General features: G+C 42.6%; 2 protein-coding genes across 6 annotated transcripts; both read right to left on the reverse strand.

The window, feature by feature from the left end:
- Window positions 1–129,718: 129,718 nt before the first annotated feature.
- ALDH8A1 (aldehyde dehydrogenase 8 family member A1) lies at window positions 129,719–182,839 on the reverse strand. Of its 3 annotated transcripts, none has more exons than XM_033935702.1 (7): window positions 182,301–182,839; window positions 160,241–160,388; window positions 157,005–157,160; window positions 142,411–142,560; window positions 137,913–138,169; window positions 136,729–136,890; window positions 129,719–132,245 (listed from the first exon to the last, which is right to left on the reverse strand). In XM_033935702.1, the coding sequence occupies exons 1-7, from the start codon at window positions 182,436–182,438 to the stop codon at window positions 131,793–131,795; spliced, it is 1,464 nt and encodes a 487-aa protein (XP_033791593.1). In that variant the 5' UTR covers window positions 182,439–182,839; the 3' UTR covers window positions 129,719–131,792. The 3 variants fall into 3 exon arrangements, with proteins under 3 accessions (XP_033791593.1, XP_033791595.1, XP_033791594.1); XM_033935704.1 differs by lacking the exon at window positions 182,301–182,839 and adding an exon at window positions 181,102–181,954; XM_033935703.1 differs by lacking the exon at window positions 182,301–182,839 and adding an exon at window positions 168,539–168,627.
- Window positions 182,840–187,354: 4,515 nt separating this feature from the next.
- HBS1L (HBS1 like translational GTPase) lies at window positions 187,355–472,137 on the reverse strand. 3 transcript variants are annotated; one of them, XM_033935881.1, is made up of 18 exons: window positions 471,900–472,107; window positions 463,137–463,202; window positions 458,593–458,724; window positions 442,597–442,776; window positions 309,599–309,707; window positions 292,442–292,692; window positions 285,305–285,470; window positions 282,609–282,726; window positions 263,524–263,670; window positions 260,182–260,256; window positions 253,168–253,285; window positions 236,232–236,300; window positions 221,579–221,683; window positions 211,987–212,077; window positions 207,073–207,181; window positions 202,491–202,591; window positions 191,120–191,264; window positions 187,355–188,118 (listed from the first exon to the last, which is right to left on the reverse strand). In XM_033935881.1, the coding sequence occupies exons 1-18, from the start codon at window positions 471,940–471,942 to the stop codon at window positions 188,107–188,109; spliced, it is 2,037 nt and encodes a 678-aa protein (XP_033791772.1). In that variant the 5' UTR covers window positions 471,943–472,107; the 3' UTR covers window positions 187,355–188,106. The 3 variants fall into 3 exon arrangements, with proteins under 3 accessions (XP_033791772.1, XP_033791773.1, XP_033791774.1); XM_033935882.1 differs by lacking the exon at window positions 442,597–442,776; XM_033935883.1 differs by lacking the exons at window positions 187,355–188,118; window positions 191,120–191,264; window positions 202,491–202,591; ... (9 more) ...; window positions 292,442–292,692; window positions 309,599–309,707 and adding an exon at window positions 428,728–431,087 and having other exon boundaries at window positions 471,900–472,137.
- Between the last annotated feature and the right edge of the window lie 104,579 nt (window positions 472,138–576,716).

Raw genomic sequence — 576,716 nt, forward strand, 5'->3', positions numbered from 1 at the left:
TCTTCCTTCTCTATTTTCTGCCTCTGTCTAAATTAAATTATTTCGCATCAGAGGAACGTGTTACCGAGGTGGAGAACTGCCTGCGAGGTTCGCTACAGCCGGTCGTGATCCTCAGCAGGCTGCTTTCAAGAGGAGCAGGCCAGAAGACACCAGGAAGCCGGGATGGAGGGAGGGTAAGAACGGGAACAATACAGGCAGGCAGGGGGAGAGGGAAAGGGGGCTGCTTTGGGGGGAGGGGTGTGCTGGAGGCCAGACAGCAATCATGCTTTGCTCTGGGAGGGGGTGGAAACAGAAAGGGGCCACGGTGCAGGCAGGCATAGCACAACAGGGGGCCAGGGGGGAGAGGGAAAGGGGAATGACAGACAGGGGGCTAAGGAGAGACACAGATAGAAAGAATGATAGACACGGGACCAGAGAGACAGACAGAAAGGAAGACAGACAGCATCCAAGGAGAGTGAGCCAAAGAAAAAAAGACAGACAGACAGCGGTCAAGGAGAGAGACAAAGAAAAAAAGACAGACAAACAGCGTCCAAGGAGAGAGAGAGACAAAAAAAAAAAAGAAGACATTGTCCAAGGAGAGAGAGACAAATAAAAAAAGACAGACAGACAGCGGCCAAGGGGAGAGAGAGAAAGAAATAAAGAAAGACAGGCACACACATCTATTCTAGCACCCATTAATGTAACGGGCTTAAAGACTAGTACAAGAATAAAATTAGTATCATTATTATTATATGAAATTTAAAAAACTTGTGTTTAGTCAAATACTCCCAGGAAGAGTGCTCAACATGGCCACATTTAGCCTACAAAGCTGTGTCAGGGGCATACAACTGAAACAACAAATAATCTCCCCTTTTACTAAACCGCGATGGCAGTTGTTAGCACAGGGAGCCACGCTGAATGCTCCATGCAGCTCCTGATGCTCATAGAGTTCCTATGGGCGTTGGGAGCAGCGCAGCTCCCTGCGCTAATAACCACTATCACGGTTTAGTAAAAGGGGGATGGGAATATATTTAATATGTTGGGAACTATTCCTGGGAACATTTGATTAAACTCTACTTCAGCAAAAAGATGGAACTGGAGTCATTCAAATTCCAGATCGCATCACATAAAGACCCAGTTAAAATCGTAACAAGCGATCAATCATTGTTGAGAGGAAAAGGGTCTCAGAAACCTGCTCTAGACCAGCTGAATTCAAAAAGGTCTGAGACTTTCTGGTTACAGATTTTGATCATCGACCCAGAAAAACCTCTCATATAACCTAATGTGCAAAATAAAGTGCAATTTTCACAATATTTCAATTCAAATTCATTTCAAAATCCTCATGAATATCAATAAATGATCCAGAAAAAAAAAATCAAACACTTATCTGATCCACTGTTCACAGCCCAATCCCAACGGGACCCATTTCACTGGCAAAACCAGCTTCATCAGGGGTCATCAGGGCTGCATTGAGATCACACTGGTTGCAGCTTATAGCAAATATCCAGGTGCCATCAATAATGGGTAAGTCTCAGACTTTTTGGTCTGAAATTGGCAGCTAAAATGTAATACTAAGAAATGCAAGGTCATGAAATTGGGTTGTAAAAACCTGAAGAAATGGTACAGTCTAGGGGGTGAAGAAATTATGTGCACGACAGAAGAACGAAACTTGGGTGTGATTGTATGTGATCATCTTAAGGTAGCCAAGCAGGTTGACAGTGAATGCTAGAAGGATGCTAGGGTGCATAGGAAGAGGTATGACCAGTAGGAAAAAGGAAGTATTGATGCCCCTGTATGAGACGCTGGTGAGACCTCATTTAGAATATTGTGTGCAATTCGGGAGACAACACCCTCAAAAAGGTATAAAAAGGATGAAATCAGTCCAGAGGAAGGCTACTAAAATGGTGCATGGTCTTCGTCATAAGGCGTATGGAGACAGACTTAAAGATCTCAATCTTGGAGGAAAGGTGGAAGAGGGGAGATATGATAGAGACATTTAAATACCTACGTGGCATAAATGCGCATGAGTCGAGTCTCTTTCATTTGAAAGGAAGCTCTGGAATAAGAGGGCATAGGATGAAGTTAAGAGTAATCTAAGGAAATACTTTTTTACAGAAAGGGTGGTGGAGGAGGTTGTGGAGACAGAGACTGTGTCTGAATTCACGATTTGGCCTTTATCTGCCATCATGTTTCTATGTTTCTATATTTTGAATTCAGCTGGTCTAGAGAAGGTTTCTGAGACCCTTTTCCTCTCAACAATGATTGGTTGCTTGCTGCAATTTTAACTGGGTCTTTATGTGATGTGTTTTAGCATTTGATTAAACACAGGATTTTTCTTCATATGATCTGCCTGTCTTTTTCTGTTCCAGCAGTATCCTCTTCTTCCAACAGCTGCAGGAGATGCCTTCCTAAAGCATCATTTGCTGCTGCTGTGGGACCAGCACTGGAAGGAGAGGCTGCTCACCAGGAGTGTGGGAGATGATCCATAAAAGTGGGAGATATGGCAGGTCTGCAATCTCTAAATTCACTAGGACTACTTCTCTTGACTTCAAGTCATCAAAATGCAACCCATATCTTCTCCAGCCAAGAAGACACTCCTTTTCATGCAGGGTTTGCTCTGATATGACAGAAAAGGCTGTTGTGCCTTTTAGTGGCCCTACTTACTGTCACCCAAAATACAGTTCGAACAGCGGAATTGTGGTTTTCCAAAACAGAACTTTTACTTCCAATTATCCAACAGACCAAAACTCACTTTTCACAGTCCAAACAGCCAAATCTCACAAACATGCAGGAACTATAAAAATATGACAGCACAAATCTCTTCAAATTCTTCCAGGCTTTCAACTTTTCATAAATGAACAGGTAATGGGTCCTGTGTTCTTTCTTGTGATTGAAGATCCTACATACAACTGTTCAAAGCAATGGAGAGTATGGTGATTCTTCCTCCGCTTTCTCAGGGTTTATAATTTCTTCCTTTTTGACATGTCGATTGGTAAATGGATTTCCTCCAAGCTCTCTCCCTCAGCAATTTATTGCCAGGAAGGACTAGGGAGCCTCTCTTCAGTCATCTAACCCTTTCCCCATCTACTTCCTCCTAAGAGAAGCAAGGAGGTACACACACAGCCTGACCCCCTTCCCCTGTGTCCTTCAAGGGGGAAGGAAGAAAGCAGCTACCTAATTCAGTAACATATCCCTTTTTATGTAATTATGGTGCTGCCATCTACTGGCAGTACAACATTTTTACATCTCCCAACGGGGTAGGATTTAAAATGTTGTTGTCCATAGACAAGACCAGAGAGAAGATCTCAGGCAGCAGGGGTTGGAGGAGGGGGAGTTTAGAGATCCCAAAGATTGGAAAGCCTAAAAAGGAGCAGTGGAAGGCCACACTGATGCCTCTTTTAAACAGTGCATGCATCTTGGTCTAAAAGTAAGCATGATATTTAGTGCTTTCAAAATGGGGTCCTTTTATTAAGATGCGCTAACCGATTTAGCGTGTGCTAAATGCTAAGACATCCATTATATTCCTATGGGCATCTTAGCATTTAGCACGCTAAATCGATTAGCGCACCTTAATAAAAGGACCCCACAGTGAATTAATCAGCTGTCTGTATCCCATACCTTATTTCTTGTTTTCTCCAAATCTATGATCACAATTGGAGAATGTCAGTACACATATTATTTTGTATGTTATACACTCTTACTTGCATCCATAATCCAGAGAAAGAATTCATTTATCTTTTAATACTATGATCTGTCCTTTAGCCAAGGATACAGAATGTAAGAAGTCTTCCACTGCACAGAGGCACAGATTCAGGTATATAGAAGATTATTATTCTCATTACATTTGTCATTCTGCTTACAAACAAATCTTCTGAGGTCCAGTCTCTGAGCTGCCTTCTGACCCATAGGACATTGCTCCCCCTCCCCCCCAAAAATGGTACATACTCACACTTTCAATGCTTTGTTTTAACCACAGAACAAGTGATCTAACCTTTTAATATTTGTAGCTGCAGGAGTAGGAGAGAGAGGCATGATAATCTCTAGGAACCACTCCAATCCTATTTCCTGCATGACATTTTCATCCGAGGGCCCGGAGGCTTGCAATTACTGCCAGTCGCTGTCATTTAAAATCTGAGACAGGTGCAGAAACGTTTTTAACACAGGTCAATGCACATCAATGCAAGTTATGGATTTAGTTTCACATTTTCTAAGCCATGTTAGCTGTTCAACACAGGAATTACTTTACACTAATAGCATGACACTGTGTTAACATCTGAGGTAGAATATGGGTTCTGGAACACATGGAGGGTGGGAAACAAATGCTATTCTTTTCATCCATGGGTTTTTTTCTCTGAAGTAGGTCTATAAACCTTATATTGCTATTGGTGCTGCATAAATGCTAGAGACTCATGCTGAAGAAAAGACGAGTTCCTACATTCTGGAGCATAATTTCAGCTGAGCTTTAGAGTCTAAAGAGAGGCATTCAGCAAAATGGATGTTTAAATAGGATCATTGAAAATCCATATAAGGTTATGCCTGCTACTTGTGGGTTCATAGGGTTCTTTTTACTAAGTTGGGCTTAGTGTGTATTAATTGCTATGCAGTCCATAGATATGGCAATGGGCTGCAAGCAGTGGCGTAGGCAGAACAACGGAGGGGGGCCCATGGGAAAAAATATTAAAGGATCCCCCAATATAATATTAACCCAATTAGCAGATGGTGAAACAGCTGCTGTATGTAACTTAATGTTGAACGAGAGCAACAGTGCCAAGTAAACAGGCATTTGGAGATGCCGATCTCCCTTAAGAGCCATAGAAGCCACATGTTGCTTCTGAGCCAACATCACCTCCCGCCAGCCTAAATATTGTTTTTTAGCACCCACCGCCACCCCTGCAGCCTTCTCCCACTTCCAATCTGCTCCTAAACTGTATTTGCGTTTTGTTTTGTTTTTAATTTGCGGGTGCTCCTGGAACGGAACCCCCCATGAATTTCGAGGGAGTACAGTAATGCTAAAACAAAACACAACTATCAAAATAAGCAAAATCAATAAAAATTATTCTATCCAATTTGATCTTAACCTCTTCTTCAAGGTCTTCACCATCACTTGACTATCAAGAAGATTTTAACATCAACCAAAAGCTTGAACAAAGAAATGTTTTAAGTAATTTCCTAAATTATAACACATTTTTGCAGAATCTTATTACTCCAGATATCTCGTTCCATAAGATTGGGCCCGCAACAGAAAAGTAGGATTTTATAGTACTAACTTACTTTACCTCTTCTCTTTTTCGTACGTCAAATAACATACAATTTTCTGATCTTAACGAATGAAGCTTGACATGGTAAAGTGCAATATCAACCAAAGCAACTGAAAGGAACAACACTACTGTTGCTGGCGTTTCCCTGATAGTTGACGTATAGAGTCATGTTTTTATCCCTACTTTCGTTTTTTTTATATTCTTTCTCAAATGACCTTATCCTTGTGTGCAAACCTTAAATGTTCTTTTTTGTTTGTTTGTTTTATTTTATTTTATAAATTGTATAAATTGTATTTCTACCCTTTACCTATTTGTTCCAGTTTGTATCAATAGAACATAATGATTAGTCTGTATAATTTTGTCTCATTTGTATTTGTCATCCCTGGCTCTTATTGTATATTAGAATTATGTAATACGCATTGAAATATTTGATATTGCGTAAAATCAAAATTTATTAAACTTGAAACTATTTGCAGAATAATACTTAGGTGGTAAATACTTTTGGTATTTACATGCATAAGGGAACACATGCACTCAAAATAATAGTGTTTTTGAGTGTATGTGTTCCCTTATGCAGAGCTCAAAGAACTTTCATAGTGGTATGCTTTATGGGGAAAATTCTGTACAGGACGTCTAAAAGTTAGACGTCGTTTAGACATCCAGCAGCACAACGCTGAGCGCGAGTCTATTAAACATAGATGCACAATAGAGAATCACGCTCAGTGGTACTCAGTGAATATAAGAGCATCTATATAGTTAGGTGTGCTTTACAGAATCGCCTTTTAGGCGTTGCATAGACATCTTCACGTCTATAACATTATTGTGTTTTAACATTATGATGTTATTAGAATGGTGATTTTATGCTGTTTTTTTGTTTTTTTTATTAAAATTGTATGCAGTAAAATGGCATGCAGAAGGCAGCCCAATTTTATATTCAGCTACTTTATCATAAGTCCCTTCTGTCGTGGTGGGCTCAAGGGGATTATGTGACTTGCCCAGGGTCACAAGGAGCAGTGACGGATTTGAACCCGCAACCTCAAAGTACGGAGGCTGTAGCTCTAACCACTGCACCACATACACAGTGCTGCTGGACAACCACATTGCGGACACCTATCTTTAGGCGTCCTTTACAGAACTTGCCCCTAAGTGTCCTTTCATCACTGGCTCTTAACATGTAGGGCTCCTTTTACAAAGGCGCGCTAGCGGGGTTAATGCGTGCAACTGTTCATCACGCACTAACCCCCCGCGCTGGCCCAAAACTACCACCTGCTCAAGAGGAGGCGGTAGCGGCTAGCACGTCCGGCGGTGTAGCGTGCGCTATTACGCGCGTTAAACCGCTAGCGCGCCTTTGTAAAAGGAGCCCTTAGTCCTTCTAAGTCTATTACTCATACTTTGTACTATATTATATATATACTGGGATTTCAACTCCAAACAATTTAAATATTAAATCACTTAGCTTCTGACCCTAAAGATCCAGATCAAAAGCTCAAAAGCTTTTCAAGAATACTCCCAAGAGCCATTTTCATCAACCAACTACATTTATTAAGTCAGTCAAAATGGATGTAGGACAGAAAGTGAAGGTGAGAAAACCAGCAAATACAGTAGAATCTCAGTGATCCGGCACCCACAGGGATTGGTGGATACCGAATAACTGTATTTCTGGTTAATTGAGAGTGTTAGAAACCTTGTCTAACACACTCTCAATCCCCCCCCCCCAAAAAAAAAAGCAGCAGTGGTCCTGAGCCGCAAAGCCCTCCTCCCTTCCTTCCTTCCTTCCTCCCACCCTCAAGCCCTGAAGTGGCAGAACAGGCAGTGATCCTGAGCCATGAACTCCCTCCCTCGCTTAACCAAGCACAGACGGTCAGCAGGAGGCAGCCTCAAAACAGGCTGTTCGTGGCTAGCCCTGACAAGTCCTTTCCTCTGAGAAAAGACTAAAGAGATTAGGGCTTTGCAGCTTGGAAAAGAGATAGCTGATGGGGGACATGATTATTTATTTATTTATTTTATTTATTTAGATTTTTATCCCGTCCTCCCAATAGCTCAGAACGGTTTACAATTGAACATACACACTGCGGAGTAAATTAGACATATAAGTAGTACAACAGGTTTAGTGGGTGGATTTATAGTTTTTGGAGAGAGTTAAATACAGGGGGATTGAGCAAAGAGAGAGAGGGGGGAAATACAGTAGTTTAAGGAAAGTTATAAGCGTATGGGTGCAATGTTGTTTTTTTTTTTTTTGTTTTTTTAAGTGGATAGAGTAAGAGAGGAATACTGGAATTTCGGGAAGGAGATAGGGGAGTGGAGGGTGGGGCTTATGGGGGGGAGAGATAGAGGGGAGCTTTAATTGAAGAGGAGGGTCTTTACTGATTTACGGAATGCTAATAATGAGTTCTGTTGTCTAAGTTGGGGGGGAAGTTGGTTCCAGAGGTGAGGAATGAAGTGGCTGTAGGATCGTTTGTGGGCAGTTTCTGTGAGCAGGGATCTTCCGGGGGGGACGCATAGGCGTGTCTCTGACTTTGAGCGGAGGGTGCGAGTGGGGTTGTAGATGGGAAGCTTGGATTTTATATAGGAGGGAGTGGTGGAGTAGATTCTCTTGTGGGCAATTGCTAGGGCTTTGAAAATACAGCGTTGGCTAATTGGGAGCCAGTGTTCAGCATGGAGTGCCGGGGAGATGGAATCGCGGTAGTTGAGGTTGTGTAGGAGGCGGATGGCTGCATTTTGGACCCGTTGGAGGCGTTTGATATTATTTTTGGTTAGTCCGTTAAATAGCGCGTTACAATAATCCATTCTGGAGAGGACATATGCGTATAGGAGTTGGGCGAGGTCTGGTTTGGAGATGTAGGGTTTGATCTTTTTCAGTTGGCGAAGGTAGTAGAAGGAGGTGGAGACTACTTGGGATATGTGGTTGGATAAGGATAGGTGTCCGTCTAGGGTTACTCCTAGGCTGCGAACTTGATCTGCTGCCGTTAGTCGAGTGGAATCCCATGTTAGTGTAGGTCGTAGGTATTTGGTGTTTTTGTTTCTGATCCATAGGAGTTCGGTTTTGGAGGCGTTTAGTTGAAGCTTGTTGTTTGACATCCAAGTTTTCATGTCAGTGAGGCAGAGTTCGAGGTTAGCAATTTGGGATGGCCGGTTTTCGCCTAAGGGGAGGAGCAGCTGGATGTCATCTGCATAAGAGTGGATTTTGATTTTATATTTTTGTGCTATGTCGATGACGGGTTTGATGTAGAGGTTGAATAGGAGGGGGGATAGAAGGGCGCCTTGAGGAACGCCATATTTGATAGGCTTAGGGTTAGATTTATTTGTACCTAGTAGGACTGTTTGGGTCCTTTGGTGAAGGAAGGAGGTGATCCATTGGAGGGCTGTGTCTTTGATTCCGAGGTCGTGGAGCCTAGATGTGAGTAGGTGATGGTCAACTGTGTCGAAGGCAGCGCTAAGGTCAAGTAGGACTAGTAGGGCGTCGTTGCCTTTGTCCAGTATTGACCAGCTGTCGTCAATGATATCAATGAGAGCTGATTCTGTGCTGTGGCCCTTGCGGAAGCCGGATTGGACTGGGGATAGGGCAGCTTGTTCTTCGATGAAAGGGTGTAGGCGATGGAGTACGATTCGTTCAAGGAGTTTGGAGACAATTGGGAGGTTGGAGACTGGGCGATAGTTGCCAGGTTCATTAGGATCAAGGGAGGGTTTTTTGAGAGTGGGCTTGATAATAGCTGATTTCCAGCTGAGGGGGACAGTTCCAGTAGTTAGAGAGGTGTTAATGATGGGGAGGATGGATTCTGCCATGGCGTCTCCGGCAGCCAGCAGGAGGCTGGATGGGCAGGGGTCGAGGATGGTGTTGGAGGGTTTAAGTTCTCTCAAGGTTTCGAGGACCTCCGCATGAGTGGCTAGGTGAAATTGGGAGAGAGAGGCGGAAGGGGGGGTGTATGGAGTTGGTTGGAGCTGAGTGGGAGTGGGCTTGGTGTTGAGGTCGAGGTTAGCTCGGATGTTTTGTATTTTGGACTGGAAGAAGTCCGAGAGAGTTTCGCTATTGAGTTCTGTTTGGTTGATTTGATTATTCCTTTGGGCGTTGGTGAAGAGATGGTTGGTGAGGGTGAATAGTTGTTTTGATCTGGAAGGGGCTTGTTGTAGGAGATGAGAGTAGTAGGTCTTTTTTGCTTCTAGAATGGCAGCTTTGTATGTGGTGGATATGTTTTTCCAGTGGGATTTGGTTTCAATGTTCGGATGTTTGGCCCAGATCCTTTCTGCTTTCCTCAGGGATCGTTTTATGGATCGGAGGTCATTAGTGTACCAGGGAGCAGGTGCTTTGTTGGTGATTGTTTGGGTTGTTTTTGTCTGGACCAGGTTATTATAGAGGGATTGGATGTTAGAGTGCCATGTGGCGGCTGCCAGGTCAATTGATAGGGGATGTTGGGTATAGGATTCGTTTAGGGTACGAATACCTGCGGTCATATCTTGAGGGTTGACCGAATTAGGAAGTTGACGTTGGGTGGGGGGGGTGGGATCTTTACGTGGGATTAGGGTAGTACCGAGTGGGAGTTCGAATTCAATGAGGTGGTGGTCTGACCATGGCACAGGTGTGGAGGTGTAGGTTTGCAGGGGTTTTGTCGTTGGGTCTTTGAGGGTGAAAAGCAAGTCTAAGATGTTGCCTGCTGAGTGAGTGGGGGTGGTTATAGTTTGGTGGAATCCTAGGTCGGAGAGGGAGGAGAGGAAGTTGTCTATTTGTCCTGAGGTGTTGGGGTAGTCTGGGAAATTGAAATCTCCTAGGATTGTCATGTGTTTGTGTGAGATGGTTAGTTCAGTGATGAATTCGAGGAGGGTTTCTAGGGTGTCTGCTGGGGAGTTGGGGGTTCTGTAGAGGAGTATGAGGGCGGTTTTTTGTTTTTGGCCTAAAGTGAACGCAATAGCTTCTAGGGAGGGAATGTTGATGGAGTTTATTAGTTTTGGTGTGGCGGAGGTTTTGATAATGGAAGTCACTCCACCTCCTTTTCCAGTGGTACGTGAGCAGGTTAGAGCCTGGTAGCCTGGGGGACATAGTTCGCCTAGTGTTATCCCCTCGTTGTCTTGGAGCCAGGTTTCGGTGATCATGAGGGCGTCCCAAGTCTTGTCGCAGATGAGGTCATGTAGGAGGAAGGATTTGTTGTTGACTGATCTTGCATTGATGAGTGCCAATTTGAGTGTGTTGTGAGAGGGGGTTTGTGGCGAGGGAAGAATGGGGATGAGGTTGGCAGGGTTTCTGGAACGGCTTTTTTTTTAGGTTGGGGGGAGATATCACCATATCTGCCTTGGCCTGTAATAATGGGGATGGTAAAGTATAGTGTTGTAAGAAGTGTAGTGGGAATGGTGGGGGTGGGGATGGGCGGGAGGGTGGTTTGTAAAGTGGTGGGAGGAGGGGCGGGGAAGGTGGTGGCCTGGATAGTTGGTGGCATGGCAGGAGGGGAGATTGGGCGTTAGGAAGGAGGGATTCAGGGGAAACTCTCTGTCAGGGGAAACTCGGTTTGGTTCTATTGGTGAGTTAGAGTTTGGTGTGAGTCAGTTTTTATAGAATTAGATCTGGAGCTTGGAGTTGAAGTGTTATTATTGGTCAGCTGGAGGAGCAAGTGGAGGAGAGAAAGCTGGGGGATAGAAAAGGAAGGAGTCAGAGAGCAATCAGTTAAGTTAAAGAGGATTGAGTAAAATACTGTTACTGGTTATAGTAGTTGTGTGGTCATGTATGCTGAATGCTAGTTAGAGAGCATGCAGTTAAACAAACAATAGAGGTCTGCTATCCAGTGTCAGGAGGGGGGCGGAGCAGGGCTCCCACGCTCCTCTCTCGGTGCAGGGGATGAAAAATGAAGGCAGGCACCTCCGGTGAAGTTTTCTGTGTTAAGGCTGCTCTCCTGTGTCGGGAGGGGGGCGGAGCAGGGCTCCCACGCTCCTCTCTCGATGCAGGGGCTGAAAAATGGAGGCAGGTACCTTCGATGAAGTTTTTTGTGTCAAGGCTGCTTTCCTGTGTCGGGAGGGGGGCGGAGCAGGGCTCCCACGCTCCTCTCTCGATGCAGGGGCTGAAAAATGGAGGCAGGCACCTCCGATGAAGATTTTTGTGTCAAGGCTGCTTTCCTGTGTCGGGAGGGGGGCGGAGCAGGGCTCCCACGCTCCTCTCTCGATGCAGGGGCTGAAAAATGGAGGCAGGCACCTCCGATGAAGATTTTTGTGTCAAGGCTGCTTTCCTGTGTCGGGAGGGGGGCGGAGCAGGGCTCCCACGCTCCTCTCTCGATGCAGGGGCTGAAAAATGGAGGCAGGCACCTCCGATGAAGATTTTTGTGTCAAGGCTGCTTTCCTGTGTCGGGAGGGGGGCGGAGCAGGGCTCCCACGCTCCTCTCTCGATGCAGGGGCTGAAAAATGGAGGCAGGCACCTCCGATGAAGATTTTTGTGTCAAGGCTGCTTTCCTGTGTCGGGAGGGGGGCGGAGCAGGGCTCCCACGCTCCTCTCTCGATGCAGGGGCTGAAAAATGGAGGCAGGCACCTCCGATGAAGATTTTTGTGTCAAGGCTGCTTTCCTGTGTCGAGAGGGGGGCGGAGCAGGGCTCCCACGCTCCTCTCTCGATGCAGGGGCTGAAAAATGGAGGCAGGCACCTCCGATGAAGATTTTTGTGTCAAGGCTGCTTTCCTGTGTCGGGAGGGGGGCGGAGCAGGGCTCCCACGCTCCTCTCTCGATGCAGGGGCTGAAAAATGGAGGCAGGCACCTCCGATGAAGATTTTTGTGTCAAGGCTGCTTTCCTGTGTCGGGAGGGGGGCGGAGCAGGGCTCCCACGCTCCTCTCTCGATGCAGGGGCTGAAAAATGGAGGCAGGCACCTCCGATGAAGATTTTTGTGTCAAGGCTGCTTTCCTGTGTCGGGAGGGGGGCGGAGCAGGGCTCCCACGCTCCTCTCTCGATGCAGGGGCTGAAAAATGGAGGCAGGCACCTCCGATGAAGATTTTTGTGTCAAGGCTGCTTTCCTGTGTCGGGAGGGGGGCGGAGCAGGGCTCCCACGCTCCTCTCTCGATGCAGGGGCTGAAAAATGGAGGCAGGCACCTCCGATGAAGATTTTTGTGTCAAGGCTGCTTTCCTGTGTCGGGAGGGGGGCGGAGCAGGGCTCCCACGCTCCTCTCTCGATGCAGGGGCTGAAAAATGGAGGCAGGCACCTCCGATGAAGATTTTTGTGTCAAGGCTGCTTTCCTGTGTCGGGAGGGGGGCGGAGCAGGGCTCCCACGCTCCTCTCTCGATGCAGGGGCTGAAAAATGGAGGCAGGCACCTCCGATGAAGATTTTTGTGTCAAGGCTGCTTTCCTGTGTCGGGAGGGGGGCGGAGCAGGGCTCCCACGCTCCTCTCTCGATGCAGGGGCTGAAAAATGGAGGCAGGCACCTCCGATGAAGATTTTTGTGTCAAGGCTGCTTTCCTGTGTCGGGAGGGGGGCGGAGCAGGGCTCCCACGCTCCTCTCTCGATGCAGGGGCTGAAAAATGGAGGCAGGCACCTCCGATGAAGATTTTTGTGTCAAGGCTGCTTTCCTGTGTCGGGAGGGGGGCGGAGCAGGGCTCCCACGCTCCTCTCTCGATGCAGGGGCTGAAAAATGGAGGCAGGCACCTCCGATGAAGATTTTTGTGTCAAGGCTGCTTTCCTGTGTCGGGAGGGGGGCGGAGCAGGGCTCCCACGCTCCTCTCTCGATGCAGGGGCTGAAAAATGGAGGCAGGCACCTCCGATTAAGATTTTTGTGTCAAGGCTGCTTTCCTGTGTCGGGAGGGGGGCGGAGCAGGGCTCCCACGCTCCTCTCTCGATGCAGGGGCTGAAAAATGGAGGCAGGCACCTCCGATGAAGATTTTTGTGTCAAGGCTGCTTTCCTGTGTCGGGAGGGGGGCGGAGCAGGGCTCCCACGCTCCTCTCTCGATGCAGGGGCTGAAAAATGGAGGCAGGCACCTCCGATGAAGATTTTTGTGTCAAGGCTGCTTTCCTGTGTCGGGAGGGGGGCGGAGCAGGGCTCCCACGCTCCTCTCTCGATGCAGGGGCTGAAAAATGGAGGCAGGCACCTCCGATGAAGATTTTTGTGTCAAGGCTGCTTTCCTGTGTCGGGAGGGGGGCGGAGCAGGGCTCCCACGCTCCTCTCTCGATGCAGGGGCTGAAAAATGGAGGCAGGCACCTCCGATGAAGATTTTTGTGTCAAGGCTGCTTTCCTGTGTCGGGAGGGGGGCGGAGCAGGGCTCCCACGCTCCTCTCTCGATGCAGGGGCTGAAAAATGGAGGCAGGCACCTCCGATGAAGATTTTTGTGTCAAGGCTGCTTTCCTGTGTCGGGAGGGGGGCGGAGCAGGGCTCCCACGCTCCTCTCTCGATGCAGGGGCTGAAAAATGGAGGCAGGCACCTCCGATGAAGATTTTTGTGTCAAGGCTGCTTTCCTGTGTCGGGAGGGGGGCGGAGCAGGGCTCGCACGCTCCTCTCTCGATGCAGGGGCTGAAAAAATGGAGGCAGGCACCTCCGATGAAGATTTTTGTGTCAAGGCTGCTTTCCTGTGTCGGGAGGGGGGCGGAGCAGGGCTCCCACGCTCCTCTCTCGATGCAGGGGCTGAAAAATGGAGGCAGGCACCTCCGATGAAGATTTTTGTGTCAAGGCTGCTTTCCTGTGTCGGGAGGGGGGCGGAGCAGGGCTCCCACGCTCCTCTCTCGATGCAGGGGCTGAAAAATGGAGGCAGGCACCTCCGATGAAGATTTTTGTGTCAAGGCTGCTTTCCTGTGTCGGGAGGGGGGCGGAGCAGGGCTCCCACGCTCCTCTCTCGATGCAGGGGCTGAAAAATGGAGGCAGGCACCTCCGATGAAGATTTTTGTGTCAAGGCTGCTTTCCTGTGTCGGGAGGGGGGCGGAGCAGGGCTCCCACGCTCCTCTCTCGATGCAGGGGCTGAAAAATGGAGGCAGGCACCTCCGATGAAGATTTTTGTGTCAAGGCTGCTTTCCTGTGTCGGGAGGGGGGCGGAGCAGTGGTGCAGTGGTCAAAGCTACAGCCTCAGTACCCAGAAACTGTGGGCTCAAACCCACACTGCTCCTTGTAACCCTAGGCAAATCACCCAATTCCCTCATTGCCCCGGGTACATTAGAAAGATATATATTTATTCTTATATGTTCTTTGTTTGCTGATTTTAGGTTTTTATTTTATTATAAAATTTATAATGAGGGAATGAATGGATATGAATTTTAAAGGTTGGGAAGATTTGGAATTTTTATTATTTTAATGTTCATTTATATTCTGGATATCTAGTAATAATCATTTTATTTAATCATTTAGTCTTCATTTTTAATATTTATTAATTTTTCTAAATTTGTTACATGTTTTGGTTGAATAGGATGATAATTTTATATAATAATTTCTACTGTCTCTAATTTTAGATAATATAAATTATATAATTTAATATATTAATTTTAACATTTCATATTTCAATATTTATTATTTTAATATTTTATTGGGTATCTATTAATCATAAACATTAATTTATTTATTCATTTAGTTTTTTATATTTGGTATTTATTAATTTTTGTGATTTTTATTTTGTTTGGATAAGTTGGAAATTTTATATAATAAGTTTTAATGTCTATAATGAAAAATGATATTAGTTATATAATATAATTTATTATTTTCAAGATTTCATTTTATGGTAATTTTAAGTAATGATTTTAATTTAATTCATTATTGTAAGATTTTATTATAGTATGAATTGATAGTTTGTTGGTTGGGGATTTCTTTCGATTTCCTGGTCTTTATGTGTGCTGTCATTCACTTATATTTGTTATAGGGGATGGGTGTGGGAGGGTATATAGAGGTTTTAAGGGAGGGTAATTGGATGTGTAATTGGGATAATTTATATATAAGAATTAAAATCTTTTCAGGTCATTTTCTTTGGTTCCTTAAAATAAATATAAATATAAATGTATTTTAAAATGTATTCGTTGAATGTTAATGGACTCAATCACCCTATAAAGAAAAAGAAAGCCTTATCTTTTCTTAAAAGACAGGGGGCAGATATTTATTTCCTGCAAGAAACTCATTTATCTGCATTAGAATCAAAAGTAAGCTGGAAGGGGGTTGGGTTAAACAGTGTTTTTTTGCCCCTGCTGTAGGCAAAAAAGCTGGTGTGGCTATCTTGATACATAAAAAATGTATGGCTACTTTTACTATGTTATCTATGGATCCTTTCGGAAGATGGGTCCAAGTAAAAATGAGCTCAGGGAAAGATACCTTGATACTGTTCAATATCTATGCACCTAATTTGAAACAATCTGAGTTTTTTAAAAACCTTCAACAAATAATTTTACCATCATCTTCCTCCAATTTAATTTTGGCAGGGGACTTTAATGCAGTAATGGACCCTATTTTAGATAAAAAGCCTAGTACAATTTTAAAATCTTTAGGATTAGATAATTTGATAAATTCTTGTGGTTTAAAAGATATTTGGAGGATTTTTCATTTCAATGATCAGGAATTTTCATTTTATTCCCATGTTCACAAATCATTTTCTAGAATTGATTATTTTTTTCGTTTCAGATAATTTAGTACAGAAGGTTAAGAAGGCGAATATAGATTCAATTATACTTTCAGATCATGGGGGTATTTGGATTGATTTTGAGATAGATGAACAAGAAAATAATAGACCTGTTTGGAGGTTTAATAATACATTGCTAGCAGATTCCAATTTTATAGAAAAATTTAAGTTAAAAATAAGTGAATTTTTTCAGTTTAATGAATCAGAAGAAATGTCTCAGGAAATTTTATGGGATGCCTTTAAAGCTACCTTAAGAGGACACATAATTTCGTACTCAGCATATGTTAGAAAACAACTAAATAAAGATTTTTTAATTTTAGAACAAAATATTAGAGAATTGGAAATTAAATTAAAGGAAAAATGGGAACAAAGTATTTATCAGAATTTGCTAAAAGTAAAATTTAGATACAATGAGATATCATCACAATTGGCTAGAAAGGAGTTTGTGTCCTATAAGGCATTGTATTATGGAACCTCAAATAAGGCGGGAAGATTACTAGCTAACTATTTAAAAGCAAAAAAAAGGAAAGCTAATATAATGGCTATTTCAGATGATAATGGAATAATTCATTCTCAAATTAAAAATATTTTACAACAATTTTTGAAATTTTATGAAAGCTTGTATTCTTCTGAGCATTATTTTAATAAAGAGAAAGATGGTTTTGAATTTTTAAAGTTGATTAATGGGCCTAAAGTTCCTGATCATATGAAAGAAAATCTCGAAGCACCTATAACACAAAAAGAAATTCAGAGGGCTTTAAAGTCCCTTAGAGTTGGATCCGCTCCAGGAAGTGATGGATATACGGTAGAATTTTTTAACTCTTTTCAAACTATTTTGTTACCCCATCTTTTCAAATTATATCAGTTTCAACTAAATAAAGGTTGTATTTCAGGTACTATGGCAGAAGCTTTAACAATAGTTTTGCCTAAGCCAAACAGAGATCCCATGTTGGTTTCAAACTATAGGCCTATTTCTTTGATTCATGTTGATGGGAAATTGTTAGCTAAAATATTGGCTTTGCGTTTGAATAAGGCTCTCCCTTATATTATTGGTATGCATCAAACAGGTTTTGTTGCTCAAAGACATTCTTCAAATAACACCAGATTAGCTTTTCATATTTTACATTTAACAAAGGATATGAAAGATCCGGCTTTCTCTGTTTCTTTAGATGCAGAGAAAGCATTTGATCGGGTAGAATGGACTTTTATGTATCAAGCAATGGATTGGTTTGGTATTGGTTCTCGATTTATACAAATGATTCAATCCCTGTATAGCTCCCCATCTGCTAGATTATATATAAATAATACTTTTTCATAAAGGTTCTTTTTAGAAAGGGGAGTTAGACAGGGTTGTCCATTATCTCCTTTGTTATTTGATATTGTTTTGGAACCTCTACTTTTAGCTATTCAACAATCAAAGGAGATAGAAGGTATTCCTTATGCAGGTCGGGAATATAAAATTTCTGCTTATGCAGATGATATTTTGATTCATTTGAGAAATCCGGAGTCAACCATTCCACATTTATTGGATTTGATTGATAAATTTGGAAAATTTTCAGGTTATAAAATAAATTGGAATAAATCAGAAATTCTTCCACTAAATGTACATTGTATAAAAGGCTTATTTGATTCGTTTCAGTTTAGTTGGAAGAAAGATGGAATAAAATATTTAGGAATTTGGATAAAAAGTACATTGGAAGAAACAATGAAGGTAAATGAAAAATCCTTATTACTAAAAGTTACAGAATTGTGTGAGCAATGGAATCCTTTGCATATTTCTTGGTGGGGGAGAGTGCAAACAGTAAAGATGATGATTTTGCCTATAGTTTGTTACCAAATGAGTATGTTACCAGTTTATTTTCAAGAGTCCTTTTACAAAAAATTAAATAATATTTTGACAAAATTTGTTTGGCTTGGGAAAAAACCAAGAATTGCTTTAGTATCGTTGCAAAAATCAATTGTGGAGGGTGGGGTAAATTTTCCAAACTTTTATAGGTACCATCAAGCCTATATATTGCGTCAAGGTATGTATTGGATCCTCCCTGAGCTTATTGATCATCAACCAGATTGGTTATATTTGGAACGGTATTTGGTGTCCCCTATGAGACTTCCACATGTATTAAGTATCAGATTTCATAAATATGCTAAGGACAATATAATTTTATTGGATACTTGGAAAACTATTAAATTTATTGATAAATTAACAGAGGTACCAATAATGAAATCTACTTTACAGTCCTTATGGTTAAACTCCAAGATTCAAATAGGCGGTGCTGGAATCGCTTGGAAGAATTGGATGCAGGCAAATATTAGGACATTAGATGATCTTATTTCTAATGGTAATCTGCTTGAGTTTTCACAACTGCAGCATTCATTTGGTATTTCAAACACTTAACAATATAGGTGCTTGCAGTTGAAGCAGGCTATTCAGATGGGGTTCCCTGAATGGAAAAATTTGAAAACTTATTTTAGCTTGCAAATCCTTTGCTACCAAACAGATTTAATAGGACATCAGGCTGCCCAGTGGTATAAATTGATTTCTGGATTTTTAAATAAAAAACCAAAAAATAGTCTTAGAGATATTTGGAGTATTGAGTTAAAACAGCATATTTCTGTTTCTCGTTGGCCACGAATCTGGACTTGGAGATTAAGATGTACAATGTCAGCATCTATGAGACAAACATGGTTGTTTTTATTACATATAATTTTTTGGACTCCAGTTCGGTTGAATAAAGTAGATAGTTCTAAATCTAATAGATGTTGGCATTGTCATATTGATATTGGGACTTTGGATCATCTTTTATTTTTTTGTCCATTGATACTTGGCTTTTGGAAGTCGATTTGGGGGCAAATTAATAATATTCTTCAATCCTCTATTCTTTTGACATATGAAGCAATAATTTTTGGAACGATTCTGCATGATAAACCCACTTTGGATAGAAATAATAGTCGCCTTTTCATGATCTTATCAGGAATAGGGGTTCAAATGATCACATCTAATTGGAAAAATCATGATAGGATTAATTTTAGTTTTTGGTGGGCAACTGTATGTGCAACATATAAATATGAAAAGATTATGGCAGAGCGTTTAAGGTTTGTTAAATCCTTTAAGGGGATTTGGGGTCCATTAACTAATTTTGTCACATTATAATTAAAGTGATTCCTTTTTCTTTATGTTAGATTCCTTTGCACATCCAGGGTGAGGGGGGTGTATTATTTATTTAGAGGTATAAATTTCATAATATTCTATAATATTGATGAGTATAATATAATATCATTACTGTTATAGGTTAAGAAGGGATTTAAAATTTTTATTGTAATATTTCTGATGTTAATAGTGTATTTTCAAATAGTTTTTTTTTTTTTTTTTTTTTCAAATGTATACATTGTCAAGTTCAAAATATCAATAAAGAAATTAAAAAAAAAAGAAAGATTGTGAGCCTGCCAGGACAGACAGGGAAAAATGTTTGAGTACCTGAATAAATTCATGTAAACCATTCTGAGCTCCCCTGGGAGAACAGTATAGAAAACTGAATAAATAAATAAGGTAGTAGGCATAGCAAGGAGACAAGGGGACAGACTATCCCAGGCAGCATTCCCATGGGGCCTCCAGCACCCCTCCGCTCCATACCTCGTCAACTCCTCACTGGCACAAGCAGCATCTCCAATCTGCTGCTCACACTGCCTCAGCTCTCCCCCTGAAATCATAGGAACAGGTCATAGGAACAGGAAGTGATGTCAGAGGGAGAGCTGAGGCTGGCAAGGGTAGCAGGTTGGAGATGCTGCTCACGCTGGCAAAGAGTTAAAAAGGTACAGGGGAAGGGAAGGCATTCACACAGCAGGGGTCAGAAAAGAGGCCATGGTGCCACCAACTTGGACATCCCCCCCCCTCAACACACCACTGGATCAATGGTGCAGAACAGGTACAAATGATCTGATATTTTACACATTCAAAAAGTACAAAAACCAGAGGACACTCATTGAAACTACATGGAAATGCTTTTGCAATAAATAGGAGAAAATATTTTTTTCACTCAAAGAATAGTTAAGCTCTGTAACTCATTACCAGAGAATGTGGTAACAGCAGTTAACATAGATGGGTTTAAAAAAAGGTTTGGACAAGTTCCTGGAGGAAAAGTTCATAGTCTGCTATTGAGGGTGACGGATCAAAAGCGCGTGAGGACAAAGGTGCGCCGACAACTGAGCGCAGGGCTTAATCGCGCCGAAGAAAACCCGTATTTTAAAGGGCTCTGACGGGGGGGTGTGGGGGGAACTCCCCCCACTCTACTTAATAGGGATTGTGCTGCCATGTTGGGGGGTGTGGGGGGTGTAACCCCCACATTATACTGAAAAGTTAAGTTTCCAGTATAATGAGGGGGGTTACAACCCCCCAACCCCCCCAACGTCAGCGCAATCTCTATTAAGTAAAGTGGGGGGGGTTCCCCACCAACACTCCCCCCGTCAGAGCCCTTTAAAATACGGTTTTTCTTCAGCGCAATGAAGTCCTGCGCTCAGTTGTCCGTGCTCGGTTGTCGGCGCACCTTTGTCCTCGCGCGCTTTAGACTATGAATCGCTATTGAGACATGAGGAAAGCACTGCTTGCCCTAGATCGGTAACATTGAATGTTGCTATTATTTGGGATTCTGCCAGGTACTTGTGACCTGTATTGTCTGCTTTTGGAAATAGGATACTGGACTAGATGGACTATTGGTCTGAACCAGTATGACTATTCCTATGTTCTTAGATGTAGGAATACTGATGCCAGATTATGATAATACTAGTCTTTAAGCCCGTTAAATTAACGGGTGCTAGAATAGATGTCTGTCTGTCTTTTTTTCTGTCTGTCTCTCTGGCCCCCTGTCTGTCATTCTTTCTCTCTCTCTATCTTTGGCTAGTGTTTGTCTGGGGAGGGGGAGGTTTCTTTCTCTCTTTCTCTGCTGTCTGTGTTTATTCTATCTGTCTCCCTGGCCCCCTGTCTTTCTTTCTGTATGTCTCTCTGTCTTTCTCCCTGGCCCCCTGCCTACCTGTATTTATCTGTTGTTCCATTGCTGACTGTCTCTCCGTGGCCCTCTTTTGACTCCCTACTCCCTCCCGAAAGCAAGGCCGTTAAATTAATGGGTGCCCTGTGCAGCAGCATTAGCGTTTCCTCTACCCCCTTTCCCTTCCCGCGGTCCTGACTACAAAGCTGGTCATTCCAGCAGCATGTGTAGCAGTCTTCACACACTGCTTCGGGCCTTCTACTGCCCTGATTTACTCTGGCATGTCCCTGATGACATCATCAGAGACGCGGCAGAGCAAATCAGGGCAGTAGAAGGGCCCGAAGCAGCATGTGAAGACTGCTGCACACGCTGGAATCGCAATGTTTTTAGTCGGGTCCGCGGGAAGGGAAGGGAAGGATGGGGTGGCAAAGGATGGGGTGGCAAAGGACTCGGGTCCCGGGCGGCGGGGTCAGTTTTTTGGTTTGTCCCGGGGGGGGGGAGGAGGCGCTCTTTGTACCCCAGTCCCGGCTTGTGGAGGCGATCGTCGGCTGGCTGGGAGGGCGGCGGGGTCAGTTTTTCGGTTCGTCCCGGGGGGGGGGGAGAAAGCGCTCTTTGTACCCCAGTCCCGGCTTGTGGAGGCAATCGTCGGCTGGCTGGGAGCAGGCTTGTGGAGGCGATCGTCAGCGTGTAAAGAAACTTCCGTATTGTGAGGTGGAGAGCAGGGAAGCTTGTCTGGCGCGCATGCGCACTCGTGCCGTTGCGACGGATCAGGGAACACGACTTTTGAGTGCACATGTGTGGCCTAGCATTTTATTATATTAGATTCTATAATGGAATCTAGGCACCCAGATTCTGTCATAGAATAAGCTCTCACTGGTGCTATTGGGGCACTCATTTATAGAATTGCCTTCTGTATGGCCCTGTTAGACCACTGTGTTAGAAACAATGTTCAGGCAACTTCTTTCTTTAACATATTACTCCCCTGAACTCAAATACTTCAAGATTTTGTTATCTTCTCTTTTGGATTCCTCCCACTGCAGTCTTATTCCCATTCTCACTCCGACTGTATTTTTTCCAATTCCTTTACGTGTCTGTTGAGACAATTTAATACAGTGAGATTACAACCAGTGTGCAGTAAAAGTTTGTATTGTCCCATTCCCAGGATCTGCTTGATGGAGGGAAGGAGCTGGTTTGACTCTGTAGAACATTACAGAGCCCATTAACACAAACTATTTCCTTGGAGTCCGGCCCAGAGAATATGTCATTTCATTGCTTTCCAACTCAAGTTTCTAACATTTACTATCACTCCTGCACTCTGTCTTCCCCTTAAAAAAACAATAACAACTCTCTCCTAATGGAAGGAAATTAAATTCAGCTTTAAGAACTCAAGCTTAAGCAGATCAGATACTGGAGGAAAAACTATTTCTCTCAATTTTGTTTGCACTGCCATTTGCATTCCATCTTAATCAAGTAACAACACCTTTATATGATATTTATGCAGTCATTCTGTTCCCTGCCACAGTGCCACCAGGACGATTCAAACCCCGCATATTAATTTTAAAGATGATCGCTGTGCTGCCTTACGAATGTTGGTGCTTATTGAGGTAAGGCTCCTGCCCAAACAGACACTACTGAACAACGTGTAGGCGGGAGAGCTGGGAAAGACCTGACATTGGGTATAATTCAAGAGAGGATTGTGGGAGGGAGGTCTGTTTTGGGGAAAAGATTAACTCCAAGAGGGTCTGTACCAGGGAGTCCCATGTTAATACAGGGGAAGAATCTAATTAGGATCTGATTAGGAGGGATCTGACTGCAGGTGGGGGTTAAACAACTCTATCATCACAGGTGCTACACATGCAAGCTTCAAATGAATGCTGCATATGTGCCATCACAAAATAGATGTAGCTTGCTATTTTGCAAATCTATATGTGTAAGTAATGGTGCTTTCTCTAATAATAATAATAATAACTTTATTCTTCTATAACGCCATAATCTTGCGACTTCTAGGCGGTTTACATTGAAGAGAGCTGGACAATCCAATATGTAGAATAGTCAGTGAAATTATAGTAAGTAGAAACTTAAAAGAAATGCTGCGAATTACAATGTACAGTATTTTCCACACAGTAGCATAGTAAAGGGGAATGGAAGCAGACTGCCCTGGGCGCCGTCTTGGTGGGGGCGCTGGCACCTCTCCACTCCCCCACACCACGCGTGTGCCCTCCCTTCCCCATCCCCTCATACCTCTTTAAAATCTTTGCCAGCGCCAGCAACTGCTCTAGCCTGCGCTTCGCGCCCACCTGGTTCCCTCTGAAATCACTTCTGGGTTGTGGGCCCAGGAAGTGATGTCAGAGGGAAAGCCAGCGCAAGCAGCAGGCTGGAGAAGCTGCTCACGCTGGCAAAGATTTAAAGAGGTACAGGGTGGGGAAGAGAGAGCGCGAGTGTGGTGCGATAGGAGGGGGGATGACGTGAAAGGAGCGGAAAGAGCAGAGAGGAGAGCATGGGAAGATTGGCATGGAAGGAGTGGGGGAGGCAGAGAGGAGGGTGCGCGGGGACGCCACCGCACTGAGCGCCTCCTACCCTCTCTATGCCACTGTTTCCACATATTTATATTTGTAAAATTGGAACTCCTCCCACACATAGCTGGCCTGTAACATACACAGGTAACACCTACCTTTGCCAGCGCCTACAGGGCTAGTGCCAGGGGCTGGGAATGTGTGCTGGTCAAGATTCAACCAGTGGTAGGAATTTTTTTTAAAAAAAGCTTAACACATTCACTAGCTAAGTTAGACACGGATATTCAGTGTTAGGTCATGTCATTTGTATACTGATTTCACAATTATTGCATGTGTAGCAAGCCACGTGGATCTCTTAGGAGAGGAGGAAATAGTGGATGCTGAGGATGGGCAAACTGGATGGGCCATTTGGCCTTTATCTGCCATCATGTTTCTATTTTCATTTATATCAATCAGTGTATGAACTTTTTGTTCCATAGAATCACAGGAAGGGAGCAGAGAAAGGAAGGTCTCGTGAGAGGTGACTATGGCACTCATTGTCAGAAAAGAAAATGCCCCCAAAATGGCATAAAGTGGCATTTGGATGTTTTTCTTGCTAAAACGTTCAAATCACTATTTTCAAAAAATATATTTTAGACGCTTTTCTATGCAGTTTTTCCGCAGTGAGTCTAAGTGCTCCTTTTACGAAGGTGCGCTAGGGCCTTAACACGCAGAATAGCGCACGCTAAATTGCCGCACGTGCTAGCCGGTACCACCTCCTTTTGAGCAGGCAGCAGATTTTTGGCTAGCGCGCACTAATCCGGTGTGTGCGCTAAAAACGCTAGCACACCTTCATAAAAGGAGCCCTAAATCTCAAGGGGGTATGTTCACAACATGGTTTGGAAGGGACTAGGTTGGGCATACGATTTGGATGGTTTCCTGCAATAATGGAACATTGTAGAAAATGTCCAGGGCACAATTTGGACATTTGGAAATAGACTAGTTAGTATTAACAGCGAATAAGTGCCAAAAGTTGCCCTAACTGACCATATGATCAGATGTCCCAAAACATCCAAAATCGCAATGTAAGAGGGGTGGGAAGTGGGAGAGCGGTCCGCCCCGGGCGCCATCTTCATAGGGGCGCCAGCACCACATCTACTCTCCGCCTCCCCTCCTCCTTCCCCGCCCGGCCACTACTGCACACACCCACACCCTTTCGCTTCTCCCGTACCTATTTCACGTTCTGGGCACAAGCAGCAACCCTAACTGCTTCTTGCGCCAGCGTTGGTTCTTGCTCTGATGTCACTTCCTGGTCCCGCCCCTAGGAAATAACGTCAGAGGGAGAGCCGACACCGGTGTGAACAGCAGGTTGGGGGTTGCTGCTCGTGCCTCGAATGTTAAAGAGGTACAGGGGAAGGGAAGGGGCATGGGCGCAAGCTTGCATGCACGGCAGCAGGAGGCGGGGAAGGAGCGGATGGGGGTGGGGATGGAGAAGATGGCGGGGGAGGGGCACCCCACCACTGCAAAATCAGATTGATTTATTTAAAACATTTTTATCAGCCTTCATCTAAGGCAGCTTACAAGTTTCCATGCACAATAAAATTGCAAAGTGAAAAGTTTCCATGCAGAATAAAATCACAAAATAAAAAGACATACATTGACCCCCTCTTTCACAAAGGTGTGCTATTCTTTCTAGCACGCTGTAAATATTATCGCACGCTAAACACGTGCTAAACGCTAATGCGTGCATGTTAGTCTATGGATGTGTTAGTGGTTATTGCATGCATTTATTCAGCACATGCTAAATCCGCGCTAAAACGCTTAGTGCACCATGTTTAGTGCATGCATATGTGTGAAAACTGAGCATGTGCATAGAGTCCAATGTTGGCTTCAGCTACTATTTATCATTTCTATAGCACTATTAGACATACGTAGTACTGTATATCAAAACATAGCAGAGACAGTCCCTGCTCAAAAGAGCTTACAAACTAGTAAAAGAGGCCCTAAGTAGAGGCTTCATATTGACAATGCCCCTCCATAGCAACAAGTCACAGCCAAGTTCCTGGTAATTATTACTCTTGCAAAGGGAAGAAAAGATAGACCAAAAGAGAGCTTGGGCTGCTAATCAACTGTCCCTAAAGCAGCTCCTTGGGCATGTGTAGTGAATAAAGTTTACTATCACATAGGCTCTACAGTCTACAATTTCTTCAATAGTGAATGTCGTCTGTTGTATTAAATCTTCTGTCTCAACTACCTTGGAGTGACTTAGGGCTCCTTTTACAAAGGTGCGCTAGCGTTTTTAGCACACGCACCGGATTAGCACTCGCTATTCCGCGCGTTAAGGCCCTAACGCACCTTTGTAAAAGGAACCCTTAATATATTTCTAATTAATCAGACTTTCTCATTGAAAGAAGTTGCAAGATCAGCTGCAGTTGAGCAGCGGTTCTCATCTACATCTGAATTTCCACATGTTGACTTGACAACATGAAATAAATTCTGTGCCTCATTGTCTCTTGATTCATTCATTTTGAATAATAACCACCACCCCTCTTTAAAAAAAAAACCCATAGCACATTTTTTAGCATCAGCCACAATGGTAACAGCTCCGACGCGCATAGAATTCCTGTGAGCGTCGGAACTGTTACCACCGTGGCCGGTGCTAATAAATGAGCAATGATTTTGTAAAATGGTGGAAAGTTTCTTAACAAAATTTAAATTTCTGCACACTACTTTTCCAAGATGATATTATTTTTAGGGTTACCAGAAAAAGGAGGATGGATTGAGACATCCGGGTTTTACTTCCAATGAAAGTAAAACCCAGATGTCTCAGTCTGTCGATAGACTGAGACATCTGGGTTTTACTTCCATTGCTTTCAATGGAAGTAAAACCCGAATGTCTCAATCTGTCCTCCTTTTTCTGGAGCCATATGGCAACATTATCTAGTTGGAACCGCAACCAGGCTCGTTCCAATGTCCTACTTTCTTGTTTTTAAAATTTTCAAATTAGGGGTAAACCATGGAGAAGGCATGAGAAGCGAGTTTAGGGAGGAGAAAAAGGGAGCTTAGTATTAAGCTCATAAATTTTGTTCCTAAATTTAAGCAAATAATGACAAGCCTAAATTTATAAACGTGAACTTTTAAGTGTAAATTAAGATGAATTTTCAGCTGAACACCTTAAGCTCCTGTTTGGCTGAAAATTGGAACAATACCCCCTTTTACTAAGAGCAAAAATTTAGAGACTCAGATTTTTAAAAATATTGAACCTATATCTTGATTGCCTAATTCTAGCAGCCTATACTGTGCAGTAATATACACTCATCTAGACAAAAGGGTTAATGTGAAATAATAAAATGATTCCTCATGGCAATGTATTTATATTTATTGTGGTTGTGTGCCAAGGTCTATTCTAGACACAATGTTCTTTCCAAAGGAGGTGTGTTTGGCATTGGTATGTTGAAAGTTCAAAAGATCACAACAGTTCAGGGATAAGACTGGATTACTCTGAATTAAGAAAAGGTTCAGAGAAGGGCAACCAAAACAATAAAATGGATGAAAAATTTGCCTATGAGGAAAGGTTAATGGAGCTGGTGCTCTTCAGCTTGGAAAAGAGGTCTATAGAACAATAGTGGAATAGAAAGGGTTGACGTGAATTTCTTATTTACTTTTCCCAAATGTACAAGGACTATGGGGTACATAATGAGGTTACTAACACCCCCCCCCCTTTTACAAAACCATAGTGTGGTTTTTAGCGCCAGCCACGGCGGCAACAGCTCTGACGCAAAGAGGAATTCTATGAGCGGTGGAGCTGTTATCACCGTGGCCGGCACTAAAAACTGCACTAAGATTTTGTAAAAGGGAGGTAAATAGTACATTTAAAACAAATTGGAGAAAATATATCTTCACCCACAGTTTAATTAAGATCTAGAATTCATTGCTAGAGAATGTGGTAGAGGAAGCATAGCAGGGTTTAAAAAAAGGATTTGGACAAGTTATTGGAAGAAAATTCCTAAAGCCATTATTAAGACGGACTTGGGAAAATCCATTGCTTATTTCTAGGATAAGTAGCATAAAATCGCTTTTACTCTTTTGGGATCTTGCCAGATACTTGTGACCTAGATTGGCTACTGTTAGAGACAGGAAACTGGGCTTAATGGACCTTTGGTCTGTCAAAATATTAAATACCTGAACTGGTAGGAATCCTGAAGCCCCACCACCAGACTTCCTCCTCCTTGAGCAGCCAGTACTCTTTCAAACAGCTACTTGCAGCACTTGCCTCAAAATGGCACTGAAACCCATAGGCCATGCATGTTTAGTGCATGCATATGTGTGAAAACTGAGCATGTGCATAGAGTCCAATGTTGGCTTCAGCTACTATTTATCATTTCTATAGCACTATTAGACATACGTAGTACTGTATATCAAAACATAGCAGAGACAGTCCCTGCTCAAAAGAGCTTACAATCTAGTCAACACAGACAAACTGAACAAGGCAGTGCTTCTATACACAGTGCTCAGGTGGGGGAATTACAGAGGGAATAATAAGACAGATATTGGTGCTTAGCAGCAGTTATGTACCTAGCATATGTGACACTCGGGGCCCATCATTTTTTTACACCCCCCCCCCCCCCATTTATATAAAAAATATGATTTTTAATAACAATCCATATATCGCACAAGAGTGTACCTAGTAAAAGGCAGCATCTTAAACACTGTAGTGAGCACTAGAACACCAACACATACATTGTAAAACTAAACAAGCCAGATCATGCACAGTCAATTGATCCTGTACAGTTGATGCTATCAGAAAGCCATGTCCCTTTCATACACAGAAAGATACACCCTCGCCCAATATGGAATAATCACAAACTAAAAATAGAAATATTTAGACAAAAGTTAAACTGAACTGCCAAGAAACCAGACTCTGCATACAATGCAACACCACAACACCACAAAAACAGTAATACATGTCCTCTAATACTGTGCAAAATATAAAGACAGTAGATGTAAATTTGAAAAAACTGATACATAACAATCACCACTTTACAAATTAACAAATAAAAATAAAACAAATAATGAGAAATAAGAAAATACCATTTTATTGGACTAATCTCCGAAAGCTCGGTCCCCATCCCCGCAAACCACCTGATTCCATCCACACAACCCTTGAATTGTTTTATATTGAACTTATTATATTAAAGTATAAAAAGAAACAATATTCTGTACAATTGTCAATTTATAAATCAGCATCTTCTCCCCACTCTCTCTTCCCCATTTCCCTTCAGCGTCCTCAGCTCACTCTCTCTCCACTTTCCTTCAGCGCACACACATAAAAACAAGCAAGTAATTTTTTTATCATTTTCATTCTATTCATTCATAGAAATTAAAGTCTAAATAATACCAGTCACATAACAAAACATGATTTTACAAAAATAATTCCCTGCATAGTCAAGCCTGCAAGGATTACTAGATGTCTTTCAGCAGCTCCCCTCCCTCCCACTTACCTTTGTGGCCAAGTCAAAATGATCTACCAACAATAAAATTTTAAAAACACAAAGCACACTATACGCAGAGAAAATTATCATTTATATTCCGCGGGTTTTCAAAGAGGTCCAGGCAGATGACTTTATGCAATGTCACCTCAGTAACAACTATACAAAAATAGACAAATATACCCCCTCCCTTTTTACTAAACCACGATAGCAATTTTTAGTGCAGGGAGCTGCGCTGAATGCCCCACGCTGCTCTCAATGCTCATAGGCTCCCTGCGCTAAAAACCACTATTTCAGGGCCATAGTGCAAAATATAGACAGCATATATAAATTCTCAAAACGGACAAACTGAAAATAAAATCATCTTTCCTACCTTTGTTTGATAATTTCGTCAGTCTCTGGTTGCATTTTATTCTTCTGACTGTGCATCCAATATTTCTTCCCTTCTTTCAGCCTCCTGTATGCTTCCTCTCCTCCAGATCTCATTCCCTCCCCCAACTTTTTCTTTGTTTCATCCTTCCCCCTTCTTTCTTTCTCTCTCCATGCCCCCTTTCTTTCTGTATGTCTGTCTTTCTCTCTCTGTGCCCCATTTCTTTCTTTCTTTCACCCTGCCCCCTTCTTTCTTTCTTTCTCCATGCCCCCTTTCTTTCTATATTTCTGTCTTTCTCTCTCTCTATGCCCCATTTCTTTCTTTCACCCTGCCCCTTCTTTTTTTCTCTCTCCATGCCCCCTTTCTTTCTGTATGTCTGTCTTTCTCTCTCTCTCTCTCTCCATGCCCCATTTCTATCTTTCTTTCTTTCACCCTATCCCTTCTTTCTTTCTCTCCCCATGCCCCCTTTCTTTCTCTATGTCTGTCTTTCTCTCTCTCCGTGCCCCAATTTTTTCTTTCTTTCTCTGTTTCACCCTGCCCCCTTTCTTTCTTTCTGGATACCTGTCCACCCCCCCTTTCTTTCTTTCTTTCTTTCTCCCTGCCCTCCCCCATGCCACCGCCATTGGGAAACATGTTGATGCCACCACCGCCAAGGAAAGGCTGCCACTGCTGCCATCGGGAACAGGCCGGCTCCAAGTTCTCCCTCCCTGCTTTTCTTCACCGCGGGGCCGACCAACTCTCGCCGCCTGATGTCAATTCTAACGTCGGAGAGGACATTCCGGGCCAGCCAGGCAGCAATTGGCTGTCCCAGAACGTCCTCTCCAACATCAGAATTGACGTCTGGCGGTGAGAGTTGATCGGCCCCGTGGGGAAGAAAAGCAGGGAGGGAGAACTCAGCTCCGGCTTGTTCCTGATGGCGGCATTGGTAGCCTTTCCTCGGCGGCAGCCTATTCCCCGGTGGATGGCCAGCTGTGCCCCCCCTTGGTACGCCACTGCTTAGCAGGTGGGCTGGAGTTTGGAACTGAAAGCAGCTTCAAAGAACAGGGCTTTGAGTCTGGATTTGAATACTGCCAGAGACGGAGCCTGACATACCGAGTCAGGTAATTTGTTCCAGGCATATGGTGCAGCAAAATAAAAGAGATGGAGTCTGGAGCTGGCCATAGAGGTCGGGTTATCAGACGTCTAGATTTACCCGGACATGTCCAGGCGTCCAGACGGCTTTTCAAAACCCAGCACTTTGTCCGGGTTTTGAAAAGAAGATTGCGTTGCATCCGTCCATGCGCAGATGCCTTCCCAACTGAGATGAGCAGAATGAAAGGAAGGGGCTAGAGGTGAGGCTGGGGCATGGCATGGCATGGGTGTAACGGGGCAGGGATGTGTGGAATTGGGCAGGCTTGGGGGCGGGTCTATTGGTCCGAATTTTACATATGTAAAATCTGATAACCCTTCAAAGAGGAGAAGGGTGCAGTTAAGGGAGATATACCTGATGAGTGGAGTGCCAGGGGCAACAGTGTAGGGAGAGATGAGAAAGGAGAGATACTGAGAAGCTGTGGAGTGAATACACAACTGTCTGCAGAAACAAATAGGGAGCCAATGAAGTGAATTGAGGAAATGGGTAATGTGGGCATAGTGACATTGGCAGAGGTGTGCAGCAGATTTCTGAACAGATTAAAGGGGAGAGAGATGGTTTAGCGGGAGGGCAGCGTTAGGCAAGTTGCAGTAGTCTAGGCGAGATGTGCTAAATGTGTGGATGAGAGTCTTAGCAGTGAACTCAGTAAGGAAAGGTCTGATTTTAGCAATATTATAGAGAAAAGAATGACAGTCTGTTGGTATATGTGAAAAGAGATGAGTCAAAGATTACCCCGAGCCAATGAGACAGGGAGGATGAGGGCATTGTTCACAGAAATAGAGAATGGGGGAAGAGGAGAGACAGGTTTAGGTGAAAAGATAAGAAGCTCAATCTTGGCCATGTTTAATTTTAGATGACGGCGAAACATTCAGGTGGCAATGTCAGACAAGCAGGGTGAAACCCAGGACTGATTATCTATCGAGATTTTCAGGTATAGAGAGATAGATTTGTAAGTCATCACATAGAGATGAAACTGAAAGACATGGGAGGAGATTAGAGCACCAAGGGAAGAAGTGTAGATGGAAAAAAAAAGTGGTCCCAGGAAAGAGCCCTGAGGTACATTGACCAAAAGAGCGGGATGGAGGTGGAGGAAGATCTACTTTAGCATATGCTAAAGGTGCGATGGGAAAGATAGGAAGAAAACCATGATGTATCAGATCCCTGAAATCCAAGCAAGGACAGCGTATCGATGAGCAGGTGGTGATTTGATGTGTCAAAAGCTGCAGATAGATCATGAAGGATAAGGGCGGAGTAGAGACCTTTGGATTTGGCCAGGAGCAGGTCACTGGAGATTTTCGTAAGAGCAGGCTGTGGGAGAGCAGCTCACTGCAGGAGAACTATCCACCTGAATCATATTACTTGGATGCACTTGTTCCTCCATTGTCGGGGAAGACTGAGATGGAAGATGGATGGTTTGCACAGAGAAAGAAGAAAACAACAAGTGGACAGGAGACCCTGGCAAGCAAGTTATCAGAAGACAACCAGAGCCTGGGAGCAACATGATTTGAATCAGTGGTTCTCAACCCTGTCCTGGAGGACCACCAGCCAGTCAGGTTTTCGGGATAGCCCTAATGAGACAGATTTGCATATAATGGAGGTGACAGGCATGTAAATCTGCCCTATGCATACTCATTAGGGTTATCTTGACAACCTGACTGGCTGGTGGTCCTCCAGGACAGAGTTGGGAACCACTGATTTGAATAATGACCAGACAACAAAAGGTAGAAAAAATAATTTTATTTTCTGTTTTGTGATTACAATATATAAGATTTTTTTTAAAATTTATATAATTTTCTAATATTACAAGTTTACCCTTGATAAAGAAAATAGATTACACTTGAAAAATTCCAGTAGCAATTGATTAATTAAGGTAATTCAATAAACATAAGTGTAACTCGACGTTAACCTCAATTTAAAGAAAGAAAAAAGTAAGTGGTTGGAGAGAAGACAAGATTACAGAAATCTTGGAGGAAAGAGAAACAGTACAATTTCAGAAAAGGGGTGGATATAGCTATAGGAACCGAAGGTTGCTTTGCCTCTAAAAAATTATTTAAATGTTCTGGGTCCAAAAAAACATACTTTTTATCACTCGTTTTAACAATGCATTTACATGGAAATTGAAGAAAAAACACTCCTTTGAGCTCCAGCAGCTGAGATTTGAGTGCCAAAAAAGCCTTCCTTCTCAGTTGCATGGCCCTACAAAGGTCAGGAAAAATCATTACTGAATGACCCAGAAACTTTACATTCTTAAAGCAAAAAATACAATCAAAGTATCCAATTCCTATCAAATTCCAGAGCAAACGATGCAATTAGGGTAGCTGTAGTCACTACTGATCTGGACTCCTCTAAAAATCCAGTAAGGTCAAAATTGGCTTCTGATATCTGTTCTTGAACTAGATTAACCAGTGGGCTACCAGAGTTCACATAGAAAGCTTTGGTAATTGGAGAAATTAAATCAGATGATATTTGTAGCATCTGTCTTAAATATTACTTCAACATTTCAATGGGTGATAGCATTGGAGATTGTGGAAAGTTCAACAACCTCAAATTCAACCTACACTCATAATTTTCTAATCTCTCCAATTTTTGATGGATATTCAAATTATCTTTAATCAAAACTGATTGAGTAGATTGCATTTTCTCAGATGTTCCTTCAAAATGTTGAACTTGAGCCTCAATACTAGAGACTAAGTCCCCCGATTGCTTTATCTTTAATCAACTCTGGAATCTGTAAAACATTATCTAATCGAGCAGTCAATTCAGCTTCCATTAAACTTACATGACCTCTAGAGTAATTTTCTCAGGTCTCTTCTTCAGCCTCTGGGTAATTCCCATTCCAGTAGTTCATAGGTCTTCAGAACTTCCAGCATCCGCTCCAGAGGGAAAATTCTCCACCGGGCTTCCTCCTTCTGCTTCCAAACAGACCCATTAATCCAGTTGAGAGGGCAGTCAGCGTCTCAGCATTAGAGGAAGTCCCATCGACCACTTCAGAACTAGAGACTTTACTCCCCGACTGCAATTGCGCTCCACCACCAGGCTGATTGGGAGTCTTGCGTTGTTCAGGGCTTAGCGTGGTGTCATAGCCACAAGCAGATTCTTCCTCCACTGCCTGCTCCTGCTCCCGAAGCTTCTGTTCCTTCAGCAAGAGGAATTCCTGTAACGTACGTTGACCCAAAGTCAGAGAGGCAGCCGCCTCAGCTAGGCAAGTACGCGGCTTGCCCTTCTGCTTCACCATCGCTATAGCAAGCGATGTCGCTTCTCAAACGGAACTTCCTCCTGCACATCCAATCACGGTGCAATCTTGGCCCCTTTCCCTGCCAATATGTAAGATTTGAAATGGATATCCTGCCAGAGCTGGTGATAGACAGCAAGTGTGAACTAGGACCTAAAAGAGAGAGGAAAAGTCTTTTTTATTTATTTTGTTTACATCACAGAGCCGGCGTGGGGTTAGAGACCTTGTAACCTTATACTTCTACTAAGACTAAGGGGTCATTTTATTAAGGTGCGCATTTAGCACACGCTATCGGTTAGCATACCTTAATAAAAGGGCCCCTAACTATCTTAATAAACAAGTCGGCCCGTGACTTAGCCTATGTTTTAGATTTCAGCTTCTTATGTGATTGAGTTTGACACCCCTGATCTAGAACTTGGAAAGGCATCTGAGGAGATACCCTGTTTAGAACCTGGAGTCAGCTCAATGGGTGCTTGAGCACCTCCAATTTTGAGCAAACTCCTTCATTGTGTCTAGAGAGGAATAATTTCTATTGGGTTTAGCACCCCCAATCATTTTGAAAAGTTAGCTAATATAACATTGGAAATACAATGGCAGATAAAGACCAAATGACCCATCTAGTTTGCCTATTCACAGGATCTACTATCTCTTCTTCTCTCTAAGACAGACATGTCAAACTCTGGCCCGTGGGCCAAATCTGGCCTGCAGTGTAGTAAAATTTGGCCCACCAGACAATTAAATAGTTTAACTCAAGTTGGCCCGCCGGCAGACAGAGTGCGATTCGGGAAGTGCTGCAGTGCCTCCCGCTCTTACTTTCCACTAATTTCGGCAGCCTGCAGAGAGGATCGCCTTAGCTGTAGCGATCCTTGCAGGCTGCTGTTGTCTTGAGCACCACGTTTCCTCTACCGTGATCCTGCCCCTGACGTCAGAGGAGGAGCGGGATCACAGAAAAGGGAATGTGGTGCTCAGGACAATGGCAGCCTGCAAGGATCACTATAGCTACGGCGATCCTCTCTGTAGGCTGTTGAAATTAGCTGAAGGAAAGACCTTTCTTTAAGGAATCAACAGTAGTATCTGTTCCCTGCAATTTAATTGTACAGGAAAAATTTTCATAAACTTGACTGTCCACCAGAGAGGTTTCCTTTCCTTTTTCTACCTCTTAAATGGAGATGGTGCTTCTTATGTTCTTATTACTCTTTGGGATTCCGGAATCTTGCTACTCCATGGGACTCTGTATGGATTGCTAACTCTTTGGGTTTTGGCCAGGTACTAGTGACCTGGATTGGCCACCGTGAGGATGGGCTACTGGGCTTGATGGACCATTGGTGTGACCCAGTAAGGCTATTCTTATGTTCTGTGTTTCTTTCCTCTAATTTTAAATTAAAGACCTAGGTCTTCCATTTCTAGGGACGCTTGCATGGAGGCCACCAGATTTTTTTGTTTGTTTGTTTGTTTTTAACTCCTGCAGTTCAAAGACATGAGGAAATTCTCCAGCTGAAAATCCTTTCTCCACTGCTTCTGCCTCAAGCAGCTGTTTTCCACCAACTTCTTTCCCCATTGGCTCAGGGAGATGATCTTCTAAAATTTAGAGGGTTAGAGAGGTTGTAACCCTATACTTCTACTAAGAGTAAGGGGTCCTTTTATTAAGGTGCGCATTTAGCAGGCGCTAAATCGATTAACGTACCTTAATAAAAGGACCCCTAAGTATCTTAATAAAAAATTTGGCCCGCAACTTACCCTATGTTTTAGATTTTGGCCCCTTATGTGATTGGGTTTGAAACCCCTGCTCTAAGAGAACCCACGTGCTTGTCCCATATTGACAATAAGAAGCAAATCTGTGATCATATTATTTTCAGGAAACTACAGAAGACAATGGTGTGAAACTACATTTACTGAGACAACCATGAATCATTTTCACACAACTGAGCACTCGGGCACAGTCGTGCCATTATAATGAAAGTGCTCCTTCTGAAACGGCTCGGGGACTTGGGCAACAGTGGGAGTCCTTTTGCAACACACTGCAGGAGATTGCAACTGTTGATCTTTCTATGAGAATAAAGTGGGCAGAGGTGGGAGGAAGAGGCGGGAGAGAGGCTAGTGTGTACTCTCTTCATGGTCACCCGCAGGGACAGCAGCTGGGTCTGTGTCCAACATTATTTCTGACAGTTATTACCTCATTTTCACAGTGGGAGTAGATATCTCATGGGAGTAGAACAGGGTATGTCACAACTAAGCCAATCAGAGATGGGGAAATGTTGTGCCTTCGTTCCTTGCAAATAGAAGACGTTGCAAAAGTTGTTTGGCCGTGCTGTGAAAATTGCATCAGCCATTACAACTCAGTCCAGTGACCCTAAGAGATAATGAATTGCCCATATCAGTCAACATGACCTTTCGAGAACGATTTCATTCTCTTTAGCACTGTGTGCACACACTCTTGCCACCTCTGATCAATTGCTTCTGATAGATAATAAAGGACATCAGGTGATTAGACAAAGGGTAGGAGGTAGGGAAGGGGCTTCTCTCAAACTGGTAAATGTAAAGCACTCATGAAAGCAAAGGAGAGCTGGCATTATGCCAGGTGTGGACAGGAGGGGATATTTCTGCCTCTGCACATCATCATGGCCCTGATACTTCCAGCTAGAAAATGACATGGGGACAAAGGCCCCGATTCACTAAAGTAGAGAGCTGCACGGGAATGGGGACGATGGGCAGGTGGGCGGGTGACAGAAGCCCCGGCAGCAGTGACAGGAGGCTGCTTCTCCTGTCACTACTGTCAGGGCTCTGCACTGACTCAATCGCTCACTAAGCGATTGAGTCAGGGAGTTTGCATGCGAATAATTTGTACCTCCGTTCAAATCATTTGTATGCAAAAAAAGATAGTGAATCAATCGCTGTTTCAAAATCGGTCAGAGAATCGGCCACAACGATTGAATCGCTATCTTTAGTGAATCAGGGCCAAAGTTTGTCCCCATCCCCATGAGCTCTGTCCCCACCCCATCCTCATGGACTCTGTCCTCATTTGTACAAGCTTCAAACACATGATTTTATATTTAAATCTTTTTTTTATTAAAGAATAAATGGTAGCATGAGTTATGCACACAAATGTGGGCATGCACCCAATTTGCACACACATCTTAAATGAATGACAAGCAAATTAGTCCTGATAATTATCAGTGTTAATTATTAGTGTTAATTTAATTTAATGTATATTTATGTATGTAAATTTAGGCACAGGATCTATAGAAACATGATGCCAGATAAAGGCCAGATGACTCATCCAGTTTGCCCATCCACAGAAACCATTATCTCTTCCTCTCTTTAAGAGATCCCATGTGCCTATCCCAGGCTTTCTTGAATTCAGACACAGTCGAAGTCTCCATTACCTTTTCCAGGAGACTGTTCCACACATCTTCCACTCTTTCTGTAATAAAGTATTTCCTTAGATTACTCCTGAGCCTATCAACACTTAACTTCATCCTATGCCCTCTCATTCCAGAGCTTCCTTTCAAATGAGAGACTCAACTCATGCGCATTTATGCTATGTAAATATTTAAATGTCTCCATCATATCTCCCCTCTCCCGCCTTTCCTCCAAAGTATACATATTGGAATCTTTAAGTCAGTCCCCATATGCCTTATGATGAAGACCACACATCATTTTAGTAGCCTTCCTCTGGACTGACTCCATCCTTTTTATATCTTTTTCAAGGTGCGGACTCCAGAATTGTATACAATATCCTAAATGAGTTCTTACCACAGCCTTATACAAGGGCATCAATACCTCCTTTTTCCTACTGGCCGTATCGCTCCCTATGCACCCAAACGTCCTTTAGCTTTTACCATCACCTTTTCAACCTGTTTGGCCACCTTAAGATCATCAAATACAATCACATCCAAGCCCCGCTCTTGTCATGCACATAAGTTCTTCAGCACCTAAACTGTACCGTTTCGTCAAGATTTTGCAGCCCAAAAGCATGACCTTGCATTTCTTAATATTAAATTTTAGCTGCCAAATTTCAGACCATTCTTCAAGCTTCGCTAGGTCTTTCTTCATGTTATTCACACCATCCGCAGATTTTGGTATTATCCTCAAAGTGGCAATTTTTACTCAACAGCCCTCCAGCAATATCGTTTATAAAAATGTTAAAAAGAATAGGCCCAAGTATAGAGCCTTGAGGCACACCACTGGTAACATCCCTTTCCTCAGAGCAATCCCCTCTGTAGGTAAGCAATTGTGTGTTTTTAACCTATCCCCACCTTTTAAATCATTTCCCCCATGTTGTCTGTATTCAGCACAAGAACTTGCATATTTCATGTAGTAGATTAGCTTGCCGTCTCCAGCTGTTTGTGTATTCCGGGTGGCCTGAAGCTCCCTTGCTGACATCAGAATTTTCACAGGCTCTAAAAATAGTAAAGTCACTAGTAAGGGCATAACTGGAGGCAGTTTGATGACAGGGCACCACAAGTTAGGCAGCTACGGTACTTTATGGGGTTCATAGTCAGTGGCACGCGAGACACCAGCACGCCAACAATCCAGCGCTGACAATTCGGCGCAAGAAAAAAGCGCGCCACGGGAAAACTTATTTTTAAAGAGCTCCAACAAGGGGTGTTTTGGGGGAACCCCCCACACACACTTTACTGCATAGTGTTCGCGTTGCTGTTGGGAGGGGGGACTTGGGGGGTTGGAACCCTCCATTATAGAGAAAATGAAACTTTTTCTGATTTTTTCGGAAAAAGTTCTGTTTTCTCTATAATGTGGGGGGTTGCACCCTCACACACCCCCAACGGCAGTGCGAACACTATGCAGTAAAGTGGGTGGGGTCCCGTCAGAGCCCTTCAGAGCTCTTTAAAAATAAGTTTTCCCGTGGCGCGCTTTTTCTTGCGCCGAATTGTCAGCGCTGGATTGTTGGTGCGCTGGTGTCTGGCACACGATTATCCCGTCACCCTTTATAGAGGCTAAATTTATTTATTTATTTTAAACATTTTTATACCGTTTGCAACTAAATGGTTTACATAATTTACATACATAGTTTTAAAACACAACACAATAAAATAGACATATAAACCAGCCTTAAGCATGTAATTGTTCCTGTAGAATAAGTCAGCACTGGTGTGCCTAAATTGAAACACTGGCTGGCATAGATGTGAATGCCTAAATGAGGCATTTACATGTTTAAATTACACTAGTCTGAACACTGAATATGTAAATATTGGCCCCACCTATGCTGCATCCATGCCTCTCCCTTATGAATGCAATTACAGTATTCATTAAGGGCCACATTCTATATATGATGCCTAAAAAAATTGGCGCCAAAAAGGACGGTGCTTAGAGTGATTCTATAAAATGTCTCTAAAGTTATACGCAGTTTATAGATTCACGCATAGCGCCCATCTGTGTGACTGGCATTTAGGCATACCCATTCAGGCCAGTGAAAAAGCAGGCCTAAATACCTGTACCTAAGGGCTCCTTTTACGAAGCCGCGTCAGCGGCTTCATCGCACGCACCTTTTTAGCATGCGCTAACCCCAGCGCTAGCTGAAAAACTACCGCCTGCTCAAGAGGAGGCGATAGCTGCTAGCGCAGCAGACAATTTAGCGCGTTAAACCGCTAACGCGGCTTCGTAAAAGGAGCCCTTGTGTCTTAAAATAAACTTAACTCTTAACTTGTCTCTTAAAATAAACCCATGTACATTTATGCACAATGTAAGGATTTTATTTTTCTCCCACTCTTGGCAAAAAACCGGGACACAAATATTTAGGCATTTGGATAAAAAACACATTGGAAGAAACAATGAAAGTGAATGAAAAATTTTTATTACAGAAGTTAACAGAAATGTGTGAGCAATGGAATCCTTTACATCTTTCTTGGTGGGGGAGAGTTCAAGTTATTAAAATGATGATTTTGCCTGTGGTTTGTTATCAAATGAGTATGTTACCAGTTTTTTTTCAGGGGTCTTTTTATAAAAAGTTAAATAATATTCTCACAAAATTTATTTGGCTTGGCAAAAAGGCTAGAATTGCTTTAGTATCTCTACGAAAACCGATTTCAGAGGGAGGGGTAATTTTCCCAACTTTTATAGGTATCATCAATCCTATATTATGCGCCAGGGTATATATTGGATCCTCCCAGAGCCTGTTGATAATATCCCAGATTGGTTATGGTTGGAATGGCGCCTCATGTTTCCTCTGCAATTATGCCATGTACTTAGTATCAAAATGCCTAGATTATATAAAGAAAATAGATTATTTATAGACACATGGAAAACAATAAGATAAGTGAGTAATTTGTCACCTATTCCAATTCACAAATCAACAAATCAAACTATATGGCTGAACTCCAAGATTCAAATTGGCGGATTTAAGGTCATCTGGAAGCATTGGATGATTGCAGGAATACGTGTATTAGAAGATGTTATTTCTAATGGTAAACTGCTTGAGTTTTCACAGTTGCAACATAAATATGGCCTTAATAAATCACAAAATTTTAGATGGATGCAACTGAAGCAGGCCATTCAGGTGGGGTTCCTTGAATGGAAAAATCTTAATAATCAATTATTACAATGAATAAATATAATTTCCCTGGTTAGTACAAATGAAATAAAGGGGAGGGGGATAATTTTTTGAATTTTCACTAGGTGCTTTGAATGAAAGGAAAGTCTTTATTATATAATATATGTGTTATGATATATTGAAGAGTTGGGAGGGAATGGGATAAAATATAATGAGTATGATTAATTATAGAATTTCAAGTGATATATTTAAGTTAAAATGATGTTACTTTTTGTTACACTTGATGTAAGTTATAAAAATGAATAAAGAATTAAAAAAAAAAAAAAAAGAAACCGGAACACATATTAGTAGAGAAAAATCCAGTGGTTTACATGAGCAAATTGAGCAGGAAACAATTGCAGAAAAAAAGATATAACTAAGCTCTGAATTAACTACAGACAGTTCTTTAATATCCAGCTCTCTGCCTCCGATGGATAGAACTTTTGATCTTTGAATAGCCAACCCATTCTATTTGAATAGTCCCAGAGTTGTGTGTTGTTGGTTTTTTTTTGTTAGTTTATGAATGGGGAATATTCTCAATTGCTAAGAAAAAGGCCCAGAATTGCACACAGGGGGAATAACTTAAGAACTGTGACAGCCCAGACCAGTCCGGTTAGGGTTGGAAGAAATATTTAACAATGGGATGGTGATCAGAGCTTGCTAAAACCAGCCCAAGGTTTGACCCTGCTGGGTCTGACTGGTTACAGAAGGACTTTAGGTGTGATCTCTGCAATCCCAGATCCTGACAAAGAAAAATGCACACATCTTGCAACCTGAAAATACTGTGAAAAAAGACATTCCATCAAAGGGGCCACTGAAAAGTTCTCAGCCTAACCAAGAAGAGAATGATGTGGAACAATGAAACTTACGTTACTCCACACTTTTCTTGACACTTTTTCGTTTCATTTCATATCATTGAAACGAAAAGTGTCAAGAAAAGTGTGGAATAACTTGTGAGTTTCATGGTTCCACATCATTCTCTTCTTGGTTGGGCCGAGAACTTTTCAGCAGCCCCTCATATTGTGATATCATAATGCCTCATTCCACCAATGCCTAAGAAGCAACCTCATCGGTGATGTCACAATGGTTTGCTTTCCCTAAACATGTGCCCATTTACTAGATGCATTTGCGGATCCTAGCACTAAGCAGTATTCTATAAACTGCACCCAACTTTGAATGCCATTTAACGAATAGCACTTTTTTTTTATTTTCAGTGCCCAAATTTGCATGCCATTTACTGAATTTAGTCCATAATGTCACTGAAAATCCATATATGGATCTCAAATGCAAGACTTATCCATGCAGGAGCTTATCCTACCTGGATTGCTCCCGTTCAATATCAGTCCCTTAGTTTTCAGAACTATTTTTGCCTAACCCTACCAGGTCCATGACAAGCCCAACTTAAGTCCATATGTCATTGAACATTTTACTTTACAGGCCCATCTGACTGGATTACGGTCCCCCTTTCTATTCATAATATCCCCTCTCTTAAGGAATTGAAAGTTGCCCTCAAGACATGACTATTCACCCAAGCCTTCTCACCCACTTAGCATAAATGATATGAACACCCTCTCCGTAGCTAGACCACCCATGCAGATTCATCTTCCACAAAATTGTGTTCCTAACTCTTGATTATCAGCCAACTTTATGTGCTGAACAAATGATAATCTGACGTTCTGTTCCCATCGGGTAGAATCACTTTTTAGACTGTTCTCCAAATCTCTAGTCTTCTCCTGCACTTTTAAGTGCTGAATGAGTGATATGATACTTTCCTATCTTCAAATTGGCGTTCTTTTGCTACTCTGGCAAATCTCTTTCGTAGACTGTAAACCACTTAAACCTGTCCAGTACAGAATTTATGGTGTAGAAAATGTAAATAAATATAAATGTACAGTCTCTGGTGATTTTGAGGGTAATTTTCAAAGCCACTTAGGCAGGCAAGTAATGGTTTACACATGTTCATTGACTGTTGATTGTTGAAAATACCCCCCTCTCGGTGCAACTAAAAGTGTATGGTTTGTGGAACAAGAGGAGTAAGTTAGCCACATGGAGATTGTTTCCAGTGGTAAGGGAAGGTGGGCCGTGGGCTGTATAGATCAGGGGAGGAGAAGAGCGTGTGAAAATTGTGTTTTCACATAAAGGTAGATGCAAGTGTATGCTTGTGTGTTATGCCCGAGGCAAGTTTTAAAGGAAGAATGCACACATAATTTCTTTTTGAAAATCAATGCACTGACTGCGGGTAAAAAATGCTCTCCATGATTTGAGGAGTGTGTGGCACAGTGGTTAAAGCTACTGCCTCAGTACCCTGAGGTTGTGGGTTCAAACCCACGCTGCTCCTTGTGACCCTGGGCAAGTCACTTAATCCCTCCATTGCCCCAGGTACATTAGATAGATTGTGAGCCCGCTGGGACAGACATGGAAAAATGCTTGAGTACCTGAATAAATTAATGTAAACCGTTCTGAGCTCCCTTGGGAGAACGGTATAGAAAATTGAATTAAATAAAAATAAATAAATAAATAAATGATTTGAAAAATTATCCCCTCCAGATACTGGGAGTTTTTGAATAAATAAACTTTGGCTTTAAGATGTTCTTTGTCACATCGCAAGTGTCCCCATAGGACAGTGTGCCACAAACGTTTTGAAGATGTAGCGCACTGAACACAGGGCCATGGCTGGAGGGTATCTGGAAGTGGTGCAGACGTTGAAGCGATGACATTATTACTCGGACAAAACCAAATTCCTAATGCTTGAAATGGACAAAATCCCATCCATAACAGACCTGGAAATTAAAACTACCAAATACCCAATCCAGACCTCCCTCAAAATCCTGGGAGTGCTGATAGATAGATGCTGCACTATGCAGACTCAAATCAACAAAACTACCCAAAAAGCATTCTTCACAATGCGCAACTTACGAAAAATAAGGAAATTCTTCGACAAAGAACACTACAGGATCATTGTTCAATCCCTGGTACTAGGACTTGTGGACTACTGCAATATCCTATATCTACCATGTCCTACAAAAATGATCAAAAAACTACAGACCATTCAGAACACGGCTCTCAGACTAATCTATTCCCTCGGAAAATATGACCACATAACTAACGCCTACCTAGACTCACATTGGCTACCGTTTAGAGCCAGAATCCAATTCAAACTATACTGTCTAATCTTCAAAGTACTCAACGGTACAGCACCTGCCTATCTAATCGATCGCCTACACCGTAACCTTCCACCCAGAATAAGAAGAACACTGACACCATTCTCATACCCACCACTCAACGGCACTCATCGTAAAAAGCTTTACGATAACCTCATAGCAATGCATGCAGCAAAACTCGAACCCTCCATAACCAGATTTTTAACCTCAACATCTGACTTCAAAGCATTCCGCAAAGAAATCAAAACGCAACTTTTCAAAAAGCATATTCAAAATACCTAATCTCCTCTTCCATACACCGACCAGGTTACCCACTCCCTGACACCATATCCTCAACCGACCAAAAAAAAACACAAAAAACCTAATTCATCCTACCGATTCATATTACCTACCAACGCCTGGAAAAAGATTTGATGTAATGTAATATAACTGCAATGTTACCAAGTCTATACTCATTCTGTTACTATGTCTTACCCTAAATGTCACGTACCCTCCTGGAAATGTCCAGCTTCTTCTTGTGTAATCCGCTTTGAACCGCAAGGTACAAGCGGAATAGAAATCACTAATGTAATGTAATGTAATGTAATTATAGGTGCATGTGTGATGTCATCATATTCATGGTCATTACTGCGCAGATGTCCTCCAGCCATGGCCTTGAGCCTCCTATTACTGCCAGTAAAGGGGGGCGGGGGCTGGAGAGGGAGAGGTGCCGGCACCGGCTGACTGCTTACAGGATATGCCTCTCGCACAGGTACCTCTCCTCCTCGGGCATCTCGCAGCATACCTGGAATCTTGTGTGTCGCGGCACACAGTTTGCGATACACTGCCATAGGACATCTCTTCCTCACATCAATGTCACACCCTCAAAAGGAGCCAGACAGTAATGATATGACAGGGTAGACTTTTTTTTTACAGTTATAGCCCCCCCCCCCCCCCAACTTTGGAATTCCTTAGCTATTTACCTCAGGGAGGAGATTGTATTAGACAGATTTAAAGGTTCCCTCAAAAGTTTTCTCTTTAAGGACGCTTTAGAAATTTATGACTAGAATATAGCTAATATTCCAATATTCTTTTTCCCCACTTTGTAAAACTTTTTATTACTATTCCTCAATTTTATCTACCCTCGCCCCTTGTTCACTGTCTTCCTGAACTATAAATATTGTAGTTTCTCCTCCTTTCTCTTACGTTTTTGAGTTAGTCTAGTTTAGTTTGTGAGAGTCAATTGTATGTATATGATCATGTTCCCCCATTTTTACTGATGTACATTGCTTAGAAATTTTTGATAAGCGTTAGAATCAAATTTTATTGCATTTTTTAAAAATATCTTTATTCATTTTAAAGCTACAAATTAAGTGCAACATAATATACAGACAGTTTACACTTTAACAGCACTTAAATTCTGTCAAATTATATTTAAGGTACCATTAGAAATTGAAAGGGCACACAGAATCCCAGGAAGAAAGTCTAATAGTCAGAAGGGGGCCTAGACCATTAATATTTTGCCTATTACGTTTCATGGAAATCTTAAGAGTGGCAAAGGAGACCAAAAACCTGACATATAAAGACCCCCAAATTTTTTTTGTCCCGGATTTTGCAAGATCAACAGTGAACCGGCGCAAACAATTTTTACAAATGAGACAACAATTAAAACAGATCGGGGTTAGAATCAAATTTTAAATAAAACTTGAAACTTGGGAAATTTTTTTTTGCATCAGCTGGCTGGCCTAGGTCTGATCTTCCTCACTTAGGGGTCCTTTTACAAAGCTGTGATAGATGCTAGCATGTCCAACATTGTAGAAGCTTATCACGTGACATGCTCAGGCATCCTGTGGTAAGTCCCAAATGTGGGACAAAATGGATGGCGGAGGTAAGTGCTCATGCAGTAATTGTTTTTAATGACTGGCTGCACTCATGGCGACATTAGCACTTGGCCATTAATACTGATAATACACGTGGAAAATCAGCCATTTTACTGCGGTGGTACAAATGTCCTTAGTGCACAGGAAAAACCCCACATAAGGACATGCTAAGGCTGCTTTCTAGCACAGCTTTGGAAAAGGACCCCCTAGTCAGCACCTCATTTCAGTCATCACTAAATTATACTTGCAAGTCAATTGTACTTTCCTTCAATGGCTTAAGTTGTATCTGCAATTGCTTTGTTTCTTCCTTAGGAAGATGTTATGGAGCTGGACTGATCAAGATAACAAACCAATCGCGATAACAAACAGCTTGATGGCATCCACCACTTCGTAGTTTTGTCACCAAGCACAGAAAGATGGTTAATTGGCACAAGCTTAAATTGAAAATAAATGGAAGGAAAACCAAACACGGACGGTTGATATCTAATAGCACTGTGGTCAAGGTTTCAGTGCTGGTTAGGCTTATGAGGAGGATGTGGAGTTTTGCGGAAAGAGCCCCGTAACTGAATACCCTTGATCTTGATGAAAGGAGTTGACTCTTACTAAAACAGAATACATTTCAGCTCTGAAAAGAATGGCTAAACTATTCACACTTTAAATGTGCTTCCTAAACAAACTACCTATCCTAGAGAAATATTTTCTAAAACACAAGCAAGCACAAATCATTCACTGTTTTCACTGATCAAGCACTGACCCAGAGGATGTTGTTTTTCCTGTTTCACTAATGTTCCAGGGGAATTTGGTATCCTACCCCCTTCCTTGTATGCCTATTCCAGACTGGAAATGTTCCCAGTAGTCTCTCCCTCCATAGTGCTGGAGGCACTCTGACAGGGAGAAAGAGCACCATTCCTCTCGAATCTAGGATTAAAGACTGGTGACAGGAAAATAAAATCAAAATACAGTACAATCGGATTGGGAAAGGAGTTAAGTCCACTGGAACTGAAGTGACACCTGAGAGGCAATCCTATAGGGAGCTGCCTAAAGGTAGATAATATGGCGCTCATTTTCAAAATAGAAAAATGTCTCCATCGTGCGACCACATCTCAAGTACTGTGTGCAATAACAGCGGTACCTGGAGTGACCCGCTTCTGTTAAACACAATAACCCCCTCCTCCCGTCCAACCTCTTCCCTATCCCAAGAAGACCAAGACCTCTTAAGTGGTAAAACCTGGCCGCAGCCCTGTTTATTGAATAATAACATATTCTTAATACAATTAACACAATTAAATATACATAATTTAACAGCCACAATTAAAACATTAACAAAAACCCCCTAACAATGGTATCACCATTGTTACCAGATCCCGAGCTACCACCAGAAGTAATTGGCCCCCGACCCCGCCATCCAAGCTAGGGTCTGAGGGGTGGCATGTCCCACACATGCCCCATTATCCAGGGTCAACCGACCCGCCAGGCACGGCTCCCAGCCGGCCCACCGCTCATCCCTTGATGAGCCCCAGTAGCCAGTAGCTCGGGATACCGCCACAGGCCTGTAACTAGTTACAGGCCCAACCCCACGAGGAACAGAGCTGCGGCTAGGAGACCAACACTCGCTCACAACAGGTGGCGAAGTCATCCAATAACAAATCCCAACCTATATCGGACAAATGGACCCGATCCCTATAAAACAACCCTGCACAAGACACATCCACCCAGTCATGTCTCACCTGAATACCTCCCCGGGACTCCACCCATCGACCTATCTGTCTGTTAACCTTTATGAGCCCCCTGGTCCACCGCCGAGACTCCAGTCGGCTGGGTCGAGGAATGATATCGGACCAGACCAACCGAGCCTCGGGGAACCAACCCTGTACCCCTCCTAAATCCCCAATCACCATGTCGATAAGATGTTTTCCACTCAGCGCATCAACATCATTGCCCCCCAGGTGAATAATCAACAGATCCGGGCGGCGAGGACGCCGACGAAGATCATTCAGCAGAGGAAGCAACTGGTACCATCGCATGCCCCTCTGTCCCCACCAGGAGACAAATACGCCGCGATGCCCGAGGCCCAAATGACGACCACCAGGTCGGACCACTGCACGCTCCCCCGCCCAGTGGACGAAGGAATGCCCAAAAATCCAGACAGACAGGACCCGCTGCACGGCACCTGCAAGACAAACCCCGGAATTCAAACACAGCCCTCCAACAACCAAAAGTTAGTAAAATGGGAGCCATGCAGGGGCCCCCCCCCTTCATACCCAACTAACCACCACACACCACCCCCGAACACTAGACCCCCCCATGCAACCCACTATTCCAATCCCCCCAATCTCAGATCCATACGATTCGCACTCGACGGGCGGATGTAAGCCCGATACGCATCAGACGACCACCTACCCAGCCGACGTATGGCTGCTTCCGGAACTCCCGCCGCGAACGCACTGGTAGCCGCCCCAATGCGAAATGAGTGAGTGCCGTAGCTAGCCGGGTTCTCACCGTACTCACCTAAAGCCAGCCGTAACACGGCCAAGAACTGATATCGCGAAAGAAGAGCACCATCCTCATGCACCATCAACGCCAAGGCAGAGGGAGGACGGATCGCCATATAGGCAGCCAGCGATCGGACGGGGCATGACGCACAACCCTCAATCTGATGCAGGACCAACGTACGCCCCCTGCCCAGCTGATCCGCCTTTGAACGAGCAATGAAAACTCGCAACGTGGGACCGGAGATACACACCTGAGTGCGCCGCAGGCCTCGCAGTCCCTGAACATCCGACGGATGGACAAGCAACTCACCCACGCGCAACGCACCGAAAAACGATAAGGAGAAAGCAGCCCGAAACAAGCATGTCTCAAAACCCGAGCTCGTCACCCTAGGCAGCACCTCGACAAGGTTAACCAGCAACGCATGGGTAATAGGCAAACGAGAGTCAGGCACTCGCGGAGCCATCCTACCCCACGCCGCTAACATCCGACGGGGCAAAAACCCCGACGAAGGGCACGTCCACCCTAATGCTCTGCAAAAGAACGTGAAGCCCGCCAGATGCCCAACCGCCGCGCTCCGAGAACATCCCCGAAGATGCGCCGAGGCCAAAAATTCTGCCAGCAGCAACTCTGACACCGGTCCAGGGAGCCATCCCCGAGACTGAAGAAAACCCGATACTGTCACAAAGCCCCTGTTGTACTGGACCCACGTAGATGGTGCTACTGAGCGCTGTAGGAGGTACCAGATCCGATCCCCGCCAGGCTCCACAAATGCTCCGGCATCGGCAATCCCTCCGACTGTGCTTCTGGCGCCAGCTGTCGAAACTGCAAAAAGCGAAAACGAGAAAGAGCGTCAGCGAGGCTATTTTGCACTCCAGGAACGTGTCGCGCACGAATGAACAGGTTAAGTCGCAAACAGCGCACGACAAGCTCACGCAGCAGCGCAGTCACCTGCAAGCATTTTGCCATCTGTCTGTTGACTACCTCCACCACTCCCATGTTGTCACACCAAAACACAACCCGCCTGTTCTGCAACCTGTCCGGCCACAACTCACAAGCCACCAACAACGGAAACAGTTCCAGCAGAGTGACATTACGGGTAAGGCCCGCCCGCCTCCAAGCCTCTGGCCACGCCGCCGCGCACCAAGCGCCCTGGAAGTAAAGTCCGAAACCAACGCCCCCAGCCGCATCAGATTGCAGCTCAAGATCCACATTAGTGACCTCCGGCTGTTGAATGGGAAGCGAACCATTGAAACACTCAAGAAACTGAGACCACATCCGCAAATCGGCCCGAATCCCAGCCGAAACCCGCACAAAGTGTCTGCGATCATGAACACCCGCAGTCGCCGCCGCCAAACGACGTGAAAATGGGCGACCCATAGGCAACACCCGACAGGCGAAATTGAGGGACCCTAACAGAGACTGAACCAGTCGCAAAGTAGGCTTACGAGCACCCCCTACCAGCGATATCAAATCCACCAACTGCCGCACCTTGCCCAGCGGAAGCCGAGTAACCATTGCTACGGTGTCAATCTCAATCCCCAGGAACGTGAGACATGTAGAAGGGCCCTCCGACTTGTCAGCCGACAACGGTACACCAAATTCCGCAGCCAAAGACTCAAAAACTGTCTTCAATCGCCAGCAATCCTCGGAAGCTGCTCCCCCTACAAAAAGAAAATCGTCCAAGTAGTGCACTACCGAGTCCCTCCCCGCACGCCGAGTCGTGACCCAGTGCAGAAAGGAACTAAATAATTCAAAAAAAGCGCATGAAACGGAGCACCCCATCGGCAGGCAACGATCAAAATAAAAGGCACCCTCAAATTTAAAACCCAGCAAAGGATACGAGGACGGATGCACTGGCAATAACCTAAAAGCCGATTCAATGTCCACCTTGGCCAACAAAGCCGATGGGCCAACACGACGAATGAGTCCGAGGGCACTGTCAAAGGACGCGTAACGTACTGAACATAACTCACGCGGAATGCCGTCATTCACCGAAAGGCCAGCAGGCCTGGACAAGTTGTGAATCAGGCGATATTTACCCGGCTCCTTTTTCGGTATGATCGCCAGAGGAGAAATCACCATCACCGGAAACGGACGAGCGCGAAAAGGCCCCGCTATCCGCCCCAACTCGATTTCTTCCGACAACTTCCGGCGAACCTCCTCCCGAAGATGAGACACAGAGGAAGCATTAGAAGCCTGCACGTTCGATAAAGGCAGCACACACGGTATCACAAATCCCTCACTAAACCCCCCCAATAAAACGGCCGCCGCCCTCGCATCCCGATACTGAGCCAGCCACGGACGCATGGCACCCACCATAACCGGGGTGGGCAACCCGTGTGACCCTGACTCACTTACCCGGGGGAGGAGGGACACCTGCTCCCTTCTTGGGACATTTAAGTGCCGAGTGACCTTGACCGCACAGGGAGCAGGCGTGTCGAAAATGGCAATCGGTAAAGGAGCAGGTAGATTTATTAAACTGCCAGCAGAGGCCTGGACCTCCCCCGGCACCGGCACTCCCGGGCGGACGAAAGGAACGCCCAACATCAGCTGACTGCTGAAACTGCTTCCCCGAAGGTCCCTGACCCGAAACTCCTGGCTTCGCCATATGGGTGAGCCAGAGATTAATGTCCTGCGTGCCCCAGGACATATGCCGATTTTCCTCCATCTTGTCTCGGAACGCTTCATCGTAATTCAGCCACGCCCAACCCCCGAAGCGCTGATACGCATCTAAAACGGAGTCCGCGTAAGCCAATAGAAGGCCATAGTCCTGAGGTCTCTCTCTCCCCCATACGCTGGCCAAACGTAAAAACGCGCGCGTCCAGTTAACAATATTACGCGACACCACACCCACCTTGGATTCCCCACCCTCCTTCTTACTCTTCTTCTTCCTACTGCGGACCCGACCTTCCATAAGCGCGAATACATCGACACAGGCCCGCCTCCTAATTCTACGCCGCAGGGACCGTGGGACCTTTTCCCACAGTTCTGACAACGCAACCAATGCAGGCGGCCCCCGATCATCACCTTCCTGCACCTGACCCCCACTCGATACCGGCCGCTTGGACCCAGAAGATGAAGACGACGAAGAAGAGGAAGAGGATGTTACAGAAGAGGAAGAGGACGAAGAAGAATCCCTATCCCTACGGCGCTTCTTACCCTTACCCTTCTTTCTCCCCTTCTTACCCCGACTAGTAACCCCAGCCTCTAAGGCCATGTTACCCGTAATCCGGTCAGCTCCTTGTCCACGTCCGCCATCGACTCCTTCAGAAGCGGCGCCCTCCACAGCAGCCGCCATAGCAGGACGTTGAGCACTCCGGGCTGGACCCTCGACGCTCATCCGCACCGCTCCAGTGTGGCCTTCACGAACTGGTCCCGCAGAAGATGTACCGGCCATGGCAACACGTCCAGCGGTGACCGCCTGTGGGGAGAAATCCGGACAGGGGCCAGCAACCTGAACAGCAGGAGGGTAAGTTAGCCCCGCAGAACCCATAGCCTCACCACGGATCTCGCCACCCCCAAAGCCCCCAACAAAACCCGGTCCCCACGAAGACGAGGGACCCACTACCGGAAAAGAGGGTGGTACCGAAGCCCACAGACCCATAGCCCAAGGTGAACCCCACATTCCCCAAGGGGACCAACCTCCCGCCGATCCTCCCAGCGGGCCACTAGCCGCACCCGAAGTAGAAGGGAGAACAGGAGCACCCGGAAACCCGCTCGCTCTGCTCTCACGCCCCACTAAAGGAGACGTACCCAAAACGTGCCGATCCTCCACCCGCACCGCAGGTCCCTCTCCCGCCTCCCGGGACACAACCCTGAGCACCGACGCCACAGCGGGCAAAGCAACCGCTTCCTCCCCCCCAGCCGCGGCCCTGCCACGTGGGCGCGACCTAGGAAGTCGGCCCCTACCCCTGCGGGTCGAACCCGCACATCCCCGAGCTACATTAGACTCCCTCCCTACCTCCAGCGCTATCACCGTTCGGGCGGCCGAACGGGAGCGCCTGGGAGGCAATTCTCGACCCGCCCCAGCGTCCGCACTTACCGGAGCTGTGTCACCCTCATCGAACGAGTCACCCGCCAAAATCGACAGCTCCGCTGAGTCCACAGCCGCGGCAGTGGGAGTGCGCGCCATCGAACAATCTATGCACCGACAAGGCAGGAAGAAGCAGCGCCGCTAACCCTACCCGACCCGCACCAGTAGGCCGCGCACCCAGCCAGTGACCACACGTGGTGACCGAAGCAGTCTCGGAGGACCAAACCGTTTAGGTCCTCCGAGCACGCCTCCCTTTATCCCCTCCCACCCACAATCCCCCACGGCTGCGACGACCCGATAGAGGGGAAGCAGCGATCCCAAGCCCACGGACCGCCCCCCCCCGGCCCCCCCTCCTAGCCCCGGCTAGCAAGCCCCGACGAGCGACTCAGCGGGCCACCCAGTCCCGCGTTAGGGTCGCCCGTCGAGACCAGCTCTCGGGCTTGCTTATTCTTACTACTGCATCTCAGAAAAGATATAGCAGAATTATAAAAGGTACAGAGAAGGGTGACAAAAATGAAAAAGGGGATGGGACAATTTCCCTGTTAGGAAAGTCTACAGCAGCTAAGGCTCTTCAGCTTGGATAAAGATGTCTCAGAGAATATATGAAAGAGGTTTGTAAACTACTGACAGACGTGGAAGGGTAGATATGAATCTCTTGTTTACTCTTTCCAAAAATACTAGGACTCGGGAGCATGCAATGAATCTACTAAGTAGTAAATATAAAACCAGAAAAATATTTTTTTCACTCAATATATAATTAAACTCTGGAACTAGTTGCCAGCGAATGTGGTGAAAGCAGTTACCTTAGCAGGGTTTAAAAAAAGGTTTGGATACTTTCCCTGAGAGTGTTTTCCTTACCTCTTTGGAAATGCCGAAAAGAAGGGGCAAGAGTGTTGGTGGTGCCTCCCAGCGCTCAGGACCCACGGTTCCTACAATTGAAGACATCTTCAGACGCCTTCAAAATGAGCAAGTCGGTTCGGGGAATCGCCCGATGGAAGCGTTGGCAGAGAGGAGTGCTTCGACGACATCCCATGGGCTAGACGTAACTCTGAGCCCCGACGTTAGGACGCCTCCCCTCCAGCCGTTGCCGCTGGGAGCTAGCTCACCGCGAGAGGAGAGCACATCAGACGAGAGCGTGTTCTCCCCTCGAGAGGCCAGTACGTCGGAGGGCTTGCAGCAGGAGACAACTCAGAGGGACTCGCTCCCTTTAGAGAAACCAGCGACTGGGACAACTCGTGCTATGGAGGAACAGGGCACTGAAGAGGTAGACCAGACATCTGAACTTTCTTTGACTACACTAACAATTCCTTTTGTTCCAGTTAAACCCCCTGAAGTCACTTTAGACTCGCTCTGGGAGTTAGTTGTGGCTTTGGGTAATTCTCTGACTCCTCAAATTAAAAACTTAGATAAAGAACTTAAAGACCAGAAAGAAGTTATTAAGAATTTGAAAGAAGACATAGAAATATTGAAATCTGATACCCAAGAAGATAAGAAGGACATAAAAATGATAAAAAGTAATCATGACTTATTGGTAAAAGATAACCTGATAATGAGGAGAAAATTGGAAGCACTTGAAAACAATTCCCGGATTAATAATTTGCGTTTAATTAATTTTCCAAAGGTCTCTTCAATTTCCCCAAGAGACATGATAAAGCGTTACTTTCTGGAAATATTAAAAATTCCTGAGAATTCATTACCTCCATTGATAAGAGTATATTATTTACCTATAAAGACTCAGGATGCTCAGAAGAAAGACGTAATTGGAAAATCCCAGGAAAGTTCTATGGATGTATCCGCTTTATTAGAGCAGTCAGACAGAGAAGTGGCTATTTCAGCCACTCTCCTACTGACTGTAGTTCTGGCTCCAGATAAAGACTGGATCCTTAAACTTTTCTTTAAAAATAGAACCATAGACTTCCTGGGTTTTCATATTCAAATTTTTCCGGATGTCTCTAAGGAGACTCAAAAGAGAAGAAGGGAATTTCTAATGTTGAAACCTGGTGTGACCCAGATTGGGGGTTTATTTTTCCCTAGATATCCTTGTAAATGTGTAGTAAGGTATCATACTTTGAAATATGTGTTCTTTGAACCAGCTCATTTGACAGCCTTCCTCTCCACGAAGCGCCTTGGGAATGAAGGAAAATCAGCGTCCAAGGAATAATTAGCTCCTTTTCAGTATCAGATAATGTGATTTCCTTTAGTTGTTATTTTCTATCTTTAAATCACTCCGTTTCTTAAGTCTTGGATCCTAATTTTGAGGGCTAGTTTGCGATTAAGTTGAAAATTATTTCTTCTTTTTTGGATAAAAGGGTTTTGTTTTTTTTTAATGTCGTGTTTAATATTATGTTTTCTTAATTGCACTTTCTGTACAAGATGATATGCTTGTTAAATAATGTAAAAATTTCTAAAATAAATAATAATAAAAAAAACAAATTAAAAAATAATTTATTTTTTTAAAAAAAATCTTTATTCATTTTAAAACCAGCATAAAGTGCAACATATTATCAATCAATTAACTTAATAGACAGCACTCAATTCCTTCTAATGATACGATAAATACATAACCCCCTCCCCATCCCCACCCATCCTTTCTAAAAGTGTAAAATCATTTAATATAATGCAAATGAGCAAGATAAACAACCTTGCAATCCAATAATTAATTACATACCCCCCCTCCCACCCACCCATCCTGGATGCGTATAATCAAAGGGCTAAATCCAATAATCAATCTTTACAAAATTTTGGTAATGGGTCCCAAACATCCTTAAATTTTTTATAATGTCCCAATTGTATTGCTCTCATATGTTCAAATTTATAAGTTTGGCACAAGGATTCCCACCAAAAACTATAGTTTAATCTATCCCAATTTTTCTAGTTTCAGAATAAGTTGTATAGCGACTCCCGTCATGATGAAAAGTAATTTGTTGTTATGAGAAGTTATTGGACTCTTGGTCCTCATTAACGTGCCAAACAGCACTTTATCATACGTCAATGCCACTGGATTTTCCAGTATTCTATTGATTTGACTCAAATGTATTGCCAAAATTTAAGTATCAAGGGACAAAAGAAAAGCAGATGATCCAGTGTACCTATATCAAATGACAGTGCCAGCATCTATTTGACTTAGAACTATCTAATTTTTGTAATCTAATAGGGGTCCAAAAACTTCTGTGCAACAAAAAAAAAACCCATGGTGGTCTCATAGATGCTGATGCTGCTGAGGCTGAAATATATCCGTTGGAACATCAAGAAGGAATTTTGCAAGTGGAAAGGTGGTGATGTGAAATACAAGTATGTTCATCTATGAAGACTCGGAAAGGTCAAACATCTAGCTCAAAGCTTTAATCAAATCAGGAATTTAGAGGTTTTCCTCGGTAGATTATGGCTGTATACTAGATGAGATGTTTGAGATGTTTTTGTCTAAATATACATGCTGGTATTATGGATATTTACCCAGGTATGTGAATACTTACATATGTATCCAAGAAGAATGTGACTAATTACTAATCTGTAAGTACATGATATCTTCCATGATGTATACTTTGCAGGTGGGTAACTATGATTGGGAAGAATGATGCTAGGATACACCTTGGGGATTAGCGCTCAAGAAAAAGTTTTGGGTGTCATCATGGACAATACGCTGAAACCTTCCGCCCAATGTACAGTAGCAGCCAAGAAAGCAAACAAGATGCTAGGAATTATTAGAAAAGGGATGGTAAACAAGACTAAGAATGTTATAATGCCTCTGTATCACTCAATTGTGCGACCTCACCTTGAGTATTGCGTTCAGTTCTGGTCTCCTTATTAGAGAATGACATGGGGAAAAATCTGTCCCCGTCACTGCTCCGTCACCGGACTACCATCCCCTTCGCCGCCCCATCCCCGAACCCACTATCCCCTTCACCGCCCTGTCCCTGAACCCGCAGTACCCTTCACCGCCCCATCCCCGCAGCATCCACCCTTCCCTCGCGCCACTTTACCGCCCTTCAGTGGCCCAAGAATCTCCCTACCTCCCCCTTACCTTCACGGCGTAAAGAAACTTAAGGGAGGGAAGGTGCACGGTCACTGATCGTGCATGCAGCTCCTTCCCTCCCTCCCTACCTCCGGCCAACTCTATCTCCTTCCCTCCTCCTTACCTTCGCGGCGCTTTAGAAAAGCAACTTATGCCGGCGAAGCCTGCCTGTGCCGCCCTGCAGTCGCTTGTGTATGGGTGGAAGCTTCTCCTCTGACAATTGTCATTTTATAAACACAAATAAAACAGAGCAAGGTTCAACAAAACCCATCTCCCCTCCCTTTCACAAATATCCCCTTCACTGCTGTGAAAACTGAACAAACCAAATTACTACAAAATGCTACATAGAAAAATCAAGCTAACAGAATACTTTAGTCACACATGGCAAGAATAATGTTAGGGAAGTGCAACTAGGACAACTGCCCCCTGGTCAGAGAGAGAGCCCTGAGCCAGCTGGAAGCTAAAGAAGCACAGCCTGGACTTTGTGGTCCCCAGTTATGTCTAATACCAGCTCTAGCAGGATACATATTTAAAATCTGAAATATTCTAATCACAAAATATAAAATAAATTTATTTTTTTTCTTTTTGTTGTTTGGTAATTTTATTCTTCAAATCACATTGGTCTCAGGCTTTGGTTATAGGTTCCTTCTGTCTTCATCGTGGCACGGCTGGCTCCTGAAAGTAAAATAGGCACAAGAGGAGCTGGGGAGAAGATGCCGAGTCTGACACGGACGCAATTTTTTTTACCACAGGAGTAAGACTTTTTGCCGCTCCCACGGGGCGGTAAAAGGTCTTGTCCCCATTCCTGCAGGGTGGTGAAACGTCTTGTCCCCATTCCTGTTGAAAACCAGTTGCAAATGTCTCCATTCCTGCAGATTTACTGCGCTGACCCGCAGTAAACCGCAGTAAATGGTCCCCGTGTCATTCTCTACTCCTTATCTCAAAAAAGATATAGCGGCAGTAGAAAAGGTTCAAAGAAGAATGACCAAGATGATAAAGGGGATGGAACTCCTCTCATATAAGGAAAGACTAAAGAGGTTGGGCTCTTCAGCTTGGAAAAGAGACAGCTAAGGGGCGATATGATTGAAGTCTACAAAATCCTGAGTGGTGTAGAACTGGTACAAGTGGATCGATTTGTACTGCATAAAAATTTACAAAGACTAGGGAACACTCAATGAAGTTGCAGAGTAATACTTTTTAAACCAATAGGAGGAAAATTTTTTTCATTCAGAGAATAATTAAGCTCTGGAACGCATTGCCAGAAGATGTGGTAAGAGCGGTTAATGTAGCTGTTTTTAAAAAAAGGTTTGGACAAGTTCCTGGAGGTCCATTGTCTGTTATTGAGAAAGACATAGGGGAAGCCACTGCTTGCCCTGGATCAGTAGCATGGAATATTGCTACTCCTTGAGTTTTGGCCAGGTACTAGTGAACTGGATTGGCCACCGTGAGAACGTGTTACTGGGCTTGATGGACCATTGGTCTGAACCAGTAAGGCTATTCTTATGTTCTTACATAGGCAGATTCTTGGGTGGGGTTGCTTATTTATTTACGCTGGGTTTTACTAAGCAGCATAAGAGCGTTTTACCACAGGCCGGCGAGGTAAATGCTCCAACACTTATAGGAATCCAGTGAGCATCGGAGCATTTACCTCACCAGCCCACGGTAAAATGTGCTTATGCTTCTTAGTAAAAGGAGAACTTAATTATTTAAAAATATTTATATCTCGTGCCGTCTCCAAATCTGGGTGGGTTACAATAAAAGTAAAGATGATAGTCACTAGTGAATCGATAGTCAAAGATTTAACTAGCCAGAAATGGCTCCTGTCCAGTTCAATCATTTGTTTGGGGCTAACTGGTCATTTTCAACAACACTTAACCAGTTAGGTGTTAACCAGATATTTTCAACGGTACTGTCTCAAAACCGACTATTTGGGGGGAGAGGGTGGAGTGTTCTAGTGGCAGGTTTGGCACTTGCTCAGCTAAGTGATGATATTCAGCACTTAACCAGCCAAGTTAACCGCATAAATAGAACTGTATAAAAGGTGGTCTTATCTACAGTATATGTGGTACCCCACAACCGATTAAGTCAGAATATCCAACTTAACCAGCTATGCTTTAGCAGCTCTGTAAACTCAGAAATTCAATGCCAAAGCCTAGACATAGCCCAGCATTACATTTCCGTGCTTGCCCTGGGAGCGGTAGCATGGAATGTTGCTACTATTTGGGATTCTGCCAGGTACTTTTGACCTGGATTTGCCACTAGAAACTGGAAATTAGGCTAGATGGACCATTGGTCTGACCCCATATGGCTATACTTAAGTTCTTATGTTCTTAGGTAGTCAGCTACACACTGAGGTCAGGATTCTGTAACTGGAGCCATTGTTGGTGGTCACCTATTACGTATCAATCACGCAATGGCACCGAGTAAAGGTAGGCACCAGAAATGTAGGCCAGGGTTTTGCAGGTCTATATTTCCTGTGGCTAACTTTTATGTGAATCATGCCTCCGTAGGTGCTTTAGGCCTCCTAATGCTGTTTCTGGAATTAGCCACACCCACAGTGGCATTAGGCAGCCTAAAGCATCTATGGAGGTGTAATTCCAGTGCCGATTTTTATAGGCAATGGTAGACACCATGAAACTTTGTTAAAAACATCATTTAAACAGCATTTTTAAAACCTACTGGCACCTATAAAATTGGCGCCTGTTAGAGAATCCGGGCCTGAGGGTTACCAGTTGAATATTGACCCCATAAATTCATAATCAGCATCCTAAAATATTTATACAAATCTTATCAGACTACGTATATTGCATCTGAGTGTACTGTCAAAGATTCTCATTAGGGGAAGGCTTTAAGTAATTTTCTAAAGGTTAGATAAGTTGGTGAATTCGGTGTTGGATAAAACGTTCAATAGTGTTGGCCAAGAAACTCAAAAAGAGACTCATGATAGATGTTGAATTTAATGAGTCTAAAAGAGCATACCTCTAGCAATAATGTATACAGTGCTGTGTATGTCTAGTAGCGCTATAGAAATGATTATTTATTAGTGGCTTGTTATGGGCGGAATGGATTGTCAGTTTTCGAAAGAGAAGAATAAAAGATGGTGCCTCTTCATGCAGAGCTTAAAGTTTCGATGTAAGAATCTTAAATTGAATCCTGGAATGACTGGGCAACCAAAAAAGTTGGAACAGGAAAGGAGTGATGTGCGTAAATTGGGACGCATTGCCAAGCAAGAGCGCAGTGGCGCTCTAAGCAATTTGAAAGGCGCACAAAGATTTCTAAGGCAAACCAATGAAAGGTCCATTTCGATAGTCATACGATGGGAACAAAAAAGCCTGAAGAACTGCTCTGAAATTATTGGAACTAGAAATTTGCATAGAGAACATTACTCATCTATCCCCTAAATCTAGAAACTAGCATTTACACCAGCTGAATGGGTGGCAGAAGGGATCACGTGTAAACACATATGTGTCTATATACCCAGATACACTAGTGTTCTGTAAGGGAAAGATACCAACTTTATAGAATATGCTCCAAATATGCTGGTAAATATAGGTACTGTACACTGTTATTGAAATGTCCTCTTAGTTACTAAGGGGCCATTTAATCAAGGAGCACTACAAAGTAGCCTGTGCTGACCCCAGCATGGGTCTTTCCCATGCACTAAGCCCATTTTTAGTGCTGCCAGGAAATGGACAATTTTTCTATTTCGGCAATAATAGCCACACTCCAATTTTCTTATTAGCACATGGTCATTAGCTTGTATGCACTTACCAACACCTATTTTGCAGGTGATAAGGGGCTCATGTTAATCGGTCAGCGCACAGCAATGTAGCTGCATTAACCGATTAGCACAAAACACGTCTGATCTCCACCCCAGAACCCCCCCTCCTATGGTTTTTTTTTTAAACATGTGGGTAGCACGCACACCTGCAAAAACTACCACAGGATGCCTGAGCATGCTTTGCAGTAGTGCATTTTAACCTGAGGTAAGCATGCCTAGTAAAAGGGCCCTAAGAGTGACTCTTCTGCCATTTTTAGGGTACAAGACCATCCCATAGCCGTATAAAAATATAATTAAAAAGACCATTAAAGCAGTACTAAACTTGTAACACAGATCCAGGATCTGGAGTAAGCTAGTGTTTCGCAGAACTTTGCAGTAAATAATGGAAATTGATCAATAAGATGAAAGGTACCTGGCTCCTATTGTGCAGAACAGGGCCTCTGGCAAGTTGGGGCAGAAAAAACCAGCTGAGATTGCATCTGTGTAACTGGCAGTTGCTGTGAATTATAGAAGGCTGCAGTCATCAGGGTTTCTCACAAGAATCTCTGTAGAAAAACACACAGGGCTAGATTCACCTACCCCTGATTCCATGTCTGATCCGTGCCCGATTGCATGCAGGCCAACGAATTCACAAAAGATCTGCATGCAAATGGGGACGATTGTTGACATGCCCCCCACCCACCGCACAGAATGCTAGAGAGCGATCCCGATGCATGTGTAGACCATCTGTAGATGGTCTGTGCATGCGTCTAAGAGCCATCTAAGCCGAAATTTTTTTTTTTTTAGTTTTACTAACCCAGCGAGCCTGTGGTTTTAACCCGCTTTAAACCCACAGGTTAAAACCACGGGCTCGCAGTGTAGGGATGGGCAGGAGAGATTTAGGGCGGCAGGCAGGAAAGATTTGGGGCAGAGCAGGGTGGCAATTCAGGGCAGCAGGCAGGAGAGATTCAGGGCAGAGGGATAAATATTCGGGGCAGCAGAGAGCAGGGCGTGCAGAGAGTAGGGCGGCAATGGAGCTGAAGAGTCGGAAAGGACGTTTGCGACTGGTCCCCAACAGTCGCTTCTTGTGCTGATCAGCCAGCCCAGTCGGTTTGCTAGATTTCTTTAGTGAATCAGGTCCCTGCCTACTTTGCATGCCATTCCCCTCATTTGCATGTACGGATCAGAATCTGATCGGCAGAGAGATAAGTAAAGTGGGCCGGAGTAAAATTGGATCGCAAAGGGGTCACAAACCGATCGGTACACATCGGTTTGCCTAGTGAATCTAACCCACAGTCGTGACCAGACTGTGAGAATGAAAGAAATGATCCTTTTCTCAATAAACCCCATGCTTGGATAACACAAGACAGAACTGTCTGGCTATGAAGTCCAACTAAACTGCACAATTTAATTTTTATTGCAATTCCACTTTGTTTCCTTGTATCCATGGATCCACTGGGTTTACCGCATGTGTAACTAATTTTTCTACCTGTGTAAAAAGCATGATAATGCATGCTTTCTGCCTTTTCCTTTTGAAGTGTCATGTCAAAGTGATGGAGAGACAATGTTCCTGAAATGGACTTTATTATTAAATCAACATAGCAATCCACATAAAAACCTTAAGGACCTAGTTCGCTGGGAGCATTGGATCCAACACGATCCTCAGGGGTCCCTGTTAGTCCTAGGGTGGAAAATACATGGAAAAGCTAAACAATCCAAAAGCACCAATGTGTAGAAGCTCTGCATAAACCGCAATGCAAAAACAAATTAAATTATGTTGACTTTTTTTTTTTTTTTAAATAATATAGCCCATTTCAGGAACATCGTCTCTCCAAAATGTTTTTTGGAGTTTCTCTTGGACTCTTTATTCTTTGTGGATCGTCCAGGGTCAATTTCTTTGTTTTCACGTCAAAGTGATGCACATCGGTAAGAATAACCCACAGGATAAAGAAATACATAATATATTATAAGACAAGTATGTGAACAATAAAAAATCATCAAATGACATTGCTAACAATACAATTAAAAGTATAAAAGGTGTAAAAACAATGTTCAAATAAATGACAGAATCTAAAAGCATACTTTTAATTGTATTGTGTTGTTTAGCAATGGACAATTTTTCTATTTCGGCAATAATAGCCACACTCCAATTTTTCTATTAGCACATGGTCATTAGCCTGTATGCACTTACCAACACCTATTTTGCAGGTGGTATTATTATTATTTTTTATTGTTCACGTACTTATCTTTCTTTATACTGTTTCTTTTCAATTTTAATTGTTAATGATGCATTATCTAAATATTATATTTGTAGACTCTTGAAAAAGGCTCTCTCGTGCCGAAACTCTGGCCATGTTGAGTCTAGATGACTAAAGACTTCTGCTTGATGGAATACACCCTGGTTGATAGCATCTCTTCTTCAAGACTTTTGCGTTTGTTTGGCTTAGCGAAAATGACATCCATAGTCGACATGACCACTAACGCTCCCCTCAATTCTGCCAGACAGGGGGGGGGGGAGGTGTACAGTCCAGAAGACCAGTAGACCATTCTCACGGTGGCCAATCCAGGTCACAAATGCCTGGCCAAAACCCAAGGAGTAGCAATATTCCCTGCTAACGATCCAGGGCAATCATTAGTTTTCCCTGTGTCTTTTCAATAGCAGACTATGGACTTTTCCTCCAGGAACCTGTCCAAACCTTCCTTAAAACCAGCTATGCTAACAGCTCTTACCACCTCTTCTGGCACCTCCATAGAAACATGGTGGCAAATAAAGGCCAAATGGCCCATCCAGGCTATCCATCCACTTCATACCTGGTCCCAAGTAGGCCAACCTTGCTTGTGGCAAGACCTCCTCTTTCACTCTGCTGCGAGTTTATGGCCCCCTTTAGCAAATGGCCCTGAGTCCTTCTTACATGGAGTTAATATTAAATATCTACACTACCTCTAGAATAGTACTCATGTGGCAAAGAAAGACCAGAATTCTTGCTTTAAAGAGCAAATTGGTCAGCCTCAGTGGTAATTTACATTATCCATTAATGTTGCTGTACAGGGAAATAGTCAAGAACTTCAATATAATCTTCAGAAAAGAGACATGACAGCCGTAGCTTACTTCAAATTGAATATAGCTCCCAATTCTTCAATTTAGCTCTTTTGATTATCATGAATGGGGGCAAGTTTTATCCTAATTAAATAGGCACTTGTCATAGAAGTAAAACCATACAATTTCTATACATTTTGTTAAATTAATATATATTTTTGAAAGCTAGTGTTGCATGTGGGGTTTGAACCTGTGCTACCTGCACTTTAATAGCTGGGATTTTTACTTCTGAGCTACCAGCGACTAACGTTAAAGACTTTTGGATTGTCAGACACATAACTGAAAGGACAACCCTAGTCCAGATTTTGGATTCCCCCTCCCCCTCTTTCCCCCCACCCTGCGTGAGTGGCCGGCCGGCAGTGGGGGAGAGGACTGCAACTTCGCCCTGCTGACCAACTGAGCCTGGGAGACACCAGGACTAACACCTCATGCGCGCCAAACCACCAACATGGCTTCCCTCCCTTAATCTGCCCCCCCCCCAGAGCCAAAACCTGGATCTCACCTGGCAGATCATATGGTCCACTGCTGGGACACCACTGCCTCCACAAGCTCACGCTCTGAACTCGCGGCTCTCACGACTCGGCCGCCAAGGCTGCAGTGACACAGAAACACCCTTTACGCCGAGCACCACCAAAAACTGTGCGCCACGGGGAGGGATAAAAACAATGTACTCCACAAGGAACACCTGCACTGCCTACCTGACTGCATACCTGACAACACCACATGGATGCCTTTTCCACCCTGGGAGGGAAGGAACCACCAACGCACCATACTTGTCCTACCCGGAAATGGCAAGCATGGGCAAACAGACACTAGGGTGACCTTTTCCTCCTGGTCGGGGCTGCTCAGGCCGATGCTGGACTCAGGAAGCCAAAACTCCACGTTGCTGCCCAACTCTGCTCTGCCGCTAAGAATCCAGCCACCGGCCCAAAAACCCCTGCACGCCATGCAAACCCCAACCCCTGAACATCGCGGCTGGCAGCAATTGCGAGGATGCTGCCGCTGCCCCGGGGAAAAACAAACCTCCTTCACCACCCACCCGGCACCACCTCTTGCTCCTCTTGCTGCGGCAGCCTCGGTCCCACTCCCGAAGCTCCACACTGCTGCCCAATCATCATCTCCCTGCCGGACGACAAAATCAGGCAGGAATGAGCAAGCCAGACCTCCTCGGCGCTGCAGCCCTCGCAGGAGGTGAGGACAAGAGGTGAGCATGGACTGGAACAAGGTATATCACGGGCAGGCAGGTCCTCTTCCTCCCGGTGCGCCGCTGAAAAGAAGGCTGCCCCAGAAAAAACTTAATCAAATTTGCCCGCCGCTCCCCTTGCCCCTGCCACATTTCCCCCGATTGGTCACTGCTCCTACCTTCGCCCTGACCTGCGAGGCCCCCCCTTTTGTGGCAGGCCTCACGAGTTGCTACAGCCTGCTTCTATCAGTCAACATTCTTCCAGTCGTTTCCAGCTCTGTTTTCTTCCCCCTCCAGTTTCTAGACCTAGAGGTTAATATTCTCTTGTTCTAAGCTAGCACAAAAAAAAAGCCACTTTCATTTTTCTGACATTTCAGTAAGGTATGCTATCGGATGCTTGGCTCAGTTTTCTAATCTAATCTAATCTAGTCTTTGATTTATATACTGGGTCATCTCCCAATGGAGCTCGACTCGGTTTACATGTAATTAAAGACCAGAGAAATGAGAACAAAGGGCATAAGAGGAAATAAATATTGTAGAACAATTAATTCATTGAATCTTTAGCTAGACTGTTCAGGTATTGTGTAAATAATAAAGTTTTTAGGATTTTTCAAAATTGTTGTAACTGACCTATCAATCTGACAGAGTCAGGAAGCCCGTTCCAAATTTCTACCAGTTTGTAAGCGAAGGACTGACTAAGTTTCCCGGCCAATTTAATTCCTTTAAAGGAAGGGAACAGTAGTTTATATCTCTGTGTATTACTCCTCGAATAGCAAGATCTAATGTTATTCCAATATAAAGGGGCCAGAGGCCCAAATATCCCATAAAAAAGCTTAAAAAAGACACAGGCACATCCTAAAACGGATTGGGAGCCAAAGAAGCTTTTTGCTGAGTGTACCTTGCTTCTTGATGTATGCATTATTTTTTGCCAAAATACCCACAGGCTGTTGAGCACTTGCTGGCAAGATGCAGAAACTGAAAAATGAATAGCTCACCCTATTGACCTGCGTAAAGGAAACCTCAGTCTGGTGAGCTGCATGGCTATGGAAATGTGTACAGAAGCAACTCACAAAGCTGCCGTTGGAAGTCTGCTGGTAATCAGAATACAAACTGTCAAAAGATAGAACTTTCAGTTTTACTCATTCAATTCAACTGCAAATCCATTAAATATAGTAATGTTCATTTGTGAAATGTCCTAGCCTTAAATGAATAACCAGGTGACATTCCTGAAGTAGAACACAGTATCTGCTTTGAACTGGATCAGCTAAAGGATAAAAATAATTCACGGGGCATTTTTTTAAGTGTTTTATTTTTGCTGAAATTGTGGTGGTGATTAATGAGATATCTGGAAGATTCTTTTTATATCATACTAGCTGATGCCCCGGCGTTGCACGGGTATTTAATTATAGCAATAACACTGTAAATGGATTTAAATAAAGATACTTTATAGTGGTGAATGAAATAATTTTGTTACAGCTTTATAAAAAGTAAAATATTCAAAGTATAATGTGAAATATTTGACAAAATGAATACAATTCAACTAACACAAAAATTGATTATAAACAACATTTTTAGTTTCACCTCCAGGAGCAAGAACATATACATTCTTGGGTGAACCTACCCTTCCCACGTGTGCAGGTGGGCCGTGAGACCCCCAGAACATATCACCCCAGGTAGTGAGGGATCTGCATACCAAGTTTCGTTCAAATCGGTCCCACAGCTTCTTACATTTTTTCCATTGACTTGAATGGGTGAAATCTGATTTTCTGTTTGTAGCTCCGCCCACGTGTGCAGGTGGGCCACGAGACCCCCAGAACATATCACCCCAGGTAGTGAGGGATCTGCATACCAAGTTTCGTTCAAATCGGTCACACAGCTTTGTACATTTTTTCCAATGACTTGAATGGGTTAAATCTGATTTTCTGTTTGTAGCTCCGCCCACGTGTGCAGGTGGGCCGCGAGACCCCCAGAACATATCACCCCAGGTAGTGAGGGATCTGCATACCAAATTTCGTTCAAATCGGTCCCACAGCTTCTTACATTTTTTCCATTGACTTGAATGGGTGAAATCTGATTTTCTGTTTGTAGCTCCGCCCACGTGTGCAGGTGGGTCGCGAGACCCCCAGAACATATCACCCCCGGTAGTGAGGGATCTGCATACCAATTTTCGTTCAAATCGGTCCCACAGCGTTTTACATTTTTTCCATTGACATGAATGGGTGAAATCCGATTTTCTGTTTGTAGCTCTGCCCATGTGTGCAGGAGGGCCGTGAGACCCCCAGAACATATCACCCCAGGTAGTGAGGGATCTGCATACCAAGTTTCGTTCAAATTGGTCAAGACGTTTTTGAATTACTGTGAGAATGGCAGCTTTTTACATTTTTTCCATTGACATGAATGGGTGAAATCTGATTTTCTGTTTGTAGCTCCGCCCACGTGTGCAGGTGGGCTGCGAGACCCCCAGAACATATCACCCCAGGTGGTGAGGGATCTGCATACCAAGTTTCGTCCAAATTGGTCACAGTGAGAATGGCAGCTTTTTACATTTTTTCCATTGACATGAATGGGTGAAATCTGATGTTCTGTTTGTAGCTCCGCCCACGTGTGCAGGTGGGCCGCGAGACCCCCAGAACATATCACCCCAGGTAGTTGGAATTACTGTGAGAATGGCAGTTTTTTACATTTTTTCCATTGACATGAATGGGTGAAATCTGATTTTCTGTTTGTAGCTCCGCCCATGTGTGCAGGTGGGCCGCGAGACCCCCAGAACATATCACCCCAGGTAGTGAGGGATCAGCATACCAAGTTTAGTTCAAATCGGTCCCACAGCTTTTTACATTTTTTCCATTGACATGAATGGGTGAAATCTGATGTTCTGTTTGTAGCTCCGCCCACGTGTGCAGGTGGGCCGCGAGACCCCCAGAACATATCACCCCAGGTAGTTGGAATTACTGTGAGAATGGCAGTTTTTTACATTTTTTCCATTGACATGAATGGGTGAAATCTGATTTTCTGTTTGTAGCTCCGCCCATGTGTGCAGGTGGGCCGCGAGACCCCCAGAACATATCACCCCAGGTAGTGAGGGATCAGCATACCAAGTTTAGTTCAAATCGGTCCCACAGCTTTTTACATTTTTCCCATTGACTTGAATGGGTGAAATCTGAAGTTATGTTTGTAGCTCCGCCCACGTGTGCAGTTGGGCCGCGAGACCCCCAGAACATATCATCCCGGGTAGTGAGGGATCCGCATACCAAGTTTCGTTCAAATCGGGCAAGCCGGTTTTGCGGAAGCAGTTTTTACATTTTTTCCATTGACATGAATGGGTGAAATCTGATTTTCTGTTTGTAGCTCCGCCCAGGTGTGCAGGTTGGCCGCGAAACCCCCAGAACATATCACCCCAGGTAGTGAGGGATCTGCATACCAAGTTTCGTTCAAATCGGGTAAGCCGTTTTTGCGTTGGCAGCTGTTTTACATTTTTTCCATTGACATGAATGGGTGAAATCTGATTTTCTGTTTGTAGCTCCGCCCAGGTGTGCAGGTTGGCCGCGATACCCCCAGAACATATAACCCCAGGTAGTGAGGGATCTGCATACCAAGTTTAGTTCAAATCGGGCAAGCCGTTTTTACGTTGGCAGCTGTTTTACATTTTTTCCATTGACATGAATGGGTGAAATCTGATTTTATGTTTGTAGCTCCGCCCACATGTGCAGGTGGGCCGTGAGACCCCCAGAACATATCACCCCAGGTAGTGAGGGATCGGCATACCAAGTTTCGTTCAAATCGGTCAAGCCGTTTTTGCGTGATCGCGGCACATACATACATACATCCGATTTTATATATATAGATTTGTACCAGCAGCAGAGAAAGGACATAAATTCCTGTCAGTGCTAAAGAAACTTCTTATATTGGTAGCACTTGTCAGACTAGCAGTAGGGTGTGAGAAGCTCATGTGTGTGAGTGAGTCGCATAGCCAAAGAGGGAAATGACAGATAGACCCACATGTGACAATAGTTCTTCTCTACTTTATTGTCCAGAATTTATTTTTTTATTTTTTTATTTATTTAATTCATTTTCTATCCCGTTGTCCCCAAAGAGCTCAGAACGGGTTACAGGTTAAACATACATAATTACAGTACAAGTTTACGATACAAGGTTTTATCCTAACTTGATACATACTAGGGGTCTAATATTAATATACATAATATATGGTTTACCGGTTACAATTTGCCATAGTTATCCTTACAGTGCAAGGTTTTCAGTACAAGTTTTATCCTAATTTGACACTCAGATAGTTTACAGATTAGATCTGCCATAGTTACAGTGCAAGATTTTAAAATACAAGTTTTCCTTACATGACACATACTGGTTCTGGTACCAATATACATTTCTTTGTAGTCCATCAGACAAGGGCAGGGGTTTAGATGAAGAGGTATGTTTTTACTGCTTTTCTAAAGCTGAGGAGTCGTTCAAGGGATCTGATCTGCGGAGCCATTCAATTTCAGTGGTTCGGTATGAAGTGGGAGTTGGACCATCACTTGGCAGTTGCCGTCGAAGGGCACGACCAGGGGGCATTTGGAGGCGTATTTCATCCCTGGAGCGGAGGGAGCAGTTTGGCACGGACAGAGGAAGCTTAGCCATCACTTAGCCCAGCGCCGAGCCTGGGAGACAGGGTCGCAGGCATGGAGGTTTGCTAGAAGCTTGCTGTTTTGAACATGCTGGAGACGTTGCACATTCTTCATCATGAGACCATTGAATAGCGCATTGCAGTAATCCATGCGGGAGACATCTAAGGTATAGAGAAGTTGGATGAAGTCAGACTCTGAAAAGTAGTTCCTTATTTTTCAGAGTGGTCACAGGAAATAAAATGAGAAAGATACCACCTGAGAGATATGGTCTGAAAGCAACAGGTTGCAATCCAGGAGTGTTCCTAGACTGCGCACTTTGTCTTTTGCAGTTATAGTAGTCAAGTCCCAACGCAGCGAGGGATGGACGCAGTCATAGCTTTCTTTGCAGATCCAAAGGAGTTCCGTCTTGGAGGCATTTAGTTGTTATTTGTTGATGGACATCCAGTTTTTGACTTTTGAGAGGTAGATTAGAGGTTTCGCAATCTGGACGTCCCGGGCTTCTCCTAGTGGTAGGTCCAGTTGGATGTCATCCGTGAAGGAGCGAATCTGTATTTGATATTTCTGGGCTATGTGTAGGACAGGTCTAACGTAGAGATTGAATAATAGGGGGGGGGGATAGTGGAGCCTAAAGGGATGCAGAAAATGAAAGAGTGAGGCAAACTGGAAACAACCACAGCAACCGCACAGCTCACTTATTCGGGTTCAATTGCAGGATGGCAAGAGGGCCTTCAAAGCCATTTACATCAATACACAAAATATGTGTGAATGTCCAATTTTGGCTCATCTAATTGCCTAATTGTTGTATTTCTTCCTGTCATGTGTCATAAATAAAAACTATAAAATGAAACACCAGGCACTTTAGTATAAGTTCTAGAATGGAGGGTATTCAACAACACAATCACACAACAGTGAAAGATTATTCCACTGTCTTCCCATACACCATTCCAAGTGATTACTTATTCAATTTTTAGGTCCTCAGCGGGCCACCACACACTCAAGTATTTTCATAGTGTGAGGCTTTATGCTCATATTCGTCATTGGACCACTATTTGCTTTCAGTTTTTGTATAAATTACGTTTTAATTGTATGAATGCTAAAGGTACTTAGCTTAGAGTTTTGACGCTAGCCGGGAGGGTAGAAACATCCGTCACCAACATGTTTCGCCCATATTATTTAAGGGCTTTGTCAAGGCACCCTCTCCCTATGATAAAAATAAAACTAAGTGTCACAACTACCATAAAGCATATAAATCGTGTGTAATAAAATATTTATCAAACTCTCTTACCGTTCTCAACTATTATGCTTCCACCATCGCGTCTCCGACGAAATGGCGGTCACGCTCATAGTAAACCTATTTATACGTCACCAAGACGTAACGTCCCAAGAAGTCAGAGACGTCAGGGGTTGACGTAAGCGGTTCTATAGACAATTATTATTTATGTATGAAATTCTTTTATAGAATACTTTAATAAAGGATGACAAACAGAACCCCCCTTTTTATTTTCTCCTCATATTAAAGACGCCCACTCCAGCTCATTATTCAGTCCATAAGGGACCACTGTGTTAAGGCGGTAAATCCACCTTTGTTCGATGTAATTTAGTCTACTCTCCCAGTCCCCTTCCAGTTGTTGTTCAGATATATGCTCAATCACCCTCCATTTGATATGTTGGATCTCATGACCCTTGTCTAGCCAATGTTGAACTATTGGGGCTTGTATCGTCCCTGTGGTGATACGGGATTTGTGTTCGTTCAGACGCACACTAATAGCTCTTTTGGTGCGTCCTACATAGACAAGGTTACAAGGGCATACAATGATATATATCACCCTCATTGTTTTACAGGTAGTGTCTGCCTTAGCTCTCACCGTATAACCTGAACTGGGGTCTGTCCACTGGAGTCCTTCCAATGTCGAATCACACCATTGGCAATGTTGGCATTTGGTGTGTCCTGTCCCTACCCTACTGTCATACTGGTTTTCTAATTTCTTAAGGGCTTGGCCAATAGTCTGACCCCTTCGGTATGAAAATAGGGGGAGTTCTGTAAACCCTTGATGAAGGTTCAGTATGTGCCAGTATTGTTTTATGTATGAGATCAGTACCCCTGAAGCTCTAGAAAAAGGGAGCACACATACTAATCTTTCCTCCTCTTGTACCCGGGCCTTGTCTATAAGAAGAAGTTCCCGTTGGGCATAACGAGCCCTTAAATAAGCTTTCCTAATGGAACTTTTAGGGTATCCCCGCTCCAGAAAACGCCCCTCCAAATCCCTGGCTACTTTTTTAAATTCCATTAGAGAGGAGCATATCCTTCTAACTCTCAAATACTGGCTGATGGGTAAACTGTATTTCAGATGGTACGGATGAAAACTATTGAAATGTAAAAGGGTGTTACGAGCCACCGGCTTTCTATATAGAGTTGTTTCAAATGTTGTTTGCTCTATGCTTATCAATATATCCAAAAACTCGATCTTAACATTATCATATTGGGGGACAAACTGCAGATTGGGATTCTTCGTGTTGATCCATCTAAAAAATTCTTGCAACCCCCCTTCCGTACCCTCCCATAGGAAAAAAATATCGTCCAAAAAACCGTTTCCATAAGGGGATGTGTTTAAAGAATTCAGACGGATATATAAATTCACTCTCAAATTTCCCCATATAGAGTGTGGCTATTGAGGGGGCAAGAGTCGCCCCCATAGCTACCCCTTCTACTTGTTGAAAAAAACTCCCATTGTATTCAAAAAAACTCCTCTTCAATACCCATTGAGCTAGTTTACACAAAAAGGAGTTGGATATTCTAAGATGCTGTACTCTCTTAGTCATAACTTCTTCTACAATAGTGAGTGCCTCATCCTGGGGTATCCTGGTGTAGAGCGATATCACATCCAGGGTTACTAGAAAAAAACCCCCATGGGGAACTTTACTGTCATGAAGCATCCTAAGTAGATGGGAAGAATCTTTGAGGTAAAATGGGACCTTAATCGCTTCATCCCTAAGGAAAACGTCCAAAAATTTGGACAAAGGTTCTAATAAGCTATCTCTCGTATTTACTATGGGTCTACCTGGGGGGTTTTCAAGACTTTTGTGGATCTTCGGAACGAAGCGGATAGTTGGGGTCCTAGGATGTTTTTCCAACAGAAATTGATATTCTTTTAAAGTGATTTGGCCCAGTTCATAGTGTTGAGTGATGAAAGTGAATATGTCTTTCATAAGTGGGCCCGTGGGGTCGTCTGATAGCTTGGTATAGGCTATCGCATCACTCAATTGATGTTCCGCCTCTGCTTGATATTGTAAAATATCTTGAATAACAATAGAACCCCCCTTATCCGCTTTCGTTATTATAATATTATTCATATCCCTTAATTGGCTTATTGCCAGATGTTGATGGTACGATAAATTATATTGATTATGTGAAGATTTACAGGATCTCTCATATTTCGTTATACCATCCAGTACTAGATCTTTAAAGGTGGCTAGGATCGGATCCATCAGTCCCGGAGGCATCCACTTGGATTCTTTTTTAATAACAGAAATTTCATTCCCTTCCGAGACCCATGTAGTGGTTTCAAAAAATATTTTAAGACTCAGTTTCCTAACAAACTTGTGAAACGCGATCTTTAATTGGAAAAAGTCCGGTCTCCTTTGGATCACATATCCCAACCCAAGCTGTAAAACTCCCTGTTGGTCCGATGTCAATACAACAGTGGAAGAGAGGTTGGTAATTAGGGAGGTTGTCTCACTTTTGCTCCTCTGCCTCTGGTTTGGCCCCGTCCTCTGTTCTTGGACCTGGTGTTTTGTGGCCGTGGGGGTTGAAATCCTTCTTCCCCCGACATCCGACTTGTAGAGGAGTCCCCAGATTCTCCGCTTGTGCCCTCAGATTCGTCCGTAGATCCCTCAAAAGCCACTTTCTTTTTAATTTGTACTGGGGTATGTTTTTTATTCCATGTGTAAACCTTCCCTGCCATATAGTCTCTCTCGTCTCGTTTCCACTTCTTGATTTTCGTCTGTTTAATAGAATCCCGCAACTGTTGTAGTGAATCATTTAATTCCTTACGTTTGGTATCATAATCATCCTTTTCCAATTTAGTCTGGAGATCTTGTTCAATATCAACACATTTCACCTTTAGATCTTGTTCAATACTAGTGGTAGTCTCAACCAGTAGTATCATCAGGTCTCGGGAGCATCGATTTAATATCCCAACCCATTTGTCCATGAAAGTTTTGTCCATACCCATAAGCATGGGTTCTTTCAGAATGCGCAGTCCGCGAGGGATCATCGCCTTCTTAAGGTATTGCACCAATGTGCTACCGTGAAGCTCTGCCCTAATCAATCTCTTTTGGGTGAGCTCCCATTCTTCCCATGAGGGTTGTCCTATGGATTCTGTAGTGTCATCCAATAAAGCTGGCCTATTCAATATAGACCTAAATTGTTCTTCCGTATAACCAATAAACTCAGAATCTTCTTGTGCCATGATTACCATAAAATGAAACACCAGGCACTTTAGTATAAGTTCTAGAATGGAGGGTATTCAACAACACAATCACACAACAGTGAAAGATTATTCCACTGTCTTCCCATACACCATTCCAAGTGATTACTTATTCAATTTTTAGGTCCTCAGCGGGCCACCACACACTCAAGTATTTTCATAGTGTGAGGCTTTATGCTCATATTCGTCATTGGACCACTATTTGCTTTCAGTTTTTGTATAAATTACGTTTTAATTGTATGAATGCTAAAGGTACTTAGCTTAGAGTTTTGACGCTAGCCGGGAGGGTAGAAACATCCGTCACCAACATGTTTCGCCCATATTATTTAAGGGCTTTGTCAAGGCACCCTCTCCCTATGATAAAAATAAAACTAAGTGTCACAACTACCATAAAGCATATAAATCGTGTGTAATAAAATATTTATCAAACTCTCTTACCGTTCTCAACTATTATGCTTCCACCATCGCGTCTCCGACGAAATGGCGGTCACGCTCATAGTAAACCTATTTATACGTCACCAAGACGTAACGTCCCAAGAAGTCAGAGACGTCAGGGGTTGACGTAAGCGGTTCTATAGACAATTATTATTTATGTATGAAATTCTTTTATAGAATACTTTAATAAAGGATGACAAACAGAACCCCCCTTTTTATTTTCTCCTCATATTAAAGACGCCCACTCCAGCTCATTATTCAGTCCATAAGGGACCACTGTGTTAAGGCGGTAAATCCACCTTTGTTCGATGTAATTTAGTCTACTCTCCCAGTCCCCTTCCAGTTGTTGTTCAGATATATGCTCAATCACCCTCCATTTGATATGTTGGATCTCATGACCCTTGTCTAGCCAATGTTGAACTATTGGGGCTTGTATCGTCCCTGTGGTGATACGGGATTTGTGTTCGTTCAGACGCACACTAATAGCTCTTTTGGTGCGTCCTACATAGACAAGGTTACAAGGGCATACAATGATATATATCACCCTCATTGTTTTACAGGTAGTGTCTGCCTTAGCTCTCACCGTATAACCTGAACTGGGGTCTGTCCACTGGAGTCCTTCCAATGTCGAATCACACCATTGGCAATGTTGGCATTTGGTGTGTCCTGTCCCTACCCTACTGTCATACTGGTTTTCTAATTTCTTAAGGGCTTGGCCAATAGTCTGACCCCTTCGGTATGAAAATAGGGGGAGTTCTGTAAACCCTTGATGAAGGTTCAGTATGTGCCAGTATTGTTTTATGTATGAGATCAGTACCCCTGAAGCTCTAGAAAAAGGGAGCACACATACTAATCTTTCCTCCTCTTGTACCCGGGCCTTGTCTATAAGAAGAAGTTCCCGTTGGGCATAACGAGCCCTTAAATAAGCTTTCCTAATGGAACTTTTAGGGTATCCCCGCTCCAGAAAACGCCCCTCCAAATCCCTGGCTACTTTTTTAAATTCCATTAGAGAGGAGCATATCCTTCTAACTCTCAAATACTGGCTGATGGGTAAACTGTATTTCAGATGGTACGGATGAAAACTATTGAAATGTAAAAGGGTGTTACGAGCCACCGGCTTTCTATATAGAGTTGTTTCAAATGTTGTTTGCTCTATGCTTATCAATATATCCAAAAACTCGATCTTAACATTATCATATTGGGGGACAAACTGCAGATTGGGATTCTTCGTGTTGATCCATCTAAAAAATTCTTGCAACCCCCCTTCCGTACCCTCCCATAGGAAAAAAATATCGTCCAAAAACCGTTTCCATAAGGGGATGTGTTTAAAGAATTCAGACGGATATATAAATTCACTCTCAAATTTCCCCATATAGAGTGTGGCTATTGAGGGGGCAAGAGTCGCCCCCATAGCTACCCCTTCTACTTGTTGAAAAAAACTCCCATTGTATTCAAAAAAACTCCTCTTCAATACCCATTGAGCTAGTTTACACAAAAAGGAGTTGGATATTCTAAGATGCTGTACTCTCTTAGTCATAACTTCTTCTACAATAGTGAGTGCCTCATCCTGGGGTATCCTGGTGTAGAGCGATATCACATCCAGGGTTACTAGAAAAAAACCCCCATGGGGAACTTTACTGTCATGAAGCATCCTAAGTAGATGGGAAGAATCTTTGAGGTAAAATGGGACCTTAATCGCTTCATCCCTAAGGAAAACGTCCAAAAATTTGGACAAAGGTTCTAATAAGCTATCTCTCGTATTTACTATGGGTCTACCTGGGGGGTTTTCAAGACTTTTGTGGATCTTCGGAACGAAGCGGATAGTTGGGGTCCTAGGATGTTTTTCCAACAGAAATTGATATTCTTTTAAAGTGATTTGGCCCAGTTCATAGTGTTGAGTGATGAAAGTGAATATGTCTTTCATAAGTGGGCCCGTGGGGTCGTCTGATAGCTTGGTATAGGCTATCGCATCACTCAATTGATGTTCCGCCTCTGCTTGATATTGTAAAATATCTTGAATAACAATAGAACCCCCCTTATCCGCTTTCGTTATTATAATATTATTCATATCCCTTAATTGGCTTATTGCCAGATGTTGATGGTACGATAAATTATATTGATTATGTGAAGATTTACAGGATCTCTCATATTTCGTTATACCATCCAGTACTAGATCTTTAAAGGTGGCTAGGATCGGATCCATCAGTCCCGGAGGCATCCACTTGGATTCTTTTTTAATAACAGAAATTTCATTCCCTTCCGAGACCCATGTAGTGGTTTCAAAAAATATTTTAAGACTCAGTTTCCTAACAAACTTGTGAAACGCGATCTTTAATTGGAAAAAGTCCGGTCTCCTTTGGATCACATATCCCAACCCAAGCTGTAAAACTCCCTGTTGGTCCGATGTCAATACAACAGTGGAAGAGAGGTTGGTAATTAGGGAGGTTGTCTCACTTTTGCTCCTCTGCCTCTGGTTTGGCCCCGTCCTCTGTTCTTGGACCTGGTGTTTTGTGGCCGTGGGGGTTGAAATCCTTCTTCCCCCGACATCCGACTTGTAGAGGAGTCCCCAGATTCTCCGCTTGTGCCCTCAGATTCGTCCGTAGATCCCTCAAAAGCCACTTTCTTTTTAATTTGTACTGGGGTATGTTTTTTATTCCATGTGTAAACCTTCCCTGCCATATAGTCTCTCTCGTCTCGTTTCCACTTCTTGATTTTCGTCTGTTTAATAGAATCCCGCAACTGTTGTAGTGAATCATTTAATTCCTTACGTTTGGTATCATAATCATCCTTTTCCAATTTAGTCTGGAGATCTTGTTCAATATCAACACATTTCACCTTTAGATCTTGTTCAATACTAGTGGTAGTCTCAACCAGTAGTATCATCAGGTCTCGGGAGCATCGATTTAATATCCCAACCCATTTGTCCATGAAAGTTTTGTCCATACCCATAAGCATGGGTTCTTTCAGAATGCGCAGTCCGCGAGGGATCATCGCCTTCTTAAGGTATTGCACCAATGTGCTACCGTGAAGCTCTGCCCTAATCAATCTCTTTTGGGTGAGCTCCCATTCTTCCCATGAGGGTTGTCCTATGGATTCTGTAGTGTCATCCAATAAAGCTGGCCTATTCAATATAGACCTAAATTGTTCTTCCGTATAACCAATAAACTCAGAATCTTCTTGTGCCATGATTACCATAAAATGAAACACCAGGCACTTTAGTATAAGTTCTAGAATGGAGGGTATTCAACAACACAATCACACAACAGTGAAAGATTATTCCACTGTCTTCCCATACACCATTCCAAGTGATTACTTATTCAATTTTTAGGTCCTCAGCGGGCCACCACACACTCAAGTATTTTCATAGTGTGAGGCTTTATGCTCATATTCGTCATTGGACCACTATTTGCTTTCACTTTTTGTATAAATTACGTTTTAATTGTATGAATGCTAAAGGTACTTAGCTTAGAGTTTTGACGCTAGCCGGGAGGGTAGAAACATCCGTCACCAACATGTTTCGCCCATATTATTTAAGGGCTTTGTCAAGGCACCCTCTCCCTATGATAAAAATAAAACTAAGTGTCACAACTACCATAAAGCATATAAATCGTGTGTAATAAAATATTTATCAAACTCTCTTACCGTTCTCAACTATTATGCTTCCACCATCGCGTCTCCGACGAAATGGCGGTCACGCTCATAGTAAACCTATTTATACGTCACCAAGACGTAACGTCCCAAGAAGTCAGAGACGTCAGGGGTTGACGTAAGCGGTTCTATAGACAATTATTATTTATGTATGAAATTCTTTTATAGAATACTTTAATAAAGGATGACAAACAGAACCCCCCTTTTTATTTTCTCCTCATATTAAAGACGCCCACTCCAGCTCATTATTCAGTCCATAAGGGACCACTGTGTTAAGGCGGTAAATCCACCTTTGTTCGATGTAATTTAGTCTACGGAAGGGGGGTTGCAAGAATTTTTTAGATGGATCAACACGAAGAATCCCAATCTGCAGTTTGTCCCCCAATATGATAATGTTAAGATCGAGTTTTTGGATATATTGATAAGCATAGAGCAAACAACATTTGAAACAACTCTATATAAAAAGCCGGTGGCTCGTAACACCCTTTTACATTTCAATAGTTTTCATCCGTACCATCTGAAATACAGTTTACCCATCAGCCAGTATTTGAGAGTTAGAAGGATATGCTCCTCTCTAATGGAATTTAAAAAAGTAGCCAGGGATTTGGAGGGGCGTTTTCTGGAGCGGGGATACCCTAAAAGTTCCATTAGGAAAGCTGCATTAAAAGGATAAGTAAAAAGAAACATGTGCTGTTTTTTAGTTTTTATTTATGAAACATGACAGAAAGAAATACAGCAATTAGGCAATTAGATGAGCCAAAATTGGACATTCACACATATTTTGTATATTGATGTAAATGGCTTTGAAGGCCCTCTTGCCATCCTGCAATTGAACCCGAATAAGTGAGCTGTGCGGTTGCTGGGATAGTAGAGCCCCCTGCGGAACACCGTATTTGATTGGTTTCGTTTTCGATAGCACGTCACGGAGCAGAACGCTTTGGGATCTGTTATTCAAGAAAGAAGAGAACCACTGTAGTGCAATGTCTCGGATTCCAATTTCAGAGAGCCACTCAATGATGAGAGGATGGTCAATAGTGTCGAAGGCCGCACTGAGATCCAGCAGCACCAGAAGGACATCATTACCCTTGTCCATGAGTTTCCAGCAGTCATTGATATTGAGAAGGATGGTTTCAGTACTATGGAATTTCCTAAATCCCGATTGGAAGGTGGATAAAGTGTATGTCCTATGTGTTAGCAGAGCTTGTAAAATGAGTCAGACTCATTGAACTGAGTTATATTTGGAATTTTTATCCACAACAGGTAGCAACTGAACAAACTCAACAATTCAACAAAGTATGAATTAATAGATTGAAAAGGAGAAAGTTAGTGTGGAAAAGCAAGATATCTATCCTACATGCTACAGTGATTTATAATGCTATCTGCAGGTTGGAGAAGCTATTTACCCATCTAATTAGTGCAGTCTCAGTCATCAAAGGCTGCCAAGTCACGTTTTCAGGATAAATCAGCTGAATTTTCACAAGAAAGATTTGCATTTTGGTAGAATATGATGGGAGCAGAGGAGTAGTCTAATAGAGCAGTGGGCTGGGACCTGGAAGGTCCAATTTCAAATCCTACAACAGCTCTTTGTGGCTTTGGGCAAGCCACTTATCCCTCAATGCCTGTGTTCTAAAGTTCAGGTGGCATTGCCTGTCCAGGTCATAACCCCCTTCCCCCACGTTGGACAGCAGTGACATAGTGGTGCCTCACACAGTGTGAGAGAAGACTGGTAAACCATTTCTGTAACATAGCAAAAAAAAAAAAAAAAAAATCACAAGGGGGATCCTTCATTTTGTATTCACCAGGAGTATGTTCAGCTCAAAGGCATATCTGGATTCAGATGGTGTGATGAGGGATTTGATTCCCCTTAGAACATAAGAACAGCCTTACTGGTCAGACCAATGGTCCATCTAGCTCAGTATGCCGTCTACACGGAGGCTAATCCAAGTCACAAGTACCTGGCAAAAACCCAAGGAACAACTCATCTGTATGAAAGGGGGCAGCTGGATTTCGAATCAGGCCTCTCTTGATCTGCAGTCAAATGCTTTACCACTGAGTATGCCCTCACAATAGGAATAAATGCAGTGGTACCTGACCATCTATGAGTTTCCTGTGGGTTTGAACCCACCACCTACAGAAGATGGAACAAGTGACGCTTTTACCTGTGCTTTGAGCATCTCTTTTTTTTTACTCAACCAACCGCTCTTATAAAGCGACCCCACCCCATATGTTTTACCCTATTCCCTCTTTTTTCTTTTTTTCTTCTAAATATGTAACTTTTCCCCTCCTTTCCCTCTTACCCTCACTAAAAAGTCTGTCCAGTTAATGTCCTTGATGTACACTTTCATTATTTTATTTTATTTTTATATTTATTATCTTTATCTCTTTTTAAATATTTTATTGTAAACCGGCCAGATACTTGTTGATGGTCGGTATACTAAAAGTCAATAAACTTGAAACTTGAACTTGAAAAAACTTGAAACTTAACTGCTGAGCCACATCAGCTGTCGAAAAACACCTTCTTCCTCCTTATTTACCTCTGAGGATAAGGTTTGATGCAGAGAATGACACAGGGACAAATTTTTCCCCATCCCCGCAGGTCCTCATTTTCCCATCCCGTCCTCGTGAGTTCTTTTCCTGTCCCTGCCCCTTTCCTCAGGCCTCAAACACTTTAAAATCATAAGGGTTCGAGGCTTGTGCTGTTAAGGCGGAGCTTACAGGAATGGGGCAGGGACAGGGACAGCGATAAAATTCACGGGGATGGGACAGGGGAATTGAGTTTGATGAGCTTATGATCCATTGACTTTCTAATCTTTCTACCCAATCTTTAGTACAACTATCTAAATCAGTGGTTCCCAACCCTGTCCTGGGGGACCACCAGGCCAGTCAGGTTTTCAGGATAGCCCTAATGAATATGCATGGAGCAGATTTGCATGCCTGGCATCTCCATTATATGCAGATCACTCTCATGCTTATTCATTAGGGCTATCCTGAAAACCCGACTGGCCTGGTGGTCCCCCAGGACAGGGTTGGGAACCACTGATCTAAATTACTAGTATTCCTGAAGCCCAGTTCTTCTTGTGATTTGATTTCAATTACCTTCATTGAGGGAGAGTTACTTCTGATGGATAGGGGTTTCCCACAGTTCATTGTCATCGATGAGGAAGGTATTGCGCCACCTCTTGCCAAAATGTCCTGTTTCTTAGCAATCTTCTCAAAAACACCTCTTTAAAAACTCACAGTTAAACAGCCACCTAAAATAGCTGCCTATTGTCTTTATATCATTTTTTGAGCCTCAGCCACACCACTCCACCGCATCAATAAATTTTCATAACAACTGGAATACGGCTTTCGAGGACCGGAGTTCCCTACCCCTGATCTAGACAGACAAGTGAAATCCACACAACAAAAATAACTGAGAAAGGCTGATGAGGGTTAGAGTAAAAATAACCATTTATTGTAGAACATGTACAACTGTAGTAACCTTACTGGGGAGTCTAGATGGACCATGTGGGTCTCAATTTGGTGCCATTTATTATGAGGTCATAATTCAAAGCAATTTAACAGGTAAGAGTGAATTGATTTTTCACCCTTTCAAAAACTAAAACCAAAATAGAGGACACAATGAAATTACATGGGAGTACTTTAAAAGTTCTGGAGCTCATTGCCAGAGGATATGGTTACAGCGGTTAGCTTAGCTGGGTTTAAGGTCTGAACAAGTTCCTGGAGGAAAAGTCCATAGTCTGCTATTGAGACAGACATTGGAGATGTCGCTGCTTACCCTAGGATCGTTAGCATGGAACGTTGCTACTATGTGGGTTTCTGCCAGGTACTTGTGACCTGGTTTGGCCACTGTGGAAACAGGAAACTGGGCTAGATAGAGCATTGCTCTGACCCAGTATGGCTGTTCTTTTGGGCAGATGCCAGTTAAATCACTTGTGCCTGCCTATCCACTGATATTCAGTGACATATAACCAGATAGTACCATTATCAGTCCTAACTACCTGTGTAGTGCAGAGGTGGTCCATGGGCAGATCCAGTACGTAACTGATTAGCAGTAATATTCAGCCTGCGAGCCACTGAAATAAGTGGATAATGTTAGCACAGCAGCAAGGCTACCCTAACTTTTAATCACCAAGCTACCTGTGTACTAATCTGAATGCTGTCTGGTACAGAGTTAATTTCTGGCCACTGTAACTGGATATTCAGTGCTGAAGCCCAGACATTGCCTGACATTAAATATCCAAGTTCAGTCCAGGCCTTGGCTTTCAGAGGCTTTAAAACAGCTGAGTGCTACCAACTGAATATTATTCCCTTAAGTTTACTATAGTGGGATCTCACACAACATATACAAGTAAAGCTATGAAAATAATAAGGCATACAACTGATAGAAAGAAAGTAAAACAGCCCCCCATAAATTTTAGGTTAATTACTTGTTAGGTTTCACAGCGCTATCTTCTACACCAGTGTCCCGCAAACTTATCGGCCGGCAGCACACTAAACCCAGTGCCCCAGACGGAAGGCACCCAGAAGTACTTGTAACCCGTTCTGAGCTTCTGGGAGAATGGGATAGAAATCAAACTATATAAATAAATAAAGTGCATGAACATCAACACGATGATGTCATGTGCGTGCATTATGTCATCACGTCGACATTCGTGCATGGGCGGAGGCCCATCTGACTGCGACCCTGAACCTGTCACTTCAGTGGGGGAACCTGGAGGAGGGGAGACGCCGGCGTGGTGGAGAGTCATCAGCGCCAGATGACTCCCTACCGGACGTGCCTCTCGCCATGAGAGGCACATCCTATAAGCAGTCAGCCGGCGCCGGCACCTCTCTTCCTTACCGGCATCTCGTCGGGCACACCTGGAAATTGCTGCTTCACACACAGTTTGCGATCCACTGTTCTACACAGAGAGACAATTTACACACTCTCACTAGCTTCCTTTGGAGAGTGGAGGAGTAACCTGATGGTTTTCTTATTTCTAATCTTAATGTATATTTTCTGTAAACCGCATAGAACCTAACGGATGTAGCGGTATATAAGAAATAAATTACATTACATTAATACAGTGAGTTGAGATCCCGGGGAACTGGTTTCAATTCCTATGGCAGCTCCTTGTGATCCTGGCCAAGTCACTTAACTCTCCATTGTTGTTGATACAAAACAAGTTTGTATGTTTATAATTATTTATTCATTTTTCATATAACAACAAGTGTATCATAAAAATTCATACAATTGCATTAAGTATACACTTGATATTTCCATAACTTACTGTAAATACAACATATCATTATATAGTCCTTTACTATAATTTTAGACATCATATAATATTTAATAATTATATCAACTATTATTCAATTATAATCCCTTTCCCTCCCCTTATTTTGATAGTTGCATACAATATAATAAATATTATGATAATTTATTTATATTTTGTGATAAAGAGAATAAACCTACCCACTCCCCCCCCCCTTTATCAAGTATCTTATTATGGGAAAAATTATATCAATCATTGCAAAAATCTGTCAATGGTCCCCAAATCTTCTTAAACTTATCAATATATCCTTTTTGTGTTGCAAATGTACACTCCATCTTATATATATGGCAAACTGAATTCCACCAAAAGTTGTCATTTAATCTGTCATAATTCTTCCAATTGTATGTTATTTGTTGAACTGCTACTCCAGTCAATATAAATAAAAGTTTGTTATTATTTGACGAGATTTGACTCCGAGTTCTCATTGCAGTACCAAATAAAATCGTATCATATGTCAAGGCTACCGGATTTTCCAACATCCTATTTATTTGAGGCCAAATTGATTTCCAAAATAATAATATGAATCTATATATATAAAATCGGATGTATGTATGTATGTGCCGCGATCACGCAAAAACGGCTTGACCGATTTGAACGAAACTTGGTATGCAGATCCCTCACTACCCGGGATGATATGTTCTGGGGGTCTCGCGGCCCACCTGCACACGTGGGTGGAGCTACAAACAGATAATCAGATTTCACCCATTCATGTCAATGGAAAAAATGTAAAGAGCTGCCAACGCAAAAACGGCTTGCCCGATTTGAACGAAACTTGGTATGCCGATCCCTCACTACCTGGGGTGATATGTTCTGGGGGTCTCACGGCCCACCTGCACATGTGGGCGGAGCTACAAACATAAAATCAGATTTCACCCATTCATGTCAATGGAAAAAATGTAAAACAGCTGCCAACGCAAAAACGGCTTGCCCGATTTGAACTAAACTTGGTATGCAGATCCCTCACTACCTGGGATGATATGTTCTGGGGGTATCGCGGCCAACCTGCACACCAGGGTGGAGCTACAAACAGAAAATCAGATTTCACCCATTCATGTCAATGGAAAAAATGTAAAAACTGCCTCCGCAAAACCGGCTTGCCCGATTTGAACGAAACTTGGTATGCGGATCCCTCACTACCCGGGATGATATGTTCTGGGGGTCTCGCGGCCCAACTGCACACGTGCGCGGAGCTACAAACATAACTTCAGATTTCACCCATTCAAGTCAATGGGAAAAATGTAAAAAGCTGTGGGACCGATTTGAACTAAACTTGGTATGCTGATCCCTCACTACCTGGGGTGATATGTTCTGGGGGTCTCGCGGCCCACCTGCACACATGGGCGGAGCTACAAACAGAAAATCAGATTTCACCCATTCATGTCAATGGAAAAAATGTAAAAAACTGCCATTCTCACAGTAATTCCAACTACCTGGGGTGATATGTTCTGGGGGTCTTGCGGCCCACCTGCACACGTGGGCGGAGCTACAAACAGAACATCAGATTTCACCCATTCATGTCAATGGAAAAAATGTAAAAAGCTGCCATTCTCACTGTGACCAATTTGGACGAAACTTGGTATGCAGATCCCTCACTACCTGGGGTGATATGTTCTGGGGGTCTCGCGGCCCACCTGCACACGTGGGCGGAGCTACAAACAGAAAATCAGATTTCACCCATTCATGTCAATGGAAAAAATGTAAAAAGCTGCCATTCTCACAGTAATTCAAAAATGTCTAGACCAATTTGAACGAAACTTGGTATGCAGATCCCTCACTACCTGGGGTGATATGTTCTGGGGGTCTCGCGGCCCTCCTGCACATGTGGGCGGAGCTACAAACAGAAAATCGGATTTCACCCATTCATGTCAATGGAAAAAATGTAAAACGCTGTGGGACCGATTTGAACGAAAATTGGTATACAGATCCCTCACTACCTGGGGTGATATGTTCTGGGGGTCTCGCGGCCCTCCTGCACACGTGGGCGGAGCTACAAACAGAAAATCACATTTCACCCATTCATGTCAATGGAAAAAATGTAAAAAGCTGCCATACTCACAGTAATTCAAAAATGTCTAGACCAATTTGAACGAAACTTGGTATGCAGATCCCTCACTACCTGGGGTGATATGTTCTGGGGGTCTCGCGGCCCTCCTGCACATGTGGGCGGAGCTACAAACAGAAAATCGGATTTCACCCATTCATGTCAATGGAAAAAATGTAAAACGCTGTGGGACCGATTTGAACGAAAATTGGTATGCAGATCCCTCACTACCGGGGGTGATATGTTCTGGGGGTCTTGCCGCCCACATGCACATGTGGGCGGAGCTACAAATAGAAAATCAGATTTCACCCATTCAGGTCAATGGAAAAAATGTAAAAAGCTGTGGGACCGATTTGAACGAAAATTGGTATGCAGATCCCTCACTACCGGGAGTGATATGTTCTGGGGGTCTCGCGACCCACCTGCACACGTGAGCGGAGCTACAAATAGAAAATCAGATTTCACCCATTCAAGTCATTGAAAAAAATGTACAAAGCTGTGTGACCGATTTGAACGAAACTTGGTATGCAGATCCCTCACTACCTGGGGTGATATGTTCTGGGGGTCTCGCGGCCCACCTGCACACGTGGGCGGAGCTACAAACAGAAAATCAGATTTCACCCATTCAAGTCAATGGAAAAAATGTAAGAAGCTGTGGGACCGATTTGAACGAAACTTGGTATGCAGATCCCTCACTACCTGGGGTGATATGTTCTGGGGGTCTCGCGGCCCTCCTGCACATGTGGGCGGAACTACAAACAGAAAATCGGATTTCACCCATTCATGTCAATGGAAAAAATGTAAAACGCTGTGGGACCGATTTGAACGAAAATTGGTATGCAGATCCCTCACTACCGGGGGTGATATGTTCTGGGGGTCTTGCCGCCCACATGCACATGTGGGCGGAGCTACAAACAGAAAATCAGATTTCACCCATTCAAGTCAATGGAAAAAATGTAAAAAGCTGTGGGACCGATTTGAACGAAAATTGGTATGCAGATCCCTCACTACCGGGAGTGATATGTTCTGGGGGTCTCGCGACCCACCTGCACACGTGGGCGGAGCTACAAATAGAAAATCAGATTTCACCCATTCAAGTCATTGAAAAAAATGTACAAAGCTGTGTGACCGATTTGAACGAAACTTGGTATGCAGATCCCTCACTACCTGGGGTGATATGTTCTGGGGGTCTCGCGGCCCACCTGCACACGTGGGCGGAGCTACAAATAGAAAATCAGATTTCACCCATTCAAGTCAATGGAAAAAATGTAAGAAGCTGTGAGACCGATTTGAACGAAACTTGGTATGCAGATCCCTCACTACCTGGGGTGATATGTTCTGGGGGTCTCGCGGCCCACCTGCACATGTGGGAAGGGTGGGTTCACCCAAGAATGTATATGTTCTTGCTCCTGGAGGTGAAACTAAAAATGTTGTTTATAATCAATGTTTGTGTTAGTTGAATTGTATTCATTTTGTCAAATATTTCACATTATACTTTGAATATTTTACTTTTTATAAAGCTGTAACAAAATTATTTCATTCACCACTATAAAGTATCTTTATTTAAATCCATTTACAGTGTTATTGCTATAATTAAATACCCGTGCAACGCCGGGGCATCAGCTAGTGGACAATAAAATAAAAGATCCGGCATGTCGTCAAAACAAGTTTGTAAGCTCAGTTTGGTCAGAGATGGCGCACCGTCAAATGTGCGCATGACAAATGCATTTGTCATGCGCGCATCTGACGGGCCATCAACAGAGACGGTACCTGCATAGAAAACATGTAACTCGCTCTGGTTGTACCACAGAAAGGTGATATATCAAGACCATGACCCTTAAAAAGACCTCATACGTTACTTGTTGGTTTCTTTTTTTTTTAATTGCTGTTAAATAGCAATATATTTTCAGGTTGACAAGTTGCAAAGTCTTGGCTTCGGAAACCAAGAGGACTGTGGTGTACATAACCAGTGAGCTCTTTGAAAGCTGATGTAGGGGTGTGGACAGCGAAGTATGACAGCTGTTGAAGGAAGCCGAAGAAAAAAAAGAAATCACCCACCTAAACACATCTATCTTTATCCAGTCGCCATACTGCACTTATCATGTTCTGACATCCATTCCATTACCGTCCCATAACCATCACCCCCTGCTGGCCACGAGCCACTACTCCTCACTGGATACCACAATATAAAACAAATCTCCATCTTAGACCTCCTGGGGTACGTGGCCTGCCAAGTGAGATTGTTTGAGATAAGTGACTAAAAGACAGTTTGTTTGTTTTTAAGGGACCAATGCAGAAAGCTAGTGGAGGCGGAGACGCACAGGTAGTGAGAGGTCTGCCTGCAATTTTAGGGCCGCATGATGCAGAGACGTGTTTTATATGGAAGATAACGCTGTCCAAATCGGAGCATAGAACACTGGGGTGCAGCATATAAAATGAATGGTAATGAGGCTATTAGTTATGCATCCCCAATACAGAGAAGTATACAGAAAACACAACACTAGAACTTGACCGCCAAGGTTGAGGGTAGAAGGGTTGAGACGAATTAATGTCAGTTTTTTTGGTTTTAAGGCCAGTTTTATCTTTTAGCTGTGAGTGTAATAGTGAGACAGAACAGGAAGTAATGGTTCTGCATACAGGACTGAGCAGTAAAAAAAAAAAACCAACAAAATAGTCTTGCATATAAATATTAGCATTGCAAAAATATTAAAGATATAAAAAGGATGGAGTCGGTCCAGAGGAAGGCTACTAAAATGGTGCGTGGTCTTCATCATAAGGCGTGTAGGATAGTCTTAAAGATCTCAATATGTATACTTTAGAGGAAAGGCGGGAGAGGGGAGATATGATAGAGTTGCTTAAATACCTGCGTGGCGTTATTTCGCAATAGTTGAGTCTCTTTGAATTGAAAGGAAGCTCTAGAATGAGAGGGCATAGGATGATATTAAGAAGTGACAGGTTCTGGAGTAATCAAAGGAAATACTTTTTTATAGAAAGGTTGGTAGATGCGTGGAACAGTCTCCTGGAAGAAGTGGTGAGACAGAGACTGTGTCTGAATTCATGAAGGTATGGAGATAGGCACGTGGGATCTCTTAGAGAGAGAAAGAGATAATGGTTACTGCGGAAGGGCAGACTAGATGGAGGGAGAATGAGAGGGCACTCTCTAAAATTGAAAGGGGATAGATTCCATACGAACTTAAGGAAGTTCTTCTTCACCCAGAGAGTGGTAGAAAAGTGGAACGCTCTTCCGGAGTCTGTCATAGGGGAGAACACCCTCCATGGATTCAAGACAAAGTTAGACAAGTTCCTGCTGAACCAGAACATACACAGGTAAGGCTAGTCTCGGTTAGTACAGTCATCTTTGACCAGAGGGCCGCCGCGTGAGCGGACTGCTGGGCATTATGGACCACTGGTCTGATCCAGTAGCGGCAATTCTTATGTTCTTATCATGTTTCTATCTACTTTTTCCCTCTCAGGACAATACTCCAAATGAGCTGTTTTCAGTCAGGTGGGAAATGGGTGGAAATAATCTTGTCAAAGTTGCTGCAAAACTTTATCTTAAAATCGGAGGTAGTTTTAGGTTGTTTGTGGGCATTAGTAAGCGAGCAGCATTGTAATGTTTAAGCACTCACTGTCACCCCTTTCCCAATCTTGTAACCAAAATACAAAACAAGATATGAAACTCTGATTACCGTCCTGTTCTTGTCTTGCTCCACCCTGTCTTCAACAGAGCGATAAAACAGCCCAATTAAGTGCAGATATTTTCGTGTCTGAAAAGCGAGCAATAAAACTGTAATTATTCTCTCCATATGCAGGTTTGCATTTGGCTTATTCCTGTCTAAACCTGAGTAGTGCTAGCTCCAGTTAAACCACTAGAGTCACATACTGTTCCTACAGCAGCCCATCCATCAGGCCTTTCCATCAGCGATGACAGGTGAAGTAATCACAGAGAGCAACACACAACCAGATGAGTGCAGCCAGGTTTATCCCATTATCTTAACTCGAGAAGCTTCTCCTTCAGCTTGGTGGAAATATGGCTACCATTCTGCTACTATTGCTACTTATCATTTCTGTAGCACTGCCAGATGTACGCAATATTAAACATTCAAGAGCCAGCCCCTGCTCAGTAGAGCTTACAATCTAATCCAACAAACAGGACAAGTAGGGGGGCAGGGAGTTTCTTTTCACTTTCGTTTTCACTGTCCGCAAGCACTTTGAGCTGCTGCTGGATTAGAAGATTCACGCACCTTACAGGCTTCATTTGATTTGTCAGGTTCTATGTGTATTTGCATAATATTTCAGACCCCTGAGATAGGAGTGTTTTCTGAAACACGGATCTTGTCGGGTCCTGTGGACACACCTGAGAACCTTTTTTTATATATATATTTTATATTTTTATTTACTTTTATTTATTTTTGAATGCTACATTGAATCTTCCGTAATAAAGATTAGTTTTACACCTCGTACATCATATCTGCAGTTTTTATTTTGGTTTGGTCAGGGAGTTTCTTAGGCATGGGTGCTTTACAAGCAAGAGGGGGTTATTTGTAGGCCAATGGCTGCTCCACAAAATGGCTGACATTGTTTCATGTTGCCATGAAACTTTTACATCATTAAAATAACAGTTGGACTGATACTAAAAAAAAAAGTTCAAGTCCATTAAAAAGAAGAAAAAAAAAAGGCAACATGAATACTTTTAGGAAACCTCTTATGCTATTGGTATCAGTTTCACATGTCTGAGAATGATGTATTAGATTTATGCTAGGGTTACCATATGGTTCCAGAAAAAGGAGGATAGACTGAGACATCCGGGTTTTTCTTCCACTGAAAGCAATGGAAGTAAAGCCCAGATGTCTCAATCTGTCCTCCTTTTTCTGGAGCCATATGGTAACCCTAATTTGTACAGCACTTTTCATGCAAATAGGATCGCAAAACACATCATAATTTGCTGAAGGACACACAGGCCTGGGAGCTACAAAAGTGTGTAGGAAAAGCTTGAATTAAATTCATAAAGAGATGTGAACCAAATGTAGTGGGGTTACATGGTTTTCAAAACATTGGGGAAAAACCCCAAAATGTGCAGCTGACCTTTGTATAGACCAGTGTTTTCCAAACTTGTCCTAGGGGAACCCCAACCAGTCGAGTTTTCAGGATATCCGCAATGAACATTTATGAGATCAAATTGCATACACTTGTCTCCTTGGTATGCAAATCTCTCTCATGCATATTCATAGGGAAAAATGCTTGAGCACCTCAATGTAAACCACAGGCTATAAGTGGTATATAAATACTTAAATAAAATAATAAATAATTGTAGATATCCTGAAAAACATGACTGGCTGATGTTCCCTTGCCTAGAACAGGTTTGGGGATCACCAGTATAAACTATGGTGAGAAGTGGTTCAGTGGGAGACCAATAGGAGCAGACTGCAGTCGTTTCAGTGAAAGGCGATGAGAATAGATAAGAAGGAAATAAGACAGATTCTGGTGACGTGAAGGAGAGAAAAACAAAATGTTTGCAGGGATAGATAGAGAGGAGTCAAGGTTGTGTCCTGAGGAGCCTGGGAAGATGAGACGATGGTTCACAGAAACAGGCCGAGAGGAAAGGGAGAGCTGATATTTTGGACTGGATGATATAGCACACTAATAAAGTTGCTTCAATCAGAGGGCGAAAATCCCTTTGCAGGCTGATCTAGACAGACTGAAAGATAGGATGGTATTAACAGAGTATCTATGATTGCCTCTGCCTTGTGCACGCCCCAGTTTTCTTCCTTAACACCAGGAATATGCTCCAAATATCCCTTTCATAACTTTTTTTAAAATTTTGTAAAACCTGCCTAGGGTTACCATATGTCTTAATCCGTCCTCTCTTTTTCTGGAGCCATATGGTAACCCTGCAAATAGCTGCTTAATGTTTGCTCCTCTGCACAGTTGTGAATCAGGTCTACTATGAGTACTGCATGACAAGTTAATGAATGAGAGATATGATCAGTTTCACAGGTTAATTATGCTTGTTTTTGTGTTCCTTATGATGCCTGTATAACTGGAGTCCACATGCCTTCCTCAAAGCCAGGGCAGGATTAACCAATAGGCCAAGTAGGCACGTGCCTAGGGCCCAAAATGGTCAAAGGGGCCCGATGAAGGAGGGCATCAACATTGTTTTTTCCAAACGGCGATGGGCCCCTCCAGCATCGATCGGCAACGCGGGCCCCACCCCGATCAGCAATGCGCCCCCTCCCCCCATCAACGGAAAGTAAGACAAGCAAGCAACCCGGGTAAGAAAAGCAACAGGAACTGAAATTGTGCAAGCGGTTCTGCTTGCCCAAAGCTTCCCTCTGACGCAGCTTTCTGTTTCCGCCTGGGCGCATGGTGGGGTGGGGCAGGGCAGGGGGCCCAGTGGACTTGTGTGCCTCGGGGCCCTCGACGAATTAATCCTGCCCTGCTCAAAGCTCTAAGTATTAGGGAAATCAAACTTCTCTACTGCAGGCCCTGAACAGCAGGCCGTGGGTACTTTGGATTCCTGGCACTATCACATGCCCTTCAGAAAGTGCCAGGCTCTAACTCAGAGGATCTGTAATCCCTCCTCTGCGTTTGTTCATATCATGCAGGCAATCAGTTACTGGGATCTACACAAGTTTTGGGTAGTTGGAAAGAGAGTGCAAGCAGCATCAGGAGTCAAAATTACTTCCAAGTTGAACCATAAATAGTGCCTTCCTTATTTAAAATACTGTTGGCAAATGCTGCTACTGGTGGGTGGCAGAGCCTTGGCTGGCTCTCATTTCTGGAGCTATCGTCTAGTGAAGGCACTATTTATTTTGCTATTTATATTCTGCTCGGATGAAGATGGCACAGCCAGTGGTCAGAAAACTGACATGCACCAGGCACACTTTTGAAATACAAGTTCATAGCTCTGCTTTTGGAGCTCTGATTCTTTGAGGGATATTTTATGAGGGGCTGCTGAAATGTTCTTAGCCCAACCAAGAAGAGAATGATGTGGAGCCATGAAACTTACATATTATTCCCCCCCCCCCTTTCATTTCAATTATATGAAATGAAACAAAAAGTGTCAAGAAAAGTGTGGAATAACTTGTAAGTTTCATGGCTCCACATCATTCTCTTCTTGGAGAGAACTTTTCAGCGGCCCCTCATATCTCCATTTTAATTGCATAATGATAATATTGTTCTGTCTTTTATCTGCTCTGGATTTTTGGAAGTAGTTATCCAATGTGCATGCCAGAAAAGTGCAGCTTGGCCAGATAACCCCACAGGACGTCCTGCGTGCTTGTACGTGGTGAGCGTGTTGTCGGGGCGGCGCCGATTTGACTCAGGAGTTGACAGGTCCTGCACATGCTTCTGCAGGATGGCAGCCGGCTTGAATAAGAAGCCGGGAGGCGTTGATGGATGGCAGAGGCATCGGCAGAAGCGGGAGGGCAGCCGCACGGGGACCCTGAGGGAAGGAAGCCACCACGCTGAAAGCGCTGCAGCACCCACAGGCAGGTACCCACCCCTGGGCCACCGTAGCTGAGAGCTCGTTTATCGGAGCAGTGCTCGTCTTGCAAAACACTCGCAAACCGCGTTACTCGCAAACCGAGGTTCCACTGTAAATTGAAACTGGAGATTGAAACCATAGGCGTGCCAAAGAGTGACAGTACAGAATACTTTCCCTCAAGAGCTGTACTTTTAAGTATTGGATTTTTATTGAGCACATCTTGACTGCTTGCACTTTAGCTGAGGTAGGATAGTACTGGTGCATGGAGTTGCATTCCTGATAGATATTTGCCATCTGAAGATCTAAAGGTGAAAAAACAGTGCGACAAGGCAGTGGCTGCTGCCAGAAGGATGCTGGGCTATATAAAGAGAGGCGTGACCAGTAGAAGAAAGAAGGTGTTGATGACCCTGTTCAGGTCGTTGGTGAGGCCCCACTTGGAGTATTGTGTTCAGTTTTGGAGACCGTATCTGGCAAAGGACATAAGAAGACTTGAAGCAGTCCAGAGGAGGACGCCGAAATGATAGGAGGTTTGCGTCAAAAGACGTATGAGGAGAGACTGGAAGCCCTGAATATGTATACCCTAGAGCAGGGGTAGGCAATTCCGGTCCTCGAGAGCCGGAGCCAGGTCAGGTTTTCAGGATATCCACACTAAATATGCATGAGCTAGATTTGCATCTCAAGGAGGCAGTGCATGCAAATCCATCTCATACATATTAATTGTAGATATCCTGAAAACCTGACCTGGCTCCAGCTCTCGAGGACTGGAATGACCTACTCCTGCCCTAGAGGAAAGGAGGGACAGGGGACATATGATTCAGACTTTCAAGTACTTGAAAAGTATTAACGTAGAACATAATCTTTTCAAGAGAAAGGAAAATGGTAAAACCAGAGGACATAATTTGAGGCTGAAGGGTGGGAGATTCAAGAGCAATATAAGGAAATTCTTCTTTATGAAGAGGGTGGTGGATGCCTGGAATGTGCTCCCAAGAGAGGTGGTGGAGAGGAAAACGGTGACGGAGTTCAAAAAAGCGTGGGATGAACACAGAGGATCTAGAATCAGAAAATAATAGTAAATATTGAAGAACTAAGGCCAGTACTGGGCAGACTTGCACGGTCTGTGCTTGTATATGGCTGTTTGGCAGAGGATGGGCTGGGGAGGGCTTCAATGGCTGGGAGGGTGTGGCTGGGCTGGAGTGAGGTTTGACGGAGACTTCAGTACAGGGTAGAGCTTTGGATTCTTGCCCAGAAATTGCTAAGAAGAAGAAAAAATTAAATTAAATTGAATCAAGTTGGACAGACTGGATGGACCATTCAGGTCTTTATCTGCGGTAGGGAGAATGGGAGGGCACTCTCTAAAGTTGAAAGGTGATAGATTCCGTACAAACGTAAGGAAGTTCTTCTTCACCCAGAGAGTGGTAGAAAACTGGAACGCTCTTCCAGAATCTGTAATAGGGGAAAACATCCTCCAGGGTTTCAAGTTAGACAAGTTCCTGCTGAACCAGAATGTACGCAGGTAGGGCTAGTCTCAGTTAGGGCATTGGTGTTTGACCAGAGGGCCGCCGCGTGAGCGGACTGCTGGGCATGATGGACCACTGGTCTGACCCAGCAGCAGCAATTCTTATGTTCTTATGTCATCTACTATGTTACTATGTTATGTTACTATGGGCTCCTTTTACGAAGGAGCGGTTTTATCGTACGCACCGGATTAGCATGCGCTATAGCACGCACTAGCCAAAAATCTAACGCCTGCTCAAAAGGAGGCGGTAGCGGCTAGCGTGCGCGGCAATTTAGCGCGTGCTATTCCACACATTAAGGCCCTAGCGCACCTTTGTAAAAGGAGCCCCATGTTACTATGACTTCTTAGGATGAACTTCTAGGAGTTTCAAGTTTAATTAATTTTAATATACCGACCATCGACGTGCACCTGGCCGGTTTACAATGCTAAAAATGAAAGGTTAAAATAAATGTGAACTTTAAATAGACAAATTACAAATACGAACATGAGCTTGAGGGTAAAGGGGGAGGGGAAAGTTAATAATTGCATCATTAAAAACAAATTAATTAAAGTGAAGAGGGGGGGGGAGGATAAAACACCAGGAATGGGGATCGTTTCTTAAAAGCAGTTCGTGTTTATTTCGCAGACTATTGGAAAAGAAATATTTAGACGCTATGGTATGCATCTTGGAATAAGAACGTTTTTAGTTTAGTCTTGAATCTGTCGAGTGAATTTTCAAGGCGGAGTTGGGGTGGCATGGCGTTCCATAAAGTTGGAGCTACAACGGAAAAGCTAGTTTTTCTAGTGTAGTAGAATTCCTTGATGGAAGGTATGGTCAGTAAATTCTGATCAGCCGATCTAAGGGTCTGGGGAGGGCAAAAGGGGATGATGAGTTTATCAAGAAAAGATGGGAGATGCGAAAGTTTGATTTTAAAGACCAGCATTAAAGTTTTATGGGTGATGCGGTGGGTGATGGGTAGCCAGTGAGCTTCTCGCAGAAGAGGAGTAAAATGATCACATTTCCCAACCTTATAGATAAATTTGATTGCCGTATTTTGAATGAGCAATACTTGAGAAAGAAAATGTCTCTCTTTCAGTTCTTTGAGGCATGCTTGATGGCAAAGTAGTCTAGTACATTACTACGAAAGACATAAACTAACTTTTTTAAATATATGTTCCTTTGGCTGTTTCTTTATCTTTGAAGGTACAGGGAGACCAGGAGCTAAGTTTTTCATTAGGCCTAGAAGCAGTAAAAGAAATATTGCCATCTATTTATTTTTGACTTATTGGAATTTATTAACCACCTTTATGAAGAGATTCACCTAAGGCAGTGTACAGCTTGTACACCTTGAAAAAAAACAGCCACCTTACAGCTTGGTTAACAGCAATAATAATAATGATATGATCAGAGATAAGCATAAATACATGAGGTAAACTGGGAGGTGGCAAATTGAATCCTAAAAATAGAAGTAACACAATGCAGGATCAGAAATATGCACACCTTCCCCCGCCCCCCCCCCCTCTCCCCCTCCCCCACCCTCCACTTAGCTTTCCAGTCACTTTCAGGCAGGATTTGCAAGGCTGCTGCCACTAATAGAATGGATCAGGGTGTTGGAAGAAGAATATGCTTAATGGGAGCAGATGCTGCCTTCTCTCAAAATACATCGATCAGAACTTCTATTGCCTCTGCTAACCTGTCAGCGGATTGAAGTGGAAACTGTACTCTTTTATTTATTTATTTATTTTTTTAACTTTAACTATTCAGATATTTTACTCTTTTTATGTAAATCCACTTCTCCATAAGTCAATAATTTTGCACGCACATCTCCAAGCTTAGCATGCAAAATTGCCAGTGCAAGTTATAGAAAACTAGCAGTTACATATGTAACTTACCCCCCTTCCCCCCCCACACACACACACTTTTTACAAAACCACGCAAGAGGTTTTTAGCGCCAGCCGGTGTGCTGAATGCTCTGCGCTACTCTGACGGTCATAGAGTTTTGCTTGCTTGTGAAGGGGGAGGGATTTTTTTGACACCTGTGAGGATGAAATGCTACTCTCCGTGGGTTGTGCTAGTGTCTTTTTTTTTTTTTTGAAGCATGGTTTATTTACCTTACATACATTGCTTTGATTGTACTCTGATGTCATTATTCAGTTCGGTTCTGCACAATTCGTGCTCTGTTACTGCCAGCTTATTGTTCTGCTACACCATAGTTTCATAGTTTAGTTTCATAGTTTATTAAAATTTTGATTAAACGCTTAACATAACATTCCAGGCGTTATACATTTAAAAAAGTTCAAATATAAAATGGGGGAACAAACAAGTAGTAGACAAAGGGCTCCTTTTACTGAGGTGCGCTAGCGTTTTTAGCGCACACAGGATATTACCGTGCGCTATGCGGCTAGAAATAACGCCAGCTCAATGCTGGTGTTAAGGCCTAGCGTGCGTGACAATTCAGCGCGCGCTATTCCACGCGTTAATGCCCTAACGCACCTTAGTAAAAGGAGCCCAAAATCTTCATACAGTTAGACATACAGTAAAACCTTGGATTGCAAGTGTTTTGCAAGACAAGCAAAACATTTGATTAAATTTTAACTTGATATACAAGCAAAGTCTTGGAATACAAGTACAAGTGGTGCCTCACACAACGAACTTAATCCGTTCCAGGAGCAAGTTTGTTATGTGAAACGTTCGTTGTGTGAAACGCGTTTTCCCATAACAATACATGTTAAAAAAAATAATTCGTTCTGTAGCATAAAATATGCTAAGATGACATAAAAAAAGATAAATTTTTGGTTATTATTTTTATTTAGATACATCTAAAAACATAATTGTTTTTTAAAACAACACACATTTTTTAAATTTAAAGACAGACTAAGTAGAGTCTAATTTTACAGTGAGAGGGCAGAGTCTCAGCGGCAAAAACTGGGACTTAACTGTTCATTTTTTTTTTTTTTCTACCGTGTTTCCCCGATGATAAGGCAGGGCCATCAAATAAGACAGCCCCCCCTTTTTAGAAAAAAATGTAAAATAAGGCACCCCCCCGCAAATAAGCCACCCACCGATACCTGCGCTTACCCGAATCGGGTGGTACGGTGGGTGACTCCGTGTGGTCCCTGGCACCCCCGACACGATCGGGGCAAGAGGGAGCTCAAGCCCTCTTGCCCCCCCGACTCCCCGACACGATCGGGGCAAGAGGGAGCTCAAGCCCTCTTGCCCCCCCGACTCCCCGACACGATCGGGGCAAGAGGGAGCCCAAGCCCTCTTGCCCCGCCGATTCCCCAACTCCCCGACAATATCGGGCCAGGAGGGAGCCCAAGTCCTCCTGGCCACGGCGACCCCCTAACCCCACCCTGCACTACATTACGGGCAGGAGGGATCCCAGGCCCTCCTGCCCTCGACGCAAACCCCCCCTCCCCCCAATGACCGCCCCCCCCAAGAACCTCCGACCGCCCCCCCAGCCGACCCGCGACCCCCCTGGCCGACCCCCACGACACCCCCAACCCCCTTCCCCGTACCTTTCTGTAGTTGGCCGGACAGACGGGAGCCAAACCCGCCTGTCCGGCAGGCAGCCATCGACGGAATGAGGCCGGATTGGCCCATCCGTCCCAAAGCTCCGCCTACTGGTGGGGCCTAAGGCGCCTGGGCCAATCAGAATAGGCCCGGGAGCCTTAGGTCCCTCCTGGGGGCAGGGCCTGAGGCACATGGTCGGGTTGGGCCCATGTGCCTCAGGCCGCGCCCCCAGGTGGGACCTAAGGCTCCAGGGCCTATTCTGATTGGCCCACGCGCCTTAGGCCCCACCAGTAGGCGGAGCTTTGGGACGGATGGGCCAATCCGGCCTCATTCCGTCGATGGCTGCCTGCCGGACAGGCGGGTTTGGCTCCCGTCTGTCCGGCCAACTACAGAAAGGTACGGGGAAGGGGGTTGGGGGTGTCGTGGGGGTCGGCCAGGGGGGTCGCGGGTCGGCTGGGGGGGCGGTCGGAGGTTCTTGGGGGGGGGCGGTCGTTGGGGGGAGGGGGGGTTTGCGTCGAGGGCAGGAGGGCCTGGGATCCCTCCTGCCCGTAATGTAGTGCAGGGTGGGGTTAGGGGGTCGCCGTGGCCAGGAGGACTTGGGCTCCCTCCTGGCCCGATATTGTCGGGGAGTTGGGGAATCGGCGGGGCAAGAGGGCTTGGGCTCCCTTTTGCCCCGATCGTGTCGGGGAGTCGGGGGGGCAAGAGGGCTTGAGCTCCCTCTTGCCCCGATCGTGTCGGGGAGTCGGGGGGGCAAGAGGGCTTGAGCTCCCTCTTGCCCCGATCGTGTCGGGGAGTCGGGGGGGCAAGAGGGAACCAGGCGGAGAGAGGGCAGTTAAGCGCAGTGCCTGCGCGGAAGGATGCAGCTCGGGCGACTTCGTTGTGTGAAACGAAGTTCGTTGTACGGATCAAGACATAAAGTTCGTTGTGCGCAGCGTTCGCTGTGCGAGGCGTCCGTTATGCGAGGCACCACTGGTACATACAGTATACACACATTACAACTGAGCCGATGGTTCTTCTCTCTCTGACGCTGCAGGAGTATAGTGACTGTTCTAAACGAGCGAGGTCTTGCAATACGAGTACGTATAGTATTTTGTATTAAACTTTTTGGGTTGTGGAACGAATCGTCTGAGTTTCCATTATTTCCTATGGGAAAATTTGCTTTGATATGCGAGTGCTTTGGATTACAAGCATGGTTCTGGAACAAATTATGCTCGCAAACCAAGGTTTTACTGTACTTGATTAGGAAAGGGCAATTGTAAACAAGAGGAAAAGAGAGGAGAAATACAATTTTTAAGTAAAGTGCACATAAAAGGCTAACACAGTAGGATAAGAAGAAGTGGGCGTTGGCTTCAAAATTTACAAAACTGAAGATAACTCTTTCCTTGTCATGTGATCTGATGTACCAGTTGAGTGTTGTATTTTCTTCCAGTGTATGTTACTGCTTTTGCAGCACATACACATTGCATTGTTTTTGTAATTTGTAATATTATAAAATCAATAAAGCTTTGAACTTTAAAAAAAAAACCCAAAACTGAAGGATTGGAAAATTCATTCATAGGCATCTTTGAACAGAAAACATTTTAAACTGCTCTTGAATGTATCCAAACTTTGTTCTGATCTTATAAAAAGTGGGAGGGAGTTCCAGATTAAAGGAGCGGTGACCGAAAAAAAATGGTGGCTCGACGAGTGCCAATTATTTTAAGTGAAGGGACGTTGAGGCTACGTTGCGAAGCGAACTTTAGTGTTCTGGGAGGTCCTTGCTCTCAGTTTTGGGTGCGACAGGGGTGGGAGTTTATGATGTTTAAGCTACGTAAGGTGAGTTGTTTGTGTATTCTGGGATGAATAATTCTATGGTTTGGTTTTCTGTTTCTCCCGTTAAAAATCAATAAAAAATGGTTGAATAATAAAATGATTAGGGGTGCTGCTGAACTCATAACTCACAACAAATTTCCCCTCAGCCAGCTAAAAAAAAAGGGGAAAACAAAATACACCCAAGTTTCCAAGTTTATTATTAACTAGTTGTTTAGCCCATTACATTAACGGGTGCTAGCAGCCCTTCTCCCTTACTTTTACCTCCTCTCTGTCCAGCAGCACCCTCACCCATTCCCTGCTCCCCCTATATAGCAGTAGCCCTTGTCCTTTTATCTCCCCCTGTTCAGCATCACCCCATTTCCAGCTCCACATATCCAGCAGTAGCTCTTCTCCTTTGTAGGAGCCCTTCTCCCTTCCTTTTACCTCCCCCCCACCCCCCCGTCTAGCAGCACCTCTTCCCTGCTTCCCCTATCCAGCAGTAGGCCTCCCTTCCTATTACCTCCCCCCCTGTCCAGAATCACCTCTTCCCTGCTCCTCCTGTACTGCAGCACCGCCTTACCTGCTCCCCCTGTCCAATCCGGTGATCTGCAGCCATCAGGCTGACTCCTGCAGGGAGTCTAGTTCCTGTCCGGTTCCCGCCAGGCGTTCGAGCCTGCTCCGCCCCTCCCGACCTGCCGGGAGTATTTGAATTAGACCCGACGGTTCCTGTTGAGGGAAGCACTCCTCACCAAACTCAGCGGTGAACTCCAGCCATCGGGCCGACATCCGCCTTGTTTTTTGTTTTTTTTTAGTTGAAAGACGCGGCGGTGGCTCCTCTCATGATCCCCACCTGCGTCGGAAGTCCGACGCAGGCGGGGATCGTGAGAGTAGCCACCGCCGCGTCTTTCAAAGAATCGTAAGCCGCACATGCGCACTTCCTATGTGTCGCTACAGCTCACGGAAAACCGGCACACACTTAGGAAGTGCGCATGTGCGGCTTACCATGTTATTATATTAGATTTGATATACCTCCTTATTATATATTTCAAGATGGTTGCACAATAAAAATTAGGGTAATACAAATAATACACCATAATGCAGAAATTTTGTGTAATAATAAGATATTTAAATTAACGTGGGGTCCCTTGACAAATTTTGTTAACACTGATTAGCTGGATTATCCAATTTGATTTGCACATCCAGGGAGGGGGGTATTATATTTTATTGTATTAATTTACCAAATGAAAGAGTTCGGGTTCTTGAATAGGGTGGGGGGGAGAATGTTTTGTAGTATTTCTTTGAACGATTGTAAGTGCTGTCTTGGAGTCAATTGTATGTATAATTCAATGCACTGTTTTCGTATGGAAAATTAATAAAGATTTATTTTAAAAAAAAAATACACCATAAAAACTCATTAACATAAAAAGATAGAAACTAAGATGCACGACTGGACAAACAGATACAAAAGGAAAAAATGTCAAGAGCAAGAAAGGTAATGTGGACAAGTCAAAAGCTAGGGTCCTGCCACTCTCTCCGCCCCATCTTGGCTTGTCAGCATCATACTCTCTGTCCAGGGGCGTGCGGAGACATTTTATAACGGGAGATTCAGTAGATGAGCTAAACCTGGGGTGATCAACCTCAGCGCTCGCCGAGTCAAGTTTTCAGGATTTTCACAATAACTATGCATGAGATCTATTGCTAATTCCTCTGCCCGCGACCGATGAGATTACAAAGGAATATATATTTACACAAGATCCTGGGGGGGTGTTACGGTAGGATAAAAGCTTGTATTGAAAAATCTTGCACTGTAACTATGGCAAATTGCAACCTGTAAACTATATATTATGTATGTTAGCCTGTAACCCATTCTGAGCTCTTTGGACGGGATAGAAAATGAAATATATAAATATTTGCGTATATAATAGGTGCAGTGCATGCAAATAATCTCATGCATATTCATTGGGGAAATCCTGAAAACCCAACTAGATTGAGGTTCTCGAGGACCAAGATTGGGCAATCCTGCACAAGGCATTTATTGTACCTGAAAAAAATGCAACCGAAATATAACTTAGACTTACAGAATCTACTTTGATTTCAGTAACAGTTCATTCACATAAGTTATTACATTTTTCACCATTCAACCACACATCAAAAAGCAAATTTCCCATATTTCTCATCGATGAAGGAAAGCAAATCCACATTGTTAATATCGAGATTTTTTTCCCACCTACTGAGGAGTTTATAGCCACAGAGCATAGTTAGGATGTTTCCTCTTACCGCTTTCTATAGAGAAATATATTCACATTCTGATTGCACCTCAATAGTAGCAACACGAAAATCCCTTCACTGCCAGATATTTTGTAAAGTAACACTAAGGGCTCCTTTTACTAAGCTGCGTCAGCGTTTTTAGCGCACGCTAAACCCGCGGTATGCGGCTAGAACTAACGCCAGCTCAATGGGCATTTAAGTTGAGCAAAAGTGTGATGATACGTGATGTTATGGGAAACCATAGGAGCCGATTGTTCCCCGTATTCAAACAACTACGGTGTTCTATTAATCTAACTTTTACTGCCCGAGTTGTGCAGCCCACATAAATGAGACCCGCAAGGACATGATATCACCTAAACTACAAAGCTTGACTCACAGGACGCAATAAAGACCATAAGTCTGCCCGGTGGAAGGATGAGTCCAAGAATCACCAATATAAAAGGTATCACACATGGAAAAATGACCACATGGAGAATGAAAGCCTGTGTCAATATGATGATAAAGTTTCGGATGAAAATCAGAGGAAACTAAATGTTCAGATAAGTTCTTACCTCGTGTAAAAGCAATATACGGGTTATCTCTAAATACTGAGTGCAGTTGTAGAATATGCCAGTGATTTTGGATACTTCTAGCTACAACTGATGATTGAGTAGAATGGGAAACGACATAGACTTGATTAAAAGATATTTCTTTCCTCCTTTGTGTGAGTAGGAGATTTTGGTTGGCATGCCATGCCCTTAGGTAAGCCTTCTGAATCACTGATGTAGAATAGCCCCTCTTAAGAAATTTATCCCAAAGAATTTTGGCTTCCGTCTTATAATCAGAATCAGTGGTACATATCCTTCTGGCCCACAAAAATTGGCCAATGGGAATGGCTGCTTTTAAACATTTAGGATGGCAGCTCGAGTATGACAAAAAATTATTACGTTCAGAGGATTTGTGATGAACCTTAGTAGATAATTTACCCCATGTACAATGACAGTAGTGTCCAAGAAAGTGATGGATTTTTTAATGATTAGTACAAGTACAGCACTGCCATTAATCCATCCCATTTGGGTATTATTATTCACCATCAGTATAAACCAGTGGTTCCCAAACCTGTCCTGGGGGACCCCCAGCCAGTCAGGTTTTCAAGATATCCCTAATGAATATGCATGAGAGAGATTTGCATACCTGTCACTTCCATTATATGCAAATCTCTCTCATGCATATTCATTAGGGATATCTTGAAAACCTGACTGGCTGGGGGTCCCCCAGGACAGGTTTGGGAACCACTGGTATAAACCCACAAGGCAAATCCTTTCCTCTATTGAATGAAAATTAAGAGTCACCAAAATGGAGCCATGAGGTTATACCATCCAAAATAAAGCTTTTCCATGAGGGCTGCAAACATATTCACAGTGAATGTCCGTCAAGAGCAGTGGTATACATGCTCTGATGAATATTCATTCATTAACAGAGCTTGGCCACCCTGAAGACCAGAGCTGTGTGAAATCTTGAAAGATTAGATACTCTGGTCTAAAAATATGTACTCTAATTTCTTTCAAGATAAAGCAAATGTCAAGTGAAATGCTTTATGACTCATTGAGCAGCTAATACACTTTTCATCCAACCTGTACCCATCAGTCAATTTACTGGTCAACAAGCATTTTGCTACTGGAGTTCTGTCACATGTACCTTAACAAGGGCCACATGCTGACTCTAAATCTGAAAACATTTTTCATCTACCACATCCTGTTTTTAAGTTATGAGTCAGTTTGTGTTTATGTCATTTTCATCAATAACGCTACCGTGAAGTGTCGGTATTTTACGGTTTCTGTAATACAATATTGCATTTTAGGACAACTCATACTAAAAAGTGATTATGCTGCTTTTTGTACCTGTGAATTTTTATATTTATAATTATTATGAGCATACAAGGTTGTGTTAACTGTCCTGATAATTTCTGTTATGTCTGCGGACAATTTACTGCACAAGATCAGCAAAAGAATCTGTCCAGCAGACTTCAAAGTGCAGACAAGCATTATTTTAGCTGTATAGTTGGTGACCAAGATAAAGCTTCACGCGAGTGGTGGACACCTGGAATGCTCTCCCAGAGGAGGTTATTGCAGAATCCACCGTTCTAGGATTTAAAATCAAACTAGATGCACATCTCCTTACGATAGGCATAGAGGAATATGGGTGACTAAAATTACGCCAGGTGTACACCTGGCTGGGCCTCAGCATGCGCAGATCGCCGGACTTGATGGACCAAAGGTCTGATCCGGAGATGACAGTTCTTATGTTATGTTGTTATGTCACACCATCATGGCTTCCTTTTACCAAATGGAAAGAAACATTTGTTTCTGTACTGATATTAATGGTCTCATGCATGAACTGGGATATGAACATGTTTCTGACAAATGGAGACTATTCATTGATTGAAGCAAAGCAAGCATTAAAGCGGTATTTTTACACAATGGAAACCAGAAGCCATCTGTTCCTGTTGCTCATGCAGTTGGGTTGAAGGAAACGTACGAGTCTATGGAGACAAATTTAAAACTCACAAGCTATGCAGATCACCAGTGGAACCTCTGTGGTGATCTCAAAGTTGTGTCACTCCTTCTGGGTCTGCAACTGGGGTACACCAAATACATGTGCTTCTAGTGTCTTTGGAACAGTTGTGATGATGCCAACCACTACAGCTAGAAACAATGGCCAACCGAGATGAATCCGTACCTAGCAGAAACAATGTGAAGCACCTGCTGTTAGCACATCATGAGAAAATCTATCTTTCAGCACGTCACATAAAACTGGGTCTGCTGAAAAATTTTGTCAAGGCGATGGACAGAAATGGTGCATTTCAGCACCTAAGAAGTACGTTTCCTTTTGAGAAAAGTGAAGCCAAAATCAAAGGTGTTTATGTTGGACCTGAAATCTGTGAACTCATTGATGATACATTCAAACAGAAGCTGAACCCAGCTGAATCAGCAGCATGGGGAGCATTCATGCTGGTTCAGAATTTTCTTGGTAATCATAGATCAGAGAATTATGCTGAGTTTGTGGAGAACATGCTGACAGCATATCAGCTAATGGGTGCCAGAATGTCACTTAAAATACACTTCTTCCATTCTCATCTCGACTTCTTCCCACCCAATCTTGGTGATGTCAACGATGAGCACGGGGAAAGATTTCATCAAGATATCAAGGTGATGGAAAACAGATATCGGGGAAAGTTCAATCCCAGTATGATGTGAGACTATTGTTGGTTCTTGCAAAGAAAGACAAATGTATAGTACAAGCGTAAAAGCAAGTGTCTCAAACATTTCTGAACATGCTGACATCACTTTTGTGAGAGTTAAGAGAGATGTAAATATGTGCTGTAACATGTCACCTAATTGTCTTCGTGTTTGTTTTCAGAGTAAACTCCTTAACACAAGTTTGGTGGAACATAGTTCATATTCGCAATATTGTGCCGATATGGCAAACTATCTAAAAAATCAGGAACGTGTATCTCAGAAACCTGACCTGCTAGCTGAATTTCAATTACAAAATCTGAAATCAGCATCATTAAATTAACTAAGAACAATTCTTAAGATCTCAGTAGCAAAGAAAAAACTTTTTTTTCTTGACTAGTGAATCATAATGAAAAAAACATCTAAAAACCTGCCTAAATCGGCACTTGGACGATCAAAAAGACAGGTCGTCCAAGTGCCGATAATCAAAAAAGATTTTAGACGTATCTAGAGGAAGCTTAGGCCTTTTGACTGCCGCTCTGCGCCCAGAGCAAAATGGGATGTTTTTGAAGGACTGGTTAGGGCAGAAGGTGGGCAGGATGTGGACTGACCACATTTAGTCGTCCTTTAACAAAAATCAAAAGTTTGATGAGGCTGCCTGGACGGAATTTATACGTTTTGACTTAGATGAAGTCAAAACAGGTATAAGTTCTGATCAGGTTGCCACTGAGCTGATCACGGCTGCTGCGATCCGTTTAGCAGCCCAAGCAACCGGTTGCCGCCCCCCCCCCCCCCATGAAGACTACCAGCAGGTGTCCCTCCTGCCAGTCACCCCCGGCGCCACCTGCAACGATCGCAGCAGGAGGGATGCCCGATCTCTCCTGCCGACACGCCCCCCCTGAAAGTTTGCCGGCAGGAAGGATACCCAATCCCTCCTGCTAGACACCCCCCACCCTCCCAAAGGTAGCCCACAGTACACCACATAAGCTGCAGAGAGCAGGCATTAGTGCTGGTAATAGGGTGCCTTAGGAAATTAGTCTTTGCCTTCTCTTGAGGCTCTTTCAGCCGTGTACCCACCGCTTTATGGAATATGCTTCCAGTTGACATCTGCAGTGAACCATCATTAACAAAATGTAAAGCGTTTTTAAAAACCTGACTGTTTGGTTGGGCTTTTGATGATTTTGCTCTTTGAGAGATTTTCATTATGAGTTCATTGTCATTTTTCCCTGTCTTTTCCACTTGTGCTTGATTAACCTATGCTCACGTTTTCCATTATTCATTTGTAATATGGTAAAAGAATGCTGTGCTACTTCCTCCCCCCTTCACTCTTGGGCCTCATTGTTGTATAGGTTCTTGTTATTTAGTTTATTATATTTGTAATGGCTCTGAGTATCCTCCTATTGTTCACCACCATGATGGTATAACAAGCCTTTGACAAAACATAAGTAAAGCTGTGGATATGATGTACTTGATGTCAAAGTTTATTATGAAATTCTTCACAAAGTTCCGTAAATTTCTTCACAAATGTTCCAAATGGTGCAGGTAATATCAATCCATACAACACACATCAACAGATAGTGGTATGGACCCAACATGACCCGTGTTTCGGCAATGAATACCTTCCTCAGGGGTCCAAATGCTGATTTCCAAAAATCTTAATTATGCCTAAAGCATACAATGGTGTGTGAAGGGTGACGGGTCAAAAGCACGTGAGGGTGCACCGACAACCGAACGCGGACAACTGAGCGCAGGGCTTAATCGCGCCAAAGAAAACCCGTATTTTAAAAGGCTCTGACAGGGGGTGTGGGGGGGAACCCCCTCACTCTACTTAATAGGGATTGCGCTGCCTCACGCTGCCATGTTGGTGGGATGTGGGGGGTGTAACCCTCCACATTATACTGAAAACTTAACTTTTTCCCTAAAAAACAGGGAAAAAGTTAAGTTTCCAGTATAATGAGGGGGGTTACAACCCCCCAAACCCCCCACAACGCCAGCGCAATCTCTATTAAAACCAGAGGCTCCCAAAAAGTTTAAAAAAGAAAAAAAAATTCTCTGAAGTCCAGCGCATGCGCAGACCATCTACAGAGTGATCCAGGCAGGCAGTTGGGGGCATGATTCCGATCGCCCTCATTTGCATGAGGGCGATTTGTGAATCAGCCCCCTGGACTTGGATTGGATTGGATCCCTCACTGATCGGATCCGATCTGTACCCTTAGTGAATCTAGCCCTTTAATGAGTTATAATGGGTAGGAGCAGTGCTTAGATGGGAAGAGCCACACAGTCACTTTTTTTTAAAAGGCCAAACAACTTTCTTCTTATCGGTTCATAGACAGTAACGCGGAAGACAAAGGCGCGCGCCGACAACTGAGCGCAAGACGGAGGCGCACGCCGAAGAAAAAGACTGTTTTTAGGGGCTGCGACGGGGGTTTTTGTTGGGGAGCCCCCCCCCACTTTACTTAATATATATCGCGGCGGCGTTGTGGGGGGTTTGAGGGGTTGTAACCCCCCACATTTTAGTGAAAACGTAACTTTTTCCCTAAAAACAGGGAAAAAGTTAAGTTTTCAGTAAAATGTGGGGGTTTACAACCCCCCAAACCCCCCACAAAGCCCCCACAACGCGGCGCGATCTGTATTAAGTAAAGTGGGGGGTTCCCCCCCCACATCCCCTGTCGTAGCCCCTAAAAACAGTCTTTTTCTTCGGCGCGCACCTCCGCACTGTGCTCAGTTGTCTGCTCGCGCCTTTGTCCCGGCGCGCTTTTGACCTGACACCCTTCTTATCTAATCTCTGTGGGAAGCAATTTGCACAAGTGTCTAAAACGTCTTTCTCCTCCATTGATGGTTCTTGCAACAAAGGCCCAAATTCACTAAACCTCCAAACAGTGCACGATCCGTTTCCATTTGCATCCCTAGTATGTGTCAAATTGGGATAAATCCAATGCAAATTGTAACCTGTTAACTGTATATTATGTACGTTTAGCCTGTAACCCGTTCTGAGCACTTTGGGGAAAACGGGATAGAAAATGAATTAATAAATAAAATAAATACCACATCAATTTATCTTTCAAATAAGCTGGGCCATTCCACTTCAAAACTTTAAAAATCAAAAATAATTGCCTAAGTGTCTCCATAGATACTTGTAGATTATGTCAGAGCGGGCATACGCAAGACGCCAGCGCACTGACAATCCAGCGCCGACAGAAGCGCACGTGGGAAAAAGTAATTTTTAAAGAGCTCCGACGGGGGGGGTTTGGAGTGGCAAACACCCCCCACACACACACACTTTATTGGTTAGTGCTCGCGCTCCTGTTGGAGGGGTGTTTGGGGGTTGGAAACCTCCATTATAGAGAAAACGAACTTTTTCTGATTTTTTTTGGGAAAAGTTCCGTTTTCTCTATAATGTGGGGGGTTTCACCCCCCCCCCCCCGCAACAGCAGCGCGAACACTAACCAATAAAGTGGGGTGGGTGCCACCCCAAACCCCCAGTCGGAGCTCTTTAAAAATTATTTTTTCCTCTGCGCACTTCTGTCTTGCGCCGAATTGTCGGTGCTTGATTGTCGGCGCGCTGGCACGCGATTATCCGTCACCGTTCCAGACACTTCCCCTAGAAGTGATCTTAGAAAAAGAGAGAGATTTCTATGTAGGAGAAGAGGCAAACCAGTGCTCTGTTCTTTTCCTTTTAGTCCTCCTCCAAGAAAAGTGACTAGGATTCAAAGCCAGACTTTTCTGGCCTTTAAGGAGCACAAGTATTGTAGGGGTCCAAGAGGATCCTGAGAAAGATACCCAAAAGGTAATCTGCTAAAGATTTATTTGTTGGTATTTAGCTCCCTTCTTTTATCAGTTTTAGTTCAAGGTGAGTCGCATTCAGGTACTCTAGATATGCCCCTGCCAACAGAGGGTTTACAATCTAATTTTGTACCTGAGGCAAAAGAGGATTAAGTGATTTACCCAAGGTCAAATGCAGCAGCAGTGGGATTGAGGATTAAGTGACTTACCCAAGGTCAAAAGCAGCAGCAGTGGGATTGAAGATTAAGTGACTTACCCAAGGTCAAAAGCAGCAGCAGTGGGATTTGAACCTGGCTCTACTAGTTTTCAGCTCGGTGATCTAACCACTGGGCTTCGCCTCCAATATGTTGGAGATTATCTCTTTTTTTTTTTGGGGGGGGTGGCCATGAAAAGTAGATTTATTTGGTGGAGTCAAAAAAAGGATTGTCATAGTTGTGGAACTGCTAGGAAGTTATTACTTGAAAAGAAATGTTAGCAGGAGGTCATCTATAACAGTTCAGAAGTATTCCAGCTCTTGTCGTGGAGAAAAAGATCCATTCCTATTGATTAGGTACTCATTCAGGGAAGGATTGCTAGTGCTGTAGGTTCTATAGCTATAAATTACTGTCTGTGTCTTGGGTTTGGTTTTTGTAATCCCTCGGCCACACAGCCATACAAAACATTGCTTTTTTTTTTGTGAATATCTTTATTGGAAAGAAAAACAAACAATGTGCAGTGTAATAAAAAACAACACTACACAGATAAAGATGCCATAAAAGACAACATGAATTCAAATGAACACATTTTACATAATAAAATTCTGTCCTCAAATATTATTGCAAGTATCTCTTGGCTGCCTGATTTCCCTTTTTTTTTCCATGTCCCCTCCCCAGCTCATAACAATGCTCACTCCGCCCACCCTACCCCAGGACCCTACCTCCTCCTCAACATACACACATATTAGCAGTTCCCAGGTTAAGAACGAGTTAACGTTTTTAAAGCTGTTCTTAAGTCAGATTTGTATGTAACTCAGAACTTGCAGATTTTAAGATTCTTGCTGCTTAAAAGTGCTTATCTCTGCTCCCAGCTGACACAGGGGCCAACTGTCCCTAGTGTTCCCTCTAAGGTACAGTACACACAACCACACATTGTTCTTAAAGTGATCATGCCATCATTCCTGAATCTGCTGCAGAAGAAGTGTAGGAGTCTATGCCACTGGAAATACTGCTCGGTGAAATCAAATGAAGCCACAACCGTGTTCTTAAGTACGAGTCATACTTAAGTCGGGGGTCTGTAACTCGGGAACTGCCTGTACTTGATTCAGTCCCCTGATGCCCTAGACCAGGGGTAGGTAACTCCAGTCCTCGAGAGCCACAGGCAGGTCAGGTTTTCAGGATATCTACAATGAATATGTACGAGATGGATTTGCGTGCCCTACCTCCTTGAGATGCAAATCTATCTCATGCATATTTATTGTGGATATCCTGAAAACCTGACCTGCCTGTGGCTCTCGAGGACTGGAATTGCCTACCCCTGCCCTAGACCCTAGAAAACCTTGACTTGTTCCCTCTGTTTGCACGCCTGCTGTCCCCATATCTCCCATTGCACCATCTCCTGCATGCTCGCCACCAACTGTCCAAAAGTGTAGGGGGGGAGTCTTCAATCCAATGTCTTAAAATGCCCTTTTTGCCCCAAAAAAGAGCCAATAATGGGAATGCATGCTGCTCTTGTGCAAGACCGCTCTCCTCCAGCATCTTATCATCATCCTCCCCTTCATATCAATATCAGATAAGACCATTGCCATGTACATGAGATCACATCCTGGATCGCCACCATAACCCCTATCAAGTAATTATCCGGTTTATGAAATTCAACCAACATGTACCTAGATGTTCACTCATACTTTTACAATTCATCTATTTTTCCCCCTCACAAATTCCCATGAGTTCTCCCTGTTGACAGGTCACATATGCTCTATGTAGATTTTTATACTGGGCTTCTCCTGTAGCCCCCTATTTTTCATTCACATTGAACACAGCATCAAGATGACATCACATATCACTTTATGTAACTACTTTCCCCAGATCCCTTAACCATATTTCTGCTAGACACTTACGACAATGAGCCCCCTGTTCCTCTCACCCCAGCTGATATCACACAGATACTTTGTTTAGGATTGTGTGATTTAAAAAAATATCTCCCTGAGGTCTCTAGCACCACTTACCTGGATATAGTAGTTCTTTTACTAAGCTGCAGAAAGTGCTAACGCGTGCTTTCCACAGCTTAAAAAGGCTGAGGCATCCTGTGGTAAATTTAGCAATTTGCACGCACACAACTATGCCCTAAAAAATATTTTTTTATTTTCTGGGAAGGGGGCCTGTTTGTGCATAGAGAGTGAGCGTGACAGCGCTAATCAGTGGGGCATTGCCACATGCCGAGTTGTGCAGGGTTAGTGCATGAGCCCTTACCACCTACAAAATAAGTGATGGTAAGGGTTCATATGGTAATATTTTTAATGGCTGCACGCTGATTGTACAATTAGCGCATGGCCATTAATTCCAGAAATAGAAAAATCAGCCTATTTTTGGTTTCAGCATGAGTTGCCTTGGCTAGGGTTGCCAGATTTCCTCTTTAAAAAAAGAGGGCATGTGACCCCACCCCCAGCCAAACCTCCTCTCTTCTTCCCCGAGGTCTAGAGGGCCTCTGCACATGGGGGGGCGGGTTATATTAAGCAATAACTTCTTACTTTCACTTAAGAATTTTTTGCATATTCTTCATCTTCACTGTATTTTTAAATTTACTTAAATATTAAAACGTGCATTTATTTTTATCTTTACTTAAATACTTTGATCTAGTACTTGAACATCACTACACTTTATTTACCATAAAATTATATTATTTTCATACCTTTTGATCACCCATCCATCTTTCTCTATTTCTCACTCCTCTTCCTCCATCCTCCCCTTTTCCTTAATTGTCATTAGAATGCTTTTATGTTTCATGTATATATTTTCTTATAGTCATCTTTTGCTAATACTACCCGAAAATGAGGAAGGTGGTTTTGGCAATCAAAAGCTAGTCAAAAAATATATTAATATGTCACCTTATTTTTTGTTCTTTAACGGTATATTTTGTTTTGTCATATCTTATATCTACAGTGTATATCAACCTGAAAGCAATGTGGCACTGCCATCTAGTGGCAGGAGGAGGACCATGTACATCAGGATGATGCTTAGACAGTTGATATCACAGCATCACTATAGACCACTGCCAATGTCACAGATGACAGATCCAAGCTCTGTTCCAGGCAGAGCTGAGAGCAGAAAAGAAAATTTGGTCAATATTCAAAGCCCTTATGTGGTGGAAGTGCTGGATATTTAATAACTGCTTTGTTTGTTAAAACTGGGAAGGGGTAAAATGCGGACCTCGCAGATCTAAAACCGCACGTCCTTAAAAATCCGAGGTCCGCGCCACTTTTGAGGTCCATGCCACTTTTAGTCTCTGGCTCTGACAGAGCTCTATGACAATTTAACTACTAGCATAGGGAGGGAAAAGCATTAGGATCCGTCAGAGTTAAATTGTCATAGAGCTCTGTCAGAGCCAGAGACTAAAAGTGACACGGACCTCAACAGTGGCGCGGACTTCGGATTTTTAAGGATGTGATGTGCAGTTCAGATCCATGAGGTCCACGAGGGAGCCGGGGGCCTGAGCTAAGCTGCAGGGAAAGCGAAGGCGGACTTGTCAATGCACGGACCTCGAATTTTTAAGGACGTGCGGTTTTAGATCCGCGAGGTCCGTAAGGTCCTTGAGGTCCGCGTTTTTCCCCTTCCCGTTAAAACTTGCTTCTGGTAAACCAATACATTTTTTCCATAAAAGTCAATATGTGGCCACATCATATCGTTATAAGCTGAGAAGGGTCAAAAGCATTCTAGAGGTATGGACAAAATTTGTGCTGATAGGCTGATATTCAGCCACCATCCTAATAACTTTATCCATTTTAGCATTTATTTAAGGTATTTATATACCACCAAAGTTATCTAAGTGGTTTACAATCAGGTACTTAAGCATTTTCCCTATCTGCCCAGGTGGGCTCACAATCTATCTAATGTACCTGGGGCAATGAAGGATTGAGTAACTTGTCAATGGTCACAAGGAGCAGTGTGGGATTTGAACCCACAACCTCAGGACGCTGAGGCTGTTGCTCTAACCACTACGCCACTCCTGTCTCTCAAACATATTTAGCTCTGGCACACTAAATGCAGCAAAAGTTTTTTGCAGCACATTATAATTAAAATTATGAAATTGCAAAGCCAACAAAAAATTAAATTTGAGAGTTGTTTATTTAAAGTTCTTTAAGCTATGTTGGGTAATTGTAACAACAATGAAACTAAAGTACATAGAAAAGAATTGTTAATCTATGCGATGAATGAGCTTGTTTTTGAGTGCAAATTAACTCAAAAGTGGCTCAAGAGTTGGCAAGCAAACACGCATTTCAACTTTTTGCCATCTGCAGTCATTCTTTTTTAAAATTTAATTTCTGTCAGAGCTGAAAATTCAAGTATGCAAAGATAAGAAGATCCAAACAGTAACAAAGCCTTGATTACTTTGTTGCTCAAGTTAGGAAAACTACAGCATAAAAAACAAAAATAAAAATAAAATTACTTATCATTAGTTTTCAAGGACCAATCAAGTCAAAGAATGATGCTTGGCTGGGTGGTTGTATCCTTGCACACACAGACACTCATAACAATGACAGACTTTAATATAATTGGAAGGATTGGAGGAGATTAAATTATAACTTTTGGTGGAACTCTTTATGCCATATCTATAAAATGGAAAGATTTATTGCATTACAACAGGGATTTCAAGAAATTTCAGGATGTGTGGAAACCATTAACAAAATATTGTACGGATTAGTTGAAATTGTTTCCCTTAAATTTATCAGTTTAATTATGTAGGGAGGGGGATATTTTAATTATTACATATTCTATATGATAATGGAATATATGGTAGGGAGGGGTGGGAAGGGGGGAGGGATAAGAGTTTATGTAATGTACCAATGATAGCTTGTAAGTGATGTATTTATTGTTAATGTGATTGAATATATATAACACTTAATGTAATTTTGAAAATGAATAAAGAATTTATTTAAAAAAAAAACCAATGACAGACTTTTGCGTATGCAAAGTACATGTTATCAGAGCCTTAGGCCCCTCCCACTGCATCCCAAGATGCTTTCATACCAGCCTGCAATTTGGGATAAGGAGTTTAAACTTTTACTATTGACGTCTGTCTCATATTGTCATTTTAGGAGACAGCTGAAGACTTACTTATTTTCAAAGTTCTTGGGTTCCTAGATTCCTAACAATCTCTAATTATGTATTCTTAGCTAGTCTTTTGTAAACTACATAGAACTTAAAGGTGATGCAGTCTAGAAATTATTTTATGTTATCTTATGGAAGGCCCGACATTCTCAGCTCACGGCCCTGAAGGCAGGAGGGAGTGGGCTTCCCTCCTGCCGATTTTGCTGTGCTTCCACCTCCCCTATATTCTGCATTGCTCTGTCTTGTCTCCCTGTCTTCTCCTCCTCTTGATGGCTCACCCATTTTATGTAGTTTCAAGCGCCTGCATTGGTCAGTTGCTTGTTTTCGCCACAGCAGTGGCAGAAACAGGAAACAAAAGGCTGGTGCAGGGACACTCTCCTCTGTGTGCTGCCACTGGCTCTGTCAAGCCCTAAAACAGGAAGTTATAGCCCTGATGTATAATTATGCACATAATTTTGAGGAATGCCCCCACCACCCTTGAGCCTCCCATTTCCGCAAACCTTTTTTGGCACCACATGAAAATTTTAGGTACTGATCCTGCACCTAAATTTACACACATAAATCTACATTAAATTCAATTAATTAACACTAATAATTGCATGTTAAGAAGCCAATTAGCAGTAATTGACTTGTATTAAGATGTGTGTGCAAATTGGGTGCATGCCAACATTTGTGTGCATAACTCAAACCACCATTTATAAAATTCAGGTGCTTGTCACAGTGAAAGGGTGGATAAAATTGGTGGAGGCTTAGCACTACTGTATATATTAAAGAAACATAGAAACATGATAGCAGATACAAATGGCCCATCCAGTCTGACCATAAGAAATCCCACGTGCATATCCCACACTTTCTTGAATTCAGACACACTCTTTGTCTCCATCACCTCCACCAGACTATTTCACACATCTGCCAACCTTTCTGTAAAAAAGTATTTCCTTAGATTACTCCTGTGTCCCTATCCCTCCTTGCATATCTAGCATCATCTCTCTGTATTGTATACCTATTCCCCCATGTGTCCAGCATTTGGCCTCTGTCTCTCTCTTTCCCAATGTGTCTGACAGCATCCCCTTGCATTCCTATCTCTCCCCATGTTCAGCATCTCTTCCTTTCTTTCTTTTTTCCCTACTGCTCCTCTTCCCAGGGTCCAACATCCCCCCTTCTTCTTCCTTTCCTCCCTGGGAATTAAGCAAATATTCCTCTCTCTGCCCTCCCCCACAGCCTAAAGGTCCAGTACATCTCTCTCTTCCTAAGCTTCCAGCGCAAGTCCTGGAGTCTTTACTCCCTCACTTTCATTTTCACCCCAACTTTTTCCCCCATCCCCAGTATGGCAGTTCTCTCCCTTCCCAGTTTAGCATATCTCCCTTGCTCCCTCATTTCTTCTCCTCCCCCCGATCCTTTAAGCTTTTTAACCTAGATCGCTGGTATTGACAGTTCCAGTAGCACTGAAAATAAGATGTATCCACTTGCTTACAGGGCCTTCCTTCTGCCAGTCCCTCCCCTCTGGAAACAGGAAGTAAATTCCGCAAATGTCCTGCAGACTAGCCAACGCAGCACATTTCCATCAGTGCTGCTACTGCCACTGCTGGCAATCTAGGGTAAGATGTTCAAAGTACGGGGGCGGGGTTGGGAGAATGATGAGTGAGTGAGAGAGAGAGAGGGTTGACGAACCTGGGAGGGGAGGTGCAACTTAATGCAAAGGCAAGAAGCAGACACCAATAAAGAGTACTTTTGCATATGAGCTGGAGAAGGGGACCTAAATGCGTGTGTCACATGTCTAAGGTGTCTAAATGTAGTATAGACTTGATGATCCTGATTGTAGACCAAGTACAACAGATGGAAGCTCCCCTTAAAACTGAGATTGACCAGTCATTGAAAGATATCTCATCACAAATTCTCCCTGAAGATGTAGTCTCCAAAATTGAACATATGAACAAACAATTACAAGACTTCAGGGATACACTTAAGAAAACTAAGTTAGACAAATTTAAATGTGATGAGCGAGATTATGCCCAAATAGGGTCTATAATAGAGAGTTGCGCGGGGACAGAAATCCCACCCGTCCCCGCCAAAATCCCCCTAAGGAATCTCTCCATCCCCACCTGTCCCCGCAAGGAATCTCCTCCGTCCCCACCCGTCCCCGCGAGGAATCACCTCCGTCCCCACCCGTCCCCACGAGGAATCCCCTCCGTCCCCGCCCATCCCTATAAACTTCAGAAATAGTTATTTCATTTAATTATGCTACTGAATTAAAGGCTCTGGTAGAGACCCATTTACAAATAAGCAAAGAGACTTTATTAATTTGGAAATATTAATTGGGAAGAATACATACTTTGTAAACGGGTTTCTACCAGAGCCAGTAATGTAAATATAAATACTCAGCTGATGAGAACCCCCAAGCTGTCAGCTGAGGACTTCCTTTGCAGCTGGCCTGGGGTCCCTTTTGCCAAGCTTGGCAGGCAGCAGTAGCGTCCCTGAGTCACAGATGCTGGCACCTCAGTGGCTCATGGATGCTGCCAGTGACCGCTGTGCTTGGTAGAGGGGAGTTCTGGTCGTCTCTAGAGGAGGTCCTCTGCTGGCGTTGCTTGGGGATCCCCACCAGTCACAGCAAGGGTCAGCAAGTACTTCAACACTGTAGAAATAAAACCAAAAATGCATTTCCTTTTCTTTTGAACACAATACAAAGACATCTGCTATATACATTTCCCAAACTAACATATTTTAGTCAATAAATTACATTTTTTACCTTTGTTGTCTGGAGACTTATTTTTCCATAAAGTTGGTCCCAGTTTCTTTTTTCCGCTTTCCCATCTTCTGTAAATTCTTCTGTTGCTGTCCATTGGTTCCTCCTACCATGGTCCAGTATTTATCCTTTTCTCATCTTTCATGCCTGCCCACCAGCCCCATGCCCAACAATTCTCCTTCTATCACCCCTCTCCAGCACCATGCCACATCTTTCCCTCCATTCCCTTCACCACTATGTACAACATTCCTCCCTCTTGCATCCATTTCAATCTGTCCCACTGTTCCCTTTCCACCACAATATTTCTCCCTCTCATCTGTACCTCACTCCCTCCCTATGACCAAAAATTCTCCTTTCTTCCATTCTCCGTGTACACAACCATCTCTTTCCCTCCCTTCCTCTCTCCCAAGTTCATGCCTTCTATGTCCAAAAACGCATTCCCTCCCCCACCTCAGCATCTCTTTCCCTCCCTTCCTCTCTCCCAAGTCCATGCCTTCTGTGTCCAAAAACGCATTCCCTCCCCCCACCTCAGCATCTCTTTCCCAAGTTCATGCCTTGTGTCCAAAAACACACTCCCTCCCCCACCTCAGCATCTCTTTCCCTCCCTCCATCCTCTTTCCCAAGTTCATGCCTTGTGTCCAAAAACGCACTCCCTCCCTCCTTTTGTGTTCCGCTTCCCAGCCCTCAACTGCAAGCAAATTACCAGCCAAATGGAGCTCGAGCCATGCGGCTCGTCTTCTATTTCTTGCCTTCACTGCCCCAGCTGACATCGGGGAAGACTTCCAGTTGGCTATGTGTGCTGTGGCAGAGCAGGTAGGTAAAAGAAGATGAGCCTTGCGGCTTGAGTTGCATCGAACCCCGCAGGATCCCCGCGACCCTAGGAGGCATCCCCACGGGATCCCTGCGACCCTAGGGGGCATCCCCACAGGATCCCCATGACCTTAGGGAGTGTCCCCATGGGATCCCCGTGACCCGAAGGGGGAACTCTTGGGATCCCTTGGGGACACTCCCTAAGGTCACGGGGATTCTGCGGGGTTCGATGCAACCCGTCGTCCCCATTCCCATGCAGCTCTCTAGTCTATAATTGGACACGAACAGGACAAGGTTGACCTTCTTACAGACAGACACGGAAAGCAACATTTGACACAACCACCAGTGGTTCTAGTGATGAAGACATTCAATCAACAGTTCAGAATGCACAGCAACATTCATAACCTTTTTTAGCACAACCTACCACTCACCACTCAGGTCAACATATCAGATCCAACCATGCCAACAGCCCATTCTCGAGTAGTTATCTTTATCTACAAATCAATTGTCGGTATTACAAAAAGGTCTTTCATTTGTTCCTTCAGTGTGCACAGATTTATTTTCAATTTTTGATAGCATGAAAAGGTTTGTCCATACATTAGGTTTGAAAGTATTTTTTGAAAATCAGCCTGCACATACAAATACCTCTAGAGTTCAAAATCCTTCTTGTTGGATACCCCCAGGGAGTTTATATCTACCAGCGCTGACGGTGGCTGGATCCACGTAAGATAAGTGTTGCCTTCCCTTCCAAGGGGTGTTTTGATCGTTCATAATTTATATATGTACACTAAAAAAAGGGGGGTTGTGTACATATAACACAGTAGAAAACGTTTTTGCAGTTCTTTGCACTAGTGTATAATCAATTTAAATGGTGGGAAGGAGGGGTAGAGCTTAGATGATTACAACATCAAAATCAGGATGTGGGCCTGAAATGATATATAGATCATAGGAGGTCCTATGATCTGATTCATTTGCAAATGTTATGATATGCTCATCCCCAACCCAGAATTAGAAATCTATATAGAATTTTAAGATGGAAACCGTATTACATTGAAATGATTTTTTGATAAACTTTATTAAAATTTGTGTACAATAATACAGAAGCACTGGCTATTTTCTAGCACCTTTGAAATTCTCAAAATGTTTTGGTAGAAAGAAATCTTTGGAAACATCGATGTACCCATTTCTTCTATACAATTTATACTGGGTAAGATGTATTTTTAGGTCTATTTCCTTTTTTTATCTTAAGGTGTGTTACTTGGCATTCCAGGAGGAGAGACTGTGTATTTGAGTCAGAGCCTGAGAGGAATAGGTTTACCCTAGTGCAGGGGTAGGCAATTCCGGTCCTCAAGAGCCGGAGCCAGGTCAGGTTTTCAGGATAGCCACAATAAATATGCATGAGATAGATTTGCATCTCAAGGAGGCAGTGCATGCAAATCCATCTCATACAAATTCATTGTGGATATCCTGAAAACCTGACCTGGCTCCGGCATTGCCTACCGCTGCCCTAATGCATGGAAAATCCTTTACCCAAAAAACTAATAATTATTGAAAGGGATCACAGACAGAAAGACTATCTCAAAAGCAGTAAGGGGCTCATAATCGAAAGAGAAAAACGTCCAAAAACCAGCCTAAGTCGGCACTTGGATGAACATTTCTCAAAAACGTCCAAGTGCCGATAATAAAACCGGGTTTTGGACGTATTTCTAAACGACCTAAGCCTTCATAGTGCCGCTCAACGTCCAAAGCTAAACGGGGTGTTTCGGGAGGCGTGTCAAGGACGGGATGTGGGCCGGCTTAGACTCAGTCGTATAGCATATATCACCGAAAGTTAAACAACAGAGCCTAGACAGAACTTGGACGTTGTGACTTAGACCCTGTAAAACATGGTCTAAGTCACAAAAAATACATCTAAACTCACCAGATAAGCACTTCAAACACATGACACAGACCCCCACACACTACCCCAGTGATCACCAACCCCCCACCCCCACCCCCATAAAAATTATATTCACAACTTTAAATTTCAGCCTCCAGACCATCATCACCTGGCCGCCTGGCATAGGAAAGCCTAGTCGTCCAGCCCAGAGGCAGCTTTAGTCATCTTGGGGATGGGTTAGGGACCCATAGAGAGGAGGACCCTTGCCCAAAAGCCCTGTAATCATTGCATTGATACTTAAACATGTGCACTGCCCTATATACCCCCAAAACCCTTTTTGACTGGCATATAAGTGGCTCCTGCAGCCTTAAGGGCTATTGGGGTGGTATATAAGTAGGTCTAGGGGATTCTGGAGGTGGTTTGGGGGGATCACCGTCACCTATAAGGGAGTTGTAGTGAGGAGAAACCATGGCACCCTTTTTGTGAAGTTCACAGCAGTGCCCTGTAAGGTACCCCACTATTTAGGTGCCATGTCTGGGTGTTCAGTCCATCACTTTGCAGACCCCTCCCACGTCCAACAGGGCTTGTTCTAGGCGTTTTGGACTTGGATGAAAAGTTGGATGGAAATGTGGTATAAAGATGGACAATTTAGCAACTTGGATGATCAGATCTACAGGATGTATACTTAGATGATTTTCGAAACGAAAAAAATTTGGATGTATTTTTCGAAAATGTGTCCTAAGCTGTTTTGTACTTTGGACGACTTGCGACTTAGACGAAAACAGACTTAGATGTTCCTTTCGATTATGCCCCTCCACCTATTCTCAGTCTTTTTAATCCCCACCTGTTTCATCTATCAGCTTCACCTAGTTGGGTTCTCTCATTCCTTTTTTACCTATTCACTGTCCCAGAGAGCTGTCTTCTTTTTTGTGTTGTGTGGCTTTCACAGCATGAGCAGGACTGGACTCAAAATACTGGGCTGTTCTCAAAGTCACAGGTCACACTCTGAGTCATGCAAATACAAGAAGAGAACTAGCCTGGAGGACCTTTACTACCCTTGCTAATTCGGATGCTACAAACAGTGGAAAGAACCTATCTGCCCACATCTTCTCTTAAGCTTCGCTGATGGTCATATGATAATCACTGAAATCCAGACTTCTACCCACAAGGCAGAATATCATACCCCCCCCCCCCTTTACATATTCCTCCCCATCCATCCCCCACCATGGGTTGACATAAACATGGACGATTTAGCAGCTTGGACGATCAGATCGGCAGGACGTATAATTAGACGATTTTCGAAAGTAAAAAAAAGTTGGAATTCTCTTTTGAAAATGTGTCTTAGGCGGTTCATAGACAACGGCGTGAAAGACAAAAGCGCGCGCCGACAATTGAGCGCAGCGCGCGCCACCGCACCGCTCTAAATTACAGTTTTTAGGGGCTCCAACGGGGGGTTTTGTTGGGGAACCCCCAAGTTTACTTAATAGACATCGCGCCGGCGTTATGGGGGGTTTGGGGGGTTGTAACCCTCCACATTTTACTGTAAACAACTTTTTCCCTAAAAACAGGGAAAAAGTGAAGTTTTCAGTAAAATGCGGGGGGGTTACAACCCCCCACACCCCCCACAACGCCCCCAAAATGCGGCGCGATGTCTATTAAGTAAAGTGGGGGGGTCCCCCCCACACACCCCCATCGGAGCGCTAAAAACAGTAATTTAGAGCGGCGCAGCGGCACGCGCTGCACTCAATTGTCTGGGCGTGCCTTTGTCCCGGCGCGCTTTTGACCTGACACCGTCTTAGGCTCTTTTTAACTTTGGACGACTTGCGAGATGGACTTAAACAGACTTAGACGTCCCTTTCGATTATGCCCCTCCACCTGTTCTGCACATATTTTCAGTGATCAGATTTGGAGCACCTCATATCTGTCTCTGAGGGTTCATAGACAACAACGCGGAAGACAAAGGCACACGCCGACAACTGAGCGCAAGATGGAGGCGCGCGCCGAAGAAAATTACTGTTTTTAGGGGCTCCGACGGGGGGTTTTGTTGGGGAGCACCCCCAGTTTACTTAATACAAATCGCGCCGGCATTGTGAGGGGTTTGGGGGGTTGTAACCCCCCACATTTTACTGTAAACTTACCTTTTTCCCTAAAAACAGGGAAAAAGTGAAGTTTTCAGTAAAATGTGGGGGGTTACAACCCTCCAAACCTCCCACAACGCCCCCACAATGCAGCGCGATCTGTATTAAGTAAGGTGGGGGGATTCTCCCCCACGCCCCCCCCACGTCGGAGCCCTAAAAACAGTAATTTTCTTCAGCGCGCCCCTCCGCGCTGCGCTCAATTGTCTGCTCGCGCCTTTGTCCCGACACGCTTTTGACCTGACACCGTCTCTGAGTGGTTGTTTGAGGAACTGTATGCCAGACGACATGTCAGAAATCCACAGACTGAACATGTGAAACAATGGAAGGGTGGAGTTTGTTTTCACACTGAAATTCTGTAACATTTTGTACAGCTCTGGCTGCCATGCCCAGCCAAGAATTTGGTTTTACTACATTTAGCCTAAGATAGCAGCAACACCATTTTTTTATTCAGTTTCCTATTTGTTGTCACGCACTGTAAAGATATTATATTATGCCTATTGCTGTTAGATCCTGGAATCAAAACACAATAAAGTGGAAGTTTATAGGCTGCTTGCTTTGGTGTGGGCTGTGGCTACCAAAGCAATAATACAGATGTACTCCTAGGAAGAGTCAGCTCAGTTCAGAGCTCCACCAGACTTGGTCAAGGATCATGGACTGTTTATAGGGAAACCTTGCTATCTCTAGGCTATAAACTCACCAAGAGTCAAGACACGTGGAGTTCTCACCTACAGCAAGAGCCAGACACGTGGAGTTCTCACCTACACCCAGATACACTAGTGAATATTTGATTATTGGTTTATTTTCCTGCAGTTCAAGGGCAAAGTTCCTACCTGTGGATATCCTTTCATATGCATGCCATCCTTTCTAAAATCTCATGCCAATGAATGTGCACCTAAGGACGTCCCATATATTTAAATAGTGTGACCACTATATATGGTATATAGTGCAACCACATCTCACCAGCATCTCAAGATCCCACTATCAATATACAATACATTGCAATGACACTTAAATACTGCTAGTACCGTTAAGTTTGAAGCAGTTTACAGTGTAAGAAAGTCAAGATAATACCTTGGGAATTAAAATTTCCATCTAGAATAATGAGTGCAATTTCAGAAATATGTCTTGAATAGTATTATTTTTAAATATTTTCTAAAAAGACAGTTAAAAGTTGAATTAACGCATACTGTAGTTCAAAAGTTTTCCATTGTTTGGGAGCCTGACGAGCAAGAAGTTTGTGGATGCCTGGAATGCACTCCCGAGAGAGGTAGTGGAGAGGAAAACGGTGACGAAGTTCAAAGAAGCGTGGGATGAACCCAGAAGATCTAGAATCAGAAAATAATAGTAAATATTGAAGAACTAAGGCAGTACTGGGCAGACTTTCATGGTCTGTGTCTGTATATGGCCTTTTGGTTGAGGATGGGCTCTGGGGAGGGCTTCAATGGCTGGGAGGGTGTAGATGGGCTGGAATGAGCTTTGACGGAGATTTCAGCAGTTGGAACCCAAGCACAGTACCAGGAAGAGCTTTTGGATTCTTGTCCAGAAATAGCTAAGAAGAAAAAAAATTTAAATTGAATCAGGTTGGGCAGACTGGATGGATCAGTCGGGTCTCTATTTGCCGTCATCTACCATGTATGTTACTATGAATTGTATATCTCTTCGTACCTTTAACAGATGGAAATTTAAAAGGGCAACTATTGGATTGTCTTCTATTTTAACAGATGCAACCAGTTTCAAATGAAATATCATATATTTTGGGCAATCACTGGATAAAATCTTATAAAGAATAGAACGTAAACAAAATACCTTCTCCCATTGCTAACCAACAGGGTTTTACAAAGAAGCTTTATAATTTATCATAATTGAACTGCTGTGTTTTGAATGGTTTGCAATTTTAGAATTTGTTTCAAAGAACCTGAATAAATGATATTGCAGAAATCCAATTTTGATTTAAGAGGTAGAAGCTCTCTCTCTCACCTCTCCTTTCCCTTCTTTCCTTACCCCTTGTGTCTAATTTATCAGAACCCCCATAATCTCACTGTTTTAATAACAGGGTTGTAGGTTCAAATCCCGCACTGCTCCTTGTGACCCTGGGCAAGTCACTTAATCCTCCATAGCCCCAGGTACGTTAGATAGATTGTGAGCCCACTGGGACAGACAGGGAAAATGCTTGAGTACCTGATTGTAAAACCGCTTAGATAACCTTGATAGGCAGTATATATAAAAAAAATTTGAACAGCTTGTTAAATGTATGTGTTAGGTGAAAAAATGGTATTGTGTGGTACTACTATTGCAACCCTGGGTCTATACACAAACCCCAAGATTCCATATAAGGTGTTCAAAGTTGAGCGTGCAAATTTGGGCGCACATTCAATTTCCACATTCAATGTAATTCAGTAATGAGCCAATTAGTGCCAATAATCAGGTGCTAACAATTATTGGCACCAATTGGCAACAATTTGGATTTATATGTGCATCTTGCTAGTTTTTTTGTTCATTTTCATACTCAATTATTACTGCAGTTATATTGTCCTGAGCACATTCAGACATGCACCCCTCATCACCCACATATCATCTTCCCTCTTCCCTTTCTTATTTTCCCTGTGTTCACCATCTCCTCTTCTCTACCCCCCTAGATATCCACCATCATTTCTTTCCTACCCCTCCCCCCCAAGGTATAAATCATATTTCCTTCATTCCCCCTCACCTCCAAATGTGCATCTTTCTTTCCATCCTTGTGTCCAACATCTCAACTTCCTTACTCACTAGGTGCCCAGCATCACGCCTCTACTTCCATTACTGCCGTACCTGCTTCCTTCAACACGAGTTTGCATAGGAGATATACTGCACGATAAATCCCCGGGACCAGATGGCATCCATCCAAGGGTAATCAAGGAACTGAGAGGGGCTATAGCTGAACTGCTTCAACTAATAGCCAATCTGTCAATCAAATCAGGAAGGATTCCGGAAGACTGGAATGTGGAGAATGTTACTCCGATCTTCAAGAAAAGTTCGAGGGGAGATCTGGGAAACTACAGACCGGTGAGTCTGACCTCGGTACCGGGAAAGATGGTAGAGGCGCTGATAAAGGCCCGCATCATTGATCACCTTGACGGACACAATCTGATGAGGACCAACCAGCACGGCTTCAGCAAAGGAATATCTTGCTTGACAAACTTGCTGCACTTCTTTGAGGGAGTAAACAGGCAGATAGACAAGGGTGACCCGTCAACATTTGTATATCTGGATTTTCAGAAGGCGTTCAACAAGGTTCTGCATGAACGACTACTTCGAAAAATTGTGAGCCATGGAATCGAGGGTGAAATACTCATGTGGATTAAAAACTTGGCTGGCGGATAGGAAACAGAGAGTGAGGGTAAATGGACAATACTCAGACTGGAAGAGTGTCACGAGTGGAGTGCCGCAGGGTTCGGTGCTTGGACCTGTGCTCTTCAACATATTTATAAACGACCTGGAAATTGGTATGACGAGTGAGGTGATGAAATTTGCAGACGATACGAAGTTATTCAGAGTAGTGAAGATGCAGGAGGATTGCGAAGACCTGCAATGGGACATAAACACGCTCGTGAAATGGGCCACGACATGGCAAATGAGGTTTAATGTGGATAAATGTAAAGTGATGCATGTCGGTAACAAAAATCTTATGCACTAATACAGGATGTTCGGTGCAGTACTTGGAGAGACCCCCCAGGAAAGAGACTTGGGAGTACTGGTCGACAAGTCAATGAAACCGTCCGTGCAATGTGCAGCGGCGGCGGCGAATAGGGTGAACAAAATGCTAGGAATGATTAAAAAGGAGATCACGAACAGATCAGAGAAGGTTATCATGCCACTGTACCGGGCCATGGTATGCCCTCACCTGGAATACTGCGTCCAGCACTGGTCGCTGTACATGAAGAAGGACACAGTACTATTCAAAAGGGTCCAGAGAAGAGCGACTAAAATGGTTAAGGGGCTGGAGGAGTTGCCGTACAGTGAGAGATTAGAAAAACTGGGCCTCTTCTCCCTTGAAAAGAGGAGACTGAGAGCGGACATGATCGAAACATTCAAGATAATGAAGGGAATAGACTTAGTAGATAAAGACAGGTTGTTCACCCTCTCCAAGGCAGAAAGAACGAAAGGGCACTCTTTAAAGTTAAAAGGGGATAGATTCCGTACAAACGTAAGGAAGTTTTTCACCCAGAGAGTGGTAGAAAACTGGAACGCTCTTCCGGAGTCTGTTATAGGGGAAAACACCCTCCAGGGATTCAAGACAAAGTTAGACAAGTTCCTGCTGAACCAGAACGTACACAGGTAAGGCTAGTCTCAGTTAGGGCACTGGTCTTTGATCTAAGGGCCACCGTGTGAGCGGACTGCTGGGCACGATGGACCACTGGTCTGACTCAGCAGCGGCAATTCTTATGTTCTTATGTAAATATTTTTTCACTCAGAGAATAGTTAAGCTCTGGAACGTGTTGCCAGAGGTTGTAGTAAGAGCAGATAGCGTAGCTGGTTTTAAGAAAGGTTTAGACAATTTCCTGGAGGAAAAGTCCATAGTCTGTTATTGAGAAAGACACGGGGGAATCTACTGCTTGCCCTGGATCAGTAGCATGGAATATTGCTACACCTCGGGTTTTGGCCAGGTATTAGGGACTTGGATTGGCCAACATGAGAACAGGCTACTGGGCTTGGTGGACCATTGGTCTGACCCAGTAAGGCCATTATGTTTTTATGTTCTTTATACGAGAGTGTTATGCTTGATATAATTTTGAAAATAAAAAGTAAATAAAAAATCATAAACGATAAAGCATCAAGGGCACATATTTGCAAAAGAACAAAATGTGGTAAAATAAAAAGAGAGGTGACCTTGAAATAAGAATGAAGGATGAAGCACTGCAACCAAAAATCAGACAATGTTGTTTTGAAATCTAAGACACGTTGCTATGAAATTATGGATCATTTTTGCACCTGTTCGATGATCGTTGCGGAAAGGTACGGTATTTGAGTACAAGTGTATTTTTTTTCAGGGTCCAAGCCTCTGCGTGGCTGTGTGACACATTCTAGGATGATTGCCTTGCAAATTCTGCTCCTGGCAGGAAACCAGATTTTGCATTTCTGTGAACAAGGAGAGGAGGCTCAGTCAAATAAGGTCAGAAAGCCATTTCCTCTTAACAGAAAAAGCACTGGCAGTGGTACAGTACACACCCACAGTCAGACCTGGGATGCACGAAGATGTTACAAGTCACAAGAGGTGGAGTGAGGCATTGTACTCTCCTCACTCCCCAGGCACCTGTTTCTATTTTATGAATTCTATTCTGGGAAAGAGGAAATGGAGGGAGTTTTCCTTATTTAGTTTCCTGATATATGTTTGCTCTTTTTGATAGACACTCGCAGTCATTCGGAGGACAGTTTCTCAGTTGTATTCTTTTTGAAAATTGGCCCTCTCAAAGAGATAAAAAGTTTGAATGGGCTTTAACAATGAAGGTAATTTTTTTTTTTACAGGACACCTATAAGGGATCGCTTTAAGAAAGGTTTGGACAAATTCCTGGAGGAAAAGTGCATAGTCTTTTATTGAGAAAGACATGAGGGAAACCATTGCTTGCCCTGGATTGGTAGCGTGGAATGTTGCTACTCCTTGAGTTTTGACCAGGTACTGGGGATCTGGATTGACCACCGTGAGAACGGGCTACTGGGCTTGATGGACCATTGGTCTGATCCAATAAGGCTATTCTTATATTCTTATGTCCTGGTGGCCAATACGTCCAACTAGATGATTTTCAAAAAAAAAAAAAAAAAAAAAAAACTTGGACGTCTATAATTTTCAAAACTGAATCCTTCTGGAAGTCCAGTTTTGGATGTTTTGTGGGACATGCACTTCCACATGTATAGAAAGCCATTTCCCTAAGCCAGGGGTGGGCAACCTTGGTCCTCGAGGGCTGCAACTTTAGAACATAAACATTGCCATACTGGGACAAACCGAAGGTCCATCAAGCCCAGTATCCTACTTCCAACAGTGGCATGTTCCCAAAAAAGCAGTAATAGTACTTCTTTGGGACTCAGATAAATTTTTGATTGCTTTATTTTCAATTTTATTTTATGACTGCAAGATATCATTTTTGATTATACAGTTTGTGGATTTCAAATAAGCAATTTTAATAATTCTTTATTGATTTTTAAACAAGAACAGTGTTATATAAATAAAAAAGCAGCATATTATTGCATTCAGATATAGATAACAGAACTATCATTCAATAATTACATTATTTTGCATATAGTAATAACATAAGAACCAAGTAAATAATATAATATGAAACCAAGTTACCTAAAATATCATTATCAATATTTCCTCCCAACCACCCAACCCCCCACCCTCCCTGGATGTGTAAAGATAAATAAACCAAGAAAAAAGTAAGACAAAATACAGTATTATATTTGTACAAATGTAGTCACTGGGCACCAAATTTTGTTGAATATTCCACTAAGTCCCCTACACTCTGCATTAATTTGTTCATATTTGTATATAGTACACACATTCACCCACCAGAAAGTATAATTTATTCTATCATGAATCTTCCAATTACTTGTAATCAATTGAATGGCTATACCTGTAAGAATTAAAAATAGACGACTTTTATACTTATCTAAAGTGGATTTAACATGTAAAATAAGCAATTTTAATTTCTTTTCCCTCAAAACAGCACTGTGTGTAAAATAATACAAAATAGATTTTTCACAGACACAATTATATTTTCTAAAAGAAACAAAAGGAAAAAATTTTAACAAGATGATGTACGGGGCGGACTCATTTAGGCAATTACTTGGTGCTTGTCACCCATGAGTCATCGGCCCGTGGTAAAACTGTGAAACACCATTACAGTTCCGCCAGTACTGAGGTCTTAATCAATCAATATAGACACAGGTGCTTGCTCTTGAGGGTAGAAATTAAACATGTTTCTTTTACCAATTATTTTGTTCTTTTGATAGTTTTTGGCAAACATTAGGTTTTTGGTTTTTGGCCCAAAAGAATAAAACAGATTTTTTGCTGTCTATCCTAGAAAATAGCAGTGGATTTTCTCCAGGTCCATCTGAATAAAGTTTATGCACAAACTTTCCTTCTAGGAAGGTGTCCAAACTTTTTAAAAATCCTGCTAAGCTAGCTGCTTTCACCACATTCTCTGGCAATGAGTTTAATTACATGTTTAGTGAAGAAATGTCTGTATTTTCTGGTTATTTAAAATTTACTACTTAGTAACTTCATTACATGTCCGCCATTCCTAATATATTTGGAAATAGCACACATTCATTTCTACCCATTCTACTCCACTCAGAATTTTATATACTGTATCTCTATCATCTCTCTTCTTATCTATCTCTTCTCCATGCTGATGAGCCCCAGCCGCTTTTGTCTTTCCTCCTATGGAAATCATCCCATCTCCTTTATCATTTTTTTCACTCTTCTCTGTACCTTTTATTTTTTTTATTAAATCTTTATTCATTTTTAAACTTATAGTAAGTGTGATAACATATCCATACAAATAACCATAAATATATCACTTAATAATCAACAATGATACATATAATATTCTCTTATCAACCCCCCCCTCCCCACCCTTATCTATCATACCTTTTCTAATTCCACTGAATCTTTTTTGAGATCTGATGAATTGTACACAATTTTTGAGGTTTAGTTCTACCATGGCTTGATACAAAAACATTATAACATTATCATTTTTGTTTTTCATGTTTTTCCTAATAATTCTTAACATTCTATTTTCAGGATTTCTCCCATGAATATGCATGAGATTGATTTTCACACAATGGACGAAGTACATGCAAATAGACCTCATGTATATTCATTGAGGAAATCCTGAAAACCAAATTGGGTTATGGTCTTCGAGGAACAAGGCTGCCCACCCCTGGACTAAGTAGTACCTGTTGATCAAATAGCTCCATGTCATAGGGCACAAGTTGATCCAAGCCTAGTTTTACCCCATATACATTCATGGAGATGTAGTCCTGTTGTACTTAGAGCAGAGATGCAGAAGTTCAGGCCTCAAGTACCACAAACAGGCCAGATTTTCAGGATGTTCAATTGTGGATTAAGAATTGGTTATCGGACAGAAAACAGAGGGTAGGGTTAAATGGCCATTGTTCTCAATGGAGGAGGGTAAATAGTGGTGTGCCGCAGGAATCTGTACTGGGACCGGTGCTATTTAACTTATTTCTAAATGGTTTGGAAATTGGAACGACGAGTGAGGTGATTAAATTTGCAGGTGACAGAAAACCATTCAAAGTTGTTAAAATGCATGCAGGCTGTGAAAAACTGTAGGGAGATCTTAGGAAATTGGAAGACTGGGCATCCAAATGGCAGATGAAATTTAATGTGGACAAATGCAAAGTGATGCTTATTGGGAAGAATAATCCAAATCATAGTTACCAAATGCAAAGGGTCCACCTTGGGGGTCAGTGCTCAAGAAAAAGATCTGAGTGTCATCATAGGAAATACAATGAACTTTCCACCCAATTTGTGACGGTGGCCAAAAAAGCAAACAAGATGCTAGGAATTGTTAAAAAAGGGATGGTTAACAAGACTAAGAATGTTATAATGCCTCTGTACCGCTCAATGGTGCGACCTCACCTTGAGTATTGCATTTAGTTCTGGTCTCCTTATCTCAAAAAAGATATAGTGGCACTAGAAAAGGTTCAAAGAAGAATGACCAAGATGATAAAGGGATGGAACTCCTCTCGTATGAAGAAACACTAGAAAAGTTAGGGCTCTTCAGCTTGAAAAAGAGACATCTGAGGGGAGATATGATTGAAATCTACAAAATCCTGAGTGGGTACAAGTAGAATGGGTACAAGTAGATTGATTTTTACTGCATGAAAATTTACAAAGACTAGGGAAACACTCAATGAAGTTATAGTAATAGTTTTAAAACCAATAGGAGGAAATATTTTTTTCACTCAGAAAATAGTTAAGCTCTGGAATGCATTGTCAGAGGATATGGTAAGAGCAGTTAATGTAGCTAATTTTAAGAAAGGTTTGGACAAGTTCCTGGAAGAAAAATCCATATTCTGCTGTTGAGACAGACATGGGAGAAACCACTGCTTGCGCTGGATTGGTGGCATGGAATGCTGCTACTATTTGGGGTTTTGCCAGGTACTTGTGACTTGTATTGGCCTCTGTGAAGACGGGATACTGGGCTGGATGGACCCATTAAGGCTTTTCGTATGTTCTTATGAGATAGACTGGCATAAAATGGAGGTAGTATCTATCCAGATCTACCTCGTGCATATTAATTAAAGATATTCTGAAAACCTGACCTGTTTGTAGTGTTTGAGGCCTGAACTACTGTATCTCTGTCTTAGAGATGTCAGAACTATATGCATGCACGGAGTTTCAAGTTTCAAGTTTATTTGTAATTTGATATACCAACCATCACAAGTATCTGGTCGGTGTACAATAATAAAAATTTAAAAAATAAAAAATATGTAAGATATTTTAAAGTTCATAAATAGCTAAGAAAAAAATTGGGAAAGTTAATGACAAGACAAAGACTTAATTGAGACAAGTAGGTGACGAGAGGCGGGAGGGGGAAAGGAAGGTTGTTAATTACATTATGTAAATGAATAAAAGGGAAGGGTAAAACAAAAGGGAGAGGGGAATGTCGCTTCTTAAAAATGTTTCTCTGTTTATTAGTTTTTGGGTTTCTTTTTTTGGGCTCTCAGTTGGAGTTTAGATAGGCGCCTTTGAATAGAAATATTTTAAGGTGTGTTTTAAACTTGTTTAGGGAATTTTCATTTAGGACTGGATAATCCTGTCACTTTGAGTGAGTATCTAGTTGCCATATGATAAAACTATTTGGTATATTCTTATCTAGGAAATTAGAACAAGATAAATGGTGGAGCGTAACAGCATACGGGGATGGTCTTAATACCGCCAGTGTGGCGAAACATGTCGGCAGAGGTCCCCAGACGACAGAGCTTCAGCTGAATAAGTGTTTCAACTTAGAGTTTTAAAGAATAATTAAAGAAATATAAAGAGTGAAGATCAACAACACTAAAGGATCGATGACGATGTCAGCAGTTCTTCTAAAATGAATGAAGGATTAGTGCATAAAACTCTGAAGATCCTTGAATGATAGAAAGTGAATGAAATAGTTTTAATACTCAAAAATTCATGCAATTCTATTTGGTATGCAGAGTGTTTATAGAACTCATTTTATACTTTGGTAACATCATTGTTTTACCTCCATTTATCATCTCAGATAGAAATGAGGGGTTGCAGTTATTTATTGGTTTCTGACATGCAGTAAAAATTTTATTTAATGCAAAAAAATATGATCATGTCACCCCATTTTTAAATAAAGCTCACTAGTTACCTATACAACACAGAATTACTTATAAAATTATTTTATTAATTTTTAAAACCAGAGAAAATAATCAGCCTGAATTCATTAATAACCTACTTATCCCTTACAACATTACAAGGGGGTCCTTTTATCAAGCCGCGCTAGCGGGGTTAGCGCGTCGGACATTTCATCACACGCTAACCCCCGCGGCCAGCTAAAAAACTAACGCCTGCTCAATGCAGGTGTTAGCGGCTAGTGTGGCAGGCGGATTAACGCGTGGTATTACGCGCGTTAAACCCCTACCGCAGCTTGATAAAAGGACCCCAAAGTCTTTGCGATCTACAGCTCAAAACCTTCTTGTTATCCCATCATTGAAACATATAAATACTTTAAGGACCTCAATCTTTTCTGTTAGCGCCCCTTCTCTTTGGAACAGTATTCCAAACTACTTACGCGAAAAACTTACACTTTAAGTCAAAACTAAAGACATTTCTCTTTCTCGACGCGTTTGACTCCCAATTGCCCTTTTTAGGACTACCTAGTATTTAGAAGGAATCTTAATACCTGTTCCTCTTCCTATTGTTCTTCTCCCTTACATGTTCTCTTTTTCTTTACATATTGTAGTTCCAGCCCTCCTTTCCCGCTTGTCTCTGTTCATTAATTTTTTTGTTAGTTTATTACTCCTTAAAAGCTAGTATTTGCCCTAGTGTTGTTGTGTGTTTTTTTAACTGTATTTTAGTCAGTAGCTGGTTTTAACATTTTTGTACACCGCCTAGAAAGTTTGATTAGGCGGTATAGGAAATTTTAAATAAACTTGAAACTTGAAACTTGTCATGGATGTCAAGAATTTCAGTGCTTTATCGTAACAGTCTTAACCTCGGTAAAAAACTCATAAGAATCCTTTGCTCCTTCTCTGCCAAGTCCTGAGGCTTTCATGCCACCAAATGGCAAATTCAGGTCTCTGATGAGCCAACAATTAGTCCAGACCAAACCAGATTGCAGTTTCTTAGCCACACGATGGACACGGCCTACATCTCTTGACCAGATTGTGGCTGCTAGGCCATACTTAACTCCATTAGCTCGTTCAACCACTTCTTCCTCAGTATCAAAGGGCACCACACAGGTCACAGGGCCAAAAATTTCTTCCTGCATGCAGCAGGACTGATCTTTGATCTGTGTAATGATTGTAGGTAGCATGAAGTAGCCATCTCGGTTTTTGTGAGGTATGTCTAAGCGATCCGTTCCTTCCCCACAGAGGATGGTGGCTCCCTCAGCCTGAGCCTTCTTTACATATTTCTTTACCTGATTAAAGCACAAAGGTTACAAATGCATTTAATTGTATTCATTTCTATTGCCTGATAAATTTATAAAATGCTTACTTTGATTCACAAGTTCTCAAGCTGCACATTTGACTTCCAAGAAGATAGGGGCCGATTCTATAAATGGCGCCTAAATTGGCCAGCACCTAAAAAAAGGTGCCGACCACATGTCAATCACACTTAGACGCCATTTAAGGAATCATAGCTAGCAGCAGGGCAGGATTAATTCTTCAAGGACCCCTAGGCACACAAGTATACTGGGCCCCCTGGCCATGCTCCATCCAAACCCTGCCCCATCCCGCCCCATTTATTTACCTGTTTTTAAATTTGTTTTTATGCTTTTTATTAAATATATATATATATATATATATATATATATACCCTTTTTTATTGTACATCACCTAGAAATCACAATAGGCAATCAAAATTTTAATAAACTTGAAACTTTACTTCTTTATTTCCATTTGTATTTCTTTTCTTTTCTTTTAAAATTCAAAACAAACAACAAAAATGACCATACCAGTACCAGTGTACAGTTTTTCTTCTATGCAACCAACAAACATCTCTGAGCAAATCCTTCGCGCGGGTCACGGTCACCACTCACCTTCTTTCTGGTTTGTTTTTTTTTGTCTTCAAACGGCGACGGGTCAGCAAGCAAATAAGATTGGCAACGCACCCCCTCTCCCTGCATCGGCGGCAACTGTTCTGTTGCAAGCGGTGCTGCTGCTCAGCCAAACCTGCCCTTTGACACGAACCACCCATGCGGACAGAGGAAGCTATGTCAGAGTTTCAAGTTTCAAGTTTTATTTTAATTTGATGAGTCGCTTAATTTAATTTTTACTAAGCGAATTACAACATAGAAAAAAAATAACATTTATTTCAACATAATGCTTAAAAATTTTTAAAACAATAGTTAAGACCAACAGACATACAGACCAACTGAGACACTAGTTTAAAAAAAAAAGGGCAGAACTACAATTCAATATTTTTAGGGTACAGAACAGAACCATAAATGGAAAAAAACATTAGGAGGGGGAAAGTAAAAACCTGGAAGGTAATTAAAAATTTTGAACATAATTTATAGATTAAAGACGTCTTTAAAAAGAAAGCTTTTTAAATTACTTTTAGAATGACTCAAATTATTTTCCTCTCTCAATTGCTGAGGTAAAGTGTTCCAAAGTTGTGGAGCCATCACCGAGAACATATCTTGTCATCGAGTTCCAATAATTATCAGGGAGGGAATCACTAAGAGTTTTTGGTTAGTAGACCGAAGGGAACGCGATGTACTATAAGGAATAAGTGCTTTATTGATAAATTGGGGTTCGTTAGTATCAAGGGTTTTGAATACTAATAATAAAATTTTAAAAGTGATGCGGTAATTAATGGGAAGCCAGTGAGATTTGATCAGAAAAGGAGTAACGTAATCATATTTTTTACCATTATGAATAAGTTTAACGGTGGTGTTCTGGATGATTTGTAATCGTTTCTTTTCCTTTTGTGTAATATTTATTAATAATGAGTTACAATAATCAAGTTTAGCAATAATTAAAGAATGAATTCGTATATTTAAAGATTTTGGCTCTAGGAACTTAGAGGTTGACTGGATCATTTGTAATCTGTAAAAGCAAGATTTTATGATGTTACTTATATGCTCATGGTAAGAAAATTTGTTATCGATGATGACACCAAGTATTTTGAAGGATGATACAAGCTCCAGGTGAGTGTTATCAAGAGTAAAGGGGGCACTCAAGTTTATTTAACAAAATATGTAGGAACTAGAGAGAACCAACTATTCCTATCAAAAATAACTCTCTGTTGTACACTTTTATCATTTACAATGTGGACAAGTGAGTGATGATCAGTACACTAGCCCAATCTGTTGTAATGCAATTTAAGTTATATTATTCGAGGAGGGGCCTCAGATCCCCGTGCGCTGCCAGCTATACAGCTTATCAGCCACACTAGAAAGGGAAAAAAAACTCATCGGCCTACCTCCCCCTCCTGCCTAGAGAATGTGCTCACTGCTGACACTTTAAACAGTGGAAAGTTGAAAAGTCTTTACAAACTTAACTCTGGCAGGGCGTTGTAAGATGAAAACACTTCTCAAAACTCTTTGCTGTCTTCACCGGTCCGCTTTACCCATTGAGCTTCAAGTATTGTAGCCGAGAGTCCACCGCCCTGACGCAGCTTTTGCAGCGAAACGTCGGCAGGAGCGGACCGGTGAAGACAGCAAAGAGTTTTGAGATGTATGCGCACATGCGCACTCCTGCCGGCCACAGACCTATGGATCACAGATCATGCAGGTAAGAGTATGCATGCGTGGCTAGGGTTTTATTATATATGATAGCAGATAAACACACAAATAATGTCCCTTCAAAGCCATGGGCTTATTTTTCAGAAATACCAATAAGTAGAGGTGGCCTACTGAAATATTATTACAAGGGGCAGGAGAACTGGTTCTTATTTAACCTGTTCCTCATCTGACCTGGGAGACAATTGATGCGCCTTAGATTCCACTAACCGTAGCAAACCTTATCCTCTTATGGCACAAATTAAAGACGACGAAAATGGAGAAGCAGGGCATAATGATGGGCTTTCAACAGAGACCAGAGAGAAGTAAATGACATTCCAAGTTTATTAAGATCTCCAGAGGATGTGGTAAGAGCAGTTAATGAAGCTGGTTTTAAAAAAGGTTTGGACAAGTTCCTAGAAGAAAAGTCCATAGTCTATTGTTGAGACAGACATGGAGCAAGCCACTGCTTGCCCTGGATTGGTGGCATGGAATGCTCCTGCTATTTGGGTTTTGCCAGATACTTGTGACTTGGATTGGCCTCTGTGAAGCCAGGATACTGAGCTAGATGAGCCGTTGGTCTGACCCAGTAAGACTATTCTTATGTTTGTCTGTTCTTATGTCCACAAAGCATCAGCACTACTGAGATCTGACATGGGGGCCATATTTCAGCTTCTATTGCCTGTGTCAAAGGTCATACACTCTATCAAAACAGATGAAAATAAAAAATACAATAATGAAGCTACTTGTTTACTAATATATAAACATATGCTGGGCTTTACTAAGCGGCGCTAAAGGTTTATAGCAGGGGTGCCCACACTTTTTGGGCTTGCAAGCTACTTTTAAAATGACCAAGTCAAAATGATCTACCAACAATAAAAAATTTTTAAAAATACAAAGCACACTATATGCAGATAAAATGTTAATTATCATTTCTATTCCGGGGGGTTTCAAAGAGGTCAAGGCAGATGACTTTATGCAATTTCACCTCAGTAACAACTATACAAAAATAGACAAATATACCCCCTCTCTTTTTACTAAACAGGAAGCTGCACTGAATGCCCTGCGCTGCTCTCGATGCTCATAGGCTCCCTGCGCTAAAAACCGTTATTGTGGTTTAGTAAAAGGGGGCCATAGTGCAAAATATAGACAGCAAATATAAATTCTCAAAACAGATACATTTTGATCACTAAATTGAAAATAAAATCATTTTTCCTACCTTTCTTGTCTGGTGATTTCATGAGTCTCTGGTTGCACTTTCTTCTTCTAACTGTGCATCCAATATTTCTTCCCTTCTATCAGCCTCCTGTATGCTTCTCTCCTCCAGACTTCATTCCCTCCCCCAACTTTTTCTTCCTCTCTCCCTGCCCCCTACCCTTTCTTTCTTTCTCCCTGCCCCCTTTCTTTCTGTATGTCTGTCTTTCTTTTGTCTCCATGCCCCCTTTCTTTCTTTCTGTCTCTCTTTCTTTCTCCATGCCCCCTTTATGTCTGTCTCCCTGTCTTTCTCTCTCCATGCCCCTTTTCTTTCTTTTTCTTTCTTTCTCTATGCCCTCCCCCAAGCCACCGCCACCGGGTAACATGCAGCTGCTGCGTTCTGAGCTCTCCCTGATTCCACACCGTAAAGAGGAAGCTGGGTCAACCAACCTTCCTCACCTGACGTTAATTCTAACGTAGAGAGAAAGTTCCAGGCCAGCCAGTCATTAAGTCTTAGACGCAGAGATTGGGATGTTTGCCCCACATACTACAGGGGCAAATAATGCAATACATAACATAAAAATCAATTTTTAGATCGCATAACCAAAAATGTTCTATGCAGTTTACAAAGAATTAAATAATCATTAACATTGCAAAATTATAATTGAGAAAGAAAAAGAAAGAAATTAGATAATCAGCGTTAACAAAATAGAGTAAAATAGTGGCCAATTTGGGGGGAGGCCACAGCCCCTGTGGTTTCCCCCCTCCCCCCCATTCCGACGCCTATGCTTTAGAGAATCAGACTCTCACTTTCTAATACAAGAAATATCATATACTGTAAATCTGCTGATTATATAAAACAGCCATTACTATTCAATACACCACATAGCTTAGAAATTGTAGCAAGTCAAATACCTCCAAAAGTTTTCACTGGAATTTGTAATTGGTGAGAATACTTAGGAAAGATCCTCTGTGGGATTACCTTTTCCATATGCTCTTTGCTTATCAGTGCTCCCATGCTGGCAGTAGGATCAGACGGGGCTCCAACCTTCCATTTTTTGGTAGCTTCTACAAACTTCTTCAAAAAGTCATCATAGATGGCCCTCTGAACATAGATCCTGCTTGTGCAAAGGCAAATTTCACCCTGTCAAATCAGAAAAAAAAACCACCACCATGATTTCTGCAAAATATTTTTTGCTGTGTTTCATCACACAATCTTGGTGCCTGCCTTAGAGATTAATCTTGGGACCAGTCTGTTCAAGATCTTTGTAAAGGTTGCATTTTGATGACACTAAGATCTGCAACAGAATGGAAACCCCTGAAGGACTAGACAGAAACAAAAGAATGAGAGGGAGATGCTCAAACTGAAAATGTACTCAGGGAAGAAAAAGGGGAAAACAGCATAGGACAGAAACACTTAGGGGTCCTTTTATCAAGCCGTGCTAGTGGGGTTAGCGCGTTGGACATTTCATCATGCGCTAACCCCCGCGGCCAGCTAAAAAACTAACGCCTGCTCAATGCAGGCGTTAGTGGCTAGCGCGGCAGGCAGTTTAACGTGCGGTATTACACGTGTTAAACCCTTTACGCGTGATAAAAGGACCCCTTACTGTAAATATTTGACAGACTTCAATAATGTACAGGAATGCAACATTTTCCATGTATAAAGACATTCATAGCTAAAGATTATTGTATGAAATTTAAGGGGGTAAAGTTCAGAGGACACATGAAATTACTTTGTGTTTTCCCTGCTTTTTACTGAGAGAGTGGTAAATGCCTGGAATAACCCATAAGCAGAGGGTAATGACAACCAAGTTAATAAAAGGATTTCGGCATTTTTCAGACTGATGTAGAGCAATGGTTCCCAAACCTGTCCTGGAGGACCACCAGTCCAATCGGGTTTTCAGGCTAGCCCTAATGAATATGCATGAGAGAGATTTGCATATAATGGAAGTGGCAGGCATGCAAATCTGTTACATGCATATTCATTAGGGCTATCCTGAAAACCCGATTGGCCTGCTGGTCCTCCAGGACAGGGTTGGGAACCACTGATGTAGAGGACAATTATATAATGAAGATTAGGATGTTGCAGAATTGCAAACAGCACATTCTTCACTCTGAAATTACTAGTAAACATTTCTACGGCGCAACTAGATTAGGTCAACCCACCTGATTGGCAAAGCTTGACCTCACAGTGCATGGAATGCATTCCAGCAAGTCAGCATCATCAAAGATAATGGCAGGATTCTTGCCGCCGAGTTCCAAGGAGAGCTTCTTCCAGTGGAGAGCGCTCCTCTCAATGATACGCTGGGCAGTGACCGTGCTGCCAGTGAAAGAGATCAGTGGTACATCGGCATGAGCAACAAGAGCTTCTCCAGCTTTGGGGCCTCTCCCAAACACAATGTTTATTACTCCAGCAGGAACACCTTAGAAAAACAAAAACATCATTTACGTCTAGGTTTGTAGATGCTTCAAAGGGCTCTAGTACCTGTGGCAAAGGTGATATCTATTTACAATGGACTGGTGCACTCTAAGGAGCAATGACACCTCCATATGTTACAGCTACATTCATCTGGATTATAACTCTAGCTTGGGGTAGAAGTTTATGGTATGGTTATATTGAGAGGAGAGGTAGGTGTTGAATCCTTTCTAACCTAAAACCACTAGAGGTGGTGTTTTATGGGTTTTCCAGTTATATTATTTTAGAAACATAGAAATGTGATGGCAGATAAAGGTCAAATGGCCCATCCAGTCTGCCCATCCATACTTGAATTCAGATACAGTCTGTGTGACCTGAAAACTGTTGTTCTCTCAGGGTTTCTGCAGCTGGCATTGTGTTTGTTGCAGGTTTCCGGGTCTCACTGCGTCTTTGTCAGGTAGAAACCGACATTTCAGCCACCATGCTGTGGCTTTCTTCAGGGTTTGCTCTGAAGTCTGCAGTGTGACTTTGGAAATAGTGGGTTCACTGACCTGATTGGGAACACGGCAGTCCACCAATTTGAATTTCGGTTGGTCATAAATTTGAATTTTGTTGTGAAAGTCCATAGAATGGAAAGGTCTCTGGTAGGATTAAAGATGTTCTCCCCTGGAGCTGGGTTAGATGTTCTCTCAAGGTTTCTTCAGCTGGCATTGTGCTTGCTGCAGGTTTCCGGGTCTCGCATCTTTGTCAGATAGAAACTGTTGTCCATTTCCATTAAATTTTCCCCCCTCTCCTCAACACTGAATACATTGAGGAGCATTTTCAAAACATACATCTAAGTCCGATTTGGATGTATGGTGCTAGATGTCCAAAGTCAGCAGTAAGAAAATGCCTTATTTCAAAAGACAACCCACCATATGTCATGAAAAAAAAATTTTTTTGAACATCCTCTATCTAGACATTGAGGCCACTGGGATGCCCAGACTTTCAAGATGTCTATCTATATACCACATTTTTGAACAAAATTTCATCCATGTCCCAAGCGCCCAGAACAAGACCATTTAGACGTGGGAGGATCCAGCCCTGTAATGGACTGGCCACCCAGATATGGCAGTGGAACAGTGGAACACCTCAGAGGGCACTGCTGTGAACTTCACAAAATGGGTGCCAGATAAACATCTCACCAGAACTCCCTTATATGCACACAATTTTTTTAAATGTATATATATATTTTTTTTCCAAGTATTTCTTTACAATCCTTCAATATAATCTCCCTACTTTTCAATGACTGAGTCGCAACATCCGGGAAGCTTCATTATTCCATCCAAGACACTGTTTTTGTTCAGTTGCCAAATGGCTCTGGTAAAGTCAGAAGAAAGCTCTTCCAGAGATGCAAAACAATGTCTACGCATAGGTTTCAACTTTGGAAAAAGGTCAAGTCTGGTGGACTCATGTCCGGACTGTAGGGAGCATGAGGTAACACCTCCCAGCCTTATTCATGTAGTTTTTCTTTTTTTTTTTCCATATCTTTATTCATTTTTAAAGCCAATATCAAGTGCAACATATTATCAAACAATGTACAAATAAACAGCACTTACTTCCATCAACTGATATAATGATATAATAAAAACATCCCTTCCCACCCACCCTTTCATATAGCAAAAAGACAATCAAGAATAGTTTTTCAATGACGATATTCCTTATGTGCGGGCGAGGGTTGTCGTGAAGAATGAGTGGCCCAGCCAAGAGCAATTGAGGTCGGGTTTTGTGCATTTTTGGGCACATTTTTTGCAAAAAATCACGATAATACACTGCTGTGACATTTCTTCCACATGGAACTATGTCTATGATGATGATGCCTTCATGATCATAAGCAAAAATCATCATTTGTTCGACTTTTGATTGAGCTCGTCAACATTTTTTGGTTATGGGAAGATGGAGCTCTTCACTCGTTGGACTGTGATTTCAACTCCGGCTCAAAGTCTCTGATCCACTTTTCATCAATAGCAACAATGCAATTCAAGAATGCCTGACCTTCAACGTCAAATCTTTGTTTCAGCACGGTTGCATTGTCCATGGTTGCATTGTCCACAGTTGCAGAAATGTTTCTCTTTTTTAAATCATTTGTCAGAATTCGGTATACTGATATTGGTGGAATCCCTGTGGTTTCAGAAAGTTCCTTGCATGTCGCACGACGATCTTGTTCAAGAACATCAGCCCCGCATTTCACACATTGTTCAACAGTTGTTGATTTTGGTCTTCCTGGACTTACATCATCATCTATGCTCACACGACCGCTCCGAAAACGAGTTTCCCATCGAAAAACTGTACGACGGTCCACTGCTAACTCACCACAAACTTCACGGAACACACTGTGGATTTCTGTCAGGTTTTTGAAACATAGAGTTTCAGTCTTAATATACAACCTCTGATCGTCAACAGACACAGTCCCCTAGACACCTGCAACCTCCATTTCCCACACTTGTCACAGCCACACTATGTACCCTACAAAGCTCCTAAGCACACGTCCTGCTGCTTCAAGCACTGAAGTGAAAGTGAAACAAAGTTTACTGCAATTGCATCATCCACTCCCCAAAGTTGCCAACCTGTGCATTATTTATGAAATGACCCTTGTAGGTTATGGTGAGTCCCCCCCCAAACCCACTATACCCACCTGTCTACAACTCTAATAGCCCTTATGACTGCAGGTGGCACCTATATGGCAGTAGAGTAGGGTTTTGGTGGGCTCACATTTTCCACCATGAATGTACTGAAGTGATTAGAGTGGCTTATGGGCAGGGCCGACGAGAGAAAATCCAGGACCCGGTACAAATATTTTTGAGATGACATGTTTAAGGCCAGTACCTGAAATGAAATATAGAACATAGAAATTTGCTGTATTGCTATCAAGAATTTTGTTAGTGGTTCTAAAGTTAGGTCTTTCTGCTAACCGTCAAGCCGTTTATAGTCTCAAATCTCTCGATAACGTAGACAAAAAGGTACGCGATGTCAGTGGGTCCTTTATACTACAATTACAGCATTTACAGGGAACTTAACCAGTGGAATTATTTCTTCCTTCGCTGTCCTGTAAAGTCTTATTTGCAGTCCACGATGAATCAGCATGGCTCATGTCCCGTTTCCTCCTGGGATTTGGTGGGAAAGCAAGGAGTAATCCAAGTAATAAGTTTGAAGCTAGGAATGAACACATGAGAACACTCATTGATTGTCACTTTCACATGTTTTCGTTCATTGAATCATGAATGCACTGTATTATGTCACTCAGAAGGATTTTATCATTGTCACGGCCTTCTAGTGCTTCGCGCTCACTCAACGCTTTGCGATCTTATATGCAAAAGTTCTCGCACCATTCTTTGTCTTAGTTTGTAAGGATGTCTCCTTCTCGAGACGATACGTTTCGGTTTTCGTGATGTTTCTTGGGCTTCATTGGGCCCCCTTGAGCTTCATAAGCCCTGGAGCGATGTACCGGCTGCACTCCACTCTCCTTGGGTCTGCTTATGGGTCTTGCTACTCCTCTCTATGGTTCATTAGCCCACATACCAGGCTACTTAAGACACCTGTGTGCAGCTGTACTAGGCTTACCTAGACCAGGTTCTGATATTCTGAATACAGGTATGTACGTTTGTATTCTGATCTTTGTGGGTGTGAGGGGGTCAGTGAGCACTGGGGGAGTGTGGGGGTGTCTTAATGATGCATGCAGTGGTCAACTGGTCAGTTTGGGCACCTTTGTGGCACTTAGACCCTTCTAAAACAGGTCTAGTTCCAAATGTATAAGTTCTGTCCAGGATGTCTTGCACAATGTTTGATTTTCATTGCAAGACATCCGTGTCTAACGCGCCCTTGTCACTGCCCAAAGCCCGCCTATAACATGCTTCTACCACGCCCATTTCATGCTCTGAACATACAGAGGCTGTAGCACCTCGCTAGATGTACAGAAAGACGGTTTTGATTATCAGCACTTGGACGTCCTGGTGATTAGGACGTCCAAGTACTGATTTAGGATGCTTTTTGGACATTATGTTTTTCGATTATGGGCCCCATAGCCTCTTTTATCTACTGTGGAGCACTATTTATTATTTATTTAACCATTTATATACTGCAGAACTATGTGGTTTGCACATTGGTCACATACATATTTTCCTAGTCGCACTTTAGTCGCCAAACATATGACACAATCTATGAATAAGGCAAGATTTTAAGCTTAAATATATGTGCTGTGCATCCACCCACCAGCTTCTGCCAACAGTCTGCACATCATCCAAGCAGTGACTGACGTCAGCTCACTGGGTTTGGCAACAACCGTGTTTCCTGCCGCAATGGCTGGCGCTATCTTCCAGGTCAGCAAATACAGAGGCAAATTCCAAGGACTGATTAGCCCAGCTAGAAAGAGGAAACAAACGTGTGATATGGAACAGTGCTAGAAGCAGTGCATTTTTATAGACAATAAAGAACAAAAATACCATTCCCCGCTTCTTTTGAGCTCTGATTCTCTTGCTTTCCAGCGGCGATATTAGCACCTCTTGATTAGCCATTTCCAGCAGCAGGAATTTAAGTTTAACTGCGTGTTCCTGTTTAAGGCCAGCTCAAGAAGAACAGCTCCGCAACAATTTCTGCAGTCTGACTGCACACCAAGGCCCGGATTCCGTAAGCAGCGCCTAAATCGGCTGGCATGTAGAGAAATGGCATGTAGAGCTTAGACACCGTTTACAGAATCATGCCTAGCGGCGCCTATGTAAAACTTAGATGCTGGAAATGTAGGCGAGGGTTTTAAAGGCCTACATTTCAGGCGCCTCAGTTTTTGGAGAATCACTCTTTGCAGCACCTAAGTCACGCTCTGTCCATAAAAATGCCCACTTAGGTGTTAGGTGCTGCTCAGCACCATGTGACAGGCACCTACCTTTTATAGATATGATAGGCGCCTTTCGCCCAATTAATTATTTTTTTTTAATTGAAGCTATTAAGGGGATTTTGCCAATTAAAATAGGTGCCTAAAAGGCCGCTATATTTAGGTGCCTTATAGATAATTTGGCTCTAAATGAAGAAAACACCTCTTCCGATTTGTGTTAATTATTTTGTGGACCGGCAAACTACTAAGACTGAAATTTTTTTTAAAAACCATTGCCGCCCCATCCCCACGAGCTCGGTCCTACAAACCATCTGATCCCATCTGCACAAGCCTCAAATAGTTATGATTTTATATTGAACATATTTTATTAAAGTATAAAAAGAAACAATATTCTGTACAATTGCCTTTTTATAAATACAAATAATACAGGGCAAGGATCAACAAAACCCCCGTCTCCCCTCCCCTTCACATATATCCCCTCTACTATCAAGAAAACTGAATAAGCCAAATTATTACAGAATGCTACACAAATATCATGCTAACAGAATACCGCAGTCACACATGGCAGGAATGGTGTTAGGGGGATTGCAACTAGGGCAACTGCCCCCTGGTCAGAGATACCATATGGAAGGGGGAGATGCTGGATGGAAGAGACAGAGAGCAGACGCTGGATGGAAGAGAGTGAAAGGACGATGAAAGCAGAAACCAGAGACGACAAAAGGTAGAAAAAAATAATTTTTTTTCTATCTTGTGATTAGAATATATCAGATTTGAAATATGTATCCTGTTAAAGCTGATGTTAGACACAACTGGGGAGTGCAAAGCCCAGGCAGTGCTTCTTTAGCTTCCAGCTTAATAATAATAATTTATTCTTATATACTGCCATACCAAAAGAATTCTAGGTGGTTCACAACTGGGCAAGTACATATAAAATACAGATGAAATACAACAGATTGGAATAATAAAATTTAACAATAATCAGAATGCGTATTACAATATAATGCCAGTGAAATACATTAGAAGTAAAAAAGTGCTGATAAAATACCCTATGACAGTCAAGAAAATAATGCATGTAATCCGAAGGCAGAAGGCATACGCGGCAGGAGTCCCTGCATAGCGATGGCAACAGGAAGTTGCAAGTCAGCTGACGCCGGCACCTTCACGGACCGGCAAGATTTTTTTGCGGACTGACACTGGTCCACGGACCGGCGGTTGAAGAACACTGTTCTAGACCACCACCTCCTCTTTGGAGTACTTACAGCTATCACAAGCTTATCACATTTGTCTTACAGTTCTCACCTGATCACAGCTTCCTTTTTTCCCCCACTTCTAAAATGCTAAAAATCAGAGAATAGAGTAACTGATTGCGAAAAGTTATCTTTCAAAGATATGAGCTTGATACCATGTTAGGCTCAGGTTTATTCCCAACCACAGCACACTTCCCCCCTCCCTTTCACTGCTCTTTCCAAAACACTAGTGCACATCCTGTTTCTCTACTCTACCCCAAAAAGACAAAGTGGAATTGTCCCATTCAGAATGGTGAGCACTAAAAAAGTGTCCTTCAACTCATCTGATGAATGCAAATGCCTTTATTGGTACAAAATCTTGTGTATATATCCAAAGACTCAACGACCCGACATGTACATGTTTCGGCCCACCGGCCTGTCAGGAGTCTTATGAGCCTTTAAAGGTTGTATAGGAAAATCATGTGAGGTACAAAGTTGCACACACCCTCTACAGGCGAGTAACTCTAAAACGTAGATAGCTGATGAACAACATGGACGTGCTGCAAACTCTACTCTCCCCCAACAGCATTCCCTCCCAAGGTCCCAGGACAGTACAATTTTTGCTTCTCCACTCCCCCAGACTTCGTGAAGGTAGCAAAAAAAAAAAAAAAAAAGCAACTGCAATCAAAGGAAAACACGTATCTAGACATTCGCACAAACTCAAAGAATTATCAGAGAGATCTGCAATTTTCAAATAAATGACATTCAGAATTTGCCCTTACGTGGACTATACTAGCAGATACCCAAAAAACCATTTGTAGTGACCCCCCGGCATTTGTTCCCGTACACAGGCGCTCACTATCTCCCCCTTCTTTTCCCTTCTCCTCATGAGTCATACCTGAGAATTCCCAGGTACGGTAATCATATACAGTTCAAATTTCCCTATGAAGAGAAGAGTATAAAAGCAGGACTGGCTCATCATGTCTACTGAGTGATGTTCACTCTATGGACTGATTAAATTGCAAAAACTTCCTCACATGATCCCTTCCCAAAAGACACTATAGCAACGTGTAGCTAGAAGACACAGAGCAGCTAACTCAGTTAAAATCTCTGCATGAACATTCAGTCCTAGGAATGGTGTAGCCAGAATACCATTTGTTGGGGGGGGGGGCTATGGAAGGCATGGGCACTCATTTACCTCCCCTTTCCTCTTTCCTTCCACCTCCCCATATTAAAATTACCATATTTTCACACTTATAACAAACACGTTATATGAATTTTTACAAAACACGCACACCCCCTGCATGCTATATGTATGGGCACACTATAGCAGTATAGTTTTACTAAGATGGGCTAATTGCAAAATTATTGCATTTGTTTTCAAAGCTTTTTTTGCAGGTTTTGAACAGTAATAATACCTGCAAGAACCTAACAAGAAAAGCCTTTAAAAACAAATGTGTTAGTTTGACATTTAGAGTGTCTTAGAAAAATTGCCATTGTACGTGTTGTATGCATGGGCACATTATACCAGTTATATTTACATAGACTCCTATTGTATGCATTATACACATGATCTTGTTCAATGCATTAAAAAATGTTACTTTAGCTGAAGAGGAATCCCAAGATTCGCCCGCTACAGAAAGCCAACCCCAGTCCCTTAAAGTGCGGCGGTCAGCAGATCAAAGTGCTGCTGCTGGTGCTGAAACATGCACAAGCTCCTATAGGTGCATATACCAAGCATGCATGGAATGCAGCAAAGATGTGATAGCAGAATCAGCAGCGGCACTTTGAGCCACGAACAGCCATGCTTTAGGACAGGGGTAGGGAACTCCAGTCCTCGAGAGCCGTATTCCAGTCAGGTTTTCAGGATTTCCCCAATGAATATGCATGAGATCTATTTCAATGCATATTCATTGTGGAAATCCTGAAAACCCGACTGGAATACGGCTCTCGAGGACCAGAGTTCCCTACCCCTGCTTTAGGAGATTGGGGATGACTGTGTTTTTCTGTAGCCAACAGGGCTCGGGGGATCCCCATCAAATCTCCCCTTTTACTAAACCGTGATAGCGGTTATTAACGCAGGGAGCCACTCTGAATGCTCATAGGAATTCTATGAGCGTCAGTAGCAGCGTGGAGCATTCAGCGCAGCTCCTTGCTCTAATAACCGCTATTGCGGTTTAGTAAAAAAAAAAAAGGGGGGGGGAGATAGAAAGCTGTATCCGGCTGCTGGATGAACCTGAGACAAAAGTAGATGGGCCTAGGCCAGCCCAGGTACTTCATGATTATGGCTCCCGAGTCATACATGTTTTACAATTGCCAACCTCAAAGAAGACCATTAAGTCTGAACAGTCATTAAAGAAATTTAAGACCTTGCCTAAAATGGTGTGGTAGCTGTGTTGGTAATATATAGAAATAAAACAAAAACATGAAGGAAATAAGGTAATACCTTTTTTATTGGATAAATAATGCATTTTCCTCCCCCTTTACAAAACCATAGCACAGTTTTTAGCGCCAGATGCACCAGTAACAGCTCCGACACTCAGGAACTCCTGCGAGCATTGAAGCTGTTATCGTCACGGCCAGTGCTAAAAAACGTGTTACAGTTTTGTAAAGGGGGGGGGGGATTATAATTAGCTTTCAAAGATCTAAAGAAGGGTTACTTTTGAAAGCTAACCATAAAATTAAGTTAATCCAATAAAAAGGTATCACCTTATATCCTTTATGTTTTTGTTTTATTTCTATATAAGAATACTATATAAGATACTTTTCATATTATAATATTTCTGAAATGAATAAAGTTTTGTAAATTGTTTATGTCTATTTCTGACATTTATACTTTTTTGCTTTTTCATATCTAATATTATATTATTTTAACATTATTGAATGTGAGGGGCTTATTTTTGATTCAACTAGTTTTTGCCCTTCATATTTGTATACTAATTTTTTCTCTCTTTTTCTTGGTTGTTTATTTCTATATAAGACCATGTTTAAAACCCATTTCTTTAGTGAGGCCTTCTGTTACTTATAACTGGGGCTTTTCTCAGGAACAGTTGAACAGTACTTCAGGATATGTAACAAAATGAATGTTTTTTGTATGTCTGCTATCTTTACTGTCAATATATGGTGTTCCTTTTTTTAATTTTATTGTTTGAATGTACATTGCTTTAGTTTACATGTTGAAAAAAGTGAGTCAGCACATTTTAATAAACAAACATAAACATAACATGAAAAGGAAAAAGAAAAAGAAAAAATGTGTGAAATAGAAGCACATTTCTTCCATACTCCTTAAACATGTTGATCATGTAAATTAGAAATGGTCTTCTAATCTAGGATATATTTATTTACAAATAGCGACCTCTGGTGGACAGATTAGAACAGACATCTCCAGCAGAGAAAAGATCCTACAGCAGGGGTGCCCACATTTTTTGGGCTTGCGAGCTGCTTTTAAAATGACCAAGTCAAAATGATCTACCAGCCATAAAATTTTAAAAAACACAAAGCACACTGTACACAGAGAAAATGTTAATTATCATTTATATTCTGAGGGGGTTTTTTTTTCAAAGAGATCAAGGCAGATGACTTTATGCAATGTCACGCTTCAGTAACAACTATACAAAAATAGACAAATATACCCCCTCCCTTTTTACTAAACCGCAATAGCAGTTTTTAGCACAGGGAGCTGTGCTGAATGCCCTGCGCAGCTCTCGATGCTCATAGGCTCCCTGCGCTAAAAACTACTATTACGGTTTAGTAAAAGGGGGCCATAGTGCAAAATATAGACGAAAGATATAAATTTTCAAAACAGCCACATTTTGATCACTGAATTAAAAATAAAATAATTTTTCCTACCTTTGTTGTCAGGTCAATATTCAAATCTTGTTGGTCCCAGGCTCTGGTTGGCTTCTGATAACTTGCTTGTCAGGGTCTCCTTCTTTCTCCGTGTTAACCATCCATCTTCTATCTCTGTCCTACCCTTCCATTTCCCTTCCCTCCCCTGGAAGTCTGGCATCTTTCCTTTTTTTCGTCTCTATCCACAGATCCACCTTTTCTCAACTACCCTTTCATCCAGCATCTCTCCCTCCTTCCCCACCACCCCATGGTCCACCATCTCTCCCTTTCTTTTCACAACTACCCTCCTATCCAGTATCTCTTCCCCCCTTCCACACCATCCCTTGTGTCCAACTTCTCTCCCTTTCTGTTCCTTCCCTCCCTAAATCCACCTTCTCTCTCCCACTCCTATGTTTTTAGACCCATTATTTCTTCCCCCCCAAAGTCCGGCATATGCATGTCTCTTTGAACCCCTTTCCCTCCCTCCCTCCGTTTACTTCTACATCAAGGCACCCCTCCCCCAAAGGCTTGCACCCTACCCCGAAGGCCTGCACTACCCCTTGAAGGCTTGCCTGTCCTCCTGAAGGTCTGCACCCCCCCCTGAAGGCCTGCACATTCCCCCCTGAAGGTCTGCACTACCCCTTGAAGACCTGCCTGTCCACCCTGAAGGCCTGCCCCTGCCCCCCCCCCTCCAGAAGGCCTGTGTATTCCTCCCTGCCCTCCCACATCCATTTACCTAATTCCTGCAGGGAGCAGCCTGCAGAGAAGATCGCTGGTACTTTAGCGATCCTTGCAGGTTGCCATAGGCCTCAGGAGCTGTCTTCCTTCTGCCCCAATCCTGCCTCTGACTCAGAGGAGGGGTGGGACTGCGGCAGAGGGAAGACAGCTCCTGAGGCCTATGGCAACCTGCAAGAATTGCTAAAGTACTGGGAGGTCAGGGAGAAAGCCGGATGTCGCCCAGCAGCAGCTGCTCGCCCGATGGCTACGGCAAGATGTGGACCAACGGGGCCAACCCCAAATTCTCCCTGCGCTGACTACATCAACATGTCCCCGGCCAGCGGCTCCATGACCAGCACCCCTCCCGATTGCTACCTAAACCCGACCAATGACCTGCACAAGTCTGTCTACTCCTACTTCTCCCTTCCACACTCCTTTAAGCACATCCACCGCCAGAAAAACGAGAGTGCGTTACGCCCCTCCACCACCCTCTCCGGCCACCTGCTCTGCACCGAGGACTCCTCTTCCTTCTCCACCAGAAGCAACAGCTTTGGGGGCCTGGAGGGCAGCGGGGCGCAGTGGGGCATGGCTGGGACTGAACGAGCTGACTTCCCGACTGACCCTCCCCCCTCCCCCTCTAAAGCAGGAGCGTCAGCGGCCTGCCAGCAAGAGGCAGCGCTGCCGATCCTGCTTTAGGGGGCGAGGGGGTAGGGTTAATCACAGAATAGGGAGGCCGATTTTTTTTTTTTTTGGGGGGGGTGTTTAAATCATATCGATTCACCTGATGTGAATCGATTCGAATTGGGCAGCACTAAGAAGTTCTCGGCTCTTACCGCAACAGGCTTCTTTCTCCTGTAGTGCGCTAAGCTTCATCCCCCACCAACCTTCACCATGCCCTGCCAGCACTCTGATTGGCCAGTGTTCTTCAAGGCAGGCCAGTCAGGAGGGGAAGAAAAAGAAGGGAAGGGAACCTGGCTCTGCAATTGACTGGGATTTCATGAGCGATTGACCGGTCGATCGCGATCGACATATTGGGCACCCCTGTCCTACAGTATGTTCTCAATTCACATAAGAATAGCCATACTAGGTCAGACCAATGATCCATCTAGCCTAGTATCCTATTTCCACAGTGGTCAGAAGTACCTGGCAGAAACCCAAATAGTAGCAATATTTCATGGTACTGATCCCAGGACAAGCAGTGGCTTCCCCTATGTCTGTCTAAATATGAGACTATGTTCTTGTCCTCCAGACACTCATTGCTAAAATGTTATCAATAAAATTAAGATCAGTGGTTTATCTTATAATTCTTAGGTATTTATATACTGTAAATTTAGGTGTTTCTTTTCCAGCTAATTAGTGGTTTAGGAAGGTACAAAAAAATCTGTTTTATACTACAACAGTAGACTCTCAGGTAACAGGCACCCATGGGGATTGATAGATGCCGGATAAATGTAGCGTCTGGTTGCTTGAGAGTTACTATTAAAAACAGGGCTAACTAATAATATACCCCATACTATGCCATACCATAAACTGTTCCAAACAAACTACCGGACATGTGGTAGGCAAAGTGTGGGCGTACTTAGGTGTGGCATGCCAGAAATTGATTTTATGTTCATTTTTATTTAAAGTATTACAGTATTTCTTAGATTTTTTTTCTGGTTGCTTGAGAGTTCTGGTTACAGAGTTCCAGTTAACAGTGAGTCTACTGTAGTGTTTTTACATCATAGATATCAGAAGTGTTTTTAAAGTGTAAAATCAGAAGCCTTATCTCAATATCATCTAGAGTATTATGATTTCTTTCAGAGTCAATTTCTTCAAATGGGTCACAGAGGATTTGCACATTGAACTGTTATGGTGCTATTTGCACAAGAATAGACCTGAGGAAGAAGCGCCTAGACTACTCCCAAAAATAAGCCCTAGTCGCCAGCAGCAATGCTTCCCCCCCACCCTTCCATCTATCCCTCCCATTTGAACCCCGACCGCGAGACAAAATACCTGGAAACAAATGGCAGTGTCTGCAGCACAGGCTTGATCGCGACCTGCCCTTCTCACGCCTGACTATTCCGTGCCGCGTTGCTGATGAGATCATCAGTGATGCAGCAGAAGAACGCCCGGAAGTGAGAAGGGCAGGCCACAATCCAGTCTGTGCTGCCGACACTGCTGTTTGTTTCCAGGTATTTCGTTTCGTGGTCCAGGTTTGCATGGGAGGGAGAGATGGAAGGGTCAGCATAGGGGGGTGCGGGGTGCGCGGTGGCTGCAAGGGGGGATGGGAGGAAGGGAGGGATAAAAGCTTCAACGGTTCTACTGCACAAGGGGATAGGAGGGAGGGAGGGAGGGAGGGATAGAAAGATACTGCACAAGGGGATGGGTAAGAGGGGAGGAAAGATGCTGCACATGTGAGGGAGAGAAAGGAAATAGGAAGAATTGGGGTGGAGGAGAGGAAGGGAGAGATAATCATTGTACATGAAAAAAAATAAGACCTACCCGAAAATAAGACCTAGTGCCTTTTTTGGCCCAAAATTAATATGACAGTGTCTTATTTTGGGGGAAACACGGTATATGTTGGGGGAGGAGAAGATATTTGCTTATTTTATTATTTACATACTATATATAACCTAAGTAATTTACATTCAGGTTCTCAAGCATTTTTCCCTATCTGTCCTGGTGGGCTCACATTCTACCTAATGTGCCTGGGGCAATGGGAGATTAAGTGACTTGCCCAGGGTCACAAGTAGCAGCATGGGATTTGAATTCACAACCTCAGGGTGCTGAGATTGTAGCTCTAATCATTGCACCACACACTCCCCAATTTGTATGTTCTCAAGTAAATCCCAGCTTAGGTTCTTTGCCCTGCTAATTTTTAAAGATGTTGCATTGTCACTCATTTTTAGTGAGCACCTTGTAGTCTGAAAACGCTGGGCAAAGTGGTATAAATTAATATCTGAACATTTGAACAAGAAACCTAAAACTAGTTTAAGAGATATTTGGAGCATTGAGACTAATCAAGCAGCCATATGGGGTAAAGACCTAGAAAAACTAATTGCACACACAAACAACTATGAAGAATTCAGGAAACACCTAAAAACTTACCTATTCTTGAAATACCTAGTAGAGAATGACACGGTGACGGTTTACCCGCGGCCACCGCATTTAAGCCGCGGGTCACCGCCGAAAACGGGGAAGAAAAATAGAAGTCGCTGCGGTGACGGGGACAAGGCCATTCACCGACCGCAGAAACGGTGAACAGGTTTGTCCCCGCGGGCCAATGTACCCCCTTCTAGAAACCGCTATTTACCTGTGTTTCACCGTGCTCCTCATTTGTCAGATCAACCCCTCCCGACAATCGCAGCAGAAGGGTACCCAACCCCTCCTGCCGGTCCTCCCAATGGCCTCCCCTAAGATCGCCGGCAGGAGGGTACCCAACCCCTCCTGCTGGACCCCCCCCCCAACGAACCCTCCCACCCCGGAACCCCCTTAGTCTTACTTTCCAAGTTGGACCGGACAGCTCCTCGCTCGTCTGGCCAGCAGGCCTGCCTCCGTCCAAATGAGGCGGGCCCGCCCCTCCCCTCCCCTGCCTAACCCACAGGATCCTAGGGCCTGATTGGCCCAAGCACCTAAGGCCCCTCCTATAGCGGGAGTGGCTTTAGGTGCCTAGACCAATCAGGCCCTAGGATCCTGTGGGTTGGGCAGGGTAGGGGCGGGCCCGCCTCATTTGGACGGAGGCAGGCCTGCTGGCCAGACGAGCGAGGAGCTGTCCGGTCCAACTTGGAAAGTAAGACTAAGGGGGTTCCGGGGTGGGAGGGTTCGTTGGGGGGGGGGGGTCCAGCAGGAGGGGTTGGGTACCCTCCTGCCGGCGATCTTAGGGGAGGCCATTGGGAGGACCGGCAGGAGGGGTTGGGTACCCTTCTGCTGCGATTGTCGGGAGGGCCGTTGGGGGGGTCTACAGGAGGGGTTGGGTGCCCTCCTGCCGTGATCGCTGGGGGGAGGGGAGACTTGCAGCACTGCTTATACAGCGACTCTGGCTGTGAGGAACTACAGTAAGGCCAGTGTTGAACAGACTTCATAGTATGAACCAACAGGTTTCTTTTTGTCCTGATGAATTCAGCTCTGTATATATTTTCTGAGACAGTCTATATAAATAGGAATCTATCTGGCTGTGAGGAACTACAGTAAGGCCAGTGTTGAACAGACTTCTATGGTCTTTGTTCCATGTGTGGTAAGACAGATTAGGATGTGTTAGATAGGGCTTCAACAGCAATTTCAGTAGTTGGAACATTAGAACAAAGTCAGGCAGATTTCTACAGTGTGTGTCTCATGTATGGCAAGACAGATTAGAATATGCTTCAATGGCAACTCCAGTAGTTGAGACTTAAAGAGAACACCAAGCAGACTTCTACGCTCTGTGTCCCTTCATGGGTTCTAATTTTGGCCATTGGGGTTCCTTGGAATAATTGTACCTAAGGGGTGGTGGAAGATTAGTGATTGAAAAATTGTATGAAAAATAACTATTTTAAATTTAGTGATCAAAATGTGTCAGTTTTGAGAATTTATATTAATTAATTTTTTCTCTGCGTGTTTTGTTTTTGTATAGTTATTAACTAATATTTAACTAAGTTTTAAAGTTTTACAGAATGTTTCCTTTAAACGTAAATAAAGAAAATTATATAAAATCGTACCCGTTTGAGGCTTTTATGTATGCGACGGTGACGGTGACGGGGCGGTGAATGGGGTTGCAGTGGCGGTGACGGGGCGGTGAATGGGATGGCAGTGGCGGTGACGGGGCGGTGAATGGAATGGCGGTGACGGGGCGGTGCAGAGGATGGTGAGACGGGGACGGGGCGGTGACGGGGACCAATTTTTTCACCGTGTCATTCTCTAATACCTAGGTAACGAACCGGAACATCAACCCCCCTCTTAACATCACCACAGACCTGAACGTGCAAACTGTTAACCCCAACCCCTATTCACTAAATATGAACACTCTATGAACCTAAGGAATATTTCTACTTCTGTGTAAACAACTTGGCACTTCCTGGCCTTGCAACACACAAACTGACGTTAACACTATTAATGTTATCAGATGTACACTGCTATATTCTCTAATTCATTGTACGAGATACACACTGATATACTCTTTAATTCGCTGTTCGTAAAGTTTCTCTTGATTGTATTAACGGTTTCTTCGATTGTATTTACAGTTTCTCTTGATTGTATCTAACTCGCTGTATGTAAAGTTTCTCTTGATTGTATTTACAGTTTCTTTGATTGTATTTACAGTTTCTCTTGATTGTATCCACAGTTTCTTTTATTGTAAACCGCCTAGAAGTCGCAAGATTGTTGGCGGTATATAAGAATAAAGTTATTATTATTTTATTATTATTATTAAGCAACAGATTTCTGCTACTCAATGGCCACGGATTTGGTCTTGGAGGATGAGATGCACAATGTCAGCATCTATGAGACAGACTTGTTTTTTTCTGTTATTTAGAATTTTTTGGACCCCTGTTCTAAATCTAATAGATGCTGGCATTGTCATCTTGATATAGGGACACTGGATCATCTATTGTTCTATTGTCCCTTGATACTCTTGATATGTATATTTTGGAGATCTATATGGGGTCAAGTTACTATGATATTGGAAGTCCCATTATCTTTGTCATATGATGTAGTGTTGTTTGGTACATTATTAATGCCCAAGAGTCCAATAACTGCAAATCAGAATAGATTATTGCTATGAGGGTCAAGATAAGAAAATTGGGTCATTAGGGCATAGACAGGGGATGGGTAAGCAGAGTGGGCAGACTTGATGGGCTGTAGCCCTTTTCTGCCGTCATCTTCTATGTTTTCTATGTTTCTATCATGACAGAAGTTGCTATGCAGCTTATTATGAAAAACTGGAAAAATTGGGACAAGTTAAACTATTCCTTTTGGTGGGAATCCTTATGCCAAATTTTTAAGTTTGAACGTGTGAATTCATTACAATTGGGACACTATAATAAATTTAAAGAAATTTGGGATCCATTAACAAAATTTTGTTTGGCTTGATTATTAGTATTACCTTTTTTCTCTGTAAGAGCATTTTTACACATCCAGGAGGGGTGGGTGGGTGGAAGGGTCTGGGGGGGTGGGGGGGGACTATGTACTTATAATTATATCATTTGATTGTAAGTGCTGTTTATTGTGCTAATTGTTTGATAATTTGTTGTACTTTATGTTGGCTTTTAAAATGAATAAAGAATTAAAAAAAAAAAAAGAATATGCTGGGCAAAAAGTAGTAAAAGAAGCCCCTTATTAATTCTGTGGTTATTAATTGGGTAAAACCTCAGTATTTAACGGTGATGGTGCTCTTGTGCTGCTCTACCTCTGACAGAATTGGGTATAGTATGGTTGGCGTAGCTGCCTCAACATCCTGAAGTTGTGAGTTTGATTACTGGGTTAACAAAAATGGCCACTGGAAAAAAAAAAAAAAAAAATACACAGTGGTGAAAGAACAAACAAAGCCAGCAAAAAGGTAACTGTGGGGGAAACGACTTCAGAAAACCAAACTGTAGACAAAATCTGAAGTCTAACAGTTGTATTGGTTTAGTTGTCATTCATTAATCCTGGAAACCCCTTTTTTATTGTATTCTTTTTTTCTGCTTTTTGTGAAAATTTTTATTTTTAACTTGGTTCAAATCTTTGAAATATATAAAACAATTTTTTTTTAATCAAAATGGTCTCTAAACCTCAATTGATTTGAATGCCCATATAGAAAATGCAATTAGCTTAAAATGTAGCCTTACAAGATGGGTTTCATCAGGGCTGATATAAGTGCAGATTCCAGATTTCCAACAAAGACTTCCCATGAGCTCCTCTAAAGTCATGTGATTACATATGTGCATGCACTGGCTCCACTATATGCAATCTCTTTCATGAATATTCTTTGTGGATATCCTGAAAACCTGAATGCCTGGGGGTGTCTCCAGGACTAATTTGGGAAACACTGCCATATGGGCTGACTCATCTGTCCACTTTAAAACTTAAGGATGTCACTATAATAAAGTACAGCCTTATTCAAAAGCAAACTACGGAGTGAACACTGTTTGTGGAGGGGAGTGAAGTAGAGCCATTTTTGCCAAAGTCACTCACTGAAGGTTTTGGGAGCATTGCACCTCTTGCTAGGGGCGTTTGGTTTCAGGCCCAGCCACTCAGAAGCTACAGGTCACCAGCAACAGTTGGTACATGCTGCCGGCAGCTGACCTGGAAGCTTTTCCTCTGACACATTTGCATTTTGCAACAGAGGGAAGGTTTCTAGGTCAGCCGCCGGTATCCTGAAGAAATGGTACATAAGATGGGGGGGTGGGAAGGGAGGAGAGAGAGAAATTGCTGCACGAGCTGAGGGAGGGTGAGACAGGTGGGAGAGAGAATTTGCTGCATGGGCTGGGAGGGTAAGAAAGAAGGGAGAGAATCTGCTGCATGTTTGAGTCAGAGAAAGAGTTTGCTGCACGGGCTTGGGGGGGGAAAAGAGGGAAAGAGAGAGATGTCCACCCACTTTAGGCTCAGACCCACCCAAAATTGGTTGGCTGCACCATTGCCTCTTACTGTCCATCAAGATCCACATAGGAGCAGAAACCATATACTTCTGTGCAATCCCCTTCTCACCCCCCTCCCGGAGATAAGAGGCCAAACATACTACACCAATGGACCGAGGTTACATCTGCTTTAGGAATCTGTGCCCTACAGATCCTCAAGAGGTTCAGTTAACCTGACAAGGAGGACAGAAGATCTCATCAAGCCAGGAGCAAAGAGAAGCAGGATTGAATCATTTGAAGCAGGAGACTAATAGTGTTCTCAGTGCTAAATTCTGCTATTTGTGACCTAGTTTACTGTACTCTAAGACATTTGTGGACTTTTTATTCTCTACTGCACTATCTTTTATTTTTACATCAGTATAGATACCTATGGTTCATTTAGCCAAATGTACTAAGATTTATTATTTCTTTATAATAAGAAGAGAAGACTGCAAGAGATCAGTATTTTCAACTAAACACACACAGAAAAGTGCCCACCAAACATATGGCCTTAGATTTGAAAGAACCCATACAAGCCCAGAAAGTAAGAGGAAAGTCTTCTCCTTCATTCGCATAGCTGTTTGCATACTTGTACAATGTGAAGAACAGGGAGGCCTTGCTGGGCTTTACTGCTATTGCTTCTGGGATGTGTCTTACCAACTCCGACGGGAGTACGCATAGTGTAGTGCATGCAGCCCAGGAGATCCATCTGAGTGCATTCCATGGTGTGGTGCAGAATAGAAGAGGCAAAGAATCGGAAATTAAAAACAGACCGAGGGATATCCACAGTGCGGGCAAATGTAATTGTTTTTCCTGAAATAGAAAAAAAAAATCATATCATATAATGATGTCTTGTTATCTCATTCCCAATACCATGCATACTCATTTCTTTATTTTGAAACTAAAGGCATTTCTTTTTCACCCTAGAGTACTCAGCAGAAGCTAATACATCCATCCTTCTGCATTCATTCATTTTTGCTTAATGGCCAACTTTTTAGTTTTATGCAATGTATCCTACTCACTTTCCTTATGTAGCATGTTTAGTCTGTAATGTTCATGTAGTCAGTCTTTCCCAGTGGAATGAGAGGATGTTGCTCCCTTGGGCTGATCAAGAATGCTGACAGAAAAATCAATGAACTACAGTGGTACCTTGGAATCCAAACTTAATTTGTTCCAGAACCCTGTTCGAACTCCAAAACATTCGAGTTCCAAGACAATTTTTCCCATTGAAAATAATAGAAACTGGATTAATCCGTTCCTTGGTCCCACAAACTCAGATTTTCCAATAAATTTAACAGTAAACACACTGGCAGAGACAGCAAGATCGGGTCCACGCTGGTAGAGGCAGCAAAATCGGCAACAGCAACTGCAAGCGGTGCTCAGCCCAAAGCTTTCCTCCCAGGCAGAAACAGGAAGCTGCGTCAGAGGGGAAGCTTTGGGCTGAGCAACGCTTGCAGTTCCCTTACGTTCGGATTACAAAGCAGCATTCGGATTCTGGGGCCAAATTTAATTTTAAAAAAAGTTTGGATTCCATGTTGTTTGAATTCTGGGGCGTTCGGATTCCGAGGTACCACTGTACTCACTTCTGGTGGAACCTGAATCAGTATCTCCATACAATCAAACAAACCAAATTTGTTATTATGAGCATCAGGGATTGAAGTGGAAAATAAAAAACGAGACAGAGGTGATACTAGGGGAAAGAAAGGCTTAGCAAAATCAGGCGTTTAGTGCAGTGACTAGAATCCAAGCTCAAAGACAAGCGTGGTAGTTGATGCAAATGAATACTGGTCTTCTTCCTGAGAAAATATTTAATTCAAAGACCAACCTCCTTGCACCTCATATTTTGAGCATAATGATAAAACTGCACCATTGAACCCATATTACCCACAATTGAAACAAGCTAGGTTCTAATGTTTTGCAGTAGCAGATATTTTATCCTCAGAGGGTTCAAATGACTGTCTGGAGTCATTCAAGTAGTCCTTTCCCACTGTGAGGGCTTTAATTAGGATTTCTTTTTCTTGGAATGTTCAAGAAGTTACATGGAAAGGAAAGAATGTATTTGCTAGCCTGATCTTGCAGGAGGGTTGACGATGAAAGAGAGTTTGGCTTTCTGCTCCATTTTGGAGAACAGGAGCATGGTCTCCTTGGCAAGTAGCCAGGAGAGGTTTGGTGAAGATATATTTGCTGAAAAATCTGCAACCCAAACAAACACTACTCCACGTAAAAGCTGCCACAACCTCAACAAGATGCTACAAAAAGGCAGAATAGTCAAAGGTTCAAGGAAGGGGTCGCTCAGAGGAGTTGTAATCCCCTACCGCTCTAAACAGCAAAATATTTTAATAAATATAGGGAGCCCTCAGTGTGAACGAGCAGCCATAGGAGACCAGCTCCAATGCTTCACAGACAGGCAGAGGTCATAAACCCCCGCCCGCACACCTGGTGTTCTGTTGCGTTTGATTTTGGTGCTTCAGAGGTTTATTTCATTCAGTTAAGTTTGGGTTTTTTCATTGATTTCATTTTTGGCTGGGGAGCTGGCTGGATTGGTTCGGTTAGGGGCCGCTCAGAGGTTTATCATGTTGTTTTTCACTTTCATGTGTGATTATAGTTGATTGAGTAGTGAGTGTTTTCACTTCATGTAATTTATCTAAATCATTGTATGTAATTTATTTAAATCATTGCACACAACGGGGGCCCAGTGATGGTGTGCGGGTGGGGGGTTTATGACTCTGTCTGTCTGTGAAGCGTTGGAGCTGGTCTCCTATGGCTGCTCATTCACACTGAGGGCTCCCTATATTTATAAAATATTTTGCTGTTTAGAGCGGTAGGGGATTACAACTCCTCTGAGCGACCCCTTCCTTGAACCTTTGACTATTCTGCCTTTTTGTAGTATCTTGTTGAAAAATCTGCAACAGCACCCAGTGAAAAATATCCATGTCAGGCCAGTGGAAGAGCGAGTGCAAAGATGTGAAGGGATTGTCAGAAGTAATATTCTATTCTATTTTTATTCCACACTATTCTCATAATAGATTCTAGGCGGATAACAATTAAAAACTATTATGTCCAAACAAAATTATTCATTTAACAATCATTAAAAATGAAATGTTTTTAACAGTTTTCTAAAGTTATAATAAGAAGAAACATGTCCTAGTGCATTTGGAAGATCATTCCAAAGCTTTGTTCCTATAAACTCAAAAGATTTGTCCATCAAAGATTTCAAACAACCATATGAATTTATAAAATAGCCAAGACCCAATTACTGTTTATACCGGGAGGTAGCTCTATTTATTGGGAAAGTTATATACTACATTAAACCTTCTGGGTCCCTTTCCCTGCAACAATTTATATATAAGTATAACCAATTTAAAATTTACTCTCTTCTCAATCTTCAACCAATGTATAGTATAAAGATCTTTTTGATAGCTGGTGGCTTGTAAATGAGATGAAGAGTTATAGTAGCTCCCCAACCTTGATAAAGTGAGCGAAACATATTGATTACAGGGGTTGCATGAACTGAAGGCTGGAAAGCTAAGTTACTAAATTATTAAACTAAATTATTGAAATGAAATGAGAAATATCAATAAAATGTCTAAATTATTTAAATTATGACAGAAAAAGAGATATATAAGATAAAAAAAGATAAAGTTGTACCGTACTGGGAAGAATGAGGAATTGAAGCCCAGGGAACTTGAGTGTTCCAGGGGCGGTCTGATACCCCATAGGCACTAATATAATAGACCTTTGTATCCTGCAACCGGTCTGAATGTGAAGAGTGTAGTATAAAGAAAAACAACTTACATACGCACTCTCATAATGTTCAATGGGGAACATAGATGCAGCTATCCATTAAGAGTGGCAAATATTGAGAACTCTGGATATTCACTCTGCTGTCTTACCTTGATCTTTTGACTCTGCCTGCGCAAACTCCTCCAGATGGCTCTCCAGCAGATCTGCCAGCTTATTCATTATCTGAGATCTTTCCTGAGGGCTCTTGGAAGACCAGCTGGGAAAGGCAACTTTGGCAGCTGTAACTGCAGCATTTATCTGTAAAGACACAATGTTAAAAGTATCTCCAAATAAATAAGGTACCTGTATGACAACACTGACATTAAAATGTGCAGTGAGAGACACAAGCACACAGAAAATGAAAGTTGAAGATTTATAGTATAAGATAAATATGGGGGGGGGGGACATCTTGAGGTTGATAGTGAGTAAAATGTGGCCAGCAACATTATTGGATTACTGGTTTAATAAATTATTAATAATTGTAACTATGCCCCAACCAAACTTATAAGACCAATATTGGAAGCTCTGACCACCTTATTACACAGGCTGATGGACTATATGGCTCGGATTCTATAAACAGCGTCCTGATTGTAAGCAGTGGTAGGCGTCCTACTGCTGTATAACCAGCCAATCGGGATGCACGTTTTTAGAAAATAAGCTCCTGAGGCAGACCGCCTACATTGGTGGTGCCTCCGGGAGCCTAGGGAGGCATTCAAGCCCTCCTAAGCTCGCCTAAGGCTAGGTGCGGGCATGGTTTGGCCTGGAAGTAGCCTTAGGTGGACCTAGGCGGCTGTATGTGTCTCCCTAGGCCATGTGCCTATGGACGGGGCCAACCTAAAATTCCGGTTGCCCCAGGTGCCTAAGGCCCCTCCTATGGGCAATCAGGCTTTTAGGCCCCTCCCCGGTACATCCCACAATTCACCGGGAAGGGGCAGGCCCGCCTCATTCAGATGGAGGTGGACCTGCCAGATGGACAGAGGGAAAACCCATCCATCTGACCTTCCTACAAGGTTAAAGGCGGTCCAGGTAGGGGGCAGTGGTGTGATCTATGGGGGAGGGTTTCCAGGCAAGAGTGACTGGGTATCCCTCCTGTTGCTTTCATTAGGGGGAGGGGGGGTCCAGGCAGGAGAGACTGGGCATCCCTCCTGCTGCTTTAATTCAGGGGGGGTGATGGGTGGCCACAGCTGCCACCACTAAACCTATTGTGGCAAGGAGATCCCTTGCCGCAATAAGCTCAGCGGCCATGTCTATTTACAACCCGATTCTCTAACCAGCATCTGTAACATGGATGTCGGTTAGAGAATCGAGTTCACTATAGGTGAAATTCTGTATAGGATGCATGTCGGCTTCTGAGACCGGGCGTCCGATACAGAATCTTGGCCTACATGTCTATCTGCCGTCATTTACTATGTTACTGTCAATAACATGTCAACAACCTTCCCCAAAGTTATTGCAGGCCAAGTTTGAAATGAAGATGAAGGGGGGGGAACATGCAGAAATTTACTGTGTTTTAAATGTGTTCTTAATAGTCAGCACTCTTTCTCCAGTTTGCACACTAATTGCAAAAAGGATGCACTATTTCCTGATAATGCATGAATGTGTGAACTATCAAGCACGTACGACTAGTGCAATAGGGTGGTCAAAAAATAATTAATGAACACATTTCATTTGTCCACAAAGCTAATTTTATTCCTTTATATAAAAATGAAAAACACACAAAATTTTACTTAAAACAAACAAAGTTTAAGGGTTGCCTCACCTCACTGTTTTTTAAAACTACCGCTAAGACACCTTAAACACCTTGTTATTATATAAGATATAGGTGGGGTGGGATTGGGAAATATGTTATTTGTTAATTGATATATTATTAATGGATGGGGGTGAGGATTCTTTTATACTTTAATGATTATAAGTAAGATTGTCAAGTGATTTGTTTAAAATTTTTTTGATTGTTTATTATACACTTGTTGTAAGATATGAAAATGAATAAAGATTTATAAAAAAACAAAAACAAACTACCGCTAAGCTTAACAGTATACAATATTACAATTCTTGTGCACTTGCCAAATAATCAACAGTCTATGACAGAAGAGACGCCTTTGATGCAGAAAGAAACTTCTTTCAGTGGCTGGCCACTAGCTGAAGAACAAATTGCTGCTGTTCGTCATCTTTTGTCAAAGTATCGTATTTTTCAGTGAGGCTTATCCCTCGTTGTACTGCATCATTAACAGTCAATTTGGATGCCCAATTCCAAAGTTCCTTGAAAACTGGGTCATCGATCCACTCTGTGGGATGTTTCATCAGGAATATTTTCACTTTTGTTGACTCTCCTTCAATCAAGAGTTCAAAAAAATGACTGTGCTCTCGGTGTTACAAGACTTTCAAAGGTCACAGGTTCCATTTCATCTGTACTCATGAGACATCGTGGAATGTCTGGCAATGGTGGATGCTGTAAGTTTTGCATCATTTGTAGCTTTGTTTCTGGTGAAATTCTGTCATCAAAACAGCAAGTGCTGCTAAGTGCTTGATCAAAATTCATAGATGTGAGCACCTTGTTTGCAACAGTTTTATTCAGATATGTGTTGAGTGTAGACATTGGCAGATGATGCTGAAGAAAATTCAGATGTTATATGGGTAACTGCATTAGTCTGCCTTTCCACATACCTCGCTCTTGTCATGATTTTCTTTTCCTCGTGCTGCCTTTCTGCATTCTTTTGTAGTTGTTTGAAGGTCAACTCCACTCCTACAGCAAGAAAACACATTCTACCTTTGCTTCTGTAGAAATTCTCAATCTTCTTCATTTTTAAGTTCAATTATAACATCTTTTTTTGAAATATCAAACTGTTTGAATTCACTTTTAAATATTTCTTCATTTTGCCTATCACCTTCTCATTGATGAGTTCTGTGTTTCTTTAGGGACAAACACTCTTTGTGTAGTTTCTTCATCTTCCCAACTCATTGTGTCAGTATCCTAGCTCAAATCCATACCACCATGGCTGACTCATACGCCAACTTACAGTTTTCCAGTAAAGGTTTCCTTCATCATAATAATCATGTCTCCTCTTTGCAAGGGAAAAGAGGCCCAGTTTCTCCAATGTCTCACTGTACGGCAACTTCTCCAGCCCCTTAACCATTTTAGTTGCTCTTTTCTGGATCCTTTCAAGTAGTACCGTGTCCTTCTTCATGTATGGCGACCAGTGCTGGACGCAGTACTCCAGGTGAGGGCGCACCATGGCCCGGTACAGCGGCATGATAACTTCCTCCAATCTGTTCGTGATCCCCTTCTTTATCATTCCTAGCATTCTGTTCGCCCTTTTCGCCACCACATATTACAAGGACGGCTTAATTGACTTATCGATCAGAACTCCCAAGTCTCTTTCCTGGGAGGTCTCTCCAAGTACCGCCCCAGAGACAAGATTTGATAAGGTTGATTTTTTTTTTTTTTTGCACCCTTACAAAAAAGCACACACTCTTAATGACATTGCTCCTGTAATGAAAAATGCCCCCAAATACCTCACATAATAGAAACGTGGTTGGAAACTCTACCACAAAACTTTTGAGCAGTGCACCTCTCTGAGTCACATCGTCTACTCTAGATACTGTTGGGATCAACTCGAGAAATTCAATGAAGGCTGTTTGAAAGCATCTTCCCTTCGTCAAACCATTCAACCTAGAATCCCATCACTTCATGGGACTGGGCTCTTTTAGGGTTTTGAACTAATTTGCTCACCATTGATATGAAACTAGCAGGTCTGTAGGTTCTGCTTTCTCTTAGGGGTTCTTTTATTAAGGTGCGCTAACCAATTTAGCATGTGCTAAATGCTAAGGCACCTATAGAATATAATGGATGTCTTAGCATTTAGCATGCGCTAAATCGATTAGCACGCCTTAATAAAAGGATCCCTTAGTTCCCACCTTTCTGGAACGATATTGTATCTATTCTTTTTCAGTCTCTTGGAACCTCCTACTATTTCATGAGACAGGAGGGGATTTTGAAATATGCCTCAATGTTTCCCATAGTCTTTTTCAATTTCAGTTTTGCCTGTACCTCAAATTCTGTTAACTCAACAAATAGTGAGTTTTCTAACAAGGCTAGTCGACTAGTTGCCCATCGTCTGAAAGTGAGGCAGACGCGCAATCAGATCCTCTCGCTTCGGGCGGCCTCAGGCGAGCTGTTGCAGAAAGAGGATGCTATTCGTGCCCGCTTTGTGGAATACTACTCCCATTTATACACTCCAGAAGCTTCTGGGCCCTTGACGGACCTGGATGCTTATTTAACTTCGGCGGAGTTGCCCCGGATTGCACGTGAGGATGTAGAGCAGTTGGACCGTCCTCTCACGCTGGTTGAGGCTCGTGGAGCATTGCGTTCTATGAAACTGGGTAAGTCGCCCGGGTTGGATGGCTTTACCGTTCGGTACTATAAACGTTTTCAGGATCTTCTGCTACCTCCTTTGTTACGCTTTCTTAACTCCTTGCAGGAGAATAGTGCCCTGCCCTTCTTCATGTGACTGGCGGGTGTAATGGTGTTGGCCAAGGAGGGGAAGGACCCCCTTCAATGTGCTTCTTATAGACCGATTTCGCTTTTGGGGGTTGACACTAAGATTTTCACGCGGATCTTGGCGGACAGAATGATGAGCTGGATTCCCTGGCTGATTCATCCGGACCAGTCGGGCTTCGTGGCGGGACGTCAAGTAGGTGATAATACTCGCAGGATTTATAACCTGTTTGAGCGGGCCAGGGAGGGTGTGAGGGAAACGGTGTTTTTGTCTATCGATGCTGAGAAAGCGTTTGATAGGGTCTCCTGGCCGTTCCTGTTTCGGGTTTTGGAGGCGGTGGGTTTGGGTCCATGCATGCGAGATTGGATACAGGTCCTTTATAATTGCCCTCTTAGCTGTATTAAGGTGAATGGGGGTTACTCGGAGACTTTTTCTCTAGCACGGGGAAGGCGTCAGGGGTGTCCTCTGTCTCCGCTCCTTTTTGCGTTGTCGGTGGAGCCCCTGGCGCGGCGGGTGTGGATGAATCAGGATATTAAGGGGGTTGCGGTGCCGGGAGGGGACTATAAGTTGGCTCTGTTCGCGGATGATATTCTGTTCACGGTGGAGGATCCTGAAGGCTCCTTACCTGCTATATTAGGAGAGTTGGAGGAATTTGGTGCGGTATCGGGCTTTCGAGTCAATGTTGGAAAATCTGAGCTCCTTAATATTAACCTGTCTGATGACCGAGTGTCTTACCTTCGGGACCGGTTTTCATTTCGGTGGGTCCAGCATTCCTTGCGGTATCTTGGGGTATGTTTCGGACCGCCGGGAGAGGATCTCTATGATCTGAACTTTCCTCCGCTCTTCCGCCGCATCCGACAGGACTTGCTTAGTTGGAAGGATCAGTACTTCTCTTGGTTGGGCAGGGTGGCAATTGTGAAGATGATGATTATGCCGCGTCTTTTGTTCTTATTCCAGGTGTTACCGCTCTGGGTGGGCAGGAGAGCGTTGGAGGGGGTCCAAAGACATATCTTCGATTTTATTTGGGCTGGTCGGAGGCCTAGAGTGAGTAGGAAGGTCTTATGTATGGGGAGGAGTGATGGGGGACTGGGGGTTCCCAATGTGGTAAAATATTATCAGGCTGCCCAGCTGCGCGCCCTTTTAGAGTGGCAGACGCAGACACCGAAGCCGTGGGTGCGGATAGAACACAGTTTAAGTGATGGGGTGCCTTTATTACATCGGCCATGGTTACCTGGCAGGGTGCGGTGGGTGGGCGGTTTGTCCTCGGTTAGAACTGCTTTGAGGGTGTGGAACCAGACCCGAAGGGATTTATTGTTGGGTAGGCGTCACTCCTGGTATACCCCGTTGAGACATAATGCTGACTTCCCACCGGGAAGGGGAGGGGGAGTGTTTGCTACTTGGGAATCTAGGGGCTTAGTATGTGTGGGACAATTGTGGGATCCGATTTTGGGCCGTATTAGACCCTTCACAGAGCTCCGAGGCCAGTTTGACTTTGGGGTCCGGGATCTGTTTCCCTATATACAAGTTGTTCACTATATCCGGACCTCGGGTCTACTGGGGGAGTTGAGGGGTGGCAAGACTCCCTTTGAGCTGGTGCTGGGTCCGGTGCTCCGGAAGGGAGCTCTATCTGCAGTGTATCGGTGCCTTAATAGTCGGGGAGCCCAACATCCCTACATGAGGGCTTGGGAGGGTGATTGGGGTTCTGCTATTTCCTGGGACACCTGGGGGGACATCTGGTCAGAGATCTCCTCAGCGGGTATAGCTGCCTTGCTGATAGAGAATGGATATAAGGTCCTCTTTCGTTGGTACTATACCCCACAGGCTGTGGCACGTTGGCAGGAGGGTGCGAGTGTTCTTTGTTGGAGGGGCTGTGGGGAGGTGGGTACATACTTCCATATGTGGTGGCAATGTGGGAGGGTGTGTGGGTTCTGGACTGGGGTTTTCTCTCGAGTGTCCCGGATCCTGGGTATCCAGATTCAGGTTGATTGGCGACATGCCCTGTTGTTCTGGCATCAATTGGATCTGGCTTGGGGGGATTCTCTGTTTTGCAAGTTGGCATTTACTGCTGCTAGATTGGCAATAGCCTCCTTGTGGAATCAACCGCACCCTCCCACATGGGACATGGTGGAGCAACGCTTGCTCAATTGGCAGCTCCTTTACCATTTAACGGCCCTACGGCATGGTAAATTACATGGATATGCTCACATTTGGCGTAGATTTCGGGCTTCTGTGGGGGGTTGTGGCAGGGGTGGCTGGGGGCCTTGAGTTGAGCTTGGGGCTGGACTGGAAGGATTGGGACTTGGGGGAATTCATAATCATTTTTCTCTTTCATTTTTGGTTTGCGTATAACCTTGGATGTATCTCAACCTATTGGGTGCTGTGGGTTTGGCGTTTTGTCCCTGGGGGGAGGGGGAGGGGGGTATGGGCTGTGTTCTGGTGGGTATATTAGTCTGTTTTTGTTGAACTGTAGGGATTACATATGTTTCTGCTCTGGGCTTCACTTCGGAAGTTTTCTGGAGTGTGGTGTATTGCTTGTTGTTCCATTGCTGTTGTATCTCCTATGTATATGTAATACTTGCTGTGTTTATTGTTAATAAAAGCTTTCATTTAAAAAAAAACAAAAAAAACTCAACAAATAGTAATGTAATGTATTTACCCCACAATCCCTTATGGTCTGCCATTGATCACTCACCTTTTTCTTCTTGTTTAAATATCAAGCAAACATAAGAACATAAGAACATAAGAAGTTGCCTCCACTGGGTCAGACCAGAGGTCCATCGCGCCCAGCGGTCCGCTCCCGCGGCGGCCCATCAAGTCTGTGACCTGTGAAGTGGTCCCTGACTATTCCTATAACCTATCTCTACTTCTATCTGTACCCCTCAATCCCCTTATCCTTTAGGAACCTATCTAAAACTTCCTTGAACCCCTGTAGCATAAGTACTTTTCATTAATGGCTACAGGTTTTCAATGACTCTTATGTTAGTCTCTGGCTAACACTTTAATGCTCTTTATGCAGCATTAAATGCACTTTCATGCTCCTTATGTAGATTTTTGCACTTTTTTTAAAATTCTTTATTCATTTTATAACTTATATCAAGTACAATATTGATACTAACATTGTAACATAGATAATTCACCTGAGATTTTACAATTGATCTTTATCAAATTAAATTTATCCCCCTCCCTCCCTACATTTTATATTTCATAAAATCATTGTCTTCAATAATAAAATCCCCCCTCCCCCTGCCCTATTTTTCATTTATACTTAACAGGGAAGAAAAATATATACTTATTCTTTACAATATTCTGATAATGGCCTCCACACATCCTGAAATTTATTAAAATTCCCTTTTTGAATGGCTAATGTTCTTTCCATTTTATAAATATGGCATACTGAATTCCACCAAAAACTAAAGTTCAGTCTATTCCAACTTTTCCAATTATGTGTTATTTGTTGTATGGCAACCCCTGTCAAAATGAGCAATAGTTTATTATTATTAGATGATATTTGGCTCTTGGCCCTCATCGCCATGCCAAATAATACTGTGTCATATGTTAATGCCACATGATTTTCTAATAAGCAATTTATCTGGCTCCAAATTGATTTCCAAAATTCCATAATAAATGGACAATAGAATAATAAATGGTCTAGATAAATCGCAAAATTGGCACGTCGGAAACCGAGCGTGGCTCGATTTACGAGCGCCCCCCAGCAATCCGGCACCATCCCCCCCGCAATCCGCCCCCCCGACGTGATCTGGCCCCCCCCCCGCCGCTTCTCACCGTCATCTGGGCACCGGTGTATTAGACTTTGTTCCTCATCGCTAAATCTGCCCTTTAGTCTTCCTATTTTCACTTACATATCTAAAGAACAATTCATGCCTGGTTTTTTTTCTGTCTGCTTCTCCATACCTATGGCTGGAACAGGCCATTCGTTGTCCTTTTGTATTTTCACCCTATGATTGCATCATTTTATGCGATCCATTAGTGAGAAGCATTTCTTGCAATGAAATTTTTAAAGTTCTACATTTCATATGATGGAATTGTTCATACATAGCTCCTGTAACATTCTCATTTCAGAAAAGTCCGTGCAGCTACAAGTTAATCATCATCAATTGCCATTTGGTAAATATTTGCCAAGAGCCAGGCACAGTGCTAAAGGTTACTGCTGGGAAAAGAAACAAAATCAAGAAGGCAGCACAAAAAATGTCGACATTTTATACAGTCCTGAATGAACCCGAAAAATGGGAGAGGAAGATATAACTGAAACAACAAATTCTCCCAAACCCCTAGAAGGAAACTGAGATGAGAGGGAGAGACCGCTAGTAGAGGGGATTCACTCAAAAGGAAGATAAATTCAATTAAATATTACTAAAATATATAAGAGAGCCCTCAGTCACACAGCCTTCCTCCAGTCTCCTGGAGATAACGGCTGTCACTGGTTTGCACCCAGAAATGTGTCAACTGTGAAACATCCCCGGGCTCTCTTGTGGGTTTTAGTGATAAATAACACAAAAGTGCAGAAAAGTGTGTACAAAATCAAAAACACCCTTTCTACTAGTGGTCTCTGCCCCTGATCCAGGGGGGCCAAAGAAAGAAAGTTCAAGTGTCCAAATTCAATAATAAAGCCAATGGAAGATACTTAGCTTCTCAAGAAAAAACAGCCAGCGGGTAACCAAGTGTCCTACGGGACTCCGTTTCGGGGGTAGACCCCCTTCTTCAGGAACGGCTGGCTCAAAGCAGAAGCCCCAAAGTCAGCGGGCTGTAGTAGATTGGCAGTGAAAGAAAATGGCCATTTTACACAGAACATTACAGTAGATAAAGACAATATGGCCTTTTCACTCTACCCATTCACACCTACCCCAAAATTCTATAAAAGTGCTAAAAATTGCACACTTGATTTAATTGAATAAGAAGCTAGTTAACACCAATAATTGGCTTGTAAACAAGCAATTACTGGTGCTAACTAAAATCAGTTATATGTTATATGCATAAATTTAGGTGCAGGATCAGTGCCTACATTTTACACGTGAGTCAAAAAAGGGGGCATGGAAATAGGCGGGTTATGGGCGGATCGGGAGCCTTATAGTTATGCATGTAATTATAGAATACAGTCAAGAGCTACTCTTTTGGTAACATGTCTTAATAAGAATGACAGAGTTTCAATTATGAAATTATATTGCAGTGTTTTGTGGTGCAAAAATTCAAATATTTCCAGATGCGGCCAGATCGATCCAGCTCAGAAGAAAGGCCTTTTTGGCCTTGAAATCTAGAGTTGTAGCTGCTGGAGCCACTTTCTTTTTGGCTTGCAAATGCTTGGTGACATTACAGAAGAAGGATTATATTTTTTGGGACCCCATTCACTTAGATCAATTCCTTAAGTCTAGTGGGAAATAACTTCTTTTTATTTTGCTTTATTTTACAGATTTCTAATAAGGAGTTAATTGTGGTAACGCCTAATATGTAAGGATAGTTCTATCCTTTTGTATTTATAAGAAATATAGATGCACTCCCTTCCAATGATGAGGGCTTGATGGGATTTCCTATATCTTGAATAAGGTTTATTCTAGTTTTCTTGGATTTCCATATCTTATATGTATGATTAATACATTGTTAAAACTTTAAATAAATACAATATGAGCATCCCCACCTAAACTTAAGCACAGGCATTTGGACCACTTTTTTCTCGGTACAAATGGCCATGCCTAAATTTAGTTGTGGTTCCCAAGCTTAAATGCTATTCTATAAACTGTGCCTAACTTTAAATGCAGCTTACAGAATAGCACCTTTTGGGTGCCATATATATACCTAAGCCCCTAATGCTCAGCTCTACAATTCTTTCTGAGATCCTCTGTGCTTTTCCAATGCTTTCTTCAGGTATTATCCTCATTTCTACCACCTTCACTATGAGCCTCTTCTTTGCTTCTACCACTTTGTACAAAAATATTTCTTTTGATTATTCCTAATTTTACCCCCTTTCACCCTCGTTTTACGATTCCTTGTTCCACAGCTTCATTTCCATTAAAATAGACCTGCCTCTTGTGCATTTATACCATGGAAATATTTAAATCTCTCTATCCTGCCTTTTTTCCAATGCATATATTTTTACATCTTAAAGTCAGTCCCCATATGATGATATTCATGTATTTTCTTACTTTTATTATGTATGTAATAGATAGGCATTTCTGAAATGTGTGTTTAAAACAAAATATTAGGTTCTTATCTCGATAATCTTGTTTCTGTTAATATGCATAGGAGTCTGTACTTAGCTGTTGATTTCCACTAACCATGAATTTCTCCTCTTCTGCAGTGGAGAACAGCTCCCTCTTCAGTTGGTACCAAAGCAATCGAACTCCAGTAAAACAAAAGAAAAGAGAAGGAGGAGCAGGAGGAGCTTCCCTGGCAACAAACATATTCTGTTCTGCTCTGAAACTTAGACAATAGAATAATGATCAATAACCATTTAATAATTTAACATTAAACAACAAATTATACACATGAGTGCAACTAGTAAGGGCTCAAGATCCCACCAAAGGGAAAAGGGAGCCCCCTTTTTCTGTAGCAATCTCTCAGCCGAATCTTAGATATAGTAGAAGAGATCCCTAGATGGACACTGGCAACGTCCGAGGCAGAAATCAGGCAAATCAAAGGTCCTCGCAGAGTGGGTTGTAGTCAGAAACAAGATTATCGAAGTAAGAACCTACTCTTTCGTTCTGTTACATATGTATAAACAGGAGTCCATACTTTAGCTGATGTACCAAAGCAGTGCCAGACATCTATGGAAGGACATATGAGCTTGCCCTTAGAGCCGAGGACCTGAAAACAACAGAAAGAAGCAGAGCACCTTCTGAGTTCACCTGCAGCAGGAAAAAATGAAAAGGGAGCTGTTCTCCACTGCATAAGGGAAGGAGTTCAGCACTTTCACGGTTAGTGGGAATCAACAGCTAAAGTATGGACTCCTATGTAAATGTAACAGATGTTCTCTTTTCTTTATGCCTAATATACATTTGAGTCTATAGGGGAACAACTTGAGGCCAAAATGTAAGATCTGAGCAATTAAGGACAAAGTATCAAAAACTTGAAGTCAGGCTGCTTGAACAGTTTTCACATGGAACATCTTTGGTCTAGGAATTAATATAATCTGTATTTTGGGTGACAAAATATTTTACAGAAAATACTGTATTAGGAGAATCTGTGAAGAAAATAAACAGTGGTACTTCTGAGGAGAAATTATTCAAAAGAAGAACAGGTGCAAGCACACAGAAGTTTACTTCCATGATTTTTTTTCTGGGATGGAGATAGGGCATAAAGTGTATTCTTCTCCCTCCGTATTTGTAGTGATAGGGGCTGGACTGAACTGCGAATGCAAAAAAACCGCGAATAACTTAACATATGGTGTTTCAGCCTTCCCTGCCCTGCCTGCAGCCTCCTTCAAAATGAGCCCGGCGCCGTCATGAAGGCTCCTCCTCATTAGCTGAGAGAGAGGGGGGATGGTGGGCAGGGGGAGCTAGGGGGGTACCTCTTTCCTGGCCGGAGGAAACCATACTCACGATTTATCCACCAGCTCCCGCACTTTCCAGATATTCACCATGGCAGCAGCTTCCCCACAACGGGGACAGATTGGCCTCAGCTGGTCCCTACGCGGCCTCTGGAACCGGACGGGAGCACGGAGGGGGTGGGAGAGGGGAGGCAGCCCACCACGGATTTCCGCTCCCACTCCCAGGAATCTCAACAGAGCAGCCGTGGCCTCGCGCTCCTGCCTCCAAAGCCACTGCAAATCTAGTTGCTCAGGCGGAGAGTCGCGGCATGCAAGTTACAGCGCTCTGCGTGGGAAGGCACATCCTCTCACAGGGCAGCCTTGGGAGGGGTAGTTCGTGGGGACAGGAGAGAGGACGTTGCTTCCTGGTTTTTCAGTTTAGTTCCCATTTCTGCACTCATTGAAAAACCGCAAATAATCGAAATTGCGAGTACAGAAACCACGAATACGGAGGGAGAAGTGTACTGCTTTTCCATTAACATTGGTGTACTGGTTGGTTTTTCAGTTCTGCTATCACTCATGCTCAGGGAAGGATTAATTTGAGGGCCCCTAGGCACACAAGTACACTGGGCCCCCTGCCCCCACCCCCACCCCACCATGCCCCGCCCCCTGCATTTGCCCATTTTCTAATTTACTTCTTTATTTCCACTTTATTTCTTTTATTTTAAAATTCAAAACAAACAACAAAGATTACCATACCAGTGCCAGTGTACAGGTTTTCTTCTATGCAATCTCCAAACATCTCTGAACAAATCTCCCCTTCCTTTCTAGATGAAGAGATCTTCAGCTGTCAGGGCTTTGAGAAGCCCACCAATTTATATTTTGCATATGGGTAGGAGGCATGGGGCATGGCGGGAAGAAAATTTAGTGCCCATCATTTTATTGGACTAATACATTTCTCACTTAGCTTTCAGAGGTTAAAACTTCTATCTTCAGATCAGTAAACTATACTGCTGTTACAGTATCCCTGTCCTGACCTGAGGAAAGGAGTTATAGTCTCTGAATTAGTAGAAAATGTATTAAAATTAGTTCAATAAACAGTATCAACATATTTCCATTTTCTATTAATAAACGATTATCAATACAGCTACAATAATACCTTATCCTAAAGCAAAAATAAATAAATAAAAGAAATAGAATTTTTTTTCCTACCTTTGTTGTCTGGTTTCTGCTTTCCTCATCTTCTCATCATTCTCTTCCTTCTATCCACTGTTCGCCCTCTCTCTGCCTCTTCCATATGGCATCTGCTCTCTTTCTATGCCTTTTCCAGAAATTGTCTGCCTCTCCCTTCCATCTCTCTCTCCCTCCCCCATTGGTGTGCCATCCATCTTCTTCCCTTCCCTCCTCCAATGGTCTGGCATCTCTCTCCTCTCCTTCCATTCCCTCTCCCACACCACCGTGGTCTGACATTTCACTCTCTGTTCTCCCTTCCCATTTCCATCAGCATCTGCCCCCTTTCTTTCCCTCCAATCCAATTGCATCAAGTATCCTACCCCCTTATGCCTCTCTCCCCTTTCTCTACACACTAATTTCATCAGCATCTGCCCCCTTTCCCTCCAACCTAATTCCATCCAGTATCCTTTCCCCTTGTTTCTCTTCCCTTTCCTTGCACACCAATTCCATCAGCCCCCTTTCTCTCCCTCCACCACCCTTCCATACCATCCTTCTCACAACCCTTCCATACCACCCTGCCCCCTTTCTCTTCCTCCACCACCCTTCCATATCATCTTTCTCACAACCCTTCCATACCACCCTGCCCCCTTTCTCTTCCTCCACCACCCTTCCATATCATCTTTCTCACAACCCTTCCATACCACCCTGCCCCTTCTCTTCCTCCACCACCCTTCCATATCATCCTTCTCACAACCCTTTCTCCACTCTTCCATGCTCCTTTCTCTCTCCCCCTCCAAACATTGCAGCTGCCGGCTCTGCCCTCTGAGCTCCTTTGCAAAAGGCAATCCAAAGGCAGAATTAGAACAGCTGATTGCAATGGGTTACTCCCCCGCATCAACGGCAACGGGCCCCACCCGCATCAACGGCAACGGGTCTCTCCCTGCATCAACGGCAATGCGGCTGGACCTGTTACAGGAAGGTCCCGCGATGACTATGTCTACCGGTCCATCCCCTCCGACATCACTTCTTCCGGAGCAAGTAAGCAACGTCGGAGGGGGATGGACCGGCAGACACAGTCATTGCAGAACCTTCCTGTAACAGAGTCAGCCGTTGTTGCTGGGAGGGGGCCGTTGCTGTTTTAAAAAAATGGCAAAGTGAGTTGTCCTCCTCCTTTAGCGGGCCCCCCTCACAGTTTCGGGCCCTAGGCATGTGTCTATTGGGCCTATTGATTAATTTGGCCCTCCTAATGTTGTTTGTGCCCTTCATTTTCAAAAATTAATAGGAAGTTTCACTTCAGAACTATTAGGCTATGGGCCTATAAGATTGCCTGCTCTGAAGATTTGTTATAGCACTATTTTATTTCTCTAACAAATGCTTCACCAGAATTGATTGAGACAAGGATTCAGTTAAACTTAACATTCTTATAAACAGAAGAATTCTGCTATGTAGGATTACCAGATTTTATAACAGTAAAATCCAGACATGTGGCCCCACCCTAGCCCCGCCCCATTCCACCCATGTCATGTCCTGTTCCACCCCAGCATTGCCCACAAACCTTTACTCCTTAAGCTCAGAGTCACATTTGGAGGGCCTCCAAGCATGCATGGGTGTGATGCGCTGTCACACGCATACACGCATGTGTGTGTCATCATCGTGTCACTCCCGCGCACACTCAGAGGACCTTCAGACACGGCCCTGAATTTGAAAAACTGGACACGCCGCTGCATTTAAAAAATCCATCCGGATACCCAGACAGTCCTCTAAGAAGTTGACACGTCTGGTAACCCTTCTGCTATGGGATTGGTGGCCAAACTTTTACATGCCAAAAAAACAAAGAACCAGAATGCACAATATAGAAGAGCCTTATTTTTTCCACAAATGGATATAGGGAGGGGCATATGTCACCCTTGAGGGGTGTGGTTCCACTCATCATCACCTCCCCATTTTATTTCTCTCAATTCCTTAATCCTGTCCCCACCAGTCTCTCTAAATCCTCTTATCTAGCTGCCTCCAGTCTCGATAGATATTCCCATCCTATCTTATCCATCTCTCATTCCCTTCATGATCCTATCAAACTCTAACACAATTTTTCTACTGTCTCCACTAATCTCATTCTCGATATCCCCTTCTTGTTCCCACCAGGAGTTTTTTTGCTATCTTGATTAACTCAACAGGCTCTCACAATCTTCCCATCATGTACCACCAGTCTCTCTCATAATCCAACCCTGCTCTCTCTTTCATCCTTCTCACCCTTTCCAGTCTCTCATTCTTCCCAACCTGTTCCCTCCAATCTCTATCTTCCACATACTGCCCCTGCTACTCTTTCTCACCAATCCAAGCATAACTTTCTCCAGCTACCACAGGAGTTGTCCTAAAGTAATACCTCCTGCGCAATCCACTGTGCTATTTTACAATCTTTTTCTCACCTTTTTCCTATTCCTCAGTTAGAATACACATTTCTGGGGATATCTTTTGTTTCATGAGTAAATCAAGGAAACTTTGTTGTTGTTTACCTGTAATTATATCACTTTTTTTTCTAGAGATAAATGAAAAAAATATTTGACATTGATATGTGAACATTTCTTAAGAAAGAACTGAATATTTCATGGGGTATCCTAATTTTTTCACATGACTGTATGTTGCAGACCCGACACGGTCCGTGTTTCAGCTCTAAAAGCCTGCCTCAGGGGGTACAATACACATCCAGTAGATGGCAATCTTGTAACATTGGTGACAAATAGACATGTATATCACAGGAGAACAGAAATAGCGTCTCTCTGGCAAAAGAACAAGTACATAGAGGTTGTACTGCTAGGTACTTTCAAATGGAAATGCTGCACATGTTCTTTTGCTGGAGAGAAGCTATTTCTGCTCTCCTGTGATATACATGTCTATTATTATTTGTCACTAATGTTACAAGATTGCCATTTACTGGATGTCTTTTGTACATCTGAGGCAGGCTTTAGATCCAAAACACAGACCGTGTCAGGTCTGCAACATAGATTGGTTGCAACACTTTGATCCAACATGAAGTACAGACTGTTTTTTAAATCTGTTTTAATAAATTCTAGTATATTATCTCTGGTTGATGTGTACAGTTCAATCCCCACTTTTTCATTGTACCTAGCATATATGACACCCGGGGCCAAACATTTTTTAACACCCCCTCTATATAAAAAAAAATATTTTTAGTATACCGATATCTCTTTTGAGTCTTAGTTCATGTTTTTATCTGAGCTAATTAGTGATAATTTCAAAATTTTGGATGTAATAAATTTAAAGAACCCCCCCCCCCACACACACACACAAAAAAACATTGCATTAACCTTGAAGACAAGGGGACTGGCAAAAAAAAATAATTAATACATTAAAACTGAAATGAAAGTCTGTCTCCCAGACTGTGACTTGCCCAGAATCACAAGGAGCAGGAGCTGGCAGAGTATGTGTGGGAAGTGAAGTCTACAGAGGCTATCTATGAAGGCAAGAAAGCCTCCCCCCACCCAAACACACACCACCTGTTGATATATAATTATCTGAGAAAGATTCTCTGATTCGGTGTGTGAAATTTCTCCACTCTCCCTCCCCCGTAGGATTGGTACCTTTTTCTTCTCTCTGAATCCTTGCCTGCAGTCTTCAGGCCACCAGCAGCATCAGTCAGTTGAACACGCTGCCTTCAGATGCCCTGAAAGCTTTTCCTCTGCTTCAGCTTCCTGTCCACGCAGAGGTAGAACACCGCACAGGGAAAGCTTCCTTGGCCGCCAAAGGCAGTATGTTCGACTGAGGCTGCTGGTAACCTGAAGTCTGCAGGCTGGCGCTGCAGCATGGGGAAGGGATCAGACTAGGTGCACCCCCTAAGAGCTGCACCCAGGGTGGACTGCCCTTGAATACCCCCACTTGGTACACCACTGGCACAAACAGAAAAGAGTTGTTTGCTGTAGGAGCCAAGAGGTAGCAGGTAGGAAATTGGCAAAGAGACTAACTTGGGGAAACACAGGGTTACCATATTTGTGGAAGTAAAAATAGAGAACATGTTGATCCACTCCCAGCCCTGCCCCTCCCATACACAAACTTCATCTTCTCTCCTTCCCTGAGCTTGGAGCCACATCAGGAGGCCCTTTGAGCATGTGCGGATGTGGTGTGATGTCACACATGACATCGTGTCAAATCCACGCATGATTGGAGGCCCTCCAGATGCGGCCCCAAGCTCTGGCAGAGCCAGAGCCTTCCAAAACCCGGTCAAACTGCTAGTTTTTCAAAATCCAAACAGTCCTCTAAAAAGAAGACATGTCCGGGTAAATCAGGACATCTGGTAGGCAAATAAAAATGAGCTGGAGAGTAGTTTGAGTCTGGGTAGAGGGGGTGCACTCTTGAATCTTGGAAGGAGAAAGGATTTGAGCTGGGGGGGGGGGGGAGCTGGCTAGAGTTAAGGTTACCAGACGTCCAGATTTCTTCCTTTTGAGGACATGTCTGGAGGTCTGGATGGTTTTTCAAAACTTGGCACTTTGTCTGGATTTTGAAAAGCCTCCTCAAATCACGTCAGGCAGGGAGGAAATCCGGGCATGCGCGGATGCCACATGCGTGCATGTTTAGTCATCGCGTGGCATCTGTGCATGCGTTGATTTCCTGATTTCCTCCCTGCCCGACAAGAACAGGCAGCAGGGGGAGAGGCTCAGGTGGGACAGGGGCCAGGATTAGGGCATTACAGGGCGGGGATGGGTAGAACTAGGCAGGTCTGGAGGTGGGGGCTAGAGGTCCGGATTTTCCAATTGGAAAATCTGGCAACCCTAGCTAGATTGATCTGAGGGGGTATTAAGCCTGGGATGGGGAAGACATAATATGAAGGGGGGATACTAAGCCTTAGGAGAGGAGGGGAGGGTATTAAGCTGGAGGGGAGGGGAAGAAGTAAAATCCATGAATCCAGAGGATCTGGCTTTTAACTAGTCAAACATGTTCTTGAATCCTCTCCTCTGCTCCCTTGATTAGGCTCTGCTCTGCCCTGGCCAGATCGTCTCTTCTGCTGCCATGCCTTGGAAGGTAGGGATCTTTTTTCTTCAAGGTAAAGTTGGATTTGGAGTTCTTCTCTGGATCAAACTTTGCTAAGAATCAATCTGCCTGGAACTGTTCAGAGGCAGGCCAAGACAGGATCAGAACACCTTCAGATCCAAATTTTACATGAAAAAAAAAAATTGCAATATTTTAAAATAAAGAGGGAAAATAAATCAATCAAATGGAAATATAGAAGTAAATAAGCAAGCAAGCAGGTAAATAAATAAATGGAGACATGGGCAGGGGTGGGTTCAGAGGGCCCAGTGCTCAATGAAAAATTAATCCTGCCCTGATGGTACTGCAAAAGAAAGCAGATTTGCTAGACTATGTTTCTATATACTCAACTACACAACAGCATTTCAAGGGGTAATTTATCTTCTGGCATACTTGGCAGCATAGGCTGTTCCTAACAGATATTGTCTGTGACTGAATCTGATAAAATAATACCCCTCCCCCCTCTTTTATGAAACCGCATTAGGTTTTATTGCCAGCTGTGGCGGTAAAAAAGCCTAATGCGGCTTCATAAAAGGAGGGGGGTGTAAATGTCTAAACAAACAAGAAATAAAAATAAGGACATTCATTTTGTCATTCCGAAAGATATGTCAGCACAGCAGATAACACCACAGAAGTGCCAAAGCACCTAGTTTCAGGAGTATGATTTTAAGCCACTAGAGAATGATACAGGGAGAAGGATCTGTAGATAACCGTGAGGCAGCAATGGGGATAGAACTGGTGGGTGCAGGGACAAACTTTGTCCTCATTATTCTCTAAAAGCTTCAGACTAGCCTTAAACAGGATGTTCCAACTAGATGGAACAACATCTATGAAATGCCCCAGGACAGGTACTTTAGATAGATGGTGAGCCCGCCAGGACAGATAGAGAAAATGCTTGAGCACCTGAATGTACACCATTTAGGCTATAAGTGGTATATAAATACTAAAATAAAGTATAAATATAAAAATGTAAATCTTAACACATCTTAGCAGTGGCATAGTATGGGTAGGAGGCGCCTGGGGCAGTGGAGCCCTCCCCCCTTCACGCCCCATGCTTCTTCCTGCCTCCCATTCAACACTTGTGCTCTCCCTCCCCCTGTACCTCCAAATCTTTGCCAGCTCGAGTGACTTCGGCAGCTTGCTCCTCGCACCAGCATTGGATTTCCCTTTGACATCACATCCTGGCCCTGTGACCTGGAAGTGACTCAGAGGGGAACCAGGCTGGCATGAGCAACAGGCAGAAGTTGCTCACGCTAGCGAAGATAATAGAGGTACGGGGAGAAGAAAAGGATGGCGAGTGTGGTGTGGTGGGGCAGAGAGGTGCCAGCTAGAGAATGACACGGGGACTGTTTAACTCAGTAAACTGTGGTAACTGCAGTAAATCCGCAGTAATGAGGACCTTTGCAACTGGTTTACCACAGGAATGGGGACAAGACCTTTCACCACCCCATGGAAGCGGTGAAAAGTCTTGCTCCTGCGGTATAAAAATTGTGCACGTGTCAGACTCGGCATCTCCTCTTGGGCCTATTTTACCTTCAGGAGCCAGCCATGCCACGATGACGACAGAAGAACCCAAAACCAAAGCCTGAGACCAATGTGATTTAAAGAATAAAATAACCAGACAACAAAAAGGTAGAAAATTTTTTTTTTTAAATATTTTGTGATTAGAATATTTCAGATTTGAAATATGTATCCTGCTAGAGCTGGTACTAGACATAACTGGGGGTCTGCAAAGCCCAGGCTGTTCTTTAGCTTCCAGCTGGCTTAGGGCTCTCTCTCTGACCAGGGGGCAGTTGCCCTAGTTGCTCTCCCCTAATACTATTCCTGCCATGTGTGACTGAAGTATTCTGTTAGTTTGATTTTTCTATGTAGCATTTTGTAGTAATTTGGTTTGTTCAGTTTTCACAAAAGTGGAGGGGATATTTGTGAAAGGGAGGAGAAACAGGGGTTTTGTTGATCCTTGCTCTATATCATTTGTGTTTATAAAATGACAATTGTACAGAATAGTCTCTTTGTATACTTTAATAAAATAAATTCAGTATAAAATCATAACTATTTGAGGCTTGTACAGGTGGGATCTGACAGTCTGCAGGGCGGAGATGGGGACTGAGTTCGCAGGGGCGGGGACAGGGATGAGCTCACAGGGATGGGGCGTGAACAGTGATAAATTTATCCCCAGTGTCATTCTCTAGTGCCAGCGCCCCACCAACTCAGCGCCCAGGGCCTCTTAGACAACTGGAAACTGAATTCAATGATTTAAAAAGTTTCAAGTTTTATTGAATTTGATAAATCGCCTATTTTGTACTAAGCGAGCAACAAGTTAAAAAAGAAATGCTGTACATAGCTTTACAAGAGGTACATAAAAACTTCGGACAGACAAAACAGAGAAACAATGGGAAGGGGTAAAGTAGGTTGAAGTTACATAGTGCGTTTCTCGGAGGAGAAGAAAGTGAAAATATGATAGGGGAAAAAACATTAGGGTTGGGGGTATAGAAAGTCATATTGAGAAAAGTTAAGAATAAAAAGAAAAAGGAGTTATTTAAAATTGCTGATTAAAAATTAAGAATAATAATAAGTAAGAAGATTTTAAATATTAAAAGAAGTTTTAAAAAGGAAAGTTTTTAAGTTAGATTTGAATAAGTTCAGGTCTTTGATTTCTCTAATGTATAAAGGAAGGGCATTCCAGGTAAGGGGAGCCATGATTGAGAATATGTCTCAATCTCAAAAAACTGCTTCTGAATTTAAATGAACTACTGTTAAATTATATCATTTGTGTCTTGTCTACCTTTGATGTGGCAACAAGAGTCTTGTCTGCTGATCAGCCTCCTTCAACGGTCTTTCCAGTTGCTCAAGCATTTTACTGTTACTGCAACAGATTCATGCATCCTGTTCATCCACTACACAGCGTTGGTTTTCCTCTACACTCATATCTGAAAGACAATCCAATTATCTTCCCAGATGATGTAAAAGCACAGGAAACCGAATCTTCAGGAAGGCTGTACCATAACCAGATTGAAATGGAAGGCTAGTTGTACAGAACATTGTCTCTCTATATACTTCAACAAAAACATTTAAATGTAAAATCATAGGTGTTTGAAGCTTCGAGGACAGAGTCAGCAAAAATGAGGTGGGGACGGAGACCCCCCTCTCAAAAAATTAAAAATATTGTTTAGCATATGGTTAGCATGTGCAAAGTTGGCAGTTACTGCAAGATGCTCGAGTGTATCCTGCAGTATGCCATTTTAAGTTGCTGTCCTACCACACTATGTCACACTGTTCGCCATCCTTGTCCTACGATACGCCACGTTTGCTATACTTTGTCAGCTATGCTTCGATCTCTCATGCCTTGGCTGCCACACAATGTCTGTCGCTCCATGTGTTCCATGCCATGCTTTGTCATGCCTGCCGAACCATTTTTCTAGTCGTGTCATATTATTTTAGCCATGCCAGTAATACTATGTTTACCGTGCTATGTTTTGCTGGACTATGTTCACCATGCTATGTTTCACCATACCATGTTTTGTCATATTATATTTTTACCATGCTTTGTTAATTTTGGTTTGCCATCTTTGTCATACAATATTTGCCATACTATCTCTGAATATTTGCCATACTATGTCTGAAAATGTGGTGCAGTGGTTAGATTTCAACCCACACTGCTCCTTGTGGCCCTGGGCAGGTCACCAGATCCCCTATTGGCCCAGGTACATTAGATTGTGAGCCCACCCGGACAGGGAAAAATGATTGAGTACCTGAATAAATTTATGTAAACCGCTCTGAGCTCTCCTGAGAAAATGGTATAGAAAATAAATAAATATTAGCACACAACGCAGTTTAGTTAAAGGGCCCCCTAAGAAATTATCTATCTCAATTTTCAACAGTTTCTTTGCCTATTCTTCCTGCTCTTGCAAATTCTTGAAGCACTTTCTCACTTAGCATTTATCAGTAAATAAGTACATAAAGCAGTAGGCGGGCATGTGTTACCTCTTCACTGCTGCTGTCTGGCACTCTGCAGTATATTTCTCCTGTAGATGGATCATAGGAGTCTAAGTAGTTAGCACAAGGAACAAATTTGCCAGCTATGAAGTTCTCCAGTACTAGGAGAGTCTTTTGGTCAGACATTATCAAGCAGGGGATAATTCTGTCTGTCTTGTCCTCGGAACAGTGCAGGTTATACTCTGGACTCTTGTGTCCACGGAAGGGAAGAAAGGTCTGCTTTCTCTCGGTTTTAACTCCTCCTCTATCCTCTTATCAAAACACCAAGAGACAATCTAGTGTGCAGTCAGGGGCACATGAAAAAGAGGTGGTGGAGTGTTGCAATGCAATACAATATACACTAGAAAACTACTGTAAACTCATTCTTCCAGGAGAAATAGAAAATTAATTGTGAGTATTCACAATCTATGGACCATCAGCAATAAACCTGAAAAAAAAGTAGCCATTCCTTACACTCGATGGCTATAAATCAACCAGCTCATTCCGAGGGTATTACATTGTATTAATTTAAAAAAGAAAGAATACAACAGGCCCTGTATAAGGTTCCCTGTCCGGCAGGACTAGGATTACCTTATGGCTCCAGAAAAAAAAGAGGACGGATTGAGACTGCCAGGGTTTACTTCTATTGCTTTCAAAGGAAGTAAAATCCAGATGTCTGTATCTGTCCTATTTACTTCCACTGTTTTCTATGGGAAACAAGATTCTGGATCTAGAAGATGAGATGAAGATGAGGAGTTGGATATAGTGGCGATCACAGAGACATGGTTCACAGGGAACCATGACTGGGATGGGGCTATAATCTGTTCAGGAAAGACAGGGTAGGAAGAAAAGGAGGAGTAGCACTATATCTTAAAGAACATATTAAAGCCACACAATTGCAGGATCTGCAGGGCAAGGAAGAGGCACTGTGGATCAATTTGGAAAGAGGGAATGGTGAATTTATTTACACTGGTGTGATATATAGGCCTCCTTCACAGATGGAAGAAGTAGATAGAGATTTAATAGTAGACATTCAGAATATATCTAAAAAAGGGGAAGTCTTGTTAACAGGTGATTTTAACATGCCAGGGTATCCCTATTACTGGGTCTTCTGGAAGTAGGGAGATCCTGGATTCTCAATAAGGAGAACTGTTCCAGCAGTTGGTAATGAAGCCCACACGGGATGGGGTCATACTGGATTTAGTGCTTACAAACAGGGAAAGTGTTTCTGATGTTATAGTGAGTGATCATCTGGTATCCAGTGATCACTGCATGGTACATTTTAATATTAAGATGGGTTTAGAGAGGGCTCATTCAAAAGCAAAGGTTCTAGACTTTTAAAAAACTAACTTTGTTTGGATGGGGGTTTATGTCAAGGAATTATTGTCTGGATGGGAACGTCTGGAAGGAGCAGATTGTATGGGTGACAAACCTTTTTGTGAGGCAAGTAAGTAAAAGTAAGAGGAAAAGAATGCCACTTTGGTTCTAAAAAGTAGTAGCTGAGAAGGTAAAGAATAAGAGGTTAGCTTTCATAAACTACAAAAGATCACAGAAAGAGGAAGACAGGCAAAAATATCTGGAAAAGTTAAGAGAGGCTGGTCTTGTAGTCAGGAAAGCAAAGATGCAAATGGAAGAAAAATAGCTGACAGTAAAACAGGGAGACAAGACATTTTTTAGATATATTAGTGATCGGAAGAAGTGCAAAAGTGGCATTGTGAAACTCAAAGGTGAAAGGGAGGAATATGTAGAAGCTGATAAAGAAAAGGTCAAATTGCTTAACAGATATTTCTGTTCTGTGTTCACGGCTGAAGCGGGACAACAGACAAACGTGAATAGGGATGGAGGAGTAATAGACTCTGATCGATTTTCAGAGGGTTGTGTTCGTGAAGAGCTAGTTAAAATAAAGGTGCATAAAGCAATGGGGCCGGATGGTGTACATCCTAGGGTGCTGAAGGAAGTTCTGGTAGCTCCGCTGACTGACCTTTTCAACAAGTCTCTAGAGTCAGGAGTGGTACCAGAGGACTGGCGAAGGGCGGATGTGGTCCTTCTCCACAAAAGTGGAAGTAGGGAAGAAGCAGGGAATTACAGGCCGGTATGGCTGACTTCTGTGGTAAGCAAATTAATGGAAACACTTTTAAAACAGAGAATGGTCAAGTTTCTGGAATCCTGTGGATTACTGGACCGGAGGCAACATGGGATTCATTAGAAGTAGGTCTTGTCAGAAAAATCTGATCAATTTCTTTGACTGGGTGACCAGAGAACTGGATAGAGGATGCTAGATGTGGTGTATTTAGATTTCATCAAAGCCTTTGACAGTGTTCCACACAGACTAATAAATAAACTGAGTGCCCTTGGGATGGGTCCCAAAGTGACAGGCTGGATCAAGAACTGGTTGAGTGGAAGGTGACAGAGGGTAGTGATCAATAGAGATCGCTCTGAGGAAAGGGATGTTACCAGTGGTGTGCTTCAAGGTTCTGTTCTTGGGCCTGTTCTTTTTAACATTTTTATAAATAATATTTCTGAAGGGTTGTCGGGCAAGATTTGCCTCTTTGCGAATGATATGAAAATCTGCAATAGAGTAGACATGCCAGATGGTGTGAATAACATAAAGAAAGGTCTGAAATTTGGCAGCTAAAATTTAATGCTAAGAAATGCAAGGTCATGCATTTGGGCTGCAAAAACCCGAGGGAATGGTACAGTTTAGGGGGTGAAGAACTTATGTGCACAACAGAAGAGTGGGACTTAGGTGTGATTGTATGTGATGATCTTAAGGTGGCCAAACAGGTTGAAAAGGTGATGGCAAAAGCTAGAAGGATGCTAGGATGCATAGGGAGATGTATGGCCAGTAGGAAAAAGGAGGTATTGATGCCCCTGTATAAGACTTTGGTGAGACCTCATTTAGAATATTGTGTACAATTCTGGAGGCTGCACCTTCAAAAAGATATAAAAAGGATGGAGTCGGTCCAGAGGAAGGCTATTAAAATGGAATGTGGCCTTCATCATAAGGCATATGGGGACAGACTTAAAGATCTCAATCTGTATACTTTGGAGGAAAGACGGGAAAGGGGAGATATGATAGAGATATTTAAATACCTACATAAATGCGCATGAGTCAAGTCTTTCATTTGAAAGGAAACTCTACAATGAGAGGGCATAGGATGAAGTTAAGAGGTGATAGGCTCCGGAGTAATCTAAGGAAATACTTTTTTACACAAAGGGTGATAGATGCATGGAACAGTCTCCCAGAAGAGGTGGTAGAAACAGAGACTTTGTCTGAATTCAAAAGGGCCTGGGATAGGCATGAGGGATCTCTCGGAGAGAGAAAGAGATAATGGTTACTGCGTTTTGGCAGGCTAGATAGGCCATTTGGCCTTCATCGTCCGTCATGTTTTTATGTTTCTATTGAATTCAAGAGGGCCTGGGATAGACATGTGGGATCTCTCGTAGAGAGAAAGAGATAATGGTTATTGCAGATGGGCAGACTAGACAGGCCATTCGGTCTTTATTTGCCATCATGTTTCTTTGTTTCTAAGTCTAAATCCGTCCTTTTTCTGGAGCCATATGGTAATCCTGCCGCAGGACCAAGTTGGTCCAAACAAACAAAAGAGGTTCTGTTCTTGGGCCTGTTCTTTTTAACATTTTTATAAACGATATTGCTGAAGGGTTGTTGGATAAGATTTGCTTCTTTGCGGATGTTACCAAAATCTGCAATAGGGTAGAAACAGCTGAATGGTGTGAACAACATAAAGAAAGGTCTGAAATTTGGCAGCTAAAATTTAATGCTAAGAAATGCAAGGTCATGCATATGGTCTGCAAAAACCTGAGGGAATGGTACATTTTAGGGGGTAAAGAATTTATGTGCACGATAGAACGGGACTTGGGTGTGATTGTATGTGATGATCTTAAGGTGGCCAAACAGGTTGAAAAGGTGATGGCAAAAGCTAGAAGGATGCTAGGATGCATAGGGAGAGGTATGGCCAGTAGGAAAAAGGAGGTATTGATGCCCCTGTATAAGACTTTGGCGAGACCTCATTTAGAATATTGTGTACAATTCTGGAGGCTGCACCTTCAAAAAGATATAAAAAGGATGGAGTCGGTCCAGAGGAAGGCTACTAAAATGGTGTGGTCTTCATCATAAGGCGTATGGGGACAGACTTAAAGATCTCAATCTGTATACTTTGGAGGAAAGATGGGAGAGGGGAGATATGATAGAGACGTTTAAATACCTACATAATGTAAATGCGCATGAGTCGAGTCTCTTTTATTTGTAAGGAAACTCTGCAATGAGAGGGCATAGGATGAAGTTAAGAGGTGATAGGCTCCGGAGTAATCTAAGGAAATACTTTTTTACAGAAAGGGTGGTAGATGCTTGGAACAGTCTTCCTGGAAGAGGTGCTGGAGACAGAGACTGTGTCTGAATTCAAGAGGGCACAGAATTTCTGCTCATGGTACATGAATGACAGTTTTATAACAGGTTATTGAGATAGGTAAGGTGCCTATTTTATAAAGGCAATATGGGTGCTTGTCTACCAGGCATGTATGTTTGCATGTAAAACTTGGCACTTGTGCATGCATTTTATAAGATACACAACTAAGTACCAATTCTATTCCCTGCACCATATATTTTATGGTCCTAGGAAGGTCTACATGGCATATACAACATAAAAGTGGGTACTATGCTTACCTAACACCTACTTTTCTGTTTGAATATGCCAGGGTAACTTAATAAACACCCACATGGGCATGTGAAATACTTGTTTACATGCTGGAGTAGATTCTAAAATTGGAGGGCATTGGTATATTTCAAACTGCTATACTGTTTTATGCATGTAAATGGAAAGCACCCTAGCTTCATACCTCCTAAGCTCATGGTCCTTTTTCTTCCTTAATACTGTAGTAAGAATAAAATCCATCATTTACCAGTAACCATCAGTAGAGTGATTAAGAAAAAAAACACATGATAATACATCTTGCATATCAAGTACATATTCAAAATTAAATGGAAAAATTAAATGAATCTAGGATACATATATATATATATAAGATAAAGAAAACATTTTAAGTTCTGCTTAGATCAGGCCTTTTAATTACCACATTCTTAATTGATACAGCTTTATTTCTAATAAAATAAGCAGTTGTTGGTAGAGCTTCCACCGTATTTCAAAACAGGGCTTTGATTTGTTTCTCAATTAAATTTCTGAGCTTTAATGTAAATAAGATACATCGTATGCCATGCTTTGAACGGAAGTGAATCTGAAAATTGCATATCATGGTGTTTCCCAAGATTACCCACTAACACTTTCAGGTCAACCATTAAATATATTAATACATATTAAGTTACTTTACAGCAACAAATTGCAGCAGGAAAGCAAATCCTGGAAATTAAAAAAAAATCTGTAAACAAGTCCTGTGCTGTGCTGGGAAGAAGTGAGATCGTTTCATGATGATTCAGTCCTTTATTTTGTTTGCTACCTTCAAGTTTCACTGAAAGTCTGCTCAGTGGAGAAGCGAGGAGGGAAATGGCTGCATCTGAGCCAGGTGGAAACAAGAAGAACTACCGAAATGACAATGTTCAGCCTCTGGGTAACAGATGACGCCTCTTTCTCTTGTCAGTTAGCATTCAGTTTTGCAGGAGGGCAACAGGGCCCTGTGAAACAAGTCTCACACAGCTTCCTTTAGTGGAAGTCTACTGTGGTTTTCTCTTTGTTCATTTGCATTTCTAATTGCACTTTTTTTTTTTTTTTCCTTCAGAGACCTTTTTAGGTTCTTCTAAACGGCCTTAAAACTGTGCAGTCCTGGTCTGTTGTTGCCAGTGTCAATCTTTAATCTGTTGTTTATTTTGGTAACAGCAGTTCAAAGAAAATCCAGGTGGATGCAGGGAACATGTAAGAAAACAAAAGAAGCCAAAAAAAAAGAAGAAGAAGAAGAAGATTTAACAAGTGTACCTACTAACATTGTACAGGCAGTGCAAGATTAACTTTTTGGTTGGCCCTCACCCCCATCATGACAAATGCATTTTAAATTCCCACACTCCCATGGTTCTGACTATAGGAGAAATCTAGTAAAGAAGGAAGCAGTAGATAAGAAATGCTGCTCACCAATTGCTCACAACTACTGGAAGCCAATGCACGGTGGGCAGTGATGGCTTTTGTCCTCACCCAACTCCCTTCTGCCAGGAACTCACCAAGGCAAAACTCTGCACAGAGCCATTGAATTGGTGTCCTTGAGAAGGGCCCTAGGCATGTACCAATTTTACCTATGCCTTAATTGTACCCTGTGTACATGACTGTCTTAATATGTTATAGAATTATGAAACAACTCTCTTCTGACCTGGAATAGATGATATTAGCACCGACTCATATTGAGGAGGATGCACATTATCATAAAATATGGGCTAAGTTGCTCTATCTGGTCAGAACTGGTGCCCACTATACAGCTTAAAGTACAGTTGAGTCTCATTTTTGCAGCTTGCCTGTACCAGTTAGAATCATTGCACACCAAATCCATTATATACAGGATCACACATAGAATATGACTACTTCCTCTGAACAGTTACATCACAAGTAATCATACATTAGTTTTGGACCCATCAGATCATGTACACCATGTTAGCTGTGACCTTTAAGAATCATTGAGGCTGACTCTTTGACAGCAACTTCAAATTAATATGTGAAGCACCAAGGTATACTTAAGTCAGTTCTCCATGACTATATCAGATTAGAGAATGACATGGGGAAAAAGTATTCCCCGTCCCTGCGGGAATAGAGAATGACACAAGGAAAAAAATCTGTCCCCGTCACCGCCCCGTCCCTGGCCCACCATCCTCTGCACCGCCCCGTCACCGCCGTTCCCTTCACCGCCCCGTCACCGTCACCGCCATCCCTTTCACCACCCCGTCACCGCCACTGCCATCCCATTCACCGCCCCCGCTGCATCCATATAAGCCTTAGTACTGTAATATTTAGCTTATTCCTTTCTTATAAATCAAAGTTCCTACTGCTGAACTAGAGAAAGATGTTCAGCTGGCAGGGCTTTGTTTATAAATTTTTATCAACACAACTAATATACTACTTTATCCTAACGCAAAAAATAAATAAATAAATATAATTTTTTTTTCTACCTTTGTTGTCTGGTTTCTGCTTTCCACATCTTCTCATTCAATTCCTTCCATCCACTGTGTGTCTTCTCTCTGCGTCTTCCATTTGCTGTTACTGTGCCTCTCCCTTCACCCCCCCCCAATTGGTCTAGCACCCATCTTCTTCCCTCCGCTCCCCCATAGTCTGGCATCTGTCTTCTTCCCACTCTGTCTTCCACATTTCCCTTCGGGGTCTGTTCCTCTCCACCCTCCTTCAATGTCTGTCCTATTCCTTTCCACCACCACCCTTCCCTCCCTCCTTTACTACTACCCTTCAGCTCCTCTCGCGTGGCCTATCTATCTTCCTCCCTCTTATTTTCATGGCACGTTACAATGTAATTTGTGCAAGCCACTGGAGCCTGCGAGCTCGGTCCCTGTCCCATCCCCACAAACCATCTCGCTTCTGTGCTCCTATTTTCCCCATTTCTAATATCTCCCCTATGTATCTGCCATTGCCCCCCCCCCCCCCCCGTGTCCATATACCATCCCCATGGCATGTCCCCTTTATGTCTCTGTCCCTATGCCCCATGCACATAATTTCCCCTCTTTCTGTTACCTTCCTGTGTCCAGATTTCCCCTATCTTCCTCTTCCATACCAATGTGTCTCTTCTTTTCAACCCCATCTAGCTTTTTTCCCTCTTTCTTCCCCCCCCCTGCTTCTAGCATCTGGCTCACCTGCCTGTCCTTCCCTTTCTTTCCTGCTGTGGATTTTTCTTCCGTCTTCATCCCCTTGGCCCATAATCCTTTTCCCTTTCACTTCCTCCTTCCAGTTTGAGCCGGGAACACGAGCGGTCCCCGCAGCCCACACCCGCCTGCCCAATCGATCCTAGTGTTTAGCCAGCTCTCTCCCTTCTCCTTACCTTAGTTTGCAGGCTTTCTTTTTTGGCGACCTGCACGTTTCCCAAAGAGCCGCGCACGCGCGGCTGCTCAGTGTTCAATCTTCTGCTCTGCTGCAACTTCCTGTTTCCAGTTGCGTCAGAGCAGAAGATCGAAACTGAGCAGCAGCGGGTGCGCGACTCTCTGATAGCGTGTGGGTCGCCGAAAAAGAAAACCTACAAACTAAGGTGAGGAGAAGGGAGAGAGCTGGCTAAACACTAGGATCGATTGGGCAGGCGGGTGTGGGCTGCGGGGACCGCGCGATCCTTTATGCCTCACTGCGGGGACAAGACCATTCACCACCCCACGGGGCGGTGAATGGCCTTGTCCCCGTCGCTGCAGCGACTGCTATTTTTCGTTCCGCATTTCGGCAGGTTACCCGCGGCGAAATGCGGTGGCCGCGGGTAAACCGCCACCGTGTCATTCTCTATGCGGGAACTAATTTTCCCGTCTTGGTGAGTTCTTTTTCTATCCCTGCCCCATTCCTGCAAGCTCTTTCCTCATCTGCACAAGGCTTAAACATTTTAAAATCATAAGTGTTCGAGATTTGTGCGGTTAAGGCAGAGCTTACAGGAATGGGGCAAAACTTAGCGGGATGGGGAAATTGAGTTCCTGTGGGACGGGGAAAAAATTGTCCCCGTTTCATTCTCTATTATCAGATTGCAAACTAGTTTTGTACTTGACAGTATAAAATTAAGTGAGCAAAGCTTTCTTAGCTTCATGGATATATAGTGTAGTTTTACACCATATGCCAAAGTCCTGGCAAGCAAATGTAGCTCTGAAGTGCTTAAGCCAAAACCTTGCATAGTGCTCTCACCTCAGTGACAACTCCTGCAGCTATAGAAGACCCACTGTAGCGCAGCATGAAGCGCCCAAGCTCCTTGAAGTCCTTATACAATTCAAGGGCAATGGGCCTCTGAGTATGTATCTCTATTAGTGCATTCTGTCCTTTTGTCAAGCACCTGATAAAAATATAATAAAGAAAAGAATCAACAGAGCTAAGTTTTAACGTGAACTAAAATTCAACCTTTATTTATTTATTGGGATTTAACAATTACATCTTTATAAAGAGATTCACTCATTATTCTTTCCAAGCCAATGGGCATGGTAAAGAAATTATATATTAGGCCGTCAAGAATGTTTGCCTATTTGGGATCAAAATAACTCTCCAAAAAGTTAACAAACAGGACAAAATTTAATGTGGAGGGGAAATCTAGTAAAAAGAAACTCAGAATTTGAAAACAGATCAGATCAGACTAGGGAAGCCATAGAAATAAGTTCCCCCCCTAAAAATAAAAATGACTTGACGCGTTTCTATGAGAGAATCAGAACAAGTTTATTTAGCATAGAAATTTTGATACAGTGAAACATAGCAGGTAAGAAACTGCTCCCTTCAAACTTCTACCCCCTTTATCTATAGTTATAAATATACACAGAGCCATCCTATACAGATGCACGTGCACACACTCCCCACATATACACAGAGGTATGGGAAATAATTTCATGAGGATTTTACTGCATGCTTTCCCCACTACTCCCCTCTCTCCAAATGGTGTTGTCCTTTTCTAGTGAGTCAGATGTCTATTTAGTTTTCCTTGCTGAAAATTCTACTGGGAAACCTAATGACAATCATATAGCTTTCTTAATTGTTTCTATGTCTACTGCAGGACAATTTATACTTGTGGCCACTGAGCAGTGGCACCCGTGGTTAAATTATAAAATCCATTTGGGCACTGCTCTATTTAAACTGTCTTATATTCTCTTCTCCAGACACGCTCAAAGACAATACAAATATATGTTGGAAAACATTTCACGAACTGTGCCCTCTATGCATTCCCCTCTTTTTCAACTATTTTGATTTACCATTAATTTAGTATCTCTTTTTGATTTAAAATGTTTAAATAAATATTTTGGTATTATAAATGAAAATCTTTCATACTTATAGCTATCTTATCTCACTATCTTCAGTAAATTGTTTGTACTTTTCATTATTTTGAGAGTTTGTCAACATATTTATTTTTTCTGTAGTTCTAAGTTTCTAGTCTATTCACACATTTTTATGTTTGAATACACAATTTTAAATTACACAATTTTAAATAACTTCCCCAGATTACTACTTATCATAACATGATTAGATCTGATATAATCCCTGGAATAAGTTCACACAGGAAATCCAATATAGTAAAATTTAACTTTAAAAAAGGAGATGATAACATGAGGAGAATGGTAAAAAAAAAAAAAAAACCCCAAAAAACTTAGAGGAGTAGCTGCAAAGGTCAAAAATTTACATTAGACATGGCCCAGATTAGATACATTAGACATGGAAGCCCAGATTAGATATATTTCATGTACTAAAAAAGGAGGAAGGAAGACCAAATGGCAGCCAGTGTGGTTAATGAGTGAGGTGAAGGAAGTTATTAGAGCTAAACAAATCCTTCAGAAAGTGGAAGAAGGATCTGACTGAAAATACTTGTAAACAGCACAAGGAATTGCAAGCCAAATGCAAGGCGCTAATAAGGAAGGCAAAGAAAGACCTTGAAAAGAAGATTGAGCTGGAAGCAAAAACACACAGTAAAAATATTTTTAGGTATATTAGAAGCAAGAAGAGAATCAGTTGGACCGTTAGACAACTGAAGAGTAAAAGGGGCTCACAAGCAGTGCAGCGCTTTCCGGGCCTGTTAAGTAGCTTTTCCACAGGACACTGACAAAATCAGAAAATCCTTGGACCCAGGGCCCCAAGGAGCTCTTCAAGACCCTTAACTGGTGAGGTAGGGCCTCCTACACCTCCAGGCACTTGCGTTTAGCCCCCTCGCTGCATTGTGGCCTCTAGATGAGATCTCTTCCCCGAAGACCGGGCTTTTTGGGGTTCTAATGGCCAGGAGAACTGAAGAGAGGCTGAGCCTGAAGCTCCCACCCCTTCCTCCCATGCCCTGCAGAACACAGCCACTCCTCAGCTGTTCAATCTGTGCAAAAAAAATGCATGAATTAGGGCTAAATTGACCTGGGGAATCCATTGCAGATAATCCCCAGGCAAAACAAGGGGTTTTGAGGCAGAAAACAAGCATTTTGAAAAAAGGTCACTAAAAATCCAAGATGGCTGCCAAAAAATTTAAACGAAAAATGGCCCATGGGAGCTTAACTGAAAAACATAAAATGTTGAAAAAGGGGTTTTAAAGGTAGGAGAACCTATCCCTAACCCCAGAAACCCTTGAATCTGACTTTTCAGATCTCACCTCCTCCCCCTCAACCCTGATTTTCCCCATAGGGAATAATGGGAGTACTCACTGTGACTTCTGGTGCCTGTCAGCTTGCAACAGCCTACCTGCAGGAAAAGGATTTCTGACTCAGAAAGTGCCAGGAATCAATTTTCTTCTGAAGATCTGTCTGTTGGTCAAGCAGACCCCAACCTCCAACCCCTGAAAATCCATGCATGTCAGGGGAGAAATTACACAGCCAGCTCCCTGGTACCCAGAGGATTGCTACACAGGGGCCCCACAACCTGAGCTCAAGCCCCTTATAAACCAGCAGGTGAGCAAGCTCCCAGGGGATGGACCCTGAGCTCCTGAAGGGAGCCAAAGCAGGCTAGCTCCACAATTACTCAATGTGAGATTGGCCTGCGAGCAGCTGTCCACGCATATGGGATTGCATCCTTTTCCAGGCAGAGTAAGTCCAAGAAGTGGATGCCCGAGCATCAAAGTCACGCAGAAAAATAGAAAGCTAATGGCAAAAATACCTGAAAATAAGAAAAAGTAAGCCGAGCAGAATACACTTTTTGAGTTCGCTTGTAGCAGGAAAAACTGAAGAGTGAGCTGTTTTTCAGTGCAGAAGGGGAGGAATTGGAAGATTTTTGAGTGACATCCTTCCGCAAATTCACAACTAGGGGGAAAAAACAGCTACAGTCGTAGCTGGAGCAGAGGGCTCTAGCTATGGAGTGACCAGCCTGGAAGTAGGTGACGCACCCACCGACTGCATTAAATAAGCTGGGTCCGAAAAGCATGCTCTCCAAAGAAACCAAAGGAAATCCAGGGAAAATGTACACCCTGCGGTCACTGCTGAGTCCAGCTGAGGTGCCCACACCACGTCAAAAGAATCCCCAGACTCAGAATGCAGGCATTTGGCACCAGTGTCCAGATCAGCCAATGGGTGAGATTTTTATCCCAAACCACAGACCCAGGCTGGCTCCTCAGCCCTGGAAGACCCAGAGGAGGCAAAGCCTAAAGCTCCCACCCCTCCCCCCCCCAGTGTGCTGTGGCATACGGCACAAACGCTGTTCCGGCACCAATTTAGCGCATTCCATACATGCATTCAACAGATTAGGGGCTGAGGAGTCCATCCAAATTGATTTGTAACAAAATTGAAGGATTTTGAGGCAGAAATCAAGCACTGAATAAAGATTGATTAAAATTCAAGATGGCTACCATCAGCAAATTTGCGTCAAAAACAGCAAAAATAAAGAAAATCTGACAATAAAAAATAATGATTTGGGGTTTGGAGAGGTGGGATACCTGAACCCTACCCTCAGAAACTCTGAAAAATGAGTTTTACAGAGCTGCACAGACCACCCCCAAAGCTCCCATAGGAAATAATGGAGGTGCACTTACAGTCTGTGAAGTACCTGCCTGCTAGCTCTGTTACACTGCAGCTGAATGGAACAAAAGAACTTTCTGACTCAGAAACTGCTCTAAATGATCAAACTTGAAGATCTTCAGACTGCCAGTCAGACGTACACCGACTGTAACCTCCGCTCCCAAGGAAACTCTCCATGCGACTGGGGGAGGGAAACGTAGCCTGCGACCTGAAACTAGGAGGGATATTTTACTCAGGACACATACAGCCTGCACTTAAATCCCTGAGAGGGTCAGAGGGTAAGAGAATTCCCAGTGGAATGGATTCTGAGTCTGAGAAGGGTGGCACAAGCAGGCTGACTCCATAGATCCACTAAAGTTTCTCTGTGAAGCAGCAATCCGGCTCCGCGGGACTGCGTCCTTTCCTCCTGCAGAGGATCACCACATGGGGTCTCACGGCACTGAAGTCAACAAAAAAAAAAAACTTCAAGCGAAAAAATAAGAAAAAGATGCAGAGCAGATCAAAAAACTTCTACAAGACTTCTGCATGGATTGCATGCAAAAATTGAAACTGTAGGGGGCTCTAACTCACTCTCTAAGGTAGGAGAAGCACATGATTAGAAAAGCGTTTGGATTTCTGCAACTCCTGGATTGCGGGAAATGATTGAACACCTAAAGCAATGTTTGTCAACACACGGTACGCGTACCCTTAGGGGTACACGGGCTGCTTGTTGGAGGTCCGTGGCCTGGCCACTGCGGAGGATATTTCCACCCGTCTGTAGAAGCTGCTGGGGATCCTGCCTTCTTACCTGCCCCCTGCTGGGGGATATCGCCTTCCTGTCTGCCACGGATCCCTCTCTCCCTGCCCGTCTCCCCCCCTCAAGTAGACCCAGTTCTTGTTCGAGCCACACTCACTCCTTAGTCTTCAGCGGCACTCCTTGCAGTGATGGCACAGGCAGCGATTTCCATGCTGCACATAAGTAGCTGACCCAGAAACCTTCTCTCTAACGTCAAAGTTGACATCAGATGGAAGGCTTGTAAGAAGGCTTGTGGGTCAGCAGCAAGGAGTGGGCAGAAAGGCGGGATCCGCAGCGGCTTCTATGGATGGGAAGCTACTTACATGTAGGGAGGGTGAGGGGGCAAGAACTGGACACAAAAGGAAGGAAGGAAGCATAAACAGGGGACACAGAAGGAAGGGGACACTAATTTGGGACATAAGAGGGAGGGAATAGAAAGGAAGAATTGTTGGGTATGAGTGTGAGGGAAAGATGGTGGCACATGGGGAAAGGAAGAAAAAGGAAAACTGGTCATAGAGAGATGCATAGGGGAGAGCAGGATGAGAGGGAGAAATGTTGGATATTGTGGTGGAGAGGGAACAGAGGGACAGATTGAAGGGGATTGCAAGGAGAAGGAATGTTGGACATAGTGATGGAGGGAGAGGTGTGGCATTGTGCTGGAGAGTGGTGATAGAAGGAGAAATAGGCATGGGGCTGGTAGGCAGTGGTGAACAATGCTGCACATGATCAGGGAGATGAGAGAGGGAGAAATGTTGGATGTGACAGTAGAAGGTGTGGGAGAAATGCCTGGATCTCTCAAGACAGATGGACAGCGTGAGAGAGAGAGAGGGGAGACTTGTTGCCAATAGGGATGGCAGAGAGAGGAAGAAAAGTTGGACTCATGGAGGGACAGAGAGAGATGTTGGTTGGGGAATGGAATGAGGTCTGGAGAGAGGTCTGCACGGAAACGGGGATCCCGTGGGATCCCCCCCTGGCCCATGGGACTCCCACGGGGACGCCCCCTGGCCCACGGGACTCCCACGGGGATGAAAACAGGTCTACCTAAATTCTGGCGATGCAGGCATGCAACTTAAGTACAAGTCCGGCGTCGCGGCAGAAACAGCCATGCTGAGCAGTGAGCTCAGCACGTACACAGCTGAAAGCCTTGCTTGTTGATTGGCACGGCGGGGCGGGATCAGCAAGCAAGGCTCTCAGCTGTGTACGTGCTGAGCTCACTGCTCAGCATGGCTGTTTCCCGCCGCGACGCCGGACTTGTATTTAAGCTGCATGCCTGCATCGCCAGAATTTAGGTAGGCCTGTTTTCATCTCCGTGGGAGTCCCGTGCTCTATGGCTGCAGGTCTCCTTACTCAGGGGCACCAGTCCTCCCTCATACAAAGGCCGGGAATGCAGAGTTGGTTCCGTTCTCAGTAGGGGATGCCTCAATAGGCTGGATTGCGTCACGGCACCAGCTCACTGCTCAGCCACTGGGAACCCAGATTCGGTCCGGTTCTGGATGGAGGACACTTGTGGGGTGGGGAGGGGAGGGGGGCTTGTTTGCGCCATCGTGCAGGCTCACCACTCTGCCTCTGCCGGCAAAAGCACAGTCTGTCCCATTCTAGGGGGAGAAAACCTAGCAGGGACCTGGCTGCACCACAATACTGGCTTCTAGAAAGCACAATAAACTAGGAGGGGGGAGGGTCTAGCAGTGTGTGGCACCATTTGGACCCATGTAGACTTGCACGGCCATTCTGATGCTGACCTGAGGTCCCTTTCCATCCAGCATCTGCCCCTCCCCCTCTTTCCATCCAGTATCTGCCCCTCTGTCTCCTGCTTCTGCCCAGCATCTGATCTGTCTCCTCTCTTCCTCCTTTCTGCCCCCTCTGTCATCCCATCTATCATCCACCCTTCTTTCTTCCCCTTCCATCCAGCATCTGCCCATCTTTCCCCCCTTTCTGTCCAGCATCTGCTTCATTTCTCTTTCTCCCTCTTCTATTCAGTGTCTGCCCCATCTTTCTCTTTCCTCCCTTCCATCCGTATCCTCCCCCTCTCCTCCTTTCCATTCAATGTCTTCCTCCCCTCTCCTTTTCTTTACATCCATCATCTGTCTTTTTCTCTCTCCCCAGGCATTCCAGCTTGTCTTATCTTTCCCCTTTCATCCAGTGTGTCTGATCCCTCCCCCTTTCTATCTACAGTCTGTCTCCTCTCACCTCCTACATCCAGTATCTACCCCCTCCCCCCTGACACTTCAGCTGCCGCCAGACTGATGCAAAGCCTTCCCTCCGATGTCAGCTCTGACGGGTGGGGATGGGTGGGATTTCTGTCCCCGCGCAACTCTCTAGCCTGGAGGAGAGGAAGCATGCAGGAGGCAGAAAGAAATAATTATTGGATGCACAATCAGAAGGAAGTGCAACCAGGAAGTCATGAAATCACCAGACAGCAAAGGTAGGAAAAATTATTTTATTTGAAATTTAATGATCAAAATGTGTCAGGTTTGAGAATTTATATCTGCTGTCTATATTTTGCACTATATTTGTCTATTTTCCTATAGCTGTTACTGAGGTGATATTGCATATTTTAAAATCATATGCCTTGACCTCTTTGAACCCCCCCCAAATATAAATGATAATTAACCTTTTTTTAAAAGATTTTTGTGGTTACCATTATGTATTAAGATTATATTATGTGTATATGAAAAATGGATGGAAGAAATTGTATTACGATTAATACTATTATGGGGGTAGGGTTGGGGCAGAGCTTGGGTGGATCAGGGGCACAGATTGGGTGGGGGGTATTCAGTTGATATTTACTAGACTTAGGGAGTACTTGGGTTGAAGAAGTTGAGAAACACTGACCTAGAGCATGGAATCCAGAAGGGACGTAAGACACTGCTTTGTTGTGTTGCTCAAAATATAGTTCATCAAGGCAATGAAATGAACTAGATGCATGCTTCAAGAATGCAGAATATAAGTTTATAATAGGGTGCCTAGGCACATAGGTGCACCTATTTTTTAAAGGTTAGAAACAGACATGTGCCCAGGTATTCCAGCTGCTGAATCTCATAACCATGGAGTATGTAGAAAACACAATTACTTTCTGTAACAGGAGTTATCCGGGGCAGCAGGCAGATATCCTCACATGTGGGTGACGTCATCCACGGAGCCCAGTACGGACAGTGGTAAAAGTGTATTGCCATTATGTTTTTAAAAACTTCGTGACTGCCCGCATCGCGCATTCATAAGTGCCTTCCCACCCAACACCAGCTCGTGGTACCTCAATTCAGTAAGCAAGCTAAGAAGCCAACTAGGGGAGGTGGGAGGGATGTGAAAATATCTGCCTGCTGTCCTCAGATAACACCTGTTATGGTAAGTAACTGTGCTTTATCCTAGGATAAGCAGGCAGCCATATTCTCACATGTGAGACTCCCTGTCTTACTGTAATGGGATGGAGGGAGAGCTGGCCATTAAGTTCAATTTATTTTATTTATTATACCACAAATATAAAACCAGAAGGCAAATCTAAGAGGTTTAAAATTTAAAATAAAAAAAACAAAAACAATCCCCCCCAACCAAATTAAATAGGGTAAGAACAGAAAGAAGATAAAACGTAAAGGAAAACAATTGAGAACATGGGGAAAGAGGGAATCAGGGATTACAATAAAAATTAAAAGGTTGGGGAAAGGGATGAACAATATGGTAAGGGAGGGAACAAAGAATTTAAATCTTCCCATACATAAGAAAAGTAGCCATCAGGAGGAAGTAAGTTAAGAGCTAAAGGCCAAAGAGAAGGAGTATGCCTTTAATTGTGCCTTGAAGGTTACAAATGATTTCTCTGAACGAAGGTTAAAAAAGCAAAGAATTCCACAGAGTAGAAGCCTTAACACAGAATGAAGGATTCCTATGAAAATCCAGAAAAAGTTGTCTAAATGAGGGAATGACTAATAACTGCTGTTGTGAGGAGCGTAAGGTTCTTTGAGGCAAATATGGGACTAGAAGATTATAAAAATGAGGGAAGACCACTCGAGAGTATCTGGTGGGAAAGGATATTATATTTAAAGGAGATGCGATATGACACCAGAAGTATGTGTTCTGATCTTAGAAGCGGTGAGATGTGATTGAACTTAGAACAGTGATGGAGTAATCTCACTGCAGTATTCTGGATTAATTGTAGAGAATGTATCATATTTTTCGTTCCATAAGACACACTTTTTCCCCCCCCCTCAAAAAAAGTGGGTGGAAATGTCTGTGCGTCTTATGGAGCAAATATAACAATTTTTTAAATACCCCCCCCCCCGGTACCTTTAAATTCTGGTGGTTCAGCAGTGTATTGGCAGGAGCGAGCTTTCTGCACTCCTGCCCCTTCCTCGCTGGATGGCTGCCTCATAATCTCGGGGCAAGCAGCGCACAAGGCAGGAATAAGCTTTTCACGCTTCAGCCTAGCCCCGCACCGTTTCCTGAATGGCTGCTGTCAGTTCTTGTGAGTCCCGTGAGAACTGACGGCAACCATTCAGGGAGCGGCGCGGGCCCAGGCTGGTGTGCGAACAATTGATGTTGTAGTTGTGGCTTGCCAAACTGGAGCAAGATATTATTCTGTAAAGTGAATCAATCTTTACTGGAGCTATGGTAACAAAAAGGTAAGTCTCAGGGTTCTTAAAGAGTGCCTCTTTGAGGAGAATGTGTAAAGGTAACTTGAGAAGCTCCTTAGAAGGCTCGTCATAATCTAAGGTATCAAGAAGCTCTGCTCTGGGCTCAGTGTCAGCTTCTAATTTAACAGGAAGAGCCTTACCAAATGTAAAGAAAAGTCCTTTAGGAAGAGATCTTCTTCTAGGAGGAGGTGGAAACAGATCTGAAGGTAAACATATGATTCTCTGTAAGATGAAGACTTTGGAGGAGACCGGTGTGGCAAGAAGAGCATCCTCGATGTTGTCTATACTGATCCGATGAAGATGAAGAGGATGAATGACATGAAGATATTTTATGCCTGGAAGCATGAGATCGGTGTGACTGGGAACAACGATGCTTCAATTTAGTTTGTCTATGTTTGGATAAAGAGTGTTCATGCTTTGATGAACAGTGTCAATGCTGCAGAGAAGGATCGATGCCTCAAAGTGGAGCATCGATGTCTACTGGAAGGGCACCGATAGGAAACAGATCGATGTCTCGATGTGGACCTAGAACCGGTACCATTTGGCCTCAGAGTGCTATGCTTAGGCTGGGCCAGTACTGAGGGAGTTGACATAAGCAGCCGTGTTGAGTGCAATTTGAACGTGTCACTGAGCTCCCTGCAGAAAAACTAATTGAGTTGTTCCCTGAAGATCTGCACCAGTACCCTTGGTTTAACAGCTGGTACCATTGGTGCAGCAGGGTGTCACGGTGTGGGTGACCTCGATGAGGATCCCCGTCCTGAAGGAGACACAGCCTGCACTGAAGGAGAGCGATGGCATTGGCACTTGGCCTGCATTGAGGGACTTGATGTTTTAGAGGCCTGCAACACTTGCTGGGAAGAAGATGGCTTCTTGGTAGGCTTTCACAGATGCAGGAATAACGTCTGATGTCGTTGGCGGCACCGCTACTACCGAGGGCTCGGATTTATCCCTGGAACCAAACAACTTCTCTTGTTGGATGTGACAAGCATTCAATGAGCATTTTTGCAAGGTGGAACAACAAGTACAAGTGTCTACTCAATGCTCAGGGTCCAAACACTGCAAACACCAACTATGCAGGTCAGTGATTGAGAAAGGGCGCTGACACCGACAGACCTTCTTAAAAACCGCTCACTGGCTTCGACATGGACGGAAAAATCTCAGCGGCTAAGTTTAAACTCAATGATGATAAACGAAGAAGAAAACAACTGCCGAGGAAGAAGAAGAGGGCCGAAAGGCCTGACTGAGATAAGATAATTTTTTTTGACAGACTGAAAAGATAAGAAGAAAAGAAAAATAAGAAAAAGATGGGCAAAGGCCAAAACTAAAAAGGCAATGAACGCTGGACAGAGTACAGAAAAATAGTACTTCGCTCCATTGAACATGAAGAACTGAGATACTATGGCTGGCACTGGGCAGGAAAGCACTCATGCATGCATAGTGCGGGCAGTCGCAAAGTTTCTAAAAACTTAAAGTGGCAATACACTTTTGCCACTGTCCGTTCCGGGCTCTATGGATATCACCACCCACATGTGAGAATATGCTGCCTGCTTGTCTTAGGATAAGTGGCACTATGTTTCTCTGTGCTTACTTTTTATGTGAATAAAACCAGACACTGACAAAAGCCTAGATGAGCAAATAAAATACTATTCTATAATGCTCAAGTCCCTTATTTATTTTATTATTTATATACCACTTATATCCTAAGTGGTTTTACATTCAGGTACTTTATTATATTTCCCTATCTGTCCTTATAAAATTATTCCTACTGTATGTGGTGTGGAGAATGAGTAGTCATAATAAGGCAATCCCAAACTTGCTTAAAGTCAGAGACGAAGGGTTTATTGGTTGGCTGAAGGCTTAAGATGGTTGCTGCTCTCTCTCTCCTAGTTACCTTATTGTTCAAAGTTTTGTACTTACTAGGCCTGTGATGATCAGTGAATACAGCTGTTTACATGTTTTATATTTTTATGAAACAAACACATGCATCAGACAAGGGGAACATGGGCCTAATTTAAGGCTTCTAGAAAATCAACATGGACATAAAGAATAGTAAAGTGGTACATTTACTAAGGTGCAATGCAAGTTGTGTGCATTATCACATTTAAAAGTACTGGGGAGCTGCTGTAAATAATACATATTACTGCACAGCACACACTAGTAAAAATAGATCCTAAAGCATGAAATGTACACCCAAGGACACTTACTTAGGTTTCTTCTTTATAACTTCTCCAGTACTCTTGTGCAAAACACTTACTAATTTTTTAATTGTGGCAGGTTCACTTACAGTTTGATAGTACAGAAGTACCTAGAATAGATTTTAAAAAATGCTTAGGAAAAAGAACTACAAAAAACTCTGCCAAAACAAGGAGTATAACAGAAAAAGTTGGTTTTAATATTTTATAAGTAACATACTGCAGTCTATGCAGTTCTAAAGAAACATAGTCCCCTGAGAGTTCAGAAACTGATACATCAGCACATTTACCTACTGATCTTTCATGTTTCAAGTTTCACTTTTATATGCTATACTGTTTATCAGATAGTCTATCTTGGCAGTTTACAACCCAACAAAATAGAATTACTTATTAAAATGAGCAACAGTTATAAAATGAAGATAAAAGGAAGAAACAAGAAATTACAATTATCAACAAGAAAAAAGACAATTTGTGTTTAAACAATTTTATTGATAATAGCATAATACAAGAAACTGTGAAAAAAATGTAGGCAACATGAAACACAAGCAAGCTACAAGAACACAGCAGTATATAGAGAATTTCCAGTCATCCAAAAGTTTTAACAGTATTGTATCTCAACTCCCCCCCCCCCCACCCACCACCATCAGAATGACACCACCCGCAAACCCAAAACTAGAACTCCAAGAAGAAAGATGACAATTTAAAGGCAAAGGACATTCTGATGCAGGTTCCTGGCCCCAAACACTATACCCATGCTCACCCAAACAGCTGGCACTGAATGAATATCAAGAATTAAAGACCTTGATGAAAAAAATAGGTTACACTGATTTTTAAAAACAGTTCCAGGGGTGATCTGGGAAATTACAGACTGTAAGCCTGATTTCAGTGCCAGAAAAAAAAGAAGTGGAAACTTATAAAAACTAAAATTATTGAACAAGTAGACAAACATAGTTTAATGGGATAGAGTCAGTATGAGTTTAGTCAAGGGAGGTCTTGCCTCACCAATTGCTTCATTTGTTTGAAGGTGTGAATAAACGTGGATAAAGGTGAGCTGGTTGATGTAGTGTATCTAGATTTTAAGAAAGCTTTTGACAAAAGTTCCTCATGAGAGACTCCTGAGAAAATTAGAGACATGGGATAGGAGGAAATGTTCTGTTGTGGATTAGGAATTGGTTATTGGACAGAAAACAAAGGGTAGGGTAAAATGGTCATTTTTCTCAATTGAGAAGAGTAAATAGTGGAGTGCCACAGGGATCTGCAGTGGGACCGATGCTATTTATAAATGATATGGAAACTGGAACAACAAGTGAAGTACTATAAACTATAAAAAGTTGTCAAAACACACAAACACTGTGAAAAATTGCAGGAAGACCTTAGGAAACTGAAAGACTGGGCATCCAAATAGCAGATGAAAGTTAATGTAGACAAATGAAAATTAATGCATATCAGGAAGAATAATCCAAATCATAATTACTTTTAAACTAAGGTCCCCCTTAAAAGTCAGCAACGAAGTAATAGACCTTGATGTCACTGTAGACACTGCGCTGAAATCATTGCCCAGTATGTGGTTGTGGCAAAAAAAATGAGAAGCAAACAAGATGCTAGGAATTATTAGGACAAGGATGGTAAATAAGACTAATAATATTATAGTGCCTCTGTATTGCTTCATGGTGTGACCTTACCTTGAGTACTGTGCACAGTTCTGGTCACCACATCTCAAAAAAGATATAGCGGAATTAGAAAAGGTTCAAAGAAGTGCGACCAAAATGATAACGGGGATAGAACTCCTCTTGTATGAGGAAAGACTAAACAGGTTGGGTCTTTCAGCTTTAAAAAGAGATGGCTGAGGGGGGATATGATTGAGATCTACAAAATCCTAAGTGGTATAGAATGGGTTAAAATGAACTTATTTTTCACCATTTCAAGAAGTACAAAAACCAGGGGACACAATGAAATTACATGGAAATGCTTTTAACACAAATAGGAGGAAATATTTTTTTTCACTTAACAAATAATTAAACTCTGGAATCATTGCCAGAGGATATGGTAACAGCAGTTAGTGTAGCTGGTTTTAAGAAAGGTTTGAACAAGTTCCTGGAGGAAAAGTCCATAGTCTACTATTGAGACAGACATTGGGGAAGCCACTGCTTGTCCTGGATCAGCAGCATGGAAATGTTGCTACTATTTGGGTTTCTTCCAGGTACTTTTGACCTGGATTGGCCACTGTTGGAAACAGGAATAAATGGACCACTGGTCTGACCCAGTATGGCTATTTTTATGTTCTTATCTCTATGATGCAGTGCAACAATAATCTGTCAGGCATAACACCAAGTAAGGTATGAGTACATACTTCTAGATATATTTTCTACCATGTGTTAAGAACCATATTATAAATTCCTTGGTCAAATTCTCTAAACTTCTGGTTTTTGTTCCTTAAATAAAGTTTATCTGTATACTAGATTTTATTCATAAAATGTATTTAGAATTTGTATTAAAATTCAAGAACACTCAAATGCACCAGAGATTCTGAGGAGAGAGGGAGGGACTCATGGTCCTTGTTTAAGCTCATGCAAAAGAAAAACCTTCAGCATAGCAAGGAAAAAGCAAAATACACACAGACTTTAGAACCGCATTTAAGTCTAGCAAACAGATGTGAACTGTATAGACCAGACATGTCAAACTCTGGCCCGCAGTGTGTTAAAAATTGGCCAGCCAGACATTTTAAATTTTATAGTAAATCTGGCCTGCCGGCACGAACCGCTGCTGCTCTTCACTCGAGTCTGCCTTCGCCTGGTCTCCTCTTCAAAGAAGCCTGCTGAGGATCGCCGGCCAGCTGTAGCAAACCTCACAGGCTGCTGTCCACCTCAGTAGCACGTTCCCTCTGCCGCAATCCCTTACATCAGAGGAGGGGCGGGATTGTGTCATAGGAAACATGCTACCAAGGTGGACAGTGGCCTGCGATGTTCGCTACAACCGGCCGGCGACCAACATTGTAACCCGCTAGGAAGGTAAGAGGGAGGAAGATGGTCGGACCACGTGAGGGGAACAGAGAGTGGGGATAAGACGCTAAAGGGAAATGTGGAAGACAGAGTGGGGAGAAGATGCTGAAGGGAAATGTAGAAGACAGAGTGGGGAGAAGACACTGAAGGGAAATGGGGAACAGAGAGTGGGGAGAAGATGCTGAAGGGAAATGGGGAACAAAGAGTGGGGAGAAGACGCTGGAAGGGAAGAAGACAGAGATGCCAGACTATGGGGAGAGTGGAGGGAAGAAGATGGGTGCCAGACTTATTGTGGGGGGGTAAAGGGAGAGGTGCAGTAACAGAGCAAATGGAAGATGCAGAGAGAAGACATACAGTGGATGGAAGGAATTGAATGAGAAGATGAGGAAAGCAGAAACCAGACAACAAAGGTAGAAAAAAGAAATTCTATTTACTTACCTTTTTTTTTTTTTTTTGCTTTAGGATAAAGTAGTTTATTAGTTGTATTGAAAAAATTTATAAACAAAGCCCTGCCAGCTGAACATCTCTTTCTCTAGTTCCGCAGCCAGAACGTTGATTTATTAGGAAGGAATAAGCTAAATATTGCAGTAATGTGGCTTGTATGGATGCTGCAGGGACAGTAGTCTCGAGAAAGGGGTGGGGACAGTGGTCGTGGGGGAGGGCGGGGCAGTGACAGGGACAGTGGTTGCAGGGACGGGGACAAATTTTTTTCCCTGTGTCATTCTCTACTCCCAGCATCTCTCCTTCCAGGAGATCAGGGGGTCACTTCTTGCCACTTCTCTGAACTCCACCCAGAACATTTAAATCTTTTAGTTCTTCACTGGCAGCAAGCAGTAATATTTTCCCCCCTATGTGCACCAGCCTGAGCTTTCCCTCTGAAGTAACAACCTGTTCACAGAACCAGGAATTTGCATCAGAGGGAAGGCTTGGAGCTGGCATGAACAAGTGAAATAAAGCATGGGCAGAGTGCACAGCTGCATGTATAAATGATGGAATATTCTAATTTATACACATTTTAGCCAGTTAGTCATGTACTTCTATGGCTGACATAAATGTTCGTGCTGTAGCGAGGGAAGCTAATACTCAAGTTGCTGTTGCTACTGGTGAAGACCTAAAGGATTTAAAGGTACTGGGATTGGGAGTGGGGGTGTGTGGAACTGAGTGACACTCCCCCCAATCATCTGGGGGGAGAGAGAGAGGCCAGGAATGATGGAACAATAAGGATCATGTAAAGGTCCATTTTTATGGGTAAAGCACTTTTTCACTTGTGGCAATGACTGAAATTATTCTCCCTGTGATTAGAAAGTGTATAAGATATTGATCAAGAGTGACAGCTGGTGGCCAGATTCAGGGCCCATGATTACAGGATCTCAGAGGAAACCCTAGAACATGGCTCTTGGCCCAGGACTGTAAATGTATTGACTGTGCATATATTACATACACGGGTGGAAAGATGTAAAATATGGGAAAGTTCCTAGTAGTTATGAATGAAAATTCAAGGTGACAGTATCCTAGGATCTGGTTCCGACTCTGAGCAGCAAATTCCGCTAAGATGGTCTTATTTCGGAGAAAACAAAAACCAGTTCTATACTTACAGGAAAACCTTGAGTAATGGGAATCTCAAAATTAAAGATGAGGACTCGAGCTCGGAAACGAGTGCAGGCTCTGATGGGCTCCTTGGGATAACAGAATACAGATCCAACACTGCAAAGTGAAAAATCACAAATGTAATGCTTTTATATGACAACAAAAACAGTTTAAGTGCTTTAGGTGTCATTAAGCATGCATGCGACGTAGCTTCTTATAACCTACACAAACTATTTTTGTCAAATGCTTGGACAAGAGAACGCAACTGCATTTTACAAATATCACTGCAAAAGAGGAAAATATTACTAAAACTTTACTAACATTTGAATCCTGAGAAAATATGAGTTGGTTATTCTGACTGTGTATGTTTCCACTATGCAACAAGCATATGTTTTCTAAGAGTACAAGACATTTTCTCTGGATATAAATGATATAATTCTGTGCCATATACTGTACCTACCATGACAGAATGAAGATGTCTGGGAACTCCATCTATTTTAAAACAAGTCACATGCCCAAACTACTATTCAAGTTCTATCTAATGTTTGTAGTAATTTCATTCTAATTTCAGGCTATTTTAAAAACTTAAACATGTAACTAGCTCAAATACTGCACTGTTTCTGCAAGGTTTTCTACTACATCTTTAAGCAAGTGAAACCATGCTATCATGCAGAACAGATCAGGGTTTGATTTCCTAGGCTGCCAGGGATGCTGCTGAGGCCATATTTAAACCTGCAAGTTGATGCTTAGTGGTCAAACTCCAGGTGTGCATACACCAGGTAAGAGAGGGGAAGCCATGGTCTATGGTCCCTGGCTGAAATACCATGGTGGGTCAAGGATGAGAGGGAGAAATGTTGGATATGGTGGTGGAGAAGAAACAGAGGGACAGATTGAAGGGGATGCAAGGGGAAGGAATGTTGGACAATGATGGAGGGAGAGAAGTAGCATTGTGCTAGAGAGGGATGAGAGAAGGAAAAATGGGCATGGGGCTTGTGGGCAATGGTGAAAAATGCTGCACATGATCTGGGGGATGAGAGAGGGAGAAATGTTGGATGTGGCAGTAGAGGGGGTGGGAGCTATGCACCATGGACCTCTCTCTCTCTTTCCCCACTCCTTTTGCAGCAAGGGAGGGAATGAGAGAAAGACAGATGGACAGTGAGAGAGGGAGACATATTGCCAATAGGGGTGAAGGAGAGAGGAAGAAAAGTTGGACTCACGAGGAGGCAGAAAGAAAGAAATATTGGATGCACCAGAGACTCATGAAATCACCAAACAACAAAGGTAGAAAAAATTATTTATTTGCAATTTAGTGATCAAAATGTGTCAGTTTTGAGAATTTATATCTGCTGTCTATGTTTGTCTATTTTTCTATAGTTAATGAAGTGACATTGCATATTTTAAATAGCCACTAATGACCCAGATATGATGAAAACATAATATGAAAAAGGATAAACACTTTCAATATTGATTATGATAATGTCCAATGATATAAAATAAGAACAGCATAGGCTATAAACTCAATCAAAAAATGAAGAAAAAAGCCTCAGAAAGGGCCTCCCACCTCACCAAAATGGCTTTAAAGAAGTGGTCGAGCGGTCACCTCACTGGCAAAAAACCTTATGCTGTGCTATGCTTCGCTAATGAAAGTTAAATGATAGAGGAAAATTTTCAACTTATCTTCACTGATCGGTACACCAACGGTGGCCAGCGTTTCACAAATACATGCTGCATCAGGGTGTATCCCGACCGATCAGACTTTTTTCAAAAAGGGGACGCCAAATTGTCTCACGCATTGGACATTATCATAATCAATATTGAAAGTGTTTATCCTATTGCATATTTTAAAGTCATCTGCCTTGACCCCCCCAATATAAATGATAATTAACATTCTCTCTACATAGTGTGCTTTATGTTTTTTAAAATTTTGTGGTTACTATTATGAATTAATAAGATTATATTGTTTGTATCTCGGAGAGGGTGGGAGCCAGAAGGCCTTGAGCATGTGCAGATGCTCAAGGCCCTGCAGCAGCCCAGCATAGATCAGCGGCAGGCGTGGCAGGTTCTTTTGGCACCCGCACGCATTATGTCCTGTGGGTTGGTGCGTGCCGGTGTCCACTCGAGGTAAGGGTTTGGGGGTGGGCCGCAGAGGTGTGAAGACGGTTCCCGGGGAGGGAGTGAGCAGCACCAGTGGCCTCAGGGGGTGTCTTTTTGGGATGTGGAACAAATCATCCGAGTTTCCCTTATTTTCTATGGGGAAACTCGCTTTGATATACGAGCGCTTTGGTTTACGAGCATGCTTCTGGAACGAATTATGCTCGCAAACCAAGGTACCATTGTACATTACTTTACTACCAATGTAGTAATGACATAACCTAGAGCACTAAACAGGATGCACTATTAACAGAGAAGCTCTTGCAATTCCCCTACACCAACTTGCCTAGATAGCCGGTTAATCCAAGGGAACATATCGCCTCTCTTAACACCCAAGTTCCCTACAAAATAGCAGCCCACCTTCAATTCCCTCCCATCAGAACCCTGCAAGAAATTTAGAAAAGTTTCAGCCATGCCAATGCAGCAACAGGACAGAGGTTGACCTTCCACTAGTTCTTCTTGGGATCTGGTGCTGAACATTGCTACTTTGAAACTTGAATTACAAGTATGTGATTCAAAGGTAAAAATGCCAACAGGGATTGAGAACTTCTAACTTTTGGAGGTGGGGAAGGGAAGGAAGGAGAAAAGAGGGCAAAATGATTTGATGTTTTGTACTTATGGGGGTGGGGGGTGGGGAAGAGGTTAAGGACATGACATCCTTCATTAGTCAACTATCTGTTAGTATGCCAGACTGCTGAGTTAGCAATTTATTACAGCTTTTTCATAGGAACTAAATTTCACCTCATTAAAAACAGACCAATAAAGTGATTAGCAGGCTCTGTACATTTAACATATACAGATGTACTAACATTTAAAGCAAAGCACTTGCATATAAACTGGGTTGTGACCTGAATGCAGGGTTTTATACATAAGACCATATTTACTGAAGAGCATTAAGTAGCGGTAAATCAGTAAAATATGGAATAGGGCAAGGAATACAACTAATAGTTAATGTGGAGGTAGTTACACTTAATAGTTAAGGCAGCAGATAAAATGAAGCAGTTAATGCCATTTCAGTAGGTGGAAGTAACTGCACTATTACACTGGTTACACTTCCATCATGAATTACTTTTGAAAATTAATGCACAGAGACTACAAAGTCAAGTTGTAGTTTAGGAAACACAGTCCAGCCCATAGCAAATAAAGAAATAGCCTGAGACACTAACAGGGAGAGGGGATAATTCTATAAAGATGATGCTATAATGTACATGCTGAATATGACTAGAATACTTGCATAGATGCCAAAATTTCAGCTAAGCGCTATTCTATAAAAGGTGTGATGGGACATGGTTGGAGGGTGGGCAAATAAAGCATGGGAAGAGTGCACAACTGCATGCATAAATGATGAAATATTCTAACTTATACACATTTTAGCCAGTTAGTCATGTACTTCTATGGATGACATATATGTTTGTGCTGACATATATGTTGTGCTGTAGCTAGGGAAGCTGATGCTCAAGGCAGAGACGCCCGGTATTGTTGCACATGCAACCCCCCCCCCCCCCAAGTTCTTCCCCGACACCATAGCATTGCTGTCCTCCCTCCCCCACCATAACTTCACCAGCAACAAGCAGCTTCTTGCATCGGCTGAGCCTTCCTGGTCCCACAAACAGGAAGCAACGTCAAAATGAGGGACAAAGCTGACGCGAGCAGCGTGTAGGATAGCCTGCTCACTGCTAGCAAAGATTTGAAGAGATAACGAGGGGGAAGAGCTTTTCAGAGACCCATCTCGTTGCCGGCTGGAGGAAGAGGAGAAGTGCTGGTGCACCCAAGTTGGTGCCTGGGGCAGTCTGCCCACACTCCCCTTATGCCACTGTCTAACCTGTTATGTTAACATTGCATAAAGGGCTCCTACTTTGTTTTATAGAATAGGTGCTACATTGGCTTAAATATAGGCACAATTTAACAGAATTGCCCTCTAAGTGCATCAGCATGCCGGATGTAAAGCCTAGGCCAGTGCAATACTGATCTAATCTAATCTAATCTAAACCTTAAGTTTATATACCGCATCATCTCCATGAGAATGGAGCTCGACACGGTTTACAAGAACTTAAAATAGTGGGTAGAGAAGAAGAAAAAGGATTACATGACACACAATGCAAATACAGCATGGAACAGCAAGACAACATCTTGGGGAAGGAGTGAGCAAAATTTAGAAAACTAGGCAGCATAACCCCAACTAAATGATGCATACTATTCACATTCAAATGTGTAAATAAATGTATTATATAAATTATCTATATAACATTACATCTATATGTAGAGGAAATATCTTTTAGATGACCAGGGAACTAGCAGATAAGACCAGCAGAGGGAAGATAGAGGCAAGTGGCACAGGTGCCTGATGCATATTCATGAATGCAAAAGAATAAGGCCTTTATTTTTTTTTTTTTTACACTCTCCCCCTCCCTCCTCCACCACTAAAGTTTTCATTCATGGTGATTACTCATTATACTATCAGGTGCACCTATTTTCAAGTTTCGAATGTTAGCCTGCACGCATCCATGCTGCTGTTTTCACAGCCAGCCTTTCTTTTTCTTCTAATATTTCTGCCATATATTTGTCAGATGCTCATTTTATATAGTTGTCTCCTCCCCCTGTTCTTACTGTTCTTCAGCTGGTACGATGCACTTTGTTAGCAAAAGCAGCACAAGACCTATCAGCCTTTAAAGCAACCACAGAGCACCTAATTTGCTGTTTGACAAGAGAGCCCCTAATAAAACAACTAAAAAGAAACCACTGCTGGGCTGCAAAGTCATTCTGGCACTCACTTGATTTTGATGATATCCATACCGGTCAAAGTGAGACTGACGTGATCTCCTGCTGCTGCCCAGTCAACTGCCTCATCATGCAGCGTAATCCCTGGAAATGAGTAAAAGCAGAACTCCAGAGTCAGGTATTCATGGTAGTGAGAGACCAAAAAAATAAAAAAACAACAACCTCACAAACTAGGCTATTTTGACCACCTATTCTCTGTACTAAATTAGTTTTCAGTCTAGTTTTCAGAAAGGCTTCTAACGACCAAAGCAACTTAGCAAAAAGCTGTTCTCTTACATATATTATTACACAAGCCTCAAATTTCACAATCCTTGGGACTCAACTTAAAATTTTCATTGCTTTAGATATGTCTCTTGTAAACATATGATCATTAGGGACTTCCTTACATATACAAACACTGCCTTCCTTCCTAGGACAACTGCAACCAATTGTACGCAGGAATGAAGAGTAGCAGTTCAAAAATTCATTGATAAAATAGCACATGTTCAACTGGAAAGAGACCCAAGAGCAATCATCTTAGATGCCAGTTAATGTAATAACAAAACGAGTCTCCCTAGCCCCAAGATGAAAAACTGTGTGCAGGGGAAGAGACTGCCTGCGCAAGCGGTCAGAGTATAAAGATACTCAATTAAAGTAAATAAATAATTTATAATTTATAAGGAGAGCCCTCAGTCGCACAACCAACCTCCGACCTCAGGAGGAAACGGCTGCCACTGGTTTGCACCTAGAAGGTGTCAACTGTGAAACATCCTAGGGCTCTCCTGTGAATTTTAGTGCTAAATAACTCAAACGTGCTGTTTGTGCAAACAAATCAAAAAGTGCACTGCGAGCCTGCACACAGTTTTTCATCTTGGGGCTAGGGAGACTCGTTTTGTTACAGTTTTGTTTAGCTCCCTATTTTTTCGGGTTCGTTTTTGATTCAGTTAATGTAATAAAACATGGAGAGCAAAGAGCATGTTGAAGTCCCAAGTGGACTACTGTGTTCAGTTCTGGAGGCCTTACAGGTGTGAAAAATATTTAGAAAACTTAGGACCAAGCACCAAGAATTTAGAAGCTAGGGATCTTTTACTTTTCTCAATTTTTGGCTTTTTAAAAAGTCAATTTGTTGGTCTATTATTACTACTTTACTGCTACTTTCTATTTTCTTGCTCTTCTCTCTTTCAAGTATATCCCCCTCCCTTTTTTCCTTACCTTCACTCACATGTCTCCCCAAGCAAGCTCCACAAACCACACCTGTCTCGCCCTCTCCCTTCTGATTTCCTACCTTAAATGTAGCAGTAGGGTTATGACATGAATTGGTACTGAAATCCTTGAATGTCTTTTGTCAGGCTTAAGTGCCTGGACAACCTACCATCCAGGAATTCTCAAACCCTCAAGTTCAGCTTTTGTAAGGAAACCTGGCTTTATGTAATAAACATTTTTCCCATAGACACAAAATGAGAAAATCTATTAGTCTCTCAGGCCCAATGAGGTGAAAATGGTTCAGAAATGGGCTACTAAAATGGTACAGGAGAGAGTGTGGTGCAGTGGTTAGAGCTACAGCCTCAGCACCCTGAAGTTGTGGGCTTAAACCCCGCACTGCTCCTTGTGACCCTGGGCAAGTTACTTAATCATCCACTGCCCCAGGTACATTAGATAGATTGTGAGCCCTCTGAGACAGATAGGGAAAATGCTTGAAGTACCTGTATGTCAACCGCTTTGAGTGTGGTTCTATAACTACAAAAAGGCAGTATACAAGTCCCAATCTCTGTAATCCCTGCAATACAAACCATACGAGACTTAATATACTCAAAGTACCGTATTTCCCCACATATAGGCCGCAAAAAATGCCTATACGAGTTTAAAAACTGGTAGATAAGCCGCCCCATTTTAGTAGCCGCGGCTTATCTACCAGTAACTGGGCAGCCTATACAGCATTTTAAAATCATCCCACCGCCCTCCCTCCCTGGCGGCAGCCTCCTCGAATCGTGCTGCCAGCATTGCAGAGCAGGAGCGATCTTTGCATCTGTGACCGCTCCGCGCTACTTCCTATATGGCTTTGCCATCAGTTCTCGCAGAACTGAAATTTGGCAGCTAAAATTTAATGCTAAGAAATGCAAGGTTATGCATTTGGGCTGCAAAAACCCGAGGAAACGGTACAGTTTAGGGGGTGAAGAACTTAGTGCACGACAGAAAGAGCAGGACTTGGGTGTGATTGTATGTGATGATCTTAAGGTGGTTAAACAGGTTGAAAAGGTGACGGCGAAAGCTTGAAGGATGCTAGGTTGGATGGGGAGAGGTATGGAAAGTAGGAAAAAGGAGGTATTGAAGCCCCTGTATAAGTTTCAGGTTTCAGGTTTATTTAAAAATTTGATATACCGCCTTATCAAAATTCAAAGCGGTTTTACATAATATAAATACAAAGTATAAAAAGAGCGTACATAAAAAAAAATTACAAATAATGCTACAAACAATCAAACGCACTGACAAACATTAACTTACCGATACAGGATGGAAAAGGGCAGAAATACAATTTGTATAAAGAGAAAGATGTGGAGAAGGACCAAAACAAAAGGAAGGGGAACAATAAAATAAATAGTCTAGTATTTTGTAAAATAGGCTAAAATGATAAAAAAAATGGCAAGGAACAGATTTCCATTACCGTCCTTAGAAGGACTATTATACTCCGAAAGCGTCTTTAAAAAGAAAGGCCTTCAAGTTACTTTTAAATTTATCAAGGGATGTAATTTCTCTTATATAATTTGGTGCAGAATTCCAGATGGTAGGGGCCGTGACAGAAAAAATGCTAGTACGCATAGTGTTAATGTATCTTAAAGAAGGGATGGATAGCAAGTTTTGATTAGATGAGCATAATGTACGAGAAGGGGTGTATGGGGGAATAAGTAACCTGTTAATAAAATCAGGTTGGCCAGAAGTTATGGTCTTGTATGTCTGTAACATTATTTTATAGGAAATTTGATGATCTATAGGGAGCCAGTGAGTGTTGATCAAAAGAGATGTGACATGATCATATTTTCGTGCTTTTGAAATAATTTTAATGGCAGTATTTTGAATAATTTGAAGATGTTTTATTTCTTTCTTAGTGAAACAGGGACAAAGTGGAAAGTTATAAACAGGGACAAAGTGCGAAGTTATAAAATTCACGGACGACACAAAACTCCCCAGTAGAGTCAGAACTGTTGAGGAATGCAAAGAATTACAAGGAGACCTGAACAAACTGAGTGAGTGGGCAAAAAGATGGCAGATGAGCTTCAATGTAGAGAAATGTAAAGTGGGGAAGGGGAACCCAATGTACAGCTATACGATGGGAGGGAGGGTACTGGGGAAAGGCTGCCTAGAAAAAGACTTGGGGGGTATTGGTGGATAAAACTGAAATGAGGTGAGTTTTTGCCTGTGATACAGAATAAGAATGGCTTAAAAACTCATTGGGTTGCAGTCTGCATATTATTGATAGCACTGCACAACAAAGTTTTTGCTTCCTGAACACTGCTGGGTGTTTCTTATAGAATTTTGGGTGCTGATCATGAATATTACATCAAAAATTACCCATCACGTACCATTTCAGAGAAATCTTCAATTTTGTCGTGATTTTTTCTTATATTTGGATGCAAACAATTTTTTCTCCCATAAGTGTCTTATCAACAACGGTTTGTGCCGCCTGGGTATGTCCATGCATAAAATCTAGCCAGGTTGGAAGCTGTTTTATGGAAGATGACATCCTGGGCATGTCTGGGCAGGTCTGAACGAGCTTGCGCTGTCTCACCATGCTATAATGGTGGCTTCCATACACCGATCCTGCTCATTTGGTTAATATAGATAGTCCGTGTGTGTATATAGTATCAGTATAGTAAAGTATAGTAGTATAGTAGCTGTAGCAATATAACAGTAAGTAAGCTTGATGCTATAGACGTTTTGGTGTCGGGCAATATGTCTCGTCGGTGTCGTAACAGCCGCGACACATTCTGCTATATCTGTGGGGAATATACACTTACGCCTCAGAGACGTTCGATGACTGCCCTTGTAAAGAAAGCCTATCATCTGTATTTTGGCTGCAAAATAGGTGATCAAGACAAGCAATGGGCGCCTCACATTTGCTGTGCGACATGTGCTGTTAGTCTGAGAGCCTGGCTCAGAGGTACTCGAAAGACGATGCCATTTGCTGTTCCGATGATATGGCGAGAACAGAAAGACCATGTGACGGACTGTTATTTCTGTTTGACTAATGTGTCTGGTTTCTCTGCCAAAAACAAGAAGTCAATTGAATATCCTAATCTGCCTTCAGCAATGAGACCCATGCCACATGATGACAGTCTTCCAGTTCCGAAACCACCAGAGGATTGGACCTTAGACGAACCAGATGAAGAAACTGCAGTGCAGGGTTCTAACAGTGACATTGACCCGGATTTTGAACCATCCTCATCAGGCGATCCACATCTGATAACACAGTCCGAATTGAACGATTTGGTCAGAGATTTGGGTCTGTCAAAAGCAAAAGCTGAGCTGCTAGGTTCGAGACTGCAGGAATGGTGTTTGCTATCACCAGGTACGAAAATTTCTGTGTTTCGAGACCGGCATCATGATATAACCAAATTTTTTGCACAAGTCGACACTCTCTGTTTCTGTTGTGACATTGAAGGATTGTTCTCGGTCTTTGGTTGTGATCACAACCCGGAAGAGTGGCGTCTTTTCATTGATTCGTCAATGTTAAGCCTGAAAGCTGTTCTGTTGCACAATGGCAACGTTTATCCTTCAGTACCTGTTGGCTATGCAGCACATATGAAAGAAACATATGAGAATATGGAAATGTTACTAAAGTATGTCCAGTATACCAGGTATAACTGGAATATCTGTGGAGACCTCAAAGTCGTTGCTCTGTTACTAGGACTGCAGCTTGGCTATACAAAGTACTGCTGTTTCATCTGCGAATGGGACAGCCGAGACAGAGAGTCGCACTATTCTAGAAAGAACTGGCCACTCCGTAAAAAGTTAGTTCCAGGACAGAAAAATGTAGCACATGAATCGCTTGTTGACCCGACAAAGATATTTTTGCCTCCTCTTCACATTAAACTGGGACTCATGAAGAATTTTGTGAAAGCAATGAACAAGGAAGGGGAAGGTTTTCGTTATTTAAGACAGATGTTCCCAAGAATAACTGATGCCAAGATCAAAGAGGGTATTTTTGTTGGCCCCCAGATCAGACATGTTATGAGTGACAAGCGATTTGAAGATCTGTTAGTTGGGCCGGAAAAAATTGGCTGGAAAGCCTTGAAAGACGTTGTTGACAATTTTCTGGGCAATTACAGAGCCCCAAACTACATTCAGCTGGTAGACAAACTTCTCAAAGCATACAAGAGAATGAAGTGCAATATGTCACTCAAGATTCATTTCCTCCATTCACACTTGGACTTCTTCCCCGCAAATCTCGGTGCTGTGAGTGACGAGCACGGTGAAAGGTTTCATCAAGACATAGCTACGATGGAGAAACGATACCAGGGCAATTGGAATCCGTCAATGCTTGCCGACTATTGTTGGATGCTACAACGTGATGCACCAGACACTGAATATAAAAGAAACTCGGGAGCAAAACACTTTTAATTCTGTTTCATTTAGTCGCTTGTGCGAAACGTAAACTTGACTATATATTTTATTGTCAGTAAACATAAAAATGCCTATTTCTCATAGTTCTTACGTGATGCAGTAAAACCAAAACCATATTTGAGCATACCAAGTTGGTACCTGTCATAATCACCAAAAACTTTTCAGGAATCAAGACTTAACCAAAAAATTGTTGTGCAGTGTAGTTGAAGCCTTTTCTCCAATTTTGAGTAAATGGTTTTCTGAGGGCACTTCCACCACTTGGCGAATAACATTTGTTTCTAGATTTTTGAATTATATTTTATTATTGTTTTTGTTCTTGAGAGATGTTTAAATACCTATGTAATGTAAATGCGCATGAGTTGAGTCTCTTTCATTTGAAAGGAAACTTTGCAATAAGAGGGCACAGGATGAAGTTAAGAGGTGATAGGCTCCGGACTAATCTAAGGAAATACTTTTTTGCAGAAAGGGTGTTAGATGCGTGGAACAGTCTCCCAGAAGAGGTGGTGGAGATAGAAACTGTGTCTGAATTCAAAAGGTCCTGGGATAGGCACATGGGATCTCTCAGAGAAAGAAAGAGATAATTGCCGGAGAGGCAATTGATCTGCTAAAAAGAACACAAACAATGTTAGCAGAAGCCAATCTCACCGGTGATAAATTAGATAGGCTGAGGTTTTCGGCACTTTCCGAGTTCCAGGCTGTTCTTGGAAACTGTGTCTGTATGTTACTATCAGCTTTAAGAGTATGATTGCTGGTGGTTTCCTGACGAAGCTCTTAGAATTATATGAGTGAAACGGAGATCTTCCATCGTATGTGAAGCTAAGTTGTGAAGCTAAGTACCCTATATTTATGAAGCTAAATTCTTCATAGAGTTTATTCTCAAAAGGGACACATTGTTAAACAACTTAATGAAGACTAGTATAAAAGTTAAAATTGATATGAAAAAATTTTAATTTAAAAAAAATATATAAATATTTAAAAAACGAAAAAATTGAGAAAAAGAGAACACATAAGATCAATGATAGCTCACTGTAGGGTTATTAGTTTGAAACATACATCAGACTTCTAGCCTGTGAGCGCTTGAGATCGTTCGTAGTTCTCTACTGGATATATAAACTTGTACTTTTCCCATAAGTTCAAGTAAGTTTAGTGATGATTCAATCCCTTTTGGCTAGACTGTCTATTAATAATAATCTCTCGGAATGTTTTAGTTTGCGGAGGGGAGTTAGACAGGGATGTCCCTTGTCTCCTTTGCTTTTTGATGTTGTATTAGAACCCTTGCTATTAGCTATTCAGCAAACGAAGGAGTTACAGGGTATTCCTTATTCAGATCAGGAATATAAGGTCTCTGCATATGCAGATGATATACTACTTCATTTGAGGAATCCTGAAACAACCATTCCATGCTTACTTAATGTAATAGAGAAATTTGGAAAATTTTCAGGATACAAGATTAATGGGAGTAAATCAGAAATTCTTCCGCTTAATGTGCATTGTACAAAAGGTTTGTTTGACTCATTTCCCTTTCTATGGAAAGAGGATGGAATAAAGTATTTAGGCATTTGGATAAAAAAAACATTGGATGAAACAATGCAAGTGAATGAAAAAGTTTTATTACAGAAGGTAACAGAAATGTGTGAGCAATGGAATCCTTTACATCTTTCTTGGTGGGGGAGAGTCCAAACTATTAAAATGATGATATTGCCTGTGGTTTGTTATCAAATGGGTATGTTACCAGTTTTCTTCAAAGGGTCCTTCTATAAAAAGTTAAATAGTATTCTTACAAAATTTATTTGGCTGGGTAAAACTCCTAGAATAGCTTTAGTATCTTTACAAAAACCAATTACGGAAGGAGGGGTAAATTTCCCCAATTTTTATAGGTATAATCAAGCCTATATTTTGCGCCAAGGCATGTATTGGGTCCTCCTAGAGCTCATTGAAAATACCCCAGATTGGATATGGTTGGAATGGAGACTCATGTTTCCTCTGCGATTATGCCATGTTCTCAGTATCAAAATGCCTAGATTATACATGGAAAACAGAGTACTTGTAGATACGTGGAAAACGTTACGCTATGTCAATAATTTAACACCTATTCCAATTCACTAATCAACAAATCAAACTATTTGGCTAAACTCCAAGATTCAAATTGGCGGATTTAAGGTCATCTGGAAGCATTGGATGATAGCAGGAATACGTACTTTAGAGGATGTTATATCTAATGGTAAGCTGCTTGACTTTTCATAGTTGCAACATCTAATGGTAAGCTGCTTGACTTTTCACAGTTGCAACATAAATTTGGATTTAATGAATCACAAAGTTATAGATGGTTGCAACTGAAGCAGGCCATTCAGTAGGGTTCCCTGAATGGAAAAATTTAAATAATCAGTATAGTTTGGAATTATTATGCTTTCAGGTAGACTTCTTGGGACACCAGGCCGCACAGTGGTATAAATTGTTACCTGGATTTATAAATAAGAAACCAAAAACTGGTCTTAGAGACATTTGGAGTATTGAGATTAAGCACCAAATTTCTGCATCTCAATGGCCACGAATCTGGACTTGGAGGGTGAGATGTATAATGTCAGCATCTATGAAACAAACTTGGTTTTTTTTCTGTTACATAGAGCATTATGGACCCCTGTTCGGTTACAAAAGTTGGACAGCTCTAAGTCTAATAAATGTTGGCATTGTCATCTCGAAGCAGGGACTTTAGATCACTTATTGTTCTACTGTCCATTTATTTTAGCTTTTTGGAAATCAATATGGGGCCAAATAAATTGCTTATCCAGTGGCATTATCCTATGATACTGTGCTTTTTGGCATGTCAATGAGAACTAAAAGTCAAATATCATCTAAAAAAAAAAAGCTTTTATTAATAATGACAGGAGTTGCCATATAACAAATTACAAGTAATTGGACGAGGCTTAATTATAGTTTTTGGTGGAATTCATTGTGTCATGTGTATAAAATGGAAAGAATATTAGCCACTCAGAAAGGGAATTTTAAGAAATTTCAGGAGATTTTGGAGCCATCAGCAAAATACTGTAATGTTTAATTAATGTTTTTCTCTATGAGTGTTGGAAGATCGCTGCTGCCCCGCTTCACTGCTAGACCAACAGGATTTTAAAGGTAAAGTCTATAGGGGTCAGAGAGGTGAGTGGAAGGTGGAGTGGTTTAGAGTCAGCTGGGACAGGATGTGGGAAGGATTGCTCCTGTCCCAGCTCACCGTTGGACTACCAGGGCTTCAGGCAGGTCTATAGTGGGAATTGGGGGCTGAGTAGGAAGGGAAGGAGGGCTGGGTGCAAGGCAGGGCACTTGAATATCACCCCCCCAGTTTATATTTGAGTCAACCTTTTTTCCTCCTTTTTGGGGGAAAAAAGGTTACTTTGGTTTATATTCTGGTCAGTTTATATTCAAGTATGAATATAACCTAAGGTACTATGGCAGAACTCAGAATTATTGGGCTCGCATGCTGATTTTAGTTACTAAAGCAAAAGTAAATGTGCATACTACTAAGTGTCCCTTAAGAAAACACTTCATGGGTTACGTAATATTTACTTTTGATATACAAAATTGTACTTTTCTGTGCACTATACTATATGTGATCATTTCTGAGAAAAAGTGACATTTTTTCACATAAAAGGATGGTGTTTGGACTATTATATTACAAACTGTATTCTCTAACAGAATTCATTAAAATCTCATTTTGTTTCTGGTGACCTTAGTCACCTTTTCCCAGAGATAGACACCTATTCTTGCTAAGATATATACAAAAAATAAAAATTACATGGAGTTTTTAAACATAAAATTTGTATACTTTAGCAGCAGTATCAGCTGGACAGTCTGTCTTCATTGCAGTAGCTGTTAAAGACTCTCAGGTTTAGGCCAATTCATCACATTCCAGACGTACAGCTTCTAACTGAAAAACAAAAGCTTAACTGGCAAAGAAAGTAGGGGGGGGGGGTAGGAAAGCCATGATCCACCTACCTTTCACTGTACAAGTTTCATTAGGAGGCATTGCCAGTAGTCTGTCTCCAGTTTGGACGTAGCCTGCTTCTATTTTACCAGTCACAGAGAATCCTGATCCTTGATCTGTAACATATGTGCAAAATCTAACACTGTAAGTAGTGCAGATCATCTCTGATCATCATCTAAAAGGAATGCGGGTTCACACAGTGTGAATACAATTTCAAAGATATCTGTCTGAGCGAAATGGTACAATTGAAAACCACCTTTTCTTCAAATGTAGCTAAAAGTATACAAGAGTTTTACAGTGTATGAGTATATACTTTTAAGAATGGAAGAGAAGCATTCCTGTGGAATGGGTAGATTAGAGGAAGAAGCGGTTATGTGCATGATTGATTTTCAAATTAACATGCACAATTCTAGGTCTACATCCACCCTCTGCTGACCAAACATGAGTTGAAAATACATGGTTGCTTTTAACAAGCATAATTTGCACTTGCCCATTTTTAACACAGAAACGAAGAAGTTGATATTTGGCAAATGGTGCTCAGCATTTTGCTGATCACCGCCAGTGTTATGCCTGGAAATTCAATGCTGGGCCAACATTTAGGCACAAGCATTGAATTTCCAGCTACATCTTAGCTAGTTAAGAACATAAGAATTTCTGCTGCTGGGTCAGACCAGTGGTCCATCATGCCTAGCAGTCCGCTTACACTGTGGCCCTTAGGTCAAAGACCGGTGCCCTAACTGAGAATAGCCTTACCTGCGTACGTTCTGGTTCAGCAGGAACTTGTCTAACTTTGTCTTGAATCCCTGGAGGGATTTTTTCCCCTATAACAGACTCCGGAAGAGCGTTCCAGTTTTCTACCACTCTCTGGGTGAAGAAGAACTTCCTTATGTTTGTACGGAATCTATCTCCTTTTATCTTTAGAGAATGCCCTCTCATTCTCTCTACCTTGGAGAGGTTGAACAACCTGTCTTTATCTACTAAGTTTATTCCCTTCATTATTTTGAATGTTTCGATCATGTCCCCTCTCAGTCTCCTCTTTTCAAGGGAAATGAGGCCCAGTTTCTCCAATCTCTCACTATATAGCAACTCCTCCAGTCCCTTAACCATTTTAGTCGCTCTTCTCTGGACCCTTTCGAGAAGTACTGTGTCCTTCTTCATGTACGGTGGTGACCAGTGCTGGACGCAGTACTCCAGGTGAGGGAGTGCCATGGCCCGGTACAGCGGCATGATAACCTTCTCCGATCTGTTCGTGATCCCCTTCTTAATCATTCCTAGCATTCTATTTGCTCTTTTCGCCGCCGGCGCACATTGCACAGTCGGCTTCATTGACTTGTCGACCAGTACTCCCAAGTGTCTTTCCTGGGGGGTCTCTCCAAGTACTGCATCCTGTATTCGTGTATAAGATTTTTGTTACCGACATGCATCACCTTACACTTATCCACATTAAAACTTATTTGCCATGTTGCAGCCCATTTCTTGAGCGTCTTTATGTCACGTTGCAGATTTTCGCAATCCTCCTGCGTCTTCACTATTCTAAATAACACAGGACCGATTAGCACAGTTACTTACCAGAACAGGTATTATCCAGGGATAGCAGGCAGATATTCTCACATGTGGGTGACGTCATCCATGGAGCCCCGATGAGGACAGCCTGACAAGCAATCTTGCTTGAGTGCCTTCCCGCCCGACGTAGGACGTGCGTTTCCTCAGTTCAGATAATTAGCTAAGAAGCCAACCAGGGGAGGTTGGTGGGTTGTGAGAATATCTTCCTACTGTTCCTGTATAACACCTGTTATGGAAAGTAACTGTGCTTTATCCCAGGACAAGCAGGCAGCACATTCTCACATGTGGGTTATCTCCAAGCTAACCAAAATGGGATGGTGGGAGTGTTGGTGATTTAGGAGAATAAATTTTGTAATACTGCTTGGCCAAATTGGCCATCCCATCTGGAGAAAGAATCCAGACAGTAATGTGAGGTGAATGTATGAACTGAGGACCAAGTAGCAGCTTTGCAGATCTCCTCAATAGGAGTAGATCTAAGGAAAGCTATAGAAGCTGCCATGGCTCTAACTTTGTGGGCTGTGACTCGACTTTTCAGTTGCAGCCCAGCCTGAGCATAGCAGAATAAGATGCAATCAGCCAACCAATTGGAGATTGATCTCTTGGAAACTGGAGGTACCAACTTGTTTGGATCAAAGGAGACAAAAAGTTGAGGAGAAGATCTATGTGGTTTAGTCCTTTGCAGATAGAAGGCCAAAGCTCGCTTGCAATCCAGAGTATGAAGAGCTGTTTCTCCAGGATGAGAATGAGGCTTAGGAAAAAACACTGGAAGCACAATTCATTGATCGAGATGAAATTCTTTAACAACTTTTGGTAAGAATTTTGGATGAGTGCAGACTACCACCTTGTCATGATGAAATATTGTGAAAGGTGGATCCACTACTAATGTTTGTAGCTCACTGACTGTGCGAGCAGACATGAGAACAATGAGGAAGACCACTTTCCAAGTGAGATATTTCAGATGAGCCATAGACATTGGTTCAAATGGAGGCTTCATCAAGTGAGCAAGAACCACATTGAGATCCCAAACCACTGAAGGTGGTTTTACATTAAAAAAGTCCTTTCATAAATCTGGAAACCACAGGATGAGTAGAGAAGCTAGGGTCCACTGAAGAATCCTGAGATGAAGTCTGGAAAAAGAAGTCACGTGAACTGTAGAGGCCATGTGACCTAGGAGAACCATCACGTGCCTCGCTGAAAGTGAGTGAGACACTTGGTGACAAAACTGTATGAGTGCATCCTGATGTTGTTGTGAAAGGAATGCTCTGAGTTGCATCGTGTCTAGAAGAGCTCCAATGAACTGCAGAGTTTGAGAAGGCTGCAATTGAGATTCGGCAAAGTTAATTTTGAATCCCAAACTTTGTAGGAACCAAATGGTTTGTTGTGTCGCTACAGTAATCCCTTGAGACGTTGGATCTTTGATGAGCAAGTCATCTACATATGGGAAAACCTGAAGTCCGTGACTTCGTAAAGCTGCTGCTACCACTACCAGGCATTTGGTGAAAACTCTGGGAGATGATGCCAGGCCAAAAGGTAGCACTCTGTATTGATAATGTTGATTTCCCACCTGAAATCTGAAGAACTGGCGAAAGGCTGGGTGAATGGGGATGTGAGTGTAAGCCTCTTTGACATCCAGAGAGCATAACCAATCGTTGTGATCTAGAAGGGGATACAAGGATGTTAGAGACAGCATCCGAAATTTTTCTTTGATGAGAAATTTGTTGAGAGCTCTGAGATCCAATATTGTCTTCTTTGGGACAAGGAAGCAACGGGAGCAAAACCCTGTGTGTTCTGCTGTTCTAGAGGAACTCTCTCTATGGCATTGAGAGTGAGCAGAGCTTGTACTTCCTAGAAAAGAAGGGGGGTCTACGATGAATTGGAAAGACACTCTCTCGGAGGGTGATCTGATGGCATCTGCAGGAAATGAAGAGAATACCTTTCCTTGATGATTGAGAGCACCCAGAGGTCAGAGGTGATGAGTTCCCTTCGGTGATAAAAGTGGTGAAGGCTACAAACGATGGGAAGAGGAGCAGAGGCAGAGAGATTAATGTTATGCTCTAGCTGAGATGGTCAAAAAGGCTGTGTGGCTTTGGACGCAGCTGGTGTCTGAGGCTTTTGTTGATGTTGAGGCATTTTCTTCTGTGGTGGTCTGGAATATGGTGCAGACTTGGGGGGATAACGTCTCTGATAAGAGGCAGCAGGTTTATATCCCCGAGAAGCAGAAGATTTGGGCTTAGGTCAAAGTAGAGTTGCAAAAGATTTCTCATGCTCAGTCTTTTAGTAGTAGTCTCAATGGATTCCCCGAACAACTCGTCTCCAAGACAAGGGATGTTTGCCAATCTGTCTTGGAGATTAGGATCCATATCTACAATTTGTAACCATGCCAGAAGTGATAGAAAGAGGAATACAGACGGGATAGTGCGCCTGAGGAAACCCAATGGCAACTTTGCAGAATCGGACTCCAATAAAGCCGAACTACTGAACAAATATTTCTGCTCAGTCTTTACCTATGAGGTACCGGGATCCGGTCCACAGTTTCAAACAAGGGAGAGCTCAGAAGACCCGTTCAGGAATTTTGAATTTTCCACCAGCAGCATCTACCAAGAATTGTCAAGGCTCAAAGTGAATAAAAGCCATGGGACCGGATAAATTGCACCCCAGAGTGCTTAGGGAATTGAGAGATGTCCTGGCAGAGCCATTAGCCGCACTCTTCAATCTTTCTCTGAGCACGGGAAAAGTTTCATTAGACTGGAAAACAGCTAACGTCATTCCGCTTCACAAAAAGGGATGCAGGTTAGAGACTGTAAATTGCAGACCAGTAAGTCTCACATCAATAGTGTGTAAACTTATGGAAACATTGATTAGACACAAATTAGATACGGTTCTGGATGATGAGAGACTGAGGGATCCCCACCAACGTGGATTTACAAGGGGGAGATCCTGCCAATCCAACCTGATCAGCTTCTTTGACTGGGTAACAAAAATACTAGATAAGGGAGAGTCCCTAGATGTAGTGTATCTGGACTTCAGTAAGGCTTTTGATAGCATCCCACACCGTAAACTTTTGAACAAGATGAGTTAGTTGGGGCTAGGAAAAATATTAACTGCATGGGTTAAAGACTGGTTCAGTGGCAGACATCAAAGGGTGGTGGTAAATGGTACTCCCTCTGAAAAGTCGGAAGTGCACAGTGGAGAACCGCAGGGCTCGGTCCTGGGTCCAATCCTATTTAATATCTTCATACGAGATCTGTCTCAGGGACTTTGGGGTAAAATTGCATTATTTGCCAATGATGCTAAATTATGCAACATAGTGGGCGGAGGTACCGTGCCCAACACTATGACACAAGACATACTTTTACTGGAGCACTGGTCTACTATTTGGCAGCTGAATTTTAATGCCAAGAAGTGTAAAGTTATGCACCTTGGTAGCAGAAACCCATGCAGAACCTACACTCTGAATGGTGAGACCTTAACTAGAACTGTTGCAGAACGGGACCTGGGAGTAATCATTAGTGAAGATATGAAGACAGCCAATCAAGTGGAGAAAGCCTCATCCAAGTCTAGACAAATGCTGGGTTGCATCCGGAGAAGTTTTGTCAGCCGAAAGCCCAAAGTGGTAATGCCGCTGTACAGGTCGATGGTGAGACTACATCTGGAATACTGTGTACAATTTTGGAGACCACATTATCAGAAGGATGTGCTGAGAATAGAATTGGTTCAACGGTTGGCCACCAGGATGGTCTCAGGACTCAAGGATATCTCATATGAAGAACGTCTAGGTACGTTGCAGCTATACTCTCTCGAGGAACGCAGAGAGAGGAGTGACAGGATAGAGATGTTCAAATATGTTATTGGCCGTATTGAGGTGGAAGAAGACATCTTTTTCCTTATAGGACCTAGGGTGACAAGAGGGCATCCGCTAAAAATCAGGGGCAGGAGATTTCATTGTGACACTAGGAAGTACTTCTTCACCGAAAGGGTGGTTGACAGTTGGAATAATCTTCCACTTCAGGTAGTTGAGGCCAATAATGAGACTGACTTTAAGAACAAATGGGATCAACATGTGGGTTCACTTCAAAGAAGAACTTAGGGGGGAGGGTTATTTGAGTCGGCAGACTTGTTGGGCCGAAGGCCCTTTTCTGCCGTCATATTCTATGTTTCTGTGTTTCTATGTCGCATGGCCACAGAAAATGCTGTGACACGTGAAGTCATCTCAAATGAATCATGTGCTGTTTGTACCATATGCACTCAAAGTTGTGTGAGAGTACGGTGCATATATTTAAATTGTGACAGCCTATGGGAAGGTAAATATTTGAAAAATGTAGGCATGGATGTGACCCAATATTTCAAATATGAGGTGAAAACAAAGTTGTAATTCAAAATCCTATTTGTCACCATAGAATTTTGAAATAGTCTGCAAGCAAATTTATCCATGGTCCTACGTTCACGCCCGAGGGGACTGTAGCATACATCTTAGAAGGGTTAGTTTTCTTCAGAGAGGACTCCACCACTAAAGATTGGTGGGAAAGTTGAGGTTTTTCAAACCCTTTACATTGAACCACTCTGTATCGAGATTCCATTTTGCCAGGAACTGCTGGAACTGAATATGGGGTATCTAAATTTCTCTTGAAAGTATGTTTAAGAATGCCATTCATGGGTAACTTAAGTGACTTCTTTGGAGGATGCTTTAATTTCAATTCTTCCAGATATTCTTTAGTGTACTTGGAATCAGACTCCAGAGAAATGCTGAGATCTTTACTCATTTGATGAAGGAACCGAGTAAACGAAACTGATTCAGATGGTGAAGATACCCTCTGTGAGGTGGAACAAGGGGAACACTCCACTGGAGAACCCTTCACCACTGAGTAAGAAGGTGAAGCTGCTTGAGCATACTGATAGTGGATGTCTGAATCTTCATGCATGGATGAAGAGGAATAGCCCTCCCTAGAGCGTTGTGGCTTGGAAGGAGCAGGTGATGCTGAACGCTTCCTCTTAGCAGAACATACAGGGGAAAGATGCTTGGACTTGGACATCTGCTTCCCTGATTTAGAAGATAGAGATTTAGAGAGACTGGACCCCTGTCTCGAATGTTGATGCTCTGAGGAATGATGGAGGAGAGGGTGACCGCTTCCTTGAAGATCAATGTTGATGTTTAGGGGAGACTGACTTTTTCCTCGATGCGGAGAAATGTCTCGACGCTGATCGAGACTCCGAAGTCCGACGCTGCTTCGATGAAGGTGAAGCAAGAGGCTTCGATGGAAAGCGTTGCGTTGAAGATCGATGTCTTGATGGGGATCAATTCGTCGTTGACTGATGCCGTGAAGCATGGCTTGATGACGAGGCTCAACGTCGATGCAGCATCGATGACTCAACACCATAGAGTGGCATGAAGGTACGCTCAGGCTGGACTGGAGTTGGAGGTATCGACTTGGGAGCAAACTTGGCAAACATGTTACCAAACTCCCGTCGAAAGAGATCATCGAGCATCTCTTTCAGACCATGTATCGATATCGAGGGTGTAGATGTTGGTATTACAGGTGCTTTGGGGCGCTCCGGGGAGGATGACATTGATGATGACGCTCCTCTAGACTTGAAGGCAAGCCAATTGAGGGGTCTCTGAGTGACCAGCACGAAATGGCTCGATGCCTGAATAGGCAGAGACTCAGCCTGGGAAGCTAGAGGCTTCTTGGCTAGTTTACCTGACTGACTTGGAGACATCGACTTGGACCTCGCGACATTGGGTGATGTCAAAGTCTTCGATGTCGATGTCTTCCCTGAGGATGTGGCTTGGTCATCGATGTAGTCTTAGTCGATGTAGAGGCCGAAGCCAATGTCGATGACTTGGTCAGAGTAGAATCCATACTGCCAAAGATTTTGCTTTGTTGGATACGCTGGCTCTTGATAGTGCATTTTTATAGTGTGGCACAGCACGAACACGACTCCACACAGTGATCCGGGCCCAAACACTGGATGCACCACTTGTGTGGGTCTATGATTGATATTGTGCGCTGGCACCTGCTACACTTTTTAAAATCCATAATCGGGCGGGACATGGAGGGAAAAACTGCTTCAGCTAAATCAGAGTTTGAGGGCTGAGGCAGTGGAACAGGCCCCGCTGTCAAAAATGGCTGAAGAGAAAAAACTAACAGGTTTTTTTTTTTTACTATAACGAAGCAAAATAAAAGAAAAGAGAAACAAAGATGAAAAAATCAAAAGGAACTAAATCCTGCGTCTCGAAGGCACTTAGTCGTTCCCGATTTTATTGACAGATTGGCTATTAGTTGAAGTAGTTCAGCTATAGTCCCTTTCAGTTCTTTTATGACCCTCGGATGGATGCCATCCGGTCCTGGGGATTTGTCACTCTTAAGCCTATCAATCTGCCTGCATACTTCTTCAATAATGACTGTCAACCTTGTCAGTTTCCCATCTTCGCCTCCAGCATATAGCCTGTCGGGTTCTGGTATGTTGTGTATATACTCTTTGGTAAATACAGATGAAAAAAACATGTTCAGTTATCGGCAATGGCTTTGTCTTCCTTTAGCACTCCCTTTATTCCATGATCATCCAACGTTCCCACTGCTTCCTTTGTGGGTTGTTTCCCCTTAATATATCAAAATAATAGCTTGAAGTTTTTTGCCTCCTTGGCTATTTTTTCCTCATAGTCTCTTTTGGCCTCTTTTACCGCTTTATGGCACCTGCGTTGATGCTGTTTGTGCTTCTTCCAGTTTTCGTCCGTTTTTGACCTTTTCCATTCCTTGAATGAAGTCTTCTTGTCTCTGATCGCTTCCTTCACCGTTACAGTGAGCCACGCCGGTTCTTTGTTCTTTTTCTTCTTGGATCCCTTGTTGATACGCGGTATATATAGATTTTGCGCCTCAGTGACCGTGTCCTTAAAAAGGGTCCATGCCTGCTCTAGCATTTTTACAGTGCTTATCCCCACCATGAGTTTCATCCTTTCGTAATTCCCTTTTCTGAAGTTCAGTGCCATGATCGTCGTTCTGGATCGATGCTTCGCCCCTGCATCCAGGTCGAAGCGGATCATATTGTGATCACTGGTTCCTAGCGTCCCCTCTACTACTACATCTTGCGCATGTCCTCGTAGTTCATTTAGAGACTGTATCTGGCAAAGGAGATAAGACGACTTGAAGCGGTCCAGAGGAGGGCGACGAAAATGATAGGAGGTTTGCATCAAAAGACATATGAGGAGAGACTGGAAGCCCTTAATATGTATACCCTAAAGCAGTGTATCGCAAACTGTGTGCTGCGGCACTCTAGTGTGTCTCCTGAGATTTACAGGGTAGAAAGAGAGGTGCAGGCGTCAGTTAACTTCAACTTACTGCCGGGACTCCTGCTGTCCTCTTCTCTCCCCATCCCCGGACCAGCAGCGGCAGCTCAGTGTGATTTTAACTTAGCCACACAGCTGCCGCTAGCAGTAGTTTATACATGAAGCCCGGGCTTCTGACACTGTCATGGTGGTCGTCGAACGGGCTGAAGGCAGGACTGGCACAAGTGAGCAGCTTCGGTGCCTCGGCTATGGCACATGATGAGCAGCGCGTTCTGGAGAGGGGAGAAGGCGCCAGAGGCCGGTGGGGGCAAAAGATGGGCTATGAAGGCGCTGAGGAGCCCCGGCCACCTGTGACACCATCCGGAGGAAAGCAGTGGGCCGGGTGCGGTCTAAGCTCTGCGTGTCGGGACCTGCCCTCTGCTTCTACGTCGTCGCCTCGTTGGCCTCCCTCGGAATGGATTTGTGGTTCAGGGGGATTGGCACTAGGAACACTGGACCTGCATGAGATGCAACCCAGCCCAGAATGCGCCCTATCATAGGCCACGGGGAAAAGCCATACTGAAGTTCCCCATCTGTCCATGGTTGAACCAGAGGGCCGAGCCCTGCTCTGCCAACCTCCCGTTGGCGGCTGAAGAACCTGTCCGCCTTCTGGTTCCTCGAGGACACTATCAGATCGAAGGCGGGGCGATCCCACCAATGAAACATGGCTTTGAACGCTAGCACGGACAGCGACCATTCTCCCAGGTCCAGAATCTGACAACTGAGGAAGTCTACCAGCACACTGTCCACCTCTGCCACATGAGCCAAGGACAAGGCCATAAGACGCTTCTCTGCCTAGCCAACGAGCATCCAAGCCTCTAGGCTCAGCAGGGGACTCCTCATCCCCTCTGACAGTTGACATAGGCAACTGCCGTCGCAATGTCCAAAAATACGTGGAGATTCCCTTGAAATTGCAGCAGGGCCAGATAGTTTGTATGCATCTCCAGCCAATTGAACAACCATCTGCTCTCCAACACAGTCCACCGACAGTGGACCGGCAGACTGGCAAACTGCTCCCCAACTGGAGAGACTTGCATCTGTCGCCAGGGGCACCCAGTCCAAGACGCGCAGAGGGAGCCCTCTGTACAGAGTAACCAGGTTCAACCACCACACCATACATGTGCAAGCAGTCGCCAACCATGGCAACTCTAGCCCAGCACATCCCGCTGAGGATTCCACTGAGACAGAAGGGACAACTGAAGAGGACGGATGCGAGCTCTTGCTCATACATCACAACTATGGTCACCACTATGAGACCCAATACCCACAGATACTGCTAGGCTGTCGGGGCTGGAGCCGCTAAGATGTCCCGAACTGCACTCCGAAGCTTGAGCTTCCCGGATTCCGTTAGAAACACTTGGTTCCTGCCCGCATTGAACTTGACTCCCACATATTCCAAGTCCTGCAGCGGCTTGAGGCAACTCATCTTGAGATGGATCACCCTGCCGAGACTGTCCAGCAGTCACCACTTGGCGAACCACCAAGGGCCTTCCACCAAAGAGGGAGCTTTGATAAGCCAGTCGTCGAAGTACTGATGGACCTACACACCCAGCGAGCGCAGATGGACAGCCACCACCATCATGACTGTGGTGAATGATCTGGGTGCCGACATCAACCCGACGGGCAATACTGTGAATTGGAAGTGCCTCCCGAGAACATGAAACCTTAGGAACCTCCAATGATCCGGAAAAAACAAACAAACACAAAAAAATCGAGATGTGGAGGTACACTTTCGAAAGGTCCAAGGAAGCCAAAAAAACTCCCTGGGCACCACTGCTGCCACCACTAAACGCACTGTTTCCAGCTGGAAACGCGGAACTCACAGGAAGGCGGTCACTGCCTTCAGGTCCAGAACTGGTCTGCAATCTTCGGAGTCTTTCATTGGCATGATGAAGTAAATCGCATATCTCCCAGTGCCCCAGTCTCTCTTTGTGACAGGTGCCTGATCCACCAACCTGCTCACCGTGGCTTTCACCTGGCTGGCCTTGGCTGGAATTCCTAAAGGAGGGGAAAGGAAGAATTCTGGCGGAGGCCGGAAAAACTGTAGTCAAAGGCGGTCCCTGAGCACGATGAGATTACTGGGCTGTCACTGAGCCGAGATTACCATTTGCCATTCCAAAAGGAAGGTCGAAAGCCGCCCCCCAAACTGGGGGGGGGGGGCTGCCAGGGACATGGCATATTTTTCTCTAGGGAGGGGCAGAAGGCCGGGAGTAAAAAACTGTTGGCGCACTGCACCTCCAAAGCGAGGACTGGAGGGAGCTCCAAAACGCTGTCTCGCCGCCGGAGGTCAGGGATGAAAATCCAGCCATCTCACACCCCTGGTTGGACGAGGTCTAGAGCCAGGGAGCACCTCAGGCTACAGACCTGAACACTGGCCATGAAGTCATCCAAACCCTGGCCAAACAGGAGCAAATCCTTAAAAGGGAACCTGCTCAACGGAGCCTTTAGCTGAAGTAGCACCCGTCCACTGGTGAATCCAAGTAATTCACCGAGCGGAGCCTGAAGAAGCTCCCAGCTTAGTTCAAGATGCTACAGAGTGCGTCGGGCAAAAAATTCAGACAAGGAAGTGGCTGCCACTGCTCATCCTCCTGCCATAGCGGAAACAGAAAGACACTGGAAATCAAAATGCAATAGTCAGTCCTGAACATCCTGCAGGAGAATCCCTCCATCTGAGGAAAAAGAAGTACGCTTGGCAACCTGAGCCACAGCTGAATCCACTGTCAGCGGGACCAGTCTCTCATTGAAATCCGATGCCATAGGATACAACTTTGCCAAGTCCAAGGATAAGGGAACCCTCCATTGACTCCCAGACCTCTAACAGCATTTCCACCAAAACTGCATTGCAGCAAGGAGGCTCAGAACTCCAAACTGTACATTCTGTCGGAACCGCATGATCTGAAACCAGGTTCCGTGTTCACAGTGGCCCAAAAATAAAGACGGGTAGGCGGCTAGTCTTGAGGAGCCGGCACACCGTCTGACAATCCGCAAGGTCTCGGATCACCCATATCTGCTAAGTTAGCCATCTCTGCTGATTCCGCTGAAGAAACAGGTGACAGCAACGGCACAGACACCGAAGCAGAAGCAAGGATGGGGATGAGCCGCCTGCTTTCTGGTACCCCCAGTAAAGGAACAAATCATCATGCTGGCATCCGAACGTGGAACAGACTGTTGTACTGGAGTCTGAGTGGGAGAAACAGGCAAAGCCCCTTTTACTCCTTTTTTTTTTTTACAGTCAGATACCTCAGAGCCCCAAAATCTGGGGAAAAAACAGTCACCGCTCTGTGCATCTCAGATCTCACAGGATTAGCAGACTGAGGAGACTTTTTCCCAGAACTGTGCTTGCATTTCGCAAAAACGCCATCCGTGCCCAGTTTAGGCATCCCGGACACAGCAATCGCGACTCTGGTGGAATTAAAGGCCGTTAGGGCCTCTCAGGAAGAGGGGAGTGCGGCACACAGCACACAGGATAAACGGCCACTAATCCGACTGCCATCCACCGCATCTAAGGCATGAATCCATGCCATCCTGTCCTGAGGTGAAGTTTGGAGCAAAAACGAAGCTTCTAAGTCAAAAAAATATGCTTTTAAAAACTTTGAAGAAAATCCAAGATGGCTGCCACGGGTGCCAATTTTACCTAAAAAATGCCAGTTAAAAAAGCAGGAAAACACAAAAAAAACAGCGATTTTAGGATTTTACAGGTGGGGGAGACCAGGGCATGCAGGGAAACCCCCCAAAACCCTGATTTGAGCACCCCCCAAATTCGGCAAACTCTGACTCACAGACACCACAGAGACATGTGCTGCAATTCATTTCAATGGCAGCCAGCAATACACAGTGCAAGCATAGGGAGATCTGTACCTCAGGAGCTGATTAAACTGGAATTTTCAGGTCTTCTGACCGTCTCATCTTCCCTGTCACCTCAGATCACAACCACCAGGACCCCTCAGGGAAATCAGGGAAGACACACGGCGAGGTTCCGATCCAGGCGTACCTCCTTGGAACTGCAGCAGCCTGCGCTCTACCCCTTTGCGGACGAACCAGGGGAGAAAAGGCTCCCGATCCTGGAGATCCGATCCAATCTGCAGGCTGTCCAGAGGACTTATTGCAGTTTCAGGCTTACACAACTTTAAAATGTCTGCGATTTCCCGCTGACGGGTCACTCACACAGAGTTGATCCGCAGCACATGGGCAAACCCGCGGTACCGAAGAAAATAAAAGACTAGGAATTGAGAAATAAAATCACGAGTAGAAGAAAACTAGAAGTTCTCAGCAAGGCTGCAGAAACAAACTGAACTTCAAGGGGAGTGGCCGCACAGGTGACCTCGCAAAAGGGGTTGGTTTTATTTTTAAGTTCTGCAGCCAAGGCTGGAATAGATGCACTACCTGCTAGTTCAGCCTCCAGAGGGATTGTACAAGAATGCTTATTATTGATAATGAAAGAGGGTGAGATGGGAGCTCAGAGGCTATGTGATCATTCAAGTGGGTGATGTCAATTCCTTCCCCTCTCCTTCCCATTTATGACCTCCAAGTACCCAGCCCAAAAAACCTCACATCTTCTGGGTATCTATAATGTACAGATGATCTTCCCATGAAATCTACCGTATATACTCGAATATAAACTGAGATTTGGGGGCCAAAATATGGCCAAAAATGGAGGTCTCTGTTTATATTTGAGTCAGTGCCCACCTGCCCCCCTTCTGGACCTTGCGAGAACACGGGAACTTGCAAAGTTGCTGTGAGAAATTGTGGCAGTTCTTTTAGATATGGCTCTGCAGAAATCTAGGAAGATTGCTCCTGCCCTGGTTCACCGCTGGACCACCAGGGCTTTCAAGGTAGGTTTTCTAGAGGTCTGGGAGGCAGGAGGAAGGTGTGATGTTTCACAATTGGCTGAGACAGGAGGCGAGAGGGATCCCGTTTGTCCAAGCTCACCGCTGACCACCAGGGCTTATGGAAGGCCTGCAAGGCATCAGGGTAGGGGGCACAGGGTGCAGAGCCTGGCAGGACAGGGGGGGTTGGATACATAGCCTGGCAGGGTGGGGAATGGGTGCAGAGCCTGGCAGGGCAGGGAGGGAGGGAGACTGGATGCAAAGCCTGGCAGGGCACTTGAATATAAACCCTCTATTTATATTCGATTTATCCTTTTTTCCCTACTTTTTAAGAGAAAAAAGTGTTACTTCGGTTTATATTCAGATCAGTTTATAGTAGATTCTCATGGGGATTGATAGATACCGGATAACTGTAGTTTCTGGTTGCTTGAGAGTTACTATTAAAAATAGGCCTAACTAATACTAGTATACACCATACTATGCCATATCATAAACTGTTCCCGACAAACTACCAGACATGTGGTAGGCAAAGCATGGTGTACTCAGGTGTGGTGTGCCAAGTTTACACTTAAATTTCCACCAGAAATTGATTTTATTTTCATTTTTATATTTAAAGTATTATAGAATTTTTTTGATTTTTTTTGCTGGTTGCTTGAGAGTTCTGGTTGCTTGAGGTTTGGTTAACAGAGAGTCTACTGAATATTCAAGTAAATGCAGACATAGTCCGTATTACATCTATTGTTCTCTCCTTCTGTTTCTTTATGTTTACAGTCCACGCTTTGTAACACCCTCCCCTCCAAGTTCTTATTGGATCCTAATGGGCTTGTCTTAAAAGTGCTAGAATAAAATTTGGAAGGACTTAAGTAATGAGCATATATATTATTTCAGCATCAATGCCTAACTTATCAAAGACTGATGGAACTAATTTGTCAAATGTAAAAGTAAAACACCAACCTTTAAAAACATCAGATACACAAAGTCTGAATGGTTTTTCCACTGATCTTTGTGGCGATTTGAAAGAATCTGGAAAGAAACAAAATATACAGCTCTTAAATACTTAAATTTTAATTAATTATGGCACTAGAAAACACTTAGGGCCAGATTCTCTAAAACTCTGACACACGGCAGAAAATGCTATCGTGAGAGCAATTTTTCTTTTACTGACAATTTTCAGCACAATAGCATGCAAATTATATGCATATGGGGCGTGGCTTGGAGCGCGCACGATATGGCAGCCTAACCGCAGCGCTCCCGTATCCAGGCAACAAACGGAACAAAAATAAAACTTCTACTTTATCATATCGATATTAAAAATATATAAAACAACGTCGGAAATGGCTAGCATGAAGCAGGGGAAAGCTGAAAAACCTTCAACATCGGGAATATCAGCAAAAAGAACAAAAGTTACTCCCCTGTCACCAACGAGTGTCCCGTTCCCGATGGAGACTGAAGAACTCACTGAAAAGTCTGATATTATGACTGAACTATTCAAAATAAAACTGATGCTGACTGAAAATGCCAATAAAATATCTGAGGTAAAAGAAGAGCTTCTTAACATGAAACAAGAGATCCAAACGGAGAGACTGAGAATGACAGTGCTGGAAGAAAAAATGGAGAGGTTTGAATCCTTCACACAGGAATATGACAAAGATAAAAAAGAAGTAGCAGCTTTAAAAAATCAAATGGTGGACATGGAAAACCGAGGAAAAAGAAAGAACATCAGAATTTTGGGGCTGGCTGAAAATATTGAAGGGGGAGATCCTGTACAATTCTTGGAAAATCTTCTACCTAAACTGCTTCAGCTCAATTCAAAATGGCCGTTGGAAATTGAAAGAGCCCACAGAATCCCCACAAGAAAGCCAGTAAATCAGGCTGCTCCAAGACCTTTGATATTCAAGGTTTTAAGGTATCAACAAGCTCAAGAAATATTAAAAATGGCAAAAGCAAATAAAAACTTGAACTATAAAGGATCAAAACTGATTTTAGTTCCAGATTTTGCTAAATATACAGCAAACATAAGAAAACAATTCCTCACATACAGACAGCAGCTGAAAGAAAAAGGATACATATATGGACTATATTATCCATCTACTATGAGAGTATCCAGTGGAAATAAATCCATATATTTTCAAGACCCTGCAAAACTGAAAGAATTTTTGTCACAAAAAGAACCTATCTTTACATAAAAACAGAATAATTCAGCTGAAGAAAGAAGACAGAAGAAAGAAGAAAGAAGAAAGAAGATGGAAAAAAGGGAAAATAAAGAAGATTAAAAAAAAAAAAAAAAAAAATTTTTTAAGACATAAGAAATGTTATTAATTGGAAAATTATTCATTGATATAGTGGATGCAATAATATAATATTATTTTATTAAATTAATAATTAATGGATTAATAAAATATTAACATCCACAATCATTAATATTAAAAAAAAAAAAAAATAATAATAAAATATAAAAAAAAAAAATTTTTTTAAATTATTAAAATATAAATAAATGAATTATTTACTTAGAAATTTGTATAAAGTACACATTTTAATCAAAATAGAGAATTTATTCGATTATATAGCATATTAATTTATTATGATTAATGAATAATGAAATGATTATAATGAAAATATCATTAAAAATATAGAAAGGAAATTTTATTATTGCTATATTGAGAATAAGTTAGAAAAATGAAATATATTAATTTATTATAAATACAATATTTTAATTCTGTGAAAGAAAATTACAATTTTATGAAATATATACAAGAAAATAATTTGATTATTGACAGGATTAATTAATAAAATAGATGTCTACTATAAGATTTTTATTTAATTCAATTATTCAGTCACATTAACTTATTATAAAAATAAGAAATTAAGCTATTGATTGGTAGATAATTAATAAAATATGAATTTACTATAAAACTTATTTATTGATATAAAAATGTATATTTTGTTCAAATATTTATTTAAATTAATTTATTATGAAAATGATCTAAGAAATGATTGAAATGCATTATTATTAATAATAATATTTTTATAAAAATGGATATATTTAACTCACATGATGAATAACAGAATATATAGAGAATAAGAGCTATAGTTGTAATATATTTATTTATTCAGAGTATTATATTACATATATGCATGATATTGAATTAATTTTATGAATCAAATATACATAACTCTCAATATATTTATAAAATTTTATAGATGAAATGGACATAATTTACAATGATATAAGGGTGGAAGTATAAAGAATATATAGAATTTAGAAATATGTTTTTGAATGATACAATGAATTATTAGTTGCCTGGGAAAGGAGATTTAGGTTTTCCATGACCAATGCGTGTTCCAAATCAGAATATGATAATGGGTGGGGAGGGAGGGAAAATAATGGGTGGGATAAGAGATAAATTTTTATTGAATGTGCTGGGAACTAATCTTGTAAATTATCATAGAATACTGGTTACAACATAATTATTAATTAGATGGACATAAAAATGTATTCCCTGAACGTCAATGGTTTAAATCATCCTATTAAGAAGAAGAAATTATTATCGTTCCTTAAAAATCAAAATGCGGACATTTACTTCATTCAAGAGACCCATCTTTCAGAAATTGAATCAAAAAAATTATCTGGAGGTTGGATTTCTAAATGTTTATTTGCACCGGCTTTAAAAAAAAAAGCTGGAGTGGCTGTTCTAATAAACAAAAAATGTAATGCAGATTTTAAATTAATTAATTATGATCCCTTAGGAAGATGGGTACATATCGAAATGGTTCTGGGAAATACAACCCTGAATTTATTCAATTTATATGCTCCTAATACGAATCAAATGGAGTTTTTTAAACAAATTCAACAATTACTTTTACCACTGGCTACATCTAATTTAATAGTAGCAGGGGATTTCAATGCTGTAATGGATCCGATATTGGATAAAAAACCAAGTAAAGTTATAAAATCATTAGGTTTAGATAATTTGATTCTATCTTGTGATTTAGTAGATATATGGCGAATTCTTCATTTTAATGATCAGGAATTTTCTTTTTGTTCTCAGGTCCATAAATCTTTTTCACGAATTGATTATATATTTGTTTCTAATAATATAGCGCAGCGTGTACTAAAAGCAATAATTGATCCCATTATAATTTCAGATCATGCTGGTGTGTGGATTAACCTTCAAAATTATGATGTTGAAAACTTTGATTCAATATGGAGATTTAATAATGATTTATTAGAGGATTCAAAATTTCTTGAAGATTTTAAAATAAAAATGCAAGAATTCTTTCAATTTAATGAATCAGATGATATTAATGCTGAGATCTTATGGGATGCTTTTAAAGCAACTATGAGAGGAAATATTATTTCATATTCAACATTTATTAACAAACAAAAAAAAAAACAATTTCTTGAGATGGGAAAGCAAATTAAATTATTAGAAAATAAATTAATTGAGAGATGGGAAAATAATACATTACAAGAATTATTAAAATTAAAAGTTAAATATAATGAGATTTCTTCTCAAATTGTGAGGAAAGACATTTTCAACAATCAAGTACAATATTATGGAAATTCAAATAAAGCGGGGAAATTATTAGCAAACTTTCTAAAAGCAAAGAAAAGAAAATCTAAGATTATTGCAATTAAAGATACACAAGGTAACACACATACCAACACAAAAGATATTATAACACAATTTCTTGATTTTTACAAAGAATTATATACTTCCAATTCTTATAAAAATAAAGAACAAGACGGATTAACTTTTTTAAATTCATATATTGGACCAAATATTCCAGATCATATAAAAGGAAGTTTAGAAGAACCTATATCTTTAAAAGAATTAGAAACAGCACTGAAGTCTCTTAGAGTTGGATCCGCTCCAGGTGGAGATGGGTATACTGTTGAATTTTATAAATTTTTTCAAAATATCATATTACCACATCTGTTAAATTTGTATCAATATCAAATAAAGAATGAAAACATTTCTGGTACTATGGCAGAATCGATAATTATAGTCTTACCAAAACCAAACAAAGATCCTACTCTGGTTTCAAACTACAGGCCTATTTCATTATTGAATGTGGATAACAAATTAATGGCAAAAGTATTAGCATTAAGATTGGCAAAAGCTCTCCCTTTCATTATTGATGTACATCAAACAGGATTTATTGCTAAAAGACATTCATCAAATAATACTAGATTAGCATTCCACTCATTAAATTTAGCAAAAAATATAAATGATCCAGTTTTTTTAATATCTTTAGATGCAGAAAAAGCCTTTGACAGAGTGGAATGGAATTTTATATACCAAGCTTTACAATGGTTTGGTATAGGATCCGGTTTTATTAAAATGATTCAGACATTGTATAGCTCTCCTGGAGCAAGATTATATATTAACAATAATTTATCAAATAGATTTAACTTGCATAGGGGAGTTAGACAAGGATGCCCTCTGTCTCCTTTACTTTTTGATATTGTCCTAGAACCTTTATTAATTGCAATAAACAAAACTAAGGAGATAAAGGGAATATCATTTACCAGTTTTGAATTTAAATTATCTGCATATGCAGATGATATATTACTATATTTAAGAGAACCGGAAACTACTATTCCATGTATACTTAATTTAATAGAAAAATATGGTACTTTTTCTGGATATAAAATTAATTGGAATAAATCAGAAATTCTCCCAATAAATGTTCATTGTACCAAAGGATTATTTGAACCATATTCATTTATTTGGAAAGATGATGGTATAAAATACTTAGGAATTATGATCAAAAATACAATTGAAGACACACTCAAAGAGAATGAAAAACTTTTATTGAAAAAAATAACAGAAATGTGTGAGCAATGGAATCCATTACATCTTTCTTGGTGGGGAAGAATTCAAACAATTAAAATGATGATATTACCTGTAGTTTGTTACCAATTGAGTATGATTCCAATATTTTTTCAGGGGTCATTTTATAAAAAACTTAACAATGTTCTTACAAAATTTGTTTGGTGTGGGAAAAGACCAAGAATCGCATTAGTATCATTACAAAGACCAATTGTGGAAGGGGGGGTAAATTTTCCAAATTTTTACAGGTATCATCAAGCCTATATCTTAAGACAGGGTATGTATTGGATCCTCCCAGACCTTTTAGAAAATGTACCAGATTGGCTGTATTTAGAATGGCGGCTCCTGTTCCCTTTATATCCAGAACAGTTAATAACTATAACAATGCCTAAAAGATATAAAGACCACAGAATTTTATTTGACACTTGGAAAACATTGAGATATATCAGTAATCTATCACCAGAACCCATTGCTAAATCTCTAAATCAATCAATATGGATAAACTCCAGGATCAGAATTGGCGGAATTAAAATCGTCTGGAAACAATGGATAAATGCAGGAATAAGAACATTGAATGATGTTATATCAGAAGGATCACTGCTTAGTTTTTCACAATTGCAAAATAAATTTGGATTAAATAAAACACAATATTTTAAATGGATGCAATTGAAGCAGGCCATTCAGGAAGGGTTCCCTGAATGGAAAAATCTAAATAATCAATATAGTCTACAGGTTCTATGTTTCCAGACGGATTCTTTGGGTCACCAAGCCGCAAAATGGTACAAATTGATATACGGATTTTTAAATAAAAAAAAGAAAACAGGTCTTAGGGATATTTGGAGTATTGAGATTGGTCAGACAATTTCTGAATCTCAATGGCCACGATTTTGGTCCTGGAGATTAAGATCTACAAGGTCAGCATCTATGAATCAAACATGGTTGTTTTTATTACATAGAGTGTTCTGGACCCCAACGCGCCTGCAAAAAATAGATAGTACTAGATCTAATAGATGCTGGCATTGTAAATTGGAAATTGGGACGTTAGATCATTTAATCTTTTTCTGTCCCTGTGTAAACGCATTTTGGAATTCAATTTGGCCCCAAATTAATAAGTTACTAGAAAATCATGTAGGACTCTCATATGACACTATATTATTTGGCACTGCAATGAGAACTAAGAGTCCGATTTCAGCAAACAATAATAAGCTATTACTAATATTAACAGGAGTCGCCATGCAACAAATCACTCAAAATTGGAAAGATTATACCAAATTAAATTATACGTTCTGGTGGAATTCTGTCTGTCATATTTATAAAATGGAAAAAATAATAGCGTTACAACAGGGAAATCTTCCTAATTTCAAGAAAATTTGGCAACCATTGACAAATTATTCTAATGATTAGTTTCTTAGCACAATGATAAAAATTATATATGAATGGGGTGGGAACTGATTAATTAATGGAAACATATTATATAAAAAGGGAAAGGGATTTATATTCTATATGTTATTGTATAATCTTTATCATATTATATTTTAAATAATATGAATTATTAATGATAAAATTTTGATATGTAATAATTGATAATATTATATATGAATCAAATATTGTAAGAATGGAAAATTTATAAATAAAAATTAAAAAAAAAAAAAGAATTGCCAGTAAAAGGGGGAACTGTGCATGGCCCTTGCACAGCTCCTCCTCCTGACTGCTCGCAAAAAAAACCAGCCCCTACTCTCACTGCCTGAACCAGCAAGCAGGGAGAGCAAGGGCTGCTTTTTTTTTTTTTTTTTAAATAATCGGAGCAGCAGTTGTACATGTACAACACACACAGAAGAGCTGTACCCCAACACCTCCGACATAGGGTACTTTTTTTTTTAAAGATCAAAATGAGGGATGCCCACTCCCTCCTGACACAGGGTTAGGGAGGCCCCATGCCAGGCCCCCCCCCAATGGTAAGCTCTCCTACCCCCAACCCCCCACCACACCAAGCCTGCAAAATAAAACCCTGGTGGTCTAGTGCCTTACCCCCCCCCCATCCCTCCCGTACCTTTTTTAGAAGACCGGCCTTCCCCTTCCCGGTATGTGCAGTAATTAGAGAATATTTTAAGACTTCTAATTATAGCAGTCCAAATTTTTTCCCCTGTAAACTGAACTGGTAGCCACGGCTGTGGAGTCAGTACATCAAACCTTCAACTTAAACTCCAACTCACCTATTTTTCTACTGTCTGACACTGCCTCCAGCTCCTACTTATATTAGGCTTTAAATCTTTTGTTCTAGATCTAAGGTACTAGTAAATATAAGTTACACGCACATATAATACTTGACTCCATTCTGCTACAATATACCTTGATAAACAATACTAAAAACTAATTTTCCCTCAATATGTCATATCTTTTAATTATCATTTTTGTAGACTATCAGAACATGAGTATTATTGAGCAAATCTCTATAACAGCACCCTCAGCTCCTCATAAGTCCTTTTTATTTTTTCAACATTCACTAATCATATATAGAATCTTGTTCCAAAATAATTCTTTAATACTAAATCTTCATTTTTTTCTCTTTTTAATATAGGGCTCTTTTACGAAGGCGCGGTAGCGGTTTAACGCGCGTAATACCGCCGGCCGCGATAGCCGTTACCGCCTCCTCTTGAGCAGGCAGTAGTATTTTGGCCAGTGCGGGGAGTAGCGCGTAATGATAAGTTGCGCGGCTTCGTAAAAGGAGCCCATAGATAAGGACTTATCTTGGATCTGATAATCAGATAGACTTCTCTCTCTATCTTTAGCATAATAACCGAAATAGCACTATCCCCCTCATCTATTAAAATGCTCTAGCAGTTTTTAGCGCAGAGAGCCGCACTGAATGGCCCGCGCTGCTCCCGACGCTCATAGAGTTCCTATGAGCGTCGGGAGCAGCGCGGGCCATTCAGTGCGGCTCTCTGCGCTAAAAACTGCTAGAGCATTTTAATAGACGTGCAAGTATGTGTCGCTAAAATGCTGCATCAAGGGTTATTCTTCTGTAAATTAAATAAACACTGTCAGAACTCCTGCCACAGACAACTCCTAAACAATCACTTACTATTGTTACCTGTTCAGTGAGAGCCAGAAGGCCTTGAGCATGCGCGATGCTCAAGGCCCAGGCAACAGGAAGGATCTTCGTTCACCGGCACGTCCTGTGGGCTTCGTGCCAATGCTAGATGGGGGGTAAGGTTTCTGTTTGGGTGGGCGGGGGGGAGAGGTATTAGAGAGCGGGGGAGCAATGCCGGTTCTTGGGGGGGGGGGGAAGCTCGCAAATCGAGTCAATGCTCGGTTTGCAAGTCACGATTTGCGAGAATGTTTTGCTCATCTTGCAAAACACTCACAAACCGCGTTACTCGCAAACCGAGGTTTGACTGTATATATAAATATATATTATATATCTCACATGATTGAGTGTAGCCAACCCTATCACACCAAAGACATCCAATCCAATTCTTCATTTAAATCATTCAGGGAAACACTATAAACAAAGATAGATTTTTGAACAGGATTAAGAGATTGCTCTCTATGCTCGGGCTTTAGGACTTATTCTGCTCTCTGAAGTTTGGTAATCGCCTTTTGCAGGTGTTGTATTCCAAAACATGTCTCGTGTTAGGTCAATAAAGACAAGTCCTTGTTTATTGAGGCCCTTTGCGCTTTTTTATTTTTTTTTTTGCTGTATAGTATTTATTTAATTTACAGAAGAATAACCCTTGATGCAGCATTTTAGTGAAACATAATGCTATGTCAGATACTATGCTGAAGATTGGGAGAGAAGTCTATATTTGATGAAACAGAATCAAGATCAGTCTTTTTCTATATTAATAAAAGGAAAAAAAAGAAATTAAGATTTAGTATTGAAGAACTATATTGGAATGAGATTCTATATATGATTAGTGAATGTTGAAAAGATAAAAAGGACTTACAAGGAGCTGAGAGCTGTCAGAGATATGCTTAATAATACTTACGTTCTGATGGCCTAAAAAAGATAATTGAAAGATATAACATATTGCTGAAAAATTAGTTTTTTGTATTAACATTTTATATTTAACCTGGCTTTTCCTAATCAGCGGTTAACAAATTAAAACACAGAATTTAAAAGAAAAGAGCATCGATACTAAAACAGGAAAGACTTTATCCATTCATACCAAGAACTCAGCATCAAAATATCCATTCATAACTTACTGTAAAAACATAAGTAAATCTTTACCCCTCCCTCCCCAGAAACATGAGATGATTGACAAAAAATAATTTTTCATCATCCTCAAACTTTTTAAAATTTACTTCAGCACACAAAGTTTAGGGATACCATTCCACAACTCTGGCACCAGACAAAAAAAGCTCTCTCTCTCTCTCTTATATATTGATAAGTGTAAAATGATAAATCTATCACATATTATTATTTTGTAAATTTTTATTTTGAAGCTAGTGTTGGAGTCGGTACATTTTTACTGACTTCTACTCCACAGCTCTGCTGGTAGCACTTAAGTTTCATAAGTGCAAAGAAAATTGAAAGAGGCAGGTAGCACTTTATAGGCTAACAAATTTACCCACCCCCTTTTATGAACGCATAGCACGGGTTTTAGCACTGGCAGCGACGGTAACTGCTCTGACACTCATAGGAATTCTATGAGCGTCGGAGCAGTTACCGCCGCTGCCGGCACTAAAACCCACGTTATGCATTCGTAAAAGAGGGGGTTATTGAGGCATGAGCTTTTGCGGCTCAGAGTCCACTTCGTGAGATATATGGAGTGAGTGCAAAGATACCTCTAGGGATTCTAATTTCAGTTTAACCAATAAGTGATAAAACCTCCGATGCAAAATGTCAAAGTATTTACTGGATCAAAACTGGAAAAATATTACATCCCATCACACACTACTTGTGGTTTGTTTTGTGTATTTGTGCCTTCTAAGTAACACAAATATACATATTTGATTCTACTGGAAAAAGTAACCAGAAACAGCACCTGCATTTACAGGTTAAAACAAAAGTCAGAAAGCCTATATATGATTTATACTCTCCTTGTACTTTGTGAATGCCAAACAAAAATGTTGAAATGCTGGGTTTTTGGTTTTTTTTTAAAATTAATTTACTACATGCAAGTTTATAATATAAACTATTCACAAAATAGAAGAAAACAACTCTTATCTCCACAGACCATTTTCCTGTGGAGGTGATCCTCACATGCATATCTATATCAAGTATGTCTCTAAAAATGGGACGCAATCCAAGATGGCTGCGGTCGTGGTTCACTGAGCAACCGCCCGCAAAACCTTACCTTCGAAAACCTTTTTTTCTGGCGTTTCACGCTGTAGAACTTTGACCATGCCAAAGAGGAGGGGAAAGGGAGCCTCTTCGGCCTCGCGGCGTCCCGGAATAGCCTCCTCTGGCAACATTGAGGAGTTGCTGAGACGGATGCAGGGCGCCATTGGAGCGTCGGTGTCGCCCCCGGCTGAGACACTTCCTGGCAACGGACTGGAGGCGACTCTTCGGGCTCATGAGATCTCGCTGAGCCCCGACGTGAGAATCCCTCCTCCCAACCCTCGAGCCGCCAGTTCCCCGGGAGTGGGGAGGCAGCCAGAAGTCGGCATGAGCTCCCTCCCAGAGGCTGCAGGGAACGGCGAGATGAACATCGACTCAGGCTCGCACGGATTGCAGCAGAGCCTGAGTGTATATGAGGATATTACAATGCTGGGATCAACCCTGACACAGGAGGAACGGAGAGGAGAGGATCCTTTAGCTGGTGAGCCTAATCTATCACTATCAAATTTGCAGACTTTTAATATTGTAAAGCCCCAAGAAGTTACACTGGAGGCTTTGTGGGATTTGATTGCCAATTAGACTAGAACAGTAAATACTAATCATCTTCAAATAGAGGGGAAAATAAAAACTCAAGAGAAAGAAGTTCCTCAGATAAAACAAGACCTGGGAGAATCAAAATTAGATATCCAGAGTATTAAAGATCAACTTAAATCTTCCAAGTTGCTTCAGGACACTTTAATTAAGGATAATATAAATCTAAGAAGGAAGATAGAGACATTTGAAAATTTCTCTAGGAATAATAATTTAAGATTGATTAATTTTCCACGAATTTCAACAGTGACTCCAAGAGAAATGTTAAAACGGTATTTGCTGGAGATATTGGAAGTATCGGAAGATTCATTACCTCCTTTCACCCAGGTCTATTATTTACCTAATAAAAATCAGGATCTTCAAGAAAAAACTCAGGGACCAATTGATGTATCTGCTTTACTTGAACTATCTGATAAAGAAGTTGCAATACCTGCTACATTGATTGTGACCTTGGCTATTACGTTGGATAAGAATTGGCTTTTGAGACTATTCTTCAAAAATAAAGAGAAAAAGTTTCTTGATTTAAAGATACAGATGTTCCCAGATTTGGCAAGAGATACATAAAGATGTAGAAAAGAGTTTCTATTATTAAAACCTGGAGTTTTGGCTCTTGGGGGAACTTTCTATCTTCGCCATCCCTGCAAATGTATAGTTCAATATAATTCTCAGAAATATGTTTTCTTTGAGCCAAACCAGTTGACGGCCCTTCTCTCCTTGTCCCGCCTGGAGAAGGGGAAAGAATGAGGGCTTCAAGATACTAGACGCCTGAACATCAGTTAACCACGTACCAGTTACCTTTAATGAATAGTTCTTTGTTAATTCCGTTTATTTTACATCATGGATCATAATGGTGGACTTGAGAGATTATACAAAAATTTGGTTTCTATGTAAAATTATGAGGTATCTCATTGTTCTTTTGTTGTAATCACTTTCTGTACAAGATTTAATCTTGATTTGTTAATTTGAAATTCATAAATAAATAATAATTAAAAAAAAATGATAAAACTACTCCTATATAAAGCTCATTATTGCATTTTGCAAATATTTACACAAGGAATAAACCACCGCATGGGTTATATAGTAAGACTAAAATATGGTACAGTGATATCAAAATGTTTTTTATCTCCCTTCCTCTCATGATTTCCCCTATTATTGGGTATACATCACACTGAATGGCTTTTGTTCTTTAAACAAAATATAATATTAGGCAAAGGAAACCTGGGCAAAAACATAACACAGTTTTTATTTAAAGAACAAAGTTATCCAACACTTTTTCACTTAGGTGATATAGGTAACTGTCCCCTAAATTTAAATAATTGGTTATTCTAACTTTAGCAGTGATAATTGCAACCAATGCTTTTGTATTTGCACTGAAGAATCTTAGCTCAGCTCTTTACAGAACTGTTTTTACTCAGGCATATTTATAGGATTTTCATGCCTGGACTGATCATTCTAGATTCTGCCATGGAATCTCTATTGGGTTCAAGTCAGAACTTTGACTAGCCCAGTCCAACACTTTTTGTTTCTCCTCAGTCATTCAGATGTAGACTTACTTTTGGGTTTTAGAGCACTGTCTTGATGTGTAACCAAAATATGCTTCAGTTTCAGCTCACAGACAGATAATCAGATATTCCCTTTAAGAATTTTTTGGTACAGTGCAGAATTCATGATTCTTTCAATAATGACAAATCTTCCAGGTCCTGAGACAGCAAAGCATCTCAGTTCATTACAATACCATCACCATGTCTGCCTGCTGGTATGTTATTACCTTTTCTATACCGTTCACCCATTGGAGCTCAGAATGGTTTACATGAATTTATTCAATTACTCAAGCATTTTTCCCTGTCTGTCCCGGCGGGCTCACAATTTATCTAATGTCCCTGGGGCAATGGATGCTGCATTTGCTTTACACCATACGATAATACCTGTGTTGACCCAAGAGTATCACTTTTGATTCATCTGTCTAGGGAACATTATCCCAAAAGGTTTAAGAATCATCCAGGTTTGTTTTTGCAAATATGAGATATACATTGATATTACTCTTGGATAGCAGTGGTCTCTGCTTTGTTAACCTCTTTCTTATAGTAGAGTCATAGTCATGGACATTGACATTAGCGGAGGCTAGAAAGGCCTGCATTTCTCTGGATGTTCTTCTGGGACATTTTGTGCCCTTGAAGTAATTTTGATAAGCTGCCCACTCCTGGGCTCAGGGTTGATATGATAGAGGTTTATAAAATACTGAGTGGAGTGGAAAGGGTAGATGTGAAACACTTGTTCACTCTTTCCAAAAATACTAGGACTAGGGGGCATGAAATGAAGTTACCAAATAGTAGATTTAAAACAAACCGGAGAAAATCTTTCTTCACACAATGTGTAATTAAACTCTGAAATTTGTTGCTGGAGAATGTGGTGAAATCAGTTATTTCAGAAGTTTAGAAAAGGTTTGGATCATTTCCTAAAAGAGAAATCCATAGGCCATTATTGAGATGGCTTGGGGATATCTACTGCTTATTCCTAGGATAAGCAGCATAAAATCTGTTTTACTAGTTGAGATCTAGCTAGGTACTTGGGACCTGGGTTGGCTACTGTTGGAAACAGGACACTGGGTTTGATAGACTTTTGGTCTGTTCCAGTATGGAAATTTGTATGTTCACCATTGTTTTAAGTCTTCTCTATTTGGAGATAATGGTTCTCACTGTGGTTGTCGAGTCCCAGAGCTTTAGAAATGGCTCTGTAACACTTTCTAGACTGATATATTTCAGCAAATCTTTTTCTCATCTCTTCTGGAATTTCCTTTGATTGTGCCAATTGTCCCAGAATTAACCGGAAAGGAAGAGCCCTGGCACTCCTCTACAAATCATTCTTCGACGTTCAGCTCCTCGAAAAGGGTAGCTACACTTCACTACAGTCAACGACGAACTCCACCCCCACCCATTGGGTATCTTGTTACTATACCAGCCACCAACCCACTGGAATAAATCCTCCAAACTCGTCCTTGAGACCATAACAAGTGCCTTTCTAAAATTTCAGAGATTACTGATCATTGGCGATATTAATCTCCACCTAGATGATAACACCAGCAAGGATGCAACCAAATTCAACAACTTTCTCACTTCTCTAGGTTTCCCCTCTCCTGCATCCTCTCCAACCCACGAAAAGGGGCATACACTAGACATCATCAGCTACCTCGACCTGACCGAGCACAAAACGTCTGCCGAAGATGCTCGTTGGGAACATATCCCTTGGTCCGATCACTTTTTAGGTTCTTTCTGCCTCCCCATTTTCATGTCTCACCTTGGATCTTCACCCCATGCCACAAATTCTATTACCTTCCACAAAAAATTGCGAGTGAACTGTTCTGGACCCAATTTCTCAACCAGCTTCCCTCCTGTCCTAAGCCTGTTGACCCAGAATCCAACTGGCACAACTGGGTAAACCTCTCCGAGTCTACCTATTGTGCTCTTGCCCCTTTATCTACTAAATCTATCTCCTACTCCCGTAAGGCCCCTAGGTATCTTCCGTACCACAGAGAACTGAAGCAGAAATGTCGAGCACTGGAGTGTAAATGGAAAAAATCTAAATCCCCTTCAGACAGACAGTCCTGGAGGGACAATATCAAGTTCTATAACACAGTACTAAAAAAAAGCAAGGAAGAACTTCAATGATGAAAAAATTTCCAGATCCAACAACCAGAGTAGTACACTGTTTAACATCTGGCGCACCTTAACTTCTAAAAATGATTCCACGATTCCCCCCTTCTCCCCATCAGCAGACGACCTAGCAAAATTCTTCAACGAAAAGATCACTACCATAAGGAGCTCCTTCCCACCAGCAGTCTCTTACAATTCTCTGGCTCCCAGCGACTCTAACCCTATTCCAGCAGACAGATCCTGGACAGCCTTTGAACTCGTATCCGAATCCCAGATCTCTAAACTCTTGTCTCAAACAAAAATCCTGCAAATGTGCCCTGGGTCCATTCCCCTTCTTACCTATACGAGAATATTCCCGCGCAGGCCATCTCATCCCTCACCAGACTTATAAACTCTGCTTTACTATCGGGCCTATTCTCCGCAGAAATGGGACATATCACCTTGACCCCATTACTGAAAAAAGCTGATCTTGACTCTTCCTCACCAACTAACCACTGTCCCATAGCAAATATCCCTCTCCTGACTAAAATGCTAGAGGCCATCATATCTACCCAGCTCTCATCTTACCTAGAGAGATTCTTCATTCTCTTCCCTTACCAATATGACTTTAGACCCAACTTCAGCACTGAATAATTTCAAAGGTGCAACAACTACATTCTCGTAATAAGTTTGTGTCCTATTATAATTTGATCTCTTTGCAACTTTTGATGTTCTAATTTATCAACTTTCCAAGATAGGCATCGACTTCACAGTTTTAGAGTGGTTCTCAAATTTCTTACGATCCCGCTCCTACACTGTTAACACAAAGGGCATCATGTCCGCTCCTTGGAAACCGACTTGCGGAGTCCCGCAGGGATCACCCCTATCCCTTACGCTCATCAACATCTATATGTCTTCCCTGAAACTCTTCCATCTATCTTCCCTTGAAACACTCCATACATATACTGATGACATTCTTGTCCTTCTCGAGACAGACTCGAACCTTACCAAACTCTCTGAGAACATAACAGCATGCATAATGAAACTCCAATCCTGGTCCCTCTCAGTACAAATGAAACTACGAGTCCAAAATGAAACTACTCTGGCTCGGTCCAAAATTAGAACAGCTGCCTACCCTCTTCTCACTGCCTTCTGGCGCCACACTGCAGCTTGAGTTCTCAAGCAAAGTTCTAGGCATCATTATCAACTCTTCTCTTTCCTTCAATGACCATCTCAACTCCTTGGTAAAATCATGCTTTTTTAGCCTCCACATGCTGAGGAAAGTGAGATCCTGCTTCCACCAACAACATTTTGCCATCCTTCTTCAATCTATCATCCTCTTCAGACTAGACTACTGTAATTCCATCTATCTAAGTCTAACTAAAAAAAGTCTTCAAAGACTTCAGCTAATTCAGAACACTATGGCCAAGTTGATCTTCGCAAAAAGCAAATTTGATCATGTTTCCCCACTTCTGTCCAAACTTCACTGACTTCCAGTAATTCCAGGGTTCATTTTAAATGCGTCTGCCTAGCTTTTAAGATCCTACACAGCATCCTCCCTCCCCTAATTCCACTATCTTGGAACTCCTCGTGCCCTGATACCACCAGGTCCACCCAAAAACTTAAACTATCCTTCCCCTCGCTAAAAGGTATCCTCTGTGCGGGAAAATTGAGGAAATCTCTCTTCTTCAGAATTACAGGGCTTTGGAATAATCTTACTGCCCCACTACGGAATCTCTGGGCTTCTTCCAACTATTCTGAAAGCATCTGAAAACTAGGCTATTCACAAAAATGTAATGCTCTCTTCCCCCCTATACTAAACCTCCATCCCCATTATGCTGTTCTTCCTATATTAAGCTCTTGTAAACCGTGCCGAGCTCTATAATTATGGAGAGGATGCGGTATATAAATTTAAGGTTTAGTTTAGTTTGCCAGTGTAATCTTCAAGCTCTTGTCTATATTTATTGCACATGTTTCTGTGCAATAAATATAGACAGGTAACTTGACTGTCATCAAGGCTTATTGTAAGCTAAGATCCAGACAACTTGATTCTCATATGAAATTACAATTAAGATTCCTGATGTAGGCTGAAACATGGCCATGTCAAGTCTTAATTTAAATAACTGATTAAAAAAGTTTTGCAGCACCTTGTGGTTATCTCCATTGTGTTTGTTCATGAGTACATTTACCTGCAACAGCTATGGATTTTGTAAGGTTATTTTATAAAGATACAGATGTCTATCTGTCTTTAGAAAATATCCCCATTAAAAGCATCTACTTGGACTTCCTAACTAACAAATTAACTTCCAAACTGGTATCCAAAACGTAATATGCAGACTTTTTTGTGTACTGCACAAATATTTGTTCTCACTGTGAAAGTGTCTCAAATAGCAACATTTTAAGACACCCCATGAGGTTCAGAAATTCACAGAATTTAAACCTATACATGTTAGTGTAAAATGGACAAATATTTTAAAAATGTCTTGAAATTATGTCAACACGAAGTTGCAACACAGACTTTAAGAAAGGCGCAGTGGAGGGATGCTTACCGATTTGTTCAGTCAGACATGGCCCTTTGTACCACTGGGTAAGTTCACCTGAATTGCTTCTACTGACTAGATTATCACCACCCAGTCCACTTGTGGGTATGAAAGCTACATCACTCTCCTAGTTGGAAATAGGGGAAAAAAATAATTTGAGACTCAGATCAGCACTATTACACAGACCAAACTGCAAGCCTAAATTTTAAATAATAAAAAAATACAAAAAAATGAGAAAGAACAAACTTAATTAAAAAATTTGTTGCATTTGAAAGACAGTCTATACAATTAATCAGTTATTTGGTGGGGGGTTGGGAGGGGTATTTTGGATATTGTGCAAATATATCTGTATTTTGTATTGTTTTACTATGGTTGTTGTTGTTTTATGCACATTGAAAATGAATAAACACATTTAAACATAAAAAGTCAAAACAAAATATGTATTTTTATATCCATGTATTTATTTTCCTTTCAGTTATTGTCCTATTTCTGAATTGTCTCTGTTAGACATTGATTTATTTATACTTTCCAGAAGCTAACTGTAGATGAACCAATTTGGAGTGCAATAGGGTTGAAACAGCTTCAAAGCTGATGGGCTGAAAATGGTGATCCGTCGCAGTACAATACTGAAAACAATGGATCGCCATTTTCGGCCCATCAGCTTCGAAGCTGTTTCAACTCTATTGCACTCCAAATTGGTTCACTGAAATTGAGGTATAAAACATTTCAGACCCCTGAGGAAGAAATGTTTTTCGAAAACACGGACCGTGTCGGGTCCAGGTCTCAAAACCTAAAGTGAACCATTCTTTGGATAACCATGTTTTATTGATTTTAATTAAAGACTTGGCACTCTTTCTTTGGTTTTTATTACACACCATAAACCATGAGGAATATATACACCTGTGTTCTATAAAAATCAGTCTCACAAAGTGAACAATTTTCAAATAGCTCTTCTACCTATCTACATAACTTGTAAAGTGATCATTTTATAAATGGGCACAAATGGGAAAAGATCAAAAAGGCAATTATTTTAAGTCTATTTTATAAAAGCAACAAAGGCATGCACACCTTTACAAAACAGGTTCCAAGAACTATCCCTAGTAGCACAAAAGTTCACAGTTCTAAAGAAGGTGTAAATGTGTGCATGCATTCTACACAAGCACTTCTATATTTAATAAAATATGTGTATCCCTATTCTGCCCAAACTATGCTCCTGAGAAAGACTAAACACAGTGCACATTGTGACCAGCCAGGCCTTCTGCCAGTACAGGTCCCAGTCAGAACAGAAGGCAACAAGGTGAAACAGAAAACCCGGGGAGGAGTTGGGAAGGAACAGGTTGGGTCTGAGCTGAATAACCTTATTGACCACCGGGGGAGCTCAAGAGGCCCTTGGAACACTGCCAGGGCTGACACAGCAGGGCGGGGTCCCAAGGGATATAAACCTGTCCCAGACAGCAGGAAAGGAAGCCAACTAGGGAGGAAGTTAAAGCCTTGCCTCCCTAGAAACCCTGATGAGCTGAACAGGGACAACAGACCTCCGGCCATGGAAGTAGAGGATTTTGAGCAGTCAAAAGAATGGTCTCAATTGGAAGAACCCATGGACTGTCAAGATGCCTGTGTTACTGGAGAGGATAGCTTCCCTGAACCTATGCAGGTTAATTGGACTTTGAAACACAATCAGTGAGTGATTTTTTTCTCTTTTGGCTGTTTTTGGAAGCTGTGTTTTACTTTGAATGCTGATTGTGTTTGTATGAAAGCTGAGAGAGAGATTGAGGGAGAGGTTTTGCATTCAACTGGGTGGGAATGTGAAAGCCTGTTTGGAAGGCCAGCAATTTTTGGCAAAACCTAATTCTCTCTCTCCTGTTACCTGGCAGTCCTAATTAAGGCCTGTCAGAGGCTTTCTTTATTTTGCCAAGGACTAACAAAATTGAATGAACTCAAATAGTGAACTGTAGTCTTATGGAATGATTGCAGTAACTGCTTTTCTGCAGTTAGCTTAAGCTCTGTTTGGAAGCTAAGGTCTCCAAGAGGAGGTGAGACTGAAGAAGCAGTAAAGCACAAAGTGTAAAGTTAATTGTATCCACTGCAGTTGACTTGTTTTTTTTTCTTGGAGGTTTTCCTTTTTGTATTATGTTTTCTTTTGAATGCTGAATAAGGAATATGAGCTGATATTCGTGGACTGTTTAAGGCATTACTTACCTGCTATGGAAACAGTGAGTAAACTGAACCATTTATATTAACTGATTGAGTGCTGTGACTTTTTGGTGTTTTTCTTGATTTTGAATCCAGTCCTGCAGGGTGACTCCAGGCCGGGTCACACGCAAGCATATGTTTTGGTGTAGTCATCAGGATTTCTATGAACCCCTATCCAGGGTGGTACTGATGGCCACATAATGGTGTCAGAAGTGGGATGCTGCACCTCCTGCAGGACACTCGAGAAACTGCAATTGAAAAAAAAAAAAAAAAAAGGGTTTTCTTTTGCGGTGCCATTCTGGGACTTGTGCTGAAGAAGGCATACTTAGCTTTCTGTATGTTGTTTTGAATTTTGGACTACAGGGATAATGAACTAATTGTTGGTGGTTAAAAGAATATTTTGTTTTTCCGAGTATTTTCTCTGGAGTTCCAGAAACCTACTTGAAGGAGTGGTTTACAGCCGGAACCCGGAAATACGTGGAACAGAACGGCAGCATATCCTAGGAAGGAAAGCTGTGGAGAGTCAGTGTGAGTTGGAGACAGTCGAAGTCGCACCCACCTTCCGGAGCTGTGAGCCAGTTCCACCCAGAACCTGTTCCAGGAGACCAGAGTTCCAGTGTCGGTTCCAGTGGTCCGGAGTGCCAGAGGGAGCAAGCCGTGCGGAGAACGACTGGGGGCCAAGGAGGCCCAAAACCCAGGGCGCAGACTCACCAGTACTATTGGTAAGGGTACCTAAGCTGGGGGGTCTGGTAAAGGGGAGGAACATTGGTACCAAGCAGCCACACTTGGGTTCCTTTTCTTTTTGTTTGCTTTTCAGGAGGTTACCATGGAGCAGACCCAGATTTTGGCAATACTGGCCGAGGACGACCGGAGACAAGCCGAGGAACTGAGAGGCCTGTTGGAGACCAATGAGGCACGTTGGCAAACTCGTCTGGACGCAATGGTGCGGCAGTACGAGGAGCTAAGGAGGACTATACAAGAGCAAGCGAAAGTCTTTGCCCATATATTACAACAGACTTTAACTCCTCTGGCAAGTCAAACTCTACCCAGTATTCTGCAGCCCGCTCCGGTAGGATTTAACATTTCTACACATTTAGAGTGGTTAGAGACTGTTCCCCGAGATATCCCAGAAGTCTTGCTCACTCCTGAGACCCTAGAGGGAAGTAGGGATCATATTTCTGCTAGCCCAAATCCCTCAGGAGTAGGCCCGAGTCGGAGACCGCTACTTGAACCTACTCTGTGGCAAAACTCTAGTGGGTTAGAGGTAAGGAGGGATAGGGAACCCCTCGTGAGAGTTACCTCTACCCCTTTATCATGGCCTAAGACACCGAGCAGTAAAAGGAAGTGCTATAGGTGTGGAAAAGCCGGACATACCCAGAGGTTCTGTCAGGAAAGGAGAGACTTAGTAATGTACCGGGACTCTAACAGACCAGTCATGTCAGGATGCCAGGTCCCAGTGTGGGTTGCTGGAGAAAAAGTAATGGCATTATTGGACACAGGGTCTGAACAATCCGTTATTTCACGCCAAATGTGGAAACGGATTGGAGGCCCTCCCTTAAGGAAGGGTGGGCGGAATAAAGTGGCGGTGAGATGCGTGCATGGGGATGCTAGGCGATACCCACTGACTAAAATAGAGTTAGAGCACAATAAGGAGAAATATAATCTTCCTGTTGCGGTTGTGCAGTCATGCCCTTTCCCGGTGATTCTGGGCAGGGATTGGTCTGGACGGGAGAAGCTGGTTAAACCAACTAGACCCAGGGGATATAAAACTTTAGCCAATTCTCAACCTTCGCCTAAACTGGCGTTGGGAGCTCAGGCTAAGGGAAGAGGGTATACCAGTAGGGAAAATTGGAAAAGAAGACAATCTTCTTTCACAACCTGTAGGACTGGGTGGCGGCCCACGCTTAGGTGGGTACCCCTGTCGGAGAATGCTAAGGCCCCCACTCAAGCCTACTCAAAGGCGGCAGGCATTGACGTCTATGCAGCTTATGGGCAGATAGTGCCGGCTAAAGGCAGAGCTAGAGTACAGACCGATCTGCAGGTTGCCCCTCCGCCAGGCTCCTACATAAGGATAGGTCCCCGGTCTGGTTTGGCTGCGGAGCACTCGTTAGACGTAGCCGCGGGGATAATTGATCCGGACTATAGGGGTAATGTTACAGTATTATTGGTAAACCATGGGGATGCAGATTACCAGGTGCAACCTGGGGATAAAATTGCGCAGTTATTATGCGAGCGAGTCTGGTGCCCTAAGGTAGAACGCTGGGTTCATCTCAGGGATACCAGAAGGGGGGATAAAGGGTTTGGATCCTCGGATAGGAGTGCCCCTAATCATACGCAAACCTCTGTTCTTGACTCCCCTGGGGAAAACTTTCAGGAAAGTCAGGCCCAGAGCTCAGATGTTGAGAGTACAAAGCAAGTTACGGAGGATGGGGGAAATTTACAACAGGAGTTAGTCGCACTGAAAACCGAACTACAGGATATGAACAAGGCACAAGCTGCTCGTTGGAAAGAAGAGTTAGCTGCAGTACGTTCTCAGTGGGTAGATGAGGGCCTTAAGAGAAATGCAGAACGAAAACAGGATAACAATGATCTTGTGTTAAAACTAAGAGAGACCCTAGAACAGGAAATCTCTTCACAGTCACAGCAACATTCTCACTCGGTTGAAAAACTACTTGACCAGATAAAATCCCAAGTGAAGGAATTAGAATCTAGGGTATCTGGTAGTCACGCTCAACAACAAGAGTTGCAGGCACAACTTAAGAAAATTCAAACCGCACAGGAACTCTGGGTCACCGAAGGGTTGGAACCTGGTAGTTTAGCCAAACAAGGCCAGAATATTAAGAGCCAAATAGAACGGCAAGCGGTTCAGTTAGGCTCGGTGGAGGCCTCGGTGAAGCGGGTGGGGGGTAGTGTGACTGATTTGCAAGAACAAATACAAGAGCGGGTCGAGGAAATAGCCCAGGTTCTTACGGCCATCACGGAGAGGGTAGAAGGGTTAGAAGGTATTGAATCCTGTAAACAACAAGACACTAAGAACCCTGAACCCGCTGTGCTCCATTGGCCAGAGGATTTTGAGAATCTATGCTCGGATCCTCGGCCAGAAGAGAAAAGATACCGAAATAGGAGACACAAATAAGACGAGTAAACGTTTTGCTTTATTTTCTCCCCTACTCCTTGGGCTTATAGGGATAAGTGCCATTTAAGGGTGGGGGTATGTGACCAGCCAGGCCTTCTGCCAGTACAGGTCCCAGTCAGAACAGAAGGCAACAAGGTGAAACAGAAAACCCGGGGAGGAGTTGGGAAGGAACAGGTTGGGTCTGAGCTGAATAACCTTATTGACCACCGGGGGAGCTCAAGAGGCCCTTGGAACACTGCCAGGGCTGACACAGCAGGGCGGGGTCCCAAGGGATATAAACCTGTCCCAGACAGCAGGAAAGGAAGCCAACTAGGGAGGAAGTTAAAGCCTTGCCTCCCTAGAAACCCTGATGAGCTGAACAGGGACAACAGACCTCCGGCCATGGAAGTAGAGGATTTTGAGCAGTCAAAAGAATGGTCTCAATTGGAAGAACCCATGGACTGTCAAGATGCCTGTGTTACTGGAGAGGATAGCTTCCCTGAACCTATGCAGGTTAATTGGACTTTGAAACACAATCAGTGAGTGATTTTTTTCTCTTTTGGCTGTTTTTGGAAGCTGTGTTTTACTTTGAATGCTGATTGTGTTTGTATGAAAGCTGAGAGAGAGATTGAGGGAGAGGTTTTGCATTCAACTGGGTGGGAATGTGAAAGCCTGTTTGGAAGGCCAGCAATTTTTGGCAAAACCTAATTCTCTCTCTCCTGTTACCTGGCAGTCCTAATTAAGGCCTGTCAGAGGCTTTCTTTATTTTGCCAAGGACTAACAAAATTGAATGAACTCAAATAGTGAACTGTAGTCTTATGGAATGATTGCAGTAACTGCTTTTCTGCAGTTAGCTTAAGCTCTGTTTGGAAGCTAAGGTCTCCAAGAGGAGGTGAGACTGAAGAAGCAGTAAAGCACAAAGTGTAAAGTTAATTGTATCCACTGCAGTTGACTTGTTTTTTTTTCTTGGAGGTTTTCCTTTTTGTATTATGTTTTCTTTTGAATGCTGAATAAGGAATATGAGCTGATATTCGTGGACTGTTTAAGGCATTACTTACCTGCTATGGAAACAGTGAGTAAACTGAACCATTTATATTAACTGATTGAGTGCTGTGACTTTTTGGTGTTTTTCTTGATTTTGAATCCAGTCCTGCAGGGTGACTCCAGGCCGGGTCACACGCAAGCATATGTTTTGGTGTAGTCATCAGGATTTCTATGAACCCCTATCCAGGGTGGTACTGATGGCCACAACATAGAACATAAGAAAATCCATGCTAGTCATTCCAAAGTCTACTGAGCCCTGTTTCCTGTCTTTGACAGTGGCCGTCCAGGTCACAAGTATCCAGCAGATCTTACAAAGTTACTCCATTTCGTATAGCTCATTTCTTGAAAAAAGTGATGGTTCTATGTAGTTAATTTATGGACTTTTCCTCCAAGAACTTGTGCAAATCTCTTCTGAAGTCTGCTGTGATAAATCGCTTTGACTACATCCTCCATCAACAGATTCCACATGTATAATATGCTCAATCTCATTGGCAAATATATTTACATGCCCATATATGAACACACATTTTAGCCAAACCATTCTGTGTGTGTTAAATATGCTTTATAGGCAGAAAATGTTTTATGAAATACCTCCCTAACTATGTAAATCTGGGGTCCTTAAAACAAACTGAGGAGAAGGGAACCAGAATACCTTTATGGAAGTATTTTACCTTAAAGCCTGCTTGTTTAAGAAAATGTCGAAGTTTACTGGTAATTTCCTGAAATCTTTCCTGCTGCCAGTTCACCTGCAAATCAAATTTGTGGTATAAAGTAATTAAAAGTTGCTATACATAGTGCTGAGCAGAGCAAGCTGTAATGTGCTAAAAAGGTACACAAGAAATAAGAATCAATTATGAAGTCACAGAGAAAATAAAACAAATGTGCAACTTAGGGTTATAAAATCAACAGATGTTAAAAAAAAAAAAAATGTCCAGTACCCTCACCTGGTTAGAAGACATTTATCATAAAATTATCAAGGTTTGTGTATGTTGAAAGCAGCACTGCTTTCTAATTCCAGTGTTAGCATTAAAATTTAGAAGACTGAGATAAGAATTGAGATTCATAAATGTCATACTATATGCAAAACTAACAATTTTGGAGTTAGTGCCTCAAAAATTTTATTTACCACGAATAGAAAAGCACCACTATGGAGTTTTCCCAAAAGTTGGTAGCTGTTCTGCAGATAACTGCTGCCATCCACAATAATTGAATCAGACTTAAACCTGAGCCCAAAGTGGGGGGTACAAAATATAAATACCTTAGCTGGCAGGGTTCCCCATGACCCACCAGCTGTAGACCACCTCCTTCAATGGACAAAACTACCAAGTTCAACAATTGACAGCAATGCCCTTATAATTCTGCAATCAGCATCCTGCACATTTTCAGTTTTCATGCATGTGTGAAAGCTGAGCCTGCTTGACATGCCAGCGGTGGCCCAGGGACATTGCTGCCAACTGCCAAGCTTAGAAGGCATTCTGGCCACTGGCGGAAGAGGTTCTCAATTGGCTTGGCTTTGGGATCTTTACCAGCTACAGCAAAGGTGCATTGCTGCTGAGTGGGCCCCTACTGTAGCTATGCCACTGGAAACAAATGTTTAACTTGCTGAAAACAACAACAACAAAAAAAAACAGCACATGTGCCCTCATTTCCCCTTTTCGCCTCTTTTTTTAAGATGTTATAATTTTCTATTGCAATAGGTGTGTCATTCTGGATGGTAGGGTATTATCCCCATGCTTGCTAGCCATGCAGAAGGAATCCATTCCAGAATTTCAACTCCTCCTCCTTCTCCAGAGGGCTCTGCTACCCCCTTAAGTTTTTTATTCTGCAAGGCCATTTTCCTCATGGCCATTATGGTGGCAAGACAAGTCTCAGAGCTGCAGACCCTGTCGTGCAGGAAGTCCTTCCTAAAGATCAAAGAGGTTTCCTTGTGCATGGTCCCATTCTTTTTGCCAAAGGTGGTTTCGGCATTTCATGTCAATCAAGAGGTAAGATTACTAGAATTTCCAGACCACAGGGTCAAAGGACAGGATTCTGAGAAAGCTGGATGTGAGGAGAGTCCTCCAACGTTATCTAGAGGTCATCAATCAGTTCCAACTGTCAGACTGTGTTCACCAGTCAGACCAGACACAGTAGACAGGTGTCTAAGGATACCATTTCAAGATGGATATGGATGGCCATCTTGTCAGCATATATTGCTTTTGCCAAGCAATCGCCATTCTTCTTGAAAGCACATTCCACAAGAAACATGGCTTCTTCGTGGGTGGAAACTCAGGCAATTTTGCCTAGGGAGATTTGTAGGGCAGTGACCTGATCCACTCTGCATACATTCTCCAAGTTCTACAGAGTGGATGTGGCAGCACGTGAGGACACCACCTTTGGATCCCCAGTGTTACAAGCAGGCACAGAGGTTCAGCTCTAGATTTCTGGGACTGCGTTTGTATGTCCCCAATTTCCAGAATGACACACCTATTGCATTAAAAAAAAAAGATTAGGTTCTTACCTAGCTAATATCTTTTCTAGTAGATCCCTGCCCTTTCAATTATTTACTCTGCCTGCCTACTGTTTCAATCAGGAAGTTCGAGTCAAAACTGAGGTTTTGATGTCATTAAGACCTTGAGGGCAAGAAGAATAATCTATTGCTATAACACATTTGAGAATATTTGAGCTCCATAAATGTTTCTGATTGGTATGGTTAGTTCGTTGTCTCAATTGTTTATGACTCGAATCGATTAACTAATTCAATTTGGCTGAATCGATTCAAATCGATTTGTTAAGAAAAAAAATCTGGCACTAGGGGTGGCAGACCATAAGGGGGTGTTCCTGGGGTTGGCGTCAGCATCCAAACTTCTTCCCCTTCTGACAGCAGCGGCAGTAGCAACCTTCACCCAGCGGCAGGCCTTTTCTGCTGGGTCCTGCCTTTGCAGAAACAGGAAGTAGGTGGGAGCAGCAGAGAGGAAAGCCCAATGCCGGAAAAGCAGCAAGTTGTGAAGTTTGTCTATGATGAGCGAGAGAAGTAACCATCGTGGGGGGGGGGGGCTGGTGCTGGTAGAGAAAAGCTGCACCCGATTGAAGGTAGAGAGGGGTAAGGAAGAAAGCTGTCCTATTGGAGGGGAGGGGAGAAGAAAGGGAAGGGAGAGGAGAGTTTTGCCAGACCATGGGGAAGGGAGAGAAAGGAAGGAGAGGAGATGCCAGAGCATGGAGGGGAAGGAGAGGAGAAAGATGCCAGGGCATGGGGGAGGGGAGGGGAGGGAAGGGAAGGAGAGAGATGCCAGATCATGGGATAAGGTGGGCTGGAGGAAAGGAAGTTAGGGAAGAGAGACAGAGTGCTGGCCACATGGGTTGGATGTAAGGGAATGTATATTCTTCAGTTCAACAATGGTGAGACTTCAGAAACTTTTAACCCAACTCATTTTAGAGCAGCCAGAGCTGGTCCATTCAGTGGGTTTCTTTGTAATCACTGAACGATCACCACCTCCAATCTAATGTGAACCTTTTGTCTTATTAAAACAATAAATATCATAAATATGGTATAAATGTTGTAAATGTGGAACTTAGCTTCAAAACACTTCACATTTTTGTAGTTTGTCATTTTTTTATTTTCTAGTGGGGGTTTTTTGTCTTTGTTTTGGTTGCAAAATAAACCCACCAGCTAATTTTAAAGCTAAATCATAGAAAGCGAATCAAATCATATTGAATCAAAAAAATCAATTCAATTGATAAAATTGAATCAAATTGATTTTTTCCTGAATTGGACAGCTCTAGTGGGGGGTGATGGGTGGGGTAAAGAGAGAACCCTGATCTCTTAACTTACTTTCCTTCTAGACACCAGTGAACAAAGAGGATTAGGAGTGGACATGGGAATTAAAACCAACCTTTCTGGTTATTCTTTGCTTCTCACAAAAGTATTTCAACCTCATAGAGATAGGGCGCATCTAACTAATCACATGACAATTAGGATGAAAACAGAGGAAATGAAGGACTTAGTTTTTATTTAATTAACAAATATCTTATACCTGATCCATTTTATTGACTGCAACTGCCAACTGCGTTACTCCTAGAGAACGAACCAGAAGTCCATGCTCTCGTGTCTGCCCACCAGCCTCAAACCCAGCTTCAAATTCTCCTCTACTGGCATCCACAACCAAAATGGCCACATCAGCCTATGGAAAAAAAAATAATAAAAATGCAAATAGGAGTATACAATGTATGGTTTGTTTGTTTTTTATTATCTATAATAAGAGAAATTTACTTATCAGTTAATTCCAAAAGTTAATAGTGATGGTCAATTTGACTGCTACTGCATGCTAGTTTGTGCTGTCAAAGTGTGAAAGTAGCTTTCCCTGCACCACCTAATGTTCAGCCATCGCTTCATGTAAGACCATGATATAACCAGATATTTTCCAGCTAATTACAGGTTCTTTGAGGGTACAAACATGTTATTCGTATTTTCAGGCCACAAATATTATTTTCTGGTTTATACAAATTTGTGCATTTTGTGTCACTTATGCAGGATCAGTGCAGACAAGGTATAAAGAAAGGAGGAAACAAGATAAGCTAGGAAAGTGGTATTTTTCCAGTGTACGAGGTCTGACAATTAAGTTCATGAACTCATCCTAGAAAAAGTGCTACATACTTCATTGCTCAATATCACTATGGTCACCTTTGAAGTACTCCCCTTGGGAAGCTATGCACCGATGCCAGCACCTAGTCCACCCTTCAAACCAATTCTGAAACTTTTTCTGGAATGGTCATCAGAGCTATCGTCGTTTTACCCTTGATGTCCTGAATGTCATCAACATGACTTCCTATCAATATTTCCTTTATCTTTGGGTACAGAAAAAGTCATTGGGGGGGGGGAGCAGATCAGGTGAGTAGGGAGGGTGTTCCAATACAGTTATTTGTTTACTGGCTAAAAACTCCCTTACAGACTGTGCCATGTGAGCTGGTGCATAGTCATGATGCAAGAGCCATGAGTTGTTTGCGAAAAGTTCAGGTCATTTTCAACTAACTTTTTCACACAGCCTTTTCAGCACTTACAAATTGTAAACTTGGTTAACTGTTTGTCCAGTTTGTACAAATTATAATGAATAATCCCTCTGATATCAAAAAAGGTTAGCAACATCGTTTTGACTCTTGATTAGGACTGATGGAACTTTTTTGGTCATGGAGAATTATCGACTTCCATTGTACACTTTGACGCTTTGTTTCAGGATTGTATTGGTACAGCCATGTTTCATCACCAGTGATAACATGGCCCAAAACATAGGGCTTCTTTTACAAAGCTGCGCTAGCGGTTTTAGCGTGCGCTAGACGCTAACGTCAGCATTGAGCTGGCATTAGTTCTAGCAGCGTAGTGTGGGTTTAGTGCGCGCTAAAATTCTATGCGCGCTAAAAACGCTATTGCAGCTTAGTAAAAGAAGCCCATAGTCTTGCCTCTCCAAAAGGTCTTGGCAAACTCGGTGAGATCCTTTGCGACCATTTTTGAACATACCTTTCTCATGCCAGTTAAGATTTTCCTGTTTCTCTATTGATGTTTATTTGGTCAGCTGATGATTTTGATGCACAATTTGACAAATTTTTGCAATGTTTTCATCAGTTCTACTCGTTATTAGCCACCCTGACCTCTCTTCATTAGTGACACTTTCTCTCCCCTCAGAAAAACATTTAATCCTTTTCTACACTGCTGTTTTCATGGCAATAAACTTGAACTACCATGTCCCTGATTCCACTTCCACTCTTGCCAAGTTTAACAAGAAATTTACTATTTTTTCGTTGCTCTAATTCAAGCTCCGACATTCTCCTGTAGGCACACAAAAACATGCAACAATAATGAACACTGCTCAGCAAGACACTGCTACGCGTCAACATGAACACAGCTGTGAGATGCTGATATACCAAGGTTATGAAACCTTACCGAGTTGTTTGTACAGTGCTGCAAACGTAAACTCATGGCAGCAAGTTCATCAACTTAATTGTCACACCTCGTATAGCCAATAAACCTTTAATTTTATTTTTCCCCTGTCAGTACGTAACTTGATGTTGAACAAGAACAACTGTGCCAATTAACAGGCATTTGAGATGCAGATCTCCCATTAACAGCCATAGAAGACACATGTTGCTTGACTTTGGGTTGATGCTATCATTTACTATGCTATCATTTACTATGCTATCATTTACTATGCTATCATTTAAGCAATACATCCTTCAGGCTTTTATGAAAAAATATTGATTGCCTAATTGTTTATATAGGTTTTTATGGAGATATTTTTATCATCGTTGCCAAATGAATATATACCATTAAAACATGCAATAATAGGATTGCAACTTTTCCAAAATGTAACCCGAAAATGAAAAGCTGTCGCTAGAAGTGTAGCAGATAATAAATTCAGGCAACTTACAAAAGTCAACAAAGAGTCCTATATAATTTGGCATCTGTCATGAAACATCCAGCAAAATTGCCAATAGGCAGAGCTAAATAACTGCATAAAGGCTCTAAAACAGTGGTCTTAAACTCGCAGTCCATGTACTATTTTGAGGCCGTCGGTATGTTTATCATAATCACAAAAGTAAAATAAAACAGTTTCTTGATCATATGTCTCTTTAGCTATAAATTACAATATTATTATTAAGACTTAACCAAAAGGAAACATTTATAAATATAAAGAGTTTTACCTCATGCAAAATTGTCATTTCTTTAATAAGACATTAACTATTTTTTTTCTGAGGCCCTCCAAGTACCTACAAATCCAAAAGGCCCTGCAAAGGGTTTGAGTTTGAGATCACTGCTCTAAAAGATGAATTCAGAATACATTAATATCCGAAGGAACAAATTAAGGGGGGCACTGAGCCAGTGAGAAATACAATAATACTATGAAACTAATCATCATGGTTTAATAAAAAGAGGCAAAATGAAACGATCACCAAAATGTACTTACAGACACAATATAAATATAAAAATTTCTCCAGAGAAACAATTGGGCAACTAATATTTTTTCATAGAGGCCTAAAGGATGTAGTGCTTAAATCAGGGCTGCCCAAATCCGATTCTTGAGATCTACTGTCAGGCTAGGTTTTCAGGATATCCACAATGAACATGCATGAGAGAGATTTACATACCAAGAAGGCAGTGCAGGCAAATTTCTATCATGCATGTTCATTGTGGATATCCTGAAAACCCGGCCTGCCAGTAAATCTTGAGGACCGGACTTGGGCAGCCCTGGATTAAATTATTCATGCATAAACATATTCATTTGGCAACGATGGTAGTACACTAGCTCATTTAATGTTAGTGGTTATACACATTTCTGTTGTAGTGTTTTTGTTCTAGTACTTGATCTTAATTCTGACTTCATTTGCTTGCGCTCTGATTAAGTACAATTTTTAACGCATAAAGATTAATGGTATGAATATGCTATTTGCCATAGGTTTTGGTATACAATATATGCTCAATCAGCTAGGCAATTCTTTATTTATATGGAAAATCTCTTATTTTCACAGATATATTTTCACTTCACATTTCTTATACAGGTTATGATTGTAAAGGTTACCAATATTCCATGCATGTTTTTATGCTAAATGTCAGTGAGGAACAATGTTTTGAAACTTGTAAATTTGCAGAGCCTAGTGCTGTTAATGCCCTAAAGGTTGTCTAATATATATTGTGTTTGGCCCTTAATACATTTTGATGTTATTCTCTACCTCCTTTTCTCAATTTTTATGTTTCAGAAGTCTGTCTTCTTGAGTATTAAAAGTCTTTTCCTAATCTTAATGTTATTTCCACATGTCTACATAATAGGACTCATTTTCAAAAAAGACAGACATCTAAACCGGCACTTGTACTTCTTACTAGTTGAAATGTCCAAGTGGGCATTTTTGAAACTGATTTTTTAGATGTCTTTCTGGTCATTTTGTCTTCAGTGCATCTAAATCTTTTAAGGGGGCTGCTTTGGGTGGGCTTAGAATGTTTTGGTCTAGACCTGTTTTTAAAATAATTAAGGGCCAAAAAGGTACATAAACTGACCAGGTTACCACTAAGGGATGGTCAACGAAACCCTCCCACCTCTCAAATATCTGCATGAAATAGTACATATCTGTCTCTATGACAGCTGCAGATATTATGCAAGCAGGTCTCTAGAGTGGACTGCAAAGAAGCGGACCCAGGCCCAAATGCCACCCTAACTAGTATACTTGTGGTAGAAAGTGTGAGCCCATCAAAAACTCACTTTATTGCCCTATAGGCATAAGGGCTATTGGGGTGGTAGACAGGTAGGTACAGTAGGTTTTGGGGGAGCTTTGCAGGGCTCATCATATAATGTCTGGGGGTTATGGTGAGATGTGTACCTGGCACCCTTAATGTGAAGTTCACAGCAGTGCCCCTTAGGGTCACCCATTGCTCTGTTAGAATGTCTATGTGGCCAGTTCATTAAAAATGCTGGCCCCTCCTACATGCAAATGAATTGTTTTGGATACTTTTTATTTTAATGGGGGGGGGGGTCCATAATGGTAAAAAAGTTAAGACATCTAGCTAGACAAAACATCTAGCTAGGCCATTTTCAGAAAAAAAAAAAAAAAAGAGATGTCTTACAGGTTTGAAAACAGACATTTATATTTGTTCTTTATTCGATTTTTTTCAACTAAATTTAGTGGAGGATACATCTATAGAGAATGTATGGGATGCATTTAAAGCAACTATGAGGGGAAATATTATATCATATTCAGCTTTTATTAGAAAACAGATTAAAATACAATATATAGAATTAGAAAAAGAAATAAAAATATTAGAAGCCAAATTGGTAAGTAAATGGGAAAATGAAGTTTTGCAAGCTCTTTTGAAAGCAAAAGGTAAATATAATGAATTAACTTCAAAAATGATAAGAAGAGATTTGTTTTCCAAGCAAACAATGTATTATGGAAATTCTAATAAGGCGGGGAGATTATTGGCAAATTATCTTAAAGCAAAAAAAAAGAAGAACTAATATTAATGGAATAAAAGATGATAATGGTATAATAACAAATCAAACAAATATAATATTAAAACAATTTTTAAAATTTTATAAGGACCTGTATTCTTCCGAGCCTTATTTGGAGAGACAAAAAGATGGAAAAATTTTTTTAGATTTAATTAATGGACCTAAGGTTCCTGATCATATAAAACGGAGTTTAGATGAACCTATATCATTAAAAGAATTAGAAACAGCATTGAGATCTCTTAGAGTTGGATCCGCTCCAGGTGGTGATGGTTATACAGTAGAATTTTATAAAACATTTCAAAATATCCTTTCCCCACATTTACTAAATTTATATCAGACACAACTTATAAAAGGTAATATTACAGGTACTATGGCTGAATCAATAATAATTGTTTTGCCTAAGCCAAATAAAGATCCTACTTTGGTTTCAAACTACAGGCCTATATCTTTGATAAATGTTGATAATAAACTTTTGGCGAAAATTTTGGCTTTGAGATTAGCCAAAGCTCTCCCACATATTATAGATATGCATCAAACGGGTTTCGTTACTAAAAGACATTCCTCTAATAACTCTAGACTATTGTTTCATATGTTAAATTTATCAAAAAAAATAGATGAACCGGCTTTTACAGTTTCATTAGATGCTGAAAAAGCATTTGATAGGGTAGAATGGCATTTTATGTATCAGGCTTTAGAATGGTTTGGTATAGGATCTGGATTTATACAAATGGTAAAAACATTGTATAGCTTCCCGATTGCAAGACTAAATATTAATAATAAGATATCTGATGGTTTTCAATTGTAGAGGGGAGTTAGACAAGGTTGTCCTTTATCTCCTTTGTTATTTGATGTTGTATTAGAACCCTTATTATTAGCAATACAGCAAACGAGGGAGATACAAGGTATTCCATATTCAGATATGGAATATAAAATTTCGGCTTATGCTGATGATATTTTACTTTATTTGAGAAATCCAGAGTCAACCTTATCTTCTTTATTGGAATTAATTGATAAGTTTGGTAAATTTTCAGGTTATAAAATTAATTGGAATAAATCTGAAATTATATCCTTGAATGTTCATTGTGTAAAAGGATTATTTGATACTTTTCCATTCATATGGAAAGAAGAAGGATTTAAATATCTTGGCATTCAAGTTAAAAATACAATTGAAGATACTGTAAAAGAGAATGAAAAATATGTATTAAAAAAAGTTACGGAGTTATGTGAGCAATGGAACCCATTACATATTTCATGGTGGGGAAGAGTTCAAACTATTAAAATGATGATATTACCTGTAGTTTGCTACCAAATGAGTATGATACCTATTTATTTTCAAGGGTCCTTTTATAAAAAGCTCAATAGCATTTTAACAAAATTTCTTTGGCTTGGTAAAACACCTAGAATAGCTTTAGTAACCTTGCAAAAATCAATTAAGGAGGGAGGGGTAAATTTTCCAAATTTCTATAGGTACCATCAAGCCTATATTCTACGTCAGGGTATGTATTGGATCCTCCCAGAACTTATGGATAATGCACCGGATTGGTTATATTTAGAATGGCGCCTTATGTTTCCCCTAAATTTAGTTTATTTACCAAGTATTAACATACCTAGAAGATACAGAGAAAATAAAATATTAATTGATACTTGGAAAACATTGAGATTTATTGATAAACTAACACCTACCCCAATAAACAAATCAACTAATCAATCTATATGGATAAACTCCAAGATCAAAATTGGCGGAGCTCAAATCCTTTGGAAGAACTGGATTATTGCAGGCATTAGATCTCTAGACGATGTTATTTTAGAAGGAAAACTGCTGGATTTTTCACAATTGCAACATAGATTTGGTCTTAATAAAACACAAAGTTTTAAATGGTTGCAATTGAAGCAGGCCATTCAGGTTGGGTTCCCTGAATGGAAAACATTAAATAATCAATATAGTTTAAAGTTCTTATGTTTTCAAGCAGACTTCCTAGGACATCAAGCCGCATTGTGGTATAAATTAATATCTGGATATTTGAATAAAAAACCAAAAAATGGTCTAAGAGATATTTGGAGCATTGAGATTGGACATCAGATTAATGCATCTCAATGGCCACTAATTTGGTCTTGGAGAATGGGATGTACAGTGTCAGCATCTATGAGACAAACTTGGTTCTTTTTATTACATAGAGCTTTTTGGACCCCTACACGTTTGCAAAAATTAGACAGTTCTAAGTCTAATAAATGCTGGCACTGTAATCTAGAACCAGGGACATTAGATCATTTACTGTATCATTGTCCCTATATTAAAACTTTTTGGAATTCAATTTGGCCACAAATTAATAAATTGATGGAAAATCATATTGCAATATCATATGATACAATATTATTTGGAATGATGATGAGGAAAAAAAGTCAAATTTCACCAGAAAATAACAAGCTTTTATTGATTATGACAGGGGTTGCCATTCAGCATATAACTAACAACTGGAAGAATTATAACAACCTAAATTATACATTTTGGTGGAATACAATATGTCATATATTTAAAATGGAAAGAACAATAGCAATACAAAGAGGGACATATAATAAATTTATAAAAATATGGGGGCCATTGACAAAATATTGTAATGAATAAATAATACGATTTTTCTTCTTCTCTTCTTCATTTAAGGATCTTTTTTATGACATACATAGAGGGGGGATAAGGAAAATAATTTCTACATAATATGTTATAATATATTATACAATATGTAATGTATGAATGAAAAGTAATAGAAGGGTGGGGGGAGGGAGAGGGGATAAAAATTATTTAGAACATAATGTATTAGATATAAAAACGTTATTGAATATTCATCAATTGTATTCTAACATGTTGTACACTTTCTGTAAAATTTGAAAATTAAAAATATTATATTAAAGTAAAAAAAGGGTGGGGGGAGGGTGAGGGGGAAAATCAAACTTAGATATATAATGTATTAGATATAAAAGTGATAATATGTATTTATCAATTGTACTTTAATATTTTGTACACTTTATGTAAAATTTGAAAATAAAAAATAATGGGAAAAAAAAAAGAAATATTCCTCCCTGAGTCCTGCCCCTTTGATTCAGAACTAAGCCGTGGAACACAGGGCCCTCTGGGACCTGTAGTCGTTCCCAAATAATAATAATAATAATAATAACTTTATTTTTGTATCCCGCCATACCCGGAAGAGTTCTAGGCGGTTCACATCAATTAAACAAGGTTACAAGTGGTTTACAGCAGTTGAGCGGGGTTATGAGCGGTTCAATAACAAATTGATCAAAGTTGCCAGGGGGGGGTGAGGGGAGGATGTAGAGGGGAGAGTGGATGTTAGATAGAAGGGGCGTTGGGATCCTGGTCTTGGAAGAGGCGGGTTTTGAGTAGTTTTCTAAAGCCGAGGTAGTTGGGGGCCTTGAGGGCCATTTGGGATAACCATGGGTTTAGCTTAGTGGCTTGGAAGGCGAGGGTTTTGTCGAGGAATCTTTTAGAGTGGCAGAGTTTAAGGGAGGGGTAGGCGAATAGTTGGATTCTGCGGGAGTCCTTGATGCTGTGATTTAGGGCGAAGTGAGGGATGATGTAGCTTGGGGATAAACCAAATACTGTTTTATAGCAGAAGCAGGCGAATTTGAATAGGACTCTGGATTCTAATGGCAGCCAATGGAGTTTGTGGTAGAAAGGGGTGATGTGTTCCCATTTTTTCAGGCCGAATATGAGGCGGACAGCAGTGTTCTGGATCATTTTGAGTCTCCTGATGGTTTTTTTTGTGGAGCTTAAGTAAATGATATTGCAGTAGTCCAATATGCTGAGGATGGAGGATTGTACTAGCAGGCGGAATGAAGTTTCGTCAAAGTATTTTTTTATGGTGCGGAGTTTCCAAAGCACCGAGATACTTTTTCTGACGGTATTGTCCGTGTGTTTGTCGAGGGATAGATGTTTGTCTAGTGTGACGCCGAGTATTTTTAGGTTGTGTTCAAGGGGGAAAACGGATCCTTTTACTTGAATTGTGGTGTCTTTGATTTTATCTTTGGGGGTTGCTAGGAAGAATTTTGTTTTATCCGGGTTTAGTTTTAGTCTGTATGATAACATCCAGTGTTCTATCTGATTGAGTATGCTTGAAAGGAAGGTAAGGAGCTCTGATGTAAAACTGGTTAGCGGGATGATTATAGTGATGTCATCTGCGTAGATAAAAAATTTGAGCTTGAGGTTTTGCAGAAGGTTTCCTAGGGAGGCGAGGTAGACGTTGAACAGGGTGGGAGATAGGGGGGAGCCCTGTGGCACGCCACAGGAGTTCTCCCAGCTATATGAGAAGGCGTCATTTTTGAATACCCTGTATGATCTGTTCCGTAAGAACCCGTGGAACCAGTTAAGGACCTGGCCCGAGATGCCTATGTAGGAGAGGCAGTCAAGGAGAATGTTGTGGTCGACCAGATCGAATGCGCTGCTCAGGTCGAGTTGTACAATCAAGGCGCTGGAGCCTTGGCTGAAGAGTTTGTGAAGGTGGTCTAGGAGAGAGGCTATAATGGTTTTGGTGCTGTGGTTGGAGCGAAAGCCTGATTGATTGTCATTTAGGATATTGAATTTATCAAGGTATGTGGTAAGTTCGGCATTAACCAGCCCTTCTGCTATTTTGGTGAATAGTGGGATGCTTGCGATCGGTCTGTAGTTGGACGGGATATTGGGTGGTTCTTTTGTGTTTTTTATGATTGGGGTGATCGAGATGTGGCCTTGTTCTGCTGGGAAGCTTCCGGTAGACAGTAGGAGGTTGACCCATGCCAGCATATTTGCTTTGAAGTGGATTGGAGCCGTTTTCATAACTTTAGGGGGGCAGGTGTCTAGTCTACAGAAGGAGTTGGTATATTTGTTATAGAATTTGTTGAAGGATTGCCAATCGATAGTAGTGAATTGATCCCAGTTTAGGTCTGCTCTGAACCCCGGGTCTGGTTTGGAACTGTTGTTGTCTTGGAGGGTTGGAAAGTCCCCGTGGGGATTGGCAGGGGCAGTTATCGAAGATCTTAGTTTCAGTATTTTGGAGTTGAAGAAGTCGGCTAGGGAGTTGGCGGTTAGTGTGGGTTCCTCGTCCCGGTTGTCGGTAACTGTCTCGAGATTGTAAAGATCGTTGACCAGTTTGAAGAGGTTACTACTGTTGATTGTGACATTTCCAATTTTTTGGGCATAGAAGTTTTTTCGTTTATCCTTGGTTAGGGTTTTGTAGTTTTTTAGTTTAAGTCTCCATTCTATTCTGTGCTCTTGGGTTCCAGATTTGGTCCATTGTCTCTCCGATTTTCTGAGGTCCTTTTTTGCCTGTAGTAGCTCTAGGTCAAACCAGCCCTCTGCTGCCCAGTGGAATAATAGCAGTCCTAGAGAGGGAAAACCCCTCAATTTGTCACAATTCATATTTTAAAATATTGCTTCCACTTGTTCAGGTAAGTATGAAAATTGATGCATACTGTGAAAGAAACTGGTTGATTTATTGATACCCCCCCCCCTTCCCGGCTTCTCACATCTAATTATCCCCTTAAACAGAATTTCAAATAGATTTGGTTAAGTTTCTGAAAAGTAGGTTTGCTATTATTAGTCACATACACCTTAAGGAACACCAACTCTTAATTCTGAGAGAAAGTAATAGGAAATTAATTTTACCTTTATTGATCTGCCAAATATTTCCAAATTGATTCAGACTGGCTGCTGTTGAAGACAGGATGCTAGTTTCAAACAGACCGAATCTGACCCAGCAAAGTTATTTCTTTTTCTCTTATATCTGAGAATGTTAGAAAATCTCCCACCAGAAAAATGTGATTGATAAACAGGTCTTCTGGCCATTTATAGATAATATGTGGCAGGAAGTCACAATGTACTTCCTAAGCAGCAACAGGAAGAATATTCTGGGTCCCTGGGTCTAGATTAGTACCAAAGTAATGAAGGTGTGGTTTATTCTGGGACAGATGCCCATTAACAAGAATTCCTTAGAAAGTGGAGGGAAGTATAAAACTTGGATGCAGGAATGAGATCCAAGATGGTTACCTAAAGAGCGACATGGGAAAGCAATGCTCTGTACCGTCCCCATTTTAGGAATGGGGAAGAGGTATAAAGGTAAGTAAAGAGACCTCCTTCCTCTACCAGCCCTGCTCTGCTGTTGGAAAACCCTTTTCTCTGTGCCAGTTTTTTTAGAGCACTTGGTGACATATTTTTCAACGTGCTCTTTTTTTCTGGCATATACAGCCAATGATAGCTTCTCAACTAGCAGACCATTTCAAATATAAGATCATTACAATCAGAACTACCTTCAACAACTCAACTACCAAACTCTATGATATAATAACCCCCACAACGGAAGAAGCCATATCTGCAGACAGAACATGGAACACATTCCCAACCCTACAATGGCCTGATTTGAACCGACTATACAAAAAATACAGCCACACCTCATGCGACTTGAACTACTGCCCATCATATCTGCTTACAAATGCCTCCCTTAAATTCAAAACCAGCCTCATGCAATGGATTCAAAGCACTCTCATAGAAGGTCAATTCCCACAAGATCTTGGAGAGATCATAATCACACCCCTACTGAAAGATCAAAAAGGCCCTATAGACGCTCCTACCAACTATAGACCTATCGCTTCGATCCCATTATATGTCAAGCTGATTGAAGGACTTGTGGCTCAATACCTCACCAACTACCTAGTTGACCATAATATACTTCATTCCTCTCAATCAGGATTTAGATCTCACCACAGCACGGAAACACTGCTAGCAACACTACTAGACATAGCCCGACAATACCTCAGTAAAGGACACAGGATCCTAATTATCCAAGTAGATCTTTCCGCCGCCTTCGATCTAGTTGATCACACCATATTACTCCAGATACTTGATGCAATCGGGATCTCAGGGGTGGTTTACAACTGGTTCCAAGGATTCCTTAAAACAAGAACGTACAGAGTTATGACAAACAACACGAAATCTAACCCATGGTCAATTCCATGCGGAGTCCCGCAGGGGTCACCACTATCACCCATTCTATTCAATCTCTTCATCTCCTCCCTCGGTACCACTTTAGACAACCTAAATGTAACATCATTCAGCTACGCAGATGACATAACTATTCTCCTCCCCTTCGAAATCCAAGACCACACCTCAACAGGACACCTGGAAATAATTCTGGATGAAGTAGAAAAATGGATGACAAACCACAAACTGAAACTAAACTCGGACAAAACCAAATTCCTAATGCTTGAAACGGACAAAAACCCATCCATAACAGACCTAGAAATTAAAGCAACCAAATACCCAATCCAGACCTCACTCAGAATCTTGGGAGTGCTAATAGACAGATGCTGCACTATGCAGACCCAAATCAACAAAACTACCCAAAAAGCATTCTTCACAATGCGCAACTTAAGAAAAATAAGGAAATTCTTTGACAAAAAACACTACAGGATCATTGTACAATCCCTGGTACTAGGACTCGTGGACTACTGCAAAATCCTATATCTACCATGCCCTACAAACATGATCAAAAAACTTCAAACCGTTCAGAACACAGCCCTCAGACTGATTTACTCACTCGGAAAATTTGACCACATCACCAATGCCTACCTAGACTCACATTGGCTACCGATTCGAGCCAGAATTCAATTCAAACTATACTGTCTACTCTTCAAAGTAATTAACGGTACTGCACCTACCTATCTAAATGACCGCCTAAACCGTAACCTTCCACCCAGAACAAGAAGAACACTGACATCATTCTCATACCCACCACTCAAGGGTACTCATCGCAAAAAGCTTTATGATAGCCTCCTGGCAACACATGCAGCAAAACTCGAACCTTCCATCACCAGATTGTTAACCACAACACCCGACCTCAAGACATTCCGTAAAGAAATCAAAACACTGCTGTTCAAAAAGTATATACAATCTACCTAATCTCCCTCACCCCATCCCCCAAGAAATCAAAACACTGCTGTTCAAAACATCTTCCAATGTTATTAAGTCTTTACCATCATTCTGTCATTAAGTCTATATCCTCAATCTGTATTCTCTATTGTCATGTACCCTCCTGGAAATGTCCAGTTCTCTTCTTATGTAATCCGCTTTGAACCGCAAGGTACAAGCGGAATAAAAATCACAAATGTAATGTAATGTAATGTAATATGATTCTGTGTTTGTTTAGAAAGCTAAGGCTGCCCTCTATGCTTGTTGAGTCTATGAGGCTGCTTTGAGTAATATTTTAGTATATAAATGGTTCCTGCAGCAGAGACAGGTACTGGTATTGCAACATTAGTGTTTTCATGCTATATCTGTTAATCAGTTGTTATATATGTCATTAAATATAGCTAAAAATTTGCATCAACTTTGTGATCCCCCAGTGATACACCAAAGCATGCACCAATGATCTGAGTGGTATATTTGGATTCAGCACAAACAGCTGTACTAGAAATATGACTCAAAAATATATAGTGGAATTAGAAAAGGTACAGAGAAGGATAATAAAAATGATAAGAGATGGGATGACTTCCCTATGAGTAAAGGCTAAAGCGGCTAGGGCTCTTCAGCTTGGAGAAGAGACGGCTCAGGGCGATATGATAGAGGTCTATAAAATAATGAGTAGAGTGGGTATATATGAATCGTTTGTTCACTGTCCAAAAATACTAGGACTAGGGTCATGCGATGAAGCTACAAAGTAGTAGATTTAAAACAAACCGGAGAAAATATTTCTTCAACAACGTGTAATTAAACTCTGGAATTTGTTGCCAGAGAATGTGGTGAAAATCAGTTATCTTAGTGGGGTTTAAAAAAAGGTTTGGATGATTTCCTAAAAGAGAAGTCCATACGCCATTATTGAGATGGGTTGGGAAAATCCACTGCTTATTCCTAGGATAAGCAGCATTGAATCTGTTTTGTTACTTGGAATCTAGCTAGGTGCTTGGGACCTGAGTTGGCCACTGTTGGAAACAGGATACTGGGCTTGATGGATCTTCGGTCTGTCTCGGTATGGTAATTCTTATGTTCTTATGACTCTTAGCTTGGTCGAACAACTATCCTTTCCACAATCTGAACCCAAAGTTGACGTTTTGGCACTTCTTTCATGGAATGAAAAAAGTGGTCCCAATAATGAGGCCCCTAACTTTAGAAGAGGTTGAGAATAGCTCTAAAAATTTGCACATATTCATTGAATGTCCTATTGTTCTTCCACTAAAAATTTCATCAACTTCTGAGATGGTCAGATGGGGAGGCCTAGACCACTTGACATGGAATGACCCCCCAAGGTGCCAAAATTAACATCTGGGTATATCCTACTTGCCTAATTCAACTCTACAATTTGACTTTGTGTGAGAGGAAAAGAGGAGACTGGGGCTCACTAGAGTTGAAAGGCACTAACACAGGACCAGAGAGGGTTCCATAGCTGCCCACTAAAGTTTATAGTTTATTAAAACTTGCTGTACAGCCTCAGCTGGCAGATCTAGACGGCAAAGAAGATAAAGTGCAGAAGTGGCAGCACCCCCACAAAGAAGATAAAGGAACATCACCACAGTGAGTCATTTTGAGCCTGTTTGCCATCATTTTGCTTCATTTTTTATGGACTGCATGCCTCATCAATATTTTCATTGTTCTACTTTTCTACATTTTTATCTAGGGAGGGGCCCAATAAATGTGTATTTTATTCTAATCCTTATCAGCCTCCTTCCGTTATTTTTCCACTATGGACTGTGTGCACCTTTCCAGAGATATAGATGTCAGAGACCTTTTATAACTATTCTTGGAAACAGCACTGTAGAGGAGGATTTTATTTTATAGTCACAAAAAACCAAAAATGACTGTGTGCAATCGCTCTATGGATCATCCTCAGCCCCTATCCATTGGTTAGCAAGCAGGCCTACTTCACTTTTCTTTTCTCCTTCTAAGACTTTGATTATTTTTTCATTTATGTTTCCAAGAGAAGTATATACATGCATACTTAGTGGTGTAGTTTCCCCACTCACATTTCTCTCAGAACTAATGCTAACCAATCAGTATAAACAGCTAATGTACCCACTAATTTCCTTGAGGTTACAGTGCAAGAAGGTCCAAGAACATGAGGCTACGCAGTATGCAGGTAAAAGTATACTGCTTTATTCTCTTCTGTGAAAGCACTGTGAAAGCTGTTACCAACAAACCTTGTCAGACAAATAGCTGGGCCTCAAATCCTTCACAGTTTTAAATGTAAATGACAAAAGGTTAAAATGGATGCAGAAAAAAAAGTCCAAAGGCATCCAGCATAATAAAACTAACAGTGGTATACCCTTTCCCTACTACCCATGACCATCCTTGCTGTTGAATTCAGAGTAATTTGCAGTCTTCTTCACATTTTCTTTACAAATTTATATAAACAGAATTATAATTTTTTTTTTTTTGGTATTTAAAGCCTAAGTGGTTTACATCCAGGTACAACAAAGAAAAATGGGGAGACCCAAAGATCCACAGTGAAAACAATCGACTGATGAAAACAAAAACAAAAACTGTGGATACAGATGTTCTGGAGATAATTTATTACACACTGACATATAAAACCATGAAAATTCAATTAAAAAGTACAATGATAAAAAATACTGTGATAAAAATCCAACCGGACCCTATACGGTCCGTGTTTCGGTGAACACACCTTCCTCAGGGGTCCAATGGTTTGCAACCTCACATATAAAGAATTGGACTGAAAACAGTCTATTGTCTTTAAACATGTGAGCAAAGAACACCGCAGACAAGCTGAAGTAGCAAAAAAATGCTAAGCATTTTCCAGATCTGTCCTGGTGGGCTCACACTCTAATCACCGTTTTATATGAGTTGCTTGACATATCAATTTCATTGTTTTATCACATGCTTCATAAAGTCTTGTGTTTATACACAGACCTGATCCTGTGGGGGAAACATGATTGAATGGGAAAGGCTCCTCGACCCTGATGCAGGACTAGTTTCAAGTATTTATTAAAATTTGATTGATCGCTTATCATGATCATGTCAGGAGAGGCGACCTGAATGGTGAAGAACCTTAAATAAAAGTGCAAATGCAAGACAAGTAATTTATACACAGACCTGGATATCTTGTCATTTTATTGACATCCTAAGTGGGAGCATTTCTTAATGTTTGTTTATTAAAACTCTTAATATACCGCTAAGGCTACAAATGAGATCAAAGCGGTTTACAATATAATCATAAATAATGAAAAGAACTTCATTATAAAAATAGAAAAGAAAGAAAGAAGAGAAAAGCAAGGATAAGAATACGTATATTCAATCATTTATATGAGGGCTGTTCAAAAAGTATCAGACCTTTATTCATAAAAAATACTCGTATTCAGATACAACATACTAATCTCCTTCAAAGTAGTCCTCTTGGGCTGCCACACACTTCTTCAAACGGTTCTGCAACTGACGGAAGCAATGCTGGAATGCCTCTTTTGAGACTGCTCATAACTGGTCCGTCACATCCTTTTTAGGGGCATTTTCAGCTTGGGGAAAAGCCAGAAGTCACAAGGAGCCATGTCGGGAGAGTAGGGAGCCTGAGGAATCACAAGTGTGTTGTGTTTGGCCACAAAACTCCATATCAAATGTGAAGAATGGGCAGGTGCGTTATTGTGATGGAGCTGCCAATTGTCTGTTGCCCACAGGTCCGGCCGTTTGCATCTCACAGCATTACGAAGGCGACGCAGAACCTCTCGGTAGTATCCCTTGGTGATGGTTGTGCTATATGATGCGTACTCATAATGAACCACGCCACTGGAGTCAAAGAAGACGGTCAGCATGACTTTGACTTTGCTGTGGACCTGCCTTGCTTTTTTTGGCCTCAGGGATGTTGAATGCTTCCATTGTAATGACATCAACTTGGTTTCTTTATCCCAACTTCTTTTGGTTGATTGCTTTGATTCATCATGGAGATACTTTTCCGGTCCTTTTGTGCATAGAGATTAATTAAATGACTACATTATATCAAAACCCCCAAGTCACAGGGAATATGAATATCAATGTGCTCAGGACTTCTAAATGGGAAAAAAACTCCTCAGAATTGTGAGAAATATCAGCAAAAAGAGTGAGCCCAGTAAAAAGCTGTAGAGCCTTTAAAATCAGCTCTTATCTTCCATCTTTAAAACAGTGAATGGATATGGAACACAGGCACAGGTCAAAAGTTTTGAGCTTGTTAAACCCTCCCAGATTTTAAAACTTGACATTATGTAGAAATAAAACAAAAATAATCCAAGTGATACCTTTTTAATTGGACTAAGAGCTGCCGCATGAGCGGACTGCTGGGCACGATGGACCACTGGTCTGACTCGGCAGCAGCAATTCTTATGTTCTTATGACTAACACAGCTGCCACACCATTTCTCTCAAAACTTGGCATCGAGTCCCTATTGAATTTGTGGAACTGATGAATGAAAACAAGAGCTGGTTTAAAAGGACCTACTGCTTTTTTAAGGCTCACTATTTTTCCTGACAGCCCAATGAGTTTCTTTCCACTGTTTTAAAACAAAGGGGTTGGATTTTGAAGACATTGACAGAAAAGCATCTATGCATTTCCATTTGATGCCATGGCACCAGAATGGATTCTTGATGTGCAAGGATGATTGGTAAGATACCATCTCAAACTAAACACTGAAAAAAAACAAACCCCAAGCTATTATGGTTTGGGCAACACACACACCTAATTCCATCTACCACTGATCTGACAATTGGCACTAACTTCAACATTCAAAAGTGCTGGGAGTCACTTTTGACAGTTCGTTGAGTTTTGAAGAACATATTAACAATTTAGTTTGCAGATCATTTCTTACTCTACAGAAGTTAAAGAGGGTCAGATCCTACTTCTTCCAACAGCACTATAGGATACTAGTACAGTTGACTATACTGTCTATACTGGACTACTGAAATGCACTACTTTCAGGAATCACCATGAAACAAATGACAAAAATCCAGTTGATACAAATCACAGAAGCAAAACTCATAATACAAATCAAGATTTGACCACGTCACACCTCTGTTTATAGAGCTACACTTCACAACAAGATTTATTATCGATCCCCTCTCTAAAAATAGTGGGAACAAGGAGAAACGATATGTTCTCTGTTTTAGCCCCCCAACTCTGGAACACTCTGCCTCTATTTATTAGAAAGGACAAAGATCTTATCTCTTTTAAAAAACAACTAAAGACTTTTTTATTCAACGACGCATTTTCCGACTAATTAGTCTCTTGATTTTTCTTTCTTCTTTTCCCCATCCTTTTGTTTTTTCCATTACATGTTTTTCACTTCTATTTGAGTAAAATTTGTAACTTTTCCCTCCTTTCCTCTCAGTCATGTCTGTCATAAAACTAAATGTACAGTGTTATCCCTAAATTGCAGGTTACTATTGTTTTATTTGCTTTTAATGAGATATATGTTTTTTATTTAAACTTGTTTCTTTTTATATAAGCTGTTAACAATTTTTGTTCTACGCTTTTTAACTTCTTAATAATTAGACAGTTAGTCTTCCCTTAATTCGTTTTAACTGTACATCGCTTAGAATTTCTTATATAGGCGATTAATCAAATAAACGTGAACTTGAACTTGAAAAGTGAATAGAATTGAAACTATGCTGCTTAGCATTCAAAATACTATATGGTGATGCTTCTAATAGCTTCCTCAGATTTACTGAAAGAGCTGCTAACCATCATAACCCTGACAGCTTGATGCCAACATTCCCAACTCTGAAAGACAAAAAATACAAGATGCCTCATATCAAATCATTTAACTGCCAAATTGCAAAAGTATGGAACTCACTTCCCATCGAAATTCATGCAACCACTGTAAATGCACTGTTTCATAAAAGTCTAAAAACATGGTTTTTCAAGAAGTCCCTGTTAGAAACTTAAGGAGACTCAGACTTTATAATAAATGTTTACGTGATAGAATAACAATGTTAGTGGTTACTTATTGTGGTTACTTACTGCCTTACCTTACGAGGATTTGGCGGGATATGACATTGCACATAATACAACATTATATTCAGAAAAAATAGATGCAAACATTTCATCATTTTTACAGATTTAAAACAAGTGCTCAATTATTATATGACAAGAATGGGAATACACTAGTGACCATCCTTACCTGAGCAGCCCCTGTGATCATATTAGGAATGAAATCTTTGTGTCCAGGAGCATCCATCAAAGTAATAACTTTTGTTTTTGTCTCAAATTTAGTCATTCCCACATCCATGGTTACTCCCCTTCAGCAAAACATGCAAATAAGAAAAATTCAGAAACATACATATTGCAGTTTGGATGTTTGCTCAGTTAACAGCAGTAATGGCCTATTCATGAGGAAAAAAGGCTTGTGCCCCACATCTTGCTTCTTCTGCACTTTGAACGCAATGCATCACTACAAACTATACAAAATATTGTTAGAAAAGTACTAGGCTATAAAAAAAAATTTGATAGCGTAACACCTCTCTATTTGCAATTTCATTGTTTATTTGTTTTTTATAGAACTCACTTCAAAGCTCTAATTCTTACACATAGAGCCTTTTATTCTCAGCAACCCAACTATTTGTACTCTCTGACAATTCCTTATGCACCAAAAAGAACCCTAAGATCTATTCAGGATAAAACATTAGTACTCCCATCAGCAAACAGGGCAAGGCGAGAATTAACAAGAAATAAAGCATTTTATTTCATTGCACCAAATTTATGGAATTTTCTGTCACGTGATTTGAGGCTGGAAGAAAAAATTAAGGCTTTTAAAATTATATTAAAGACCTTCTTCCGTGAAACTTTTGGGAAAGATGCAATTGAATCTGAACTAATCTATATTTTCTAATGGACTTTTGGGTTTTCAGTTAGTTTCCTGTGATTTGACATCTGTACAAGATGTATTTGTGTATTTTTTTTTTTTTTTGGTGACTTCTATCCCGCCAATACCTTTCAGTTCTAGGCGGTTTACAACAAGAGTTGGCCTGGGCAATTCCAAGGAGAATACATAGATCTGTGGAGGGTCGATCATGTTTAGTTAGATCATTTGATAAATTTCTTGAATAGAAAAGTTTTAAGTTCTTTCCTGAATATTTTGTAGTTGGGCGTCATAGTCAGCAGATTGGAGAGGTGGCAGTCTAGTTTCGCTGCTCTGGTGGCTAATAGTCTGTCGCATATTATTTATATGAGTGAATGTTGCTATGTATGTTTGGTTTTGAGTTGTTTAGGTCTGTCTTATTTTAAGATGGAGTTCTTTTTCACTGGTTATATATTTGTAAATTGCTTGGACCTGTCGTATGAACAAGTGGTATAAAAATTTTTAATAAAACATAAAGGCAGCACTTTTTTTTTTTTTTTTTTTTGCTGCTCTCCCTACCGGTCAATCAGCTGAATGGTCAGGATTCCCCAAAGTCGCCAATCAGTGGCTTCAGGGCTTCCCCTGACCCTCAGCTTAGCACTGAGCTGACAGGGGAAGCCCCAAAGCCAAGGTGGCTCTGGGGAGTCCTGCCAGTACTGATCTTCAGGCAGGGACAGCAACAAAAAAAATTTAACAGGAGGGATAGGGAGCAGCTGTGCCTAGCAATTGCTTTTCTGAGCAGGCATCCGGCACAGTTTCTCCCCGTTTAACCAGCACTGCTGCACACGAATAGCGTGCACATAATTTGCATGCTATTCGTGTTGAATATCAGCCATTGGGGAAAAATTGTTCCCAATGTAATATAAAGATGAAAGTGAGGTTGTGCAAGCCTTAGCAAAACAATGATGCTGCAGCTTTGTGCATCAAGGCCTGTGTCTGAATTCAAGAAAGTGTGGGGCAGGCATATGAGATCTATTAGGGAAAGGAAGAGAAAGTGGATGCTGCAAATGGAAAGACTGGATGGGCCATTTGGTCTTTATCTGCCATCATGTTTCTATATTTCTAAAATGACACTTCAGCTCAGTTGAAAGTGGTTGTAAAACCACTGGAATTACTCTTCTAGCAGTGGTTCTCAGCAGCACACCTAATTTGCCTGGTTTTCAGGATAGCCAAAGTGAATATGCATAAGACATTTATATATACTGAAGATCTAGTGTATGCAAAACTATTTCATGCATTTTTCTTACAGATATCCTGAAGTCAAGCAGGTTAGCTGTGCCTCTTCAAGTCTGACGAACTCTACTTTGCAACTATGACAGCAGGAAGTGGCCTACTAAATGACTTTTTTCCAAAGCTAACACTGTAACATTGTAGATGACAAATTATCTACCGAATAGATCACTGCGCTCTGAAAGTTTAGCCCTATTAAAGGCAAATGTAAATCCAAAATATGTTGAAAACCAGCGCAATAATTTTCTGTTGTGCAGGAGTAACATTGTGGCACTCACTTGTGAGTCAATTACAGAAATGTGATGAAAAAGGCAAATTTAGGAATCTACTTAAAACGCAATTGTTTGTAGATGCCTTTTTCTAGATATTGACTCTTCATGACTGCTGACATTTGAGAACTTTTTCATAATTGTTTGTATAAGCCTCTTTTGGCTTCCTATTGCTAATTTTCCTGAGGATTGTTTGTTTATGTTTACCTGTTTTTATTTTGTTTTATGTAACACTATGTAAACCGTTTAGGTTTTAAACGGCATAGAAATTTTTAAAATAAATAGTTCCATCTGGTCTGCCCAATAAGATGATAAGGATTGTAAAGACACCATCCTAAAAGAAGCAAACAGGTAGGCAGATTGCATTTGTGGATGGTTACAAAAATAGCTATGGTATCATCATCAGACAATGAACACACTGCAACTTTATTTCATGTTCAAAATACTGTACCACACATATTACGTGGAACAATAAATTACCTTTCCCTTTCTTCGCCAGTTTCATCCAAAACCCAAGCATATGCAAATGAAGCTTTTCCAGCCTTTTTAGATTCCTGTTCATATTTATGCATGGTTCTTTTGTTAACATTTCCAAGCAGATAAAGTAAGTGACCCATAAGAGTACTTTTGCCAGCATCAACATGACCTGGAAAATTGATAAAAAGTTTAGCATATTAATTACGCATTATGAAGTGATATAAAAACCAGGGCTCTGGAGTCAGTCAGAAGCAATTTTGGATGAAGTCAGTAAAAATGTAGTTCAGCTTCAAAATAAAAACTTAAATGATAATACAGTGGAACCTTGGTTTACGAGCACAATTCGTTCCAGAAGCATGCTCGTATACCAAATTGCTCGCATATTAAAACGAGTTTCCCCATAGGAAGTAAGGGAAACTCGTTTGATTCGTGTGTGTTCCCCCCCCCCCGAGGCCACCGGTGCTGCTCCACCTTAACCCCCACCCCCAAGGCTACCAGTGCTGCTCCACACACCCCTCCCCAAGAACCGGCATCGCCCCCTGCCCACGAACGCCCCCCCCGAGACCGGCATCCCCCACCCACCCAAATACAATCCCTTACCCCAATCTGGCACTGGCACCAGCATCAACGCACAGGATGTGCTGGTGCCCAAATATCCTGCCTCTTATCCTGCATCTGCACATGCTCAAGGCCTTCTGGTTCTCACTCTCTCCGAGATTCTCAGAGATCTCCGAGAATCTCGGTGAGAGTGGGAGCAAGAAGGCCTTGAGCATGCGCAGATACTCAAGGCCCAGTCCAGGCAAGAGGCAGGATCTTCGGGCATCAGCACGTCCTGTGTGTTGGTGCTGGTGCTAGATCCAGGTAAGGGATTGTGTTTGTGGGTGGGGGATACCGGATCGCAGGGGAAGGGGGGGGGCAACGTGAGCGGGGGGAGCGATGCCAGTTTGCAGGAGGGGGAGGCTCGAACATCGAGTCAACGCTCGGTTTGCGAGGCACAATTTGCGAGAATGTTTTGCTCGTCTTGCAAAACACCCACAAACTGCAATCCCAGCCTCTGAGGAAACTAAAGCTCCACTAGAAGCCTGATCAGATTGGTATACCTTGGATATCAAGGCCAAACTAGGACAACCAGGATATGATGAGCAGTCAAGGAGGAACTATGAAGAACAGACTATCCTGAAGCCATGGCCTTAAGTTCTGGATCCCATTTGAGATAAAAAAAATGTACAACCTTGGCACTCCTGTGAGATGATATCAAGTAATAGAATGGCAACTCTTTGCAATCCATATGCATTTGGATCTTAGTTCTCACTTCCCTGGATCCAACTTATTCTGGATGAGGAACCTGTCTGAATGTTTTCCTTTCTAGCAATATGTGAAGGAATATATGTGCCTATTTGCATGTGCGTTTGTGTGTGTGTGTGTGATTTTCTTTCTACAGAGGTGTTCCCGGATGCATCTGTAGTCAGGACAGCAGAACGAGGCTTATACAAATTGGGACCTGGTCGTTTCAATATGCATCGCCAATATGGTCATCAGATGTTTCACTAGATAAAAATAATCTCCGTTGCTACTGTCTTCTTGTCTGTTGCCACCATCACACTGTCTGAGAGGACCCCCTGCTGATCCTACTAACAAAGGAGGAATTTCTCCAATGCCAGGTACACAGCCCTGGCCTCTAGCCTACTGATCAACCAAGACATGTTTTGGTATGATCAAAGTCCCTGCATCACTTGACCCTAATAGTGAACCCTCAATCTATAAGTCTGGCATTGGTCATAATTTTTTTTTTTTTTGAGTGGAGGGGATGCCGGAAGATTTCATGTCCATGCCCTTCAGCAAGTCATATGGGCTGTGCAACCACATGAGGGAACTTCTAACTGACACCTATAGGGGAAGGCAAATACTGTGTTCCTGAAACCGAGGGGATCACCCGATTAGGAAAGCCTGCTGCAAGGATCTTATATGAGCTGTTGAGTTGCCACCATGGAATTTATGGGCTGAAGAGAGTCCCAGACCCCTAGGGATATTTAGGCATGAAAATTCCAGAGCTGAGAAACTAGTTTGCTTATTCTTTCTTTGGTCAGAAAGGCCTCGATAATGTTATTTTTGATAGTAATCAGTAGTCTGGGACCGAAAGGAAATCATATGTCATACCAGGAGGCCAGGGTTTTGTGCAGGCAACCCATAATCTCAAACAATAACTGCTGGCTAAAGAAGGCTGCCTGGCTGGTGCTGAACTAATAACATGGCTAAAAATCTCTCCTGACCAAACCAAGGGAATGGATGGAAACCACGAACTTGCTCCCCTGCTGAGCTCTGCAACCATATTAATTTTGTTTTAAAATTTTTATTCCGCTTAGACCTAAACAGATTACAGTACAACCTACGTATCTTAACATATCAAAATATCACCAATACATTTCAGACATTACAAAACTGTTAGTTGCCAGAACATCCTTTAAACAATAAAGGACAAATATACAATTCAGAGGACCTTCTACAAAAGCTATTCATTCTAGTGAGATGCTTTGCCAACCAATGGGTCTTCAACAGTGTATCGAATGATTTTACATTATTACATCTTAAAGAGTCTGGTAAAGCATTCCATAACTGTGGACCATGTTTTCATATAGGGCTCCTTTTACTAAGCTGCGATAGCATTTTTAGCACATATAGAATTGCCGCGCACGCTAAATCCGTGCTACGTGGCTAGAACTAACGCCAGCTCAATGCTGACGTTAGCGTCTAGCGCGCGTGGCAATTTAGCGCGCGCTAAAACCATTATCGCAGCTTAGTAAAAGGAGCCCATAATGTGTCTCATTTGCTGATTCAATGGATAATTTCATTGCTGACTGTGATCGCAGACATTAACTTGGCAAATATTCAAATATTGCTATAAAATTTGCGCCAGATACCAGGGTGCTTCACCATAAACTGCTTGATGGATAATTAGCAAAATTTTATATTCAATTCAATAAATAACTGGCAACCAATGCAACTGTTTTAACACAGGAGAAATTTGTTCACAGTGTGATACCCCGGTGATCATGTTAGCTGCCATATTTTGAATTATTTGCAAAGCTTGCACTTTAGATTTTGCAATACCTAACAATACATTGCAAAAATCTAATTTAGAAATTACGAAGCACTACATCACTGTCCAAAAATTAGATACTAACAGTATTGGTTTTGCTCTAGAAAGAATCTGCACTTGAAAAAAAAGCTCCCTTGATGACCTGTAGTATAATGCTCCACATGGTAAGTCAAGTATCTATGAACCCCAAACAGTCTCATATGTGGCAATACTGAAAATTTCACATCTCTCAACTGCACCTGTAACAACAATGAACATAACTTTCCAATGAACATAACTTCTGTTGTTAGCAGATTTAAGACCAATTTATTCACATAAATCTGATTTTTAGTCATTTTTTTCAACCACATAATCAATCCCTGTCTGCACTGGGAAAGGAATTGATATCTGTACAAATAGGATAATATACCAATAAATCCTCCAATACCTACCCTAGTGATGCTACACAGATATTGAATAGTAGGTCCAACAAAGCGGATCCCTATGGCACTCCTTTTCTCACTGACATCACTAACAATAACCTGATTCCAGGGGAGAGTATGGCGCAGTGGTTAAAACTACAGCCTCAGCACCCTGGGGTTGTGGGTTCAAACCCACGCTGCTCCTTGTGACCCTGGGCAAGTCACTTAATCCCCCCATTGCCCCAGGTACACTAGATAGATTGTGAGCCCACCGGGACAGACAGGGAAAAATGCATGAGTACCTGAATAAACCCATGTAAACCATTCTGAGCTCTCCTGGGAGAACGGGATAGAAAATTGAATAAATAAAATTAAAAAAAATAAAATAAGGTTGTTGATACATCTAACGACACCATATAAAATGCATTCCCTATATCTAACCCCCGCCAAAGCACGTCTAAAGTGGATACCATCAATGTCTCAACCTCATGTCCTTTTCTAAACCCATACTGATGTTCGTCTAACCAATTCTTCTTTTCCACAATCTCTTCCAAGGTACCTAGCACCACCAACTCAATTTTCAGTAACAGCTGGCATTACTGAAATTGGCCTATGATTACCTAAATTCCCAGGTCTAAATTTTGTCTTTTTAATAACAGTTTCACAGTTGCAAACTTACAACTCTCTGAGACAATTTGTTTGGAAAGGTGATCTTTTGTGGGTTGTTTTCAACTTCATGGGTACACTTTTTTTTCGTTCTAACATTTTACATTACCACATTTTGAGACACCGACATGCTATACATTTTTGAATGCCTTTAGGACGCCTTGGGTCAGGGGACAGAGATATGTAGATTTTACATCAGGATTCTACGTTTTGTCCTGCATTTGTAAAATATGTCATAGACCCTAAAGGTTTTTCCTAAAATGTCTATATGCTGACATCCATGACTTTTCCTAAAATGGCACTGTAAGTAACTATTTAAAAACATAAGAACAGCCTTATTGGGTCAGACCAATGGTCCATCTAGCCCAGTATCCCATCTTCACAGAGGCCAATCCTATTTAACTGCTCTACCCCACTCATGATTTTGTAAATTTCTAGCATATCCCTTTCCTAATCTTTTCTCTAAGCAGGAAAGCTCTAACCTGTTTAGCATCTCCTCATAAGGGAGGTGTTCTATCTCCTGTATCATTTTTGTCTTCCTTCTTTGAATGTTTTCTAGTTCCACTATCCCTTTTCAAGATGGGGTAACCAGAACTGCACACAACACAGAAAAAGATATTCTCAGTTTTGTTTTCCATCCATTTCAAATTCCATGACTTTCTATTTGTTTTTAAGCAGCAAACCGAATGAACAATATATTGTCCACTCTCAGCATTTTGAACCTAGTTGGGATTACTTTTCACTCTGTGCATCACTTTGCCCGTGTCGACACTAAATTTCATTTGTCATTTCGATACCCAATTGCCTAATCTCAGTATCTAGGGAAAAACATTAGTTTTATAAATATACCATCTTTACATTGCTATATTAATTTTCATTTTACAAAGGTAAAGCAAAAACAGCGGAAGAGGCAAAGAGGCAAAAACAATCTATGGCATTCACTAAACTGAATATTTAAATGACTCAACCCAATTCGTGTTTCTGCCTCTAGGCCTGCATCAGGAGTCTGGCTTGTTGAAGAAAGGATTTTTTTTTTTTAATAAAATGCTTCAACACCCAATGAAAATGCCCAAATATTTATGTTGATGAATAGAGCTGAAGCAAAACCTTGCAAACAAATATCAGAAACAAAAAGTGAAACTTTCATTTTATATCACAGAAATAAATAAAAAAAAAAACAACTAAGTTGCAGGTGGATGGTCTTTACATATGGACCAATGATACATCTAATAATTTATAAGAGCTATTTCCTTTCTTCAATTAGTGCAGAATAAGATAAGCTATAAGATGTTTTAATACTAAGTTACTTTTGTGTGATTCCTTTTCATTGAACTGACCAATCTATTTATCTTTATTTCTGTATATTCAAGTGGCCCAGCATGCCACAAGCCCTACTTTTTATATTATTAAATCTAAAATCTTCATTCATAAGTAATAGCTTTTTAAGGTAAACTGGTAATATGTAGAAATAAAACAAAAACATAAAGGAAATAATAGCTTTTTTATTGGACTAAATTTCAGGTCAGAAATAAGCAAATGGCAAAAAAATCAGTATATGTAAGGGAAAAAAGAAAGCATTTTAGTGGTAGTTGGAGACAAAGAGGTAACAAAACAGTTTGAATTTCTTTATAGTGGCAATGAAAGTCAAGTTTCAAGTTTATTAAAAGATTTTTTAGACCGCCTATTCAAATTTCTAAGCGGTTTACAATATAAAATTACTTAAAAACAAATTATAAAATTACATAAAAACACGTAAAATGGGGGATACTAAATAACAACCAAACATAACAAACAGTTTTGGTCTGAACATGGTAACTTAAACAAGGATAGTGGGGAAGAACTACAATAATTATAGAAAAGATAAAACATAAAAGGGTAAAACAATAGGTTAGGATTAAAGCGGCAGTAGTTTAAATTTTAAGAATTAGATTTAGCCCTTAGAAGGACAATTGTTAACCAAAGGCGTCTTGAAACAAAAATGTCTTTAGTTTAGCTTTAAATTGTTTTATATCGGATTCATAGCGCAGATAATTCGGCAGAGAGTTCCATAGAGTGGGGGCAGTAACGGCAAAGTTATTAGAGTGTAATGTATTAATCGATTTTAAAGAGGGTACAACTAGGAGATTCTGAGAAGTTGAACAAAGAGTTTTTGATGTGTTGTACGGAATTAGGAGTCTGTTGATAAAATCCGGTTGATTATTTAGTTTCGTTGTGAGTGTTAGAAGTAAAATTTTGTAGCTAATTCTGTGTTCTACTGGTAACCAATGTGTGTTAAACAAAAGGGGAGAAACGGGATCATATTTGTTTGCACCGCAAATGATCTTAATAGCCGTGTTTTGCACGATCTGAAGCCGTCTTATTTCTTTTTTTTTCTGATGCCCTTGTAGAGGGCATTACAATAATCTAGGCAGGAAATTACCAAGGAGTGAATTAATGTATTAAGGTCTTGGTTATGTAGGAGACAGAGACGTGACAAAGCACAGCCACTCCGCAATTTCACTTAACGTGGACTGAAAATTTAGAAAAAGTTGGTACTTTCTGTATCACTTAACCCTTTCAGGACCATAAGGATTGTAGGCCAATTTTTGTGGTTTTGACGACATTTTTATGGTAAAAAGGGCTTGCAGATGCCAAAAAATTGATTTTTTTTGTGAAATATCATTATTTTTATTTAAAAAATCACACTTCTGGCTTATGGACAGTGTGGCAAGTGAATCTTCTCGTCAATCTGGCAACGACGCTAATGAATGAATGTCGGAACCAGTTTGTTTACATAAAGGCAGTATCATATGGAATCCGTACATATCAAATTTAGAACTGTAGACTATCCCAATCAAAATTTATAGGATTTTAAAGTTATGGGACAAATATGTCCCTTGGTCCTGAAAGGGTTAAAACTGTATTAAAACTAACTTAGAACAAAAGTCCAGCCAACAGGAGAGCGTTATTGCAGTAAAGAAGCATAAATAACCTTACCAATTACTACCAGATTGAGCAGTTGTTTTCCTCCTTGTCTTTTCTCCAGTTCGGCTTTCACATCTATTTGCTGCTTTGCTTTGCTGGAGCTCTTCAGTGGGACAGCTGCAGCACTCACCTCTTCTGATGGTTGAACAGCTTGAGAAGCAGCAGCTACTTTAAAGGCCATTTCCACCATCCCAGACATTTCTTCGGCAGGTGGAGCCTTTCGAGCCATACCAGTAGTGTGATCATTCTCTTCAGGAACTGCACTGGAGGAAAACAAAAACAAGATAATTTAGTAAGATTGGACTGTGGCGATCTCTTAGAAACCGCTGTTCTCCACACTGCAGATTCTGTTTAAAAACAAGGTTACACTAGTCTAACAAGGCACTATTTTTCCTGACAGAATACTGCTTCATTGGACTATGAATGGTATAGGAAAGCAAGGATTTAAAGAGTCTCTCTAATTTGGGCTTCTGTTTCTCCTGAAAAAGTAAAAAAAAAAAAAAAAAAGACAGAAAATAATTCAGAGGATACTTAAAAATAAAAAAATTAACTGCATATTTTTAGAACTTCCATGATGCCTGCCTGCTTATGACCTGACAAAATCTAGACCAATTACAGTCCATTTTCATTATTTGCACATTCACGATGCACAATTTTGCCTATTTGTGGCTGCATCAATTGCAACCAAAATTCCTCATTCACACCACTATGTTTGTATATTCGCAGACTGGTGCTTAAAAAACGGCTTTTTTTACTTTCACTTCGCGGTCAGGCTTTGCTTCCAGTTATGAAACTCAAGTGTCTGGAGAATGAAGTACAGGTACTTCAAGTGCTGTCCCAAGCAGGAACCTAACCCTATTTTTCCAATAGGATTCATTGTTCACTTTCCGTGGTTTTGCAGTACAACATGTACTGCTTGAACCTAACCTCTATTTTCCCATAGACTCAATGTTTCATTATTTACGATTTTGTAGTTCACAAACATTTTCAGGAACTGTACTATCACAAATTGAGAATGAACTGTAGCCATAGGGCAGCTTTAAAGTTCAATATACTGTACTGTATATAAACACATTATTTACCAGGTTTCAATACAAAAGATGGGCAACTTGCAACTCAGGCTCAGATTCATAAAGAATAAAACTGGCTATGCAATACAGCAGCTCTTAACAAATTAGTGTGGACATCTACAGACCCTCAAATTAAAGGGGAGGGGGGTAAATAGGATTAATATTATAGTACTAGATCAAGATGTATGTCTCACTTTTTTTCAAGGACTGTGCACATAAGTTATACAACACAAAAGGCCATGCACATTTTAAGTGTCTTCTAAAATGACACTGGCCTAGATTAATTCCCAAGACCCAGATGTACTATATTAATAAACTGCTGTCCTTAGATAACGTCTGTTACAGGTATGTAACTGTGCTGTTACTTACCTCCAACAGGTGTTTTCTAAGGACAGCAGGCAGATATTCTCACATGTGGGTGACATCATCCACAGAACTCGGGATGGACAGTGCAAAAGTATACTGTCACTTTAAACTTTTTGCAAGTCTCGAAACTGCCCATACAGTGTATGCATCGGTGCCTTCCCGGCCGAAGCTGACTCATGGGACCATCAGTTCAATAAAAAAGTTAAGAAGCCAACTAGGGTAAGTGGGAGGGTTGGGGTTTTTTGTGTTTTTTTTAAAGTTTTATTTATTTTATAAAACTACAATACAAAAATATAACAAGGTGAGAACTGACATTCAGCAAACCAACGTGATGTGAAAGTCTACCGCGTGGTTTCTTCACAGAGACAACAATATCCAACAAAGTCAAACCAAGACCACCACCCCTTCCCCCCCCCCCCCCAGCATTCCAGTGTCAAAAATTCAAGAGAGCACTTTGAGCGCCATGGGACAAACTGTTCCAGACCGGAGCCCAAATAGGGGAGAGTTGTTAAAATATCTACCTGCTGTCCTCAGATAACAGCTGTTACAGGTAAGTAATTGTGCCTTATCCTAGGACAAGCAGACAGTATATTCTCTCATGTGGGACTCCCTAGCTACCAGAATCAAACTCATGATAGCAAATGGAGTAATGTGAACAGTCGATGCCATTTGGACTAGATTAGAAGATGCATCATTTGGCATGCAGTGATGTATATTGGTGGTTGCATACTTTCTGGCAGATCTGTAACTAGTGTTGAGCCTCTGTTGAGGTAGAAAGGCACAAGCTTATGTTACGACTAGAAGTGCTCCTATGAACTCTAGAATCTAGGTAGGTAGTAAGTGGGATTTGCCATAACTGATTGAAAATCCAAGAAGTTCCAAGAGACGTACTGTTGAATTTATGATCTGATAAGCTTGTTGAGACGAGGCTTTGATCAACCAAGAGTCTAGGTAAGGGAACACATGAAAGTTGAATAAGCAGAGGGCTGCAGCTACCACCACTAAACATTTCATGAATAGTCTGGATGCTGATGCTAGTCCAAATGGAAGTACAGGTACCTTATATTGGAAGTGGCATGTTCCTACTCAAAAGCAAAGATATTTCCTACGGGTTGGGAGGATGGGAATGTGTGCACAGGCTTCTTTGAGGTCTAGAGAGCAGAGTCAGTTGTTCTTTTCTAATAGTGATAACAATGCTCACAGAGAGACCATTCAAAATTTTTCTTGCACCAAGTATTTGTTCAGAGCACAGAGGTCCAGGATTGGATGGAGACCTCCAGTCTTTTTCAGTATGAGTGTAGAACTCTCAGTCCCTCTCCTGCAGAGGTACTTGTTCAATGGCATTTAGCTGGAGGAGGGCCAAAAGCTCCTGGCAAATGAAGGTGGTCTGATGAGAGTTGAAAGAAGACTCTCTTGGAGGGTGGATGGGAGTTTTTTTGCGTAGATGAAGGGCATAACCCTGTCTCGTTACCTGGAGGACCCAGCAGGCTTTGAAGGGCCCATCGATGGTAAAAGTGAGTGAGACGAACGTCTATAAGGAGAGTGAGGAAATGGAGATATTATGCTGGCTAAGCTCTCTTGGAAAAGTCAAAAGAACTGCTGAGACTTTTGATGAGTTTGGGACTGAAATTTCTGAGATCTCTGTGGAGGATCTCTGGATGACGTAGATGGTGGAACATACCTATATTTGGTATAATAAGAGCAGCACTTAGGATGATAAAAGTGCTTGTAAGATTGAAGTTTTGAAAACTTTAAGGATGACAATGTGATCATAGAGTCTTCGTGCCTCTTTATTTTTTGGGTGGCCTCCTCAATCTTTTCTTCAAACAATTCATCTCCCAGGCGTGAGAATGGGATGATTAACTGCGGTCCTTTGATGATGCAGGCTTCGATGCGGGCCCTCATCATGGTGTCCGAGCTCAATGCCTCAATGGAGCTCTAGGGCATTGCTCAGACTGAGTTGAGGCTGAGAGTATGGGAACAGAAACTGGCATAGAGTGTGTATGAAGTAGCCTAGCTAGTTCTTTCTGCAAAGCTGTTCATGCAGAGACAACACTGGTACCGATGTTGGCAAGGATGCATCAGGCAGTAGTTGCAATGAGGTGTTGGGGACCTAGATGTTGAGGCATGCCTCAAAAGAGACACCAACAGTAGAGAAGGAGATCTAGGATTGGTGCGCCATTTGGAATGCGTCAATGGCAACAATGCCCTCAAACATGATTAGAAGGGGAAAGGCTTTTTTGCTTTTTATCTTTCTTATGAGCTTCCCCCGAGGTAAGGAACACCAATGAAGACGACATGGAACGGGTTGTCTATGGCGTCGGTGCCAACGTCGATGCTGGAGTTGCTGGATGTTGAACGTCAGCGTCTGAGTCTCCATCCATCCTTAATGCAGATGAAGTTGACCTAAAAAGTTTATTGTACTGCAACCTCTTGACTAAGTGACTTCTTCTTCAATTTAGAGCAGAGCAGACAGGAAATGTCCCAGGACCTAGGCACTGGACACATCAATTATGCGTGTCTGATCTGAGATAGTCCTTTGGTATAGAATGCACCGCTTGAAGCCGCTAGGAGCCTTTGACATTGAAGGAAAAACTGCCAACACTAGGTCAAAGGACTCAATGGTCTAGGGCAGTGTTCTTCAACCGCCGGTCTACAGAAAATTCCTGCCGGTCCGCGCAGGGCCGACGAGATCGGATTTGAGCCATCAGCGTCTGGGCTGCAACGGCGATGGGTGGCATCGGCATCGGGCCCCTCCCCCCTGCGATACAATTCAAGATCGGCAACAGGCCCCCCGGCACTCAAGATCAGCAACGGGCCTCCCCCCTCCCGCGACGGCACTCAAGTTAAGCAACGGGACTCTTTCTCCCCCGGCATCAGATCGGCAATGCAGTGCTCAGCCCAAAGCTTCCCCTCTGATGCAGCTTCCTGTTTCCGCCCAGGCAGTTCGAGTCAGAGGGAAGCTTTGGACTGAGCACTGCGTTGCTGATCTGAAGTGCTGTTGATGCTGGGGGGAGAAGGAGGCCCATTGCCAAACTTGAGTGTCATCGCAGGGTGGGGCATTGCCGATCTTGTTGCCAAAATCGGAAAGAAGGGTGAGAGGAAGGGAGAGAGATGGGCCTGTGGTGGATGGAGAGATTGAGAGAAGTGGGTAGATGATGGATGTGGGGTAAAAGAGAGAGAAGGGGCAGATGATGGGAAGGGGGAGAGAGAAGAGGGCAGATGTTGGGAAGTGGGGAGAAGATGGAGAGAGAGAATAGGGTAGGAGAAGGGGAAGATGATGGAAGTGGGGAGAAGGGGGAGAGAGAAGAGGGCAGATGATGGAAGTGGGGAGAAGGGGGAGAGAGAAGAGGGTAGATGATGGAAGTGGGGAGAAGGGAGAGCAAATGCTGAATGGAAGTGGAGAAAGAGAACAAACACTGGATGGAAGGAGGGATAAAGAAAAAGGACATATGCTGGATGGGGAAAGAAAATAGAGTTAGTGAGATAGTGGAGGGGTGAAGGAAAGGGGTGGCATGCTTTGGGTAGACACAGTGAAAAGAGAGAAACTGAGGACTGCATAGTAAGAAAGAATTTAATTTAGACGGAGGCAGAAAATAAAGAAAGAAGACCAGAGAAGAGAAGGAAAGGGAAGAGAGAGAGAGATGCCAGAGAACGGGGAAGGAGACAGAGATATCAGATCTGAGCGGAGGAAATGAGAAGAGAGAGATGCTAAAAACCACAGGGCGGGAGGGAAAGAAAGATGAAAGGAGAAAGATGCCAGACCATGAGGGAACAGAGGGAAGATGATGGATGCCAGACCAAAGGGGGGGGGTCTAGAAGAGAGATGGCAGGGGGAGACAGACAGTTTCTAGAAAGGGCAGACAGTGGATGGAACGGATAAATGCTGGATTGAAGAGACAGGGCACATGCTGGAAGGAAAAGATTGAAAAGAAGATGAAAGCAGAAACCAGAGACAACAAAAGGTAGAAAAAAATCATTTTATTTCTATTTTGTCATTAGAATATATCAGTTTTGAAATATATATCCTGCTAGAGACATAACTGCGGACTGCAAAGCCCAGGCAGTGTTTCTTTAGCTTCCAGCTGGCTTAGGGTTCTCTCTGACCAGGGGGCACTCTCCTAACACTATTCCTGTCATGTGTGACTGCAGTATTCTGTTAGCATGATATTTCTGTGTAGCATTCTGTAATAATTTGGCTTGTTCAGTTTTCTTGATAGTAGGGGGGATATATATGAAGGGGAGGGGAGACAGGGGTTTTGTTGGTCCTTGCTCTGTATATTTGTATTTATAAAATGACAATTGTACAGAATATTGTTTCTTTTTATACTTTAATAAAATACATTCAATATAAAATCATAATTGAGACTTGTGCAGATGGGATCAGATGGTTTGTGGGTACCGAGCTCGCAGAGAAGGGGCGGAAATGTTTTTTTTAAAATTTCAATCTTAGTAGTTTGCCGGTCCACAAAATAATTCTTTTATTTCTGCCGGTCCACGGGTGTAAAAAGGTTGAAGAACACTGGTCTAGGGAGGTTGAGTAGATGGCAAGATGAAAAAAACTCAACATTCCTGGCCTGAAAACAGGCTACAAAGAATCCAAAGGCCCAAAATCAAAATTTGGTAGAAAAAAATCAAAATGTTTATACCGAATGATAGATAAAGCAATAAAATTGAAAAATATGACAAAAAGAAGGGTAAAAAAAAGGAATGGGAAGTCACAAAAATGTATAAGTTTGATGTGCTTAGAGAAACTTTAAGAAACAGCTTCACAGCTCCACGGAAAACTGAGAACTGAAAGTCCCAGGAAGGCACAAGTATGGGCAGGCACAGTACAGGCAGTCACTAGTCTTTTAAAGTGACAGTACACTTTTGCACTGTCCGTGCTGGACTCTGCCGATGATGTCACCCACATATGAAAATATGCTGCCTGCTTGTCCTCGGATAATATGAGTTACTATTCTTAGTTTCTCCAGAAGTAGTTCCAGAGTACATCCACTACTGAAAAAAAAAAATCATGTGCTCATCTCAGCAGAGTGCAATAGTTACACTCAGTGGATGTCCAGCAATTTCTACCCTGATAAATATATAATAGACATGAGTCAATATATTTTTAACACACTTAAAACAATGAAGCTTCTGGGCAAAATGCTTTATGGATCTGAGTCAAAATTTTAAATTTGACTCACCACTAAATGGAAAGCTAGTGTAAACAGAACAACATAGGTGTTATACAGCAGTGTTTCTCAACCTGTAGTACACATACCCTAGGGGGAATGCGGACCGCCTGTTGAGGGTACACGGGCTGACTGTCGATTCCTCCCTACCACCCTCCACCAGCTCCATTTAATTATCCCCCGCTGCTGCTGCAACTCCGGGCATGGAAAGGCCAGGCACGTGCAGCGATTGCACACCGCCGGCCCACAAGCCTTCCCCCCCAAAGTCAATTCTGAGACTTATTTCCAATAAAAGATTTGTGACCATCAGTTGGCTGTGATCTCTCCAGTGCCTCTTTTTTTGTTCTTTTCATTATACTTCGAGGCTTTGTCTCTTCTTCTTGTTCTCACATATATACTCATCCCATCTTGCCCTTGTTTTCTTTGGGCTGCAACATTTAAACAATATTCCAGAACTGTCTATCCTCCACATTGTGATAGTTAATATCAGATCTTAAACAAAGGAAAAGACAAAGAAGGTCAACATAACATTCTGTAGACAGTAACCCACTTTTTTCTACTTTTCACTATCTGCAAAGTTCTCATACCAACTTAGCAAAAACAAAAGTGAAAAAAGGGGAGAAAACAGGCAGAAAATCCCCAGTAATTCACACAGGTTGAAAAAAATTAAAGTTCAGCAAGATTTCTGAAGGCTTTCAGGCAGGACTTATCACAATGTGGCTGCTCAAACATGTACCAAAGACACACAGCCTGCTCTTAAGCAGCTGTTAAGAAATTACTAACCCATAACCAATTATTTGCTTTTTAAGTAACAATATTTCTCTAGCTTCAAACATCACTCTTATCACTGTTCTTTAAATCTACTGCCTTCTATTTCAGGTTCTTGCTTTTGTATTAAAAAGGTATGGAACACACAAGAAATTCTTCTTCTGAATCCTCTTTGCAACTGTGTGTTCTGTATTCTTACTTTAAGTGCATCTGCACTGTGTCCATATGGGATCCCGATGTTCATTAAAGCAAAGCCCTTATTTATACAAGTGTGTTTCTATTGAAGTATTCAAGAAGTTTATTAAAACTTTTGATACTGCCATTATTACCAATGTATAGCTCTAGGTCAGGGTTCCTCATACTATGGCCTGCGGGTCAGATACGGCCCTCCAAGGACATTTACCTGGCCCCGGGCCCCCACTGCAACTGTGGGCGGCACTGCATCTAGCGTCATTAGTATCGGCCGGGAGTATGCAGTGATGTGATGCGCTGGGGCCGAGGACATGCCAAGCCACCATCACTACACTGAGGCAGACAGGTAATAGCCAGGCCCAGAACAGAGCCCTCTACTCTCCTTCAGTTAATAGTTGTCTACACAATAGCAGGCCAGCAATGCCGCCAGTCAGGCCCTGAGCTCAGGCCAGGCCAGCAGGCCAAAATCGCCTGCCACCCAATATCCAGAAGCATAGGATAGCAGCAGACGTGATAGCTATGCGCGCCCATCCCAAAGAAATACAGTGGTACCTTGGATTACGAGCATAATCTGTTCCAGGAGCATGCTCGTAATCCAAAATGCTCGTTTATCAAAGTGAGTTTCCCCATAGGAAATAATGGAAAGTCGCTTTGATACGTTCCCATCCCCCCACCAAGGCCAGCAGCGCTGCTCCCCCCAAAGGCCCCGCGATCCGGCAACCCCCCCCCCCCCCCCCCGGCTGCCATCGGGCACCCCCCGCAATCCTGCTATGTCTGGATGAGAAGCTAGGAGAGCTTTGTGTCCATGAGCTCTGAAGCACAAGAGGCCCGCCACTTAGACCCTGAGTGACACCGTTGTGAGGCCTTTGTCGAGACCTGCTTGGAGCATTAAATGGCTCCACCTTCTCTTTCATGCACCAGTGTTGAAATGTATCCCATGTCTTAGCATAAGTGGAGACTGTAGCAGGCTTCTTGGCTCTGCGGAGAGTAGCAATGACTACTTCTGAGTTTCCTTTGCGCTCTAACACCACACACCCAAGTGCCATGCTGTATGACCAAAGCGATCCGGATCTTCTATGACCATTGGGCCCTTAGGTGGAAGATTGGGCTGTACCTGCAGTCTAAGCACTGGTCCCTCTGAAGATGCACTAGGTCTGTGTCAATCCAGAGCTACAAGGACCACTCTTCAAGTTTATTAAAAAATTTATATACCGCCTAATCAGGCTTCTAGGCGGTGTACAAAAATAAGAGTGTTGCATAAAGTACATATAGACACACTAAATAAATAAAAACAGACCTACTGGGGATGTTAGTTTGACTACCTGTTTCACTTTCAACAATGACGGAGCTCTGATCAGCCAGTCGTCCAGATATGGATGGACTTGCAATCCTGCCCTGTGGAGATGTGCTGCTACTACCACCATCACCTTGGTGAACATGCGGGGTGCTCTGCCAACCCATAGGGAAGCGCCAAAAAACTTGACCAGACTAAATTCTGCCATTCAGGTCACACATTCCTTCTAAAGCTCAAGAACAAACCAGCGCTGCAAACTTCTGCTTCTCTCTCCACGCCAAGTCTGGAGGTCTTTGAGTCTACCTTCAAGTTCCAAGACCCCAAGATTTGGAATTGCCTTCTGGCCTGCTTGTGACAGATCCCTTCCTACCTTCAACTCAGGAAATCACTAAATATGCATCCTCACTGCAGTCCAGGACTTGAGCTCTATATTGTCTGATCCTTGATGTTACTGTTATGAAACCTTATTAACCTTATGTAAGCCGCAATGATTCCTAGCAGATGATTGTGGGGTATAAGAAACAATATGAACATAAGAATAGTCTTACTGGGTCAGACCAATGGTCCATCAAGCCCAGTAGCCCATCCTCATCACGATGTTCAATCTAGGTCACCAGTACCTAGCAAAAAAACAAAGTGTAGCAACATTCCATGCTACCAATCCAGGGCAAGCCTGTGGCTTCCCCCATGTCTTTCTCAAAAACAGATTATGGATTTTTCCTCCAGGAAATTGTCCAAACCTTTCTTAAAACCAGCTAAGCTATCCACTCTTACCACAACCTCTAGCAAGGCTTAACTATTCTTTGAGTGAAAAAATATTTCCTCCTATTGGTTTTAAAAGTATTTCCCTGTAATTTCCAGTGTCACCTAGTCTTTGTAATTTTTGACAGAGTGAAAAATCGATCCACTTGTACCCATTCTACTCCACTCAGGATTTTGTAGACTTCAATCATATCTCCCCTCAGCCGTCTCTTTTCCAAGCTGAAGAGCCCTAACCCTTTTAGTCTTTCCTCATACTAGAAGAGTTCCATCCCCTTTATCATCTTGGTCGCTCTTCTTTGAACCTTTTCTAGTGCCGCTATATCTTTCTTGAGATAAGGAGACCAGAAATGAACACAATACTCCAGGTGAGGTTGAACCATGGAGCAATACAGAGGCATTATAACATTCTTAGTCTTGTTAACATCCCCTTTTTTTTAACAATTCCTAGCATCTTGTTTCCTTTTTTTGGCCACCACTGCACATTGGGTGGAAGGTTTCATTGTACTGTCTATAATGGCACCCAGATCTTTTTCTTGGTCGCTAACCCCCAAGGTTGAACCTAGCATCACCTGGTAACTGTGATTTGGGTTATTCTTTCCAATGTGCATCATTTTGCATTAAATTTCATCTGTCACTTGGATGCCCAGCCTTCTAATTTCCTAAGGTCTGCCCGCAGTTTTTCACAATCTGCATGCGTTTTAACAACTTTGAACAGTTTAGTGTCATCTGCAAATTTAAATCACCTCACTCGTCATTCCATTTTCCAGATTATTTATAAATAAGTTAAATAGCACTCTACTATTTACTTTCCTCTATTGAGAAAAATAACCATTTAACCCTACCCACTGTTTGCTATTCAATAACCAATTCCTAATCCACAACTGAACTTTAGTATGGTATAATGTAATGTCTCTACAGCACATGGAGTCTTGGGAATCTCCTGTGTTCCGGAAATATGGAAATGTGCAAGTAGGCTTCTGTCAAGTCTAGGGAAGCTAGAAATTAACACACAGCCACCACTGCTATGACTGACTACATGGTTTTCATGTGAAAGATTGGAATCTTCAAGGCCTCGTTGACATGTGTGAAATCCAGAATGTGTCTCCAGTCCACTTGTATAATATAATACAAGGAGAAGCAGATAAACAAACGGACAAGCATACCACTCATTCATTGCATCTAAACACAAGGCTCCATCTTATGTGTAGCAATCGCATCTAAACAAAAGTATCGTGTGTGCGATAAAATAAACACGGAAATGCGATTAAACATAATGGGGAAATAGACACCTCATTGATCTACTCTAAACATAGTATTTTTTTTAAACAAACAATGCTTCACAATTTAATAAAAAACAACTCAAAGTCCATGTGGGTACTCAGACACCCAGGGAGACAGGATGTTAAACAAAAATTTCCCTGAGTTTTACAACAAGCACCATAACATTGTATACAACCGCCATGATGTCAGCGATCTCACGAGACTAAGAATTTGTTATGTGGGTGTGAATTTTTTTTCCTGATTGCACTCCTGATTAGGTCTGATGGCACACACTGGTTGGGAAACTCTGCTGTGCGCTACAGGAAATCTCCCAGCTGTTACTTCTACAGTTGAGCCACTGTGCAGGAGTTTATACTGTGGTTTTTTTCATTACCATATGGTGAAAAATATAATAAAGGCTTGACTGTGTTCTAAATTATAATCTAGTGCAATAGGTGTATCATTCTGGACAGTATTCTCCCCATGCTTGCAAGCTGTGCAGAAGGATTCCATTCCAGATTTTCAACTCTTTCTCCTCCTCCAGAGGCTCTGTTGCCCCTTTCAGTTTTTCCTTATGCACACAAGTCCAGAAGGTGTCTTTCTGATCTGCTTTGCATATTTCTTTTAGAGAATGACACAGGGAAATTGTCCCTGTCCCCACGAGCTTGGCTCCTGCCCCGCCAGCTCAGTCCCTGCACGCTCGGTCCCTGCCCCATCCCCATGAGCTCAATTACCATCCCTGCCCCATCTCTGCAAACCATCTGATGCCATCCGCGCAAACCTCAAATAGTTTTATACTGAACTTATTAAAGTATAAAAAGAAACAATATCCTGTACAATTGTCATTTTATAAATCATAAATAATAAAGAGCAAGGATCAACAAAAGCTCTGTCTCCTCTCGGAGAGGATATTTGTGAGGGGGAGTACCGTATTTTCACGCATATAACGCGCGCGTTATACGCGTTTTTACCTACCGCGCATACCCCTCGCGCGTTATATGCGTGAGCGCGGTATACAAAAGTTTTAAAACATAGTTCCCACCCCCGCCCGACGCCCGATTCACCCCCCCAGCAGGACCGCTCGCACCCCCATCCCGAACGACCGCTCGCACGCGCTCCCACCCGCACCCACGATCGGAGCAAGAGGGAGCCCAAGCCCTCTTGCCCGGCCGACTCCCCGACGTCCGATACATCCCCCCCCCCCGGCAGGACCACTCGCACCCCCACCCCGAAGGACCGCCGACTTCCCGACAATATCGGGCCAGAAGGGAGCCCAAACCCTCCTGGCCACGGCGACCCCCTAACCCCACCCCGCACTACATTACGGGCAGGAGGGATCCCAGGCCCTCCTGCCCTCGACGCAAACCCCCCTCCCTCCAACGATCGCCCCCCCCCCAAGAACCTCCGACCGCCCCCCCCAGCCGACCCGCGACCCCCCTGGCGACCCCCACGACCCCCCACCCCCCTTCCCCGTACCTTTGGTAGTTGGGCCAGAAGGGAGCCCAAACCCTCCTGGCCACGGCGACCCCCTAACCCCACCCCGCACTACATTACGGGCAGGAGGGATCCCAGGCCCTCCTGCCCTCGACGCAAACCCCCCTCCCTCCCAACGACCGCCCCCCCCCAAGAACCTCCGACCGCCTCCCAGCCGACCCGCGATCCCCCTGGCGACCCCCACGACCCCCCCACCCCCCTTCCCCGTACCTTTGGTAGTTGGCCGGACAGACGGGAGCCAAACCCGCCTGTCCGGCAGGCAGCCAACGAAGGAATGAGGCCGGATTGGCCCATCCATCCTAAAGCTCCGCCTACTGGTGGGACCTAAGGCGCGTGGGCCAATCAGAATAGGCCCTGGAGCCTTAGGTCCCACCTGGGGGCGCGGCCTGAGGCACATGGTCGGGTTGGGCCCATGTGCCTCAGGCCGCGCCCCCAGGTGGGACCTAAGGCTCCAGGGCCTATTCTGATTGGCCCACGCGCCTTAGGTCCCACCAGTAGGCGGAGCTTTAGGATGGATGGGCCAATCCGGCCTCATTCCTTCGTTGGCTGCCTGCCGGACAGGCGGGTTTGGCTCCCGTCTGTCCGGCCAACTACCAAAGGTACGGGGGAGGGGGGTGGGGGGGTCGTGGGGGTCGCCAGGGGGATCGCGGGTCGGCTGGGAGGCGGTCGGAGGTTCTTGGGGGGGGGCGGTCGTTGGGGGGGAGGGGGTTTGCGTCGAGGGCAGGAGGGCCTGGGATCCCTCCTGCCCGTAATGTAGTGCGGGGTGGGGTTAGGGGGTCGCCGTGGCCAGGAGGGTTTGGGCTCCCTTCTGGCCCAACTACCAAAGGTACGGGGAAGGGGGGTGGGGGGGTCGTGGGGGTCGTCAGGGGGATCGCGGGTCGGCTGGGGGGCGGTCGGAGGTTTTTGGGGGGGGGCGGTCGTTGGGGGGAGGGGGGTTTGCGTCGAGGGCAGGAGGGCCTGGGATCCCTCCTGCCCGTAATGTAGTGCGGGGTGGGGTTAGGGGGTCGCCGTGGCCAGGAGGATTTGGGCTCCCTCCTGGCCCGATATTGTTGGGGAGTCGGCGGTCCTTCGGGGGGAGGGATGTATCGGACGTCGGGGGGGGGGCATCAGGCTTTCAGGATGGGGACAGACCTTCAAGGGGGGACAGTGCACGGAAGTCAGGGGGGGTGAACGGAGAGTCGGGACAGCGCACGGAAAGTCAGGGCAGTGCACGGAAGTCAGGGGGGGGTGAACGGAGAGTCGGGACAGCGCACGGAAAGTCAGGGCAGTGCACGGAAGTCAGGGGGGGTGAACGGAGAGTCGGGACAGCGCACGGAGAGGCGGGGCAGTGCACGGAAGTCAGGGGGGGTGAACGGAGAGTCGGGCAGCATGCGCGGTATAATCGTGAGCGCGTTATACCAAAGTTTTTGTGCTTATCATCGTGATTTCTGCGCGCTATACACGTGTGCGCGTTTTATACGGGTGCGTGTTATTTGCGTGAAAATACGGTAAATATCCTCTCCAGTATCGAGAAAACTGAAGTCAAATTACTACAGAATGCTACTTAGAAAAATCAAGCTAACAGAATACTTCAGTCACACATGGCAGGAATAGTGTTAGGGAAATGCAACTAGGCCAACTACTCCCTGGTCATAGAGAGTCCTAAGCCAGCTGGAAGCTAAAGAAGCATTTATGTTAAACAGTTTTCTCATATATGAAGCCAATATTTTGAAATACCATCTCGTTACAAATATGCAAAGAACTGGATTTTTGCTTAGTTTTTCAGATGAAAGATAAGGCCTGTTAATTTTAGATTGGCCTTTGTGTATATGGATGCCTAACATTTTCAGTATGTAGTATGATCCCGTCAGAACTGGGAGTTCTTTTTTGTTATATCCCTGTCAGTATTACTTTTATTAATGTGCTTGTAACTCATCATATGGATTGGTTCCATACATTTCATTAAATATGTTTTTTAAAGTTATAACTGTTTTATATAATATTTTGTTTTCCCAAAGCACATAGAGTAGGAATATTTGTTACCTTATTCCTAAATGTTAAGATCTTAATAGCAAAAATGTTGCAAATTTTGTTTTATAAACCAGTGTTCTTCAACTTTTTTACACCTGTGGACCGGCAGAAATAGAAGAATTATTTTGTGGACTGGCAAATTACTAAGACTGAAATTTTATAAAACCATTTCCGCCCCATCTCCACGAGCTCGGTCCCGGTAAACCATCTGATCCCATCCGCACAAGCCTCAGTTATGATTTTATATTGAACGTATTTTATTAAAGTATAAAAAGAAACAATATTCTGTACAATTGTCATTTTATAAATACAAATATACAGAGCAAGGACCAACAAAACCCCTGTCTCCCCTTCCCCTTCACATATATCCCCTCTACTATCAAGAAAACTGAACAAGCCAAGTTATCACAGAATGCTACACAGAAATATCATGCTAACAGAATACTGCAGTCACACATGACAGGAATAGTGTTAGGGGAGTGCCCCCTGGTCCAAGAGAGCCTTAAGCCAGCTGGAAGCTAAAGAACACTGCCTGGGCTTTGCAGTCCCCAGTTATGTCTCTAGCAGGATATATATTTCAAATCTGATATATTCTAATGACAAAATAGAAATAAAATTATTATTTTCTACCTTTTGTTGCTTTCATCTTCTTTTCACTCTTTTCCTTCCAGCATCTGCCCTGTCTCTTCAATCCAGCATCTGCCTGTTCCATCCACTGTCTGCCCTCTCCCCCTTCCATATGTATCTGACTTCTTTCTATGCCCCTCTCTACTTTCCATCCAACCTGTGCCTCCTCTCTCTTTTTTACATCATTCATTCCAGCTTCACTGTTTTCTTCATTTTTATCTCTCCTACACCAGATCTAGCATCTTTATCCCTCTCATTTCTCTGCTGACTCCCTTTCCAGCATCAATCTCTCTCTACTTTCTCATTCCTCTCTCCCCTTGCCCTCATCTCTCCATTCCACCCTGACCCTTGACCCCGTTCTCCTCCTATAATCTCCCTGCCAGCTGTTTCCTTCCTTTTTTCCTTCTCCCTTTCCTTCCTCCTTTCCCAGCAGCATTTCTCCTTATACCTCCCTCCAGGTCCAGTAGCAGCTCTCCCTTTATCCAGCAGCTTCCCAGCCTCCAACAGTGGCTTCCTCCACTTCCAGCAGCTCTCAGTACTTGCCTGAAGCAGTGATTTACTTAGGCAGCCTTGGGTCTGTTGCTGCCTCTGAGGAAAGAGGAAGTTGCCGAAGTGAATCACTACCCTGGCAAGTGTGAGAGCTGCTGGGAGGGGAGACAGCCACTGTCAAAGGCTCCCCATGATCTTGCTCCCGCGAGCCCTGCACATTTGTGCCCCCTCCAAGCCGGCACAAACAGCGTTGCATCGCAGGTTCTGCCGCCCAAGATGAGCCAGAGGCCCCTACCTGCCGCCCTGCCATCGAGTCTCTCGACCATGTGCCCAAGGCCCCGCCCCCAGGAGGGACCTAAGGCTCCCGGGCCTATTCTGAATGGCCCAGGCGCCTTAGGCCCCACAAGTAGGCGGAGCTTTGGGACGGATGGGCCAATCCAGCCTCATTCCGTCGTTGGCTGCCTGCTGAACAGGCGGATTTGGCTCCTGTCTGTCCGGCCAACTACACAACGGTACGGGGAAGGGGGGTGGGGGTGTCGTGGGGATCGGCCAGGGGGGTCGCGGGTCGGCTGTCGGAGGTTCTTGGGGGGGGCGGTCATTGGGGGGAGGGGGGTTTGCGTCGAGGGCAGGAGGGCCTGGGATCCCTCCTGCCCGTAATGTAGTGCGGGGTGGGGGTAGGGGGTCGCCGTGGCCAGGAGGGTTTGGGCTCCCTCCTGGCCCGAACAACTAGCGGGGGGGGGGGGGTCGCCAGAGCCAGGAGGGCTTGGGCTCCCTCCTGGCCCGATATTGTCGAGGAGTTGGGGAATCGGCGGGGCAAGAGGGCTTGGGCTCCCTTTTGCCCCAATCGTGTCGGGGAGTCGGGGGGGCAAGAGGGCTTGAGCTCCCTCTTGCCCCGATCGTGTCAGGGGTGCCGTGGTTGGCTGGGGAAGAGGGCTTGAGCTCCCTCTTGCCCCGATCGTGTCGGAGAGTCGGGGAGTCGGCGGGGCAAGAGGGCTTGATGTCAGAGAAAGGGCGGGACCGCCGGAAGAAGTAGCGCAGGCGCAGGGCTCACAGAAGGGCCGGGACCGCCAAGAGGAAGCAGCAGGACACCGGTAGGAGCTTCTACATGATTGGGGGGGGTCCGGAGGCTGTGGAGGTGTGAGCGGTCCTTCAGGCTGGGGGTGCGGGTGGGAGTGCGTGCGAGCGGTCCTTCGGGGTGGGGGTGCGAGCGGTCCTGCGGGGGGGGGGGGGTGAATCGGACATCGGGGGGGAGGAACTATGTTAAAAAAATTTTGTACAACGCGCTCACGTGTAAAACGCATAAGGGTATGCGCGGTATGTAAAAAACACGTATAACGCGCGTGTTATATGCGAGAAAATACGGTACTGTGCTAATTATGCTACTTTTACTATTACTTGTTATAAACTAACACAAGACAAACACAAAATTCTAGTAAAACTTTCCAAAGCATTTAGTAAACAAATGCAAATTCTTGCCTTTTCTATGCTGACATTCCATACATTAGAATGCATAAAACTGAAAGACGACTAATGCTATTCATAACAAAAGGTTCATAATGAATGAATTGCAAGAAAACATTCTCTAAGTTACCATGAGAGAGATAGTTTCCTAGATCATATGGACAAATGACAGCAGGTGCTTTAAGCTACAGAAGCTTACCATGGAACATCAAAACCCATTGTTTGTTTCCTTCCAGACACTGTCATTTTTGCTACCTTTTGCACAGTATCAGAATCAGGTTGTGCGCACTGAACATCTCTTGCTTTGCCTAAAATAAAATAAAATAAATAAAATAAAAATGCTTTCCATTTCTACTTATAGCTAAATATTACTACCAGTCAAGAATCAACAAATTGATAAAGTCTTTGACTTAAAAATACTATGAACAATGTTACTAAAGGCTCCTTTTACTAAGGTGTGCTAGCGTTTTTAGCGCACGCAGGAAATTACCGCGTGCTACGCTTCTAGAACTAACGCCAGCTCAATGCTGGCATTAAGGTCTAGTGTGCGCGACATTGTAGCGTATGCTATTCTGCACGTTAATGCCCTAACAGCTTAGTAAAAGGAGCCCTAAGTCACACAACATTGACATAATGCATTCAGATTTTTGGATACAAGGAAGTCTTGATTCTGCTAAGTCCCCCATGCATCACAATAGTTGCAAGTTAAAAGAAGTTTCCTGAAAATATTTTATACCTGATGTGCTTTTATGTTAAAAGGGCATTCAGGTTAAAGCTTAAAAGATTGCACTTTGAACATACAAAGTACAGTATTTAAAAATATCACTGCTAGCTTCCAAGCAGTTATATTTTAAGATGAGCCTTGATTAATTCCTTTGGGTCACCAGCAAGGATAAAACTGATGTCTTTGCTACCATTTTAACATGGTCTATAACATTTTGGAGTGTGAGACTTTCAGATAATTTGTGATTTTGGAATATGATTTTTAAAATAATCTGCAACTTTTGTTAGCGTAGGGACCCTTTTACTAAGCTGCACTAAGAAATGGGCTTAGTGTGTCCTTATATGAGCTTTCCTGCATGTTTAAATCTATTTATAGCATGATCATAAATTTGGCTATATGCTAATGTCAGCACTAGTGTGCGGCTATTTTAAATTTTTATTGAACAATCATAAGAAATAAACAAAAATTCAGAAACACGTTTTTCAAAGTTTTCAACAAAAACAAATCAGAATATCCTAAAACTAAACAAATGAGAAGCTAAAGGGAGACTCTTATAGCCCATCATGCTACAATACAACAAATTTCCCCTTTCCAAAGTTACCCTCCCCCACCCCTCAAGTCAGTCATCCATAACTTAAAAAAAAAAAATACCCCACATCCCCTAATGCAAAAATGGTACAGGAATCGAAAGGTATTGGTACCGCCTTGAACTGAAAGGTATTGGTGGGATAGAGAACACTAATGTAATGTAATGTAAACTGTTGACATCAATAAACAGGCAGTTCCCAGATTAAGAATGCATTACATTTTTAAAGCTGTTCTTTAGTTGGATTTGTATTAACTAAGAACTGGTAGATTTTAAGATTCTTGCTGCTTTCCTCTACTTCCAGCTAACAAAAAGGCCAATTATAAAAAAATAATAATTGTGGAACACATAGACAAACATGATTTAATGAGACAGAGTCAGCATATGGGTTTAGCCGAGGGAGATCTTGCCATACCAATTTGCTTGACTTTTTTTAAAGGTGTGAATAAACATGTGGATAAAGATGAGCCGGTTGATGTAGTGTAGTGTTTCTCAACTTCTTCAAGCCAAGTATCCCCTAAGTCTTACAAATATCAACCGAATACCCCTGCCCAAGCTCTACCCCAAACCCACCCAGGCTCCACCCCAGACTCTACCTCTGAAGGAGGTAATTGGGATCTCCCACTGACCCAGATCTGCCACTCAGACACTCAGTATTCCAATTTCCTAAGGCCTGCCTGCAATTTTTCACAATCTGCATGCATTTTGACAAATTTGAACAGTTTAGTGTCATCTGCACATTTAATCACCTCACTCATTGTCCCAATTTTCAGATCATTTAGAAATAAGTTAAATAGCACCAGTCCCATTACATATCCCTGCAGCCTGGCAACTAAAATTCAATGCAAAGAAATCATTTGGAGATTAATAATAGGAAGGAACCATATATGCTGGGAGGAGAGAAGCTGATATGCACGGACGGGGAGAGGGACCTTGGGGTGATGGTGTCCGAAGATCTAAAGGCGAAAAAACAGTGTGACAAGACGGTGGCTGCTGCCAGAAGGATGCTGGGCTGTATAAAGAGAGGCATAGTCAGTAGAAGGAAGAAGGTGTTGATGCCCCTGTACAGGTCATTGGTAAGGCCCCACTTGGAGTATTGCGTTTAGTTTTGGAGACTGTATCTGGCGAAGGACGTAAGAAGACTTGAGGCGGTCCAGAGGAGGGCGACGAAAATGATAGGAGGCTTGCGCCAGAAGACGTATGAGGAGAGACTGGAAGCCCTGAATAGTATACCCTAGAGGAAAGGAGAGACAGGGGAGATATGATTCAGACGTTCAAATACTTGAAGGGTATTAACGTAGAACAAAATGTTTTCCAGAGAAAGGAAAATGGTAAAACCAGAGGACGTAATTTGAGATTGAGGGGTGGTAGATTCAGGGGCAATGTTAGGAAATTCTACTTTATGAAGAGGGTAGTGGATGCCTGGAATGCGCTCCCGAGAGAAGTGGTGGAGAGTAAAACTGTGACTGAGTTCAAAGAAGCGTGGGATGAACACAGAGGATTTAGAATCAGAAAATAATATTAAATATTGAACTAAGGCCAGTACTAGGCAGACTTGCACGGTCTGTATATGGCAGTTTGGGGGAGGATGGGCTGGATAGGGCTTCAATGGCTGGGAGGGTGTAGATGGGCTGGAGTAAGTCTTAACAGAGATTTCGGCAGTTGGAACCCAAGCACAGTACCGGGTAAAGCTTTGGATTCTTGCCCAGAAATAGCTAAGAAGAAAAAATTAAAAAATTAAAATTGAATCAGGTTGGGCAGACTGGATGGACCATTCGGGTCTTTATCTGCCGTCATCTACTATGTTACTCCACTGTTTACTCTCCTCCATTGAGAAAAATTACCCATTTAACCATACCTTTTGTTTTCTATCTGATAACCAAATCCTAATTCACAACTGAACTTTGCCACATATCCCATGACTCTTTAATTTTCTCAGGAGCCTCTCATGAGGAACTTTATCAAAAGCTTTCTGAAAATCTAGATATACTACATCAGTGTTTCTGAACTGGGGTACGCGGACCACTTGGGGGTATATAGCATGGCCACTGCAGAGAATATTCCCTGCGCGCCCGTCCAAAGCCACCACCGGGTATCCCTCCTTGTTGCCCACCCCAACCGCTGAAGCTGCTGCCGGGGACGCCTGCCCGCCCCCTCCTCTCCTCCTGAAGCCGACTGACAAGGCTTCCCTTTGATGCCAGAGCTGACGTCAGAGGAAAGTCTTCTGGGTCAGTGTATGTGTGGGGGGGAGGTTCCCAGTTACCTACTTGCCGCACTCGCTTCTTCAGCGACTTGTTGAGGGGACGCGCAGCTGGCAGTGGTTCACATGAACATAGCTGTCCTGGAAACATTCTCTTTGACACTGGAGGAAAGGCTTGTGGGTCAGCCACGTGCAGCATGTGAATCGCTGCCTACGCATCCCCCCAACAAGCCGCTGAAGGCAGATGGGGCGAGTGCAGCTCGAACAAGTAAGGGGACACGATCTTTCTGGGACAAAGGGCAAAAGGAGGGGGGAAGGAGCACGTTGGAGCATTGGAGGGGCACGATTCTGGGACAATGGCTAGAATGCAGGGGGAGGGGGCATAAACTCGACTCAGAAGGAAAGTGGCATGAACATGGGACACAGAAGGTAGGGAGGAAGGGGCACTAACTTGGGACATAGAAAGGAGGGAATAGGGAGAATTATTAGGCATGAGTGTGTGAGAGAGGGAAAGAGATGGTGCACATGGGGAAAGGAAGAAAGAGGAAAATTGTTGGACACTGAGAAAGAGAGAGGATTGAGGTAGATATGCATGGGGAAGAGAAGGATGAGAGGGAGAAATGCTGGATATGGTGGTGGAGAGGGACCAGAGGGACAAATTGAAGGGGATGCAAGGGGGAGGAATGTTGGACATAGTGATGGAGGGAGAGATGTGGCATGGTGCTGGAGAGGGGTGATTGAAGGAGAAATGGGCATGGGGCTGGTGAGCAGTGGTGAAAAACATTGCACATGATCCAGGGGATGAGAGAGGGCGAAATGTTGGATGTAGCAGTAGAGGGGGTAGGAGAGATGCACCCTGATCTCTCTCTCTCATTCCCTCCCTTGCTGCAAAGGGACTGGGGAAAGAGAAAGATCGATGGACAGTGAGAGAGAGAGGAAGATATGTTGCCAATAGGGGTGAATGAGAGAGGAAGAAAAGTTGGACCCATGGAGGGAGAGAGATGTTGGTTGGGGAATGGAATGAGGTCTGGAGGAGAGGAAGCGTGCAGGAGGCAGAAAGAAAGAAATATTGGATGAACAGTCAGAAGGAAGTGCAACCAGAGACTCATGAAATCACCAGACAACAAAGGTAGGAAAAATGATTTTATTTTCAATTTAGTGATCTAAATGTGTCAGTTTTGAGAATATTTATCTGCTGTCTATATTTTGCAATATATTGGTCTATTTTTCTATAGTTGTTACTGAGGTGACATTGCATATTTTAAAATCATCTGCCTTGACCTCTTTTTTTAAAAAAAACCCAATATAAATGATGATTAACATTTTCTCTGCATAGTGTGCTTTGTGTTTCTTTTAATTTTATTTTGTGGTTACCATTATGTATTAATAAGGTTATATTGTGTATATATATATAAGAAAAATGAACAGAAGAAATTGCATTATAGTATTATTATTATGGGTGTGGGGGTCAGGGATTGAGCTTGGGGGGAGTCAGGGGCAGAGCTTGGACAGGGGTACTCGGTTGATATTTGTTAATTCAGGGGGTACTTGGCTTGTAGAAGTTGAGAAACTCTGATTTAGCAGATGGGCTTATACAATCTGGAAGGTTTACACTATATACATAGCCTGAGTACCTTGTCCCCAAGATCTACAAAACAGGTAACTTGGGGGCAGTTCAAAGAAGACCACTACAATGGCACCTGGCTTATACTATAATCGCTACATAGAAAAATATTAAGTGACCAAAAAGCACAGTTACTTACCGTAACAGGTGTTATCCAGGGACAGCAGGCAGATATTCTTGACTGATGGGTGACGGCACCGACGGAGCCCCGGTACGGACAATTTTAGAGTGATTGCACTCTAAGAACTTGGAAAGTTCTAACAGGCCGCACCGCGCACGCGCGAGTGCCTTCCCGCCCGACGGAGGCGCGCGGTCCCCAGTTAGGATAAGCCAGCTAAGAAGCCAACCCGGGGAGGTGGGTGGGACGCAAGAATATCTGCCTGCTGTCCCTGGATAACACCAGTTACGGTAAGTAACTGTGCTTTATCCCAGGACAAGCAGACAGCATATTCTTGACTGATGGGTGACCTCCAAGCTAACAAAAAGAGGGATGGAGGGAAGGTTGGCCATTAAGAAAACAAATTTTGCAAAACAGATTGGCCGAAGTATCCAGACAATAATGAGATGTAAAAGTATGAACTGAGGACCAAGTAGCAGCCTTGCAGATTTCCTCAATAGGAGTGAAACGGAGGAAAGTTACAGATGCTGCCATAGCTCGAACTTTATGGGCCGTGACAGAACCTTCCAGTGATAGTCCGGTCTGAGCATAACAGAATAAAATGCACGCTGCCAGCCAATTAGACAACGTACGTTTAGAAACAGGACGCCCCAATTTATTCGGATCAAAGGATAGAAAGAGTTGGGGAGATGATCTGTGGGGCTTAGTACGCTTTAAATAGTAAGCTAGAGCCTGCTTACAGTCCAAAGTATGCAGAGCCTGTTCTCCAGAATGAGAGTGAGGTTTCGGAAAGAAGACAGGCAGAACAATGGATTGGTTGAGATGGAATTCCGAGACAACCTTAGGGAGAAACTTTGGATGTGTACGCAGAACCACCTTGTCATGATGAAAGACTGTAAAAGGTGGATCCGCAACTAGTGCATGTAGCTCACTGACCCTCCTGGCAGAGGTAAGGGCAATAAGGAAGAGCACTTTCCAAGTGAGGAACTTGAAAGGAGTTGTAGCCAGAGGTTCAAACGGAGGCTTCATTAAGGCGGAGAGAACCACATTGAGATCCCAGACTACAGGAGGGGCCTTAAGAGGTGGTTTCACATTGAAAAGACCCCGCATAAATCTAGAAACAAAGGATGAGCTGAGAGAAGTTTCCCATGAACTGGCTCATGAAAAGCAGCAATAGCACTGAGGTGGACTCTGATGGAAGTAGATTTGAGACCAGAGTCAGATAAAGAAAGAAGGTAATCCAACAAAGTCTCCACTGCAAGGGACGTAGGATTATGATGATGAAGAAGACACCAGGAAGAAAATCTTGTCCACTTCTGATGATAACATTGCAGAGTTGCAGGTTTCCTGGAGGCATCCAAAATAGAACGAACAGGCTGAGACAACAAAGTATCATGCGGAGTCAGCCCGAGAGATACCAAGCTGTCAGGTGCAGAGACTGTAGGTTGGGATGCAGAAGTGTCTGCTGATGCTGTGTAAGCAGAGAAGGAAACAATGGAAGAATAGGCTCCCTGGAACTGAGTTGAAGTAGAAGGGAGAACCAATGTTGTCTGGGCCATTGTGGAGCGATGAGAATCATGTTGGCCTGTTCCCTCTTGAGGTTGAACAAGGTTCGTAACATGAGAGGTAGCGGAGGGAAAGCATACAGGAACAGATTGGACCAATCCAGGAGAAATGCATCCGCTGTCAGACGGTGAGGAGAGTAGAGTCTGGAGCAGAAGAGGGGCAGCTGGTGATTGTGAGGAGCTGCAAAGAGGTCTATCTGAGGAGTGCCCCACTGAGCGAAGATAGACTGTAGAGTTAAAGGATCGAGAGTCCACTCGTGAGGCTGGAGAATTCTGCTGAGTTTGTCCGCCAAGGAATTCTGCTCTCCCTGAATGTAGCTCGCCTTCAGGAAGAGTTGGTGATCTGTGGCCCAAGCCCAAATCTTCTGGGCTTCCTGGCACAAGAGGCGAGAGCCTGTCCCACCCTGCTTGTTGATGTAGTACATTGCAACTTGATTGTCTGTGCACAGCAGGAGGACTTGAGGAAAGAAAAGATGTTGGAAGGCCTTGAGGGCATAAAACATCGCTTTGAGTTCCAGGAAATTGATGTGATGCTTCATTTCTTGGGCTGTCCAAAGACCTTGAGTTTGGAATTCGTTCAAATGAGCTCCACAGGCGTAACGGGAAGCGTCGGTGTTGATGATGTTGATGAGGAGGTAGATGGAACAGAAGACCTCTGGAGAGATTTGAGGATATCAACCACCATTGTAGAGACTGACGAAGAGACGATGTCACAGATATGTGTCGTGAGCAGGGATCCGTCGCTTGGGACCACTGGGTAGCTAGGGTCCATTGAGGAGTGCGCAGGTGAAGACGTGCGAAGGGTGTGACATGAACTGTGGAGGCCATGTGACCCAAGAGTATCATCATTTGCTTGGCAGAGATAGAACATTGTGGAAGCACCTGCTGACATAGAGACTGAAGAGTGTGAAGACGGTTGGACGGCAGGAACCCTCTCATGAGGACTGTGTCCAACACCGCTCCAATGAATTGAAGTCTCTGAGTGGGGATGAGATGAGATTTTGGTAGATTGATCTCGAACCCCAGAAGTTGTAGAAACAGAATGGTTTGGTTGGTGGCCAGAAGTACTGTCTGAGATGAATTGGCCTTGAGTAACCAATCGTCCAGGTAAGGAAAGACTTGAAGGTGGTGAGAACGTAGAAAGGCAGCCACCACAATCAGACATTTGGTGAATACTCTTGGAGAGGAGGCAAGACCGAAGGGCAGCACCTTGTATTGGTAATGACAATGATGGATCATGAAGCGGAGGTACTGTCTGGAGGCCAGATTGACCGGTATGTGAGTATATGCCTCTTTGAGATCGAGGGAGCATAGCCAGTCGCCCTGAGTGAGAAGAGGGTAAAGAGTGGCCAGAGAAAGCATTCTGAATTTCTCTTTGACCAAGCATTTGTTGAGATCGCGAAGATCTAGGATGGGTCTGAGATCTCCTGTTTTTTTGGGGACTAGAAAATAACGAGAGTAGAATCCCTGTCCCTGCTGATCTAGAGGAACCTCCTCTATGGCGTTCAGAAGGAGGAGGGATTGAACCTCTTGAAGAAGGAGGGAAGACTGAGGAGTGTTCAAAGCAGACTCTTTTGGTAGACCTTGGGCAGGAAGAGTCTGAAAGTTGAGAGAGTAGCCCTGGTGGATGATGTTTAGGACCCACTGATCCAAGGTGATGGTTTCCCAACGGCTTATGAAATGAGTAAGACGTCCTCCTATGGGCAGCAGAAGATGAGTAGATGGTGGGATACTGGCTATGTCCTGGAGAATCAAGTCAAAAGGGTTGTGAGGATTTTTGTGGAGGAGGAGGCTTCACTTGCTGTTGCTGCTGAGCTGGTCTAGCATTTTGCCTCTGTTGTTGCCTCTGACGCCTGGGTTGTTGAGGAGCCGGTAGCAGAGGACGAGCCACAAATCGACGTTGATAGGCCGATTGTTGGCGGAAGGGCCTGGTTGGTGGGGTCTTCTTTTTTGTTTTGAGGAGAGTATCCCACCTAGTTTCATGAGCCGAGAGCTTTTGGGTAGTGGAGTCCATGGATTCCCCAAACAGCTCATCCCCCAGGCAAGGTGCATTAGCCAGTCGATCTTGATGATTGACATCAAGTTCTGAAACTTTGAGCCAAGCCAGTCGACGCATGGCCACTGACATAGCCGTGGCTCTAGAGGTCAGCTCAAAGGTGTCATAGATCGACCTGACCATGAACTTACGAAGTTGTAAGAGCGATGAAGAAGTTTGGCGAAAAACAGGTCTTTTTCGGTCAGGGAGGTATTTTTCAAAGGTGGACAAATTCTGAATGAGATGCTTAAGGTAGAATGAAAAGGGGAAAGCATAATTCCCTGATCTATTAGCCAGCATCGCATTCTGATATAATCTTTTGCCAAACTTATCCATGGCCTTACCTTCTCTGCCAGGAGGGACAGAGGCGTATACACTAGCTCCTGTGGATTTCTTTAAAGTGGACTCCACCAAAAGAGATTCATGAGGGAGCTGTGGCTTGTCAAAGCCCGGAATAGGTATGACCTTATATAAGGAGTCCAATTTGCGGGGAGCTCCTGGGACAGTCAAAGGTGTCTCCAGATTTTTGTAGAAAGTCTCTCGTAGTATATCATGGAGAGGCAATTTCAGAAATTCCCTTGGAGGCTGGTCAAAATCCAACGCATCAAGGAATGCTTTGGATTTTTTGGATTCAGCCTCCAAGGGAATAGAGAGGGAGTCACACATCTCTTTAAGAAAAGAGGTGAAAGAGGTTGCATCAGGCTTAAAGGATGGATCTAAAAGAGAAGGATCCTCATCCCCCGATGAACACTCCCCCTTAGAAAGAAGAGGCTCCTCTGAGTCACCCCACAGATCAGGGTCCCTTACTTGAAAGCTGCGGTCCCGGGATTCCGGTGTGGAGGGTTCTAGGTGTCGAGTTTTGCGAATCGACTTACCCAACCTCTGGGAAACGGTACCGGGAGATGTGATAGGCTGTATCGGTGCTGAAGTTTGCACAGCCTGGTGTAAAGACCTAGGTTCCGGCGCTAATGTCGGCATGGATACTGATGAAGCCGAATGCACCGGTACCGACAGAGTGGATGCCGATAAAAGAGGCTGTTCCACTGTCGGTACCGGTGGCTCAGACCGGACCGGGACTGGAAGGCTCGGTTGCAAAAGAGCAGGAAGGAGCTGCTGTAACTGCTCCTTGAGCTGAGCCTGCAGGATGGCAGCAATTCGCTCATCCAGGGAAGGCACCGGTACCGCCTTTTTCTTCTGCGGTACCTTCGGTGCCGCTCTACACTCCGAAGAGGAACCCGAGGTCGAGGGGCTGACCTCAATCGGAGCGGAGCGCTTCCGCGGGCGCCTCGAGGTCGGCAGGACTGGGCTCGCTGCTACTGAGACCGGAGGACGCTCCAGCAGGGAAGGCTTCTTAGCCGGCTTACCTGAGGGATGCGACGCCGGCGCGGTATCGTGCGGTGTCGATGAGGTAGGTGCCGACTGGGTCGGTGCCGAAGTTGGAGCCGGTGCCGCCGAATCCGACATATCGGTACCAAACAATAACCGCTGCTGGATCTGGCGGTTTTTTAAGGTTCTCTTTTTGAGAGTGGCACAGCGGGTGCAGGTGGACGCTCGATGGTCAGGACCCAGGCACTGTAAACACCAGTTGTGCGGGTCAGTGAGAGAAATGGGCCTCGCGCACCGCTGGCACTTCTTAAATCCGGGTTGGGGGGGCATGAACGTAAAGATGGCTTCTGCCAAATCGAAGGCCGAGGCCTCGATGGTGGCAGCAGGCCCCCCGGGGCGAACCCGAAAAAAGAAGAAAAAAAGAAAAGTTTGGGTTTTTTTTAGAGAAAATAAGAAAAAGAAAAAAGGGGAAAAATATATATTTCCAAAACGGTTTACGCGAGCAAGAAGGCGAAAAGAGAAAAAAGGTTTCAACAGCCGTTGAAAATGCGTCTTCTTAGCTCCGCGGAAACTAAGAAACTGGGGACCGCGCGCCTCCGTCGGGCGGGAAGGCACTCGCGCGTGCGCGGTCCGTCCTGCTAGAACTTTACAAGTTCTTAGAGTGCAATCACTCTAAAATTGTCCGTACCGGGGCTCCGTCAGTGCCGTCACCCATCAGTCAAGAATATGCTGCCTGCTTGTCCAGGGATAATATGCCCTCTAGATGGAGAGGTATGACAGAAATATTCACGTAATGGGTAGATTTCCATAGGTAGTACTAAACAAAACCAGAAACAAAGAAAATAGTTTTATACTGTGAGGATGCAGGAGCTCCCATTGTTTGGGTCATAACACTTCCTTTCACAACTATTTAGGTAAAGGTATAAAAAAAACAACAACCCCACATTTTAATTTTGGGAAGTGATTTGAATATGATAGCTCTGAGAATTTAAATGTGTATCAATCCTGACATCTGCATTTGTGCAGTGCTATACAAGAACATGTATTACTGCTTCTGTTTCTTAATATTGCATCCATGAGTACGGCTTCTTGGGATTTCCAGTTTAGATTTTGTTAGTGCATTTCTCTTCTAATTTGCTGTCATTTATTGTTTTTGGTGATGTTCTACCTTGGATCTAAGTATACGACCAAGGTGAGGTATTTCTAGTAGTCCAGCTTGTTCTTTTTTACTAATATGGTGTGTTGATGTTCTGCAATGTTGCCTTTTCATAGAAAATGTGGCAAGGTGCAGAAAGAAGGGGGGCAAATAATGGGGAGAAGGGTCCCTGGGTGCTCACCCTGTTTTCTAATGGTGATTTTACATGCCAATTAGGGGTGGGCAGGGCAAAATGTTTCTTTTAGTTTTTCTCATTTTCTCATTTCAAGGCAATGAATTCACTACTGCATCCTATTGATACAAAAACACCAAAATTGTGGGTTTATTCCTGTCATTTTAGGTTAAAAAAATTCCAAATATGAGAAATGTTTCAAATGAATGGACATCCCTGATGTGAAAACTGGCATTGTGAGTTCTAGGGAGGGGAAGCACTAACATGTACACAAAACCTTTTTCATACATATATTGCAGGAGAGGGGAGATAAGATAGAGACGTTTAAGTACCTACGTGTCATAACTGTACATGAGGCAAGTTTCTTTCATTTGAAAGGAAGCTTGGGAATGAGAGAGCATAGGATGAAGTTAAGAGGCAATAGGCTCAGGAGTAATTAAGGAAATACTTTTTTACAGAAAGGGTGGTAGATGCGTGGAACAGTCTCCCAGTAGAGTTGGCAGACACAAAGACTATATCTGAATTCAAGAAAGAATGGGACAGGCACGTGGGATCTCTTAAAGAAAGGAGGAATAGTGGCTGCTGCAGATGAGCAGATTGGACGGGCCATTTGGCCTTTATCTGCCATCTTGTTTCTATATTTCTGTCTCATCTTAAATATACACATTCATGGCCATAAATATCTCCAGTAGTCGATACAAGAGATTTTTTGATAAAATGCTCGGTTTTCAGGCAGGTACCGCTTATCAAGGTTATCTAAGCGGTTTTTACAATCAGGTACTCAAGCATTTTCCCTATCTGTCCCGGTGGGCTCACAATCTATCTAACGTACCTGGGGCTATAGAGGACTGAGTGACTTGCCCAGGGTCACAAGGAGCAGCGCAGGGTTTGAACCCACAACCCCAGGGTGCCGAGGCTGTAGATCCAACCACTGCGCCACACACTCCTCCCAGGCCTACTCTTATATGTCCTTTAGGAAATTACTAAAAACGGATCTATTCGATAAATTTGTAAACTGATGTTCCAGAATAATAATATATTGATCTTATAGCCAGAAGGTTCTTGAGGACTTTCATTGTATTTTAGCAAATTGTATCTTATTCTTCTTTTACTGCATAATTTTAGATTTTTTACTATATAATTTTAGTATCTTTATTGTATAATTTTAGTACTATTTAGAGTACTGTATTTTTATTCATTGTTTGTATAAAGTTATTAATGTATGTGAACCGCCTAGAACTTTACGGTAGGGCGGTATATAAATAAATTATTATTATTACTAATAGAAGACAGACACCATTGACAAAGAGCAATGCTAAATTATTACTCATGAGTCATTTACAGTAACAGCTTACAACACTGTGCAAAATTCAGACTCAGAAAGAAGTGCTACTCTGCTAAGACAGCTTAATTGCTGCAGGGGATTTTGGCCAGAGGATGACTATAGTGTCCTATCCAGATTGATGTAGAGTGCATAAGAGCACATGGTATATGGCAGGATGAGTGAAATGATCACAAACTGTGCAGCTATGGAATACAAAGATGTGTTTGTGATGAGAACAATCCTTCTTGACATGCAGTACAGTTGCCAAGAAAACAGATAAAAAGTGTGCAGCATGCATGAGACCCTTTGCTGGACTTTCAGAATTCAGTATAAAGGGCAATTCCAACTCTTTCATAATATTATTGCCTACCTCCTTTTAAATAAGTAAGCTTTATGGCTTAAGAAATGAAAAGACTGTACAAATGTTTCATCCTTTCCTCCCTTTTTCTCTCTGTTGGTCTTTTGCATCTGTACAACTCCCTTTTACTTCAGTCAGCTACATATTTATTTTGTTTTCCCATCCATTCTGTGTATTTACCCTTATTTACCCCTTCTTTCCTATTATAAATTGTATTTCTTCCCCCTCTTTCCCAATGTTTCCTGTCCAGATTTGTCTGGTTTGTTTTAAATTGATTTTAATATTTTATTATATTATTGTTAATTTTTATTATGTATTTTCTGTAAATGTAAATCGCTTAGTAGTTACGATAGGCGATTAATCAAATATTGAATAAACCTTGAAACCTTGAAACCTATATGAACAGTAAAACACCAAGTCTTGGGACCACATCTGTTGCTTTTGACATTCTTCTTAAGTCAGCTTTCAGTGGATGCTCCTTCTTGGATCAGCAGGGAATTGATGAGAAGATCAATCGATCAATAGATGCTATATATTTTAGGCTAACTCAGTGGTCTCAAACTCGCAGCACGGGGGCCACATGTGGCCCACCAGGTACTATTTTGAGGCCCTCGGTATGTTTATCAAAATCACAAAAGTAAAATAAAACAGTTTCTTGATCATATGTCTCTTTAGTTATAAATTACAATATTATTATTAAGACTTAGCCAAAAGGAAAGATTTATCGTCAAATATATTTTATTGAGCACCAAGAAAAACAATCCAAAACAAGGTCAAAGAGCAACAAGGCAGCTCAAAATTTCACACCAGAAACCGACAAACCCACCCCACCAACCCAACCCATAACCCATTCCTCCCCCCACCCACTCTCACTGATGCTAAAAAAAAAAAAAAATTATTGAGAAACTAGATAAGCAATACAAATACCAAGGGGCTAGCAGTTCAAAAGGCGGCTACGAGCCACTGGAGACAATGTGGTCCAAAAAGGCTCCCAAATGCATTGAAAGGCTTGTCCGGGCAAGGAAGAAATGTGGTGGACTCCTCTCCGTTCCTAGGAAAGCAACATAATCATGTGACTACGCCAAAGGGAATAGTCAGGCGCCTCCGCTTCCATCCACTTGAGCAAAATGCATTTGATAGCAATCACTGCCGTCCAACGCAGGAAGGCGGAGGCCCCAGGCCTACGGGGATGGAAGTGGAGGGAGGCTCCAAATAACACCAAGGCAGATCGCTGAACTGTAATGGTCCAAATGTCTTCAACAAAAAGAAAAACAGCATCCCAGAAGGTCTGAATGGATGGACAAGACCAAAACATATGACCAAGATCGGCATCCGGAGCACCACAGCGTCGGTAGTCCGCTGTCTGGCAGAGCCCCGCCAGAAATGCTCTCCGAGGAGAGATGTACAGGCGAAGAGTCAATTTGTAATGTTCCCAAAAAACAGCATATTTACTATACAGAGGTAACTTTTTGATAGCATTCAAAATTACTTCATCAGAGAATTCCACATTCAAATCTCCCACCCAAGCATCCCGCAATCTAATACAAGCAAGCATAGGGGACTCATCCTTCAGATGTCTATGGTGAAATTTCAAGGGGACAGGTTGTTGAGAGCCAAATGTAAAAGCCTCCAGCAACAATTCTCGACAAGAGGCCAAAAGATGAGTACGAGGCAAAGAGGATATGTAGTGGCGAATCTGGAGATAAGCATAGACATCTGTTCGAGGTATAGTAAATTCTTCACAGAGCAAGGCAAATGATTTGATCAGCCCGTCATCATGAACCAAATGAAACAAAAAACGAATCCCCTTTGCTTCCCAATGTACAAAGCTAGCATTGTCCACCCCTGGAGGAAAACGAGCATTATAACGCAAAGATAGAAATGGAGAGACCAGAGGACTGAGAGAATGAAACCTGCAAACCCAGTGCCAGGTCCGACGAAGAAGGAAAGATTTATAAACTATAAAGAGTTTTACCTCATGCAGAATTGTCATTTCTTTATTAAGACATTAACTATTCTTTTCCGAGGCCCTCCAAGTACCTACAAATCCAAAATGTGGCCTGCAAAGGGTTTGAGTTTGAGACCACTGAGCTAACTCGTACATCCTTGTTTGACACGAAGAGCAGTGAAAGTTAGCTGTCATGACTAGCAAGCTTCTGCCTGGATATTATCATTGAAATTTAAACCGAGTGAAGTTTTGTGTCCCAATCACGATCACAAACCAAATGACAATGCAGGATGACACAGTCCTGTGTTTTCACTACTTTGCCAAACACTTCAGAAAAGAAATGAAAAAAATAAATGAATAAAAAAAGCTACCCCAAATTCACTGTCATATTAGCTTTACAATGTGACTTTAATCTCAGGTTGAACCCTGAGGGAATAAAATCTTTGATGTATCACTTACTGCTAGCTTCAATTGAATTTAAAATTTAATCCATTTCCAAAAATCTGGGTGTGGGTGGGTCATATTCAGAAATAATATTTTTAAGTAGCTTGCAAAGAAAAAATAATAATCATAGTTAAGTATCTTCCCTGCCTTCTAACCAAAGCAATATAAATACTCCTTAAAACTACATTATCAATCACAGAAAGGTTTGTGGTCAAAACTGTTAAAAGATATCTCCCAGGTAAGGGAATAAAAGTACCGCAGATATTACTGCAATATAGATTATGCAAAAATAGGCTGAGCCGCCTATAAGGGAGTGAGGGAGGAGGGAATAAGCAACAGTTGCTCAAAGTATACATGCCACAGCATTCATACTAACCATTTATACTAACTCACTAATATATCTCACTTTAGTCTACTACTGTACCTGTAATTTCTATAGTGTTACTAGTAAACAAACATGTAAGACAGTCCTTGCTTGACAAATCTTACAATCTATCCAAGACAAACAGGATAAATAAGCAAGGCGTTTCATTTATTATGGGATTTATTAAAAACGTGGGTACTAAAACAGGCGAATCAAGGATTAAGAATTAAAAGCATTAAAACTACAAATTAGCTGTACTACAAAGCTAAAGAAATGAATGTTGTACCTTGTGACACAATCAACTCCAGAAAGAAGCACAGATATTTTTTATAACAAGTCAATCATGGTTAAGATGTCATCCATAATACACAAGAAATATTATCTTAGTCTCTTTGAGACTACAGAATGTGCACAAATGCGCATTTCACAGTTTTTAACCCAATCCACACGAGGCGACACCTGAGCAACCCAGAGACCTTTATTAGCGGCCTAAGCAAGGACGGGGATAAGACACAAGGCAGTTGAGCTCACCCTGAAATAGAGACATAGGACTCCTTTTACTAAGGTGCGCTAGCGTCTTTAGCGTGCGCTAGCCGAAAAATTACCGCCTGCTTAAAAGGAGGCGGTAGCAGCTAGCGCACGCTAAAACCGCTAGCGCGCCTTTGTAAAAGGAGCCCCTAGTGTCAAACAGGAGAAAACATTGCTTAAACAAAAGAAAGACCCAATAGGCGGGTAATGAGCAGGAAAATGAGATTATTAAACAGATGGAGAGTTTTAGTAATATGGAAGTAGAAATAGAGGCTTAGGCAACTGGTGGTGAACAGCACTTCCACTCATTTAGGAGAGAAAGGAAGAGAAATGCTTAGATGACTGGAAATTAAGTATGGGTTAAATGAAGGGTTCTCGAATACTAGGCAAACACAAACAATTTTAAAACAGATCATGATCTGGGGCAAAGAGGGATATGAATAACAGTTCCTTTCTTTTTCCAGAAAGATGCGTTCTACACCCCTGTGTCACTGTCTTCAAAAGGCTGCAATCAATAAAGGTTGGGGAAGAGCTGTAGGTATAGCCATGTCCTCCTGAGTCACCTGGGGTATATTAAAAATGGGGTCCTCAGTTCCTTAGAAGCTGTTGTGTCCCCTTCAACATCTTGGAAGATGAGCAGCCCTCGTTCTCAGGAACACTTTGATGCTCCAGGCATCTTGCTCTAAAGAGGTGCAATTCCGATGTATACCAACCTCTGCATGGCTACTGCAATCCCTTATCACATCAAGGAAACATTTTTGAGTCACTGACAAACAATACAATACAATACCTAGAAATACAACACAATACCTGCCTATTTAAAGAAAACTCAAGCAATATCTGTAGGCTTAGAAAAATAAAACCCAACAACTTTTAGACCCAAATACAACCTGCTCACAAATTTAATAAATGAAGAAGTGGCACTTGCCTTAATTGAGAGAAAGCTTCCTAGATGTGTAGGATCCAAAAACACATAAGAATTGTTTTCATTTGTAACTAGGCACTTGCAAGGAAATTTTGATAAGAATGTGCCTTCCACAGCCAAAATCTTAGGCCTAAACTGTAAGAAAGTCTTATGCCTTAATTAAGTAGGCTGGCTACATCTGGAAACAATATAATTTGACCACAAAAAGATACTTAAAAACAAACCTGCCAGTATTTGGAAATACGATGGGAAGTGGCAATAAAATGCTACAAACACCATGTTGCCTAAGCCAAAAAAATCCTACTTTGCTTCAGAAATAGACAACCAAACTTTCAATGTCAAGAAGTTATTCCAAATGGCACGCACAACTGCTGCTCTCCCTAAACCGGGTGCAGCAATTACTAAGACTTAACCCATGGCCCAAAAGCTTGCCATTTACTTCCAAGACAAAATAAAGAATATACAAGCAGAGATCAACAAATCATCAAACACCATACACTTGGAGCACCTCTGAATTGCTCACCCCTAATGAAGTGCTTCCCTAACTAATCAAACTATCCTCCAAAAGTGATGCACTACGCAAATGCCCACTATGCTTGTACTCCCACATCACTAACAATCTCACACATTGGATGACATCACTGTTGAACAACCTCTTACAGTGGTGCAGTGGTTTGAGCTATAGCCTTAGCACCCTGAGATTGTGGGTTCAAATCCCACACTGCTCCTTGTGACCCTGGACAAGTTATTTAATCCCCCTTCACCCCAGGTACATTAGACAGAGTATGAGCCTACCGGGACAGATAGGGACAAATGCTTGAGTATCTGAATGTAAACCACTTAGATTATAAGTGGTATATAAATACTGAAATAAATAAATAAAATGGCCAATTTCCCACCCAAATGGGTCGCATTGCCCTGACGACCATCCCAAAAGCCCAAGGAGCTGATCTATCCTTGCCATCCAATTTCAGACCCACAGTAAGAATACCTCTACACACCAAACTTCTAGAATCACTACACTAGTCTGCAAGCAATTCACAGCCTATCTTGACAATTTTCCTTCCTCCATCCTCTCAATATGGTTTCAGACCCAATCACAGCACAGAAACACTGCTACTCACACTAACCACCAAAATCAATGGATAAGGTATAACTGGGAATAAATGCTTGGGAAAATTAGAGTAAATATACATACATACACACACACACACAAGCAGTACATAAGGAAAAATCACTTTTCAAAGAAAATAAGTTCTAGAAAAAATAATTTTACTTTAAAACTTTTATATTATCTTTCTAATTAAATATCTCACGTTGCTACATACTGTTTACAGCTATAACATACTGTATATTGAGATATAATTCCATGCTATGATCTTCACAAATTAATAACCAAGACACTAAAATCTCAACAACTAACTTTCCCCAAGGTCAAAAGAACCTCAATTTATTGTACATCTTAATCTTTTTACCTCACTACATCCAGTATACCAACATCCAATAAACCAACATAAATCTCTGATTAAAACTGCTGTTAACCCTTTATTTGGCATTGTTGCTCAGAAGCAACATGTGTTTCTATGGTTCTTATAGATCTTATTACACACCCCACAGCAGTATTAAACATTCATTTAGACTTATAAATAATAAATTATTTCATGAAATAAGCCTACGAATAATTTGGCTGGTGGTTGGCATGATCTGAAGACTATAGTTAAATGATAAGCAAATGACAAACAAATAATTTATTATTTATAAGTCTAAATGAATGTTTAATGCCGCTGTGGGGTGTGTAATATATACAATATTGACGGCGTCAAAAAATATCAGGCTATTGTATTATATCTTGTAGAAGATCTGCATCTCCAAATGCCTGTTACTTGGCACTGTTGTTCTCGCTCAACATCAAGTTATGTAAAGCAGCCATTTTCACCATGTGCCAATTAAAGGATTAAAAGCCATGTTTTGAAGACCTGTCTAAAACCAAAAGGACTCAACTTGTTTATTCTACAATGAAACAGTGTAATTAAGGGGGGAAATTCATCAAGCAGCATTAGGGCTGTATTCACCTTTAATGAGCATTAAGGGAATTTGTATGCCTTAAATTCAAAAGCCTATTTTATACCTATGGGCTTTTGGCATTTAACGTGTGTAAATTCCCTTAATGTGCTTTAAGGTGCGTTAAACCCTAATGCTGCTTGATGAATCCCCACTAAATGCTCTGGTTTTTAAACTTCTACTTATCAGATAGACATCATCTCCAGATAATTCTTCGTATGCAAATGCAATGATCCAGTAAATGTATAAGCTTCCTGAAATGCACGCAAATAATTTTATTTTTTTAAGAGAGGGTTATGAATGTAATGAATAGTCTCCCAAGAGAAGTAGAATTCAAGAAAGCAAGGAAAAACATGAATTATAACTAAAACTAAGTAGAGTCTCATAGTTCACATTTGTTGAGGCCTGAGCTACAGGACTGGTTAATCTCCTCCTGTCAACAAGGATGTGAAATTGTTCAAAGCTTTTGAAGGCTCATCAAACAGACAAGATTGTAATGTCTTCTGCAGCTTATGTAAATAGAACCGAGACAGACAAGATAGGTATTTTTTAGGTATGCCCTAATAATCCCAAGAGGATAACTATGCTCAACCAATAAACTTACTGTCATACCCACTATCTTGGGCTCTGCAGTGAATACACTCCTAATAGCTAATATTCTGACCCTATAAACATATTGCATAAACAACCTGTGTATGTTCCTATTCATTTTCTGAGTCCATGCTACACAGTGAGAGGAAATATCCTATATGTTAGAAATATCCTATATGTCTCAACCCAGGTATCGGGACATAGCTAGCAAGTCAGGTTTTCAAGATACCCACAATGAATATTCATGAGCTAGATTTGCACAGAATGCATATTCATTGTGAGTATCTTGAAAATAGAGAATGACACGGTGACAAAATTCATCACCGTCCCCGTCCCCCGCAGATAACCGCGGGAAATAATCCCATGTCATTTTCTAGTGTCTATTTCAATCTCAATCCTTCTACACCAGCATTCTTCAAAGCAAAGCTTGCGGGTCAGTGGTTGTGGCCATTCATACTCTGATTCTTCCCTCTCTCCTTAAAGAATGACATGAAGATCGTTTCCTGCGGTTATCCGTGGGGACGGGAACGGTGATGAATTTTGTCACCGTGTCATTCTCTACTTGAAAACCTGACTAGGTGTGTCCCGAGAACTGGGTTGAGAACCCCTGGGCTATAGTAATGAGTAAGGAACTTTGCTTATAATACTAACAAGTGCTATGAACTTGAACAAACCATCAGCCGCTAACTCAGGTACACATTTATAATAAACTCCACAGGGAATGAATGAGTTCTACACCTGTATCTAATTTGTTGTGTGGTACCCCTTTTTAAGGCACCATATAAATGTCAAGATAGAATTATTAATAGTAAGTGCTGCATGGCAGCACGCCACATAAAAAAAATATTAATTAAAAAATAACTCTTGATATTTAACACAATAGATCAAAAATAATGATTAAGGATACTTATAACATAGTGGTCCAACACCAACAATGTTTGCCACAGGAGATTCAGCTGCTCACTGAAAATAATTCCCCAGATCAAAACTGTTAATTATAGAACAATAATATTTTTGAAAGATTAGGTTATTTCCTAAATTAAAACCAGAGGCAGGGGTTTTCCAAGTAATTTTTTGTCTTCTGTCAACAATTTCTATTACCTTCCCTGCAAATTTGGTTTCAGTCTGTCTGTACATGACATACACAAACTGAATTCTCTTTTCAAAGAAACCTATCATTGAAGCTTTCAGTCAAGGAAGCAAAAAAAAAAAAAAAGAGCCTACGTTCACATCTCGCTAAATATTCAAACTAAACTTGTTCAAACACCTTCAATTTCTGACACATTTCTGAGGCCATAGGCCTTACTTATTACCTTATGTAAAATACATTTCATGAAAAATACATAATCAGAAACTTACTGACTCAAGCACAGAAGCTCTCATCTCCCCATAGCCTACGGTAGAGATGTAGGGTTTGGGTGAAAGCTAGTTGTGGGCATTTTCAGTAAAACCAAAATCAAACACAGACACTTCAGTGGTTAGAGCAATGTGCAAAACAGTCCTTACTTAACCTTCTTGCTAATGAGTAATAGAGAGCTTCAGGGAAGTCAGAGCTACCCTACTTCTAGCTACTAAAAAAACTATACTCACAAGAACACAAGCCAGCAGCCTATGGCATTCCAATCTTTTTTATTTTTTAACTGTGCTCGTTAATTTAAAATATCAGTTTTACTGACAATACTTAAACAATATTAAATCCTACATGTTACATAGATAATGAAAGCCTAGCCATGTGTCAGCACACTGATCCATGCTGAAAAAAAGAGAGAAAAGAATAAACAGAAAAATCCTATGATGGTGGTGGGGGGATGCAGCAATAAGTGACTCACAGGGATAGAGAAGGAACCCATTCTGATTTCTAGGTTTCAATTACCAACAAGTGTTGGATTTAGTATAATTACTTTTTGTGTAGGGCTGTTGACATTGTTTCACATTGGAGCAAGAAGGCAAGCTGGATTGGAAGTTGTCTCAGTAAGACAACAGGCCTTTGTTGTATAACTTGATGCCTAAATTTCAGTGTTATTTGCAAGCTTAAATTTATAGAATACTAGCACTTGTGTGAGGGCTAAGTAGGCATTCAGAGCGATTCTATAAATGATGCACACAAGTCACTTGGTGTTAAAAGCAAGGGGCACTTGCACAGCCTCAAACACTTATGATTTTAAAGTGTTTGAGGCTTGTGCAGGTGAGGAGAGAGCTTGCAGGAATGGGGCAGGAACAGATCTCACGGGGCCAGGACAAAGAAAGAGAGATCCCTCAGGGATGGAAAAAATTTGTCCCCATGTCATTCTCTAAGAATTTACACTCAGTGCACTGTATCTAGCTGCCTAAATGTGCCATCCACTTTAGAATTGCCCTTTAGATGTGTAGCCCTACATATGGCAATTGTAAATGAAGATTATCCTTAAGAAAAGAGAAGCGTTGTTGGAACATGTAAAGGACCAGGAAAGGGAATGGGATTTGATAAACTGCCTTTCTGTGGTTACAATCAAAACAGATTACATATTACATGCAGTCCCCAAGTTAAGAACGTCCAACTTATGTCAGACTATTACTTCGAACTGGGGTACTGCCTCTCCCTTTCTGTGCCAATGTGTCCCCTCTTCCTCCTTTCATGTCCAAACGTGACCCTCCTCCTCCTTTCCATGTCCCAATGCACACCTCATTGTCTTTCCCTCCGTTCTGCATCCCAAATTCTTGCCTCCCCCATTCCACGGGTGTTTATCTCCGCTGGCTGCCTCCTCCCAGCTGCATTTCTCCAATCCGCAGGTGTTTATCTCTTCACAAAGCCACGAACAGTGGCTTCTGAATGCAGCCCATGGCCGACCCAGAAGTCTTCCCTTTTACATCAGAGGGAAGGTTTCCAGGTCAGCTGCGGGTCATGTGTAGAAACCGTGGTTGTGGCTTTGCAAAGAGAAGTGTGGCTGTGAGGAGGCAACCAGCCAAAGGAGGTAAACACCCACAAGATGGAGGGAGGTATTTGGAACGCAGAATAGAGGGAAGAACAATGAAGGGCACATTGGGACAGGAAGGGAGAAGCAGGGTCGTATTGGGATACAGAAGGAAGGGTGGGAGAACAAACTTCGGACAAAGGATGTAAGGAAGGAAGGAAGGAGGGAGGGAGGGAGGGAGGGAGCATGAACTTGAGACAGACTGGAAGGAGGGGAGGATGAACTTGGGACAGGATGGAAGAATGGAGGGAGTGGGGGAAGACATGCTGAGGTGGGGAGGGAATAGAAAGGAAATATTGTTGGGCATGGGTGTCTGAGTGAGAAAGAAAGATGGCCACATGGGAAAATTAAAGAGGTGTATTGTTCAGCATAGGGAGTGAGAGAGAAATATTGGACATGGTGGTGTAAGAGGCATGAGGTACAGATGCATGGGGAAGAGAGAAATGAGAAGGAGAAATGCTGGATCTGGTGATGAAGAGGGAACAGTGGAAAGAAAGAAAAACAAAAAAGTGTAAACCTCCTATTTTTTCTTTCAATTTAAATTACAGTACTTTATTTGGGGGACTATTTCTTTAATGTTTTTATAGTCTGTGTACTGTAAACTAAACTAAACCTTAAGCTTATATTCTGCATCTTCTCTATAAAGATAGAACTCGGCACGGTTTACAAAAAATTTGAAGAAAGGAAAATATAATAAGAATTAGTGATTATATAGAGAGCAGCGAAATTTACATTTTTGAAAATAGCCAAGTTTTTAGATGTTTTCAAAATAATTGGAAAGAGCCCAAGTTACACAACTGGACAGGAAAATTCAACTTAACGGTTAAAAAAAATGGAACTCGTTCTTAACCTAGGGTCTCTGGCTGTATATACAGGTACTTATTTTGTTTCTCGGACAATGGATGCTTAAGTGACCTGCCAGAATCACAAGGAGCTTCAGTGAGAATTGAACCCAGTTCCTCAGGCCACTGCATTAACCATTTATACTACTCCTCCACTCCTTAAAACAAGCCTAAAACAAGTTCAGTTCAGTATTTTACAAGTGATATTGCAAAGGCACTGATCATAAAGTGTGCCTTTTTGCAGATATAAAGATCCGCATCAAAACAAACAAGGCAGCTGGCATAGAAAAATGAGGCATGACTTAATAAAAGCCAGATAAACAACCATGTTTACCAATTATATTTCATACAAAGTTACCATGCTGGGTTGCAGAAATCCAAGAGAAGAATTTGAAGTACAGGCAGTTCCTGATTTACAGACACCTGACTTAAGTACGACTCGTACTTAAGAATGCAGTTGTGGCTTCATTTGATTTCATTGAGCAGTATTTCCAGTGGCATACACTCCTACACTTCTCCTGCAGCAGATACAGAAATGATGCATAGCCACAATAAGAACAGTGTGTGGTTGAGACTGCTCTACCTTAGAGGGAACACTGGGAGGGGCAGTTGGCCCTTTTGTCACCTGGAAGCAGAGGTAAACAACAAGGGGGTGAAGAACCTATGTGCACATCAGAAGAGTGGGACTCGGGTATGATTGTATGTGATGATCTTAAGGCGGACAAACAGGTTGAAAAGGTGATGGCAAAAGCTAGAAAGATGCTAGGTTGCATAGGGAGAGGTATGGCCAACAGGAAAAAGGAGGTATTGATGCCTCTGTATAAGACTTTGGTGAGACCTCATTTAGAATATTGTGTACAATTCTGGAGGCCGCACCTTCAAAAAGATATAAAAAGGATGGAATCAGTCCAAAGGAAGGCTACTAAAATGGTACGTAGTCTTTATTATAAAGTGTATGGGGACAAACTTAAAGATCTCAATCTGTATACTGTTGACATTGCATTGTATTTTTGTATTATATAGGGGTGGGAGGGGGAGGGAATTTTTTAAAATACACTATGATCCAAAGCAACTTATGAAATTTTCAGGTGAAAAGGAAGCTCGATTGATCTTTAATCTTCATAGCAATTCTTTGGATACATTTTTTTCTTTTTTTGTGAAAAGCAAAATTACTTACCTGTAGCAGGTGTTCACTGAGAACAGCAGCTATATATTCTAATCTAATCTTCCATTTGTGAGTTGCACAAACCTATAAAAGCTCGCATGTGGGTGATGTCATCCACAGAACCCAGTACAGACAGATACCAAGTGTACTGTCGCTTTAAATTTTAAGGCACTGCTGCATTGCATATGTGCCAGTGCCTTTCCACCCAATATCAGCTCACAGGACCTGCAATTCAGTAATAAAGCTAAGAAGAAAACTAGGGGAGGTGGGCGGGTTGCGAGAATAAGTAAAAGTAAGTTAAAGTAAGAGGAAAAGAAGGCCGCTTTGTTCTCAAAAGTAGTAGCTGAGAAGGTAAGGAATAAGAGGTTAGCTTTCATAAACTACAAAAGATCGCAGAAAGAAGATGATGCAAAAATATCTGGAAAAGTTAAGAGAAGCTGGTCGTGTAGTCAGGAAAGCAAAGATGCAAATGGAAGAAAAAAAATAGCTGACATGGTAAAACGGGGAGACAAGACATTTTTTAGATATATTAGTGATAGGAAGAAGTGCAAAAGTGCCATTGTGAGACTCAAAGGTGAACTAAACTAAACTAAACTAAACCTTAGGTTTATATACCGCGTCATCTCCACGGAGTGGAGCTCGACACGGTTTACAGGAATTAAAAAAGAGAAAGGAACTACAATGGGAAGGGCTGTTAGATAGGAGGGAAAGAGGGCTTTGAATAATGGGGGATGGGGGGGTGGTTACATTTTGGAGAAGAGCCAGGTTTTCAGATGTTTTCTGAAGTGTTGGAGGGAGGTCGAACTCCGAAGATGGGCGGAGAAGCTGTTCCACAGCTCGGTGATCCTGAAGAGGAGGGATGTTCCAAGTTTTCCTGCATGGGAAATGCCATTTAGAGATGGGAAGGATAGTTTAAATTTCTGAGTGGATCTGGTGGAGTGGGTACTCGAGAGCCAGGATAGTGGAAAGAGGGGAGGAAGGATGCCGTGAAGAGATTTGAAGGTGAGACAGGCGCACTTGTAGCGAACCCTGAGGGTGACTGGGAGCCAGTGAAGTTTAGACAGAAGCGGGGAGACATGGTCGAATTTGCCCTTTGTGAAGATTAGTTTAGCCGCGGTATTTTGAATCCGTTGGAGTCTGAGGAGACTTTTCTTTGTTAGGCTTAGGTAGATGGAGTTGCAGTAATCAAGTCTGGATAAGATGATGGATTGGACTAGGACAGCGAAGTGTTGTTGGTGGAAGCAGGATCTGACTTTTCTTAGCATATGAAGATTGAAAAAGCATTTTTTTACTAGGGAGTTGATGTGGTCGTTAAAGGACAGTGTAGAGTCGATGATGATTCCCAGAACTTTGCTAGAGTGCTCAAGCTGCAAGTTGGTGCCAGAGGGAAGTGGGATGTGGGAGGGTAGCTGATCCAGTTTCGGGCCGAGCCAAAGTAGTTTTGTTTTGGTCTCATTTAGCTTCATTTGAACGGTGAGGGCCCAGGATTGGAGATTTTTTATACAAGATGAGATGTTATCAGAGAGGTTGGTGAGGTTAGAGTCGGTCTCTAGAAGTATAAGGATGTCATCGGCGTAGGTGTAAAGTGTTTCAGAGGTGGATAGTTGGAGGAGTTTCAGGGAGGACATATAAACATTGAAAAGAATCGGGGATAGAGGTGAACCCTGAGGGACTCCGCAGATCGGTTTCCAAGGGGAGGAATATGTAGAAGCTGATAAAAAAAAGGCCGAATTACTTAACAAATATTTCTGTTCTGTGTTCACGGCTGAAGCGCCAGGAGCGGGACCGCAGAAGATAAATATGAATAGGGCTACTAAAATGGTGTGTGGTCTTCGTGATAAGGCGTATGGGGACAGTCTTTGGAGGAAAGGCGGGAGAGGGGAGATATGATAGAGTCATTTAAATACCTACATAACATAAATGTGCATGAGTCGAGTCTCTTTCATTTGAAAGGAAACTCTGCAATGAGAGGGCATAGGATGAAGTTAAAAGGTGATAGGCTCCGGGGTAATCTAAGGAAATACTTTTTTACAGAAAGAGGTGATGGAAACAGAGACTGTGTCTGAATCCAAAAGGGCCTGGGATAGGCATGTGGGATCTCTTGGAGAGAGAAAGAGATAATGGTTACTGTGGATGGGCAGACTAGATGGGCCATTTGGCCTTTATCTGCCGTCATGTTTCTATGTTTCTATATACCTGCTGTCTTTGGAGAATACCTGCTAGAGGTAATTAACTTTGCTTTCTCCAAGGACAAGTAGGTTTAATATTCTCACATGTGGGACTCCCACGTTGAACAAACATGAGCCTGGTGAAACCGAAGAGGGTTGGAGGGAGAGTTGGAACTTTTGAGATGTAAACATATTTTTCAGATCTGTTTGCCTAAACCATCTGTCTCATTTGGAGTTTTGCTCTAAACTGTAGTACGGGTTGAAGGTATGAATTGAGGACCAAGTGGCTGCCTTGCACAAGTCCTAAATAGAAGTAGGGTGGAAATGCACTACTGAAGTCACCATAGCTCATATGTTATGAGCTGTAACATGGCCCTGTAGCATCAACATCAGCCCAGCTTGAGTATGTGCATATGATATACAGTCTGCCAAACAAGTGGAGATGATTAATTTGATTACTAGTGCTCCAAGTTTTTTAGGGTTGAAAGCCACAAAGTTGGGAGGAAATTCTATGAGGTTTAGTCCAATTCAAGCAGTTGGCTAGAGCACGTTTGGAAAGCTGCTTCACCTGGATGAGAATGTGGTTTTGGAAAAAAGACAGGTAGAATCATGGACTGGTTAAGATGAAATTCTGAGACAACTTTTGAAAGGAATTTTAGATGAGTCCGCAGGACCACTCACGTCATGGTAGAATCTGGTATAGGGTGGATCCAATGCAAGCACTTGGAAGTTCACTGACCTAATGTGCAGAGATGTAAGGACTGTGAGGAAAACCACTTTCCAAGTAAGGTGTTTAAGTGAACAAGTCGTGAGTGGTTCAAAGGGAGTCTTCATGAGAGCTGAGAGTACTACGTTAAGATCCCAGGCTACAGGTGAGGCTTGATAGGTAGTTTAGTGTGGTAAAATACCTTCATTAATCTGGAAATCAATGGATGAACAGAAAGTGGCTTTTTAATCAAAGGAAAGTGAAATATACTAGTGGCAACGAGATGAACTCGAACTAAGTTAGTCTTTAGGCTGGAGACATGGAAAAGGCAGTCCAGAATGGAAGCAAGAGGACAAGTGATGGGATCCAGGGGATAGAGGCCACACCAAACAGTGAATCAAGTCCATTTTAAACAGTAGCACCTTTATAGGGAGGGGTTCCTGGAGACTTCAATGATAGCTGATACTGGAACAGAAATTAAATAGGTACTTATGTGCTCAGAAAGAGATACCATGCTGTGAGTGCTAATGAGCAGGAGTTGTGATGGAAGAGGGAGCCTTCACTCTGTGTGAACAATGTTGGGAATGGTTGCAAATTGAAGGGTTCACAAGTTGAGAGCTGTAGAACCATGGTTGATGTGGCCAGCGGGGTGCAATGAGGATCATGGTGTCCCGATCCTGGTGAAGTCTGAGTAGAGTTTTCCCAATGAGAGGTATTGGAAGGAATGCATATAAGAATCTGTTCCTCAGTTTATGAGGAAGGCATCCAATTCTAGACAACTGGGGGCATAGAAGGCTGGAGCAGAAGTGGAAGTTTGTGTTGTTGGGGGAAGCAAAGAGATCTATGTTTGGAGTTCCCCATCTAGAGAAAATCTGGCACAGGACAGACATGTTGAGAGACCACTCATGGGGCTGTAGCAGTCTGCTGAGTTGTCTGCCAACATATTCTGCTTTCTTGCAAGATAAACTGCTCTAAGGAAGATGCTTTGAGCAATTGCCCAAATCCAAATCTGGATCACTTCCATGCAGAAAGGGTGAGATTCCGTGCCTCTTTGTTTGTTCAGATAGAATAAGGCAACCTGATTATCGGTGCAGATGAAGACTACTTGATGCAGAAGACGGTCTATAAATGTTTGAAGAACACTGTGAATTGCTCAGAGTTCTAGGAGATTGATGTGGAGAGTTTTCTCCTGAGTCCAGACTCCCTGGGTGTAGAGGCCATCGAGATGAGCCCCCCACTGAGCATCAAAACATCTGTGCTGAGAGATTTTTAATGAGGTGGTGGCCAGAAGAGACCTCGGGAGAGGACTGATGGAAGCATCCACCACAGGAGGGAATCACAAAGGTCTGAGATGACTTGTATAGAAGTAGTTGCCTGAGACCACTGGGTCAACAGAATCTACTGCGAAATTCTGAGGTGGAAACATGAAAACAGAGTGATGTGGACTGTGACTGAGGAGGCATAGCAGCTGACAGGCTATTATGCATGGCAAAAGAGAAATTTTCTGGCACAGCTGAAGGCGATTGTTGATTCTCTGCTGAAATAAAAAGCTTGACCCTAAGCAGTATCCAAGAAAGCTCCTATAAACTCTAAAGTCTGAGTCGGCTGCAGATGTGATTTTTGATAGTTTACTCCAAATCCTAGGAGTTCTAGGAGATTAACTGTTGGTTTGATGGCATGCTAAGCTAGTACAGTAATAACTTTATTTTTATATAACACAATACCACAAACAGTTCAGAGCGGTTTACAAAGGAAGAGACTATACAGACAGCGATATTACAAAAAACTTTAAAAATTACATTAGCATGATAAGATTACCGTATTTTCACACAAATAACGCGCGCATTATACACGATTTTACAAACTGAGTATAACCATGCGCGTTATATGTGTGAGCACATTATACAATTTTTTTTTTCTCATTGCGATCCGGCATCCCCCCTGCTTACCGGCATCCTCCCCCCCGCTCGCATCACCCCCCCTCCCCCACGATCCTACATCCCCCCCGCACCGCAAAGACATCGCTTACCCGATTGGGCACCGGCACCAGCACCAATGCACAAGACGTGCCAGTGCCAGTGCCCGAAGATCCTCCCTCGCCTGGGCTGGGCTGGGCGGTGCAAGGGAGATCCTCCCTCTTCCCTGTGCTGGGCTGGTCTGGGCTTTGAGCATTTGCGCATGCTCAAAGCCTTCTGGTCTCGCTCTCTTTGAGATTCTGAATGAGAATGCTCAAAGCCCAGACCAGCCCAGCACAGGGAAGAGGGAGGATCTCCCTCGCACCGCCCAGCCCAGCCCAGGTGAGGGAGGATCTTCGAGCACTGGCACTGGCATGTCCTGTGCATTGGTGCTGGTGCCGGTGCCCAATCGGGTAAGCAATGTCTTTGCGGTGCTGGGGGGATGTAGGATCGTGGGGGAGGGTGGGTGACGTGAGCGGGGGGGGAGGATGCCGGTTCGCAGGCCAGAAGAGGGAGTAAGCGGGGGTGGCGGGAGGAGGTTATAGCAGCATGCGCGGTATACGCGTGTGCGTGCTATATAGATTTTTTTTTTTTACAGTAATGCTTTGTTCCCGCGCGCTATACGCGTATGCGTGTTATACACGTATGCGGGTTATATGCGTGAAAATACGGTAATCAAATTTTTCCTGGAAGTGTTTTAGAAGTACATCAAGGCAGAAGTGGAGTCAGAGAAATTTATCAAAGAGATAAGTTTTTATTGACTTCCTAAAAGTTTGGTAAGAAAGTACGTTCGAGATAAAGTTGGTTAAACTTTTATTCTGTTTGCCTGCTTGGAATGATAGTATTCTATCAAGGAATCTCTTGTAGATACAGCCCTTCAAGGAAGGAAAGGCGAACAAGTAGGCACTACATGTACAAATTGAGCCTGGAAATACGAAATGATGGGATAGATAGATTGGGGATGAACCTGTTATGGGTTTGAAGCAAAGGTAAGCAAACTTAAAAATAACCCTTGCTTCCACGGGAAGTCAGTGTAGTTTTTTGTAATACGGGCTTACATGATCCGATTTCTTGAGACAGACTGCAGTATTCTGTACAATTCTCAGTCGTTTGATGGTTTTTTAAAGGATCCCAAGTATATAATATTGCAATAGTCTAAGAGACTGACGATCAAAGATTGAACCAGAAGCCGAAAAGAGAAGAAATCAAAATAGTGTTTAATGGTACAAAGTTTCCATAAAGTGAAAAAACATTTTTTAACCTGAGTTAGTTTGATCTCCAAAAAGGTGTCAAAAAGATGATTGAAGCCTTAATCAACCATTTGTGCAGATAGGGAAAGATGTGAAACCCCCATGAGCAAAGAGCTGCAGCTACCACTACAAGGCATTTCATGAAAACTCTCGGTGCTTTGTGAAAATTCTTAGTGCTGATGCTAGGCCAAAGGGCAGGACCTTGTACTGGAAGTGACGCGTTCCAATGTGAAAGTGAAGGTATTTCCTGTGAGCAGTTAGTATGAATACATAAGTGTAAGCTTCTTTGAGGCCTAGAGATCAAAGCCAATCATCCTTCTCTAATAGGGGAAGTAGAGTTCCCAGAGAGTGAATCTTCTCCTTCAAGAAGTATTTATTGAGAGCACAGAGGTCTAGAATTGGGCAGTAACCTCCATTCTTTTTCAGTATCAGAAAATAATGAGTAGAACCCCTGACCCCTCTCCCACAGAGGAACTGGTTCTATTGTATTTAGCTGGAAAAGGGCTGAGAGTTTGTGGTGAAGGAGGGTCTTACTACTATTAATTATTTCTATAGCGCTACCAGACACATGCAGCGCTGCACAGAGTCACAAAGAATAAGAAAACAGTTCCTGCTCAAAAGAGCTTACAATCTAAACAGGCAAGACAAACAAACAGGATGTCATGGATATAGTCAAGGATCTTCTGGATGGAATTAAAGTGACTCTCTTGATGGGTGGTTTGGAGGTTTTCTTAGAAAGCCCAGGGCTTAACCTGAGCAACCATCTGGCGCACCCACTGGACTGATGTTACAAGAGTTCAGCGTTGTTAAAAATAAAGAAGTCTGCCACTGATGGGAAGATTTGGAGGGAGATTTAGGGAGACACTGACTATGCTAAGAACATAAGAATTGCCGCTGCTGAGTCAGACCAGTAGTCCATCGTGCCCAGCAGTCCGCTCATGCGGCGGCCCTCTGGTCAAAGACCAGCGCCCTAACCGAACTAGCCCTACCTGCATACGTTCCGGTTCGGCAGGAACTTGTCTAACTTTGTCTTGAATCCCTGGAGGGTGTTCTCCCCTATAACAGACTCCGGAAGAGAATTCCAGTTTTCTACCACTCTCTGGGTGAAGAAGAACTTCCTTATGTTTTAGAGAGTGCTCTCCAAAAAGGTGTCAAAAAGACGATTGTGCTTAGATTGAGACTGGTGGTCTCTTGTCTAGTCCAACTTTAGCTGTTTGATCTAGAGGAAGAGGAAAGCTAATGGTAGCAACATCTAGGGTTGTAGTATGAGGAGGCACATTTGGAGCTGGTAGAGTATCTGCAAATCTGCAAGATGATGTAGAAGACTGAGATTTTGTGTTTTTGACAGAGTAATCAATATATCATTATGCTGTTTAATTTTATCTGCAGCCTCTTCAATTTTCTCATCAAACAGGTCATCTTCCTTTCAAGGGACATTGTAGAGTCGCTAACAGACTGAAGTTTCTAGGTCAGAGACTCAAAACCAAGCTATTCTACACACGGCAATAGCTATAGCAGATATTCTGGAACAGACATCGAAAGCATCGAAAGTCACCCGGGCCATTAATCTTCTAGTGTTGAACACATTTTTGGAAAGCTGTTGGAATTGTTTGAGCTGATGGGAGGTATTGATGGAACTCAGACAATTGTTTTAAAAGTAATTTAAGATATATGGATATATAAAACTGGTTATCCATGATTCTGTTATATCAGCATTGTAGATTGGAAGGTGCATTTACCAAAGAAATCCAGCATTCTGGCATCTCTTCCAGGAGAAGATGAAGCATAAGAACAGGACCTAAATGCATATTTCAGGGTGGACTCTACAACTAAAGAATAGTGTTTAAGTTGAGGTCTGTCAAATCCTGGATATGTTTGTATCCTGTACATAAGGGTCTATTTTTCTACTTGCACTGACAATGAAGTTTTCCAGTTTTTAAATAAAACATCTTTCATAACTCTGTGCAAAGGGACTCTAATGTATTCATTTGGAAGAGTCTCATAGTCTAGGAGCTCAAAAAGCTCAGAACGAGGTTCCTCTTCAATTTCCATCTTAACAGACAAGGCCTGCTTCATCTGACAGACAGACAGTAAAAGAAAGGCTTTCAGGTGGGGATGTCCAACATGGAGGCGGCAGGGAAAGATCAGAGGGTATACCAAACAATTCTTCCACAGAAAATTCTGGAAGTTCTTTAGAGTGTAATGAGATGACAGATGCAGATTCCTCAAAATATTCCCTCCTAGATGTGTCTGAAAGTGAGAGTCGAGAATGTCAAAGAGTGTGTCTAGGTGAAACAGGTGAAATTGTCTCTCTCAAAGAAGAAGTATACACTGAGTGAGTCCTGGCCAACATCGATGCTAGGTGTCAAGTCGATGTCCTTGAGTGTGTCCTGCATTGACATATCAATGCATCCGCAGGCTAGGATGAGGCTAGCATGGGAGAACTTAGGAGACTGCACAGACTGCATTTACAGTAGCTCAGATAACTCTTGCCTGAGCATCACTCGGATTTCCTCCTGTAGCATTGGTGCCAGTATCAATAGAGACAGTGGCATCAAAGCAGTCTGCTGTGCTGGTTGTTGAGGCATGAGAGACCTCAATGTCAAGGCACACCTGCGCGGAGACAGCAGCTGTATGGAAAGTGATTCGTCCTCTGCATGTTGACACTTCTCTTGCATCAAGGAAGATGCCTGGGAGGAAGCAGTGGTGTATACCTAGTGGAAGAGGAATGCTTATTCTTCTTTGTTTTCTTACATGCAAGGTCCCTTAATGTATGCGGAATCAACAAGGAGGAAGTAGAATATCTAAAGTGAATCGATCCTGATGCACAACGCTCCAGATGCGATGTCGACACAGGTGGTGCAGGTGTTAATGCCAGTGTGGCAGGAAGTTTGGCATCGGGCTCCAAGTCCCCAGCCACGTTCATTGTCACAGACATGGTATCAAAAAGATTTTGAAATTGAAGCTTGCAGGCTTTAAGTGACCCCTTTTGCATACGAGAACAAAGGGCAGAGTCATCAGCTCGATGGTCAGGACTGAGGCATTGAACACACCAGCTGTGTAGGTCAGAACTAGAGTACTCCTATTGCATTAAGAGTATTTCTAGAAGCCACTCGTTAAGAGCACTTCTAGAGCAACTCATTAAGAGCATTTCCAGAAGCCACTTATTTGGACTCGGAGGGGAAAATGGCCAATGTTAAATCAAAGGGCACAATGGCCTGGGGAACTCAAGTAGAACAGAATTCCCCCCCCCCAAAAAAAAAAAAAAAAAAAAAAAAGACCAATACTCCTGGGAGGGTAAGAGGGCTCAAATTGGCCCAAAATGAGGAAAATTAACTAAAGTCGATTAGAAGGAAGAAACCTGGATAAAGAATGATGACAAAAAAAACCCCAAAGAAAAATACGATGGCAATGCATTAAAAATCAAAAACATTTGACACGCTGAGAATAATGAAGACACAGCTTCTCAACTCCACGGAAAATGAAGAACTACAGGTCCTATGAGCCAACATCAAGTGGAAAGGCACAGCTCATGTGCGGTAAAATGTAAATAGTACACTTGGTATCTCTCTATACCAGGTTCCATGGATGACCTCACCCACATGTGTAAAAATATTACATCTGCTTGTTATTGGAGAATACTTTTTTAATCTCTGTCTTATAATTGGGGCTCAAGTGTTTATTATTTTGCTCAAGTACTGTAATCTGTATTTCTGATTCATTCACTTATATGTTTCTTGAGTGTAACATTTGGAAAATTGTTAACAATTTTTTAAAAAATGTACATTGGGAAAATTAAATGTATGTTGAAGACACGGATTATAAACTATTTGCAATTTGTACCATCTATTATTGCGCTTTGTGTCCTGTTATACTTTGCTTGTTTTGTTGTAAACCACCAAGAAGAGTAGACAGTAGGGCATATAAACTGTTAAATAAATAAACGTCATTAATTTCCCTGTAAAAATCCTCATGACCTATTTTGTGGCAGTGTTTGCACAGAGAACTATGACAAATACATAAGTTAATGATAATGTTCCATAAATATCACTAAATTCTTAAAACCTTTTCCCTTTCAAAAGTAGTAATTTTGAAATTGTTAGAAAACTTGTCTAGACAAGTCTGCCAACAGGAAGACATGAAGGGTAGTCATAATCTGGGCTACTGCAGGCAAAATGATTATACAAAAGGAGCTCATTATATAACCAAATACCACAGGGTTAACTTTAAACCACACACAATAAGAGATCCTCTTCTTGTGATAATGGCACACGCAGATATACACTACAAGAAAATGTTTCATTTAAAAACTATAGAAACTTTTTTCCAGTATACACTTATGCTTTGTTCCTCAAAATGTGTGAATCAGGTGAGAAAAGGGGGGAGAAGAAAGAAAATCAACTCTGTTAAGAGCCCCGTGTCCTAAAAATCAAGTGTACAAAGAATACAAAACTCAAGTTATTAAGAACTCATAACTTTTCTCTCCCTCCAGAAGCTAAACAAAAAAAAAATCAGTAAAAGGGCTTCACATAAGAAATAAATAAGAGAAAAGTTCTGTATATGCTCAAGTTCAATTTATGTAATATACCACAAATATAAAACAAAAATGTTAAAATTTAAGCAATGCACATTCTATATTTAACTCTGAGGAATATGCAGAAAGAGAATATAAGTCATTAGAAAGTAAGACAACCACCACATTTGTGGTGTGTAGTGTCTGGGAAACCAGCATCTGAAATTGTTTATGAACATGACAAGGTTATCCCTTTACTAAATACTGTGATACAGCAAGTTACTAAATGAATGTGTGAGAAAAAGGAGTGAGAACTATGAGGGGCATCCAAACCATATTGAGCTTAACGAATCTGTATTTTTGTCTTACGGTAATGTTTCATGCAAATAAACAGGTTTTGCTTTTTGCCTAGTATGACTGTATACTAACTGAAATTAATCTGTAAAACAACTAGTCAACATTTATCACCTCAGCTTGGTAGCACCACATTTCCAGAAACAAGCTAAACAGAAATTCAGGTCTTTTTGTATTACAGTACTAATAGGTTGCCAGAAGAGGGCAATGTTGGCCCTTCAAAGTGATTTTCAACCTTTTTCAATTCACAGTACACTCACAAGGTGCAAAAATTGCCAAGACACACCACTGAAATCTAACCCATTCCTATCCGTCCCTATTAAGATCCATTCCACTCCATCTCTACAAGTAATTTCCTCCATCCCCACTCGTACCTATAAACTTCATATATATTTTTTCATTTAAAACTACTGAAATACATTAGAGCAGTGTATCGCAAACTGTATACTGCAGCAGATTCCAGGTGTGTCCCGACAAGACGCCGGTAAGAAGGAGAGGCTCTGGCTGACTGCTTACAGGACGTGCCTCTTGCGGCGAGAAGCATGTCCTGTAGGCAGTCAGCTGGCGCCAACAACTTTCCTCCTCGCTGATAACTCTCCTCCTCTCCCTGCACCTCCCCTCCTCCTGGATCCCCCACCAGCGAAGTGACAGGTTCAGGGTCGCAGCCAGAGGGCCTCCATACATGCACGGATGTCGATGTGATGTTGTCCGCGCACTTCTGGGTACCCTCCGGCCGGGACACCAGGTTTAGTCTGCCGCTGGGCTGAAAAGTTTGTGGGACACTGCATTAGAGCACCAATATACATGCTTTTGGGAGATTGGAACAAGATGGACTGTTACAGATTCCTACATAGACACCACATTCCCAGCAGAATCCATCACCTCAGCTGCAGATGTAGAACATGACTTTTACCTGATACAAAACAGGGAAGTGCAAACAACATGCAGACAAAAACTGAAAGCAGACACACCAGTCTCTGCAGTAGAGAATGACACGGTGACAAAATTAATCACCGTTCCCGTCCCCGCGGATAACCGCGGGAAACCATTTTCATGTCATTCTTTAAGGAGAGAGGGAAGAATCAGAGTATGAATGGCCACAACCACTGGCCTGCAAGCTTTGCTTTGAAGAATGCTGGAGTAGAACAACTTGAGGTTGAAATAGACACTAGAAAATGACATGGGATTATTTCCTGCGGTTATCCGCGGGGACGGGAACGGTGATGAATTTTGTCACCGTGTCATTCTCTACTCTGCAGGTCATGTAACACCAGAAAAACAGAAAGAAATGCATGTTCTCCTATACAGTGCAAAATAAAGCCAATAGATAGAAATTCTCAGTACCAGTATACTCGTAATTCAATCACTAAACTGAAAATAAAATATTTTTTCTTACAATTGTAGTCTGGCAATTTTATTATTCTAATCATCTTGTTCCCAATCTTTGGTTCAGCTTTCCTCTATCTATGCTCTTAACTACAGAATGACACGGTGGCCTTCCCGTGGCTAACCACGGGTGAACACAGTAAAACCACATGAACAGGTAAAATTTATTTCTGCTCACTGCCGGCATGGGGGACAAACCTTTTCACCACTCCGTGGAGTGGTAAAAAGCTTTGTTCTTGCAGGGAACCCCACCCACCACAGCTCCCCGATATCCCACTATCGCATGTTTGGCGGCTCCAGGCCCTCCCCTCATGGGTCTGGTGGCTCCAGCTCACACATCCCCTGTTTGTGGGTCCGGTGACTCCAGCTCACCCATCCCCCACTCATGGGTCCGGCGACTCCAGCTCACCCATCCCCCACACGTGGGTCCAGTGGCTCCAGCCAGCTTCCCTCCCTCCCTCTGGCACACACCTTGCAGAGCAAACCAATCTCTGCACAGGGCTGCTGGACAGTGCTCACAGCCTTCGCTCTGCCGGGCTCCTCCTTATGATGCAACTTCCTTTTCGCAAAGAAAGGATGTTGCCTCATATAGAGGAGCCCAGAAGAGGGAAGGCCACGAATATCGTCGAGCAAGCCTGTGTTCGATGGCTCGTTCTGCAAGGTTTGTGCCAGCGTGGAGGGAAGCTGTTTGAACCCGCCAGACTCGTGAGCTAATGCTGTCCGATTCGCCTCCTGGTCTCACTTTAAAAACTAATTACGGGGGATTACGTTATGCTATGAGCTGGTTAGCAGCACATCGTGCCGGCTCCAGAGCCCTGCTCCTCGATTTGCTTCATTAAGAGAATATTCCTGCACTAATTTACCACCTTTCTCAGCGTTCTTGCTTTCTATTACATGGACAAATTCCTGGCGAAACCTCAACCAGCCATGTCCTCCAAAATTACTAAAAAAGACAGGGAGAAGGGGAACCCGGGGAGGACAAAATGGCAGACACACCTCGTGCAACTAGCCTGGAGTTTACTCCTGAAATGCTGACGGAACTTGTATGAAGCAAATATCATTTCAGCTCACTAAACTGGAATCACTCTTGGAGAATAACGCGACCCGTGTCACTGAATTAGAGACTCGGGTTTCCAAGGTGGCGGATGAGGCCACCGCGATGGAGTCGAAGGTAGCGACACTCACAACTCAGTTGCGCACCTGCCAAAACAAACTAGAAGATTTAGAGAATCGATCACGCCGGGGAAACTTACGATTTATTGGATTACCTGAATCCACTGCTGACTCAGTGCTTCTTTCCATGGTGGAGTCCTGGTTGGCTAGTGAACTGTCGATGCTTTTGTCTTTGGGCCCAGCTCATTTCGAGAGGGTGCATCGCGTGGGATCCTGCTCTGGTACAGAACAACGCCCTAGGGTTGTGATTGGCAAACTTCACAACTATCGCCATAAAGTGGAATTATTCCGGGCATACCACTCTAAGCGAAATTCTCTGGTTTATGAAACTACTCCAGTGAGGATTGGGCAAGACTATTCGGCTGCCTTAACGGACAACAGAGGGTTTTTTATCCTCTCTGTGCTAAGCTCGTAATAACATAAGATTTGCCACTGCTGGGTCAGACCAGTGGTCCATCGTGCCCAGCAATCCACTTACACGGCAGCCGTTACCAAACCTATCACACCCACATCTGTCCCCTGTGCATACCTTAATACTAGATCTGTCAGGAATAAAGCCTTCCTAATTAATGATTGGATCATTAACAAGCAAATAGCCTGCCTTTTACTAACTGAAACATGGTTACTATTAGAAGATGATCCAATAATAATTGACCTCTTACCAGACAATTTTAAAATCCTTACGCTAAACTGCTTGGGAAAAAAAGGAGGAGGTCTAGCAATTATTCTTAAAGATGGATTTGAGTTCGAACTATTAGATTCCAAAATGACCGACCAACTAGAAATTCTAGCCTGTAAAATTAGCAACCGTCATCTAGAAGAATCCCTATCATGCATAAGAACATAAGAACATAAGAAATGCCTCTGCTGGGTCAGACCCGAGGTCCATCATGCCCAGCAGTCCGCTCACGTGGTGGCCCAACAGGAAGAACTTCCTAGCATTTGTTCTGAATCTGTCTCCTATCAGCTTTTCCGAATGCCCTCTTGTTCTTTTATTATTAGAAAGTTTGAAGAATCTGTCCCTATTTACTCTCTCTATGCCCTTCATGATCTTATAAGTCTCTATCATATCTCCTCTAAGTCTCCTCTTCTCCAGGGAAAAGAGACCCAGCTTCTCCAATCTCTCAGAATATGGCAGGTTTTCCATACCTTTTATCAGGCGTGTCGCTCTCCTCTGAACCCTCTCGACTAACGCCATATCCTTCTTAAGGTAAGGCGACCAATATTGGACGCAGTACTCCAAATGCGGGCGCACCATCGCCCGATACAACGGCAGGATAACTTCTTTCGTTCTGGCTGTAATACCAGAAGCATTCTGGTATTGATTATACCAATGATTATACCAAGCATTCTATTCGCTCTCTTAGCTGCGGCTGCACACTGTGCCAACGGATTCATTGTCATGTCCACCATTACCCCCAAGTCCCTTTCCTGGGTACTCTTATTCAATAACATCCCTCCCATTGCATAGTTGTACCTCGAGTTTCTGCTCCCCATATGTAATACTTTATATTTCTCAATGTTGAACTTCATCTGCCATTTCGCCGCCCATTCTTCTAGTTTGTTCAAGTCCCTTTGCAATTCTTCGCAGTCCTCTGTAGTCCGAGCTCCATTAAATAGTTTGGTGTCGTCCGCAAATTTTATTATCTCGCACTTTGTCCCTGTTTCTAGATCATTTATGAATATATTAAATAGCAGCGGCCCGAGCACCGAGCCCTGCGGGACACCACTCGTGACCCTCCTCCAGTCGGAGTAGTGACCCTTCACTCCTACCCTTTGTTTTCTACCCTCCAACCAGTTTCTGATCCATCTATGTACGTCTCCTTCCACCCCATGGTTTTTCAGTTTCCGGAGTAGACATTCATGGGGTACCTTGTCAAAGGCTTTTTGGAAATCTAGATATATGATGTCTATGGGGTCTCCTTTGTCCATCCGTTTGTTGATCCCTTCGAAGAAGTGCAATAAGTTCGTTAGGCACGATCTTCCCTTGCAGAAACCATGCTGGCTGGTTATCAGAAGTTCATGTTTTTCAAAATATTGATCAATGTTTTCTTTTATCAGTGCTTCTGCCATTTTCCCTGGAACCGAAGTCAGGCTCACCGGCCTGTAGTTTCCCGGGTCACCTCTTGATCCCTTTTTAAAGATGGGCGTAACGTTGGCTATCTTCCAATCTTCCGGGATCTCGCCTTTTTTCAGGGATAAGTTGAAAATTTGCTGCAGTAGTTCCGCTATCTCCTTCTTTATTATTCTATGTCCCACCAAAAAGCTGGCCAAAAGCCAAAGAAGACTTCTGTGCATTTGTCCTAAACAATTCACTCGGTTTTTCTTTCAATATCATCGCAGGAGACATAAACTTACACCTAGATGAAGAGGACAATACAAGCGCAAAAGAATTTAAAAACTTTCTACCCACACAAACACATGAAAAAGGCCATCAGTTAGATATGGTAGCCATGTCCACAAAGGACATCCCAAACCCTGCCATCTCTATACGTAAAGGCACCTGGTGTCATGATATCTGGTCTGATCATTTTACTTATTATTTCAAGCTAATCTGGTCTTATTCTAAATCTAAAACATGCCCAATAATAAAAAGAGAACATCACACTAGAGGCTATATTAATCCAATAGATTTCTGGTCACAATATGAATTGCAATCAGAGATAGAAGAAGGAATCGATTTCTGGGATCACTGGATGACAACCAGCACATCCATTTTAGATAAAATCGCCCCTATACGCAATAGCGAAAGCAATGCAAATAAATATAACAAATGGTTTGACACCGAACTTCTAAAACTGAAACAACTAGCTAGATGACTAAAAAGAACTTGGAAAAAAACAGAACTAACAGACTGTAACAAATGGAGAGCTAACATAAAAATCTACAAACAAATGATAAGAGACAAACGTAAAGCATTCTACTCAATTAAAATCAACTCATCTTGTAATGGTTCACAAGGAATCAATACAAAAGAGCTATTCAACCTGATCACAAATTTATTTGACACCGCTCGCTACACCACACCTACACAGAACTCTAAGTTACCCTCTGCAAATGACTTAGCACTACACTTCGATTCGAAAATTAAAAACCTTAGAATTCATTGTTCAACAAACGACCCTAGTGATCGTCCGATACCTATCACCCAAGGAAATGATACACCGGCAGACATGATCTGGAGCTCCTTTCAAGATTTAGAGTGGAACAATTACAACAGACTATATAACAAATACTCTAAATCCTATTGCGTTCTGGACTCATGCCCCCCAGAAATCATGAAAGCAGCATCTTTAGTATTTAAACTATCGTTGATGCAATATTTGGCTCATAACCTAAAAACTGGGAAGTTCCTCTCTAATAATGGTCACATAATAATAACCCCAATTCTAAAAAATCGAAAAGAATCTTCAGCTATAATATCCAACTACAGACCAGTAGCATCCATTCCGTTTAGTGTAAAAATTATGGAAGGATTGGTACATACCCAACTGATGGATTATCTGGATCAGTTCTCTCTCCTACATGAAACTCAATCCGGTTTTAGACCGTTATTCAGTACTGAGACAGTAATTGCGGCTATTTTAGACAATCTGCGCCTATTGTTTAGTAAGGGCCTTAATGCCCTGGTTATGCAATTCGATATGAGTTCTGCCTTTGATCTAGTAGACCACGGGAAACTGTTGCAATGCCTAGACGCCATTGGTATCAGGGACGAGGTGCTGAATTGGTTCCGTGGCTTCCTTATGTCCTGCACTTATCAAGTACGTTTTAATTATGAACTTTCAGATACCTGGAGCAATCCATCCGGTGTGCCATAAGGGTCTCCGCTATCTCCATTGCTCTTCAACGTCTACATGTCCTCACTAGGCACGCAGCTAACCCAGTTAGGGATAAAACTATTTAGTTATGCAGATGATTTTACGATCATCATCCCATTCGTTAATTCTATCTCTGAAACTATTCCTAAAGCTTCAGAAGCCATAAACATGATGGAGCACTGGATGACAACTTTTAGGCTCAAACTTAATTCAGAAAAGACAACTTTCTTCGTTGCTTCGCCACATCCGCTTGACACCAAATCACTACTATGTATCAATAATCTTAATTACCCTATCCAACCTACCATAAAGATACTAGGTGTAACTTTGAATCAGTGCCTAACCATGAGAGATCAGGTGGACTCCTTGATCAGAAAGGGATTTTTCACTCTCTGGAAACTCAGATCCATTAAAGCTTATTTCGATACAGCGGCATTCGGAACAGTCCAATCCCTCGTACTGAGTCTACTTGACTACTGTAACATCGCCTATTTAGCAATTTCCCAAAAGAACATGCAGTGTTTACAATTGATGCAAAATGCAGCGGTCAAACTGATCTTTGGGCTGAGGAAGTTTGGCCACTTGACACCCTACTACCGGCAGCTGCATTGGCTGCCTATAGAGGCGCGCGTAAAGTTTAAATTTGCCTGCTTCTGCTTCAAAGCACTACACGGACTTGCCCCTAAATATATAACTGACCTTTTCATCTTCTCAGCCAACAGACACAAGAGAAGCTCACATTCCAACTTCGTTTCCCCCCCAGTGAGAGGTTGTAAACTGAAAAAACACCATGAACATCTTCTCTCGCACCAAGCAGCATCATGGGGTAAAGACCTAGAACAATTGCTTTCGCCCACTACTTATGAGGAATTTAGGAAACGTCTGAAAACACACCTGTTCCTAAAGTATCTAGACAACTGATCCTCTCTTCTCTCTCCCCTCTATAGCGATTAACTTGTTCTATTGATCACTCTCTCCTCAAAAATAGATTTCCTGTCCTATTAACCCTCTTTCTTCCTCTCCTCTTAAAGTCAATCAATTTGTACCTTTGCTTAATCTTTGTAAACGCATAGAACTTCACAGTATTGCGGTATATAAGCTGTTATTATTATTAGGTCAAAGACCAGTGCCCTATTTCAGTCTAGCCTTACCTGTGTATGTTCTGTTCCAGCAGGAACTTATCCAAACTTTTCTTGAATCCCTGAAGGGTGCTTTCCCCTATAACAGCCTCTAGAAGAGCGTTCCAGATTTCTACCACTCTCTGGATGAAGAAGAACTGCCTTACGTTTGTTCGGAATCTATTCCCTTTAACTTTAGCGAGTGCCCTCTTGTTCTCTTCACCTCAGAGAGGGTGAACAATCTATTTGCCCTTTTTGCTGCCGCCGCACATTCTGCAGACGGCTTCATCGACTTGTCGATCAGACCTCCCAAGTCTCTTTCCTGGGAGGTCTCTCCAAGTACCGTCCCGGACATCCTGTATTCGTGCATGAGATTTTTGTTACCTACATGCATCACTTTACACTTATCCACGTTGAACCTCATCTGCCATGTTGATGCCCATTCCTCGAGCCTGATTATGTCCGTTGCAGATCTTCGCAATCCCCCTGTGTCTTCACTACTCTGAATAACTTTGTATCGTCCGCAAATTTAATCACCTCACTCATCGTACCAATATCCAGATCATTTATAAAGATGTTGAAGAGCACAGGTCCAAGCACCAAGCCCTGCAGCACCCCACTGGTGACGCTCTTCCAGTTCGAGTATTGTCCATTTACCGCCACTCTCTGTTTACTATGCTCCAGCCAGTTTTAAATCCACATGAGTATTTCACCCTCGATTCCATGACTCACAATTTTCCAAAGTAGTCATTCAAGCAGTACCTTGTCAAATGCCTTCTGAAAATCCAGATATCCAATGTCAACTGGGTCGCCCTTGTCTATCTGTCTGTTTACTCCCTCAAAGAAGTGCAGCAAGTTCATCAAACATGATCATGTACATAGCATGAAAGATCAAATACATGTTTAACGAACTAAGTACAGTAGAAAGGCAACTGTTAAGGCACTTTACTGATTTGTGCACATGAAGTAGGAAGCCATGACCTGAAAACAATTATGCATTGGAGCTTAATTGCAGCTATAATTCGAATGGTAAGGTACTTTAATTGACTTGTGAAGAACTCTTACAGAAGCGCCACTTTGTTTCTCTATGCGTTTGTATTAAAAACCCAGGAAAACAGAAAGTGGCATGTGTTTGACTCTGCGGACTTAGCGGGAGAGTTTATCAATCGTTTGGAGCCCTCCGCATCTCTTCCTACTTTAACATTTTTACACTGTTTGTTTGCTACATGCACTGATGATATTAGTGGTTAATTTTGCTTTTGTATGTTCACTGCTACAGTAATTCTCTAAAACTGTTTGTTCACTCATATCAGAGGGTAGGGCACTGAAGGTTTCAGTGTCGTGATCTGCTTCCCTATAGACTGGTAGGGGCAATATTATCTCTTACGTTGTAGCACAGAGAAAACGACTCTCCCAAGGGATATTACGCTTGGAGAGAGATATAAAAAGCTGAAACGTACACATATCGCTCACCCAATTCCCCAATCTCAGGAGGCCTTGGTGGCAGCTCAGGTTGCCCTGAACACTCTATTGCATGAGCGTACACAGCGGTAACTTTATTCTTCTAAATTTCATTACTATAAATATGGGAAAAAGCCTGGTCGGCTATTGGTGACATTGAATAGACCTTGATGGCCTAATCATTATATTCCTCGCCTCCTGCTTATGTTCAAATCTGTTTTATTAGGAATACAAAACAACAAACAACAAAGAAGACAACAAAGTCAAAGGGATGAACTTCCAACAATACAAAAGTTGTCACATTGTTTTGGGAGAACAAGAAGAGACCTCCCCCCCCACGAACCCTATCCAAGAAACAGTAACCCCCCTCCCCCCAAATCAACCCCACCCCTTTCCCATGAAGCATTCAGACGACAACCAACAAACTCTATAATGCCAAAGGCCCGTGCTCTGGTGGCCACAGTAAGAAAGCCAACCCCCAAACAAACAAACAACTAAACAAAACACAACACAAAAAAAAAAGAAAGAAAGAAAATAAAAGAAAGAAAGGCCTGCGGTGACCGATCCCGGGAGTGAGCGTGATGGACCTCGACAAGGCTAAGCAAGAGCATTCAAAAGGAGACTGCGACCTCGAGGAGATAAGGAATTCAAATAGACTCCCCACACAAGCAAAAAGCGACGCCGGCGACAAGGGCGCCCAACTGGCCTCCCATGTGGCTAAAGAGTGCACCAGAGCTCTCCAGGTCCAAAAAGAGGGAGGCTCAGAAACAGTCTAGAATTGCAAAATGCATTTGCGAGCAAGAAGACACACCTTACGACACCAGAGGGGACCCCCCTTAGAAAGGCCATGAAAAGCCCCAGGCAGATCAACGACCAGCTGCTCCACGGTACCCACAATTGGTCTCAAAAATAACCTCGCCTCCTGCTTAAAACTGGAGTAGCAGTGACAAACACGTCCGAAATAGCAGATAGCTTTCTTAAATACTATACAGATTTCTACTCCTCGGTGAAGAATCCCGGGGGATCCGATGTACGTGATTACTTAGCGGATGTAGGGGTACCCCCCGATTGTCTTCCCTAGATCATCACCGGCCTATACAGGGAAAGAACTTCAAGTGGCAGTTAAGCAACTTAAAAACTGTACCTCTCCGGGCCCAGACGGATTTTCTCCCAAGTTCTATAAGCTCTTATTCCCTTTTCTTTGTGGTCCTTTGGTTGCATACTATACGGCGGCCCTTGAAGCAGGTGGATTCCCTCGGGGAGCTAACCTTGCGTTTATAACTTTAATACCTAAACCGGGAAAAATAGAGACGGATATAGAATCTTAACGCCCAATATCCTTCATCAATGTTAACATTAAGATCCTGGATAAAAATTCTGGCCAATCGGCTGGCGTTATTATTGCCCACATTGATTGTATCGGAACAGGTCAGCTTCATACAACATCGTCACTCTATCCTGAATGTACGTAGATTATTAACTGCACTGCAACGATTGCAGGATGCGAACCTTAAGGGGATTTTGGTTAGCCTGGACGCAGCCAAAGCTTTCGACCAGGTTAACTGGAAGTATCTCTTCATGGTGCTCACTTACATGGGCTTTACCGGCTATTTTTTTGAGATGGTCCTGGTAAATGGCTCACGTACAACTACATTCCTGATTGCTAGAGGAACTAGACAAGGGAGTCCATTATCACCTCTCCTGTTTCTTATTTATTTGGACCCCTTCCTGCGCACAATATTGCTTGATGATTAACTGCAGGGTCTGCTGGAGGGTGATTCGCAGCTGCAAGTACTGGCATTTGCGGACAACCTACTGCTGACCCTTGGTGAACCACAGAGATCTCTTGCCCAGTATTAAACAAACAGAAATCAATGGCTCTGCCCTTAACTCCTCAGGTAAAAACTGATTGGCGAGGCGATTTTCCCCTTACTTGGGCCCCGGGTACCTGACATACTTAGGCATTTCTTTTTCCCCTGACCAAGCCAAATTATATGCTTTAAATGTTGACGACCCTCTTGACCGCCACAATACAAAAACGGCAGAACTGGAGGGTATATCTGCTCTAATTAATGGGGAAGATCGCAAAGTTGAATCATTTATATAAGCTTTTTAGTAGGGGTAAAAGTGCATTGATTTTACAATTTGATTTAAGTTGTGCCTTTGACTTGTTGATCATAAGTGTTTGCTAAATTGTTTAGAAGCTTTTGGGAGAACTGGTAATGTATTTCAATGGTTTTCCGATATTATATCCTCTAGATCAGTATTTTTCAACCTTTTTACACCCGTGGACCGGCAGAAATAAAAGAATTATTTTGTGGACCCGCAAACTACTAAGACTGAAATTTTAAAAACACTATTCCGCCCCGTCTCCGCGAACTCGGTCCCCGCAAACCATCTGGTCCCATCCACACAAGCCTCAGTTATGATTTTATATTGAATGTATTTTATTAAAGTATAAAAAGAAACAATATTCTGTACAATTGTCATTTTATAAATACAAATATACAGAGCAAGGACCAACAAAACCCCTGTCTCCCCTCCCCTTCACATATATCCCCTCTACTATCAAGAAAACTGAACAAGCCAAATTATTACCGAATGCTACACAGAAATATCATGCTAACAGAATACTACAGTCACACATGACAGGAATAGTGTTAGGGGAGTGCCCCCTGGTTAGAGAGAGTCCTAAGCCAGCTGGAAGCTAAAGAAGCACTGCCTGGGCTTTGCAGTCCCCAGTTATGTCTCTAGCAGGATATATTTCATATCTGATATATTCTAATGACAAAATAAAAATAAAATGATTTTTTTTCTACCTTTTATTGTCTCTGGTTTCTACTTTTATCTTCTTTTCACTGTATTCCTTCCAGCGTCTGCCAGTTCCATCCACTGTCTGCCCCTTTCAGAAACTGTCTGTCTCCCCCTGCCATCTCTCCTGTAGACCAGCCCCCCTTGGTCTGGCATCCATCATCTTCCCTCTGTTCCCTCATGGTCTGGCATCTTTCTCCTTTAATCTCTCTTTCCCTCCCCCCTGTGGTTTTTAGCATCTCTCTCTTCTCATTTCCTCCGCTCAGATCTGATATCTCTGTCTCCTTCCCTATTCTCTGGCATCTCTCTCTCCTCTCTCTCTTCCCTTCTCTGGTCTTCCTTCTTTATTTTCTGCCTGTCTAAATTAAATTCTTTCTTACTATGCAGTCCTCAGTTTCCCTCTTTTCACTGTGTCTACCCACAGCATGCCACCCCTTTCCTTCACCCCTCCACTATCTCACTAACTCTATTTTCTTCCATAATCCAGCATATGTCCTTTTTCTTTATCCCTCCTTCCATCCAGTATGGGTTCTCTTTCTCCACTTCTATTCAGCATTTACTCTCCTTTCTCTCCACTTCCATCATCTGCCCTCTACTCTCTCGCCCCCTTCTCCCCACTTCCATCATCTGTCCCCTTCTCTCAATTTCTCCATCCACCACAGGCCCATCTCTCTCCCTTCCTCTCACCTTTCTTTCCGATTTTGGCAACAAGATCGGCAACGCCTCCCTCCCCCACCGCAATGACACTCAAGATCGGCAACGGGCCTCCTTCTCCCCCCGGCATCAACAGCACTTCAGATCGGCAACGCAGTGCTCAATCCAAAGCTTCCCTCTGACTCGAACTGCCTGTGCGGAAACAGGAAGCTGAGTCAGAGGGAAGCTTTGGGCTGCTGATTTGAAGTGCTGTTGATGCTGGGGGGGGGGAGAAGGAGGTCCGTTGCCGAACTTGAGTGCCGTTGTGGGAGGGGGGAAAGGCCCATTGCCAATCTTGAATGCCGAGGAGCCGTTGCCGAACTTGAATTGCGTTGCAAGGGGGGGCACCTATGCTGCTCATTGCCATTGCAGCCCAGTCTCTGCCAATGGTTCCAATCAGATCTTGCCGGTCCTGCGCAGACCAGCAGGAATTTTCTGCGGACTGGCACCGGGTTTTCAGGATTTCCCCAATGAATATGCAAGAGATCTATTAGCATACAATGAAAGCAGTACATGCAAATGGATCTCATGCATATTCATTGGGGAAATCCTGAAAATCCAGCTGGATTGCGGCCCTCGAGGACCGACTTTGACACCCCTGCTCTAGATTGTTTATTGTTTATTCAGATTTTTGATTAAACGCTTTATCGATACTACAAAGCGTTGTACAAGGTTTAAAATAACATTTAAACAAATTTAACAAGTATTGTTTCAGTCCAATTTTTCTTATACCTGAGGAATCCTTGTGGTCTTGCAGGAGCAGAGAGGCAGAGGGGAAGGCAGAAGGAAACAGCCAGAGCAGGCTGTTAGACCGGGGTCGCGGCGAGAGTTAGCTCCGCCCACCCCCACCCGCGTCAGAGGTTACATCGGGCCCGGGCTCCCCCTATAAGAAGAAGGGCGCCAGGGCACGAGGTAAACCTCGGCAGCGTTTTTGTTTTGTTCCTTTTTGTATTGCAGGAGCAGAGAGGCAGAGGGGAAGGCAGAAGGAAACAGCCAGAGCAGGCTGTTAGACCGGGGTCGCGGCGAGAGTTAGCTCCGCCCACCCCCACCCGCGTCAGAGGTTACATCGGGCCCGGGCTCCCCCTATAAGAAGAAGGGAGCCAGGGCACGAGGTAAACCTCGGCAGCGTTTTTGTTTTGTTCCTTTTTGTATTGCAGGAGCAGAGAGGCAGAGGGGAAGGCAGAAGGAAACAGCCAGAGCAGGCTGTTAGACCGGGGTCGCGGCGAGAGTTAGCTCCGCCCACCCCCACCCGCGTCAGAGGTTACATCGGGCCCGGGCTCCCCCTATAAGAAGAAGGGAGCCAGGGCACGAGGTAAACCTCGGCAGCGTTTTTGTTTTGTTCCTTTTTGTATTGCAGGAGCAGAGAGGCAGAGGGGAAGGCAGAAGGAAACAGCCAGAGCAGGCTGTTAGACCGGGGTCGCGGCGAGAGTTAGCTCCGCCCACCCCCACCCGCGTCAGAGGTTACATCGGGCCCGGGCTCCCCCTATAAGAAGAAGGGAGCCAGGGCACGAGGTAAACCTCGGCAGCGTTTTTGTTTTGTTCCTTTTTGTATTGCAGGAGCAGAGAGGCAGAGGGGAAGGCAGAAGGAAACAGCCAGAGCAGGCTGTTAGACCGGGGTCGCGGCGAGAGTTAGCTCCGCCCACCCCCACCCGCGTCAGAGGTTACATCGGGCCCGGGCTCCCCCTATAAGAAGAAGGGAGCCAGGGCACGAGGTAAACCTCGGCAGCGTTTTTGTTTTGTTCCTTTTTGTATTGCAGGAGCAGAGAGGCAGAGGGGAAGGCAGAAGGAAACAGCCAGAGCAGGCTGTTAGACCGGGGTCGCGGCGAGAGTTAGCTCCGCCCACCCCCACCCGCGTCAGAGGTTACATCGGGCCCGGGCTCCCCCTATAAGAAGAAGGGAGCCAGGGCACGAGGTAAACCTCGGCAGCGTTTTTGTTTTGTTCCTTTTTGTATTGCAGGAGCAGAGAGGCAGAGGGGAAGGCAGAAGGAAACAGCCAGAGCAGGCTGTTAGACCGGGGTCGCGGCGAGAGTTAGCTCCGCCCACCCCCACCCGCGTCAGAGGTTACATCGGGCCCGGGCTCCCCCTATAAGAAGAAGGGAGCCAACGGCGCCCAGCCGTTCGGCGCACGGCGAAGGCGAGCGCGCCTTTGCGAAGGAGCCTTGAGAAGGAGCCCAGACAGCAGCAGCAGCAAAAATCTTTTTTCTCACTCATTACTCTCTTCTCTCTCTACCCTTTCAGCTAGCTGCACGCCGGACACCACTCATACACACCGAGGAACCAAAGGAGCAGGGAAAAAGAAATGGAGGCTGCAGGAACCCAGCGGAGCTACCCAGTGTACTGCATCGAGTGTCATATGTATGACTACCTCCCCTCCGGGAGGCAGGCGTACATATGCGGTCGATGTCAGGAACTGGATAGCCTGAGGAAGGAGGTCGGGAGACTGCAGGCCAGGGTCCAGGAGCTGGAAGGACTGTGCACCTTAGAGGAACCATGCTGGACAACGGAGGATACCACCGGAGAGAGTCACGTCACGGAGCAAGTAAGAGAGCTAGAGAAATTCATCGAGGAGGCCTGCAGGATGGTGGCGGCTCAGGACAAACAGCACATCGGAATGGAACCAACAATTGGACAGAATCCACCAGACGCCATGAGAGTAGGACCTTGCGGAGGAGCTGGACAGACAGAGGAGATAGTGACCCAACCGAACCCAGAGGAAATTCTAACGGATCGCGACACGGACCTGAGACCAGAGAGACAACCAAGGAAGGGGAAGTCTGCAATTGTAGTGGGAGACTCAATCCTGAGAGAAGTGGACAGTCACATAGCAGGAGGGAGAGAGGACCGACTAGTGACATGTCTCCCGGGGGCGAGAACGAAGGACGTCATTGACAGAATAGAGAGAATCCTGGACGGAGCTGAAACAGAGGAGACAGCGGTGATAATCCACGTTGGAACCAACGACATCAGCAGGAGGAGCTACAACAGGACTACACTAACTGAGCAGTTCAGGATCCTGGGGAGGAAACTGAAGCTGAGGACAAGGAGGATAGCCTTCTCGGAGATCCTGCCAGTACCGAGGGCAGATGCTAAGAGACAGACCGAGCTGCAAGCAGTAAACGGTTGGCTGAGGAGATGGTGCGAAGAGGAGGGTTTCCAATTTGTACAGAACTGGACAACTTTCTGGGGGAAGAACAAGCTCTACAGGAGGGACGGACTGCACCTGAGCACGGCTGGGACGAGGTTGCTGGCACGCAACGTCCAGAGCAGCATAGACTTGGCTTTAAACTGAGGAGAAGGGGAAAGCCGACAGTCGACCTGACCTCGACACATCGGACCAAAGTATCAAACAAGGATACTGAACCAGAAATTTGTAAAAGAGGGCTCGGGACTGAGAGGGAACTTTTGGGAAAAGGATACATGGATGCAATGCAGGGAGCCAATGCACAAACGAACCTAGCAAGCAGAATTAAGAGAGAGCAACAGGAGCCAGAGGGTCATCCAAACATGGGGGAGCAGGCTGAGGACAACATAGACACACCGCAAGATGGGGATGAACACAACAAAGCTCCGGGGCTGGCAACCCATGAGGAGGTTGGCAGGGGCGCCAAACCACGAGGAAAACCAGCGGAAAAGGCAAACAACCAGGACTTAAATTGCCTATACACTAATGCTAGGAGCCTAAGAGCCAAAATGGGAGAACTAGAAGTCATAGCCAATACAAAGGACCTGGACATAATAGGAGTCACAGAAACGTGGTGGACTGACGACAACAAATGGGATGTGGCCATACCAGGGTACAAACTCTACAGGAGGGACAGGACACACAAGAAGGGTGGAGGAATAGCGCTTTATATAAAGGACTCCATACCTTCAACCAGGATAGAAACAACAGTAAGGGCGGACGACTTGGAATCACTATGGATTAAGCTACCTGGAGGAGCTGGAGCAGACATAAAATTGGGCCTGTACTATCGCCCACCTGGACAAACGGAAGCACTCGACCAGGACCTGGAGGCTGAGCTGAGGCAGATATGCAAAAGCGGAAGCGTGATGGTGATGGGAGACTTCAACTACCCTGGGATAGACTGGAGTATTGGACACTCAAACTGCACAAGGGAGACCAAATTCCTGGAAACCACGAGGGACTGTTTCATGGAACAGCTGGTCACGGAACCAACACGGGGGGATGCAACTCTCGACCTAATCCTCAATGGGCTAGGGGGACCTGCAAAGGAGGTGGCGGTGCTAGAACCCCTAGGAAACAGCGATCACAACATGATCCAGTGCAAGCTGGAAATTGGACCATCAAAGGTGAAAAGATCCACAGCGACAGCACTCAACTTCAAAAAAGGGAATTATGATGGCATGAGGAAACTGGTGGGAAAGAAACTCAATGGTAGCGAAAGGAAGATGGAGTCTGTAGAAAAAGCCTGGTCCCTACTCAAGGGCACGGTGCAAGAGGCACAGAACCTGTACATCCCCAGATTCAGGAAGGGGTGCAAAAAAAACCGAACAAAAAACCCAGCGTGGATAACAACTGCAGTGAAAAAGGCGATAAGTGACAAGAAAACATCGTTCAAAAAATGGAAAAAGGACCAAACAAAGGACAACCAAATGGAACACAAAGAACACCAAAGGAAGTGTCACCGTGTGGTTAAAAAAGCTAAAAGGGAATATGAGGAGAGACTGGCGGGGGAAGCAACAAACTTCAAATCGTTCTTCAGATATGTGAAGGGGAAGCAACCGGCAAGGGAAGAAGTGGGGCCATTGGATGATGGAGACAAAAAAGGAGTGGTAAAAGAGGAAAAAGAGATAGCAGACAGGTTAAATAAGTTCTTTACGTCAGTCTTCACGAGGGAGGATACATCCAATATTCCGGAACCGGAGGACATCGTAAATGGGGATCGGGATGAAAAGCTGGTCCAACTAGAGGTAAGCCAAGAGGATGTCCTCAGGCAGATAGACAGACTAAAGAGCGACAAATCGCCAGGTCCGGACGGCATTCACCCAAGGGTACTAAAGGAACTAAGGAACGTAATAGCAGAGCCACTTCGCCAAATATGTAACCTATCCTTAAAGACTGGAGAGATCCCGGAGGATTGGAAAATTGCAAATGTCACGCCCATCTTCAAGAAGGGTTCAAGGGGGGACCCAGGGAACTACAGGCCGGTGAGCTTGACCTCGGTCCCGGGAAAAATGATGGAAGCACTGATTAAGGACAGTATCTGTGAACACATAGAAAACAATGGACAGCTAAAGACGAGCCAGCACGGCTTCTGCAAGGGTAGGTCATGCCTCACAAACTTATTGTACTTCTTTGAGGGAGTAAATAGACAGGTGGATAAAGGAGAATCCATTGACATCATTTACTTTGACTTTCAAAAAGCCTTTGACAAGGTACCGCACGAAAGATTGCTTAAAAAACTGTGGAGACACGGGGTGCAAGGGGAGGTCCACCGATGGATCAAAAACTGGCTGGCAGACAGGAAACAGAGGGTTGGAGTGAAGGGCCATTACTCAGACTGGCATGGGGTCACGAGCGGAGTTCCGCAGGGGTCGGTGCTGGGACCGCTCCTGTTCAATATATTTATTAATGACCTGGAGGCGGGAACAAATTGCGAAGTTATTAAATTTGCGGATGACACCAAACTCTACCGCAGGGTTGAAACCATGGAAGACTGTGAAGATCTGCAAAGGGACCTAACGACGCTAGAAGAATGGGCCAAAAAATGGCAAATGAACTTTAATGTAGGGAAATGCAAGGTCATGCATGTAGGGAAAAAGAACCCGATGTTCAGCTACAAAATGGGAGGATCACTGCTAGGGGTAAGTAACCTTGAAAGAGACCTGGGAGTGATGGTGGACACGTCTTTAAAGGCGTCGGCACAGTGCGCCACAGCCTCAAGAAAAGCAAACAAAATGTTGGGTATCATTAAGAAGGGTATCACGACCAGGACAAAGGAGGTCATCCTGCCACTGTATCGTGCAATGGTGCGACCGCATCTGGAGTACTGTGTCCAATATTGGTCGCCGTACCTCAAAAAGGACATGGCGGTACTTGAGGGAGTCCAGAGAAGAGCAACTAAACTGATAAGAGGTATGGAAAACCTCTCATATACTGACAGACTGAAAAAGCTGGGGCTGTTCTCCCTGGAAAAGCGGAGACTTAGAGGAGACATGATAGAAACCTTCAAGATCCTGAAGGGTATAGAAAAAGTAGACAGGGACAGATTTTTCAGATTACGGGGAACCACAAGTACAAGGGGGCACTCGGAAAAATTAAAAGGAGACAGGTTTAAAACAAATGCCAGAAAGTTCTTTTTCACCCAGAGGGTGGTGGACACATGGAACGCGCTCCCGGAGGCTGTGATAGGCCGGAGCACGTTACAAGGCTTCAAAGAAGGTTTGGATAGGTTCCTAGAGGATAAAGGAATTGAAGGGTACAGATAAGAGTAGCGGTAGGTTATAGGGATAGTCTGGGACCATTGCTCAGGCAATGGGCCTGATGGGCCGCCGCGGGAGCGGACCGCTGGGTGAGATGGACCTCTGGTCTGCCTCAGCGGAGGCAACTTCTTATGTTCTTATGTTCTACAAGGTTTGCTATTGTCTCTGTCATTATTTAACATCTATATGTCAACTTTGGGTTACAGATTAATGAATTTAGGAGTGCATTTGCATATATATGCTGATGATATTACAATTCTAGTACCTATTGACAAAGAACTATCTGATCAAGTTATGTTAATTACCCTGGTTATGTCTAGAGTTGGAAACTGGACAAAAATTTAAATTGGTTCTTAATCCTAAGAAAACCAAAAAAAATTTATGCTATCCCTACCTACTAAGTGCATAAGAGACCGTTTATTACTGAATGGTGAATTGTATCAGATACAGTACTTCCTACCATTAGAATTCTTAGGGTGCTTCTAGTCAGAAATTTAACTATGGAAGATAAGGCAGAATTAGTGATTCAAAAGAGATTTTTTGATTTTTGGAAGGTACGATCTATTAGATCATATTTTGAAGAGTCATCTTTTCAAATTCTGGTTCAATCTTTGATTCTCCCATTGTTAGATTATTGTAATATCATATCTAAATGGCCAGTGTAAACTGTTAACAAGATTAAGATTGATTCAAAGTAAGACTATAAAATTGATTTTTAATTTATTAAAATTTGATCTTTTAACATCTTATTATGCTTAGCTTCATTGGTTACCCATACAGGTTAGGATTATTTTTAAACTAAGATGTCTTTGTTATAAATTTCTTAATGGTCTTTTGCCTAGTTATTTGGTGGAACATTTTGTTTTTAATTCAGCAACGCAGAGTTTGAGAAGGACCACTTCTTTCGCCTTTGCCTCAGTAAAAGGTAATACACACAAGACATTTTTGAGATGTATGCTTTCTTATCAAATAGTTCAACAGAGCCTGTATTGGTCCCTCTGGTAAACAATGCGTCATCTTATTTAAATTTTAGGCAAATGTTAAAAATGGGTTTACTAAATTTCTAGGGAATCAGTGATTGTACATTGACATAATACTGTACTTAATAATGTCAGATTTATATTTTTGCTGTTTTTGTACAGCTCGACTCTTTTGTAAGCCGCTATGACGGTAAGGCTTAGAGGGCCATAAATAACGTTTTGTATTATGTTATCTTATTGTCACTTTGTTGGATTTTGTCATCATTTAATGATCAATTTGTTGAACTGTATTTTCATCCTGCACATCCTTGTGTTCTTTGTTTTCTGTTTCACTTTTTGCGATGAGACACATCTCCCTTTCTTTTTTTTTTTTTTTTTTTTTGCTAGTTTGACACTGTTTGGTGTTCTGCCATTCTCTGTGGAGATGGGTTCCTCCCCCCTCCCATCTTTTTGTGTCCAAATTCAACTCCTCTTCCTCAGCTGCAGCTTCAGATGGCAATCTTGAGGACCCAATAACACAGTGTCTCTCAAAGTTTCTCGAGCCAGGGCACACTAAAGGTAGTGGCTACGCCTTGAGGCACCCAGAAGTGCGCAGACATCACCTTGATGATATCATGCATATGCGTGACATCATCATGTTAACATCCGCGCATGTGCAGAGGCCCTCCAGATGGGCCCTGAGACACCAGTAGGGGGTGCCAACAGGGAAGAGGGCCGGAGAGAAGGAGAGGCAATGGTGCCAACTGATTGCCTACAGCAGTGTTTCTCAACTACTTCAAGCTAAGCATCCCCTAAGACTAACAAATATCAACTGAGTATCACAACCACAGACCTCCCTAGGCCCACCCAAACTCTGCCCCAGATCCCATCACCTTTACTAATTGTAATGCAATTTTTTCCATTCATTTTTCATATACACACAATATACACAGCAGATATAAATTCTCAAAACTGAGACATTTCAATCAATATATTGAAAATAAAATCATTTTGCCTTTTAAGGGGAGACTGGGAGGCCAGGGGGGAAGCCGGAGGATGCTAGAGAGAAGGGGGAAACATGCAGCCCTTCGGTGAATCAGAAAGCGCTGGCGCTGTACCGCGTAGGGAAGTCAGCTGGCAGGCGCCTCTCTTCCTCCTCAGTGTGCCGCGGCACACTTGAAATCTCAGGAGGCACACAGTTTGAGATACACTGCAATAACACTACCAATTTCATTCTCTCCTACTACTGAACTATTTCAAAAAACTGTGCCTCATGCACTTGACACAGTGATCATGGTATTATCTACCTGCAATGCTACGTCCATACCACTAACAACCTCCTACCACTATCAGTGGTAGAATGTGACAGGGAAGCCCATTCTTTAGGGATAAATGAAAAGCACTGAGCAAGGGAGGTGGGGGAAAGACACTCACTACAACTCTGAGACCCAGTCTCAGAATTTGGTGATATGGGCCAGCGTGGTATATCAAATTCACAATAAACAAACAGCCAGGAGTCTGAAGCTCAAGGCTTCTTTTAACTCATCATATATGCTTCTTGATACACAAATAAAAATAAAATCACTCCCTTCAGATACAGCTTTCAATGGTTATTGCTTTTACTGCAGTTTCAAGTTAATATTAGACTTGATATATACTGTCAATGAGACGCCTTTCTAGGAGATCGCAAACCAGGAAAGCAGCAAGCATAGCTTGTTAACAAGTCTGCAGCAATCTAGAACAGTGTTCTTCAACCGCTGGTCCGCAGAAATTTTCTGCCGGTCCACAGGGCCAGCACCTCCATCGGGCCCAAAAGATTGTTCTGTAGCCGCCGGTCCTCGGTACGATCAATGCGGCATTTTCGGGCCGGCTCCCTGAATGCTGCAGTGCACAAAGCCGTGGGAAGCGGCTCCTACCCGCGGCCTGTGCCTGACCCGGAAGCCTCTCTGATGTTGCAACGTCAGAGGGAAGGCTTCTAGATGAGGCGCGAGGAGCCGCTTCCCACAGCTTTGTGCAATGCAGCACACGGGGAGCCGGCCCAAAGACCCTGCTTAATCGCACTGTGGACCGGCCTGAAGCTAACACCGGGGGAAAGCCAGAAGGCAAGGCACATGGATTTGCTGTCTGTTCAGGAAGAAATGCATTTGTTTGTTTTTGTCTGGGGGTTGTACTGCTTGCAGAGTCTTGCATCTTAGGGTTTGTTTGTGAATATTAGTACTTTTAGTTTTTGGTCCTGCATTTGCATGGGGTTATCTGTTTTTTGGTAGGAATGAATATTGAAAAGCATACAGTGTGCTTTGTGTATTTTAATTTTGTGGTTAACCATTATGTGTTGTTAGTACGATTATATTGTATATATGAAAAATGGATGGAAAAAATGGTGTTACAATTAGTACTATTATGAGGCGGAGATTGGGTGGAGATGGGCACGACTTAGCCCAGTGCTCTTCAACTGCCGGTCCACAAAATAATTATTTTATTTCCGCCGGTCCATAGGTGTCAAAAGGTTGAAGAACACTGAACTAGAGTAACCGCTGGGCTCTATAAGGAAGTTGAATTCTTCAGTCTATCATTTATGGTCCAGCAGGAGTTGGCACCCAGAATAGCCCTCAAAACCTTCAAAAAGGTAACCTTTTTATATTATTTTATTAATTTGATGTATTTTGTTATGCTGTATACCACCTCTTAGCCTTTTGGGAAAGGTTGTTTACCAGTATAAGACCATCTAATAATAGTTTCTAAAAGCTATTTTTACTTTTATTTTCTCAACTTGAAGGTGGAGAATGTTTTACACACTTGAAGAGACTTTAAAAAAAACCACACAAAAAAACTGATTTTTATTTTGTAACAGCAAATTGCTACTCTACAGTAAATTAAGAAAAAAAAAAGGTAAAATTAAAGCCTAAAAGGAACAGGGTTAGAACATACAAGAAAATCAGATATGCATCGTTACATATATTTTTACACCCAGAGACAGACACACAGATAATCAAACTACATCTCACTGATTATTCACTTTAGTCTGTATTTTAAAGTAAAACCTCATAATTCAAAGCTTTTATTTTCTATTGTAGAAGAGAGTCTGGAAAGTTTTGTTTTTTTTCCATTGTAGGTGTACCAACATAAAATGACTCTCAAATGCAGATAAAAACATTCTGAACTGTACATTGCCTGCTGACACATATTTCTCTGTGAAATAAGCCACTTCCTTTCCAATGCCCACACAGTTCTATACTGCACAGGTTATTTAAGCACTGCGAACATGCACATGAGAAAATGAGGGAGAACAAACCAAAAGCCAGAGCACAACTGTGCTGAAACTTGAAGGAGGAGGATGACCATGCAGTTTCCTCCTCCTGCTCTAGATCAATGAGGGCAGTTTTGGAAAATCCTGGATATAATGGAACAACTGGGAAATGGCATCAAGAGCCTTCATCTCATAAACATGCTTTTAGGTTGTCATACATTTCTACAAGCCAAAACAAAGAAAAATCCAACAGGTCTGCGGTGAAAGGCAAACACCAAAAACAAAGAAAAGACTGCAGAGTAGAATGTACAAGGTGCAGGAATCTTTATTAAAAGTCTAGATAAAATTCTAATCCATAAAAAATGGCTCTCTTATACATGGAGTATAAGAGAGCCATTTTTTTTATGGATTAGAATTTTATACAGACTTTTAATAAAGATTCCTGCACCTTGTACGTTCTACTCTGCAGTCTTTCTTTTTTTTGCCACACATTTCTAGACATTTATTTATTCAATTTTCTATACCGTTTTCCCACGGGAGCTCAGAATGGTTTACATTAATTTATTCAGGTATTCAAGCATTTTTCTCTGTCCTGGCGGGCTCACAATCTATCTAATGTACCTGGGGCAATGGGGGGATTAAGTGACTTGCCCAGGGTCACAAAAGAGAAGCATAGGTTTGAAACCACAACCTCAGGGTGCAGAGGCTATAGCTTTAAACACTGCGCCACACATAATAGAACCCCTGACAAGGATCTAACTCAATAGCAGGTTATCATCAGCATTCACTACTGGACAGACTTGCCAGCAAATTCAGTAAACTACAAACACATACTTTTTTCTTCTCCTTGTGTCATTTCCCCTGAATGCAGGGAAACTGGATGGCAAGATTGGGAGGACAGGTCTTGAAGTAGCTGCATTTTCTGAGTATGTACCAAGCCTCAGCTTATAGAGCAGGTTAACATTATTACCCCCATCTACCAGTGAGGCTCTGTATTTCAGTATTTCTAGCTGCCAATACCTTCAGTAAACCAGGCTGAAATCATCTTTCAGACCTCGAAAATACACCACTAAACAAAACAAAAAAATGACCTCCTCGCCAGAGAAGCCCAATTAGAACCAAAATATCTGCAATGGGATCAATGATCTTCACAGTTCCCAGGAAAGAAACAAACACTCACATTCCATAGGGAAATGTGGAGGGGCAATTTCAAAAAGTCATCTTAGTCAGAATGGGGATGGCCCACACATAACATTAAAAAAAGGCCTTCCTGTCGCAAAACATGTGAGAGGGAAGGCTTCCAGGTCAGCTGCCAGCAGCATGGAGGAGTGAAGGAACATTGTTGGAGGTCTGAAGCAAAAGGCTGGTAAGATGCTGCGTGGACTGGGGGTGGGTGAGAAGGGAGGGAAAGAGATGCTAAAGGGGCTGGGAGGGAGGGAAGATATGCTGATTGGGATAGGGGATGGGAAGGGAAGGGATGCTGCTGGTGGGGAAAGGAACAAAGCAGGAAAATTGTTGGACATAGTGGTGGAGCGGAGGGAAGGAGAAATATTGGATGTTATGGTGGAGAGAGAATGGTGGGACAGATGGAAAGGGATGCAAGAGTGAGGAATTGGACATGGTGGTGGAGGGAGAAACATGGCATGGCACTGGAGAGGGGTGATAAAAGGAGAAATGTTGGGCATGGGGCTGGTAGGGAATGGCAAAAGATGCTGCCCAAGGACCAGGTGATAAGAGAGGAAAAAATGTTGTGCATGGGGCTGGTGGGGAGTGGCAAAAAGATACTGCCCAAGGACCAGGAGATGAGGGAGAAATGTTGGATGTGGCTATAGAGGTGACAGAGATGCACCCTGGATTCCCCTCTTTCTCTTTTCCCACTCCCTTTATAAGGGAGGGAATGAGACGAAGAGAGATGGTGGACAGAGAGAGAGGGAGACATGTTGCACATTGGGGTGGAGAAGGGAAGAAATGCTAAGTAGGAGTGGGGAGGGGGAAAAAAGGGAGATGGACCCAGAGGCACAAGAGAGTAAGGACGGGAAGGAAGAGAAGGATAAATGCCGGAGTATGGTAGGAGGAACCAATGGACAGCAACAGTTTGAAGAAGAATTTGCAGAAGACAGGAAAGCAGGAAAAAAGAGAAACTGGAACTAACTTGATGGAAAAATAAATCTCCAGTCAACAAAGGTAAAAAAAGGAATTTATTGAGTGAAATACATTAGCTTTCGGCAATATATATATAACAGATATCTTTGTATTGTGTTCAACATAAAAAGAAATGTATTTCTGTTTTTATTTCTCCGGTGTTGAAGTATCTGATATAGCTGTTGGGGATCCCCAAGCACCGCCAGCTGAGGACCTCCCCCAAAGATGGCCGGAATTCTCTTCTACCAAACGTAGCAGTTGCTGGTAGCATCCTTGAGCCACTGAGGTGCCAGCATTTGTGACTTAGGGAGTTGCTGCTGCCTGACAAGCTTGGTAAAAGGGATGTTTGGGCACCTTCAGAGGAAGTCTTCAGCTGACATAGCTTGAAGGTCCTCATAAGCTGGAGTATTTATATTTACATTAGAGGCTCTGGCAAAGACCCATTAACAAAGTATGTTTTCTTTCCATTTAGCATTTCCAAATTAATAAAGTGTCTTTGCTTATTTTTAATTGGTCTCTCCCATAGCTTCTAATTCAGTAGCATAAATGAATTAACTACTTCTGAAGTAAATGGGGACAGGCAGGGATGGAAGAGATTGCTTGTAGGGATGGATTTGATTCCAGCAGGGACGGAATGGATTCCAGCATGGACAGGTTTTATTTCTATCCCCTGCACAACTATCTAGTGTCATTCTGGATAGTAGGGACGTACAAAAGCAGTCCCAGAAATCTAGGGCGGGACCACTTTGCCTGCTCATAACACTAAGGTCCCAAATACAGTGTATCCCATGCTGCCAAGTCCACTATAAAGAACTTGCAAAATGTATGCAGTGTGAGCCAGGTCACTGTCTTACAAACCTCTTTTGGCAAAATTGCCCGAGCTTCTGCCCACAAAAAAGACACGCTTCTTGTTGAATGCACTTCCAATGAGACCTGTGATTGCTTGCCACAGACAATTTATGCTGACAAGATGGTCATGTGAATCCATCTTGAAGTGGTAGCCTAGGATGCCAGTCTAGTATCTAGCCTGACTGGTAAGCACAAACAGATGGTTGCCTCTAGATAACGTAGGAAGACTCTCCTCGCATCCAGCTTTCTCACAGTCTGATCCTTTTTCTTTGACCCTGTGGTCTGGAACACTGGTAATCTTACTTCATGATTCTCATGAAATGCTGAAACAACCTTCGGTAAAAGGACAGGACCATGCATAGGGAAACTGTTGCCTTCATATTGAGGAAGGGTTCCCAGCACAACACCGCCTGCAGATCCGATACTCTTCTCACTTTGCTAATAGCCATGAGGAGAATGGTCTTGATGGTAAGGTCCATCACAGATGCCTCTTGAATAGGCTCACATGGAGTCTGACTGATGCCGTACAGAACCACATTAAGGTTGCACAACAGAAACAGCTGCTTCATCGGTGATCTGAGCCTTAGTGCTCATTTTAGGAATCTGGCTATGTCTGGATGAGCAGCCAGGGTAGCTTTGCATTCTCGGACTCTGAACATGAGAGCCCTGCCATTTGGGAAAGCCAGCACCACTGAGACTGGAGCACTAAACGAAACTACCTTTTCTGTTGTGCACCAGTGCTGAAAAGTCTCCCATGCCTTAGTGAAAGCAGAGATCATCACAGGCTTCTGGGCTCTAAGGAGAGTAGCAATGACTACCTCTGAGTATTCTTTGCACTCTAATGCTGCACGCTTAAGACCAAAGCTATTCAGATCTTCTATGACCATAGGTCCCTGGGAAAGAAGATCAGGCTGAACCTGCAGTCTTAGACCTTTGTCCCTCTGAAGACGCACTAGATCCACATACAACAGCCTGTGCAGTAAATCCAGAGCCACAAGGACCACTCTCCCTGGGTGGGTTGCTATTCTGCATAGTTCATCGTATATTACAGACCTACTCCTCAAATAATCTGATTTTCCCTTTTTCTCATTTGCATTATTCTTCCACCAGATTATGTGGCCCAATAGACAACCCAACAAATTATAGACCAATCGCGTCTATCCCACTATACATCAAACTCATAGAGGGTCTAGTAGCACAATATCTATCCAACTACCTAGAAGACCACCACATTCTGCATCCAACTCAATCTGGTTTCAGAGCTAATCACAGCACAGAAACATTATTGGTATCCTTACTAGATATAGCCCGACAGCACCTCAGCAAAGGAAACAAGTTACTAATCATCCAACTCGACCTTTCAGCAGCATTTGACTTAGTAGACCATCCAATACTTCTCCAGATACTAGATGCCATAGGAATAACTGGTAAAGTTCACAACTGGTTCCAAGGATTCCTTCAAACAAGATCATATAGAGTTAAGTCAAAAGATCTTTTATCCGACCCCTGGACAAACCCCTGCAGAGTACCACAAGGATCCCCACTATCGCCCATACTATTCAACCTCTTCATAGCTTCCTTAGGCACTGCCCTAGACGCCCTAAATATAACTTCTTTCAGCTACGCAGATGACATAACAATCATTCTCCCATTTGACATCCAAGACCCCATCTCCAATGGACGCCTGAAAACAACACTGGAAACTGTAGAAAAATGGATGATGAAACATAAGCTGAAACTGAATGCGGAGAAAACCAAATTCCTACTACTAGAGAAGGAACAAAAGCCATCACTAACAGAACTGGAAGTAAACGCAATCAAATATCCCATACAGAGCACTCTCAAAATTCTAGGAATACAATTAGACAGACGCTGCACTATGCAGACACAGATACACAAAGTCATACAGAAGGCATTCTTCACCATGCGAAACCTAAGAAAAATAAGAAAGTTCTTTACCAAAGAACACTACAAGATCATTGTACAATCCCTCACACTCAGTACCTTGGATTACTGCAACAGCCTCTACCTACCATGCCCAAACAACATGATAAAAAAACTACAGACTGTTCAGAACACAGCCATCAGACTCATCTACTGTCTCAGCAAATTTGACCACATCACCCCCGCCTACGTAGACTCACACTGGCTGCCGATAAAAGCAAGAACTCAATTCAAGTTCTATTGTCTACTATTTAAAGTAACCCATGGAACTTCCCCCTGTTACCTAAAAAAACGCCTATACCGCCACCACTCATCCAGATCAAGGAGAACTCAAAACCTATTCACCTTCCCCCCTCATAATGGTATCCGACGTAACAAACTATACGACAGCCTTCTAGCGACACAGGCAGCGAAAATTGGCCCCACCATCACCAAACTAATGATCAACACAACAGACATCAAAGTGTTTCGAAAAGAAATCAAAACATTTCTATTCAAAAAACACGTCCCTACTAACTAATCTCCTCCCCTTTCGCACAAGCTCTCCCTCTCTTGAATAACACATTAGTCAACTCTAGAACCTTTCCTTCCAAAAATATTCTTATTCCTAAATAAGCATCTACCTCACTATCCAACAAACTTCTTACGTCATTGTTAGGTAACTTCTCGTCTGTAACCCGTATATACTGATATTCTCCACTGTACCCTGTTATCACTTGATTCTGTTATAACTGTTATCATATGATTCTCTGCTATGTAATTCTTATTATTGAATCCTCTACCACACCATGTAAAGTACCCTGTATCACTGTTATGTAATTCTCTAGATAATCTTTGTTACGAAATTCTCTCGGTAATGTCCAGATCTCTTATAATTTGTAATCCGCCTAGAACATCAAGGCACAGGCGGAATAGAAATCATTAATGTAATGTAATGTAATTACTACATTTTCCGTAGATTAGAGGAAAACAGTATAAATGACAGCTCAACTCCTCTTTTGCTTATGCTGCAATCACAATTTGGAATAATCTACCTGTTTACATTAGGACTGATATCAATTACTTAAGGTTTTGTAAAAATTTGAAAACTTTTTATATGACTTATTGTAATATTCATGTTATGATAATTTAATTGACTACTTTTGTATTTTCCCATAGATTTTACAGCCTCTTTGAATGTAAATCACCTTGAACCTTTTTGGCATAGTGCGATTAATAAGTTGTGTATTAGATTAGAATCTGTCCTATCTTGAGCCATGGAGGAAACAATTACAAGAACTTGCTCTTTGGACACGGTTGGACTACGGCATCCAAGCCTTTGCTTCTGGGCTCGGATCTTCGACTGAAGAAACGGTCCGCCTTCCTGTTCCTCACTGTAGCCTCAGATCAAAAGTGGCCGACCCCCCTGAAGAACAATAGATTCGAAAGTTGCTGCAGATAACGCCCATTCTCCTGGGTCTAAGGTCTGCCTGCAGAGGTATTCGATCTGAACATTGTTCACTCCTGCTAAATGCACGCAGAGATCATCTGTAAGTATATCTCTGCCCACCTGAACAATAAGTGGGCCTTCAGGCTCAGATGTGCACTCTTGAAGCCGCCTTGGCAACTGACATAATGCCACCACTGTAGCCTTGCCTGAGAAGACTCAGATAGCCCTTCTTCCAGAATCTTCTCAAGCTTCTTCAATGCTAACTAAATGGCCTGAAGCTCCAGTCTGTTGATGAACAATTTTCTCTGAGAAGCTGACCACTTCCCCTGGACTGGCCAACCATTACAGTGGCCTCCCCATCCAAATAGACTGGCATCCATTACAAGACGCTATTCTGAGGGGCATGCTCATAATAACGACTGTGAACAAAGCCACCAACTCATACAGCTGTGGGAATCCAGAGACCATGAAAGTGTCATTTGAAGGAAATTTGATTGTGGGAACCACCATGTCAGCAGTGTGCTCTGAAGAGGCCACATGTGAGCCTTCACCCACAGAACCAAATCAATAGTGGCTGCCATGGAGCCTAGCCCTTGGAGGTAGTGCCATAATGACAGAGCTGGCTTGGCCATCATGTCCAAAAATTTAAGTGACATGTTCCTTTTGTGTGCCTCTGTAAGATAGACATGGCCTTCTGCCGTGCTGAATAGAACTCCAAGGTATTCCAGCGATTGGGATGGAACCAGCTGGCTCTTTTAACAATTTACAATCCAGCCCCGGCTCTGTAAAGACCTGAACCACTTGACCCATTGCCTGATCTCCTTCCGAGAACAATGAAGCCCTTTTCAACTAGTCACTCCAATCTTCAAAAAAGGATCGAGAGGAGAACCGGGCAACTATAGACCTGTGAGTCTTACGTCAGTTCCTGGGAAGATGGTTGAAGCACTAATAAAGGATAGCATAGTGCAACACCTGGAAAACCACGACCTGATGAGAGCTAGTCAGCATGGCTTCAGGAAGGGGAAGTCATGTTTGACAAACTTACTTCAATTTTTTGAGGCGGTGAACAAACAAATCGATAACGGTGAACCAGTGGATATAATATACTTGGACTTCCAGAAAGCGTTTGACAAGGTTCCACACGCAAGGCTTCTGAAGAAACTACAAAGCAATGGAATAGAAGGAGATATACTAAGATGGATAGGCAAATGGCTGGAAAACAGATTGCAGAGAGTGGGCATAAATGGGAAGTTCTCGGACTGGGAAAAGGTGACGAGCGGTGTACCCCAGGGTTCGGTCCTTGGGCCCATCTTGTTCAATATCTTCATAAACGACCTGGAAGAAGAAACAACAAGTAATTTAATCAAGTTTGCAGACGACACAAAACTATGTAGGGCAGTTGGGTCACAAAAGGACATAGAAGAACTCCAGAGAGATTTGAACCAGCTAAAGAAATGGGCAGAAAAATGGTAGATGAAGTTCAACATAGACAAATGCAAAGTGATGCACCTGGGTAAGAAAAACATAGAACATGAATATAAAATGTTAGGTGTAACATTGGGCAAGAGCAAACAAGAAAGGGACCTGGGGGTGCTGATAGACAGGACCCTGAAGCCATCAGCGCAATGCGCAGCGGCAGCAAAGAAAGCAAACAGGATGTTGGGCATGATAAAGAAGGGGATCACGAGTAGATCGGAGGACATCATAGTGCCGCTTTACAGAGCAATGGTCAGACCACACTTGGAATACTGTGTCCAACACTGGTCTCCCTACCTAAAGAAGGATATAACCCTGCTGGAGAGGGTGCAAAGACGAGCCACGAAGCTAGTTAAAGGTATCAAGAACTTGAGCTACAAAGAACGCCTCAGAAAACTGGGGTTGTTCACCCTCGAGAAGAGAAGACTGCGAGGGGACATGATAGAGACTTTTAAAATATTAAAAGGATTCGACAAAATAGAGCAAGACACATCGTTATTCACCTTGTCCAATGAGACTCGGACAAGAGGTCATGGATTGAAGCTGAGGGGCACCAGACCCAGGACAAATATCAGGAAATTCTGCTTCGCACAATGAGTGGTTGATGCTTGGAACGCACTCCCGGAGGAGGTCGTGATGGAGACCACCATTCCGGGATTCAAGGGCAAGTTGGATGCATACCTTCTCGCAAATCACATTGAGGGATACGAGTAAACAAGGTTTCTCAACAGGGAACACCTGGCTTGGCCTCCGCGGGTGCGGGTCGCCGGACTAGATGGACCAAGGGTCTGATCCGGCGAAGCCATTTCTTATGTTCTTATGGATGCACTTGCAATCCTGCCCTTCAAAGATGCGCTGCTATCATCACCATCACCCTGATGGACATGCAGGGTACTGTTGCCAGAGCAACAGGGAGTGCTGAGAACTCATATTGACTCTCCAGCAAATGGACTCTCAGGAACCTCCTGAGCTCCTGAAACATAAGAATATGAAGGTAGGCAAATTTAGGGAAGCTATAAATTCGACCAGAGCTACTGCTGCGCTTACTAACTGCACTGTCTCCATGTGTAAGCATTGAATCTTCAGGGCCTTGTTGACGTGTGAGATCTAGGCTGGGTCTCCAATCTTCTAAGCCTATCTTGGGCACTATGAAGTAAATTGAGAATCTGCCCAAACCTGATTCTTCCAGTGGCACTGGCTCTATGGCCTGAATTTCTAAACGTTTCTGTACTGTTGAAAGACTGCATGACTTTTCAGGGCAAACTGGTCTGTTAAAGAATGGGAAAATTTGAGCTTGTACCCTTTCCAAATGATCTCCAGCACCCAGTAGTCTGACAAGATATGCACCCAGACCTCCATGTATGCTGAAAGCCTTCCATCTATCCTCAGGAGGAAAGCTTCGGCCCTGGCGTCATAGTGCTTACTTGGAAGTTGAAGTGGGTCAAGAACCAGAGGCTTGGCATCACCTAGGACCTGTAAAGTTATGCTATGTTCTCTGATAGGAGGAGATCCAGGTCAGAAATCCTAAGTACTGTCTGAAATTACGAACATTAGACCACCCAGAATCTCTACAGCAGGGTTGTCCAATGTAAGTCCTCAATGGCCACAATCCAGTTGGGTTTTCATGACTTCCCCAATGAATTTGCATGAGATCAATTTGCATGCACTGTTTCCATTGTACATAAGTAGATCTCATGCATATTCATCTGGGAAATCCTGAAAACTCGACCTGGCGAGGGTCAAGGTTGGACAACCCTGCTCTAGAGACTAGTGGTCTGCTGACAGACAGAGATTTGGACCGGCAATCTGCCATGCTGGCCATCCAGTCACTTTGAAAACACCATCTGTCCTTTGAAAGGGAGTCTGCTAAGAGTAGCTTTGGAGGCGGAAGCTCCTACCCACTGCCTGATCCATAGCATTCCGAGACTTTGCTTATGACTCTGATGTCGAAGAGAGCATCAGCCACATAATCTTCCCCAAAGGCTCACCCTCTGCCAGGGTAAGCCCACACATCTTGGAATGACAAGTGCATGCTACAAAATGAGGTTGTTGCAGCTGCTTTAAATCCTAAAGATAAAGCTTCGCACTGCCATTTTAGAACCACATCCACTCTTCAATCCAGTATATCTTTTTAAACTACATCTCTCACAATTGACAGAGATATGCACTTGGTTATCTGAGCTACCAAGGAATCCACCTTAGGCTGAGTGAATTCCTGTGCCCTAGGATACAGCCTACATATTAGTTTAGCTACCTTTAAAGAGCTCTCAGTAGCATCCCAGTGCTCCGTGACCAACACACTCATATCAGAATGCCGGGAAAAAAGGCTCTCACTTCACTAAGGAAATACCACAGAGTGAAAAGAGCCTGCTCGGAGTCTAACTCCCGCAGGTAGTCAGTAATGATTTCTAATAGTGCTGAAGGCTTGAACAGACAAAGTAAAGTGGAAACTTCCCTTTGTCAAGAGCCCCCACTGTGTCTTGCATACTGACTTCTGTATGGGGCCCCATTATTTCCCAGAAGGGAAGACTCACTCTGCAAGAGCAAAGGCATATAAACTGACCCCTTACCTTCTAAGTTTCTATGAATCCCTGTCAGAAAGGTCCACAGGATCCTGGTCAGCTTCTGGCAATGCCACTAATGCAACCTGGGAGCCAAAGACCTCCTGCGCAACTCCTGGCTGGCTGTCAGACTTGATATGAGTATCCCGGCTATCCAAAGAAGCTCTCCACATCAATTTAAAGAATTCAGGAGAAAAGATATTACTAGGCAGCAGTGAGACCCCTCTAGGTACCTCTGCCTTATGTCTCTTGGGCTCCATGGCTTCCATGCTCTTGCACTTAGGTATGCTGCTGTTCCAGGGATTTTTTTCCAGCGGCCAGGCCCCCAATGGTTCCTTAGACCTAGAGACCAAAGGGGAGGTTAAGCCAGACACTCCCCCCTTCCCGTGCAGCGCATGGCTCTTCAAGCGACCATCCAGCGCAACTCTGACAAGAATTAAGGGGTAAAGAGTCCGAGGACTCCATCAGATTTGAGGCAAAATTCAGTGATTTGAAGATTCTGGAAACACTGGGGGAAAAAAACCCTGAGAAATCCAAGATGGCTGCTGCAGCAGCAGCATTTTAGCGCAAAAAAGGCTCAAAAATGACATCCAAAAAAAAAAAAAAAAAGGTAAGATAAGATTTTAGAGGTGGGGGACACCAAAGGAAGTAACACAAACCCTTAAAAACAGAATTTTCACCCCCTCCCCCCAGATTTTGCTCATAGGCTGTAATACCCTTAATGACTGTAATATGTGCTCTGAAGGTGCTGCAGCCTGCATCAGCTCTAAGTAGCAGCTGGGTGTGGGAGAAGAGACTTTGCCTCAATCAGCTGTTCCTTCAATGCCAAGATATTTGGGCTGCCAGACAGATCTAGGTCAGACTGATCCTCAACCCAGTGGAACCATGCACACAAAGGGGGGGAGGCAAATTTCACAGCCAGTACCCTGAAGAATCCCGCTAAGCCTCCTGCAGATGCCCAACAGCCTACGCTCAAGCCCCTGCAATTCAATAGGCGAGGTAAGGTACTAGGGGTACACACCTTAAGCTCCACAAAGATCTCTGCAGGCTGACCAAACAGGTCCACCACTGATAACTGCAAAACCTGCAAAAAATATTGAAAATAATAAAGAAATATACAAAGCAAATCAGAACCTTCTGGCTCGCTTGTAGAAAGAAAAACTGTAGGGGGGCAGCAGAGCCCTTGGTAGAAGTTGAAAACCTGGATTCCTTCTGCATGGCTCACGAGCATGGGGAGAAAACCCTACTGTCCAGAATGACACACCTATTGCTTACCGTAACAGGTGTTATCCAGGGACAGCAGGCAGCTATTCTCACATATGGGTGATGTCATCCGACGGAGCCCCGATGCGGTCGTCTCACAAGCAGACTTGCTTGAAGAAACTCGAAGTTTCGAGTCGTCCGCACCACGCCTGCGTGCTTGCCTTCCCACCCAGCGCAGGGTGCGTCTCCTCAGTTCAGATAGCTAGCAGAGAAGCCAACCAGGGGAGGTGGGTGGGTTGTGAGAATAGCTGCCTGCTAGCCCTGGATAACACCTGTTACGGTAAGTAACTGTGCTTTATCCCAGGACAAGCAGGCAGGTATTCTCACATATGGGTGACCTCCAAGCTAATCAGAATGGGATGGTAGGAGTGTTGGCAACTTAGGAGAATAAATTTTATAAAACTGTTTGGCCAAACTGTCCATCCCGTCTGGAGAAAGTATCCAGACAATAGTGAGAAGAGAAAGTATGAACCGAGGACCAAGTAGCAGTCTTACAATTTTCTCAATTGGAGTAGATCTGAGGAAAGCCACAGAGGCTGCCATTGCTCTGACTTTATGGGCTGTGTCTTTACTGTGAAGGGGTAATCCAGCCTGGGCATAGCAGAATGAGATACAAGCCGCCATCCAGTTGGAGATGGTACGCTTAGAAATTGGATGTCCCAGCTTGTTTGGATCGAAGGAGACAAAAAGTTGAGGAGCAGTTCTGTGTGGCTTGGTGCGTTCTAAGTAGAAGGCCAAAGCACGCTTACAGTCCAGAGTATGAAGAGCTGATTCTCCAGGATGAGAATGAGGCTTTGGAAAAAAAAACACTGGAAGTACAACGGATTGGTTGAGATGAAATTCTGAACACACTTTAGGTAGGAATTTCGGATGAGTACGAAGGACTACCTTGTCATGATGGAACACAGTGAAAGGTGGATCAGCAACTGAAGCTTGTAGTTCACTGACTCTTCGAGCGGAAGCGATAGCAATGAGGAATACCACTTTCCAAGTGAGATACTTCAGATGAGCCTTATCAATTGGTTCAAATGGAGGCTTCATGAGTTGAGAAAGGACAACATTGAGATCCCAAACCACAAGAGGCGGTTTGAGAGGAGGGTTAACATTGAAGAGTCCTTTCATGAATTTGGAAACCACTGGATAAGCAGAGAGATGTTTTCCTTCAATAGGCTGATGAAAAGCCGCAATTGCACTAAGATGGACTCGGATCGATGTAGATTTGAGACCAGAATGGGACAAGTGCAACAGGTAATCCAAAACAAGAAGATAAGGAGGAATGTTGAGGCTCCTTATGATGAGAAAAACACCAAATAGAAAATCTAGTCCATTTTTGATGATAAGATTGTCTCATGGTAGGCTTCCTGGAAGCGTCTAAGACATCTTGTACACATTGAGAAAATTGAAGAGGAGTTACATTGAAAGGTACCAAGCTGTCAGGTTGGGATGAAGCAGAGATCCTTGACTCTGTGTGAGCAGAGAAGGAAAAACTGGTAGTAGGTATGGAGTACCAAGGTTGTTGTGGCCACCGAGGAGCGATGAGAATCATGGTGGCATGATCGTTTCTCAACTTGAGAAGAGTCTTGAGAATGAGAGGAAATGGAGGGAATGCGTAGAGGAAGAGATTCATCCATTCCAGAATAAAAGCATCTGCCTCGACGCGGTGAGGAGAGTATATCCTGGAGCAGAACTGAGGCAGTTTGTAGTTGTGGGGAGCTGCAAAGAGGTCTATCTGAGGTGTTCCCCACTGTGCAAAAATGTGTTGAAGAGGCGAGGAATGGAGTGTCCATTTGTGAGGTTGCAGAAGACGACTCAAGTTGTCCGCCAAGCAATTCTTCGCCCCTTGGATGTAGACAGCTTTGAGGAAGGTGTTGTGGTGGATTGCCCAGTCCCACACCTTCAGAGTTTCTTGATAAAGGGAGGCAGATCCCGTTCCTCCCTGTTTGTTGACTTGGTTGTCCGTCCGAATGAGGACTACCTGGTCATGAAGAAGATGTTGAAAAGCATTGAGAGCCTTGAAAATCGCTCTGAGTTCCAACAGATTGATGTGACATTGACGATCCATACTGGTCCAATGGCCTTGAGTATGGAGACCATCGAGATGAGCGCCCCAAGCGTAAGTTGAAGAATCTGTCGTGAGGACCTTCTGATGAGGGGGCGTTTGAAAAAGCAAGCCTCTGGAAAGATTGGAAGAGGGCATCCACCAACAGAGAGACTTCTTCAAGGAAGGAGTGACTGAAATATGTCGAGAAGGAGGGTCGCAAACTTGCGTCCATTGAGATGCCAGTGTCCACTGAGGAATTCTGAAGTGAAATCTGGCAAAAGGAGTCAAAGAGGATTCCACAAGCAGGGATTGATGAGACAACTGGGAGTTGTCAAAGCCTTTACGATACACAGTTTTATATCTGGAGTCCAACTTTTCTGGAACCGCTGGAATGGAAAAAGGAGTCTCCATGCATCTAGCAAAAGTCTGATCAAGAAGCTTATGTAGTGGAAGCTTAAGAGATTCAGCCGGAGGTTGAGGAAGATGCATAACCTTTAGAATATTTAGAGCCAGTGTCCAATTGAACGTTCAAGTCCACAGCCATCTGTCTCGAGAAAGATAACTGATCTGCAGTTGCACGTCCTCGAGAAGGACTCGAGGACGTCGAGGCAGCTGGAGTCGAAGAAGAAGCCTTGGCAAGAAACCATGTTTCGAAATAACCTGGAGACTTGGACGAGGCAATGGAAATTGGAATATCCTCGAGGGCCGGCATCGGAGACCTGGAACGAGGAGTTGGTGGTCTTGTCAAGGTCGGAGAGGATCGAGGCTTCGAGGAATGATGTTTAGAAAAATGCCTCGAAGCAGTCCTCGAGTGATGTCTAGAACTGTGTCTCAAACTGGATCTCAAGGACCGAGAAGAGTTCGCCTCGGAAGCAGAATATCGAAGATCGATAGGCTCGGAGGAGCCTCGATGCACTTTCAAAGACTGTACACCCTGTGTAGAATATGAGGTATCCTGTCGATGCACTCGCAAGGAATCTACTCCATGCGTTTCGTGCTTGGAAGCCACTTGCAGAGACTCTGCTCCCTGCATCGAGTGTGGAGGATCAGACCGGGGCAAAGGCGGCTCAACCTCGCGGGAGACTGCTGTATGCCCAGGCTGGAGAAGAGTAAGCAGTGTGGGTCCCATGGTAGTGAGAACCTTAAGAATCTGCTCCTCCAAAGAGGTCTGGGACGAAGCCAGCAAGGAGGGTACCGCATCTGAAACCGGCCCACCTGCCTTGGCTGAAAGGTCCCGCACAGTGGTGTGAGTGTATTTCGACTTGGGAGGCTTCGACACCTTAATCAGCACTGGCAGAACCGAGTGCTGAGCTATCTGACCTGAGGAGACAAGAAAAGATATCGCAGTAGAGGACGTTGAAGCAAGAGCCGCTCCAAACGACGAAGCTGATGAGGCTCGAGGTAGAAGCAGTAGAGGCAGAGGCTTCGACGGGGGTCGAGGCCGAAGACACCTTCGATGTTGAGGGATTAATAGACTCCATCTCAAAGAGTTTATCCACCAGGATGCAACGAGGCTTAAGTGTTTGGCAAGGCAGGCACAAGGTAGGATGATGCGTCGGCCCAAGGCACTTGAGGCAGCATCCGTGAGGGTCCGTAAGAGATATTGTGCGCTTGCACTTGCTACACCGTTTGAAACTGGTAACAGGCCGGGGCATAGACAAAAATATAGCCGACGCAAAGTCGAAGTCCGAGCAGCCCGTACCGGACAAACAGACGGAAGTAAAATTTTTTTAATTTTTTTTTTTAAAGAAAGAAAAATAACAATACAGCGATTCATGAGAAAAATAAAACACAAACCACAGTGAGAGAAGGTACGAATGACGAAGTAACTGAAGAGAGCCAAAAAGACGGACTTCTCGGCTCCGCGGAAAACTAAGAACTGAGGAGACGCGCCCTGCGCTGGGCGGGAAGGCACGCACGCATGCGTGGTGCGGACGACTCGAAACTTCGAGTTTCTTCAAGCAAGTCTGCTTGTGAGGCGTCCGCATCGGGGCTCCGTCGGATGACATCACCCATATGTGAGAATACCTGCCTGCTTGTCCTGGGATAACAGTTATTTTCCAAAAAGAAACATTCAAAATGGCTTTAAAAAAACAAAACAAAACAGGGATAGACATGTCAGTCTGGCTTCCTTTAGAGAAAAATGGCACAAAAATGTCCAGGCAGAGCAAAGGAGTAGCCTAGTGATTATTTTGAGACCTCCAGGAAGAGAAAAATGTATACCACTTCAATAGGCTTCAGGTTTGCAGGTAGCTTATATATTTAGGTACAGTAGTATTTTTCCTGCTTCTGGAAAAGTTTACAATTAAAAAAAACATGAAGTTAAAGTAGGATTTGAACTGGGATCCTTTGGTTTAATGTCCACTGTACTAAACATTACATTAGGGACTTCTATTCCGCCTATACCTTGCAGTTCACAAGGCAGTTCTTCACAGTTGCTTTCTGCTTTGATCAGAATGTCTATAATACCTGAGGTGGTCAAAGCCTGGTTTTATTTTAGTTTCACTTTTCTTTTTTTGGGGGGGTACATGGGGCAGTAACTAGTAGTGAATTACAGAGGGGTCGCACCTTATTCTCTGAAGAGGTCAATTGCTCAATCAGAGCACCTTTATTTACCCTGAATATGATAGAAACATATCTAATTTAGGATACCCTAAATTTAAGACTTGGACATTTCTATCTGTTCAATTATCACCGCTGGAGATCCTATTTTTGGGCCCTCTCTATTCCCACCAAACACATCTCCTAACCACTCCAATATGCCCTCATTATTTGGGCAAACTGCAGTGTTAGACTTTTTTTTTTTGGGGGGGGGGGGGGAGGAACTATTTTTCTCCCTTTCCAAAACTGCTAGTTAGACATTTCTGGCAGACAAATGTTAGACATTATGAGATGTCTTTGTGCTTTGAAAATGAGCACCATAGTGTTTCTTAAATAAAATTATACTTGTCACCAGAAAATTTTCTTTTATGCTTCCTTCCTACCCTCTTGTATTGAATGTATTTTAGATATGGATATAGTATATGCCTTTTTATTGGTTGGTTAAGATGAGCTACATTCAGGTACAGGAAATGTTTGCCCATCTCCAGAGCAGTGCTTTTCAACCCTTTTTCTATTGTGACACACCTGACAGGGAATGTCCATGTGCATGATACGCTGCATACCACATTAATAGCAAAAATGCAGAAGTCATTTCCCATCAAAATTCGCACAACCACAGTACTTTTCACACAAATCTAAAAACATGGCTTTTTAAGAAATCCATAGCAGAGGTCCAAAGAGACCCAAAACAAAGACAATGTTAAAAGCCAGCTGCTATTTATATTAGCTCAGACTATATGTATAATTTGATAATTTTATATAGTATGTATAATTCTTTGTAACATTTAACTCTATACAAAATGCTATGTAACAATATGTTGCCTGTAACCCACCTAGAATTCTAATTAATGAGGATTCGGTGGGATATAAAATACCATATAACATAAGGCTTATCTGAAAAAAATAAATAAATAAAGTAGTACTTTTAGGAGATAACTTTGGAAGTCAACTTTATTTACTTTCTGAGTTTGACTGGATTTATTTCATTTGATATACTGTTTGAACAAAATTATAAATAACTGGTTTACAAACCTCCTACTGCATTGTTTAATACATTTATCACATAAACAGAAGTTTCACTAAATCTAATACTGCTATTAGTCCACTCTTGTGTAAAATGTTGTATTTTAATAATTTGCATATTGTAATTCGCTGATTGTCCAGCTCTCTTCGGTGTGAACCGCCTAGAAGTTGTCTGATTATGGCAGTTAGAAGAATAAAGTCATTATTACTGTTATCTGCAAACAGATCTGACTGCTCTCTCCCTCCTCAGGGATGGGAAGCCATATGGATGGCTGTCTGCAGCCTTCAGAGTGGAGTGGTAGAGTCAAAAGGATCAACACCACTGGCTGCTTTTGTAGTAGGTTGTGTAAATTAAAAGAAAACCCAGTGGGCCTGCACGTATTTTTTTTCCCCTTTTTTCACAATTTATTTTCTCTCTTCTTACCAGTGCTACACTTTCCAAACATTTTGAATATCCTCTTGTGTCACTTTTTGTTAAAAAGCAACAGGCTCTGGGAGCAAACTGTATGTAGGTACTTCAATTTCTTGTCCCCGACCCCAATCACATCAATTCTAGGAAAGAGACTTGAAGTTAACTGATGGGTTCCAGAAGGGCTGTTCTAGAAGCAGCAAGAGACAGCTCAAAAAGACTTGCCAGGAAGATGTCGACCCTCCTGATCCAGTGAGATCTGGAACCATGCAGTAAGAAAGTCACTGGGTTGCTAAGGCCACAGCTGGTGCCACTGGAACTGACAAAGCAGCACTTAAGCACTGAAACAAGCCGAGCTCCAGCCCAGGCTGTCTTTCATTTTTGCAGGAGTACTTTTGCTTCTGGTGTCATGGTAGCCAAGTTACAGGAGCACTCCTGTTGCTGGGATTATAGATGAACACTAGAGCACAGTTCTTCAACCGTCGGTCCACGGACCGGTGCCGGTCCGCATAAAATTCCTGCCGGTCCGCGCAGGGCCGGCGAGATGGACACCGTTAAATTTCCTGCCCCGGTGGTGTTCGCGGAAATCTTCTGTTCCTCCCAGCCTCGGGCGATCAAGACAGGCTGCCGACGTCGAGCATTCCCTCTGAGTCTCGCCTATGCGGAAACAGGAAGTTGAAACAAAATAGGGACTCAGAGAGGAAAGATCCCGACGTCGGCAGCCTGTCTTGATCGCTGCCCCTGCCGAATCGCCGAAGAGGGCCGTGGGGAAGCTGCAAGTAGAAGGGAGATGGTCAGCGTGCGCGGTGGGGGGCAGCGTGTGGATTGGGGCCATCAGCAGCATCTGTGCTGAGAGTCTGCCCACGTGCAGGATGCAGCGGGTAGGTGCCTCCGGCTCGTCTTGGGCGGCAGGGCCTGCGGTGCAAAGCTGTTTTTGCCAGCTTGGGGGGGGGGGGGGTCGCGAATGTGCAGGGCACAGCAGGAGTAAGATCATGGGGAGCCTTCAACAGTGGCTGTCTCCTCTCCTAGCAGCTCTGTACTTACCAGGGCAGTGATCCAATTTGGCAACTTCCCCTTTCCTTAGGGGGGGTGGGCAAGGCTGCCTAAGGAAATCACTGAGAGCTGCTGGAAGGAGAGGAAGCCACTGTTGGAGGCTGGGAAGCTGCTGGATAAAGGGAGAGCTGCTACTGCACTTGGAGGGAGGTAGAAAGAGAGATGCTGCTGGGAGGGGAAGAGGGAAAGGGATGGGAAGAGAGCTACTGTTGGATAGGGGGGGGGAGGAGGGAAGGGAGAAGGAAAAAAGGAAGGAAACAGCTGGCAGGGAGATTAGAGGAGGGAAAGGGGAGAGACAGGAATGAGAAAGTAGAGAGAGATTGATGCTGGAAAGGGGGTCAGCAGAGAAATGAGAGAGGGATAAAGATGCTAGATCTGGTGTAGGAGAGAGAAAAATAAAAAAAGCAGTGAAGCTGGAATGAATGATGTAAAAAGGAGAGAGAAGGCACAGGCTGGATGGAAAGGGGAGAGGGGCATAGAAAGAAGTCAGATACATATGGAAGGGGGTGAGGCCAGACAGTGGATGGAACTGGCAGACGCTGGAAGGAAGAGTGGAAAGAATATGAAAGCAGAGACCACAAAAGGTAGAAAAAAATCATTTTATTTCTATTTTGTCATTACAATATATCAGATTTGAAATATATATCCTGCTAGAGACATAACTGGGGACTACAAAGCCTAACACTATTCCTATCATGTGTGACTGCAGTATTGTTAGCATGATATTTCTGTGTAGCATTCTGTAATAATTTGGCTTGTTTAGTTTTCTTGATAGTAGAGGGGATATATGTGAAGGGAAGACAGGGGTTTTGTTGGTCCTTGCTCTGAATATTTATATTTATAAAATGACAATTGTACAGAATATTATTTCTTTTTATACTTTAATAAAATACGTTCAATATAAAATCATAACTGAGGCTTGTGCAGATGGGATCAGATGGTTTGTGGGGACTGAGCTTGCGGAGACGGGGCGAAGATGTGTTTTTTTATTTCGGTCTTAGTAGTTTGCCGGTCCACAAAATAATTATTTTATTTCTGCCGGTCCACGGGTGTAAAAAGGTTGAAGAACACTGCACTAGAGCACTGGTAGAGCAGAAGCTGGTCATACTCCAGGCCAGACTGTTACCTTTTTTTGCAGAAATGCTTCTGCCATTTTGGATCAGTTATTGCAGCTGAAGACTAGAACGTTTGTGCTGCCAGAGCCATCACTCCCACAGTAGCGCTAAGGCAGCAGAAACTGAAATCCTTCAAGCCCAGGCTGTCAGTTGCTTTTTAATAGAGTGAAAATGATTTGTACATCAGGAGGCGGCCCCCACCTCTTCTGTTTTTCCTGGGTGAATGGATTATTTTACACCTGGGCGGGCATAAATCAGCTTGCACAGGGGAATCTTCATCCTGTATCCATTTTTCCACTATACATATTATCCCTGCTTGCTATTTATTATGAGGTCTTTTATTATTAAGGTCTTACTGCAGACTAAGCATGCATTTACATATATCCATTCTATTGATAAATCCAAGATGGCTGTCACAATTGCAATTCTGGCACCTGTAACAGCCCGTGGAGAAAACATGGAAGCAAAAATGAAGGGAAGGGCTTCAGGGAGGTGGGGGACCTGATCTCTAACTTCAGAAACCTTTAAAAGTGAATTTTAAGGAATCCCCTCTGATTTTCCCCATAGGCTGCAATAGCCCTACTCACTGTGCCATGTTGCTGTGCTGGAGCTGCAAAGAGAAATCTCTGATCTGAGGGGAAGAGAAGATTTCTGACTCAGACAAGCCTGGAGTCTAACAGATGGTTTGTTTCTTCAGAATGCCGTTCAGTTTCCAACATGGAACTGGATCCTCAGACCCCTGCCGGAGCCATGAGACATCATAGGGGTAGGAATGCAGTTGGCCCTGATCCTGGATAAAACCGCTACAGGAACCGCTGAGTCTGCACTCAAGTCCACTGCAAACAAACCCAGGGCAAGATTGCTCCTAAGGGTACAGACCCTGAACTCTAAGAATTACTGTTGCAGACTGGTCACATAGGAATCATTTCCTTGATAAAAGCAATCACAGCACTAAAACAGTTAAAAACTCAATCCACATGTGTTTTTTAGAATGACCCAACATGGGCCATGTTTCAGCTAAACACGCCTTCCTCAGGGATCCAAGATATAAAAGACTGTCTTTCACATTTGTGGAAAAAGTAAAATCCTAAAAAGATCCAAATCCAGAAGTCGAATTGCTTGCGCGAAGTGCAGTGCTGAAAACAATACTAGGTTAAAAAATTTTTTAAAAACCCAGCCAAGTGGCAATATCAGATGGGCAGGCTCAGATTTGGGCCTGGATTCCTGTAGAAATTTGAGGCGTCGAAAAGTAGATCTGTGAGTTGCATTATAGAGGTGGTACTGGATAGAGAATGACACGGTGGCAGTTTACCCGCAGCTACCGCTTTTAGCCACGGGTAACCCGCCAAAAACGGGGAATGAAAATTAGCAGCCTCTGCGGGGACGGGGACAAGGCCATCACCGCCCTGTGGAGCGCTGAATGGTCTTGTCACCGCAGTGAGGCATAAAGGATCGTGCGGTCACCGAAGCCCCCACCTGCCCACCTGCACGCCGGCTCGATCGTTTAACCAGCTTCCTCTCTCCACCTCACCTTAGTTTGCCGGCTTTCTTTTTCGGTGACCGGAACGCTTTCAAAAGAGCCACGCATGCGCGGCTGCTCAGTATTCAATCTTCTGCTCTGACCCAACCGGAAACAGGAAGTTGCAGCAGAGCAGAAGATTGAACTTTGAGCAGCCGCGCATGCGCGGCTCTTTGATAGTGTGCAGGTCGCCGAAAATGAAAGCCGGCAAACTAAGGAGAGCTGGAGAGAGGAAGCTGGTTAAACGATCGAGCCGGCGTGCGGGTGGGGGCTGCGGGGACCGCGTGTTCCGGCTCACACAAGGAAGGAGGGGGTGAAAGGGAAAAGTTTCTCTTCCTTGGAAATGTGAAAGGCAGAGTGGGGAGAAGACGCTGGAAGGGAAGAAGAAGACAGATGCCAGGCTATGGGGGAGCGGAGGGAAGAAGATGGGTACTAGACCAATTGTGGGAGGGCGTGAAGGGAGAGGCACAGTAACAGCAAATGGAAGACGCAAGAGAAGACACACAGTGGATGGAAGGAATTGAATGAGAAGATGTGGAAAGCAGAAACCAGACAACAAAGGTAGGAAAAAAATTCTATTTATTTATTTATTTTTTGCTTTAGGATAAAGTAGTATATTAGTTGTGTTGATAAAAATTTATAAACAAAGCCCTGCCAGCTGAACATCTCTTTCTCTAGTTCAGCAGCAGGAACTTTGATTTATAAGAAAGGAATAAGCTAAATATTGCAGTACTAAGGCTTATATGGATGCTGCGGGGACGGTGACGGGGCGGTGAATGGGATGGCAGTGGCGGTGACGGGGCGGTGAAAGGGATGGCGGTGACGGTGATGGAGCGGTGAAGGGAACGGCGGTGACGGGGCGGTGCCGGGGATGGTGCAGTGACGGGGACAGATTTTTTCCCCATGTCATTCTCTAGTACTGGAAGCCATGGAAGGAGATTAGAGCACCAAGGGAAGAAGTGTAACAGGAGAAAAGAAAAAGGTCCCAAGACAGAGCCCTGAGGTACGCTGATAGCGGAATGGCAGCGGAGGATCCTCCAGAACCTACTCTAAAAGTGTGATGGGAAAGATAGGAAGAAAAGATTCAGTACAGCCGCAGGATCTAAATGCAACAATCGAATGTCAGGCATTCTTTCAAGGTTAGAACTATTTTTGAACAGCATGTCAGTTGCTTGTGTATTGATACACCTTATTTATTTATATACCGCATATTGACTATGCGGTTTACAAATTACATACAAATCAACTTAAGTTCCATATACAAACAGCAGTAAAACAGGTAACAACAGAAGTAACACAGGAAGGCATTAATAGTCAGATGCATTTTTAACATGTTCTTGTCCAGTTTGTCTGTCTTGACTAGACTGTCCTTTTGAGCAGAGACTGTCTCTTCTATGTTTTTTTATGTACAGCGTTGCATATGTCTAGTAGCACTATAGAAATAATTAGTAGTGCGCATATATTATCAGCGTCTTTTTGTCTGCAGCCATGATGTCTGGAGTCTTGAAGTATATGACATAAAATCTCTTTGAATTCCCCTGATACAGCTTATAAGTAAAACAAAGTACTTCTGTCAGAATTTCAACTATTGAAGAGATAATATTGGATTCTACTTATTAAAGACCCAAATGAGACTTAGGGCCTGTTCGGCCCCTAAGCCCATAGAGATTTAAAGGGCCTCAGGGCTGTTGCCGCGTCACAGCCGCTAGCGTTGCTTTGTAAAACAGGCCCTTAATTAGCCAAAAACTTAATACTCAGATAAATACATACTAAATTATAGGCAGGTCTTTGTACAAAGTGATGAATGAATCATTTGAAGATTGTTTGTGAATACATCATATACAGTACATAGCGACTTTTGTGGGATTGGAAAGGAAAAGGAAAGGGAATGGGACTTTTATACTTCTTTTTTGTAGCTACACATTCAAAGCGGTTTACGTACATACAGGTACTTATTTGTACCTGGGGCAATGGAGGATTAGGTGATTTGCCCAGGTTCACAAGGATTGGGTACATAAGAAGTTACTGACTTTTACAAATAAAAGATTCAGTGTTCTTAAAATAATTTTTGAAAAAACTGAACTCATATTTTTTTGATTGGAAAATGTTTACTACTCAAATGGAGTTTTTACTGACCAATGATAAAGGCTCTGGGAACAGACTTTTGGGGTCTTTCTACTTTTATAGTAGACAACAAAATTTGTTCTTAGTTCATAGTACTTATCCAATACAACACGTTTATCTTTTTAGAACACAGACCGTGACAGACAGACACAGGCTCCAGAAAGAGTGTATTGGTCTCATTCCTGCAAAATCACCAACTGTGCTTTCCCTCCCACTTCATACTCCAGGAATTCAGAGGTGGCCAGCAATGAAGAGGCCAAAGATCCTGGAGTTTGTGCCTACATCCTGGACAGACTCTTGGAAATTTGAGGCATTTGCTTAAGCCTGGAATTATTCTCCTTCCAGCAGCAGTGAAACGCCATTAAGTAGTGCCAGTAAGCAGCCTAAAGTAGACCAGGCTGGGGCCCAAAGAGACCCCCCCCCAACAAAAAAAACAAGCAACACCAGGACCGTTACTGAGATAATGGGACACTGCAGACTCTTTATCAGAAATAGCTTCGTCTAAGGTAAGAAAGATGAAAATCTGGAGTAATAAATTTCAAGCATGCTTTTAAATGTTCTAGTTGTACAATCATATTTCTTGTTTTACCCTGAAATTTGTTTAACTTTTTAAATATACTCCTGAGATGCATCTGCAGTGAAGCAGAAGAACAAAAAAATTCCCATCACAAAATCACATGATGCATTTCTAGTATGACTCAAATTTAAAGCAAGACAAAAAGGTAAACATGAGAAATAACATGGTTAAAGAAAAATGGTTTATTGAAGAGCAAAATCATGTACAAAGATAAAAGCAGCATAAACAATAACTATTGTTAAAAGTACAGATTCTTTGCAATATTTATATTATGTAGAAAAATACCTTCCGCTTTTTAAAAGTATAACCCTGGCTTTATGGAATAGCAAACAGCAGATTTAAAATATTATACAACAAGGTTAAAAAAATAAAATATATACATACACAAACGCCAGTATAATTAAGACAAGTTATCCACTGATTTAAAAAAAAAATCCAAGTCATTAGGAACAACACTAATGAATTATTTATACCAGAAACCTATTTTATTATACAGCACAGGTAGGTGGATGGCTAAAATAGAATCACCCCTCAATCATGAGCTTTGAAAATGTTATTGTGTCAAGGTGGTGCAAGTATGTTGTTGAAGTCAACATTCGTGAGTACTCCAGGTGCCCTCATTCCTGTCTGTGGTACACCACAACACAAATACATTCTTCTTTTTCAGTGAGCTTTTTATGCAACTGCTTCCATTTTAAGATTCTCAAGATTTTCCTCAGCCAAATTAAACCTTCTAAGAGACATCATGGAACTACAGCTTTTCCGACAGACAAGCAGCCCCACTTGAAGGTGAAGTCCCTGGACTGAGCCTGTGCCATGGAATTCTCTCCTAGTACAGTAGGATTTTTTTTTTTTTTAACCTACTGGGCATGTGCAGCCACCTTGCCTGTGGAGCTCCACCCCTGAGTTTGACAGTATGTCTCTAGCTCATTAATAAAATTGACATGCGGGAATGGAGGGTGGGCAATTGTGGCTGCATTCTCCTGCTGTCAACTTTGCTAGCAGGAAGATGCTGTTCCAGAGAAGCAGTAACTAACTCCCTTCTCAGGCTTCAAGGTGGTCATTCAGAAGAATTTGTTCACTTACACATATTTCATAGTCAAGTAACCCACCACCAAGTACAACAGGAGGTCCGACCTAACACTCATACTTTTCATTATTTTACTCAGTGCTTCACAGTAAATGAGAAAACAGCAACATTTTTATTTAAAAAAAAAACTCAACTAAAAACAAACAGAAAAATGTCTTACGTCAAAGGGTTAACAAGTAAGGAGAAAGAAGCAGAATTAAAATGCAGAATTAAAAAAACAAAAACAAACGACTGCCCCCCATCTGACTGTTTGGTTTAAAGGGAAAAGGAGAGTTTGTTCTGCGAAGCTACATGTTCCTACTTCTAGCCTTGTCATTATGAAACAGAAGTGATACCAGTATTTAAATATTTTCTTGTTGTTAAAAGCAAACCAAAATGCAAGAGACATCATAAAAGAACATTTTGATTCACACTAGCAATAGCAATAATACCCACTTCCTTGCCTTCCTTTGAACCTATGCAAAGGAGCCGATATGCTCAAATGATCAAAATCAGTGTTAACGGACCCAAATGTGCATTACCTATAGCTCAAGGCTTATTTCAAATCAGCAGCTAAACCCCACCTCCAAAAAAAAACCCCACTCATAAAATCAGTGCAGCTTCACCCAAAAATGCATAATCAACCACAGATTTCTACAGGCATCAATCTTTGATGGCATCAAACTAACTAATTACTGGAAATGCCCATTTATTTGTATTCTATAATTAAAAATTTAAAAGAAATTCCACTAAGGCAAGGCACTGGGTTAAAGAGGAAGCCTGAATAATTTAATTCTCTCTCCTTCAGTCTTTTTTAACACTGAAATTTGAATTTTTCTGAAAAGACTAAAACTTAACTGTTTGCATTCATTACTGCTACATCCTATATAATAAAACGCTAGCCGCGCATGCGCACTCCTACCTGCGTGTTCCGTGATCAGTAGGTCCGTGGCAGGCAGGAGAGCGGATGCGCGGTTAGGGCCCACACTCGAGCGCTGTGGCCGACTCAGGATCGTGGGAGGATGCGCTGCGCAAAGTGCTGCACAGGTACTGGAGGGGGAGGGACATACCGCTTCTGCACATACCGGCACAAACCTCCCTCCAGCGTTGGCAGCCGCAGCACGCTAAACGGCTGCTTCGCGGCTTTCTCCTGCAGTGGAGTCCCTCTGCCGCGTCACTGATGACGTCATCAATGATGCGACAGAGGGACTCAACGGCAGAAAAAAGCCACGAAGCAGCCTGTTTAGCGTGCTGCAGCTGCCAACGCTGGAGGGAGGTTTGTTATTAAAGTCATCTCGCTGGGAGGGTCGCAGAGTCAGCGGGGGTTGGGCTGGGAGGGGAGAAAAGCGTCTGCCTCAGGTGCTTCAGGCAGCAGCAGCGTTTACAATTCGCTGCTGTTGCTGGCTTCAGGCCTTCCTCTCTGGCCAGTCCTGCCTATTTCCTGTTTTCATGAAGACAGGACCGGCCAGAGAGGAAGACCTGAAGCCAGCAACAGCAATGAATTGTGAATGCTGCTGCTGCCCCATGAAGTAGTTCAAGGAGGAAAGGGAGCAGAGGGGGAGAGAATGGCTTGGAGGGAAGATGAGATGGCAGGGCATGGAGGGAAGGAGGAAGGTATGCCAGACCAAGGGAAAAGCAAGGAGGAGATGGAGAGAGGCCATATGGAATAGAGAGAGAGAGGGCGGACACTGGATGGAAAAAGAAGAGATGGCAGTGAATGGAAGGGGCAAGACAGAGGGTGAACAGTAGATGGAAGGGGTAGAGAGAGGGAGACAGACACTGAATGGAAGTGTGGAGGACAGGGGGAACAGACGTTGGAAGGAAGTGGGGAGGAGAAAGAAAAAAGGGCACATGCAGGATTGAGGGAAAAGGATAGAGTTAGAAATAAAGATAGACAGACAGGGGGCCAGGGAAAGACACAGACAGAAAGAATGACAGCGTCCAAGGAGAGAGAGACAAATAAAAAAAAACAAAAAAAAACAGACAGACATCTACTCTAGCACCCGTTAATGTAACGGGCTAAAACACTAGTTTCAAGATATTTCCTGAGTCACAATATAGCTACTGTATAGTTCCCATTGAAACCACTAATTGTATAATTACAAAGAAAATATGTACCCTGTGTATACTATGCAGTTCTTCAACAGCACATTGCAAAGGAAAATAAGTTACATTATTTACCACTTTTAAAGTCTAGTTTTGAAATTCTTTAAGTAGTTCCCTTGAATACCTCTCCCTTCCACTCTATTCCCACCCAGTTTGAAGGGAAGGGAATGAGATTTTTATATGCTACTTGGGCAAGATATATTAAACAGTTTACAATCAGGTACTCAAGAATTTTCCATATCTGTCCCAGCAGGTTCAGGGTCTATCTAATGTACCTGGGGCAGTGGAGGATTAAGTGACTTGCCCAGGGTCTCAAGGAGCAGCATGGGATTTGAACCCACAATTCAGGGTGCTGAGGCTGTAGCTCTAACCATTACACCTCTCATGCGCCACATCAGATTAGTTCACATTGACTGGCATCACTCAAAGCCCCATCCGACATTGCCCTTACATGAATGCTGGGACACAGGTGGGTGTAACCTGCTAACAAAAAAAAAAGTATAATTTGTGCAAAATGGCTTCAATTTTTCCATTGGTAGAAGTTACTTTTTCCCCAAAATATTTTACATTATATAGAGGTTTCTGTTAAACATCTGTGATCTGAATGTCAATTTGGAAAAAGGGGCTGGCTGTTCCTGTCTCAAATATCATAGAAGCAGAAAATGAAGTAAAATAGTCATCCCCAGCTGCAGAACAGGCTTGATGAGTTATAGCCACTCCCTCTTCATGTGACATGTCATCCTCACCTGCCTCTGGCTTACCACATGCTAGAAAGAGCAAAGTGAGAGGAAGCTACAGCAGATATACCAGGTGCATCAGCTCAGCTCCCATTTCTTGCCAATTTTACTAATCTGAGCAAAGATACACAAAGGAATAGACAGCTGAGGAATAAACCTGTGGGCTCTGACCTCAATTAGTGCCACAAAGCAAATGACAGCTGAGCATGCATCATACTAAAGACCATTTCATCTTAGAAGGCTGCTCCTTGTGACCCTGGGCAAGTCACTCAGTCCTCCATAGCCCCAGGTACGTTAGTTAGATTGAGAGCCCACCGGGACAGAGAGGGAAAATGCTTGAGTACCTGATTGTAAAAACCGCTTAGATAACCTTGATAGGCGATATATAAAATCCTAATAAACTTGAAACTTCTAATGTATTCCCTAGGAATTCCCAACTCTAGGCCACATCTAACCTCAAATACATATGCAAGTTAGAGAAGCTGCCACCATACTTCTCACTTGAATAGCCCACATCCAGCCATGACTGACCATGCCCATCATTGTTGGTCCTATTGTGGATAAGCATAAAGACCAGTCATTCCAGGACAAACTTACAAGCAAGCAGACATGCTATTTTATTTTTTAAGATTTTTAAATTTTTTATATTGTAAACCGGCCAGATACCTATGATGGTCGGTATACCAAACTATAAATAAACTCGAAACTTGAAGCAGTGCAGGAGATGCTGGCCCAGAGAGCTATGCTCAGGAGAAACTGATGCACAGAAGCATCAAGCCAGGAAGCAAGTTAAGAATCTATAATTGACAGCATCAGAGTAAAAGAAGCTTTATGTTACACAGATGCTAAATTATCCAAAGAAAACACAACAATTCAAGATACAATTTAAAGAGGTACTCAAAACACTTTTAAACTCAGGGTGTTTTCCAATTTTTGAATTTTAGCATAACAGCTCATTCATTTAGGAGCTCATAATAAAATTTTTTTTTTAAAAACGTTCAAAAAGTGGCCTAAATCGGTACTTGGATGATCAAAAAGACAGATCGTCCAAGTACCGACAATCAAAACCGGTTTTAGACGTATTTAAAATCAGCTTAGGCCTTTACTCTGCCTCTGAATGCCAAGAGGAAAAGAGGCGTTTTTAGAGGAGGTGGGCCAGCCTAGACTTAGTCGTACTGCAAGTACTGTGTAACCAAACGTCTAGGAGATTACCCAGTCAGAACTTATACATTTTGACTTAGACCAAGTCAAAACAGGTATAAGTTCCGAATAGGGGTGCTGCCGCGATCAGCTGAACAGCCCCAGCAACCTACCCACCCAACCCCACTGTAACAATCACGGCAGGAGAGATGCCTAATCTCTCCTGCAGTGATCGCAATTTCCCCCCATCGACAAAACCTGCTGGAAGGGACACCCTGACATCCCCGACAATACCGGCAGGAGGGATCACAAGCCCTCCTGCTGAAGATGGCACCCCGACACCCAACCCCCCCAACAATACTGGCAGGAGGTATCCCAAGCCCTCCTACCAAAGAAGCCCCCCCCCCCACGAACCTCTCTATATTTTACAAGCAGTATATTTGATCACTTCTTCAAATGATTCACTTTCTTCAGGGTGGACTAATGATGTGACATGCCAACCCATCCCATGTGCCTAAGGCCCCGCCCATAGGAGGGGCCTCAGGCACCTGGGCCAATTCCAGTTGGCTCAGTTGTCTAAGGCCCCTCCTATGGGCGGGCCTTAGGTGCCCTAGACAGTCAGACCCTAGGCCCCTCCCCAGTGCATCCCACAATGCACTGGAAAGGGGCAAGTCCGCCATTTCGAGGATGGCGGGCCTGCCGGCCGGACAGACTAGGAACCCGGCTGGCTGGCCAACTGAAAGGTTAGTGGGGGATTCCGGTATAATGGGGGGGTTGGGTTAGTGGGGAAGGGAATTTGGGGGGTTCATGGGTGTGGGGGGAGCCGTCTTCTGCAAGAAGGCTTGGGATCCCTCCTGCTGGTATTTGGAGGGGGGTTCAGAATGCCGTCTTCGGCAGGACTTGGGATCCCTCCTGTCCGTATTTTCGGGAGGGTCTAGTGTTGGGGGTGCTGTCTTCGGCAGGAGGGCTTGGGATCCCTCCTGCCGGTATTGTCAGGGGATGGATTGTTGGGGGGCCATCTTAGGTAGGAGGGCTTGGGATCCCTCCTGCCGGTATTCGCGGGGGGGGGGGGGGAGGTGTTGGCAGGAGGACTTGGGCTCCCTCCTGCCAGCAATCGCCATTTTGTCAGGGGTGCCAGCAGGAGAGATTGGGCATCTCTCCTGCCAGTTTGTAGCAGTTCAGGGGGATCATGACTGCGACAGGAGAGATTAGGCATCTCTCCTGCCACGATCGTTGCAGTGAGAGAGGGCAGTTACTGGATTCTGTAACCGGCATTGTTTTTTGAGACGCCGGTTACAGAATCCTGCTTTTAGGCGAAGGACTGGTCCCTCCTTCACCTAAAAGATCTGGGTTTGGGCGTTTGGGACTTGGGTGATTTTGTGGTTGGGAATGTGGTGTATGGATAGACATAGTGGCAGTCTGGGCAAGTAGATTACTGAATGTGCAGGTAGGCCATTCTAAAAAAAAAAACAACCCCAAACCCTCAATTTGATGGTTTTTTTGAGAATGGACATTTCTCTGATGCCAACTTCAGCGTCTACTGACTCAAGCCAAAAGGGGACTTAGACATGTTTTTTTTTTGTTTGTTTGTTTTTTTATGCCCCTCTTAGGGCCTTTTAGCCAGGCAATCCGTCGGCTAATTTAGATGACTGCCCGCCTGTCATCCAATCGCGAATTCTGCTGCTGCCCAACATTAAAAAAAAACCAACAAAACTGCTTGGAGATTTCAGGCCTTAGCCCGTAGCGAACTCATGCTCCGGGGCTCTAAAGTGTGTGTTGCTTGCTTCTCTTCTCTTCCCTCCGAAACCGGAAGTTATATCCAGGGAGGGGGTGGGGGGAAGAGAAGGGAAGCCGGCACACACACGTTAGAGCCCCGGAGCATGAGTTCGCTACGGGCTAAGGCGGGAAACTTACAATTTGCTGCTCTTGCTGCCGGGTCCTGCCTACTTTCTGTTTCCACAAAGGCAGGACCCAGCAGCACTTCTCTACAACATCGCTCCTTTGTTTTTATCAAGTGGTGCAGTGAAGGGCTATCAGCTGTGGTTACCACAGCCAGCACTTTACTGCCGCAGGCAGTAGCAGCAGGAGGACGATGGTGGCCTTATGTAATCAATGAGGCAAGCCCGGCGGTGGCGCTGCAATGCCTGCGGGAGGCGTGCGAGAGTGTGGCAGCCACCCTGGAGCCACTGCACTTCAGCGAATTGGACTTCGGCGAGACCGGCGTGCTCAATTGCTTCTACAACGCAGGTGCACGGGAAGCGCGAGAGTGGGGGTAGAAAGTGGCCAGAGTGAGAAGGTGTCAGGGGCCGTGGGGTTGTTGGGGGTGTATATGGGTTTTTTATTACTTATAACCAGCTGAGTTTCAAAATAAACGTGTGAGCAGAGTGGCTGTACTGCTATAAATAATTTGTTTAAAAAGTGCACTAACGAATTGCCATCTTAATGGATATTCTTGCAAGCCCCCTTGTTAGTAAAAGACATCTTTGAGTTTTGCTCTGCTGTTTTCTTGGTAGTTATTTCAGCTGGGGGGTTTTGTTTTTGGCAGCCCAGAAGAGCCAAACTGAGCAGTCTTTTACCTCTCCTTTACTGTCACTACAGAATTTGCTTTTTCTTCATTGTCATTTTCAGAGCCCCCCCCCCCCCACTCCATTTCCTACTCCTCCTTTTCACAGCTGAGAAGGACAAACAGTGAGAGAAGTGTCACCACCACATTGTCCTGTCCAGAAGGCTAATACAATCTTCCATGTCTGCTTTCAAAGGCTGTCCAGAAAAAAATCTAAAGTTGGAAAAACTGTGAATTGAAGTTTTCCCCATGAATTTGATTGTATTTGATCAGAAAATAATTTTTTTTTTAAATTTGAAAGCCCTTCCTGGGGGTCCCTCAAAGTCACTGATTACAAAACTCCATTTTTCTTAAAATTTGCTATTATTTTTGATTAATGAAGCAATAACTGTTTAGATTGCTGCAGCTGCCAATGCTGCTGGAGGGATGTTTGTCGGTCATCTCACGGTGGGGTTCGCATGGAAGGGAGAGATAGGAGGGTCAGCAGGGGGGGGGGGGGAGAAGTGGGCTTCCCTGGGTGCTCCAAGGCCTAGCGTCATTAACTTCTTCGGGCAGTGTTTACTATTCGCTGCTGTTGCCAGCTTCAGGCCTTCATCTCTGCCGGGTCCTGCCTAATTCCTGTTTCCATGAAGGTAGAATCCAACAGAGAAGGCCCGAAGCCGGCAACAGCAGCGAATTGTGAATGCTGCTGCTGCTGCCCGAAGAAGTTCATGACCGGGGACGGGGTGACAAAAGGAGGAAAGGGAGCAGAGGGGGGAGAGAATTGCTGCACGCAACTGAAGGGAGAAAGAAAGGGAGAAGGAAGATGAGGGAGGGTGGGAAAGGAAGGAATGAAAGGAGATGCCAGGGCATGAAGGGGGAGGGAGAGATGGAAGAAAAGGAGAGAGATGCCAGGGAATCAGGGAAGGGAAGGAGACAGAGATGCCAGACCGTGGGGTGGGAAGGAAAGAAAGGAGAAGAGAGAGATGACAGAGGAGGTGGTGACAGAGAAACAGAAAATTGGAGAGGTGGCAGAGCTGAAATCAATCATGTACAAAGGAGAGACGGGGCACAGGGTAGACAGTTTATGGAAGGAGCATAGAAAGAGGGAAGATGCCATATGGAACGGGGAGAGGGTGGACAGTGGATGGAAGGGGCCGATTCTGCACGGAAGACAGAGAGAGGACAGATGCTGGCTAGAAAGAAGAGTGAAGACAAGATGATTAAAGCAGAAATGTCAAAAGATAGAAAAAAAGATTTTTTTTGTTGCTTTAGAATAAAATAGTATTGTAGTTGTATTGATAAAACTTTTATAAACAGAAAATAAGGTAATCTTTTTATTGGACTTATTTTAATACATTTTATACTAACTTTTAGAGACCAAAACCCCCTTTCTCAGATCAGGACAGTATAATGTATCAGAGGAATACTATATTGACCTGAAGGAGGCTATGACCTCTGAAAGTTAATTGAAAAATTGATTAGCCCAATAAAATGGTATATTCTTATCTTCAGTTTGTTTTATTTTATTTGTTCATCTGCTATATTTATATTTTGCAGAGTAGTAGGGGACTATGTGTCAGTGTACTTGTGTGCCTAGGGGCCCTCGAAGAATTAATCCTGCCCTGGCGGGACTTGGTGATTGCTGAGCGTTTCCCTTCTTTTATAATGCTTTTTACAACTTTTCAGCTGTTGCCCAGTCTTCAGTTTTAGCTTTCATGCGCTTTCTACCGCTTCCCATATACATTTTCTGACACGTTCTTAGTGGGAGCATTTAAATTTGACACACTTACATTCTTATGCCGTCATGTTTTATTTTGATTCCTATGCGGTCACGTCCAACCTTTTTAAGCCCTTCTGTGAAGCGTGTGTTTTTGTTTTCATTTCCACCACTCGGAGTGTTTGCCTGCTACTCCATGGTAAGAGTTTCTTTGTTTGATTGCTTTTTGATTTCATTCACTGGTTATTTTTTAACTTTAGTATGAAATATATCATGTTCAGCATGGTTTTAGTATAATTCTCCGCCTTTATTGTTTCGCAGCATTTCCGTTGTTCCTTATCAAGGCATGCTATCTGAGTTCCCCTTACATTTCCTTAGTCCGTAGATGCCTTTCTCCACATATATATATATTTACTAGTGTTTAAGCCCGTTACATTAACGGGTGCTAGAATAGATGTGGAAAGTTTTGGCACAATGGGGCGCTGAGGCCATTCTTTCTTTCTTTGCATCCTGCTCCCCCTGTCCAGCAGTAGCCCTTCTTCCTTCCTTTTACCTCCCCCCTGTGCAACAGCAGCATTTCTCTCTCCCCCCTCTTTCCCTGGTCTTCCTTCTCCCTCCTTCACTCTGTCTCCCCAAAAGGGTGCTGCAGCAGAATTCCCTCCGCGGTCTCACACAGCCATCGGTAGCATTTCTCATTCTCTCCCCCCCCCCCCCCCCCCCCGGGTCTCACACAGCCGTCAGCAACGCAGCATTCAGAATTTGCTGCTCCTGCTTGCTTCGGGCCTTCGTCACTGCCAGGTCCCACCTACTTTCTGGCAGGACCCGGAAGTGAGGAAGGGCTGAAGCAAACAGGAGCAGCGAGTTGAAGCCTCCCTTCCTGCCCAATCTTCCGCCAATGCCGCCCTAGCCAGGAAGCAACTTGCCCAAACTCCAGGGCTCTAACACTGTGCTTGCCAGCTTTGCTTCTCCTCCCTACCCCTCTCCGGTTTCGGAGGAACAGGGTCGGGAAGCTGGCACGCACAGCATAGTCAGAACTCAGCCAGCATCGGAGATCAGGAAATCAACTGAGGCAAACACTGGGCATGCGCAGGCAGGGCACCACGGATCATGGACCCACCAAGTTTGAAGTGCGCATGTTCGCTAAGGGTTTTATTATTATTGATATTTGCATATGCTGTATTATGCTACTTGTGTTCCTTTTGGTTTTTGAAGACACTGCACTTCTGCTCCTGATTACACCCAGGTTACCTTTTTCTAGCTCTCCTACCCCTTCTGTACTTTATGCTTTTCTGACATCTTTTTATATATGTATCCATGATGTATCCTGTCTTTCTGATTATGTTTTATGGTATTTATACATCTCTATTCTGTTTGCTTTATGCATTTGAGAGTTATGTTTTAATTCAATCCATGTTTTAATTGGCATTCTTTGTTTTACATCAGTATATTTACATTTGTTGTTTTTAATGTTTCATTAGTGTCCCCTGAGGAGAGAGAGGGAAGGAGGGAGAAGGAAGACCAGGAAGGGAGAGGAGAGGAAAGAGAGATGCCAAGACCATGGGAGGGAGGGAAAGGAAAGGAGATACCAGACCATGGAGGGGGAGGGAGAGATGTCAGAGCATGGGGGGGGGGAGGAGACAGATGACAGACCAGGGTAAAGAAAGAAGGAGGAGGGAGAGAAAGGAAGGAGAGGAGATGCCAGATAATGGAGGTGGAGGGGGAGATGGAAGGAGAGGAGAGAGATGCCAGAGCATGGGAGAAGGAAATGAAAGGAGATACCAGACCATGGAAGGAGATGGAGAGATGTCAGGGCATTAGGGAGAGGGGGAGAGGAGACAGATGCCAGACCATGGGAAAGGAAGGAAGGAGGGAGGAAGGGAGAGAAAGGAAGGAGAGGAGATGTCAGAAAATGGAGGGGAAAATGGAAGGAGAGGAGAAAGATGCCAGACCATGGTGTGGAGTGGGAAGGAAGGAAGGAAAGGATAAGAGAGAGATGCCAGAACATAGGGGAGACAGAAAAATGGAAAGGGGGTGAAGCTCAAATGAATCATGTATAAAGGAGAGAAAGGATATACTGTTTATTGAAGGGACATAAAAAGAGGGAAGATGCCGTATGGAAAGAGAGGGTGGACAGTGGATGGAAGGGGCAGAGAGAGAGAGGGGGCAGAGGCTGGGTGGAAGGGGCAAATAGAGAGGGCAGATATTGCATGGAAGGGAGAGAGGACAAACGCTGTATAGAAAGAAGAGAGCGAAGAGAAGATGATTAAAGCAGAAACGACAAAAGGTAGAAATAAAATATTTTTTGTTGTTTTACGTAGAATCAAGTGGTATTATTGATAAAAATTTATAAATAGGAAATGGAAATAAGGCAATTTTTTGGGGACTAAACTCCTTTCTTCAGGTCAGGACAGGATACCATAACAGCACTATACTGTACTGTCTTGAAGAAAGATTTGGCCCTCCTAACCTTACCATAACATATGCAATCAATATATTCTATGAAATATTCTTTTTTACTGATCCAAACATTTAATAAAATTCAGACTTCCCCCCCTCCCATCCCTTCATTTGTATTATACTTATAATGAAAGAATGGTATCTATTCATTACAATAATTTGTCAATGGCCCCCATATCTCTTTGAATTTTTTATAATTCCCTTTTTGTATGGCTATTGTTCTCTCCATCGTATAGATGTGACACGAGTTCCACCCAAAACTAATTAAGTCTATTCCAATTTTTCCAATTATGCGTGATATGTTGTATGGCGACTCCTGTCATAATCAATAAAAGCTTATTATTGTTTGATGAAATTTGGCTCTTTGTTCTCATTGACATACCAAATAGAATCGTGTCATACAACAAAGCCACAGGATTCTCTAATAAACAATTTATTTGGGTTCAGATTGATTTCCAAAAGGTCAAGATAAGGGGACAATAGTATAATAATAATAATAACTTTATTCTTATATACCGCCAACAATCTTGCGACTTCTAGGCGGTTTACAATGAAGAGAAACTGTACAGACAGCGAATTACAGAGTATAGCATTGAACATCAAGTGATAGTAACAGGAGAGTTACAGGGCTGTGTATTACATGGTTTCACAATGAGTAGCATTATACAATCGACTATATTCAGAGCATAAGTAGGAGACGAGAAAGGAGATTGCGCTTTGAGTTACAAAGGTGCAAGGCTGCGAAGGTGAAAAAGATAACATAAGATGTTGATGAGAAGTAAGTTGTTAACTTGGTACATTTGAACGAAGGACGGGCACCAGTGGGAAAAACTGGTAACAATTAAAGATAGAAATTTTGGCAGAAGAGGGTAGAAGGACTCCTTGGGATGGGAGGAGGCTCCGATTTTAGGGGAGAAGTCTGATTAGGTTATAAATTTCTTAAACAATGTGGTTTTTAGTTCTTTCCTAAAGATACTATATGATTCTCTGGCAGCATAAGTGAAGTAGCCTGTCCAAGTTTGCAGTCTACCTGCTTGGAATTTGAATGTTCTATCAAAGAAGGTGCAATATCTACAGCCTATTATATTTGGGTAGGTAAAGAGGTTACGGTTTCTGGTAGGCCTAATAGAGGAGTGGAATTCGAAGTGAGGTAGTAGGTAGCTGGGGGCCAGTCCCCAGATTAGTTTATAGCAGAGGCAGGAGAATTTGAATAGAATTCGTGCTTCAATTGGTAACCAATGAAGGAGTTTGTAGAATGGACTAACATGATCGCTCTTCTTTACTCCGAATATTAGACGGATGGCCGTATTTTGAACTATTCTCAGTTTTCTCACATTTTTTTTAGATATTCCCAAGTAGACAATGTTACAGTAGTCCAGGGTGGATAAAATCAGTGATTGTACCAATATTCTGAAGGATAGCGGGTCGAAGTATTTTTTTATGGTTTTCAGTTTCCAAAGGATGAAGAAGCATTTTTTAGTCACCGAGTTTATGTGCTCGGTCAGGGACAGGTGGGTATCCAGGGTGACTCCCAGTATTTTTATGGTTTTTAGTATTGGGTGATCATGGCCGTTTACATATATTGTAGTTGCGGAGATTTTCTCGTTTGGGCTAGCAAGGAAAATCTTTGTCTTTTCTGAGTTTAATTTCAGTTTGAAGTTTAAAGTCCATTTTTCAATTTCAAGCATGATGGAGGAGATATGTTTTGAGTTGGTTGAGGTCACATTTGTTATTGGTATTAATATGGAGATGTCGTCTGCGTATATATAATAAGTTAGGTTAAGCTTTTGTAAAAGGTGGCCTAGAGAAGAGATGTATATATTGAATAAGGTGGGAGATAGGGGGGGATCCTTGTGGGACTCCCGAGGGGCTTTTCCAGGGTTCAGAGTAATTTCCTTCATGGACCACTTGATAAGATCGTTTGGTTAGGAAACCTTGGAACCAGGTCCACACTCTTCCTGATATTCCCATTTCGTCAAGGCACCTAAGCATAGTTTCGTGGTCCACGAGATCGAAGGCACTGCTGAAGTCTAACTGTAGGATCAAGGCGCTGGAACCTTGATTGAAAAGGTCGTATAGGTGGTTAAGGAGAGAGCCTAGGACTGTCTCGGTGCTGAATCCTTTTCTGAATCCAGATTGGTGGTCATTTAGGAGAGAGTACTTATCTAAGTGATTTACTAATTCCAAATTGACCTTCCAGCATTTTGGTGAAAAAGGGGGTGCTCGCTATGGGTCTGTAGTTGGACGCCAGTGTGAGCGAGATCTTCTGGTCTTTGGGTATGGGTGTGATTAGGATGTGTCCATATTTTCCAGGTAGGTTCCATTTTTGAGAGAGTAAGTTGCCCAGTTAAATAGGTCCCTCTTAAATTCTGGTATTGCATCTTGCATGATCTTAGATGGACATTCATCTAGTAGACAATTTGATTTGGAGTATTTGTTGAAAAGTGCAAGGAAGTTATTCCAATCTGGGGGCTCGAAGTGGTTCCAGTTCATATCGCCTTTGGATTCACTACTCTGCGTTTTGAGGTTGAATTCAAGATTGGGTGGAGGAGGGGGTATTGAGGCTCTGAGGTCGTTGATTTTTTTCCTAAAGTGGTTGGCTAGGGTGGAGACCTCTGGGATTTGATCGTGATGGTTCTGTAGTATCTGTGTGGTGTCTGTTATTTTGCTTACTAGTTTGAATAGTTCTCTACTGTTTGTATTGGTTGTTCCTATTTTCTGTGCATAACAGTTATAACGCTTTTCTTTGATCCGATTCTTGTAATTTTTCATTTTTTGTTTCCATTTAATTTTATCTTCCACTTTGTCTGTTTTTTGCCATACTCTTTCCAGTTTTCTGAGATCTTGTTTGAGGGCTAATAATTCGGCGTCATACCATTCTTTTGATGCCCTTGTGTTCTTTTTGTATGATTGAACAGGAGCTATTTGATTTAGTGTGTCTTTTGTGAATTTGTCCCATCTAGTGGGGAAGTCTTGCTCTTCCTCTATTTTGGGGTGTAGTTCATAATGGGTCCAGAATTCTGTTGGATTGGTGATGTTTCTGCAGGTGACTGTTTTTTTCAAACTGGTTTTGTTTATATGTTTTGCTGTTGAGTGTTTCTTTTGCCAACATAATTCAAAATTGAAAGTATAGTGATCTGACCATATGTTCTTAACCCATTTTCCTGCATGGTATTGTATTTTTTTTGTGTCGGGGTCTTTGTGGGAAAAAGTGACGATGTCCAGTTGGTATCCCTTTTCATGTGTTTCCTCTTTGTCAGGAATTTCAAAGCCCAGGGTATTTAGGAACAAGTCGATTTCTGTCACTTCCGGTTTTTCCTTTTTCTCTAGGTGAACATTTATGTCTCCCAGAAGTAAGTTGTATGGGCCTTTTATGGTATTGGATGAAAGGTATTCAAAGAATTCTTCTTTTGCACTTGACCATTTATTGGGGGGGATGTAGAATAGTGTGGCTATTAGAGATTCTTCCAGTTCGGGGTTGGTGATCTTGCAGGTGATGATTTCCAGATCTTCTGTGATTTTTGAGTCCATTCTGATGAAGTCAAAGTAGCATTTAAGGATTATCGCTAGGCCCCCTCCTCTTTTCCAGCTTCTAGTTATTGGGACTATTTTATAGCCCTGCGGTAACATTTCCTTCATAATGACATCTGTGTCTGAGATCATCCATGTTTCGGTTAGGAATATGATGTCCGGGTTTTTGTGTTCTATCCAGTCATGTATGATGTGTGCCTTATTTCTCACCGACCGGGCGTTGAGATAGTAAGTATCCTTTGAAGTTCCTGTATTGTTTGGGGGTGGGGGTTTCAATATGTTTCAGTTGTTTTAAGTTTTTTTTGTTTTTGGTCTTGTTTCTGTGTCGTTTGGATGCTTTATATTTAGGGTTTACTGCGGGTATTTGAAAAGGACCGAGTTCTGAGCAGTTAAAAAGGGTTTGAGGAGAGGGAGTTGGTTTTGTCTGTTTGAGTGGCCTTTGCCAGGAGATGTGGATTGGGATTTGTTCAGGGGGGTCTTTCGTCGTTACACTGGCATCTATAGTAAGTTAGGTAGATGATGCATAATACTATCTGTGTGGTATTTGATGCCCTCATTTTGGCTATGGGTGAAACAGATATGGCCTTAGTGATAGTAGAGACGCAGTACAAATATGAATATGAGGCTGATTATAAAACTTTACAATAATAATAATGATAAAACTTCACAATATTCATGCAACTTCACAGTATTCATGCAGTGACAAGCAGGATCGCAATATCGTGTATGTTCGTGTAGTCTTGCGCTCTCACCTAGTCAGGCAGTGCAGTTATAGACTTCACAGTATTTAAGGCAATTATTAAACTTCACAATATTCAAGCAAAAATCATGCAGGTTCGTAGTAGCATGGAGGTTTGTGTAGTCATGCAGTTAAACCTAGCCAAGCAATGTCATGTATGGTCATGTTAAGTCAGTATAAATTATTGAGGTTAATGTCCCAATCTCAAGATTACAATGCCAGCATCTATTAGACTTAGAGCTATTTAACTTTTGTAATCTAACTGGGGTCCAAAATGCTCTATATAAAAGGAAAAACCAAGTTTGTCTCATAGATGCGGACAATGTACATCTCATTCTCCAAGACCAAATTCGTAGCCATTGAGATGCAGTAATTTGATGCTTGATCTCAATGCTCCAAATGTCCCTAAGTCCAGTTTTAGGTTTTTTATTTACAAATCTGTTTATCAATTTATACCATTGTGCGGCCTGGTGTCACAAGAAATCCACATGAAAGCATAAAAATTCTAAACTATATTACGTTTTGAGATTTTTCCATTCAGGGAACCCTGCCTGAATGGCCTGCTTCAGTTGCAACCATCTAAAGCTTTGTGATTTATTAAGACCATATTTATGTTCCAACTGTAAAAAATCAAGCAGTTTACCATTTGAAATAACATCATCTAAAATCTGTATACCTGCTATCATCCAACGCTTCCAGATGACCTTAACTCCGTCAATTTGAATCTTGGAGTTTAACCATATAGTTTGATTTGTCGATTTATATATTGGAATAGATGTTAAATTACTGAAATATCGCAGAGTTTTCCATGTATCCATTAATATTCTGTTATCTTTATACAATCTAGGCATTTTAATGCTAAGAACATGACATAAACGCAGAGGGAACACGAGTCGCCATTCCAACCACAACCAGTCTGGGGTATTATCAATGAGCTCTGGGAGGACCCAATACATACCCTGGCGCAAAATATAGGCTTGATGATACCTATAGAAATTTGAAAAATTTACCCCACCCTCCGTAATTTTGCAAAGATACTAAAGCAATTCTATGAGTTTTGCCCAGCCAAACAAATTTTGTAAGAATACTGTTTAACTTTTTATAAAAGGACCCCTTAAAAAAAACTGATAACATTCCCATCTGATAACAAACCACAGGCAATATCATCATTTTAACAGTTTGAACTGTTCCCCACCAAGACAAAGTAATGGATTCCATTGCTCACACATTTCTGTTACCTTCTGCAATAAAGATTTTTCATTCTCTTTCATTGTATCTTCCAGTGTATTTTTTATCCAAATTCATAAGTATTTTAATCCACCTTCCTTCCATACAAAAGAAAATGAATCAAACAAGCCTTTTGTACAATACACATTTAGTGGAAGAACTTCAGATTTACTCCAATTTATCTTATACCCTGAAAATTTTCCAAATTTCTCAATCAATTCAAGTAAGCATGGAATGGTTGTTTCTGGATTTCTCAAATGAAGCAATATATCATTTGCATATGCAGAGACTTTGTATTCCCGATCTGAATAAGGAATATCCTGTATCTCCTTTACTTGCTGAAAAGCTAATAACAAGGGTTCCAAAACAAAAATCTCGAAGAGAGTGTGAACTCGAAGGCCATGAGCATGCGCAGATGCTCAAGGCCCAGAAAACAAGAAATTGCAGATCTTCGGGCACCAGCATATCCTGTGCTTTGGTGCCGGTGTCAGATGGGGTTAAGCAGTGTGCTCGGGTGGGTGCTGGGAGATGCCAGATCGCGGCGGGGGAGAGTGACGCAAGCGGGGGGGATGCCGGATCGCAGGGAGGAGGGTGCAGGATAGCGGGGGGCGCCGCTCGTAAATCGAGGCAAGCTCGGTTTCCGAGGCACCGATTTTGCAAATGTTTTACTCGTCTTGCAAAACACTCGCAAACCAGTGCACTCGTAAACCGAGGTACCACTGTACTAGATTTTGGATTAATATTATATCTCTCTCAGTAATAACTCAGTGCAAGTTATATTCTGTTACAGTATGTATTTTGCTGTCTCCTGGAGGGTTTATAAATATAACAGCTTCTACCTCGTACATCTAAAATGTTTAATTAAAAGAAGTTAGACTACATACCTAAGAATTACATAAAAGTAAAAGGGGGAAATGTATAATTCGATTACTTAACACATGTTTTTTAAAAACTTAAGGGCACAAATTTTTTTGGAATAATAAGAAACCCCGCTTGACACTTAAATGTTTTTGCCAGTGAGGTGAGGCGGACTGGCATGCCTTTAAAAGAAGATATAGCGTATGTGAAAGCAAGAGCCGAAGTAAGTGTTCGGGGAAAAAAAGCAAGAGAAAGTTTGTCAGACATGTTAAAGAAGGGATGTTTATATGAATTATGACCAGGTTAAAAGGCTAGTGTAGCTGGAATCAGTGAGAAGATAGGGAGAAGGTTTATAGAAAGTGGCTGGTTTAAAATATGCTGGACTTGGGCATGTATTCAACAGTGAAAGAATAATTTTGAGAGAAAAGAAAAAGATTTATTCCAAAAACAGTACAGAATTAGAGATTGTTTTTGTGAGCACAAGGACAGATATTGTGCATGCATGTGGGTTGTTTTTTTTTTTAAGTGTGCATGAAAGAAGAAAAAAATCCCTGCCTTTGTATTTCTATCCTAATGTTCAAATTAGTTCTGAATATGAATTTATGTTCCGCTGCATGGTTTATAAAGTATTTTTAAAATTGTATATTGCCTGAATGTATGATTAGGGATTAATCACATTTTAAATATACTTAAAATTAAACTGGGGAGTTTAAAGTAAAGACTAACGGAGATAGAGGTTAAGCACCCATATTTTTCTGAAAATTGAAATAGATGATAAGCAAAGGGCTTGATAATATTGATAAATGTAATTAAACAATTATAATAGACATTTATGTAAGTGGGTGGATTTGTGAGCTGAGTTTTAGTTTTGTTGGGGTTTTTTTTTTTTTTTAACAAGTAAGCTCTTTGGGATAGGAACCTGATACAGAATATGGATTGAGAATAATTCTTTTGTGCTAGCAGAAAGAATAATTGTGTCCCTTAGGTAGTGGGTCTGCATTTTAAATTTTCCTGTGGCCGTACTTGGTATTACAGGACTCTGTAAAAGTTGTATTCACTCTGTGTTTTGTTTTTCAGCTACAGGACCCTGTATAAGTCTTTTTCAACTGCTGTTGCTTTCAACAGTTCAGCTCAGAAGCTGTAATTTTCGGCCGCAGCCCTGCTAGTCCTGTCTGCAGAGGGGGGCACCACGTTATTTTCTCTTTGTTCTCCTGTTAATGAGCATGTGCTTTCTTTACAGTGCCCACACCGACTGCCCTCTGAGGAAAAGGAACAGTATCACATTCCACCACTAGAGCTATGTTTGAAGGGCACAGAGAATCCAAGCCTGGGTTTTGGAGGGAATTTCAGTTCAGTTCTTTGTTCACTACTGATCATGTGTTTATTTTTCAGCAGTAGCAGTTCGTATTACACAGGTTCTCTCTACAGACGGCATGTTTTCCACTCCCTTGGACAAAGAAAGCCCCATATACTCCCAGCATCTCGCAGCAGAGTAGTAGTTTAAAGAGAAGATGGTGCCTGAATTTTCTTTCAGCACACATGAACTGGTTCTGGTATCCTCATTAACAGATAGGAACGCTGCAGCATGAACTCTAAAGCCATTATGCAGTTTCACTTAAATTAATTCAGAGACTCTGACCTTACATGCTGCTATAATATTTGTACCGCCTTCGATAATATTGATCATTCAATCCTCCTATCCAGACTACACTCTTTAGGAATCCGTGATGTCGCACTGACATGGTTCTCCTCCTTCTTAAATGAAAGATCTCAGAAAGTACTATTGGAACCCTCCTTATCAGGACCAAAACCTCTCGACTACAGAGTGCCCCAGGATGCATTATTATCCCTACTCCTCTTCAACTTGTATGTCAAACCAGTACTGAACATCTCAAAAAAAATACCAAATCAAAATACACTCGTACACAGACGACATACAGCTCTACCTTCCCCTAGGTCAACACCAAGATGCACAAATAAAAAAAACTTCACTGCTGCCTAACAGAAATAAAAAACTGGATGACTGCAAATAAACTGCAACTCAACGCATCTAAAACTGAACTTCTCTGGATACATAAGGACACCTGCGCATACTCCCGCCCATCTCTCTCCTGGGGAAATGACATCCTTACAGCCAAAGACAATGTCCGCAGCCTAGGAGTGATTCGCGACTCAAACCTGTCGCTCTCAGACTATGTATCAAAATTAGTGTCATCTTCCTTCTATTACCTCCGCCAAATAAAGTGCATCCGTGCTTATTTCTCAGAAAATGATTTCGCACAGCTACTATACGCGTTTGTACTATCCCGCTTAGATTACTGCAACGCTCTACTAGTGGGCTTACCCATAAAAACACTCTCCCGGCTCCAAGGTGTGCAAAACGCCGCTATCCGACTCCTAAAAAACTTGGGCTTCCGCAACCATGTCACCCCTGCACTAATATCCATGTATTAGCTTCCTATCCAAAAACGATGCGTCTTTAAAGCCTTGGTGTTAGCCTTTAAGACTTTCCACAAAATGATGCCAAACTACATAGCATCTAAACTACTAATTTTTTATCCCCAACCGATCACTGAGATCCCAAACAGAAAAACAGCTGGTCCTGCCACCTGGCCGCTCACTCACATCTGAGACATCCCAAAGACGTTCATATTCTCACTACATACCCAGAATGTGGCACATCATCCCCTCATCTATTAGATCACTAGACAGTCTTTGGAACTTCAGAAAAGCCGTAAAAACCTTCCTCTTTACAAACCCAGCACCTTGAAGACCCACGTCTACACCCTGATGGATGATCTCAAAGACATGACCTAAAATTCGAAACGGAATCTCACAAATACTCGTATGCCACCACAAATATAACCTGAATTACTACTACATTCTCCGACAACAAACATGCACCCACTTACTAAGAAAACTATCTTACCTTCAAGTGATATCTACACTGAATGTGCTGAAAAAAAAAAATCCACCCTTTGCCCACTAAGTCAGTATTTTATGTCAAACCCCTTTGTCTTTACTGTAAATGCTGTAGAATCTGTATTTCTCACCTAAGTATGTCCTAACCATAGCATGAATGTACTCTTGTAACCCGTTCTGGGCTCCTTTGGGAGGACAGGCTAAATAAATGAATAAATAAAATAAATAAAAATGAATAAACATTTATTTTAAAAACACAAAAAAACTTAAGGGCCCCTTTTACTAATTTTGTTTTACATAGAGAAGGGGGGTGTTAAAAAATGACTGGCCCCGGGTGTCACATATGCTAGGTATGCCGATGGGATTCAGAGCACAGAAAGCACTTATTGAAACAGGGGTTCTCCATATATAGTGGGATAAATGAGACACTAGCAGTGATATCTGATAGCACCAACACATATCAGCTCTTATGAATCTACACATACCTCCACTACCTCACAAGACCTCTCAGTATATTTCAAATATTAGAAAGAAGCTCCCTAGGAAGGTGGTAATGTACATTACATCTATCAGATTTCCTGTTGTCCATGAGTAGTCTGAAGAATTCCTGCTTTCAGCTACCGTGTTTCCTCGAAAATAAGACCTACCCCAAAAATAAGCCTTAGCATGATTTTCGGGGTAGGTCTTAATATAAGCCCTACCTCTGAAAATAAGCCTTAGTCGACGGCAGCGACGCCTGGGTGATAGAAGGCCGTGAAGCAGCCTGTCTAGATTGCTGCTGACGCTGACGGTTTGTTACAAGGTATTTATTTCTGTCTCACAGTTCAGATGGGAGGAAGAGATGGGTCGGTGAGGAGAAGGTGTGCGGCAGCAGGGGGGATAGAAAGATGCTACATGGGAGGAAGAAAGGGATAGACGCTGCAAGGGTTTTGCTGCACAAGGATAGGAGGGAGGGAGGGATAGAAGCTGCAAGGGATGGGAGGAAGGGATAGAAGCTGCAAAGGTTCTGCTGCACAAGGGATGTGAGGGAGGGATAGAAGCTGCAAAATTTCTGATGCACAAGGGATGGGAGGGAGGGATAGAAAGATACTTTAGAAGGGGATGGGTGAGAGGGGAGGAAAAATGCTGTACATGTGGGGGAAAGAAAGGAAATAGAAAGAATTGGGGTGGAGGAGAGGAAGGGAGAGATGATCATTGTACATGAAAAAAATAAGACATCCCCAAAATAAGACCTAGTGCTTTTTCTTGTATTCCCTGCTAGTATCATCCATTTTAAAATGGAGGCCACACGCCAGTTGAGTGATAGGAGATTTTACTTGCGTCTTGTAAAAGATCCTACGGAAGAGTTACTACTAGTATCATGACATGTCAAGTCAAAGAACCTCATTTGTTCATTAGATTGTCAGCAGTAATTGGTGAAATGGTTGCCCTCTCATCCAGGAGGAAGGCCTACCCCACTTGAGTATCTATCAGTTCTCCAATCTAAATGTTACTGCAAATTTTACAGATCAGAAGTTGGATAGTTTATTATTAACTCTATATATCCCAGCAAAATGGTTTTCTAAAGAGAATGGATGGGTTTTTTGGGAGGTAGGGACCCTTTTATCAACCAGCTACCCAACTAAGGAAAGGCAATAAAGGGTTAGAGTCAAATCTGCACTACAGTCAACTAAATGTCTTGCACAAGACCTCCACCTAACACTAATGCAGACACCTGTATTCATGCATCCAGTGCATTCTCTTATATTAGTGCATATTTTTTGTGCTGTGCCTATTTGGTTACTACATTGGGGAGCACATCTTTGGCATTAAGAAGACATATGCCAAGCCTTCATGCACAGCTGTAATGCAATCTTACTGAATCTACTCCTTTAATGGAGACAGCTCCAGGCCAGTAGTAGCAGCAGCAGCTTCTCAATCTAAGCCCTCCCAAATATCAAAGTCATGTTCTCTGTCCTAAGAGATACCAAATGTAAGATATAGGATTACCTAGTGCCCAGGATTTTTCAAACACATGATAAAGTGTTGTTGGTCTGATATATGACCATACATATGAATGATATGTATGAAGAGTCTAGAAAAGGAGTAGCCGTCAGCCGTTGCCTGGTCAGGTTTTTAGGATTTCCGTAATATGGATGAGATCTGCTTAAATACAATGAGGGCAGTGCATGCAAATAGGTCTCATGCATATTCATTGGGGGATATCCTGAAAACCTGACCAGCCGAGGGACGATGTTGGATACCCCTGGTCAAGCAGTTACTGTAGGCAGTAGAGGAGGAAGTGACTGACACAATACATTATAAAAAGGTTGGTTTCCCTATTGGATATTTGGCTAACACCACCAAATTAAACTGTAGTTCACTGATTTTTATTTATACTTTAATAATTTATGTGTTAGGTCAATCACCATGCTTTTCTGAAGCTCCACTAACATTGTGTTACAAAATATACAATCCAAATACAATCACTGAAGATGAGACTGCTGAGGTCAAAGTTGTGCACTGCATACAAACCAACACACTACTGAGAGAGATCACTATGGGAGCACATATCCAGCAACACATTCCCACGGGATCTCAAGCAGCTCACTATAGCAGAAGCCAACTTCTCAAAGTTAGTCTACTCTAAGATGAATTTGGTGGCCCCCATGCCCAAGAATAACGGGTTCAACTGCAGTTTTCTTCCACTATGACTCCCACCAACTCCTGGTTGGTCTTCAATACACGTTATTGGAAAAAAAATTCATATGTCAAAGAGCAATTGAATAGTGAATGTATAAATCCATTTATTAAATTACGAGCAATAATACTTTTGTTAACTAGTATCAGCTCCATCTCTCTGTTCAGCCCACAATACATCACAAAAGCACTTATGTTCCTCAGCTACCACTCTCCAAAGTCTGTACCCAGTAATAAAAGCAAAGCAGGCATCCTCAAAGCAGCTCTGCAAGCTATATATTACACATCTGGGAGCTACAGATGAAACTAGCCATAAACTTCTTCTCAAGAAAATGAAATGGAATAAAATGAAAACAGTGGGAGAAATGAAAAATATTTTGGGCCCGATTTATTTATTTACAGCGACTTGACATAATCACTATTCATAATATTGCTTTCATGCAGCTTAAGTTATTAAGATATTTTCCTAGAGAAAGGAAATAGGAAAATCACTTTAGTAAACTGGATCTTTAAGCACTTAAGTCAATTTTACCACACTCAAAGACAGATTCTGAACGAGCCTTCTACTGCAGTCACATAGCAAGATCTTAAGAATGATAGTTCAGCATTAGTGGCATAATACATTCTACCACAAGCAAATTTGAGCTGATCAATACATTCTCATAAGAAAAAAAAAACAACAACCCACAGAAACAAAGTCTTTATCTTACATACCAACGGTATAAGTTTAGGGGATAGAGGTAAAACTGCCATAATCTGCACAGCCCAGGACAAATAAAAACATTTTTTTTAAAAAAGAAGGTACCAGGAAATAAAATCCCTACCTGCTGAATTTCAGTTTTGCCTACTTCAGCAATGTGCTTATCATCTTTGCATGTGTAACAAACAGCTTCTGGTCACAGCATAAAGTAGTAGGCAGGACAAGAGATGGCAACTTGCACAGAGAATGTAGACAGGAGAGAGGAAACTGAAAATAAGTGCTGGGAGAATGAATACATACAACTGCTGAAAGTTCCAGAGCAACTACAACATGGGTAGACAACTAGTAAAAAGGTTTCCGGCAGCTCTGTTATAATTACAGATTATCAGGGAGTAGGTAGGTGTATATATAAAATTCTGCCCATATTTAATGAATTCAAAAATGCATTTGCCATGTCCTTCAACTTTCACATTTCCAGAAAATGATGTCTTCTTATGAAGCTGATTTCTTCCCAAGCAAGTGAACCCCAGAAAGGTACTTTCCAAACCCTGTACATTGCCATGAGGAGCGTTCAATAATTTATCTACCTCAGTAGGAAAGAAAAGTTTTCAAAAAAAATTTATTTTTCAATATAGTCCCCTTATTGCTCCATACACTTCATCCATTTTTTCCTGCAATGACTAACCCCTTTGAAAAGAATTATTCTGTTTGATCTTCAACGCATCTTCCTTGACTTTATCACTTGAAAACCGCTGTCCCTGGAGAGATTTCTTTAAAACTTGGAACAGGAAATAATCTGAAGGAGCCAGGTCAGGACTGTAGGGTAGACTGTGGGTTTCTCAGATGGCAGCCTGTGATTGTCGTGACACGTGCACCAGTGCATTATCATGAAGAAGCCGCATGCCTGCTGCCAGTTCTCCTTGTCTTTTCTCCTTGATTGACTCTCGCAAAATGATTATTGTGTTGACGTAACTTTCCTTGGTTATGGTTGTCTTGTGTGGCATGAACTGGGATGATGAAGGACTTTTGCTTCTGAAGAGAGTTGTCATGACTTTGCGTGCACATTTTTCTGTCTTGAACTTTTTTGGGGTGGGGGGATGATTTCTGCTTCCATTGCATTGACTCAATTTTGGACTCTGGATCTCTATGATGGACCCAAATCTCATCTCCAGTCACTAAACGTTGAAAAAAATTCACTTTGTCTCCAAGTTTTCCTGACACAATTGAAGCCTCATGGCCTTCTGACATGGCATCAGAATTCTTGGAACCCATCTTGCACTAACCTTGGACATGCCCACCTTTTCTTTTTTTTTAATTAACAATGTTTATTTTAGCTTTAAAAATCCTACACGGTATCCTCCCTCCCTTTATCCCTCTTTCTTGGAATTCCTCAAATCCTAATACCACCAGATCCTCTCACAAATTAAAACTGTCCTTCCCCTCGCTAAAAGGCATTTCCCACACAGGAAAGCTAGGGACCTCCCTCCACTTCAAAATCACTGAGCTCTGGAACAACCTTACCTCCCCTCTTCGGAACTTCAGCTCTCTCCAAGTTTTCCGCAAACATCTGAAAACCTGGCTTTTCTCAAAAATTTAAGTCTCTCTCCAACTTAGGAATCAAGGAAACTCTTATATCTTGGCATCCCAAGTCCTCTAAATTTTCTTCACACTTCTACCTCTAACCCTCTGTTGTAGTTCCTTCCTATTTCTTCTACTGTAAACCGCGCCGAGCTCTACGAACGTGGAGATGAAGCGGTATACAAACCTAAGGGATTAGATTAGATTATTAGAAAAGAAAACCCACAACAGTACAGTTATGCAATCCTAACAGTACAGCAGCCCCATACAAGAAGAAAACATAACAACACAACCAGACTCAAGAGCACTCTTCCCATTCCCATCCACAACCCACCCCCAGAGGGGCCCAAATAGATACCACCAGAAGAAGCAGCTAATGAAAAAGCCAATGCAAGAACTAAATAAAATAGAAGAAACCCCAATTCTCCAAACAGATCCCCAAAACCTTCCCCATATCCCCTTATTCACCCACCTCAGAAACTTTCCCCAAATGTGAGCACAGCCATGACCCTTGCCTCATCGAAAGGCAGTGAGTTGATACATATGCTGCCACTGTAGAAGCTTCTATACCACCACTGACCAGCCAGGCAGCAGAGACTGATTCCAACGAGCCGCCAGCACCAGTCTGGCAGCCGTGAGAGCCAGCTTACAGAAGCTGGATTCCCCCTGTTCAAGCTCCACCTCAGGGAGATATAGCAAGGCATGTTGACAGGAAGCAGGCACATCCTGACCTAGAATCCTAGACAGTTCCCTAAACACCCCCCCCCCCCAATAACCTCTCACCCAAGCAGACTCCCACCACATATGCAGATATGTTCCCAGTTCTCCACAGCCCCTCCAACAGTACCCCCCATCCCCATGCCTAGCCAAAGAAACAGGCGTATAATACCATCGCATGAGTACCTTGTACCCATTTTCTACAATAGAGGCTGAAATACCCAAAAAGGACACCTACCTCCAGATAGACTCCCACTGCTCAGGAGAAAACACCCTCCTCAGATCCCCTTTCCAAGCCCTCACATAAGGTAAGCATAGGGTGCCCCTCGCATTCAAACCTTTATATAAGGCTGAAAGTGCTCCCCTTCTGCAACAAGGGGCCAATTAAACACTCAAAAGAGGTCTTGCCGCGCAGGAGTTACCGCAGTAACCCTGATGCCTGTAAATAATGCTTAACCTGTAAGTAATGGAACAGATCAGTCCCAGTTAAGTCATACCACCACTGTAGCTCCAAAAAGGGTCGCACACCTCCCAACGATAGATCACAGAATTAACCCGCAAATACCAATCCCTTGGCCTCCCATGCCTGAAAAACGCCCTTCCCCTATCCCGGACCAAACTCTGGATTAAATTTCAATGGCACAAACCAAGGACATGCCCACCTTTTCATAAATTATTTTCCAAACTGTACCTGCCAAGATGCCCATTTCTTCAGCTATTCAGGAAACCTTAATTCATCTGTCTGACAAAATGAAATCCTCGACTTTCTTGCATATTTTGATGGAAATCGCTTCCACAGGCCTTCTAGTGTGAGGGTCATCTTCAATGGATTGTCTACCCCACTTAAACTGCTAGCTTCAAAATTTTACTTTGTAGGATGATGGTCCAGACTCACCATAAACTGCAGTCTTGTGTTCATAGATTTCCTTTGGCTTTTTCCTTCTTTTAAAGAGAAATTTTATCACTGAACAGTGCTCCAAATCTAGCAGTTTCTCACTTGATTCACACAATGACTCTCCTGACATCTAGTCTCATGGAATGTTAGACTCACACTGAGCCACAACTAGACAAGAGTAACCTTGAGAAATATCACAAGAGGCACAGACTTGTTTCACCATGCTTGCTACTTTCATCCAGACTCAGGTAGATAAATTATTGAATGCCCCTCATATATATTGTGTGTGTATATGTACGTTGTGTGCAGACACTATATACCCTATCTTTTTATTCATATCTTTTCAATAAATGTACACATATTTGGATTTTAACTCATATCTTTTCAGTAGTAGCTCAAAGCAAGTTAATTTCAGTTTTGCCAAGTATGTCCCTATCCCTGGAAAGCTTTACATGTAAGTTTGTACCTGATACAGTTGATGATTAAATAAGTGATCACAAGAAGAATCAGTGGGATTTAAACCCTGGCTTCTTTGGTTCACAGCCTGCTGCTCTAACCACTGAGGTACAATCTCTGAAATTCAATATACAAACACATAAATCCACATATGTATAAACACATACACGGAGCCAAGGAAAAGAGGCACTGTTGATATAACTGTTCAAGTCACTGCCAGCCCAGACCCAAGGAAAGCATAAATGTTTTGGGTTAAACCCACATTAAAGACTCTTCACACCAGTAAAGGATCTTGAAAGTGGATGAAGCTTGAAGAAAAGGAAGGGATGGGGATAGAGGACAGTGAATAACAAGAAAATAGAAAATTTGGAGGGGGTGATGATATCGAACAACTGTTTTGCTGAATATATATTGTGGTCTAAACATAATAATAGATAAAGTGGAAAGCAAGTCCTATTCTGTCTACATTGTTGGGCTTAAATCATAGCACATGTTTTTTAATTTCACAGTTGCAGCATGATACGTGTTATTGTGTTGTTTGTTTTCACAATTATGTATGTTTAACATGTACACCGCTTAAAGTCATATATAAATTTTAAAAATAAATAAATTCCCCTGAAAAAGCAATTAGTGAAACGGGCCTCCCGTTGGAATAATTAAGTGTTTGCTTATTTATATATTCTTATACTCAGCCTGCAAAGGGAGTAACAATGCAATATATGTGCACTGTTTTGAATTAACAGGAGGTTTTTTTACCGATGAATAAAAGTTAGTCCCTAAGTAGTGCATGAGACAAACAAAGGGCTAGATTCACTAAGCAAACCGATTGTGTACCAATTGGTTTGCGACCTCTTTACTATCACATTTCCATCTGGCCTGATTCACTTACCTTTCCTGCGATCCGCTTTGAATCCGTGCATGCAAACTGGACAGTGACCAAATTCACTACACAAAATTTCGGATCCGACTGGACTGGCCGATCACCTGAAGAAGCAACTGCTGGGGACCAGTCGAAAACGTCTTTTTGACTCTCCAGCTCCGCCCTGTGTCTCCTGCCTGCTCGCCCCGATCTTCCAGCCCTGCTTTCTGCCCTGAGCTCCTAATCTCTGCCGCCTTCCCTGCAGTGCGAGCCCGCGGGTTTAAAGCGGTGCTGCATGCTGCAGTGCAGCCCCACTTTAAACCCGTGGGCTCACGTTGCACGTAGGGCGGCAGAGAGCAGGAGAGTCTGGGCAGCAAGATTGAGTTTCAAGTTTCAAGTTTACCTTTATTTGATGAATCGCTTATCACAATATCTAAGCGATGTACAGTTAAAAACCATCAGAGTGTGGTAATACATTTAGTTTTCTAAATTCACTTAAGAGACAGACATACATTTAGTTTACAAAAATCACTTAAGAGACCGATAGAGGTTGACGAACAAGAAGGGGTGGGAAGGAAGGGAAGAAGTTACAATTTTGTTATCTGTTAGAGTTTGACATCAAAGGGTAAAACACATTGGGTAGTAATGGGTTAAGATGAAAAAAGAAGAGAACGGGAACCTAAAATGACTATGTTTTATAAGTCAAATGCGTCCCGAAATAAATATGTTTTTAAAATTTTCTTAAACGCAACAAGGTCTGTTTCGTTTTTGATAAAATTTGGAAGGGAGTTCCACAGTGTGGGTGCTTTCACAGAGAATATATCATTGCGTCTTGTGCCTATGATTCTTAATGAAGGGACTGAAAGCAAGTTTAATGAAGAGGATCTTAAAGAACGAGAAGATTTGTGTGGAACAATCATTTTTGCAATATATTGGGGTTCATTGAAGCTCAATGTTTTGTAAACCAAAAATAATATTTTAAAGGTAATTCGATGGGTTATAGGGAGCCAGTGTGATTTAATTAATAAGGGGGTAACATAATCAAATTTCTTTGCATTGTAAATTAATTTGACTGCTGTATTTTGGATGATTTGGAGACGTCTATTTTCTTTTTGAGTTATGTTAATTAGAAGAGCATTACAATAGTCCAGTTTAGAAATAATAAGAGAGTGAACTAAAATATTGAGTGATTTAGCATCCAAAAAAGTAGAAATTGAACGTAAGAGCCGTAATCTGTAAAAGCAGGATTTAACTATTGCGCTGATATGGTTATGAAAAGATAAATCAACATCGATTATTACACCGAGGATTTTCAGCTTAGATACCGATTCTAAAGGAGTGTTATTAAGTATGAATGGTATTTTTTGAAATATGTCTCCTTTCCAAGTGAAAAGCATGGTTTTTGTTTTTTGGGTATTTAAAGCCAGTTTGTTATTGTTTAACCAGGTTTTCATTTTTTCTAATTTGTCAGTGATAATTTTTATTTCTTCTATGTTTTCTGGATTGAGAGGGTGCAGTAGTTGAATGTCATCAGCGTATGAAAAAGTTGTAAAACCTAGTGACTGTGACATGGTGATAAATGGGGATAAAAAAATGTTAAATAGAAGAGGGGATAATATTGATCCTTGTGGAACTCCAGAAGATAAAGAAAAGTTTTCAGAATAGGACTCATTAAATTTAACTCTCGAGATTCGGTTCGATAGAAAGGATGTTAACCACTGTAAGACTTGGCCATCTATCCCTAATGATTGCAGACGATTGAGAAGAATATCATGATCTATGGTATCGAAAGCTGCGGATAGATCTAGAGAAAAGAGTGCTACAGATTTATGATGGTCAAGAAAGTAATGAATATTTGTAACAAGACCAATCATAGAGTATTCAGTGCTGTGATATTTTCAAAAACCTGTTTAGTTGGGATGCAATGCGTTAGAGGATTCGATGAATTCCGAAAGCTGTTCAAAAACCAGTTTTTCAGTCAGTTTCATTAGGAATGGTAAGTTTGAAATGGGGCGGTAGTTAGATGAGTCATCTGGACTGGATTTGAAGTTTTTTAAGATTGGTATAACAATAGAGGATTTCCAAGTAGTAGGAACAGTAGAAGAAGAAAAACTTTTTTGTATGAGTGATAGAATAAATGGACCAAAATAAGAGAAATATTTCTTTAGATAGAACGGCGGAATAAGTTCCGTAGGAGAACCTTTTAAGTTGATTGACTTAAGATGTCTTTCAATGTCGTTTATAGTTGGAATTCTGAAATTTATACATTTGGCTGTTGGAATAAAGTTATTTGTGGATAAGTTTTCAAAAACAGAAGAGGTTGATGTGTTGGTCGAGAATGTTTGTCTTATTTTTGATATCTTTTGGCAGAAATAGTCAGAAAGTTCTTGTGATGTTAATATTGATTTTTGCTTTGATGTGTTTTTATTTTTTTCCGGGTTAACTGATTTAAGAATATTAAAGAGAACAGCAGAATTTTTGGCCTTTTGGATTTTGTTATTATAGTAAGATTTTTTAGCTTGGGTAATTTCACTTTTATAGTAAAGAGAAGTGTCCTTAAATTTTTGGAGGTTGGTAGGGGTTTTAGAAGAGCACCATTTCCTTTCTGCAGCACGAAGTTGAGTTTTTATTAAGGAGAGATTTTTAGAGTACCACGGATTTTTTATTCTTCTGTTGATTACTGTTTTGGTGATTAATGGTATTTTAGTATTTAATATGGATTCTAGATTTGAGTTCCAATATTGGAGTTGATCGTCAATAGTTTCAAATGATGGAATAATAATAGAAGGGCTGAATGTAGACGAAATATCAGAACTTTCTAATTGAGAGAAATCCCTGTATGAGAATGTTTTGGTTTTGGAGGAATGGTTTGATATCTTTTGATGGGGGAAATAAAGATTTAAAAAGATTAGACAGTGATCAGACCAGGGAATAGAAAGAATATTCGGAGTAGAGTGGGATAAAGATTGAGAAGAAGGGATTAGAATCATATCTAGTGTATGTTTGGCTTGATGAGTAGGTTCATGTATCAATGTTTGCAGGTCTAGATCTTTGAACAATTTGATAGTATCTAAGATTGCCTGGAAAGGGGGAGCAAGAGAGCCAGCCCACGCAAAGGAAAATGATTTTTTTGTTTTTTTAAAGTCGCGGCTGCCCACCCAACACCCCCCCCCCCTCTGTTACATAAAAGTTGGGAGCAGGAGGGGTGCTCAGTCCCTCTTGCTCCTTAGGCCTCCCTCATGCTGGCACAGCCCACCCCAGACTGGGCTACCGCACCCGACCGGTCCACCCATGGTCGAGCCGGGCAGACCCACCCCCCCTTCCTCCCCGTACCTTTAAAAAATGTTGGGAGCAGGAGGGGTGCTCGGTCCCTCCTGCTCCATAGGCCGACTAACCCCCTGGCCAGGCCAGGCCCAAACCGGCATGGCCCATCCCCGACACAAAAATTGGGAGCAGGAGGGGTGCTCGGTTCCTCCTGCTCCTAGGCCTCACCCCCCCCCCCCCAGCTCACCCCTGGTCAGCCCAGGCGGTCGGTCCCGGCCCACCCACCCCAGTACCTTTACAATTGTTGGGAGTAGGAGGGGTACCCATCTTCTGGAGCAGGAGGGGTGCCCAGATCCTCCTCCTGCTCCTATACTGCTGAAAATCTTCAGGAGGAGGAAAGTCCTCCTCCTGCTGCCCTCCAGCCAGTTGCCGCCCCAATAGCGGCCTTTGGCCCCGTCCCGGTGCATCATCTGATGCACAGAGAGAGGCCTAAGGCACCTCAGCCAATCAGGGACTTCCTTAGGGAGGAGTCTAGGGAAGTCCCTGATTGCTCCCAACAATTTTAAAGGTACCAGGGTGGGTGGGCCGGGCCCAACCGCCTGGGCCGACCAGGGGTGAGCCGGGGGATGTGGAAAGCCTAGGAGCAGGAAGGAACTAGGACCCCTCCTGCTCCCAGCTTTGGTGTCAGGGGTGGGCCGTTCTGTGTCGGAGGTGGGGGGGGGGGAGTGCCGCACTGCTTTTCCCCCCCCTTCCCTCCCCCCCTTTTAACACTAATGGCAAGAGGGAGTTGGCATCCCTCCTGCTTTTTTATCTGGGGGAGTGGGCGTGGCAGAGCAGAGCAGGGCAGGCAGGAGAGATCGCGGCCTGGGGGAGTGTCGGGCAGATCTCTCTTGCCTGCTCTCAGACTCTTCTGCTCTCTGCTGCCGTTCCCCACAGTGCAGGCCCACCTTAAAACCACGGGCTTGCACTGCAGGGAACGGAGGCAGAGAGCAGGAGAGTCCGAGAGCAGGCAAGAGAGATCTGGGCTGGGCTGAGCCCTGACAGCAGTGACAGGAGGCTGCTTCTCCTGTCACTACTGTCAGGGTGTGCGCGTGAGCGGGAATCGCTCTGGCCATGGGTAGGGGGCGTGCTAATGATCGTCTCCATTTGCATGCAGGCCTTTACTGATTCATTCGGCCGGCATGCAATAGGAAACGGATCGTGCACGGTTTGGAGGTTTAATGAATCCTGTCCAAAGTAAGCTATGCACTAGAATCTCTCAAGGCTTTTTTTTTTCACCACTGATTGGTATTTAAATATAGAGCTTGGCATTGTCATAAAAGGTTAATAGTTAAATGCTGAATCAGCTTTATATTGGAAATTTATTGTGGTTATTGCCAATAAAAGATTACAAGAAAAGAAAGAGGAGCCCATGTGCAGGATAGTCAAAAAAAAACAAGAAATGAGATTGGTAATGCTCTGTATCCAGATAACCTTTACTATCAATCTTGATTGCAGCAGTCAGTAAATACACAATATCAACCACAATAGAAACAATTGGTGTGTAAAGGACCCAACAAGGTCCAAGTTTCGTCATGCAGTGCCTTAACCCATTTAAAGGGAAAATCTGGTGCAGTTCCTATTCTCTGTCCTTCGATAGTGTAATATTAAGAAGCTCAGACTTAGCCATATTATTATAAAATCCGGAAAATGAGCCATATTTGGTAAGTTCCTTCATAACTAGGGGTAATGACACCCCAGATGTAATGAAAATAAAAAGAAGATCAGCAGCAAACAGGTTTAATTTGTAGTCCTGCTCCCCATCATAATTCCTGTAATTCCCATGTTAGCTCGCACCTGCAGAGATGCTTAATCACCAAAGCAAGTAACACAGGTGAGAGGGGACATCCCCCCAAAAGAACTGAAAGGGCTCAGAATATGATCTATTAACCTTAACACAACCTATATAGGGTCATTATAGAGTGCCCTAATCCACCCCAACAGTTGAGGTTCTAGACCAATCCGCTCCAAAACCTTAAACATGAAAGGCCAAGAGACCTAATCAAAAGCCTTTTCCGCATCAATTGAAAGGAAAAGCACCTCCTCTCCCAACCGTAGAGCTCACTTCTTCAAGTTGATCACCTGCCTGATATTGTCCCTCACCACAAAGTTCGAAGACTGATCCGGGTTAACCAAGCGAGAAACTCAAGAAATCAAGTCCGCTTTAGTTGGCGCTTCCATATTGCCATCCACAATCTGAGAATCCTCAACAGTATACTAGACAAGGATAACAGTGTAGCCACGAAGGATCGCCATCCAACACTGCCCAGTGCTCCCGCACCATGTGGTGGCCAGGCCAAGATCTTCTCCATCATGTGACCAGCTAGTTTCTCAGTCTCTGCTTTCCGTTTTAAGGACATGTTAATCGCAACCTCTCCAACCACAAGATGCACACTTCTGAGCGTGGACATCCTTTAATACCAATATGCCATCACTGGGAAGAGAGGTACGTTTAGTCAACTGTGCCACCAGATAATCCACTTTTGGTGGAATAAAGAGCTGGTTAAATTCAGCATTTTCTAAAAGATTTTCGAGAACTGCAATGATTTTATGATGTTTATTTTCTGATATACTTCAATAAACAGATTGAACTTAAAAAGCAAGCAGTGTGTAGAAGAGGACTGTGGAGACCCTATCTTTAATTCCTGGAGGGATTCCAGGATCACCTGCAAATGAACTGAAGGCTTGAACAGCCCTGCATAGTTGGGTCCTCTCCTAGATTAGGGGCCTCCACCAGATCCGGATCTGGTCCCCCTAGAGACGAAGCAGCTGGTTTTAAGAAAGGTTTGGACAAGTTCCTGGAGGAAAAGTCCATAGTCTGTTATTGAGAGAGATATGGGGGAAGCCAATGCTTGCCCTTTATCGGTAGTATGGAATATTGCTACTCCTTGAGTTCTGTCCAGGTACAAGTGACCTAAATTGGCCACCGTGAGAACGGGTTACTGGGCTTAATGGACCATTGGTCTGACACAGTAAGGCTATTCTTATGTTCTTAAGTCCTGCTACTGGGAGAGTAAAGGCACTGAAAAAGAGCCCTCTCCAGCCCAGTCTTCCCAGACTGGACATTCCCATCTTGTGCATGGCACTGTCGATGGGGAACTATACTCTTTAAAGGGGGGGGGGGGTGCTGGTACCAGCATGGCCGCAATCTCAGAGGATTCCATGTTTGCCCTTATTAATCCTGGAAGCTTCAGTCATCATACTGATTAGTTGATCACGTTTTCTAGATGCCCATTTAAGATAAATTTGCATGCACTACCTCAGACTAGATGTGTCTTGAAGACTGGATTGAGAGCCCCTGATTTATACATACAAAGCAAGTGGTCAAGAGACAAAAGTGTGTTATGCAAAACACAGGTAGATGTTAGCAATGCTGCAGATTTGTGCAATTTATGAACCTATGTCTAAACAGGTAAACTGCAGGAGACCAACACAGACCAGGAGAAAAAAAAATGGCAAGCTTAAATCAAATGGCAAGCTTAAATAATCTTCATGTTAGTCTAGGCCAGTGTTCCCTATAAGCTTTATGTGTATGCGAGTACAAAAGCCAAAACCAAAGACCAAGGATCCACAAAAGTCAAACACCAGCAAACAAACACAGTGTAACTGATGATATGGATGAAGCCAATTTATTCAAAGAAAAATAAGGTTCAAGAAGAACAACAGCATTGCATCTACACTTCTTGGCCATTTTATATGAAAACCCTTTTTTAATACCTTTGTGAAGGTCCCTGCGGAAGGCATTCTATTGCTGAAACATGCAGCTTGTTGGGTCCCCCCGGGACTCTATTCTCCTTTGGACTGTGCAGGATTCCTCTCAAACTTTATTTTTCCTTGAATAAATTGGTTTCATCCAGATCATCAGTTCCACTGTGGATGCGAGTACACAAGTCAGAAAGGGAGTGTACATGCCTAGCAATTGTATACACAAAAATTTTGCTGGCTTTCTTTACTGTGAATATAGGCTATACTACACATATCGAGTCAAGGCCGGAAACGTGCACACAATGTTTTTCATTCACACATGGGCCAGCAAAAATTAGAGAACATTGGTCCCACCCCCACTTTGATAATATGGTAAATTAAAATAAAGCTAATTTTATGAGGTTGAGACCTATATCATATGTAATGGAGGAGAAGTCTCCAGCACCAGGGAAGAACAGAATCCACCATTTCCTACTGTAGCCACATATGACTTCATGATAAAGATGGCATGCCATGGAGGATGGAATCCGACTGACAGCTCAGAAAGAGTGTGTCAAATGCAAGTAACAGCACCATTAATTTAATTTTTGCCAAGTAAAACCAGATGCAGTGCTCTTCAAGTGGCACAAACTATTTACAACTATAGGATCTGTTTTCCATTTCAAGGCTTTTTTTTATATTTTAAAACTACAAAAGAAATACCCTACAAAAATAATTAAGATAGTTTTCCCATAATTTCAGGTAAAATTAGTAAATCCAGACACCAGTAGTCAATGGCTAAAAATAGCTGTTAATTTCTACACTGTAACCACTTCTCCCTCATCCAGCCCCAACATAAAAGTCATTTTTTAATATATCTGATAAAAGGTGATATCAATAAGTGATAGATGGCACAGTTAAAACTTTATCACCCCCTGCAGTTAGTACGTCAGTGCAAAAATCTAAACACTTGGTTAAAAATTTCTTAGAAACCTAATTAAACAGAATTAGAAGAATTTAAAAAATATCTTACAACCATACTAGGATCTGAAATCCCAATTTATAAATGGCCCCTATAGCTTGTGCTAAATTTAAACATTTATAAATTCAGATTTTAAAAATGGCTCAGCAAAGAACAAGACAGTCTATACACTAGATTTTGTATTTTTTTCTCTCTTTCACATCATTCCCTTGTAAAAGCTTTTCTTTGGTTGGCTTTTACAATATCATCTGGAGAAGGTGTTTTAAAATCAAATGGTATTAGGGATATGAGAGAATTCTTGTCCGTGGTTTCTGCTCCCTGCACTTGGCTACTGTACATAAGGGTCTCATGAATATCAAAGGGGTTCCTACTGCAGTATCTCGGGGTGTAACAGAAGCAGAGGGTTAAAGCAAAAGCTGATGGCTTGGCAGTAAGTGGGGCCCTGGTCCACGAAACGTGTGGAGTTTGCTTTCGAAAAGTATGCATTTTATTGCACAGCTTGCTCTCCTTAGAGGATCTGCTGTGTATTTTTTGCTTTGAACTTAAACTCTTAGATGGAGGATTGAGCATGCTTGACAGGTCCAACAAAGGCTCTGGATTTTTGATAAGGACACTCAGGTCAATATTAGAATCAACCTCCACAGCAGGCTGAAATTCCACTGCACTGGATACACGAGAGTCTCCCATTTTACCACAGCCTTCAGCAATTAAATCAGAGCGCAAAAAATGTCTAGTCTGCCTGTCTGCTGGTGATGACAGAGAATCAGTTAACTCTGGCATCTCACATGATGTCTGGGACTTTCTGGCTAGTCGTGACAGTGGTACTACAGATTCTAGCCCCTCTTCTAATGGCTGGTCCTGAAGATCACACTTCAGGGTAGAGGAAGCTTGTGAGTTAACCCATTTGTGTTCCTGAATTAGGTCAGCCAGTGAGGGGCTTCCATATTTTGAAACCTGAAAGCTCTCCTTTTCTGAAGGCATATCACCCTGGGAACTTTGAAGAACTGAGTGGAGGCTTCCAAAGAGTTCAGTGTCTCCACATGGACTGTGGCTTGCTTGGTTATCAAATGTCATATTTTCTAAGCAGCTTGTTAAGCAAGTATTTCTTGTATTCATAAAGCTGCTCCACCCAGCACCATTTTGTGCACCAAGTGATTTACAAATGTGCTGTTGTTGGGGCAAATTTTCAGGCACCTTTGCCTCTATTAATGCAGGAACCAGATGAATATCACTATCAGGGTTCAGAAATGAACCTAGTGGGCTGGTGGTATTTACATGTGATCCAGTCTTCTGCTTGTTGCTAGGACAGTAAAACGATTGTTTTGGTATGTTACTCATAAGGGCAGATAATGGTAATACTTCTGTCCCTTTCAAACAAAAACCTAAGCTTGTCTGGGTTTCCAAAGGAATGTTAATTTTGGTGGTCCCAAAATGCATTTTGTTTCTCGACTCAGCAGCAACAGTGGACACTGTTTCCACTTTGGCTATCAGGTCACCAAGACCAAGGGATGTATCGGTATCATGTGAAATGTTTTTGGGTAGATTGGACCAATTGCATACATTAGATACCCCTTCCACAGAACAAGATAAGGCTCCTTACCTTACGATAACCAGCAAGTTTCAAATGGATACGCAGGCATGAGGAAACAAAATTCCAACATGGGTAGAAGATAAAATCAGCAACCATGGATCAAAAAAAAAAGAGAGAAAAAAAGGCATTTAATCACTAAATGTTACTGAAATTATTTTACAAAACAGGCAAAACAGCACTGCAAGTATAATCTATGAAGACTGTATATTAGAATGTCAAACTGTACAGCAGACTCCCAGTTATTAGACATCCTTGGGGATTGGTAGATGCCGGATAATGGAAGATTAGGTTTATACCTTCAATAATCTTTCTGTTAGTCCCTGGAGGATTCCATATGCTAGGTGTTCAATCCCAACCCTGCGAGTTGCAGAAATCCACAACTTTTCTGAGCACATGCTCCACCCCCTTAGTCTGAGAGCTAGGAAACATATCCAGTTAAGTCCCAAAGCCAAGCAACATACCTGAACAAATCCATGACAAGGGGGTACAGGGAAGAATCCCCATCAACATAAATAACTCATAATTGGTTTGCTTTGCAAAATTCTAACAAGTGATAAACAGGTGCAAAGGCAACTCAGAAAAACATTGAGAAACACTGTAGAACAAATCTGTTGTATGCAACAAGCACCCCAAGAAAAAGCGTTCGGTAAAACGCATACTCACAGAAACTTCCCACAGTATCTTGCAACTGGCTGTGGTATATATTAGTTGTATATGAATTTGGGAGGGGGGTGGGGGTTAAATCTTCTTGGTGTATGATATTGAATTTTTCAAGTGATGTTGTATTATATTTGGTCGATATTTACTGTACACTTGATGTAAGTTTAAAAATGAATAAAGAAATTATAAAAAAAAAAAAAAGAAAATCTTCAAACCAGCAAGGAGAGTAACTGAGGCAGAATGAAGCAGGCTACTCCAAACAATTGAGTGAACATAGAGAGGGCGGGTCTTATGGAATCCTACAGGGACTAACAGAAAGAAGATTACAGAAGGTATAAACCTAATCTTCCATTCTATAAAATCCCTTCCGGATTCCATACACTAGATGACACACCAAAGCAACAGTACCAAGGGAGGGACAGAGGTCCCGAAAGCAACATCAGAGCACACTGGCCACATCCACTTGGTAAAAGTCAGAAGAGAGGACCAAGTAGCCGTTCTGCAAATTTCATCAGGATGAATCGCACAAGATTCCGCCCACGATGCAGCCACACCTCTCATCGAGTATGTTTGTCACAGGCAATGTAAGTCGCAAAAATGGCCATTCGAATCCATCGAGCGATTGAGAACTTGGACACCAGCAAGGCGCAGCAGTCAGAACAAAAAGGTGATCAGACAGCCTGAAATTATTAGTCCTTTCCAAATAGTGGAGCAAGACCCTCTGGACATTCAAATTTGCGTAATATCTGATCTTTCTGCTCCGAACCCGTTGGATGAAATGCAGGCAACCTAACCTCCTGGTTTACATGGAAGGCTGAGACCACTTGTGGCAAGAAGGTACAGTACAGAAGAAAACACCCACGTTCATAATACAGAGAAAGGGTTCCCTGCACGAAAGAGTCTGAAGTAGAGAATGACACGGGGAAAAAATCTGTCCCCGTCACTGCACCATCACCGGCCCACCATCCTCTTCACCGCCCCGTCACCGCCATTCCCTTCATCGCCCCGTCACCGCCATCCCTTTCACCGCCCCGTCACTGCCACTGCCATCCCATTCACCGCCCCGTCACCGTAGCATCCATATAAGCCTTAGTACTGCAATATTTAGCTTATTCCTTCCTTATAAATCAAAGTTCTGGCTGCTGAACTAAAGAAAGAGATGTTCAGCTGGCAGGGCTTTGTTTATAAATTTTTATCAACACAACTAATATACTACTTTATCCTAAAGCAAAAAATAAATAAATAAATAGAATTTTTTTTTTCTACCTTTGTTGTCTGGTTTCTGCTTTCCACATCTTCTCATTCAATTCCTTCCATCCACTGTGTGTCTTCTCTCTGCGTCTTCCATTTGCTGTTACTGTGCCTCTCCCTTCACCCCCCCCCCCCCAATTGGTCTAGCACCCATCTTCTTCCCTCCGCTCCCCCATAGTCTGGCATCTGTCTTCTTCCCTTCCAGCATCTTCTCCCCACTCTGCCTTCCACATTTCCCTTCAGGGTCTGTTCCTCTCTACCCTCTTTCAATGTCTGTTCTATTCCTTTCCACCACCACCCTTCCCTCCCTCCTTTACCATCTGTTCCTTTCTATCACCCTTCTTTCATATCTTCTATCAGTCCCCCCACCATCACTAGCAGTCTCTCTTCTCCCTTACCATGAGCAAATAGAACTTCTGAAAATTGTATTGCTGAGGCATTATTTCTAATGCCTCAGCATTAGACATCAATTTTATAATTCTTACTGTCTGCTCTGATTTCATTCACAATTTGGTTTGTGTTGTGGCTGAGGATTCCATGAGGCATTTAACCTTTTCCTGTCTCTTGAACTGTGATTTCAAGTTGATTCCTTCAATAATGGAGTCTCACGGCAGTAGCAGCTTTCTCTTTTGGGCTCTTTTGACATTGTTTAAGGGATTTCTTGTACATTTGGTGCTGGTCTTCTTTGATGAGGTCACTTCAGAATCTATTTCCAAGGAAGAGAAACTTTTTCCCTTTCACTCCCTCCTTCCTTGTGTGAGCTGGGAACACGCAGTCCCCGCAGCCCCCACCTGCACGCTGGCTCGATCGTTTAACCAACTTCCTCTCCCCACCTCACCTTAGTTTGCCGGCTTTCTTTTTCGACGACCGGCACGCTTTCAAAGAGCCGCGCACGAGCGGCTGCTCAAAGTTCAATCTTCTGCTCTGCTGCAACTTCCTGTTTCCGGTTGGGTCAGAGCAGAAGATTGAATACTGAGCAGCCGCGCATGCGCAGCTCTTTGAAAGCGTGCCGGTCGCCGAAAAAGAAAGCCGTCAAACTAAGGTGAGGTGGAGAGAGGAAGCTGGTTAAACGATCGAGCCGGCGTGTGGGTGGGGGCTGCGGGGACCGCGCGATCCTCGATGCCTCACTGCAGTGACAAGACCATTCACCGCTCCACGGGGCGGTGTATGGCCTTGTCCCCGTCCCCGCAGAGGCTGCTATTTTTCATTCCCCGTTTTGGCAGGTTACCCGCGGCTAAACGCGGTAGCCGCGGGTAAACCGCCACAGTGTCATTCTCTAGTCTGAAGCTCTGAATTACGCCGTGCTGAGACAATGGTAATCAGAAAAAGTCTTAATCATGAAATCCAGAATAGAAGCATCCTTCAGTGGTTCGAAAGGGGCCAAAACGATGTTAAGATTCCACGAAGGCAAAGGAGGATGCAGAAAAAGCGCCCACCCCCACACCCCCATTCATAAATCTGGTCACATCTGGAAGAGCACGAAAAGCCTGCAACCTGAACTCTCAGGGAAGCCACTGCCAGGCCTTTGTCTAAACCAGTGGTCTCAAACTCAAAACATTTGTAGGGCCACATTTTGGATTTGTAGGTACTTGGAGAGCTGCAAAATTGTCATTTCTTTAATAAGACATTAACTATTTTTTCTGCAGCCCTCCAAATACCCTATTTTTTCTGCGGCCCTCACAGTTAAAGTTTAGCATCTTACTTTTCTCAGAACTGACACTTTTCAATCACTATATCGAAAATAAAATATTTTCCCTATCTTTGTCGTCTGCCGACTTCATTTTTCTGTGCTTTTAACTATGTTTCCAGGGCATTCTTGTACTTTGACTGTTTTTCTCTCCGTCTTCACATTCTGCCTTGCATCTATCTTTGATACAACAATAAGGCAGAAATAGTCAAAAAGGTTCACAAAGGGGGCGCTCAGGATCAAAGCTGTGCACACCACGCAAGCCGCGAGATCATATCAAGTATTAAGGGTGCTCTCAGTGTGAGCAAGCAGCAACAGGAGACAAGCTCCAACACTTCATAACTCAGGTAGAGGTAATATACCCCCACCCGCACACCATCACTGAGCACCCTGGGCGTGCAATAAATCAAAGTGAAAATGTTCACAAATCAAAAGCAAGTGAATCAACTAGAGTGAATAACAGGCGAGACCTGAGCGACCCCTAAATGAACCCTGCCAGTCGAAACCCCAGCACAAAATCAAAAAAAGGTAACTTAACTGAAAAGTGAAGCAGGAACTCATCTCTAAAGCACAAAATAAAGCGCGTCCGGAAAACAGGTTCAACCGAGCTGGTTTCGGGGAAGAACCCTTCTGCAGGAACCCATGAACCCGACGAAGAAAAATGTGGGTGGCTGGAGGGCGGGCTCCAGCCGCCCACATTTTCCACATTTTTCTTCGTCGGGTTCATGGGTTCCTGAAGAAGGGTTCTTCCCCGAAACCAGCTCGGTTGAACCTGCAGTTTTGGTTTGTTTGCTTCTACGAGAGGAACCATACTCCCAGATCCAAGACCTGTTGGCCTGAACATTGTCGATTCCAGACAAGTTGGCCGCTGAGAGCGACAGAAGATGAGCTTCCACCAGCGAAACAGCATTCGAGCCTCCTGGCCCAAGGAAGCGCTTCTCATGCCCCCTTGACAATTTACAGACGCCACCACCATGGCGTTGTTGAGAAGACTTGCACTGCTTTTCCCACTAGAATGGGCTGGAGAGCAAGCAACGCCAATTGCCCTGAGTTCCAGACAATTGATTGACCAACGTTTCTGATGAGGCGTCCACTGCCCCTGAATGTAACGGCCTCCACAGTAAGCTAGTATTCATTATGAGAATCATCCATTCTGATATTCGAAGAAGCCTACCTTGGTGGAGAGCCTCCCCCTGAAGCCACCAGCTCAGGCTGTTGTGAGCCAGCTCCATCCAGGGGAGCAGCATCTAAAGGGGATGACTTTGCGGAGATCATCTAGAAAGAAGGGACTCCTGTAGCAGGCCATGTGCACTTGGGCCCAAGGGACCGCCTCCAAATAGGCTGCCATGGACCCCAGAGCCTGAAGATACAGCCAGATCGTGGGAGCCGGGCAGTCCAGAAGAGCTCTGATCTGCTGCTGAGGTTTCTGTCTGTACGCCTCAGGAAGAAACACATGACCCTGCTTGGTATCGAAGAGAAGCCCCAGATACTGGGAGGGTGTCAAGTTGCTCTTCTTGAAGTTGGCAATCCACCCCAAAGCCTGCAACTGAGTCACTACCGTCTCCACCCCACTTTCACACTCCGAATGAGACAGAGCACGAATCAACCAATCGTCCAAGGACCTGGACCCCTGCCGGCAGAGAAAGGCCACCACAACTACCATCACCTTGGTTTAAGTGCGGGGCACCATCACGAGACTGAAGGGCAGAGCAGCAAACATGGAAATACAGAAACCTTCAATGCTCCAGGTAGATTGTAATATGGAAGTAAGCCTCCGTGAGATTCAAGGACGCCAGAAACTCTCCTGGAGAGACAGCAGCTATGACTGTGCGTACTATTTCCATGTTGAAATCAGGAATCTTCAAAAAGCAGTTGACCAACCTTAGATCCAAAATGGGTCTCCAGTCCTCTGAGCCTTTCTTTGGCACGATGAAGTATAAGGAGTATCTGTCTAAGCCCGATTTGTGATCTGGAACGGGCTCTATTGCTTCGATGTCTAAGAGGCATTGCACAGTAGCGCAGACTCTGGACTCCTTTTCCAGTCGATCCGCCAGAGAGTCCAGAAACAGATCTGGAGGCAGGCAAAAGAAGTCTATCTTGTGCCCATCCCAAATGATGTCCAGCATCCATCGATCCATGGAAACACGAGTCCACTCATGATAAAACTGAGAAAGGCGACCTCCGATGCAAGGAAGCTCCAACTGAATGGGTCTTCTTAGAGGCAGACACTGATCAAGAACTAGAGGCCTGAGGCTGCCTGGAATTGGAACTGTTGTAACGAGGGTGGTAGCCCTGGGAATATCTGAGAAGAAGATCCCACAGAGTATCGACAAAACCTGAGGGAGAAACAAAAATTACTACAATCCCCGTCCACTGGCCGACGAGATCTGTGACTTAGGGTGGCGCTCAGCAACACTGGTCATGGGGTCGTCCAGGCCTTAACAAGGAGAAGCTGGCCCTTGAAAGGAAGTCTGCTTAGAGTGGCCTTCGGGGAGGCATCCCCAGCCCAATGACGGATCCAAAGAGTCCAGCATGCAGACACAGCAAAAGCAGAAACTGCTAAGAATTCTAATAAGATTATAAAGGGTGCCTACTACAGGACAGGGAGGAACGTCCATACAATCTGGAATGAGAGACTCGGGCCATAAACGAATTAGCCACAGTCGCTCTGTTGCCCAAAGATACCACTTCAAAGAGCTTTTACAACATAATGACCACTCTGCAATCCTGAGAATCCTCACTAGAGAGGGCTGTGCATCTGATAACCTGAGCCACAGCAGAATCCACTTTAGACTGTTTAAAAACCTGCTGAAAATCAGGTGCCATTGGATAAAGCTTAGACATAGCTTTAGAGGGCAGAAAAGAGCTCTCTGGAGAGTCCCACTGTTCTGTAACCAGCCCAAGAAGTTGTGGATGAGATGGAAAAAAGGAAGACAGCACATTAGAGTGGTCCATGACCAAAGCCTGAGATGTGGAAGGAGGAGGATCTAATTTGAGCTCTTTTAGAACATCAGCAATGAGGAGAGAGACAGAATCATGCTTAAAAAGCATGTACACCGAAGCGTCATCCCCCAAATCTAGGCTCAGCGTGGCCGAGAAGACTAGTCCTGGCAATGGCATCAGCTGGATCCAAAATAGAAGCAGAGAATGATCCAATGATCCAATTGAGTAGAGAATGACACAGGGACAAATTTTCCATCCCTGCAAGTTCTATTCCTGTCCTTGCCCCATTCCTGCAAGCTCCGTTTTCATCTGCACAAGCCTCCAACACTTTAAAATCATAAGTGTTCAAGACTTGTGTGGTTAAGGCATAGTTTACAGGAATGGGGCAGGAACAGGGACAGCAACAAAACTCATGGGGAAATTGAGTTCCTGCGGGGACGGCAACAAATTTGTCCCCATGTCATTTTCTACAATCAAGGTCCGCCATTACAGGACGAGAGCGCTCCCAAACAGGAAGCTCCGCTGCTGGCGCAACAGGCTGAGACAGCTCCGACATGCCCGCCAGCTACGATGAACGAGTGGGGTCCGAAGAATATGCTTTCCAGAGAAGCTGAATAAATTCCGGTGAAAAGTCACACTCTGCAACCATGGCAGGGAGATGTGGAAACACACACGCTCCACCACAAGAGTCACCAGGCTCAGAATGCAGGTGTTTTGCACCAGATGCCAGTCAGCTCCCCAGCCCTAGAGTACATGGAAGAGGCCAAATCCGAAGTTCCATCCTCCTCCCCTGCATGCTACAGCACGCAGTACATGGTTGCCAATCCAGTGCAATCACTGCACATATCCAGCAAATTAGAGGCTGGGGAGTTGATCTCATACGATTTTTAGGCAAATCGAGGGGTTTAGAGGCAGAAACAAAACTTTGAAAAAAGATCGATAAAAATCCATGATGGCTGCCACCAGTGAATTCTCACAAAAACGGGCAAAAATAAAAATAAACCCCGAAAATAAAAAATAGCGATTTGGGGTCTTGGGAGGTGGGAAATCCTCAAACTGTGAAAAACACGATTTAAAACTCTTCACAAGCCACCCCTGAAGTTCCCATAGGAAATAATGGAGGTGTATTCCCAGTTCTGCAGTGCCTTTGCCTGTCAGCGATTTTAAAAGCAGCTGAGTGGAGGGAAAGGACTTTCTGCCTCAGAAACTACGCCAAATGCTCAGAGTTGAAGATCTTCGGACAGCCAGCCAGCTAGACACCGACTATAATCTCTGCCCCCATAAATCCTCTGCCACGCTGTCGGGGCAAGAAAGGCAGCCTGTGTCTTGAAACAAGGGTGGGTTTCACTCCAGACAAATACACCCTGCGCCTTGAAACCTATGACAAGGTCACCGGCAAGCAAACTCCCAAGGACCCCAAGTATTCTAAGAAGGGTGGCACAAAGCAGGCTGGCTCCACAGATCCACCAAAGTTTCTCTGTGAAGCTGCCATCCGGTACCGCAGAACTGTGTCCTTTTCTCCAACAGGGGACCACCGGGAAGAGGTCTCAAGGCACTGAAGCCACTGAGAAATTAACTTTAAGCAAAAAAATAAGAAAAAGAAGCAGAGCAACTGCCAGAGTCTTCTGCATGGATTGCTTGCAGAAACTGTAGCTCTCAGGCTAAGGGGGTTGAGCATGTGCTCAGAAAAGTTTGTGGTTTTCTGCAACTCCCAGATTGTGGATTGGAATTGAACACCTAGGAAATGGAATCCACAAGGGACATAACAGAGTCTTGACGTACACTGATTGACAAAGGGATAGAAGTAGAGAAAGATCCACCATTGCTTACACTGAAAGTGCAATGAGAGAGATAGGAAGAAAACCAGGAGAGAACAGAGCACTGGAATCCCATCGAGGACAGCGTATTAAGGAGTAGGCGGTAATCAACAGTATCAAAGGCAGCAGACAGATCGAGAAGGCTGAAGATAGAGTAGAGACCATTGGATCTAGCCAGAAGAGTCATTAGAGACTTTAGCAAGGGCAGTTTCCATGGAATGGATTGGGTGAAAGCCCGACTGAAGTGGGTCAACAATAGCTTGACATGAAAGGAAATCCAGACAATGGCAGTGATTGGCCTATTCAAATAGCTTGGATAAGAAGGGGAGGAGGGAGATGGGGGGGGTCTAGTGAGGGTTTTTGAGGAGGTATAACTACATTGCAGTGGAACAATTGCAGTGGAAAGTGATAGGCTGCCCCCTCCCTGCCTTCGTCCCAAATTTGTGCCCCTCCCTCTGTGTCCCAAGTTCTTGCCCCCCCTGCCTTCATTCCAAATTCGTGCCCCTCCCATTTCCCAATGCACTCCTTCCCCCTCCTTTCTCCCTTTGTCCCATGTCGATATCCCCTCTCCCTTACTTGTTCCCTTCAGGGCCGTTCAGCTGGGCTGCTCCTACCTGCCTACAGCGGCATTTGTTTGTAGGGATGCGTGCAGCGGCTCTTGCATGCTGCACGTGGCTGACCCGGAAGCCATCGATACTGACTTCCAGGTCAGCCACTTGCAGCATGCAAGAGCCACTGCTCGTGTCCCTGCAAAGAATAAGTTCAGCTGAAGGCAGGAAAGAACAGCCCACTTGGAAGGAGGACTGTTGAGGTAACTGGGATCCCTGACTGACCCAGAATGCTTCCTTCTGAAATCAGCTCTGGCATAGGAGGGAAGCGTTCCGGGTTGGCTTCAAAGGAGGGGGGCATGCAACTGGAGGGCGGGAAGGAGGCTAACCACAGGTAACAGTCACTGTGTCATGCTCTATTTAAGATCATCACATACAATCACACCCAAGTTCTGCTCTTCTGTCATGAACATAAGTTCTTCATTCCCTAAACTGTACTGTTCCTTTGGGTTTTTGCAGACCAAATGCATGACCTTGCAATTCTTAGCATTAAATTTTAGCTGCCAAATTTCAGACCATTCTTCAAGCTTCGCTAGGTCTTTCTTCATGTTATTCACACCATCCAGGGTTATCTACTCTATTGCAGATCTTGGTATCATCAACAAAGAGGCAAATCTTAGCTAATGGCCCTTCAGCAATATCACTTATAAAAATGTTAAAAAGAAGAGGCCCAAGAACAGAACCTTGAGGCACACCACTGGTAACATCCCTTTCCTCAGAGCGATCTCCATTGACCACTACCCTCTGTCGTCTTCTACTTAACCAGTTCCTGACACAGCCCATCACTTCGGGGCCCTTAGCAAGAGCTCTCAGTTTATGTATTAGATGACTATGTGGAACACTGTCAAAGGCTTTGCTAAAATCTAAATACACCACATCTAGCACACTTCCTCTACCCAATTCTCTGGTTACCCAGTCAAACAAATTGATCAGATTTGTCTGACAAGACCTACCTCTAGTGAATCCATGTTGCCTCCAGTCCTGTAATCCACCGGGTTACAGAAACTTTACCATTCTCTGTTTTAAAAGTGTTTCCATTAATTTGATTACCACAGATGTCAGACTTACTGGCCTGTAATTCCCTACTTCTTCCTTACTTTCACTTTTGTGTAGAGGGACCACATCCACCCCTTATCCATGAGTCATCATATTGTAACAGTAGCTAAATTTGCTTTTCTTTGCATGCAACTTACATCGATTCAAACCGATGCTTTCTCCCTATGATTTTCAGTTGGTTGCTCAAAGCATAATGCTGCAGAGGTTGGATTACTGAAATGCAATATACCTGGGGTTGACTTCGTCCAGATGTTGTGCGTTACAAATGATACAAAATGCTGCAGCATGTTTTAATTACATTGGTTCCCAGTTAAAGCTTCCAGTTAAAGCTTGTATAAATTTCAAAGTGTTGGTACTGATCTTTCAAGGCATTCATCGGGGAGTTCTTTGGTATTTGTCAAATGCCTTAATGGTGTATCAACCATGTCGATCTTTGAGATGGTTATGCAATTATTCATTACTGAAGTTCAAATAATGCAATATGCTTGTACTAGGAACTGCTATTTCACTTGCAGGGGTGTCACTATGGAATAATCTGATTGGACAGATGAGAGTGATTAATGATGTGCAACAATTTAAGCAGCTTTTAAAAGACCTCTTTTGGAAGCATTTTTTAAAAGATTTTCAAGGGTTTATAATGACAGTGAGAGTGCAGCCATTTAAGAAGCTCTTACAGACCTCTTTTTTGTGGAAGTATTTTTTTTTTAGATAGATATTAAGAAGTCTATAAGTCTATAGTGAGAGGCTATATGTTTTACTGTCATTTGACTTTGTATTGTATCTATTATTTAATATTAAATTATGTATGTAGTTTGGTATCCACTTAGGTTTAAGAGGGCTACAAACTTAATAAATTGCATTTAGAATGCATCAATACTGCTATTTCCAAACTGTTCACACTCAAAATCAAGAAATGATTACACCTTGTACTACAATTTTTTTTAAGCCATCATCATGACTGGAACCAAAGGCAGTTAGGATAAAAGGAATAAAGAATTTGAACTTCTCTAGCACTCCAATAGTCTCTGGAAATTTGGAGTACACAATTGTATGGTAATACACTAAAATCTGCAATGATACTATTTGTTATATGTTTGTAAAATTGGCAAATGAAGGATATCACTCCCCAGTGCTGTCCTTACAGTACCTTTGATAGATGCTAAAATGTAGGAGGGTTCTCGTGTTTGCTATGTGTAGCATGTCATATAAAAAGGGGCATTACACTTGGGAGGATGGGAGGGGGCGGTGGCTATTGACTTGTTTTGTTGGGTTCTTTCAGTCTCCACGAAGAAACCACATGGTAGACTCTCTTATCCTAAGTTTTGTTTAAGGTTGTATTCTTTTCAGAGTGTTGTGTCTTTTATCTTGTTTACAAATTTAAAAATAAAAAAATATATATATAACAAAAGGGGCATTGCAAACACACGTTGAATATAAATGAACTCTTCCAAGAGCAAATCAAACTAATATGACTATAAAAATCATACATACCTTTTGCTGATTTCCCGGAAGAAGCAGTCTTCATATTCTGTTTGTCATTTCGTGTGAGAACAAGATCCAAGGCCTGCGACACATCAAATTTACTGCTGAGCACTGCTTGAATCATCTCCTGCTCAGCCACAGAGTCCCCAAGCACTTCCCTCATATGATCAAGGCAGGAATAAAGGCGAGCTGTGGCACAAGAGAGAGAAGCAGCCATCGATGGAAAAACCAAACTTTGCAAAGAGCTGTACTGAACCGAAGGAGGATATAAAACAATTAATTTTTACTTTTTAAGTCACCCTAGGGTTTCATGTGAAAGAAGGGTTTTTGGGGTTCTTTTTTGTTAATGGCAACAAGCAAGATTATAGTAGTAACCTGCTTCAACAGAACTATTTAGATTATTTTAGAAGCATTTACATATGTAGACTGGCCACACGTGTCAAGAGTGATTTCAGAGAGGCACTATTTATAAATGTAGCTCCTAGGGGCACAGGCAGGTTAAGAATGTATAATATAATATATATATATATATATATATATATATATATATATTTTTTTTTTTTTTTTTTTTCAATATTTAACCTCTTCCAGAGACATGATCCTGGCAGCTTGGGAGTACAATATATGAGAATAAAATGCATGTTTGGAGAAAGCAAAGATACTTTACCTATAGCAGGTATATATTCTCACAACCTGCCCACTTCATCTAGTTGGCTGCTTAGCTTTGTTACTGAACTGATGGTTCTGTGAGCTGACATCAGGAAAGAAGGCACTATCTTAAAAAAAATTAAAAGTGAAGTGCATTTGGTAGTGTCCATACCGGATTCTAAGGATGTCGTCACCCACATGTAAGAATAAATGTCAGAAAACACCCGTTACAGGTAAGTATCTTCGCTTTGTCTGATTTCACAAACCTATACATGAAACTTGTGGCAGTTAACAAGTGAGGCTTTTAGTTGTTGTTTGTTTGTTTTTTTAATTTGCATTAGAAACAGAAATAAATGAAAAATGGAACATTAAAAATAATTCCCTGCTAATCCCCACCCCCTATAAAACCCTAACCAAAAGGAGTACATATTTCAAATCTGCCTCAAGCAGAAAATAGCCTTACTGGTCCATCCAGCCTACTATCCCAGCTTCATGGAGGCCAATTCAAGTCACAAGTACCTGGCAAAAACCCAAATACTAGCAGCATTCCATGCCACCAATACAAGGAAAGCAATAGCTTCCCCCACCCCCACCTGAGTAGTGATGTTGATCTAGTGCAGTGTTCTTCAACCTTTTTACACCTGTGGACCGGCGGAAATAAAATAATTATTTCGTGGACCGGCAAACTACTAAGACTGAATTTTTTTTAAAAAACCATCGCCGCGAGCTCGGTCCCACAAACCATCTGATCCCATCTGCACAAGCCTCAAATAGTTATGATTTTATATTGAACATATTTTATTAAAGTATAAAAAGAAACAATATTCTATACAATTGTCATTTTATAAATACAAATAATACAGGGCAAAGATCAACAAAAACCCTGTCTCCCCTCCCCTTCACATATATCCCCTCTACTATCAAGAAAACTGAATAAGCTAAATTATTACAGAATGCTACACAAATATCATGTAATAGAATACCACAGTCACACATGATAGGAATGGTGTTAGGGGAGTAGAACTAGGGCAACTGCCCCCTGGTCAGAGAGAGCCCTAAGCCAGCTGAAAGCTAAAGAAGTAGTGCCTGGGCTTTGCACTCCCCAGTTATGTCTAGCAAGATACATACTTCAAATCTGATATATTTGAATCACAAGATAGAAATAAAATTATTTTTTTCTACCTTTTGTCGTCTCTGGTTTCTGCTTTCATTGCCTTTTCACTCTCTTCCATCCAGCGTCTGCCCTAAGAACATAAGAATTGCCACTGCTGGGTCAGACCAGTGGTCCATCATGCCCAGCAGTCTGCTCACGCGGCGGCCCTCTGGTCTAAGGCCAGCACCCTAACTGAGACTAGCCCTACCAGCGCACATTCTTGTTCAGCAGGAACTTATCTAACTTTGTCTTGAATCCTTGGAGGGTGTTTTTCTCTATAACAGACTCTGGAAGAGCGTTCCAGCTTTCTACCACTCTCTGGGTGAAGAAGAACTTCCTTACGTTTGTACGGAATCTACCCCCTTTCAACTTTAGAGAGTGCCCTCTCGTTCTCCCTACCTTGGAGAGGGTGAATAGTGTTTTTCTCTACTAAGTCTATTCCCTTCAGTATCTTGAATGTTTCGATCATGTCCCCTCTTAATCTCCTCTGTTCGAGGGAGAAGAGGCCCAGTTTCTCTAATCTTTCGCTGTATGGCAGCTCCTCCAACCCCTTAACCATCTTAGTCGCTCTTCTCTGGACCCTTTCGAGTAGTACAGTGTCCTTCTTCATGTACGGTGACCAGTGCTGGACACAGTACTCCAGATGAGGGTGTATCATGGCCCGGTACAGCGGCATGATAACCTTCTCTGTCTCTTCAGTCCAGCATCTGCCCCTTCCATCTCTCCTCCTGCCCCCCCCCCAAATTTGGTCTGGCATCCATCATCTTCCTTCTGTTCCCCTCATGGTCTGGCATCTCTGTCCTTCCCTCCCCCCTGTGGTTTTTAGCATCTCTCTCTTCTCATTTCCTCCACTCAGATCTGATATCGTTCTCTGCTCTGTCTTCCCTTTTCTTCTCTGGTCTTCCTTCTCTATTTTCTGCCTCCATCTAAATTAAATTCTTTCTTACTATTTAGTCCTGTTTCCCTCTTTTCACTGTGTCTACCCACAGCTTGTCACTCCTTTCCCTCACCCCTCCATTATCTTACTATTTTCTTCCCCCTTTATTTATCTCCTTCCATCCAGTATGTGTTCTTTCCCCACTTCCATTCAGCATCTGCTCTCCCCTCTCAACTGACATCCATCTGCCTTCTGCTCTCTCTCCCTTCTTCTCACTTCCATCATCTATCCCCTTCTCTCTCTCATTTCCTCCATTCCATTATCTGCCCCTTCTCTCTCCCCCCCTCCAACTTCCATTATTTGCCCCCCTTCCCCTCACCTTTGCGGGTCACTTTCTTTCCCCTGAGGTGGCTCATATCAGAGGGGAAGCTTTGGCCGAGCAGAACCGCTTGCAAGGAACAGTGGAACTTACTTGATTGATGTCGATGCTGGGGCACGTTGCTGTTTGAAGATGAAAAAAAAATAAAAGGTGGAAAAAAGGGACCTGCAAAGGCGAGAGGAAGGGAAACCTCCAGGACAGTTGCTCTTTGCCCTCCTTCAGCGGCCCAAGAATCCAGACCAACAGCGGCAGCTCTGTGTATTTTTAACTTCGGCACAGAGCTGCCCCTAATCAATAGTTTAGCGCGGTTTCATGAGGTAGCCTCGGGGCCTTTGCTAGGCCGGTCCGCTTCGATGATGCGATGTGGGCCAGCCTAGCAAAGGCCCCGAAGCTGCCTTATGAAACCGCGCTAAACTATTGATTAGGGGCAGCTCTGTGCTGAAGTTAAAAATACACAGAGCTGCCGCTGCTGGTCTGAAGGTGCGGAGACAAGGCAGGAGGCAAACGCGGTGGAAGGCAGGAGTCCCGGCACCGCGACTGCAACAGGAAGTTGCAAGTCAGCTGACGCCGGCCTTTCGTTGCGGCGGGGACCGAATCCTTCGTGGACTGGCAAGATTTTCTTGCGGACCGACACCGGTCCGCGGACCGGCGGTTGAAGAACTGTGATCTAGTGGATCATAAAATACTACTTGACTGCTTAGATGGCATAGGTATTTCAGGAAATGTGCTGTACTGGTTTAAGGGGTTTCTCTGTACTTGAACTTATCAAGTTTATTTCAAGAATGAGTTGCCAAAAACATGGACTAATCCTTCTGGAGTTCCCCAGGGTTCCCTTCTTTCCACATCGCTTTTTAACATCTATTTAACAGTTACTTACCGTAACAGTTGTTATCCAGGGACAGCAGGCAGCTATTCTCACATATGGGTGACATCATCCACGGAACCCCGATGTGGACAGCCTCGAAAGCATACTTGTTTGTAGAAACTTCAGAAGTTTTGAGTCAGCCGCGAGTGCCTTCTCGCCCAGCACAGGGCGAGTCTCCTCAGTTCAAATAGCTAGCAGAGAAGCCAACCAGGGGAGGTGGGTGGGTTGTGAGAATAGCTGCCTGCTGTCCCTGGATAACAACTGTTACGATAAGTAACTGTGCTTTATCCCAGGACAAGCAGGCAGCCTATTCTCATATATGGGTGACCTCCAGGTTAACCAGAATGGGATGGTGAGTGTTGGCAACTTAGGAGAATAAATTTTATAATACTCTCTGGCTAAAATGGCCATCCTGTCTGGAGAAAACATCCAGACAATAGTGAGAGGTGCAAGTATGAACCGAGGACCAGGTGGCAGCTTTGCAAATTTCCTCAATAGGAGTGGATCTGAGGAAAGCTACTGAAGCCGCCAAGGCTCTGACTTTGTGGGCTGTGACTCGACTCTGTAGATGTAGTCCAGCCTGGGCATAGCAGAAAGAGATACAAGCCGCCATCCAGTTGGAGATGGTACCCTTAGAGATTGGATGTCCCAACTTATTTGGATTGAAGGAGACAAAAAGGAGGAGGAGCAGTTGTGTATGGTTTACTGCATTCCAAGTAGAAGGCCAAAGCACGTTTACAGTCCAGAGCATGAAGAGCTGATTCTCCAGAGTGAGAATGAGGCTTTGGAAAAAACACTGGAAGAACAATGGATTGGTTGAGATGAAATTCTGAAACCACTTTAGGTAAGAATTTAGGATGAGTACGAAGGACCACCTTGTCATGATGGAACATAGTGAAAGGTGGATCAGCAACTAAAGCTTTCAGCTCACTGACTCTTCAAGCAGATGTGAGGGCAATGAGAAACACCACTTTTCAAGTGAGATACTTCAGATGAGCCATAGACATTGGTTCAAATGGAGGCTTCATCAATTGAGCAAAGAACCACATTGAGATCCCAAACCACTGGAGGAGGTTTGAGAGGAGGTTTAACATTAAAAAGTCCTTTCATGAATTTGGAAACCACCGGATGAGCAGAGAGGGATTTCCCTTCAATAGGCTGATGGAAAGCCACAATTGCACTGAGATGGATGAGGATCGATGTAGACTTGAGGCCAGAGGTGGATAAGTGCAAAAGATAATCCAGAACATAAGATAAGGAGGAGTGTTGAGGCTCCTTATCATGAGAGATGCACCATGTAAAAAATCTAGTCCATTTTTTATGGTAGCACTGTCTAGTGATAGGCTTTCTAGAATCCTCTAAAATGTCTCTTACAGGTTGAGAAAACTGAAGAGGAGTTATGTTGAAAGGTACCAAGCTGTCAAGTGCAGATTGTAGGTTGGGATGAAGTAGAGATCCTTGACTCTGTGTAAGCAGAGACGGAAAAACTGGTAGAAGGTGTGGCTCCCTGCTGCTGAGTTGAAGTAGAAGGGAGTACCAAGGTTGTCTCGGCCACTGAGGAGCTATCAGAATCATGGTGGCATGATCGTTCTTCAACTTGACAAGAGTCCTGAGAATGAGAGGGAATGAAGGGAATGCATACAGGAAGAGCGTCGTCCATTCCAGCAGAAAAGCATCTGCTTCGAGGCGATGAGAATATATCCTGGAGCAGAACTGAGGCAGTTTGTGGTTGTGGGCAGATGCAAAGAGATCTATCTGAGGATTTCCCCACTGCAAAAAAATGTGATGAAGAGGTGAGGAATTGAGTGTCCATTTGTGAGGTTGCAGAGGACAACTCAATTTGTCCGCCAAACAGTTTTTCGCCCCTTGGATGTAAACAGCTTTCAGGAAGGCGTTGTGGAGGATTGCCCAGTCCCAAACCTTCAGAGCTTCTTGACAAAGGGAGGGAGATTCTCTTCCACCCCTATTCGTTGACATAGTACATGGCGACTTGGTTGTCTGTCCTGGTTGTGAAGATGTTGAAAAGCTTTGAGAACATTGAAGATCGCTCTAAGTTCCAACAGATTGATGTGACACTGATGATCCGTGCTGGAGACCATCGAGATGAGCCCCCCAAGTGTAGGTTGAATAATCTGTCGTGAGGACTTTCTCATGAGGGGGCGTTTGAAATAGCAAGTGGTTTGGATCGAGGAATCTCAAAGCACTCCCAAAGACTCTGCTCCTTCTATGGAGTGTGAGGATCCTGTTGAGACACTTGCAAAGAATCTACTCCTTGCATCGAATGTGTAGATGCCAGACCAGACACTCGCAAAGACTGTGCTCCTTGCATAGATTGTGAAGCTTCAGCTCGAGGCACAAGCAGGGACTTGACCTCGCGGGAGATTGCTGATTGCCAAGGCTGGATTACAGGAGGCATTGTCGAGGCAGAACCATATTTGCTCAGTAATTAAACAAATTGCTGCTCCAACATGGTCTGGAGAGAAGCCTGCAAATGTGGATCCGCATCTGAAACCGGACCACTTGCTGAGGCTAAAGGCTCCAAGGTGGCAGTGGAGATATGCTTCGACTTGGAGATCTTGAGGACCACCGCCAGAATTTTCTGCTTAGGTATCTGACCTGAGGGGAGCTCAGGGGAAGAGAAAACAGGTGTACTCAAGGCTAAAGACGATCCAAAATGAGGACGGTCTGATGAGACTCGAGGTCGGAGTCGTGGAAGCAGGAGGACCCTCGGTGGAAGGAGGGACCGAGGCAGCACTCGAGGTCGAGGGTGTCACTTAAGAGTCCATCCTGAAGAGTTTTTCCACTAAAATCCAACAACGTTTAAGGGCTCGAGGTTGAAGCGCTCGCACAACTTAGGACTATGGTCAGGCCCGAAGCACCAGCACCTGTGAGACAAATCGCACGTTGGCACTGGCTACACTTCTTGAAGCCTGTTACTAGCCGGGACATAGGAGGGAAGATAGCCGCTGCAAAGTCGAAGCCCGCCAGTCGACGAATAAAAATAAAATAAAGTCTTTTTTTTTTAAGTAAAAGAAAAGAAGTAACACAGCGATTCGCAACTAAAAAGAACACAAACCGCGGTAAGAGAAGGCACGAAGCGAACGAAGTTCAGTGCAGAACGTCAAAGTACAGACTTCTCGGCTCCGCAGAAAACTGAGAACTGAGGAGCCTTGCCCTGTGCTGGGCGGGAAGGCACTCGGGCATGCGCGGTGCGGCTGACTCAAAACTTCTGAAGTTTCTACAAGCAAGTATGATTGCGAGGCTATCCACATCGGGGCTCCGTGGATGACGTCACCCATATGTGAGAATAGGCTGCCTGCTTGTCCTGGGATAAACTATGGAATCTATAATAATAAAACCCTAGAGCGCGCATGCACTGTTGAAAAATCGTGAGTCCTGGTGGCGTGAGGTGTGTTTCTGTGCCAGTCCTCACGGTGCCTGTGCTAGCTGGAGGCGCGTGTGCCAGCGACTCCTCTCTCCCGCTGCCGCTCCTCTTCAAAGTGGTCTGCTGAGGTTCGCCAGCCACTGTAGCGAACCTTGCAGGCCGCTCTCCACCTTCCCTACAGCGAGCAGTACCGGGGCAGGCTGCCGGGCTTGCTGCACGACGATCTGCACTGAGAGGACCAGCTCCAGTTGGAGGCATGGAGGGAGGGTAAGAATGGGAAGGGGGCCACGGAGTAAGCAGGCATTGCACAACAGGGGACCAGGGGGAGAGGGAAAGGGGGCTGCTTTGGGGGGAAGGGGGCCATGGAGCACGCAGGCATGATAGAACAGGGGACCAGGGGAGAGGGAAAGGGGGCTGCTTTAGGAGGGAGGGGGCCACGGAGCATGCAGGCATGGCACAACAAGGGGAGAGGGAAAGGGGGCTGCTAGGGGGGAGGGGTGTGCTGGGAGGCACAAAACAATCATGCTTTGCTCTGGGAAGGGGGGGACACAGAAGGGGGCCACGGAGATACAGGCAGGCATGGTGCAACAGAGAAATACAGGTAGGCAGGGGGCCAGGGAGAGACACAGACAGAACGAATGACAGATAAACAGCGTCCAAGGAGAGAGAGACAAATAAAAAAAACCCAGACAGACAGACATCTCTAGCACCCGTTAATGTAACGGGCTTAAAGACTAGTTATGGAATAAAACTATATAGCTATGCTGATGATATAACTATGGTACTTCCGTTACATTCCCACATTTCGAATGTTTTACAAACAATATCATCGATAATTGTGATGGTAGAGGAGTGGATGAAGGATTAAAACTCAAACTAAATTCTGAGAAAACAAGATTTTTTTTTAGCATTCCCATTCAAATGCAAAGAGGAAAGTTTGACCTTAATTTGAATAAACTGCCCTATCACCTCAACTATTAGGATATTTGGTGTGAACTTGGACAGGAATTTCAATGATTGCACAAGTCGATGCACAGGTTAGAAAGTGCTATTTTACATTATGGAAGTTCTGTACCATTAGGCCTTACTTTAACAATACAGTGGAACCTTGGTTTACGAGCATAATTTGTTCCAGAAGCATGCTCGTAAACCAAATTGCTCATATATCAAAGCGAGTTTCCCCATAGAAAGTAAGGGAAACTCGCTTGATTCGTACCCCCCCCCCCCCCCCCGAGGCCAGCAGCACTGCTCTATCCCCCCGAGAACCGGCATTGCCCCCCCCCCCGCCTGATCCGGAATCCCCCCCCCCCCCCCGCCACAATCCAGAGAGAGCGGGAACTCGAACGCGAAGGCGGCTAGCCAGTTGGAAATTGATCTTTTAGAAACAGGATATCCCAACTTATTTGGATCAAAAGAGATGAAGAGTTAGGTAGAGGTTCTGTGCGGCTTTGTGCAATCCAGGTAGTAAGCCAAAGCTCGTTTACAGTTCAAAGTATGCAAGGCCCGTTCTCCAGGAAGAGAATGAGGCTTAGGAAAAAAAACCACTGGTAGAACAACTGACTGATTGAGGTGAAAGTCGGAGACAACTTTTGGGAAAAACTTTGGATGAGTACGGAGAACCACCTTATCATGATGAAAAACTGTAAAAGGTGGATCTGCTACCAGCGCATGTAACTCACTGACCATCCTGGCAGAGGTGAGAGCAACAAGGAAGACCACTTTCCAGGTAAGAAACTTAAGATGAGCTGTGGCCATTGGTTCTAACAGAGGCTTCATCAAACTGGAAAGAATCACATTAAGGTCCCAGACTACAGATGGAGGCTTGAGAGGTGGTTTCACATTGAAAAGCCCCTTCATGAATCTGGATACCAAAGGATGAGCAGTAAGAGGTTTTCCCTGCACAGGTTCATGATAAGCCATAATAGCACTGAGATGGACTCTAATGGATGTAGATTTAAGACCAGAGTCAGACAAAGACAGTAGATAATCCAACACCAATTCCAGTGCCAAGGAAGTTGGATCATGATGATGAAGTAAACACCAGGAAGAAAACAGAGTCCACTTCCGCTGATAACATTGTTGTGTGGCCGGTTTCCTGGAAGCATCAATAATTTGACGAACAGGCTGAGAGGGGAGCATTTGAGTAGAGTTTAGCCCGAGAGAAACCAAGCTGTCAGGTGTAGAGACTGCAGGTTGGGATGTAGAAGGGATTGCTGATTCTGAGTAAGCAGAGTAGGAAACACTGGAAGAAGTATGGGTTCCCTGGAACTCAGTTGCAGAAGAAGGGAAAACCAATGTTGCCTAGGCCACCGTGGAGCAATGAGAATCATGGTGGCAGCTTCTCTCTTGAGCTTGAATAGAGTTTTCAACATGAGAGGAAGTGGAGGGAAGGCATATAGAAACCGACCCGTCCAATCCAGAATAAAAGCATCCGCCGCCAGACAGAGTGGAGAGTAAAGTCTGGAGCAAAACTGGGGCAACTGGTGATTGTGAGGAGCTGTAAATAAGTCCACCTGTGGAGTGCCCCATTGGGCAAATACGGACTGGAGAGTTAAAGGGTCGAGAGTCCATTCGTGAGGTTGAAGGATTCTGCTGAGGTTGTCTGCTAGTGAATTCTTCTCTCCTTTAATGTAAACAGCCTTCAAGAACAAATTGCGAACTGTCGCCCAAGTCCAAATCTTTTGAGCCTCCTGACACAACAGGAGAGAACCCGTGCCTCCTTGCTTGTTGATGTAGTACATTGCTACTTGATTGTCTGTGCAAAGTAGAAGGACTTGAGGACAGAGAAGATGTTGAAACGCTTTGAGGGCATAAAACATCGCTCTGAGTTCCAGGAAATTGATGTGGAATTTCTTCTCTCTGGTAGTTCAAAGACCCTAAGTCTGCAGATCGTCCATATGCGCACCCCAGGCATAAGGAGACGCGTCTGTGGTGATGATCTTGTGATGAGGAGGCAAGTGAAAAAGAAGACCTCTGGAAAGATTGGATGAGGTCATCCACTAATGAAGAGACTGCAAAAGAGACAATGTAACAGATATGTGCTGTGAGAGACGATCCGTTGCTTGAGACCACTGGGACACTAGAGTCCACTGAGGAGTTCGCAGATGGAGTCTTACCTGGGGTGTGACATGGACTGTGGAGGCCAAGTGGCCTAGAAGAACCATCATGTGTCTGGCAGAGATGGTTTGAAGAGGAAGCAATTGCTGACAAAGTTGAATGAGAGTCTGAAATCGATCTGGTGGAAGAAAACGCCCTCATAAGAGTGGTGTTCAGAATCATCCCAATGAATTAGTGACGCTGCGTCAGAATAAAATGTGATTTGGGGAAGTTGACTTCAAATCCCAGAAGCTGAAGAAAGGAGATGGTTTGAGATGTTGCTTGAACCATTCTCTGAGAGGAAACATCCTTGATCAACCAGTCGTCCAGGTAAGGAAAGACCTGGAGGCCGTGTAAACAGAGAGAGGCAGCCACCACAATAAGGCATTTTGTGAATACTTTGGGAGAAGATGCCAGACCGAAAGGCAGAACCTTGTACTGGTAATGACATTGATTTATCTGAAACCGAAGGTACTTACGAGAGGCCGGATGCATGGGAATATGCATGTAGGCCTCTTTGAGGTCTAGGGAGCATAAGCTAATCATTCAAATTGAGATGAGGATTCAGGAGAGCCAGTGACAACATCTTGAATTTTTCTCTGACCAAGAAGTTGTTGAGAGCTGAGATCCAATATGGGTCTTAGTCCCCCCGTCTTCTTGGGGACTAAGAAGTAACGGGAGTAGAAACCTCTTCCCTGTTGATCGAGAGGAACTGCTTCGATGGCATTTAGCAGAAGAAGAGCTTGCACCTCCTGGAGAAGAAGGGAGGACTATGCAGGGTCCAAAGCAGACTCTTAGGGAGGACAGTCTGGAGGAAGAGTCTGGAAATGAAGATTGTAACCCTGACGAACAATGGTGAGGACCTAATGATCCGAGGTAATGAGTTTGCAACGATTAATGAAAAACTGATGACGACCCCCGATGGGCTGAGGTAATGGTTGAGAAATGCTGAGATTGGCTATGCTCCGAAGAAACAGGTCAAAAGGGCTGCTGAGGTTTAGGTTGTGCAGCTGGATGTTTCTGCTGTTGTTGGCGAGGTTGAGGCTGAGGAGGTTGCAAGAGTCTAGCAGAAAACCGACGCTGGTAAGTAGACTGTGGTCTGTAAGGACGAGCAGGTGGAGGCTTTTTCTTGTTTTTAACCAAGGTATCCCACCTGGTCTCATGAGCTGACAACTTTTGGGTCGTGGTATCTAAAGACTCACCAAAAAGTTCATCGCTCAAACAAGAAGCATTGGCCAGACAATCTTGATGATTAACATCCAGCTCAAATACTAGAAGCCAAGCCAAGCATCGCATAGCTGCAGACATGGCGGTAGCACGAGATGTAAGCTCAAAGGTATCATAAATAGAGCGAACCAAAAACTTCCTCAATTGCAACAAGGAAGCAACATACTGCTGCAAAAGAGGAACTTTGCGCTCGGACAAGTATTTCTGTAGGGCAGACAATTGTTGTACTAAGTGTTAGAGATAAAAAGAAAAATGGAAAGCATAATTTCCAGACCGATTGGCAAGCATGGAATTCTGGAATAAACGCTTACCAAAACAGTCCATTGTTTTACCCTCCCTGCCAGGAGGGACACAAGCGTAAACACTGGCACCTGCAGATTTTTTAAGCGTAGAATCCACCAGAAGTGACTCATGAGGGAGTTGAGGCTTATCAAAACCAGGAAGAGCCACCACTCTGTAGAGGGAGCCCAGTTTACGAGGAGCCCCAGGAACAGTTAAAGGAGTTTCCAAATTTTTATAATAAGTCTCCCTGAGAATATCATGAAGATGGAGCTTAAGAAACTCCTTAGGAGGCTGCTCAAAATCTAATGCATCCAAAAATGCTTTAGATTTTTTAGATTCAGACTCCAGAGGAATGGAAAGTGCCTCTAACATTTCCCTCAAGAACTTTGAAAAAGAGGTCTGTTCAGGCTTCGAAACAGGCTCTCTAGAAGAAATATCACCATCAGAAAAGGTCTCATCTTCTGTCAGGATAGGCTCCTCAGAATCCTCCCAGAGATCCGAGTCTTTCGTTGGTGGAAGTCAGGAGGTGGGTGTCAAGGGTTCAACATGCTTGAGTTTCCTCAGTGATTTGCCTGATTTGACTGACATCGTTTCAGGAAATGTATAAGAAGAATGATGTCGACCTGATTCCGACATCGCACGCGAAGGTAATACTGCTGGCACCAAATAAATTTTTCAAGTTGGCGTTGGGGCAGTGAAAATGGGCTCGACAAAAGTCGATGCTGGGACGGACTGCTCAGACCTGGTCGGTGCCGCCAGGGTCGATGCCGAAACCATCTGCTCAGAGCAGCCGGTGTCGCTAGCACTGGAAGCAAAATTTGCAATTGCTCTCGTAACTAGACTTTTAGCACTGCGGCAATTGTGTCCTCGAGAGACTGCACTGGTACCACTTGCCTTTTTGCCGGTACCTTCGGTGCCACTCTGCGCTCCGGAGATGAGGAGGCCGATGACGAGGCACTCACCTCTATCGGAGCCGAGCGTTTCTTAGGACGCCTCAAGATCGGGAGGACTTGGCTCACTGCAGTAATGACCTGAGGACCTGAAAGGGTAGGGGAAACTAAACTAAACTAACTAAACTAAATCTTAAGTTTATATACCGCATCTTCTCCACAGATGTAGAGCTCGGCACGGTTTACAAGAACTTAAATGTAGGAAGAGCAGAAAGAGGGTTGGGATTGCGTAAAGGGGGGAAGAGAAAGGGTTGGGGTTGCATGAAGGGGGGAAAGAGAAAATTACATTTTTGTGAAAAGCCAAGTTTTCAGGTGCTTACGGAATAGTTGGAGGGAGTTCAGGTTCCGTAGTGGGACAGTGAAATTGTTCCAAAGCCCTGTGATTTTGAAAAGGAGGGATTTTCCCAGTTTACCCGCATACATAATACCATGTAGAGAGGGGAAGGATAGTTTATGTTTTTGGGTGGGCCTGGTGGAGTCAGGACTCGAGGAGTTATAAGATAGTGGGATTAGGCGGTGAGGATGCCGTGAATGATCTTAAAAGGCAGGCAGGCAGGTACATTTGAAATGAACTCTGGAAATCACTGGGAGCCAGTGAAGTTTGGACAGAAGTGGGAGACATGAACAGATTTGCGTTTTGCAAAGATCAACTTGGCCACAGTGTTCTGGATTAGCTGGAGTCTTTGAAGATTTTTTTTTGTTAAACTTAAATAGATGGCATTACAGTAGTCTAGTTTGGAGAGGATGATAGATTGAACAAGGACAGCAAAAGGACAGCTGGCGGAAGTAGGACCTTACTTTCCTCAGCATGTGGAGGCTAAAAAAGCACGATTTTGCCAAAGAGTTGAGGTGGTCATTGAAGGAGAGGAAAGAATCGATGGTGATGCCTAGGACCTTGCTTGAGAACTTAAGCTGCAGAGTGTCGCCAGAGGGCAGTGAAAAGAGGGTTGGCAGGTGTTCTAATTTTGGGCTGAGTTTTGTTTTAGATTCGTTCAGTTTCATCTGTACCAAGAGGGACCAAGAGTGAAGTCTTGTTATGCAAGCTGTAATGTTCTTGTGGAGGTTGGTCAGGTTCTGGTCAGTCTCGAGAAGGATGAGGATGTCATCAGCGTATGTGTAGATTGTTTCGAGGGGAGATGGAAGAGTTTCAGAGAAGACATATAGATGTTAAAGAGAATAGGGGATAGAGGAGATCCCTGTGGGACTCCGCAAGATGGTTTCCAAGGAACGAACATGGTGCCATTTGTGTTGACAGTGTAGAACGGGAGCTTAGGAAGGCTTCTTAGCCGGCTTACTTACGGATTGCAACACCGAGGGGGAATCCTGTGATGTTGAATGATGCGAAGTCGACTTCAACGTGGACTCTGACGCCGGGACCGATGCTGAATCCCCTTCCATAGCGGACCCGAATAGCAAACGTTGTTAAATATGGCAGTTTCTGAGGGTCCTCTTCTGAAGAGAAGAACAACGGGTGCAGAATTCAGCCCTGTGGTCTGGCCCTAGACACTGGAGACACCAGCGAAAGAAATAGGGCGAGCACACTGTTCGCACTTTTTAAAAACCGTAGACGGTCGGGACATGGAGGGAAAGATAACCTCAACGAAATCGAAAGTCGAGGCTTGAGGCGTGGAACAGGCCCCGCCGGGCCAAAAGTGAGAAAGAAAAAAAAAACATTTTTTTCTTACTCAAAATGAAAAAATAAAAGATACAAACACAAAATATGAAGAAAAAATTGAAAAAGTAAAGCCATGTGAGCGGGAAGGCAGTGAAAAATCAACGCACACAGTTGAAAGCGACTTCTTAGCTCCACGGAAACTAGAAAACTGAGGGACCGCGCACCTACGTTGGGCAGGAAAGCACTCGCGCATGAGCGGTGCGGGCAACCAAGAACTTTCCAAGTTCTTAAAGTGGTCCGTACCGGGGGCTCCATGGTGACGTCACTCATCAGTGAGAATATATGCCTGCTTGTCCTGGGATAAGGAGAAGTTCGGGAGCACTGCCACGGGCAACATAAAAAGGCTCTGCTGTGTGCTGGAAGGCTGTAGAAAGAAACTGAATCAGCTTACAGGGAGATCCTCTGGCTCAACAAGCCTTGCAAACAGGACTACTAGTCTTCTGACTGTCCCACTGGCCTGAGTCCTGTGGCTAGGGACCTCTGCCACTGGAACACACCACGTGCACAACCTGGCAGAGGGGGCACAGTTGGCCCAGATCCCAAACACACCTCCACGGAGCCACGCAGCTTGTTCTCAAACCCACTAGTGGACGAACCTGGGGTGAGCCAGCTCCCAAAGGAATGGTCCCTGAGACTCAATCTGAAAATGCAGGCTGTCCAGAGAGTGTACTTCCAGGCAGCCAACCTCCTAGAAACAGACTTTCCACAATGTCTGTGATCTCCTGCAGCCAGAGCTGTCCCCGTGGGAACATCTGCAGCACAAGGGCGGAATTCGCAAACAAAAAGACTGAATTTAAAGAAAATAAACATGACCAGAGAAGACAAGCTTCTACAGTCTGGCTTGTAGGAAAGAAACTGGATTCCTGGGGGGCAGTCCTGAGTTAAAAGGGGAGAGACTCAAGACTCTGTGTAATGAGACTTCCTATAAGCTCTGGCAAATATGAGAAAAAACCCACTAATCCAGGACTAAAGTGGGATTGTACAAGAATACATACAAGTTATCTGCATTCTTTAATTTTTTTAAGAATTTATTGCATACAGCACCACTAGAAACAGCAGGAAATCCCCACAAAAACAATCAAATAAACAAAACAAAATGGGAAGGTCGAGATGTTCCAGTAGGGGTCTTTATTGTCAGTAACATAAAAACATTCAGTGACTCAACTCTGCATGCATTTCAATACTCAGGGTACCTTCCTCAGGAGTCTTGAAATTTGTTGTTTATAAACCAAACTGTTTGTGTTTTAAAGATATGCTTTGAAAAAAAAGCGTTGTCTCTTATAAAGAAGATTTAGACTGGCTCTCAATAAAACAGTGCAATAAAATTTTCTAGCTCACTTTTGCAGAGAGCTTCACTGAGTTTGATCCTTGGTAGGTTTCCCTTCTCAAACACAAAGTAACCAACAACTACTGCACCTAGTATCAAAATGTTCCAAGTAACTATATCACTCAGGTCTTTATTTGTTACCTTGATCAGGTCCAGAAAGTGATGGGTCAGATGTGTCGCAGTCACCTGGTTCTTCTTCATCCCCAAATTCTTCTTCTAATGGCTCAGCGAAAGTTGTGGGTTTCTCCCTTTTTGAGTAAATAAACTGAGCAGCTGCAACACCAAGCAGAAGTAAAATTCAAACAGTGCATGATGAAGCACTGGCATTTCCCACACTCCAGTACTGGGAAATAACATGTATTCAGACAAAGTTTCAACCTTTACTGCAAAGCTGTTGACCCCTGTAAATTAATAAGGTATGTGGGGAGAGAGGTCAACCAGGGAAAACTCCCATGCATGAGGTTGCCAGGGGTCTTCCTCTTTGGCTTTCTATCATGCTGGGTATATGAGCGTGCAAGCTCCCATAACCTACTACCCAGAGCTTCCAACTGTCCTTAAATTTAAATGCTGCCTGCACAAACAGTCCAAAAGTGAAGCTGCTCCAAAGAGTCATTAAGCATCTTCAGTCTACCCATAAATTTAAAGGTTGTCAGCAACCCTAGCCATCTCTTTCTTCCAGCTCCCTATGAAAGAAGTGGAAGCTTCCAACACTGTGCTTCAGTGTAGGACTGCAAGGTGAGCATCCAGGACGGACAGCTATGAATGGGAAGAGCTAGACTAGAGAGATGATCCTCTCTCAGTTTTACTATATTTTATGTTAACCAGCTATCTTGAGGTCATCTGAAACAACTAGTAACAGAACAAAAATGTTTGAGGAGGATCAAATTTATACATAGCTAATAAATTTTATTTTGCATTCCAAATGCACCTGCTTACTTTTTTTTCAAATCACCTTTCATTTTCAGCCCTTTATATACCATCTACAACCAAGTACACTTCCCCCTCGGTTTCTTAGTAATCTATAATAAAACCCTATAAGCGCGCATGCGCACTCCCACTTGCATGTTCCATGATCAGTAGGTCCCTGACAAGTAGAAGTACGCATGCGCGCCTAGGGTTCTGTTTTCCAGTACATGATGGTGACCTCGACCCTGCCCTGATCCCCTCAGAAGCTCCCATATAATTGTTGTCACCTCCCCGCCGTACCCGAACCCCCGTTGACCCTCCTAACTGAACTTCCCACCGCGAGACGACCGCAAACTTCAAGCCTCCAGCAGCGTATGCAGCACTCCAAACACGCTGTCTCGCGGCCCTCCACCGCCCCGATTTCCTCTGCTGCGTCCATGATGACATCATCAGAGATGCAACAGAGGAAATCAGGGCTAGTAGAAGGCCGCGAAGCAGCGGGCCCAGAGCACTGCGGACACTGCCGGAGCCGAGAGGTCCCATCAGTCAACTCGCAATGGGAGGGTCAGTGGGGTCGGCTGCACAGCAGCGGTAGTGGGTGGGGGGGGGGGGAAGATGGAAACATGCTTCTCAAGGGTTATAATGCAAAGGGGGATGGGAGGCAGGCAGGCTGGCTTCGGAGGGTGGGGTGGGACAAAGTCATAGGAAGGAGGCAATGGGGGCCACTAAGGACATAGGAAGGGGCACTGAGGGCACTAAGAACATAGAAGGCACTGAGGGCACAGGACAGAGGCACTGGGGCCCTAAGGACATGGGAAGGAGACACTGGGGACACTAAGGACATGGGAAGGAGGCACTAAGGACACAGAACGGAGACAATGGGGCACTAAGGGCACAGGACGGAGGCACTGGGGGCAATAAGGACATGGGAAGGAGGCACTGGGGGCACTATGGACACAGGATGGAGGCACTGGGGGCACTAAGGACATGGGAAGGAGACACTGGGGGGCACTAAGGACATAGGAAGGGGCATTGAGGGCACTAAGGACATAGGAGGCACTGAGGGCACTAAGGACACAGGCCAGAGGCATTGGGGGCACTAAGGACACGGAAAGGAGACACTGGGGGCACTAAGGACACAGGATGGAGACAATGGGGCACTAAGGACACATGACGGAGGCACTGGGGGCAATAAGGACATGGGAAAGAGGCACTGGGGGCAATAAGGACATGGGAAAGAGGCACTGGGGGCAATAAGGACATGGGAAAGAGGCACTGGGGGCACTATGGACACAGGACGGAGACACTGGGTCACTAAGGACATAGGAAGGAGGCACTAAGGACATAGGAAGGGGCAGAGGGCACTATGGACATAGGAGGCACTGAGGGCACTATGGACATAGGAAGGGGCATTGAGGGCACTAAGGACATAGGAAGGGGCACTAAGGACATAGGAAGGGGCACTAAGGACCTAGGAAGGGGCACTAAGGGCACTAAGGACATAGGAGACACTGAGGGCACTAAGGACATAGGAAGGAGGCACTGAGGGCACTAAGGACATAGGATGGGACACTAAGGACATAGGAAGGCGGAACTGGGGGCACTAAGGACATAGGAAGGGGTACTAAGGACATGGGAAGGAGGCACTAAGGACATGGGAAGGAGGCACTAAGGACATGGGAAGGAGGCACTAAGGACATGGGAAGGAGGCACTAAGGACATAGAAAGGGTCACTAAGGACATAGGAGGCACTGAGGGCACTAAGGACATAGGAAGGAAGCACTGAGGGCACTAAGGACATAGAAAGGGGCATTAAGGACATAGGAAGGAAGCACTGAGGGCACTAAGGTCATAGGAGACACTGAGGGCACTAAAGACATAGGAAGGAGGCACTGAGGGCACTAAGGACATAGGAGACACTGAGGGCACTAAAGACATAGGAAGGAGGCACTGAGGGCACTAAGGACATAGGATGGGACACTATGGACATAGGAAGGGGGCCACGGAGAGACAGGCAGGCAAGGCGCAACAAAGAAATATAGGCAGGCAGGGGGCAAGGGAGACAGACAGAAAGAATGACAGACAGACAGCATCCAAGAAGAGAGAGACAAAAAAAAAAAAAAAAAGACAGACATCTACTCTAGCACCCGTTAATGTAACGGGCTTAAACACTAGTGTTACTAATAAACATATTGAAAAGAACCAATTCCCAGTGCTGACTTTACAAGAATAAACTGAATCCACCACCACATTCTGAATTCTACCATTTTACTGGTTCCTTACCTAATTTACAATATTGTACCTTAACACCATATTGTCCACCTTGGTTTCAAGTCTTCTATGCAGAAAAAGCCAGAAGCCCTACTGAAGTCCACATAGACAACACCCACCACCCTGCATGAGCCACCTTATCTCACCACATTAAAAAAAGAGTAAGCTTTGGCTTCGTTTTGTGACTATAACTCTGTCTCCTACTGCAGAGGCTACATAAGGAGATTCTACAAAAGGGAGGGAAGAGGGTAAATACTCTAAAAGCAAGCCTCAGAAACGCAGAGAAAAACTTCAAAATGTACACAGAAAATATAACTGGTAAATTTTTGTTTTACACCCACCCTTTGGAGAACTCTTCAGACTAGCTAGGCTGAAGTGCCTCTTTAAAAACTACCGTATTTTCACGCATATAACACGCGCGTTATACACGATTTTTACAAACTGTGCATAATCTTGCGCATTATACGCGTGAGCGCGTTTTACAACTTTTATTTTACATAGTTCCCCCCCCCCCGACGTCCGATTCACCCCCCTGCAGGACCGCTCGCACCCCCACCCCAAAGGACCGCTCGCACACACTCGCACCCCCACCCCGAAGGACCACTCGCACCCCCACAGCCTCCCGACCCCCCCCCATCATGTAGAAGCTCCTACCGTTGTCCTGCTGCTTCCTCTGCCGGCGGTCCCGGCCCTTCTGTGAACCCTGCGTCTGCGCTGCTTCCTCTTCCGGAGGTCCCGCCCTTTCTCTGACGTCAGAGAAAGGGCGGGACCCGCCGGAAGAGGAAGCAGCGCAGACGCAGGGCTCACAGAAGGGCCGGGACTGCCGGCAGAGGAAGCAGCAGGACAACAGTAGGAGCTTCTACATGATGGAGGGGGGGGTCGGGAGGCTGTGGGAGTGCGAGCGGTCCTTCGGGGTGGGGGTGCGAGTGCGTGCAAGCGGTCCTTCGGGGTGGGGGTGCGAGCGGTCCTGCGTGGGGGTGAATCGGACGTCGGGGGGGCATCAGGCTTTCAGGGTGGGGACAGGACTTCAAGGGGGAGAGGAGAATCGGGGCGGGCGAAAGGAGTCGGGGTGGCCAGAGGAGAGTCGGGGCGGGCAAAAGGAGAGTCGGGCGGCGACGGGAGAGTCAGGGCGGCATGCGCGGTATACGGGTGTGCGCGGTATATAAAATTTTATTTACATAAATTACAGTTTCCCGCGCGCTATACCCGTGTGCGCGTTTTACACGGGTGCGCGGTATATGAGTGAAAAAAGGGTAAACACCCAAAACCACACACAAAAGAACTGGAAAAATCAGCACATCTAAAACAGGTCACAAGATAATTGACAGCTATGAGATTTTTAATTCAGGAGACATAAACAGTCTTCTATTTCATGCTTATATTGGAAACAAAATAGATTATCTACAACTGCCCCCCCCCCCACTCCCAGCTGTTATGTCAGGTATTAAAAATCAAGCTTGAGTTGCCCTTGTAGAATGCCCTTGTAGAGCACCCAAGAAAGAACTAACCTGTTGCTGGTGAAATGCAATAATCATCTTCCACAGACTGGCCATAGAGATCATCATCATCAAAATCTGAAAAAAGGGCCATGAATAAATTAGTTAGTCTTCTACAACACAGTCAGTACTATGATGGTTTAAGTTATGTTATACTTTTATATTTGATAGCTATATACACCACTCTGAAAAACTTTGGAAAAGTGGGTTCATCTTTTAAACAAAGAAACAATGAACATGCATTATTGTGCTCAGGCTCAATGAACTGGATACTGCCCATAAGTGTGAAGACATTTCTAGTTAGGAAGCCCTCATAAGCACAGTACATGTTTTGTTTGCAGGGTTAACATCAAAATTAATGTGTTCATTCACCCAGCCAGAAATTCACCAAATACAAAAGCGTTGGTGTAATAATACTGGGTTCACGGAAGTTTCGCCCCCCACATTTCGCCCCCAGCAATTCGCCCCTCACATTTCGCCCCCGCACATTTCGCCCCCCGGATGTTTCGCCCCCACACATTTCGCCCCCGCACATTTCGCCCCCCGGATGTTTCGCCCCCACACATTTCGCCCCCGCACATTTCGCCCCTGAGTGTCAGACTATTCCTCTCGCAGGCGATTTCTTTGCCGACACGACGGCAGGCTACAAATTCAAAGTGCACAGCTGGCTGTTCTCACTGCCTCTAATGTCGGCCCTGCAGCTCCGGACTTCCCCACACCTGCTCTCTCCCCCCCCCCCCCCGATCACTATTATTTTAAATGTTATGGCAGCCACGGCGCTGTATCCATCGGAGGAGACTTCTAACCTCGGCCATGAAGTTGCTGTTGCAGGAAGAGTTCCGGGGCAGGCCGAGGTTAGAAGTCTCCTCCGATGGATACAGCGCCGTGGCTGCCATAACATTTAAAATAATAGTGATCGGGGGGGGGGGGGAGAGAGCAGGTGTGGGGAAGTCCGGAGCTGCAGGGCCGGCGTTAGAGGGAGTAAGAGCTGATGGTGCCACAGGGTCCCGCGTTGGGGGGGGGGGGGGGGATGGTGCCACAGGGTCCCGCCCCTCCCCTCTACCTTGACTGGCTGACAGGCTAGGCAGACGCTGTGCTTAAGTAAGCGTGTCGCTCCTTTTAGATTCAAAGCTCAAAAGACTGGGAAGGGGAGGAGGAGACGTGGCAAGAACAGGCTCATCTGCACCCCCTGGTGCCACAGGGTCCCGCGTTGGGGGGGGGATGGTGCCACAGGGTCCCGCCCCTCCCCTCTACCTTGACTGGCTGACAGGCTAGGCAGACGCTGTGCTTAAGTAAGCGTGTCGCTCCTTTTAGATTCAAAGCTCAAAAGACTGGGAAGGGGAGGAGGAGACGTGGCAAGAACAGGCTCATCTGCACCCCCTTAACTGTAATTGGTTGATAGAATTGACAGACAGTGCACGCTACCTCGGCCTGCCCCGGAACTCTTCCTGCAGCCACCACCCGCCTAGGCAGGAACATGAAGTTGCTGTTGCAGGAAGAGTTCCGGGGCAGGCCGAGGTTAGAAGTCTCCTCCGATGGATACAGCGCCGCGGCTGCCATAACATTTAAAATAATAGGGGGGGGGGGGGGGAAGAGCAGGTGTGGGGAAGTCCGGAGCTGCAGGGCCGACATTAGAGGCAGTGAGAACAGCCAGCTGTGCACTTTGAATTTGTAGCCTGCCGTCGTGTCGGCAAAGAAATCGCCTGCGAGAGGAATAGTCTGACACTCAGGGGCGAAATGTGCGGGGGCGAAATGTGTGGGGGCGAAACATCCGGGGGGCGAAATGTGCGGGGGCGAAATGTGTGGGGGCGAAATGTGTCTGGGGGCGAAATGTGGGGGGCGAAATGTGAGGGGCGAATTGCTGGGGGCGAAATGTGGGGGGCGAACCTTCCGGATCCCATAATACTGTATATATGACTATTTGCCCTTATAAACTAAATGTGCATTGGGAAGATATTCAGGCCACTAAATAAGCGCATTCTGGAACTTAGGAGTGCTATCAAAAGGACCGCAGTTGATAAACCTTTTTTTACAGCACTGCATTGAGAAATATCATGTCTTAAGAGGATTTTGCTTGTTTGTTTTAAGTACATAAGAACATAATAGCCTTACTGGGTCAGACCAAAGGTCCATCAAACCCAGTAGTCCGTTCTCATGGTAGCCAATCCAGGTCTCTAGTACCTGGCCAAAACCCAAAGAGTAGCAACATTCCATGCTATCGATCCAGAGCAAGAAAATATAGCAAGACAGGTTAAAAAAAGGGATAAATCCTTCTTTAAATACGTTAGCGACAAGAAGAAGAACTCAAGTGGTATTGTGCGCCTAATAAAACCCGATGGTAACTTCGTGGACTCGGACGCAGACAAAGCAGAACTACTCAATAACTACTTCTGCTCAGTCTTCACTTGTGAAGCGCCAGGATCCGGATCTCAGCTGCAGACAAAGGGGTGCTCAGAAGACCCATTCTGGGACTTTACATTTACCGCGGACAATGTCTACCACGAACTATCAAAGCTAAAAGTGAACAAAGCTATGGGCCCGGATAATCTACACCCCAGAGTGCTTCGGGAATTGAGAGATGTCCTAGCAGAACCGTTAGCTGACTTGTTTAATCTTTCCCTAAGCAAGGGAAAAGTTCCCTTGGACTGGAAAACTGCCAATGTTATTCCGCTCCATAAAAAGGGATGCAGATCGGAGGCCGAAAATTACAGACCAGTGAGTCTCACATCAATAGTATGTAAAATCATGGAAACGTTAATTAAAAACAGACTGGACACGTTTCTGGACGACGAAAGACTACGGGATCCCCACCAGCATGGCTTTACAAAGGGAAGGTCTTGTCAATCCAATTTGATAAACTTCTTTGACTGGGTAACAAAAAAACTGGATAAGGGAGAGTCCCTGGACATCGTGTATTTAGACTTTAGTAAGGATTTTGATAGTGTCCCACACCGGAGATGAACAAGATGAACACAATGGGCCTTGGAGAAACACTAACTGCATGGGTGAAAGATTGACTTAGCGGCAGACTTCAAAGAGTGATGGTAAACGGTACTCCCTCAAAAACGTCGGAAGTAACCAGTGGAGTGCCGCAGGGCTCGGTCTTGGGCCCGATACTATTCAATATCTTTGTAAGGGATCTGCCTCAGGGACTTCGGGGCAAAATTACATTATTCACTAATGATGCTAAACTATGCAACATTGTGAGAGGCGCGGCAGAACCTGATGGCGCAACCATGCCCAACACTATGGAACAGGACCTACTTTTACAAGAACAGTGGTCCAGTACTTGGCAGCTGAATTTTAATGCCAAAAAATGTAAGGTAATGCACCTTGGTAGCGGAAATCCATGCAGGACGTACACCCTGAATAGTGAAAACCTAACAAGAACTGCAGCAGAACGGGACTTTGGAGTAATCATCTGTGAAGATATGAAAGTTGCCAATCAGGTAGAGAAAGCTTCAGCAAAGGCGAGACAAATGCTGGGATGCAATAGAAGAAGCTTTATCAGCCGAAAGCCTGAAGTTATACTGCCGTTATACAGATCCATGGTGAGACCACACCTTGAGTACTGTGTTCAGTTCTGGAGACCACACTATCAAAAGGATGTGAAGAGAATGGAGTCAATTCAGCGAATGGCCACTAGGATGGTCTCAGGACTCAAAGATCTCCCATATGAAGAGCGTCTGAACAGGCTATGCTTATATTCTCTCGAAGAGCGCAGAGAAAGGGGGGACATGATAGAAACATTCAACTACATCACGGGCCGCATTGAGGTGGAGGAAGAAATCTTTCACCTTACTGGTCCCACGGTGACAAGAGGGCACACGTTAAAACTCAAGGGGGGAAGATTTCATGGGGACACCAGGAAATTCTTCTTCACCGAAAGGGTGATTGATAGATGGAATGGTCTTCCACGTCAGGTAGTTGAAGCGAGCACAACGCTCGACTTCAAAGGACGATGGGACCGTCAGGTGGGGTCGCTCCAGAGGAATACTAACCAGTTTCACTCCAGAGTTGTTCACCTCTCTTTCAAGCTTACTTACTCAGATAGAACTCTGGATGCTATCCTACAGACTAAAATTAAACCCTGACAAAACCAAATTCTTCCTAGCTACCCCCAACGACAAAATCAAAGACACCACAATTCAAGTGATAGGAACGGCTTTCCCCCTCGAACAAACCTTAAAAGTACTGGGAGTCACCCTAGACAAACATCTATCCCTTGAAAAACATACTGATATTACAGTCAGGAAATGCTTCTCGGTGCTCTGGAAACTACACACCATAAAAAAATACTTAAGACGACACTTCATTCCGCCTCTTAGTACAATCCTCCATTCTCAGCATCCTTGACTACTGCAATATCATTTACCTGGGCTCCACGAAGAAAACCATCAGAAGACTGAAACTGATCCAGAACACCGCTGTCTGTCTCATATTTGGCTTGAACAAATGGGAACACATCACCCCTTTCTACCACAAACTACATTGGCTACCTTTTGAATCTAGAATCCTATTCAAGTTTGCATGCTTTTGCTACAAAACTTTATTTGGTCTATCTCCAAGTTACCTCATCCCTCATTTCAACCTGAACTGCAACAAAAAGAACTCTTGCAGAATCAATCTATTCGCCTTCCCCTCCCTAAAACTATGTCACCTCAAAAGGTTCTTCGACAAAACCTTCGCCTTCCAGGTGGCCAAACAGAACCCATGGCTACCCCAAATTATGCTCGAGGCTCCCACCTACCTCGACTTCAGAAAACTACTCAAAACTCATTTATTCCACGGACGGAATCCCTAATCCCCCCTTCTTCCACTTCTCTCCCCCCCCACCAACAAAATGATCTCTCCCTTTACCCCTTCTCATTGCTCTCCCCCAATTCTGCTAACTACAATGATTTATACAACCCCTTCATGCTTACCTCAACAACTTCGCTTCTTGTAAATCTGATTTACTGTAATTCTTGTAAATCTGTTTAATTCTTGTAAATCTGTTTAATTGTAATTCTTGTAAATCTGTTTAATTGATGTGAACCGCCTAGAACTCCCTGGGTATGGCGGTATACAAAAATAAAGTTATTATTATTATTACTTAGAAGACGGATTCTCAAAGGAGGGAGGGTTCATGAGTGGGCAGACTTGATGGGCCATCGGCCCGTTTCTGCCGTCATACTCTATGTTTCTATGTTTCTCAATAACAGACTATAAGCTTTTCCTCCAGGAAATTGTCCAAACCCTAATTAAAACCAGCTATGCTATCTGCTCTTACTACAACCTCCTATTGGTTTTTAAAATTATTTCCCTGTAAGTTCATCAAGTATCTCCTAGTCTTTGGGATTGTTGATGGAGTGAAAAATCGAACCACTTGTACCCGTTCTACTCCACTCAGGTTTTTCTAGACTTTAATCATATCTCCCCTCAGCTATCTCTTTTCCAAGCTGAAGATCCCTAACCTTTTTAAAAAGTCTTTCCTCATACGAGAGGAGTTCCAGCCCCTTTATCATCTTGGTCGCTCTTCTTTGAACCTTTTCTAGTGCTGATATATCTTTCTTGAGATAACGAGATCAGAATTGAACGCAATACTCCAGGTGAGGTACGCCACGGCCCACGTGAAGCAGCAGCAATTTGGACAGATTGTTGCTACAAACAGAACAAAGATTTATCAGATTCAATACAGTTCCTCCTCATGAACTAAATCACGAGACTGATTTCACTGTATTGCTGTAGCTCCTATCTGTTTTTTGGTATGCTCTGCATTTTTCTATCTAGTTTTTACTGTCTCCATAAGATATAATTTGTTTTATATATGATTTTTTATTTGATGTATTATTGCATTTACTGTATATATTTATTCAGATATGTTTATCTATTTTTGCTTTGGTCACCATTTGCATTTATGAAGATTAGTTTTAATATGATACACAATGTTTCTGAAGATTTTTAGTTTACTTATTGGTATGGCTTACCCCCTTTTTTACATCAATACATATTTTTTAACTTTATCTTTTATGACTTTGCAGACTCCATATCTCATTGGATTTAGATGCTCTGAGATAAGTTATAAGTGCATTTTAGATATTTTAGAAGGACAGTTCTTCAGCTTTTTTGAAGACTTTTTACACTTTTGTGATTTCTTCCATGGTTCCATGCATCAATGTCACTGGAACACATCTCTATGCATTCCACCATATTTTAAGGGCCTCTTCTATTAAACTACGTTAGCAGTATTCTTGCACAAGGAGCCACGCTGAATGGCCCGTGCTGTTCCCGACGCTCATAGAGTTCCTATGAGCGTCGGGAGCAGCGCAGGCCATCTAGCGCGGCTCTCTGCGCTAACAACTGCTAGTACAGTTTCATAGAAGAGGGGACAAGTGTTTTTAAACTTATTTCATCCATTTGAAGTTGGTTTTTCTTAGCAGTTTGTTGTTTTTTGGTTTTTTTTTTTTTACTAGTTATGGATTTTTAAACATTTCAGAATTGATTTTAATGTTTGCTCACTCTACAAGGGGGTGCTAAAAAGTTCTCAGCCCAAACAACTTCCTAAATTCTAAAGGGCTCATAATAAAAAAAAAGTCCAAAAAGTGGCCTAAATCGGTACTAGGACGATCAAAAAGACAGATCATCCAAGTATCGATAATCAAAGCTGGTTGTATCTAAAACCAGCTTAGGCCTTTCCCCTGCTTCCGAATACTTAAAGTGAAAAGAGGTGTTTTTGGAGGAGGGGAAAGGGCCGGAGGTGGGCCGACCAAGACTTAGTCATACAGCAAGTATAACCAAAGGTTTAACAAGGTTGCCCAGTCGGAACTTATACATTTTTACTTAAACCAAGTCAAAATAGGTATAAGTTCCAAATACGGGCAGCTGAGCTGTAGTCTGAACTCTTCCTCACCGGGTTTAATGTTCCTTTTTTTTTTTTTTTTTTAAGAGGAGGGAGTAGGAATGCAGGACATAGTCAGAAGGGGCTGTAAGGGGTGGGTAGGGAGCTGGCACCACCAGCTATATCCCAAAGGCACCCAGGAAGCCATTCTCCCAGCTCAGAGCCAGCAAAGCCAAAAATAGGAGCGAAGCTGCGCCTGGAGCCGGACTGAGCGTGGCCTTAGTGAATCTAGCCCTATGTTAAATCAAAAAGACTCCTTCCTGCTTGTGTGCAATGGAAAAACTGAAGGGGCAGTAGAGCCGTCTGGTTAAGGAGGAGGGATTTAAAACTGGAGTGGATTCTTTCTGCATGGCTCATGAATACTGGAATATTACCGCTTGTCCAGAATGACACGCCTATTGTACTAGAAGTATTACTGGTAAATCATATCAATGTTACTGTAGTCAGGCACATTCCCCATTATTTCAGTGTGGCATCTCCTCCTTGACCAGAAGTAATTGAATCATTGAATACAGGGTTATATCTCCATGTCCCACCCCCAATTTTATTTTTTACAAAATAGTCCACCTAATCCTCTTCAATAAAACAAGTTATTGGTAGTTCCGATGACAAAATAAAGTCAACTTACACAAATGAGCAAGCTAACTTTCTACTATTCCTCAGACCACATACCTAATCCCCAGTACTTGAAAAACAGGTGTCAAACCTTTGAAATGTATGCATGTTTCTTTACATCCAGATTAAATAGCTAATAGGTCCAGTAACCAGATTTAAACAAACCAAAATAGCTATAGAATTCTCTGCATACAGATTTCTTAGGCACTAAACTCCACTTTGATTAGGACAGCCACAGCAGCACAGAAACTGTGCAAACTAACTTGAGTGCTAAGCTTCTCACATACAATATATTAATTGGCAACCAAGTATATTCTTATTTCCTCTACTAAACAAGAATCTCTTTTTGAGAGCTTTCTATGTCTCGCCCTCAAGTGTCCAGGATGCTCCCTCTCTACCTTCTTTCAGGGGCCTTTTCCCCTTTAGTTTACTAATTTTTATATCCATGTATTCAAATTGTCTAACAAAGAAACCACATTCCTTTATCCATATCTAGTCCAGAATACCTATCCCATTCTAATTTTGTCTCCATTCACCATGTAATTATTTCAGTACATTGTAAACGTGTTAACACACAAGGCACACTGAACAAAAAAACACCATACAAAAATTGAACTAATCTTGCTTTTGTTTAACAGTAACTGCTGGAACCTTTATGATGTCATCAACCACAGTGAAAGCAACTAGTTCTGTGACATCGGTCACATCTGACAAGCAAAGAATTGTTGCATCACTATATTCCAATTCCGTAGCAGAGTTTAAAAAAAATTTAACCCCAAATCAACGCATATGGTATACAAAACTGGTCTAGTAGATTATTCTTATATAGCGATTACTGTGCTAAGAAAGGCCGAGTCTGGAACGTAACTTATATGACTGTTTTCCTTTGAGAGAGTTTAGACAGGTCTCTTGCACCTCCCACTCTGGGTGGGACTTGGAGACGTCAGCAAATGTTTCAGACTTACTCTAGTTCTATCGATCAAGATCACCCAATCAGTATCCCTGGCCCTTAACACTCAAAAACATCACACTGAAAAGTACAACTAGTATTTTTTTTATTTTTTTTTTTAAAGGCGATAGCAATGAATATCCCAACTATCCTGGCTGAAGCCTGGATGCATTTGCTCGTGCTGTGCATATAACAAACATTTAGAGGCACAAGAAAACACCTAAAGCACAACCACAACACATGGAAAGAAAAGCCAAGAGCATCACGGCTCGGGACTCGTTGTCCCCGTCCTCTCCCGACCCCGGCCACGCCTCAAGCTCAATCCCTTTACCTTCGTCGTAGTTGTATCCACGCACGTTCCTGTGGCGAGCCATCGCCACCAAAAACGGGAGTAACCCTCGTATCCCTCAGGCCCTGCAGCCTAGCTTCGAACCCGCCATCTTTCTTACTACCGCCAACCGCCTCTAGAAACGCGTCACTGCTCAGCAACAACTCGTGCGCCTGCGCAGGAGCTTAGCGACGCAGTGCGTGTCACGTATCTCTACCGGGTGCCTGCTTGGGCTAGAGCAGTGGCCGGAAGCTGTTCCTGAGCCGAGCGTTTAGCGGATTACAGCTGTTGTAGAAATGACAGTGTATTTATTTATTTAGTTCGATTGTTCTCCCCGAGGAGCCCAGAACGGGTTACATGGTAACATACGAAAACAGTTAGCAAACCAGAGACATAACAATTAACAACAAGGAACAGAAGACTGACTAAGGCGATAGGGTACAGTGAGATGAGTCTAGTTCAGTTGTTCTGGATTAGCAGACACTTGGAGCCCGAAGAGTGTCAGTTGAATATCTATTAAGAATACTGTGGCTTGGGAGTAACCAGAGTCTGAATGCTAGCTTGTCCTGAGTCAGGTGAAGAGGTAGGTTTTGTATTGCTTTTCAAAACAGTCTGAGAGGTGGTATAATACAAAGTTCCAAGTTTATTGTGCACTTGATATACCATTTATCAAGGTTATCTAAACGGTTTTACAGTAAAATGATTAAAAAAAAATAATTTTTAAAACTTCTATTAAAACATACAGGGAACTCAAAGACAAAGGTAGACTGGTATGAGAACAAGAGGAAAGGGGGAGATATAACATTACATCAATATTAAAATAAAGAGGGGGCAGGAAAACACAGTTGGAAAGGAATAATTTATTATGGGGTGTCGTCCACTGCATGTGTTAAAAGTGTCTTTAAATAAGTAAGTTTTTAGTTTCAATTTAAATTTAATTAGCGTAGGTTCTAATCTGAGATCTAGGGGCAGCGCATTCCATAGCAAAGGAGCTATGACAGAGAAGATTGTTTTTCGAGTACTATAGTGTTGTAAACGATATCTCAAATGGACAGGATTACCAGTAGGTTCTGAGTGTTAGATCTCAGCATTCTTGTGGGCTGATGTGTTCCAGGTGCTGTGCGGGTATTTTTTGGCAGATACATTGCTGTGCTCACTTTTCACACAACACATTTTCTACCGCGTAGATTTAGATAGGAAGTGGGGACACACAAGCGCACTGCTGACTTCAGGGAGCAGAGTCCTTCAGCTCCTTGCCAGCTAATCAGAATATTGCAGTTTGGAGGGGGCCAGACTCAAAGTAGGGGCGGCTTGCATCCCCAGGGCCCCCCTATGCTAGTGTATTATGGGACCTGCAGCACTGATATCGATGGATATAACCTGGGACTAAAAATACTACTCTGCTTTGAGGTGTAAACTCAAAACCAGGACTGGCCAAAAAGTCTCCCACCTGGAACTAATAGTAAATAAAACAAAAATAAATAAATAAGGTGATAGCTTTTTAATTGTGGAAGGGCAGCTGCCAACAACATTAAAAAGAGCTGTGGTGCATGCTATCCACAGAAAAATAGCTCTCTTGACCAGCACAAGCTTAAAAACTGCCATTCCTTTCTTGACAAAACTATAGAACAGCCAGGACTTCGGTATTCAATGAAACAACTACTAATTGAAAGTCATTGACTAGATCCGTGTCAATCTGGCTTCAGACCTGGATATGGAACACAGATAGTTCTTGTTTCCCTTATTGTTGATCTGCACAGAAACTGTGACACAGGATCTGCCTCCATAATAGTGTTGCTAGATTTCTCAGCAGCCTTCAAGACTGGCAGAAACGGGTATCAGTGGCACAGTATTTACATGGTTCAAATCCTATTTGTCAGACAGACAACAATCTGTTCTGTTCAGCAACAGCACATCATTACCATGAGCACTAAACTTTGGGGAACCACACTCAGCAGCAACTCCCGAGTTCCTGCGGCTTTTTTCCAAGATTGCGTTTTAATATTGTGCCTGGCAGTAGGATTTGTTTACCTAAGAATTTTGTCCGTTCATCATCTCTCTTATTCTGTACACTGATATTCATTGCTTCTACATTGTAACCTTGTCGCTGATTGTCCAGCTTTTTCTTATTGTATTTGCATTCTTTGTACTTGTATTCATTGATTCTTCATTGTAACTATGTCGTTGATTGTCCAGCTCTTCTTACTGTAAACCGCCTAGAACTTCCATGGCTTTGGCGGTATATAAGAAATAAAATTAGTAGTAGTAGAAGTATGCACCACAAGTTCAGATTTTGGCTTGATTTTTCATGCAATTTGGCGCCATCTACTGGGCTACTCTTTATACCCCTGAGGAAGGTTCTTTTGGCTGAAACACGGACCGTGTTGGGGGTCCAGTGTACATTACATTACAAAGGACTGGGGTCCAGTATACATTTCATTACAAAGGACTTGTTCATGCCTGTCACATTTTGTGTATATGTTATATTTGTGTACTTGTAGTTTTTAATTTGAAATTTGTTGATACTTCAATAAACTGATTGTCCTTGCAGCGGTTTGACTAGTGTCCCTTCCCCACCTTTTTTTTTTTTGGTACCCATAGTTCACACTTGAGGTTGTATTTTTCCTTTGTATTGTTTGAGTCATGATTGGACTACTACATAGCATGTGACTTCCAGCTCCTATAGTCTATAAAAAGGAACGTTCACCTAAGTTTCTTCCTTTTTGGATCGCCACTGGATCTACAGCACACCTTGCTGGACTTGTCATCTGCACACAAGACTCCGTATTCCACTTTCATTCATCCTGCAAATAAACTTTTCTTCCAGCAAGGACCATCATCTCAATCCAACTCTGCAGATACAAGAAGCGACCATAAAAAGAAAGAATACATTTGGGCCTTAAATCAGAGTTAGTTCATTTAATCCAGCATAATTAGTCATTCTTCTTCTCTAACAATATTTTATCTTGTGGCATGTTCACCTTGTGTAAAGAATTGATAGCTAAAATTATTGCATTGCCTACAATAAACTTGCTCTGTAAAATAAGATTCTAGTTCTTCCTTATTAAGTACATTTTCTTAAATATTATGAAGTGCTGGGTTATAGTGCAGGTTAAGAGTGCAGACATTCCCCAAATTAACATCATTTATATTTTCATATAATAGTTTAAATAGGTTTGAGAAACAGAACTTTATGGCTGTAAATTCAGCTCAGGCCTGGGATATTCAAAGCCTTCCAAGCAGTTGAGAAACAAATGACTGTACTTTACACTTATGTGTGAATTTCTCTGTGGGGGGGGGGGCTTTTACTAAGGCGCGCTAGCCGATTTAGCATGCACAAAATGCTAACGCACTTATTATATTCTATGGACGTGTTATCATTTAGTGCGTGCTAAATCGGTTAGCACGCCTTAGTAAAAGATCTCCCTATAATCTTAAAATAATTATGTAGTTAAAATAAATCTCAATTCATATCAGTTATGCTCTTTGTAGTTTCTGGTTCTGATATCTCTCGGTGGTCCATTTGAGGCAGGCTGTTGTAGGCTTTTCTTTCATTGTCCAGAAGGAGGGTGAGAGGTAAATACAGAACCAGCACAAATCACAGGACATGAGAAGAATTGTTTGTAATATGACAAAATAAATGGAAGAAATTTGAAATAAAACTGAGGACTGGTGCCTTGACACAGACTGAACAAAAGTCTGTAAAAGTTTGAGTTGTAATTAAACAAAAAATGTGGTGTTTAATTTGAGTTAGAAGCTTGATGTGAACACAGCCAGCTCCAGCTGCTCCCCCTCAAGCACTTATATTGCATGGTGAGCCCTCCAAAACTCACCCACAATCTACTGTACTCAACTGTATACCTCACCAATAACCCTTTTGCATGCAGGTGTCAACTGTGTCAGAAGGTTTTTCTTGGGTTTTGGTGGGCTCACGCTTTCCACCACAAGTGTATTACTTAGATTGGGATATGGGCCTTGAGCCCTTTCTCTGCAGTCCACTGCATCAACCACTATGCTACTTCAGAGACCTGTTTGCTGCTCTAATAGGACTAGCTATAACATCTGAAGCTGTCACACAGGCTGGTATATACTGTTTCATTCATGTCTTTGGGGGGTGGGAGGGGGGTCAGTAACCACTGGGAAAGTAAGGGTGGCCATGCCTCCAGAGGTCCTCTGGTCAGTTTGTCCACCTTTTATTGCAGAAAACATCCAAATCATAAGTCTACCCTAATCCTGCCCAAAACATGCCCCAACACGCCACCTTGAGATTTAGACACATATCAGACAAACAGCATAGAAAACCATCTCAAAAGTGTGTTTCAAAAATGGCAATTTAAACAGTTTAGTAAATAAATTGTCAAAATTCAACTTTATGCCTTTTTTGGATGTTTTTCTCTTTTGAAAATGAGTCCTTCAGTAGACCAAATAGAAGGCCAAAATAAATGTACACATGAGCAATCAAATTATAAATGTTTAAAGGAGCCAGGAGAGGATTTACATGATCACCAGTTCTGTGATGAGGAAGGGTCTACATCAATGGTCTCAAACTTGTGACCCGGGGGCCACATGCGGCCCACCAGGTACTATTTTGAGGCCCTCGGTATGTTTATCATAATCACAAAAGAAAAATAAGAGTTTATTGTTCAAATGTCTCTTTAGCTATAAATTACAATATTATTATTAAGACTTAGGGCTCGTTTTACTAAGCAGTGTTAGGGCTTTAACGCGCAGAATAGCGCGCGCTACACCTTAACGCCAGCATTGAGCTGGCGTTAGTTCTAGAAGCGTAACACGCTGTGTAGCGCATGGTAATTTCCTGTGTGCGCTAAAAACGCTAGCGCAACTTAGTAGATTTATGAACAATAAAGAGTTTTACCTCATGCAAAATTGTCATTTCTTTAATAAGACATTAACTATTTTTTCTGAGGCCCTCCAAGTACCTACAAATCCAAAATGTGGCCCTGAAAGGGTTTGAGTTTGAGACCACTGGTCTACATGATACGACTTCAATGTATTTTTAACAGATCCTTCTGGAAACCAGAAAGAATTTAAAAAAAGGAAAATTATATCCATGATAAATGTGGTCCTGTTGCATTGGATACACTTCTTTTGGTTTATATTGTCTTGAAAAATCAAAAATCAAACAACTCAATTTTGAAAAGTTTCAGGAGCTTGAGGTTCTCAGATGAAACTTATAGAAACTAAGAAATGCAAGGTCATGCATTTGGTTTGCAAAAAACAGAAGGAACGGTACAGTTTAGGGGTGAAGAACTTTTGTGCATGAAAGAGGAACGGGACTTGAGTGTAATAGTAGGTGATGATCTTAAAGTGGCCAAATAGGTTGAAAAGGTGACGATGAAAGTTAGAAGGATATTGAGGTGCATAGGGAGAAGTATGGCCAGTAGGAAAAAGGAGGTATTGATGTCCTTGTATAAGACTCTGTTGAGACCAATTCTTATGACTACATCTTCAAAAAGATATACCGTATTTTTTGCTCTATAAGACACACCTATGTGTAGAGGAGGAAAAACCAAGAAAAAAAATATGGTTCAGAATTTTTTTTTCATGGTTTTCCCTCCTCTATACATAGGTGCATCTGGTGGTAGGCAGCCTGGTGGTGGTGGTAGGCAGCCCCCAGTACCTTTTTTAATTGCCAGCGGTCCAATGCCTCCAGGTCCAGCACCTCCAAGTCCTCTTCTTTTGCGGGCCTCTGCAATTTCCCCTGCGGGTTCATGTGCAATGCTGTGCACACAAAGTAGCAGCAGTTGAGAGAAGAAGTCAGCCTGGGGGGAGCCACGGCCACCAAGTCTTCTCAGCCTCGACCAGGGCTGATTGTGCTGCTCAGAGCCCTGCCACTTCCCCGGTGCAAACAGGAGCAAATCTGGAGCAGAACCTGCAAGGAAAACAAAGCGCAGCAGAAAACACGTGTTGTGCCACTTCATCTCCATAGCGCCTGTGTGCCTACGAACTTGCCCCCTCCATCTGCCCTCTGCCAATCGGAAGGCGGGACACCATCATGACCCTGCTGCTGAAAAGGAAGGAGTGGAGACGGGCGCTGGACTGCCAGCGATTAAAGAAAGGTGCGGGAGGGTGTTAAAAAAAGTGCGGTGGATGGGGTATTCACTCCAAAAGGAGCGCTAGACTGCCGGCGATTAAAGAAAGATGTGGGGAGGGGTATTCACTGGACTGCCGGCGATTAAAGAAAGGTTCGGTGGGTGGGGTTTTCTTTCCATAAGGAGTGCTGGACTGCCGGCGACAAAAGAAAGGTGTGGGGAGGGATATTCGCTGGACTGCCGTAGATTACAGAAAGGTGCAGTGGGTGGACATAAGGGGTGCTGGACTGCCAGAAATTAAAGAAAGGTGCGAGGGGGGCATAAGGGGGGGATTTGCTCCAAAAGGTGCACCCTTATTGCCACCCACTTTTGGGGGGAAAAAGTGCGTCTTATGGAGTGAAAAATACGGTAAACAGGATGGAGTAAATCCATAGGAAGGCTACTAAAATGGTTGGTGGTCTTCATCATAAGGCATATGGGAACAGATGTAAATATCTCAATATGTATACTTTGGAGGAAATACAGGAGAAGGGAGATAAGATAGGAGGCATTTAAATACCAACATGGCATAAATACATAAGAGGTAAGTTTTTTTCATGTGAAAGGACACTCCGGAATGAGAGGGCATAGGATGATGTTAGCGGTGATAGGCTCAGGAGTAATCTAAGGAAATACTTTTTTACAGAAAGGATACTAGATGTATGGAATAGTCTCCTGGTAGAGGTAGTGAAGACCACAAGAAACAGGAAATATTACCTCCACAACCATGAAAGCAGAGAATAGACAACGAAGGTCACTAATCGGTGTTCAATTTCCTTTATTGTTTGAAATGACTTGACATGATCGTATTTCGGCCCTAAAGGGCCTGCCTCAGGAGGCTAAAACATAGCATATAAATTATTACATAAACATTTGATTTTATAAATTATATACACATATACCGTATATCCATATAAAAGGTGGTGGAGACAGAAACTGTGTCTGAATTCAAGAAAGTGTGGGGTAGGCACGTAGGATCTTTTAGGGAGAGGAGGATATAGTAGTAGATGCTGCAGATGGGCATTCTGGATGGGCCATTTGACCTTTATCTGCCATCATGTTTCTATGTTTATAAATGGACAAAAACCTAGCTACCAGGAATCAGCACTGCACAACAGCAACAGGAAAGCAAGAAAACTTAACAAAATAATTAACTTTACAAGAAAAATGCATCAAAACTAGCTCCAGTGCCGAGCAACTGGCAGGCTCCTTGGAAAGACCAAGACTGAGGTGGTTTCACGCAACAGTCGCAAGTAGCAAATGGTATGCAAGTGCGTTGGGGTGATTCAAACCATTTTTAGTGGTGCTTTGTAGTAATAGCTTCTTGTGCAGGTTTCATCAGTGTTGTTACTCTTGCTTTGAGGACTTGCTATCCTGTTTGTCCTCAGAGAAATGACATAGACAAAACAAGATATATTATTTATTTTTTTTTTAAAAAGATTCAACAATAAGTATCCTTATGTGAACCCTTCATTCAGTAACTGATGGCACCTCCTTGAACAGCAATAACTTCAACTAAATGTTTCCTGGGAACATGGATCAGTATTTTACCTTGCCCTTAAGTAATTTTGGCCCATTCTTTGATACAGAAGTATTCCAACTCTGTGACATTTGAGGGCTTCTTTGCATGAACAGCTTACTTCAGGTCTTGCTATGACATTTCTATACGATTTAGATCAGGATTTTTGCTTGGCCTAACCTAAGCATAAAAATCTTTAATTCTTTAGCCTTTCTGTAGCAGATTTGTTTGAATGTTTAGGATTATTGTTTTGTTGCATGACCCTGTTTTGGCTAAGCTTCTGCCCATGGGTAGATGACTGTAAGCCAGTGGTCTTCACTAATTATTAAGTTGGAGCCATTTTAGGTCCAAAAGAGGTGAAGAGAGCCAACAAATATCTTCCTACTTAGGCTTTCCATCACCACCAGAACACCTGCTCTTAGTCACACATGCAGAAAACAGATAAACCCTCTTCAAATATAAACCCACAAACTAAAACTGCTATTGTATACAAACAGAACCCTAAGATGCCAGATTCTGCATGCAGTACAGCACCAGAGAAATAGAAAGAAACGGATTTCTTCCTGAACAGTGCAAAATATAAAGACAACAGTCGTAAATTCTCAAAACTGATATTTCAATCACTAAATTGAAAATAAAATCATTTTTCTTACCTTTGTTGTATGAGTGTTTTCATTTTTGTGAGCATCTTGTTCCTAGTCTCTGGTTGTACTTCCCTCTGTCTGTGCTCTTAACTCTGTTTCTAGGGCTTCCTTATCCATTTGCTGTTTATTTTCTCTCCTCCTCCACTTTTGGTCCATATCAATCTTTAGCACTGATTTTGTCATACTCAGCTTTCTTCCATTTTTCTGCCTCCATCTCATATCTACCTACCTTTCCATCTCTTCCCTTCCCATCTATCCATGAATAGCATGATGCCCTCATATAAGACTCTGGTGAGACCTCATTTAGAATATTGAGTACAATTCTGGAGACCACACCTTCAAAAAGGTATAAAAAGGGTGGAGTCGGACCAGAGGAAGGCTACTAAAATGGTGCATGGTCTACATCATAAGGCATATGGGGACAGATTTAAAGATCTCAATATGTATACTTTGGAGGAAAGGTGGGAGAGAGGAGATATGATAGAGACGTTTAAATATATACGTGGCATAAATACACATGAGTCAAGTCTCATTTGAAAGGAATCTCTGGCATGAGAGAGCATAGGATGAAGTTAAGAGGTGATAGGTTTAGGAGTAATCTAAGGAAATACTATTTTACAGAAAGGGTGATAGATGCGTGGAACAGTCTCCCGGAAGACGTGGTGGAGACAGAGACTGTGTCTGAATTAAAGAAAGCATGGAAATCTCTTAGAGAGAGGAAGAGATAATGGCTACTTCGGATGGGCAGACTTTATGGGCCATTTGGCCTTTATCTGCCATCATGTTTCTATGCTTTTATCTCCTCCCTCTCTCTTTTCTTTACCCCTGCTCCATCCATGTTGACCATCTCCTCCCTCTCACCTCTTCACTTCTTCTACCCTCCATCCATGTGCAGCATGTCTTCCTCCTCTCTTTGCTTCCCTTGCATCACTGTCTGTTTCCTATAGAAACATAAAAACATGATGGCAGATAAAGACCAACTTGTGTCTTCAGTAAAAATATTCAACTCTAAAGATAACACAGTGATTAAAAAATATAATTATTGAACTTTAAACACAATCTTAATACTCGTTTGTTAAGTGATAAAAATATATGCTTAAAAAACTGATGGTGTGCCTTGACAAGTTTTGCATCTTGTCAGTGTGCTGTGAGATGATAAAGGCTGAAAAACACTGTCTTAATAAGCGGCGGTAAGGGCATCTTTGTTCTATACAATGTACTTAACATGCAATAAAAGTAACTGTATTGGAAGTTGCTTGGTACATCCCTACCCCCAACATTTAACAAAGAGGCTTTGCAATTACTGTACATGATAACTGCAAATACCTCACTTTAGTAAAACAGTCCTTAAATTAAACTTAAATTATATTTAAGTTAATGCCCACAATATGAATAATTTAACCTGGTGTACATTCCAGCAACAACTCCAGGCATTTTGGCACAGAAATGGGGATGTTCCGTAACCCTATGTGCAACTTTTAGGAACATCTCTGTCACTTCTGTGGTCATGCCCCCTTTTGAGTTGCGCGCTAGAGGAATTACTCATGGGGTTATAGATTAGGGCATAGGGAAATAAACATGCAAGTTTCAATGATTGCCAACCGCAGTGATTGATTGCTAATGTAAATTAATTTCAGTTAATTGACTTGTAAGCTAATTAGTTTGCACACATCACAAATAGCGCCATATGTAGAATCCAAGGGCTATTCTGTAATGCAGGGTTACTCAGTTCCAGTCCTTGAGGTCCACAGGCAGGCCAGGTTTTTAGGATATCCACAAGGAATACATATGAGAGAGATTTGCATACCAAGGAGGCAATACATGCAGATCTCTCTTATGCATATTTATTGTAGATATCCTGAAAAACCTGGCCTGCGTGTGGACCTTGAAAACTGGATTTGAGTAGCCCTGGTATAAAGGAATGTAGAATTCTATATAGAATATGTGCCAGTCAGGTGCCATGTTGTAGAATTATCCCTCTTTTATTTATTTTTATACTGTCTTATCAATGGAGGTTATCTAAGCTGTTTTACATTCAGGCATTCAAGCATTTTTCCCTATCTGTACTGGTGGCCTCACAATCTATCTAACATACCTGGGCCATTGGAGGATTAAGTGACTTGCCCAGTGTCACAAGGAGCAATGTGGGGCTTGAACTCACAATCTCAGGGTGCTGAGGCTGTCGGGTTCATAATTTTAAAAAAAGCATAGACGTCCAAAAAGCATTCAAAATCAGCACTTAGACGTCCTAATCGCCATGACATCCAAGTGCCAATAATCGAAACTGTCTTTCTGTACATCTAGCAAGATTTTCCAGCCTCTGTACATTCAGAGCACGAGATGGGCGTGGTGGAGGCATGTTATGGGCGGTCTCAAGGGCGGGTAAGATATGGATGTCTTGCAACAATAATCAAACATTTTGCAAGACTTATACGTTTGGAACTAGATCTATTTTAGAAGGGTCTAACTGCCATAAATGTGTCCAAACTGAGCAGATGGCCACTGCATGCATCAAGGTAAGACACCCCCACACTCCTCTTGTGCTCACTGACCCCTTTCCACCACACAAAAATTAGAACAAAAAGGTAATACCTGTCTCTAAAACAGCAGCATCTGGTATGGGGAAGCCTAGTAGAGCTGCTCACAGGTATCTTAAGCAGCCTGGTGGGTGGGCTAGTGAACCATACCCATTTATGGTAGAATGTGTGAGCCCACCCAAACATTACTTTACTGCCATAGAGGTGTCACCTGCAGCCTTAAGTGCTATTGGGGTAGTACAAAGGAGGGTATAGTTTTCAAGTTTATTTAAAATTTGTTATACTGCCTTATCAACAAGGTGGTTATACAATAAAATCAGGGAGGGAACAAATTATAACAAAAATATCATCAATTAAAACAATGGACAAATAAGAAATGAATGGAAAAGGGAGAACTACAATTTAAATAAAGGAAAGAGCTTTAGGAGGGTTGGGAGGGCTCACCCTAAATCATAAGGGGGTTATGGTGAGATATATGGAGAACTGGCTCCCTTTATGTGAAGTACACAGCATTGTCCCATTCCTCTGTCGTGATGTCTAAGTGGCCAGTCCATTACTAAAGCAGATGACATGGACATTCAATGACATAAACTACCCCCTTGGAATTACAATTAGTCATTTTTAAAGATTTACGATTCTTCACCCATTCAGGGATAGTCATGTCAGATCATTTCACGCTATAGGGGCAAACAGAGCAAGACGTACATGGGGAATGAAAACCTTTTGAACTACTGTCAAGTGCCTCAGAATGGTATTGAGCCTTAGTTAAATGCTGTTTGAGGTTCCACCCTCGCGAATATCCAAATCTTGGAGGATCATTGAATGTCCATGTCATCTGCTTTATGTAGGGCATACCATGAGGAGCGTTCGGGTCAGAATGGGGGAACATATTAGCAGAATAGGTAGGGAAGTTATGGAAACACCCCTTACTCATCATTGGATTGAAGCTGAACACCCTATTTCTTCCATACGTTTTTCTATTCTGGATGTTCCCACGCTCCCCAGAGGGGGAGACCTTAAAGCTACATTCACTCCTCTGATCAGAAATGGATTTACACTCTAGGTTCTTTGATTCCTCGGGGCTTGAATAACGAAATTGAATGGCAAGCCTTTTTGTAACTAACACTGTTTTTTTCATGTACACACAGAGCAGGATAGCCAGTTACTGTAGATCTGTGTTGGAATTGGCGTTTTTTCTGATTTTTGTTAGTTTTTGACTTTTTCATCTTATTAAGCGGGTCAACTCTAGTGTAATTTTTTGCACGATGACATCATCACGCTATTTTTGGCGCGAACACAGCCTTTTAAATTGCTCTCTTGGCGTTCAGTCATCTGTTTGTACACCGGGAAGAAATCGGGTTGTGTATACCTTCAGAAATTTATAATTCTTATTCAATGGTGAGTACTCCTATCCAGATAGAACCATGCACAAGCTTTTATGGTGTTAAGTGAGCTTTTTAGAAATGATATATACAGACACTTTGTCTATTTATTAAGTATGTCTTTATATATTTTTTGGTTTCAGAGCTTATACCTCCAGTCTATAACTTTAGTTGTTGTGTCAGTTCCCTGACACAGACTCGAAACGTGCCACGTCGGAACCAGCTATTTTTCAAAGATAAGTGAAAATTTTTTTTTATTTTTGCTATTGCTATTAAGAATTAAGCATAGCTTTAGCAGCTAGCAACACAACAGTTTAGCACTTTAAAAAATTGGATATAACTGAACACTGCAATGATTGGTGGGTGAGGCGGAACACTATGCCTTCATATCTCTGAGCAGAGTTCTTTGTATCAGATTGTGCATTAGGACTTAGTGCACAAAGACCTATGATTATATCTTTATACAGTTAATTTTTCAAGTAGTGACTTTTTTCTTTTTCCAAATTGTCTCCTTTAGTCACTCTATGGTATCTATTTAGAGTTTATTACCCCTCCAGTATTTTTAGACTCCTGAGGCGGGCTTGGGACATATGTTTTGGACTTGCCCCAATGTTCAATCCTTTTGGAATGCTATTTTTCTTTTTGTAGAACATATTTGGACTATCACAATTCACCGCTCTGCTTTGGTTCTATTTGGAACTGTTCCCCACTACTACCCCCGACAGCGGGAGGGCTGCTGCTTTCCTCAAGTGGATTGTCCTTATTGCCTTGAAATGTATCATGTTGAAATGGCTTTAAGGGGACATGCCAGACTACTCTCTCTGGCGATGCCGGATGATTTCTCTCCTGATGTGGGAACGCAGGGATATGAAGGACTTTTCTTCTCTCTCAGGACACTGTTTTAATGCACCTGGGAACCTTTTTGGACCACTATGACACCCTTGGCCCGTAGCCGCTTGCTTAATTGTTGATATGTCTTTTTGTATCATTCTGTTACTGTTGGTTGTTTACATTGCTTTATGTTTACCCAATGCCTATGTTGGGTTTGTTTTAGAAGGAGGACCTGGGGGGTGGGGGCGGTATGGGGGGTTTGGAGGGGGGGAGTTCACTGTGCGGTATTGTATAAAACTTTGAGCTTGTTTGTTGAGATCCTGTTGTATCTTTGCTTGTTTATTGGATGAGCTCAATAAAATACATTTGAACATAAATAATGCTTCCAGTTAGACTGATGCACATTAAATACAAATGATGGAGCATGCAATGTTAATACCAATGAAGCTTAATCCAGGAAAATTTAAAGTATCTTAGGAGGTGTAGTCAACTTCTATGCTGATGGCACATATTAATACACTCCAATGAACCAAATCCCCACATGGCAGGAGTCAGCCTTTGTAACACCTCAACCCCCAGATTGTGATCAGGCCTTTGAACCTTCAGGCCCCGTTACAGTGGAAGGTGGAGGATGCCATTGGTACTACTACTATTAATTATTTCTATAGCGCTACCAGACGCATGCAGCGCTGCACAGAGTCACAAAAAATAAGAAAACAGTCCCTGCTTGAAAGAGCTTACAATCTAAACAGACAAACAGGATGTCATGGATACAGTTAAGGGGAACGGTTAATCAGCTGGCTGGGTTGAAGGGCAGAGGAGTAAGGTTAAGGATTGAAAGCTATATCAAAAAGTGGATTTTCAGCTTTTAAACAAGGGAAGGGAAGGGGCTTGATGGACAAACTCGGGTAATTTATTCCAGGCATAGGAGGCAGCTAGATGAAAGGAACTGGCAGTGGAAGAGAAGGGTAACACTAAGAGTGACTGGTTCCTTCTTTTTATTTCTAGAAAGCTGTCAGTATCTAAAGGAGGAGCACACTACACTCCAGGACATCTTTAAATTCCCAATAAAATAGAATATAAATACTTAGGCTGTCAAAAATACAGCCAAAGGCAACAGCAGTTTCCGCTGAAATCTCCCTTTTCTACATGTTTGCTCCTGTATGACTTTGAACTGTGTTGTAGGTATTGCAGCGTTAGACTCAAACCATGATATTTACTGCAAACATGGTTATAGTAACATTTGTCATTGCTACCCAGGCAAAATATGTAAGCAAGGGAAAAATGAATTGATTTGTCAATATCTCTTCTTGACTAATTCACACTACTAGGTGTTCAGTTTTCCACTGCATGATTACTGTGAGAAATGTGTCTCGATTACTGCAATTCCTTACTTAATAAAGGAATCTGCCAAAAAGACATCCAACGCTTACAATTAATACAAAACACTGCAATAAAAATTATAACGAAAAAGAAAAAATTTGATCACGTCACTCCTCTGTTAAAAAATGCACATTGGTTACCAATTCACCACCATATAACTTATAAAATTGCCTTAATCTCCTTTAAAACTATGAACACCAAGGAACCTGCTTTTATTCATAAGTATCTTATACCTCACGAACCTTTGAGAACTTCTTCATGTCCCATTCCTAAAAATCATTAGTACCCGTAGGGCTTCTTCATTTGCAACTCTAGCCCTTACAATATGGAACTCGTTGCCATCATATTTAAGGGCGGAGCAAAATCTAGATAAATTTAAGGGCAACCTTAAAAGCTTCTTATTTAAAGACACTTATGATTGCTAATCAATCTCTGGCTCCTTACTTGTCACATTCTGTTTTTACTCATATTCAACATCAATATGATTTCTCCTATTTCCCTTTTGTTTTTAACCTTAATTGTACTCTCTCCTTTTAAAATTGTATTTCTCCCCACTTTCCTGTTGTTTTCATGTAAGCAAAGTTGTTTTTTAAGTCTGTTAATTGTTCCCCATTTTAATTTTTTTAATTTTTATTTTTTTTATTTATCAGATTTTTAAACATTATCATTTATACAAATAATAAGAAAAGGAATATTAACAGAAACACAATAAGAAAAAGTAATTATAACCCGAAAGGTTATTACAATAATTTCCTCAAGCCCACATATATTGGGAGAGTACAAACAGGTTTTAAATCTACAGAAACAATCAAATATAATCATGATCAAATGATCAAACAAAATGGTGCCTTAATATTTTCAAAGTTCCAAATATTAATTACGTGGTAGCAGAAGAAGAAGAACTAACTTCATGATGTTGTAAAAATTGTTCTAGCTGCATAGAGTCCCAATAAACATAATCATTTTCTTGAAATTTAACCAAGCATTTACAAGGAAATTTTAAATAAAAAGTGGCACCCAAAGCCAACACCCTAGATTTCAAGGCCAAAAAAGATTTTCTTCTCAATTGTGTTGCTTGGGCCACATCTGGAAATATCAATACATTATCTCCACAAAATTTAGCTTGCTTATTTTGAAAATAAGCTTTCATTATTAAGGATTTATCTATCTCTCTTGTACATGTTATTAGGAGTGTAGCTCTAGTTGGAATTACATCTTGTGAATCTTCCAAGAATCCTGTTAGATCAAAATCAATTTGTTCCAACTGATCTACACCCGATTCTATTGAAACTTTCTTCCTCTGAGGAATATAGTATAGATTTGTTAATGGCAAATTTTCCACGTCAGTCATCCCCAAAACTTCTTTAAAAAATTTTTTAACCAAAATTTCTGGAGACAACAAATGAGTTTTGGGGAAATTGACTAAACGTAGATTTTTTGCTCTCTGCAAGTTTTCCATTTTTTCAAATTTCATATGAGTGATATGAAAATCCTTAACCGCTGTTGAGGAAACTGCTTGTAATGTAACCACTTGAGACTCTGTTGTTTTAATCAATTTTTCCATAATTTTTAGATTAGAATCAACATTTACAAACTTATCAATCACTTCTTGTGAAAATTTAAGGTTCTGTGTTACCACGGACTTTAATAACCCCTCCATTCGAGTATTAATTTGCCATAAATCTTTCAAGGTAACTTCCTAAGGTTCAGCCTGGGGCTCTCCAGCAATTAAAGCCTCATCTTGAAAAGATAAGGCTTTTGGCATCACCCCATAAACTAGTAAGGGTGATCTCTGTTGCTCAAAGAGTCCCTCTGGCTGTAAACTGGAGCCAGATTGAGGCTCCAAAACTTCAGGAATATTTGGTGGAGGTGGTGGACTTCTACCTGAAGGACTAAGAGATGCCCCTGAAAGCGAGTCCGCTCCTTGACTATGGCTTAATGCACTAGATGAGATAAAGTGCCTATCTATGGGGCCTGACACAATAGGTGTAGATACCTTTGCTTTCACTTTTCTCTTCCCCATAATACATTCATACATACATACAGTTCTCTCGTTTCTCCCAGTGTCTCCAAGGGGCTCCCAAGGGGCAGATCATGCCCCTTAGGGCACGCCCCTTTGGCCACGCCCTGCGGACACGCGCCGCAGTCGCGGCGTCCCTTTGAACCGCGGGAAGAGGACCCGCGTGATGTCAGGGGTCAGCCTCTGCGATTGCCTGCAGGGGTTCGGCTCCCGACTCTCCGGCTTAAGATTTTACCAAGCACTGCAGTCTGGGGCAAAATAGTTCAATCAGGTAATAGCACCTCAAATGCCTGTATCTTTCCAGACTCCTGCAGTCGCGGCATCCCTTTGAACCGCGGGAAGAGGACCCGCGTGATGTCAGGGGTCAGCTTCTGCGATTGCCTGCAGGGGTTCGGCTCCTGACTCTCCGGCTTAAGATTTTACCAAGCGCTGCAGTCTGGGGCAAAATAGTTCAATCAGGTAATAGCACCTCAAATGCCTGTATCTCTCCAGACTCCTACAGTCACGGCGTCCCTTTGAACCGCGGGAAGAGGACCCGCGTGATGTCAGGGGTCAGCCTCTGCGATTGCCTGCAGGGGTTCGGCTCCCGACTCTCCGGCTTAAGATTTTACCAAGCGCTGCAGTCTGGGGCAAAATAGTTCAATCAGGTAATAGCACCTCAAATGCCTGTATCTCTCCCCATTTTAATTTTTATTGTCAAACGCTTGGAGGGGCATAATCGAAAGGAAAGTCTAAGTCCGTTTTTGTCTAAATCGCAAGTCATCCAAAGTAAAAAACGGCTTAGGACACATTTTCGAAAAATACATCCAAATTTTTTTTCGTTTCGAAAATCGTCTAAGTATACGTCCTGCTGACCTGATCGTCCAAGCTGCTATATCGTCCATCTTTATACCACATTTTCGTCCAACTTTTCATCCAAGTCAAAAACGCCTAGAACAGGGGTGTCATAGTCCCTCCTCGAGGGCAGCAATCCATTCGGGTTTTCAGGATTTCCCCAATGAATATGCATGAGATCTATTTGCATGCACTACTTTCATTGTATGCTAATAGATCTCATGCATATTCATTGGGGAAATCCTGAAAACCCAACTGGATTGCAGCCTTCAAGGAGGGATTTTGACATCCCTGGCCTAGAACAAGCCCTGGACATGGAAAGAGTCTGCAAAGTAATGGACTGAACACCCAGACATGACACCTAAATAGTGAGGTACCTTACAGGCACTGCTGTGAACTTCTCAAAAAGGGTGCCATGTCATCATATCACTACAGCTCCCTTATAGGTCATGGTGAGCCCCCCAAACCACCTCCAGAATCCCCTAGACCCACTTATCTACCACCCCAATAGCTCTTATGGCTGCAGGAGCCACTTATATGCCAGTATAAAAGGGTTTTGGGGGTGTATAGGATAGTGCACATGTTTCAATATCAATGCAGTGATTAAAGGGGCTTATGGGCATGGGTCTTCCTCTCCATGGGTTCCTAACCCACCCCCAAGATGGCTTAAGATGGCTCTGTACAGCACAACTAGGCTTTCCTATGCCAGGCAGCTAGGTGATGATGTTTTGGAGGCACAATTTTCAAATTGTGATTAATATTTTTAGGGAGGAGTTGGTGATCACTGGGGTTGTGTATAGGGGTCTGTATTATGTTTTTGCAGTGCTTATCTGGTGACTTTACATGGGTTTTTGTGACTTAGATCATGTTTTAAATGGTCTAAGTCACAACGTCCAAGTTCCGTCAATTCTTTCGGTTATACTTGCAGTACGACTAAGTCTAAGCCAGCCCACATCCCATCCCACTCCCGCCCTCGACACTCCTCCTGACACGCCCCGTTTAGCTCTGGTCGTTCAGCGGCACTATGAAGGCCTAGGTTGTTTATAAATATGTCCAAAACCCGATTTCATTATCGGCACTTGGACGTTTTTGACTGATGATCGTCCAAGTGCCGACTTAGGCCGGTTTTTGGACATTTTTCTCTTTCAATTATAAGCCCCTTAGTATTTATGAGTAGTGTTTTATAAAATTTTAATAAAACTTGAAACTTGTCTCCTAAAAGAAGGCTCCTGTGAGAGTTCCCCTACACATATATCAATATATTACACATGTGAATATTGCAACAATTGGGGAAAATTGGCAACCTTTCAGAAAAGCCTGTAAATGGTTGAATAGTAAGGGAATGGAGGACATTTTTCCCCAAATTCTGTATATGGTGCCATAATGAGGGAGGGACTGCGTGGTATGAGTGTGACTGGCAGAATGATAGTGGAAGGAATGGGTTGAAGGCAGTTGTGGCAGTCTCATGGTGAGGAAATTAATGGTTCTAAAATGGTTTTCACTGAATGATAATGGACTCAACCATCCTATTAAACAGAAGAAAATATTGGCCTTGAAAAAGCAAAAGGCAGATGTGTACTTTCTGCAAGAAACTCATTTGAATGTGGTGGAGTCTGCTAAATTCCAGGGTAGTTGGGTGAAACATTGATTTTATGCAGCAGCAGTGAATAAAAAAAGGTACAGTATCAATTCTTTGTAATAAATCCATATCTTGTGTGGTGGGAGATGTGTATGCTGCCCCTATGGAAAGGGTTTGCCATCTGCCTTTTGTGGGACTTATCTCCACACACCACACTCAACTCCTGAGAAGAGACCTTGTTTCACCTATTGGCTGCATCAGGGGAGACACTGAAAAAGAAGCTCAAAGAAGACCTCATCAAAGAAAAGAGTGCACACAACAGTGGAGTCGTGAGGATAAGATGTCAAAAGATCAGCCACAGGTAATACATTTCAGGAGTCATTTTATTGATGTATACAGTGCACTGCAAGAGCTCAAGGACTTGACACTGATAGTGTTTCTGCATCTGTGCCTTTGTCAAGAGTCTATGAGCCATGTTTAAAACAAAAATAAAAACAGTAAACATAATTAAAAATAAGTAACAACAATGTAAAGATAATATAAAAGCATTGTGCAACACATAAATAGCTAATATCACATCCAAGCAAGACAATCGCATACAATGAAAAGAATTAAATAACAACATATAAAGCTATGCATTACGGTGTCATGTAAGGCATGCGTCTAATGAGAGACATAATGAGTTACAAAATATGGAAACTCATGTCTCTCAGACATGCCTTACATGAGACCATAATTCATAACTTTATACTGTATGTTGTTATGAATCTGGAGAGACATGTCCAGAAATCCTTCATGCAAAAATCCATAATTGAGGGCACTCGGGAACAGCAGGATGCAAAGCCCCAACTGTTATACCAACAGATATGTGGGTCAATGGAAGAGTATGGTATTCAGTCTGAAAAACTGGGACAGAAGTTTTTGAATCTTGGGTATCCAAGATCAGTGATAAGGAAAATAGAGAGCCCAGTATAATCCAGCTAGAAATGTTCAAAATTTCACGTGTGCTACGATATTTTCCTGTAGCTCCTATTATAAGGGAAGAGCATTAAAAAAATGTTGGAGAGTGCTACAGGGGCATCAAAACTTCAAAGATATTGATCGTATGGTAACGTACAGTAGAGATTTGAAAGATCAACTTTGCAGTTCCGATGTATGGACATAACCTTATGAGGGGGGGGGTTGGTTGTGGGCACTTTAAATGTGGCAGGTGTGGGGTGTGTGAAAATATGATTGAAGGAGATGTGGTGAAAGTCCCCCTGTGACAAAAAGTGACACTGAGGAGACTAACAACTTGTGTTTCTACTTTTGTGACACAGTGGTTAAAGCTACGGCCTCAGCATTCTGAGGGTTGTGGGTTTAAACCCACGCTGCTCCTCTGACCCCGGACAAGTCATTTAATCCTCCCCCCCTCCCCCCCATTACCCCAGATACATTAGATAGATTGTGAGCCCATCGTGACAGACAGGGGAAAATACTTGAGTACCCGAATATATTCATGTAAAACTGTTTTGAGCTCCACTGGGAGAATAGTATAGAAAATTGAATAAATAAATGTTGTCTTTGCTACATAGGACAAATGTCCCATTTTTTAAAAACACGTCTTTTTGAACATCAGCATAATATCAGTCATAAGAGAGGCGTGGATGTGTTATGTTAGCATTGTAATCAAAAGAGCATGTGTTTCAGGATCTGTATTGCACTGTGTTGGATTCGTTGCCTCCTTCTCGGCAGCAAGGCGAAATAAGATAAAAACTTCATCAGATGGAACAAATGTGGATTTTTAAGTTAAGAACAGTATGGCCGCAAGGAAAACAGAAGAATGTGCTTTATGTTATTTTCCTTTCCTCTTACTATAATTTTTGTATTTCTCCCCTTGATCCCTAATTTTATGTATCATGTTTTTATTTTTTGTACATTGTATTGTTATTAAATCTTGTTTTAGACTGTAAGCTGCCCTGAAGGTTCTCCTTAGGGCGGGATAGAAAATTTTAAATAAACTTGGAAACTTGGATTGAACCAGAGGTTAGAATGGTATAATTGCTCCCAAGTTTCAAGCTCCTGCACATTCTGCTCTGTTCTCTGCTTCCTTTGCCACCAGCACTGCAGCAAGGAAGAGTTAATGAAACTGAAAGTAGGATGCAATTAAGCCTGTACCCAGGACTAAGTGATCTCCCCTAAACAATAATTTATTAGGTCATTTGCATGTTAATGAAAATAATGCCTCTGGGCACTAACATCTGTGTTGTGGCTGTGCAGAACCTAAATATTCCTTTGTGGTAGGCATATGCTGTTTACATTAATGTTAGATTAGATTTTGACTTCATCGGCTATTCTACACACCAGATAATTTGTTTTAGTTCAGTATGTCAGATGTCCCTGCTTTACAAGTATGGCGTTCAAAGCTGGTTCGATAAAGCAGCAGAAAGATCATCTCTTTGTTTGTCTTTTCATATTGTACTTAACAAATAAGTGATAAATCTAGCTAGACCGTGTTTTCAAGCAGTTCTTTCTTGATGCTGTTTTGAGAAAATGTTTAGATGATGGAATCTTATTGCAGATTTTCTTTTTTTTTAAATTCTTTATTCATTTTCAGACTTACAATAAGTGTGACAATAAATCCAAACAAATTAATAATAAATATATCTCTTAATAATCATCAATGGTACAAATAGTATGCAGATTTTCATGTTAGGTTTCCTCCTCACATAGGTCAGTCCAAAATGAACCAACACACAGGGCCTCTTTTACAAAGCCGTACTAGCAGCTGCCACGCGGAAACAGCTCCAAAGCCCATAGAGATTTAAAGGGCTTTGGGGCTGTTGCCATGCGGCAGCCGCTAGCGTAGCTTTGTAAAAGAGGCCCACAGTTATGGATTTTCATGCATGATGTTCTGATTTCACAAAGAAAAGCAGATCTACTCCCTGGAGGAAACTCTCCTCTCTTCTATCCTTCTAAAGTATGTGCTGGGTATGGCAAAACTTATGCAGTTATAGCAGCTATAATCTCAGCATTCCGAAAAATAGATATGATGTTTATTTATTTATGTATTTATATACCACTAATAGCCCGAGTCACAGGTGTCAAACTCAAGGCTTGTGGGCCCTGGCTGTTTTATGCAGCCCGAGGTGCAAAACGATGCAGCGTTTTCATTGCCGTCCCCGGTATTATCTTCTGGCCAGATCCCTCCTCCTCACTGCTGCAGTGTACAAAGCCGCGGGCAGCAACTCCTATGCTCGTCCTGCGTCTGAACTGGAAGCCTTCTTTCTGATGTCGCAATGTCAGAGGGAAGGCTTTTGGATGAGGCGCGGGATGCGCGAGGAGCCTTCACATGTGACTTTGTGCACACTGCAGCAATGAGGAAGAGAGAAAAAAATGTTGGACTGGTGAAAAGGAAGGAGAAATGTTGGGGGCCAGAAAGGAGGAAGGGAAGGGAGATGGACTGCAAGGGGCAGAAAGGAGGAAGAGAAATGTTACACTGGGGGGGGAAGGAAAGAGATGTCAGACCATGAAAATAGGGAAGGAGAGAGAGGTAGGAAGGGAAGGGAAGACATGGAAAAGTAGATTTTGAGACGAAAGCAGAAAAATTGAATGTTAAGTTAATGCCAAAGATGGATGCAGGGCAGAAAGTGAAGAAGGAGAGAAAAACAGTCAGTGGACAAGAAGGCCCTGGAAACATAGTTAAAAGCACAGAAAAATAAAGTCACCAGACAGCAAAGGTAAGAAAAATGATTTTATTTTCAATATAGTGATTGAAATGTGCCAGTTTTGAGAAAGGAAAGATGTTAAACTTTAACTGTGAGGGCCGCAGAAAAAATAGTTAATGTCTTATTACAGAAATGATAATTTTGTATGAGGTAAGCGGCCCTCTAAGTACGTACCTACAGATCCAAAATGTGGCCCTGCAAAGGGTTTGAGTTTCAGACCATTTCTCTATATAATAGTCTGGTAAGACCTCATTTAGAGTACCGTGTACAATTCTGGAGTCTACACCTTGAAAAAGATATAAGCAGGCTGCAGTTGGATGGACCAGAGGGCATCCACTGAAATAGTCAGTGGTCTTCATTAAAAAGCATATGGGTTCAGGCTTAAAGATCTTAATACATATCTATTTTGGAAGAAAGGCTGGAGAAAGGAGATATGATGGAGACATTTAAATATCTCCCTGGCATAAATGCACAGGAAGCGAGTCTCTTTGAATTGTAAGGAAGCTCTGGAATGAAGGAGAAAAGGAATAGAGTCAGGAATAATCTAAGGAAATACTTATTTACGAAAAAAAGTGGTGATGCGTGGAATGGCCTCCTAATGGAGATAGCACTGTGTCTGATTTCAAATTTGAAACAATTCCCTGGATCTAGCATGGGAACTATAAACATCCAATGATTTGCTAGAGCTGCCACTTCCTTTTTGGTGTTATTGTTAGCATTGTACCATTTTTTCATCACTACAAAATGTGCATACTTCAATGCAGTAATCTTTAACATGTTGCCCCTCAAAACTCTCTCTATGTTTTCTATGTGAGAATTTGTAAAGCAGTACCATATGAAATAATGAAAATAGTTACACTTTCAAACTATCAAGAAAGGACTGAGTGATCTCCCCGTATTTTCTCTTAAAAGCTTTCAGTGACAAAAGGTTGTTGCTCCTGTGTCTTTTCATCGGTGACAGGTCAAATGCGTGCAAGACCATAGCGCGCGGACAAAAACACGAAGACCAATCAGCGCAAAGATAATACCGCGCAAAGACAATAGCGCGCGAGACAATTGAGCACAAGGATAACTCAGCGCAAGACATTTGAGCGCTACGATAATTCAGCGCAACGACAATTCAACACACCTCAAAATGGCGCGTGGCGAACGAAGGGCATGCGCACGTTCAGCACGTTAACGTGATCACGTCACCACGTTATCAGTATGGTTCCCTTGCTTCTTTTGCGTTTTGAATATTAGTCACGTGAATGCATTTTCGTTACTATGGTTACGTTTCCTTTATATATGTGCTCCGAACATCCAGCCCTCCTTTCGCTGCCTGACTGTGTCCGTTATAGGTAAAGATCTTGTTTTGCTAGAACTTGATCTATAACGAATATATGTCTTGCACTCACTTGTCTTGTGCCCGTTTGTCCGCGCGCTGTTGTCTTGGGCGCATTTGACTATGAAGGGTATAGATAGAGGGCTACTGCACAGGTCCTGGACCTGTTGGGCCGCCGCGTGAGCGGACTGCTGGGCACGATGGACCTCGGGTCTGACCCAGTGGAGGCATTGCTTATGTTCTTATGTTCTTAACCCTTTTCATCAGATACCTCCCATGTTGTTTTTGGAGCTTTCCTTCTTAAGAAGTTCAAAGTGCTATTCAAAGTACTAGATCAAAGTACTTAAGTAAAAATAAATGTATATTTTAATAGTTAAGTAAAAGTACAGAAAGAAATATGTGAAAGTAGAGAAATTATTACCTAATAAATGCTGAATTTTACTAAATGGTGGTAGATATTTCTACCATGGGCCAGCGAGTTTAATGCTCCAATACTCATAGAATTCTTATGATCAACAGCGCTTTTAACTCACTGACCCATGGTAGATATCACCGTTTAGTAAAAGGAGCCCATAATACCTTTAAGTTAAAAATACCACAACTACAACGAATGCAAGTATTGTAAACATTTTATCCCAACAATTTTGTTGCGTTGCAGTTCAATCAGCTCCTCCCTTCCAAACCAATCTAATATGATTAAAATTCAGAAATACAAACAGGCTTTAAATCATACATTACTGTCAGTGAAATCTAAAGAAGATATTATCAGATGGAATAAGCATTAGCATAGGAAGGCATTAGCAAATAATTGTGTTTTCAGCAACATTTAAAGTTATTGAACATTTGCAAGTACTTTTTAAGCACATTTAAATTTTGATCATACTGTATTGGATTGGTTTGGAAAGGAGGAGGTTTTTCCTGCCAATGAGGTATCTCTGTATTTAATGCCTGTTCTGTATGCAAAAGTGACCGCGGAAGGCATGAGTCTGAGGTTTTTTCCTCCTTCTTAGCAAACCTTTTGATCCAGGAACTCAACGTTGCATAAAACAAGTGATTTTTGAACAATCATCCTGAAAAGAGATTTGCAATTATTTTTGAGTGGGCTATTGTGGGTTTCATGTCTTTTAAGTCCCCTTTAACAAAGCCACGGTAGCAATTCTTCTGCAGCAAATGCACCGAAGCCCATAGGAATTGAATGGGATTCAGTGCATTTGTCGCAGGGGAATCACTACTGCAGCTTTGTAAAAGGCGCTCTTACACTTCCATTACACCAGGTACAACTTAGGAGCTCTTTTACTAAAAGATTAAGATCTGGGCTTAATGTATTTCAATGTGGAACTTTCTTATAAACTAAGCCCAGATTTTCCTTGGCAGTATTTAGGGCTTCAAATTTTTTTTTTTTTTTGCAGATCCCAGCTGTTACCGCCGTTGCCGGTGCTAAAAACCTCACTACAGTTTTATAAAAGGGGAGTTAGTTGTCTCTTATAGAATTTCTCCCTTATTGCCTTATATTTAGGAGCTGCTAAGTGCTCTCATGTTAAGTCTGCATTATCCAATTAGCACACGCGAACCAGAATGTGCTAGCTGGATAATGCTTCCACATCTATTACCTATCTATGGCATGCTCCTTCCCAAAAAATTACAAAAAAATAAACATATGATTGGCACCTGCTAATAGGCAAATTTCCACAAGATGTGTTAGTGTTATGCAGTAAACCTTTTATATTACTGCTACTCATTTCTATAGGGCAGTCTCTCAAACCTTTTTAGCTCCAGTACACTAAACGGAGCAAATGCTTTTCGCAACACGTTATAATTGAAAGTATAAAATTGCAAAACCAACAAAAAATTACTTCCCCATTTACAAAACCGTAGTGTGGTTTGTAGCACCTGAGGCAGTGGTAACAGCACTGACGCTCATAGAATTCCTATGAGCATTGGAGCTGTTACTGTCATGTCTGGCACTAAAAACCTCGCTAAGGTTTTGTAAAAAGGAGGGGAGGTAAATTTGAGTTATTTATTTAAAGTTCTTTAAACTATGTATGGGTAATTGTAACAATGGTGAAACTAAAGTAGATAGAATCTTAGAATTGCTAATCAATGTGATGGATATTCTTGTTTTTGAGTGCAAAATAACTCAAAATATGAAGCAAACATGCATTTCATCATCCATCATCTGCAGTTGTTTTCTTTTTTTTTAATTTCTGTCAGAGCTGAAAATCCAAGTTTGCAATGATAAGAAGATCCAAATGGTGGTAAATCCTTGATTGCTCTCTTGCTCAAGTTAGGCTAACTACTGCATAAAAAATAAAAATAAAATTGTTTGCTGTTACTTTTCAAGGACCAATCACATCGAGGCCAGAGTAATATTTAAATTCTCTTGTCTCTGCTTCAAATCAATCTTTGGTCTGGCCCCTATGTACCTAGTCTCCCACTTCAATCTGGGTTGTACTATCAGGCCCTCACGTAAAATCCACTTATGTACACACCCAACAATAAAGGCCTGCCGTTACTAAAGATTCCTGGACAGAACTCTAGCCTTCCAGACAGGTAAACTGAACGACTGGCTGGGTAACATTATCATGCTCTCCTCTTCCTATCAAGGCTTCAGAAAATTAGTAAAAACGAAACTGTTCAACCGATTTGTCACCTAAGAATTTGTTGTTCATTATCTCTCGTATTCTGTATACCAATTCATAGCTATGTCGCTGACTGTCCAGCTCTTCTTATTTGTACTTGCTTTCAGTGTACTTTTATTCAACGATTCTATATGCGCCTTCTGTTTAGTAAGGGCCTTAATGCCCTGGTTATGCAATTCGATATGAGTTCTGCCTTTGATCTAGTAGACCACGGGAAACTGCTGCAATGCCTAGACGCCATTGGTATCAGGGACGAGGTGCTGAATTGGTTCCGTGGCTTCCTTATGTCCCGCACTTATCAAGTACGTTTTAATTATGAACTTTCAGATACCTGGAGCAATCCATACGGTGTGCCACAAGGGTCTCCGCTATCTCCATTGCTCTTCAACGTCTACATGTCCTCACTAGGCACGCAGCTAACCCAGTTAGGGATAAAACTATTTAGTTATGCAGATGATTTTACGATCATCATCCCATTCGTTAATTCTATCTCTGAAACTATTCCTAAAGCTTCAGAAGCCATAAACGTGATGGAGCACTGGATGACAACCTTTAGGCTCAAACTTAATTCAGAAAAGACAACTTTCTTCATTGCTTCGCCACATCCGCTTGACACCAAATCACCACTATGTATCAATAATCTTAATTACCCTATCCAACTTACCATAAAGATACTAGGTGTAACTTTGGATCAGTGCCTAACCATGAGAGACCAGGTGGACTCCTTGATCAGAAAGGGATTTTTCACTCTCTGGAAACTCAGATCCATTAAAGCTTATTTCGATACAGCGGCATTCAGAACCCTAGTCCAATCCCTCGTACTGAGTCTACTTGACTACTGTAACATCGCCTATTTAGCAATTTCCCAAAAGAACATGCAGCGTTTACAATTGATGCAAAATGCAGCGGTCAAACTGATCTTTGGGCTGAGGAAGTTTGACCATGTGACACCCTACTACCGGCAGCTGCATTGGCTGCCAATGGAGGCGCGCGTAAAGTTTAAATTTGCCTGCTTCTGCTTCAAAGCACTACACGGACTTGCCCCTAAATATATAACTGACCTTTTCGTCTTCTCAGCCAACAGACACAAGAGAAGCTCACATTCCAACTTCGTTTCCCCCCAGTGAGAGGTTGTAAACTGAAAAAACACCATGAACATCTTCTCTCGCACCAAGCAGCATCATGGGGTAAAGACCTAGAACAATTGCTTTCGCCCACTACTTATGAGGAATTTAGGAAACGTCTGAAAACACACCTGTTCCTAAAGATCTAGACAACTGATCTTCTCTTCTCTCTCCCCTCTATAGCGATTAACTTGTTCTATTGATCACTCTCTCCTCAAAAATGGATTTCCTGTCCTATTAACCCTCTTTCTTCCTCCCCTCTTAAAGTCAATCAATTTGTACCTTTGCTTAATCTTTGTAAACTGCATAGAACGTCACGGTATTGCGGTATATAAGCTGTTATTATTATTATATTGTAACTTATCGCTGACTGTCCAGCGCCTCTTATTTGTACTTGCTTCCAGTGTACTTGTATTCATTGATTCTATTTTGTAACTTATCGCTGACTGTCCAGCTCCTCTTGTTGTAAACCGCTTTGAACTACCATGGCTTTGGCGGTATATAAGAAAATAAATTATTATTATTATTATGTTTGTTTGGGCGGTTGTATCTTTATACACACAGATGCTCATAACATTGACAGACTTCGAAGGAGTAAATGGGCAGATACACAAAGGTGACCCAGTCGACATCGTATATCTGGATTTTCAGAAGGTGTTCGACAAGGCTCCGCATGAACTCCTACTTCAGAAAATTGCAAGCCATGGAATCAAGGGTGATATACTCACGTGGATTAAGAACTGGTTGGCGGATAGGAAGCAGAGTGTGGAGGTGAATGGACAATACTCAGACTGGAAAAGCATCACGAGTGGAGTGCCGCAGGGTTCGGTGTTCGGGACTGTAATCTTCAACATATTTATAAACGACCTAGAACTTGGCACGACAAGTGAGGTGATTAAATTTGCGGATGATACAAAGTTATTCAGAGTAGTGAAGACAAAGAAGGATTGCGAAGACCTACAAAGAGACATAAATACGCTCGAGGAATGGACCGTGGAATGGCAAATGAGGTTCAATGTGGATAAGTGCAAGGTGATGCATGTCGGTAACAAAAATCATATGCACGAATACAGGATGTCCGGAGCTATACTCGGAGAGAGCCCCCAGGAAAGAAACTTGGGAGTATTTGTAGACAAGTCAATGAAACCGTCCGTGCATTGTGCGGCAGTGGCGAAAAGGCCTAACAGAATGCTAGGAATGATTAAGAAGGGGATCATGAACAGATCTGAAAGGGTTATCATGCCTTTATACCGGGCCATGGTATGCCCCCACCTGGAATACTGCATCCAAGACTGGTCGCCGTACATGAAAAAGGACATAATACTACTGGAAAGGGTTCAGAGAAGAGTGACAAAAATGGTTAAGGGACTGGGGGAGTTGCCGTACAACGAGAGGTTAGAGAAACTGGGCCTCTTCTTCCTTGAGAAGAGAAGACTGAGAGGGGACATGATCGAGACATTCAAGATATTGAAGGGAATTGACTCAGTAGAGAAAGAGAGACTATTCACCCTCTCCAAGGTGAAGAGAACGAGAGAGCACTCGCTGAGATTAGAAGAGAAAAGATTCTGTACAAATGTAAGGAAGTTTTCTTCACCCAGAGTGTGGTAGAAACTTGGAATGCTCTTCCGGAGGCTGTTATAGGGGAAAGCACCCTTCAGGGATTCAAGACAAGGTTGGATAAGTTCCTACTGGAACAGAACATACGCAAATAAGTCTAGACTCTAATAGGGCACTGGTCTTTGACCTAAGGGCAGCCGCGTGAGCGGACTGCTGGGCACGATGGACCACTGGTCTGACCCAGTAGCGGCAATTTTTATATTCTTATGACTCTTGTATACATGTTGTACATGTCATCTATTCTAGTGTATACTTATGAAGGGAATTTTTTTAAATAAAGTAAAATTCTGGAATCTCTTGTGGCACACCCGAAATCTATTCAGGGCACACCACTGTGCTGTGGCACACAGTTTGAGAGACACTGCTGAAGCTCTACTAGACATATGTACTGCTGTACACATATAAGAATACTTTCTTTTGTCCCTAGTGGGACAATCTAGGCTTTTTGTACCAAGAGCAATAGAGTATTAAGTGGCTGCCTGGGGTCACAATGGGCTGTAGTAGGAATTGAATCTAGTTCCCCAAGATCTCAGCTGACAGCATTAAACATTAAGCTAACTCCTCCACTTTTATGGTGCATTAACTATGCTATAAGGCTTAATGCTCTTTAGTAAAAGAGTCTTTAATATTGTAAGCCTTCCTGAAAACTTTGTTGTTCTCACAATTTTTAAATGGTTTAACTACAGCCTCAATGAAATGATATTATAGTTATTATATTATAGTTATTTATTATATTATATTTATATTATATTTATAGTTATATATTATATATTATATTATAGTTATATATTATATTATATATTATATTATAGTTATAGTTATATATTAATAATATTATAGTTATTTTTCTTATGCTTTTCTTATGTACTTTAGTTTTTAATTAGGTCTTCCTTCTCCTATGTTTTCTGCTATGTACTCTAGTCTTAGTTATATGTGAACCGAGTCGAGCTCCACTGAGAGATGACCCGGTATATAGACCAAAGATTAGATTAGATTATTATACCTGGATGTAACTTGACCTGAGCTACAACTGAAAAGGTCTGAGCCAAATATAAATAATGGCTACTCATCATACCTTTCCATTGCTGTAGTTTAGTTATTTTAGAATTTAAATGAAGTATTGTATATAGCAGGAAACAAAAATGATACAGAACCAAGACTGTATTGCTCAGCCCTATTAACTGTATCAGAATTCATACAAACAAGAGAGGTGTTATTTTTCTTTGGATGAGCCATTAAAATTCATCCTTCAGATGTAACTGGTTTGGGTGCCAGATTTTAAATTAATGCTGCTATGGCATTCATTATTTTTGTTTCTGCATCAGTTCTTTTACAATTATTTTTATTGGATTTTGAAAAAAAAATACAATAAACATCACAGAAATACATCAACAATTCAGTGAAATAAGACGAGCAACAACATATACTCTCTAACAGAATAGTATCATCAAAACAATAATAATAGTAAAACTCAGGGGAAAATCAAAAGATAATGTCAGGTGTAAGAAAGAGAAAAAATGTACACTAATCAATTATAAGGCATGTGTGAGGATTTCCTGTACATAGCGATCTAAATAAGCCCAGGGTGAGCAAGAGTGGGTTAAGTAAGAAAAGGTATCTCCTTTGAGAGTGACAAATTGTTCATAGCTTTTGTAAAGGCAAACCGAATTCCACCAGAATGTATAGTTCAATTCTTTAGAATCTGTAGAAATCCAATAGCAAGCAGAAAAGCAATCAGTTTGGTTGGGCAGTCTCAGTCCGCCAGAGATGGATGTTGAGATTGGAGAATAATCAGTTCATATGATACATCCGCATGACATTTGACAATATTCTTTATAGTTTTCCAAATATGGATCCAAAAGGAACAGGAAAACACCATATGAGCTAATGTGCTGTCCTCTGAATTACAATGCCAACATGTTGCAGTCGGTCGTAGTTTTGCTTTCCAGATGCGAAAAGGGGTCTAGTTAGCATGTCATATTAAGAAGTACAATGATTGGGAGAGTTGCGAAGACATTGACGGGCGATTAGTTTTGGTCCAAAATGTGTCCCAATCAATATCATATGTAGTGTCAGAAAATTCTTTCATCTAGTGTTGTGGAAAGTCAGATATCAATTTGTAATGAGTATCTCTCAGGATACAGTAAATAAAGGAGATAGCCTTCCCTTGAACTATGGTTAAATCACACCAAGAGGCAATGGTTGAAAGAGATGCAGGAGGAGAAAAACATAATTTAATATTGGCAATGGCAGATGTTAAAGTTCGCCATTGAGAAAAGGAGCAATGAATATCTGGATAAGTAATACATAATGATTCAAAGGGTCTCAAGATGTCAATGAGAAGTAATTGTTATACATACCAAAGCCGTGCTGTTTACCATTTTTTCCATGAAAAGGGCTTACCCTTCCTCTTAGGTATCATATAGACATAGTAGGTAAATTGTATATAGAGATGTTGGCAGATTTATTCAAAAAACAAAGTGCCTGTTGTGTTGCCTTCAAGAGGGAGTAAGTTTTGCGTTTTGGGGGGATGTATCTAGTGACAAGGGATTGTAGAGGAAGAGGAGAGCTAATAAATCTCTCAACTTCCAGCCAGGTAGGTGAGTCTAGTGGAAAGTGAGTTTGTGTCCAGTGAGCTCCATATTTAATTAGGGAAGCCAAATGATAAAAATAAAAATCAGGTAGATTCACTCCCCCATTTCCCTTAGCAGTCGCAATTTGGACATAGAGATTCTAGGTTTCTTATTGTTCCATATAAACTTCAAAATAGTTTGTCTGAGCCAAGCATATACAGAGGCATTGCAAATGGAGGGAAGCATAGAAAGTATATATATGATTTGAGGGGATAAAGTCATTTTAACAGAGGAGATTCTGCCCCACCATGATAAGAAGAGGGGGGGGGGACCATCTAGTAGTGACTTGTGTGACAAGCACTTTGATTCTAGAGATGTTAAGTTCCATAATATGTGAAGAGTCTTTGTGAATTAGGATACCTAAATATCTAATAGCCATGGAGGACCATTTGAATTTAAATTGAGCAACATCAGAAGAGACAATGAGATCATTTAAAGGAAATATTTCAGATTTTTCCCAATTAACTGAGTAATCCGAATGGGAAGTCATTCAGGGCTGGCAATGAGTGTTGAGGATTCTGTATAAACAGAAGTACATCGTATGCGTAAGTGGCCAATTTAATTTGTCTGGATTCAACAGGAATACCTTGGAGTTGGAAGTACTGTCATATGGATGCTAGAAAGGGTTCAAGGGCTAGGTTGAATAATAGGGGTGAGAGAGGACATCCCTGACGGGCACCTCTAGTTAGGGGAAAATAATTTGACAGGGAATTGTTAATCAAAATTTTAGATACTGGTTTACAGTAGAATGTTTCAATCTACGTACTTTATAAAATTCTCCCCGAAATTAAACCAGCTCAAAACCTGCAGTAGGAAAGGCCACTCAACTCTATCGAAAGATTTTTCCGCATCAATGGCCAATCCCACTATGGGTTCCGAGGAGGCCTTGGCTAAAGAATTAATGTGATGAAATAGTCGTAAATTATCTCCTATATATCTATTCTTAATAAAGCCCACTTGATCTTTGTGAATCAATGAGCTGATAACTTTGTTCAATCTCAAAGATAAAATTTTGCCATGATTTTATAATCCAAATTTAGTAAGGAAATTGGTCTATAGTTTTTAATGAGAGTGGGATCTTTGTCAGGTTTGGGAAAAACAATGATTGTTGCTTCGGCAAAATTATATTGTTTTTCTAGGTTCTGATGTAGGTACGTATAATATGTCAGGAGATGGGGGGACCAACTTTGTATTGAAAGTTTTGAAGAACTCAGGGGTAAGTCCATCTGGGCCAGGAGCTTTGTTATGTGATAAGGAGGATATAGCAGATAATATTTCTGGGATCAAAATCGGAGATTCTAAGTCTTGCTTAAGATTGTCATGTAATTGTGGATGCGTGATGTGACTTAGATAAGCATCAATATCAGAATTCGATGAATGAGATTCAGATTGGTAAAGCTTAGAGTAGAACTGTTCAAATTGAGATGAGATCAGAGATTGATTCGTCACCATTTTACCAGCATCATTCTGAATGGAGGAGATATTGAACTTTTTCCATTTGGTTCTAAGATTGTTTGCAAGGGATTTCCCCATGACAATGTCTCCCATGTAGTGTCCAGAAGCATGGATAAATAAATCTTGTCGAGCCTTAACGGAGAGAAGGGAATTATATTTATATTTAAGTTTTAAAAGTTGATGATAAGTATCCGAATTTTGGGTAGGGTTAATCATGTGTTGTGTCTCTAATTGTTTAATAGTTTGTTCTAGAGATTTTTCTTTTTGAAGGGACAATTTGCTTTTCCAGGCCGCCAGCTTAATCATTTCTCCACTCAGTGTTGCTTTGTATGCCTCCCAGACAGCAGAAGGAGCGACTTCATGATCTTTTGAATTTATCATAAAGAATTCATCTGTAAAATCCTTAAGTTTAGCAACAATATCTGCATCCGCTAGCAATTGATTATTCAATCTCCATGAATAAAATTTTGCAGCATTTAGTTCAATCCTAAGAACATAAGAACATAAGAATTGCCATCTCCGGATCAGACCCTCGGTCCATCAAGTCCGGTGATCCGCACACGCGTAGGCCCCGCCAGGTGTACCCTGGCTTAGTTTTAGTCCCCATATCACTGTATGCTTCTCAAGGGAGATGTGCATCTAATTTACCCTTACCCGTATCACTCTATGCCACTCTTAAGGAGATGTGCATCTAGTTTACCCTTAAATCCTAGAACGGTGGATTCTGCAATTACTTCCTCTGGGAGAGCATTCCAGGTGTCCACCACTCGCTGCATGAAACAGAACTTCCTGATATTCATCCTGGACCTGTCCCCCCTCAGCTTCAGTCTATGTCCTCTTGTCCGTGTCACACTGGACATTGTAAATAGCTGCTTTCCCTGCTCCATTTTGTCAAATCCTTTCAGTATTTTGAAAGTCTCGATCAGATCCCCCCGCAGTCTCCTCTTCTCAAGGGAGAACAACCCCAGTCTCCTAAGTCGTTCCTCATAGTCCATGTTCTCCATACCTTTCACTAGCTTCGTTGCTCGTCTCTGCACCCTCTCTAGCAGTTTTATATTCTTCTTTAGGTATGGAGACCAATGCTGGACACAGTATTCCAGGTGCAGTCTGACCATGGCTCTGTAGAGCGGTATTATAACTTTCTCTGATCTACTCATAATTCCCTTCTTTATCATGGCTAGCATTCTATTTGCTTTCTTCGCTGCTGCCGCACATTGCACCAACGGTTTCAGGGTCCTATCTATCAGTACACCCAGGTCCTTTTCCTGTTCGGTCTTTCTCAGAGTTACACCTGACATACTATACTTGTGATCTTTATTTTTTCTGCCTAAATGCATCACTTTGCATTTTTTCACATTAAAATTCATCTGCCATTTATCTGCCCACTTCTCCAATTGATTCAAGTCGCTCTGGAGTTCCTCGCTGTCCTTCTGCGATCTGATTGCCCAGCATAGTTTTGTGTCGTCTGCAAACTTGATGATTTTACTGGATGTTCCTTCTTCCAGGTCATTTATGAAAATATTAAATAAGATAGGTCCAAATACTGAGCCCTGGGGTACACCGCTAGTCACTTTTTCCCATTCTGAGAACTTCCCATTTATGCCCACTCTCTGTTTTCTGTTCTCTAGCCATTTGCCTATCCATCTTAGTATATCTCTCTCTATTCCATGGCCTTGTAATTTCCTCAGAAGTCTTACATGTGGAACCTTGTTGAACGCTTTCTGAAAGTCCAAGTATACAATATCCACTGGTTCTCCACTATCAATTTGTCTGTTCACTGTCTCAAAAAATTGAAGTAGGTTCATCAAACATGATTTCCCTTCCCTGAAGCCATGTTGACTGGCTCTCATCAGGTCGTGTGTGTCTAGGTGCCGGACTATGCTATCTTTGATCAGCGCCTCAACCATCTTTCCAGGGACAGACGTGAGACTTATAGGTCTGTAGTTGCCTGGCACTCCTCTCGATCCTTTTTTAAATATCGGCGTGACATTCGCTATCTTCCAGTCGTCCGGTATCTGTCCTGTTTTGATTGACAGGTTGGTAAGTTTTTGCAATAGTTCTTCGATTTCAAATTTCAGTTCTTTTAGGAATTGGATGAATTCTGTCCGGTCCAGGAGATTTATCACTTTTAAGTTTGTCGATCTGGTGGTAAATCTGGTCCAAGTCCACTTCTACTGTGGTGAGGCTGTCCTGTACGACTCCCTTGAACACTTTCACTGTGTCAGGAATTGCTGCGGTGTCTTCCTTTGTAAAGACAGGCGCAAAGAAGGAATTCAGTCTGTCTGCAATTTGTTTGTCATCCTTGACGCACTCTTTTCCTCCCAGGTCGTCCAGCGGTTCCACCGCCTCCCGTGCGGGTTTTTTACCTTTTATGTATCTAAAAAAGGGCTTGAAATTTTTGGCCTCTTGCGCTATTTTCTCCTCGTAGACCTTTTTGGCAACCCTCACCGCCTTGTGACATTTTTTCTGATCATCTCTATGTTTGTTCCAAGCTTCGGATGTTTTCATGCATTTCCACGTCTTAAAGGAGTCCTTCTTTTCATTTATGGCCTTCTTCATCTCTTTGGAAAGCCATGCCGGCTCTCTTTTGCCTTTGGTTTTCTTTACTGTGTCCCATTTGTTTTCGTCATTCCACCATGTTTCTGTTTTGCCAATGATTTCCAGTTCGTCATTTTTTGCTATTGCTTCTAACTCTCCCATTTTGTTTCCCAAACTTCTAGCATTCATATACATACATTTGAGTTCCCTTTGTATTACCTTCTTGGACTTCTTAAGCTTAGCAGTATCTACTGTTTCTTCCACGGTATCCTTTTCTGCTGCTGTGTTGTCTTCCTCATTTGCTTTGTGGTCGACCCCTCCCGTGTCTGAATAGTTGTCCGTAATTCCTTCTACGGGGCAACCTGCGTCTAGGCCATCAACTGGTGGTCGACTGTCGGCTTTTCCCTGTCCTTTAGTTTAAAGCCTTCTCTATGGCCCTCTTCATGTTGCCTGCCAGTACTCTTACTCCTTCCTTGTTGAGGTGCAGTCCGTCTTTTCTGTAGTACTTACTTTTTCCCCAGAATGCCGTCTAGTTGCGCACCAAGTCAAAGCCTTCCTCTTTGCACCATCGTCTCATCCAGGCGTTGATTGCTTGAAGTTCCCCTTATCTCTTTGCATCTGCTCTTGGTACTGGGAGGATCTCGGAGAAGGCCACCTTCACCTCCCTGATCTTCAATTTTCTTCTGAGTGAGTGGAGCTGTCCCTTCAACTCTTCCCTGTCATACATCCATCCTCTCACATCGTTAGTTCTCACGTGGATAAGCACAGCAGTGTCCTTTCCCCCAGCGCTGTCTATGATCCTGGAGATCCTGTTGGCTACATCCTTCACTCTTGCTCCAGGCAGGCAGGTGACGATTCTATCCTCTCTCACTCCTGCAGTGTGGCTGTCCACATGACGTACGATGGAGTCTCCCATGATGATCCCCATCTTCTTTATTCGGGGGTTCCTTAGGGGTCATAGGTCGACATCCATGGTATAGGACCAATCTTCTCTCTCCTGTGGTACTCCTGAGGTTGTATTCTGTTCTTTTAATGCGGTATACAAGAATAAAGTTATTATTATTATTATTATTCTGGTGGGGGACATCCCCATGCAGTCTCCCTCTTACTCCTGGTGTGCGATCGCCCCTTATCTCTGCTTCCGTTCCTCCAGAATTTGCAGGGTGTCTTCTCTTCTCTCGTCCAGGCCTTCTTCCTGGGTTGTTCGGGTACAGTTCTCCACATGCTGTTGGTGAGCTTCCTCGATGTATCTCTGTAGCTTCTTAACCTCGTCGTTTGGACTGTACTGCACTAGAAGCTTCACCTGTTTGCGGTTTCTTCTTCAAAGGTGAGGAGTTCTTTTAGTCCCAGCACTGTCTCCTCTAGCAGCTGGACCTTCCTTTTCAGGCTATCCAGCTCCTTGCAACGACTGCAAATGTATGCCCGAATCCCCGAATGCCCGAATCCCCATAATGCCATTTAGGACCAAGTCCAAGGTGACGTTTCCTCTCGTCGGCTAGGGAAATGGAGGAGCAGTAGAGTACCTAGGGGGGGTGTGGGGGGCGGTCTGCCTCAGGTGCACGCCCCAAGGGGGTGCACAGGAGAGAGCTGAGTGTTCTCCCTAGGGCCTTTCAGCTGGGCGGTCCGCCCGGGTAATTTAGATGACCGCCCAGCTAAATTCTGCTGCCTCCGCTGCTGCTCAACATTTAAAAAAAAAAAAAAAGCCGACTTGAAAATTTCACCTTAGCCTGTAGCAACTTATGCTCCAGGGCTTTAACGTGTGTGTGCCGACTTCCCTTTTCTTCTCTTCCCTCCAAAACCGGAAGTTATGTCCGGGGGAGGGAGGAAGAGAAGGGAAGCCGGCACGACATGTTAGATCCCAGAAGCATAAATTCGCTACGGGCTAAGGCGGGAGACAGGTCAGTGAAGCATTCCATTTGCTCTTCTTGCTGCCGGGTCCTGCCTACTTTCAGTTTCCGCGAAGGCAGGACCCGGCAGCATTTCCCCCAATCGATTGTGATCTTGGGCCGATCAGCCTTCTTCTTCGACGGCAGAATTGACATCGGGGAGAGGAATGCTGGTCGGCCCGAAGTAGGGAGAGCTTGGGGGGGGGGGCAGCCGGCGGCTTTGGGGCCTGTTCCCCGATGGCAGTGACATTGAAAGTGGCTTGGGGGAGGGCAAGGAGAAAGAAAGTAAGAGGGCAGGAAGAGAAACAGAAAAAAAGAAAGGGGGCATGAAGAGAGAAAGAAAGAAAGGGCAGGAAAAGAGGAAGAAAAAGTTGGGAGGAGGGGAATGAGGTCAGGAGGAGAGGAAGCATACAGGCTGAAAGAAGGGAAGAAAGATTGGATGCACAGTCAGAAGAAGAAAGTGCAACCAGAGACTCATGAAATTACCAAAGATAGGAAAAATGATTTTATTTTCAATTTAGTGATCAAAATGTGTCTGTTTTGAGAATTTATATATGCTGTCTATATTTTGCACTATGGCCCCCTTTTACTAAACCGCAATAGCGTTTTTTAGCGCAGGGAGCCTATGAGCGTCGAGAGCAGCGTGGGGCATTCAGCGCAGCTCCCTGCACTAAAAACCGCTATCGCGGTTTAGTAAAAAGGGAGGGGGAATATTTGTCTATTTTTGTATAGTTGTTACTGAGGTGACATTGCATAAAGTCATCTGCCTTGACCTCTTTGAAAACCCGCGGAATATAAATGATAATTAACATTTTCTCTGCGTACAGCGTGCTTTGTGTTTTTTAAATTTTATTGTTGGTAGATCATTTTGACTTGGCCACAAAGGTAAAGGGGAGGGAGGGAGGGGAGCTGCTGAAAGACATCTAGTAATCCTTGCAGGCTTGACTGTGCAGGGAATTATTTTTGTAAAATCATGTTTTGTTATGTGACTGGCATTATTTAGACTTTAATTTCTATGAATGAATAGAATGAAATTGCTTGTTTTTATGTGCATGCGCTGAAGGAAAGTGGAAAGAGAGTGGGCTGAGGATGCTGAAGGGAAATGGGGAAGAGAGAGTGGGGAGAAGACGCTGATTTATAAATTGACAATTGTACAGAATATTGTTTCTTTTTATACTTTAATATAAACAATTCAAGGCTTGTGTGGATGGAATCAGGTGGTTTGCGGGAATGGGGACCGAGTTTACAGGGATTAGTCCAATAAAATGGTATTTTTTTATTTCTCATTATTTGTTTTATTTTTATTTGTTAATTTGTAAAGTGGTGATTGTTATGTATCATTTTTTTCAAATTTACATCTACTGTCTTTATATTTTGCACTGTATTAGAGGACATATGTTACTGTTTTTGTGGTGTTGCATTGTATCCAGGGTCTGGTTTCTTGGCGGTTCAGTTTAACTTTTGTCTACATATTTCTATTTTTAGTTTGTGATTATTCCATATTGGGTGAGGGTGTATCTCTGTTCTGTGTGTATGAAAAGAACATAGTTTTCAGTTGGCATTGACTACAGGATCAATTGACTGTGCGGGATCTGGCTTGTTTAGTTTTACAATGTATGTGTTGGTGTTCTAGTGCTCACTGCAGTGTTTAAAATGCTGCCTTTTCCTAGGTACACTCTTGTGCGATATGTGGATTGTTACTAAAAGTCATATTTTTCATATAGATGGGGGGGTGTCAAAAAATGATGGGCCCCGGGTGCCACATACCCTAGGTACACTATTGTGGAGGAGTGATCCGTGAGAGTGATAGGATGAATAAAAACATTCATTAAGGATTGAGCTAGTTTAGTGGAAATTAGAAAAAAAGTCAATTCTGGAGTATGTAGAGTGAGATGAGGAGAAATGGGTAAAATATTTCTCTTTTGGATTTAATAACCTCCATGGATCTATCAGGAAAAAATTATCTATAAGATTATGGACTTCTATATGGGATTTGGATTTGGAAGGTTTACATGAGGAAGATCTATCTAAAAGTAAATCAAGGGTCTGATTGAAATCCCCTCCAGCAATTATAGAATGATTAGCATATTCAAGTAGAACATTTTGAAGATCTCTGAAAAATTTTGGATGATCATGTATTGGGCCATATATGTTTAACATTATAAATTCAGTGGAATGCAACACAACATGAGCCAGACACCATCTACCTTCTGAATCTGTTCTATGGGAGAGAATAGTAATTGGTAAGTTGTTTTTAAAGAAAATAGATACTCCATTCTTTTTCTTGATAGTCACTGGAGAAAAAAATGTGATTGGAATAGCCTGGTATAGATAATTTTTGAGCTGCAGTAGAGAGCAAGTGAGTCTCTTGTAAAAAGATAGTATCGGGGCTTTTGCCTTTGAGGTAAGTAGCTATTTTAGTGCATTTGATTGGGTGATTCATACCATTTACATGGGATAAAAAGTATAGAGAAATACAAATATATGAAAACCTCAGACTCATCAAAAGCTTAGAAAAAGAGAAGGTAAGAAATCTACTGAAAAGAGAAGCAAAGGAATAAGGGAAAAGTAACCTGTAGAGAGAAAAACAAAGATTAGCAGCGCCCAACCAGTTCTCACCTAGGAGAAGCATGTTGAGCACATAGAGCATATAATTTGTGGGTGTACCTGTAAGTACAATAGAGAAAACGCAGTGGAACATCCACTACCATCCAGAACAAAACATAAGAATCAACGTCATACCTTGCTGAAAAAAAACCCAAGAACATTAAAACGTTAGAAAGGCACCTAACAAGTTATGGCAACAATAGAAATAGCAACCATTAAACAAAGTTATTGCATTTTAACTGAGTCCAGAAAATTTCTGAGTTCCACTGGATCCAAATACGTGGAGGTGCGATTATTATAAGTTACTTTCATTCTGGCGGGATACATGAGGCAAATTTTGCTCCGATGTCCTTCAGCTCCTGTCTCAGCGACAGGAACTCCTTGCATTTGGCGGCAGTCCTAGATCCGGGACGATGTATAATCATTTCCCTTGATAAAGCAGGTGAGGATGCGATTTCACAGCTTCCATGATCTTTATAACATGTTGAAAGCACAGAAGTTTCGCCACTATCGGTCTCGGAGATTTCTGAGAGGGAGATGGATGGGAGGGAACATGATGCGCGCATTCAAACTCAATGGGCTCCGTGATTTTCAGGCCCAGAGTGCCCGGTAAGAATTCAGACAGAAAATCAATGACACTAGAGCCTTCCGCTTGTTCTGGTAAGCCGATATTTCTTATATTACTACGACAGCTCCTATTCGACAGGTCTTCGATTTACCTTTGTAAGTTGAGGATCAGTTTATCATGTTTATCTAATAGGGAAAGTTTCTCTTTAGTTGACACGGCTTGTTCTTCCAGCGCATCTATACGATGTCTAGCATCGACGAACTGAGCATTTATAGCTTCAATTTCAATCAGCACTAGCTTAGTTTCTTCTACTTGAGCAGACATAATTTCTTTAAAAGATCTCACCTCCGAAATAAGCAGGTCGAGTTGAGAATTTGTATTAGTCGGCGCCATCTTTTCAGGCATCCAGGGGTCTGGTTTAGGCCTTTTCCCGCTAGGTTGAGGCGTGGAAGGTTATTCGCCTTTGGTATTTTTCGTCGGGGACATCAGTAAAGGAACATTGCAGCCTGCTTAGACTAAGTTTACAAGAGTTAACAGCAGAAGATATTTTCTGTAGATAGTATGATTCTGGAGGAGCTTCTACTCCGGGTGTCTACTCAGAGTTCTTGCCAGGCTCCGCCCCCCTTCTACATCAGTTCTACTGGTTGGATCGTTTTCAACTTTATAGAAATGGAGGCAAAATAACTCACAAAAAAATTAACTGAATGTTATGGATCTTGGTATGAGGGGAAAAAACTATACAAATATACGTTGAGATCAAAAATGGTCTAAATCAGACAGGCGCTTCCAGAGAAATAAGACCCCAAAAATGACCTAATGAATTTCTATGGGAAAAAGAATTCCAGCTTTTGTAGCAGAGAAGCTTAGAGGAGAATTTAGCAGTTAAACAGGGCAAGGCAATTGAAAAGGTAGAATAGTCTAATCTTCTAAACCCTCAAACCAGTGGCTCAGGCCCAATCATAAGTGGCACATCAGCTGGTGGGGCTTGGGGATCCCCACCAGCTGAAGACTCTCCCTCTTCTCTATCACAGACATTCCGGAGTCTCTCAACTCCACCCCCAACCCCCCTGTACTTTTCCATTTCAGTGCTTAATCAGTAGTGAGCATTAATTTATACCTGCTGCTCACGCCAGTCCAGAACCTTCCCTCTGGCCTGGTCCTGCCTATGGAGAAACAAGAAATTGCATCAGAGGGAAAGCACTGGGCTGGCATGAGCAGCGGGTATGAGTTGCTGCTCACTGCTGACAAAGCACTAAAAGGTTGAAAAGGTTCAGGAGCAGAGTTGAGAGATGATCAGTCTGACGGGGAGTGGAGTGGAGGAGAAATGCAAAGTGGGGTTCTTGGGCAACCTACTTTAGCCTCAGGTTCACTCAAAATTGGGACTTCTTGATCAGGACCTGGAATAACTGTGTGTTACAGGAGGCCCTGTGATCCATCAGTCTGCATACATTCTGATGCCTCGCTCCCTCAGGATTTTTGATTGATATATTGAGCGTCCTGTCCGAATATAGATCCAAGATGTTAAAATAAAGGCTAGCAGTTTTGAATATACTGTCATAGAAGAATTTAGAGTTTGTGCATTTTTGTTTGGGACAGTTTTACACATGAAGTGTGGTGTATTTTGACCTTGTGTGGTGGTACTCTTTAAGAGGGCCAGAATATGATCTTATGAGTGCTTGATCCTTGAAAGAGACAGAGAGTAGGACCTAAATCCTGAGCAAACGTTGACCTTCCTAAATCCAAGAGAAGGGAAGAACTAGGGAACACAGAGCTATAAATCACAGAGAGTGAAGAGAGATACGTTTGTAGCAGAGAGAAACAGTACTTCATATGAGGAGCGCGAAGACATAAAACTAGGGCCTAACCCCTATCCTTAAAACTGAGTTTTGCAAGGAAGAATATATAAAAGGAGAGTGACTACTAACCATCCTGCAAGAGAAAGAAGGCACTTACAAAAGAGCGAAGGGGAGCAACTATATCCAGCAGGTACCTGAGCACAGAGGAGACAAGAATTACTAATACATTGAACATCTTTTCATACATTATGCAATTATTTTCTTTGTTTTTATGAATTGTTTGTCTTATTTTCACATCCTTGTTACTCAATATACAGTATGTTGACACATGGGAGGAATTAAAAAAATTAGTGTTTTATTTATATTCTATACCAGTCTCCTTCCTTATTCTTCTAAAGTGTCATTCTCTAAAGTCATTGTGCATTTAATGATGGCGTTAAACTATTGTTAAATGCACACATTTTACCGCCTTGTTATTAAAATGGCTCACTGTGGTTTTTCCATGCTTTCTAGCAGCCTCCAATTGTACTATGAAAATGTAGTACAATGAAGTCATTAATATTAAAATTGCAGTCTAACAAGGTCATTAGTTTTTTTTTGAGAACATAGCCCTAAACCTTCTCAGGCAATTAAAGGCCTGGATATCCTGGGGGTCCTATGATGAAAATTTGTTTTACCATTACTGACAGGTAGAGACGGGTAGATGGGTTTCCCATTTTTTTCACCTGTACAACTGAGGTCCTTCTTTTAAGATCCAGATGCTATCGGCTCCCAAACAATTCTCAGTGGGAAGTCTTTTGGAAGGGAGTGTTATGCAACCTGATAAAACAGGAGACTCTTTGTGAAAGTACAACATGAGGTGCCTAGAAGGCATTTTACCAAGTCAAAGGCTAGTGATAAAAGAAGACTGCGCTGTGTTGTATAATCGCAGTATCCAGGAGCAAGTTGCCTACGTACCTCCAAGGTTTTATTCATGCTAATCATTTAATTATACTCATTACTAGTTCAGCTTCCGGCAGCAACAGGGCTGCTGTTTTTCATTGTGTTTAACAGAGCCATGCAAAAGGTTTGGAAAACATGCAAGGTCTTGTTCATTATTAGTATTTCCCCTCTGCCTATGGGAAAAGCCCTTAAGGCCATATCTCTTTCTTAATGTGAGAACCTAATGTTACCGTTAACTTGTCTGTAAAAGGGAAACAATAGAACATAGTTACAAGGAATAAAATAGGGGCAGGAGTATATTAAGATTCTCTCCAGCCTTCCCCAACATAATACTGTATTTCTTAGGAAACAACAATACCATAGTTGCAGCAGGACATGTGCAATTTTCAAACCATATTTTTTGCAATTTATGTCATATGCTATCTTGGGAACCAATGTACTAAATTACAAATCTTTATTGCAAAAGGAGCTCACATTTAGAACACCATGCAAAATGTCCATAATATGTAAGAACACTGGCATTTTTGTATTTTTGCATGTTTTCTGTCCTGCACAGATAACTTTTGTGAAAAGCTGCAAATTTTGCCCTTTTTGCTTTGTACATGCTCCCACCCTCTATCCACAATGGTATAATTCCAAATGTTCTACCCAGGTTATAATTTAAATCAATTCTCTTATCTATAATGGATCCTCAGCACGGCTATCATGAGCCATTCGTATACTCAATGGTATAGCCAACGTCTTCATAGGATCACATTTGGATTTTGCCATGATCTTTTATTTCTTTTTTAATCAATATATTACCTTATAAATGATGTAACAATACAAAATTACTTATCTGCTCTTTAGATCATTCTAAGGGTCATCTCTCCTAATATGATCATGTTTCACTATATCTTCCTCAGGGTCGAGGTTCCTCACTAATTGTAAAATTCTACAAAAAAAGGAATCCATTTTAAAATATAATCTTCCAACAGATCTGAAGAAGCTTTTTAAGAATCCTCACTGTGTTTAACATATTTTAGCTTAGCACTATAATAATCCCAGAATCTACCTTAACTGTACAATCATCTTAATTTTGGAGAAGATAGTTGCGAATTATAACTCAGAAATGTTGACTGAGCTTCTCTGTAATATCCAATAGTATCCCCTACCCTCTCTTACGTATGCTGTTGTCTTTAGAACATTTCCAATTCTAGTTCTTCATCTTGATTCTCCATTATAGAATTCAGTTTTCTGAATCTGTATAGTTTCTTGCCTTCATAGGAACAGTTTCTCCAAGAAAGGTGCCTCATAAATTCAACAATGAATGATCTGTTTGCTATTGAAGCCTCTTCATTTAGACTAAAAAAAAGATTGAGTGAAACAGAACATTCTGGAATGCAGAGACATGCGCATTATGTATGAGTTACAGCTCTTATATCAGTGGTTCCCAACCCTGTCCTGGAGGACCACCAGCCAGTCAGGTTTTAGGGATAGCCCTAATGAATATGCATAAGAGAGATTTGCATATCATGGAGATGGCAGGCATGCAAATCTGTTCCCATGCATATTTATTAGGGCTATCCTGAAAACCTGACTGGCTGGTGGTCCTCCAGGACAGGGTTGGGAACCACTGATATAAGAGCTGTAACTCATACATAATGCGCATGCCTCTGCATTCCAGAATGTTCTGTTTCACTCAATCACTGTCTTATATAACCCCTATTGAAATCTTTAGCAGCAAGTTATCACAAATCGAAGCACCAGATCGTAAAAAAGGTATTTTTATAAAGCATTTTCCATTTGTAAGCCATGTTTTGCATGCAAAAAAAAAGGCTTTTACAGAAGTACAGAACTAAACAAGAGAATATAAGTGTGCTTGCCAACATGATTTTTTATCAAATACGCACACCCATATGTAGAATTTACTTCTTCTTTGGAGCACTTACAAATTTATATGAGTGGATTTGTGCAGTATTGGGGCTGATTCTGGATGTATGTTTTATAAATACATACTGGCTTCTATGTTGCTTTAATACGCTTAAAACAAGCACTTTATCTAGCTTTTAAAAATTACCTCCATAATGTGTAGAGAGGCAAGAGAACATCTTAGATTTTCAAAAACAAATTTATCCCCCACTCCCTTTTACATAACCGTAGCGTGGTTTTTAGCCACGGTGGTAACAGCTCCGAAGCTCATAGGAATTTTATGAACATTGGAGCTAATACCACTGTGGCTAAAACCGCGCTACAGTTTTGTTATGGGGGGGTAGACTATTTGAAGGATTCAGTTTTTTAATTTTATTTAACTTTTCAGATATTAAAATTAGTGTAAAAATGACTCAGTGAAGAAAAAGGCAAAGTGCTATCTAATTTGTTCACATGCCTGAAATATAAAATTCTATCACTCACTACCAATGCCATGTGTCATATCTTCTGAAAACTAATCTTGTAAAACAGATACATTTTTTTGAAAAGTACAAATCTATCTGAAAACCAATCAGATAAAAAATACACGCCTGCAGAAAGATGATTCAAGTCCTATCAATGTACTTGTCACTCACAAGTTCATTTGAAAAAATAATTATATCAATGGTTTTGGGTGGGTGTTGAAAATATGCAGGCACTTGATAATGAGAATTCATTAGCCACAAAGTATTAGAGAGAAACACAAAGAACAAAAGTTCCACTTAAAATTTTCCTAATGGGTTTGGAGGCTTTATGATACAATAAGACCATGGTTTTGCAGTCCAAAAATAATGACTGAGAGAAAAATATATTATCAATGTATTGTAAGGATCTATTCATCTTGCAAACATTAATTGTGTCATTTGCTAAAGCTAAATTAATCATTATATTTTCATTATTGTACATTTTGACTTTTCAGTATTGTGATTGCCGTGCAGATCTATACTCCACCTCTTCATTGTTTTTAATATGTCCTATTACTTGTTCAAATGTCTTTGCTCAGCTGGAATTTCAGGCCCATTTGTTTTCTCTTCAGAATTTCACCTTCCTCTCACTTCTTGATACTAGGTATCTCTGCTTTTACTCAAATCTTTTCCCTCAATATGCACATTTCTTCTCCTTAGATCATCAGGTGATATATCATATCCTCTTTATATGCTCGTTCAATATTATTTAATTATGATCCATTTTTATAGCTCATAAGTTTTCTGTTATCAAATCCTGCTGGCTCCCAAAACCATGCGCTTTTAAGAGGACAGACTCAAAAGGACTGGCCATATTTCCACAGTTTGTTTACATCAGCAGCTCATCAGGAGATGCTCAATCCTCTGGTAGGACAATCTGCTGCTGATATCTGGGCAGGAAAGAGCAACCATTGAGTGAGCACACTTTACAAGATTTGCGTTGGAGAGTCATTGATGTAATAGAAATAGGGTGGGTGGGAGGAAATATTGACAGATTACTAGCACGCAGAGAATTAAAGTGGATATTTGAAGTGAATACTATAGCTCCTGCAGGCATGAATGAGGATGCAGATTGGCTGACAGTAGCAGAATAATGCAGTGAAGTTGAGCGTCAGTCAGCTGTTGAGTATGTGGTCACGTACTAAGAGGGCGTTTCGCTCCTGATAAGTGGGAGAGACGACACGGTCATCTTAATCTTCCCAACAGAAGCATGTTTCAGTCAGCGTTTATCCAGTGAGTGGCTTAGTAAGAAGCACTTGAGTGTAGAATTTACTGTTTTGGATTAAGTATAAGTAACGGGCGTAATTAAACACAAACGGGAGGCTGTTTATATGAAAATATTTCACATAATAAGATCGCTTTGAAAATATACCACATAATAAGAATTTTGCAGACTGTTAGAAACAGGGTCACTAATATTTCTAATGTTTTTTATTTTCTTGGCTTTCCAGCATTTTGCCTTAAAAAGCTCACCTGCTCCCTGAAGAAAGGGTTGAAACGGATATTCCGTTGGAGAGGTGGTGCTGTTAAGCAAGCTAAATACATGGTTGCTAATTTCAAGTGTATTTAGCTATTCTATCAATTAATTGAATAAGCATAACATGAGTAAGTATTAAGAAGACTGAACAAATGAATTGGCACACTATTTAATCAAATGAATTGAAACACTATTTAATCAAACAATTTATTTATAAGTACATAAAATAAACCAATGGGACTAATGAGGAGTCTAGTCAGTTTGTGTCTGTTGACTCAACTGGCATTCTGAAGACCCAACGGTTGAACACCAGCAAGTCTGCACATACTTTTTGTAAAAGCTGTTCTTTGATGAACTCAAGAAACAGAAGGGAGGTGGGACTGGAACCAATCAGGGTAACTCAAGAGAACAAGCGCACCCTAAGCACAAATAAAAAAGCCCAAAACAGAAAGCTATTACTGTTGGGGGATTCCATCATCAGAGGCATTAACCTTGGAACACAGGGCGAGGAGACCAAAATAGTGAAATGACTTCCAGGATCCTCAGCTACCAGGAGTTCCAGGCAAATACTGACTATAATTAAGGAAGAAACTAAGGATTTTAACACTGATGTTGTTATCCATCTGGGAACAAATGACCTGGCCAACAACTCCTACACTTGCAGCACAGAAAGCTTTTCGGGAGCTTGGTGAGGGCTTGAAACCTTTTGTAAAGACTTTAGCTTTTTCTGAAATACTGCCTGCATATGGAAAGGGAGAGCAAAGAGTAAAAAACACAGAGGACTTTAATAGGTGGCTCAAAGCCTGGTGTCATCAAGAAAGCTTTAGGTACATAGGAGGATGGGGAAATACATGGAAGGACAAGAAGCTATATTGCACTGATAGGCTACATATTACTACAGCAGGAAAAAGAAACCTTGCAGAAAAATTTAGACAATATGTTTCTAGGCATTTAAACTAGAAGATGGGGGTGGTGTATGTATGAAGGACAATTATAGAGACCACCCCCGGCAAAAGAAAAGATGTGATAGTAGTAAAGGCTGCAACATGAACAATATCAGCAACTCATTTCTTAGCATTGCAACGGAAAGTGAAACGAAACAAAAATCTATACAGAAAAGGAGATTACCGCTGAAAAATAGCTGGAAAGCTTTGACCACAAATGCTCACAGTCTAATCAACAAAGTTCATGATCTGCAAGCCCTAATGTTAGAGGCAGATTGGTACATGGAGGGATTGGTACATACCCAATTGATGGAATATCTTAATCAGTTTTCTCTCCTACATGAATCTCAATCCAGATTTAGACCTATATTCAGTACAGAGACAGTAATTGTGGCTATCCTAGATAATCTGCGTCTACTGTTTAGCAAGGGCTTCAATGCCCTGATCATGCAATTTGATATGAGCTCCGCCTTTGATTTAGTAGACCATGCGAAAATGCTACAGTGCCTAGACGCTATTGGTATCAGGGATGAGGTGTTGAACTGGTTTTGCGGCTTCCTTATGTCCCATACCTACCAAGTTCATTTCAATTCTGATCTCTCCAATACCTGGAGCAATCCATCCGGTGTACTGCAAGGGTCACCGCTATCCCCATTGCTTTTCAATGTCTACATGTCCTCACTGGGCGTGCAAATTAAGCCAGCTGGGGATAAAATTATTCAGTTATGCTGATGACTTTACGATCATCATCCCATTTGCTAACTCTATCTCGGAAACTATTCCCAAGGCATCAGGAACTATAAATTTGATGGAGCATTGGATGACAGACTTCAAGCTCAAACTTAATTCAGAGAAAACGAAATTTTTTGTTGCTTCACCACATCCGCTTGACACCAAAACACCACTATGCATCAATAAACTTAGTTACCCTATTCAGCCCACCATGAAGATACTGGGTGTGACTCTGGATCAATGCCTAACCATGAAAGACCAGGTGGACTTAATCAGAAAGGGTTTTTTCACTCTCTGGAAACTCAAATCCATTAAATCATATTTTGATACTTCAGCATTCAGAATCCTGGTACAATCCCTTGTACTGAGTCAACTTGATTACTGTAACATCGCCTATTTAGCAATCTCCCAAAAGAATATGCGACGTATACAATTAATGCAAAATGCAGCGGTCAGACTAATCTTCGTGCTAAAGAAATTTGATCACATGACACCTTACTACCGGCAGTTACACTGGCTTCTGATGGAAGCACACGTAAAGTTTAAGTTCGCCTGCCTCTACTATAAAGTATTATACGGACTAGCCCCTAAATACACAACAGACATAAGAGAAGCTCACATTTGAACTTCGTTTCCCCCCCAGTTAGAGGATGTAAACTGAAAAAACACCATGAACATCTTCTCTCACATCAGGCAGCATTATGGGGTAAAGATCTAGAACAATTGCTTTCGCCCACTACTTATGAGGAATTCAGGAAGCGCCTAAAAACACATCTGTTCCTGAAATACCTAGACAGCTGATCCATACATCTCTTTCTCCTCAATAACGGTTCTCTTGACCTATCAGTCACTTGCTTTCACCTCTTAAGTTCAATCAATTTGTACCTTCTTTTATTCTTTTGTAAACCGCATAGAACTTCACGGTACTGCGGTATATAAACTGTTATTATTATTATTATCTAGATATTGTCGCTATCACAGAGACATGGTTCAGTTAATCACATGGATAGGATGCAAACATACCGGGATATAATCTTTTTAGGATGGACAGAGATGGTCAAAAAGGTGGAGGAGTAGCTCTCTATGTAAAGATCAATATCCAAGTGACCGAAATGCAAGGAACCTGGGGAGAAGAAGAAGCGATATGGATCACTCTGAAAAGAGAAGATGGAACTTCTATCTACGTGGCTGTAGTCTACAGATCTCTGACTCAATCGCAGCAAATTGATAAGGATCTGATTGTGGATATCCAAAAGTTTGGAAGGAAAGAGGAGGTGCTGCTGTTGGGAGATTTCAACCTGCTGGATGCAGACTGGAATGTTCCGTCTGAGGAATCGGAAAGAAGAAGGGAGATTGTGGATGCCTTTCAAGAGGCTCTGCTCAGAAAAATGGTGATGGAACCCATGAGGGAAAAAGCGATATTGAATCTGGTCCTCACAAATGAAGAGAATATTTCTAATGTTCGAGTGGATGCTCACCTGGGAAGTAGAAATCATCAAACGGTTTGATTTGATATAACGGCTAAAGTGGAGAGCGGCTGCACGATACTTAAAGTCCTAGATTTCAAACATACAGATTTCAATGAAATGGGAGAGTACCTGAAGAAAGAGCTGTTAGGATGGGAGGACATAAGAGAAGTGGTCTAAGCTGAAAGGAGCGATAAAAATGGCTATGGACCTTTATGTGAAGAAAATAAATAAAAACAAGAGAAAAGGAAGCTGATATGGTTCTCCAAACTAGTGGCAGAGAAAATAAAGGCGAAAGAGTTGGCGTTCGTGAAATATTTAAAAAAACCAAGAAGAGGAGTGCAGAAAGGACTACAGGGTGAAACTGAAAGAAACCAAAAGAGAGATACATCTGGCAAAAGCACAGGTGGAAGAACAAATGGCTAAAAATGTGAAAAAGGGAGACAAAAATTTTTTCAGATATATTAGTGAAAGGAGAAAGATGAAAAATGGAATTGCTAAACTAAAATATGCTGGGAACCAATATGTGGAGAGTGATGAGGAAAAAGCAAATGTGCTAAACAAATACTTCTGTTCTGTGTTCACAGAAGAAAATCCTAGAGAAGGACCGAGATTGTCTGGCAAAGTTACACGAGAAAATGGAGTAGATTCTGCGCCGTTCATGGAGGAGAGTGTTTATGAGCAACTTGAAAAACTGAAGGTGGACAAAGCAATGGGACCAGACGGGATCTATCCCAGGATACTAAGGGAGCTCAGAGAGGTTCTGGCGAGTCCTATTAAAGACTTGCTCAACAAATCTCTGGAGACGGGAGTGGTTCCTGGGAATTGGAGGAGAGTGGATGTGGTCCCTAATCACAAAAGTGGTCACAGGGATGAAGTGGGAAACTACAGGCCGGTGAGCCTCACTTCAGTTGTTGGAAAAATAATGGAAGTGTTGCTGAAAGAAAGGATAGTGTACTTCCTTGAATCTAATAGGTTAAAGGATCCGAGGCAACATGGCTTTACAAAAGGTAAATCGTGCCGAACGAACCTGATTGAATTTTTTGAATGGGTGACCAGAGAGCTAGATCGAGGACATATGCTAGATGTAATTTACTTAGATTTCAGTAAAGCCTTTAATACAGTTTCTCATAGGAGGCTGTTGAACAAACTTGAAGGGCTGAAGTTAGGACCCAAAGTGGTGAACTGGGTTAGAAACTGGCTGTCGGACAGACGCCAGAGGGTGGTGGTTAATGGAAGTCGCTCGGAGGAAGGAAAGAAGAGTGGTGGAGTCCCTCAGGGTTCAGTGCTGGAGCCAATCCCGTTCAATATGTTTGTGAGTGATATTGCTGAAGGGTTAGAAGGAAAAGTGTGCCTTTTTGCAGATGATACCAAGATTTGTAACAGAGTAAACGCCAAAGAGGGAGTGGAAAATATGGAAAAAGGATCTGCAAAAGTTAGAGGAATGGTCTAATGCCTGGCAACTAAAATTCAATGCAAAGAAATGCAAAGTAATATATTTGGGGATTAATAATCGGAAGGAATTGTATATGCTGGGAGGTGAGAAGCTGATATGCACGGACAGGGAGAGGGACCTTGAGGTGATAGTGTCCGAAGATCTAAAGGCAAAAAAATAGTGTGACAAAGTGGTGGCTGTTGCCAGAAGGATGCTGTGTTGTATAAAGAGAGGTGTAGCCAGTAGATGGAAGAAGGTGAGGCCCCACTTGGAGTATTGTGTTCAGTTTTGGAGACCGTATCTGGCGAAGGACGTAAGAAGAGTTGAAGTGGTCCAGAGGAGAGCGACAAAAATGATAGGAGGCTTGCGCCAGAAGATGTATGAGGAGAGACTGGAAGCCCTGAATATGTATACTCTAGAGGAAAGGAGGGACAGGGGAGATATGATTCAGTTGTTCAAATACTTGAAGGGTATTAATGTAAAACAAAATCTTTTCCAGAAAAAGGAAAATGGTAAAACCAAAGGACATAATTTGAGGTTGAGGGGTGGTAGATTAAAGAGCAATGTTAGGAAATTCTACTTTACGGAGAATGCCTGGAATGCGCTCCCGAGAGAGGTGGTGGAGAGGAAAATGGTGACTGAGTTCAAAAAAGCGTGGGATGAACACAGAGGATCTAGAATCAGAAAAAATATTAAATATTGAACTAAGGCCAGTACTGGGCAGACTTGCACGGTCTGTGTCTGTATATGGTTGTTTGGGGAAGGATGGGCTGGAGAGGGCTTCAATGGCTGTGAGAGTTTAGATGGGATGGAATAGGTTTTAACGGAGAGTTCGACAGTTGGAACCCAAGCACAGTACCGGGTAGAGCTTTGGATTCTTGCCCAGAAATAGCTAAGAAGAAAAAAATTAAAAAAATTTAAATTGAATCAGGTTGGGCAGACTGGATGGACCATTCGGGTCTTTATCTGCCGTCATCTACAATGTTACTATGTATGATTGACTTTTTGAGCATTACATCATTATAAAAACCTATAAGGGATTACCAAAAATGTCATATGGCTAAAATTATTTACACGTTTGTTCAATTTGCACATCTTCAGTGAGTTCAGAATTTGGCAGCTAAAACTGTCACCCATAGCAGTGGATGAGATAGAGTAGCACTGTTCTTACATGGCCTGTACTGTCTGCCCAACCATAGGATCCACTATTTCTTCCTCTCCCTAAAAGATCCCAAGTTCCTGTCCAATGCTTTCTTGAATTTAGACACAGACTTTAGGCTCCTTTTACTAAGGTGCGTTAGCTTTTTTAGTGCGCGCAAACCACGCGCTAAACGAAAAATACTAATGCAAGCTCTATGGAGGCGTTAGCGTTTAGCACGTGCGACATTGTAGCGTGCGCTAAAACTGCTAGCGCACCTTAGTAAAAAGGAGCCCTTTGTCTCCACCACCTCTACCAGGAGACTATTTCACGCGACTACCACCCTTTCTGTAAAAAAAGTATTTCCTCTGATTACTCCTGAGCCTATCACCTCTTAACTTCATCCTATGCCCTCTCATCTCCGTCATATCTCCTCCGCCTTTCCTCCAAAGTATACATATTAAGATCTTTAAGTCTGTCCCTATACTGTCTATAAGTCTGTCTTATGATGAAGGCCACCAACTATTTTAGTAGCCTTCCTCTGGACCAACTCAATCCTGTTTATTTATTTTAAAATTTATATACCACCTAAAACCTAGGCGGTTAAAAAAAAGTAAAAACAAACAATATACAGTATACTGTAATAATACATACTGTAATAATACATACTGTACTTCTGTTCAAACTAGTATCACATTCACATGAATGCACTAACAAATAACTATGGGCCCCTTTTATCAAGCTGTGCTAGAGGTTTTTAGCGTGATGTGGTGCAGTAAATGCTCCAGTGCTCATAGAGTTCCTATGAGCACCTACCTTGCCGGCCCGTGCTAAATACCTCTAGCGCAGGTTGATGAAAGAGAGGGGGGTGTTTTAAATAATTTTTTTAAACTGGCTTGTTCTACACTTAAACGTAATTGACCTGTCAAGGCATTCCAGAACCTAACCCCTGCTATTGAGAACATAGAAGCTCTGGTGTCTGCATAATGTACTTCCATCTCCCCATTGGCGTCAGAATGAGGGAGGCCACAGGGACCATGGCCTCCCCAAAGATTGGTGTTCTATCATGGTGCCCGCCCTCCCACCTGCTTCCTGGTGTTCTAATTTTAAATCATCAGGCAGCTGCCGCGTCAATAAGCAAGCCTGCCCCGGAGCACTTCATTCTACTTCTGGGGCAGGCCTGCTCACTGACGCTGCGCAGTGGCTGCCTGAAGACTGCCTGAAGGAGGTGGGTGGGGAATTGGGAGCTGGGGAGAGTCTGCACCTGCGCTGTAGAGTTCCACCAGGGCTAGGGCGGAGCTCCTGCGTTCCCCCCCAACCATGCAGCATTCAGACATCTCTGCATCTCCCTACAAACTGATAATTGCTTACCATGTTCTGACCTCAATGATCTCCCTGATCGATATATCTCTAATAATTGTTGAAAGCATGCTGGGGCCAAATGATACAAAACTTGGTGAACTTTCGATAACACCTTATACTGTATTCTTTGTTTTATGGGAAGCCAGTGCAATTGTTTTAAAATAGGTGTTATATGTACTGAATGTGAAACACCAGTATTCAGCCTTGCTGCAGAATTCTTTAATAACCGCAAGGCCCTGCTCTTTGTATTAGCTACACAAAGAAACAGGGCATTACAGTAATCTAATAGTATCATCCCCTGGATAACAGTATTTGACTTCCCATAGTTAGGACAGAATCCAAATGGATCCCTAACAACAACAAATCATTTTTTACATTCAACTTGAACCCCCATCACATTTAGATTCAAACAGTTTTTATTGATGCAAATACCATCAAATACAATAAATACAGCATTAAAAGACATCGATATGCATCAATTATTAATAAACATAATAAAAGACAAATTCTAATATCACTAAACCCCCATTTATCTATATTAGTTTGAACCTTTACCATCCCTCTCCATACCCACCCCTACCCACCCAATAGTACTCTCTACCCAATGATATTCTCATAAATAAAAAAAATCACATTTAAGGATTCCGGACATAATGTATCTTTATCTTTTCCCACTATCATCACCGTAGTCTTACTGACATTTCATTTCATTGATGAAGTGTCATCCAAGTCACAATATCCTTCAAGCACAAATTCAATCTTAACTTTTTGATATTGTTTTCCTAAAGGAAAGAAAAATAATATATTATCGGCATATAACTTGTAATGCACCCCTAAATTTTCAAGCACTCTTTCTACAGTTGTCATGTAAACATTAAACAAAACAAGCAAAGAGAGAAAACTTGCCTTATTGTGGAAGAACAAACAAAAGAAAAAGGCAAGAGAGATGTCCTAATCAAACCAATATGACAACTTTATTTATTAATTAAAAGGTCCCAACAAGGATCCGAGTTTCGGCATTAACCATGCCTTCATCAGGGAACACTAAAAACATAATGTAACAAATATAGCAAAATCAGATATAATTAAAAACACAAATAATTCATTTAATCTTTCCACTATGGCCTTGTCTTATCCCTGCTCCTTATCTGATCTGCATGTGCTTTGAGGACATGGAGGATGGAACTCCCTATCAGCCTCTGCTCAGCTGATTTCTCCTTTACCAGTTTTGGTGGGAAGAATAAAAAGCCCTGTGTCTAGAGCCCAAGTATCTTTTGTGCCCTCCATAGAAATCTGGAACAAGAAGAGGCTACAGGAGCCCATTGGAGTGGTGATGTACGTATTTGGTTTTGGGAATCACCAATAAAGGTATTTTTATCTAAGAACTGAAAAGAGGACAAGTGGAAAAGAAACAGAGGGAGCGTGGCTGAAGGAGCAGCCTAAAAGAATTATTTTTTTTTATATCATTTTTATTAACGAGTCAACAAGAGAAACAGGCATAACACAATGAGCAGATATGCATGCAGAAGTAAAAGTACAAATATACAATAACAAACAAGAGGGTGAGCCTAACAACACCCACCAGATAGATACCGAAAAATTGAACTTGTGCAGAGCCAAAAGAGGGAGGGCTTGCTTAACAGAGTAGACTCACTATGTAACAAAGAAAGAGAGAAAGAGTCACAAGGCTCAATGCCCCTCTCTCAGAGCGATGCAACCACAAGGTCAGCCCGTGATCCCCATTGGCCCCTTAATTTTCCAAATTATAAGACCTATCCCCAGCAGCCCCTAGCTCAAGGGGCAGCACACACACCACACTACTCAAACCAGCCAAACAAGCATACACACCACAAGCACACTCCCCAGTCGCTCTCCTCCTCCATCCCCCCCCCCCCCATATGTCGGGAGACTAGAGGTAACCGCAGAAACTCCTTCCACAGAGCCAGATAGGCCAACACCCCAGGGCTAGATGTACCCTTATAAGAACAAAACTCAAAACGTGCCAGCTCCGACATCTGACCCAGCCAGCTCTCCAGGGGAATAATCTCATCCTGTATCCAATACTGTAAGATCGTTGTTCTAACTGCCAACAAGGGCAGATCTTGTTTGACAAACTTGCTTCACTTCTTCGAGGGAGTAAACAGGCAGATAGACAAGGGCAACCCGGTCGACATTGTATGTCTGGACTGTCGGAAGGCGTTCGACAAGGTTCCGCATAAACGACTACTTCAGAAAATTGCGAGCCATGGAATCGAGGATTTAAAACTGGCTGGAGCATAGGAAACAGAGAGTGGGGGTAAATGTACAATAGTCGGACTGGAAGAGCATCACCAGTGGGGTGCCGCAGGGCTCGGTGCTTGGACCCGTGCTCTTCAACATCTTTATAAATGATCTGGACATAGGTACGACGAGCGAGGTGATTAAATTTGCGGACGATACGAAGTTATTCAGAGTAGTGAAGACGCAGGGGGATTGCAAAGAACTGCAACATGACATAATCAGGCTCGAGGAATGGGCATCGACATGGCAGATGAGGTTCAATGTGGACAAGTGTAAAGTGATGCATGTCGGTAACAAAAATCTCATGCACGAACACATGATGTCCGGGGCGATACTTGGAGAGACCTCCCAGGAAAGGGACTTGTGAGTTCTGATTGACAAGTTAATAAAGCCGTCCACGCAATGTGCGGTGGCGGCGAAAAGGGCGAACAGAATGCTAGGAATGATAAAGAAGGGGATCACAAACAGATCGGAGAAGGTTATCATGCCCCTGTACTGGGCTATGGTGTGCCCTCACCTGGAGTACGGTGATGTGTTTCTTTAGCTCTTCAAGTGCTTTGGCCTGCAGCGCCAGCAGCGGGCTAGGCAATGCCCGCGCAGGAGGAGTCTGGTCCGCCATTTTGGTTGGAGTTGTGGGGCCTCTCGGAAGCTTAACTGGCTTCGAGGCACGAGCTGGCATCCCTCGAGAACCAAGCCAAAATTGGTACCGGCAGGGAGCTCGCAGAATACCCCAGTCAGTGCTGTAAACAAGAGATGCGCTGCTTACTATTAAAGCAGGGAAAAAGCCGATAAAGCAGCACCGGGGTCAGGAGAGATGTACAAGAACGTCCTCCTAGGTTGAGCGCATCACGTGACCCCACCAGCTTAAAAGAATTCATGAGCAGAGGGTACCAAGGACTCATGTTAGAAGTACCAGAGGGCCATCTATCCTAGGTTTCTCCGTAGTAGGGTGAGTGCATCCCATGTCTACCCAAAAAGATCTAGAGGCTGAGACACCAGGAACTAAATACATAGCTAAAGTTCAGGTTCCTCTTTCCCATATGCATCACTTTGCACTTGCTCATATTAAACGTCATCTGCCATTTTGATGCCCGGTCCTCCAGTCTCACAAGGTCCTCTTGCAATTTTTCACAGTCCTCTTACGATTTATCAACTGTGAACATCTTTCTGTCATTAACAAATTTAATTATCTCACTAGTTATTCCCATCTCTAGATTATTGATAAATATGTTAAAAAGCAGCAGTCCCAGCACAGACCCTTAGAGAACCCCACTATTTACCCTTCTCCATTCAGAATAAATTTAAACCTACTCTGTTTTCTGTCTTTCAACCAGTTCTTAATCCATAATAGGACATTACCTCCTATCCCACGACTTTCTAATTTTCTCAGAGGTACTTTGTCAAATGCCTTTTGAAAATCCAAATACACATTATCAACCGTTTCACCTTTATCCACATGTTCATTCACCTATTTAAAGAAATGCAGTAGATTGTTGAGGCAAAATTTCCCTTGATTAAATCCATGTTGGCTTTCTCTCATTAAGAAGAAGACTTTTTGTCGAAACACGGACTGTGTTGGGTCCTGTATCCCTAGCGGACTAGGTCCTTTAAGGCTCTTATGTGGATGATTTACTTTTATGTGGATGGAATTATTTTATGTGGATGATTTTAGTGTACCTTTGGAACTTTGATACTTTCAAATAAAGTCCATTTGGGAACATCGTCACTCCACAGAGTTTTTTTGGTTTTCTCTGGATTTTCTTCTTTGTGGATATTTTGGGGTCAATTCCTTTTGTTTTTTGCTTGTGGCTTTCTCTCATTAATCCATGCTTATGTATATCTTCTGTCATTTTGTTCTTTATAATAGTCTCTCCCGTTTTGCCCGGCTCTGGTATTGGACTCACCATTTTGCCCAAAGTCAGCAGCGATAAAATGTCCATTCTCAAAAAGTATGTTGAAAATTTTTTGGCAGGGAAAATCGTCTCTGTACGTCCAGGTTTTTGACTGTCCATACCACCACTACGTCTATCTTTATACCATATTCTTGACAAAAAATTTGTGCAAGTCCCAAACATCCAGAACAAGACCTTTTGGACATGGGCGGGATCAGCATTGTGATGGACTGGCCACCCAGACATGGCAACAGAGCAGTGGGGCACCTTACAGGGCACTGCTATGAACTTCACAAAAAGGGTGCCACATAAACATTTCACCAGAACTCCCTATAGGTTATGGTGAGCCCCCCAAAACACTCCCACAACCCACTATATCCACCTGTCTGCAATCCCAGTAGCCATTATGGCTCTAGGTGGCATCTATATGGCAGTAGAGTAGGGTTTTGGGGGGCTCACATTTCCCACCATTAATGTAGTGGTTAGAGTGGGCCTGGGTCTTCCTCTCTATGGTTCAGTAGCCCACCCCCCAGACCTCTGTGCAGATCTACTAGGTTTTCTTATAGCAGGTACTGATGTTCCGGAGGCAGGTATGTAAGTTTTTATTCTGAACTTTGTGGGGGTGCAACAGGGTCAGTGAAGATGGGGGAGGAGTGTGTGTGGGTCTTTACTTTGTCCCTGCAGTGGTTATCTGGATAACTTGTTGGCACTTATACCTGTCTTTACATCGTCTAACTCACAACATATAAGTTTCACCTAGCAAGTCTCATCAAAAATTAAATTAGCCCTGCAGGACGACTAAGTCTAGGTCAGCCCATATCCCACCCACATCCCACCCTAACCACTCCTTCAGAAGTGCCCCTTTCAGCTCTCGGTGCACAGGGAGATTCAGAGGCCTAAAAAGTTTCTGAATATGTCCAAAAAGCCATTTAGATTATTGGCACTTGGATGACCTGTCTTTTAGGACGACCAAGTGCCGACTTGGGCAGGTTTTTAGACATGTTTAAATTTCGATTATGAGCCCCCTAGCGTATGGAATCCTCCAGGGACTAACAGAAAGATTATCAAAGTCATAATAGAAGTGTTTTGAATTGCTTGTAACCTTTTAAGATTATTCTTAGAGAGACCCATATATATGATGTTGCAATAATCAAATTTAGAAATTACCAATGCATGAATAAGAGTATGCTAATTTCTTTCTTGAAAAAAAACCCTCTAACTGCCCATAATGTTTTCAAAGAATAAAAACCAGCTTATACTAATGCTGAAACTTGACTTTCAAAGCTTAGTTGATAAGCAACAATTACTCCAAGATATTTAAAAGTCTGTACTGATGAAATCTTTTTTCCAAAAATAGTTATATCTATCTTTTGCTATGGATAATGACCTGTTATCCAACAAGAGGCAGTGGTGTAGTAAGGGGGTAGTGTGGTGGAGCGGTCCGCCCCTGGCACCATTTTGGAGGGGGACATCGGCACCCATCCTCTTTTCCACCACCCCTATCTCCTTCCCCATTCCTTCCCCCACTACCACGCATGCTCCTTCTTTAACATTCCAGGCGCAAAAAGCAACCCCAACCTGCTGCTCGCACAAATTTTAATCAAAATGTAGCCCTATAAAAATGAAAAAAATAAAAATTTCTCAAAAAGATAAGAAATGCAAAATACAAATTGAAAAATTACAGATAGGGAAATCTAAATCAGTGGGCAGAATAGCTATAAACAGCCTTACAGATTTCACAGCCTTCTTCAGAAAAGCAAACCTGCTTATTAGGCCTATTGAACAGGTCATTTTGGTCTTTATCTGCTGTTAATAATAATGCCCCCCCTCCCCTTTTATCAAGCTGTGCTAGAAGTTTTTTGTGCGGGCCAGTAAGGTAAGTGCTCTGATATAGAGGACTGCACGGGAACGGGGATCACGGGAATCCCCCCCTAACCCACGGGACTCCCACGGGGACCCCCCTCTGGCCCACGGTACTCCCACGGGGACCCCCCCTCTAGCCAACGGGACTCCCACGGGGATGGAAGGCTTTGGAAGCAGGGTTCGTCCATATAATATAATGGACACGTCAGCCTTAGTAAAAGAGGGGGTTTATAAGTTAATTACCTGAACAGAAAACAAAAAAAAGGGTTCCACCAAAGAGATTCCACAAGGAAAACAGCAAAAGAAACTGTGGAATTGATGATCCTGTCAGAAGTAATTGCTGCTTTTTATGGGGACGGGCAGGGATGGAGATAATTCCTTGCAGGGATGGGTGGGGACGGAGAGGATCCTGGTGGGGACGGGCGGGGATGGGTGGGATTTCTGTCCCCGCGCAACTCTCTACTCTGATACTCATAGCGTCAGCGTCAGAGCATGTACCACGCCGGCCTGCATTGAAAACCTCTAGTGCAGCTTGATAAAAGGGGCTGAATGTTAGGTAATGAGGATTGGCTGTGATCCTAAAGTGGTGCTGTATTGTTGTTGACTCTTTACTATTTATTTATTTAGCTAGTTTTCTATCACATTCTCCCCAAATTGCTCTGAACGGGTTACAGGTTAAACATACATAATATACAGCTATCAGGTTACAATTTGCCATAGTTATGAGTACAAGTTTTTCAATACAAATTGTTATCCTAACTCGACTCATACTAGGGATCTAATACACTTCTCCCTGTGCATTTGTGGTGATAGGGGAACAGCAAGGCAGCGAATAGAGAAAAACCGCGAATAGCTTGAATAACCTGACCTGCTCCAGTGAAAAAACTGCAGCTGGGAGCAGCGATTTTCTCTGTGGAACGCCGGGAGCAGCGATTTCCTGTGATATAAATTTGGGGGCAGGGCCTTCAATTGAAAAACCGCGAATAACCGAAACTGCGGACCGTGAAACCGGGAACATGGAGGAGTAAGTGTACTAATATACATAATATGCAGTTTACAAGTTACAATTTGCCATAGTTATGGTGCAAGGTTTCTCAATACAAGTTTTTATCCTATTGCAGCATATGCCGATGATCTAGTACCAATATACATTTCTTTGTAATCCATCGGTCATGGGCAAGGGAGTTAGGTGAAGAGGTACGTTTTTATTGCTTTCCTAAAGTTAAGGAGTAAGAACATAAGAACATAAGAATTTGCCTCCGCTGGGTCAGACCAGAGGTCCATTCCGCCCAGCGGTCTGCTCCCGCGGCGGCCCTCCAGGCCCATCACCTGTGCAAAGGGCCTTGACTATTCCTATAACCTACCTCAACTCCTATCTGTACCCCTCAATCCCCTTATCCTCTAGGAACCTATCCAAACCCTCTTTGAAGCCCTGTAACGTGCTCTGGCCTATAACGGCCTCCGGAAGCGCGTTCCATGTGTCCACCACCCTCTGGGTGAAAAAAAACTTCCTAGCGTTTGTTCTAAACTTGCCCCCTTTTAATTTCTCCGAGTGCCCCCTTGTACTTGTGGTTCCCCACAGTGTGAAGAATCTGTCCCTGTCTACCTTTTCTATGCCCTTCAGGATTTTGAAGGTTTCTATCATGTCTCCTCTAAGTCTCCGCTTTTCCAGGGAGAATAGCCCCAGCTTTTTCAGCCTGTCAGCATATGAGAAGTTTTCCATACCCTTTATCAGTTTAGTCGCTCTTCTCTGGACTCCCTCAAGTACCGCCATGTCCTTCTTGAGGTACGGCGACCAGTACTGGACACAGTACTCCAGATGCGGGCGCACCATTGCACGGTACAGTGGCAAGATGACTTCCTTCGTCCTGGCCGTGATAACCTTCTTAATGATACCCAACATTTGGTTTGCTTTCCTTGAGGCCGTCGCGCATTGTGCCGACGCCTTCAATGTTGTGTCTACCATAACCCCCAGGTCTCTTTCAAGGTTACTTACCCCTAGCAGTGATACCCCCATTTTGTAGCTGAACATCGGGTTCTTTTTCCCTACATGCATGACCTTGCATTTCTCTATGTTAAAGCTTATTTGCCACTTTTTTGCCCACTCTTCCAGTGTCGTCAGGTCCCTTTGCAGGTCCTCACAGTCTTCCGCGGTTCTAACCCTGCTGCAGAGTTTGGTATCATCCGCAAATTTTATAACCTCACAATTTGTTCCCGCCTCCAGGTCGTTAATAAATATATTGAACAGGAGCCGTTCCAGCACCGACCCCTGTGGAACTCTGCTCGTGACCCATTGCCAGTCTGAGTAATGGCCCTTTACTCCAACCCTCTGTTTCCTGCCTGCCAGCCAGTTTTTGATCCATCGGTGGACATCCCCTTGCACCCCGTGGTTCCACAGCTTCTTAAGCAGCCGTTCGTGGGGTACCTTGTCGAAGGCTTTTTGGAAGTCAAGGTAAATAATGTCTATGGATTCCCCTTTATCCATCTGATTGTTTATTCCCTCAAAGAAGTACAGTAATTTTGTGAGGCATGACCTTCCCTTGCAGAAGCCATGCTGGCTCGCCCTCAGTTGTCCATTGTTTTCTATGTGTTCACAGATGCTGTCCTTAATCAGTGCTTCCATCATCTTTCCCGGGACCTAGATCAAGCTTACCGGCCTGTAGTTTCCTGGGCCACCCCTTGAACCCTTTTTAAAGATGGGCGTGACATTTGCTATTTTCCAGTCCTCCGGTATCTCCCCAGTTTTTAAGGATAGGTTGCATATTTGGCGAAGTGGTTCCGCTATTTCATTCCTTAGCTCTTTGAATACCCTTGGGTGGATGCCGTCCAGGCCCGGTGATTTGTCGCTCTTTAGTCTGTCTATCTGTCGGAGGACATCCTCTTGTCTTACCTCTAGTTGGACCAGTTTTTCATCCTGGTCCCCATTTATGATCTCCTCGGGTTCTGGAATATTGGATGTGTCCTCTCTCGTGAAGACTGACGAGAAGAACTTATTTAATTTGTCAGCTATCTCTTTTTCCTCCTTTACCACTCCCTTCTTATCTCCATCATCCAATGGTCCCACTTCTTCCACTTCCTTCAAGGTATCTTCTCTGTGGGGACAGTTGATTCCAGTGGCTTGGTATTAAGTGGGACTGACTACTGGATATTGAGCCCTCACATCCTATCAGACAGCAGGGCTACGTTAGTGAATCAATCAGATGCAAAAGCAAGCCCAGCATACTTTCTCAACTATCACCAGACTGAGTGGGTTGAACTTCTAACATATGTCAAGTTATCAAACAATTACTCTAAGCATTCCTTCACACAAAAGGATCCATTTTTTTTGAACTGTGGATTTCATCCAAAGCATCTTCCACCCATAAATTTATTTATTTGGATTTCTATCCCATCTGCCCAACAGCTACTAACGGGTTTCCAAAGGACATTCACAGTCTAGGAAGAGGACATGAAGCTAAAGACAGGGACTACAGAGGACAAAAGATGAGAGGATACCGACAGAAGCATACATGGGGACAGTTTCCTAACTATAAAGGGATGAGAGGTTAAAGATAGTAGCTTTTGAAGGGTTAGTTTACAAGGGGTCAGTTCATTCAGTATCTTTGGCAAAATGAAGGTCTTTGTTGCTCTCCGAAAGGCCATTAGCGAGTCCAGTGACCTGATCTGATCCTTTTGTCCTTGTGACTTCAAGTGGTGTCTAGAAATTGCAACAGATCCAGAAGAAGCTCATGGAGCAATTGATGGCCACTTAAAAGATGGCCATCAAATGACAAGCCAAGTAGAAGAGAAGCAAACAGTATACGTATCTATGTACTGTACTTATTTGGATTTTATACATTTTAGTTCTTGTTATTTTTATGTTTTGTGCTATACTGTCACGTGTATGTTTGGCTCTAATCCATTGAGAATACTACATTGAAAGGGATATATAATTTTAAATAAATTATAGATGCATTAACGGGTTTTACAATAATTTATCACAGCTCGTTAAACTGCACATTACTGAACTTTTCTGCATTTTTTGGGTTAACATTAGCAAGGTAGCATTTTTGGAAGCATTAGCAAGGTAGCTAGTGCAGAGTTAATGTAGGAGCACTTAGCACCTCCTAAATAGGACACAGTAGGTATCACGAGCTAATGGAAACATTATCACACAACCTCCAATACAAAATACCGGGAATACCACTTCTTGATGCAGCTTTAGATATGGGCTTGCAACCTGTTAATATCCAGCATTAAAACAAATTAAGCCCCAATGCTTAATGCACATTAGTAGAAGGGCCCCTAGATTGGGTTTGACCTTCAAGAGAAAAAGCACATATGGTGAACATTCTCCACAAATCACCTTAAAAGCAAGAGAGAGAATTTTAAATTCAATATGTGTTTCTATGGGCAACCTGTGTAGAAACTGGAGAAGTGGAGTCACTCTATCAAATTTTGTCATGCAGAGAATGATCTTAGCAGCTGTGTTTTGAAATAATTGCAATCTTCAGAGCAATAGTTTTGAAATACCTAAATACAATGAATGACAATAAGCCAACCACAGAAATACAAAAGCGTGGACTAATTTTTGTAAATCAGTCAAAGAAATAAAAAAAGGATCTAATCTGTCATCCAAGTTGCAATTTTTGAACCATTGTAGATACCAACTATTGAATTTGAGGTTTACCCTCTAAGGCTGAACTAATCCATACTCCCAGGCTGCAGGCTCTGGCTTGAAGAGGGATAGCTGCAGTGCCCAATTTAAGGCCAATTGATGGAAAAGGACTAATCTTCCTGCCTACACAGAATAGAAAAGCTTTTTCAGCATTTAACTTAAGAGAATTAGCAGTCATCCACTACAAGTGAAACAGATTGAAATGTATTTGGAATTAACACTCTCTTATCAGGCTGCATGTTGGCAAATAGAATTGTTGCTTCTAATCAGGTCTTCTATTTCCTATTTGCATTACAGAAAAATATTAAAAACCTATCTGTTTTGTAAATTTTTTTAGGGGAATGATTTTATGACCCTTGCTTCTACTTTGTATCTTATGGTTTACTGTTGTGGTATGATATTGTATTGGATTATAATTCACAGTTTGTACGGTTCTCTTATTTTGTTACCCGCATCGAACTGGAAGGTACTGTGGGATACAAATTAAGATTTATGTTATGTTATTCAAGAGAATCAAAAATGAAGTTGAAACTGGAAATACTATCTGCACATCATCTGCATAAATATAATAAGAAAGATCCATAGATATCCATTCTGCTCCTATTGAATTGAAAAAAATAAATTAAACAAAATGAAAGAAAGCAGGGAGCCCTGTGGTAACAGTGGTTAGTTTAGCTAGGTTTAAAAAAAGGTTTTGACAAGTTCCTGGAGGAAGAGTCCATAGTCTGCTATTGAGATAGACATGGGGAAGCCACTGCTTGCCCTGGGATTGATAGCATGGAATGTTGCTATTATTTGGGTTTCTGCCAGGTACTTGTGACTTGGATTGGCCACTGTGGAAGCAGGATACTGGGCTAGATGAACCATTGGTCTGACCCCTATGGCTATTCTTGTATTCTCCACATCCCAGGGTCCAAATAGAAGATGTTTCATTACGCATTTTAATGGCGTGATAACATCTGTTCTAAAAAAAAAAAAAAAAAAAATGGAGAACCAAAATCTCACTAGTTCGGAAAGCCTGACTTTAGTTTATGCAGCAACAAATTAAGACTTATTAGGTTGAAAGCTGCAGACAAATCTAATGACATCCCCACTTGTGTTTCTTTCCTCATCCAGTATGTATCATAATTCATTATAAAGAACCAGTAATCAAGTTCCAGTGTTATAAATCTTACAGAACCCAGATTGCATTGGATCCAACAAATTAAACCTGCCCCCCCCCCCCCCATTTTTATTAAATCATGATAGCCGTAAATGCTCTGATGCTGCTGTGAAGTTCATAGGAATTTTATGAGAGTTGGAGCAACGTCCACACATTTAAGGCCTCTTTTACAAAGCCGCGCAACAAAAGCCCGGAATCCCTTTAAATCTTTATGGGCTTCGGGGCCGTTACCGCAGCAGTCCGCACTAAACGGCTTCGTAAAAGAGGCCCTTAGTTCTCCGGGCCACATTAGAAATCACTACTGCGGCCTAATTTAAAAAAAATAAAAATAAAAAAAGGGGAAGGGTTAAATTTGTCTAGGTAATCTTGAAATTAGAATGCTTCAGAAACCTTTGCTAGAAAAGAAATATGACTGTTAGTCAATAGTTGGAGCAAATATCCAGAAATTTGGTAGTCTTTTGAGACAAAATTTAGAATTACTGGGCTAATTTCTTCTGAGAAACAAACAGAAAAAATTGTATTACAGAAACATTATCATATTTGAGGGATAGAGATCCATGTCACAGGAAGTCTTGGAATATTTTTGCAACAGATGTATTTGACTAGTATTTCTTTTTCAATTGTGGCAAACTTGTGCCAGCTACATTCAGCTGAACAACTGGATTGAACTAGAGTTACAACCTCTTCTATTTCAAAGGCTCCCTGAGGGGGTAATTGTATATTTATTAAAATAAATGTCTGATTAAAATTCTCAGCTAATTCAGATGAAGAAGGACCTGTTGATAAATTCTGAGGATTTGAAAACGTGGAGGGGCATAATCGAAAGGGACGTCTAAGTCCGTTTACGTCCATTTTGCAAGTCATCCAAAGTCAAAAAGAGCCTAAGTACCATTTTCGAAAGAGACGTCCAACGTCTTTTGACTTTCAAAAATCGTCCAAATTATATGTCCTGTAGATGTGATCTAAAACGTCTATCTTTTTAGTCCATTTTCGTCCAAATGTCCGTCCAAGTCAAAAACATCTAGAACAAGCCCTGTTGGACATGGGAGGGGCCTGCAAAGTAAGTGACAGAACACCCAGACAGGGCACCTAAATAGTGGGGTACCTTACAGGGCACTGCTGTGAACTTCACAAACAGGGTGCCATGGCTTCCCTCACTATAGCTCCCTTATAGGTGATGGTGAGCCCCCCAAACCACCTCCAGAATCCCCTAGACCCACTTATCTACCATCCCTATAGCCCTTATGGATGCAGCAGCCAAGCAACCACTTATATGCCAGTCCAAAAGGGTTTTGGGGTGTATAGGGGAGTGCACATGTTTCAATATCAATACAGTGATTACAGGGGCTTATGGGCATGGGTCCATCTCTCTATGGGCCCCAAACCCACCCCCAAGATGACTTAAGCTGCCTCTGGCTGGACGACTAGGCTTTCCTATGCTAGGCAGCCAGGTGATGATGGTCTGGAGGCTGAAATTTAAAGTTATGATTAAAATTTTTATGGGGGTGGGAAGGGGTTGGTGATCATTGGGGTAGTGTGTGGGGATCTGTTTTATGTGTTTTCAGTGCATATGTGGTGAGTTTAGGTGGGTTTTAGTGACTTAGACCATGTTTTAGATGGTCTAAGTCAAAACGTCCAAGTTTCCTCTAGGCTCTGTTGTTTAACTTTCGGTTATACATGCTGTACGACTAAGTCTAAGCCGGCCCACGTCCCGCCCAATTTCCGCCCTCGACACGCCTCCCGAAACGCCCTGTTTAGCTTTGGACGTTGAGCGGCACTATGAGGGCCTAAGTCGTTTAGAAATACGTCCAAAACCTGGTTTGATTATCGGCACTTGGACGTTTTTGAGAAATGTTCATCCAAGTGCCGACTTAGGCCAGTTTTTGGACGTTTTTCTCTTTCGATTATGAACCCCATAGCTTTTACTAAGGAAAATAAATTATATTTCTGATTACCTCCTTGACTTATTCTTTTACAATGGTAAAATTTGTTAGCTGACAAAATCATATTTTTGTATAAACTGATACTAGGGGGTACTTTTACTAAGGTGCGCTAGCGTTTTTAGTGCACGCACAGGATTAGCGCACGCTATAGCACGTGCTACCCAAAAAACTACCGCCTGCTCAAGAGGTAGCGGCTAGCGCACATGGCATTTTAGCTCGCTAAGATGCTATAACCGCTAGTGCACCTTTGTAAAAGGAGCCCTAGATCTTCAATGTAATTTGTCATTTTCAAGAGAGTTTGCGGCCATAATCTCTCTAGTTTCCTACAATCACGTTTCAGAGCAATCAGATCCAAATTATTCCAAAGAGAGTAAGATGGTCTTTGCTTAACCCAAATGACGAGGGGCCACTGAAGAGTTCTTAGCCCAACCAACAAATTTGGGGCAGTTTCCATCGAGGGCTATACAGAATGAAAAAAATGGAAAATTGCTGGACTAAGGGCTCCTTTAATTAAGCTGCGTTAGGAATAGCGCACGCTAAATTGCTGCACGCGCTAGACCATAACGCCAGCATTGAGCTGACATTAGTTCCAGCCGCGTAGCGCGGGTTTAGCGTGCACTAAAATGCTGCATGCGCTAAAAACGCTAACGCAGCTTAGTAAAAGGAGCACTAAGTGTATAGCCCTTGACGGACACTGCCCCAACTTTGTTGATTGGGCTGAGAACTTTTCAGCTGCCCCTTGTAAAGGAGCAGAAAAATCTGAGCCAACTAGCTATTCAAATAGGTTTATACCTTTTGCATTGTCTGTAAATGAAAAGACCATACTGATTTAAGAATGAAAAAACTCTTTGTCAAAATATTTTCTCAGCCATTTACCTTTTTGATGCTTCCCATCCCTCTGACACTCTCCTTCCATATGACTTGCTGCATTTTGCCTATCCAAAAAGAAGGAAACCAATAGCGGAATGAACCCTTTTCCCCAATGCCCTCAATCGTGCCTGCAACAATCCATGATAGCATCAAATGCTGCCAATAAATCAAGAAAATTGGCCATCAGTTCATTCCCCTTTTTTTTTAGTTCGAACATTCTTTATTAAAGAATTTTAGAAAAAAATACAAACAGAAACAGCAAAAGAAAACTGAATAATACAATAATGATACAATTACAACAGTACAGTACCTGGAATCTAAGAATAACAGAAATCAAAGCATCAAGCCATCAAAAATAATAATAATTTAAAAAAAAAAACACAACGAAATAGAAAGTACGTCTCAGGATGTTAAATATTGCTGAAAACATGACCATACACATAAAACTTTGGAATAATGAACTGTAAATAAAGTACTAGCCAACTCAAATTTATGAGTCAGACAGACCAAATTCCACCACATAGAAACATGCAGGTCACATTGAACCTTCCAATTTTTAAGGATCACTTTAAGAGCCAGAGCCAATAAAATGTCCAAGAGACTAGCATGATCCTCTGACAATAGATCCTTAAAAAATGTGCTCCTCCAAACAAGCTAAAGGGAAAGATCAAACCTGAGCGATAGAATTTTTGAAATAACATCCCATACGTCTTCCCAGAAAGGTTGAATCAATTTACAAGTATATAACATATGTGTCAAAGTCCCACATTCATTTTGACAGTGCCAGCAAATGTCAGAGGGAAGATGTCCAATATAAAAAAGTTTTTGAGTAGTTCAAAGTGCTCTATGAGAAATAAACAACAAGGATTGAGACAAGGATGCCGACATCGATATTTTAGCGGAGGTACTCCAAAAGTGCTGCCACTGAATAGGCATCATACTGGTAGACAAATCCCGTCAGTTCATTCCCCTTATCTAGGGCCCAATACACATCATCCATCAATTACACGAGCACAATTTCTGTACTACAGTATTTTAGAAACCCTGATTGAAACTTACTCAACACAGACTGACTCCAGAAAACAATTCAACTGTTCCTCTACCATCTTCTCCAGTAATCTTGACAGGAAACACAAATTGGACACTGGACTATAATTACCTACACTTATTGAATATAAAGATAATTTCTTTAGCAAGGGATACGTAACCAAAAATTTCAACAACTAAAGCAATACTTTTTCACTCAGGGTCCCCTTTACAAAGCTACAGTAGCGATTCTCCCATTGCAAACGCACTGAACTGAATGGGCTTTGGTGCATTTGCCATAGGGAAATCGCTATTTCGGCTTTGTTAAAGGAGCCCTCAACGAAGTATTCACCAGCAATAGCTGCCAATCAATCACACTCCACTCAACTGCTTTAACCAAGGCAGAGGGACAAGGATTAAACATATATGTTATCACCTGCAGATCTGATAACAAGTCCATTAGCTGCTGAGCTGTAACTAAGTCAAATTGATTCCATACTTTACTTACACCCCCTTCTGCTGAAGGTACTGCATGGGCCCCACATTCTTCACCTCGCAATAACAACCTTGACCCTTCCACCCAATATCACTTATCTCCATTTTCCTCCACAACAGTTCTAATTTCCTCAATTCCTTCTTAATCTCAAGGAACACCAAGATTTATTCATATCAAATAGGGGGGAGAGGGATTATCAAGCTGCTTTAGGACAATAACCTGCATTATTTGCCTCTTAATGTGATTTAAAGGGCACTAACATAGGTTGCCTTGCAGCATAGGGGTATGTCATAATGAGATGCCAAACAGACAAAAGCATACACATCTCATTGTTATGTAAATACAATTCCATAGCTTTCAGTGTGTACTAGGTGCATACTGCAAACTATGATATGGTTAGTAAAATATCCTCAACTAAAACCTGTGGCTCTTTTACCACCTAGGAGCATTGGGCTGCTAAGCCATGGCACAGTATTCCCAGGCTAACATAGTAACATAGTAAATGATGGCAGATAAAGACCCAAATGGTCCATCCAGTCTGCCCAACTGTACACGCTCTATAAACTAATAATTTTAAATGTCCTTTTTCTTAGACAGTTCTGGGCCAGAAACCCAAAGCTCTGCCCAGTAGTGTGCTTAGGTTCCATCTACTGGAGTCTCCATCAAAACTCACTCCAGCCCCACTAAATCATCCCAGCTATCGAAGCCCTCCCCAGCCTGTCCTCAACTGAATGGCCATATATGGGACAAAAACCATACAAGTCTGCCCAGTACTGTCTTTAGTTCTTCAATATATACCCATTATTTTCTGATTAGAGATCCTCTGTATTCATCCCATGCATTTTTGAACTCTGTCACTGTTTTCCTCTCCACCACCTCCCTCAGGAGTGCCTTCCAGGTATCAACCACCCTCTCCGTAAAGAAGAATTTCCTAACATTACTCTTGTGTCTACCACCCTTCAACCTCAAATTATGCCCTCTGGTTTTACCATTTTCCTTTCTCTCAAAAAAGATTTTGTTCTACGTTAATACCTTTCAATTATATGAACGTCTGAATCATATCTCCCCTGTCCCTCCTTTCCTCCACGGTAGGGGTAGGCAATTCCGGTCCTCGAGAGCCACAGGCAGGTCAGATTTTCAGGATATCCACAATAAATGTGCATGAGATGGACTTGCATGCACTGCTTCTTTGAAATGCAAATCTATCTCATGCATATTTATTGTGGATATCCTGAAAACCTGACCTGCCTGTGACTCTCGAGGACTGGAATTGCCTACCCCTACTCTAGGGTATACATGTTCAGAACTTCCAGTCTCTCCTCATATGTCTTATGGTGCAAATTTCCTACCATTTTCTCTGGACCGCTTCAAGTCTTCTTATGTCCTTTGCCAGATACGGTCTCCAAAATTGAACACAATACTCCAAGTGGGGCCTCACCTGTACAGGGGCATCAGTACCTGTGCTTTAAAAGAGTTAAAGCAATCTGAACTTAACTTCTGGTTAGAGGGCTTCCCCAAGAGTGATAACCTATCTTAGACCCCCCTCCAAATCCATTACACTTTTCCCATTGTGCAGTATCTCCTGGTACTGGCCTCCCAACTGGAATGGCCCTCTAGAGGGTCAAACTGCTACAGTGACAGCACCAACACAAACTCCTCCGGGTCATAATCTCTCCTCCAAGCCTCCCTTGCTCCTCTCTCACCCTCCTGAAGGTTCCCCAGGCGTAAATTACCTGCTATCAAATATCAAAGAGTCCAGGTGGGAGCGATCCCCGGTTGCTCCCTGGCTGGCACCATTATCCAAAATGGCACTGGTGACCCCTAGCATTAGTCTTGCAGTACTACCATTAGGGGTCATCTTTCCATCTAAAAAGCAAATCTGATCACTACCCAATGATCTAAACACAGTCCAGTCATACAGAGAAGCAGATGTCTTGTCACGGTCCTTAGAAGTGATGCTTCTAACACAGAAAAATAGCCATACTTTTAAAAAAAAAAAAAATGCTTTAAAACTATTGGGCTTGATATTCAACCAGCAGAGATCAGCATTGACTTTCTGAGTAGATGCAGCTGGCAAAAGTATAGCTGGTTAAGTGGAATATTCAGTACTTAACCAGTTATAAAGAACCACCTAAAAACAGAGCTGCTTTTTAAGTGGTCCTATCTATGTGATTATCTTAGGACCCCTTTTATCAAGATCTTCTAGAGGTTTTTAGCACAAGCTGGCGCAGTAAATACTCCGACACTCATAGAATTCCTATGAGCGTCGGAGCACTTACCTCACTGGTTCACACTAAAAAACTTCTAACACGGCTTAATAAAAGGGGATCTTAGCTGGCTAAGGGCCAAATACTGACCTTTAACTGGCTAAATGTTAACTCCGCTTCTGGAACGTCCCCAAAATAGCTGGTATTGCTTTGGGTGCTAACTGGACATTTTCCACAGCACCATCCTGTTAAATGCTGCTGAAAACGCCTGGTTAACATCAGACAGATCATTTAAATAGCCAGAAGCCTCTCCTGGTGTTTAAAATCATTTTGAATATCAGCCCATTGATTCTAGTTATTAAAATATCCACTGGCCAAAACTATATCTCCACCTCAACCTCTTTACTACAGTGTAATAGAAATAAATCTTAAATAATAATATCTTTAATATTGCAAATAGAAAAAAAAAATAATGCTTCACAGAAATTAACCCTAATTAACCCTTTGAAGCGATTGGCTCCATTAACTTTGATACCACACATTTGGAAAATCCCAGAAGACAGCATCAAAGGCAACCTCTGCTTCAGATGCTTATACCTGGCATCTGTTTTAGAAGAATTAATAAAACATCAATTCTCTTTTTCAAAAGAGTTTTGCCATAGGCAGAGTGTGGGAGAAACCCTTTTGCAAATAAGTCCTGTAGTTTTTAATAGCACAATATGCGCACATTAAACGAGATACATTTTAGGAAACATCTTTCTGCAAGGCAGAACTTGAGATTTCTTTCTTCTGATTTGAGACTGACAGCACGGAAGCATCTTGGGCTGCAGCCAAGCAAATCTTCACTGCCAACGCCAGCCCAGTATTAGATAACTAGTCTATTTTCACCATATGATACAGAATATAGTTTTAAGTTGCCTGTGTTTTCTCAGTCTCGGGTTTCTTATCTTTCTAAGCCGATTCTGATGGGCATGTGGAGAAGGATTGGGATCAAGTAAGCTCTTTAATAACTCTGGCTCACCAAATCTGCTCATAACTTGCCTATAACTTGGTTTCACCTGCCACTCTGCTCCCTGCCTCATTGCACCATATAATCCCCCTTTCTATTGTCCTTTGATGTCAACCTGTTGTGCCACTGCTAAAAGGAGCAGAACCATCAGGGCTATTGTTAGTTATGTCTACAGATCATGACCACTGCAATGGCACCAGAAACAAAATCAGATCCCAAACACAAACCAAATTAAAAGTTCAAAGCATTATTGGTAAATCTACCACACTCAGAGACATAATAAAGATAGTCTGATATGGTCACATTTTGCCCTCACATGCATTTCTTATAAATAGTGTATACAGTATGTTTTATTTCATAGGTCAAATTATGTTTTGTTAATTCTAAAGTAAATTTTATATATTATGGGGCTCATTTAAAAAAAAAAAAAAAGCATACAAAAAGATGGATGATTTTCTCACCAAACCCTTCCAATGTGATTCTCACACGCTATTTTCATACGCTATTTCATGTGATATTCATACGCTATTTTCAAAACCCATTTTCTGGACAGATTTGTATGCAGTTCATCTACAATGCATCTAAATCTCAAGGGGATGTGTTAGAGGCAAGGTTTGGGTGAGCATAGGGTGGGTTTATGATCTGGATGCCTTTCTGCAAACATTTTAGAATACGTCCAGGGCACAATTTGGATATTTGGGGCTAGACATAAGAACATAAGAATTGTCGCTGCTGGATCAGACCAGTGTCCATTGTGCCCAGCAGTCCATTCCCGCGGCGGCCCTCTGATCAAAGATCAGTGCCCTAACTGAGACTAGCTCTACCTGAGCATGTTCCAATTCAGCAGGAACTTGTCTAACTTGGTCTTGAATCCTTGGAGGGTGATTTCCCCTATGACAGACTCCGGAAGAGCGTTCCAGTTTTCTACCACTCTCTGGGTGAAGAAGAACTTCCTTATGTTCGTACGAAATCTATCCCATTTCAATTTGAGAGAGTGCCTTCTCGTTCTCTCTACCTTGGAGAGGATGAACAACCTGTCTTTATCTACTAAGTCTATTCCCTTCATTATCTTGAATGTTTCAATCATGTCCTCTTTTCAAGGGAGAAGAGGCCCAGTTTCTGTAATCTCTCAAATAAGTGCCAAAAAGGTGCCCAAACTGACCAGATGACCACTGGAGGAATGAAGGCATGATCCCATCCCCCCCCCGGCACATACACACTCCCCCAGTGGTAACTAACCCCCTCCCATCCCCCAAAGATTTAATGAAACAGTACATACCTGCATGTATAATAACTTCAGATGACCAGTCCTAGTAGAGCAGCAAGCAGGTTCCTGGAGTAGTCTAGTGAGCATATAGTGAACTATAGAGATGGACACTGAGGTGCATTTTTAAGGTTACCATATGTCTGGGTTTTTTCAGACATGTCCTCTTTTGTGGTGATTGGGAGTCTCCCTCTTCTCTTAGTTACCAGCATCTCCTTTCTAATTCATTCCTCTTCCTCCTCCCCCCAGCTTTCCTGTTATGCATCCTGCCCACCCGGAATGGGAAGTTGAATCAGAGGAGGAGGATGCATCATAGGGAAGACTGAGGTCCTGGGGCAGCTCCTCTCAATCGCTGTGGTGTCCCTGCCAGTAGCGATCGAAGCATATTAGCACTATAGAACCACGAGGAGCTGGCAAGATGGAAAGATGCTGGAACCATAGGGAGAGGGAAGGGGAGAAACAGTTGGCCTGCAGGGAAGAGTGAAGACTGATTAGATTGTAAGCTCTTCTGAGCAGAAACCGTGTCTTGACTCTTCTAATGTACATGCTGTGTATGTCTAGCAGCTCTATAGAAATGATAAGTAGTAGTAATAGTAGTAGTAGTAACTAAGTGCTGCTCTGCTGGATTTGGAGGGGGAGGGAGGGACTGTTTCACCAGTCGGCTTCCTCAGGGGATTTTTTTTTTAAAATATAATTCTTTATTTTATTAATTTTTACCAAAAAGATATAAAATATAATAATCTCAATACAAATTATAAATCACAATACCATAATTAACATAATTCACAAATAAATATATATTGAGATAATAAATCTTATTGTTCAAACATTGAGACCACCCTTCGCTCACCTCCCCCCCTAAGAGGAGGCCTGGTATCTCTTCATAAGGATAGACTAATAAATAATTTAGATTTTCAAAAATCTTCTTTTTCTAATTCAATATATTTTCCCCATACATCTGTAAACTTTGCCCAATGATTTGTTAAAAGAGATGACAATCTATATTTTTCGCAAACCAATACTAAACGATCTCTCATATCTCTTATAGTGGGTATATTTGGTGTACGCCATTGCTGGGCCAATGTTACTATGAATGCTAAGTCCATAAGTTTAAGTTGTGAGGATGATAGCCCTTCTATTCCAATTTCCAGCAGTGCCTTATCAGCGAACGCCATTTTGAGCATTCATACATTCGCCGAGAGTCCACTTACCTGACGCAGCTATACAGCAAAACGCCAACTAGTTTTACGCAGGCAGGAACGGACCGAAGCAAAGAAAACAGAAGCTGAGAGATATAAGAACTCATAAGAACTCCCTGCCTAATTGAAGCTAAGTTCATTATCAGTTTTTTAAGAGTTTTTTGATATACATCATCTTAAAATTAGGCAGGAGGGGGAGAGTACCGATGAGGTTAGTTCCCTATCTAGTGCTGTTGTATAGTTAATCACTGGCAATGCACGGGGATCTGAGGCCTGTCCTCTATAAAGAACTTTAAATGTGTGATTAGTGGAGATAAGTCTGATATGAGAAAACTTCATCACTGTTTTCTAATTAAGAATTTGAAAATTGAATATAAGGGAGGTATTTTTGTGGATTTATGATTGATCTCTCTTTATCCTATATACAATACATTGTTTTTGATAATACTCCTTGTCCCCAATTTGCCCTTGAATTAAGCAATGAGCTTTGGGCATGGGGCATTTGAGGTCTTTTCCCCTATTTGAAATAACATTTTTGACTGTTCAGTTCTGTGCTCATTAGTAAGGATAAGGTTACCATTTTTCAGACCGCAAAAATCCAGACTTATGGTCCCACCCCATTCCATCCTGGCTCCACCCAGTTCTACCTTTGGCTCTGTCCCATCCCACCCCAGAACCTCCCAGTTCAGGCTCCAGTACCACCCCCACAAATCTCCTCTTTTCTTCCCTGAGAAGCTGCGGCCACATCTGGAGGGCCTGGAGCATGCGTGGATGTGTGTGACATCAACCGCACATGCTCAGATGCCCTCCAGATGTGGCCAGAGCTTGTCGGGATTATGCAAAACTCAAACAAACTACCAGGTTTTAGAAAGTTCGTCTGGGACCCCGGACAGTCTTCTAAAAAGAGGACATGTCTGGGTTTTCCCAGACATCTGATAACCCTAAGTAAGGAGATCCAGAGGATCCGTTTTTGGGGTTTTTTTTAACCACTTTCAGCAAATGAAGGTATATGGCAGGGGGTACCCTCTTATCATATGCCTCAGACAACAGATGGCTTTAGGCCACCCCTGGGAAGAGCTGATGAAGTCCCTTTATGCATTTGCTGGGGCATGTTCGGAATGAATGCTTTCAGATGGATCACCAGCTTTTGAAAACAAAGTCCACCTATCATTGTGCTTTCTACTGAAGGTTGAGGTGCATAACTGGTCCGGACACAAATAATGTTCGCCAGTTTTATAGAAATAAATCCCTAAGAAAGCGTTTAAGGTTTCTATATATTCAGTTATAGAATTGAAAGGTAAGGGGAACAATTGATATTTTCCTGGAGGCAGAAAAGCCAGAAGGTTCCAGTTTAAAACAAGAGCCCAGGCTTTCTGGTAAAGCTAATCACCATAGTGGTCTGAAAATATTGATCTACATAGGTTTTGAGCCTGTGATATAGCTATGTGCCTTCTTCCCCCGCCCCCCGCCTACTGAAACCAGGTCTTCATCTCTTACACACCCACATGCCCTTGTAACTTCTTGTCTGATGACTAACATGCTTTATAGTAGGAAATTAAGCACAGAGTAATCCTAGGAAAAAAAAGAAAGAAAAAGAGTTATTCTTTGGTGTAGAAGTAGGGAAATTCCAAGAGGTAATCATGGTGTCTTATGTCTGCTGTAGCAATATTTACATAAAATTCAAATTTTAACATGAAATTTCACTTGAATGTTTATTTCAGTGGCCTACTAGCTAGTTCTGCAAACTCTCAGTGAAGAACTGGGCTGTAAAGTGGGCTGGCATTTATCTGAAGTTGCACTGATGGGCGTAGGAGACCGATGAACCAAATAATGCTCTTGCGTTAATTCTTCACGGTTGACTAAAAAGCAAAAATGTCTAGTATCAATTACAAAGATGTGCTATGATGGTCATATCAAGTTTCAAGTTTATTATAAAATTTGATTAATCGCCTATTCCAAATTCTAGGCGATGTACACTAGATAAAAAAAACCAGATATGGGTAACAAATCACACAAACATAAATCTAAGCAGATTAAATCAACAGATACAAACATTCCTATACAAAGTTTAAGTCTATTAAATATAATAACTTATACATACGATATCAAACCAAGAGGGAAAATTATTAAGGAATTACAATTGGTGTTTAATTCAATACATTTAAAGTAAAAACAATAGGAGGAGAAACAAATGTAGATTATAATGAAGTATTGGGTAAAGAGAAACAAAAGCATTTCGTTTACTCATTAAATGCATCTTTAAAGAGAAAAGTCTTAAATTTGATCTTGAATTTGTCCAAATTCTTTTCCTCTCTTATATGTAATGGAAGGGCATTCCAGGACTGAGGAGCAGTTACTGAAAAAATAGTGTGACGCCTCATGTTAATAACTTTTAACGAGGGAATGACCAGTAAGTGTTGGTCTTGTGATCTCAGAAATCTAGAGGTAGAGTAAGGAATTAAAACTCTAAAAATAAAAGCAGGGGTTTTAAATAATAAGGATTTAAAAGTAAGCAAACATTGTTTAAATAAAATACGATGTACAACTGGGAGCCAATATGCCTTTTTAAGTAATGGAGAGAAACCCAAATAATAATTCCATGCTACTGATCCCAGGGTAAACAGTAGCTTCCCCCATGTCTGTTTGTCTGTCCTATAAGCAGCATAGAGAATAAACCCCTAGGGTTGTTTTAGCTAGGTACTCAACTGGGATATGCCCAGATGAGTAATTTTGTGCGTTTCTTGGATTATTTAAGGTCCTAGTTTTAGATAGAAAGTACCTTTTCTGTGCCTCCTTTCTGTATCCCAGTAGCAAGTGTCATACATGCACAAATAGACCAAAACCTTGTGGGTTGACTCTCAGGAGAGGAGGTTTTTGAATCCATAACTCCTGCCATTCAAGAAGCAGATTGAGCTCTCATCGGGGAACAAAGCTTCCGATTCCATGAGGGTGGTACCCTTAGAACCACAGAAACAAAGGGTTAATAAAAAGAGGGACTACTCTAAGTGCTGCAGCTAGACCTGAGGAAGAATTCCCAGATGGAGGGAAACCATTTTACCCTTTTGAAGGAGCTACCCAAGAAGGTCTGGCCTTGCCAATAGACAGAGTTAATGTCCACTTGGCAGCAGATTTTCACTTTAGCGACCAAGAGAGCTTTGTCCTATTTCCCTTCTGCCTGCTAGGTCTGCCACCGCAGCACCCTATCAAATCCCAGGCCAGCCATAAGCTTAAGGAATTCTGACTGTTGCACAGACCTATAATCACAGACCCACACTCAAAAGCTGCTGTATCTCCTATCCCCCTCCAAAATTGACTTCTTGTTAGAGGGGGAATGGAACAGAGCTCATGCAGCACTCAGGCTAAATTGGGAGATGGAACAGTGGTGTCAGTAGAGGTCTGGAAGTGGAGAGGGAAAGTGGGCTGGGATAGGGAAGAATTATGAGATGCTGGACACCTAGAGGGTGGTAGACAGGGGAAAGGGAGATGCCAGGCAAATGGGGGAGGGGGGAAGATTCTGAATGCTAGAGCTAGGAGTGCCCATTTGAAAATTTACCTAACATGAAACTGAAGGGAGATAGGTTCAAAACAAATGCAAGGAAGTTTTTTTTCACTCAAAGGGTCGTGGACACTTGGAATGCGCTACCGGAGGAAGTGATCAGGCAGAGTACGGTACAAGGATTCGAATAGGGACTGGACGGATTCCTGAGGGATAAAGGGATCGTGGGATACTGAGAAAGCTAACCAGAAAATAAGTATAGAAACCCAACCAGGTCGTGCATGTGCAAGACCGGAGGGTTAGGACTTCGATGGGAAGATAGGAAACCAAGGTGGCCCCTTTTGGTGATTTAGACAGGTCGTGACCTGTTTGGGCCGCTGCGGGAGCGGACTGCTGGGCAGGATGGACCTATGGTCTGACCCGGCGGAGGCACTGCTTATGTTCTTATGTCACATACCTCTGTGCCAGCTCTGCACCCAAGAACATCTGAAGTAGAAATCTGAAAGAAAAATTAATTATGTAGACCTGGATATTTAACTGACCATTGGAGAAACAGTAAATATACTGTATTCTGAAGTGTCTTGCAAGATGGTACTACATCAAGTTATTTTTCTATGGAGCTAATCAGTAAAGGGAAAAGATCATGGACCTGATATACCACCTTTCTGTGGTACATCCAAAGCAGTTTACATTTATTATCATATTGGCTCTAATAAATTCAAGTTTCAAGTTTATTTTAATGATATAATGTCTATCATAAAGTAAGCGGTTTACAATAAATTTACAAAAAACATATTTGTTAAAACAGAAAAGTTAAAAAATTGCATCATTACAGGAATGCACAAACAAAAAGAAACAATGACCGGAGACAAAAGGGGGGGGGGGGAGAGAAAAAATACAATATTCACAAAAGAAAAAAGGCCAAAGAAATAGGGGGGGGGTTGTAAAACAAATATTCTGTGCTGATAATGATTAGATCTTATTAGATAGTATATGTATCATTAAAAAATAGGGGGCTCATAATCGAAATGGAAATACGTCTAAAAACTGGCCTAAATCGGCACTTGGACAATCAGTAAGACAAGTCGTCCAAGTGCCGCTAATCGAACTGGGTTTTAGAGGTATTTAAAAATGACTTAGGTCTTTTCAGTGCTGCTGTATGCCCAGAGCTAAAAGGGGCATTTTAGGAGGAGTGATGAGGGTGGGATTTGAGTGGGACATGGGCCGACCTAGACTTAGTCGTACTACAAGTATAACAGAAAGTTTAACGAGACTGCCCAGACGGAACTTATAAGTAGCAACTTAGGCGATTGAAAACCAGGTCTAAGTGGCAAAAAGGTATCCAAAGTTAACTACTGAACAGATAACTACTGAAAACACAAAGTACAGTCCCTCAAATACTCCCCAAGTGCCTCCAGAACATCAGCACCTGGCATAGGAAAGCCTAGTAGAGCAGCACAGAGGTGGCTTAAGTAGTCTGGGGCTTTGGGGGTTGTAGATAGGTGGGTCTAGTAGGTTTTGGGGGGTTGTTTTGGGAGGGCTCACCATGACCTATAAGGGAGTTGTGTTGAGATGTGTATATGGCACCCCTTTTTGTGAAGTTCGCAACTGTGCCTTGTAAGGTGCCCCACTACTGTGTTGCCATGTCTAGGTGTCCAGTCCATTACTCTGCTGGCCTCTCCCACATCCAAAAGGTCTAGTTCTAGGTGTTTTTGACTTGGACAAATTTTTGGACAAGAATGGGGTATAAAGATAGAATACTTAGCGGTGTGACTGACCGAACGGCTGGACGTATACTTAGGCCTCCTTTTACGAAACTGCGATAGCAGTTTCTAGTGCAGGGAGCCACGCTGAATTGCCCGTGCTGCTCCCGATGCTTATTGAGTTCCTATGAGTGTCAGGAGCATTGCGAGCCATTCAGCACAGCTCCCCACAGTAAACTCCTATCGCAGTTTTGTAAAAGAGGGGGTTAGACGATTTTCAAAAAAGAAAAATATTTTGGATGTATTTTTCGGGAATGGACTTTACACTGCCAACTTTGGGCGACTAGCGACTTAGGCCCAAAACGGACTTAGACGTTTCTTTTGATTATGTCCCTTAAAGGTTTTTAGATATGACTTCAGTGAATTCGGAACACTGCGGCCAAGCTGATCTTTGCAAAAAGCAAATTTGATCATGTTTCCCCCACTTCTGTCCAAACTTCACTGGCTTCTAGCAATTTCCAGGGTTCATTTTAAATGTATCTGCCTAGCTTTTAAGATCCTACACAGCATCCTCCCTCCCCTAATTCCACTATCTTGGAACTCCTTGAGTCCCGACACCACCAGGTCCACCCAAAAACTTAAAATATCCTTCCCCTCGCTAAAAGGTAACCTCTATGCGGGAAAATTAGGGAAATCTCTCTTCTTCAGAATCACAGGGCTTTGGAATAACCTTACTGCCCCACTACGGAATCTGGGCTCCTTCCAACTATTCTGAAAGCACCTGAAAACTAGTCTATTCTCAAAAATGTAATGCTCTATTCCCCCCTATACTCAACCTCCAACCCCATTATGCTGTTCCTTCCTTATTTTAAGCTCTTGTGAACCGTGCCGAGCTCTATAATTGTGGAGAGGATGCGGTATATAAACTTAAGGCTTAGTTTAGTTTAGACTTATATATTGATAAGGATATTTCTTGTCTAAGATGGCTTGGTTTTGTGTGTGGTGTCATAAACTATATGACGAATTGACAGAATTGAAAGGAGATTTTGTTGTGCTGAACGAAGTAATCATGAAGTAGTATGAGGAAGTAATAGTCTATGAAAAAAACCCGGAGAGTTTTCTTGTTTTGTTTTGAAAATAAGGAGTAAGATTTTGAAGGTGATAAGGTGAGATATGGGCAGTCAGTGAGTGCTTTTTTAGGAGAGGAGTTAACATGATTGTATTTTTTAGCCTTATAAATGAGTTTAACTGCTGTGTTTTGTATTATTTGAAGTCTTCTGATTTCTTTTTGGGTAATACCTTGATAAAGGGAGTTACAGTAGTTCAGATGAGAAATGACCAAAGAGTAAATAAGGATATTTAGGGATTTTTATTCCAAAAGACCTGAGATAGAATGAATCGTTTTTATCTTATAGCATTTGTGGACTACTGAACTTATGTACTGGTGAAAGGAAAGTTTTTCATCTAGGATAACGTCGAATAGTTTAATAGCTTAAGAATAGCTTTAATAGCTTAAGAACCCCAAAACACTGGAAAATTTTGGTCTTCAGACCAAATCAAGATTCCCCCAATAATTTCCCACCCCCTCTTGGCATTGCTCCCCTCACCCTCTACCTCCCCCCCCCCAGCTTCAAAGCCGATAATGCCGGAATACTCATTTCATATATTAAGTCTTGTTTCATTTTACATTTCCTACATATTAGAGTGCTGCACATACTGGTGGCATTTTATGCACAATAAATTATTATAGTGAGAGCCAGGAATGGATGTTTCTCAGATGAGAGCTGAACAAGAAAGAAAGAAACTTGAATTCCAAGGAATGGCAAATTAAAAAAAGAATTTTAAAGACTTTGTCCATGAAGGAGGAAAACACAATCCTTAGAATTCACCTAAAAAAAACCCCGAACCTTAAGTGTTCACGAACTCCTCCCTTCCAAGGAAGAGGAGTGCCCCAAGGCAACCAGGCAGATAAACTCATTTCCTTTCAGAAGGTACTGTACATTAATTCTCAGACTCTTCATTTTTCATTCAATTTAAGGGCTCCTTTTACTAAGCTGCGATAGCGTTTTTGGCGCGCGCTAAACCCGTGCTACGTGGCTAGAACTAACGCCAGCTAAGTGCTGGCGTTAGAGTCTAGAACGCGGGGCAATTTAGCACACGCTAAGCGCGCGCTAAAACCGCTATCGCAGTTTAGTAAAAGGAGCCCTAAGTCTCAGGTCAAAGAAGGTGGTGAAATTAGAATTTTATCATCTCAGTCTATGCTATTACATGTTTACAGGCAACATTCAGAATTCACATATGTAGGACCCAGTCTTCCTCTGCAGCAAACCCTCTGCGCAAACACATCTCTCTGGCTGGAATCCAGGTGGCATGTCCTCAGGATGCAAAATGTGGAAGCAGGAGTTTCAGGCAGGCAGCAGCATTCCACCCAGCCTGTACAAGGGAGAGTTTGATCTTTCTTTGAACTGTGCAGCTCAAACATTTGAACATTAAGTGACAGTTTTCAATTACCCAAATAATTTGCTTAAACAATTTGTGTATGGTATATATATATATATATAAAAGCAAAGGCCTTAAGCTAATAACCCTACCTTTCAGGGCAGTGAATTCTTGAAGGCACTTCATGACTTACAGAGCTTTGGACACAAAGTTGTCTCATGATAGGTATCACTTACGTGCTATGCCCTATTATTCTTGGAGACGGGCATATGTGTTAGGATAAAGAGGATTTTATTTATTTATTGGTATTTGATATACCACCTAAATGGCCTATATGAATCACAACGTTTGGCCACAGTCACTGTTGGTTGTGATTATACCATACTGAATTCAGATGTTATTTCCATACAACTCACTGGGAGTCAATTTTTTAAGTGTCTTGCTATTTACTTTTTATTATTTTTTAAAAAATTTATAACCCACATTCTCCACAGCTCTGGGTGGGCACAGTACAACAACCATAAATCACATCCCATAATAGCACTTACATACATTAAACGAGAATGAGCTGCCAGTGCCTTCTGAGTATCATAGTCATAATGGCAACAGAATGGGAGATAAATGGCTGAAATGCCACAATAGGGATAATTTGTTAAATCCTTTCTTGCACAGAAATCTTATTTTACATACATGTACGAATAACTTTTTTAAAAAATTGCTAGAGATATATATTCATTTGTAATGATGTGTATGGGAAATATCAATGGAGACCCTTTACTTGTCCCACAATCAAGCTACTTATCAAAGTCAGCGAGTCCTGCATGCTGCACATGGCTGAGCTAGAAGCTAGAAGTCCCTCTGATGTTCAAAGGAAGGCTTCTGGTTCAGCCTCGATTAACTTGCGTGTCCTCCATTTTGCATGCAGCTGAGCCAGAAGTCTTTCCTCAGATGTCAGAGGCACCTCCCCTGACATCAGATGGCTTCTGACTCAGCTGTGGTCTTGCTGACCATGGCTTTGTTGAAGAGAAATAAGTTCAGCTCAAATAAGGAGGAATAGGGAGACGATCAGGACAGAGGTATATCCGCAGGAGGGGGGGGGCATAAACTGGGGACACAGAACAGAAGGAGGAAGAAAGAGGGACATGTTGCGACATGGGAGGGAAGAGGGACATAGAAGGAAGAGAGGGAGCACAAACTAGGGAGGGAGGGAGGGATGGAGAGGGCATGAACTTGGAACATTTTTATTTATTTTTATGTATTTTCTACAAAGTTGCAGTCAACCGTTACACAGCCAAACTTGGTGTCCCCTGGCCTATACTTTGCTTCAGAGTGGTTTATACTATTAAAACCATTAAAATAGCAAAATACAAATTACAGAATGGATAATACTTTAAAATCATTTTTAAAAATTCCATAACAATGAAAAAAAAAATCTATTTAGGATCTAGGTTGCTTTGACCTGTGAATTGCTGGAACAAGAAGCTAGAGTTTTACCCTTGTGGAGCTTGAGGGTAATCTGGAACAGACTGGCAATCCCATCTCTGAGGGTCAAATGTGTCCTCAAGGTTTCTAAAGTGGTATTGGTGTACTAGGAAAGGTCTCCAAGTAAATCAAGAGCTCGGAGGCCTCACTGAGATGAGCTGGAGAAAGACCTGTGAGTTCCTGAATCAAAATGTGTAGTGTTGAGTTCTTTGTACCTGTGAGGTAAAGTACAGTAAAATATATAACTGGATACCCTGAACTAGGACTGGATATTGGACAGTGATTTGGGGGTATCTGATTCTGCTTAAGTGTTTAAACTTTAGTTTAAAGGGCTATAATGAAGTTCTGTCCCTGAATATAATAGCATTTTATCTGTGGAAGTCAAGACTTCAGCTATTTTCTAATCTGCCATAGGTAAAATATCTTTGCTGTTCAAAAGTGTGGGTACTTTTACCAGTGGTCTGAAGAGGCATTCCTAGAGGCAGGGAAAGGGTAGAGATCAGAACATGATGCAAAGTTTTGTTCATTCAAAATTAAAGGCTCCTTTTGGCAAAAGCGCGCTAGCGGTTTTAGCGCGCACTAATGTGCTGCATGTGCTAGCCGCTACCGCCTCCTGTTAAGCAGGCAGCAATTTTTCGGCTAGCGCGTGCTATAGTTCGCGCTAATCCTGTGCGTGCGCTAAAAACACTAGCGCACCTTTGTAAAAGGAGCCCCAAGTGTTGTTAGGCCCAGAAAAATTACTTACAGAGAAAGCATGTACAAATACTTTTATAAAATATGGTCATAATGTCCGCTATGAGGACTTTGATAAATTTTCAAAACAAAAGAATGTGTATTCTTTTGCTTTAAAAAATACTCCAGGACCAGCTGCTTACATTTATATCAGCTTATTGAAACACACAAAAGTTTTGATTAATTTACATGCATACACTCAAATTTCTGAAAAGTATACATGTAAATGCCACCTAGCTCTAACCCTGCTCCCAGGAATGTCCCTGCTCCCCACATATAAAGGTATTTTGATCCTGACCATGGTCAGTGGTGTCTAGATTTTATAGAATTGCCTCCATATAATTCTGAAAAGGTTGATGTGAATCATTTGTTTACTCTTTCCAAAAATACTAGGACTAGGGGGCATGCAATAAAGCTACTAAGTAGTAGATTTAAAACAAACCAGACAAAATATTTCTTCATACCATGTGTAATTAAACTCTTTTTTTAGTGCATTGGGAAGCCACGTCAGAGTATCAATCACTCTACTAGTTTACATGGCAATGGCATTTTAATATTAATGAGCTTATTTGTATGATTGGATCAGGGAATTAGTGATCATACAGAAAACCACACGGTGAGCCATTTTTTGCATTGGGTCAGCAAATGCGATCAATGCTAAAGCTGTTAAAGCAGGTTTAGCGACAATCACTGGCTTTGCATCTGGGCTTGAATTATCTCTTTCCATTGTTTGACGCCTGTCTTAAGTATACATAGACCTGCATGAAATTTAAGTTCTGTTTTTTAGGTACATCATAAGCAGAAAACTTGTGAAGGAATCTGTGGGACCATTGGATGATCAAGGCGCAAAAGGGACACTCAGGGAGGATAAATCCATAGCAGAGAGACTGAATTAATTCTTTGCTTCAGTCTTTATGGAAGAAGATGTAAGAGATCTACCTGAACCGGAAATGGTTTTCAAGGGTAATGATGTGGAGGAACTGAAATAAATCTCAGTGAATCTGGAAGATGTAATAAGCCAAATCAACAAGTTGAAAAATGATTAATCACAAGGACCGAATGGTATACATCCCAGGGTACTAAAAGAACTCAAACATGAAATTGCTGACCTGCTGTCAGTGATCTGTAATCTGTCGCTAAAATCATCTGTAGTACCTGAAGATTGGAGGGTGGCCAATGTTATGCCGATTTTTAAAAAGGGGTCCAGGGGAGATCCGGGAAATTACAGACCAGTAAGCCTGACTTCAGTGCTGGGCAAAATGGTGGAAAAAATTATAAAAAATAAAATTGTGGAACACGTAGATAATGGGACAGAGTCGGCATGGGTTCGGCTGAGGGAGATCTTGCCTCACCAATTTGCTTGACTTCGTTGAAGGTGTGAACAAACATGTGGATAAAGGTGAGTCAGTTTATGTAGTGTATCTAGATTTTCAGAAAGCTTTTGACAAAGTTCCTCATGAGAGGCTCCTGAGAAAATTAGAGTCATGGGATAGGAGGCAAAGTTCAGTTGTGGATTAGGAACTGGTTATCGGATAGAAAACAGAGGGTACAATTAAATGGTCAACCTTTTACAGAAACAATTGTATGGTATGAGCATGAAGACTAAATTATCTTCTCAATCTCGGTCAATTTTGTTCCTCCTTCAGCAAGACACAGAGATCAAATCATGCAAAGCACTCCTATTGATATGACCCAAGGAACTATATCAGGGACCGATACCCTCAACCACTTTAAAACAGTCTCTTATGATGACCTGAGAAAAATAGTAGACATATTAAACCCCTCAAGCTCACCTCTAGACCCCTGTCCAACCAGCCTGCTGATATCAAAGAAGTCTTTCTACAATCAATACTCAACATCACTTTGAAATACGATATCAAGCTACACACCTTTGCTGATGACATCCAACTTTACCTTTCACTAGGAATGAACCGAGACACCCAAATTACAAAACTTCAAGACTGCCTATCTGAAATCAAAGATCGGGTGAGTATAAACAAAGTGCAATTAATCACATCTAAAACCACACTGCTATGGATTCACAAAAAGAAGTGCACCTACCCTCGACTTTTCTTCTCCTGGGACATTACAACCCTTATAGCCAAAGACCAAGCATGAGCTTGGTGTCATACTTGACTCTGAACTGTCACTTATGAGCATGTCTCTCAGGTAGTATCAACCTCCTTTTACTCTCTGAAACAGAATTCATACAAGTCCATTACACTTTTGACCTATCCCAGATGGACTACTGTAACTCATTCGTAGGGCTATCTTCAAAGAACCTACTATGACTACAATGTGTGCAAAATGCAGCAGTTCACCTGCGACCCATCATTCCAGTGCTGGTTGCTGTACACTGGCTACCTATATGAAATTGCTGTATCTTCATAGCCCTGACACTAGCCTTCAAATTCTTTGAAAATATGGTCTCAGCCTACATATCAGAAAATTTACCAACCTATATCCCTAAGATCACAAGGTGAAAAAAGGCTTGCAACTCCACCAGCAAGAACCCTCCAGCTAGAAAACGCCCGCAAATGAGTCTACTCAAACTTCTTACCAAAATTATGTAATACTTAATTTCAGGAAAGCGATTTAAAAAAACATATTTTTATCAAGTACTGTCCACAAAGACTGCTCAAATCCCCAAACTAAATCAGACCAGACAACCCATATATCCTAACCTGCAAGTAAATTCCTATTATTTGTGAGATATTGCTAAAATTGTCCTATTACAGTAATAGCCCAACACTTATGTTATTTTGAGAATAATAGTTAAAACTGATGTGCAACTGTAAATAATCTAATGTCAGATTTTATCCTTCCGTGTATGATAATTGCCCTACCACTGCAAGAAGTATGTGCTCATTCTACTCCAATTTATACTCACGTATGTAAACTTGCAACTCATTCTGGGCTCTTCTGGGAGGATGGACTATAAAATCAACTAACTAAATAAATACATGCATACACACTGGTAGGGCAATAGGGGGGAAAGCTTGTCCTATCACTGCTGCACCTTTGTTGTGGATAAATAGAGAACTTCTTGTGTTTTCAACCCCAAAACTTCCAGAGCACAAAATTCACTAGATAATAATTCTGTCCCTGACAACTTATAAAAAATGCCTTTTTAGTACCAAAGGATTGTAAAATGTCTTGTTTACTGAGTGGTGGGTAGTTTATGCTGCTCTTCCCCTGTTCCCCCCTTCCTAATTGTTATAATTTTGAGTTTGGGGGGAAAAGGAAGGGGACAGAGGGTTAGGTTTTTACATAAGAACATAAGAAGTTGCCCCCGCTGAGTCAGACCAGAGGTCCATCTTGCTCAGCGGTCCGCTCCCGCGGTGGCCCATCAGGCCTAGTGCCTGAACAGTGATCCCTGATGCCATACTCAATCATATAAGGGGCCGAAATCTAAAACATAGGTTAAGTTGCGGGCCAAATTTTTTTATTAAGATACTTAGGGGTCCTTTTATTAAGGTACGCTAACCGATTTAGTGCACGCTAAATGCGCACCTTAATAAAATGACCCCTTAGTTTTAGTAGAAGTATAGGGTTACAGCCTCTCCAACTCCACGCCGGCTCTGTGATGTAAACAAAATAAATAAAAAAGACTTTTCCTCTCTCTTTTAGATCCTAGCTCATGCCTGCTGTCTAACACCAGCTCTGGCAGGATACACATTTCAAATCTGACATATTGTAATCACAAAACAGAAAATAAAATTATTTTTTCTACCTTTTGTTGTCTGGTCATTATTCAAATCATGTTGTGGTCCCAGGCTCTGGTTATCTTCTGATAACTCGCTTGCAAGGGTCTCCTTCTTTCTTCTTCCCTTCCGTTTCTCTTCTCTCCCCTGGAGGTCTGGAATCTTTCTTTAGTGATGCCATTTTGAAAGTTTTCCTGTTCTGCCTTCCTGGAAGCTTATACCTAACTATTTTGCTGTTGGTATCATTTCTAGGTTTTCCGGTCTCACCTTAAAGCAGCCTGCAGAGGATCGCCAGTGAGCTTTAGCGATCCTAGCAGGCTGCTGTCGGCCTCCGCAGCACGTTCTATCTGCAATGGTCCCGCCCCTCTTCTGACGTATGGGACCACGGCAGAGGGAACATGCTGCTGAGGCTATGGCAGCCTGCTAGGATCGCTACAGCTGACCAGCGATCCTCTGCAGGCTGCTTTTATGTGAAACTGGGAAGCCGCGTGAACCTATAGCTGATGTGGTGCTTGTACCTGTCTGCCGGTAGGCCAGCTTCAGTGAAATTTTTTAATTGTTTGGCGGGCCAAATTTTATTACACCGCGGGCCAGAGTTTGACATGTCTGATCTAAATGCTCCTTAAGTAGAGAATATTTTGTTCATGGAACATGTTTCCATTCTGTAACATGCTTTTGTGAAAGAGTTTAGTGATTTGAATTCTTATTGCACCTGTTTGTTCAAATTTAATAAAAATGACTGAAACATAATTTTGAGTTCGATGTTCCATTTTTTTCTCTGTTATCCTGGCCTTGCCCTTGAAAATAACTGGAAGAGCTTTCTATCAAGTGAACCAATCGGTAAGCACTGATCATAGTCAAAGCCAGCCCCAATACCATTTAAAATACGTATTATTGTGAATAACTGAAAAAACAAGAAACCCACCAAAGAGTACACTGTTCTTTGAAATAAACTAACTGATCTGCAGGATGTTTCTCTTCTATGCAGAGATCTCTGACCACACACTGCTATGACTCACTCTCAGTTTCCCCAGTGATTCACTGCAGTTAATGTTCCTGAGACTATGGCTTTTCTTTGATGACTACATTAAAGTCTTCTGTACCTATTACATATATGTCACTCCCACCCCCCATTTTGAGTTTTGTTTTGGGATGTTGCCTCAGATGGGCCCAAACGACTTAAAAAATACTTACAGAGAGGAGGAAATCTATCAAGAAAGTAGGGCTTTTGTAGTTTTGAGGATTTGTCTAGGTCAGGCTCCTTAGCTTAGTAATGGTCATGTATCCGTCAGTGTACTCCTTCATTTGCAAGTTTCAAGACTTTGAATGTTTTCCTCTGGTTGGTGATTTTAATCTATATTCCATTAACTTCAGCCTTCACAGCCCTGGAAGCTTTATCACAAGCTCTGGTCCTCAAAAGATAATCTGTACTTAATTCAGTCTTCCGGACTCAGCCTCTGGTTCATGAGCTTCTCACTTATTCCAACCACATTTTGAAAATGATAGTATCAACAGCATTGTATTTTTTTTTTAATTGTTTTAATTCAGCTGTATAGAAGGGAATCGGTGCTGTTGTTTTTGAAGGCTTATTAAGTGGGTTTAATAGTATATATCTGTAGACAGCAACTTTGCTTCTACTGTGATAATGCAAAAGAGATTCCAAATTGTTAAAAATAAACATAGGAATTTCATGTGGTTAAGACAGCTGCAATTTTCTTTTGATAATGATTTCTAGTCTTGTGAAATTTCTATAGGTATATATTCCAGTATTAATTTTATGAATTCCACAAGGAATTGACACCAATACAAACAGTTTTAATTATTTCACCCTTTATATAATTAAACTAGTGTTTCAGCCAGTTACATTAACGGGTGCTAGTAAAGCCTCCTTCCATCACATGCCCCAGCTCCAGCTCCAAACCCATTTTTACCCCCCAGCCCCCTTCTTACATCTTTTCCCTTTCAGCCCCAGCCCCCTTTTCTCACCAGCAGCATTTCCCTTCCCACTCCACTTCCCTGTGTAGTAGCAGGAGAAGCATACCCTCCCCCTCCATTTTCCTGTGCAGCAGCAGCAGCATTTCACTCCCCCAACCCACTTCCCTGTGCAGCATCACCTCTTCCGTGCTCCCCCTGTCCCTCTTCCCTGCTCCCCCGGTCCAGCAGCACCTCTTCCCTGCTCCCCTGGTCCAGCAGCACCTCTTCCCTGCTCCCCTGGTCCCCCTGTCCAGCAACACCTCTTCCGTACTCCCCCTGCCCCTCTTCCCTGCTCCCCCTGTCCAGCAGCACCTCTTCTCTGCTCCCCATGTCCCTCTTCCCTGCTCCCCTAGTCCAGCAGCACCTCTTCCCTGCTCCTCTAGCCCAGCAGCACCTCTTCCCTGCTCCCTGATCCTTCTGTCCCTCTTCCCTGCTCCCCCTGTCAAGCAGCACCTGTTCTCTACTCCCCCTGTCCAGCAGCACCCCTTCCCTGCTCCCCCTGTCCCTCTTCCCTGCTCCCCTGGTCTAGCAGCACCTCTTTCCTGCTCCCCTGGTCCCTCTTCCCTGCTCCCCCGGTCTAGCAGCTTCTCTTCCCTGCTCCGCCCCCCACTGCCTTCCATACTTTGTCCCTCCCGCACCCTCCGAAGCCAACCTGCCTGCATGCCAGCCATCCCCCTGTGCAGTAGAACCCTCTCCCCTCCTGCCACTATTGCTGCCGTGCAGCCGACCCCACTGACCCTCCCACCGCGAGACAACCGTCAAACCTACTTGCTCCAGCAGTGGCCGCATCACACTAAAGACGCTGCTTCGCGGCCTTCCCATGCTCTGATTTCCTCTGCCGGCATCTCTGATGATGTCATCAGAGACGCGGCAGAGGAAATCAGAGCATGGGAAGGCCGCGAAGCAGCGTCTTTAGTGTGATGCGGCCGCTGCTGGAGCCGGGAGGTTTGTGCGTCTCGTCTCGCGGTGGGAGGGTCAATGGAGGTTCGTGTGCACCGGGAAAAAGAGGGGAAGGGGGTGATGACGGCGGTGAACATATAGTGAGGGCCGGAGCCGGCATGCCCGCTGCGAGAGAGAGAGATTCATGGTAAGCGCGCATGCGCACTCTGCCGACCACGGAACTACAGATCAGGTAACACGGCGGTAAGAGTATGCATGCACGCTTAGCATTTTATTATAGTAGATGATAGAAGGGCTGGAACTCCTCTTATATGAGAAAAGACTTAAGAGCTTATGCTCTTCAGCTTGGAAAAGGCAGCTGAGGGGAGATTCAAGAGGACCAAAATAATCCTGACTGTTGTAGAATGGGTAAACATGAATCAATTGTTAATTCTTTCAGAAGTAAAAGGCTGAAAGAAGATTTGCCAAATCCAGCACGGGGGAGCTAAGGTCGATGCCGGACAGGCTTCTGTGGTCTATGTCCCATAAATAGCACAAGAAAGGTGAAGTTCAGCAACTCCAGTGTTGCAGATCACTTTGTTGTCACGTGCTGTGAGTGAGGGTGCTGGGTAGCTCGGGGAGGAGGGGAAGACATCTTGACTGGTAAGTTGAATACTGTCAGCAAGACTTGGAGTCTTGGTTATAACCATATAGTATCCCCATCATGTTTGACTATATAGGGTTAGCATGGTGAAAATTTCACAAAGAGTGAAATGGATGGATGGGGCCTTTGCAGAGTGGGGGACATGGCTCTGACTTAACTTGTTGGGCATACTGGATGGATTGTGTGGGTCTTTATCTTCCATCATTTACTGTGTTACATGGTAATACTTTCAAAACAAATAGGAGGAAATATTTTTTCACTTAAAGAATAGTTGAGCTCTAGAACTCGTTGCCAGAGGAAGTGGTAACAATGGTTAGAATACCTGAGTTTAAAGAAAGGTTTGGACATGTTCCTGTAGGAAAAGTCCAAGGTCTGTTTTTGAGACAGACATGGGGGATCAGTAGCATAGAATGTTGCTACTATCTGGGTTTCGCTCTGGAACTCGGCCTCAAATTATTCACGCAAGATTACTACCTTAGATAACTTTAAGTCTAGCTTAAAAACTATGCTTTTTAAAGATGATTTTGCAGTATAACCATCCTTTTAAAGATGTTTTAAACTCTTCAGTATCCAGTATCGGGTTTTAACGTTCTGTTTCCCCACCCTTTCGTTTGTTTTCTATTTTCTTTCTTTCCTATTATTGATTGTAGTTCTTTCCTTTCCTCATGAGCCAGTTTGTTTCATTTCGGTTAGTCTCGCCAGTCATGAAAGTTTGTCTCTTGATGTTTCTTTGATGTAATGTATTTGATGTTTGTTTGTTTCCTGCATTTTATAATTTTTATTATGTAAAGCTGCTTTGATTACAGATAAGACGGGATAACAAATTTTAATAAATTTGAAACTTCTGCCAGATACTTGTGCCCTGGATTGGCCACTGCTGGAAGCAGGATACAGAGTTAGATGGACCATTAGTCTGCCCCAATATGGCTACTAAGATCATAAAGATCGTAACCCGACCTGGAAAGCTATAAGGGGCCATTTTACGACAGCTTACATGAACTAACGGACAGTGCACGCTAACTGCCAAGAAGCCCATTTTATACCTATGGGCTTCTTAGTATTTAGCATGCACTAATTCCATTAGCATACATCAAGCCAGTGCTTCACAATCTTTTTGAGGTTGTGACCCCATGACTGCAGCCAAATAAAATTGTGTGACCTCCCCCTACTCCCCTTTGAGGTATACAATAATGATGTACCTATGGAAAGCCTACCACAATTCAGATCCCAACCCACAGTTTAGGAAGCTCTTATAATCCGCCTTGGATAAAGGCGGGCTAGAAATAACAATACAGTAAACTAAACTAAACTCTGGTCCATTAAGCCCAGCATCTTAACTCTGAGGGTGGCCAGTCTGGGTCACATTGAAGTATCCATCAGATCCCACCTAGAAAAGACCATTCTATGCTGCTCAATTTCCAGAAATGGGATGCACCCATTGGCCCAGGTGCCTAAGGCCCCTCCGGCACCTGGGCCAACTGGAATCTTAGGCCCATTCGCAGTGCATTCTGGGATGCACTGGGAGTGACCTAAGATTCCGGTTGGCCAGATCTCTTAGACCACTCCCAGTAAAAACATATATATCAATGAATACAGTTCAGTTCAGTGCTTTCATTCATTCATTCATTGAACAGTGGCCAGACTTTTTTGGGGAGTAGTGCATTTATTTATGCTAAATTTAGAACATCAGCTATAACACAGGTGGAAAGGAGGTTTTTTGCCAGTGACGTTATTTAACCCTTTCAATCTGGAGAGCGGTTTCCTCCTGAAACAAGTGTTTATATGCTACATGTTCAATTCCGATATTTATCAGTTTTTTTTGACATTGATATAATTTTTGGCTGGTAAAAGGTTTCGTTGGATTGATTATGAACCCCACTATTTACCCTCCTCCATTGAGAATATTGACCATTTAAACCTACTCCATATTAGGACATTACCTCCTATCCCATGACTCTCTAATTTCTTCAGAAGTCATTCATGAGGTACTTTGTCAAATGCCTTTTTAAAATCCAATGCACAATATCAACCGGCTCACCTTAATCCACATGTTCATCCACAGTAATCATATATACCAGCGGTCTCAAACACGCGGCCCCCCAGGGACTATTTTGCGGCCTGCGATCTGTCCTCTCCACTTCACAAGTTTTCCGATTGTGGAGAGGACAATCGCGTACAGACCGTGACTGCGGCTTGCCTAAAGCAGGGGTCCCCAATCTGCTTCCCTTCTCTTCTCACTGCCCTCCCTCAAGCCACCGCAATCGGGGAACAGGCCAGCGCCGAGGTCTTAGCTCTCCCTGCTTATCTTCCCCAGCTCAGAGCTGACCAATTCTCGCTACCCGATATCAATTCTAACATCGGGGAGGAAGTTCCAGGCCAGCCAATCGCTGCCTGGCTGGCCCGGAACTTCCTCATCGACGTTAGAATTGACGTCGGGTGGTGAGAATTGGTCGGCCCCACGCTGGGGAAGATAAGCAGGGAGAGCTAAGACCTCGGCGCTGGCCTGTTCCCCGATTGCGGCGGTGGCAGCCTGTTCCCCAATGGTAGTGGCTTGGGGGAGGGCATGGAGAAATAAAGGAAGAAAGGGGGAGACAGGGAGACAGAAAGAAAGAAGGGAGATGGGACACAGACAGAAAGGGGCATGGAGAGAGAAAGACAGAAAGAAAGGGCGGGCATGGAGAAAGAAAAAAAGAAAGAAAGGGGGCACGGAGAGAGAGAGAAAGAAAGAAAGAAGGGGGGACAGGGTGAAATAAATAAAAAGTTGGGGGATGGAAGGAGACAGATGCCAGACCAGGGGAAAGGAAGGAAGGAGGGAGGGAGAGAAAGGAAAGAAAGAGATGTCAGACCATGAAAATAGGGACGGAAGAAGAGAGAGATAGAAGGGAAGGTAAGACATGGAAACGTAGATTTTGAAAAGAAAGTAGAAAAATTGACTATTAAGTTAATGCCAAAGATGGATGCAAGGCAGAAAGTGAAGACGGAGAGAAAAACAGTCAAAGGACAAGAAGGCCCTGGAAACAGTTAAAAGCACAGAAAAATAAAGTCACCAGCCAACAAAGATAGGGAAAATGATTTTATTTTCAATATAGTGATTGAAATGTGTCAGTTTTGAGAAAGGAAAGATATTAAACTTTAAATGTGAGGGCTGCAGAAAAAAATAGGGTACTTGAAGGGCCGCAGAAAAAATAGTTAATGACAATTTTACATAAGGTAAAACTCTTTATAGTTTATAAATCTTTCCTTTAACTGTTAAAGGAAAGATTTATAAACTATAAAGAGTTTTACCTCATGCAAAGTTGTCATTTATTTAATAAGACATTAACTAGTTTTTTGCGGCCCTCCAAGTACCTACAAATCCAAAATGTGGGCCCACTAAGGGTTTGAGTTTGAGATCACTGATATATACTGTATAACAAAGAGCTTGTAGTGATGTATAGGGACTTGTAAGTGCAGACTGTATATTCCTAAAGCCAAAGAAAGATTGGGTCTTATAAGAGTTTCCATAAAGGCCTGAAGACCTATTTGTTTGCAGGATAACTCATTCACTCTAACAGATGAGCAGATCTTCTATGTGTTTATGTTTTGATTTTAAATGTACGATTGTAATTCCTGGTGATGACCAGCTTTTTAACTTGGAAATTGCATTGAACTCCTATTGAGGTATATTAGTGATTCATAATTTTTTATGTAATGTAACATAATAGAAATAGATATAAAGCAACTACCATAGACAACCAAGACTACATAACAGCACTAACACACAGAAAATGTTGACATATGAAAGTAAACGTTCAGATAAAATGGGTGAGTGTCCACACAGGAAAAAAAAAAAAAAGCAACAGAATAGGAAAAACAAGAGAAAAAAACCTCTACAGAACTGAATCAACAAACAAGTTAAGACAAGTGCTCAAATGCAATGGAAATACAAAGTATTACATCAGGAATCATAAATAGATCAGAACTGGACACATGAATAGTTAAGGAAAGGTGAAATGAAAGCTAAGTATGAGACCATCCAGAAGAATAACATTCTCAGCAGCACAGCAGTAGCCTTGTACAAAACCTGATCAACTAAGTGATCACTACCATTATCTTCCACATAGGACCATCCCTATTTTCCACATGGGCAAACATCAATCATTATCCTTAGCTACTAAACCCAACAACTCATCATGTCTATTAATATTACATCTCAATCATTGTACAAAATTACTTAAGATGGCTCATTATCATCTCAGACTTTACTGGCATATGAAATGCTGCAATCATAACACATGTTTTTCTTTTAAAAATCTTGAATAAGAATACCCTCAGAACTGTAGAACATTATGAACTTTGTTCAAGCCATCTATTGCGAAGTTATGTCAATGGAGTTTATTATAAACCTAATTTAGATCACTTATTTTTTTGTGGTCATGTTCAAGATTTTAAGATGCATTGTCTTGGAATGTCTGAGTCACTTTTCTCCTGAATCTCTCTCCCAAATGCTTCTCAGCTACACTCTCACAGGGCAATTTCAAACATGCCCATCTCTTATTCCTAGCAAAACTAGGTACAAAACTAGGTGCAGAAGACTTCATGAACTCAAGTTTCAAGTTTATTCAATTTTTGATATATTGCCTATCGAGGCATCTAGGCGGTTTACAATAATGTCAATTATATTGGGGAAGAGCATAGGAGAAATAGAGTGAAACAGAACAGATAAGGGACAAGAGGGGAATGCAATAATGAATAGAAAAGAGTGAAGGGAAAAGTGTCCACAAGTTGTTCCATCATTCTTCTGAAAATTATTCTTGATGCAATAGGCAACAGAGAAATTCCAAGATGGTTACTGCAGTTGATTCAGTCACCCTTGTACTTATACATATGGATTATGATGTGTCTTTAAAATCTGAGGCAAAGACCCTTGCTTCCAAATGCATAAGAACATAAGAATTGCCATACTGGGACAGACTGAAGGTCCATTAAGCCCAGTATCCTGTTTCCAACAGTGGCCAACTCAGGTCCCTTAGCTAGATTCCAAGTAATAAGACAGATTTTATGCGGCTTATCCTAGGAATAAGCAGTGAATTTCCCCCAAGGCATCTCAATAATGGCCTGTGGACTTATCTTTTAGGAAATTATCCAAACCCTTTTGAAACACTTTTAAGGTAACTGATTCTATTATATTCTCTGGCAACAAATTCCAGAGTTTAATTACATGTTGTGTGAAGAAATATTTTCTCCAATTTGTTTTAAATCTACTGTTTAGTAGCTTCATCGCATGCCACCTAGTCCTAGTATTTTTGGAAAGAGTAAACAAGCGATTCACATCTACTCCACTCAGTACTTTTTTATACCTCTATCATTCCACCCCTGAGCCATCTGTTCTCCAAGTTGAAGAGCCCTAGCTGCTTTAGTTTTTCCTCCTAGGGAAGTCATCCCATCCCTTTTATCATTTTCGTTGCTCTTCTGCATACCTTTTCTAATTCCGCTATATCGTTTTTGAGATACAGCGGCCAGAATTGCACAAAGTATTTGAGGTACGGCTGTACCATAGAGTGATACAAGGGCATTATAACATTTTTATCTTTGTTTTCCATTCCTTTTCTAATTCCTAACATTCTATTTGCTTTCTTAGCCAGTGCCGCTCATTGAGCTGAGGGTTTTAATGTATCATGAAAAGACAGGCTGCAAATCTTTTCATAAACAACTGACCTCACAATAAACAAAAGGCAGCTTACATGAAACAACAAAAGTACAGCACATTGGGCTAAAAGAATAACATACATACAAAGTGTCCAGCTTCTGTTTATGGATCCTTTCTCCCTCTCTCCTCCCCCCGCCTCTCCGGGCTATGCCAGCTGGCATGCCATTTATATTTTAGTTCAGTAGCCTAGGGTACCTATCTAGTTACAGATTACATACTCACTTTCCATTGGTTTGTCACAAGCATCATTTCTATTGGCTGTATGGTCTATACACTTATCATGGGGCCATATTGAAGCATGACATCACCTAGTGTCAAAACTGACCTTTCTATTTCCCTGACACTGCATTCTTAATACTAAGGCAATAATTTCTGAGGACAGGCCTCCTCTGTCCTGAGCTTGATTGTAGTTCTGTCAATAGTTCTGATAATTCTTTGGTAGGACATTTTATCCTGTACTGTTGCTTGAGTTTAGCCAATGATGTCACAGTCAGCAGATCTCTGCCAGTTACTAGAGCAAAGGTGAATCTCTCATAGAGCATATTGTCTCCTGTTGACAGGCAGAAATATGATTGTCCAGAGGCTTGAATTCATAAGCACAATATCTCTCTTAGAAGTATAACTGTATTTTTTGGGGTCTCAGGGATCTTCACCTACATTTTCATGCAGGTCTTACTCCTGATTCTTCCTTCGCCTACATTTTCATGAAGGTCTTATTCCTGATTCTTCCTCAATCCTCAACAATGCTTCAATGCTTTTCTAGAGTTGGGAGTGGTACCGGAGGACCGGAGAAGGGAGATATGGTCCCTCTACACAAAAGTGGAAGTAAGAAAGAAGTAGGGAATTACGGCCAGTAAGTCTGACTTCTGTGCTAAGCAAATTAATGGAAATGCTTTTAAAACAGAGAATGGCTAAGTTTCTGAAATCTGGTGGATTACAGGACCAGAGGAAACATGGATTCACTAGAGGTAGGTCTTGTCAGACAAATCTGATCAATTTCTTTGACTGGGTTACCAGAGAATTGCTAAATGTGGTGTATTTAGATTTTAGCAAAGCCTTTGACAGTGTTCCTCACAGTCATCTAATACATAAACTGACTGATCTTGTTATGAGCCCCAAAGTAACGGGCTGTGTCAGGAACTGGTTAAGTGGAAGATGACGAGAGTAGTAGTCAATGGAGATTGCTCTGAGGAAAGGGATGTTACCAGTGGTGTGCCTCTTAGGCCTGACTTTTTAACATTTTTATAAGTGATATTGCTGAAGGGCTGTCAGATAAGATTTGCCTCTTTGTGGATGATCCTAAAATCTGCAATAGAGTAGACACCTCAGATGGTGTGAATAACATGAAGAAAGACTTAGTGAATCTTGATGAATGGTCTGAAATTTAGCAGCTAAAATTTAATGCTAAGAAATGCAAGGTCATGCATTTGGGCTGCAAAAACCTGAAGAAATGGTACAGTTTAGGGCAGGGGTGTCAAACTCAATCACATTAAGGGGCTGAAATCTAAAACACAGGCTAAGTCATGGGCCAGACCCCGCCCAATCTCCACCCCAGACACCGCCCCATAATAGTACTAATTGTAATAACATTTTTTCAATTCAATTTTCATATATGCGCACAATATAATCTTATTAACAACATATAATGGTTAACCACAAAATTAAACTACAGTGGAACCTTGGTTTACGAGCATAATTCATTCCAGAAGCATGCTTGTAAACCAAGTTACTCGTATATCAAAGCAAGTTTCCCCATAGGATGTAAGGGAAACTCGCTTGATTTGTTCCACCTCCTCCCCCCTTCCTGTGGCCACTGGTGCTGCTGTAGCTTACCTCCCCCCCTCCCCCCCGAGGCCACCGGCACTGCTCCACCTTAACCTCCCCCCAGGACATCGGTGTTGCTCCACACACACACACCCGCGATCCAGCATCTGGACAGACATAGCCCAGACTTGGAGTTTGGAGTTACAATGATTTATTTTAAAGAAACAAATGCATTTCTTCCTGAACAGTGCAAATTATAGACATTAGATGTAAATTCTCAAAATTGACACAATTCAATCACTAAATTGAAAATAAAATCATTTCTCCTACCTATGTGGTCTGGTGATTTTGTTTTTCAAACCATCTTTTCCCAATCTCTGCCTGCACTTCCTTCTGTCCGTGCTCTTAACTGTGTATCCATGGCCAACTTATCTATTTGCTGTTTTTCTCTCCTTCACTTTCTGCCATACATCCATCTTTAATCCAAACGAACCAGGGATTTAAATGTGCAGTCCAATTTAGAGAGAGAACCTAGTAATTATGATCCTCAGAGGGCTAAAGTTTGCCCCACTGGTTGTTGTGAAACATATCACAAAACCCGATCTTCATAGGATCAATTGATTTATATTTTTGTTTATATTATATTTTTGTTAAATTATTTTTATAATTTTTCTTCAATAAATATTATTCATCAATAATTTAAATGGTACTTAGCTTATATTCAAATGTTTAAGGGAGCGCCTCTACCAACATGGCCATGTTTCAACAATCTTTCATCAGGGCTGAGGCTCCCAGTATCAAAATCTAAAAAACAAAAATCCCTTGTAAGCAAAAACATCCAATAAGGATATCATTTAAATAGGGCATAAATATATATTAGTTCATATAAGAAGACTATCCAGGATATAATTATAAAGATTTCAAAATTATATTATAAAACGTACTATCATGTATACGAGTAACCGCTCTTCACCATCGAGTGTCATTCATTTAGTGGCATCTGTCGTCAATTCCGGTTATAACTAACATTTACAAACCGGAACTGGTCATTTGATGGGAGCAGTTTCCCGCCAGACCCAGACAATTAAAATCCATAGAAACCTTATTCACTAGTAAAGTTAATAAAGTTAAAGAGATACACAGTCCAGGTAGTTAATCCCACCAATAGAATCTAAATTAATCTAAACTAATGACATCCAGTCAATTTCTTCATTCAGCCCGTTGGGAAATAATGTATTAAAGATGATAAATCCACTTATGTTCTTTAACATTAAGTGCTTTTTTATAATTGCCTCCCTCCCGCCCTATTTGTATGGTATCAATAACTCGCCATCTAATATCTTGCCAAGTATGATTCATACTCTTCCAATGGTTAACAATTGGAGCTGTATCAGTCTCCGTGTTCACTTTCTATTTATGTTTATTAAGGTGTACTTTAACTGATCTAAAGGTTCTCCCCACATATACCTTTTCGCAAGGACATTGGATGATGTAAATTACATTCAACATTGCACAAGTGGTGTTCTCCTTTGAGTAGATACACTCTCCAGTTTGGGGATGAACAGCTCCAATTGTTAACCATTGGAAGAGTATGAATCAATATGTATACTTTGGAGGAAAGGCAGAGAAAAGGAGATATGATAGAGATGTTTAAATACTTATGTGGCATAAATAGGCATGAGGCCAGTTTCTTTCATTTGAAAGGAAACTCCAGGGTGAGGGGGCATGGTATGAAATTAAAAGGTGATAAGTTCAGGTGTAGGCTGAGGAAATACTTTGTTACAGAAAGGGTGGTAGATATGTGGAATAGTCTCCCGGTAGAGGTTGTGACACACTGTGTCTGGATTCCAGATGCCCGCTCTCAACAGGCCAAGAACTCCCTTCTCTCCAACTTCCTCCAGAAACATGCGCCACTTTATCCCCAAAGCTGGCCTGTGCACATAACATTAACAGACCGGGCGATGATATCCAACATGGCCCTCCTCTCTTCTCTGGATACCCACTCTCAGCGTCTCTTTCTCTCACTCTTTCCCACACAAACTCCTCTCCTCTATAACAGCATCTCTTCCCCCACACAAACTCCTCTCCTCTACCAGTTCATAAATTTTTAAATAAACCACCAGGATCATTACATACTATCACACTCAAGTTGTGCTCCTCTTTTGAGCACAAAAGTTCTTCACCCCCTAAACTGTACTGTTCCCTTGAGTTTTTGCAGCCCAAACACACGATCTAATATTTCTTAGCATTAAATTTAGCTGCCAAATTTCAACTCTTACTTGACAGCTCTTCAGGAATATCGCTTATAAAAATGTTACAGAGGACAGGCCCAAGAACTGAACATTGAGGTACACCACTGGTAGCATCCTTTTCCTCCGAGCGATCTCCAATGACCACTACACTCTGTCGCCTTCCACTCAACTAGTTCCTGACCCAGTCTATCACTTTGGGGCCCATACTGAGGGATTCCGTTTATTTATTAGACACCTGTGTGGAACACTGTCAAAGTCTTTACTAAAATCTAAATATACCACATCTAGCACTTTCCCTCTATCCAATTCTCTGGTTACCCAAAGAAATTGATCAGATTTGTCTGACAAGATCTTCCTCTAGTGAATCCATGTTGCTTTGGGTTCTGTAATCCACTGGATTCAAGAAACATCGCTATTCTCTATTTTAAAAGCGTTTCCATTAATTTACACACCACAGAAGTCAGACTTACCAGCCTGTAGTTCTCTACTTCTTCCTTCCACATTTGTGGACAGGGGCCATATCCATCCTTCTCCAGCCCTCCAGTACAACTCCTGATTCTAGAGCAGCATTGAAAAGGTCAGCCAGTGCAGCTGCAAGAACTTCCCTAAGTTCCTTTAATACCCTTGGATGTATACCATCTGGCCCCATTGCTTTGTCCACTTTTAGTTTAGCTAGCTCCTCACGAACACAATCCTCTGGGGCTACCACACCTCCAGCCCTATTTGTGTTTGTCTTCTGCGGTCCCACTCCCGGTGCTTCAGCCGTGAACATAGAACAGAAATATTTGTTAAGCAAATCAGCCTTATCTTTATCAACTTCTACATGTTTTGCCCCTTCACCTGTGCCGCTTTTGCACTTCTTCCTATTTCTAATATATCTAAAAATGTTTTGTCCTCCCGTTTTATCCAGTTGGCTATTTTTTCTTCCATTTGCATCTTTGGTTTCCTGACTACTCGACCAGCCTCTCTTAACTTTTCCAGACATTTTTGCCTGTCTTTTTCTTTCTGCGATCTTTTGTAGTTTATGAAAGCTAACCTCTCTTTCTTTACCTTCTCATCTACTATTTTTGAGAACCATAGTGGCCTTCTTTTCCTCTTACTTTTACTTATTTTCCTTACAAAATGGTTTGTTGCCCTTGCAATTTTCAGTTTTGCCCACTGCTTTTCTACTTCTTCCAGATGTTCCCATCCAGACAATTCCTTGACATAATCCCCCATCTGAACAAAGTTAATTTCAAATGAGCCCTCGTTACACCTGCCTTAATATTAAAACATAAACAAAAAACTCACTTCTATACCGCAATATTGTTAAGTTCCATGCAGTTTACAAAAGAAAAAAAAGCGAATACAATAAATGGAATACTTCAATTACCCAAAGATCTAGTAAACAAGTATGTTTTTAAATGTTGCCCGAATTGTTGATAAGAATTAGTAGACATAATTAAGCAATTCATATCCTTGTCCCAAGATGCCGTTTGATAAGACAGAAGGCACTGGTGATATCTTTTAAATTTACAGCTTTTAACAGATGGGAAAGTGAATAGAGCAT

Source organism: Geotrypetes seraphini, chromosome 3 (assembly GCF_902459505.1).
Source record: "Geotrypetes seraphini chromosome 3, aGeoSer1.1, whole genome shotgun sequence".
Classification (NCBI taxonomy): Eukaryota; Metazoa; Chordata; class Amphibia; order Gymnophiona; family Dermophiidae; genus Geotrypetes; species Geotrypetes seraphini.

What these genes read in the sequence shown, in the direction of transcription:
- ALDH8A1 (XM_033935702.1), bottom strand. Translation starts at nt 182,438, where the DNA reads ATGTCTGACCAAAAGACTCTCCTAGTACTGGAGAACTTCATAGCTGGC. An exon ending in CAGACAGCAGCAGTGAAGAG is followed by an intron (nt 160,389 to 182,300) that starts GTAACACATGCC and finishes GTGTCTTTACAG; the next exon opens with ATAAATGCTGCAGTTACAGC. An exon ending in GGCAGAGTCAAAAGATCAAG is followed by an intron (nt 157,161 to 160,240) that starts GTAAGACAGCAG and finishes TTTCTATTTCAG; the next exon opens with GAAAAACAATTACATTTGCC.
- HBS1L (XM_033935881.1), bottom strand. Translation starts at nt 471,942, where the DNA reads ATGGCTCGCCACAGGAACGTGCGTGGATACAACTACGACGAAG. An exon ending in TTGCATTTCACCAGCAACAG is followed by an intron (nt 458,725 to 463,136) that starts GTTAGTTCTTTC and finishes TTGGTGTTGCAG; the next exon opens with CTGCTCAGTTTATTTACTCA. An exon ending in ATGTCTGACTGAACAAATCG is followed by an intron (nt 236,301 to 253,167) that starts GTAAGCATCCCT and finishes GTTTCTTTCCAG; the next exon opens with ATTCTTTCAAATCGCCACAA.